The following is a 491,725-nucleotide window of genomic DNA, read 5'->3' on the forward strand; positions in this document are numbered from 1 at the left end:
GAGGGCCGAATCGCCCGAGGACGAGGACCTTGGCAGGAATGAATGCCAATGGTTTTTTTTTTTTTCCCCCCTCTTTATCTCTCTGTTATCTATTCCTTGGACTGGATGCTTGTGACTGTGACCGTGGTCATTATGATCCTGATTGTAGTACAGCATTGCTGATACTGACTCTCCGCTCCGTTCACCGGGGAAAAGGAATGTACGGAGGAGAGGAGAGACGAGGTGGGGATTATCCCGTGGTGGAGTCTAGATCTTTCCCCCTTCCCTCTTCTAGAAAGAAGCTTAGATCAGATTCGAATGACCGGTGAGAACAAGGCTACAGGGTACAGGCTGCTGCTGCATGCCGCATCCCACTTTTCAGATCAGATCAAGATCCGGTAGGCTTACTTGCTCATTATTAGTATTTTTCTTTACTCGCTACGTATCAGTCTTACAACTCTGTTTGTCAGAGAATAGGTGGACATTCTAGACCACTACAGAAGGGGGGACTACTATCTACGGAGTACTCCGTACTGGCAACAAGGGATGAGTGTTTCTTGGCAGTTATCCAGACAGTTTGCCATTGCTTGGCTGTGAGACATGGATGATCGATTCTTCCCAATTGGGCCATTATCAGATTGCACACAAGGCTTGGCGGTCGGTCATCGACTTCCCCCTTTCCTTCAAGAGAGCGATAATGAAGAGCAGATACACAATGATGATGCGATGGAATGTGTCATAACTTGCCTCTGCAAAGCATGATGCAAACTGGAAAGAAGTGGAAAAAGCAAAAATGCGTCCGGAAAGAACCTGGAACAAGACCCCCGTGGACCCTTCTCTGGGTCGTATTTGTCCATCACAAAGCGCTAAAATTAAGACCAAGAACGCCATTGAGTGTCTCAGAGTTGATCAGCTGACCATGCTGATGAATTGGTATCGTGTCCAGCGCGATTGAACCATAGTGTTGTCAGAGTGGTAGGGTTGTTTAAGTGAATTCATCAAACGTTCACTGGCTTAGGTCTGGTACCGTGGCCTAGGTAGAGAAAGCCACCAGCGAATGGAGAAAATGTAGCTTCAATCTGCGACTCATCGGTGCTGACGCTGTCTGAACGGTCCCGAATATCAGGAGAGGCAGGAGATGATGCGCCAAGCTCATACTCAGGACCAGATTCGGTGGGTGTGAGGACAAGGAATTTGCTGGTCTGCTCAGGACGAGACTGGACAGGAGAGAGGACGAGGAACTTGCTGGTGGAAGTGTAGGTATACATTGTGTTTAGGACAGATGACAGCAGCGTGCTCACAACAAGTGGCTAAGATGGAGATGGGGATGGAGATATATATGTTCGACCGGTCAAGCAGACTTGCAAGAAACCCAGAGAAGAGATGGGACGATGTCTAAGGAATGATCAAGAAGACAAACCGGAACGAGATTCGGCGACCCTTTATATACATGTGAAGATACCACCCAAGACTGAATACACGAAGGAGGGGCTACTGTCGGGGGATCATATTCAGTCCACCGAAAGACGCCGATCCAGTGAGTTATCGCGTCTCGCTTGCAGGACAACTAAGCAGAGGAGCCGGGATCAAACCGTCAAACATCTCATTTGCAATTTTCCCGTCGGAAAGTGGATCAGGCATGCTGCACAAGGTCCTTCACATGATTAGAGCGATATGGATAGTGCCAGATATGGAGGGGCCAAGACGTCATTATTGGAAGATGGAATATCATCCCTTGCCCTTTGCGTCTCTTGGCCTAGATACCAACTATCCGAGGGAGCTGGACTTATCCCTATTGCCGGACCCAGTATGATCATTGCGTGTACCGTCCTACTCTGCCAAGCCTTTGCTGGATATTTCTTTGCGCAGTGCACCGCTATTAAGGTCAAATAATGTCGTTGTGCGGGTATCCATAGTTTTGGTGTTGTCCCTCACACAAGCATCAGACTGGGGCCGACAACAACCGCTCAGCCTCGGGTGATCAGCGACCAGGAAGTTAAAGCCAAGACACGAGCTCCAACTATCGATTAGACTATCCATGACGAATTGGCGGTTAGCCCTCAGCGGCAGCAACCACAGTAGATTCTCGAAAAATGAAGAAGAAAAGGGGAGGGAATCATGTATGGGGTTTAGCGTTTCCAATTCCTCGAAGCCTTTCTAAGACGATTCACGCAAATGACAGGGACAACCATTCTGGTGTCCTCTTGGCAGTTATGTGAAAGATTGCTGCTGACCACGAAGAACATTCTCAAGAGGCCACCAGGATCTGCCGAAGAACTGCGGGACAGGGTTTAGCAGGCGTAAGTATATCCCCACAAAGAAGATGTAAGGATTGAAGCCCAGGTCGCCCATGTGTATGTGTCCAGGTGAGTCCAGGATGCACCGCTGTTGAGCCATACGACCGAGGCCTGTCATAGACCTGTGCCATTGAATGAGACAAGACTTCTGATAGAGTGTCCACTGTCAATGAGCACAGCATTCAGATGGTCTAGTGACGATGTAGGATGCGAACATATAAGTTGGAGTCGAGATGCAAAAGGCGCAGGAAGGACCAGGTCACGTGCTCAGCACCCTGGGAGCATCCCGCAGGAAACAAACATCAAGAAATGATAATCTGCAACCAGGAATAGCAACCTCAGCCAGGCTCTGGTTGATTCTTCCCCTGGTGATTCCGCCTGGTCGCAGAAACCAAGAAGGAAAAATGCCTTGGCTATATTATCTACCTGCCCATTCAAACCAAAACAGCCAACGGCGGCTAATCTACGGCCATTTGCCCCTGGTTCGACCTGTGGATAGTCGCTGACTTGGCGCCCCCAAGCCTCTTTCCGCCGCTGTTACGAAAGTGCAATACTCTCTTTATGTTTGTGGCGCGGGTGCTCAGCGGCTCAACGAGGGCTTCAGGCCGGCTTTTCCCCATAGACTATCCTTCATCAACTTTTGTTGAGAGCGCCCCCAATGCTGTGCCATCTTCAGGTCCAAACTCGTCACCTTTCGGTGAGTCCGTATGTGCTCGCGATTCGAGTCGAAAAGGGCGAGTTATAGGCTGGTGTTGTTTTGCGCCGCCGAATATCTCTTCTCGAAGGATACGTTTTCTCGATGTCTAGCCGGTGGCTCACAAACTCTGTTCCAGTCATGTCACAAACAGCCGACACTGAAGGACAAATGGCATCACAATTCCGAACGGGGACAATCCTGGATAACCTACTTCAATTGATGCGGATCTAAACCAACGGTTTTTGACAGAGTCTTGCAGACATCACCAACTGCGCCTCTGGAGGTGATACTGAGATTGGTCAGATGAACGACAAGAAGCCTCGATTCTTGTGATGACAATGCTTTTCTTGCAGATTCGTTACTCTAGCCCCACCTTGTGCTTGATTTGGCCGACTTTGTTTCCATTCACCACAGAGAACCTTCATCTGTTGATGTTGATGTGGGACGGCGAGTGTGCCTACGGAGATGCGGCACCTCTGACTGGGGCAGGTGGCTCATCCTTCTGGGTATCAACTCAGCCTTGATGTGAGATGTTTCACACCAGTGGTAAAAGTCACGATCCAACAAGTCTGGCACTGATCTCATCAACCCTGATTGCGATATGCCCTCCTCCGTCGGACCTGTCTGATGATGACCTTTCCGCCCACCCTCCCTCCCTCATCAGCGGGATGGAGCACACATGACAGGAAATGAATTCCACTCAGAGTGTCCATCGATAGACGAAGAGTCACAGTCTGTCGGTTGCGTGACAATTGTCAGATGCTCAGTCGAAGCAGTATGCCTGACTGCGGCATGACAGACAAAGACAACCTGTTGGCTAGCTACCGCAACTGATTTGATAGAACGGCTACTGTTGGTTCCTCTGTCTCGCAGATGTGACCGGCCACCCCCTGGCGGGAAATGCCACAGTGTCTTTAGTATGATGTCAACCCTTTTCTCCCAATGCAGATGCGGAACTCTAAATCCACAGAGTTCGAGACCAGGGTATGTGATCGACTCCTGTCGGAGGACTTTCGATAGCCACAATCTCTCTATTTGCTCTGACTGGCAAGCGAAACTCTCAACTAGGCTGCCATCGTCGGCCGCCACCCTCTTTGATGATCCGCATAACCGCCAGTCTTGCTTGGTGTTGGGGAAACCTAGTGCAGTAGTTCTCGGAAACAAGTAAGCGTCTGATTTGCTATGTGTTCTGGAAAATGTTGGGTTAAATTTATGCAAACATGATGTAGATCGAATCACCAACTTTCACACTTAATATGTCAAGGGGCCGAAAAGAGCAAGGCGAGAGCTGCATGCGTAGTTTACTGTTCCTTGACCAGCTTTATCCCTACATGTTGTTATTTATTTTTTTAATTTTTTTCTCACCTTAGTATCCTTGTCGTTCTCTCTCACTTTTAGTCTTTCTCTTCGGGCATGCATTCCTTTACCAATTTGAGTAGATAGTGTTGTTGCGGCACAGTTTGGCCGCAGTCATTCAAACTGTCCTCTCTATCATCTTCGACTGAGTCCAAAAGCTGCCGCAATCCCAATCTTATTTAAAGGGTCATAAAGACCCGTCGAATACCTCAATCCATCATCTCAACAATCACAAATTCACTGCTCTCAGAATCTCAGTGAACAAAGCAAAACAGCTCTTCTGGAACTTGAACTACTTCTCCGAGTGCGGAATTACCCTTTGCTCAAGTGAAACGACCGATCTTCCGCGAACAACAACTCAATATCAACACTCTCTGTAACCGGTCTAACTCGAAGGCTATTTCTTCAAGATGTGCTCGCAATACTTCTACAAGTACGACTGCGGCTGCACCCTCCCGGAAGGCGACGTCGTCTACTGCGCCAAGCGAGGCACCTCCTGCACCGGCGTCAGACAGCAGATCCGACGACGAGAGGGATACAACTGCCCTGCTCATGGAGGATAGCGCTTAAAGAAGTCAGTTGGACACTCTTCTTTCAAGATACAGGGATGAGGATGAGCTGGACTGACAGTGTGGCAGACTTGAGCTCCTGCGCAATGATTGAGAGCTCGAGGGACATAATCTACGATTTCTCCATTGCGCATTGCTGCTTGTTTCAATGCATGCAGGGAAGGGGGCAGCGTCTGGGCGAGGAGCATGAAGGCATCTTAGTTTGAAGGAAGAGGAGGAAAACTATGGGAAGGATTTATGTGGTACTTTCTTTCATGCCCCATGCGTACATACACGTTTCAACTACACTCTTGTATCTCTGTTTGCTTTCCAGCTGCTCTTGTTTTGGTTGCATCTGTTACACACCTCGCAATGATCAAGGTCCTTCTGCTCCTCGTTCCAGGTCCCTTTGCCTGTTGACCAATTACCCATCTGCATCTATCTGCATCGCTTGCCTTTTTGTTTCTACTTGGATAGTCGAATACCACGCTCCTTCTGTTGCTTCTTCAAACTTGTTCCTCGTAACAGAGAGAGTACTAGCTCTCTGCAGTGCAATGCAGATCACAGAGGAAGCCATGTGGTATGCTGATCTTCAGCCATTGAAAGGCACCACAATGAAAAGAAGGCTACAGCCTGATGCAAACTAGTAAATTTTCCAGAGTGCATAGTGCTAGGAGGTCTGTGGCTTGAGAGAAGGGCATTGAGAACACTCAGGAGCCGCTCGATACATGTCTGGAGTTTCGGAATTTCGGAGTTCAAGAGATAAACAAACATAGACTATGACAAGCAGCAAGCTAGCAATTTCAGAGAGACTGCCTACCGCAATCGAGGTCAGTTTCTGATCTCAGTCACCTAGACGACCCCACTGGTGCAATATCAATTCCAGAAGACCCTGGTCTTCATGACTGGTAGATAATGCGCATCACAGGTTACATGGTTGCATTAGCAACGCAGACGACTTCAATCATCTGATGTCAAGCAACCAATCAGCGGCTGAAATCGGGTACACACGACTGAAGTTATCAGTGTCGATCTAAGCCAAAGTGGAACCAACACTGACGCAAGCACTTCACTGGGGGAACCAAAACAAGATGTTTCAGGAAGCGAAATAGTAGCGCCTACCTTGGACGCAAATCTTGGTAGGCTAAGGGAAGAGGGGAAATGGTGAGAAGAAGGGTTGCCGGCAGGATCATAGCATCATAGCATCGTGGCAGGATGTTCGTAATCATGAAACAAACATGCAAGCCTTTCAGATCAGCAGTCTTTGAGTAGTAGAGGAACGAATCTCAGAATCGTACATCAACTTGACGAGGCGTGGGGGGAGGGGCGATTTGTGTCTCTCCGTCAAAGAAAACGATCGATTTGTGGCGCATTTTCTTTGCGCCAAGCTCGCTGTTGAGTGCCTTGAAAGAAAACAAGATGCGGAGTTTCCGGTTCGACCTGCCACCAGCTTGCCGCAGTCGAGGGGCCTAGATTATCAAGCAGGCTATGACTGTAGCGCTTTCCATCAGAAACATAACAGGCATCGAGGCAATCGATCCCGATGGCGAAATTTCTCATCCTCTTCCTGGAAGACGAACAATTAGTAGACCAATGGGTGTCTCCAATGCCCCTGCACTGTTGGTGCCTGACGGTGGGTTGAAGTCAAAAGGATAAACATCTCATGGCCCGGTTGCACAGCAGGTCTCATGGCAGCCCTGAACCTTGATAGTCCTTCCAACTTTTCCAGACCACGAGTCGATAAGCAATCTTTACCGCCAGGAGTCTTCTTTCTTTCATCAAGCATGATTCTGTCAGCTTTCTGCCAGTTTCTTCTCGTATCCACGAGAACAAGTCGGGAAGAAAGTGGGTGAACCAGACTGCTGGGACAGCAACGTTTAGCGGTGTGACGGCCGTCTGCAGTAGATGTGCCCTTCCAGAGTGATCAACCAGCTCAAAACGAGGCCTACAAAGAGAGTTAACTTGGTTTTAACCGTTGTGTAACTGATATACAGCCAGGAACAGCAGTTGCCTGAAGATCGTGAGTCTGCTGGTTGTTTGACGATGTTGGGTGTTGTTGTCATCACGTGACTCAACCAGCAGACAGCCCGAGGAATCGCCGTTATGGCGTCAGACATTATTCTTGAGCGCGACTGACTCTCGTCTGCGTCATAGTCAAAATTGGAAATTGCTTCTTCACATCAAGACCAACAGATAGCTGCGCAGGTCGTCTTTGTCCGCACATGTAATGTCCATAGACGTCAACTGGAGGTCCGCCACCTCCGGTCCAGACGGGGAAGCTCTTGCTGAGCGTATCCGATCCTTCATCCACGATAGATTCCAACAGGTCGCTCTGCCCCGGTTCATCCGTTCTGTCCATGTCCACGCTTTCGATTTTGGGACCATTCCGCCGGAGCTCGAAATTAAAGATTTCTGTGAGCCCTTTGCCGACTTCTACGAGGAAGATGATGACGACCATACGTCCGATGCGTCCGAAGAGCTTGGCTCGGAGCACTCGAGTCAGTGGAATAGAACCCATCCGGAGCTCAAGGAACCCTCCTATCGCGAAGATACAGCCGTGAACCATTCCTTACGACATCCTTTCCCCGACGGGTTTCCTGCGTCCCCCTTGCGATCGCCCTTAGGCGAGCACCTCAATCCCCATTTCCTCCCGCGTGCCGGTACTCCTGGTATTCCGGGTGGAACTTCGACATTAGGTTATCACCTGATGTCGCTCGGCGGGCTCTCCGGTACTCAAACACCCCTTGCTGCAGTAGCGGGGGAAACCCATTTGCGAGCGGTTGGTCGGATTCCGGCATGGGGCTGGGGAACAGGGGTCGTTCGGAGAGACACGCCGGGATGCAGCACCAACGCGCCGAACCCGAGATCGACACCAGCAATTCGACATCCCGTCCGTCAACAGCAAATACCCTGCCTTCCCATCCCTCGGGCTCAACCAAGAACAGCGGGGAAGGCGCGACCGGGAGAAACGACCATCCATCACTTCATGCCGGGGAACACCTAGAGGACCCGGTTGCGCCGGGGCATCTACCGTTACCCCCTCGGATGCGCGAGCGCCGCCCGGAAGATTTCCAAGTTCTCTGCCATGTCAAGTACGCCGGCGACGTACGTTTATCTTTGACGGCAGAGATCCTCCTAGACTACCCGATGCCCAGCTTCGTCGGTCTGCCACTAAATCTCAATGTCACAGGCATCACGTTTGACGGCGTAGCTGTCATCGCATATATCCGTAAACGAGTACATTTTTGCTTCTTATCCGCAGAAGACGCGGACGCCCTGATTGGCTCCGAACAGCAACAGCAGCAGGAATCGGCCGGGGATGACCACCGTCCGCAGGCCCGACCTGACTCTTCCGCCTCGGCGTCCCAAAAGCGCCACGGAGGCTTGCTGCAGGAAATCCGGGTAGAAAGTGAGATCGGCCGCAAGGAAGATGGGAAGCAAGTATTGAAGAACGTGGGCAAAGTCGAACGCTTTGTCCTCGCGCAAGTGCGCAGGATCTTCGAGGAGGAACTTGTTTATCCTAGCTTCTGGACTTTTCTTATCTAATGCCCACATAATGAATTATGATTAAAGCTCAAACGAAGACATTTTTCTGAACAAGTTTAGCAAGCTTCGAAAATAGTAAATTTACTCAGAGATTGTGATACTTATTTCCTCCATTACAGTGGCTGGCCCGGGATCTATCCGGCTCTCGCGACAGTAGACTGTATCGTCGCACTGCGGGTTGCATAGCAACATCCGTTCAAATATACACGCTTAGAACCGTTCAGCGGCCACCTTTACATAACCTATGGCTCATGGAACGCTCGTTATATCATGCTGCCGAGTCAAGTCATCCGAGAAGTGAAAAGCTTCGCCATAACCGTCACACAAGGTACAGTATACGCCATCCGACCTCGATTTCTCCAAGAAACACTTCATCAATCAATATAGCTCACATTCAGCATGCTGAGCTGTCCTCTAGCGGATGAGCACTTCCTCAAACCAACATTGCCTACAACTTCACCCACCAACCCTTCCATCACAAACCAGACTCCTGAGGCCCGACCAAAGGAGCTTTCGCATCGCGAGGTACTTCTCCCAATCACAGATCCTTCTTGGAGCCGTCGTTGGTGGTGCCAGTGACCTTGTCGCCCAAGCTGTGGTATTCGCGGGTAAGTCCCTCACACTGCTTCTTCAGGGTCTCAATGTCAAGGTCCTTGGCCTCAATCTCCTTCCTAAGGCGTGCAATCTCTCCGATATCACCAGCCTGAGCGAGGCGGACAGAGTCCTTGCCGCCCGCCTTCTTGTCGCCCTCAAGGTGCTTGACGCGGTCCTCAAGGCGAAGGACCTCCAGGATCATGGTATAGGTACGGTTGAGGATGAGAGACAGGAAGAGAGTGAAGCCACAAAGGTACATGTTCCGCTGAGAATAGAACTTGCGAGCCTGGACTTCCATGCGATCTGTGCCAAGTGCGGCCGCTCTACTAATAACAAACGCATTTGCGCATACGGTCAGAACAGTCACAATGTCAAAAGCAGGGGACATTTATAACGGTGTGCTTACCCCATGGCATTGCCTTCCTTGGTGAAGGAGGCGAGCTCCAATTGCACGCGATAGACGCGGTTGACGCTGTCAATGAACAGAATCAATATGAATATGAATGTGATCTAGAAATTTATTAGTAAAGGATACATCCAAGGTTCTCAAGTTCGAGAGGTTACCTTCAATCCATACTGAAATTTCGCTACTAAGGGACTTTCCGAAATGAATGTAAACAGCTTCCGCTTGACAGTGAAAGGAAGCGGGATGATCAGGCCCATGAAGACGGCCATCTCAAATACCAGGAGGCAGAAGACCTTGAGAGAGACCAATCAGCACGGAATTCACTTCCTGTAAGGTCAATGTATTGGACACTGTAGCTGAGTGATGTCGCCGCAACCATCCAACCGGTTTAGGCTGCAATACACCCCCATAGCTCAGGTTGCGACAAAGATCATAGCTTCAAAGATAAAAGTCTACATACCAAGCTGTAGTAAAGAGTCATTTTGGCTCGAGTATTGTAAGAACGATCTAGAAGATTTTGATAGTTGTTGCACTTCCAAGGTTGCAACGGAGTCGTTCGCGAGAAAGGTTCAGGAGGATAAACAAAGCGTTAGAGAAGCTAGAAAGGGTCCCAGGGCTGTATCAGCAACGAGTTAAAGGCAAGATTGATATCCAGCAAAACTTGAAGGCCAAATCTTGAAGATTTTGAAAGCAGGGAATAGGAATGATGTTACGTATGCTAGTGCAAGAGGAGGCTGAGGTGGTCTTTTGGCAGCTTTTTTGAGGCGTGACCGTGTGAGGAAGACGTCATCACCGCTCAGATCTGCTACTTCTCACGTGATCGTCGTCCTTAGGCGGATATGTCGCTTAGTGAATCCTTGATGTCCTAGCTTGATGCATGATAAATATGTACTTTTTTTTCACATCATCCAAGTATGTACATTTATATGATGACTTCCATGAATTATATCTTAGTCTTCTATACTTTTGTGGCACCGCCCCGTCAACCCTGCGGCTCGTAGGCGTTGGACTTGTGCTTCGGCTCGAATTTGAAATCTTTATGTGCTGGACCGAGGAACATTTCCCTAGAAATAGTTGATCAGTATCGTATTCATAAGAGGTTCCTGAGCGCAGAGACAACTTACGTGATTTTGATCCAGTCTTTGTAATTAGGACTGCCCAGGAGGGTTTCCAATTCATTTCTGCCCCTCCAAGCAGGGGGTCTGTCTTGAATGTGAGGGGGAAGATACTCGAGCAGTCCGATGGGTACATAGCGATAAGTAAAGCTCAGCCATTCCAGCATGAAACGTCTTGTCGTGCCAACGCCATGCTCATCCGAACCCCAGGTATCTAGGCCGTACTTGGCGTATTTCTCGACCATGGCCAATCTTTCGGTGGCTGATTTATCGAGGTACTGACCTGCCTGAATTTCCTCGAAGACCCATGGCTTGATAATTGCTCCTCGACCGACCATGACGGCATCCACGCCGGCATTGTTGATATGGTCGTCGTAGTCATGGTGGGAATAACAATCTCCATTTCCGAGGAAAAAGACCTTGCCACCGTTTGGCAGCATACGTTCATCTGGTTCTCGAACAGTATCCGTGACATCATCTTTCTTCTCGTTCAGTCGTTTGATAAGTGCGGCGCATTCGGCGATGTAGCTCCAATCCGCCGATTTCGTATATCGCTGCTGTCTGCTACGTCCATGGAGGGTAATGGCCGCGACGCCAGGAGGGCCGATATTCAACATACCGGATTCATGACCTCCAAGAACCAAACGTTCAATAAGTTTCGTGGCATTCGGAGAGTTGTCTCTTGTTCCTGTGCGAATCTTGACTGTGATCGGGATCGTCTCCGAGACGGCATTCATACCACGGAGCATCTTCTCCAGTTTCGAATGATGGTCAAGGAGGGCGGAACCTGCTCCTTCGCGAAAAACTTGGTCGATAGGACAACCGCAGTTCAAGTCAATGACACGCAGGTTAGGGGTCAGGCGCCCCAACAGCTCTGTAGCTTTGATGGCTTGCCAAGGCTTGTTGCCTGCAATTTGAGCACCGAATCTGAGATCCTTGGAGTTGTCATAGCCCTGCACAACATCGGCTGTCGATGAGATTGTGGGCGGAAGCGCTTCGGACTCATGCGCTTTCATCAGCGCCCATTCTGATTTTTGACCCTGAATCAAAGACATGCCCATGGCCATTTCAGAATACGTAAATTGGCAGCCATAATCTATACATAGCCTCCGGAAGGGGAGATTTCCCTGCGTCGTTAAAGGCGCTAGGGCAGGAGTCTCCGGGCCAAAGTAGATGCGTCGCTTCTCTGAGGGCAAGAATGGTGGCTCGACGTAGGCTGCTCGGTTCTCTTCAACCTGGTTCTTGGTTTGAGCACCCGCTTCTTCGTCCGCTCCACCCTCTTCCAAATGCCGACCATGAAGGTTTTTCTCCAGTGCCTTCGACGTCTTGTCGAGCCACGTTAAGTATGCGTCAGATCTGGGAGTCTTTGTCTTTCTCCGGGCTACCGCAATCTTATCCTCGTTTGAAACAATGTTCACAAGGCCGTCTTCTGACGCATACGGAACAACCGGTCGAGCTTTTCCCTTGCGCTCCTCATCCTCGAGTAGGATCAGCTCTTTTCTCCCATCAGAAGTATCTCGCTCAGCCATGTGGGAGCCCACAAGGCGACATTTGAACCCATACGGGCATCTGCCTTTGGCGTCCCATATCGGACAGATGCCACCAAAAGTTGTAAGATCTTCCCGCTTATGCTCCTTCAGGTACGTTCGCAGATCGTGTTCAAAGCGACACTTCTCGTCGAACTTACAATCCTTCGGCGAGAACTCTGGACTGAAAGCTCTTGACGGACAAAGACCTTTCGCATCTTCGGATCTTCCGAAATCGCGCCCCTTGTTCTGACCGGAGGCCTTTTTCTTTCCTTTTTGTTCGCCCTCTCGTTCCTGGTAGTGAGCGGCTTCGGCCGCATCGTCGGCACTGAGACTGACCGCGCTCTCTTCAACGGGCTGGGATCGCGCGGATTTTTGGACTAGGAACCTATTATAGTCACGATTAACGGTGTATCAACAGAAGGAAGACACGGTCATGCATACTCAGCCTTGATTGGGGCTACTCCCTTCATACGCTTGGGAGCGCCGTCGCTCACCTCCTGCTCGGTGATAGAGGCGCTTTCCAATCTCTGTTTCTTGGACGGATGCTCTTCATTGTTGGCAGCAACCGCAGCGCCGTTCTCGAGCTCGTGCTTGGGCATGACCACCGTAGGTTCTGTCCGGGTAGTAGGCTCCATGTTGGCACTCGAAATCCCAAGACCGCAGCCTTTACTTCTCGCTGCTGAATATTAATCGGACCGGAGGAAGCTGTGAATCCCAAATTGAGCTTATCGGGTCCAGTTCAAGCCTCTACTGGAACGGCTTATCGAATTGGCTGGATACAAAAAATTCCAGTTAGAGACGGCGGAGATAGTGAATTTTGCATTGTTTGCATGATGGGAGGTGGCGTTCCAAAGGCGGTCAGTCTGAGCTCGGAAGGCGGTGCAGCTTGGGTGGCTGGCAATTTGTAAGCTCCAATTATGGTGAGGTAAGGTATGGACTAAGGTACGGAGTAATGTCGGGCTGTTTCTTTGGGCGGTCAGCGAGCAGAAATACACTAACATGACTGCCATTGCCTTACAGGTTCAATACCTACCTTACCCTGGTTGTTTCTTCGGAACCAGTTAGTAAAGCGATCTACGGTACAGAGTACTTGCGTACCGGTCGAACGGGTCAGTGATTATTAAGGGATCCACAAAAGTGGCCTTTCTTTTGGTTCGAATGTTTCCAGAACAATTTACTGCCTAGGCTAGTACTAACCTCTCCAGTTAGCCGACGATAGTGTGCTTATCGTTTCCGTGAAATAGAGGTCAAGCGATGTCTCTGTGGAAGTCATATGATCTGATCATCTTATGGAAAGGGATAGTAGTCAGGAAATGGTTTGATAATTCCATCAAGCCCCATCGGGGACTGTGAATGAGTACTAGGTCTCGAAGCTGACGCATCATGGAGGAAACAATTACTTACCTTTCTACTTCGGAATAAGTGGCTGGTTTAGGCAAAGCATAGCCATAAGATGGCCGAAAGATCCATAATACCTTGGATCAATACTCTAATAATAAGTATTGCTGTGAAACTGTCAGCCTTTCCAATCGCAAGCCAAAATTCAGCTAGACCGCTAGAGTATGCGGTTGATCCGAGGGAATTGTTGGTACTTTATTACTACGCAGGTACACCGATCCCATTACGTATTTAGCCATTTCTGAAAAGCATAATGCGCAGTGCTGATCATAGGTAGAATATTAGTCCATGTTCAGAGATTACCCATTCAGAGTATTGCTCAGATACACGGATTGGATCAAGGAACAATCATTTTACAATTTGATTGATATAATGCTATGCAGCAACAAAGTGATGGATGTTCAAGTACAGTTGAGAGATCCTCACTCCGAAGATCTACCTGTCCGATATTTACTCCGCGCCTCTTGCATCAAGCATGTCCAAGTGTGCGCCATTACAGGCGCAGCGAAATACATTATTGGCGTATACTCCAGTATGAAGCAGTATTGAGTTGCGAAGTCTCTAAAGATGCAGCTGATGTATCAGCTTTGTTGGCGAGACAGTATATGAAGCATAGCCTCGATGAATACAGACTACTGTGTCAATTGAAATAGTTTGAGGAATCAAAATGTCGGAGAATCAGGTCTAAATAGGATAACACGTGGCTGGACAAGACAAAATCCACATGTCTCAGTGCAGGTATCCCTTGGGACCCTTGCATACTGTTTGCCGTCCACAGTCGGTTAATCTTATCTATTATCTTGTATTCACTTGAAGTTCGGGTAATAACTAGTAAGGCATGTGGGCATGGAGATCATCGCCGAGGCAGACTCCAATTATGAGACTCTTTCTGAGACTTGGCTCAAACGACTGGACTTCGAGTAATCTACATAGATTACTTTGATCCCCAAGCCGGCCCTAATCCGTCTGCCCTCAGGGACTTTTGAACCTATGGATAAATACGTATCACCAGGTCTCGGTCCAACCTTCATTGTTCTGTCATGAGATGGTAGGCTGCCTACCTTAGAACGGACTTGTTTAGAGGGAAGGTCTGTCGAGGCCAAGGCGGACAGTAAGAAGCCACTAATTTCTTCTGTTGTGTTTCTAGCGGCGGCCAAGACAGACCTACCTTAGCACCCAAATCCGCTTACGGAGTACTGTACGAACTACCTTAGTGTATGGCTTATGCAGGAGACTTCCCCGGAGAAGATTAAGGACTCACCGTTCATGATTCATGTAGACCACTCGTCCATTGAATGAATGCGACTAGTCTATCGATAGTGCTGAGATAGAACGGCTGATGTGCTTGTCAGCCACACAAGTACTGATCAACTATCTATTAGCTGGTTATCGAGATCAGTCCTTGTGATGTACTGAAGACCAGCTTCAAGGGGAACGCTAATTCCGCTCTACAGCTTCCCCGAAATTTGTCCTCGCCATGCGAGAGGTATCGAGGTCATCATCCGTCTCGGAGTAATTCATTTTCAGACAATGATGCTGTTGATGATCCGTTGATGATCTGTTGATGTCATTAAAACCTTGCTAGAGCGGGGGACAAAGTTTCGACGAAGTCATCACTTTAAGTTACTGAGCACCTCTAGCGTTCTATCAAGGTTTCGAACCCGTTCGCCTGAACTCAAGATGGCCAGAAGCACCTGGGCCCGTGTACTCAATAGGAGAAGACGATGCACGGAAGTAGGATAACATGAGCCTTGGTCGAGCTCGAGTCTTCCAGAACTGGCAACAACACTTCCAATACTTATCGTTCATTATGAGCACGACTTGGCAACATCCATCAGCATGCACCTCACACTTAGAGTAACATTTTCCAAGGACAACGTCGATGGGAGCCCAGTGCTCGGTCTAGACAGGTAGATGGCACCTATATAAGTCAGATTGTGTACTTCTACGTGGGACCACGGAAAGCTCCAGCTGCCTCATTGCCTCCTATTTGGATGATTCAATATCTAATATGTAGTGAATAATCCAATTCTCCTCGACTCGTCTGAGCCTGAGCAGTGAAATTGAGATGCTTGCTACCTTTGCATATTGCTCTTGATGATCACTGCCTGTTAAATGGTGCTAGAGTGATGTACAAGTGTCGCAAGCACAACGTAGCTAGGGCAGTATTACGTTGGAGAGCCTGGAAAATCAAGTAACTTTAGGTTATGGCTGTAAGTTTGGCAGCTATACCAGTACATTACAGTACAGCGTCTAGGGCACCTCGGGGTTTGGGCATTCCTCAACTTCCATCGCCCGTTGATACTGCTACGTCTTAACGGTCCACTTGCTGGTAGGGCGACGATCCATCAATCAGATGTACAAATCTGTAGTTCTGTGGATCTTTCGGTTACGTAGAAGAATACCTAGACTAGCTAGTACGATTTAAATGATTCGATGTTCATGTGCTTCCCCCGTGTCCCTGAAGCCTTGGCTGCCCAGTGATGGCCTCATTTAACCTGAGATCCTACCACTCAGATCATGCGCTGCCCACCGTAGTTTCAGATTGGCTCGAGTATGAATCATGGACCCGCGTAATTTACAGGTCCTGCGCTTACGTTACGTACCAAACATGACCAAATACTACGACGTTGCCTCCCGTCCATACCGTACCGGAGGACTAAATCACTATTACTCCTCGAGACCCTTCCAGTCTGCCAGTTGTTACTCCCTGGCAAGCCATAGCTGTTGGAAGGAAGGCCATCTTCGAGTTCATTAGACCTCCTCGATCATCCTTACCATCATATTATCCCTCGTCCTTTTTCACTCAGTCTAAATTCTTCTTCATAGCATTATTTGTCTACTTCTCTGACTTTGTTTCCTCGGGGACATTCCACCTCCCGCCACTTTTCCCGAATCCGTCGCGGTTCCGCAGGCCCAGTAAGCCAGAGCGGGACGACATCCGAGGGTGGACTACCTGTGTGATCCCGCCCAAAATCGCCATCAGGAATCACTCCTTCATGCTCGGCTCATCAGAGGAAACTCTCAGTTCTCCTCCTCCTCTCCATTACTCCCCTTCTATCGCAGAATACGATCGCGCCTCTACTCGGGATACGACACCTGTCACTACCCCCTCGGGTTTGGCGTATCGTCTCGCAAACCGGACAGGGAAAAGGACTCAGGTAGCCCGTGGGCTGGAAATTCACTGAACACCGACGACACTCGTTCACCTCACCACGATCATCAATATTTTCGAACACAGCTTAAAGAGGACTTTGATTTCCCGCTCTTTTCATCCTCTCCCCTCACCTTCGGCAAGATGACAGGAACAGCTGCTCCCATCGATATCGCCACTCGCCAGACGTCAGTTTCTCCTCCGGGACAGCAGGCGTCAAATCTGACGTCTGCCCTACAGAGAGCTGGAACTGGTGAGCGAACAGGTAGTATTTCTCATCCCAGTGGCATCGGCATCAATGTCTTCAAAGCCCCGCCTCCCCGCAAGGACTCTCTCAGCACAGCCTCCGCACAATGGGGCAACGGAACGAAACCAATTTCCATGGCGGGGTCTAATCGCGATAAGCCTCGTCGGGAGTCGCTCGCTGGAAGCTTGGTTGGTGGTATGAGCTGGGGTGGTGTCTCTGTTGGAAGCTGGATACGTGACGAGTGAGTGACAGGCCTTTCGTAGAGTTCTGACGGGTTCTTGCGATTTTGCGGCACAACTCGATTTCAGTGAGCAGCATACTGACATTCCCGGTTCTTAGTATCATTATGACTGGAACCTCCCCGTTCGCTTTCGGACAATCCCCCTCTTTCCATTCCTCTTCCTATTTGCCCAAACTGGAAGCCAACTTCATGCGTGATTTCTCCTGCTGTGGCATCACTCTTCCCACTCTTCATGATCTGTTGCAGCACTATGAAGAGGCGCATGCTACGAAGTCACCTCAACAGAGTCATCGTCCAAGCCAGACTGATGGACGAGCTGCGCTTGCCGCTGCCGCGATGGCGCAGCAACAAAACCAACAAATGAACAACCAAAGTCGCGGTCTACAAGCGGACAGAGGTGGGGATATGCAGCGAAAATTGAGTCCGAACCCACCGCTTCAGCCACACTCTGACCTGGACACTATCGACGATATGGAGCTGGATGATGCTATGGGGGACAGCGATCCGACAACCTCACAATTATTCTCGACCCAGGCGCAGAATAACGCGCAAAGTGGATTCGGAAATTCTAATCAGAGAGGTCCCCAGCTCAATTTGTCCATGCTTCCAAGTCATCAGGGCTTCAAAGGCTCCCAGCCGGGAACGCCAGTTCCGTCTGGCCACCCACTCTCATTGCAGAATAATCCTACAGTTTCCTCGGTTAACACACCGACACTCATGGCGAATCCCCTCCAGAATTCACAGTTCAGAAACACGCCAGATTCTTCGGCACCTGGAACTCCTGCAGAACTCGACGAAAGCGTGATCGGTGGTTTCGGCGACTTGGGTATGCAGAACAATGCTATGCTACAGGGTCAATCGCAGTTCAGATTTGCTGGTAACAATGACATGGTGGACCTCTGCATTGACGAACCGGCGAAGCGTCTCTTCAGCCCTACTGGAGGGATCAATACTTCCAATGCGCACTTCAAGCTCAGTGGAGCGCAATATGGTCCTAACAGCGAAATCGCTCGACGAATACGGGAACAACAGCTGCTGGCAGGTGTCCCCGACACCACTGCTTTGCTTCCCAATGAAGAGCCTAAGCCCTTCAGATGCCCCGTCATTGGATGTGAGAAGGCGTATAAGAACCAGAACGGTCTCAAGTATCACAAAGCTGTAAGTGGTTCTGTCTGGAAAGTTGCGGTTTGGTATGGAGCTTTTGGTCGCTAATACTTTCGCTTATAGCATGGTCACAACAATCAACAATTGCATGATAACGCAGATGGTACTTTCTCGATCGTGAACCCAGAGACGTCAACACCATATCCTGGTACTCTCGGTATGGAAAAGGAGAAGCCGTACCGCTGCGAAGTTTGTGGGAAGCGTTACAAGAACTTGAACGGTCTCAAGTACCACAAATCTCATTCCCCGCCATGCAACCCCGATTTCCAGCTTGCTGCTGGTCGCAATCTGGCATTCGGTGGAGGTGTTATGCAGGGGCAGAACATCAATGTGGCTGGGGCTGGCCTCCCCGGTATCGGCGAAGAAGGTCTTCTATGAAGTGCTTTCTCACTGCGATATTAGCGATCTTCTATCTCTCTACGCTAATTTGACTCGATGAACATCACGGCGCTCGTTGCACTACATACGATTTAATGACCGATTCGGTGGCTTGGAGTTAATATTGGTATGAACGTCATGTCCTGCTCAAATGACTAGCGGTTCCTTAGACGGCCGTGTCATGGATTGTTAATAGACCTCTTCGGAGACTTCTCGTGGCCTGTTTTGACCGGGGTCCTGGCTCAGTCCCTGGTGAGTAAATTTCGGAATTTGTGTTGTGGCCTCCCTGAACGCCGATCAGTGCGTCTCTCGCTCAAACTCGCCTCTTGGTCTTGCTTCTACCATTTTGAGAAGGATAAGAATGCACTGGTCCTAGGCGGCATATTGGAAATACAGCTGTTTTAGGTTTTGTCCTCACACGGGTGGAGCACATCGTTCTGGGTTCGGATTGTTCCAAGCATTTCTTTGACTGGCTTTCAAAATGCAGGTGTCGAGTTCCTGGAAACAAAAGAAGAAAAAAGTCTCGGTACATGGCGTCGATTCTGTAGATAGGGGTTTCAGATTGGTTATTGCCGTTTGCTACTTTTTGTCTTTCTTGCGCCGTTATCTCTTGGTGTTGCTGGAGTCTCGTTATCCGTCCTGCGAGTTTTCTGCTGGTCTGCTTTTTTTGATAGAGTTTCTTCTTTTCTCTGCTCCTTGATTCCCATTGTGAGATTTTGGTTGTAGCACTAGGTTAACCAGGAAAAGTTTCTGAAAATAGCAAGCTGCTTTCTGTTCCGATCTCTACGTACTCTGCTGAAGTAATTGTAAATGGTTCCTCGCTAAGGTATTATGGCTAGCTGACCAGTTGGTCCCGATACTGCTGTCTACATGGTGAAACTAGACTCGATCCGCGATAAGATGTGATCTCTACACGAAACCAGTTTGATGGACATAACAGAAGAACGAGACCACCAGAATCCCTGGATGCATTGACTATTCTAGTACAGACAAAGTCAAGAAACAGCCATCTTCAAGGAGAAGCGCCGTGCACAGCGGGTGGAAATAGCACAGTGTCGATTAATCAACGGAGAAATTGTGAGATAGATGAGTCCTGCTGTAATTCCATAAAATGAGATCACCGGAAAAATAAAAGCAGCAAATATCCGCTTGCACCGTGCAGGGGTGTATCATTTCAACATGACCAACTCTCGGGGTTCCTTCTTCCGTGCGATATCATGTGAGGCACTCTGGCAAAGGAGTTTTACAAGATCAAGTGAAAGGAAAATAGAGCTCCAGGCGAAGAAGAGGATATGCGCATTCTGAGGCTGAAATCTTATTCGAAAGCTAGCAGACGATCACCATTCAAACTCGCCCTGGCCTTTGTGGAAAACGTATCTATTTGAGTCAGCGTCTGCGCGTCGGTCAAACGTAAGGCTTTTGGAACTTACTCCTTGCCGCCTGTGGTTAGGATACCATCCTTCAGAGTACACTTCCACTTGTTCTTCACGCGTTGCACTTTATCGTATGTACAGAGCATGACCTGTCCAACAGAATCTTCAGCATCATGATCCTCGGCGACCAGGTCGTCAGGATCGTCGAGGTCGGAATTGATAGCATCTTCATCGTCTTCCTCCCTGTCATCGTCGTCGCCACCCGGGCCATCAAACTGCGCCTGAGGCTGGGCAGAGTTCGCGGTCGACTTGATTCCGACAGCAGGGTGGGCATCAGTAAGGTGAGGCTCCCGTCTCGACGTCGACAACGAGGATTGACGCTCATCTAGAGGCATAAGTAGTCCACCTCCCTCGAATTGAAGCATGCGATGTCTCAAATGTTCGCGTAGGAACCGATCACCCTCGCTGTTCTGGCTTTCTGCGGCCTCGCGTCTCCGTGCAACCTCCGCTTTCCAATCTGATAAAGCATCGTCCCCTGCACCATCTGTCTGAGAATTGGTCATATTGGGTTGGGGGCCGGATGGATAGCCCGGCTCTTGTTTAATCGCTGGCGTCTGTCCATTGGGCGTCTGTGCTGGGTACTGAGGACGGTGCTGCTGTCCTGGCATCCCCATAGATGCGGGAGATTGCGCTTGCAACTGACTGACCGAGCTAGCTGCTGCGGCACCGTATCTTTGATGAAGCATATTAGCAGCACGTTCGCGTGCCGACTGAGGATTCGAGGAAGGAGCCGACATCATGTTGCTCATGTGAGGCATTCCTGGTTGCCCATTGAGGCCCGGTTCGGTCTTGATGTGAGATTGCTGTCCCATGTGCGCGGGCGCAGGCGCTTGCATCGGAGGTACAGTTCCCGGTAGGGATTGGGGAAGATGTTGTTGGGGCGGAACATGTTGTTGCTGTGTCTGTTGCGGAGGAGCGGGTCGAGGAGCGTTGGAAGGCACAGGAGCAGTAGGAGGGAGTATTTGGTTTTGAGTCTGAGGAGGGGCGGGCTGTGGTGGTGCAGGATCCCAAGGGAAGTGGGCGACACCAAGCGACGAGAGCTTTTTCTGCCAGCTCTATATTGGGATATAGTTTCAGTAAGATGTCATAGAGAGGATAATGATGGAAACAGCATCAGAAAGAAATAGACAATGAAATGAAATAAAATAAACCAAAATCAGAATAAACAAGTAAAACAGTAAGATTAGATGACGAAGATAGCGCCGTTACTGTGAACCGTTAAGTGGGCGCGGGCCTTGGCGGACTAACCGTGCCCCTCTCCAAAACGGGCCATAGGAGCGGATAAAAGCGGCGCGGTATAAAGAGACTCAAAAGCTGGTGTTTCCCCCGGAAGCAGCGCCGCCTCCCGCAATCCTCGGACCCCCGCCTTGGGCCGGGATTGATCATGACAGAACACCGCACCCTGGGAATCAAGGGCATCATGATGGTTTTCCATCAAAAAATCATCACAGAATGAAGAGATATCATGAACCCACCTTTCGCAGATCTATTAATGTTTGCTGATCGACACCACTTTCTTCGAAATCGACCTGAGAAGCATCGCAGACCTCCTGGATGACACGGTCAAACACCGTGCCCTGCACATCATCTGGTATAAGCCAACATCCTCACAAAATATGGGCTGAAGATTATCACGGAGAGAAGGAGAAGAACAAAAGACAGGGCAAGCCCAAAAATCTCCAGAGTTTCCCCGGTCAGGTAAGGTAGGGCTGTTTGGAGATAGCACTCACCACCTGCTGGTTAGACATGGTTGTGGCAATAAGAGAGACTCAAGTATGAGAAGACGTAGATCAGAGCTTCTTGTTTCGTTTCTTCCTGTTCTCTATACTAAACTCCAGCAGTGAAGGCGTTGTGTTCCACTGGTCTATCAGAACTGAACCTCCGTCGCAGCAACAGTCAGTTGCCAGGGCTAAGATGCGACCGGTCAACCCCGACGTCTAATGACACTTGAGCAACTCCAAGTTATGAAATTGTGCTTGTGGATATTATGTGTCCCTGCAATGAGACTGGATCTGAAGATCGGAAAATATCGAGGAATCGACACTCTGGTGGGGAATCGGCAGGTAGAGAAAGACGGCAAGGCAGCGTACTGTAGGGTTCTGGTTGAGGTCAAAGTCGCTCTCCCCAGGCGAAATCCGTCCTCCTCTCGGCGTGCTTAGTAATCTCCACCCACTCACAAACTAGTGAACCATGGCGACAACAGGGAGGGATGAGTGCTTAACTTCATCCTCATCTTCTGTAGAATAATAATAATAATAATTCACTAACTCGTCTTTCAAAGAAATGCAGTGAGAAATCAAGCTATTACTAGTCTCCTGAACTGAGTGACATCGTCATCATCTCCCCATCATCAACCTGAGCGATATCTGAAACCATACTTCAAACAGGTTGCCTGATGGATATGGAAGGCTCACTCCCTCCCAAGGATCAGTCACATCTACAAAGTGAAGTAGACCTTACAAATTGGTGAGTTATGTCTTATGTTAGTAGCATTAGTGCCCAGGCTCTATACAGAAAACCAAAAGATAAGAAGTCAACCCATCAGAACGCCTCGCATGCGAAATCCTCCAACAAAAAGATGTAACATAAAGTCAGGATATAAGAAACAAGTCAAATTTTGCAGAAGAGCAGACGTCCATCTACCGAATGGTCATAGACTTGGTCATCTGAGCTTTGCTTCCAACGCCACCTTCCCGGGACGCCGAGGCACTGGTACCAGGCTTGCGCTCGAAGATCTTCCAGAATTTCAAACTCTCGTCAGCAGCGGCAGTGGCCAGCAATTGACCATCGGGGCTCAGGCAGCTGTGAAGCACTCGTGTCTCATGAGCTGGAATCTCTATGTTACGGACCAGAGTGGGATAGCTCCAGATACTCAAAGAATTGTCAGGAAATCCGCTTGAGCTGACAATCTCTCGGTAGTGGTTGCTCCATCTCAAGCTGGTGACCTGTGAGCCAGTATCGATGCTGTTAGTCCGGGCACCGGTGGTGGTGTTCCAGAAGTGGATGTGACGGTCATACGAGCCGCCACCAGTCGCGAGCAGGTTCAACTGCCAAGGGCACCAACTCAGAGCTTTCACGGCCGCACGGTGGTTTGTCTTGGTAAACTTGGGAGCGCTCAGAGACCGCGCATCCCAGATGTTGACCAGGTTGTCATTACCGCCGGTGGCGAGTTGAGCCCCATCGGGTCGCCATTCGAGACCACACACTTCTGAGGTGTGGGAGACGAGTTCTGCAACCTTGTGTTGAGCGATGCGAACATCGTGGTTGAAGACGAGACCGCTGCGCGCACCGGTCGACAATGTGTGCTTCGACCAGCCCATCACACCAACACGGGAGTCATGGCCAAACATGCTTCGAAGCTTGGTGCCTTCTTCCACGTCCCAGATCTGCACCTCTCCCGTGCCGAGACCCACTCCGACATATGCGCCATCGCCGCTCCATTTGACACTGCTTACATATGTGTCTGGGGAAGTTTCTAGCAAGCAACTGACAGATCCAGAATCCGCCGACCACACATAGACATTGCGCTCAAGACCAATAGCGACCTGGTTGCCAGAGCTCCAGTCCAGCAAATTGAGATAGTAATCATCAAGAAGACCAGGAGCGTCCAATACCCGCTCAGGAGCGGTCTGGACTCTGCGGCGGAATTGAGAACCTTTGGCTTTGCTTGATTTCAATGGACGATTGTACTGTGCTCTCAAGTCAATTGGCTTTGACGATTCTGGAGGTGGTGGCTTGAAGGCGAGGATACGAGTGTTCAAATTGACGCCACAGGCGTCAGCGAGCGACGATTCGTAGGCGACGGCATCAGGTGCGGGCTTGGTGTACGACGTTGTTGAATTGTCATTGTCCTCAAGACCAAGATTTTCAAGAGCAGCAGTCAGATCATCGTCGTCTCCTCGACCTCCGATGTCGAAGGCGCTCGCAGCACTTGCAAGGACGGAGGATCCTTCACTACTGCCCGTCTTAGGCCGCTGGTTCTCCTCCGGTTTGGCGGTCCCAGTTGTTGTCAGCCCTTCGCTTGCGGACCGGTTGGGAATGAATCTGTCACCAGCATTGTGAGCGATGCGAACGGTGGTCTTGCCCGACCTTGTGCGAGCAGAAACTTCTTTCCGCACCCGCTCTTTCGATGACGGAGACTGGCCCGACGAGGGGCCTGTGCCGGTTAAAGACCAATCCGAAACACCAAGCTCAAGATGCCTCGGGGACTTGCGCGTCCTCGCAATGTTGGATTTCGGGGATTCTCGGTAAGTTTTTGATGTCTTCGCGACCGATTTAGCGAAGTATGAGGACAGATTGCCACCGTAGACCGAACGACTGCTGTCTTTCGTAGCATCTGCCGATTGACGAGGGGGTGTGAAGGGAGATGAATGATTTGATGCCACACTCGCTCTTCTCGCGTGAGGAGATGGTGTGAGAGGCATGCGACCGCCAGCGGTCTTGGATGAAAACAGTCCGTGATGGGACTTCACCGGAGTAGATATCAATGGAGTAGCCATGTTTGTAATGTACAATCCCCAACGAATGGTATATTAGAGGGTCCTCAAGAGAAAAAATTGCTCCTCGATTTCAATTGCCAGATCCGGTCATTCAATGAGGATGTAGGTCTAAAACGCAACGAAATGGTAGTGTATGCAAGTATAAACCGGCAAAACGAATCATATACTATGCAAGCAAATATCAGATACGAGCGTAACTGAGAAAAATGCAAAAGGAAGATGGATTCTGAGAGCAGCAGAGCAGAGATCCAGGGGAATAAATACAGCGTATAGTTCTTTCTCCCCATGGCAACGGTTACCTGAGGTACGGCTGTTCTAACACTGATTGGGTTAGCGTCCACATGACGTGCGGCTCTTTCCTTTTTCGTTGGGCGCCGATCGTCTTGGCGCTCTTTTACACTTTTCTTCCCTGTCATCATTGCAAGATCCAGTCCGGGACTTGATCTGAGCTACTTTAGAAATACAATTCTGCGTCTCTAATCCCGTCGACTTTTCAATTTCCTTTTCATAGCACGGTTGTGTGGGTCAGCAATACAACTCGGCCCTTTTGGAGAGCCTGATGGCGTGGCAGCCGTCCTCCACTATTACCAGTAATACTACATCCTCCCCGGTCTTCACCCAATTCCGCGAGGACCCACCGTCTTGGATCAGATCATCAAGAGGTTCAAATTCAAATCCGATGACTCCCACTCCCTCAGTTCATCAGAGACCACAGAGCGCATACCTCATGCCGACCAGTCCAGCTCGAGGTCGTCGTGGTAGCACGGATTATCGCCCCGTCATCCGCAAAGCCCAAGGCAATGTCCCTGCGTGTTTGGTCAATGCATCCGTGACGTATTGCAACAATGACCAAATCTATGCGTTTGGAGGATTTGATCAGTTCACAGACGAAGGTTGATACTGATTTTATTCTACGGTTTAATCGAATATCTACATCATCTCTCATGCTAACGTTTCGGACTGAAATAGTTTACAACCATGTCCTGAGATTAGACTTGAAAGCACTTCGTTGGGAACTTGTGGATAACTATGGCGATATTCCCGGTGTTCGCATGGGTTGGTCGATTCATAGCAGATGGCTTTCTTGAGTTCCGCTAATATGTTTTAATACTTTTTATAGGACACACTGCTACTCTGTATCAAGGCGACAAACTCATTGTCTTCGGGGGAGAAAATGAACATCGCGAATACCTCTCTGATATCGTCATCCTCGATATCCCCACTTCGACCTGGACTCAACCGGAAATTCGTGGACAAATCCCGCGGGGAAGGGCTCGTCATGCTGCTGTCATTCATGACGAGAAGCTTTTCATCATAGGCGGTGTTACTGGAGAGAACAATGTGATTCTCGATGATCTATGCTACCTTGACCTGAAAACATGGACCTGGTCCCGGAGTTGGAGATTCACAGCTCGTTTCGACCACACCGCCTGGGTTTGGGGGGACCGTCTTTGGATATTTGGAGGCCTCGACCCGGATATGGAACGCACAACCGATATTTGGTGGCTTGATCTCAAGGGCTCGCCGTTTCTTGGAACCCCGTCTTCGCAAGGTACCGTGGAATTCCCCGGAATACTCAACAGGATGACTCATAGTTCAGACACGGTATATAGTAGTCCAAACCAGCAGTTGCCCGGCCGGTGCGGTAGCTACGCGGCGAATTCTGGGAGTGTACAAGTTCGCAACTCCGGTCGAAAAAAGCCAATTGCCCCAGGAGCTATCTCTTGTCATAAGTTCCGATCTGGTCCTTATGTTCCTGCCTTGTCTGCTGGAACCCACTTTCAGGCTCATGCGTCTGGTGTCCTCCTCGACCTGATCACCCCTTCTGAAACAGTCCGGACATATGAGTGCAAGTTATCGGCTTTGGAGCTTGACACTCTTCGTTGGCAGAAACTCGCAGATGGGCAAGAGATCTTCAAGCCCGGGTACCGCTGGCATTATTGTACAGTCAACGCTAGTGGCACCAAAGCCTGGCTGCTGGGATGCAGCCTTGACGTTGGCGCCGCTCCTGGCAACAGTGATGAGAATCATATGAGTGAAGTGCTTTGCATTGACCTGGAGAAATACGGTTTGCTTGGCAATGAACTGGCGACCCTGTCTCCTGATCAAAGCCGGGCTTTGGTATCGGAAAGGTCAGGACTGCCGCCCATTTCTGGGCTTGGGGCGGATCTCTCCGCTGTCTTCGACCAACCTCCAGAATCTGGCAGTGATGCTGACTTTATCATCACCGCAAATCCGGATGACTTCGAATATCCGGACGATGTGGCAGAGGATGCTCCTCCGACAGAGTCTCAGCCGGCGTTCTTGCCCGCGAATGCTCCCACTTCGCCTCCTATTCATGTACATCGCATCATCCTGCAGCTTCGGTGGCCGCATTTCAAGCGACTGTATTCCGCGCAAATGGCAGAATATCACTCTAAGAGAATGCACATTCCTGAACCATACTCTGTCGTCCGTGCTTTCCTCTACTATCTATACACAGACAGCATATCAGGGCATCCTGAATATTGCTCCAGCATCATCGATGTTGCAGGTATGCTCGTCATGGCGAACCTGTATGACATGCCAAAGCTACGCCTGCTCTGCGTAAATCGCTTGAGCCGCGAGTTGGATGTGGAGAACGCGGCCATCATCTGGGAACGGGCCGGGCGGACCAACGAAGATTGGTTGATGCGGCGCGCCGCACAATTTTGCCTCAGCCACTGGGGTCGCGTTGTCCGGACGGACGGCTTCAAGTCCCTCAGTCGTCAGAGCTTGATTGAGCTGTGCGAGGTGGTCGACATGGAAGGTCGGATTGTTGCCGGACCCGAACTGGAACTAGTGGGTGCTCTAGGAGCGGAGGGGGTTGATCTCAACAGAGATACCAAGCGATCCCGGCCTTCTGTTGGAGGCGCTATGACTGACGACGTGGATGATCTCGAAGGGGAAGATGTGGATGGAATGGAGATTGTTTGACCTTACGGGCTCCCAATTCATTCAGACACTGCACCACGGGAAACAACAGTACAGGAGCGGACACGCCGACCATATGACTTCAATGACTATGTATGACTTTCCTATTTCTACTACTGGATGGGCGTCAATTTGGCAAACGCACGGATGTTTCTAGCAATAAGCATCTTGGGGGAGTTATGGGACCATTACGGGTATAGCTATGTATAATATTCGACATAACCGACAGATAGCCGCTACGTCCTTACTACTCTGTTGAAAGCAATACGTCTCAACTATGTATAGCAAGACCTCCAACAAGTCCAATATAGGTACTGTCAATCGGTTGACGGCCCGTCGAGCCGCTGTTGTTGCAGTGCGGCCAGTGCCTCAGGTGCCCCGCCAGGCATCAACTTCCCGAGTGTCAGCACGGCCTCATTATGCTAAATGATAGCCATTAATCTTCCGCGCCCCACACCAGTATTCCTCTGGGCGCGGCCTTCGCTTCCTGGACTATTTACAGCTTCTTCCACTCTTGGGACCTATACTGTAGAATGGTTGGACCAAGGAACTGGTGACTGGGTGAACCGTGATGCAGTCCGTCGATTCTCCAAGACGGTTCCCCGCTCACCCCTCCATGGCTTGATGGAGAGCTCTTGAAATGCCAGGAGGACGGACTTAAATATCCGTCCATTCTCCTCGGTCATCCTGGAGAAAAATCCTCGAGACATACCACTGCTTCTTTCAGTAGTTGTCCCATCCATTGAAAGGAAAAGAAAGCTGTCTGAATCCATCCCCTCGAGATCTATTCCGTCATGGGCTCCACAACTACCTCGACTCTTCCTCCGGACTTTCTTTGGGGATTCGCAACTGCGAGGTATATCCTGATCTTATGTCTTCTCTTTCACGGGTTTTTAACTAATTGTCGCCGCTATTTCGTTATCTAGCTACCAGATTGAGGGAGCTGTGGATGAAGATGGACGAGGCCCATCTATTTGGGATACCTTTTGCAAAACCCCCGGCAAAATAGCCGGTGGAGCCTCTGGCGAGGTGGCTTGCGATTCTTACCACCGCACCCATGAGGACATTGCCCTGCTCAAGGAGTGTGGCGCAAAGGCCTACCGTTTCTCTATCTCATGGTACATCATTGCACAGCCTCTGGGACACTAATTGAGAGAACGAATTTTGGCTAACCCCATCTCGGTCATAAAATACAGGTCTCGTGTCATCCCTCTCGGTGGCCGGAATGACCCTGTCAATGAAAAGGGTCTCCAGCACTATATCAAGTTTGTCGACGACTTGCTCGCGGCGGGTATTACTCCTCTCGTTACCCTCTTCCACTGGGATCTTCCCGATGCGCTTGACAAGCGCTACGGTGGTCTTCTGAACAAGGAAGAATTTGTTGCAGATTTTGCCAACTATGCTCGCGTAATGTACAATGCTTTCGGCTCAAAAGTCAAGTACTGGATTACTTTCAATGAGCCATGGTGCAGCAGTGTGCTCGGATACAATGTAGGCCAGTTCGCCCCTGGCAGGACCAGCGACCGTACCAAGAGTTCTGTGGGTGACGGCTCGCGCGAGCCTTGGATCGTCGGCCACAACATCCTTGTGGCTCACGGAGCGGCGGTGAAAATTTACAGAGAAGAATTCAAACCCAGAGACGGTGGTGAGATTGGCATCACATTGAATGGTACGAGCACTAGCCTCCATGTGCATAGCTTCATGGAGTAGTTGCTGATCAAATCCAAGGTGACTGGGCCGAGCCTTGGGATCCCGAGAACCCCGCGGACGTCGAGGCCTGTGATCGCAAGATCGAGTTCGCTATCTCCTGGTTCGCTGACCCCATCTATCACGGCAAGTACCCAGACAGCATGGTCAAACAATTGGGTGACCGCCTGCCCGCCTGGACCCCGAAGATATCGCCCTCGTCCACGGCAGCAACGACTTCTACGGCATGAACCACTACTGCGCCAACTACATCAAAGCCAAGACAGGCGAGCCGGACCCCAATGACGTCGCCGGCAACCTGGAGATCCTCCTGCAGAACAAGAACGGCGAATGGATCGGTCCCGAGACACAGTCGCCCTGGCTGCGACCCCAGCCCATTGGGTTCCGGAAGCTGCTGAAATGGCTCAGCGACCGCTACAACCAGCCCAAGATCTACGTTACCGAGAATGGCACCAGTCTCAAGGGCGAGAATGACCTGCCCGTGGACCAGATCCTGAACGACGAGTTCCGTGTGCAATATTTCCGCGACTACATCGCCGCCATGGCGGACGCCTACACGCTGGACGGTGTTAACGTCCGCGCTTACATGGCATGGAGCTTGATGGAGTAAGTTTTCTTTCGTTCCGACGTACAGGACCAGCTAGCTGACAGATCCCCTTCCCCCGTGCAGCAACTTCGAATGGGCCGAAGGCTACGAGACCAGATTTGGCGTCACCTTCGTCGACTACGCAAACAACCAAAAGAGAATCCCCAAGAAGAGCGCCAAGGTCCTCCGCGAGATCTTCGATCAGTACATCGAGAAGGCTTAGGTTGACGGACTGTATGACATGGAGCTTAGGATGATGTTGCATGTACATAAAATTAAAATCTCATGATTTCACAGAGTCTACCTAGGGTAACTTCATCACATCTAACTTGCCCCGGAAGAGCAGTTACCAGCCCTTTGATACCGGTACTTTCCAATTATTTGTTACCGTATCAGACATGGAGTTTTCTCCGTGCCGCATGCGTTGCTCCGCACTCTATTGTCATGTGGCAAGCTCCTGGCTCCACCACCCCACTCTGCATTTAGCCTGCAGTCCACAGTCTCCACTGTCCCATTCTTTGTTTTCTGACTGGAACACTTTAGCAATGCAACTGAGCCAGGCCAGAATCAGAGTTAACGGATACAATCATCATGAAAGATTATATACAAGATAGACTGAATGATCCTTTGCACATCTTCAGTCAAAGCTTTATAACGCATACCGGAAGTTCTCTGACTCCATGTCGGTCAAGTCCTTGAACCCATCCAGAATAGCAGCTTCCTCGCGCCGCATGAGACTATCTTCCGGTGATGCCTTGCGATCTCTCCGCAGATTCTCCCATTTCATGTACACATACGAAGCAAGCGCCAGGGCAATCATGCCAGCATAGCAGATTAGCAGACCTGTCAAGGCGGAGTTGTACCGGGGCGCTTCACGGGCGAAGAAGATTTTGGCGCCAGCGACGTGACCTGCTGCGAACATGGTGAACCACATGCCATTGGCCATCGAGCGCTTGGTATGTCCGGCGACATTTGTCGCTAAAAGGTTCCACGACACGATGATTGGGGCCCCGATGATGTACTGCAGCCAGGTGCAGCCGACCAGAGCCCATCTGTGGTCGAGGCTGGTGAATCGGATGCCGAGGAGCCCGCCGAACGGGATGAGGCATGCCGCGGCGAGGACGAGGCAGCGCGAGTCGCGGACGTAGGTCGCGACGAGGCCGCAGATGGGCACCACGACGGCTTGGATGGCCCCGGTAGGGAGCTGGAGGAGAGTTGTGTAGATGCCGTTGAAGCCGAAACCCTTGATGAGCGCCGAGGCGAAGTTGGACACGCCGCCGTTGATGACGCCGCAGCCGATTCCAATTCCTAAGGAGAAGAGGACTTTGGGGTCGTATAACGCTTCGAGGGCCTGGCGCGGCTTGATCTGCTTGGTTTTGACCCCGATCATGTTCTCTGATACTCGCTGAACAGCGACAACGCGTTGCCGGTGGGTGAGGAACTTTGCGGAGCTCGGTGAGTCGGGCATCAGCCAGAGGAAGAGACAACCAGTGGCGAAGTTCATCAGACCGATCGTGAGGAAGATGAGCTGCCAGCTGTGAAGATTGGTATTATGAGAATGGCCCAGTCCGAAACCGAGAAGCGCTCCGATCATCGTGGCCATGCCATTGCCAGACATCCAGAGACTCATACGCAGAGGCTGTTCAGATCTCGTGTAGAACATGGAAGTGAAGTTCATCACTGCATCAGTCAGTTATCCGAGTCTGAAGTGATGGATGACACAATTTATTGGAACTTACGGCACGGACTCACGCATGCCTCTGCCATACCCAACAGGAACCTCAAGACTAGGATGCCCGCATAATTCTTAGCTCCGATATGCGCAATAACGAGGCCGGCCCAAATCAGGATGACTCCACCCATATACTTCGCTAGGGGCAATCGTTGAATCAGGAGATTCGCCGGGATTGCCCAGAACACATACCTTGTCGGGTTAGCGAAGCCGGCTCCATTGTATGAGGAAAGGGTCTGGGGTACCCAAAGTAGAATATGGCAGCAACCCAAGAATATCTCTGGCCTTCGAGACCGAGATCTGGGATCAGGGTATAGGCCGAGGCATAGTTGAGCGAAAGCTTGTCTATGAATCACAAATGAGCGGGTCTCTTCAAGAATCGTCCGAGTGAATGAGCATGTCTAACCCAGAAACTGCATTACAAAGGTTAAGTATAGCTATGCAGGCGAACTGTCAGTGACTGATACACAGCACGATGCAATTAGCAAGACAGCGGATCCTACAGGGGGCGTACAATTGGCAATATCCTGCCATCTAACATCTTGCGCACTCGGATCCCTTCTTTTTCCAGTTCCTCTGGCGATAATTGCTCCACCTCCGCATAGAGGTCTGCTCCAATGTCCCTAATATCCTCAGGTGCAATATCATCCTTTTCCTCCAGACTGTCGGAGCGTCGCACATCCAGCTCGGATTCCGTAGTGTCGGTCATGGTTGCAAGATCAACTGGCTTGGAGTGCAAGTAAGTGTCGTACTGTTGAAAGTTGACGGGTTCAATCTACCCCTTCCCATAGGAATCCTCCCCGCCGTAATTTCAGATAGCATAAACATTGTAGAGAAGATTCTGCAGAGCATAATGTTTATCAGCATCTGGTAGATAGCACACAAGGTACTCTATCTCTTGGCAGATCATGCAAGGTACTCTATATCTTGGCACTCAGACCATGCTTTCTTATCGTAAACTGTGCAGCAAGTCAATTGCCAAACTTCATTTCTCCACACGAAGATGGCTAATCAGACAATCATTGGACAAAAATCCAATTGTCCCCTTAGTTGGTGGGATTAAGATTCTGGAAGACGCAGGCCGAAGATGGTCGACTGGATTGATGTCGTAGGGCGTCGGCACTTGTAGCCTTGTAGGACACCGAGATGCTAGAGTTGGATCGAGAGAGCGCACAATGTCTGCGATGGGATTGTAAGTCTTCGAGATAGGATTGGTCGTCAGGTATGTTGCTGGCGAAGAAGATATAGCAAAGAACTAAGACATTCATCCTCATCGATGCTCGCATCTTGAGTCTTCAACATGCCCTAAGTTCGGGACGGACTAGACTTAGTAGTCCGAAATCTCCAACGTATCAGTGTATACGACGCTTCCGGCATGCAACAAGAGAGGGAATCCATTAACTCTGTATGTAGCCACTGCAATGATACGAGCCCGGTATGAGCCCAGTCCCTGTCTAGCATTGGACAAATTGCAGGCGATAAATGAGTGAGTCTGAAAGCTCATACAAACACAGGCCGAGTATACGGATCTCCGAACGCTGCCGCCATATAAAAGTCATTTAATCCAGCGTTGAGTCGACTTATCATATCCGATCATCTTCAGGTCAATATTCAGCGTCTTCAGCATAATGTCCATTGTAAATTCCTGTACAAACTCTGTTAACATCCTCTATCCAGCCGAAGCGACAATCCATCAAATATACCTCATCTTCAGGTGCCTCACTCCCAGTACCCGCCTCCTGTTCCTTCCGGGGCATCTCAACTTCATCAAGAAGCTCAGCTTTCCGCTGCTCCAGTTCCTCTTCGTCAATCTCAACCCCCTCCGCTTCGGCATTGCGATACCACGAATTCATTTCCTCCTGTTCCCACCTGGCGCTGTCACTCTGCATTCGCTCCCCCAAGCTTTCAGACCCCCCATCCGAGAGACCCGCTCTCGAGCTCCTTCGAAAACCTCTTCAGCAGCTTCCTGGCTTACAGTCTTCCATTTTAGAATCAGAGCTTCGAGCTCGGCATCTTTCGACGATGATTCAATTCGTAGAGCTTGCTGCACGGTATCGAGTTCAGAGCGGAGAGCAGACAGTCTGGATTGTAAAGCTCGTTCTTCCTTTTGAAGCTCTGAGGTGAGAGGATCTGCTAATATGCTCTTCTTTGATGGAATTATCTGATTTGTACCCGGTTTTCGTTTTCGATTCTGCAAACTTGGAAATGGCGAGGCGGGGGATGAGCTTGTAAGAGAGGTTGGTTTAGAAGAGATGGAAGTCCGCGGCGTAAGATGCTCCTGTGCACCTTTGCCATCTACATCTTGCCGTTCTTGTTCTGCAGCCTCGGTCTTGATGGAAGAATTGTTGAACGCCTTTTCCTTGTCCGCAGTGCCCTGCACTGGCTTGCGGAGAGGTGACTTGAACGGCTTCGAGAGCGTAGAAGCGGCACCTTCGATGCGACGTCGTTTTCCGTTCAGATTGACAGAAGACATTTTCAAGCATTGACATTCAATTCTGCATTGTATCACATCCTTACATACGGCTTGCCGATTTAAAAAGTGATTCACTTGACTTGGGAATGATGGCAGAATGCACTCTTGCGCGTCGTCTGGAGGAGTTGATCAAAAAGACGCTTATCGATAAGAGCTGCTATCCGATAAGATAACGGATACTGATATTTTGAGATTTACGAGGTCTTTATGAGCTTGAATGGTGCCTAGAAGAATGTACAATTGGAAGAACTCATGCAGATGCTTTCTCTATTAATGTCCAACACCACCGGCAACCCACTGAGCAAACTCCGGATCTCCAGGCTGCGGGAAAAGCCCCGGTCGTTTTGATTGTTCCCTGCCGCTGGGTTGGCACCCGGATTCTCGTTCGGCCTCTGCCTGTTTCGCTGCTGCCTCAAGTATACAAGTACGAGTAATGTGGCGGCCAAGGTGACAATAATGAGGCCTTCCAGAACGCTCTCATCAATGTCGAGTTCGAGGTCATCATAGTAGCCATCGTCATGGCGGTGTTCATCAAGACGGCGTGCGTCTGGATTTGAAGATAGCATGTCATCTTCATCTTCCGCATGCTTGTACAACTGTGAGTGGTAAGCCTCCTCCTCTTCGTCGTTCTCAATGAACGCTGCAATCCACTCTTTGAATGTCCGACGAGGCTTTTGTTCTGCGGTGTCCGGTCAGCATGTAAACAGGCGTAAGCGATCAAATCATCTTGGGTATCCTACCCTCATCCTCTCGAATGGAGTTGACCTTTCCATTCGTAATCTTGTTCCAGTAACTGCGTATCCGCAGCTTTATTAGGCTTAATTTCACAGGCAGATAAGCTTCTGCATTTGCTTCGAGCGCCAAGTCGTAGTATCTTTTGGCCATATGGAAGTCTTGCTCCACAGCGACTCCATTCTCGTGCATCCAGCCAAGGTTCCAGTAGGCCTGCGCACTGTAATGGGCTTCAGCAGCGGTATGATAGCAGATAGAAGCTTTTTCAGGGTCGGCTCCGATGCCAGTTCCGCCGAGATAGTAGTCACCCATCTTGATCAGCGAGTCGATATTCGCCTGCTTGGCCGAACGTGTCCAGTAGATCAGTGCTAGAGCAGCGTTTCGAAGGAGAGACGGAGGAGGCTTCTTAAACCCAGGTACAATAGAGTCGAGCGACAACAATGAGCGCTGCTCATCGAGCAGGAATGCTACATTTGCCTGAGCGCTTTCGTAGCCCTGCTCTGCAGCCATCATGGCTGGGATCAAAGCCGCTTCTTTATCGCCATTCACATACGCGGCGTTTGATTCGGCAAACGACGAATGAATCGCCTCGGCACGCTCCGCGACCATCTTATAATACGATGCAGCCATTCCGCAGTGTCGTTGCCGGCCGATGCCATTGTTCGACAACTCCGCCAGGTAATAGAAGGCCTCCATGGAACCCCAGCGAGCAGCCAGCTCGAAATACCGTATCGCCGTGGCGACATCTCCCTGATCCAGGAATAGAACTCCAAGTCTGGTCTCCGAGGCTGGATAGTCCTGATCGGCAGCCGATTTGAAGTACGAAGCGGCCCTGAAGGCATCCTGGGGCACGCCGTACCCGTGAAGATACATGAGTCCTATCTGGTGCTGACAGAGCGAGTCGCCGTTGACGAGTCCCCGCTTAAACCAGGTAAGAGCGTTGTTGAAATTCTGCTCGACGCCTTCGCCGCGAAGGTACATCATTCCAACGTGGCCGGCTGCCTTCGAAGCAAGTTTATCGATCCCCATGGGGTGATTGGGATTGACCGACCCGTCCTTGTTCCAGTAACGTCTCGTTACCTGCTTGAAATACTTCATTGCCTTTCGGAAATTCCGAGGCAAGCCTCGTGCCCCATCGTAGTGTAGCTTCCCCAAGCTAAACGTGGCCTTGAGCTCCCCCTTACGCGACATGAGGTCCAGGTATTCTAGAACATCCTCCAAGCTGGCCTCGGTACTCGACTGGACCCCATCACGCTGTGCGTTAGGCCCTGAGCTTGAGACACTGGCACCCTCGCCGTAAACGCCACCCTCCTCGTCCGCCCACCGATATGCTTCACTAGCCATGCTATAGCCACCGGGCGGCCCCGATCGATACCACTGAATCGCCTTGTCCGCCACTTTCTTGTAGTAATACGTCGCTTGATCGCAGTCTCTGGGAGTCCCGATACCAGCGTGGTGGCGATACGCCAGCGTCATTTCAGACCTCGTGTTCCCTCCTTCCGCAGCAAACGTATGATACAACAATGCCTTGCCCTGGTCGCGCTCCACCCCGTCCCCAATGCCGGTGGCGTACATGAAACCGAGCATATATTGCGCTGTACTGTTTCCAGTCAGGGACGCAAGACTCTGGTACCAATGAAAAGCGCGCTTGAAATCGCGCGGATGTGTAAAGTTGCCATAGAAGTTCATTTCCGCTAATAGGAACATCGCATCGGGGTTCTCATCCTCCTCCGCAGCCAGCTTGAGTTCTTTCACGGCTTTGACGACATTCGGATCGACTCTGCGTTTCTCAGTTGTCTCCAATTGAGGTGCATTCATGAATAGGATGCGGAACGCCTGTTGAGCGTAATGTAAGGCATATCCGACGAGGCCCGGTGGCTTCTCAGATCGGGTGGTTGAAATCTTTATTCCATGGAGGATTCTGAGGGCATTTTCGACACGTTCTATAAGAAGACAATATCAGTCGCCGTTCAAACATGCTCACCCATTGGCAGCAATAGCCTCTTACCTTGTCCGGGCCAAATGTGAGACCCCTCAGCTTCACCCGCATATTTGCTTCCATGCTGATATGCTTCGGAACTCACATCTATTGATGTATGACCATTCTCTGACTGAACTTTCGATTCAACCACGAGCGCCTGCAGCAGCACTAGAAATTGATCGCTGATCATCAGTATGAGAACCTCAGTGCGACCACCGTTGACGTAGTGGATACTTACGGAGCGCCAGAGGCAGGAAACGCCATAGCCATAGGTTCTTCATGTTGCCTGGCAAAACTTGGTAGTATTTGGGAGCAATAAGAAGCACATTGCGATTCCTCTTCTCACAATTGACTGGACATCGATCCACCTCGTCAACAGTCAGAAATGTGGTCTCGATGACTCCGGGGAAGCTGGTTCGGCGTATTATGAGCTCACGCGGGAACCGGCCACCTGGCGTTGCGGAGCTTCATTTTGCCGATGAACAGATCGTACCTATGTGCATCATCTTATCACAGAATAATCATGTCCTGCGATAAATTTCCTACAATGCTAAATAATGTTTTCCCTTCTAAGAATAATATTCCCTTTATTTATCCATTCCTTCTTCAATCCGTTTTAGCTAGGCTGTGTACATGAAAAGAACAAGCAGTGGCAGTAATACAATCATTAACAGCGTTCTTGAGGGACCAAAGCACTCGCCCATCCACTAACCATTCAGTTCGAAAGCCATCGTGGTATTTCGAAGGTCCGAAGGGAAGTGGGAGTGCAATGAATGAGAACAACATGCATCGCCAGCCCAGAAGAATGTATCACAATTTCAGCAGGGTGGCTCAAATTATTGAAAAGGAAAAACAATCAGGCTGAAACGTCAAAAAAAGGCATACATTTGTGAAAGGCTGCTGGCGCCCATATTGAGGATGAAATAACCAACCAAGTCCGCGGCATCAGATGCAAAATGTGTTCATTTTATGGATTGTTCGATAGAATGGATGATGGTACAGGAATAGAACGGAAACCATAAAGAAGTAGCCGAAGCACTTGCTAATCTCACTGGCGAGGAGACCTAAACAAGAATGTTAGTCAAATGCGCACACATCAATCAAGCAGAAGACGAGGGTACATACGAAGGGCTGAAGGCCGGGGACGTAGGACTGTATCCAGGGGAGGTGGGGCCTCCCGGAGACGTCGGCGATCCAGCAAAGTTAGGCGACGTAGGTGAGTACGTCTGCGGGCTCGTAGGAGACCAGCCAGGAGATGTAGGCGTGTACTTGGGAGATGTAGGTGAAGTAGGAGATAGGTGTCGACCGGCGCCACCAATAGCAGGACTGGTCGGGCTGTAGCTAGGCGACGTAGGGCTGAACGCAGGAGAAGCCGGGCTGAAGCTGGGGGACGTAGGGCTGTAGTTGGGCGATGTTGGTGAAAACCCTGGCGATGTGGGAGAGTAGGACGGAGACGTCGGGGATGCCTGTCCATACGCCGGCGACGTCGGTGAATATGCGGGCGAGGTTGGAGCGAACGATGGACTGGCAGGAGAGAAGCCAGGGGACGTCATGAAACGAGGACTGGTGATGCCCATGCCAGGAGACGTAGGTGAATAGCTTGAAGTTGGGGAGTACCCAGGAGACGTGGGATTGGCGCTGAACGGGCTGCTGGGTGAATAGCCTGCCGGGCTTGTAGCAGCGGGGCTGAAACCACCTCCAAAGCCACCCGTAGGTTGGTACTCGGTGAAGCCGCCAGGAGACTCGGCGCCCGCCTGGCCAATAGGCGAGAATGAAGAATCCGGATCGGGGTACCGATGTATGCACTTTCCTGCATGGGCGAACCAGTATCGTACTGTGTGGCAGCACCGTCGGAAATAATTGCATCCTTGGCCCCAATGGTTCCCATAACACCGAACCGTGCATTGTTCGACACAACAGTATTGAGGAGGTTTTGGTCAAGGAAGAGGTCAAACTCTCCTGTACCAGCGGGCGCCATCTGTCCCAGGATCAGATTCTCTGACACACCGCGGCAGTCGTCGAGTTCTCCGAAGGCTGCAGCTTCCAGCAGGATCTCCACCGTTTCTTCGAACGAACACCGCATCAGGGCACCATTGTCAGCACGATTGATACCGTGGCGAGTGACCGGTGTCAGATAACCTCGCACCGTCATGACGTCGACCAGAAGCGCCAGATGACGGTGGTTGACATAGGAACCGTCGAAGGCAAGCACTTGGGTCAATTCCCGAAGCACAGCCGTACGGGCAGCTTCAATACCGAAGACTTCAAAGACCTCGATAAACTGGTTCGAGTACGTACGCGTAGCGTCAACTCCAGGGACAGCCAGGACCTCACCAAGGGAAGAACCACTAGTTTCAAGAACCCACTCCTTGCAGAGAGGATCAGTCTTGCTCGCAAACAGGCTGCCATCCTCAAGAACACGGACTTTGCTCTTCTCGTTAATAAAAGCCCGTTCCACTCCTTGAACACCACGGAGAGTGAGAGTATCCAGAAGATGCTGCTCCAATTTCTTGAGAGTGACATCGTATTCAATGTCCTCATCATCCTCGTCTTCCTTGTAATCCTGGATTTGACGGATACGGATGACCTGCTCATCGGCGTTGTTATCACTGAAAATAACCGCGATATCCTTGGGATAAGCCTGCTTAATCTTGGCAGCAACATCCTGCACTGTAAGGCCCTTATCCAGGAGCTTTGGCCGACTGAGAATGATACGAAGCAACCACTTGGACTGTCGAGAAGAGGCGTCTGTGACATCCTCCGGAATGATGAAGTAGGACTCGACCATATCCCTATCATTTTCAATGACCGTGGTCTGGATGTCCGGGTCGTAGTATATCTCAGTGGCTTCTGTAACGGATCTCAGGCTGGTATGCTCAACAACGCTTCGCAACTGTTTAGCAGATTCCTTATCGTGGCATTTGTGGGGCAACTGGTAAACAGTCATAGATGGCGTCTTGATGTTTGTAGCAACGTTGAGAATTTCCTTGAGACGAGGAACACCGAGGGTGACGTTCTTCGACGAGACACCAGCAAAGTGGAACGTGTTCAAGGTCATCTGTGTGGCGGGCTCGCCAATAGACTGAGCGGCAAGCACACCAACCATTTCACCTGGGTTAGCGCCAGCCTTAGCAAATCTGCTCTCAATAGCACCGATGACATGCTGGAAGGCAAGCTTGTTCATCGAGTACTCGGTGACAAGTCTGCGGAAAGCAAGGCGACTGCGAAGCTGTGCCTTGAACAACAGTGTGGCATTCTCCTGCGCCTCGCGCGAGATCGGATCGTCGCCGCGCACAACTAACAGACGATCGAGTAGAGAGCGGACTTGAGGGATGACTTCAGCAGGATGTAAATCGCTGATGGCCCCTTCGCGTATCCGGAATGTGCTCCTGGCGGTCTCAAGAATTCTCTGCACGTTGATGGGAAGCTGCATCATCTCATCATCTTCTTTCGCGACAGAGCGAAGGAATGCCCGATCTTTGAGCAATTGCTCCCATTCCTCATCGAGATATCTCTGGACTTCAACATCGCCAGCAATTTCATTGGCCTGTTCCAAGACTTCAGGTCCCAGGCTCCTCTCGGGATCCATGAGATCCACACGGAATCGCTCTCTGAACTTCTCATCAGAGCATCTGATAATGTCGACCCGCTGGTTTTCGATGTGGGCACCATCAAGTCCGTCTTCTCCGTAGATGAATTGTATCACATCGCCCAGAGAGTTTCTGACAGTACCATCATACTTAACCATGACCTCTTCCAAGGCCTTAACCAGCTTTCGCTGAATATAACCAGTTTCGGCAGTCTTGACAGCAGTATCGATCAGACCTTCTCGACCGGCCATAGCATGGAAGAAGAATTCAGTTGGGGTTAGACCACGCAGATAAGAGTTTTCCACAAATCCGCGAGATTCCGGAGAGTAGTCATCCTTGGTAAAATGGGGGAGAGTACGATATTTGAATCCGAAAGGAATACGCTTGCCTTCGACGGACTGCTGACCCACAACAGCAGTCATCTGAGAGATATTGATCGTCGAACCCTTAGATCCAGACCGGGCCATCTGGATGGCATTGTTGAGATCCTTCAAACTCTTCTCAGTCTCACTACCAGCTTCGTCACGGGCATTGTTGAGCGCACGCGAAACCTTGCTCTCAAAGGTCTCTCGAACGTTCATACCAGGCAGGGGCTCCAGGGTATTCTCCGTCGCGCTTGCTGTGATAGCCTCGACTTCCTTCTTCCTCTCTCGCACACAATTCTCGATTCGCTGAATCGTGATCGCATCGGGAATGGTGTCACCAATACCTATACTGAAACCATTGTGCAGCAGCCAGTAGTTGACAATGGTTTGTGCACCGTTGAAGAAAGCCACTGCGGTATCCGGCCCATACTCATTGAAGATTGTGTGAATGACCCCACCACCGCTAGCACCAACAGTCTTCTTGGAGAACATTCCATACATCAACTGTCCGCCGTGGATAAGCAGACCACCGTCCGTCAAAGGCGAGAACTTCTCCGCCAGACTAGAGTTATCTTTCTCCACACGCAACAAATTGAGCCCAGATGGAAGAGCCATGCTTATCATCTGCTTTCCAGTCCACCTAGGTCTCGGCTTCAAGATGGCTGGTGGGGGATAACTCCATCCCAGTCTGGAATCCACAACATAATGTTCATGACCTGTTCTTTGGTCAAGAAGACATCACGTCGGCAAATCTTGTAAATACCGCAGAGAGTATCTTGCACGATACCCATAAGCGGACCGTTACGCTGGGGAGACACGATATTCAAAGGGACCAAGGCGAGCTGCTTCAACTCTGCGCGAGACTCCTCGCTCTGAGGAACGTGCAAGTTCATCTCGTCACCGTCGAAATCAGCGTTGTAAGGGGTGGTGACAGACAGGTTCAGTCGGAAAGTCGAATACGGCATAACACGGACACGATGACCCATCATAGACTCCTTGTGAAGGGAAGGTTGACGATTGAACAGAATGATATCGCCGTCCATAAGATGCCGCTCGACTTTCCAGCCATACAGCAGTTGTTGACCTCCAGCTCTTCGGGCATGGCGTAAGTCAATACGCTCCCCATTGTCCCGCACGATATACCTCGCTCCAGGATGTTCGTTCGGGCCATTAGCAACAAGCTGCTGCAGCTTCTCGATGTTGTACGGAGTGACAACTTCGGGGTAGGTCAGAGTCCGAGCAATACTTCTCGGAACACCGACCTCGTCAAGAGACAGGTTCGGATCACCAGTAATGACAGTACGAGCGGAGAAATCGACACGCTTGCCCATCAAGTTCTGTCTAAGACGACCCTCCTTACCCTTCAGACGGCTTCGGATAGCCTTGACCGGTCGGTTCGACTTCTGCATGGCCTTCGGCTGACCAGCGATATCGTTGTCCATGTAGGTGGCAACGTGGTACTGCAAAAGCGACTCAAACTCGCGTACGACGTGTTCAGGAGCGCCTTCCTGTTCGCATCGCTGGACATTCTGGTTCGCTCGGATAATCTCAGCCAACTTGTAAGTCAGATCATCCTCACCGCGCTGGCCGCTGGTGCTGCCACCGACGAGAACACTGGGACGGACAGGAGGAGGGGGAACAGGCAGAACAGTGATGATCATCCATTCAGGACGAGCATAGTCATTACTCAAGCCCATGATGCGAACATCTTCGTGAGAAATGTTGCGAAAGACATTCAGGGCCATCTGAGGAGTGATGACTTTCTTTTCCGGCTGCTGCATCTCATCCTCATCCATCATGCTCTTGTTGGGCTTCCATGTTCCAACCAAAGTGATACCCTCTTTACGAATCGTGGGCTGGGCGTTACCGCAACCACCATGCCTCCGGAGAGGCTTGGAGCTCTCTTTCGAAAACGGCTCGTCCTCGTCCGGCGGAGGGTCTGCTTCACAGATCAACACATCCTTGGACAGTCTCCATATATGGTCGAAACGTCGCTTGGGGTCTCTCATGCGTAGGGCTTCTAAGAATTTGGAGTCGGACTGGTTCTATGTCAGCATATCATGCCATCTAGGATTTGCCATCCCAATTAGGGATGACTAACCGTATCGGCTTTGATCTTGCCACAGTTGTGGCAGACAGTCTCGAGGAGTTTCTTGACTTTGGTCAAGAAGCCTAGAGTATAGTGTTAGCTTCTCGCATCTGCAGCTGATTCCTAGACATCTAACATACCGATGTGGAAGACTGGCGTCGCCAGTTCGATGTGTCCGAAGTGCCCAGGACACTCCTTTTGACCCTCCTCGCAGGTCTCGCAGTTCCATTGCCGGTCAATGGTACCCAAGCGAGGATCGTTCAAACCCTTTGTCCGAGGCCGCATCCGTTGTTCGTCCTGTTTATCATTTCGACCTGTCAGTCATCCCACACCACAAGCCCCAGTCAACAGAAGCCAAGTTGTACGAACCATCGTCTCAGGATACTCAACGTGCACCACGCTCATCCTTTTGATCTCCTCTGGAGAGAAGAGACCAAACTGGATCTCCTTGATGGTGCGCAAAGGCGCCTTGGAGTAGGGAAAGTAAACGTTCGACATGGTGGCGATCGGTCGTCGGATGTAGATGTGATACTCGAGGAAACGAAGGCGGTTTAGCGATCAACGAAACGAAGGATCCGAGTCGCACAAAGCAAAATCAAGCGATACTAGAGCGTTAACAATCAAGCGTGCTCGAGCGACGATGAAAGCGCTTGCAAGCAGCTGGCCGGCTGAGGCCTTTGGCAGCCCTTGCCACGAGGGCGCCTGCGACCTGGTGTCCCCGAATCCGCGAAACTCGGGGTGAAAGGGCGGAAAACGGTATATCTCGATCGAGTACGTCGAGTTCAATAGCCCAAGGAGAGACAGGTAGATATCGCGATACGAGACGCGATAATCTGGAGGGTTGAGGGATGGGCAAGCAGCGTGTCGAGATGAGGAAAGGGAGATGGTTGGATGTCACTTCAGTTTGGATGGGGCACGAGTTTTCTTGAGCCGCAGCCAGCAGCACTAGCGCGGTGCCCGCTAAAAGTCCGCAGCGCTAACCCATAGAAACTTGGCAGGTGGCAGAAAAATCAGATTTGTAATACATAGTCATCCAATCATGTTGTTCATATGATAGTGCCCATGAGTTCTGCTGATGAATTTTAATTTGCAACTGACCGCCCAGTGACTGCCCTCTCACATAACAATCCAGCCAAAAGATTGATTCACCTCTTATCGCCGACTGTGCTCACAGATTACCTAGCCACCAAGGGTGCTGGATGAATCCTTCACAATTATCTCTCCTGGCCTCTCTTCAGGCTGGGAAATCCTCTTCCCTTAACTGCAGTGGCTCTGTTCGCACTTGAAACGCGCTAGTAAACCGCAATGAATTTGTCGCTCATTGATCCTTTCGTCCTCGCCCAGGACTATCCCGACAGCTTGACAGAGAAATTGAGTCCGTCGGCGCTCCCTTCACTTTCTCAATACGACGTGGCTAACGAGCGACAGGAAGCGGGCACGCGACATGTTTGCGTTTCAATCGCAGAGGAGATTACCTTGCTTCCGGACGAGTGCGTACAACCCTCTTCCTTTCGGACCCACCAACCTCGAATCCTCATTGACACCTCATTCTATAGGTGGACGGTACTGTGGTTATTTTTGATATAGAGACAAATGGAGTTGCGCGGAAACTCCGCGGTCATACCAGACAGATCCAATCTCTCAGGTGGGAATTACTCCCCTGCGGAGTCGACTGAGAGAATGTCGTGCTGATGAGAAGGAATAGCTGGTCTAGAGATGGACGATACCTCCTCAGCTCTTCCCAGGACTGGAAGTGCATTTTGTGGGACATGAAAGATGGTTCCCGCGTGCGCACTGTCCGATTTGAGGCGCCTGTGTATATTGCAGAACTACATCCTTTTAACCAGTGAGTGTCCCTTGCTCCTGCAGGGGTTAGAGTCCTGTCTAAAGCATGTCGGATGGTCGCAGTTTACTCTTCGTCGCTTCACTTTTCGAAGACCAACCAGTCCTCGTGGATATTTCGTCCCCCAAACCGATCAAACGAATACTCCCCTCCGCTCCATTTCGTCCTCCGCCATCCGCCTCAGAAGAAGTCGACCCAGCCGTGGTCGCCAAACAAGCCGCGCAAGATGCAAAGCACTCGACATGCGTCACGATCTTCTCGGCATTTGGGAACCACATCATAGCAGGCACATCCAAGGGGTGGATCAACATCATCGAGACGCAGACCTGCACTACCATCCATTCCACCCGACTCTGTAACGGCGTGGTCATTCTCCTCCGTTTGGCAAGTAACGGCCGGGACTTGCTCATCAACAGTTCCGATCGCGTAATCCGAACCATCATCATGCCAGACCTGTCGCAACTAGGGATCGACCTCGAGCCCGCGAACATCAAACTACAAGTGGAACATAAGTTTCAGGACGTGGTAAACCGACTGAGCTGGAACCACGTCACCTTCTCCTCCACAGGCGAATTCGTCACTGCCTCCACCTTTATGAATCCGGACATCTACGTCTGGGAGCGAAGCCACGGCTCCCTTGTCAAGATCCTCGAGGGTCCCCGCGAAGAGCTCGGCGTTGTCGAATGGCACCCGTCGCGCCCCATGGTAGTCGCCTGTGGCTTAGAATCAGGCTGCATATACACGTGGTCCATCGTCACGCCACAGAAATGGTCCGCCCTGGCGCCGGATTTCGGCGAAGTCGAAGAAAATGTCGAGTACATGGAACGGGAGGATGAATTCGACATACATCCGGCGGAGGAAATCCACCAACGGCGTCTCGACCAGGAAGATGAAGTCCCCGATGTCCTCACCATCGAACCGCTAAAGAGTGGCGCGGACGGCGAGATGGAAGCTTTCCGCATGCCGGTCCTCCTGGACATTTCTGACAGCGAAAGTGAGGAGGACATAGTGGCGGTAGGGCCGGGGACGATGCGTCGCCGGAGTCCCGGTGCGGGTCGGGAGTGGATGAACTCCAATGGAGACGGAGACAAAGAAAGTGGGAAGCCCGGTGCTGGTAGAGGTCAAAGGGGCCGGCGGAAATAAGCCGATCTCTCCTGTTTTTTCATGAAACGCCCATGGTCATTACAGCAATTTTGGGGGGATCTGCAACATTTGATGAAAGCATTTACGGCGTTTGACGGCACACATATTATGACGATAACTAAAGATTTGGGGGTTTTTCCAAGGATTCCCAAAAATGGGTGGATCTTCAAGGAGTTTATGACCACAAGTTTAGGGTATGAGTTGAGATCATATCCAATGTATTGGCCGGGTGTCTTTTTTTCATACCAAGGCAGTCGCTCGTGCCATGTCATCAATATCATTACAACCGGGATTTCTTCTAAGAATTCAACTTCAAAAAGGACCAAAGGGGTGGAAAAAACAATAGCAAGAGGGATGTACTGCCATCCAGACAAGAAGGCAGGGTGATCTGGGTATAAAGCCACTGTAAACGGCAACATCCTTCCCTACAGAACGCCAGGGCATGCTATAAAGTGCAGTGCAATTATCGCGACCCGTGCGGCCAAAACAGAAAAGGAATTTGCGTCCCTCCATCTCAGCGAGAGCTGGTTCGCTCCTATCTTCCTTCTGGCTCCTATCTTCCTTCTGTCCAACCAGTGCAAGTGTCGTTATCAGAGCAATCCCATGTCTCTGGTGCCACGATATCAGTCGACCACGACTCCCGCGGCATGGGTCGTAAATGTGGCGGCACCGAAATTGGGTTACCTCTGATGTATATATTCCTTGACCGTTTAGAAAGTCCTCAAAAGCCAACGATCAGGCTTTCTGACGGGCAGGAAACGGGATTAGCCTTCGTTCCAGTATTTTCATGCGAGCTTTCAGAGGTTTCCCGCGTGCACATGAATGTGATACGGAACGAGGAGGGATGACCGGTCATGGGAGTTGGCGACCGAGATTTGAGGAAGTTCGTGGGATTGTAGGGTGTGTGCCGCGTGGGTCGGACTGGTCTCTGAGATGTTCAGTACAGATTTGTAACAAGAATAAAGCAAGATGGAGGAAGAAGATCGCTTGGATCGTGTTCTAAGCACGATTGGTGGTTCAATCTGAGGGTGGAGATTCATGGCGCGCATTTAGTAACCACGATATCAGAGATTTGAAGGATGCAAAGTCGATCTCGGTCAATTGGCGAGGGGCTTTCGAGCCTGGTATATATGCAGTATGTTGTAAGTATGGATCTCTTTATTGAAAGCCTCCGACTTAACATCGGCTGCTATTTGCTTGATTCGTTCGATAGGCCAACCGAATACACGGCTGAAAGGGGCCAGGCTCATCGTCTCAATACTCTCCGAGATGGCTAGGTTATACCAACGAGCCACTCTTCTCTCATGCTCGTCCTGATGCCAAGGGTTGAGAGGGAGTCCAACCATTTGATGGTCAATTTCAGTGAATCCGGCCTCCTGCAGATTTCGAATCGTTTCACGCGAATTGTGAGCAACCGGCCGCATGGTTTCCTCTGTGGCTTGTTTCAATAACTGGTACCATTGTCGAATAGCCAAGCCTTCCAAAGAGCGATCATCGCAACGGGGTTCGAAATCGATTTCGACCTGCTCGAACCACGCACCAGGACGGAGATGGGAATAAATCCTCCGATAGAGGTTGGGCCAGCTTGCAACGCTGCCAGAGCCCATCTGCATGTGAATCAGGTCCCACGAATCCTCCCCAAGAGCCCAAAGGCTTTCAAAGTCGAATGGTGCATAAAAGTCGCAATTTCTCGGATGATTTAGAGGCTGTATAGGGGCCAAATCTACCCCAACAACGAAGGCCTCGGGATACTTGTTGGCCACATCGATCGCCCAAATCCCTGTCCCACATCCCAAATCGAGAAACCGGCCGTTGGTTGGATGCGGAGCATAGATCAGTCCGTCCGAGACTCTCGCCACAGTGAAAAGCTTGTGGAAGATATCTAGACGATCCTGCTCCTGCTCGTCGCACGGCAACATGTAGATTCCTTTGCGGTATCCATGGTACGTTCGTCCGTTCTCCTGATAGCAAGGGTATCTGTCAGGATTCCTAAAGGGAGAAGAGAGGAAAAGGAAGGTTGTATATTAGTCACCCAATGGTAACAAAGTTGCAATATTAACCGCTTTGACGGCAGTTCAAAGGAGGGAGAGCAATAACATGAAAAAGAGAAGGGAGAAGGGAAAGAGAGATATACTTGCTACTGGTAGAATTAATGCTTGGGGAACCATTGGCGTGCCAACGACCAGCGGCCGGGTCTCTCTCTGCAGCCGGACCCCTGTCTGTGATTGTATAGATGTCCATAGCATCGGAGTTGTTTCTTGAGCGGCCCAGGGCATTGAAATCTGACGAAATAGATCCGCGAACGTTAAGTGGCGGGGAGGCCACCGTCGGAGGTCGCTGTCCACCCTGCCCGTTGAGAAACATCAGGTCGAGGAGGTCCAATCGGGTAATGGGGAAGAAGAAGAAGAAGAATAGTATGTTGACGAGGTTAAAGAAGGAAAACACAATGTTGACTGGTCAGGAATCGGTCGTGGAGAGGTATATGAGTAGAAGAAGATATGGTGGCTATCATCACAGATCAAAGCGAACATATAGGAAGGAGGAAAAAGCTGAGCACTGCGGCTGCAGGAATACTGCATAGAAGTATGGACAAGGTGATCGAAGGGCGCGAGAGGTCTTTTTGGCGAGGAAGAAACACATAGAATCATTCACACACACAACAAACGCACACAGTAAGAATCGGTAAGATTCCGTGATACACAGCACTCTCAAACTCAGCTGAACTGCACACCCAACGACAGAATCAGAAGGTGGTCAGCTTAGCATTTGGGAGGCGAAAGGTAACAACAGACCTGAAGCGCCGCGGCTGCCTCCCCGCGGAAGACCCAAGCCTCTGGAGCAACCACACAAGAGCAGTCACGACGCGACCATGCAGGATTCTGGCTCGATAGACTCTATCCTCTGGGTGTAGGCAGGCAGAGACAATGTATCTAACGGATTAGTGAATCAAGATCAACCATGGATCGATGGTGGACGATCAAGGAAGAACCTATTGAGATGGAGCGAGGGGCGGTTAATTAATGCAAGAGTAAATGACGGAGAAAGAAAAATAAAAATAAAAATAAATAAAAAATGAACTATTATTTAGTACAGGGGAAAACAAAGAAATGCGCCATAATATGATAATTATAACGATAGAAAAAGAAGAATATAAATAAATAAATCAAAAGAAGGGAACAGTGCGAAGTTGAAGAAGAGATGAAAGGAGAAAGGAGCAAAAGCAAAGCACAGCAATCAAGGCTTTAAGGTTGTGCAACCGCTGTCTCCCTACCCGTCAGGCCCACGGGCGCGAAGGCGGGGCGGTTGGGAAGGGCCCAGCGTTGGACTGATCGGTCAGCCTGAGGCGCCAATTAGTTCAGCGAGGGTGGAAGCAGAGACTAAGGTACGAAGAAGAGAGAGGGACTGCTGGGTATGGGTTGATGAGGTACTCTGTTTCATCTATGAGTAAAAGATGTGGTCTCATATACACTCAAGTTGGTCTGATGGTTGGTTACAAAGACTTCTTTAGTGCTCGATTGATTAGATAGATACGTAGAGTATGAAAAGGGGCAAGTTGATGGCAATGTAAAGTCAGACAAAATGATTAAGAATATAATAATATGGCAGTTATAATGAGAGGCATTATGATCATGATGCCAAAGGAAGAGACTAGCTATGGAGCAAGGTACCAACCTACCAACCGACCTATTGTAACTTTGTAAGTCTATCAACGACGCATCCAAGGCACTGGCAATGCAGAAGACGGAACCATTTCAGCGCTACTTAGAATTTTCACTTCTTAATTGAGTTTTCAGGAGACTCGGTTATGCTCCATGATCTGACCACATTGGTCTTCTCTGGTGCTCGAGGACCAAAGCATACTCGACTACTTGCAGGGATTAGACAAGGTCTCCGATGGCTGATTGTCTAACTCTAATCAAGCGAATAGCGAACAATATGAATGCCTCAGAGACAGTGTTACCATCGCTATTGATTAGTAGATACTTGGCCCTCAACAGTGCTCTATTTAGTCAGGGATCAGGGTGCAGTGTCCCACAGACTTCAGTGCATCAACAAGGGACTGCTTCCTGGGAGACTTTTGATCCATGTATGTACCTCCCTTTTTGCAGTATGAGATAGTACGCTCATCTCACGCCCTAACCTTATACAGGACACATCCAGACGGTTCATGATCTGGTATGTATACTTTAAGCCTTATAAAACATACTTTTTTTTACGTTTTCTTACCTGAGACTAGGGCCCATTAGTACCCGGATTTTCGGGTCCGCACAGAAAAAATTAAATTTGAAAGCAATCTTGAGCTTGCGAGTGCCAACAAACTAGCCACGACCAACGAAGGAAAATGGCGGTATACCCACTTTTAGCGGGTGTCAACCCTGGTACCGTAGGTTTGGGGAATAACTTCCCAGACAATATGGCTCTTTTATTCTCTATTCTTCGAACACTTGAGTGCGTAGAATCGTGTCATCATGACTTGTGCCTGCTGACTATTGAAGCTGATTTCCACTAGTAAGTCGTACCACTTAGGTTGTAGTCTGTGTGTCCCCTCTCGGTCCAGGTACAGTCGGTAGTGACTACTCGACAATAGAAAACTGTGGGTTACCAACATCCTGGATATCGAAGGAAACTAAGGGCTGTACTAATCCTCGGAGGAAAAGATAGCGTAACTGTTCCCGTCAATAGTACTAAGGTACATAGTAAGGAGGGGGTTCTGATTTGATTTCGATTCCTATTGTTCTTATTCGAAATGGGGTATCTGTTGGGTCCCCACCAAAAATGTACCAGAATTCCCGCTCAAAGTAAAAAAAAGGACAAAGAACCAAAAAGTGACTTTCGGGGCGGGACGCGGACCGTCGTCCACATTTGGTCAAAGTCAACTTGTCCAATTGCAGTGGATTATTTTTCCGCAGCTAAACCATTTCGGTTCGGGCCAAGTAGTAAGGTATTACCAACCCATCCAGAGTCCAGAGTCAAAGCAAAGTACCTTTCTTGGTAGATACTGCGAGCAGTAAGCAATAATGATGAGTACACTCTGGTATGGTCAGGCTAGTGACTGGTTGAGACCTAGGTCCATATTTATTAGCTAAGCAGATACGGATGGAACAGGGATGCCGTCTCTCAGACTTTGACTCTTACTGTACTCCGTACCATACCAATATATCCTCGTGTCATCACTCGTCAAGGCATCATCCTCCTGCTAAACTTCTTTTAGTTTTGCCACTCAGAACTCAACTAATCAGCTTATCTGGCCGTGTTCCCAACACTCTGGTTGAAGGATCCGAAGCTTTTCGGATGTCATTCCTCTTCAAGCACTTCTGCTACGGTGCTACCCCTAGTGCCCGTGGGAACCCCCGACGCTGAATCTCAATAATACTTGGTAATTCGCAGGCTCCATATCATTATTACTAGTTTACCTAAGTATTATCTTTACTAATATGTACATAGTAGGTACCTAAATGACTATTTATTCTCTGGCTCATCCATGGTCCATCAACCGCTTGGAGCCCACCGCATTGCATGCATCCGCTCCGAAGTGGACCACGGTTGTTGCATACTGTGGCCTGTATCCACGGAGTATCTGTCATTCTGTCAACTGTCTCGACTCTGGAATAGGTCCATGAAAAAGGGTCCAGACCAAAATACCAATCACAATCATAGGTACCATGCCTTACCTTAGCGAAGAGCATGTCTTGAGCCTGGAAAGTACAATAACTCAGCCACAGAACCATGTGAGCCATGAACAATAGAGTTCAGCAATTGGTAATCAATGAGCACACTGCAGCAGCGGGGTGCAGGTACAGGATTAGATGAATCACTCTCTGCTAAATAAGTGCTAATCTTGTTAGATAAATATACGCAGATTCTGTGCTCAAGGAGATTTTTGATCTGCACTCCTAGGCAGAGCGCACCGTGCGCGTAGGACAACCTTCCCTGATTGTTGTCATGGACTGACAGGATTTAGGCTTTTTGACTTGATTGTATTCGAGTTTCCCGCCTTGACGGCCTTGATCTCGAACTCTACCAGTCCGTAGGTACCAATTACCTAGTCCAGTAACAAGTACAACTACGTACGCCCCTAGCAGCAAAATAAAGTTCGTGTACCTTATCCATGTGACGAGTGGCAACTTACTCTGAGTACATCTCTCACTAATGTCCGAGGAAATTTAGGAAAATAAATGGATTTGCACACCGCTTCCCAGACTGCCGGGTCCAAGGCTGTAGGCTGCAACGTATTCCGTCACTCTCCTCATAAGCGAGCTTTCGGTGACTTAATAACTTACCTAGGTGGGTAAGGTACCTACCCTGATAGGGGGTACATGGCTGCAGATTCTGTTCATGAAGCTGCCCAGTCTCTTATCGCTAATGCGAGCCTACCTAGGGGTGCTTTGTGGACAGTCAAGTACAGTATCATTACCATGCCTTCAAACACGAGATCAGCACAGTTAAGTAGTTAGAGGCTCATGCTACTGAGGAATTATCTCGGTAGGAGAAGGTACCCACAATACTACATAACAGTAAACCTCCCTACCCACACTTAATTTAATCTGCCTGTTATCATTCACCAGTCTCGACTGGACCACCACTGAACTTAGTAGATATTTAGTGTCCGTCGCACTCGAGATCTCCATTCAGGACTAGGCGGATATATCTACCGCATGTTTCTTCATTCGTCCCCTGTCCACTCGGCTCGCCAACCCACAAAACCTAACCCCGTCTCAACGCCCAATCAATCTGTCTCATCTAGTCCGGTTACTATTTACGCGGATCAAGTTTCAAACCGCACGGCGTATACAGCGAGAATCATCATCCATCTTCTTGAGGTAGATAGCCATCAATGAGGTTTGTCATCGCATCATCGATCGAGAATAAGCGCCTTTCCCCTCGAGCAATGTGCGGAGCCCAAGATGAGTCATGAAGGTCCTAAAGACCTCTGCTGCAGTGCAAGCGTTAATCAAAGCTGTTGTGGGGTCGTCAACTTGTACTTTCTCCCGCGCTTGCACCCACATCTTCCAGTCTCAGAATCAGATTACTGGACAGATCCTCAGAAGCGCCACAAACTGGCGGATATTGAGGACAATCGATTACTTGAAAGTCTCGACCCTTTTGCAAATATGGATCCTCTATCAGCTAGTTACATGGTACACAAGGCGTGTCGCCGTTCCAAGTTATCACTCCGTGGAATAACTGGAGGTGACCGCTGCATTGAACAGGCGCCAGTTGGTCCAAAGGAGGATTCGGAATTAGGGACAGTGATAAGATCGACAGTCAGCATGGAACGCATCCTCTCACAAAGTTTAAGTTCTTCTGGCCAGCTACAGACAAGGTAGCCACCTTCACCTCACAGAAGGAGGATGCTTGCTTGAGCCACAAACGCCACGACCAATCATCTGGTGCATCTCGAACTCGGCAACGGGTTGCCTTGCACCGGGAAGGTTACATGGAAGGATGTCACCGCTCCATTCAGGAACTAACTGTTCCTGGTCAACTCCTCGACGGCAAAAATAACAGGTCGACGCGGCGGTGCTGACCGCCCCGGTCGTCTGTACGTACTGGGAAACTTGAAACGCTCCATTTGCGGCTGTGCATATGTAGCTAGATGGATTCGGCGATTGAACGTGGACAGACCAGGTGAAGAACCGACTCGATTCGCCTGTGCTTCCCACTATGTCTCCACCCAGGTATGACACTCCGATTAAGCTCTCTCAGCGATCGACCAATCCAAACGGCAAATCTCTCAGCATTCAGCAAGAGGACTTGCGTGAGCTTAACCAGCAGAGATCATTGATGAAAATTGTGGATAGGAGACAGCCATTGTGTAACTCATGCGCGTCACTTGGAGCACGCGAATGGGACCGGGCCCAGCGTGTCACACAGCTCGTCATCGAAGGCACAAAGGGACGGTGACGTAGAGTCGCGCTCCTATTCCGTTGCCTGGGTCGATCGTTTCCCAACTATCCTTGAAAGAATAGCCAATCAGTCAGTCTCCTTCTGATTTCTCAATTTTTCCCTCTTTTGTGCGCGATGGCAACCGATAAGCCTTCCCAGAAGTCACCTGAAGACCATATGGTACACAACGATGTCGATCTTATTTGCAGCAGCAATGATGGCAACTGTGGCGGCAGGAGTGCTAGTTAGAAGAGACCACTACTCTGTACACATCGCCGAGGTCCAACGACTTCACATTGCGCACATGTCTAATGTCACTCGTGAGCGAAAAGGAAAAGAAGAGGAGATGGAGCATGTCTCATCGGTCAACAGCTGGCACCGCTTCTTCAAGGAACTGGGGCCCGCTTGAAAAGTCAAAGATCCACGTCTGCAGGGCAGCGCCGTGAGGTTTCCTAAAACTGATATTCTAGGGTTAACTATGCTGAAATATGGACTATCTATATCACAACTACCGGCTATTATTACTACGCAACAAGGAATCTACTGCGTCCCCAGTCTACATTGGGGACTTTTCAAATTGGTTTTGGGTCCAAAGTCGAGGCAAGGTAGGTGAAAGAGAGAAGTCAGTTATTCTCAGCCTTTATGAGACTAGAGGTTGCCTAGCACTTCGTAGACTTCCAGCCGCTTAACAACTTGACGATACCCGGTAGAATTCTCCCGTTTATGGTTACATGAGAGCACTTTCAGGATGGAGACAAACATTTCTAGCAATTCTTGGCTTCCCGTCCTGGCATCCAGCCCAGCTAAGCGAGATCAAAAAACAAAGCTAGGTGAGAGAGAAGAAAGTAGATAGAATGATGAAATCCACTCTGAATATGCTATTATTATTCTCACTTGCTTTGTTGTTGCTGAGAATTTGATGCGCTCAGCGAAAAGCGAAGATGTATGGAGTGGTAAAAATGCACGGGGGAATGTAGAAAAGTTCAGAACTATGGAGAAAATCAAATTTTCTACCCGCAGCATCACCACCTACTTGGTATACAAAACTCTATCAGCAACCACCTGTCAACAGAATCAGCATAACAAACATCCGACGGGCTATCCCCAGACAAAACCCTAGACTGGCTTGTCTCACTGCTTGAAAATCAAACCATAGATACGAAGGACCTGTCAGTCCACCGAGAAGGTAGCTGATCGGCTGATTGAGCTCGACCCAAAAGTCAACACGGGAATATCGGTATCTGGCGGTTGTTGGCCAGAGCAAATCAGTATATCTGTCACAGATCTAGTATTATCATTGTTCCCTTGTATAACCGCGACAAGTAGAAAGCGGCCCAGTCTTTGTTGTACGGCGCCATGCACACCCTCAAGGCCACGGCATCATCCTCGCTCAATCTGGGCCCGGGGAATTACATCTACTCGATCATTCCTGCGTCGCCTGGCTCATTGGCGGCTATTTCATCGGATGACTCGTTGCGTGTTTTTGATGCCGCTGGGCTTGGCCGTGTAGCTGTGGTTGCGGCGAAGACGCACGGGAATGGGGGTGTGACGTCGCTGAAGAGGTATGGGACTGGTCAGGATCAGCAGCTCCTAGTTACTGGCGGTAGGGATGGGAAGGTAAAGTTGTGGGATTTGAGAGGGGGGAAGGGCTCGGCTGTTGTTGAGATGGAAACTGGTGAGTTGGTTTCTCGGTGTAGATGGACTTGTGCTAACTGCCTTGCTTCTCGTGGATAGCCAGGAATGCGCCTGTGCTGTCGGTAGCTTGCTGTCCGGACACCAATACTGTCGTTGCTGGTACGGAGCTGGTCTCCTCGCAGGCTGTTGTTGCATTCTGGTCAGTCATGGCTGAATTGATGACATCCGGCGTCTACGCAAGCTGCTAACTGCCTTGTAGGGATATTAGATCGCCGGGTGCAACCCGGCTCCAGTACGTCGAGAGCCACAACGACGACGTGACAGAGGTGCGTATGCGTCCTACCCTGACTTCGCTTCGCGCTCCGTACTGATGGGAACCAGCTTCAATACCACCCCGTCCGTAACAACATCTTACTGTCGGGAAGCACAGACGGACTGGTTAACATCTACGACACTACCATCACGGACGAGGACGATGCCCTGGTGCAAGTCATCAACCACGGCTCCATCCATCACGCCGGGTTTCTGGGCGAGCGTACCATCTACGCCCTCAGCCATGACGAAGACTTCTCCGTCCACCCGGCCACAGATCCCGACGAGCAGACTGAGGAGCCCAAGCCCATCCCGTTTGGCGATCTACGGCAACCTCTCAACTGCGAGTATATCGCCCAGCTCTGCACCGGCAGCCAGTCGGCGTTCATCGCTGCCGGGCATAAACTGTACGTCTATATCTCCTGTTTATCAGGATTTTCGGTCATATCTGACAGCTTCACCCGCAGTGATAAACGCCTAGACCTCGTCCCTCTCATCCCCGATCCGTGGCGGTTCGACCAGGCCAACCTCTGGCGTCTTCCCGGCGCGCACGGTGAGGAGGTCGTCCGTTCAATCTACGTTGACGAGCAGGTATGTTTCTTCTACTCGTGCTTCTAAATCAACCCAGACTCACTGTCCTTGCAGAGTCATTCCGTATTCACCGGAGGAGAGGACGGGTTCGTCCGCGCCTGGAAGCCAATGGATGGGGATGAAACTCAGGGCGAATCTTCTCTGGTCAAGCCTTCACGACCGAAGGAGAAGAAACGCGAGAAGGAGCGGTTTAAGCCATATTGATCGTGAGTGGTTCCAATTAGTGGAGTGTAAATTATATCCATGAATACTTTGAATCATTGTATATATCGTAGGTACTGTCGTAGGTTGCGACACCTGTCTTCGTTGCCTCGCGAATATATATTTGAGTAGACAAGCCCAACCAACGACCACATCACGAACGCAACCGATTTACTATATCATAGATACCCTCAGCGAAAAGACCAGTTATAACAAGTCCGTAGAAATATAAGAAAAGCAGAACAAAAAGAGAATCAGTGACGAATGTGAAAGTCCACCAGCAAAAACAAAAAGTAGTCGCGCCCGGGATCGAACCGGGAACCTTCTCGGAATCCTTGCGAAGCTCACATGACTGTGAACGAGAAATCATAACCATTAGACCACGCGACTGCTTGTTGGAATACTATGCAAAGGAATATTTTATGTAGTAATACGACTAAATTACTAGATAGGAAACTTCAGTCTTGCCCCATCTCCGCATCCGAACATTTTTTTTTTAACTCTGTGATCTCAATCAGTCTCTCTGACGGCGTTAGTCGGTAGTCTGTCCCGACCCTTTCATCGCCTAGTTTATTTATAGCCTTCTGCCTCACTCCTCATCTTCAAAGGCGGCTATATCCCTCCCAGCCGTCGCTCCAGGTTATCCCTGCCAGGTTTTGCAAGCGCCGTTCCACAGAAGTCAAACCTCGATGCCCGCCAGCGCCGTCCATCTAAACTAACCGCCCTCCAACCGCCTCAACAACTCCATCACACCTCTCCCCCGACCTATATCACTAAAAAAGCGTCCAACAAAATGGACGCCCAAGCCTACCTCATCCGTCACGGCTGGTCCGGACCAGGCAACCCACTAAATCCCGACCGTCCACAGGGCGGCGGCCTTGGTCTCACAAGGCCCATCCTCGTCGCGCGGCGCTCCGGCAACCAGGGTGTGGGCAAGAAGACGACCAAGGATCCCACGAATCAGTGGTGGCTGCGTGGGTTCGAGGATGCGCTGAAGGGTATGGGGCAGGAGAGTGTCAACGGTGCTGGGGCAGTGCCGAAGCCGAATGCGTTGACGAGTGAATTGTATCGGTTTTTTGTGAGGGGGGAGGTCGTTCCTGGTACGATTGACGGGAAAAAGAAGGTGGTGGCTGTGGAAGAAAGCAAGAAAAAGAGGAAAAGGAAGGAAGAGAGCGAGGCTGAGGATGCTGAAGAGGCAAAGGCGCGGCGGAAGGAGGAGAAGCGCAGGAAGAGGAAGATGAAGGAGGGTTCGTCCAGTGTGGATGAGACGACACCTGAGGGCCGACCCGAGAGTAAAGAGGAGCGCAGACGGAGAAAGGAGGAGAAGAAGAGGAGGAAACAAGAGAAGGAGGTGAAAAAGCAGGAGGAGAGCAGTGCCGGCGAGGACGAGAAGGCCGCTCGCAAGGAGAAGAAGAGAAAGGAAAAGAAGAAGACGGAAAAACCAGAAGACGAATATCCTACTCCTCCATCTACAGAGCCAGAGCAGGCGGAGTCCAGCAGTGGGCGGGACGAATCCTCAGACACAACGGCAAAGCCGAAGACGAGAAAGGAGAAAGAGGATTCGAAACAGGACAAAAACGCCCGGAAGAAAGGCGCCTCGTCCGAGGGCAGCACTAAAAAGAAGTCGAAAAAGTCGAAAAAGTCGACAAACGAGTGATGTTGGCCCGTTCTTCATGTACAGATAGATTTTCGTTCATCAGATCAGATACCCATTTGGCACTGCTACGCCGACTTGATAAAAGTTCATATACCATGTCAATTTCTTTTTTCCCAGGCTCGTCTTTACCTCATAAAATCAAGCCTCGGGCAATTTACCTGGCTTGCCCGAGAGAATCCAAGGCCGCCTCTCCCAGAACTCATCCTTGATAATGTCGACATGATCAACGACAACCTGCGCTTTCCGTCGCAATTTTCGCAGTCTGTCTTGCTGCGACTTTGAAGTTTTGCTTTCGTCCACCGGCGCCTCATCATCATCCCCGTGCCTCGATTTGGTCTCAGGCTTGGGATCTTCTAATTGATACTGCAAAATCCACGTTAGACGGTACTCATAAAAGGCATTCCTGCTCGCCTACCTGGCGATAAACCACACTGCCCTTCTTAAACATCTCATCCTCATTGTTATAATTGATCCCGAACCTCTTGAAGAGGATCTCATTCTTGTCGGACGACACAGTCCCCTGACGCTGCTCGTCAGCTCATGCAAAGTAAACCATAGTTCAAAATAATTCAGAAGTGCACACACCTGTAACTCCCTTTCAGCGTCCGTGTTACTCATCCCTCCCTGCTGAACCATCGTCCAAAACGTCGTATTGTAGAGATTATTGATGTGGCCTGGCTCAATCAGTACACGACAACGGAGCACAAATCAACGAGATCAAACGCACAATCGACCTGTCTCCAACTCATATAATCGCGCAAAATCCTAGTGGTCGGGTACAAAACCGCCCGTCCGTCGAACGAGGGCAGGTACGGCGGCTGCAGAGGCGTAGACGGGAAATACGTCCCCCATTGGTAGATATAATGTGCTGTAAACGTAGACACAATCGTCGTGACGAGTTTACTATCCCCCCGAATTAGTGTTTGCAGACTCAGAAGGTCAAGGCGAGGACAAAAATGCTCGCCCTGGCTGTGGCTGTGGCTGACTCACGCGCTGCGTCGCTCGAATAGCTGACAGCTGGGGTGAAAAGCGAAGCTGCGCATAGTCAGAGCCATAAATAATGTAGCCCTAGCTGGCGAGGGACAGACCTATATTCATCGCTTACGCCATAGGCGATGCATAGGTCAGGGAGTTCTTTCATGACCTCCACGGCGGCGGCGTTCATCAAGTCCAGCGCGCGGCGGTCGTTGGGTTTGATGAAGCCATAGCGATCGGAAAGTCTATGTTATTTGTTATTCAGGCGCATTTGGGGCATAAAGTAGCTTGGGGGGAGGGGGACAAATACTTGTGAAATCCTCTGCCGTCGATGCGAACAACGATCCAGGTATTCGGCAGCAAGACGTCGGGCTGCTCAAATGATTTGACGTACTCGTATCTGATTACGCATGTCAGCTATTGCTCCATGCTCCATGAAAAAGGAAACTAAATACTTTGAGTTCGCCATATCGATAAAATGTCTTGCGTATCCTTCGTTGCGAGGATACCGTAGTCTTGTTCAGTTTCGCTGGCTGGTCAAATGAAATCTCTCTGTTGTGCGGGAAGCGGAGCGGACTACGAGCATTGAGCCATGATTGCTGCCAGATCGATATAAGGCATTCAAAAACTCATACTACAATGACTGAGAACATTCTAAGCATTACTTTGACTACTTTGATGATTATGATCAGATCTGCGGTGAGATGGTATGGTTCACCCACCAACTATACGATTCTCGTATATGAAAGTGCTATATACCAATGAATGACTTTGGACATAATGATAGTACGAAAGTGTAAAAGAAGTAGACAGACTCGCGGGTCCTCGCCAAGAACATGGAAAAGAAACAATGAAAGAATGCATTTCTATGCATAGGTGCAGCACCAACATGCAGTTTGTGCAATCCGTTATCGAGAGGAGTGAAACATCAAAAACAGAGGATCACAAAAGGCTAAGCCCAGCTCAAGGTTCCTCTTCCTCGGCGATCTCATCATCGCCAGTCTCGCTGGCCAATTCGCTAGGCCTTTCACTTGTCTCACTGGCAGCTTTGTCCGATTTCTTGGACTTCCGGCTGAAAAACCCCAGACTGCTTCTAGTCGATCTGTCTGCAGACGGAGCGCTGGAGACAGTGCTGTCAATACTTTTGGCAAGTTGCGCCTCGCTACTTGCATCCTCGTCGATGTCACCCTGGGACGAATCGCCCTTCTTCGAGAACAAGCCGGAGCGTTCCTTCCAAGAACCGAATTTGCTCGAGCTGCCCTTTCGAGTGATCTTTCGAATAAACGACTCCTTCGAGTTGCTGTTGTCCGCAGAAGTGGCCGACGGCATGCGCTCCAGCGACTCGTACGAATCACCAGTGAAGATGGACAAGGACCGGGAACGCGAATCCCTCGAGATGCGCGGCTCCGACGGAGAGCCCTCCTCCATGTGAAAATCAAAAGGCACATCGGATTCTTTCTCCTTTCCTTTCTCTTTATCCTTATCCTTGTCGGACTTTCTGCTGAAGATGGTCTTGAACGTGGGTGCTGCCGGATTCAATTTTGGAGTTACTGGGCGATGGGAGGACGAAGGTCGTGTACCAATCGGGGCTTGCAATGGCCGACCTTGGCGTTCAAAAGACTCCTGAGGAAAATCAGGCTCACCAGTCAGCCCAAGGGGCAAGTGACCAGAGGACCCGTACGTAATAGATGGCCGACGAGATTGAGCTCTGGACCAGCTGGACGGGGAGGCCCAATCGAATCCAAGAAGACTGCGATGGTTAGGCTTTTCAGCAGACGGCCACCCGAAAGGACGATTATCCGTCGAGGGATGAGGAAGCTGATTATCGAAGGAAAAGGTTGACGAAGGTCTCGGGGACAGGGAACCTCGTCGGACAGTACCTAGAATCGATGCTGGATCGATTGGATCGTGACGAGGACTGAACTGATTGTAACCAGTGCTGAGATCAGAGGGCTCGCTCGACTTCAGCAGACTGCTACTGCCACCGCCGAAACCGAATCGGCTGGGGGAGAAGATACTGGTGAATCCTGCTCGTCGCGACGGCAGGTGGTCAGAAGAGCTGTCTGCGGTGACAGCGGCAGTATTACTCCTGGGAAGCAACGATATCGGGTTGGCCCAGTTGCCTGTATGACTCAATCTCCGACGCCTTGAACCGATGGGGTCCATTTCGTCCAGATTCCTGGGGAAAGATTGGCTCTGTCCGGGTTTCAGGGTGCCCAGCAAAGGCGGCTCATCCGCCAGTGTTTTACCACGAGGACGATGGAAGCCAAATAATCCCGACAGCCTTCTCGTCGCGCTTTTAGGAGCATCCCTAGATTCATCAACATGTGTAGATTGAGGCTCGGTCTCTTTGCGATCCTCATTGGGGCTGGCGAAAATGCTAGCTGGTTTGCTTCCCACTGCAGACTCAGGAGACGACGGGCCGCGCGAATAGCTTTCCCGCTGCGATTCGGACAATTCCAGGTTTGAGAAACGAGGTCGAACTATTGGACGTGGGGGTTCTGGAGATTCTTCATCCCCTAAAAGATCAGACGGGAGCAGGGCATCAGCCCGTGGGCTCATTTGAGGATTACCGAAGGAAAGATCGAGATCCCCCGCATCGGATCTTGCTGGTCAGAGAGACCCGGAAGGGTCATGCCATTGTTGATATTGAAGAAGGCAGGAGCGGGAGCAAATGTAGGCGAGTTGGTGGAAGGTGGATTGAAGTTGACACCGCCAGGGAACGATGGTTCCAAGCCGGGAAAATTCATCGGGGAGGAGACGTTGCTGTTGAGAGAGCTGCGATGGCGGCGCGGACGGATAGTCGCAGTATTTGACATGTCCAGGTCGAGAGCTGGCAGAGTGAACGGTCCACTGCTGCCTGAACGCTGGGTAGTCAACCACTTGAGGCGCTCCTGGGCCTCTTGGTACTGTTGCTGAGCCTTCTTCTAAGTTAGTAACCCTCAATCTGAAAACGCCAGTGCGTTGTCTGGGTACCCACCTGTGCGTGAAGATTCACTAAAGCAGCATATCGCGCATTGAGATTGCTCAACTTGACCTCCCACTGCCTTGCTCGCTCGTTGTCGATGCGGTCCAACTCCTTCCCATCCTCGCTGTCTCCCCCTGCTGACGCTTTCGCTCCTCCTCAAGCTTCTTGACACGCCCACCTTTGTCCTGAATCTCTTCATCGAGAACTTTCATCTCGGCCTGCTCCTTGGCAATCTTCTCTCGAACCTCGTCTGCACTTCTTTTCCCTTCCTCTTCCATGCGAGCCTTCTCCTCGTTGATCTGCGCAACCTCAGTAGTCATCCGCTCCATCTCCTCGCGCCAACGGATAATCTCCTTCTTGCGCTTCTTTCGTTCAGTCTCTTTCTGCTGCAGAAGCCTCTCGCGCTTGGCCTTTTCATTTTGGACGGTTCGATTGACGCTCTCGAGCTTGTTGACGTGCTTCTTCAAATCGCCACTGGCCTCGTCCTTCTCCTTCACACGCTTTCTCAGCTGGTCACGCTGTCTCTCAAGCTCTTTCAAAAGCGCGATATGCTCCTCCTCTTCCTCCGCTGCCTGCTTCTCCACATTTTCATTCTCATGCTGCAAAGTTTTCAGCCTGTCGGCCAACCGTTCCAAGGTCTCACTGCTATCACTATGCGCTGCGTGTTTCTGAGTATCCTCTGGATGACCATGCGGGAGGTCGACACCGCTAGCCGCGGGAGATTGTTTCCGTCCGGCGGAGGAACGTTTTCCTTGCAGTTGTCCTCCACTAAGCTCGCGAGCCATCAAAGGGGCGGAAGGAGCGACCAACCCAGCAGTGGGTCGTGGGATTGAGGCCCGAATTGTCGGGCTACCAACCGGGGCATTTTGCTGAGATTGCGACAAAGGAAGAGGCTTCGTCCGAACATGAATAACCGCGCTGGGTGTCTGAAAATTTGCCGCACTGACGGAAAAGACGCAAATGTGATATATACTTCCTGGCACCAAGTTTGAGATTTCCACCGCAGTCTCCGCTCGTTTCGATTCACCAACTATTGAGGTGGTTAGTGTCGATGTAACTTGCAAAATTAGTACGCAAAAATAAGCTACCTTTGGAGCCGTTGACTTGAATAATGTGCTTGTGGATAGAATTGTGAAAGTCGGGCAGTTTCCAGGCGATGCGAACTTCACGGGCGGTAATCTCCTCTAGAGTAACCTCTGGTGGCGGAGGGATGTCCAACCCGAGCTTTTCGACCAGTACTTCGTTCGGAGTCTGACAAACTTGCCATGCACGATATAGTAACCTTCATGAATATTAGATAGAAGATCGCCAAAGGCAAAACAAATATTCGAACTCACCATATAAGTGCCCATAGAATCGCGACAGCTAGGAAGAGAGCCATGACGCCTCGTACCCTCACTGGAGGAACCACGCTGGGGTAGGCGTAAAAGGAAAGATATAACGGCTCATACATCACAGCATTGGGCACCCATGGAGGTGGCCGTAATGAAAGGGGAAAAAGAGGGGTAAAGAAGGAATTGACAGGCGAGAAAATCCTCAGCCTCTTCTTTCGCCCTCTTGTGAACCTTTCTAACTATCCACCACCGTTGTTAAATGCGAGTCTTTCGGTAGATCAGTTGAGAGGAACATGGCACTAACCAGATAAGGGAGGTCATGTGATGTCAGCTGACTGATCTTCAGCTTAGTCAACAAGGCTTTTTGTTTTTGCGAATGAGAAGTCTTGGCACGAAGATCGCAGAGTTGCATCCAAATCAGGCTTAGTGCTGCCCAGCCGGCCCTTCTCCGGAAGACCTAAACCGAGGAAGTTTCCATCTGAGCGAACTGCTGCAGCCTTAGGAATCCATTTCCATTCGGTCCGTGACATGTGACTTGGCCCTCGTTGGGCGGTTGAGAGCGCCCTGCAGTAATCATCATTGAAAGGTGCTCCCCAACAGCCAACACTCTATCATCAGAATCCTTTATCCGGGTACTACTATCTGCATTTTGCAATCTCTTGCTCTTTTCCTCTTTGTCTCTCTTGTCGCTTTGTTTAGAGGTCTATTTGTTGTCCAAATATAGATCTCTTTGGTTCCTTGTATTTTAGCCCAATCTTGTTTCAGACGGCATTCCGCTCGTTTTCCCCAACTGGGTATGTCGCAGCTGGAGCGCTCTCTCGGGCATTGTCACATGGGTCATATGTAGGCGGCAATTCCTGCCAACTTCCCGACTGCTGACATAGTCTCAAACCTTTACTACACATACCTTTCCTGCCTTTACCTATCTCAATCGTCGGTCTTCACTGTCTCTACTCGCTTCCCTGGTTCATCCGAATTAAATTGAAGGCGCATCCGACGGCGCCATCTCGTGATGCAGTACGTCCGAAGTATCAGCGGTTCGGTGTCGAAGACATGGAATTCCATCAATCCAGCCACCTTGAGCGGGGCCATTGATGTCATTGTCATTGAGCAGGAAGATGGTAGCTCTTCATACATATTGGTGTCTATGACCCTTTTTTGCTAATGCTTGTTGATAGGAACACTCGCCTGTTCACCGTTTCATGTTCGATTTGGCAAGTTCTCTTTGCTTCGTCCATATGAGAAGAAGGTACCGATATGCTGTCCCGGAGAATTTTTTTTTGGACCTGACTGAGCTTGGGTTTTTTTTTTTTTTTTTTCCAGGTGGAATTTCAAGTCAATGGAGTCAAGCAGGACTATGCGATGAAGCTCGGGGAGGGCGGAGAGGCCTTTTTCGTCTTTGAAACATCAGACGAGATCCCCGCTTCATTGCAGACGTCACCGCTAGTATCGCCGGCGGCTAGTCCGAGAACGCGGAGCGAGGAAGATCTTCCATCTTCTCTTCAGGAACCGGAGTTTCTGGACCTCGAAAAATCCTCCGCCGCTACTCATTTGCAGGATGCGAAAGCAGGCTCGGACATACCTCTGCTTTCGCGAGGGGCGAGGGCATCTAGTGATTTGGGTACGGTGGCGCTTTCCTTGGTCAGGATCTGAGGCTCTAGCTCATATGGATATAGGTGCCATGACTCCTCTGTCGCAATCCCCGGAAGAGACCAGTGTTGGCCGACTCCGCCGCGGCTCCTTGGGTAACGCACCAGGTTTTGACCGGGCATCGTCTGAGCCTGTAATAATAGCGAAGAAAAATACCGGCACTTCCAACGAGGGTGGTTTTGCAGTTGGATCGCAGCCTCCCAGTCCCACAACCAGCGACGGCCACAATCTCACCGATCGCCCTCGGAGTCCTCCTTTACTCACGCCGCAGGAAGCCGTTTCGCGCGCACTTTCTCTGTCAAAGAAACTGTCGTCATCCAACATTCCAACTCGCGTCAATGAGACGGGCGATCTCATGCTCGACATGACCGGTTACAAAAGCAACGAGGAGGACGCTCTGCGTGCCGAACTCATTGCCCGTAAGATATTGGCCGAGGAACTGGAGGGAAGCTATGACATTGGAGGCCTTATCGGAGCGGACGAGCATGGAAACTTGTGGATCTACAGTAGCGAGGAGGCAAAGGAGGCAGCCAACCGCCGAGCGACTTTTAATTCGATGCGACCACACTCGGCCATGAGTGAAAATGCTATTTCTGACCCTGGGTACCACAGCGACACCGATCACCCTGTGTCCGAGTCGCCGTATCCGACTCGGCATCACCGTGCCAAATCCGATGTGCAGCCAGGCCCTCCTACCCCTCCACAGTCACCTACTCAAGACTCGACTCCAGGAGAACAAACCCGGAATTATGCCAAGACTCTTCGCTTGACGAGTGACCAGCTCAAGGCACTGAATCTAAAGCCTGGTGCCAATCCAATGTCGTTCAGTGTGAACAGAGCTACCTGTACTGCGACCATGTACCTCTGGAATAGTACCACGCCCATTGTCATTTCCGATATCGATGGGACGATCACCAAGTTAGTTTTCATGCCGTGGATTATATGTCAAGGTACTGACGATGTGCAGGTCCGATGCTTTGGGCCATGTGTTGAATATGATCGGTCGGGATTGGACTCATGCTGGTGTGGCGAAGCTCTACACCGACATAGTCAATAACGGCTACAATATCATGTATCTCACAAGTCGATCTGTAGGTCAGGCGGATACCACCCGTACGTACCTTTACGGAGTCTGCCAAGATGGCTACAGATTACCCAAGGGTCCTGTCATTATGAGCCCTGACCGGACGATTGCGGCGCTCAGGCGGGAAATCTACCTGAGGAAACCGGAGGTGTTCAAGATGGCTTGCTTGCGGGACATTTTGGGTCTTTTCAACGGAAAGGAGAATCCGTTCTACGCTGGCTTCGGCAACCGTCTGACAGACGCGCTGAGTTACCGGTCGGTCAACATTCCGTCCACCAGGATCTTTACCATCAACTCGAACGCAGAGGTATCCTTGGATCTTCTGAGCCTGAATAAGTACAAGAGCAGTTACGTGACCATGCAGGAACTGCTGGATCATTTCTTCCCACCTGTCAGCCTGCTGGTCCAGCCTGGGGGTGAAAATTGTACCGATTTCACCTACTGGAGAGATGCTCCTCAGGATGTGGAGATATTCTCGGATACGGATAGTGATGAAGAAGACGAAGAGGACGAAGATGAGCTAGACGAGGAGATAGAAGATGAGGAAGAGGAGGAGTATGACGGCGAGTTGACCGAAGAAGAAGGCAGTGAAATTGATGAGGAGGCTGACGAACTTGGAGAGAGTTACATCTCACAAGAGTCGATGGACGGACTTCGGTTGTCTGACTCCAACGCCTCTTTGGCCGCAGACGGTTCAACCCGGGTCGAGGAAGACGAAGACGAAGACGAAGACGAAGATGCGGATGATATGGCCGCAGAGGCCAAGCTGCTAAATTCGAGGCTTCCCCCAACTTCGGAAACCCTTCGATCTGCTTGAGCAAACCGAGACAGAGCGTGAAAAGTATTAGATCACGACGTCTTTTTTGGATATAACTGAAGCTATTTCGCATGGCTTTGCAACGTTCAATGATACCCAACCCTCGCATCAATTGTTGTGACAGCGTCGGCCCACATTATCAGAGCCTCTCTGACATCTTGATTCCTTTGCATAAGCGGCGTTGAGTAATTGCATACTGATTGTTGCCTTGTTCTTGTTTCTGTTGTGAGCATTGTTGGACCACCTGGCGCTATAGAGATTCTCAGCGAGTTGCATGGTTTGATTCAGAGTTGTCTCTTGAAGTATTCGCACCTGGATAGAGTGTTAGAATACAAGTACATATTGTTATATAATCGAGTTGTTTCTGTCTTGTCGAATGGCTCGTCGCTGGTGGGCTGTTCTAAGCATCGAATTAGAGCCGATGAGATGACTGCCGAATATGGCATAGCGCCGCATGGAATCGAAGAAATCCAGCTCCTCGATCAACTGCGACAGACTGTAAAACCTCAGTTCAATAATAGCACAACCACGCTCTGTCGTTAAATCGCCGTCTTTTTGTTCTCAAATTCATGCTATGCTTGCTATGATCTAGCTGTGGATGCTTCTCTGAGACCGTGGGACCGATATCTGAACTCTCCGATACTTTCTATCATACCTCTCTCCGACCGCACCTCACCTCACCTCACTTCTTACCATCCACCTATCCAACCATCAAGCACATACAATGGCATCGCCAGCTCAAGCGCAGGCTCCGGCCTCGACATCGAATCAACCTCTCACACCGCCAGCCGAACCCTCATCAACAAATAACACAGCCAACACCACCGCCTCCTCGCAACCACCTCACCCTACAGGAACCTCCACCACCACCGCACCCAACACAGCGATGCCCTCCGCAACTCCCCAGCCCACTCAGATCCCATCAACGTCACTCACAGACAGCGGCAAATCACGGCGCCCACGCGATGTCCGCCTAATCCACATGCTTCTCGCCTCGCTCGGCGTAACCGCATACCAGGAACGGGTCCCGCTGCAACTCCTCGATTTCGCGTACCGCTACACCTCAGGCGTTCTCCAAGACGCGGTCCACCTCGTGACGGAGGGCTACGCAGGCGCCACAGACGCAGGGCCCAGCAGCAGTCGCGGCCCGGTAGAAGTCAACAGCGTGACGCTCCCTGCGCTGCGGCTGAGCATCGCGTCGCGCCTCCATTACCAGTTCCAGACGGGGCTGCCGAAGGAGTTTCTGATGGATGTTGCGTCGGAGCGGAATCGCGTGGCTTTGCCCGGTGCCTCGAGGGGGTTTGACACTGCGGCCCAGGCGAAGAGTACGTCCGCGGCCAATCAGAGTGTTATCATGGGGGGGATGCGGTTGCCGCCGGAGCGGTTCTGTCTGACTGGCACGGGGTGGAATATGAAGGATGAGTGGGACAGTGAAGGGGAGGAGGAGGTTGATGATGCGGCGGCGCAGGCGGGCGTCGGTCAGGATCAGGATAGGAACGCTGGTGGTGGGATGGCAGGTGTCAAGGAGGAAGGGGATGAGGATATGGGCGAGGATGATGAGGATGGCAAGATGGAGGATATATTTGGGGAAGATACGGCCATGGGGGACGGTGAGGGAGATGAGGACAAGGCTATGACGGATGTTTAGTTCCCTTTAGACGGAGTTGGGCGCATAGGTTAGTGTGGAGATTCCATGATCTTGCATTGGTCAAGGTTTGATGCCGGCGCTGGTCAAACAAGCAAAGCAAAGCAAAGCGTATTGTACATGTACATAATGAAATGACTGTCTTCCCCAATCAATCATGCAAAACAATCAACGCCACCCTATGTACGCCAGACGACTGTCGAGAGTCGAGAGTCGAGAACTCTCAAGATGATTTCTTCCTCCGCGCCTCATCCTCCCTCATCATCCGAATCACCTCCTCCCTCCTTTTCTCCACTCTCGCCAACTCCTCCTCCCTCGCCCGCCGTCTCTCCTCATGCGTCGCGAACCACTCCTCCCGCGCCCGGTCCTCCTCCTCCGGCTTCGCATGCGCAACCATACACGAGTTCATCGCCAGCCGCTGAGCCCGACATACCCAGGTAGCCGTTACCGTTCGATTGACGGCACATTCCGCGAATGCTGTAGTCGTTAGCGCCTTCTTCTCTTCCTCTTTCTCGACCGCTTGGGGAACGGGCGCAGAGCAGACACACCTTTGATCTCCGGGGCGCAATGCGCTCGTACGCGTTTGTAGTAGAGCTGCTTGACTTCGGCTTCCTGGGCGGCGGATAGAGGGAGGGGATTGTGGAGGTTGTATTTTCGGGTGCTTTGGGGTTGTGGTGTGGGTGACGATGTTGAGCTTTGTGCTGCTGCTGTTGTTGATGCTGATGTTGAGGCCATGATGCTGATGCTGGCTGATGCCGATGCCTCGGAGGCAGGCCTTGACCGGTTGGTTTGTTGATGGACAGTGGTGTCAATGACTGGTTTGAGAAATTCCCGACGGCGTAGAACAAGCCCAATTGAGCAAGCCCTGGTGTGAATTGATGAGTGAAACGCAGGTGCCGAGTCGTAGTCGTAGTTGTGGTCGTAGTCGTAGCCTGCATAAGACGTTCTGTCCGATGAGGTTTACGGTTTACCGCCAAGCCGAATTTTTCCAAACTCCGCAGTTCATCTCCAAGACACCAACGCTTCTTCAACTTCAACCATTTCTATCCCTCACCTTTTGATCTGTTTAATATCATATAACCAGAAGAAAGGAAATCCCTACAAAATGTCGTCCATGCGCAACGCCGTCCAAAGACGGCAACACCGCGAAAGAGGCCAACTTGACGGCCGCGAAAAATGGGGTATCCTCGAGAAGCACAAAGTACACTCACCTTCTTCCCCATCCCCTTCGCCCTCAAATAACTGTACTGGAAAGAAACAGAGGTACTAACAATAGATGACAGGACTACTCCCTCCGCGCCAAAGACTACAACGCCAAACAAGCCAAACTCAAGCGCCTCCAGGAACTCGCCGCCAGCCGCAACCCAGATGAATTCGCCTTCGGGATGATGTCCGCGCACTCGCAGAAAAAAGGCAAGCACGGTGCCGCGGCGCGCGACTCAGCCGCGAAGCGGGGACTGAGCCATGAGGCAATCAAGTTGCTGAAGACGCAGGATGCGGCGTACCTGCGGACGACTGGGGAGCGGCTACGGCGGGAGATCGAGAAGGTGGAGCAGGAGGTGAGGTTACAGGAGGGGATTCAGGAGGCTCTTGGGGAGAAGAAAGATGAGAGCGAATCCGAGACAGAGGATGACGATGATGACTTTGATTTCGATTTCGGGCCGAAGGAGAAGCACGGGCAAAAGAAGGCGAGGAAGTTGGTCTTTGCGGATGATCGGCGGGAGCAGCGGGCGTTGAAGAAACGGAAACTTCAAGAAGATCCTGAGGAAGAGGATGAGGAGGAAGAGCAACAGTCGTTTGGTGATTTGCAGAAGAAGCAGCAGAAAAAGTCGCAGAAACAGCTCGAGGCGGAGAGGCAGGCTCTCGTCGAGGCTCGTCGAGTCCGCAAGATGAAGAAGAGAGCTGCCGAGGCTCGTGAGAACAAGCTCAAGGCGCTTCGGAAGCAGTACGCCGATATCACTGCCGCCGAGCGTGAGCTGGACTGGCAGCGAGGGCGGATGGATAATTCGGTTGGGGGAACGAACAAGGATGGCATCAAATGGAAGATCCGCGAGCGCAAGAAGTGATCTGGGACTGGTCTTTCTCACTGCAGCTCATGTCTATGATACCTTTTTCCCTTTTTTTCTTTCTTGCATTGGGCTGGAGGTCAAGCAAAAGTTCTTTTAGCTGGTTTATAACAGAGGCTTGAGGAGTTCAGGCGCATATAATGTGAATACCATTCATCTTATGTATTGGAACTCATTAACGAGGAAAACTAGAAATTTCATTCCGTCAAGCTCATGTCTAATTGAATACAATAACTGCATCTCGTCGTAAAGTCCGAAAAACTAAAGGGTCATCACGCCTGATTCTTCTTCATCGCCGCGACTCTGATGCTCACGGCCCGCTTGTGCGCGTCCAATCCCTCAACGGCAGCCAACTGCTCCACCGTGCGAGACAATCCCAGCAATCCCTCTGCCGTCAAGTTCGAGCTGGTGATGTGCTTGAGGAACGAGCCCAGGTTGACTCCAGAGTACTGCTTGGCGTAGCCGTAGGTTGCTGGTGATGTTAGCTTGATTCCTGCAACGGGAAGTGATGAAACTTACGCAAAGAGTGGTTGACACCCGCAGAATAATCACCAACGCTCTCAGGGGTCCACTGTCCGATGAAAACACTGCCGGCGTTGACGACCTTCTCCACCACCGACTCTGCGTTCTGGACCTGCAGAATCAGATGCTCCGGCGCGTATTCGTTGCTGAGCGCCATGGCCTCATCAATGTCACGCACCACGAAGGTCACCGAGTGGGCCAGAGATCCTCGCACAATGTCCATCCGGGGCAGGGCCCGGGCTTGAGCATCGACCTCGTCCTCGATGGCCTGGAGTTGGCTCTCGTTCAGGTCGACAGCGATCAGAATCACCTGCGAATCAACGCCGTGCTCAGCTTGGCTCAGCAGATCTGAAGCGACAAAGGCCGGGTTGGCGTCCTTGTCTGCGATGACCAACACCTCGCTAGGTCCGGCGGGCATATCGATGCTGACACCGGCCGAGGTGTCGTTGGAAACCAGCATCTTGGCTGCCGTCACGAACTGGTTACCGGGACCCAAGATCTTGTCCACTTTGCTGATACTCTCCGTTCCGTAAGCCATGGCGGCCACGGCCTGCGCACCACCGGCGAGGACAATGCTCTCGGCTCCCACTTTGTGGGCGACGTAGACAATCTCGGGAGAGATGCTGCCGTCGGCCCGGGGAGGAGAAGCCAAGACAATCTTCTGGCAACCGGCAACCATGGCGGGAACACCAAGCATCATGGCGGTGGACGGCAGTACGGCGGTGCCACCGGGGACGTACAGACCAACACGCTCGATGGGACGAGAAAAGCGGGAGCAGACGACACCGGGCATCGTCTCCACCTGGAGGACGTCATTGGTATCCTTCTGGGCGGAGTGGAATTTTTTGATATTGGCGATGCTGACATCGATAGCTTCCTGGGTCTCAGGCGACAGCTTCATCAGTTCCGGGGGGAAAGGGGCGCGGATTACGGGAGACGTCAGGGAAGTCGCCTTTTCAAACTTGTGGGTATACTTGAGCACAGCTGCATCGCCGCCCTCCCGCACATCCTGGATGATGGGTCGAACGAGACCCACGATGGCCTCGTTGGACTTTTGAGAAGGACGCTTGAGGTACTCCTTGACCTTGTCCATAGGGGTGGATGCGGTGACCACACGCGTCATCTCCATGCGAGAGTCATCCTTCTCGGCTTCTTCCTTAGCTGGAGCTGCTGGAGCGGCGGGCTTCGTTTCGGCTGCGGCAGGAGTCAGACCAGCCTTCTCTGCCCACGGACCCTTGGCATCGCCCTTTCTTCTCTTGACCTTGAGACTCTTCAGATCCAGGTTACGTTCGATATCTTCCAAGCTGACACCCGCAGCCACGCAGCGAGTCAGGGCAAAGTAGAGTAGATCGGCAGCCTCAAAAGCGATCTCTTCCTTGGTGGTGGCGCGGCACAGCTCGTCAGCCTCCTCCATGATCTTTGCCTGGGTCAGCTTGGGTTCATTGAACAGTCTGGCGGTGTAGGAACCGGCCGGCGCATCGGCTTTGCGGGCTTGAAGCGTCTTTTGCAGACGCGCAAGGCCATTGTAAGGGCCGAAGCAGCTGGCGGTACCCAGGTGACAGAAGCCGCGGCCAATCTGCTTGACAACAAAGACCAGGCAGTCGCTGTCGCAGTCAAAGCCCAGGCGGATCAGCTCCTGCACGTCACCGCTGGACTGACCCTTGTACCACAGACCCCGCTTCCGGCTCTGGTAGACACCGGTGCCAGTGCGGAGAGCCTCGGCGATACTTTCATCGCTGCTCCAGACAAGGCCCAGACATACTCCCCGCTCATCAGTCACCGAAGTCGCGTACAGACCGTTGCTCTGGTCAGCAACAGCACGAGCGGCAACCAGTGCGCCGGCGGCGATCTTGCCGTTGGGATTCTTGTGATCGAGGGTGAGGGCGTCGGCAGAGACAATGCTGACGGCACCCTGCTTCAATGTTTCCTTCACGGCGTCCTCGGTGACTGTGCTGGCGGTGTAGGTGCGGTAGAGGTTCTGAGCCTCAAGATTCAAGCCCAATTTGTCGGCCAGAGTCTTGACGTCGGCAGACTCGGTGCAGATTCCGGCTTCATTTCTTTCAGCGTCCTCACCAACCCACGACTGAAAGGCATGCACCTGATTGTCGGAGGAGGTATACACGACGAGTCGCGACGAAGGAACGGATTGCTCTTGGGACAGCGAGGTCAATTGATCGAGGGAAATGAATACTTTGGCGGCACCACCGTTCAGGATATCGACAATGTCACCGGAGGAAGCGATGTCGGTAGCATCGACGTAGACATCGAGGAGACGGAAATTCTGACGCAGGAACTCCTCAGCTTGAGCCAGAGAGGAGACCTTGATGAGGACGCGGCCGAAGTAGGCGATCTGGGAGAGGGAGAGACCGGAGGAGGACGAGGTGGGGTTGTAGGAGATGAGGATTGGGGTAGCCATTTTGACTGAGGAACAATTGATGGGCAATTATAAGATGAAAGATCAATCAGATCTGATGAAAAAGATGATGATGATGATGAAGTCGTCAAACCCCAAGTCCCTAGCCTGGGGAAGAGAAGGTGAGAGGGAGAGGAGGATGACGAGGGGAGAAATGATTCATCGCGAGAATTTCTTTTTGGGACGGGGAGAGAATTTTGGCCCGCATCGGAGTCAGCGAGTGAGAAGAGGAGTGCAAGTTACACAGACAAGGGTAGACACTGTGAACCTTGTAATTGATATCAAAATTAACCGTCTACTGAAGATGGGATTGACCGAATATATTACAGCAGGTCTTTGAGTGTTAGTTGTTGTGGTCTCTATGGACTGATCTGAAATGGCGCCGATGAGCGGAGTCTACAACCAGATGTTCTTGTCCAGGGCTGTCTCGCATCAGCTCTGGCATGATTGGCATCGTATTCGGAAGAGGGGAAGAATCAAGGTTAATATCAAGGTTATAGAAGGATTCTTTTCTCCGTAGTCGGCCCGTTTCCCATGGCGTTTCCTTCTTCACATGTTCCTGGTGGCTGCCCAGTGTATGCAGTAGGGTCATCTGCTTCCATGAGGGCCATGACGACGAGAAGTCAGCTGTGATTTGACTTGAATCTGACCTTGGCAGCTGACCATTCAGGAGAAGAAGTGATATTAGGTAGCATTGCTACGGACCAAGATGTTACATTCTGTTCAAGCTAGAGAACTATTATCACCAGGGTATTATAGCCAGTATAGAAGAGTATCTCCTCTGTACCTCGCTCTGGTTGGTCATAACTAGTTAATGCAGAGGAATAGCTGACTCATAGTCCCAGTCCTATTTGAGTGAGTGATGCATAATGACAGTACTGTCTTGACTGTGTACAGACTGTACCAATAATACCATGGATTTACCCCTGCATAATCCACGTTCATCACATCCCAAAACGGAAAGCACAACAAGTAAACAGCATCCTCAGGCAGCTTATACCAGAATATATCTGTATGCCATCATAAAAGGGCGTAGATTCAGAATAGACTGATAGAACTGACAGAATCATAGCAAATAAGTCAGAAACTAACTAAGGCACAGAATAACCCTCTGGAGTTCAAATGATCCCTGTAATTAACTAGTTTAGCGTTGTCGAGTCCAAGCTCAAGTGACGGGGATAGGGTTGGGTTGGATACCTAATTCAGCCACTCTCTAGGCCCCTATCTAGACTCCAGGAGACACTAGACTAATGTATCTTTCCAATAGTCCATCTGATCTAGTCCATGATCCTACATAAATGGAGATGATGATCGTCGCATCGGCCAGTGATGGCTGTAATGCAGGTTCAACTTGCAGAATGCCATCCATTCATGCGATGATCCCTCATCCTGTCCGTCATTCCAGCTCAACACGCGACTCCTCTTTTCAAGTCGCCTCTTCTTCCTGGCGCCCCCTTCTCCCCTCTTTTCATCCTTCGACCTGGATGACTCCAATCAAGTCTGTCTTCGTCCGCTGCTCTTAGTCTTAGACTAAAAAGTGTCATATAACTATCCGCCTGTTCCCTCAGGCTGTCACTCGTTTGCTGTTGAATGTCTTAGGAGGACCACTACTTCTCCGTGTCTATCTTTCTCTCGTCTCGGGATTCTGTATTTTTCGTTGGTTGGTTTGTATCATGCATTTGCCCTCTCTGTCCGTGGCTCTGGCCCTGGTGAGCTCGTCTCTGGCGTTGCCTCAGACGGTTCTGCCCGAGAACGATGTCTCATCACGCGCGGCGGCCGTCAAAGAGGCCTTTTCCCATGCCTGGGATGGGTATATGAAATACGCTTTTCCTCATGATGAGCTGCTCCCTATTTCCAATAGCTATGGCGATTCAAGGTAGGCAATCAGCAAACTTTTCCTCACTCCAAGGTGCATCCTGACCCGGTGATCTATGTAGAAATGGTTGGGGCGCATCTGCGGTCGATGCTCTGTCCACCGCAATTGTGATGCGCAACGCGACGATCGTCAATCAGATTCTGGACCATATCGCCAAAATCGACTACTCCAAGACTTCCGACACGGTCAGTCTGTTTGAGACCACCATTCGGTACCTGGGCGGCATGCTGTCTGGATACGACCTGCTCAAAGGACCCGCCGCCAACCTTGTCAAGGACAGCACTAAGGTGGACATGCTCCTTCAGCAATCCAAAAACCTTGGAGACGTGCTCAAGTTCGCCTTTGACACGCCGTCGGGTGTTCCGTACAATAATATCAACATCACTTCGCATGGCAATGACGGCGCCACGACCAATGGGCTAGCGGTTACGGGGACATTGGTCCTGGAATGGACTCGCCTGTCCGATCTGACGGGAGACCAGGAGTATGCGAAACTCAGCCAAAGGGCCGAGTCCTATCTACTCGCGCCCCAGCCTAGCTCCGGTGAGCCGTTCCCTGGCCTCGTCGGCAGTGAAATCAGCATCCAAACAGGTCAATTCACCAACGGCTTCGTTAGCTGGAACGGCGGTTCCGATTCTTTTTACGAGTATCTCATGAAGATGTACGTGTATGATCCCAAGCGCTTTGCAACGTACAAGGACCGCTGGGTGGCCGCCGCGGAGTCGAGCATCGGCCGTTTGGCGTCCAATCCCGCATCCCGGCCGGATCTCACGTTCCTGGCCACGTACAACAAAGGCTCGCTCGGACTGAGCTCGCAGCACCTGGCCTGCTTTGATGGAGGGAGCTACCTGCTTGGCGGCACCGTGCTGGACCGGACCGACTTGATCGATTTCGGACTGAAGCTGGTCGATGGATGCGCCGACACGTACCACCAGACGCTGACCGGGATCGGACCGGAGAGTTTCGGTTGGGATGAAAAGTCGGTGCCTGCCGACCAGAAGGAGTTCTACGAGCGCGCCGGCTTTTACGTCCAAAGTGGCGCATACATTCTGCGACCCGAAGTGATTGAGAGCTTCTACTATGCGTACCGCGTCACCGGCAAGAAGCAGGTATGTTCTGACTTTTGCAGGAGGGTTTGTGACTGTGGACTGACGTGGTTAGTACCGTGACTGGGTGTGGAAGGCCTTTGAAAATATCAACAAGTACTGCCGCACGGGGTCCGGATTCGCCGGGTTGACCGACGTCAACGCTGTAAATGGCGGAAATCGATATGACAACCAGGAGAGTTTCCTGTTTGCCGAGGTGATGAAGTACGCGTACTTGACGCATGCACCAGGTATGAGTCCGATATCGATTGTTGATGAAGATAAAGCTAACGAAGAGCAGAGGATGAATGGCAGGTTCAACGGGGAGTGGCAATAAGTTTGTGTTCAACACTGAGGCTCACCCTGTCCGAGTTCAGCATACGTGATGTACATATCCTGGCTGGTATAATTAGTAATTTATATATGAAGAAGATCATTCTTATAATATACAGACTTTATTCGTTGATTACCAGGATATGTCATGTATGTCTTCGGCTGCGGAGGAGTCGAGTAGAGGACAAAGTAGGTACCTTGGGGTATGGCAACTGTAGTACTCATCTATATAAGTAACTAGCTAGTAAGTTAGTAATTATTTATCTAGTCAACTGACCAAGAATTAGATGAAACTAGGAAATCCGGAGTACTACATTCTCCCGACCCACATGTGAGCAGATTTGAGCACCCTTGGGGTCCATCCGGGCAGATATTCCCTCAATCCTGCTCAACTCCCATACCTTGGTGGAAGCCTATAAATACAGCACAACAGGTAGACAAGTAGACATGTAGCACTCTGTTAATTCTCTCTGTCCATACACATACATATCCTTTTTGTACAAATAGCAAATTACAATGTGCGGAGGAAACAACCCCCGTCCTACTTCCAACGGCCGCATCGCAGTCATGTTCCCCTCCGCATCGACCAAGAGTATGAATACGTACTCGCTGTTTTTCCATGAGGGTCAGACAGCGTCTCACACGCGAGCGGTATTTCGGCTTGAAGATCCCAGTACGAGAGATGCATTCGGGAAGTGCAAGAGTATCGATTTGAGGATCGAGTATGACCCCTCCCTCTTTCTAACTGTATCTGGTGGTTAGGAGGGTTATACAATGCTAACAGGGGCTTGCAGACGGTATGGGGATCTCACATCGGCGTTGACTGCGCCACCGCTGCATCGGTTCCGGCTACGGCCTAACCCTAAATCGGTGCGAAAAGGGATGGAGATGGAGTTTGTGTTGCCGGAAAGGTTGGATCTGGGGGTTTCGGAGAGGGGGATTGTAGGGAGGCAGGTTACTGTTGTTGCCGAGGGGGCAGCAGCGAGGTGTTGGGGATGGGGATGGGGATTGTTGGGTATGATTGATTGCATGTATTGCATGTATTGCATGTATTGCATCCATTGTATTGATATTAGCATGGAGTTATGGATTGGATTAGGATTGGCATTAAGATTCATTTGGTCTTGCTGTGTCTTGCATCGATGAAAGACTACAAGTCTACAGTCTACTGAGCTATAGCTTCATGAACGGGTGTCCACCCTTGTCACCGGCTATGTAACGATTCTCCGCTTCAGCCCAGTTGATCACGTTCCAGATGCCCTTGGCATACGAGGCCTTGTCGTTCAAGTACTAGTGATTTTTCATTAGCAACAAAGCATGGAAGACGGAAGAAGACGGAGAGGATGGAGAAGTAAGTACCTGAAGGTAGTAAGCATGCTCCCACATATCCACCCCAAAGACGGGCGCCGCCCCCGTCACCGGATCCTGATCGTGGGTCGTGGTAATGTCCAGCTTTCCCTTGGGTCCGTCGGTCACCAACCAACCCCATCCGCTGCCCTGAATGCCCAGCAGGGTCGTGTTGAACGCATCCTTGAACTTATCGAAGGATCCCCAGCGCTGCTCGATGGCCGCCTTGAGGACCGGTGCCTGATCGATCTTGCCCCCTCCGGATTTCTCCGGGGCCAGATTCTTCCAGAAGAGGGAGTGGTTGATGTGGCCACCGCCGTTGAATTTGATCGCCTGCTGCACGGAGACGAGCTTGGGGACGTCGTTGGTTTCCGCGGCTTTCTTCTGCGCCTCGAGCGCGGCGTTCAGGCCATTGACGTAGGTTTGATGGTGCTTTTTGTGGTGCAGCTCCATGATCTGTTGGGAGATGTAGGGTTCGAGGGCCTGGCATTGTTAGTCTGTTGTCACTTTTTGGAGGTGTAGAGACTTACCTCGTAGGCGTAGGGGAGGGGTGGGAGCGTGTATTGGTGTGCCATGGTGTTGGTGATGCGAGTCTGGATCTGAAACTGGGGTGTGTGTGAATCTGTGAGTGCTGTGAATGCTGAGCGCAGAGAGGTGGGAGAAGAGACGAGAAGACGAGGATGGAGGGGTAAAGTATTTGATATCAAGGTACCTCGCTGTCATGAACAGAGCTGTCGGGGGGACCTTGGGATCCAGAGCAAAAATGAGCACATTACGAGCACATTATGACCAATCCAGCTCTGTGACTGGTCCTGCACTCTGCTTTCATCATCATCAATCCATCATCTTGCAGGAGTAACCAGGCATTGTGGTATATATCCAGAGGTAGAGAGATAGACTGATTGTCTATGTTGTTGTGGCTGGTGGTGATATCATCTAAGGCTGATGGTTGATGCCTGAGGATGACCTCTCGCTGCCTCAACCCAGACAGTCTGTCAGTAATCTGCTAATATCCATCAACAGCCTCAATGTCCTCAATTCATTTTCATTCATCTTCAATTCATTGAATTCATTCAATTCATTTTGTTTACTCTTGAAGTTACTTCACACAGTCTCTACCAATCATGTCCCTCCCCCTGATCAAATAATCCTTCCTCTGCCGAACGGTCCGAACCTCGGCCAGTCGGTCCAAAGACTCCAAACGTGGGGAAGTTGGGGTCACTGCTATAAACATGGAGAGCTCTTGTCTCAATACATTTACTACTGATCCAAGCATCACTATCTATCTATTACCCGTCTAAATCAAGATGTCCGCCGAAGAACAAGTCCGTCTCGATAACTTTGACTCTATCTTCTCCCTCGATGGCAAAGTCGCTGTTGTCACCGGCGGTTCAAGAGGCCTCGGTCTCCATGCGGCCAGTGGGTATGTCTACCTGATTCAAAACCATTGAGATGCATCTGACAGCGTCAAGCCTCCTCCAAGCGGGCTGCTCAAAGGTCTACATCACCTCCCGTAAAGCCAAAGCCTGCGACGAGGCCGTTGCCGCACTGAATGCCCTCCCCAATAAACGCCCCGGCGCGGTAGCCATTGCTGTCCCCGCCGACAACGCGCGCATGGACGACCTGGACCGACTTGTCGCCGAGGTCAAGAAGACAACCGATCATGTTGATATTCTCTTTGCAAACGCGGGCGCTACCTGGGGCGAGCGGTTCGAAAAGTATCCCGAGCCTGCCTTTTCCAAGGTGATGGATCTGAACGTGAAGAGTGTGTTTTATTTGGTGCAGAAGTAGGTTCCCCCTTTTTGGGTATATAATTGTCAACTTAAACTGAGCCATGGATAGGTTTGCCCCCTACTCACGGTCAAAGCAACTCGCGACTCGCCCTCGCGCGTCATCGTCACCGGCTCCGTCGCCGGCATCGGGGTCGGTTCCCTCGGCGAGAATGCCACCTTTGCCTACTCTGCCTCCAAAGCGGCTGTGATTCATCTGGCCAAGAACCTGGCGGTTGAGCTGGGTCCCCGGGGCATCCTGTGCAATGCGATAGCCCCTGGCTTCTACCCGTCCAAGATGGCCAATGGGTTGATTGAGATGCAGGGAGGCATCAAGCAGATGGAGGAGCACTCGCCCAACCGGCGACTAGGCAGACCGGAGGATATTGCTGGACTGGTGGTGTTCTTGTCCAGCCGTGCAGCCAGTCATTTGAATGGGGCTGTCATTGTGACTGATGGAGGAGCCGTACTGAAGGGACGACTATAAAACTTGTCTGTAGATTATGATTATATACAAACTACATCGCTACAGCTTGGCAACTGTCTTGTGCTCCTCTGCCCGCACCGCTCGGTCAATAATCTCCATGGCCCGGTAGAGTTCGTAGTCGTGCTGCTTGGGCGTTACGACCTGAATGCTCAGGGGAGAGTCGAGGTATACTCGTCGATCCACCGTTTTCTCGTTCCCTAGATATAAGATCAGTGAAAAATTCTCGGGGCAAGAAGAAGGTGGACTTACACAGCAGCCGATTCGCCTTGTCCCAGCTCCCCAGCACCGGCGCCGTCATCTCCTTGCCCAGCTCCAGGTCCGCCTCGCGGAACTTCCGCACGGGGATGACACCCGCCGGGTAATCCAGCAGCACAAACGACGACATATATCCCACGGCATTATACCGATCAATCTCCGGGACGGGATGCGGCGCAACCGGGAGGATGATGGCGTCGACCTGCCGGCCCGCCAGCCTGTCGCCGTCGCCATCGCCACCGCCATCGCGCATCCACATCCCCAACAGCTCCTTTTCAACCGCAGACCGCTGCGCCTGCAGCTGCGCCAGCTGCACCACACTCAGCGCCTTGCCGCGCTTCACCCGGCCCTGCAGCCACGGAATCAACGGCTCCCCCGTGCTCTCCAGCAAATCCAGCATCGTCGACCCATCGTCCACACCCATCAGCCGGCCCGCGAGACCCTGGCACTTGGACAGCGCCGGCAGAACGGGGATCTCAACCACCTCGACGCCCTGCGTCCGGCGCAGCATCTGCGCCACCTCATCCAGCACCCTGGCCACAGGCGGAAGCGGCTGCACGACCCCATCAGACCTCAACACCCCGATTGTCACCTTCCTCCTCAGCCCAGAACGGGGGAACTCCCCACCCCACAGACCCGGAATACAATCCTCCCCGAACAACTCCGCCCTCGGCACAATCTCCGCCATCACAGCCCCCAGATCACTGACCGACCGCGCAATCGGGCCCGCAACAGCCTGCAGCGCGATCCGCCCCTTACCAGGAACCTGCCCGCCCTCCTGCCCGCCAAAGGGCACCCGCCCCACACTCGGCTTGAAGCCGTACACACCCGTACACATCGCCGGGACACGGATACTCCCGCCGATATCCGTGCCGAAACCAACCATGCACCCGCGCATCGCGACCAGCACGCCCTCGCCGCCGGAGGAGCCGCCAGCCGAGAGCGCGCGGTTCAGCGGGTTCAGCGTGCGGCCGAAGACGAAGTTGGCGCTGTCGAGGGCGCCCATTGTTTGCGGGACGTTGGTTTTGGTCAGGACGATGGCGCCCAGGGCGGTGAGGAGTTGGATCAGGGGTGCGTCTTCCGCTGCGGGGCGGGCGACGAGTGCTGCGATGCCGATGCTCGAGTCGATGTCTTTGATGTGGAAGCTGTCCTTGACGGAGACGGGGAGGCCGTGTAAGGGCCCGATGGGGCGGCCGGTGCGGTGGAGGTAGGCGTCGAGCTCGCGCGCGCGCTGGACGGCGCGGTCGAAGAGAGGCTCGGTGATGCAGCGGGTGAGTTGGTGCGCAATGGCTGCTCTCTAAGACTAACGTTAAGTCTCGTGTCTAAAAAGAGAGAGAGAGAGAGAGAGAGGGACGTGCATACCTTGCAGAAAGCGGTGGTGACCTGCTCGGCTGAGAGGCGTTTGTCGGCCATGGCGCGCAGCAATTTGCGGACGTCATAGTTTTCCGTGATTTCGAGCTCGCGAGCAGAGAGTAGCCCGCAGGTTCGAGGGATGTCCATCACGTTGACCCGGCCGTATTGCTTGACGTTGGTGATGGATTCCGCGGGCGAGAGCATCCCGGGGGGGATCTGCGAGTCGGATAGTCTCCATTCGGAGGGGATTTTGGCGTCTAATTCGGCCAGTTTACGCTGGGAGATGGTTGCGTAGGCCATTTTTGGTCATACAATTTTATATAGTTAAGTGTAGTTGTCAAGCATCTGAAGTTGTTGTGTGGATCTTTTCTTTTGTATTTAGTGTTAGTGCGGTGCGGAGAATGCGGGGAGAGATTTTGCCTCGGCTGGACGGCTTTAAGTCTTTGATAGAGAGAGACCGGAAAAGTAGTATGACAAGGGTGACAAGTCTAAATACTAGCTAGATCAATATCTAGATACATCCCGTCCAAACAAATTGTTCAACAACCACCGAAACGCCACCCGCAGCCGATTCCGCCAGCTAATACTCATCGTCAGATACGCCGAGTTCCACACCAGCCACGCCATGCGCCCTGTCAATCCATGCGGGAGATACTTGTATCGCTTGCCGTCCTCGTGCGGCAGCTGCATCAGCGCCCTCGCATCGCCAATATACGCCAGAGTGCCCATGTTACGGAACGAGAACGGCGGTGCCTGCTCGATATCGTCCGCGTTCAACCGCGCCGCCAGCCACTTGGCTTCCTGAAAGGTCGCCTGCGCCGTCGCCGGGGGCGCCCCGGTCTCAGGCATGGCGTTGTCGCCGAGTGCGAAGACGTCGCGGAGGATGGCTGTCTGTCCGTTGTTGTCACTGGCCAGCTGCACGCGTAGCCGGCCGTCGACGAGCAGGGCGCCGTTGGGGCCTTTCTTGACCTTCCAGGAGGAATTCTCTTCCTGGATCTTCCCGCCCTTGGCCACCGCCGAGGCAGAGGGAAAGACATCCACCTCCTCCAACGAGTTGCGAATGAACTCGTTCATCTTATTCCCCGTCGCCCACACGCACATGCCCACGCCCACCTCCCCCTCCTCCTTGGTAGTCAGCGTCAGACACCGCTTGGGGTCCATCTCGTACGGCGGTTTTGCGCCTGGCTCCCCCACCGCAACCCCGCCACATGATGTGACGTCTTGATCGTGATCCCCTCCTTCTTCATCGTCTCCATCGCATACGCCGCCAGCCGCTCATCAAACATCGACAACACCGTCGGCGCAACATCGTACAGCGTGATGCGCGGGATCCCCGCCAGGTTGGGATACAGCCGCATAAGATCGCGATAGATGAAATCCCGCAGCGACGCCGCCAGCTCCGTCCCCGTCGGCCCGGCCCCAACAATCGCAAAATGCAGCAGCCATTTCCTCATCTCCGGCGCCGTCGTCGGCAGCACCGCCAGCTCGAAGCACTCGCGCACCCGCCGCCTTACCCGCCGCGCGTCCCCGATATCCTTGAAGAAGAGCGCGTTCTCGCGCACCCCCGGGGTATTAAACGTCTTGGTGACCGTCCCCACCGCGATGACCAGCTTGTCGTAGGGGAGTGTGAACGTCTCGCCCGCCTCCCACCGTCGTTTGGCCATCGTGCTGACGACACCTCCCGCCTCGTCCGTCCGCGGCGACTCCGTCACCCCGCTCTTGACGACCGTCGCCTCGCAGAGGATTGTCTTCCGGTCGAAGTCCACCGCGCGCGCCGCCGCCTGGATGAAATCCACCCGCGCCCTGCAATCCCGGACCGGCTCGACGATATTCGAGAAATCGAGCGAGCCCCCGGCTGCATCGGTAAGCAGCGGCGTGAAGACAAAGTACGACCGCGGGGAGATGATCAGCGGTGCGAATTTGCTCGGCGAGAGCCGCCGCGAGAGACTGTAGCCCCCCCAGCCGGAGCCCAGGATGACGACCCGCTCTTTGCCTTGGTGTCTTTGTTTGTCGTCAGGGAAGGCCGTCGAGTGTTCGACTTGTGTTGCTAGCCTCCTAGCTCCTATTGATTTCCTTCGCTGTAGCACTAGCATCCATGGTGTATGTCGTCTGCTCCCCTGCAGAACGGAAGATGGCGCGGGCTTCATACTGCTGGACAAACAATTGCAATTCTAGCTAGCATTATTATGACTGCCTGGATTCTTTGTCATTTTATTTATGCAAGTAGCTTTTATTTACGCAGTCGACTCCCACGGTGAAAATCCGGGTCTGAACAAATGATGACCTCACATGCCCACGCCAAATTCATTGGAACGTGGAAGAACGCGGATCCTTGAGTCAAGCCAAATTCCAGTATATCCCCGTGAAAATCGATGAGATAGACCTCTTTTCTCTCACCGAGCAACACTCACTGTAACTGTATTGATGCGCTGCAGCGGAGGTCTCAGTCACAGTGCGCAGTCCGCACCTCCACAGAGCGGCAGTAGGTGCCGGTTCCACCCGTGCCGACACTGCGCATCGGAGGATCCAGGCTAGTATTTCTGGTGAGGATCACAAGAACGATATTTCATCTATTAATATATCGGATAAAGAGAATCTTTTTGAGAGTAGGGGTTCCTCTGTGGATAGTCCGAGGTGCTGCGGAAGAGGACGGAGATCTGATTCTCTTCAGTCGTCGTAAGCACATGGAATTCGTCGGACTCAGATTCATCTCTGCGGTGTCTGACTGAGTGCTAGACTATTAGATTGACCAAGGACGAAGGGAAAGGACAGATTCTCATGTGAATTCGTCGCGCGTATTCTCTAGCGGCATATCCCAATGATCGTAGGGAAAATGCAGTAATTATTAATCTATCAGATAGATAGTAAGTATAGTCATATCTCATAATCATTAGTCGTGCCAATAGTTAATTGGAATCAAGCTGGACGACTCCCCCGAGTCGAAACAGGCAAAAGACTCCCTGCATAGCGCGTGTCCATGCTCCGGCGCGACTTGCTCATGCTGATAATCTTCTCCATCTCGATGGTGGCCTCGTCCAGCTCATTGTCTCGGTTCTGCCGATGCGACATCCACCGTCGCATGTGTCGCATCGCTTCCTGGAAGACATCGCCGATATCGTCGACCGACAGCGCCAGCAGAATCAACGGGATGGAGATACCAAAGCCTATGCCAAACGTATACTTGGCCACATAAGACAGATGCAGCTCCTCGACGCCGTCCGGGCCCTTGGGGAACTCCTTGATGTTGATGGTGAAAATGGACGTGATGAACGACAGCGGGAGGAAGATGATGGTGACAATCGTAAACACCATGATCGTCTTCCCCTGGCGGGCGGTGCCCGCCGCCTGGTCGCGCGCGAACCGGGCCTCAAACGCGTTGGCGTGTTTCTGCTTCAGGTCGAGCAGGTCGGTAATGGACGAGTAGATGCGCTCGGCCTGCTTGTCCATCCGCTCGATGTCCTTGAGGTGCATGTCGATCGTGCGCTGCTGCTCCTTGAACCGCTTCTTGACCTCGTACTGCGACCGGTGCTGGCCGTGGTAGATCTCGCAGATCACCTCCTGGAAGTCATCCAGAATGTGCTGCTGGTGCTGCAGCACCGTGCGGATCATGTTGAGCTCGTCGCGGATGTCCTTGGCTTCCGCCAGGAGATCCGTCTCCTGCCCGATGTCGAGAAGGTTGTCCACGAACAGCGGCTGCTCGTCTTCCTCCTCCGCGAACTGTTTCCCTTTTGCATCGTCTGCGTTGCGCGCAAATCGGCTCAGCTTGCGGTGGTTCTTGAGCCAGTCCGATGCTTGCGCGGAGGCGCGGTTAAACATGTTGAACAGCAGCGTCTCACGGTCCGTCGCGACCCCGATCGACGCCTCGAACATGTCCAGGAACTGGTATTCCTCGTCTCCCATGCGGTGCCGGTCGAATACCCCCGAGCAGCGGTTGGTGATGATCATCGCCAGGTCGTAGACGGACCGCACCGGTTCCCGTGTCTTGGAGTTGATATCCTCAATAATGCCGTCCAAGACGTTGAGCGGGTCGTTCTTCGGCTGGTCCCACCGCTGCGCAAAGCTCGTGACAATGAGGTTCGTCCCCAGGATCCACATCCACAGCTGGTCTACCATGAAAATCTTGGGATCCGACCGGAACCGGTCGCGGCCCTGCCCTTTGGTCTGGTAGCGGTAGATCACCTGGTCCTGATCGCGACCCTGCGTATCGATGTTCGGATAGAAGAATTGGTCCAGAGTTCTTCGCACATGGAGCGACGTCGTCGACGAGGCCAGATGCGCGCTGATGAGCATTTCGTCCCTCGTAGACGATCGCGAGATCCCCGGGCTTTGGAAGCTGAGTGTTTCGGCTCGTTGGATAGCCTCTTGCATCTTCTGCTGGCGCTCGGCTGTCTCAAAATGCAAATAAGGCATGAACACGCACACATTGCAGGCCGGGACAAGGGAGTGGTCTTTGCAGAGTGACAGGGGCGCTCGACGCTTTTCATCCTGGGCCGATGAATGCTTACTACCCTTCGTGTCGCTCTTATTAGGCGAGGACCCAGACTTGCCCCGTTTAGCTGTCCCTTTGCCCTTTTTGCCCTGCGAGCTGCTGAACCCATCATCAAGCGAATCCGTCCGCTCAAGCTTCATCCCCTGGACCTTTGACTTCCTGGTCTTTGAATGGTCGTCGTTTCCATTGACAACGATTGTGGGCAATTCCGACTCTACACTTTCCTTGGGCCGCTCATCCTCGCGGAAAGGTCGTGCTCGTTGACTCTGCAAGCATAGGGGGCGCATAAAATTGGAGTGCGTCGTCCGCTGGCCACGGTGCTGGTAATTGAACGACCGCTCCAGCCCCTTGAAGCTCTCCACGTCGTGAGCCCCTTCTTCAATAAACGACTTGGTGAGCAACGCCTCCACCCAGGCCATGTTGTTCGCGGGCAGATGGATCCAGCGAAAATCCGTCGCTTTGCTGTCCGCTGGGATAGTTCGGAACGCTTGCTTGCGTGGATTTTCTGCGTCCCGCCCATACAACAGGTTAAACACGGACGTCTTCTGGACCCTATTCTCGTTGTGAAAGTTACCAAAGTCAACCACCGTCGCGTCAAAGGCCTCGCATGCACCCCGCGCGTCCGCCGATAGCGCATCAATATTGTTGAATGGCGCCAGGAGCAGCACGATGTCCTTCCGCTTGAACTGCGCCGCCCGGAGGAACGGGGTGCTCCCGAAGTTGTCCCTAACACGGCGTTTCAGGTCCGGTCGCTCGAGCAGGCACTCAACGACCTCGCGGTGACCGGCCTGCGCGGCCAGATGCAGCGGCGTGACCCCGTTCAACAACTGCGCGTTGATCTTGGCCCCAGCCTGCAGTAGCAATCGCACGATCACCACCGTGCCCTTGTCGCAGGCATTGTGCAGCGGCGTCCAACCACCATCGCTCCGCGCTTCAATGTCCGCTCCGTGCTTGAGCAGCAGCTGCACGATATCCTCCCTGTCATGCGCCGCCGCAATATGCAGCGACGTCTTGTTCCTCAGCTCGACGGCATTCACATCCGCGATCGGGCCCCGCCGTCGTGTCAGCAGCAGCTCCGCGATGCGCAGTTTACCCGTCGCACACGCCCAGTGCAGCGGCGTCCGGCCCAGCTCATCCCTCCCATCCGCCCCGTCAAGCGCACACCCCGTCCCCAGCAGAAGCTCAATCACATCTTCGCCCCAATCGCACTGCTTATCCGCCGCCAGATTATGCAAGACATTCCTCTTCCGCAGATCCCTCGCATTGACGTCCGCCCCGCGCGATATCAACACCTGCAAGACATGCCAGTGGTTCCTCCACGCAGCCGTCATCAGCGCCGTCCGCCCTTTCTTATCCGCCGTCTCCGTCGACGCCCCGTAATCCAGTAACAGCTGCACGATCCGGACATGGTTGTGCTCGACGGCGCGCAGCAGCGGCGCGACACGGTTGCTCGGGACCTCGGTCTTCGCGCCGAGACTGAGTAGGTACTGCGTCGCGGCGATGGATCCGCGCTCGCAGCTGCGCATGAGGCCCACGCGCAGGAAATTCTCGCTGAACTGCCCATTTTCGCGGGCCAGGTGCACGATCTGCCGGAGCCTTTCTAGGTCGTCGTGCTCGACGGCGCGGAGCAGGCGGGGTTCGAGCCGGTCGTGGCTGTCGCTAGCGATGCTGGAGCGCGACCGTGACATGGTGCTGTCTCAATTCCTTTCCTAGCTCATCATAAATCGATCAATCTGCGTATCGTAACCAGTCACTTGATGACAAGCTTTGTATGGAGTATTTAGTAGCTGTACGGAGTAATCCAGCCCGGTCGAACGGGAAGAAAAAAAGAGCTCGCGGAGGAAACAGGTGAAAAATTTTGGAATCAGAGCACACCAGGGGCTGAAACGAGATTAAAATCCGAACTCAGCCCCAAGTCCGCGCGGTACGAGGTCGATAAATTAAAGAATCGCCGGACACATTTTAGCTGCAGCTGGTCGGGTCATGATCAGCCGCGGGCTGCGACCAGTGCAGCCACACGGGTCTGGACTCTTGATACCTGTTATCGTGATTATCTGATCGACAAGAGTAGGTCAGTAGATTAAGGAGATGCAAGATAGACCAGACGTTGCAGGAGAAATAGGAATAGTAAGGACGATAGGATAAAATGGGATGGCTTGTCGGTGATTTCGACTGCTGATTTGAGTTACTGATCTGAGTTACTGATCATTTGTGCTCTGAGCATATCTCGGGGTTCAAGCTGTGTTTCAGTAATTGTACGATGGAGAAGAGATCTGAACACCGGTATTTAAGACCTGATTCAATAAAATAGAAAGCGAGCAAGTTCCGATTGTTGATGGTCTGAAATATAGGAGATGTCGGGGCAACGATAGCAGGTAGATCAAATCTCCGCACAAGACCAAAGGTTGCTCAATTACATTATTGCCCATCAGGGCATATTATCTCTATCCGTCTCTTCTTAAATAACATCAAACCAGGTGGTCGGCCCCGGTCGCTCTAGAAAGTGATTTCCACAAGTTGACAAGTTGGAAAAGAAAAAATAGAGGACCCGAAAGAGGACGCAAAAACCGAGGACAAGTATAGGACCAGTATAAGAGACCGGGCCAAACCTATCAACCCCCATTCAATTGTTTATGATATTAGGCATTCTTCTTCTTGAGCGAAGTTCGCGTCGAAATTTGGTTGAATTCCCAGTCTTATATTGCGCCGGCCCATCCCTTTGGTCCTTGTAAAATGTGTGCACTCCATGAATGATTAATGAACAATAATAAAGAGACAAAACAGAAATGGAATAAAGCAGTAAATGAAGGGGGAATGCGGACTGGACAAGGTGATATGGGAATCGGACAAGTAGTAATGCAGATCAGATGAAGTGAATAATTCAATGCTCCAGAAACAGAAACAATGGCATAGGAGGCGTTCTCTCCTGGACTCTGTACACGGATTATTAGGGTTCTCATTTCTTCGCTCTTTGGTTGGGAACCTGCTTCAGAATATCGTCGAAGCTCATGTTGGGGTTGAACCGGCTGATGGGCCTCGCTGGTGGATCAACGGGCGCAACTCCAGCGGGCAATGGGAGGGCCTCGAGACCCGGATAAATGGAATGGCGGTGCTCGGTTCGAGCTCGCGCAGCGGGTGAGCTGGCGCGAGGAATCACCGGAGGCGGTGGTGGAGTGAGACCGTTGGGAGTCAGGAGTTGTGCCGGTTGCTGGGGTTGCTCAGTGGACGAACCGCCCGACGATGGCTGTCCCGGGTAGGGGGAAGACAGCGAGGATTCGTTGTCATAGGGGTCATCGATGGTCGGAGGTCCCAAAATGGCGTCCTTCTCTGCCCATTGCTCCGCCACCTGCCAGCAATGACTGCGGCGGTAGATACCCTCGACGCCGTTGACCACGACGTCCGAAGGCAGGCTGACAACCCCAGCTCCGCCAGCAACACCAAACCAGCTACGTGCTGTCTTGCCATCGTTGTGGATCCAGGGTGCACCACCGCGGGGTGCGATGCACAGAAGATACTCCACGCCTTCGGTGTACTTGACATCCTGTACATCCACGACGAGCAACGGTAGAGCTTGGATCACACAGTAGAGGAAGATCCACTGACCGCAGCGGAGATCGATGAGATCTTCAACATTCTTGCCGTGCGCACAGCGCCGTTCGAATTGCATAAACGCTTCGATGAAGGGGGTTGGCCGCATACTCTCCCGCGTGTACGAGCCCATGAGCACGGCATTGATGTCCGAGTCTTTCAATTTCTTGGCCCTTCGCTTGGCCTCCTTCTTGGGGTCCACAGCCTTCAGCTGCAGCGAGTCCAATGACGGGAACTGGGGAACGTCGAATGGGATGGGTGGCTGAACCGGCGGCGTGGCGCGGTCGTACTCACTCAACACCTGGCGGAGGGCACGGATCATGACTTCCTGCGCGTCTTCGGACCCGGCCGTCTCCAGGGCCGCCATATCCACGGTTCGGGTGGTCAGGGCTGTCCGATCGACCAGCATGTCGTACAGATTGGCAAAGTCGTCGTACAGGTCCTTCAAGACCTGGCGGTTGAGGCCGCTCTCTTCGAATTGATTCTTCTTCGACCGGGCCTTTGGTGGCCATGAGCCGTACTTTTGTCGGTAGTAGTGCATGGTAAACCGTCTGAACTCCATAAATGCCGCCTTCCACAGCTTGAATCGAACGACCTTGCTTTCCGCGGACGTGGTCGAGTTGGCCACACCGGAGAACACCGAAGGGAAATCAAACTCGTTCAACTTGCTATGCAAGACTCGAAGGCGCGTATCCAGGTCGATAAAGCCACGTTCCATCCGTTTTTGTGTGACGGGGCTGATGAGGCTGAACTTGGGGCTCCGCAGCTGCTTCAGCTCGTCCAGCTTACCGACACCGTGGACGAAGCCCTCGAGATACAGGGGAAAGAAGCGCAGACGTTCTCCCAGAACGATGGCCTCAATGGTCTTTTCTCGGCTTTTCCGGACATCGTCAAGTTGCAGTTCGTCGCAGTAGTTGCTGAAGCTGCTGGTGGCCGTTTCGCCGAAATTCGTTCCGTCAAAGTTGCTGAACTCGAAGCGAGACAGTAGACTGGCCACATCCATGAAGATCGAGAAGAGCGTGGGTGACCGGGGAGTAGCGATCAGGGATTGGCCAAGGAGGAAGGCGAAGAGATTGCGGAATAAAACGAGTGTCTCAGTGTCCTCTGGCGAGATTCGACTGTCGGGACTGGACACATCGCAGTTTAGCGGTATTGGAAGGTATAGATGAAGCTCTTGGAACTCGTCCAATCCCTCATCATCCACAAAGGCCATCCGCCTACTGCCGGTACTGTCATTATCATTGTCGGCGTATCCGTCCTGAGGAGTCAGGGGAGGTGAGGCGGGACTGGTCATAGGACTACTCAATGACATGGAGCGCGCTTGTTGCTCCAAGGCGTTCACTCTGTTCAGGTCTGTGCCCCGGGCAAGGAATGTGAGGGACGGTGATTCAGCGAAAATGGTTGAATGGACTTTGAACGAGGGTGACCGTCCAGTGTTTTGCGGGAACAGGTAGACGTAAGTGTCACCGTTTTCATTCCACAATTCCGGAACCTATGGTAGCACGTAGAAATTAGTGGACTTGAGCCCAAAATCTCGGTGGACGAAGAGTAGGAACAGACAAGCGGCATACCTGTTCGCCCCGGATCAAAGGGCCCATATCATATAGGATCTTCTGATCCAACCCGGCGATCCAAGCACTCGGCATATGAGTATTTGTATTCTGAGGTCTCGCATCTACAGAGCTCGCTCGCGCTCGTCCCGGGATCCAGCTCCGTCGTTTTGAAGGGGTCCCCGGGCGCGAATCTGGTCCAGTTCCGGGAACGAATAATCCCCCAGCGCTGGAGGGTCTGCCTCTGCTCTGCGGTCTGCCATCGGGGGAATTGTTGGCACTATTGGCAAGATCCTGGTTCACGGCCAGGAGTGACGGAGGCGGAGGCAGAGGCTCATCCAAGTCGAATTGATCGATGGGAGCTGTCGTTCTGATGCTCCGGGTATCTGAATAGTCGGACTGAGGATTGGATACTAATCGCGCGGGGCGGGAGCTGCTCCGTGGTCGTTGCTGTACATCCTGCGGGTATTGGTCGGGAGAGTGCTTCGGGAAGCTCGGAGAGTTTGGTGATGAGGAGAGAGAACCATCTTTGTTTGACCCCAATGAAAAGAGCGACGATATGCGCTTGGCCGATCTTACAGGAGCTGACAACATCTTAGGGGTTCGCTGTACAAAATAAAGCAATTGGTAAGTTGGAGAGTCGACAGCAGCGGGCGAGTGGATGTACTTCGAAAGATAATCACAAAAAAAGAGAAGGCAAGACACAACAGAAAGATGAGGTAAGACTCGATCGCGAACTATGCGAAGAGAATGGACTAAACCATACAAAAAGACGGTTTAGGAAAGTGGAAGAAACGAGGGACGAGTCAGGTAGAGGAGGAGAGCGACAGAGAGAGTGGTTGTCTCTGGCGCGTGTGTCTTGGGGAATGTGATCGGCAGGAGGGGATCAGAGGAGGAATGATCAGTACTTAGACTTACCTGTTACTACTTGCCAACTCTGCCTGGCCAAGGCTCTGATTGATCCAAGTAGTACCTTGGTTCTGCTCAAGGTTTTCGGAAGTCCAAGGAGTGATATGACGAATGTATGGCACTAAGCTGGTATAGAGTGGAGTATGGAGAGCATTGATAATTGACTTGACTCTCGCGAAGTTGTACAGCAGCAGCGAGTGAGTAAGTTGAGAGGAGCGATGAGAGGAGGGGAGAGGAAACAATTTTGATTTCTCATTCTTTTTTGAGACCCTTGAGCTTCGGATTTAAAGATTTCATCATTGTTTTATGCTGTCAAAAAATACTATTTTCTTTTTCTTTTATCTACTTCATTTTTTTCTACTTAATAATCTTCTCTTTGATGGATCATGGCTGTACTGGACTACTGCAGGTCTCTAGCTCTAGTTAGCTAGTGACTGCGGGTGGGGAATCTCTTGGTTTCTCGGCTCTACGGGGATTATGATTGACTAACATGTCTAGTATTGGATAGTTTTGATGGAGATCAGGAGAGGCTGTGTCTGAAAACAGTGAGTTATCGACAACGACCATTATTTAAGCAGTCAATGTGATTTATGTTGGTGCCCCCGCCTCCTGATGAGCTGTTCCGGGTACACTGTACAGCCCTCAGTATCACCAGACGACTCCGATCTCGTCTCATCTGATCCCGTTTGTCTTCTGAAATACTCGAGCATGGCTGAGAATATCTCCAGCATTGATTTCCACATGGTCAGTAAAGCTGTTCATTTTCTTTCTATTTGTTTGACAGGAGCATGCTCTGTGCTATTGGTCTATACGAGCACTGTGGAAAATGGAAAATGCACAATGTGCCGTTTCTAACGCAAATATGAACCATACAGCCACCTACGCGGTCGACGATGATGCCATCCGCCAGGGGTAAACTGTTTGCAATTTATTTAGCATTTTGACGCGGATAGATGCTGATTATCAGATTTCTCCTGGAGAAAAAAAAAATGTCAGTACTAGAAACAAACCCACATAATCAAGTAAATCGACATTTTTGGCTGGAATGCCAATGTGTGGTTAGGACTCCGCCTCGTATGATTCTACCCAAGCCTACAGAGTACACTCGTCACTGAGGCGTTTACACCTTGCCTCCACGAGTTATTGATAATGACCAATGGTATTCGCATAGTTTCCCACATTTACGTATTCTCTGCTCACCTTCTCAGTGATGCTGGGATACAATATGGTAGCCTTGGTGACTCGGTGAGGCTCAGGGGCAGTCGACGCTAGATATCTGCCTAGAAGCAGCAAGGAAGCCGGGAATCCTCATGGAGTATTAAGGTACCTGTTCTACTAAGAATAGAAACATCACCTGCCGGCCTGTTTTTGATTGGTTTGTTGGCGCTTGGCTTTGGAAGGATCCGTAGGGTACCTCACTTGCGGGAATTTGCTGGCGCCAGTGGCCATTGCCAGTGAACTGTACGGACCACATACAGTTGTGTTTGTAGGATTGTAGGTACCTTAGTTGATCTTGTTTGTTTGGTTTGATTTGATATGTTCCATCATCCATCATAATTAGTTAACGGAGCATTCTTACACTGATGCTCAGCCATGGCTGGTATCCGCAGTGCCAGAAAAATGTTTACCTTAGGATCCCCGACCGGAATCGGAAACAGTTTGTCGGCCGTGGTTACAGTACGGTAATCCCCACGCCCAAACTCTGCAAGTTTTTCGGATGTTATTTTTCTGTGGTGTTTCAACTGTCAATCCACCACAATAACAGGAGTAGACTAAATGTAGATAAATCCTCACTAGTCTCATGGTTGCTCAGATTGAACGTACTTGTTCGTAAGCTATCCAAGTTAGGAGAGACACCTGAGGAAAGAAGAAAAGAAGGATTGCGTATTCCTCTGTCTCAGACACTCGGTCATTTCAAATGGCGGCGGCCAACGTCACCGGACTGACGTGTCCTTGTCCTTCCACACTGAAATTTTCAACGACGGTCATCGACTGAAACCGAGTCATCACCACCACATAGTTACATGGTTAAAGTTATCTACTCCGTACACATACTGGCAAGTGGCAAGTGAGCAACTGTCGACATGGGCTTTGTTCCCCCCGAAGAGCCGATCGATCTCTTCAGAGGCTGGCCTAACCCTGCCCTGCTGCCCACCACCGCCTTGGCTCAAGCATCCGCCACCGTCCTGTCCACGCCGTCCATCTGGACCCCAGCCCTGCTGTACGGTCCTGATGATGGCTATCTGCCCCTGCGAAAGAGCGTTGCTGAATGGCTGACCCACTTTTACAAACCACGCGATCCGGTTTGTTTCGATCGGATCTGCATTACTGGCGGTGCCAGCCAGAATCTGGCATGTATCTTCCAGGTCTTCACTGACCCTAGTTACACCAGACATGTCTGGATGGTAGCGCCTGCGTATCACCTGGCGTCTCGGATGGTGGACGATGCCGGCTTCGCGGGTCGTATCAGAGCCGTCCCGCAGGATGACGCGGGGCTCGATCTTGAATATCTCCGTCGGGAGATGGTGGCCGCCGAGCGGAAAGCTAATGAAGAGCAGAGATTCGAACCGGTACGGTAGACACTGACTGTATATCAGATCTCTCTCTCTCTCTCTTCCACCCACCAACTGATCTGTAAAGAAACATAAACCTCCAAGACCATGGGGAAAAATCTACAAACACGTCATCTATGCCACGCCGACATTCTCTAATCCCACCACGCGGACCATGTCCCTGTCCGATCGGGAGAAACTGGTCCAGCTTGCGCGCGACTTCGACGCCTTGATTGTGACAGATGACGTCTACGATTTCCTTCAGTGGTCTGCGGATCCAGACCGCCCCCTTGCTGCGCCCGACAAGACACGCGTGCCTCGGCTGGTAGACGTTGATCGCTACCTGAACGGAGGGCCTCAGGACGAATGGGGGAACGTCGTCAGTAACGGGAGCTTCAGCAAGCTGATCGGCCCTGGCATGCGGACCGGATGGGCCGAAGGCACGGCCAAGTTTGCCTACGGACTTTCTCAAGCGTATTTCCTCGTAAACTAGACTTTGACCGGAACTGTATGAGCTGATGACTGGCAGAGGTTCATCGCGGTCTGGAGGGTCCCCGTCCCAAATGGCCTCCACGATAATTGCTCAGTTGCTCGCCGATGGGGCCTTCCAGTCTCATCTAACTGGGGTCTTACAGCCCGCTTATGCGCGCAGGTACCATGTCATGATGTCGGCTATCCGCAAACACCTGCTCCCTCTGGGCGTAGTACTGCCCTACTCCTCCGAGGTCGTCGGCGGATACTTTATCTGGGTGCGTCTTCCGAGTCCGTTACGCGCAAGTGATATCGTGCAACTGGCTCTGGAGAAGCAGAAACTCAGGGTGGCTGCTGGTGAGATTTTCCAGGTCCCCGGGGACTCGGTGGACCGAGGCAACGACTTTCATGATTTCCTGCGACTTTGTTTCGCCTGGTCTGAGGAGGATCAACTCGCTGAAGGAGTGCGACGACTAGGATGCGTCATTCATGATGCTTTAGTTGGACCCGCAGCCATTTCTACGTAGTTTTGAGTGGTTGCAGTGCCACTGTACCTTACTTCTCTGGTAGTGACCATGGTTCAAAGCGGATCGGCCCGCCTGCATACCTATCCTTCTCTGGTCCTAGACAATCCTTGTTAACTGTTCACCTTCCACCTTCCACCTTCCTTCCACTCTTAGAACCTCTAGCCATTAACACAATCATCTATGCTGCAGAGATTCATGGTCAACACCTTGTCTCATCATCGCCCTTTCTATCTTCACCTTACCGCCCTGTCTACTAGCATTGCCAAGCAATCATCGACAATATGATTTAATTGCAGTACGGGGAAGTGAAAGTTACCAATCTACTGAATTGTTGAAGGCATTATCTCATATATGTAATAATGTAAATGAACTGTCGTAGCTCGTCTGTCGGCCGCCGCTCCCCAAACATGGTTGCATCAGCCGCGGCATTGCCTCGGTGGACAACTGACCGTCTAGTCTTTCACCATGAAGGACAAGTACAAGTCGAAATCTCATAATACATTGGTTCCCCCATATTTTGGCAACTGTACCAAAGCCACTAAGTTAAAAAGGCGATCATTCTAGCTAGCCGCGGTCTTGCAGCCTTCTGCGGCATATATCCCTGGTCCAAACTCATTCTCGTGAGCGTTGGGATTGATGACTGGTATAAAGGAGCTCATGGATAATATAAGCCCAACCATGCTCAGGCCCCGAAACCAAATTGTGTCTCCGTCAATGTTGAAGGTTCCGCCGAGTTTCCTCCTGACTTGACCTATTGCCTTGTGAAGGTTTGGGGGCGGGTAAACGGGTACATGTTCGCAATGCGATATTGGGATGGTTCTGAGGTAACTGCGTCGGGGATCTGAAAAGCTGGTTCAACAATAGAACGACTGAGGAAGACGTACCCCATCGTATAATTTTTGAATAAGCAACGGCATCCTGTCCTGCTTGGAATAGTAATTCATCAAAACTCCCATGGGATTGATGTTGCGAGGGACAGGGACTATCTCATCTTCCAGAAGATAGGCTGGATCATCGATGACTTTGACCAATTCTTTGTGGCTGAACAGCCAGAAGATGCTCCTGATGGAGCCAACCATCGAGTAAAGGTCTTTTTATCACCGCCAGAACTACCACTATAGGGTAAAACACCAGATACGGCAAGGCAAGGTAGTACTTACAAGCACAGTCGGACGCTAAATACTCGTCGATTTCGGGAGGTAGCGTTCCAGGGTACCCAACTCCTTCAACTAGATAGGGTCAAGCCAATTTTCTTCCAGAAGGTTGGGGTCCTTTATTTCACGGCTGTAGATCACCGACACCTCGTCTCAATCCAGACCTTCGTCTTCAGATGAATGACCCTCATGCTCGGCATCGGTAAGTGAAAGGCTCCCCAGCTTGTCTGTAAGAGTACTTTCAGAAGTTGTTGCAGATCGAAAAATAACGGTGTCTGATTTGCGGGTTTCTGGGGAACGGGGGACGCTGTGGCTGCTAAAGACCCATTCGGATTGGCGTTACTTGCGGGTTTAACCCCCACAGCCTGTAGATCGAGATGGTCAGTACTAAGGGTATTAGTTCCACCACGAACAAGTCCCGGAATACTTACATTGTTCAAAACACTGTCGTGGCAGTATGTTTGGACCTGAACTGAGCTTCTAGCGGAGAGAAGACCTTGAGAAGAGCTGTAATCTTTGCGTGTGTATGTTCGTCACATGACGACCTTACTGGAGACATTCACTGCGCTACGGCGTAATGTCGACAGGGATTACCCTCCCAACGCCGAACGCCGAAACTACTGCTGGACTGCACAACCAGGAAGAGGGCTTAAGTTGAAATGATGCATCATTCAGGGATCCCCGAGGGAAGACGAGTCCTCTGTCGAGCCAAAGCACTCGGACAAGGAAGTAGACACCTGCTGTTATGTGAGTTGCACATTTTCGATACAAGGAATACCATCATTGACCATAGCAGGTCCTCACGCCGCCGGAATGGAAAGCCCGCCTCCTGCGAGCCATGTCGCAAAGACAAAGTCCGGTGTGATCATGCGCATCCTGTCTGTTCCCGGTGCCTGCAGCGCGGCAGCACCAGTCGGTGCTTTTATCATCCTGCGCCTTTGACACGAGCTACGAGGCGGAGTCGGGGGTTCATTGAGGATCAGCATGCTTCTACAACGTCCCAATCCGAATTCCATGGGTCACCTGAGGCTTTGTCGTCTTCAGGCTCGAGGTCAGACCACTTGCTGTCAGCCGGATACTTGGGACCGACCAGTTTTGTTTCTGTCCTGGGCGAAGGAGACGGTGCGAATGAGCTAGTCACTGCTGCTGATGAAAGTTCTGCGGCGTCGTCTGTTCCAGCGTGGTGGGTGAAAAGAGCTACCGAGATCGTCGGCCATCTCGTGGAATTCCCTACTCTCAAGCAACTAATACTGGAATTCTACGGTGTCAGTCAGGCTGCCGTGATTGCAGCACCTTTCGTCCTGAATGCACTGTCCCAGATGCAGGATACCTACCATGCCTACCAGCTGGATCAAGGGGAGACAGAAATTCCGGCCTTGGTTGCAACCGTCCTTGACAACACGAGGCGGAAATTTAGTGTCCCGCCTACGGTGGACGGAGTACACTTCCACAGGCTCTACACAGGGTCTTGCCTGCGTTTGGAGATACTTGGCGTTGTTTATGCTCTGGCTGGTCGAGCGAGTCAATTCGGACTGGGGCGACCGAAGAACAAGCTCCTGTCCTCACGCTTTGCGCGCAGGATGCTCGCGGCGAGTGACACCGCACTTGAAACGTGCAAATATCTATCGCCTGTGAATGACCTTACGCTCTGGCTACTTCACGAAAATCTTCTCTTGTCCACGTTAGTCCTCGGTCACTCGAGTGAGTTGTACATGTCATGCGTGAAGAAGGCAGAAGACTGACGAGGTGAAAGGCTCAGCGACCTGGCATCGGTTAGGCGAACTCGCGACATGCATTTTCGAGCTTGGTTTGCACCGGGATTCGGATGAACGCACTGATCTTCCAGACTTCCTGCTGGAGTCCAGACGCAGGCTATTCGCCGCTGTCTATCAATTGGACAAGAGTATTGCGACCTTCTTGGGCCGACCGCCCCGGATCTCGTGGAGGCATTCTGATTGCCGTCTGCCTCTTGATATCAGCGATGAGGCTCTCACTGGGAGTAGAGCGCTTGCGCAAAGATCAGTGACGGCGGAAGGGTGGAGTTGTCATGCTGTCTACCAGCGTTCAGCCTGGATCCGACTGCGCTTCCTCATCAGCACGTTCCGGGAGGAAATCCTAGAGCTGTCCTTGACAAATTCCAGCGAGAATCGAGATGGGCAATTGAGGTGAGCTTGATTCCTCCTGACATGTTGACCCTGAAGGTTAACGGCGGAACAAAGAGACGTCTCCCGCCGTAGCCGCCAGGCCTGGGATTCAGTACCTAGTCATCTTCACTATACAGAGGACTGCTGGAACACTCATCAACCGATCAGTGTCAAGGTCATGCTCATTGTCTCATACCTGGCATTTCTCTACAATGAGTTTCTAGTGCAGCGGCTGTTGGCTCTCAACAACACAGAATATAGCGCTGCATTGGTCGATGTGAGTTCGACCATCCTCTCGACGGTCTTGACCTTTGGCAGACAGCAGGAATGTGCTGTTGATATCCATCGCGACTTTATCTGGACAGTAGGCGATCCATTCACCTAGGAAGTATCTTGCACGAAGACGCGACTGACCAGTCGCAGCTTCTCCTCTACGGCTTTCCCAGCGCGAGTGTTTTACTTAGAGCCCTTCAATTGCACGCCAGCACAAACCAGTTACCGAACCTCTATCCTCGCGGCATTCTCATTCGGCACCTCAGTGTCTTCATCTCACATCTAGAATCAATGGCCGGGCCAGGCACCGCCAACAATGCATTTTTCAGCCGAGCGACTCGAGTATTCTCTCGCATCATGGACGAAATCCTCGCGCCCGAAGCGGTGACTACAACTGAAACCTCTGCTGTAAATTCTGTTGATGATCTAGACGTCTCCATGTTTTCTGATTTTGAGGGAGTCGGCCTCTTGGATACGATGGATTTCGCATCCGTCCTTGATCAAGTTTTGTATTAGTGACTACTATTTAGGGTGTATGCCGGCCTCGCTGCTCGCATTTAGCAGCTATCTCACTATTCCCATATCGTTCGTTGCAGAGTTGCCAAGGGAGCACGGCAGACATACTTTGCCCCTGGCCTGGATAATACGGCGGACCCACGTGCGCCGTAAATGCCGTTGGTTCTAGGTAGCCTGTAGTCCCGTGTTTTATCCGCATATGCAGTGCCGATATTTTTCTTACAAGATGGCAGCCGGACTGTGAAGAAACCGACTCAACCATGATAGCGTGATGAAACTTTTCCTGTTGCTGACCGTATTATGAATCCCCGTCTCAAGGAACGACGTAACTACATAGGTGCCAGTCCCGCGGCAAGAATGTCAAGTCAAGTACCTAGTTGATCCTCCTGACGACCAAGTGGATCTCTGGGCCGTTGGATCTGCGCGTCGAGACCGCACCGCACGCGCCATTGGTCTCGACTGCTATGTGAGGATTCCTGTCATTCTCCGTGCAGATGCCAGGTACGCGAATCATCGAGCTGATCGTTGAGTCCTCAGCGACAAAACAGGAAATATGTCGAGCATGGAATGTCCACGCGCTTCTATCTCAGGCGCTGTCGGCCTAACAATTCCAGGCCAAGACCGTTGCGAGGTTGCCGCATGGACAGGTGAGACTGTAGTCCAGAACCGGGGATGAAAGGAATTTGAGTCTTCAGTTTATGCGTAGACAGTACGTATGTGGGTTGTGTCGTCCTGGACGATTTCGAGGTATGTTGTCTAGGCCCTAGGATTTGCGTACGGTATATAGGCTACTGGACGGATCTATTGCTTTTGCTCTAGGAGCTTTCTTCTTCTTCTTCTTCTTCCTCTTCTGCCTCTTTCTCATCTTGTGCTTGCAAGTACCTATCTCCCTGCTCCCTTTCTCGCGAGTCGAGACCTCTCCTTTCCAAGACTACCTTCACTCCCTTGCAAGTTGCAACTCCTTCGAATCGCCAAGTTTACCTAATTCGAGGTTAGTACCTCCAATTTCCCGATCATGGAAAGAGGCCATCAAGGCTTGTTCTTCCTTTAATTTCATCAAATGGAGCGCTAATATTTATAGACCAGGAGAACTATCCTCAAAGAGTTTATCATTCAGTCCATCACCGATTTCTGCTGCTTGAAGCGTTTCATCGGCCCGTCTGAGTGTTTCACGCTCAACCAGGACGGCCACCGTTTCTTAATCTGATTGGCTGCCGGCAGTGGATTTCTGCCCAAGGGCTACCGCTGATTGGCTGTTATTCACTCCTCAACTATAAGAGGTAATTTCGAAACAATACGAGATTTGCTCCCTCATTTAATGACTCTTATTGGTTTTAATGCTGTATTGTGACGGTATTTGTTTGAGAAGTGACAATCGCTATACAATTCACTCGGGCTTCATCGTTGTTTGGCCTGAGGAACTATTCTGATCTAGTCCCTTTTTCTACCTAATTATTAACACTTCTTCGTCTCTCTCTCACCTGTTTCTATCTCTTCTGTCTGCTGTCTTCTCTCCTTTCCTTCACTTCTGGTGGTGTGGTGCTGTGTTTGTCCCTCCTTCCTTTTTCATCTGTACTTTATTCCCTACATTCTTTGTTATTCCCTTGATACGCCCTCCATTCGTTTCTCTTCTACGCGCCAAAGAACAAGGCGTGGGAAGACTCTCAGTACTGGTTACTGACCCAAATATTGTTTGCTACTTGCATCGATCATTGCTGGCTCAGTGATCATATCAGCAGTCAATTGAAAATGGCCTTTCTTCGCACTCCAATCGTGCTCTTGCTGGCGCAGATACTGCTTTTCCTGGGCCTTGTCAGTGCAGTTCCTACCCCGGATTCTCTCGATTTGCATGCAAATCTAGCTAGAGATACCGCGTCGAGCTTCTGGGTAGCCAATATCAAGCGTCAAGGCGCCGTGGCTTTTGGCCAGAGCTCGGGTTATCAGGTTTACCGCAATGTAAAGGACTTTGGCGCCAAAGGTAGTCTCCTTTTCACTGAGACCACGCTACTTTGCTAACCAACAATGTAGGCGACGGAGTAACCGATGATACTGCGGCGATCAACCAGGCCATGTCTTCCGGTAACCGGTGCGGAAAAGGCTGCGATTCCTCTACCACCACTCCTGCTCTGGTTTACTTTCCTCCCGGTACATACGTTGTCTCGAAGCCCATCATCCAGTACTACTACACTCAGATCGTCGGTGATGCCGTTAATCTTCCTGTGATCAAAGCATCCGCCGACTTTACAGGCATGGCGGTGATTGACGCCGACCCGTACGAGAATGACGGCTCCAACTGGTATACCAACCAGAACAACTTCTTCCGCGCCATTCGCAACCTTGTCATCGACCTTAGGGCCATGCCTATGAGCTCCGGTGCTGGTATCCACTGGCAAGTGGGTCAGGCAACCAGCTTGCAGAACATCCGCTTCGAGATGATCAGGGGAGGAGGCGACGCCAACAAGCAGCAAGGTATCTTCATGGACAACGGCTCCGGTGGTTTCATGTCCGACCTGACCTTCAACGGTGGCAACTACGGCATGTTCGTTGGCAACCAGCAGTTCACAACCCGCAACCTGAGCTTCAACGACTGCAACACGGCTGTTTTCATGAACTGGAACTGGGCCTGGACGTTCAAGTCCATCTCCATCAACAACTGCCAGGTCGGTCTCAACATGTCCAACGCCCCTCAGAACCAGACAGTTGGCTCCGTTCTCCTGCTCGACAGCTCCGTTACCAACACTCCCACTGGCGTTGTCACCGCGTTCACTCAGGACAGTATTCCCGTCGGCGGCGGGGTGTTGATCCTTGAGAATGTCGATTTTACCGGCTCCAATGTGGCCGTTGCCGGTATCAGTGGGAACACGATCCTCAAAGGCGGATCTGTTGTGGCTAGCTGGATCCAGGGTAACACCTACAGTCCAACAAACTCTCTCAACAAGCGCGCCACTCAGGCCAAGGTTCGCGTGGTGACAGAGACGATTGTCGAGACCGTCATTGCTTGCCCTGCGCAGTACAGTGAGACCCTAGAATCTGCCCCGGCAAGAACAGCGCCTGCGACAACATCGACAGAGACGCGCCAATCCAACGCAGATACCTACGAGTCGACTCAGGTAGCAGGCCAGCTCAGTGCAGCCAGAACTAGCCCTGTGGTGTATCCCACTCTATCTGGCGGCCTTTCCAAGCCTGGTTTTGGTTCTGGTTCGACCATCGGCTCTCAAGTGTCATGGAGTCAAAACCCGCCTGCCCCGCCTGCGGAAACTGTCGCTGCCGGAAAGCCTTCAGCAGCTCCATCTGGTGGCGGCTCCGCCGGAGAGACGCCTGTCGTCGTTCCAAATGCTCCCCACACCACGAGCACCAGGCCAGATATTCCCACGGGGCAGGTCTCCGCCTCCTCGGCCACAGTCGCTTCGATAGCCGTGGCCCACAGTGCCGCTGCATGCGCGAGCAAGGCAATCACCAAGACCCGTGTTCAGACCGTCATGCCTCAAGCGACCAAGCCAAGCTCTTTATTGAATGGCCCGAAGGTGTTTGAGCGATCCAAGCCACTGTACACTGAATACGCCGCTTCGTCCTTTGTGAGCGTCAAGTCGGCTGGTGCCAAGGGTGATGGCCAAACCGATGACACCGCCGCCATCCAGAAAGTGCTGAACAGCGTGACCGAAGACCAGATTGTCTACTTCGACCACGGTGCCTACATCATCACCGACACTATCAAAGTGCCCAAGAACATCAAGATCACCGGTGAAGTCTGGCCCCTTCTCATGGCTCACGGCGACAAATTTGCCGACGAAAAGAACCCAATTCCCCTACTTCAGATTGGTCAGCCCGGCGAAAAGGGCTCTGTGGAGATCAGCGACCTCGCCATCCAGACCAAGGGCCCGCGCCCGGCGCAATTCTGATGGAATGGAATGTTGCCGAAGCCAGCCAGGGATCTGTGGGTATGTGGGATGTGCACTTCCGCATTGGCGGCTCCGCGGGCACGGAACTGCAAAGCGACAAGTGCTCCAAGACGCCCAAGATGACCACAACCCCCAACCCGGAGTGCATCGGCGCATTCCTGTTGCTGCACATCACCGAGCAGGCAAGTGCCTACATCGAGAACTCTTGGTTCTGGACGGCGGACCATGAGCTCGATCTGGCCGACCACAACCAGATCAACATCTACAACGGCCGTGGTGTCCTGGTTGAGAGCAATGGACCCGTCTGGTTGTATGGTACGGCCTCGGAGCACCACCAGCTGTACAACTACCAGGTTGCAAACGCGCAGAACGTGTTCATGGCCTTGATCCAGACCGAGACGCCATACTACCAGTCCAACCCGACGCACTGACACCCTTCACGCCCCAGACTACATGGAAAGATCCCACCTTCTCCCACTGCACGACCGCCTCGTGCCGCAAGGCCTGGGGTCTGCGCGTGATAAACACCTCGGATCTGTTCGTGTACGGGGCGGGTCTGTACAGCTTCTTCGAGAACTATGGCCAGACATGCTTGGACACCGAGTCGTGCCAGGAAAACATGGTGGAGGTTGACTGCTCGAATGTCCATCTGTACGGGCTGAGCACCAAGGCCAGCGTCAACATGATCACGTCGTCGAGCGGCGCGGGTATTGTCCCGCAGGACGAGAACGAGAGCAACTTTTGCTCTACTATTGCTCTCTTTGAACAATCGTGATCATTTTCGTTGACTGTTGCGTGCGCTGATGATGGTCATGGCTCTCTTTCTTGTTCTTTGTTTTTCTTGGGTTTATTTCACAGGACACCCGGATGTTTTTCTTGCTCTGGCGAGCCAGGGTTGCAGGTATCTAGAGGCCAGTGGGTGGTTGCAGATAAGATATGACATGTGGATACACCTTAGACAAATACAATGATTCCCAATATTAGCAATTTGACTGACTCCAACCCGTACAAATATCCCATAATAGCATTATAGCAAATGTAGATTCAGGTGTAGCGACTATAGCTCCTTCTTCAAGAAATGCTCCGGCTTGTGAGTCGTCTCATAGTCGACATGGACATAAGCCCGCTCCACATCAGGCAACGACTCGAGCTTCATCTGCAGCTCCTCGGCGACGTCGTGGGTCGCACGCAGGGACTCCTCGGGGTCCATGACGATGTCGACTTCGACGAGCAGCCGGGGGCCGGAGGTATACGCGCGGACGGTATCGATGGCGGTGATGTAGGGGGAATGAGTCATAGCTGAGATCAATTAGCTTCTCCTTTTCTTTTTATCTGGAGATGGTACATACAGATATAAGTGATGAGCTGCTGCATCTTCGTATCGGCGGTGACACCGATAAGCAGCTGGAACTCATGGTAGGCGGTATGCAGCCAGAGGACGCTGATAAGGACGGAAAGGATAACGGCGCCCATGGGATCGATCCACCAGCGGAGTTTACTGCCGCCGACGGAGGTGAGGATACCGAAGCCGTTGATGAGGAGATCGTTGCGGTGGTCTTCCCAGAGGATTCTGATCTGGGAGACCTGGTTGCGGAGGGCCCAGCAATACAGGAAGAGGGCGAGTTTGGTGCAGAAGGCGACGACGACGGCGATGACGGAGGGGAGGAAGAAGGAGCCCGTTGCGGCGTCGGAGCCCTCCACCAGCTCGCGGATGGAGAAGGCGATGAGGATGAAGGAGACGGCCGTCATGAGGAAGCAGAAGCAGATGTTGCCAGCTGTTTCGATGCGGGCTTTGCCTGCTGGGAACTTGCGGGGGTCGACGCGGTTGACGGCCTTGTTGCAGAGGAGGAGGGTGAGGTTGGAGCAGGGGTCGAAGATGGCGTCGGCCATGGTGGTGAAGAGGGAGAGGGAGCCGGACGAGATGGCGCCGTAGAGCTGGAGGACGGAGAGGACGACGTTGGCGGCGAAGGAGCCGTAGACGGCGATGCGGTAGCGGAGGGCGTTGTTGCTGTTGAGTTCGCGCGCGGCGCGGACGTGCTCCTCGACGGGTTTGAGCATGCGCTCGATGTTCTCGTTTTGCGTCTTGTAGAAGCCTTGCAGTTGGCGCGAGGCGAGCGTGTCGGAGATGGCATTGCGGCTCCGGAGTTTGATTCCTACGGCTGCGGTGGTGGTGGACGCAGAGGAGGCATCGCGCTTGCGCGAGGTGTTGGCTACTGGTTGGATCTGGCGGATCTCCTCGGCGGTTTTCAGCTTCGAGGCGAGCTGGAAGGGATCGTTTTCCGGCGTGTACCGGGGCGGCGGCTGGCCTTCTTCATCGCTACTTGGGTTCGTGCGGTGCTGGGAGATATGCGGTGATGTTTGGTCAGAGGGATCGAGTGCTGTGCTGGTGGCTGCGTTCAAGGACAAGGCTGATGAGGCTCGGTCTCGGGGATGTGCGAGTGTAGGGTGTGTGGATTGAAGGGTGAAGGGTGGTGAGATGCGCTGTGTCGAAAGTGGCTGTCCTCCATGGTAAAGCAGTTGATTATACGGAGTAAATCAATTTATGATGGATGGCGAGAAGACGGGGGGAAAATGCATGGGTTTTGATCATTGAGGGCAGGAAAAGTGAGAGGTTATCCGGGTTTCCCCAATACGGAAAGATCCCGCCTTGGCAGTGGCTGAGCCTATCTTATCTGATCAACGGATGTGTAAGGAATGACCAACACTACTTATGCATTATGCCTATTTCCCTAGTGCCGCAGACTTATGCAGACAGGCAATTCTATTTCTATCACTAGTTACACACATTGCACCCTCCAGATGGTACCTCGGTTTCTTCACTCCTAAGCAATATACTGCAGCAGACTCTTCAGAACAGAAGCAACGTAGCTAAGCTGCTCCTCAGTAGTGCCGCTGGTGGGGAAAGACGCGGACGAACTAGCGTCACTACCGGTGCCAGCGGCCGCGGTGGCAGTCGGTCTCACGCTGGTGACCATGGTGGTAGGCGTGGAGACAACGTTGTTTCCGGTGCTGGGAGTGGTGACAGCAACGCTGGGAGTAGTGGTTGCAGCCGAAGAGCCAGAGCTGGAGCCAGAGCCAGAGCTGGAAGAGCCGGAGCCGCCAACAGTGAAGTCAATGCAGGACTCGTAGGTCTGGTCGATCGACTCGGCAAACCAGTACCACTGGATGACACAAGCACCTGCCTCGGAGCACTTGCTGCCAAGGTTGTCGGGGATGGTGATGCTGAAGTTGGTCTCGTCCTGGGAGACACCGGTGGCGGTCGAGGCATAGTCGGTCCAGGACTTGAGAGTATTGCCAATCACAGTGTTGGTGGCGGTATCGACGACGGAGACGTTGGCCACACCGGTGTGAGGGGCACGGATGTCGACCACGAAGTCGACGGTCTGGCCGGCGGTGTACGAGTAGACGTTGTCCTTGTTGTCGTCGAACTTGTAACCCTTGCAGAGCCAGATGTCACACTCCCCGGCGCTGTAGTCGCTCTGGCTCTTGGCGACCTGAAGCTCACCCTGGATGTTGCCGTAGTTGTCGGACTGCTGGTTGACCTCCACCTGGTTACCGCAGGCAGCCTTCATGGCCGGACCGGGCATACGAGGCTTGGGGGAGGTAACAAAACCGTGACCGTGGACCATGGAGACCAGGCCGGCAAGGGCAACAAGAGTTCCGGTTTGCTTCATTGTGTCGGTTGTGAGGTGGTTGAGAATCGAAATGTGGAAAGTATGAGGTTCAGAAAATGGAACAGGTATACCAGTATACCGAACGTGGATCGATCAAGGAGAGACTTGGACTGAAGCGAAAGGAAGAGAAAGAATGAAATGGTCACAGACCTAACAATCTCAGAAGAAAGAATGTGGATTGAAGCAAGCCTGCGTGCTGAGAGAAGGAGAAGAGAGGAGCAGAGAGCAAGGCAGCCCCGTCCAACTCTATATACAACGACCGACACGACCAGTCCAGGAGTGACGTCCACTCTGAGACACGGCTCTAGACTCAAACAGGGATTCAGGGACAGACTTCATCCCGAAATTTCACCAGTTGCGCCAGCTTACTCCACCGGAAAAGAGCTTTTTGTGATCTGTCTCGGTTTAGGAACCGGACATAGCTCAGGGTTGGCACTAGCTTAGCCGTTAGCTGTCTCCTGAGCTGCTACAAACGAGTCAGAGGGCATCGGAACGCAACCGACCGACTCACTGGGCATGGAAAACGTCTAAACAGGCCGGAGCGCCGAAGTGGTTTTGGATAAATTGGCATGAAACAAATGGAGACGGCGGTGGATTTGCTTAGGAGCAGCTCCGGCATGCTTGGCGCTCTGCGAGTTTCATCTTCATTAACCACCACAGCCCATGACAGACAAACCTCATATCGTGCGACGCCTAGCCTTCAATGGCGAATCGGCCTGCTTCCCTGGGTAAGATATCGAGCCAGAGTTTGTCCTGCTGTAATATCCGCGGGAGGTTCACGAGTCGTAGCGTCGTAAACATCAATCTATATGTTTGACGCCTTTCACATGCGCTCATAACCGACGACCCACTGGATAACTATGTAAACGTCAAAAACAGGCATCAGGTCCGTACAGTAGTCTCCACAACTCATAATGATTTTATGTTCAAATTCCTCAATCCTTGATCAATCAATCCACGAATTATATCACACGCAAAAGGGGGTGTAATGCCACAAGTAATCGAAACGCAGGGGGGAATATCCAATGCTCATGATCCGCAAAAGTGGTATCGCATCAATTACATCCATCATAATGAAAGCGGCTAGATTGAACCGAAAAGCAAAGCGGTTCAAGAACGCCCAATCGTCTGAAATTGTCCATATTTGAAACAAGTCAACCGGAAATGGCCGACCTCCAGTAAATCACCACGATCTCAAAGCGGGTGCTGCGTAGGACGTTGGTATGATCCTGCCTGTTGTTGGTTCTCTGTGGCACCTAGACTGTTGTTGTTGGTTGTGCTGTAGTCGTCCGCAAATGGATTCTGTACCTGAAAGTCCTCCGATCGGTACTCGTACCGAGCCGCATTATTACTCGCCGGAGCTGCTGTCGGAGGCGCCGCTGACAAATGAGCCACGGTTGCAGTGCTCTGCTGCTGCTGCTGCTGCTGCGGTGGTGGTGAGAAGACCGAGGGCGAGGCGCTTTGCTCTTCTCGCTGCGGCACTGGGAGAGCAGGGAGTGGACGATTGGCCCCAGTCTCAGGGGCTCCATTCGACGGAACGGGTGACTGGCTCGCCGAGTTGCCAGTTGCTTTGCGGGCGCTGAGGAACGCATGCTGGTACTTGGACAACGCGACCGACAGCTCGTCATTTGTCTCGATTAAGGTCTGAAGCGTGTTTTCGTCGGGTGCGGGATTCGTCGAATGTATATAGTTCTGAATGGCGCGGGATGCCGTCTGGCAACGGGTACAGAATTCCTTGATGAGCTCGTTTCCGTTGAACTCTGCAGGGGGCGTCGATTGAACGAACTGCAGGAGTAACTTGGCCGACGTTTTGGCTTCCGTCACGCGAGCAGCGAGTTCATCTGGCGGCGGTAATGTCGAGGCAGGCCGGGCAGAGTTCTGCATGTATGCGTATGCCTGCTGCTGCTGTTGCTGGTGCTGCGACCGTGAGGATCTCCAGGTGCTCTGCCCAAACCGCGAACCGTTAGCAATGCATTCCATTACTTCACCATGACTTGACAAGCGTACCCCACTGTTCTGTCTGCTCAGCTTACTCTTCTCCTTCCTCCACATTTGCATCAGCGGCGCTAGATCCTCGTCCCACTGTCGCTGCGATTCGATGGCACCCAGCGTTTCCCGCAGGAAGTGTTGCACATTGAGGTCCCACCCATCACGCAGGAGATCCTTTATCGTAGCGACGAACTTGGCATCGATGTTGCGCGTAAACGTGTGGCCCGGATTGTCGATGAGTATGCGCATTAGCATAATCGCATTGTATTGGATCTGGGCTGGAGTCGAGGCCGGATCGGACAGGTATTTGCGAAGCCGCTGCGCAGCCTCTCTGGCAGCATTGGGGCTGGACTCTGCGTTTTCAACTATGGCGGGCAGGTGAACGAATTCATTTCCTTGCTATGCGACCAGGATATTAGCATTGTTATGCAACGACGGCGCAGTTGGTGAGCCAAATGAGTCAACGTACTCGGTTGTCTTGCTGTCCCCCGCTCTCGCAGAAGTCTTTCTGTAAACCTCAGTGGTCGCATTAGTGACTATCCGATATTTTGACGTCCCTTGAACGGTATTTCCGAAGGTCGCACATACCACTGCTTTCAGAATCGTTCCCTCGGGCGAGTCATCCGGGTACTCGGAAGGGCTGTTGAGCGATGGGCCTATTTCTAATGAGCGTCCCGGGGGTAAACAAGGGTCCATAGAAGGGGGCGGATGGAGACTCACTCGAGCGCCTGCTGAGAGAACCAAATATGCGCTTCATTATATAGAACACGTGGAACCGAGATATACAACAAGAACTCCTCGCAGAATATAGTGGTAAGACAAGAGGAGAGGGAAAATAGACAGACCGGCTAGATAAACACCAGCGCACCTGACAACCGCAACTAGGTACAAGTAGCTTAAGTACGGAGAAGTTTAGGCAGTACCTCTGCACGGAAGGCTGACACACAAAATCCCCGCTGTGCCTGGAGCATAATCTGAACCATAACCATAATTATAACCACGAGCCACAAACCATAGTCTGAATTATATGGTCGTATAGGCCCGTGGCAGTGGCAATATGCGTCGAGGACACGCAAGCCAGCTTTCTGTTATCTGGACGATGAGTATTCAATATCAGTCATCGGTCCATCGGTCGCAAGGGAGTTATTCTTCCACACTGTCGTCTGAGCAGGTGATGCAAGCGAGTACACTAGATACGTATGCATATCGAAATTAAGAGTCTTACTCCATCAGCACGCGACAATTTATTTGTTGAACCACTTTAAGCTGCGCATCGAATGCTGTGGTCTGGTTGGAAAAGACAAGCAGAGCAGCACCGCCACGCTTGGCTTCTCAAGGCATCAACGATATGTTGCAGAAGCTGACGAATGTCGCCTTCCTTTGGTCAAGCACTATGGCTGGTGATCCGTTTTGAGTTCACTTTTATGTTTAACCTTTGGACTACAAGAGATAAGCGAAAGTTTCGTGTTGTTACAGTGTAGAGTCTAATGGTCTGGATCCGAGTAGTCTCGAAACATCAAGGAAAGATTTGGTAGGTATCAAGGAAAAGATGAATCCGTATCCCGGTCATGAAATAACGCTCGACATTATCTCGAAATATATGAGAAGAGTCCGGGCTGGTTGTACCAAGACAAGAAACCGATCATCAACCGATTGCCAGATGAGAACCTCAGTCACTCAATCCCAGCCTCGAAACGGTCGGACGAAGAAAGAACCCAAAAGGAATCAGACCTGTCAAAGGTCAATGCTGATGGACCCTCCACGAGATGCCCCTAGCCTATATCTTTTGTCTCATGCTCATCGCCCGTTTGGTTTCGAATTTTTTCGTTTTATTCAGAAGATAGAATAATGGAAATTCTTTTGCATTCCTTTCCGTGACCAGGTATTTGTTCCGTACAACAGCAAACTCCGGCTTCCCATTCATTTTCGACTACCCTAACCCCCGACATCTACAGCCCGCTTATGCCTCAATGAGGGCACGGCGGATCTGAGTACCACGCTGGCGGGAGCTGAGGTGGACACCCTCCTTCTTGACGACCTGGGAAGCCTTCTGGACGGTCTCCTCACCCTCGGTAAGGATGAGCTCGATGTGGCAGGGGTTGGTCATGTAGGGGTTGATCTAGATGCCGAATTAGTCTTTAGTTGATTCCCAGCGGTGAAACGTAGGTCAACGTACACGACCGTGAGCACGGTAGGTGCGTCTCCGGCCCTTGGGAGCCTGGTTGACCTGGATGTGCTTAACAATGAGGTTGCCGGTGTCGAGACCCTTGGTGTCGGCGTTGGCCTCAGCGTTCTTCAGAAGGTCGAGGAGGAACTGAGCGGACTTGACGGGCCAGCGAGCCTTGCTGACACCCCACTGCTTGCCTGTAATATAGTCAGCATTTGAATTCAATATGTTCCCCCAATGGTCATCAATCCGTGTTCCATGTACAAAGCATTCTCGCCACCTCTTTGCAAAAACCACAAGACTGTCCCATAAACCACCACCGATATCTCGAATTCAAGGGATAAGAAAAATTGTCGACACTCACCCTGAGCGGTGCGACCAATGCTGCCAGCGTACCGCCGGAAGGGAACGACCTCGGTCTTGGTCTTGACGTTCTCGAGGAAGGTAAGGGCGCGCTGCAGCTTCATGCCGTTGATGGCCTGGGCGGTCTCACGGGTGTTCTTGAAGCTGACACGCAGGTAAGAGCCCCGGGCGCGGGCGCTCTTTGCGGCCGGAATGTCCTGAGCAGCGTAACGGACCTGATGCAAACAAAGACCCAACATCAGCAAAAACCATGTCCTATTCCCAATTTCTTCACGATGCATAAGACGGAGCGGAAACGATGGCGTCGGTATGATTCAAATTGTCGAAATTTCTTCTTTCGTGAACAGGCCACAGCCAGAAACGACACAGATAGAAGTCGAACATCGCCGGTGCGGGAAACGTCCTCAGAGCGTATTTCCTCAAACTCTTGCCGTCGGCTTTTTCTTTCCTTTTTCGATCCGTTCCTTCGCCATCGTTTCCGTCGTCTTGAATAATGTCAAAAACACTCACCATCTTGATGCGGTTGCCGAGCGGGGTGGTCCTCGATGTCGGATGAGAAGTTTTGTCGCTTTGCTTTGGTCGGCCGCTGGAATCTTGAGATCGCGAAGCTCGCTCGTTGTGGTGCGCTTTTCGCTCTTGGCGCCCGCACGCCCTAAGCGAGCCCTAACACTAGACCGTGTCGGGTAGCCAGCCTGCTCACCGCCCGGCAGATCAGAACATCAAAGTTACTCCTAAGCTCTCTTATCTCACTCATTGCTCATTATTACTATGGTTGTTGGTAGGGAAATGGTCGTCTATGAAATGTGCATTGCTCTATTTAGAAGAAAATAAGGTCTATTGAATCATCAGTTACTTTCCGTCCTGCCCATTGAAGATATCCTTCTGCTCCGGCACCAATGTGATCATCTCGCCCTTCTCCACCGCCGAGCGCAAGTTGTTCAAGACCAACAGCTCCATTTCCTTCTGAGTCTCATAGGTCGCGGTTCCAATATGCGGTAACAGCATCACGCGGGTGTTATTTACAAGTCCAGGTTCGATCTCGGGCTCGTTCTCATATACGTCCAAACCAGCCGACATGACCTATCGCATTACGTTACTACCATAGCTGAGGAAAGTAGGATAGGATGGAGCTTACCTTGCCCGAATCCAAAGCGGCGACCAGAGCCTTTTCGTCAATCAAAGCACCACGAGCCGTGTTCACAATGACCACACCGTCTTTCATTTTCTGGAACTCCTTCTCACCAATGATATGGCGAGTTTTGGCATTGAGGGCGAGGTTCAAGCTGAGGACATCCGCGTTCGCCAACAACTCATCAAACGAGACATACTGCGCATCCCCCTCAAGCTCTGGCGAGAGTCTCGATCTGTTGTGGTATTGTATCTTCATTCCGAAAGCTCGTGCGCGATTGGCCATTTCCTATTGCGACGAAATCAGCTGCCGGATCCTGTGATTGGAAAGTACAGGGCTTACCCTTCCGATTCCTCCCATCCCGAGAATACCAAGCACCTTGCCCCGAGGGTCATGCCCGAGCGTAGTCTTTCCCTGCCATTGGCCTATGGACATTGTCAATTGTTTTTTCGGGTTTTGTAGAATTGAACGGCGAATTACTAACCAGCGCGGAGAGCAGATAAGGGCACATAAGCCTGGCGCAAAGCGCCAATCATCAGGAAGATGCCTACGTCGGCAGTTGCGTGGTTCACGGCGACTGGGGTACTGGAGACAGCAATTCCTGTAGTTTATCAGCTTTTCTGATTCTGCATCAAAGAGTCATAGATGATCGCACCCTTCTCTGAACAGGCCGGGATGTCAATGTTGTCGTAGCCAGCTCCATTGTGGCAGATATACTTTAATGACTTGGGAAGGACGGAGAGCAACTCGGCGTCGAATGGACCGGTGAACTGAACCCAATCAGTAACTAGACCTTTATCGCCGTTCCACTGCCACGCTTACCTTGGTAGACGCATTGGATCGGTAAATCACTACCACATCATCGTACTGGCCGTCTTTGCAGTTCCGGATGAACTCGTCTCTGGTGCCTTCGGGGAATTCCTTCAAACGCTACATTAGAGTCGACACTCCACCAGACCACAATCGCGAACTCACCTTTAGCATCAGAATGGACGAGAGATCCTCCCATTCCTTTCTGGCGTGGGTGATGGCGCCGATGAGTAGAGCTGAAGGCATGATGTCAGAGTTGGAGAGCGGGGTGAAAGCTCTTATCGCGGTGTAAGAAGAATCCGATGTTCAAGAACAACGCAGAGGGGGACGGAGCAGTTGGGATGAGAAGGGAAGAAGAATAGGAGATATCAAGGAGCTAATTGAAAGGATTCACCTGACCAGTATCTGGACCTCTGATTATGTTTGTTTGATATTGTTTCTCAACTGCATCTTGGTTATCATTTCCCGGAAATTCCTCCATATTGCGTGGGGTTACCAGGAATTACAGTGCGGTATTACAGGAAGATACTCCAATACATCAATACAAACTTACGATACACCAAGACTCCGATGTTATTTGTGCCAGATGCAGAAGAAGTGAGGAATAATTATGCTAACATTCAGGTAGACCGATATAGACTGAGGTAGCTATCCATAAGTCACTGAATGCAGAAGAACTGTCTTTAAATTCAGGATACTTCCGACTGTGTTGTTCTTAAGTACAACATATTATGTTGGTAATCTTCACAGTCGGCTATTGAAAAGCGGTTCAATTCCCGCTGCGGAGCAAATCCGGTATGACCCCACGTTCTTCAATGGCCGACGAGGGGAAGAGAAGATGAAGGAATGACGGATGATGCTTCGGAATCACCCATAATAATTCTTCGGCCATGAGAGCAATGAGAATAAAAGCTTTTCTCTTCCAAGGTACCCCTTGATCTTCTCGACAAGGACATTTCAACAAGCATCATGGCCACCACAACAGCACTCGTCCTCCACGGAGCCAAAGATCTCCGCCTGGTACGTAACAACTTTTTCGCCCTCATACAAACAGCTCGAACTTAACAAAGCATCAGGAATCACGACCAATCTCCCCTCCCACCGGCTCCGAAGTCCAGGTCGCCATCCGCGCAACCGGTCTCTGCGGCTCAGACCTTCACTACTACAACCACGGCCGCAATGGTGATTTCGTCGTACGCGAGCCCATGTGCCTGGGCCACGAATCCTCCGGCACCGTCACAGCCGTCGGACCAGACGTGACAACCCTGCAGGTCGGCGACCGCGTCGCCCTCGAAGTCGGCCTCCCCTGCCGCACCTGCACCCTCTGCCGCACCGGCCGCTACAACATCTGCCCGGACATGAAGTTCCGCAGCAGCGCCAAGCTCTTCCCCCATCTCGACGGCACCCTCATGGAACTCACCAACCACCCGGCCGACCTCTGCCACAAGCTTCCTGAGAGCGTCTCCTACGCCGGCGGCGCCCTCGTTGAGCCCCTCGCCGTCTGCCTGCACGCCATCCGCCGCTCGCACCCGCCCAGTCCCGCCGAAGTGGAACTGGCCACCGCACAAGGCGACCCGACCGCCGCGCTGATCTTCGGCGCAGGAGCCATCGGCCTCCTCCTCGCCGCGGCACTAGCCACCTCCCAGCCCTTCACCTCCATCGTCGTGGCGGACATCGACCCCGCGCGTCTCGAGATCGCAAACTCCCTCAACCTAGGCCTGAAGACCCATCTCCTCCCCAAGGGTGGCGATGCCGCCAACCCGCCTCCTGCGCCGGACGCCCCGGCCGCAGAGCACACCGCGTACGCCATGCAGAATGCCCAGCGGACAGCGGCGGCGCTGAAAGAAGCGAATGGGGTTGCGTCTGGGTTTGTGCGCGTGTACGAGTGTACGGGCGTGCCGGCGTGTGTGCAGGCGGGGATCTACGCTGCGGGCCCCGGCGCCGTTCTCGTGCAGATCGGGATGGGGAATCCGATCCAAACGCTGCCGGTGAGCGCGGCGGCGCTCCGGGAGGTGGATATCGTTGGCACGTTCCGGTACGATGGCCATGCGTACCCGGCTGCGATTGAGTTGATGGCTAGTGGGAAGCTTGACCATGTCGAGAAGCAGGTTGTTACCCATCGGGTTAAACTTGAGGATGGGAGTCGGGCGTTTGCTCTGGCGGGGAAGGGAGTGGATGAGACGGGCAGGCCGGTGGTCAAGGTTGTCATTGAAAGCTAGATTTCATTTCTTATTTTTTTTTTTGTGTTCGTCTGGCAACGTATACCCTGTTTGTGTAAATGATGGCTCGATATTGGTGGCACGAGAGAGCAAGCGTACCCTTACGCGCTACACATGTGGTTAACACCACCTTTGCATAAGTTTTAAAACGACATGTACTAGCCTGATATATTTAAAAGTATTCACAAGTGCATCTACTTTAAACCACCCGCCAGCAGCAAACTCTGGCCAGTCATGTAGCCCGTCGTTACAAGCATGCTCACAACATTAGCCACTTCGTCAGGGGTACCCAGTCGACCAAGTGGTATTCCCGCTGCAACGTCAGGGATGGCCTGCGCGCTGGGAATCATGCCAGTGTCGCCGATCATGGCCGGCGCCACATCATTGACGCTGATATTATATTCAGCCAGACGAGTCGCGAGATTCTTCATCATGCCGGTCATACCGCCTTTCGAAGCAGCATAATCTATTGATAAGGGGTTAGATATCGAGGTTCTTGTCAAGGACGGATGGTTTGGACACTGGCACTTACGACATCCGTTGATCCCACCGCCGTACCCAGCAATCGACGACATAAAGACGATCCGACCCCATCGCTGCTCCCTCATATGGTCGACAACCCCTTTCACGAGGATAAAGGAGGCCCGCAGATTCACGTTGATGGTATAGTCAAACTCTTCCAGGGAGATATCCCAGACCTGTGGGATGCGTTTGCCGTAGCCTGCGTTGGAGACAAGAATGTCCGGTCGCTGTCCGTGCTCCTTGTCAATCTGCTCGAACATGGACTGGATCTGCTCTGCAGATGCAACGTCAACCTGATGGATCGAGATGCGAAGTGCATTGGCGCCATCTGCTGTCGGTTGACTGGATCTAAGCTCTTTTGCAAGCGCATTCGTTGCGTCGAGGTTGGTAGAGTACGTCAAGGCGAGATGGACTCCCTTCTGGGCCAGTTGACGAGCACATGCTGCTCCAATTCTAGCGAAAGCGTCAGCACCAGAACAGCTACAAGTGTAAATAGGAAGATGCTCACCCTCCAGATGCCCCTGTGATGAGAGCCAATCGGCCACGTACCTCATTCAACTGCGCCATTGGTAAATAGTATTACAGTGACAGTATGATCTGCACCGTTGAGAACGAGAGCCAGACTATAAAACAACCTTCTGATACTCGGGGAGAAGATGATGATCAATGCATCACCCATCGGGTATCGGCTTGACAGCTGTTTGCTCCCTCGGAGCAAACGCCGAGGGAGCGCGTATCGTTTGCCCCGCAGCCCCGCATCAACAGTGTGGGGGTAGCAATGTCTCGGAGGTTGAGCTGAAAATCACACGGAAAAGGATTTGAAGTAGGCAACCCACGCCAGAAAACCTTAAGACTAGCGTCTGCTGACTCTTAAAGTCTGGACCGGTACGAAGTATGTGAAGCAATGAGTAACACTCCCGAAGCATGCTTTTAAAACAAAAGGTTGCCCGCCATGTCACCGACCCAGGCTGACATCTGCCACGGCTGAGAACGGTCCGGTCCTGATTGATACAAATCAGGCTCCTGTTGAAATGCATCAAACGCTAGAGTACCCGTTCCTGGCATTTGGTCTCCAGACACAAAGTCTCCGACTGCTTCAAGATCCAGCCATGAAAAGTCATTGGCAGGACTGAAATGCACATGATGACTGTGCTCCGGCAGGCGATTGAGGGTATTCTGCATCAAGAGATCGCTGCTTCGGTGGGTTGTCGTAGGGGAGAGAGCAGGCGCAGGTTTAGACTGCCACAAGAGCTCCAGAAGCCGTGCATATCGAGCGCCAATATCATCTGGCCCGGCACTTGCTCGCTTCAGGACTTCGGTGGTGCGAGTGACCAGTTCTCGCACCTTCATCTCCTCCGAGTTCAGCATGACACCGAACGAACGTGCCTGCTAAGGGTCAGTTCATACTCGAATCATTTTAAACACGACCGTCCCACCTTATATAAGAAGACCGCTGCATAGATTCCATACAGGTAAAACCTCAGAGGCATAAAATGCAAGTGCTTTTCCGGATGCACTTCGTCAACAAGGATAGTCAGGTACGCCTTCGCAGCATCGACAGACTCGTAGATGAAGCGCGCATCCTGCATTGATGCCACATTGTTGAAAGTCGTGCGCAAATGCTCCCTTTGCGACTGATTGTTGTTTGTATGCTTAGAGACGAGTGACTGGGAGATGGCAGCTTGAAATGCAAATGCATTCGTATAGAGCCTCAGATACTCGTACGACAACTGCAACGTGGCTCGCATCGGTGTGGAACCTGCAAATGCGTAAGTGACTGACAACGCAAGCATATAGGGTCAAAAAGGCCATACAAGGAAGCGAGCCCCAGCGGGACTTCCAACGGAGAATAGCAAGGCGGAAATCGTCCACGTATTTCACGTAGTCGCCCATGAGCATCATTTGATTGCTGGTCCGCATTCCGGAGTAGAGGACATCGTGAACGTTGTTATAGAGTTGTGTAAGATCCAGTGTCGCTTGGAAGATCTTTGCATAATCTTCTTCATCGCTCTTGACAGGTTGTAGAGACGGGAAATCCTGGCTGACAAGTCCCGTCATTGGTCCTGGACCTCGTGACCAGAAAGCACGCCCGATACGGACGGAAATCAGCCGGTCGGAGATGTAGCAGCAGGTCCACGCCAGTCGTCTGCGGGCTTCTGTTTCCGTATCTCCCGATGTATCACCCCGAAAAGACGTGCGGTCCAACCCGAGGAAATAGCCCGATCGCAAAGCAAGCCCGACATGCATCCAGGCGGCTCGGTCCTCCTCGCCACGCCCAACTCGCTCGATCCGCGGCCGAAGACCCTGAGGTTCCCACTCGGCAAGAAGCAGTAGTGCCTCAACAGCCTCCACGTCGCAATCGGCACCAGCTGCAATGCCGGAGATGAGCTCGTGCATGTACTTGGAGCAACATTCGTGGATCTCCGGCCGTTCAACCAGGTCTTTGGAGGCGATGGTCAGCACCGCGGTCAACAAGTGTTTCTCGTTAGTGGCAAAAGCGTCGAGTGCGTTGCGATCAAAGTATTTTCGCGGCACCAGCGGAAGATAGGGATGAAAATTCTCGGCGTAACGAGCCACAAGCTGCCATACTGTTCCTGGGTCCAGAGACCTCGTCTGTACCAGCCTGTAGGCTCTGATGCCACTGGTCGGATGAAACTCCGTAGCTGCGCCGTTCTGAAATGTCGAGAATGATGAGAAACCGTTCGGACCGTGGCGCGCAGATTCGGTGTGGGTTTCCGAACTCAAGTCATCGGCGCTTCTTTTTGCTATGCCTGTCAGGCATTGCCAGGCATCCGACGGATTTCGCGGTACAGAACCGATGGAAGCCGAATCTTCGTCATCCTCTGAAATGGCAACTGCCGCAGGAGGGTTCGGCTCCACAAAGACAACCGGGTTGGAGTATGAAGTAGATGCATTCGGACGGCTGTCTGTGGTGGACGGGCTGGTTGTGTCCATCAGTGGTTCTATTCTGGTGGACAAGTCAGTGCCGGGTGTGAAATTTTTCATCTTGTTTTTTCGAATACGGCGGCCCCCTCGGTTTGAACCTCCAAGGACACATTCGCGGTTGTCTCGAATACACCGCTGACATGGTGGTACCCCGGGACTGCCACTGCTGTCCCTGTTCACTTGTTAGCGCAGTGCACCAGAATACGTGAAACAGACGAAAGACCCCTGTTCGATGTGGCATGCGGATGCTGGAAACATACAGATCACACTTGGATTTACGTTGTCGGCAGTGCAAACAGGCTCTTGATACGCGCTTCGCTGAAGAGTCGGAGCGAGATTTACGCCTCAACCCTGAGGTGTCTGCCAGCTGAGGAGACTGTTCGTCCTGTTCCATTGCTGCAAAGTCCACAGATTCAGCTCAGAATGTGAAAATTTGGTAGCAGTAAGCACATGAGCCTCATTTTTCTGATCATTGACGTGGTGCTGGCGAGGCTTGGCATTCGAACGCGTCCATTAGTGAGATAGATGTGGTTCAATGGACTGGTTCCAGATGAGGAAAGGGACGTCGCCTTTGGGCCCTGAATTTGATGTACCTTCAAACCGTCGACAGAAACCAATACAGGTTGGATGAAAATGCAGCACAGGTTGATGTTTCCAGGACGCAGGTCAACGGCCCATATTATCCTGGAAGGTCTGGCCGTCAAGGCACGAGCGCCTTGACCCACAATATGGGATTTAGACTTCAATAACTTTGATGGGAGCAACAGGAGCAGATTCCCTGCGTCCTTTGAGCCTTGTTCACGAATGATCTGGATGTATTTGAAGGGCGAAATGAAATCTGGGGAAGATGATTCGTGGTCCCTATACGGTCCAGGTTGGAGCGGCAACTTCAATACCAAGGTTGTGAACCTAAGTTTGGGGGTCCTTGTATGAAAGGGTAATACGAGATCCGGGTACCTACCTTTAAGGACCGTCTCCGACTCCATGACCTTCTGGCAAAGACATCCATGATATAGCATTCTGGGGATTGTCATACATCACCGAACAGACTCGTGAAGGCATCAGAGTCTTATGTCTATAGTGGCCCTGGTAGATATCTACCTAGGAGTCGTTCACTGAGAATTTGTTGCGGAGATTACGTGCGTCGTCCCTTCTCCACGGTTGAGGCTCAGTATTCGCCAAAGGATATCGTGGTATCCAATGTTCTTTTCTACTGATCCCTCCCAGACGCTCACATAAGTTAGATAAGTTAGACACGTAGAGACCTCCTCAATCTTGAGTCCCATCGAAGGCGTGGAAAGTGACTTGGTTACATTGTTCAATGGCGATTATACCCCGGATTCAGGTATTGTCAGCGTACAGTAACAATACAAGCCACGTGCTCCGTATCTAGCTGTTCAGGGCAGGTTCAATAGCCGACGGAGGACCGGCAGCGACTGACGGCAACGGCTGTATCCCTTTCGGGCAACAGGTGGGATGGCCCCCGCATGTGGGGGACAGGAATGAGCAACGCAGTTACACAGCAGGCTGATATTTATGGTCATGGAGCGTCATTAGGTTGCGATGGTGAAGTCTCATAAAGAATCTTTCCGAAATAAGCGGCTGCTGTCGTTTGACCATATTCCTCACGACCTTCGTCCAACCAGTCCTCATAGGTGCATTGACAACAAAGAATATATCGTCGCATCGATTCTACAGCATCTCCTCATCAACATAGATTTGCAAAAAAAACTGGAAACTTCAATCTACCCAATTCTCTTACATTAAACCAATACAATCGTCAGGATGTCAGCAACTGTTCCTTCATTATTTTCTTTGAGCGGAAAGACCGCCATTGTGACGGGCGGCACGAGGGGTATCGGTCAGGCTATGGCTATTGCCCTTGCTGAAGCTGGTGCGGATATTGTACTGATCCAGGTACGAGGACTAGACTTAACTTTGCTTTTAGCTCGGCCAAGGCTGCACTACATGTGGCAGGGAGTACTGATCGGTATCATGTAGAGAGACGAATCAAGCACACAAACCCGCGATGAAATTGTCAACCGAGTCGGTCGAAAAGCTTGGATTCATGTGGCAGAGTTGTCGAAACGAGAAGACGTCAAAAAAATCATTCCCACAGTCACAAGTCAAGGACTGAAGCCCCAGATTCTCCTCAACTGCGCTGGCATTCAAAGGAGACACCCTAGTGAGAAGTTCCCTGACGAGGATTGGGACGAGGTGTGTCAAGACCTTCCCCTGGTTTTTGATCCCTCAGAAGCTGATTGCGTCTACGAAATGCCTTAGGTTATTGAAGTAAACTTGACCTCTGTGTTTACACTATGCCGTGAATTTGGAGCCTACCTATTGGCTCGGGATGCGTCTGAATTTCCTTCCGGCCGCCGTGGTTCCATCATCAACGTCGCATCGCTTCTTTCCTTCCAGGGTGGCATCACCGTTCCGGCATATGCAGCCTCGAAGGGCGGCATTGCACAACTAACCAAGGCCCTGTCCAACGAGTGGGCCAGCAAGGGTATCAACGTGAACGCCATCGCCCCTGGGTACATTGACACGGACATGAACGTCGCCTTGATCAATGATGCCAATCGGAATGCTGGCATCATGGCCAGAATCCCAGCTGGCCGGTGGGGGAAGCCGGAAGATTTCAAGGGTGTTATTGTGTTCTTGGCGAGTCAAGCAAGCAACTATGTTTCAGGTGAAGTGGTCTGTGTTGACGGAGGTTGGATGGGCCGGTAAAGGGTGTCGCTAGCACATAGTACGTACTCTTCCTGAATGTCACTGTGTTAATAATAGATAACACATGGAAATACTCGGACTATCCTATCACTCCATAGTTAGCTCACTAAGAGCTCTGACTCGGGGAAGCTGGTCAGGTCACCTTTGCTCTAGCGTGTTATACCACACCCGGCCGGCTTTTGGCGATGGTCTTGAATAGATTTAGTGTCCCATAGCCGGTGTCTGGGCGCTTCGGAGAAGTTCCAAATGAAGATGCCTGGACTGGAGACTGTATCCATTGCAATTTAGCCGGGTCTGCGCCGTTGACTTGTCATATTGAAGCGGACCCCTTGTCTTGGAATCGAGACCGTCGACAAGAGACTGTCGAACTTGGCAACACTGCCCGTAGCTGGATTATCTGCATAGACACATGATCTCTAGTCTAATAGAAGGGGAAAGGGAATGACTCGAATGAGACATGCCATGAGGAATAGATTAAACTATTGCCTCTAGTGCGATACCCATGTCTCACGTGACTCCATCGGGAAAGACTCGGCTCTTTTGAGAGGTGCTTTCTTCTGGTAAGCAAGAGAAGTAGATATCTACTGCAGCCACTCGTGTTAAGTTGTTTCATCTCGAGGAGAAAAGAAGCTGAAGAGAATAGGCGAAGGGTTATCTTCCTGGTCCGAGCTCCTGTCAGCTTAGCTGTCCGAGAATATTACTGGTGGTGTCCCTACTCAGCCATTAGCCAACAGTCCAATATGAGCGGAGATTTCAATGTGGGCTCCGAGATATGAAACAGCTCTATGGCCACCCTATGACCAATCTGGTAATTATTATATGCTCTTGACTTGGCACATATCCACTCCATGTGGCCAATTCCAATTCAGCGAGTCTACTGGTGAATGACCAGTGCACAAGCTGTGAATTGCTGCTGAAGAGGGGCTGGGCGCGTCCAGCTCAGCGCCTCGCCTCCTACAGATTGATTGACTGATTGATCAATTGTATGGCCAGCGATGCGCTGTCGGTCGGCCATCCTCTGCAAGGGCGCTTCTTGTCCTCATCGTTATCGCCCATCAGCGACGTAAATCCCGGGTTTTCCGGATCAAAGGGAGCCCAAGTAACTCGGGAATCAGGGCAGACACGACGATTCGCCTGTTTCTCTCGAAAAATTGGCTTGGGTTGGATAGGAACTGCTTTCCCAAGACCACGCCATATTTGCCTTGATATGGGGCTCACCTATCCCTTTTAGTACTTGCGTTTCAGAATGACAGCTCTGGCTGCTTTCTTGCTTTGGTTTTCCTGACTTTTTTCTTCTTTTGCAGACTGCCTTGTGGATCTTCTTCTTGAGATCAGGGTAGCTTTTCCCCTCGAGTTCTTTTTTTTTTTTTTATCTTTCCCTCTTGTGTTTCCTGTTGAGTCAGGTCGTCTTCGTTTATTAGCATTCGATATTCACTGTTCCCGCTTCAGCTGGCTCTGATCGTCGCATCAGGAGGAGATCTGCAGTTCACTTCAACTCAATACCATTTCTATTCATTATCGAACCTCTTGGCAGGTTCTTTCTTCCCTCAGAGACACCCTTTTGGTTGAGACTTCTGTTGTCTCTTTTCGTTCCTTATTTGTCGATCACTACCTGTCTCAGACTCATCGCTTTGCATCTGCAAAACTGCAAAACAAGGGTCTGCAATCTGTTGTAGAATCGACGTCACCGATCGTTGAATATTTGATGACGCTGAGCGTCTTCTAAGCTCTGCTGAATACTACTGCGGACGATCATGCACTTGGGAGGTGAGTGTCACTGGAATCTCGAAGGCTGGCATGTCATCGATGTCTTTGACGGCATAGTCAGAGACCGTCATGTCTCTGATTCTGTGATGCTTGCCGCCTGTGAGACGTCGAGTTTAGATGTCATTGCTGGGGTGTTGACATTCTTTGGCTTTGTTAGGCACAATTGTCCTTGAGGATCTTCTTTGTCCGCTCTCCAGTTGAAACAATTGCTATTGTTCGAGCTGTGCCATTTTATCGCCAGAGCACAGTGCTTTACCCTGAGAAGAGCCAACCCAGGACGTCGTTCTTTTTAACCCCCCCAAGTATTCTTGTTCTTGTCGGTGCACTCGCTCGCTGGGTCTTTGTCGTTCGTCAGCTTCGATCGTCTAGATCATCATCATAGTCGGCCTGGTCTCCGCATTCCTATCGTTTCCCAGCCATCAGAAGCATTTACATCATTGGACCGCATTTTCACTGCGTAAAAGCTGCATTGCCTGCTCTCGGCTCTTCCTGGCTGAAGAGTCTTTTCACATCAACACTCTTTTTCTGTTTGACTTTATTTCAGCTCCTTGTCGCCGGACTACACGACCACCCTCGACTCCGGCTTATCCAGTCCTTCCCATGGATGACCTTCATCAACACATCACTCCCCGCGGTCATGGGATAAACACTACCTACGTTTACGAGTTCTCAAGAGGCCTTGGTGGGGTCAATGTTCCCAGAGATGTCATATTCACGCGCATCATCTACTGGTCTGTTATTATTGGAGCCCTGGTAGTCTTCTGCGGCCGGATTGCTCAGATCAGCCATGCCTATCTACGACATATTACCTCCTTGACGGCCAGTCAAAGACAGCAAACGTTCTGGAGTGTCGAAGACTCACGCTTGTGGGCAAATATCAAGAAGCACATTCTCTACGCACCTCTGGGTCACAAAAGGCACAACCGGGAAATCCAGCTGTCCTCGGCCCTCAATGTGGGTACCCTGCCTTCGAGGTTTCACTCGATCCTGATTCTGCTGTACGTGGCAAGTCAGGTGGCTTATTGCTGCTTTCTGGATTATGCTGTGAACGAGAAAGCGGCTCTCGTAGCCGAGCTTCGTGGCCGGTCGGGCACTCTGGCCGTCCTGAATATGGTGCCTCTGTTCCTCCTCGCGGGTCGCAACAATCCCCTGATCCCACTCTTGCACATCAGTTTCGATACGTACAACCTTTTGCATCGATGGCTGGGCCGTATCGTGGTTCTGGAGAGCGTGGCCCACACAGCGGCTTGGGCGGTCAATGCGTGCGATGAAGAAGACTTCTCTCGCATGCTGGTACGACTCACCGGTGACCCCTTCTTCACCTGGGGCCTGGTTGGAACCGTCGCGATGATCTTCCTGTGCCTCCATTCTCCCTCGCCGATCCGGCATGCTTTCTACGAGACTTTCCTGCATCTGCATCAGCTTGCCGCCTTCCTGGCCTTCCTCGGCGTCTATGTGCATCTGGACCTGGATAAGCTTCCCCAGATCCCCTGGGCCCAGGCCATTGGCGCTATCTGGCTGTTTGAACGATCAGCGCGGCTGTTCCGCTTGCTGTACCTCAACTTCTCACTCAAAAAGGGCACGACGAAACTGGTCGTCGAAGCGCTGCCCGGGGAGGCCTGCAAGGTGACCTTCCACCTGCCGAAGCATGTCCGCATCAACCCCGGCGGTCACGTCTTCGCCTACATCCCGAGCGTCTCCCTGTGGATGTCGCACCCCTTCTCAATCGCTTGGGTCGAACCGAACAGTTGCGTGACTCCTTCAGCCGCGCCCGACAACGTCATGAGCCCCATGACCCCGTCGCTCCTGGAAAAGCAGAACCCCCTGGACCTCGACGACTACATGAGGGGCACTCAACCCACCTCCGTCTCCCTCATCGTCGGCGCCCGCCAAGGCATGACCCGCAAGCTCTACAACAAAGCCCTCGCCGCCCCGCGGCAAACCCTCTACACCACAGGCTACATCGAAGGCCCTTACTCCTCCCACGCCTCCAACATGGGCAGCTACGGCACCGCCGTCCTCTTCTCCGCCGGCGCCGGCATCACACACCACATGCTCTTCGTGCGCGACCTCATCATCCGCGCCTCCGAGGGCCGCGTCGCAACCCAGCAGATCTACCTCATCTGGTCCGTCCGCAACACCGAACACCTCACCTGGGTCCGCGACTGGATGGACCAGATCCTCCGCCTCCCCGGCCGCCGCGAGATCCTCACCGTCAAACTCTTCGTCTCCAAACCCAAGAGCAGCCGGGAGATCGTCTCCCCCAGCGCCACGGTCCAGATGTTCCCGGGCCGCTGCCGCCCCGACGTCGTCTTGAACGAAGTCATCCCCAAACGCGTCGGCGCGACCATCGTCTCCGTGTGTGGGCCGGGCGCCTTTGCAGATGAAGTCCGCGCCGCGGCGCGGAATAACATCGGGAAGGGCGCGGTGGTCGATTTTGTCGAGGAGGCGTTCACATGGTAGATGTCCAGCTCCAGCTTCCAGCTTCCAGCTGCATGTTTTTTGAAGGCGTTGACGCGTAGATGTTCGATGCTCTCCTTGTATGGACTGTCAATTCGTTTCTTTTCTTCCATTTCTTTTCTCACTGTCCAAAGATCTCCTTTACCTTTTTTTACCTATCTATGTACATTAATTTCAGCTTCCTTGTGATTATTCTCTCATTTACTTTGTCCCGGGTTTGATACAAGCTTGTCTGGCGGTATCTTTGCGACCTGGAGCCATCTGATACGCAGTCAGCTTGTTTGTTTGCCTTGAAACAGAGACTCTTGAGGACATACCTACCTATCGATCTACATACGCCAATTTCAGAGCATACTTCAAAAATTTTTCTTATAAATTAGATGATTTGACTTTCTATCTATATACTGTGAGACAGTTATAAGTGTCTGCAGCAAACTAAAATTAAGAATCTGACAAGAAGAAGAGAGCATAGTCAAAGATCCGCAAAGGTATATCCAAAGAAGCAAAGGAGAGTAAAAGTGTATGTGCATGTGTCTAACCGAGTACACGCGAGCAAACCGTGACACGGCGTCTAAAGTCTAGAGAACAACATTTGTGCAAGAATTAGGAGGCACATATGCCATATGTCCGCAGAAATAGGGGGAAAAGAGCCAAATTAATATCCAAGAAGTTAGAAGGGAAGGAGGGCAGGGCTTTTTTTTTTTTTTTTATTTTCACGTCGAACCCTTGGATCTCTTGCCCTTGGGCACGCGAGCAAGCCAGTAAATGAAAACGGCGGCGAAGATGTTGAAGATGATGTAAGCCCACATGATACCAAAGTTACGCCAGGCGTCCTTGTACTGGCTGCTGACGCCGGCGAGGAAGGTATCTGTGCTGGAGATGGTGCAGAAGGCGCAGTCGCTGGTTGCGGATGGGTTCTCCAGATAGCCGCCCCTTGTGGACATGTAGTCGGCCATGTAATCCTTACAGGTCAAGTTGCTTGGCGGGTCGAAGTGCAGGAACTCGACAGCCTCGCAGACGGCGGTTGTGCCTGAGACGCCGGTCGACAGCATGGCCGATACAAGGTATGTGAACGGTGAGACGCGGTACATGAAGATCCAGAAGCCGGGCAGGGATTGAGGCGGGGCGAGGACACCGCAGAAAATCAGGCAGAGGGAGAAAAGGAGGTTGGCAAGGTTACCTCCGGTCTCGGCGAGTTCGATACCGGCGATCATCATGTGTGCAAAGGTGGAGGTGAAGAGAAGGAATGACCAGATAAGGAGGAACATGAGTGCTCCGCGCTCGTGGACGGCGTCTGTCGGTTCGGCGTTCCGGTACAGCCCAATCGGGTAGTACCAGCAGACGAAGATCAGGAAGGCCATGAGTGTATTCCATGGAAGCTCAACAATGATGTTGGCGGCCATGAATGCCTTCCAGGAGTAGGTCTTTGAAGGTCTTTCACGGACTTCATACAAAGACCGTTGAGTGCAGAAGTTGGGCATGATCTGTTGGACCAGGTTACCGAAGATAGTCATCAGCATGAAAATACTGAACATCTGGTTCTGGAGACCCTGGGCACTGTTCTGGGCGTTGAAGAAGGAGAATCCGATATATAGAGCGGTGAGGACGCAGAGTGCGGCCTTGGAGTAGATGTACACTGGCGTCCGCCAGTATTGCGAGAAGACACGAAGCAGACATTCCCACAACTGAACGGTGAAGGGGCAGCGAACTCATCGTAACTGCCAGGATCGGCCTTGGACGCGTCAATGGGCTTCTGCGAGAGGGTCGCTTTCAATTCATCAAGGTGCTCATGCACCGCTTTGCGCTCGGGGCTGTCCCGCCAGACAGCAGGCCAGTCGATGTCGCTATGCGAACCAGGAGCGGCACCAATCACTTCAAGCATCCATTCGGCAGGGTTTGCGTCGGCAGGAAGCTTAGGAGCGCCATTTCTCTCAAAGTAGCTGGCAAGAGTAGATGACTTCTCCCCGATGTCACCAAAGTAGACAGTCTTGCCTCCTTTGGCAAGAAATAGCAGGCGGTCGAATCGTTGGAACAGCATTGCCGATGGCTGGTGAATAGTACACAGAATAGCTTGGCCGTGCTTGGTAAGAGTGTCAATCAGATCGAGAATGGACCAAGAAGTTTGACTGTCGAGGCCAGACGTAGGTTCATCCAGGAAAAGGAGGAGTTGAGGCTTCGCTGCGAGTTCCACTCCGATTGTAAGACGTTTCCGTTGTTCGACATTGAGACCTGGTCCGTGTCAGCGGGTTTACAAAATCAGTAGACAGGATGGGAAAGGCACACACCTTCTCCAGGAACACCAACGACTGCATCCGCGTAGGATTCCATGCCAAGCAGCTTGATAACCTCCTCAACATAGTCAATTTTCTCCTGGCGGGGAACATGGGCGGGCTGGCGAAGCAAAGCACTGAAGCGTAGCGCTTCTCTGACAGTCGTGGTATGGAGATGAAGATCCTGTTGCTGGACATAGCCCGTCTTACGCTGGAAAGACTGATCGCGTGGGCGTCCATCAACCAACATTTCACCAGTAACGACACCCATGGTCACACGGGTCGCGAGCACATCCAAAAGTGTCGTCTTACCAGCACCGGAGACACCCTGGTTGACAAGATTAGCTATGAGCACTTTTTGGGGCCGCGCTTGTAGTGATGGTCAGAGCTACATACCATGAGAGCAGTACAAGTACCAGGCTTGACCCAGCCGTCGACGTGATCAAGAATACGCCGTGGTTCGCCCTTGATCTTGATATCGTAGCACACATCCTTCCATTGAAAGATTGCCTCCTGTCTCTGAATCGCCCCGGTAGCCTCTTTGCCACTGGCCTCGTCCGTCTTCGCAGCGGAAGACACCTCAGGGCTCTTCTCGACGTCATGGGAACCGGTGGGCTTTGCGTGGCCTCGCCGGAACAGTAGCACTTCACCCTTCGACTTCGATTCCGAAATGTACTCGGTGGCAGTCAAGTAGGTGAACATGAAGAAAAACATGAATGCAATCATGATACCCAGGTTCCTCCACTCGTGGCTCTTATAGTACTGGAAGCTCTGGTGGAGGTAGTCGTCGCCTTGGACGTAACGAGAGCCGGACACTGAGCCGACTGTCGAGCAGACCCGATAAGCCAAGGGCTGGCTGTCGTATGCGCCGCTTGACGGGACAAATGCAGAGTCTGGACACAGGAACTGCCGGTTGTGGAATTCGTTAACCATCAAACTCTCAAATCCGTACGCGATGGGATCGATATAGTTCATCCACCGCGACCAGCCGAGCATATTCCGGGTCGGAATCGTGAAGCCGGTATAAATGACAAGACCCAAAATGAGGATAGCGGCGGGCACCAGAGCCTGGGACAGGGTGCGGGACGTAGCAGCCATCGTACGGAAAAGCATGGACATGGTTAATGTGGTGACGAAAGAGAAGAGCAAGAAGACAAAAAAGGCGCCAGGTTCGCGGCGAAGATTTGTCATGAAGTAGAGTGTAAGGTTGAAGATGATGGCGTTGGTGATCTTATAAGGCATGTCACAGAGCATCGAGGCTATAGCTTCGGCGAAGGGGTGATACATTGCGTAGCGAGATTGTTTCTCAACAATGGGACGTTGCGCATATAATGTCAAAATCTGGAGACAATCAGCTTGTTGTGGTAACATCATATTAGCCAACTAGAACTCACCTCGAGGGCACTGGAGAAGGCGTTGAGCAGCACGGCGAAGAAGAGCAAAGCACCACGAGCGTAGAAACTGCTTGTGTCGTCCGGCAGGTTGTAGAAAACACTTCCAATGACCAAGGCCATAATGAAGTTACCAATCAACTGGGACATGGTCAAACTGGAATCACCCTTAAGACGTTGGAAGCCACGGATCATGCACAGCTCGATCTGCTGCCATACGGAAATGGTGTAGGGGGATTTGACTCGCCTGCGGAGAGTTTAGCACATGATACCTGAGTTGAGAACGCTTCTGAACTTACTGGTTCTTCGCCTGCATGGCTCTGCGAGACTCGATGAACTTGTTGAGCGACTCACCACCAATTGGGAACTCCCGGTCGTATTCTTCGATTTCTCTCATCAACTTGGCGTAAGCTTCACTGCTCTTCCAGGCTCTCGCGAATTCGTCAGGGGTCTGGGGACTTTGCCCTCAAACCCGGGCTTCACCACGCGCTCAGCAGGGCTGGTGAGAGAAGTCAAGAAATCAGCGGTTGTCTGACGTTCCGGACATTCAAATCCCATGTTGGTGAAGAATTCCTTGGCTTCGTCGGTGCGTCCAAAGTAAATCTGTCTTCCTTCGTACAACACAGTCACTTTGTCAAATACCTAGTAATCGAATTAGCGCTACAGCAGCGGACATGGGGGGTAGAGGTATGCTACTTACATCGTAAGCACTCTGGGAGGCTTGGTAAATAGCCACGGCAACGGTAGCGCCGGCGTACTTGGTCATCAGGTTCAAAGTCTTGCAGAATTCGAGCGCATTCGCACTGTCCAGACCACGGGTACTGTTATCCCAGCACTGCAGAGGGCTGCCACTGAGTGTTGCCTCAGCGATACTGACACGCTTACGCTCACCACCACTGACACCGCGGACGAAATCGTTGCCGACTCTGGTGTTCATGGTGTGTGTGAGGCCAAGCATGGCCATCACGACATCGCGCATGTGCACGGCATACTGCTCTCTGGAGACACCAGGCAGACGGTTTCGAGGAGCACGGGCAAGCGCGGCGAATTTCAAAGTGTCACCCACGGTCAGTTGCGGGAAATGCACATCCGTTTCGGCAGTGTAGATAGCCTCGCCGCGGAACTGCTTGCGCATCTGCTTGGACGAGATACCCTGATAGTTCAAGTGCGACTTCTCATCCATGTAGATACCGTTCATTTCGCCGGAGATGGTCTTGAGGAAAGTCGAGCATCCGCTTCCAGGACGGCCCAGAACGACCAGCATTTCGCCGCTCTTGACAACGCCATCGAAATCTCGCAGGATTTGGATCTTCTGCTTGTCGGTACCCATGACCCTGCGGACAAGGGTACCAACTTCCAAGACCGAGTTGAACACATCCTTCTGATAATCAGTCGGGCTACCATAACCATGGACACTGAGGTTTTTGAAAGCAACACCAGCCACACGCTTGGGATACCGTTCAGGATCCCGGGACGAAAGAGCGAGCAGATTCTTCATCCAGTTCCTGGCTTTGAAATTGGGACTGAGAGGATTCAGCGTCGAATCCTCTTTGGTTTCGAGAAATGGATTCTCGACATTGCCACTGGTTGAAAATCTGGTCGACTGACGGGTCAATCGGCGTGCCAGGCGGGTGACTTCTTCCACTGCGACATCCTCATCGCCGACTTCCTTTGACCGTTCCAGGACGGTTTCGTCGGTGCTGACACTGGCGGCATTGTTGTGGTGATTGGATTCGACCCTGGCAATTTCTCCTTCCTCCTCCTGAGCTCCGCGACCTGCTACGGTACGCTCTGGGTTCATGTTAGGATTTATCGTCCCTAGAAGAGACATGATGGCTGATTGGGCGAGACACTCAGTCTCGATTCGGGAGTGATTGCGTCACAATGGGCATAAAAATTTGAACACCACCACAGACGGGAACAGGGTATTAGAAGATGATAAAGGATGGAGGGGAGTAATATATAAAGATAGATAAGATGGAGAGATTGACAGAAAGATAGATGAGGGGCAAGATGGAGACACAGAGGTTAATAAACTAAAATAAGATGGACCTGTGGCTGTAAGTACCGAGTACCTAATGTAAGATCTGGAACGACGCCGTCACCATCATTAGATCGTATTTGAATACGCTTTTTCCTCCCCTGTAGGAGTCCGGGCTTCCAGAATAATGATGAACTAGTATTACTATAGCAAGTTTAAGGGACAGGTTTGCCCCCATTTTCTGGACTACCAGATCATCCAATCAGTGGCATGAGATCTTTTCTCTTCTCTTGGATGCGACGAATCGGGTCGTCTAGACAGGACGACTCCGGGCCCAGTACAAGGACGGGAACAACTGGGCGATTGTCTCCGTAAAATTCGAAAACATGTCCATATGAATGCGGCCGGGACCACGGATCTTGCAATAAGCGAACGGTAGCCTAATCGACCCTACGGAGTATCCGTCTAGCATTTGTGATTCGTTTCTGGGTCCCTGACTGCCTAACTCGATGTCTACCATTCTATCAATCAAACTGCGGCTGAGCCGTGGTGAGACGGGTTGTACTGGAGTTAACTTCGGAATTACCGTGAACTGATGCTCTAGATAGCAAGGTACTCTATACGTGGCAGTTATTCGGCTTGTTCTTCTGCCGATAAGGTATGTACACAAGTCTCCTAGGGGATGATTCATGATGAGTGAAATGATAGTGATGAATGCCAAGACATGACTTGGAAGCGCGCAATTTCCTGCGGAGAGACGCAAACAACATGTATTACAGCCACTAAGAATGTACGGAGTATGTTTTCAGATTGAATATTTATATCACAAAATCAAATACTTCACTGCACACTAAGATAGACCAGACCATAGAAGGTATATAGAACAGTTACACCGTACACAACATGACAGCAACTTCCTACTTGAGTATGACACCTGGGAATTGCTAACCCTCCGAATGTGACAACAACGTGGCCAAAATCTCCGCTATCAAAAAAGGAAATGCTGCCCAGAAAGGGGCATTGTACATTGTAGACAACCAAGTGGGGCGGGATCCTACTGATCCGAAGCCCGGCCTGGCCGTTACGATTCTTTTCGTTTCGGATCTGGTCACCTCCGAGCTGATTTTGCATTACTGCATAATTTCAATTAAGTCAGCTATGAATGAATAAAAGTCGTGCTGATCATCGGAGATAAAGTTCGATATCTCCTGCGACACTGAATTATTATCGTCTCGGGAGTTGAGTTCTGATCGACTATGATTGATCATTAGTCGGATCCTCATGCGCAGTCACCTGGAGACTCCCTATTCCGCGACGTGTCTGTGATCACCGCGAAGGAAATCCTGTATATCTCGGAGTCGGAGTGGTCCGTCCTACGAGATCATGTCCAATGAAATCATCTATACGGAGTCTTCAAAGCATAGACTGCCAGGATGACCCTGCCATGTCTGCATACCCAAGGTTGGTAGGTCTAAATAATACCTCAGACTTACGTGGTTGGTCTTCTCCGGGCGGTGCCGCAGTCTGTAAAGGCTACATAAATAGAGTTACCTACGAATCATAAACCTAAATCCATGTCGCACAGCTCGTCGATATTCTTGAGATGATCATAGTCGGGATCGCTCAGTGTGGCGTTGTGGCGACATTAGGTAGCAGTAGCCCTTACAGCCTACAGGGTTACTTCGATGCAATTGGAACAGACGATCTTAGATACATCTGTCATGTGTCATCTATGACGCCCGCGTCGATCGGTATCACGCTGGCGCTCGGGATGGCGTTCGTGCAGGGTTCCGTGCGCCTTGGATACGAGATGCAACTATGCGGAGGAGCAACGAGCATACCGTCGTCCAACTACGAAGGCTTTGGCTTACTCGGTTTATGTCGTAATGGTGTCAATTCAATTTATGCTCAGGTGCAACGTGCCGTGACTCGCATGGTAGAGTTTGACCTTTGGCACTGGATAGAAAATGTATGACGCAAGGCTTAAGATATCAGAATGTCATGCCCAAGGACAATGTAGATAGATATGAATATCGGTGTATCATCATAGAACCATTACGACACCCGCTAGGGGTAATGCGCCTGTCTACCATAATGTCATTATCAACCCCATGTACATCAACAGTAGACCTCCAATGTGCCTAGGATACTTCCTGCTCTTCCTCGTCGCTGTCATCAATTGGTTCCACAAGGAGATTCCCACCGCGACCGATCTTGTCCCGAATCGATCCACCAGCTTCGACTTCATACACCGTCCGCGGCATAGGCGAGACGAGTCGGAAATCGTATTGATGTTCGAACCCGGCGGGCTTTTCCACCCCGGAAGGCTTCCCCTGTGCATCTTGCAGAACTTCGTAGCACTCGACAAAAGCGTAGAGCTCTTCAATGTCGGCCTCGGGAGCGAATTTTCGAATGACACGTTCGCCTGAAGGCAGCCGGATACTGATGCGGATGGCGTCCTTGACCTCGGGCCCAGGCTCGTCCTGAATAGACGCCGCGCGCCATCTCTTCCATTGCGCAATGTCGTGGAGACGTTTCTCCTCAGCCGCTTGCCGCTCGGCCGCCTCTTGCTCCGCCCGCTGCCGAGCTGCTTCAGCTTCCCGTCTCTGTCTAGCGCGCTCGCGGTCGATAGCCAGCGATCGCTCGTAGGCCGAATCCTGCTGCTCCCGAATTGTGCGTGAAGCCTGTTGCTCCGCTCGTGAGGCCCGGATCCTTTCAAGAGCTTCTTTATTCTGTGAAATTGCTGCTCGGAGCTTCTCCACAAACTCTGATGGCGATGTTGTTCCAGAAATCCTACACACGACAGACATGGCAGTTGAAGACACATTGGGCGTGTGAACAATAACAGCCGCAAAAGGAAACTTCGTGCACCGGAGAGAGTTCGAGACTTGATATGCCTCAGAGTCTTGGACATTGCCTCCCCAGACAATCACTTCATTCTGAGGGTCTTTGATGAACTCAACGACTTCCCGCGAGAGTAGTGTGTCTCGGACCCAGGCGTTTGTATCATCATGTTCGGAAGAAAGGAGAACCACTAGGAGGAACTTCAAGTCCCGATGGGCTTTTTCCAGCGCCATATTGTAACCATTTTCCAGGAATCCCACAGCATTAGACCCGTATTCCTCCTCAAACTCCCGGATGAACCTGGCGGCTGTATCCTGAGGTCCAAGAGGCCGACGTCCATAGTTATGGCCTCGGGCACCCTGCAGAGCTGGGTTGGCAGTGGTATTAAGTATGCGAGGCAGGAACGGAAATAAGCTGCTGAAGAGGCGGAACGAGGTGCATAGTAATCGATATATGATGTTGAACGGAGTAAATAATAGCGCCAGTAAGAAAGGCGGTCGGTAAACTGAGTGGTCCTCGGACTGAGTCACAATCCGAGGAGCAGGTTCTGAAGCTCGAGCGGCCGGGGAGAATTGCGCGTTCAGGTCATCGCTCATGAGATTTCGGGTTTCACGGGTAGGCCGGGGCGGAGGCGGATTGTTCAAAGCAGCGCGAGCTTCCTCGACGGGATCGGGTCCTTCCCCATCAAAGAACTTGGAGATTGCAATCTTTGCAGGGGTTGATCAGCACCGTTCTTCATTTTCCAATGCCTCGACGCTTAGGACGTACCTGGACGTTCCATTGTGATCGGCGTAATAAAGGAATAGCTTCAGATGGTTCTTGGCTTGTCACGGCGATATAGGTCTCGAGAGCAGACTTTTCGCTGTCAGATAGCTGCGAGATATCCAGCCCTGAGGAGGACATAGTTAATGAGAGTCGTGATCCATACAATGACGAAGTAATATGAATGTTCTCCAGGGAAGTAGTGGCAGTTGTATGCTATGACGGGGTTTCAAATGGCGGGCGACGGCTATGTTGCATAAACTCTCAAAGTTATCGAGCAATCGGCCTCTGGCAAAATAAGTAGATTGAAACCCAAGATTCGATATCGGTAACTAAGAAACAGCACAGTTGAAAGGAAACTCTTTTTACGCAAGTGGTGGCTAGCTGTCCTCTTTGAAGCTCCATCATCGCCGGGTCCGGGAACTTGGCGCCGGAGACGCGCGCTTCAGGCGGTTGTTGGCCCATGCACCGCCATTACGAGAGGCCGACTTGTCGAGTACTAATCAAGTCTCCCCTCTCCCCGCGGGCGCTCTCTCCCTCCAAGTTACCTTAAACGGCCTGTGCCTTTTACGCGGCCATCCAGGGTGCGACATTGTCTCGATGCCTATCGTCTTTGCATAGTGGGCCATTGCCTAGTATTGCTCGGTTGTATAGTCTCCGATCTGTTGGGGTGGAGAATTCCGCACCGGCAGCGTGCCCTCTGCTTCTCACGAACGTGCTTTGGCGTAATCTCCCTCGACGTTCAAGGAGATTCATCGCGATCGAATATTTCTACCGGAGCATAGAGGAATGCGGTCTCCTCTCGATATATTCTATTGTCCAATTTTTTCATGTTATGATTCAATGGAGATCCCTTTGCGCTGATCCCCGCCAATTTGGATAAAGACATACCATGGCTTCTGCAGGGAAGCCTGCTTTGGACGATTCCCGACGCGGGACGGGGTCGCCTAAGATAAAGGCGAGAGGTCAGTTTTGGCTCGAGAAGGACCTCTGAACAGAGGGTCTCGTACATGGGAGGCCTCGTGGACGTGACAATGGCCAGGTGTTAACTATGCGACGCGAAATTGCTGACATCATATCTCCTCTCATTCTAGAAAATGCAAAAGACACTCTTTGTCGCAATATCACCATATACGGTCGTTGTCGGTATGAAGATAAAGGTGCTGCGCTTGCCCCTCGTCCATTTGCGCGTTCATAGAAACCATGAGCTTCATCTAACCTGGGCGTATCTTCGTGAAGGTTGCGCTTTCAACCATGATCCCCATAAGCTCAATTCGTCATATCAGTCGGACAGGTTGGGATCCCTTACATCAAACCCTCGCTGGCCCTCCTCTTCTGATAAGAGGATCAAATCCACATTTGTAGACTGAGCGATAGCTTACATGGACGTGTTGGTAACAGCAGTAAAAAGCGCTTCAATGTCGACTCCCCCAGCTTCACACCCTCCCTCTTGTCGTCGAATGGATCATCTCCGACGAGCACACCAGCCACAACAAAGAAAATGACTACAATATCTCCAAAAGCTGCAAATGCAGCTCCGTTTCAACCTAGAAGTGTCGTTTCGCGTAAGGCTCAATCAGTTTTCTAGTCACTAGGTGTTCTGCTAATGGGAGAAGGATCCAATGCCAGTACTCCTGGCTTGCGACAAGATACAGTAACTCCTGACTGGACTGTAGCCGAAGTACAGGAGTTTGTTCCCCAGGGTTTTGACAATTCGCACTTGGTAAGTCGTGCCTTCCTTGGTTTAAGTCACAGGAACCAAATCATATTCACCACTTGTCTGTCCGCGCCCACCTATCTTTCTTTGCCTCTCCTGTTCAGTCTCCTTTCCACCTCAATTCTCGCACATAGGGTCGTATTCAAAGAGCAAAAAGCCTTTGTCAATCATCCCCAATATTTTGCGCATTGAGAAGATTGACACAGGGCCTACCACAATTTCCTCAGGATGGGACATCCGTCCGCTGGCATCAGCTTGAATGCTCTTGCCGATGATTTTGACCCTAATCCCCTTCATATTCCTCCTGCTTTTCCCTCGCCTTTCGGACAACGCGCTGGACATTACACCCCCACTGAAGGCAGACCCATCCCATCTGTGGAATCCTCTTGGCCTGGTGCTAGAAGGCGAAAGCGCAGACCTGGTGTACGTTTTCCAATCGCTAATCGCCCGTTTCAGGCTGCTCTTCAAGGAAATGGCAACGGCCCTATCACATCTACGAGCCCGTTTGATCCTTTCGTAACGACATCGACTCCTCTATCCGCAGGTGGAGCTGTTGGCCCCGTTCAGCCAAATCCATATTCTCATGACACTGCAGCAGCACTCGGTGGTGCTGCTTTCTTCCCTGGCGCAGCTGGCTTTCAACAACCTGTGAGTTCCTTTGCCGTATCGAACGATGTCTCGTATCCAATTAACGTCTTGTCGACAGGTCCAATACCATCTGTACGCTCCTATCGGTCCTCATAGCCAGAGCACTCTGGGGTATCAGCGCAATGTCCACGATTTGTTCCTCCCTAATGACTTCCGCGAGGAGCTGCAGAAGAAAGCGGCAGCCACGCTGCAAACACTGCCCAGTATGTTGGCTTGAGTTCTCAAGTAAATCATCATGCTAAACGAGAGCAGACACTCAATTACCAGCTCAGATTGACTACTTCCATTCTCTTGTCCCTCTGGACCTGAACCACCAGAAGAATGCGACTATTTTTGGCTTTCCGAGTTGGGTGTACAAAGCGCAATCCAGCAAAGATGGAAATTTTTACGCGCTCCGGAGATTAGAAGGTATGCATTCCTTCGTCATCCCTCATTTCTCTACCAGAAAGTCAAGGCTAAGTGGCTCTCCAGGCTTTCGGTTGACGAACGAGAAAGCGATTCGATCCGTCCAGGCTTGGAAGCGGGTGTGCAACGGTAGTGTGGTGACAGTCCACGATGCGTTCACCAGTAGAAGTTTTCAGGATAGCTCGCTGATCTTCGTTACCGACTACCATCCTCTTTCAAAGACGCTCGCTGAACAGCACCTTGGCGCCGGCCAACAAAGGTTTCAAGGTCGTCACAATGTGCACATTCCTGAGCAGATTCTGTGGGGCTACATGACCCAGATTGCCAACGCATTGAAGGCCATCCATAGCAATGGTCTTGCAGCCAGAGTCATTGACGCAAGCAAGATTCTACTGACCGGCAAGAATCGCATTCGACTCAACGCCTGTGCTATCATGGATGTGGTCCAGTTCGACAGCCAGCGTACAGTTGCCGATCTTCAGCGTCAGGATCTGGTCAATTTCGGACAACTCATCGTCACGTTGGGTGCCAATTCGCCGACGGTCATGCACAACCCTACGAAAGCTATGGAGCACTTTACACGTGCTTACAGTCCGCAGTTGAAGAACTCGGTATTTTGGTTGCTGAACGGCATGCAGAAAGATCAGGATCGAAATATTGACATTTTCATCACTGGTATATCTTCGCAGCTCATGTCGACTTTTGACTCGGCACTTCACTTGGATGATCAACTTACATCGGACCTGAGCCGAGAACTGGAAAATGGCCGTCTTGTGCGACTGATGACGAAGCTGAACTTCGTAAACGAACGGCCGGAATATGAGCATGACAGACAATGGTCCGAGAATGGAGAGCGTTATTTCTTGAAAATTTTCCGCGATTATGTCTTCCATCAGGTGGATGCGCAGGGCGACCCCGTCGTCGATCTGGGTCACGTGATCTCATGTTTGAACAAGCTGGATGCAGGAACAGAAGAAAAGATAACGCTGATCAGCCGGGACGAGCAGAGCTGCTTCATTGTCAGCTACAAGGAGCTGCAAAAGGCGCTCGAATCTTCCTTCCAGGCGTTGATGAAGCCCGCAAGAAGAATGCATTGAGCAACGCTGCGTTACCATGGACTGCCTTGCGGGAGACTGTTCATTTTGTGTTGACGTCCACGAATATGTTCTCTTTTCAGGCGGCAGATTTTCGTCCTCTGCATGACGCTGTCTCTTGCATTCATTACTTCTCGTCAGAATGCGGCTGTCTGTATGAGTGATTGGATGAGAGGTGGGATGCCACCTTGCTATTCTGAGACTTACTCTCAGCCAATATGTATTGGCAGGATGCGACGATTTCGGATTTACAACCGTCGCTCGCTGCGCTAACAGGAATTCGCTGAGGTCACTGTTGAGGAACTGTCCCCAACCTATTGGCAGCATATGACCATGACGTATTTGGAAGCTATTGGTGTCATTGATATACGAACGAGAATTCAAGTGAAACAGTTAGAAATATATTTGAAGTTACTGGCTATAGAGAATATCCTGCATACTACATCCGCCTCTCTGTGCCTTCGTATAGCAGTCTGGCTTTTAATATCAAGGAAAATAGTTAAAGAACGAGAGGGAGATGCAGCCTGATGCTGCTAAAGGAAGGTATGATCATCAGATCATCGACGACCATTGCTGACAAGAATCGACCGTTAGGCAGTCACTTTGATTTACAGCTCAGCACCATGAGCCAACATGTCATGTATCACTTCGACCTCATCCACGTCCTCGTCTTCTGCCAACCAGTTTCCGAGACGGCTTTTAAGCTCCTCAACAGTCAACTCATCATCATTGCCAGTCCAATCAGGCGCGGAATCATCGACTTTTCGAGGCGGGATCAAAACATGGTCGACAACATGTACAGTGCCGTCCTTGGCCAACGCATCCGCAAAAGCCACCCGCTGGAAGCCATTGATCTTCAGCGATGCATACGGACCAAAGCGGGCGACATCGACCGCCAGCTTCCGCCCGTGCAGGAGGGTCGGCAGATCGAGATGCGTGAAGCCCTTTACACCAAACGGCTTGATCTCCCCTTCAGCCGTGTAGAAGACGTCCGAATATAGAGTCCTGTTCTGGACGATGTGGTACTGTAGCAGGGCGCGCAGGTACTTTTCGCCAATGGGCGAGAACAGGAACGCATTGATCTTGAGGCCGAGGTGCTTGAAGGCTGAGTTGGAGGGGGCGAAGATGGTGCCGCCGTGGTGGTGGGGTGTGCTGGATTCGTTGAGAGCGGTTGCCAGGCCGGTTTTGTAGAGGCCTAGGGTGAAGGTGCTGAATTCGGAGGGGACGATAGTTAGAAGCGTAAGGGTTTCCGGGGGTGGGATGAGGATGGCGTTAATGCCGTGGATGATGCCGTTTGTGGCGCCCTGTATATGTAGGTCAGTTGCGTTCTCTGTTGGTATCCCTGGGGAAGTGAGCTTACAATGTCTGCGGCTACGATGTGGCTGTAGTAGTTCAGCGTCAGGCCCTTCCATCCTACACGGACGGCCAGGCGCTGGGGCAGATCAGGGCCTAGAGTGGACTCGTTCAAGGTGGTTGGCACGGTGTGGCTGTGGAAGATATCTGAGGCCGAATAGCGGCCTAGTGCAACGTGGTAGCGGAATATGGCCCGGATAACCTCCTTCGGGATCTTGTGGTGCTCATGGTCGTCGTCGTGGTCGCGATCACGGCCAGGACAGTGATGCGGGATCTTTGAGAAGGCCTCGTCGGTAGGAGCAAAGAAGGTATGGTTTGCCTCGGTGCTGTTCAAGAACTGGACCAGCTCGTCATCCTCGTCGATGATCTTGGCGAGTATGGTGGTATACTTGCTGGATTTCATCAGTTCGTAGATGGTCTTGTTGAAGGAGGGATGGCGAGGCGGGAAAGGTCGACGCGGGTGCAGGTACTGCGGCAATTGCTCGAAATCTTTGGGAAGATTCTCCGCGTCGGTGGGATGATCGAAGAAATTCGTAATCCAGGAGGCTGCTTCAGAGGCGCCGGACTGCAGCCGTTGGGTGGTAAACGCATCGGAGGCGAGCTCAAGGGCCTCGTCTAGGGCATTTCTGAAGTCGGTCGCGGCGTCCTGGATGGAGGATTCGACCGAGGAGAGGAAGGATGTCGAGTCCTTGTTCACACCGTTTTTGTTTGCATCGAGCTTAGCAATGTTACTTAGGACCTGTTCATCTGGGATAACGATGGCGGCACTGAGCGAGAGCACTGGCCAGAGACGGTAGAGCTTCATGTCGTCAGTCGATAACTTGTCTTTACAAAAAACATATACAAAAAGAAGATAAAATATGATATGAACTCGAAACTATCCTTACCAGCGCCACAGACCATATTTAAGGCAACCCTCAATCACATCATGACATATAGTATGATGACGAAGCCGATGTGGAATCTTCGGAAGCGCTTACAGTGCATAGATCAACTAACCCAATCAAACAATCAAGGGGCGATCGAAAAGATCAGCCGGGCTTTCATTGAACAAGGATAATTCCATGAATTCCCATCAATTCTCATGCCAGTGACAGTCTCGCCCAATCTCACTTCTGACCCCGATGCCATCGTATTCGTACTTGAGCCTGGCCCAGTGGACCTAGATTAGCTTCGGGCTGTGGAGATTCCATGACGACAGCAATATCGGGTCTAGGGGCAAGTAAGGTGATGGTTCTCTGAGCCAATAGGCTCTGGGTTAGTTTCATAATAATAGCAATTTAGCTCTAGATGAATGATCGGGAGTGGTCAATTTAGTCTTATTTCAGTGAGGTGTTGTACTGAGAAGAGTTGTGGTTGACAGTCTGAATCATGCATGCTAAGTGGGTACTCACTATCCTTGAGGCCTGGGTATACTATTGGATGCCTGAGGCTTTTAGTAGTACATGTGGTGAGGATTTCCGATGTCTCCCTCTAACAAGACCACTTCCAGCAATATGCATCCGTTGAAAGATACTTCCAGAAGAATATCTGTATGTTTCTTTCAGTGGCATACTATATGTACTTCGCCGATGCTTGCAGCAATGAAAGCAAAACTATCAGCAGTAGATACTAGAAAGTCATGCCTTTTTTCAAGAATAATACAAGTCGGTAGAGTATAATGAGTCTTAGTAAAGCCTTTCGAAGCGTTCGGTGGCAGAGGTCCATCCAGGGCCTTACCAGACCAGCTTGGGGAACACAAATCAGGTCGGCCGAGATACTACGATTGGTCCATGTCTCTGCCCAGTAGGATAGATATGTTGACGCGTTAATTCATGAGTTCAAAGTATTGTATATCTATTACATGACAATGTATGCTGGATCAAAGGTAGACGCAAGATGCAGCCATCCATAAATCGCATATTTGCATGATGTGGGAATCCCATCCCATCCACCTGACACAAGCACATCTTCATGCTGCAGAAGCCTTCGATGTATATGCGAAAGGGTGAGGACTGGCTGTTCGATTTCTTTCTCTGCCTTGTCAAAGACGAACGACCTTCCAGGACGAGCTCTGGAGGACGACAGACAAAGGAAAGCAGAATCGGAGCCGATAGCGCGGGCGTCGTGTATCACAAGAGGTCCGCACGTTCTTCACGGATAGCCTGACGAGACGACACAAGAAGGATCTTTCACTTTCTTAAGAAACTGATACGTTCGCAGAATCTATTCCTCTTGCTGGACGAAAGGATTGGCGATCTCCTCGCTGCCGTCGGCTGGAGAAATCAACACAATCAGAGTGCCGCGGGCGACGATGAGACCAAGGGAGCGGGTAGTCTCATTCCCCTCGTCATCTAGATAGAAGATGTTAAGACACATCATCCAGCTTTGAGACGCAGTTCTATCACTTACCACGCATGCTTTCCTTGACATCATCCAACACCAGGTTCATGAGCTGATCATAACCCTTGAGCATACCGCTAACTAGAATCGATTTTAGTAGGCAAGAAGCACAATCAGTTGGTGACAAACTCACCCTCTCGTCCTCCATTAAACTTCACCTTCACCTCCTTGTCCATGTACTTGGACAAATCAAGAATGTTCTCCTTCTTGGGCTTCTCCTGCTGTTGTTGCGCACCGCCACCTGCACCGCCACCCCTGTGCTGGGAGGAGTGACCACCGCCACGGCCGCCATACCTGTCGTGACCTCCGCCGCGGCCACGACCACCCCGGAAAGAGCCTCGTTCAGACATGGCTTGGCTAGCCTGGATTGCCTGGTAATCTGATCTAAAGATTTGCTTATTTAATTGGGTGTCGTTTTCTAATGGTTTGATTTTGGTCTGATCTGGCTTAATAATAAAATGTTAAAAAAGGTTAATAGAAGAGAGGGGATGGGGGGGGAGGTGGGACGGAGAGAAGACGTGCGCGGAATAACAAGAATGAGGGGATCTGGGTTTGGTGGATGGATCGAATTGGACGGGATGTGTTGGCAAGATTAGAAAGAGGGGCGTGATCTGACCTTTCTGGGTAGTTCCAAGCTGGCTCCCCTGACTCTGTAAAGTGCAGGATGACCCGAGGGGGTAGAGTAGCACCAGTGAGGGGAGTCACCTGCAACTTACAGGCAAGATAACTGTGATAGGCGGAGGTTGAGTATGAGTAAGGTAGCTGTGAGTATGAGGGATTTTCGAAGAGGGGACGAGGGGTCAACAAAAATGAGTGGTAATAATAATAGGTTCTCTAATGCCGTCCCTACCCTAAGGCTGTGTCCAGATTGTGTAGCCCACATATGGAGTACATAACTAATCACTGGTGGAAGCAAGAAAATTTGGCCTAGTCACTTGACATTTTGCATTCTGGCTGGTACGTATTAGGCTTCTCCCCTCTTGAGTAAGGTACCTAAGATACCCGAAGGAAACCTCCTGTAAGGCGCTGGTAATTTTACCTGATATCCTGCGTCATACAAACCCTTACCATAGGAATACTATTCCGATGCTTTCGCTACCCGTTTCGCTGCAACACAGTGGAGGAGCAGGCAGATGTCCGATGTTTCGTGGGCAACCTTAGAGAACAATCTTACGGGATGAATTTGTATTACTTATACTGTATTGTTACAAGAGACGGGCGGAGCGCAACTTCATTTCCCTTGTTGTCAGTAAGAATCTCCTGCCGTTGAATGATGAAGCCTTAAAGATATGATCAATATATACTGCGCTTCGTGGTCTCTGTTGGCATACAAAGTATTTGATCCGACTTTGCGTGGGATCATTTGAAAGGATGAACCTACCTGTTTAAATGGACGCTGTAGCGATAAATCCCACTTGTCGCGTCATCCCGACAACGTGTCTGGGACTCCCAGGTCCGTTGACCCAGTCCGTCCGCAAGGGGTTCTAGCCAACTCAGGCCACCCGTCGGCTTCAAGAACTGCTAACAGCTTATCTGTACCTATTGACTTCCATGTTACTCCTTCAAGTAAAGATCCAACCGTCTCCTACTTTATACGAATGCTCCATGATCCTGTGTAATCTGGAGGAGTGGAGGAAATTCTGATGCCTACCTTACACATGGAGTTCTGGGCTGTACGGTAATTACCCGTCTTTTCCGATTTTCCGAGCCACAGCGAATGGCCAGCGGAACAGGCCGGCGGGACTCCGCTCCCTGACATTTGCAAAGAATCCAGCTCCCCCATCACAGTCGAATGGAAAGCATCAAGATGAGCCTGGACGACGCGGGAACGTATAGGCTGTTGTCAGACTTCCTTCCCCTTGTGCGTTCTTGCCAGTAGATTGATTCATCAATTAGTGATCATCTTTGCTCTATAAGTCTGCCTACAATACTGTTCCGATCGCACCCATGTTTAGATTGGTGGCCTAAGGCAACAATCGTCTAGAGTGCAGAAGGACTCCTTGGAGGTGTCGAGTTCCGCCATCCGCGCCATCACCACCCCATCTTCGTTTCCCGTCGTCATCAGGTATTTGTGGCCATCGGGATGGTCCAATAATAGCGCCCTTTCATCCTTGTTCGCTCTTTCTGGCTGTCCATCCCATCCGTCCGTCCTTCTTTGTCCAAACCGTGCTTGAGAAATATACTCCGAAGGTCTCCTAAGGTCTCCTATCTATCCATCTACAGATGACAGTACTCAAGGCCGTACTCCGTACCTACCTACCTACTAGTACCTACCTTAGCTGTCTATCTCCCTGTCAGCTTAGATACCCGACAACGAACTAATTGGCCTGTCTCTCTGCCATCCCGTCCGCCTCTCCACCTCCTCTTCGTCTTCCTCTTCTTCCTCTTCCTCCTCCTGTCGTCCTCTCCTCCCTCTCTCTCTCTCTCTGGCCTCTTTTATGTCCTAATCTTTTTTCCCCAAACGCTCATCTTAGCTGCTATCGTTTCATAGTTATTTTCTCCAGTTGTATCTGCTCCATCTCTTTCTGCGTCTTGCATACTCTCCGCCTTCTTTTCGCCCACCCTTACTCCATAATTCATTGTTTGTTGGGGTTCCTTATTACCTAACTCAAAAGGTTTTCTCGCAGCCCAGTGGCTACTTGGGAATCCGCAGCTGGAGCCTTATGCTCCGCCGTCACTCACCATCGATCGCCATTTGACCTTTTTTTCCCTCATCGCCTAATTCCCTCCATCCCCGCAAGCGCTCGATTTTCCGGTGTCGATTTTTCCGCGATAGCCTCAACTCAACTCCTCTCTAACCCCTTTCACCATCTTTCTCATAATTTCACCTATCCTCCTTCCCTGGCTGAATCACTGGACCACACACGTTGCACAGCTTCATGGAGTCCAGACCCCAGCGGCGGCAGAGCCGTCGAACAAACGGCCCAGGTCGCCGTCCGGCGACTACCATCCGATTGCTTCCAAAGTACCTAAGAGCCATTCGAACCATCTCCAGATTAACTACCTCGCTCGTCAGTACCCGGACAATCTGCCTCTAGTCTCTCTTGAAGATACTATGCCAGCTATTTTACACCTAGTCGGCGAATATGACGGCGTGCTCCATCGCCACGAAAGTATCGCGGGTAACCTCGGCGCATGTCCTCTGGGACCCATCTTGATCAAGCGTTTCGAGCGCCTGTTTGACGGCCCTCCTCGTGTACTCAAGTCGCACGGTAAAGAACCGCCTAACATCACCTGGTTGGATGTCGTCGAATTTGCCAAGAGCAAACCGGAACAGTTCAATCTGGAGAAGTCGCGCAATGGAGTGCGCGTCTGCCAGTTCTATACCAAGCAGTGTCGAGTTGAGATCAGCGAGGAAGACTATGTGCTTATTGCATCCGGGATGCCACAGAAGATGATCCCGCCGCAGCCAATCATCGAGGACGAGGAGAAAGAGTTGGGTGCGCTGGAGATCTTGGAGAAGAATTTGCAGCAGATTATTCAAGTTGCCGATCAAGGTTGGTTCATGACTCCCTTCAAATGCGCTCATGCGGTCTCCTTCAGTGGCGCCGGAAGCTTACTAGTGTGTCCTTACTGCAGTATCGGCTCGAGCTAGACAGCTCAATCATCGTTTGAAAAATCGCAGAACGGCTATTGTCACGCGCCGGGAAAATGACGTCTCTCTCAAGGCCCATCACCCGCCCCAACCCCATCAACTACCACAATCTCAGCAGCAGCCTCGTTCGCTCAGTCCGATTTGGCGCGATGCGACTGGCGCGGTTCCAAACCCGCTCAATGGCAATCCTCCGTCCAACGCTCACTCTCCCTCCACTGGATTTGTCGCAGTGAATACCGCCCGTATGAATCCCGGAGAACCTCCCATGGAGGAAAACGCGCTGTCGCAGCAGTTTATGTTCTCCCACTCAAACACAGACAATGTTACCATCATCAATGGAACCTCCATCAAAGGCGCATCTCCTACGACGCGTGCCGAGCTGATGAAAAAGTTTTTCACTACGCAAGATCGGCAAGCGCGCAGCTACGAAGAGTCAACTGGATCAGCTAACCGGCAGTCGTCACGGCCGCGGCCGAGAGCGTCGGACGCTGGGGATTACAACATGTACAACCCCGCACCTACTACCGTCGCCATCCCTAGTACGCCGTCGTCATTACTGCCTCCGCCCAAGGCCAACAATATGGAGAAGGATGATGGCGGTCCATTCAAGCTTGAAATGGTTGCCCGCATGGAGGAGTTGCAACGGGGAGAGCGTATTCTCCCACCCTGTGATCGCTGCCGTCGGCTCCACATGGATTGTTTGAAGAATTTGACCGCATGCATGGGCTGCACGAAAAAGCATGCCAAGTGTTCCTGGAAGGATGTCAAGGAGGAGGAGTTGCGCGAGGCGCGGTCGGACGGCACAAGCCGTGAAATCGGAGACAACGCTCAGTCGAAAGACTCTCCGGCTGCCCACACTCCCGCCTCGGCTCCAACCCCTGGTGCCATGTCAGTGAACACCACGTCTGCTGCCCCGACCCCCGCGTCTGTGGCTCACGCTCCGGAGCACGACCGGTCACGAGAGGAAGGCGGCGTGGCCTACAACAGTAGAAGAGATTCCGCACCCACGGGGGGACCCGCGCCGGGGACCCCATCGCTCAAGGACACCGCTCCCCGACGTGCAATGAGTGAGATCCATGGTAGCGCGGTGGGGAATCATGACCGACGCGTCAGCATCAATCGCAACAACGATCCAGTGCCGGACGACGACGACCCAGACGCCAACTCGCGGCTCATGCAAGCGATCATGGACACCGTGGACCATCATGCGCGAGTGGCCGCTGCGGTCAAAGAAAATGGTCATGAGCAGATGAACAGTGATCGAGAACGAGATCGCAAGTTAGTGAGAGCTTAAGCTTATTTCTTGTTGGTGTTGCGACTTGGTTTCGTTTCTTTATAACTTCTGGGGATCTGAGCAGGCATCGAGATCCATGTTTGATTAGGGTGAACAATTTCTGTACTTATCCATTGAGTCTGTACTGTTTGAGCGAGTTCAGCGGATATCCCTCGGTGTTTGTATTTGGACTATATTCTCTATAAATTGACTGTCTGGCACCATGCGACTCAAACGTAACAGTCATTGTAGAGAGTTATATCGGCTAGGACTTAACCGGCAGGAAAAGACATTACCCGTTTAACGAAGAGAAGCACAGATGGGATAGCATTGACGCAGTTGTAAGCCTGTATCTCGACGAAGGACTGACAGTGCACAGATGACAATGACTATTGCACCTAGGTAGATTTACTTCCTTATGACCACAATCATCGGATCTCCTCATCTAAGTCGGAAGTGGGACACCCCGCAAGCAACCTGGATCCATCGGATTTGCCGATCGGCATGTAAAGCTGAGGGGAGCCTGAGGCGGATAGTGTCACGCCTGAGGCTGCACTGATTGGTCATCTAATGCTGACCGCTTCCAAGTACACGCCGGCAGAACGCCCAAAAAGGGAACTAGGCCCGGGGTAATTCCGACGCCCAGTCTAGATGGGGATGATGATAATGATGATGAAGATGGTGATCTTGTCCTAGGTGGTGCATGAGAGTACCACTCAGGTAATTATCTCAAGAAGCTTCGGAAATAAATAGTCTTTGCGGGGTATTGCGGATTCGTCGACCAGACCAATGACGGGCCAGGTCGATCAAGCAAGCCCTTGCTTATACATTTATTACCCATCAATCCATCGGCTCCTCAGCTCTCTCCCGGAACCGGTGGTCATTGCGGGGTGGTATTTTCTTCGTGCCTCGTTGGACAATGGGCTGATGGGTCTGGTCTATTAAACCTGGTGGTCCCCCATTGAAGAGCTTGAGCATTTATCTTGTCTTCAGACTTGTTGATTGACTGCTTGTTTTGTTGTTTCATACAAAACTCCCATCATGGACCCCTCACAAGTCAAGATCCCCCTATGAAAGACCTCACGGTCGACAACATCACCGAGAACGTCATCCGGATCAATTCTCTCTGCGAAGATGAACGCATGAAATACGTCCTCGAGCGTCTGGTCACACATCTCCACGACTTCGCCCGGGAGACCCGACTGAGCTCCCAGGAATGGATGACCGGACTGACCTTCTTGAAGGAGGTGGGCCAAATCTCCTCCGATGTACGACAGGTACGTATCTACCCTATACTCTTGTAATAAACACACACGGGGAACTAACGCCAAGAGAAAAAAGGAATTCATCCTCCTCTCCGACGTCCTCGGCCTCTCCATCCTCGTCGACTCAATCGACCACCCCAAACCCCCGGCTCAACAGAAGGCACCGTCCTCGGTCCCTTCCACACCCACGAGGCCGAAGAGATCACCCAGGGCGGCCTGATGTCGCACGATCCCAAAGGCGAGCCGCTCCTCGTCGTCTGCACCATCAAAGACACAAACGGCAAGCCGCTTGAGGGCGTCAAGATCGATATCTGGGAGACCGACTCGACGGGCCACTACGACGTGCAGTATCCCGGCCGCGACGGGCCCGACGGGCGCTGCATCATGCGCAGCGACAAGGACGGCGTGTTCTGGTTCAGTGCTATCACGCCCGTGCCGTATCCGATCCCGCACGATGGGCCGGTGGGGAAGCTGTTGAAGAAGCTGCATAGGCATCCGTATCGCCCCTCGCATATGCATTTCATGTTCGAGAAGGAGGGGTATGATCATTTGATTACGTATGTTCTTTCCCTCCTCTTCTCTATTCGCAGAGTGAAATGGAGCTAATGATGAGGCAGGGCTCTTTACCTCCGAAACGACCCCTACGAGACCTCCGACGCGGTCTTCGGCGTCAAGAACTCCCTCGTCGTCGATCTCGGCAAGGCGGGCCCCGAATACGCACAGAAGTATAACGTGCCCGAGGACCACGCCCTGCTCACCTACGACTTTGTCCTCGTCACCGATCAGGAAACCGCTGATCTGCGCGCAAAGAACTCCAAGGAGGCGCTCGATAAGTTGGGCCGCAAGGTTCGCATCGTCAATGGGTTACCGGTGCCGGACCTGGATTGAAGAGATTAGCTATATTTGCACCTTTGTTTGTATCTGTACATATTGAAACTGTCTTGCAAGATGTGATCATGTGTATAACACGCATCATTCATTACAGGAGTCGTCGTAGGGATGGTAGTTACAATGAGGTCAATACGCACGTATCACAGCCCGGATGGTGAAGCTTCCACCATGTCCCCGAAGTCACTTCCGCCGTCGGCCACTTGCACCGCTGCTGTATTGCTGTTGGCATCACCAGCTGCAGCATCCTTCAACCTTCTCACCCCCGAGTCGTCCTCAACCCACCCACCAACTTTCTCCATTCCTTCAATATACTCCGCGCCAATGCGCAAGTTCAAACTCGCGCTGAGCGCCCGCTCGATCCGCGCTTCTCGCGTCTGGGAAACCAGGACCCGGAAGACATGCGCCAGAAATCCGCTGAGGATATCCACGCTCCAATCGTCGGGGATCAGCTGCAGGACGTCTTTGATGTCGAACCAAGCAGCGAACCGTGCCAGGAGATCACTGGTCCGCTCGATCCGTTCGGACACGTCCTGGATCTGAAGGAATTCGTCCAGAAGATACCTAAAGAGTTCCGACTGGTGTAACTTGTCAGGGAGTTCGACCGTCCCTGCTGAGCTGGTGCTGCGAGGTCCGCCAAAAAGGCAGTACCGAACGGCAGAGTCATAGTCGCCAAGCCCGTGAGTGAGAAGGCGGAGTGCCTCCCGGTGGCGGCCCTGCAAGCCATCCAGGATCACCGACTCGGAGACGAGTTCATTCTGGAAAGGTTCGATCCGGGCGAGAACCGCAGGAATTGAATACGTCAGTTTGGAGGGCGATGGCATCGAAGAGAATTGGCTTCTGCTCCCTCCGCCGAGCAACTGCAGCAGCCGAAGCCGCGACTGCCACCAGGGTTCGGCTGGGGTGTTTTCCATTATGAAGTTCATGTACGTCGGCTTAGGGGGCCGCAGGGCGCGGTAGGTCGAGTAGGATTCTGCAAGAGACTCCCGAGCGGAGGAGGAGGACTCGAGGACTGATAGGACAGTATCCAGGTAGTAACTGAGAAGGTCGTCCGCATATTGCGTGTACTACATAAGTTAGGCCCTCGAACAACTAATAAAGCATGTTAGTACTCACATTCTTGGCAAAAACGAGATGCTCCAGATACACCTGGACTGCGTTGGGGGCACGCTCTTTCAACATTTTCACGACATCAGCCGGCTCGAGTTGAACCCTACTCGTCTTGTCTGCGAAGACCTGGATTCCAAGTTGAGGGTTACGCCCAGCAAGCCATGACCCATACTCCTCGACCAGTTGTGCGTCTTTGATCTTGACGAGGTATTTGCGCATCTGCGCTTCAACGCCCGGCCCAGTTACCTCCCCGCCCACATTTTCTTCTCCTTCGATGATTCTCCGCCATGTCTTGAGAACATTTCTGGACATTTTCTGACTCTGATACAGCCGGCTGAGAACGTATAGTCTGTGATAACTCTCTAACAGTATCACAGCCCTGTCGAAGCTGCCTTTCCAGTTATCAACAAGCTTATTCAGCTCCGCACGGATTGGAGAGACCGAACGCTGCTCCATTGTCAATTGAGAATCCTGTTCCAGGAGCAAATGCAACAGAGCTGCATCAACGCTATCAAAGACGTAGGTCTCATCAGCGATGCTGCCATAACCTCTCTTCTGCTGCCATGAAAGAAGAAAGCGCTTGATCATGTTCACGACTTCATCATCGAGAGCACTGAGGTCTTTGTATTGTTCGTCTGCTTTGTCCAGGCGCTGTAGATAAACCTCCGCGATCTGCGCTAGCCCTCCATGAATCCAGATTCCTTGCGGGCCCTGCAAGACTTCTTGACGCAGCTGTGGGATCAACAAGAGAACAATCCGCGGATCCAACCCTCCAGTAATCAGCACCCTTTCCGTTTCCTGAATGGCCGCCCCCTTTCGAGCAGCTGCATCCATGAAGAGCAGGTCACCAAAAAGAAGGAGGCTTGACTTTTGTTTCAAGAAATTGAGTCCCAAAAACTCGGCTTCGGAGCGCGGCTCGGCGGCCTGAACTTCTTCAAAAACATCCAGAATAGGACCCCTTTTCAAATCCCCGTACATGAGTTCCTTTGAACCCTGGGCATCTTGCAAAACACCATCAAGCTGTGTTGTCAATGGATTTCTAACCACTCGCCAAATCCGACGTCCAGACCACATTACCAAGCTGCTTTGAGCCTGACCCAGAGCCCGGGCGAATTTGGCTTCTTCGTTATTGCGTTCCGCCTCCCAACCCCGCTCTGGCGACCCATCGCCCTTCCTTGCTCCATCGGAATCAGTCAAGTCTTGGGACTCGAACAATTCCTTCTCCTTCTGGAGCTGCTCAATGGAAGCCTGGGTCCTTGGATCTGTCACTGGTAGGTAAGGAGACAAGGAGGGCGTCTTCAAGCGGACCATCTGTAACAAGCTCCCCAGTTCACCGAATTCGAGTCGGCTGGAGCTCATTGTGTGACAGATTCCCACGGGACATGACGGTATGTCCTCGGCCGAAGGTACCTCTAGCCAGCTCTTACAATTCTCCTCCTCCCTCGGATCAACGTCCCACGGTTGAATTTCCAACCACTTGCACCGTTTTCCGTCTTGGTCTGTCTCTATGACCGCAAGGATGTATTGATCGTGCATATTCTCGTTCGACTCGACAAGGTTGTTCCCTTCACCGCTATCGATTACAATGTACTCAGGGTAGCGGTGGAAATTGAGTGTCCCACGCGGTACAACGTCCCCATCTAGATTGACAAACATGCCAACTCCAGGTTCTTTTTCTTCTGTCCCGGTAACTAACAGAAATTCCGACGGTGTTGGAGACGCAATGTGGGGTTTTAGCTGCTTCGGCAAGGGAGGAAGCGGCTTTGTGTCACTGACGGAGCCAGGCTGTGGCTCGCCTGCTCGGTTTTCAATAGATGTTCGCGGCGATGCACTGCGACGTCGGTCTTGCGAAACTGATCGTCTCGGTGTCCCGGAATCTGGGGAGAGTTCAGGTGTCGCAGAGCGCGACCGATCATGCTGAAGGTGCGGCGGATTTGGTTGAAGCATACCAAGAAGTGTATTCGAGCTAGGGCTCCTGGTATGAGTGCGGGTTCCTTGAGGTGTTGGAGACGGAGCTGAGGGCATATCCTCCACATGGCCCGATTCGAACGCTTCGTTAGACGAGGATATAGGAAACAGAGGGATCTTTTGCTGATGCTCCACATCAAGCAATGAGTATGCGTGTGAGTCAGCAGCACAGGCAATTGTTCCTCTTCGCAATGCCATGAGACAGCCGGGAAACTCGATGTTTCTGATGCGTCGAGCATCGTCCCCAATCCTAACCAGCATCATTCTACTTTGCGCGCCAATCAGAACAACGGGCGGTTCAGTACCATTTGTATCTGCGTTCAGGTCAAGACCGCCGATCCAGCGACAGTTGTTGACCTTCGTATTATTGAATGCCGGGCTGAGCTCAGGTAGCAGATAGAAAGTAACCGTGCCGTTGCAGAGCACGCATGCTTTGTTGACTGTTGGAAGCAGAACAATTTGCTGAATCCCGGGGTGCCTTGCTGCCAATGGTGCATTCTGAGAGAACGGAATGGGTAGTCTTGAGGCCAGGATGAAGGACGGTTCGTTCGAAGTCTCAGAGGGGTCCGGTGGAAGGCAGACGAAGTGAAGGATTTCCGCAGAGGAAGTACCGATGTAGAGATTATCATCTGGGGAGCGGAGCCTGTCAGTTGCCTTTCTCTTCCAGGAACACACAACAGGGAGTTCAGAGCTTACTCCAGTACTCAACACAGGTAATGTAGACATCGTCAGCCGTGGGGTCTTCGGCGGACAAGGGCACCTGGTCTAACAGGGACCGGAGCACATAAGGGGCTCTTTTTGGAGAGATAATTTTCCTCCTTTTGCGAGGGCTAATGCCGTCATCTTCCGACACCATAGTGAGACCAGCTCTGGCGCTTTCAAGGCGGATCAGTTATAAAATGTGAAGGTGAACAACAATAGTATGTCCTGGAGCTCGGCGGAGTTGATGCCTCATAGAGTGGGTCCAAACTGGGGGTTCTGCTATGTCAGCAGCCGAGCTGAACTAAGTTTAGTTAACTAACTACCTAGTAGTCATTGGAGACGTCTTGGCCATCCCACTGCATCCTAAAGACCTAAACATCGTTGCACAATTGCTTGGTATGACTGAGCTTAAAATTCGATGGAGCATGTTTAATTCGTAGTCGATGTATTCATAGTCCTGTACACATCTGATCAGTTCTGGCCATGTTGCCGCACAACATAGAATAGCGAATATCAACAAGAGTTCACGATGCCGTCCCGTACCAGAATCACGGGACGAAAGCCATACGCGCTGCAGATCATGTGGCACGTCCCTCTTTTCAAGCCACCGCTACTATTCTCGTGAATAGATGCATCCACCAATCCATATCCTACACTCTTATTCGCACAGGATCGCAGACGACTTTCTAAGGATCCTGCTTGCGACGTCATCGCAGAATTCATTTCAATAGTTCCTCGTCAAGTCAGCGCTGCAGACTTAAAAAGCCGGCCCGCTTGAACGATTAGTATATCACAAGCAGCGACGCCTGGCTTTTTGGAACTTCAAAATTTGGGATCTTCCGCTCTCATAAGGGAGTAGCATGCTTGTTCAGTCTCATTCTGCCTACCTTCGGGTAAGCAAACGCAAGAATGGCGCCGCAAATAAACCGCAAATCCGGTGATTCGGCTCATTCACAGGTGCAACAACCCTCTGACCATCCGAGGCGGCAGTCCTTTCGGGGATGGCTTCAAGGTCAATTTCACTTGAGGCCTCCCGATGATGATGAGCCTCAAGACTGGTGGCTTGCATCTACCGCGGTACCTTTGGTCGCCGCTGCCACTGGCCCCCTTGCAAATGTCATGTCAATCGTTGCTTTGGTCATGCCATGGAGAAGTCACATATTTTTCGACCAGAAAGACTCGCTTGGAAGCCCCTTGCAAGTTGGTTACTCAGACCCTCGATGGTAAGGATATCGTTCACTGCCATGACGACCCAGACGAATGGATGCTGACTTTTCTGCAGGTGCATTGCTCTCAACGCTACCTCACTTGCGTTGGGTCTTTTGGGGAACGCGTTCCTGCTGTGTAATTTCACACGTATCATACGCTATATCATAGCTTTACCCGCATCTATAATCTGCTGGACTGCATCCATGGCTCTTGTGAGTGGTCTGGATCAACTCGAGTCCGCAAATCTTCTGACTCTGCATTGAATAGTTGGTTGCGGCAACCGTTGCGCTGCATGTATTTGCAAGCCCGATTGCACCAAATGAACTTTACTCGCAGGCTTACTGGAGTGCCGTTATCGCGGCAGTCCTTTATTTTATTCTCAGCGTCATATTGATCATCAATATGTTGGGATATCTTCTTGGACATTATCCCCAGTACTTCGCTCTCACTGATGGTCAGCGAACTCTGATCCTACAGACTCTGTCGTTTGTCATCTGGCTATTGATCGGTGCTGTGATCTTTTCCAGGGTCATAGATATATCATTCGCAGATGCGCTATACTTCTCAGATGTAACCATTCTGACCGTGGGATTCGGTGACATTGCGCCTACAAATGCCGTTGGAAGAGGCATTCTATTCCCTTACGCGGTGATGGGCATCATCATGCTAGGTCTAGTGGTCGGTAGCATTCATCAATTTGCCAAAGATCTTCAGTATGACAATGTCATTCGCAAACATATTGAGCGGAAGCGGCTGGCAACTATCAGACGAGCTACTACGCTGGAAAATAATCGTAGTGGCCCAGCAGAGAACGGGGCTCATACGAGTGACTCTGACGAAGCAGCACAGATCGGCTATCGGCCTCGCTATTCGCGTGAACATCCCATCAGAAGCAGTATCAGCTCCTGGACTCAGGGCCTGGCGGGTCGGTCGAAGCTTATGTTCATGAAGGAAGAAAAAGACCGGTTTGATGCCATGCGTGCCATTCAAAATGAAACAATCATATTCCGTCGGACATACAATCTAATCTTGAGCATTATTATTTTTGGGATAGTGTGGACATGTGGTGCAGTGGTTTTCTGGCAGTTGGAAGAGAATCTTTCATACTTTGATGCTCTATATTTTGGATTTTGCTCACTTATTACCGTGGGATATGGGGATTTTAGTCCCACAACGAACGCGGCAAAGCCGTTCTTTGTGGTATGGTCTCTCATCGCTGTTCCAACGATGACCACCCTCATCTCGGAGATGAGTGACACAATCGTTGCCTGGTTCAAGAATGCCACCGATAAAGTTGCAGACTGGACCGTTCTTCCACAATCATCCAAGTATAAAAATTTTCTCCAAAGGCTGCCTATTATTTACTCCGCCCTCGAGCGGCGAGCAGAAAAGAAACGAGTTGCTCAAGGCTTTCCTGTTGGTGACTTAGAACCAGGGCAGCGGCAGGATGATGGCGCCGACTCCAGCCGTCGTCCGAGACCCCTTGAAGATCTAGCTCGCGACTCAAGTCCTTCTCGTCAAGATTTGGCCCAGCAACTCGCATTTGCAATTCGACGGACAGCAAAACATGCCCTCGCAAGCCGTCCGATGCACTACAGCTATGAAGAGTGGGTTGAATTCACGCGTCTAATCCGATTTACTGACAACAGTCCTGAGGGGGTGGTGCTTGATGAAGATGAATTCGGTGTGCTAAACTGGGATTGGATTGGAGAGACAAGTCCGATGCTCGCGTCGCAGACAGAGCCGGAATGGATCCTCGATCGGCTCTGTGAAAGCCTGATTCGATATGTGGATGGTCAAAGTCGAAGACAGCCTTCTGACCAGGATGAGAAACCTCTGGGTATAACCAACGGTGACCGGGATGCCGAAGAGCCTACATTGAAGAAGGAAAGAGACATCCGTTTTGAGGATGATTAGGGTCATTCAATTTGCTTTATATGCGCTTTTCGATTGAAATATAACTAAACTCTTTATACGGAATGACGCTCCAATAGCTCGTACCTCAGAACTAGACAATTCCACCCTTCTTCGGATCGTTGACTTCTTTCGTCAAACATGCTACTTTATCTGTAGTCAGCAAGTAGTTGGGAATCCGAGGCAGATACATTATTCAGAACAGATATAAGCCCATTTCCAGCCTTCAGGCTTTCTTCTGATGTTCTTATGGGATACAGAATCAAGCCAACAGGCGGTTCCCAAGTCACCTCAGGTAGGACAGTCCCAAATAGGAAATACTCGGCAACCCTCAGAATCCCTGGGGCCTGAGGAGAACAGCTTACCCGTTCGGAACAACCATCGGTCCGCTCCGCGTGTCAACTGTCAACGGTCTCCGCATCTCAAACCGATCTGTCTCTGTCCAATCGCTGCCTTGGTCGATAATTGTAGAGGTATCTGATTGAATTAGACGTCCGATGGGCTCACTGAGACAGAAATTTGTGTCAAAATAGGAGAAAGAAGATGGATACATTTGCGATCACGGAAGGCATCGTTCCCGAGAACAACAATCAAGATGGCCACGACGCCGAACGGGCCAGCTCAGAGCAACAGCTCCCAGAAGAAGCGAACAAGTTTCAACGTGCCATTGCGGCATGGAGAAGTACGTCACCATTTGATGGCCTTGTCTATCTTCAACCTCAAGGTGCTGATATCTCTACTCTATTAGGCATCGACTTGACTACGACTGTCGCAAAACTAGACGCTACGGCTTCGGATATTGTCGCTCAACAGCGAGATGCACTTATACAGAGAAAGGATCTAGCCCAGAAGACAAAGGATTTTCGAAAATTAGACGATGCTTCCAAGCTTGCGGAATACAAGGGTCTCCTGAGATGTCCGTCCTATCTCGGCCGCGATCAAATTGATCTTTCTAGCTAACATATGGTAGCATATCAGAGCTTCATTGATCTCCTGACCAATCACGGGAAATCCTCCTCATCTGCGTTTCTACAGCTCTACTCCTCTCTGTCGGAAGCTCCTGATCCTTACCCACTCCTTGAAGCCTCAGTCGACTCCCTTGTGCTCTCCGAGCAGACCGTCCCGAAATTGACGTCCGAGAGAGACCAATTGCAGAAATCTGTGAGTCGTCTTACAACCCAGTTGGAGGATACGGAAAAGCGACTACAGGAGGAACGAGCCGCGCGAAAGAATTTGGAGGACAGCCAGGAAACGAAGATCAAACAGATCGAGTCGTCTTGGTCCGCCGTGTTGGCGGAAAAGTCGAACAACTGGGCCGCCAAAGAGAAGAGCTTGGAGGAGAAGGTTGAAAATCAAGAGCGCTTGCTGAAGGAAGTCAAGGCAAGTTACGAGGTATCTCAAAGGCTGGGCCAGGAGAACGATGGCGGTGACGGCTCCCAACACGGGGCGACTGCTGCAGAGCTAGAATTGGTGTCTGCCGACTTGGAAAAGACGACCTTGCGACTAGCCGAGGTGGAGGCCCGAAACGAGCAACTCCGGCTTGAGCTGGCTCAAGCCGTTTCACATTCGCAGTCTACGCAGGCTACCTCGGTTGAGGACGATCCCGCTTATCTTCGCCTTCAGTCAGAAAACTCGTCCTTGTTGCGCAAACTGGATGCTGCGCGATTCGATCGGGAGTCTGAACGTCACGCATGGGAGTCGAGGCTCTCACAACTGGAGAGACAGAGCTCGAAGGCAGCTGCGGAGAGGGACGAGCTGCGGTCGCGGTTGGAAAAGACTGCTGACTATGAAGACATCCGCCGCGAGCTGGAGATGATCAAGGTAGGATCTATCCTATGGCAAGACAGCCGTACTTGCTTGCTGATTCTTCGTAGTCTATTGAGTTCTCTGCGGGCGATGGGGACGATGATGAGGCTGGAGATTCCACAGGCAATGCTAACGGTACCAACGGTGCCCTTTTGAAACCCAAGGACGGATCCAGCGGTAATAGTCTAGAGGGGCTGCTCTTGGCTCGCAACAAGAAGTTGACAGATGAACTTACCGTTCTTCGTGTGTCGCATCGTGACATCCAAGGTCAGCTTGAACTTCTGCGTGAGGATCTCTCAAATACCAAACAGGAACTGGAGAAGTCCAAGCAGTTATCCACAACTCTTGAGAATGATCTGCTCCGTGTACAGCAAGAGGCGGCGAACGCTTTCCCATCATCCGCAATGTCTGTTGCCGGTACCTACAGCTCGAGGTACCCCCACTCAACCAGGAGGGGAGCAGCGTCGCCAACATCGTCCATAATTTCAGGTTTTGATCAGGCGGCAGCGTCCTCCAATGCAATGGATGCTATACGCGCCGGGGAGCCTGTGGGTGGCGGTTCCGGTCTGCTGCCTATGATACAGGCTCAGCGTGACCGCTTCAAGAAGAAGAATGCGGAGCTAGAAGAGGAGCTGTCGAAGATGTACAGCACGGTCAAGTCCTTGAGGCAGGAGGTTGCTTCCCTCCAGAAGGACAACCTTAGCCTTTACGAGAAAACGCGATACGTCTCAACGTACAGCCGTGGCGGAGCCTCCTCGTCAGCCTCTGCCTATGCGAATAAACCCAGCAATTCCTCCGTCCATGTCTCCGCGGACACGCCTTCTGGTCTCTCACTAGACCGGTATCAGTCTGCCTACGAAGCTCAGCTATCACCATTTGCTGCTTTCCGAGGCCGTGAGTCGGTGCGGGCGTACAAGCGCATGAGCTTGCCCGAGAGGATCGTGTTTTCTATCACACGAATCATCTTGGCTAATCGAACCAGCCGAAACCTCTTTGCGGGGTATTGCTTTGCCCTGCATGTCTTACTGTTTCTAGTATTGTATATGATGAGTACCATGGAAATAGAAAAGCACAGTAGCGCCAGTCTGGGAGCTGCTGCCGCTGCTGCAATGGCTGGTGGAGGCGGGTCTGGGAGTAGCAGTGGCCAGCTACATCGTGATGATTGGCAGCAGGAGGGTTTCAACCATGCAGCTTAGTGGCCATCTGACTCCTTCTCTTCTTCTGTATTTTTGGCAGTCGGCGTCTACAGGGTCAGAGATGTCTAGTACTTCAGCTGAGTACTACCTTCTAATCTATTTGGTCTTTGTTCCCAATTTGAAGCAGTCGACAGCGTCGAAGGCTTTCAGGATCTGGATTCCATGCTACGGTCTCGTAACGACCTGGGGTGTCCGACACCCCTTGCTGCCATCCATGAGTACCTACTTCTTTAGCGATGTCTTAGCATGTGGTGGTGTGGGTCCACACGCATCGTAGCAGGCTTGGTTTCTCCTTACCCAGCATCGGACTGTGGCCCTCGATGAAAGGGTGCTAGGGTAGATAGAAATGATGAAAGTACCTGGCACTCTCGGCGGTCGCACAAAAAATATATCCAAAAAGAAAGGTGTTGTTGGCCCGAGCCGCGGATCGAACGCGGGACCTCTCGCAGATATGCTTGGGTTTATCCCTAAGCGAGAATCATACCACTAGACCACCCGGGCCACTATGAAAATAGCGGGCATTCTTAGTCCTCATGTTGCAAGACATAAAACTTACGCATCCCGAGTCTCTACTCTGTGTTGCTAGTGTGCTTAATGTGAGAAAAGGAGGTGTACTTATCGCAGCATTAGGAACTGAGTAGCTTGAGGACAATCACGCAGTAGCAATCAACTGCAGTCAATGTCACATTCGTTGGAGGCATTGATCACCTGGAATGTCTGCTTGATGTTTGCCCCGCGCCTGATATATTTCCCAAGAATAGCAAGTCTAAGCTAGCGGGTTAACATCGCCGTCAGCACACGACCGCTGGCCGATGAGACCAATTGCCCAATTACATTACTAGCAAAGGCGGAGGAAATACCCAGGTATCATCAAGAGCCCGGACCAATTGACACGAGTCAAGACCAGTCTCGTGGGTAATTGCAATCTGCCATTCTGCACACTAACCCAGGTTGGCATGACGCCTAAGCGCCGGCAATGTAAACCAGAAGATATTATTAGACACCGAAGGAGGCCGGGAATTTCAATGCCAATCAGCACGAGCATAACCCTGCTAGATCTCGTCAAGCGCATGCAAGCTCCGGCCGGTTAGAAATCGAGAAAACTGCCGAGTCAGATGCACCAATCTGCGCCCGAGGAGGACGGCTCTTCAGCAGGGCAAACCGCTCAGGGAGCATTCCATGTCTCAACTAGAATACCGTCCACGCTGAAGGATTCCACCAGCGCATACTGCTGCCAATAAGCGAGCTTCATGGCGCATGGCTATAGCAGGCGGCTTCAGCGATAATCTGACTCGAGGCTGTTAATAGATCTGACAAAAGTCGGGTTTCAAGCCTAAATTGCATGTTACTATAATTTCTTCAATGACATGCAGACAGAGGATCCGTGCAACTTCTAACAGACTTGCAGCCATACGAGCCTGCTGATTATATAGGATATTCATCCTGGCTCTTGAGTAGGGATGTTCTTACTCTCAGTCGGGTTCTTTGCTGTTCAATCTTGCTAGTGCGCGTTCTTCTCCCCGGCACGTCCTCTTTGTTTATTATGTTGTCCTGAGTGTCAGCGTAGATACCAAGGTCATTTTCTTTGTTGCATTCGCACTCAATACACTCCTACAACCCAATAATCTCCACTCTTCTTCTCATATACGCGGTACTCAACTGCATCTTGTCACCTCGACATAGCACCTAGCTGGACTAGGTTTTCTAGCGATCAATACCCCATTATAAATCACCAATATGCGGCCCTTCACCGTGCTCTTCGCCTTGCTGACAGCAACGGCCTACGCTGCTCCAGCTTTTTTCGACAACATCTATGACTACTCCGACGAGCTGGCAGAGTTCTACGGCAAAGTGAGCCATTATATCGACGATGCAAAGGATGTCTTCACTGCAACAACAACGTGCGATGCATCCAAGATAGCCTTACCGGCCTTTGCATCCGGGTTGCCCTCTCCCGGCAACCAGAAGCCGCTGTATGTCGCCGTTGGCCGCGGAACACAGGTTAGTAACAACTACACCTTCAGATCACACATTCGTTGCATGGCCAAGGTAGCTGACCCCACGCAGAATTACAGTTGCGCAACTTCAACCGCAGACTCGAAACCGGTGGCCATAGGTGCCGTCGCAAGTCTGTACAACGCAACATGCATTGCAGCAAGCTACTCCGGCATGATAGACCTGCTCCCTAACATCGCCTATAAGCTGCAGCTACCCACCAACTCACCGGCGACTCTACCTTATGCCAACCTCAATCTTCTTGGTCATCATTTCTTCGAAGATTCGGTCCCCGTTTTCAATCTCGATACAACTCCTCAACGACAGTACGGTATAGCCTATACAAAGAAGAAAGCCGACCTGGCTGCACCGTCTTCTGCAGTCCAAGGTGCCAATGGTGCGGTTGCATGGCTGTACCTGACGACCACAGAGGGCACAGTTGGGGATTACGAGAGTGTCTATCGGGTAGACACTGCCGGGGGATCACCGCCGAAGACTTGCGAGAACCAGCAGTCAGTAATTACAGTGCAGTATGCAGCGAATTACTATTTCTTTGGGAAGTGAGGTGGCGCGAGGATTTCTATTGTTTTGGCTGTTGAATCATGTACATACTCGTATGTTTCCTGGCTAGGATTCTTCTCACTTATGAGAATGAACTTGCGAGATAATCACGCTTGTGAGTATTCCATAATGCGAGATCTTGTAGCTCTCCCACCTGTTACCTACTACTGATGCTCAAGCACCGATCCAATTGGACGAGGGTTTATAGGAGTCAGGTGATCTCGCTATCAGTTAATATCACGTGACTAACATGTTCCCACATCAGCCAGAGCCCCGCTAAGCCGCTTTGGAATTAGCGGATTCTGATTTTCGAAAGATCCAAAGGCTCAGTCTGAAAAATCTCGACCGCAACAAACGACGAGCAGTACGGCCTCGACGGAACTCTGAAAGCAGACACGGTGCGGAATTTTCGCATATCTGCTACCTAGAGGCAATTTATCAACCTCGACTCACGGTTCTTTCCAATCGCAACGGGCTTAGCTGTCCTTTTTACACATCGAAACTTCTTTTTTTCTTCCATCTTCGCTTTAACAGCAGCTCCGCGATTTGATTCTCAGCCCTTTATCTCGGCTGTGAAAACGATTTGGATCTCTATATCTTTCCGATAATTATCATATCATAAACTACAATGCCATTCGGTGGTCCTAGAGGAGGTGGCCGCGGCGCTCCCCGTGGCGGTCGTGGTGCTCCCCGTGGAGGAGGTGGTGGTCGCGGTGGCAGAGGTTTGTTCATCCTCATATCCTCCATCTGGGGCAATAGGCAGGCATAGACCCATGGATCAGCTGTTTGGCTGTTCTGGTGGGATTGCTTCTACTGGAGCCAGAACTCTGAAGCTTCAATGCGGTCGCCTGTCTTACAGCGTTCCCTGTGGTGAACGGCAAGCTAATACGATATCTTCTTCATTTTCAGGCGGACTTGGAAGCGGTGGTCGTGGCCGTGGCGGTCCTCGTGGCGGCGGCCGTGGTGCCCTGCTCGTGGCCGTGGTGGTCCTCGTGGCGGCGGTCGCGGTGGTGCTAAGGGCGCCAGGGGTGGTGCCAGGGTCATCATTGTATGTGTCTTCTTTGACTGGGAGTGATTGATGGGTCTGGATACTAATAGGGGAATGTGTAGGAGCCTCACCGCCACGCCGGTGTCTTCGTTGCCCGTGGTGGTAAGGAAGATTTGCTTGTCACCAAGAACTTGACTCCTGGAGAGTCCGTCTATGGCGAGAAGCGCATTGCTGTCGAGTCCCCTGCCGATGAGGATGGCGCCGTCACCAAGACCGAGTACCGTGTGTGGAACCCCTTCCGTTCCAAGCTTGCCGCCGGTATCCTGGGTGGTCTCGATGATATCTACATGAAGCCTGGCTCCAAGGTTCTGTACCTTGGATCTGCCAGCGGTACCTCCGTCAGTCACGTCGCTGATATTGTCGGACCTACCGGAAACGTCTACGCTGTCGAGTTCTCCCACCGTTCTGGCCGTGACCTGATTGGCATGGCCACCCACCGCACCAACGTTATTCCCATCGTCGAGGACGCCAGACACCCTCTCCGCTACCGGATGCTCGTCCCCATGGTTGACGTTATCTTCGCCGATGTTGCCCAGCCCGATCAGGCCCGTATTGTCGGCCTGAATGCCCACATGTTCTTGAAGAACGAGGGTGGTGTCATTGTCTCCGTCAAGGCCAACTGTATCGACAGTACGGCCAAGCCCGAGGTTGTTTTCGCTCGTGAGGTGCAGAAGATGAGAGAGGAGAAGATCAAGCCCAAGGAGCAGCTGACTCTGGAGCCTTTCGAACGTGACCACTGTATAGTGTCTGGTATCTACAAGCGTTCTGCGTAAAAATTTGGGGTCTCATCTCTTTATCATGTTTCTAATCATCCCATGTTTGCTATTTTTCGGCGTCAAGTGTTCTGTGATATGTTGAAATGGCCCTTTTCTTTTTCTGGTTTATGTCCATGTCCAGGTGTCCGTTTTACAAATGTATTCTGTTCGAGTCGAAAAATCTTCCAGGTTTGCGGTATTCTGTCTAGAAAGAACACGCTTGGATGTTATTTCTTGTTTTTTTTTTTTAGTGTGAGACGAATGTGATGGTTCATTACACTCTCTTATCTCTTTCGAAGTATTATTTTTCTTCCATGCTGACTCAAAAGCTCATAATCCGCTTTGTTTCACAGAGTAATCTCCTATCGGACTTGCGCCGGGTTGACTCTTCCATGGAACGGGAGCAGTTCGGTCGGACAGGTCTCCGACACCTGGAGAGTCGGAACATCTGCGTGGATACCAATGGCTCAACAGAAACTGTCAGGTAATTCCCGCGATGTCCACAGCTAATGATGTTAAACGTTGATGGCGTCGGGACAGAGAAATAATGGTGGACGTGGGGGTATTCACACGTTCTCTCCACCGACCCCGCATACATAGACAGCATGGGGACTATATAAACCAGCAGCAACGGGATGAATTGCGGGTGGGAGATATAGTTATGAATGCATTATAGTGACCGGTTTTCTTTCTATTTTCTGGTCAACAGTACTTCCGATTCGGGATTAAGAACTCAACGCCTTCACCAATGTCTATCATCATCACTGGAGCAGGAGGATACGTCGGCCAGGAACTGGCTGCCGCATTGCTCTCAAGCGAACCCAATACTACAGTGCTCCTCACAGACGTCGTTGCACCCACAGTGCCCCCTCCGCCGCCGAACATGCATCGCGAGTCAAGAGCGTACAGGCAGACCTCACCATCCCAAGCGTGGTCGACTCGCTATTCAACGAGTCCCATCGCTACGATACCGTCTACCTCCTCCACGGAATCATGTCCAGCGGCGCAGAAGCCAACTTCGAGCTCGGGATGCGGGTCAATCTCGACGCAACGCGGTATATCCTCGACAGACTACGCACCACCATGCCGGGTGTGAAGGTAGTATTCACCTCGACTTTGGCCGTCTACGGCCTCGCGCCCCCGGGTTCGTCATCGACGAGACCAATTTCCCGCCTGTGCCCTCGTCCTCGTACGGGTCGGCGAAGCTCGTCATAGAGACGCTGCTGAATGATTACTCGAGGCGGGGGTTCATCGACGGTCGTGCCGTGCGATTGCCCACGGTGACGGTGCGAGCGGGCCAGCCCACCCAGGCTGCGAGCAGCTTCGCCAGCGATATCATCCGGGAGCCGTTCAATGGGAAGAAGGCGACCCTGCCGGTGAGTAAGAGTACTGAGCTGTGGATTTGTTCGCCGTACACTGTTGTGAAGAATCTGGTGCATGCGAGGACTATCCCCAAGGAGGCGTTTGGGGTTTCGAGGTCGGTGAATTTACCAGGTCTGAAGGTTAGCGTTCAGGAGATGTTAGATGCGTTGGAGGAGATTGGAGGCAAGGAGCGTCGGGAATTGGTGGAGGAGAAGTATGACGCGGATGTTGATCGGATTGTCCAGACGTGGACTCCTAACTTCAACACCGCGCGTGCTATCGAGTTGGGGTTCTCGGAGGATGTTTCGATGGTGGAGAATATCAGGCAGTATGCCAGTCGGTTTCATTGATTTCTCTACGGGATGATATCACAGTATGAGGACAATCGAGGCAATTCTCTTCAATTCTTTGCATTTCGTAAACGATTAATGTCACCCTAGCAAGACATAAACATAAAAATTGAATCCACTCGCAGGGGGGCAGATCTACGATATGCTCAGAATGGCATGTGGTTGTTTAGCTGGAGCTTTGTATGTGCTACATACATTCAACTTTAAACGAGGCTGATACACACAGAGCACTCGTCCTCAATTGGCCCCATATAAGTACGGCCGTGAGTGTTCGCCACACAATGCCAATGGAGGAGTACTTTGTGCCTTCCCCACAGGGTACCTAAACCTCCAAGGTGCCAGCACGAGCCGCCGTCCACCCCCCATTCTTTGGCCAGGCAGTCTGTCGACAGATCCGCTCAGGGTGTCAATGATCAGCGATTTCCGGAGGTAGTTAGAAGTGTGCAGGAACTGCCCTGGAAGAGGAGAATGCTAAACATATTACTAAGATGGGCCCAGAGCTCCGCTAACTACATATCAACGAGCACGCTTAGACACAGAGTCAATGTCGGGCAATGCGTGTGCACGAATCTCTCTCTGCAGTGAGTAAGGCATACCAGAGCATTGTGATTAGAGTTGTCATCTAGCCCATACCACATGCGCCAGCTAGGATATCCCCGGCCACGGGGCTCTGCTCCTGCTGGAGCATCCAGCTTGCTCCAGTCACCTGCCATGGCTTAAGCTGGGTGCCTGGCTGGTTCGTGTTGCTTAGTACGAACTGCGACATGGGTATGGCCGTCCTCGAGCATCCAGAATCATAGCACATGTCCAAGGTAAATACCTGCCCGTTGCCCCCGTAAGTGGGAGATACTCTCGCGACTATTTTGATCTTCTTAGCATGAAGCAGCATCAGACGAGGTGAATACATGCATTGGGCAATGGGACTAGAACAAGGAATAGTCAAACCTGAAACATGTGGCTGCCGGACTTTCGACCTGTCATATCAAGTCCAGTTGATCGTATCCGGCCATCAGGTCGTAATTAGGAGGCCCCTAAATGGATATAATTAGTTACTATATCACAAGGAGTAAGAGTTATAACTTACTTCGTACCAGCAAGGACCATCTTCCGACTTCATCTCCAACTCGTCGACAACAGCCCCACGCTGCAAGGACCATCTTCCGACTTCATCTCCAACTCGTCGACAACAGCCCCACGCTGAAAGTAACGGGGACTCATTACCAACCAATGCGTCTTGAGGGAATTCTGAGTGCCAATTAATCGCGGCCTGGAGGTTCTGTTCTTGGTCTCTCTTGCTATAGAATGTGGCCAGGAACTTCAACTCAGCGATTCGTTGGCCGTGCGTGATCGGCCACGTTGGGACCAGGTTCCAACGGTTTCTGCTCGTAGGAGGCTCGAATGTGAAGTTTCGATCCTCAGAGAGAGCAAAATTTGCAGTGCAGCATCCTTGGGAAGTATGAGGTTGACAGATTTTCCAGATATGGACTCAGAATTCAGCACAGCGCGTGCTATCGACTTCTATCGGGCTGAGATCAACGGTGTATGTGAACTAGAATCTAATCGCGGAAGAACGGATCTATGTAAGCAGTTGGAGAGAAGAGCAGTTTGATGAAGGTGCGAAGAGACTTCAATTGTAGCTTTTCTCTGCAAATTACAAGATTACGGAATGAATACCGAGGACAACAATCATGCCCGTCGAGCATGTCCTTCACAAACGTGCTGGAGCACGGTGGTTCTGCAGTGAAGGAAACAGTCGGGATGGAAGGCAGGCCGGTTTGGAAAAGCGGGTCATGTGATTGGCTGGTGAGAGCTGGCGAACAATTTGACTCCCGAACTTCAACCTCGCATCTCCAGGACTGCCCCATCTCTAGCAACCCGTCCTTCTCAATTCCTCCCTCTCCCTTCAGTCTCCCTCCAGTCTTTCACAATGGCCTCTCGGCGCCTAGCGTTCAACTTCAACCAGGCTCTGCGGAGCCGTGCTGCCTTGAAGGCCGTTCAGCCCGTGAAGCGTGGCTTTGCTTCTCCGGTCGCCTTGCCGTCCACCACCCAGTCGACGACTCTTTCCAACGGATTCACGGTACGAAAGAAAATTGAATTGCATCTCAATGGCTTCGCAATTTCGCTAATCAACCATAGATTGCGACTGAATACTCCCCATGGGCTCAGACATCCACTGTTGGCGTTTGGATCGACGCCGGCAGCAGAGCAGAGACTGACAAGACCAACGGAACCGCACACTTCCTTGAGCACCTTGCCTTCAAGGTATATACCCCGCGAACATTCAGGTAGTTGATCGGTTGCTGACGGAATTGCAGGGTACCAACAAGAGAACCCAGCACCAGCTGGAACTCGAGATCGAGAACATGGGTGCTCACCTGAACGCTTACACTTCGGTACGGCCCGGAACGATGATCGGATTGATATTTCATCAGGAGACGAATTGAACTAATTGGAGCTTTTTCTTAGAGGGAAAACACTGTCTACTACGCCAAGTCTTTCAACAATGATGTCCCCAAGGCCGTCGACATCCTCGCCGATATCCTGCAGAACTCGAAGCTGGAGCCCGCTGCTATCGAGCGTGAGAGAGATGTGATTCTGCGTGAGCAGGAGGAGGTTGACAAGCAGCTCGAGGAGGTTGTCTTTGACCACCTGCACGCCACTGCTTTCCAGAACCAGCCCCTTGGTCGCACCATCCTCGGTCCCAAGGAGAACATCCAGACTATCTCCCGGGATAACTTGACCGACTACATCAAGACCAACTACACCGCTGACCGCATGGTTCTGGTCGGTGCTGGTGGCATCCCCCACGAGCAGCTCGTTAAGCTGGCTGAGCAGCACTTTGGTTCCCTCCCCAGCAAGCCCCCCACCTCCGCTGCTCTCGCTCTCACCGCTGAGCAGAAGCGTACCCCCGAGTTTATCGGATCCGAGGTCAGAATTCGTGACGACACTCTTCCCTCTGCCCACATTGCCGTTGCTGTTGAGGGTGTCAGCTGGAAGGATGATGACTACTTCACTGCTCTCGTCGCCCAGGCCATCGTCGGCAACTGGGATCGTGCCATGGGCAACTCCCCCTACCTCGGCAGCCGCCTCAGCTCCTTCGTCAACCACCACAACCTCGCCAACAGCTTCATGAGCTTCTCCACCAGCTACAGTGACACTGGGTAAGTTTGTCATTTTTCAAAAGTATGGCAATGCTAGGTAAAATGAACTGATCGAAATATAGTCTGTGGGGTATCTACATGGTCTCGGAGAACCTGACCCGGCTCAACGACCTGGTCCACTTCGCCCTCCGCGAGTGGTCTCGCCTGTGCTACAACGTCTCCGCTGCCGAGGTTGAGCGTGCCAAGGCTCAGCTCAAGGCCTCCATCCTCCTGTCCCTCGACGGCACCACTGCCGTTGCCGAGGACATTGGTCGCCAGATCATCACCACTGGCCGTCGCCTCAGCCCTGAGGACGTTGAGCGCATCATTGGCCGCATCACCGAGAAGGACGTTATGGACTTCGCCAACCGCAAAATCTGGGATCAGGACATCGCCATCAGCGCTGTCGGTTCCATTGAGGGCATCCTGGACTACCAGCGCATCCGCAATGACATGAGCCGTAACTCCCTGTAAACGAAATTACCGGTTTTTCTTGATGTCTCAGAATTCATGGCCATTGCCTCCTGTCCAGTTATGTTTCCTTTGTTCCGTTGGTAGTTAATAGATCGAAGAGGTGGAAGTTGCGGAGGTAGCGTGTCCTGTACAGTACACAACTGTTGACTGATATACTCAAAATGTGTATTCTCTTTTACTTCAACTTACCGTTCCAATGTCCATTCGTAAGGCAGCTTCGCTCACAAACTGAGCATGATTAATCCTTTTATGACGACTGACACCAGTAGTCCAAGCCTTGGGGAGATGCAATAATGGTTATCACTTCACTTGTCTGATACACCACTGAAGACCATTATCGAACTCAATCAGGATTACCATTACTCTTATTACAATTAGCACTATTATGACTGAACCGACAAACCCTGACCGCAACAAACATTACTGGGGATAAGCCATTTCCGAAGGAGGCTGATACCCAACCTGAATATTATTCGACCGAACCTCAACCTCCTTCTCGTTCTGCACCAGCGTGCAGCAAGGGCAGAGGCAGGACTGCCAGCAATCTTGGAACGCGGAGCCCTGGATTCCAAACCGCTCACGGAGTTGGCCTCGTTTGATCATAAGCAGGACCCAGTAGAGGCCGCAGTAGCTGGAGAGCGCGTAGAGGCAGCACTATGGGTACAGATGGTGGTTAGTATCGTTGCTTGTTGTATGAGAAGACACTAGGTAGACAATGCATACATCGCCGTTGACGTATTTGTGCTCCTTCAGAGCGGGATCCTGGAGGCGAGATTGGGTCTTGCCGAACAGGCAGCATGGTGCACACCAGCCGACGAGACCTGAGGGATAAATGTCAGCAAATAGATGGTAGATGAGATATGAGGAGACGGAGGAGGTGGTCATTGAGAGGTCAAGGATCTCGTACAGGTTTCAGTGGGAGAGAAACAGTCCCAGAATGAGCTGGACCACTCATGATGATGCGGAGCAGCAGGGGCAGGCTGTTCGGGATTTTTGGTATCCATGATTGGGTCTTCTTCAAGTGCACCGACGGTTAAGAGTCCGGAAGATATGACCTTAGGACACCAAGTCCGAGGGGAAGCCAACAATTTAAACTGCAGCGATGGACAGTGCCTCAAGGGAAAGGGCTGTCGGGCAGGCTCAAAGCATCCTTTTTCTTTTTCTCTGCCGAGACACGGACGCTGTCGCGACTCGTGAAGATCCTTCAGCAGACTCTCAAGCCTTACCTGAACTACGGCCTGCTAGATGCAGGTCCCTGACCCCTCTGAATAAACTTCACGTTCTGCTTGGTCCAATGGTGGATGAAGTCAATACGCTAGATTCCATTGTGGACATGGCCGGGCCAGAAAACCCCCGTTTAACATCAGAGCTAGACAGTTAGCCTGCAATACTCTTTTTTTGGATCAGGCGATGTGAAAATCTCTCCTTGGCGACAAGTATGAGTTGAGGAGACCCACGAAACGGTGCTGCGTGCTGGGAAGAGCTGAACCCAAAACACGAGAACTAGCAGCGACTCCACAGCGTTAATCAGAGTTAACTATTTCTTTTGGGACAAACTTTGAGAGCAGTCAACTGGGACTGGATTCGAAGGAACTGATCAGCAAAAGTCTGTTCAAGTCTCGCTCAGAATGGATTAGATGAACGCCCAATCTCGTATCTCGTGCGGCTCAACCGCACAGGGGCTGTAGGGTTGACACATCAAACAGTTTAACGGGAAGTAGATAGGTTGGCATTTCCCTATACGGGCCTTAGAAAGACGATCCCGCTGATCTCGGCTAGTTTAAGTGGCCAGGTCAATTTCATCTTCATGGTTGAGCATTTAGGAGAACTGAAGGATCAGAAGGTTGTGTTAGGCACATTGTTTAGGGGGAGTGATAGGTATCTCTTGGAGTTCTGTGTCTTATATTGGGCTAGGGACGGATGAGAACAGTGACAAACATCGTCGGAAGTGTTCATTACAAGTCCCAGAGGTACGCAGTAACATCGAATACTCCCAGCAAGATTCTCATTACTGTCATCTTGAGGGCAAGTAGCGATGGAGTTCATGGGCGATGGATGTCGGAAAAAGCTCGGGATTTAGTCGAACATCAAGTTATCAACAAAGGCACCCCGATGCTGGTACCCGGCCATCGTCTCCCATTATTGCGGTAGCCTCTCCGATAAGACTTCACACCTCTAAAATAGGTCTTCAAACCAAGAAAAGAGTCGATGAAGTCCTTGGAAGTTGTTGATAACTTAATTGCTTATAGAGAGCATGACATAATCGATGCTCGGGCCGAGCGTTAATCCGAAGCGGGATGTTTTACTTTTGGAGCTCCGCCATGAAGAAATAATTATTGCTGCGCAAGAGCAGGCCGAGAATATCTTCGAGCCTCGGCTTCTCATCCTAATCATATCATTTGATCACCATGGCTAAGCGTGGTGGCAGAAAGGTGAGCATCCCCGATATCAATTGGTCTTATCTCGATCAGCGTGATTCGTCACAGCTAACATACCTTGTTGCAGGGTGGCCGTGGCGGCGGTGCGCGCGGGCAGCGCCAGAACTACGCGGATATTCCCAAAACGAATGAGAAGCTCGAGCGCTTTTATACTGAACAAGGCTTCATTCCGGAGGAGGAGAGAGAAGCATTCTGGGAAGCTCTGCGCAGGGACCTTCCCAACAGCTTCCGATTCACTGGTTCAAAAGGGTATGTCATGGCAGGTCGAAGTCTCCCATCTCCCAGCTGCATTAAACTCTGACATTTTGAAGACACGCCCTTGCTGTCCAGGAAAAGCTCAAGAATCACTATATTCCCGAAATCACCTCGATCCAGTATGAGGGTAACTTTGTCGAGCCGCCACGCCCAGTTCCTTGGTACCCGGACCAGCTCGCATGGTGGATGACCACCCCAAGAACGTTGTCCGGCGATTCAAGCCTTTCGCCTCGTTTCAGAAGTTCCTTGTCGCCGAGACGGACGTTGGTAATATCACTCGACAGGAGGTTGTGAGCATGATTCCTCCACTGCTCATTGACGTCAGACCTGGCATGACTGTTTTGGACATGTGCGCCGCACCGGGAAGTAAGTCAGCGCAATTGATGGAACTGCTTCATGCGGGAGAGGAAGATGCGATGCGCCAGGTCGCGCAGCAAGTGAAGGAAGGGACGGCAGCGCCGGAACCTATGGGGCCCGAGGGTCTCAACGACGATGGCAGAACCACTGGTCTTCTCATCGCCAACGATTCCGACTTCAAACGTGCACACATGCTTGTCCATCAGATGAAGCGACTGAGCTCCCCGAATCTGATTGTCACCAATCACGACGCTACTATGTATCCCTCCATCAGACTGCCTCCTCTCCCAGAGCAAGACGGCAAGCCCCAGAAGAACAGATACCTGAAATTCGACCGCATCCTTGCCGATGTCCCTTGCACCGGTGATGGTACTGCCAGGAAGAACATTAGCGTGTGGAGAGAATGGGGCCCTGCCAACGCCCTGGGTCTGCACGCTACACAGGTTCGAATCCTTGTTCGTGCTTTGCAGATGCTGAAGGTTGGTGGACGGGTAGTCTACTCCACTTGCAGCATGAACCCTGTTGAGAACGAGGCTGTCGTTGCTAGTGCTATTAATCGCTGCGGAGGCTCGGCCAACGTTGAAATCCTCGATTGCAGCAATGAATTGCCCGGACTGAAGAGAGCTGCTGGCGTGCGCACATGGAAGGTTATGGATCGTGAGGGCCGTATGTACAACAGCTGGAAAGAGGTCGAAGAGCAAAGGGAGCGTGAAGGCATCAACGGCCTGGGCCGGATCGGCGAAGGCATGTTCCCGCCTACCGGAGAGAATGCGGACTTGCCTCTTGAGAGGTGCATCCGCGTCTACCCTCATCTCCAAGATACCGGCGGTTTCTTCATCACTGTTCTCGAGAAGAAATCTGAGATTCGCGCCAAGCCGGAAGACTCCTCTAAGGTCATCCCCAAGGCCTCCATTGCAGCTCTGACTGAGGAGCTGGATTTCAAGCAGAAGCATGGAAACACGCGCCCTCTTGAAAAGCTCGACGCCTTAGACGACCTGGTTGCCCCCGATAAAGATGCCCAGTTGGAGATGGATAAGAGCGCTTCTGTTGCTGAAGCGACACACCAAGTGCCCTACTTCGCAACGAACCAGATTTCTCCTGCAAAGAGAGATGCAGAGGACATGGCAGAGGACATGGAAGATGAAGTCCCATCCAAGAAGACTAAGGTGGAGGATGGTAGTGAAGTAGTACTGGGCGATCGTCCAATCCACCGTCCTCCGCCCGAGGCAGAAGACCCTGACGTCTCCGAGAGCACCCCTGCTCCACTCCCTACGGAGACCCCTCAGCCTGAGTCAACCGAGACAAAGCCCCAGCCTCCGCAGAAGCGGAAGCCGGGCCAGCCGATTGAAGAGCCATTCAAATATCTGGATCCCAACAATGAGGAAATCGACCCGATTTTCAAGTTCTACGAGATCTCCGATCGGTTCCCACGTGACCGTTTCATGGTCCGCAACGCGCAGGCGACCCCCACGAGGACTATCTACTACACCAGTGCATTGGCGCGTGACATCCTGATAGCTAACGAGGGACATGGCATGAAATTCGTGCATTGCGGTGTGAAGATGTTTGTCAAACAAGATGCACAGCGTCCCAACGTCTGCCGCTGGCGCATCCAGACCGATGGGTTGCGCATCCTTGAACCCTGCGTGGGCCCTGGAAGGGCTGTCGTCCTGACCAAGAAGGAGACCTTGCGCAAACTCCTCGTAGAAATGTTCCCCAAAGTTGCCGATGATGGCTGGAAGGATCTTGGCGAGATTGGCGAACGTGTGCGGGATATCGAAATGGGCTGTAGCATTTTGTATGTTCAGCCGGAGGAGAACTTTAGGTATGTCAAATCACTTTCATATAGCGGCAGGATCTCCCTACAATCACCATCACCATCACCATCACCACCACCACCACCGCTACACCTCCAACTCCGTCACCACCAACAAACAACAGATGACGCTACCACCGAACCCCCATCATCCCCAACTCTCTCCACCCCACATTTTACCTCTCCTTTCCCCCTGCTGTCCCCCCTGCTGTCCCCTGGCGTCTAGTTGTCCATCCATCACTATCAAACTAGATGACTGATTTGTGTCCAACAGTGAACACATGGTGCTCCCTCTTTGGCGGTCGGTGCATTCGGTCAACCTCATGCTTCCCAAGGAAGAGCGCCGCGCTATGCTCCTACGTATATTCAATGACGAGCCTCAGCTTTTGAACATTACTCAGCAAGGCACGCCTCAGTCGTCCACTCCAGTAGTCGAGACGAATGAGGAAGACGTGTCTGGCATGGCTCCTACGGAAGCGGAAGAGAATGCCCTGAAGCAGGAAAACCTTGCAATAGGCGAGGATCAGCAGGAGCAGGTTGATACTCGGGAGACGTGGACCAAGGCCGGCGACGAAGAGGACCGGTTTAACACAACTGTATAAATATCGCCATGACGAGTGGTGCTTCACATTTAGTCTTCAACCCGGTGTTTGGGAAAAGAATCAAGTTTAAGCTTTTATTCTCTTGTCCGAGCCAGGACCTCAAGTCGACACTAGAAGTCTCACTGACGACGAATAAGCCCATGTGTAATATCCTTCAGTATTCATCGAGAGAATATTTGCTTGCATATGTCGAACGGAGCGAGCAGTCTGCCTAGTAGGACCTTCGAAGTTTAGACCAAGTTCTAGGTACATATGCCTTGGAGACCAGAACAGGGTACGGTCCATTCAACCACAACTCTTGACATCTCAACGCAAGGTTCCGTGGCTGTCGTCGTTGCATTTGCCATGAGCAGGGCCAGATGTTCATGGTACTTTCTTTGACACCAATGATTTGTCTTATGCAGAACTTGATTTTCGAATGTACAGCGATGACCGGCACCCTGGCATTATGCCGCTGGAAACTTGTTCGAGTCCCGCATCTATGCTTGGCACTAGTCTACTCACGAAGCCAGGTTAGATTGCAAATTTAACCGACGGGATAAAATGCGTATGCATCGCAATAGTCGCACTGGTTGCGTATTTTGCCGAAAAATCGCCGGATCTGAGAAGTTTGGAAGCGAAGGGAAGGGGGATTGGGGATTGCTTCTGGCCGGCCGCTTCACTCTCGAACGATGGGCATGAGATAGATATGTAGCGTAAGGTATACTGTCAATTCACTCTGCCTCTGCACTACGTTCAACACCAGGATTCAGTGGACGATTGCTGCTCTCTTGTTCTCTGCCAGTCTTGTCAGAGGGGAAACAGACCCTCAATCCAAGCGACTGAGCTTTTGGGATTGATTAGACTTAAGGGACTCTTGCCGGAGATAGGTACCAAGCTCCCAATTTAGCAAACAAATCAGCCACTTGCATCAATCATGCAATCAGAGAACGGTCAGACTACGGAGGAGAATAGAAGAGAAAGAACTTAGCAGATTCTGGACTCCACATTGTACACTCCACTGAGTCCACCGAGTCCACCGTGACCCGCAAGTCCGCTTCCTCTACAGCCGTCCGAAAGCTTGGATTACACTGACCTGGAGTCAAGAGGACCCTGATGGAAATCATTGCAAGAGAATATCAGCAGCAATGGAAAAAACCTCGTCATTGAATGTTGAATCGTTACTCGTTCTGACCGAGCATGTCCAGAGGATTCAACTGTCCCTTGCATGAGTCTTGGAGTCTGGACAAGCGAGATGACAGAGAATCGATACGGTGATTATGCAAGTGAATGCGGCCCTGCCACTGCATCATCGTCATAATGCGAGTCAATTGCAAGACTCGGGGCATTGACTATCGCATCATTCTCCGGCATGTCTCCGATATGAGGAAAAATTGCAGGCCGTTGGCCCCGCGTTATCGCAAACTGCACTAGTTTGTTGACTTTAATGTGGAGGATCGTCGGCCCAATTTCCGCTCCGAATCAAGTGCAAAGACATCCCCTGCGACTTCTCTCCTCCACAATAAGGGCAGCTCACTTAGTGCCTCTCGCGATCCCTGCATCGCCACCTTCCGGATTCGACTCGTCTCCGCCTCGGTCTCTGCTAGCACGAATGATGCATGCATACAGCGAGGCCGTGGCAGATCTGTTCTGGTCTCTTTCCAAGGGCCCACATCGCCTCTCCACCGGTTTGTTGTTGTGCTTGATGAGCAATGACGATAGGCACGGTGCAATGGGGAGACTTGTGGATGGCTAGGATCGACATTTCTCTCATTTTACTTCTCGGAGGATCATGCGGGGTGTCAATTCCGTCATATATTAAGCCGAAGCTCCTGCCCCCCTGCAGTCAAGCTGCCAGCTCTTAGAAGACCTTGCATTCCCTCCCTTGTAAGCTTCATTCTTCTGGTTTACTCTTGAAGAAACACTATGAAGCTTCTCTCTGTCTGCGCAGTTGCCTTGCTGGCAGCCCAGGCAGCGGGTGCTTCCATCAAGCACAAGCTCAATGGCTTTACTGTTATGGAGCATTCGGATCCTGCAAAGCGGGAATTGTTACAGAAATACGTATGTGAGATCGGAAACTCGATACTTGATCAATGCGTACTCAGACGTAGCTCTAGGTCACCTGGGATGACAAGTCACTGTTTGTCAATGGCGAGAGAATCATGATTTTCAGCGGCGAAGTTCACCCTTTCAGGTACGTACCAAATTTGGTGATCTACTCTAGATTGCTACGGAACGGAGGTTCTTACATTGTGTAGACTGCCAGTTCCTTCGCTGTGGCTCGATGTCTTCCAGAAAATCAAGGCCCTGGGGTTCAATTGCGTTTCATTCTACGTCGACTGGGCCCTCCTCGAAGGAAAACCCGGCGAGTACAGGGCTGAAGGCAACTTTGCCCTCGAGCCTTTCTTTGACGCGGCTAAGCAGGCAGGAATCTATCTCCTCGCTCGCCCTGGTCCTTACATCAATGCCGAGGCTTCGGGCGGTGGTTTCCCTGGATGGTTGCAGAGAGTGAAGGGAACCCTGCGAACGTCCGATCCCGCGTACCTAAAAGCTACTGATAAGTATGTGACTTACGATTGCTTTATAGTCTCAAAAGCTGCTAACTCTGGATTAGCTACATTGCCAATGTTGCTGCTACTGTTGCCAAAGGTCAAATCACAAATGGGGCCCGGTCATCCTCTATCAGCCGGAGAATGAGTACAGCGGTGCGTGCTGTAATGCCACTTTCCCCGACGGGGACTACATGCAGTATGTCATCGACCAGGCTCGTAACGCTGGTATTGTCGTACCCTTGATCAATAACGATGCCTGGGCTGGAGGACACAATGCCCCTGGGACGGGCAAGGGAGAGGTTGACATCTATGGTCACGATAACTATCCGTGAGTCCAAGTTCCACCTTCTGCAAAGACAATTCTAACTTGCTTGGATCAGGCTAGGATTTGACTGTGTAAGATTGAGTTTTCTTGAAGCTTTAAGCCATTCTAATGGAACCAGGGACACCCAAGCGTTTGGCCCAAGGGTAACCTGCCAACTACTTTCCGGACGGATCACTTGAGGGAGAGCCCGACAACCCCGTACTCTCTTGTTGAGGTGTGTGATCTCATGTCTTTCGATCCGGACATTACTAAAAGTCGTGAAGTTCCAAGCAGGCTCCTTCGATCCATGGGGTGGACCCGGCTTTGAAGCATGCGCCGCCCTCGTCAATCATGAGTTCGAAAGAGTCTTCTACAAAAATGACCTGAGTTTTGGAGCTGCTATCCTGAACTTGTACATGGTATGGAAAGATCCTGCTTACGATTGACCAGCGCTGACACGCTTAGACCTTTGGCGGCACGAACTGGGGTAACCTTGGCCATCCCGGTGGATACACGTCCTATGATTACGGATCGCCGCTGACCGAATCTCGCGATGTCGCTCGAGAGAAGTACAGCGAACTCAAGTTGATTGGTAACTTCGTGAGAGCCTCGCCGTCTTACCTTCTGGCTACACCTGGCAATTTGACTACCTCCGGTTATGCCGACACTGCTGATCTGACCGTCACTCCTTTGCTTGGCAATGGCACTGGATCGTACTTTGTCGTCAGACATACGGATTACACCAGCCAGGCATCCACCCCGTACAAACTCAGCCTCCCAACCAGCGCTGGAAAGCTCACAGTTCCCCAGCTCGGCGGTACCCTGACGCTCAATGGGCGTGATTCCAAGGTTCATGTTGTGGACTACAACGTCGGGGGAACCAATATTCTCTACTCGACGGCCGAAGTCTTCACCTGGAAGAAGTTTGGGGACAGCAAAGTTCTCGTCTTGTATGGTGGACCTGGGGAGCACCACGAGCTGGCCGTTTCACTCAAGTCCGATGTCCATGTCGTCGAAGGATCTAATTCAGAATTCACTTCGAAGAAGGTTGGGGATGTTGTTGTGGTCGCCTGGGATGTGTCGTCTTCCCGGCGTATTGTTCAGATTGGCGACCTCAAAATCTTCCTGCTGGGTAAGTATTCTGCCTGTGATTTTACTCCTCAAAGCTGATTCCGAGTAGATAGGAACTCTGCTTACAATTACTGGGTGCCGCAACTTGACAAGGACGAGTCGTCAACGGGCTACAGCTCCGAGAAGACTACTGCTTCATCCATTATTGTCAAGGCTGGTTACCTTGTGCGGACTGCTTATACTAAGGGCTCCGGCCTCTACCTTACCGCCGATTTCAACGCAACTACCCCAGTTGAAGTGATTGGAGCCCCATCAAATGTCAGGAACTTGTACATCAATGGCGAGAAGACCCAGTTCAAGACCGATAAGAATGGTATCTGGTCTACCGAGGTCAAGTACAGTGCTCCTAAGATCAAGATTCCCAGCATGAAGGGTCTGGATTGGAAGTATCTCGATACTCTGCCGGAGGTTCAGTCAAACTATGACGACTCTGCGTGGCCGGCTGCCGACCTGGATACCACACCTAACACCCTGCGACCCTTGACCACGCCAAAGTCTCTGTACTCGTCAGACTATGGCTTCCATACCGGTTACCTGATCTACCGCGGTCACTTTGTTGCCGACGGCAGCGAGACTACCTTTGACGTGCGCACGCAAGGAGGCTCGGCCTTTGGCAGTTCCGTCTGGTTGAACGGAACATTCCTCGGCTCATGGACTGGTCTCAATGCGAATGCGGACTACAACTCGACCTACAAATTGCCCCAGGTCGAGAAAGGCAAGAACTATGTCCTCACTGTTGTCGTTGACACAATGGGCCTCAACGAGAACTGGGTCGTCGGCACGGACGAGATGAAGAACCCCCGGGGTATTCTCTCCTACAAGCTCTCCGGCCGCGACGCCTCCGCCATCACCTGGAAATTGACCGGAAACCTCGGCGGAGAGGATTACCAGGACAAGATCCGCGGTCCTCTGAACGAGGGTGGATTGTATGCCGAACGGCAGGGCTTCCACCAGCCCGAGCCGCCCAGCAAGAAGTGGAAGTCAGCTAGTCCTCTCGAAGGGTTGTCCAAGCCTGGCATTGGCTTCTACACCGCTCAGTTCGATCTGGATATCCCAAGCGGGTGGGACGTGCCGCTCTACTTCAACTTTGGCAACAGCACAAAGTCAGCTTACCGGGTTCAGCTGTATGTCAACGGGTACCAGTACGGCAAGTTCGTCAGCAACATCGGCCCCAGACAAGCTTCCCCGTCCCGCAGGGTATTCTGAACTATCAAGGAACCAATTGGGTGGCGTTGACTCTGTGGGCCCTCGAATCGGATGGTGCCAAGTTGGATGACTTTGAGTTGGTGAACACCACCCCGGTGATGACTGCCCTATCAAAGATCCAGTCATCAAAGCAGCCAAACTATCGTCAACGGAAGGGAGCTTATTGATAGATGTCATCAGTGTCAAGTGCAGAGTGCGTCAGGACGATAGTCGAGTACTACAATAAAACTGCTGTACATTCACCTTTTTTATCCAGTAATTTCTTCCGTCTGTACGGAGTACACAGGTATTCGAAAGTAATAATTTGTTGCTAGCTCGCCAAAAGAAAATGTAGTGTAAAAAGGTACGGATCCTCCCGAGGTGCCCATGGCCCACCCTCCCCAGCCACCGCATAATCGGGACCCGTCCGCTGTCCGCTGTACCCTGTACATCATGCATCTCACCCACGCCGGAGCATTTTCCTCTCCTCCTTTCTCAATGTCACTGTTATTTCAGCCGTACTCCGTCCTAAGGGAGCAACTCGATCGCAGTCGCGGTTAATGCCCCCCCCCCATGTCGCTTGCACAAACATCATACGCATACAAATACCCAACCCACCCAAACAATCACTACCATTACCAATTACCGCGGAGCACACAACTACAACAACAAACCTAACCCTCCAACACTCTCACGCAACCATAACCCACCCTTCAAAATACCCAAAGAAGGGGAAAGCGATGACCCCCCTCCGCCGCTACACAACAGTCTCCATCCCCGCCTCCTACGGGCGTCTCGACGACAGCCCTTCCCCCGGCACCGTAGCAGGAATCGTCCTAGGCAGCGTCGCAGGCTTCATCTTCCTCCTCTACCTCGCCTACCTCGGCCTCGGACTGAACAACAAACCACCCCCCGACGACGTAGAAGTCAGCACCGTGTCGATGTCGACGACGACGGAGTCCGCGCTGGGGAGGCGGGTGCGGCGGGCGCGCCGCGGCGGGGAGGAAGAATCGAGGTGGTGGAGGAGGAGGAGCGGCGCAGACGGCATCCGGATGACGACCATATTGTGGTGGAGGAGTCGATGACGAGTGCGTCGAGGACGGATGAGGGGGATGTGGTGGAGGTTTTGGAGGAGCCTTCGTCGGTTGATGGGCCGGTGGCGCCTGCGCGGTCGAGGTCGAGGAGGAGTCGGGTGTCGGGGTCTTATCGGACGGTTGATCCGTATGAGTATGGGGGTGAGAGTTCGTATGATGGGCGATGATAAGGAGATTAAAGGTGGATTGCATTTGTGATGTTGTTTTGGATACCCTTGATTTGATGCATTATTATACGATAATAACTTTATGCTGTGCGCTGGATAATGAGTTACGAAGCCATGTCATGTTATGATTTATTTACAAGGCGCTCCTATTGAACACGGTCAGGCTGGTTCGTGAGATGTGGGTTTCAATCCTTACGAATAGTAAAGGAAAAAATAATATTGACAAGAATAATAAAGACTCCTCGCCTTAGGCAACCAACAAATGGGGAACAATGAGGGAATGAACGACAGAGGATCCACACAAAGGAGATATGACGAGTCCCGACCTGATAATGCTCCGTATCCGTTCCAGCGCCGTAGCAGAATAGTCAGAAAATGATGGACAGAAAGGTATTCGAGCAGAAACAGAATGTTCAGGGCACTTTGCCCTCAATTATAAACGGCCCAAGTCGCTTTTCTTCATACTGCTTAGAACAGAATATCCAAGCAGCAACAGCATGCAAGAGCGGCCATGATACCGGCACAAATGCCACCGCCTGAGGACCTTCCCCGGTCTTCCGGATAGTAACCTTGCTGCTGTTGCGGGTATCCTTGCGGAGGATAGTGCATAGGTTGACCCGGGGGAGGCGGCGAGCCGTAACCGCCGTATCCTTGCTGGGGAGGGGGGCCGTAGTTCTGGGGAGGGTAGTAGCCGCCTTGGTTGTAGTAGTCTTGGTTTGCGCCAGCAGGAGGAGGTGAGCCGGGGTGGCCGTATGGGCCAGCGTCATGAACGGGCGCAGGATATGAAGGAGGAGGGCCGTCCTAGAGAGTACACGTTAGATGTCAACCAACGCCGAGTCGCGAAGAAATGGAAGGAGTGAGTGTGAGAGATATAGGGAACTAACCGGCTTGTTGTATGACATTTTGATGCTTGTTTAAAAGTGACGAGTTTCTCAGTATAGTCGAATTATCAAAATGTACAGCTAATAGAGGCCGAAACTGTGAATCACTATTTCCAATAGACTTCTCAGGTGTCGAGTCCAGAGAGAGTATTCCGCGAGCGGTTGGAGATTGCCGACAGCTGTCAGCTAGTTGCAAGAGACCGGATAAGGAGATATTTCGCTGCGTTGATATGGAGCGTCGCGCTGCCGATACGAGATATGGTAAAGGAAGAAAATTGAAAAGGAGGGGCAAAGGTGAGGATTGTTAAGAATATCAGTCAGTCAGATGAAGTTAACAAGTCCTCCAAGAAGGAGGCGCCCCAAGCACTTGGCGCGGATGGCACGGGATCTCCGGATTCGGCAGGTCTGTGGCTGTACCTATAGTATTTATCACGCTTTTTAGACGATGACGATGACAGCTTATAAACTACTGACAGACAGGAGCCGTGCTTGTTTTATAGACATTTCCAGAACGACTATGACCACCCCAAAACTGTATCTCAATCTCTGGTTCGACAGAACGGAGCCATTCCAAGGTCGTAGGCATCCATGTAAAGTCAACTCCGGCACCGCCACCTTTAATTCGTAATGCATTCATCCACCCCTCCTTGCGCTCTGGACATTGGCTTTCGGCTTTCGGCAAGTCAGTCTATCTCTTCGATGATTAGTAGTTACTAGTACTAAGAATATGGACTTCTCAATCCATTATCATGAACGAGGCTGCATGTCATATATTTGTGTGCCTCAGGCATAGTGGCTTACTAACTGATTCCATAGTCGCTAGTTAACTAAGTGCTGGCGCTTATCCCCTTGACACACAGAGCTCTAAATAGCTTGCAAGACCTCGAGAAAGAAATGTGAAATATAGGTATATCCTCGTATCTTATTTGAACTAAACAGTCTTGGATGTGGTCAAGCAGCGTATGTTGAATGGTCTCCAAACATATAGTCTAAATGATTTGAATATCAACGGGCTCTGACGCCGGTACCACAATCAAAGGTCGCCCATTATTATCACTGGGGTTTAGAATTTTGGGCCCGATCCAACAGGGCACTGTTAGTTTGGTGGACAAGTGAAAGCAGTCTGGCAATACATCCATCCATCGCTGGGGCCGCCCGGAATATGTTCAATGAAGCATGATTCTTCAGTAACCCATGGCGAAAGAGGAGGCCGTGTGCTTTTGGGAAGCTCAATCTGCTTCAAGTCTTCAGGGGTATGATGAAGAAAATGAAGGCGAAAGGCATGGGCTGTCTCTATCATCAACGCGGCTTAAGGTGACTTCGAACAGATATGGGCTTCTCCGCAACAGCTTCTCAGGGCCTTATAGCTCGAGGAAAATTGCCGGCGTACCTGGGCTACAGGAAGTCAACCCGCTGCTGCTCTGGCCAGGCTTGGGGCTGAGAGCTCACAGGCGGTCTTTCTGTGTCCATCGCAAATACGGAGCCAAGGACTCGTCCATTATCGGTTGTTTCCTCTGCTTCCTTGGGCAGCAGCAGCAGTTCGGGTGGAGGGTGGTATTAGGAATCTACCCAGGCACCCCTCCTGGGAAATGGGACTAGTATAGAGGAGAATGTTGAACCAGGCTCCATCTTGTAGCCGTATTATCCAGCCAAGGCTAGTGGACAACCTGATGGAGACGAGACCCTTTTTGGTCGCTTAGAAGAAGTACTTAGACGGTCGGTGGAGACCAGAAATTTCCCGCCGATCCTCAATTAAGTTTAGGGGTAAGCCTCCAGTCCGGGCGGCGCGATCTCCAATCTCCAGGCTTCCCCACGACGAGCTTAGCCTGGATCATTAGCCGGTGCGCTCAACTCCCACTTGAACACATTGAGATGGTGGAGATATACTATCAAGAAATCGTGACAGACACCCCCTGCCATACTAGTTAGAATCAATCATACCTGTTAGGATTCATTTACTTTTATATCCATGTAAAGGTGTCGGATCCTGAAGTGCTCTGGAAGATACCAGGCGTTTCATCCCCGGAGTGCGGGCATGGCTTTGTATCGGACGCGATTTGGGCCGCAAGATTGGAGGTTGACAAGGACCTTCTTTGATAACATCTTGCGAAGGTCTACGCAAAAGGTCTCTTTTGGCTCTGTTATATGTGTATATAAATTTACTCAACGAGAATTTAGACCCTAGAACCCTATAGCAGGCAAAGTAAACCTGGTAAGTGACTACGAGAGTGCAGCTTGCAAGAGTGCGTATAGTTACAAAAGCAGTTATTATCGCGTCTTGGCTCAATGGAGCTAGGGAACAACTAGCTTGGTCTGCTAATTTGACGCTAAAAGCAGATGTCCACGGCTCGTCTCCTAAAAGACGTAAGGTAGAGCCTGAGTGTGCTCGGTGGTCTGCTCTTCCCAACGGTGACTGTTCGATATGCTGCTTACCATTCTCAGCCTGTGTGTTATCCTCCGTAGCTAAACCAGAATGTAGCTCCCCGCTGTATGACTTACATCTAAGGCAGGATTGTGCTTCTTCTGACCTTCGCGTCTTTTAGACCTCAGATTCAACATGTCTGGCGGCGCAGGGATGCTAAAGGAATCTCATCTTCCTACCTTTTGTTCAATCTGATTTGCGCCACAGAACATGTCTTTTTGGCTTCTTTTAGATGGTCAATATGCGCGAGTGGCCAGGATACTGGACCCATCTCCCAATAACCGTCCTTGACTGGGTCAACTGCGTCCAGTTAACAGGTGTCTGGGTACTATTCAATGCCTTATGAGCTATCTATGACCATCAATGTGATTAGAACTAAACAGGATACATAGATTCCTTCTCTCTCTCTATTTCAAACCTATCAGCCACCTCTGAAAGGCCCAGCTCATAGCTATCTACATCTTCTTCCTCATCATCTCTCTTGTCCCACTGATCATAGACGCCATAACGGACGTCTTCTGTCCCCCCGACAAGCCAAACTGTCCCGAGTACGATCGTGACCCAATCGCATTATTCGAGGGTTACCACCTCTTCGCCCTCGTCCCAGTTATTGTCACGCTCTTGATTTTAGGCTTGTACAAACAAGCTCGAGCATCCTCGCTTAACCTCAGTTCACCCGGGCTCAAACTCCAAGCAATGGTCTTCATGCTCTCGGCTGCGTCCTGGGTCCCGAGGCTTGCTTTCCCGTGGAAGGCGTACCTGGACCAGCCGCAGGAACGTGTACCTATCTACTTGGTGATTCCCGCTTGGTGGCAGATGATCGGGTTTTTGGCTGTTGATGAGGCTATGTTTGCTCTTGGGCAGGGGATCTTGCTGTGGGTGGCTTTGAGGCGGGAGAAGCGTCTTGCGGCTTCTGATGCGGAGAGGAGGCCGGCCGTTGTTGGGGAGTATGCCAACGGCTGCAAGCTAGGGGCTGGTCGGTTATGACTTGTTGAGGATTACATGGCTGAGGCGTATTTTCAGCCAGGACTTTATAAACATAGATGAAGAGCTGGACTTGATGCAAAAATACAAGAGACAATAACTATGCAAATTGCGTTCAATTTCCTTACAAAGATGTGGTTGGGTTGTAGGTGACGGCCAGCATGCTGTAGAAGAGGGTATCGCATTGCGGTGGGCAACGTTCAGATTACATGACAACACCTCGGTCGCGCCCATCCTCCACGCGTCTTCTCTGCACGCTGGATGTTGGCACAATATGTCGTGGTCATTCCCAATTTCCCTTGATCGCCCATATAAATCATTACTGACTGTCTTTGCATTCTGGAAAACTCTTCTTCTTTTCCTGGCTGTCTTCAGCCCTGGCCCTGGATACGACACTTCAACCACGCTTCGGTTGGACCGTAATGCAACCAATGCAGTCGGCGATGGCCCATTTACAGCGAGCTTGCGCCTGGTTTCCACCAAGCTGACCAGATGGGACGCTATATATTTCACCGAGGTCGCAAGCCGGGGCTATATTTTCGAGCAAGAATGGGCTTTCGGTTATGGCTTCACCAAGCTCATCAATTTCTTTGCCAGTGGTGAGCGCCTTTTAACCTGTTGCACACTGGCCGACTAATCAATTACCCAGCTCTCCAAAAGACAGGCGCTGTAGACTACGCATTTAGGGAACACATCGCTGGTATTATCATAGCTCATGCAGCTCATGGCCTGTCGGTGCTAGTCCTCTACTATCTGGGGTGTGCCATATTTTCCGGAAGGCAGGGTCGCATGCTGGCATTCGTCGCGGCCTGTTTACATATCTTCTCACCTGCTGGGCTCTTCCTTTCGGCTCCGTACGGGGAGAGTACTTATGCTCTCTTGTGCTTCGCGGGCTCCTTTCTCTTCGTTCAGAGCCTCAGCCCGTCGGGGCTTCCACGGGTCTCAAAGATGCTCTCATTCCGCTAGCGGGTATCCTGTGCGGATTAGCCACGACTGTTCGCAGCAATGGGATCCTCAACGGCCTGCTGTTCCTCGAAGAAGCAATCAGAGTGCTCTATTCCATGACCGGGGGTATCACCTTTGCAAAATCTCGCCGGCTACTCGCCGTGGGCATAGCTGGTGTCTGCACGGGTCTTGGTTTTGTGATACCGCAGTACATTGCTTACCGGGATTTCTGCGTCAATTACCCCTATACGCACTATGAAGAGCCAAGGATATGGTGTCGTAGGACTCTTCCATCTATCTACAGCTTCGTCCAGGACCATTATTGGTATGTTTCCCACTTGGAATCGTTACGCCGCTAACTAAACCCCATAGGAACAATGGTTTTCTCCGGTACTGGACTGTGTCCAATATCCCCCTGTTTGCCTTGGCCAGTCCAATGCTGGCTATCATGACCTATTCTGCCCTTTGGACTCTCAACGTCGAGGCGGGCAGACTGACGGGAGGAGGCTGCCTATTGCGCAGCCTGGCGGCTCCTCAGCTCATCCTGGCGATCCTGACACTCGCAAAACATCATGTCCAGATCATTACGCGCATGTCTTCGGGTTACCCGTGTGGTATTTCTGGATCGCGGATCTCGTCATGAAGGGGTACTCGTCGGTCCGCCTGGACAAGAAGGAGGTTGGGAGTCAGAAGCAGCGTTCGTATGCAAGCCTGGCAGTCACTTTTATGATTTGCTACGCGGCTGTTCAGGGTGTCCTTTTTGCTTCTTTCTTACCGCCGGCCTGACTGCTCATGAGGGGAACAATAAAGCTGAACTACCTCCCCGTCACCTGTTTATAATATACTATATTATTTCTATAGTATATGCAAGGGGAGAAGTCACTCCAAAACATTGGAATTACAATAAGGACAAAAACCGGTTTTCCAATTGCTCTCTCCATACTATTTTTTACCTAGGCACAATTGGCATTGGTCCAAGCGACACTACGCTACGCACCTCGGAGCAGGTACCGACATTGGCGATCCCCCAGTCTAGACATAATCACACTGTTCACACAGGTATATAACAGCTACACCACGCACTTACTCTCAATCCAATTTTCATGATGTCTCCAAAATGGTCGCCCAACTCTTCCCACCCCGCCATGTCTACTTCCCCTCCACCCCTCACACACCTCCACCGTCATCCTCCTGCACGACACAAACAGCACAGGCGCCGAGCTAGCCGCCGCGCTGGCCGCCTCAACAACAGCAACTGGCAATTCTATCTTTGAATACTTCCCCTCTTGCCGCTGGGTGTTTCCCTCCGCTCAGCCCCGACAGATAGATACCTGCCATGCAAGCCGGGGAATTGGATCGACGTCGACGCTGATGCGAACGAAGACGCAGACGCAGATTCTCCCCAACAACCCCAAGCACAGTTCAGCCCCTCCACAAAAGAGGACAAAGACCACGAAAACGAAATCAAAGACGAAAAAGAAGACCTAGAAACTTGCGCAGAGTACATCCTACAAATAGTAGAAGAGGAAGTCATCCGGCTGGATGGGGACAGTCGCCGCGTGGTGCTGGGTGGGTTCGGGCAGGGGATGGCCGTTGCGATTGCTGCATTACTCGCTGCGCGGAGACGACTGGGTGGGTTTGTGGGTGTGAGCGGGTGGGTTCCTTTCGCGGAGAGGGTCGAGGGATTAGATGGTCGGGGCCAGGGGCGGCTTGCTAAAGAGGAAGTGAGGATGGGAGGGTCAGAAGCGTTTCCAGCGGATTCGGTGGATGGGGAGGCGTCGCTGGAGACTCCGGTTCTTCTGAGCGACCTTGAGGATGATCCATGCGTGGATATTCAAACAGGGCTGACGGCCTACAAGGCATTAAACCGCTTGGGGTTTGTCAAGGTGGTGTGGGATGCTCATCCTGGTTCGCAGCAAAGCGAAGATTGGCTCTTAGATGCGACCCAGTTGGATACAATTGTGGGTTTCCTGACAGAGGTGTTTGGTCATGAGGGCAGCATCTCTGCTCATGATGTTATGTTATGATACTCTACTTGAAGTATCAGGCAGGCAATGATCTCCTAAATAGTATTTCCAGTCGCTCATGTCGTTACTTACAGGCTGAAATGAACTCGCTAAACCAATGTTTTTGCCTTCTCTGCAAACACTTTTGAAGACCACATGAATCGGAGAGGAGACAGGGGTTGCATGCGATGGCACACGGCACAGGGAGCAGAACGGAAATGAATCCTGAAATTACACAAGAGAATATAAGTCACGAGGGGAAATGCCGAGTCACCTCCAGAAGAAGGCTGTATCACATGATATATAAAGACAGAACAAGAAAAGGAAATTGGGAGTCCGCCATGGCAAAAATCCACTGGCATCTCATGTAGGTGGTGCGGGAAGGGAGGAGAGGGCTCCGGAAAGAGCTTCGGTTGGCAATGCTTGGGAAATCGCAGAAAATGAGGATGCAAACTTCGGAGAAGCTCTTGCAGATCTAGAATGTCAAAAAGCACCCGCTGATGCAATGGAATGTGCATGCGATGGGCATAGATCGAGTCTATATCGTTCGTGTTTCTCTTCATGCCGTGTCCTCAATCGTAGCCTTCTGGAGCTCCTCGGAGACATCGGCGGTGGCATCGTTCTCCTGCTTCAGCTCAGCTTCGGCGGAGACTTTGCCATTGGCACTGTTGTTCTCAATAGCGACCTTCTTGGCATGGTCGGTGGCACGCTGGCTGTCAGAGTTCGCCTCTTCCTCCTCCAGACGCTTGATCTCCTCCTGAGCCTTCTTGATGTTCTACACAAATCAGTCAGCACATCGAAATCGCCTGCAAATATCTCTGATAACTATTGTCAACTCACCTCCTCAGTCTTAGCGGCCTGGTTCTTCTTCCACTCGGTGACCTTGTCGGCAAGCTTCTCGACAACAGCAGGAACATCGGACTGGTTCATAGGAGGGTCGATCTTAACCTTGGCAAAGTCCTCAATGACACCGACGTTGAGGTTGAACTTGGTGGGCTCGGCAGGAGTTCCGGGGGCAGGGCTGCCATTGGCGGTACCCTTCTTACCCTTCTTGCCCTTCTTGCCGCCGGTGCCGACGAAGTAGTCTTCCTCGCGGTCCTCCTTCTTCAGGACCTTCATGCCCTTGATGTTGGAGTCGTCAACGGTACGACCGACCTGAGCACGGAAAGCGGAAGACTGATCCTTCTTGTCATCGAGACCAAGGGTGGAGAAGTCGTAGGACGGGTTGAAGTGGCGGATAAGACCTTGCGCGATGAGAATCTCGTCGGTGTAAGCGGGACGGGACGCCTCCTCGAGCTTCTTGTCGGCGATCTTCTTCCTCTTTTCGCGCTCAAAGGCCTCACGCTGGGCCTTTTGCTTCTCCCGGCGGATCCTCCAGGCCTCGTCCTCATACTCCTTGTACGCCTTGCGGGCCTTGTAGTAGTTGTCCTTGATCTCACGGATGGCAGTCCACTTCTTCTGCTGCTCAGCGTGCAGCTTAGTGCGCTCGTCTCTCAGAGCGTTCAGATTCTTGAAGGCACCGTCCTGTTCGGCCTTGATGGCATCGAGCTCCTTCTGGATCTCAGTGTACTTGTCGCTCAGAGCCTTGGCTTCGGGGTTGTCGAGAGTCTTCTTGAGTGCAGCAATCTGCGCCTTCAGGTCGTTGATGACCTTCTGCTGCTCATCCAAGCCGGCAAAGTTCTTGCGCTGCTTACGAAGAGTCGAGATGTCGGAGAGAGCCTTGCGCTCATCCACCAAGCGGAGAGTACCAGAATCGACTTGCTTCTCAAGACGGGCGATTTCACGATCAATGTCCTCGACATTCTTGAATGGCATGCGAGTGCGGGAGTTGTTCTGTTCGGTAATACGGGCCTTGAGGGTCGACTCCAGAGCATTGATCTTCTCCTGCGTGCTCGTTCTTGAGGCCTTGAATCCCTGCTGCTTTTGACGAATGGAGGAGAGCTCAGCACGAAGTTCCTGTTGTCTCTTGGCTGCGGGCGAGTCCTGGTTGTTAGGCTTGGCGCTCTCGATCTTGGCCTTGATTTGGTTCTGCGCATAGTCAGTATCTTTATATATGTCATGCTATCTGCAACTGATTGTATACACATATCATTAAAGCAGAAGAAGAAATGGTAGAATGTGTGAGGGTCGTTTTCCACAGAAGGAGGGGTAGAGGTATGGGAAGAAATAAAAAAAAGAGGCGCATTGTGCGGAGCATGAAACAAACAATAAAGCAACAAAACAATGGACGTTATCAATTGACGGAGACCTCACATACCAATTTCTCCTGGACAGCAGCATGCTCCTTTTCAGCCTGGGCGAGATCAGCCTTGAAAGCCTCCTCGTTGGGCTTGTTCGGCCTGGCTTTCTGCTCCGTGGCAGGAGCGGCATTGGCGGCGGCAGCCATGACTTTTGAGAATCAAAGAGGGGGGAACAAAGAAGGAAGAGTTGAGTGAGGAGAAACTCAAAAGTGAGCCGAGATTGATCGTGTGGATCAATCGCAGAAAGATGCAGCTCAGGGGAGTGGGAAGAAAGGAGGGTAGTAACACGAGAGTAGTACACAAAAATAATTGATAATTGCCAGGTAGGCGGAAAGTTGGGGAAGGGGACCGAGGACTTGTGCCTCTCTTCTTTCCCTGGGTCACACTCTCTTTTTTTGCCTAGCTCTTCTATGGTAAGTCTGGCCTTTACTGGCGTTGGCCGCGCTTACCATTGGCGCTCTTAGCGCAGGTCCGCCCGATTTTTCGAGAACTTCGATCACTGATGGTCTCCAAATTCCTACTTATCCACCAGTTTCTTCCATACAACCTCCGTCTGCGCCTGACATATTGCTCGGCGCTCTCACCGAGATAGCATTTCTTTTGCTTGTCACATTATTTTTCTTGAGGCAGCGGACAGGCGCGGTTACTTCAATTTTCAGCCATGGATGAAGAATACACCAGCTCCGCGGAGGCCGACCGCGAGATGACCAGACTTTGGCGAACCTGGAGGACTGTATTCGAGATGCTGGCGGATCGGGTGGGTTTCTCTGGAACATTTATTTGTTTGCGCTATGTTGTCGTGCGGTTATGCTTACATGATTGTTCTGCCATAGGGGTACGAAGTCACAGAAGAAGAGATTCAAATTCCCCTAGATGAATTTAGACAGAAATATGCGGATCCTGTGGGATTCCCTGAGTATGCGACTACCCTGGACCTCTTTGGAACAGTTGTTCAATTCGTCTAACGCACTTTCTTCAACCATATAGCCGCACCAAGATGAAAATCAGCGCTCGTCCCACAGCAGCCATGCAAGCCAAATACACACCTTTGCCCACCCCCGCCAACCCGGACCCTCAACCTGACTGTGGTACTATCTATGTTGAGTTCTGTGCCGATTCCACCGGTGTCGGTACCAAGCAAGTTCGAGCCTTCAATCACTTTGTCGACGAGAACAACTTTCACACCGGAGTCTTCATCACTCAGACGCCAATCTCCCCATCTGCTGTGCGCCTCCTGAGTGGTATCCCCGGTCGTATCTGTGAGCATTTCCAGGAGCAGGATCTACTGGTCAACATCACCCGTCACGAATTGGTTCCCAGACACGTCCTGCTGAGCCCAGAGGAGAAGAAGAATCTGCTCCAGCGGTATCGATTGAAGGAGTCGCAACTGCCTCGTATCCAGGTCTCTGATCCTGTTGCGAGGTACTTGGGTTTGCGGCGGGGACAGGTCGTTAAGATCATCCGAAGGAGTGAAACCGCCGGCCGCTATGCCAGTTATCGCTGGGTAATCTAATCGCTCCGGACTACATCAGTACACATGTCTTTTTTGAGCGACACAATCGTTCGCAGAAGACCCTTTGTGCGCCTTTCACATCTTCATGAGTCAGTTGCGTAAGAGTCGGACTGAGGTCCTCTGGGGTTATGTCTCTGTCTCTCTGCTCTGCTAGAGGACCAGGGTCTACGTTTTTTTCAGTGCAATTCATTGCGCTCAATGAGATGCGCCCGGAAGTGATCTTGAATTGAGACTACTATTATACCCTCGGATAACGAAACCAAAGTTGGAGAGTCTTGCTACGTGGTAACGACGGCAACAAGTGGTTGCAGGAAGGGGATCAAGAAAGCACAGAATAAAACATCGAAAAGTTCGTCCACTTGTACGTATTATGGGCAGCATGGCGCATGGGCGAAAAAGAGACTTCAATTCTGGTCGGGAACTGTTTCGTCACCAAGCTTTCTTCATTTCTTTGTGATCTTATGTATGTATGCAAGTCCGATGTTACCTATTAGATAACCACTTTAAGGTATAGAATCGGTCGGAATTCATACAAGGGCTTGGATAAATGGCTTATATTCAAATCCATGACTTTGTCCCTACCCTCGGTTTCGAGAGGCTTGATGCTCAATTGGTCCTTTTAATGCCTCAGGCCGCAAGAGCCCCACGGATAGCATAGCCGCCAGCGCTGGACAGGCCGAGAACGCTGCCGAGAGTACGTCAGATCGAAGAGTGTGCCGCCCCCGTGATTTAGGTTGAGTCTGCTTGTTACTTACTTGATGTTTCTCAAATAAAATTGCTTGTGATCCTCGGCCATATGTACTGTCGTTTTGTTATTGCGCAAATTCTTCAATAGACTCTCAATTCTAATCTGATCTTTATTCTCGAAGATGTTGGTTTGAGATTTTGATTTCAATTGCTGTTTGTTTTTTGACACCGTCGTTGCCACTGCTATACACGTTCCCCTTCATTCTCCTTCATCGGAATCGTGATGATGCAAGAAGTGACCGTAAGACCTTCCCACCTTTATCACTTAATCTGGTCTCAGCTTAGCAAGATGCTAACCCAGTTTCCCATCAGGCTCTTTTTGAAAAGACTCAGCCGGGTTCTTACATGCGTTTATGCTCTCTTTATCCGTCAATCCCGCGATGCTCCCGAACGCGGACTTCTCTACGCTCTTTTTCCAACGACTCTCGTTCGAGTTCATCAATCGATACCTTCTTGCCCTCGGGTAACCATGATTCCTTAAGAAGAAGCTCCAACCCTTCCAGCCATGGTCTCTGGACGCCGTCGCAATCTACAGCTTCGTTCTCTACCTCCTCTTCGCTCTCGGAGCCAGCGGATTGGGACGAGAATCCAAATCTTTCAATCTCTGCCTTTTCAGAATTACCGTCCAAAGACTTTGGCGTCAATCAGCATATGATCATTAACCAAGAATTCAAAGAGGCCCTGCGTCAGATTCTGTGGCAGTTCCGCGCTCCGATCCGATATGCTTTCGCCTATGGTTCCGGCGTCTTCCCTCAGTCCGGCAGTGCAGCCGGGTCCAGTCAATGTCACCCATCGGCCCCGGCAGCAATTCAGAATATGCAGCAGGGCAAGGGAAAGATGATTGATTTTATATTTGGAGTATCATATAGTCAGCATTGGCACGCACTAAACCTGAGTCAACACCGTGACCATTACTCCGCATTGGGGTCTACGGGGTCTTACATGGTTTCCCAGGTACAAGACAGATTCGGGGCAGGCGTATACTTCAATCCTTACGTGACGGTTAATGGCACGCTGATCAAATACGGAGTCGTGAACCTCGATACCCTGTGTAGGGATCTCAGTCAATGGGACACATTGTATCTCGCCGGACGGTTACAGAAACCAGTGAAGATCCTGCGCGACCACCCCAGGGTGCGCTTAGCCAACCAGATTAACCTCCTGTCTGCGGTCCGGGTAGCACTGCTGCTATTGCCCGCAGAGTTCAGCGAATTCGAGCTGTACACCACCATCGCGGGAATCAGCTATATGGGAGACCTCCGTATGTCACTACCAGCGGAGGACCCCCGGAAAGTGCGGAATATCGTCTCCGGCCAAATGGCGCACTTCCGGCGGCTATATGCACCTCTCATTGAGAATCTTCCCAACGTCACGTTCAACGACAGACGCTGCACGGAAGAAGATTGGATCGACGACCCCAATGCGAACGTGCGTCTTACACAGGATATGGACCCGGTGAAGCGGGGCAATATGGTACGGCGGTTACCCGAATCATTCAAGCAGAAGTTGTACTTTCAGTATCAGTCTCGATTCGAAATTCCCCGAGTCGAGTTCAACAAAATGATGAAGGAGAGCAGCGACAGCGACTCGGAAATAGTGCGACGGAGGCAGGGCGGTCCATTCGAGCAACGAATCGCGGCTGACGAGAACCTCAAAAAGGAAGTACAGGCGTCAATAATGGAGACGATTCGTTGGCCAAGTACCGTTCAGACCATCAAGGGTTTGTTTACTTCAGGGATCAGCAGAACCTGGCGCTACTTGAGCGAAAAGCAAAGCAAGTACAGAACCTCTGGCCGGAAAGCTAAAGCTTCATCCGAGGAGTCTCCCTCTTCGAAGCAAGAATAGATCCTTCTGGGCAATTCATCTTGGGTGTCATCAATACACGGGTGGTACGGATTGGCGATTCTTGGAATCCTAAGGCATATCGAGGCGTTCTTCGATTTTTCTTCATGAAGTACATATGTAACTACTATACTCGGTCACCAGCTACATTCACATCATTCGACATACAATAAACAAAAATGTTATAGAATAATCTACAGCAGTGGGCCGGATTGAGTCATCATTCAGTGCAAGTAGTTGAGTCAGATTGCCGAAACCGGATTCCGGAGTTATCATCTTCTGTCTCCCCGCTATCCCCCACCACTTTTTGAACTCCAAGAAATTCCTTGTTAGGTCATCATCCAAACCAACACAATGGCTCCAAAATCGTCGCCATTCGATCTTGCAAAGTGCGTGCGGCCTAACATCTTAAGGCTGCAACCTTACCGATGCGCAAGAGAGTGTGTTTCCCCAGTCATCCCTTGCAAAAGTCCGTCGCAAGAGCTAATGAGTCAGTGACTACAAAGATGACGGGACGAACATCTTGCTCGATGCGAACGAGAACGCCTACGGCCCAGGACTAGCGCTCAATTCTGAAGGTACACCTGAGAAATCCACAGTTAATGGAGGCTCGTCGGTGTCTTCGAAGCCGGAGATTGATTTCCTGGGCTTGAACAGATACCCAGACCCGTAAGCTGAGCGATTTCCGCGATCGCATGCAAACGCAACCCCATTCGTACTGACATGATGTATGATCGCAGACACCAGATCGAACTGAAGAAGTTGTTTTGCAAGTTTCGCAACACCCACGTTCACACACAGAAGGACCTGGGGCCGGAGAACATGTTCGTGGGTGTTGGGTCCGACGAGGCCATTGACGCCCTTTTGAGATGTTTCTGTGTTCCTGGAAAGGACAAGATTCTTACCTGCCCTCCTACGTATGGCATGTATGCCGTCAGCGCGGAAGTCAACGATGTCGAGATTGTGAAGGTGCCCCTGGACGTCAACAATGGCTTCCAACTGCAGGCGGACAAGATCAACGAGACGTTGTCTGCGGACCCGACGATCAAAATGGCGTACATCTGCTCGCCTGGTAACCCTACCGCGAACCTGATCAAGAAGGAAGACATTCAAAAGGTGCTGGAGCACCCCACGTGGAACGGGGTGGTCATCGTGGACGAGGCATACATTGACTTTGCGCCCGAAGGCTCTAGTCTTGCCGAGTGGGTGACCGAATGGCCCAACCTGGTCGTGATGCAAACTTTGAGCAAGGCCTTTGGATTAGCAGGCATCCGACTTGGCGTTGCATTCACAAGCCCGGAAATTGCCCGGCTCCTAAACAGCCTCAAAGCCCCCTACAACATCTCCAGCCCGACAAGTGCGATCGCGACCGCTGCCCTGTCACCTGAGAACATGGCCGTTATGCGCAAGTACCGCGAACAAATCATCGCTCAGCGCGAACGAATGTTACAAGAGCTCCCCAAGATCCCAGGTGTGGGCCGTTTCCTCGGTGGTCAGGAATCCAACTTCCTTCTCGTAGAAATGCTCGACAAGCCTGCCAGTGAAGGCGGAAAGCCCAGTAACGCTGTGGCCTTGGCGGCATACGAGGCTATGGCTGAGAAGCGGGGTGTCGTTGTCCGGTTCCGGGGCAAGGAACTCGGATGTGAGGGCTGTTTGCGGATTACTATAGGAACAGAGCAAGAAGTCACTCGGTTCCTACGGGAGTTGAGGGCCGTGCTAGATGGTCTCCTGAAAGGGGTGGAAATCAAATCGGTCAGGGACGAGGTGAATAAGGAGAACCAGGCCAATCAGGTTGTGGCCTGATTGTTCTGGATAAAGCAATTTTAATGGGATTTTTCGGGTTACTAGACATAGATTATGAGATTCATATGAAAACTACCTAGGATGAATCCGCACTGGACTCCCCCGAATCAGAGGAAAAGGTTGTATAATATAGTCGGGTACCACATTGCATCTTTTATCTCCAAGACATGGACAGTCTGACCAGAGAGATAAACTAAGTTGTAAGGAGGTAAAGCACGGCGCAATCCTGCCTGCCTACCTGTCTGTGCATTTGGCGTAGCACAAGCATGGATCAGGAACATTAATCTGGGGTGTGAAACGGTCGATTCTCTCCCCTGTCCCATCCTGGTCAAAGTTTCTCGTGCGTCTACCGTATCTCCCTCCCTCTTGTCCGACTCGTGTACGGTTTAGACTTCAGAGTAACATCCGCCCTGTCAGCTGCGTTCCACGTGGGGAGGGGCAGGACGGTGGCACAAAGTTAGGGACTGCAAAGGAAAGCTTTGAAGCGATATCAGTCGAGTTTATAATGGATGGGTATAGTTACATTCAATGATGGAAGCGGTGAATCTCCATTTCCAGGCGACATTGCACCTTAAAACGCTTGTTAAGAGAACTAAGGGAGTAGTCTAGTGGTATTGTAAGAGACCAGATCATAGTTGAGTGTGCTATGGCGTCGGGTAACATCTCCTCGAAAGCAGCTTAGTCTACTGGGTAATCAGTCTAGGCCAATCTGGCTTGATTAACATGCAATCAACTCGAGAAATAATAATAATAGTCTCGTTATCATCAACCTAGGCTTTTGCGGTGTTCATTATCATGTGTTTACTCGTAGTTCCCTCAGCCTCTTATCACGGCGACCCAGCCATCCCATTGCGGACGGTTAATGAATTAAGTGTGTTTTCAACACCATTAGAAGAGAAGAAACAGGACTATCTACAGGAAGCATCCCCAGAGAGCCAGTCACATCATGATCCAATGTCCAGTTTCCATCTCATCCTCGGTCGATGGTTGGGTGGTTCGGTGTCAGCGCCATCACCTGCGTGCCATCGTCTATTCGTCTTGGCTGCGCCCATCTTGGCCCGTACTGTTAGCCTTGAACTTATCTCCGATTTTCTCTCTCCCCACAAGTCTATCTAAGCGAGTTCCCTGTCTTTTGCCTCCCGTATCTCCCTCCGTCCCTCTCGACGCCCAGCATGCAATCCCAGTCACCGTCTCTCAAATACCCGTTCTCATATCAGGAGGCTATCACACGAGCTTCTTAGCTAATGGTCAGTGACCACTCAGCAGGGGCCAAGTCTTCCCCTCCAATTCCCGGCGTTATCTTCGGGGCTTGGTTATCTCTGGCCCTTAGACGTAGATAGTATTTGCTAACTGGATTGAGTCTGGGTTCTCTCAGTTTTCGTTGAGTGGTTTCTGGTACCAAAGCGATGAGGCAATGACAGACTCACCGGCCACTGTAATCTCCACCTGTGCTCATCGCGCTACTTTTACCTTGAGATCCTTCCAGCTACCAAGGGCGAGGGAGTCGTGGCGTGGCTTATTTATTTAATATTCACTCTCGACTCATCGTTGGATTGGTAGCTTGTCCAAGCTCTCTTCCTTGCTACCTAGGTAGGTACCTGTTATATATCAACCGGATCGACGCTTTGAAAACGGCGGTGAATCCGAAGCTCCCTCTTGAGCTCTCTCGTCATCGTTGTTCCCTTTTTGATCTACTTGTATCAACAATACCTGGGGATCTTTGTACTCTACAACTACTTTTATCATCATTTATTGCTCTAAGGACCCTTGATTCTGGGGTATTTTTCCGCCGTCGTTCCATCTCCGTCTATTAATACCCACCCTTACTCGACCTTTAAGTATCATCGCGTGAAATTCTCCGTCTTCTCCATCTCTTAGTTTGCCTCCCCCACACTGTTTCCCCGGAGTTAGAGCACGTGCGCTTTATTGACTGTGGTCCCTCGATGGTCTCCAAGCTGAACGATGTAAATCAATCTGAAGCTATCCGATTCACACTGCAATTCGCCAGGACCTCCTATCATCGATTGACCCTCATAAGAAACGCCTTTGCCGTCTGTTGATCCCTGGCCCCTCTTCGGAGGTGGCTCAGTGGCCATGGATTTATACCAATCGATGCTGAACACACGAGGGATCTATTCACAGACGCCCCCGGATATTCGGACACGGTTTGATGATCATCCCACACTCCTGGTGAGCTGGTGGGCGACCGGATTTTCCCTGGCGTTCATTATAACCCGTGTCTGTGGTCGCTATATCCGGACTGAGCGGTTCTTCCCAGAGGACAAGATGATGATGGTTAGCGTGATTCCGTTGTTGATACGGATGGCGCTGGTGCATGTGGTACTGCTCTATGGCACGAACAATACCAAGACGGCTGGCCTGACCGAGGAGGAAATACGACAGAGAGAAATTGGCAGCAGGCTGGTCCTTGCCGCCCGAATTTTCTATGCGATTTTGTAATACACCTTGCCCCCGGATTTCCGTTCTTGTCCTTGCTAGTATACTGATGATTTACTTCTGCGAACAGCATTTGGATCGCCAAATTCACCGTGTGCGAGTTTCTGAAACGAGTCGCAGGGATGATCTGGCAGCGGTCACTCCGAATATTCATCCAGATCATTTACTACTTCCTGGCATCAACGTTAATCGCAGTGCTGATTGCGACTCTCGTTGAATGTCAGCCTTTCGACCACTACTGGCAGGTTGTTCCGGATCCAGGGCCGCAGTGTCGCTTGGGTTATGCCAACCTGATCACGATGGGGGCATGCGACATTATCACCGACCTGCTTCTGGTTGCCTATCCCATTCCGATCGTCTTAATGACGCATATGCCCATGAAGCGCAAGGTGATCCTCGCAGTGCTCTTCGCATTGTCCCTGATACTGGTTGGGATCACCTGCTATCGCGTTCCGTCGGTAATTTGGCATCACGGGTCACAGCAATACCGGTCGCTTCTCGCGTCGCTAGAGATTCTAGCTGCGACCGCTGTCTCCAACGCGGTCGTCATCGGCTCTTTCGTCAGAGATAAGGGCGTTAAGAAGGCGAAGTTCAAGAAGGATGTCGGTTCGGCCTCGGTGAGCGAAAGTATGGATCACAGCTCGACGCGACGTGCCACCATTACCTACCATCAATGGGGCAGCGACTCGGATCTCGCGGGAGACCTGGGGATCCGACTGGCTCCTGACCTTCAAGCCTCGGACAACAAGATTCCCCGTCCAGCTCCAATCGCCGTGCCCTACCATCCCCTCACAGCCCAAACGGGGAGGCTGACCCCGAATTGGTCCTTTGACAACAAGCGTCACTCGATGGGAACAGATGACGACATAACGTCGACAACCGGCAGCTTGGAGCTGAAAATCAGCCCTCATGAGTACCTCGAGACCAACAAATCCCCTCACAAAAGGTCCAACGATGCCGCCCTCTCCTCCCCTAGCAAAGTCTCCATCTTCGATGTAGGTGGGCTACTGGACGACACCCCAACGCCAGCGTCTCACAGCTCTTCTGCGGAATCGATACGTCATCGCGAGCTGAGCTTTGGCTCGCAACAATATCGCAATGGTAGCAGAGCTTTTTTGCAGGATGTCGGGGCCTACTCCCCCATCGAACACAAGAAATGGCCGCCGACGGGGCTCGAGTGTCCACTTTACCGACTCGGCAGATCACCCCGTGCCTCCGTATCACCCCCAGCGGGATGCGCACGCGCCCATTCTGGAGAGGTCCGATGATGTGGAGCTCCAGGATGTCGGCGGTCTTCTCTCGAAAGATACATGAGTCTTTGACACCTGAATATGACGCAATCTATTGTATGATAGTATCATGATTCATGACCTACTTTCTTTTTTTGTTTAAGTCTCTTGGGCTTTCAGCTGGGTCTGTGGTTATGGATTTTGTAATTTTGCCTTATTTGTGCGCTTAAGCGATGGCGTTGGTGTGCTGCAGCGCTCCGGCACTGGTTACATATCCCATTTGCATTGGTTGGGACTTGGATGGGTTTTGGATCTCTGGGTTATCCCTAGTCAGGGGAGTATTTATTGAACATACTAACAATGCTGCAATCTGTCGCCACCAGGATATTCGGGATATCCAACAATCTCCCGGAGACTGGGTCAGCCATATCAGATTTATATATATTGTCACCAATTAGAGAGGTAGTCCACCGAGAAATAGGAGCTAAACATGACACTTATCACGTAACCTCTGTTATCCGTAATAACATTCGAGAATCTGTAATCCATGAGACTTGGCAGGGTTTCGAGAGCAGAGAAGTCGGGAATTACTTCTGCATTTCTTCCATATCAATACAGATTGGGTTATCAATCAAACAAGAGCATAAGCGAGCAACCTAACAACCCCCGATGGTCTAGTTGGATATGGCGGTCGGCTGTAATGGAATAATTGTAACCGACAGGTCGCCGGCTCGATTCCGGCTCGGGGGAGTAAAAGGTTATCTTTTTTACTTTTTATTTTTTATTCCCTTTCCCCTCTCATCACTTCCATTTCTCTCTTTTGCCTTTTCTGTCTCTCATCTCTTTACACAAGCGGTGTTTGTTCCATCCAGCTGGCCATGAATTAAGACCATCCATGATAAGGGCAGGCCCAGCAACAGCATGCCCTGAACAAGAGGACTGCAGAATTTTAGATTTGTGCGAAATGCCACCCTGGAATCGAAAACTGTCCTGACGGTGCAGGGCTCAGGTCTGCAGAAATTGGCAATTACCTGAGGAACTGCTTGCTCACCAGACTGTTACCGTTCTGCCCCTCCTCCCCCGTCCTTACATTTGAAGAGCTCAACCAAGCAACTCCGAGGTGACTCTCCTGCTACCTCAACGGCGCAGCCCTGAACTCGGCTACAGGGTCCATAGAACAGATCCAACTCACGTCAGACTGAGAATGCTATCTACTAATGGAGATACTCATGTATCATCCTTCAACCCCCGATGGTCTAGTTGGATATGGCGGTCGGCTGTAATGGAAAATTGTAACCGACAGGTCGCCGGCTCGATTCCGGCTCGGGGGATCAGGATATCTTTTTGTCCGTTTACTTTTTAGATCATTCTGCTTTTTTGTAAGTGGCCGAGCTACGGGGCTAACGGCTAACTAAGGTAGTTGCTCGTTAAGCACGTAGTGTAGCCAATGTGGTTGGGTTGCGGCTGAGCTGACTACGGTACTTTCTGGTTCAGAGAGACGAGGCTCTTTGGCTGGTGGAAGGTAGAACATGGGCATAGTTGCTATCTCTCCTCAGCGCATTTAAGCTACTGCCACCGATATGATGCCAGGGCCCGGTTGCTCTAACTCTACACTCTACTCCGCATATTGGAAGCTGGAGCTTTCGTTTAGCGATATGTTGGTGGTCGAAAGAGAGCTGGAGGGTGGTCAAGCCTAGCCTGGCTCATAGAGTCAAAAGAAGTCAATATTAGTATCTCGGAAACCCCCGATGGTCTAGTTGGATATGGCGGTCGGCTGTAATGGAATAATTGTAACCGACAGGTCGCCGGCTCGATTCCGGCTCGGGGATATGAGATATTCTTTTTGCTTTTTGCAAATATCGCACCCAGTTCGACATCGAGGAAAGTATCATCCACGCAAATAGATGCTCCCTCTATCCATCCAGCGGTCGTGCTTGCTTTACATCTGGGGCCAGGTGTATGGCCGACAGCAGTAATTTTTGCGGTCCATGGACGTGACCATAATGATCGTTCTCAGTACAGCATCCTAGCCTTGCGCTCACCAGCGTGAAATCCATGAAGCCTGGATCAAGCCATTTACAAGGATAAAGTAGCTATAGATGGTGCCAGTTCTGCTGGACAAGTCTGATGCCTCCGACACGTGGGAACGACGCAAGGGGCCATTACGATCCGCCCTGCACATCATTCACATTTCAGCGGAACGAAGTTCTTTTCAGAGTACAAAAATATACTCGTTTGGAGAATGGATTCAAGCAGTCAAAAACAACCAAAGTCCAAAATAAAAAATCAATAAAAAAGAATGTCTCTGACTCCCCCGAGCCGGAATCGAGCCGGCGACCTGTCGGTTACAATTATCCCATTACAGCCGACCGCCATATCCAACTAGACCATCGGGGGTTTAGGAGACATCCGCCTCGGAAAATATTCGATCCACAAGCTAGTAGTTGAGCAAAAACAACACTCAGTTCAGCAACATGTGCCTGTGGGGGATTGAGCTCTTGTAGATAGCTTTGTTCGAATCATGCGAGATATCATTGCATCTAATAGCCGGCTCAGATAGCCAATTATTATTCTCTATGGTCGCGCATCTTCAAAGTGAGCAGCATTAGAGCAATAGGATCCACCTCAAGGATGTGCCGTTGGCGGTCTGGGACTGATCCGGGGTAACTCGTCTCGACATCTTTGCCCGTCACATAGCGATGAGCACCTGCAATAACAAATGCACTCCTTATATCCAATAGAGTATGAAAAAAAGCAGACAATAATCGATAATGGGATATAGCTTGCTCAAGCAAGGGAAAGGGACAAAAGACAAAAAGATAACGTCCCCCGAGCCGGAATCGAGCCGGCGACCTGTCGGTTACAATTTTCCATTACAGCCGACCGCCATATCCAACTAGACCATCGGGGGTTTCGTTGGTTATTTCAGAAAATATATGCTATATGATGTGAGCCCGCTAGGCAAGCAACTTCCCCTTGCCCTCCCTTGCTCCCCACTGTCCTTCAACATCAATGATCCACCTATGCAGTGTACCTTTTTCTGCAAAAAATTCATTGTCGTGCAGGATATGCTCATCTTCACTTATGCAATAATATAAGAAGCAGGACACATTATTGTGCAGAGTGACAGTCTGATCACGTGGGCTCGTGTCATTACGGGGTAGCGCGTCCTTTAACCCAAACAAGCCTGTAAACAGAGCCCACTCCCTTGACAACCACCACTTGCGACCGGCAATAACAAATTGACCCGATTTGAATAACTCATGTGCCGTACATTTTGAAATTGACGGGGCCTTCTTTATTTTTTAGTGCGATCTCCTTTTTCGTATAATGATCAAGGAAATGGAGACTTTCGCGGCCCGTCTCGCCAGCTTTGATCTGGTTCTCCATCCCGAACGACGACGGACATCGAGCGCAAAGTCCGTCAAGCCGATATCTTGGCCTCATAGCAGACCGTCGCCTGCAGAGGTATATCACCCTTTAAATTTTGTATCTTTGTTGATGCAATGGCTGACTCCTAGCTAAAGCTAGCGCATGCAGGGTTCTACTACAATCCCTACGAGACCAACCCCGATAACACAACATGCTACTTATGCCAGCGCGCGCTCGACGGGTGGGAATCGGAGGATAACCCGATTACTGAGCACCTTAAACACTCAAAAGACTGCGGATGGGCGATTATGATGGACATCGAGCAGCACAGCTCAAATCCCGCTGAAATTGAAGATCCAACAAGCGACAGGATAACGCAGGCGAGACAAGCCACTTTTGGCGACCAATGGCCACACGATGGCAAGCGGGGCTGGGTTTGCCAATCTGAAAAGGTAGTGTTTGACATGCTCTCGATTCCAAAGCGCAGTTTATCAGCCTCTTGAACTTGCAACCTAATATTTTGTCCATGGCAGATGGTAGAAGGTGGATGGTACTTTTGCCCGACTGAAGAGAGCAATGATCTAGCCAGTTGTGCTTACTGTAAATTGTCTCTCGACGGATGGGAACCCAAAGATGACCCTTTGTCAGTGCCTCATGGCTCCTTCCCTCTTGATATTCACTGACTTGCCTAGTGAGGAGCACTACCGACGGTCAGCCGACTGTTCGTTCTTTGTCTTTGCACAGCCTCCTGGCAAGAAGTCAAAATCTTCTCGATCGAAAAAGTCGCGCGTCTCAAAAACATCATCTCGTCTCTCCACCCAATCTACAGTATCGGAAGCGCCCATCACCGAGCTTGACAGCCAAATGGATGAGGATGATGCTCCCCAGCCGCCAACCAAAACGAAAGCCTCAAAGAAATCATCGAAATCCAAATCGAAGACCTCGAAATCTAAGAAGGATAATACCTTGGAGCCTGATAACCAGATGGATTTAGACACCACGGAATATGCCCAACCTGAACCTGCCAAGCCCAAGCGGACCAGAGGCAAGAAGAGGTCTAGCGAGGAAATGGACCTAGACGAGCCTAACATGGCTACTGTCGAGGGCATTCATCAATCCGAACCTCCGACCAAGAAGAGAGCGACAAAGTCGCGCAACAGTGCTACTCAGCAAGAAGACAGCACTCGCGGTGACGTTGCTATCGCAGATGTGCATGAGCCGGACGAAGAGGCCTTGCTCGAAGCCGAATCTAAGAAGGGGCGTGCGGCCACCAAGAAGAAGACATTATCCAAAGGTCGGAAGGTTTCAGAGGATTCATTGGTCGCAAAGGCAGCTCCGGAAGCTCGCTTACCGCGAGATTCCGAGATTGATGCAGCAATTGAGGCCGAACTTGAAGTCGGCGAGCCTATGGTCGAGCCTCCGGCGGAAACACACAAGCCTTCGAAGAAATCGAAGTCCAAAAAGAAATCAAAGAAGGCGGCAGAGGAGCCACCCAATGTGCAGCATGATACTGTCGAGCGAAACGAACAGCAAGAGTTGCGTCGAGTAGACGACGATGAATTCATTTATAGGCGGACAAGTGACATTCAGTTGCCAGCCGAGCAGCCGAAACCAGCTAGATTCACTGCCAAGCAGAGAAGCTCCAAAGAAGCAAGGCTTTCAGAAAAGAAGACATCCGAGTCGCCCAAGAGTCGCCCAGCAACTAAAGCCGACTCGCCAGAAGTTGACGCCGAAGCTGATCGCAGGCACCAAGGGTCTTTTGTGTCAGTGGAGGTAACAGCAAGGAAACCAGAGCAAGACTTGGAACCCGAAAGGAGAGATAATGGCTCTCAAACGAAGAAGGCGACCAAAAAGTCCTCGACCAGCAAAACGAAGAAAACTAGTCACACAAGGGACATATCTCCGAAGCCTCTGGAGCCTTCAGAGGCTGAAACTCCTGCCTCCGAATGGTCTGAAACAAGGCATAACTTGGAGCCGGAGGCATCTTTGCAACCCGAACAAAAGACAATTTCTCGTCAGAGTCAAGACCAAGTACAAGAGCAAGAGCTGGAGCCAGAATCGGAGCCAGAGCTAGAGCAGGATGCCGAGGATGACATAGAGCAAGACAGGGAGGTAGATCCGGAGCCTGGGCCGCAGCTGGAAGTCAACGAAACGCCTGTCCGTCGCCGGTCATCCAAAGTTCCCCGAAGACGGCCGAGAGATTCAGCAACATCCCCCAAGAGAAGCAATTTGCCAAGTCGATTGCGGAAACTCGAACGCCGAATTCCCGTAAAGCGCCACAAGCTAGAATAAACTCTGACCGACAGGAAAGCGATGCGGTGTCGCCTCTCCCTTCCACTTCGAAGAGTTCGCCATCTTCATCACCCCAGTCTTCGGATGCTGAGAACCAACCTCCAACCATACAACCATCGGCTCTAAGGACGCAACTAGCATCACCGTCCAAGGAGAAAGCGGTTCGCATTCCCTTGGTAACCAGTACGCCCTCGCCTTCCAAACGAAATGTGAACTCTGGCGCACTCAGGAGTTTACACCCCTGGACACCTATTGACATAGACGAAATTCTCTACGCCTCAATGAGTGATAAGGAGAACGTGGATGTAGGGGCTGCTCTGAACATTATCAAAGGAGATCTTACAAGTCCCGAGAAGAAGATGACTGTAGAAGAGTGGATTTACTGGCATGCTCGGAACGGAGAAGAAAAGCTCAAGCGCGAATGTGAGAGGTTGGTCAGTCAGTTCGAGAAGGAAGGGGCAAGAGCAATGCGCGCACTGGAAGGGATCGAGTGCATTGATTGAAACACGGCGTTTGATTTGAACATGGTCGGCGTTATGGGATGGGAACAATGGTTCTCTATTTAAGCACTTATTCTGTTGAAGGTATTCCTGGACGCGATATCTCTGAAGCGAATCTGCAATATCACAGCGCGGTAAATGCAATTCCTGTCCATTTTGACAGTAAGAACCCAGCCCCAAAGAAAATCCTAAGTAAAACCAAACGCCTGGGTATCTGCAAAACTTTTGTCCCTTCCAATGAAATCAAGTCTCTCGTATGTGCAATCCCTCTCGACCCCTTGTACTATGCGATAATGCCGAGTCGACCTTCCCAGGAATCTTCCTCCTGCTTGATCCCATTCTCTCCATTTTTCCGACGCTTTTCGTTCCTCTTTCTTCTCTTTTCCTCTCTCTCTTTGGCCTCTTGTTCCTCCCTCTCCTTCAATCTTTCGCCAAGATCCAACTGCCAGGCCCGCCGTTCTTCCTCTTCCCTGACTCGCTTCTGATGAGCCAGAAATCGTAACCGCTGCCGCACGTCCTCCAAACTGGCGCGAACCACCTCGCCACTCTGACCCGTCGCAATCAAGTGTTGCTTGCTGTTCAAATGCTCCACCAGCTGCAGATTATCCTTGAAGGTAAGATCACAGTCGGAGCAGTAGAATCCAGCACCGCGACCCCTTTTACCCACTGCCGATCCCGCTGGAACGATCGTCGTCTTGCCCACCATCGAGGCGACATCGAGGCGCTGTTTGCGCGAGGTCGTGGCCTCGAGGGTGCTGTAGTCCACAGGCGCGTGCCATTTCTTGCCTAGCAGTTTTGCCTCATAGCGCGCCTTGCCCTCTTCTTTGCGCTTCGCTTCTTCATCTGCGGCCTTTTTGGCGTATTCTTCTCGGTCCCATGTTTTGCGGAAGGCGGTATCTGATGAGGGAGCTCCGTATGCGGTGTTGCCTTTGCCGGACATTGTTAGGAGGGTTTGGTGGGAAGTCGTCTGGTGGGTTTGCTCAGGCGGTATTCTGTATTTCCTCGGTACGGAGATGGGGTGATAATTCTCAAAGTAGGAGAATCGATAAGGATTGCTCTGATGATGGGAGATGAAAGCTTTCCGCAGTGATGATGGCAATAGATGCCCGGAAGTGGCGGGCGGTGAGGCAGTGGCTGATGGGGATCAACGAGGGGGAAACCCGTCGCGTCCATTCTTCCTTCCAGTCTGTTATTGATATTCTGCTCGAGCTGTGTATTTACTTTTCTTAGTTTTACTTTATAGTTTTCGTACAGAGGGTGTGGGATGAATGGCGCATTGAGACATTGGTCGACCACGATCACTCCTACCTATCATCTCGAATCCTCGACGCCGACAGGAAACCCAGTGAAACAGGTCAGCGGATTCCTTTTATAGGGTAATGTCGGTGCCTCAAGTTGCTTTAAATAGTCGGAACACTTCGTATTGTCTGTCCATTCCTTTCTGTTTTTGTCTGAACAGCCACCTTTCTTTTGTATTGAGTTTCAGGCAACACCTTTGCTCCAGTAACATATAAGTGTTTGTGTTGGACTTGTATCGTTGAAGTTGGCTCTGGCTTTCTCTCTAGTTTGACTCAAGAACCCATCCAAGCAATATGCAACCAGTTAAGCATTCAGTCATGGACGCTCCTTTGGAAGGAGAATATGTTTCCTTTGAACACTCTCTTATGGCTCTACCAACAGAGCTGCATTTACAAATCTCCTCGTATCTGTCCTATCCCGACGCTTTGGCGCTCAAACACACCTGTCGTCATTTCTACTATCTTGTATATACCGGCGTTCATCTCAAAGTCGACTGGCTGGTCGAGCGTTTTGAGCGCAAGCTCGAGTGTCCTATGGAGAAATGCTCCTTTCGGACAGACGAGTCGTTTTGCAATTCAAGAATCAGGGGAATCATGGAACGCCGACGACGACATTTGGAGTGTCCTCGAAGAAGAGGAGGATGTCTCGTCATCGAAGGGAGGACGTGTCAGAAGGACCTCGTTCCGATCTGGCTGAAGAGACAGGGCCGGGTGAAATTTTTGAAACATGCGGGCAAGGAAGGTCTGTTGGCAGTCCCGTGCCCTTTGTGAGGCCATGAGTTCGGTCAAGCTCCTGTGAGCGCTGACGTGTGAGCCCCTTCTAGTGCTGATCCATGGTTTGATCTTCCTCTGCGTCAGCTTGTTATGGAATCTTGTGAGGTAAACTCGCCGTCCGGGTGCTTCCACACGGAACTTCTGCTCACTGCCACAGGTGGTTTTGTCGTTGATCAAACGAGACGCGCAGCATCACTTTATAGTAAAGACTGTACACCTCATCGTCAAAGTTGTACGACTGGACAACCGGCAACGATATCCATTCAACTACCATACCGCTTCGTCAAACTTCAAATCCACGTGAACAGTGGGAACTGGCTATTATGGGGGAGCACTTCTTCATGAGCGGTCGATCACTCAACCCGGGTTGGCTGTCGAGGGATGAGCGGCAGTCGACAGTGTCCAGAAGAAGTCGTGAAGGCCTTTATCTTGCGAGCATTAACCGAAGAACTCCAGGCGCTCGCATGCTATAGTTCAACAGAAAAGGCCTCAAGCGATTGACGGGAGCACGAATCAAGGCCCGAGTTACATGCTACTGAAAACATGCGCAAATTGCCTCCTTTCCTGTATATCGGTGTCACGCCTGGGAACGGTGGAGGCGAGGCCAATCTTCCAGGGCGGCCTTGTCATCAGCATCGCAACGGAGCGTAAGCTCTCATCGAGCCCATATCATTTCCTTCTTCGACGCGAGCTCTCGAGATATGTAACATACTTGTGCATCCTAATAGCTCAGAATCGTCTCGGTATAACATTCTAGCCGTTGGGTTGTTAGCGGTGATGATCTATCGCTTGAAGCATTCTGCAATTCTCACATGACATTCACGCCTCTGGGTGTCGTCTAGCCATCTGAAGGAATGAGATGTATAAATAGTTCATTCAGGTAATATGTAATTTAATATACAAATATCATATAGTGAAAGTCAATTGTCCTGAGTCCAAGCATCTTGAATACTTGGCTTTGCTGCCATTTCCACTTCTTCACCCCGACCAACGAGAACAATGCCACTGAACAACCATTTGTTTTACTACATAGACAAAGAGAGATTACAAAAATTCCTCCAGGGGAATTGCCCGTGGAAATATCGATGAACTCAAGAATCTGGGTTGATGCTGCTTTGACGTCACTGCTACGCCAGATGTCGGTGATCGACCTGGCATACAACAACATCATCGTCACACCTACTGTACTCCAGACACAGGCACCTTGGGGCCTAAGATATGCTGTCCCTCATCAGACACTGTGTTTGATTGGCTGGACATGACGAGACGTCAGTCGATCTGGAATCGGAACAACCGATAATCGTACCTCTTGCTGGCATATATATATACTGCCCACCTTCGTTACCTCTCTCCCATATATCTCTCTAGAAGCAGCTCATATTGATTTCCTACACTGTCTATCTGTACTATACACAATGTCTTCCACGATCAACACAAGCACCGGCAACAAGCCCGTCGACCCCTACAAGGCCAAGAGCCTCGAGGACCCCCCTCTCCAGCAAAAAGTCGAGGACATGGTCAACTTCATCAGTGAGACCAAATTCGGCATGTTGACGACGAAGCTGTCCAACTCGGACCTCTTGACTTCGCGGTGCATGGCCCTAGCAGGAAAGGTACCGTATTGATTCTACCCACCAAAACGTCGAAGAAAGAAGGAAAGAGCTGACGCCATGGCGGATCCAGGAACACGGCGGTATCGACCTCATCTTCCACACGAACCTCTTCTCAAGCAAGACGATGGATCTCACCGTCCACCCGTCAGAAGTCAATATGTCCTTCCTGGATCCCGTGAGCGGCTCCTGGGCTTCGATCTCCGGCACTGCGGCACTGGTCGCCGACCAGGAAACCGTGAAGAAGTACTACTCGCCTGTATTGAAGGCCTGGCTGGGTGATCTGGGCGACGGTGTGCATGATGGTGGCCCGGGAGACCCGCGGATCGGTGTGATCAAGCTCGAGGCCAAGCTGGCGACGTATGCCATCACGCGCAAGGGGATGATTGGCAGAGCTGTGGAAACGGTCAAGAGCGTCTCCAAGGGTGATGTTCCTGCCATCAGCAGTCTCAGGGAACTGACTGAGGAGGAACTGGCTGAGTGTAAGTCCATCTGAGGGAGTCACCGGAATGACCCCCTCAAGCACTTTGCGACGTATGCTGACTCCTTCAAGGGCGCCGGACGCACCAATAATTGTACCCTCTGCTGGATCTGGTTTCATGTTCACGATTTTACGAACCTTGAGCTTTGGGATGCGAGCATTCTGGTAATGTTTCTCAGAATAATTGATTATGTAGTATGAAAACAACATTGTGAAATCTCAGTGACACATGCATAACTGCAAAAGATATGGCAGAAGATTTCACCAAAACAACTTCAATATCGTACAATCGTAGTTCATGGGTATCTATCGTAGTATAGCTCCGCGGAAGGAAAGAGTAAACGCCGGGAAATAAATCGTATGAGTCGTAGGACGGTGACAGGATGTGGAACTCGGTCAAATCTGGGAGTATATCAGCATGGAGGTCAAGATACAGCCAAGGATGGATCCCACCAATCTCAAAGGCATACGGGCCGGGATGCGCCCATTGTGCAGGAGCATAGCAATGTTCTTGTTCGGAGTGGCTTGAAGCTTACGGTAAGCCTCACGGATGTGTCTTGGTTCAACTGGCGTACGTCCCTCTTCGGGAGGATCGAAAAGACCAGTTTCTCGCTTACGCTTCTTCGTGTTTTCACCTGCTCCGCTTTCGGCCCCTCCACGACGGATCTTCTCACGGTCTTCGCGTTCCTTGACCTTGAGAGCTTCTTCGGTCAGGGTCTGAACTATCTCAAACGTCAAGAACCCAAGGATATCGACAATATCGTCATTGGGTTTCGACTCCGTCACGATGCCAAAGCCAGCCCACTCTCGAAAACGCTTGCTCTTGCGATACGTAAACGATGCTTGACGGCATTCTGACCAGAACACGTACTCTTCTCTGGTCATGTTCTTTGTGCGTTCATCAGCTGCTGCAAGACGTTGAAGAGTGGCATAGTTCTGCTCCTCTTCCTCCTCATCTTCTTCGTCCTCCCTCTCCGGTACCTGGACGGAGTAGAAGCTGTTCACATCCCACACAAGGCCAACACGCGCTCTCTTGTTTTTTGGTTTGGAAGCAACATCTTGGGGCCCAGCGACGACGCCTCCCGCAATCGGGTCGTCAGCCCCTGCGAAGTCTGCAGCGTCGGCGCCACCTTTGTCGTCGGAGTCTTTGACATTTTTACGGACATCTTTCCAGGAAAGGAAGGTCTTAAGACGTGAGACTTTGGCCTTGTCATGTCGAATTAAGAATATCAAATCATCTGTGGAAATAGACCGCACACCGCGACGTGTAGCCAACGTTGTGCTTCGTGCGAGCTGCAATGCCAGTGTTAATCAAGCATCGCACTTCATGGAAGGAAGAGCATACGATTTCAATCACTTGCTGGCGGACGATATCCTCAATAAGTGTTGTCGTTTCAACAGATGGTTCGGCAGTCTCTCCAGAGACGAACATCATCTGCAAAAGAGGTCAGCAGGCTGAAGTAGAAATCTGGAATTGCGTCCGTTTCCGAATGATTGAAGCCTTCTCGGACGGCATCCTGAGCATCTCCGTCCGAATCAGACCGAACCGAAGAGTTGAGGCACTCCGGTCAGAAGATGCAGCACTTGAAGTGCAGTGATCTGCCTCTCAGATGGCTCGCTCTTTCTGACGAAAGGATGACAGGAAGACGACACGGGACTGAGGAGGGCAGCAAGCAACGCTGTAGTTGAGAGGACAGGAGAACGGGTGATAACAGGATTGGTTTAACACAGAGTATATGAAGGAAATAGCTCATAGAACAGCCATGGCAATACTTCACTAGTAAGGATAACATATCGAGGGAACTCGGGTGTCAACTACACGATATGTTCCAATCCAGATACAATCCATGGCAAGGAGACCAATGATAACGGGGCTTTGATGCAGTCAAACAAGCAAATACGTGACGATAAGCAACGAAAATATTGCAAGGCATCGTCCAAGATGGAAGAGCCGAAAGAGTACTACAGAAAAAAGCCGCTGACTTACCTGCTGGATTTCCTGCCGATACTTAGGTGTTCGATCGGTCGCCATATTGAATTCGCTCAACGCAATGATCAACGTCAATTGGACATAGAAGCCGAAATGCAAAAGAGAAAGTCTGATGAAGAATGACACTTCCCGATTACCAGACTGCACGACACCCACTCTTAAACTATAGAATGATCTGATCTGATAGGAAACAGACCAAGCGCGGCCAGGGACCATTCCGATAGTCGGGGTTTCTGCTTTTCCGCCTTCCGCGTATCCCGCCGCATCTGGTGGGGTGGAAGATAGAAATTCTGGATGGGAATGACATTCTCCCTTCTACAGGCGTCAAAACCATTGACCGAATATTGCTATTGAATTTCCATCCAAGATGTTGTATCTTGTTGGTCTTGGTCTCGCTGACGAAACTGACATCACTGTCAAAGGCCTGGAGGTTGTCAAGAGAGCTGAGCGGGTCTACCTTGAGGCGTACACAAGCATTCTGCTAGTGAGCAAAGAGAAGCTAGTGAGTCCATTGCGAGACGCTACTGTACAATACTTGGCTAAAGAATGAACTGGTGCATTAGTAGGAAGCGTTCTATGGACGTCCCGTTATCGAAGCAGACAGGGAACTTGTCGAGACCGGCAGTGATGAGATCCTGGCTGGGGCCGACAAGGCGGATGTCGCATTCCTTGTGGTTGGCGATCCTTTTGGGTAGGTTCCCTCACACTTCAAGGCCGTCCGACGTTGCCTAATTGCCTACCAGCGCCACGACACATACGGACTTGGTTCTCCGAGCTCGAGAGATGGGCATTGAATCCAAGGTCATCCCGAACGCCTCGATCATGTCCGGCATCGGCTGCACTGGTCTGCAACTTTACAATTTCGGACAAACCGTGAGCATGGTGTTCTTCACGGAGAACTGGAAGCCGTCCTCTTACTACGACCGGGTCAAGGAAAACGTTCAGTTAGGTCTCCACACATTAGTGCTATTGGATATCAAGGTCAAGGAGCAATCGTATGAGAACATGGCCAGAGGACGGAGGATATTCGAACCTCCGAGGTACATGACCGTTGCTCAATGCGCGAGCCAGATGCTGGAAACCGAGGAAGAACGAAAGGAAGGTGTCTTTGGGCCCGACAGCCTTGCGGTCGGAGCTGCTAGAGTGGGAGGCCCTGATCAGAAACTGGTTGTGGGCACCCTCAAAGAACTGTCAGAGGTGGACATGGGCCCGCCTTTGCACAGCTTAGTGTTGCTTGGAAGAAAAGCGCATGATCTGGAGAGGGATTATATCAGAGAATTTGCTGTGGATAAGGCTACCTTTGATGCCAGCTGGAAGAAAGGGTATGGGGCAACTTCATGATGATTCAAGTGATACATTTGCCTTATTCCTTTAGAGAATACAACACGGACGCAATAGCACACCGTACACCAGAGTCTTTCTACTAGAGTGGAGATGATCGGAGAATTACCTGCCTAGTTTTGAAGTGCAGTAGTACCATAATTCCGCATGGGGATACCCTGGCGCTAAAATTAGTGCCTAAAAAACGGTCTTTAAAATATTTGATCGTTTGCATATCAATTGTCAAAAGAGGCAGAGCGATGCAGACAGGTCCAAAAGGCGCATGGTGGCACCGTGGCACCATTCTTCAAACATTCGTCGACGGGGTTTTGAGTTTAGCGCCAAGTTCCCAGTCCACCTGGAAAATGATCGATTAAATGCGACAGGTAGCAAACACCTCTTTCCACCCTGCTGCCATACCTTTTATGCAACGACATGCCCTTCGCACGACTTCAAGGCTAATATGAAGCTGTGCACACAGTCATTTGGGCCATTGCACCCTCGCTTCTCCAGCCAGAGACGCCAGATCTAGCAACCGATCCCATCCCTCCCCGCCATGCCCGTATACATGGTCCACGGCTTCCGGTGGCCACGCGCCGGCTTCACCGGTATCCGAGTCTACATCGTTCTCCACAATCTGGAAGACGCTACAGCGGAATACGTCCAGCAACCGGCGACAAGTCGACTGCTTACCGAATGCTTCAAGAAGACGGATCCTGATATCGTAGCTCGTCTGCCGGACCTACGATTCATCGAGCAATATGACCCCGAAGACACTGATAGCGCAACCGCTGTCAGCCAGCCCTATGCCTACGTCGCAGCGAAGGTGATCACACTCTCGGAACCTGGTGCTAAGGCGCCGGGGCTCAGCTGGAATCCCGAAGACTTGGCTAAGGACTCCCCTTTGGAACCAAGTGCCATGGAAGCCCTGACGCAACTCCGAGATAAGTACGCCGCAGGCGAGAGAATAGGCTGGTGGATTGTTTACAATGGGGACCCAGACAGGGCTTTCCCTCACTCCGAGGAAGACGACAGTTATGATGAATACGATTATGATGATGATGACGATGATGGGTACACGGAATCAAATGGCGATAGTGTTAGGAACTCAACAGCACCAGAAACACCTCCTAGCCCGGCGGTAAGTCTTGCCCTTCGTACTTCTTTGATACTTGTGACAGATTATACTGATGGTTTGGCGCATTCAAGGCTCGATTCCCCGTGAAGTTCGCCAGGTTTTTTGGCAGGTAAACGGCAATATACTACTAATTACGGCGAACGAATCTCACAATCTCCCATACCTTGCCATTTCTTGCGGAAGGAGTCTTTCATAACATCTTGTCATAGCATTTGTAACCTAGGAGTATCGGTTCTACATCAGTTCAGTGTCAACATTCGCATCACAAATGGTCATTAAGTCTATCGCTCTGCGGATGTAGAAAGGAATGTAACCAGTCATCAGCTTCGTAGTATCGGATTCGCATCTATGGTCAAGCGACATATCTTGATCGTTAACAGTGAAGATCAGCGCCATCTCATAGCAAAGGCGGTGAATGGTGGCAATATAGGATCGAGGCCCGATACCCATTGCGGAGAACCTCCCGGAAGTGACTGATATGTGCTCAACCACGCCGCCTCATCTACTCCGCAAACCGGGTAAATAAACGCGGGATGGTTCTTTCATTTATACTGGTGCAGAATCGCCAGTGAGTTACAGGCTTCCCCCTGATTGAGCCCGCCTTGCATTCTGACGGATGAACAGGGGTAAAACACGCCTGGCGAAGTGGTATGCGCCTTATAGCGTAAGTTGTCTTATCTTCTTGGTACTGGTACGATTTGCTAACTCGTTGCTTGCGTAGGATGAGGAGAAAGTAAAACTCAAGGGCGAGGTACGTCCGACAACCCCCCTTCGATATGCGATGCCGAATCCGCACGACTAACCCATTGATATCAGGTCCATCGCCTTGTCGCTCCCAGGGATCAGAAGTATCAATCGAACTTTGTCGAGTTCAAACGGAGTACAAAGATCGTGTACCGGAGATATGCAGGGCTGTTCTTCTGTGTGTGTGTTGACGCGACGGACAATGAGCTAGCCTATCTGGAGGCAATACATTTCTTCGTCGAGGTCCTGGACCAGTTCTTTGGCAATGTCTGTGAGCTGGATCTGGTGTTCAACTTTTACAAGGTGCGTGCGATCAATGCAGGTGGTTTATGTTCAGGGACATTGAGCGCTGCAGGAGATGTGATGCGATTTGGGACAACCGTGGTGCTAACTGGGCGATGTGCGCAGGTATATGCGATTCTCGATGAGGTGTTTCTCGCGGGCGAAATCGAGGAAACAAGCAAACAGGTTGTGCTTACGAGGCTGGAACACTTGGATAAGCTCGAGTGAGCCCTTTGGGGGCCAAATTTCATTGCAGAGGGAATCACTCGCTTTGACATTACGTTGATAAAGCGGACGTTAATTTGCATCAAGGTGACCTTGGGATATGGTCATCTCACGGAGTTATGAGGCTTGATTCAATCATTGTCACATATTTGGGCGCATTTCTCGTGACGTCCATATCTGCGTCACGTTCACCGTTCTCTGTTGTATCTAATTTTCGAATACATCGATACCATATTCGTGGGAATTGAGGGTTCAGGAGTTAGGCAGTACACTTGAGAGATGTACTGTGCAGGACCACCGAACAACAGCCGAAAAAACTGCCGTGATACTTGAACAAGGCTAGCGGGGTACATGATGGTCAGACATGCCGACCAAAACCATCCAACAGCAACAGGGAGCAATAATACCGATCAGTTTTATGATATATCGGGATACAGCCACTTCATTTAAGCTCAATTAACGTTTGTGAGCTAAATTTGACTGTCTGAGATCTGAGTTAATAGGACTTTATCCAAAATTGGAATGGCTGAAGAGGTGAGGTGATCACAGTCTGCGATTGCGATAGTAGTAGTTATTGTGACAACATGTCTTGGCATCAGGTATAAGAAGGCATAATGCCAAGTTCCTTCAAAACTTTTGTTTGATGCTGTGTTCTCATGGCGGAGAAGAATACGATCTGTCTCTCAATGCCTCATTGAATTAATTGAATTATTTGACTTGAACATTCACTTCTCTCCCGGACATGAGCGGATTACATGCTCACACTACTTGCCCAGGTGGAACAAGGGTATACATAAGAGCTGGCTTGTAGCAAACTCACAGGCGTCTCAGTTATCAGCAGCCTTCTCAAATGCCTCCTCGGTCATACTCTCTACGGAGCTACATGGGATGATGATCACGAGCTCCAACTGAGTCCGACGGCGAGTCGGCGACCCATTGACAAGCGTCCATACCTTTCTTCAGTTCAGATTACACAATCAGAACCACCTATCGCTTTGCACAGCTGTCGATGAACCGATACATACCATCTGCCAAGCTGGACTGGATCCAGTCGAAGATCATCATAAGGCATCCGACGATTGTTACCATGTCAACAAAAAACCGCATCACAATCAGCGGTCTCCGTTTCTTGGCTTCCAGGCCATCGAGCCAGGGCCCAGGAGTCTGAAATCGCGACTACTACTGGCACCATGCACGAGTCGATCCAGGTCGATCAAACGGCAGACTGGGTGGTCTTCTTGAATCATGAAACTTTGATTTGTGGCGACGATAATCAAAGGGGGAAATGAAGATGACCATGATAGTTATCAGTCACTCATGGGCGACAATACAACTGGCGGAGACTAATCAGCAGAGAACCACATTGCCACTTGCCTTCAGACTTGAATCCACTTTCCAAAAGACCTTTTGATTGTTTTGACGGCGGAAGATCCAGAAAAGCAACCTTTGAAGCCATACAAGTGGACCTCCGTACGAACATGTCAATACCACCACGAAAGCAGAGGTAAACAGGGGAAGTAACAGACGACCGTATCACAGACTTACATGCTTACTTACGCATTATCATGCCCAGTCCCCCCACCCGGAATATCGGCCCTGTTCTAGAAGGATAAATGATACGCTCATCCTTCCCTGTCTAGTCTTTCGTACCGAGTTTCTTGCGGAGTTTAGTCCAAGCTTGACAATAGACGTCCAACGAAGGCTTGGCAATGTTACAAATTTACAGGTCCGTGTTACAAAGGCCTTGGGATTGACCCAAAGCCCGGAGGGCCGAATGCTGTGCAAGAATGACCGTTATCTGGCGTCTCTGCGATCTCTAGGGCTGTCGCATGCTGCGTCATTAAGCGTTCCCTCTGCTATGGAAAAAAGCATTTGAGTCGATCCATAGCAAAACTGACACAGGTGGTATCTTAGGGAAATTCCAAGTTCTAGACTATGGAACTTATGTGGAGGTCATGGTAACCCATTATCATTAGTGAAAAGTGGGGCGGTACCTGCGTTTCAGACCTTGCGTACGGATATTTTTCAGGTTCGATACGCGTCAGCACGGCCACCCGCGCCCAATCAGGGATCGGAGGCGCATCGCCTTCATTATTGATCCTTTCCACATTATCACTTTCATCAGCGTGTCTACGCGGCAAGATCTTTGGGTTTGCGGTCCGGCGGTCTTGGCAGGTGTCCTGTCCGGTTCTGAGAGGCCCATACGGTGGAATATGTCCCGTCTCAAGTGGCCCCGTTGTCAAGCAAGAGCTTTGCCATGGGCGTACGCAGTTACGCACTCAGAGCGCCTATCTACAAACTACGTACGTTGAGACGTCTTCCTGGTGGAAAATGTCGGAGTGTCACCTCCTGACGATCCTTTGCTTTTCCCTTGGGTGCGTCAGCCAGTGACGTTATTTCAGTCGTCGGCGGTGCTCCAAAGCGCCCAAAACGTGGGCGGAGACCCGCCGGACAGGGGAGAACCAGAGTCCAGACCAGATACGGATAAGGAGATCGAGAGTTCAACCCCAAAGGTTTAGAGGGGTAAGGAGAAAAGGAATTAGGTTGATAGAGGAAGGAGACAGCGTGATCGAGAACAAGAATAGGGAATCAAGGAAAACTTACCAACGCCACATTACGCACTAGGTTGATAACGGCTCCATTGCATACGGAGTACAGAGTGCAAATAGATCAGAGGATAGCGGATTGCTCCAAGCTTTCATCCGCTTGTAACAGGAGTACTGCGCATCGTCAATCCTGATTGGATTACCAAACTAATTGTTATTCTATATTCACTCTTTCAAGATGTTACAAGTTACAGTGTCCTTGGCACCGGCTACTACTTTCTCTGGGAATGGTACTTAGCTAGAAGTCCTCCGTAACTATCATTGATCTGCATCTCAAGAGGGTCGGTCTCCTTTTAACCACTTCCTTCGTCCTTTCTTTGCTTTGACACTACTCTCTTTTTTAACTTGCTTTTGTGCTCTCTTTGGGTCTTTTGTTGTCTCTGCGTTTGTCCAAGTTCCAAGGCCATCCTTCTAAACCTTCGTTATCGGCGGATACCTTTTCTATATTTCAAAACAAGACACCTAGAACTATAACTTTCGTTCCACGAACATACAATGTCGTTGATGCACGCCGACAACCTGGCTCCCCAGCCTATCACAGATATCTTCACTAGCGACACATGCATTGACCGGAGAAAATGCCACCGGACAGTGCCTATGAAGGTGCTTGCGCTTGGCGTGGGAAGAACTGGTACTGCGTGTATGTTCTGTCTCCTGTGAATTCAAGCCGTATGCCAGCCGTCTGACGGTTTACTAGCCCTCCGCAAGGCCCTTGAGAGATTGGGATATGTCAAATGCTACCACATGATGTCCGCCAGCGTGGAGAACCCTCCTGACTGTCTGATGTGGCACGATGCTCTCTGCGCCAAATACGACGGTGTGGGTGAGTTTGGCAGAAAGGAATGGGATCAGTTGCTGGGAGACTGCCAGGTATGCTTGAATCACTGAAGAGATAGAAGGGACGACAGCCGCTAATGCCTCTCCAGGCTGTCTGCGACTGGCCTGCTTGTGCCTTCGCCAAAGAGTTGATCGAAGCCTATCCCAACGCCAAAGTCATTCTGTCGACCCGTGATGTGGACTCGTGGCATGCGTATGTGCTGCTCTACATGTCTATTGAGAAGAGAAGTCAAGTCTAACTCCATTTGCAGTTCCGTCATGAAGACCGTTTTCTGGCGTGTCACCGACCCTGAACACCGCCTCGTTTCCCACTTCAGCTGGGCCGCCAGCATGTACTACCCCATGCTGAACAAGTTCTTCGAGACGTTCTTCCGTGGCGACTTCCCCAACAAGGGCAAGCAGGTCTACCTTGATCACGTGGAGGAGGTCCGCAGCCTGGTTCCTCCGGAGAGACTGCTCGAGTACCAGATCAAGGATGGCTGGGGACCGCTGTGCGAGTTCCTGGGCGAGGAGGTCCCCGACACTCCCTTTCCCCGTGGAAACGACATGGCGGACTTCTTCAACCGCTGCCGCACTCGCAACAGACGTCAAATGATGAACGCCGCTCTGCAGGCTGTCACCATGGGTGGGGCCTTACTGGCGACTGGGGTTGCTGCTGCCATGGTTTTCAAGCGCTTCTCCCGGTAATGATTTTCATTTTTCCTATTTCGTCCGACATGTGCGCTGGCGCCATGGATCTTTGACCTGTCACCCGTTTCAGGCTTTGAACATTACTTTAATCTCTTCAAAATATGTTTTATGTTGATTCCCTAATGTTACCTCTGGTTTGTCCACCTTCGTTTTGATCGGGGTTTGATCCTCAATGCACATTGACAAATGATATCTTCCCATCTGGTCGTGGTGCCTTGTCTAAGACCGTGCGGTGGAGAAATTGCTTGGCTCAAGGGCCGGAATATATAGAGCGAGGTTCCTCTGAAAAGAAATAGATATCCAAAATGCTGCTGCCTACTCATATCAATAAAATCGAAGTATATTGCTCCTTCCAAGCCTATGATAGTTCGACTTCTTCAGCCCTGCCATTCCTTGGCCTCCTTGGTACATGTATAGGAAGCTCGGCATTCCCCATCATGCAGGCATTCAGCCCTGGAAGTTAGGAGGTTGCTTGTCTTGGCTGAGACATCGCAGGCGAGATGGGCAGCCCTACGGGGTATGTTGGGGGTTTGTTAATTGCCCGCGTGCTTGGCTACAGGAGTAGTTTCTTGGTGTCCCAGGCAAACAGATATTGATGTCTGTATTGACAATAATTGAGGATTACTAGTCTAATTGTCAGGCGTGTAACCTGCTTTTGAGGATGCCGGATACCCGAGATCGTCAAGCTGTACATTGCACAGTAGAACATGCCTTCGGGGTGAATCCTGAATAGGCGAATTGAGGCTTGTGATTCAATCAAGAACGATACTTGCAGGTTACTATTCATAGATTGCTGCAGCTATCAACTCCCTATCAAATGTCAATGATTGATCTGAAAGGACAACACTCAAGTAGGTGGAATCGTGCTCCGTCCGCTGGAACTCACCTCAGCGATATATGTTCGTAAAGTCCTACGTAGCCCAGTACGTAACCCTATGCAGACGGCTTATACAGAACACACTCCTTAACTCCGTACTCCAACATCCCCCTGTCGCCAAAACCAGGAGCAAGGTCAAACTAGTCTAGTCTAAGGAAAGTACTTCGTACGAATACGGCCAATGCAGTGGGGTGGCTTCAGCCACAGTCACGACTACTGGGCCATACTGACGCCGTGGCCTCTGCTAACCTTTTGGTGTAGTCTATGTAGCGTGACGTGGCGTACGGAGTAGATAGGTATGAGACGGATTACCGGATTACCTTTCTCAAGGGGGTTTTCTGCTCGGCTTTAAGAGGCTTGATGTTTTGGGACGGGAATATGGTACGGGTATGATACGGTAGTGTTTTATACGGGGTGTAATATCGGGTATGGTCATCTCAGGTAGAGAAGTATACAATAATCATCAAGCTAAATACTCCATCTGTGATCTCCAAATGGGTCGCAAGTCCACGAGTTCATGAAAGTTTGAATATATGGCTGATCTGCTCTGGCGGGAGCTTGTGCTGGAGTCGACGTGTGCCATCGGCGATGATAATTTCCTTTTTTTTGTACCTCGACCTCTCAATGTCAAGTCTACTGTTAGTCATCTTAAAGGCTAATCATCGGGAGAACTACAGACCATTCCTTGTGAGGTAGGTATCATTTCTGGGCATCTATAAAAAGCCCCGCACAGCTCTATCAGACCAATGATAGAAAATGATGGCGTATGCAATTCTCAAGGCCCACCAGACCCGGGGATTGGGCGAATTCCTTTAGTTGAGCGAGTCTCTGAGTCGGTGGTGATAGGTAGTCCTATCATCCTATGTAGCTAGATAACTAGATCCATGCCTTTTGAATGAAACCTCATTGTCTTGACTTTCCAAGTGAAACGCTTTAAGTGTGGCGTCAAACTTCTGCGCGTCTCCCGGCTTTCTGCAGATCAGTCCCGATCTCGTCTTCTTCCACAGGGGGAGGTATCGTATATATCATTGATTCCTGTACATCATTTGATTGATACAGTTCGTCATTTCCCTTGCAGCGTCATCTGCGACCTCTCGACACTCCCGCCGTCTTTGGCTCCCTTCTCTCCGCCGGAGTCCGAATGCGAGGATATGAAGTATCCATGACATGATCGTCCTTACTCGCATATCTGGAGGATTGGCTCCGTCATTGGCCTTTCGCTTCGTTTCATTTTTGTTGATCCTTCTGCTATGTTGTTTCGAGCATGTCGTCGCAGAAATCGATTCCGAGTTCAAATCCGTAAGTCTGCTATTTCATGATGTTTCCCCCTCAACGATAGTGGCGGCGTCTCAACGTGAGACATGACAAGGCAGCTAATCGATGATCTCCGACGCTATTCTAGAGGCCCGATCTATACCCGCCGGTCTTCACCGTTGAACAAAGCGAACCGAACAAGCTCAGTCCGGGGTACATCTTTCTTGGCCCGTATGAGGCAGATAATTCGGGGCCATATATCTATGATACTGAAGGGGTAGGCATTATCGTTATTTCAGCCGAGTTGTACAGTCGGAAAATCAGCTGATATCCGACAGAATTTAGTATGGAGCGGCTGGGGTAATTCGGGGCCGGGTAATGCCCATGGCATGCACGTATGCAAGTACAACGGAGCGAACCACCTGTGCTTCTTCCAAGGAATCCAGCAGAATGGGTATTGCAGGGGCCATGGCGTCATTATGGACAACCGCTATCGCATTGTCAAGACCGTCACCCCAGGAGGGGGGATTGCAGCGAGCGATATGCACGAGTTCCGGCTGGTCAATGACGGCAAGACGGCGCTGATGACCGTCTATCAACAGCGGCAGTTCGACATGAGCCTCTGGAACCTCAGAACGGGCATGGGTTGGTTGATGGAGAGCATCTTCCAGGAGATCGATGTGGAAACGAATCAGGTCCTGTTTGAATGGCGTTCTCTGGACCACGTCGATCCGTCCATGAGTTACACCTACCCGTCGTCCACGGACACATCCGGCACCGGGTTCGAGCCACGGTCTCCGTGGGATTATTTCCATATAAACTCGGTCGATAAGAACAAAGAGGGCGACTACCTGATTTCTTCGCGCCATACGAGTTGCATCTACAAGATCTCCGGCAAGGATGGCTCGGTCCTATGGCGCTTGCACGGCGCCAATCCGTCCTTCAAGAACATCAACTTTAGCTTCTCGCAGCAACACGATGCGCGCTGGCTCAGCGAGAACGCCACACATACGCTCCTGTCCCTGTACAACAACGGCTACAACGGCTACAACCAGACGCATCCCTATTCGTCCGGTATGATTATCCTCATTGACCACGTAGCCAACACAGCGACACAGATCCACGAATACAAGCCGCTGAATGACGACATGATCAGCTCCAGTCAGGGGAATATGCAGGTGCTGCCGAACCGGAATGTGTTTATAGGATGGGGGAACAATGCGTATATCTCCGAGCACAACGAGCAAGGCAAGCTGGTCTTCTGGGGTTACATCGCCAAGGAGAAGATCATGAACTACCGGGCCCTCAAGTTCGAGTGGGAGGGCAACCCGACCGATGTGCCCGCTCTGTGGACCTATGCCAAAACAAACGATGGCTTCTCTCCGACTACCTTCTATGTGAGCTGGAACGGCGCCACGCGCGTGAAGCACTGGCGATTCTACGGCGCCGCAAACTCGACCGGTCCCTACGAGTTGCTAAGCCAAGTCGCCAAGCAGGGATTCGAGACCATGTACACCAACTCGACCTTCTACCCCTGGTCATACGTGGAAGCAGTCGACGGCCAGGGTAGAGTCCTGGGCAAGTCCCGGAACCAGTTCACCTTCACCCCGTCGCCGGACCTGCAAGGCTATTGCGCGGATGACTTTTGCAGCAAAGCAGAAGCATACGGCCTGCCTGGCGAGGACAACCCGAAGCCCTTCATTCCTCCTGTGGGAATCAACTCCGTTCCTTGGATCGACCCGGACCACCCAGAATCGCACTACAACCTGGGACAACCCGGTGCAGCAGCCCCTTCATCCGCTCCGCAAGGTGGCAAGGGTATATATGGTGAGTTCCTTGCTTACGACTGTGTCATTGGGGTATCTTACTAACTTGACTATTCTAGCGCACACCGGATGGATCGTTCCTATGGTCGCGGTGGCCCTGGCGGCGATCGGGGTGTTTTTAATCCTTCGAGTCAGCCGCCGAAAGCGCCATCTGCAGCGAGCAAAAGAGCGCGGTTCATCCGAGTTTTTGAACGAGCATGAAACGAAAGCTTCAACCAGTGCAGCTGGATTGCGCTGGTGGGACTGGCGACGATGGGTCGACTCGCAAGACGAACCACATCATTACTTTCCCTTATCGGAACAGGGGCCGCATAGGCATGCGAATTCATGATCATCATCTAGATAGATACCCAGTATATACCTAATGGAATTAATGGTATAATATTATATTTGGATCCGTCAGATCATCGCATATCAAAGCCAACAGTGTACGATACAATACACCTTGCCGAAAAGACACCCTGTCACAAAATAACAATACACAAACCGAACGAAGAGAAGCCCGGGGATTACGTGGGATACGCAAACTGACTGACTCGCGCACTAAAAGCCGACGAACGGAGACGCTAGTCTACCTGTGGGCAGATAGAAGTTGCAGGGCATACGTAAGTCGATACGTAGTCGATACGTAGTCTATCTGTTTACTTTCTTACGGCGAACCCTACGGATCTAGATAGACCTGATGAGGAGTTACTTTGAATTGACGATTGAAAGGTGAAAGCTTGACTGCAGCCAGATTAGCAATCAAGGGTATAACACTGTTGAAGGTGAAACACTGATGGAAATAGTATTGTGCTGGATGTTGATCATAGTCTGTAACAGATAGACAAGCAGAATAGGGCATGATCCCACCTGACCTGCCAAGCCTCTGCTCCGTTAGTTGACCCATGGAACGAGTTATTCAGGAACCAGAGATGGGACGAAAGAGGGAGATTATGAACTTGCCTAAAGCAGCAACTCCACCCAAGTGCCAAACAACTTCGTACAATATGGGCCATGGGGCCTTATGTCGATCTTTTTACAAAATACTGGACCCATCTGGCCTTCCGTCTTCTTGGCACTCGGCTCTTTTTTTTCTTTCCTTTTTTCCTTTTTGCTTTTTTACTTTGTTTCTGGCTAAATTGAATATAATTAGTGCAATAATGCGAGTAATGTGCTGTTACAGATCCAATACAGTTGCTGTATAAGGAGGCCGGGTTTCATCATGGATTCAGATTCATTACCTTTAGCCACAGATGTAGTATTCCCTTGGTAGTCAGTAAGTATGTAAATGTCAACACCAGCGTCATATCTACTGCGTATGGAAGCATTACTCATAAGTTATTAACATTATGTAGTTAGTGTACTGTGGAAACTCTATCTAGATTTCTGGGTTACTCCGACTTCCATTCCCTGTACAGTAAGGATTGTTATGGTGGTGATGATTAACACCCGTTTCATTGTGGGCTTCTTGGAGTACATTGTGGTCAAGGTGGCTAGTCCTCCTTAAACAGTCGTTCTTTGCTATTCCTTTTCTTGTAATACTATCTGTTTGCTTTTCAATTGTCACTCGTCCGGTCTAGTCTATCTCTCTTTGATTCAGACTATCTATCGTTCATGTTCTGTCTGAATCGTCGTCATCACAAGCACTGCGCCCCTGGGCCCCTCTCCTACTGGCGTAACCTTTTTGCTTCGGCTTATCCTATTCTTTCTATCAAGTTTCTGCTACCTATAATCCTCAGCCTGTTGACGTAGTCTCAGGACGCCTGCATTGGCGCCCTATCGGATGAACCACGCCCTCGATGCCTGTGACGGTCCAGAAAAGAAGAGCTTCCCAAGGTAGCCGGCGGCCTTCCGTGACCAGCGTTTCGTCCTCCACCCCATCACTCCAAGTTTTACCACCTCTTTTACTACCACTACTAATAATCACCATCCTCACCAACACCAACATCGGGATGCCCGTCATACCCGGACAACTTCTTGGACTTCCGGTCACGATCAAGGCGGCGAACCTTCCTTTGCCGATTACCCTTCCTCTGCGTCTCACTCACGGCGCCGGCGCGAATCCAACCTCTCTCTCGCAGATCTCACGGAGGGCTCTTCCCCTCTTCCTCGCTCTCCTTCGACCACCCCAATATGGCTATGAAGACCACTTCGTCAGAATGGAATCCAGGTCATGCCCGCAGTCGCTCCCAAAGTATGGCGCAGGCGAATGCCTTCCAGGCTCATTCCACCGGTTCCCCGCTCCCCGCCCCGGGCCTGTCACCTGGATGTCCCTGCCTAGAAAGAAACAACTGGCGCTCCTGGGTCTCTGTCGCGTCTTCGACTTCTTACAGATCGCCTCCTTACAAGCGTACATGTTCTACCAGCTCAAATCCTTCGACGAAACGCTCTCCGACTCCGATGTCTCGACGCAGGCTGGTATCCTCCAGGGCGCCTTTACGGCTGCGCAGTTCGCGACAGCAATACCATGGGGTCGAGTGGCCGATGCGGAATGGGGCGGTCGCAAATTCGTACTGTTGGTCGGGCTGGTAGGCACGGCGGCGTCCTGCCTGGGAGTCGCCTTTTCGACGTCGTTCGCGCAGGCCGTGTTCTGGCGTTCGTTTGGCGGTGCCATTAATGGGACTGTGGGCATTATCCGCACAATGATTGCAGAAAATGTCAAGGAGAAGAAGTACCATTCGCGCGCTTTCTTGATTCTACCCATTGGGTTTAATATCGCTGCTTTATTTGGTCCAGGTGAGTCCTTTTCCGCCATTAGTCTTGCTTGCGATTGACACTGACGGTTACAGTCATGGGAGGTATGCTTGCCGATCCGGTCAAGAGTTACCCCAGGCTGTTCGGGCCCAATTCCTCTTTTGGAGGTGCTTCGGGTGTGCAGTGGCTCATGAAATACCCCTACGCGTTGCCCATGCTGGCCAATGCCGTTTTCCTGTCATTCTGCGCTACGTGCGTCGCAATGGGTCTTGAGGAGGTATGGATTTGTACCCTGAAGAGTGAGAATCCTACTAACCCATCCAGACTTCACAAGCCTGCAAGGGAAAGCCTGGTCTGGGCGCTATTGCCATGAAGCTTTTCGCCCGTGGTTTGAAGGCTGTCGTTCCGTCTTCGTCGCCCATATATTCTAGACTTCCATTCTCCGACTATGATGAGGAAGGTCCCCTGCTGAGCCGACCAAGCGATCCTACCGAAAGCTACGAGCTTGAAGAGAAGGCGGCCAAACCTACGAGGCACGCTCGCGTGTTACCGTTCCGACGAATCTGGACAAAGAATGTCCTGTGCACTCTTCTTGCCCAGGCGTTTTTCGATTTCCAGATGGGGTATGTATTAATATCTCCCGATATAGCTCGCACCATTACTGACGATTGCCAGTGCCTTCAACAATCTATGGTTGCTTTTCCTATCCACCCCTCGCTATGACTCCAGCGACCCTGCCAGTCCTGTTCAGAGACTGCCCTTCATTTTCACAGGGGGCTTGGGTATGTTGCCTCAGAGTGTTGGCTTCGCCACAGCTATCCTCGGGGTCATCGGCATGCTCCTCCAATTCACCATCTACCCTTCAATTAACGGCCGCCTGGGCACAGCCAAGAGCTACCAATACTTCCTGTCGCTCTTTCCTCTGGCCTATGCTTTCGCCCTTACATTGCTCTTGCGCCGTCGTCCACGCCCCCTCCAGGGCAGGCCAACGGGCCCTGGGTGTGGTTCTCCATCATTGTCGTCCTGTTCCTGCAAGTTAGCGCTCGAACATTCACACTCCCGACATCCATTATCCTTCTGAACAATTGCTCACCGCACCCTTCGGTGCTCGGTACGATTCACGGTATCGGACAGTCAGTATCTTCGGCGTTCCGGACCATCGGGCCTATCTTTTCCGGAGCCTGGTACGGTTATGGTTTGGAGATAGGCATGGTCGGCTTTGCTTGGTGGCTGATCGCTCTTGTATCCGTCTTTGGATGCATCGCAGCGATCTTTGTCTATGAAGGCTCCGGCCATGAGATTCTGCTCCCGGGAGAAGAAGACGACCTCCGGTAATCTCTTTTTGTCGTGTTTATGAATCTTTCGTTTTGATTTCCTTTGTCCTGTACATATGGTTTCGGCACATGCATAGTCCGGTGTCCTCTGGGTGGTCTTTTTCTTGCTCATACATTTTGCTGCGTCTCGCTGGGTTGACCGCCTAACTGGCTGCATCATGTGCCCGGTGTTGGCTTTGTTGCTTCGTTGTCTGATCCTGTCTTTGTTGCCTCATGCCGTGGACATTCTTCGCTTCTCTGTCTCATATGGTTGGGACTTTTTGGTTGGCTTTGGGCCTCTCATGCATGATACGGCAAAAGCACATATTCACTGGGAGTGGAAGGGCTAGATCTTATAGATGACTGTATCTAGATAGATACAATAATAAATCCGTCAGATAACACTCGCAGTAGTACAGCGCTGGAGCGTATGGCTACAAATGTAGAAAGCCTCAAAAGCCGACGGCTCGTCAACAATCATCAATCATTATTAAACGTGAATTCTCGCTGAACAAATTGGCCAAGGTCATAGTCACCGCCGCAGGGCCGCGAATCGTCGAGTCAACTCATCCAACTCCGGTATCCCCCCAGAACCACCCGCATTCCCGTTCCGCGCCCTGGGAGGCCCCTCAACCTGCGTCTCGGACTGGGTCTCACTGCCTGGAACCTTGACACGCGGATTGGGGTTATCCGACCGCGGCCCCGGCGGCGCAACACTAACAGGGCTCTTGACAGACTGGAACCCCCGTGGCGGCGTCGCCTTATTCAACTCCGAGGTCTCGGAAGCGCGCCGCGCCTCAGCCATGTTGACCGGCCGGGTCGGCGTGGAGGGGACGGCAGCGTCGCCATCGCCATCGCCATCGCCAGACTGGTCAGTATCGCCAGGCTGATCACCGACAAACTCCGGAGGCGCCTCGCCGAGCTCGGTCTCGCTCTGGCTCTGGGCCCGCGCTGCCCACGAACTCCCGTACGCCTTTGCAATTTCCCGGAGATAGCTCTCGACGAGCTCCTGCGCCGGCGGCTTCACGCGCAGCGCCTTGACCAGCCGCTCCGGTACCCTCACGTCCACCAGCTTGTTGTCCTGCGCCAGCGTCATGAACTCCTTGCCCCAGCGCTCGGCGAGCATGCCGCGCAGCATGGTCAGCTCGCGCACGTCGCGCGGGAAGCGCGGCCACGCGTAGAAGATCACGGCGGCGGCTTCGTCGAGCGCCGCGTCGATGTAGCTCGGGGTCTGTCCCTCGTCGTGCTCGTCGACGGTCTCCTCCGCCTCGGTCTTGCGGCCCCGCGCCGGCGTACTTTCTGAAATATTTGGTGTCTGCTTCTTTGTCCCGCCCCCCGCCCAAAGCGAAAACCCCAGGAATGACTTTGACGCTGCGTCGGACGAGCCCTGAGCTTGAGCGTGAGAGTGGCCCTGAGGGTGGCCGTGGCCCTGCGGCCCCATCTCCGCCTTCAGGGCCTCCTTGGCACGGCTCCGCGCGCGGGCGCCCTTCTCCCCGAACGCGAGCTGGTCGAGGACATTGGCGCGCGCAAGGAGCAGCTCGCAGTATAGCTCGACCATCTCCATGACCTCGACGGCGATGTCGGTTGCGATGACATTCTCGACGCGGATGCGGGCGGAGGACTCGCGGCCTTCGTCGAGGAGGGTGGCGAGTTCGCGGCGCTGGATGACGGATGAGGCGTTGTCTTTTTTCTGGAGGAGGCGGAGACGCGGGATGAGGAGGCGGAGGGTGGAGGTTAGTTTGGTCTTTGATGCTGTGTTAGTGTTTGTATCTTCTCATTCCTGGAGGTGTGGTTGTGGTTGAAGGAGTGGGATGTGCGGGGTAGGTCTGAGCTGCAGTGTCTTTGTTTATAGCGGGGATTTTGGGGTGGAAGGGAATGAGTGTGATCGTCTCTGATAAGACTTACTGTTTGTACTGAAGGAGGCATTGTGAGAGTGGATGTCGCTGATCTAGTTGTGTTGGGCCTGGAAGGGCTGAGGGTGTCGAGGCTGGAGGAGTCAAAGAGTCACTGCCGATAAGTTGATAAGAGACGGCTGCCTCCACTCCTATTTAGCTACTCCAAGGCATCCACAAAAAGACGTCCGTTACTGCAGTTGATTAAGCACCTAACAAATGACCTTGCCGTAATGGTTCACAACTCAGAAAGGTATGTTCAAGTCCTGCATCCTGCATACTTGAATATAGTAAGGCCACTAACTTGATAGGCTTGACCGGTGATACCGCTCGAATCGGGAGTCCAGTTGGCTCACTGGCTCTTGCACATTCGGGCGTTTCTGGAGCACGAGGAGAGAGACCATGCTGTTTGCAATGCAGCGCCTAATCTCGGGCCATTTGGTTCCTGTCTCGTTGCGAGTGCAGGACACAACCGCAGCGGCGCATCCTCTGGGACTGTGCGAAGCCACTTCACGCCTGTGACAGCACCTCAGAAAGCCCAATCGGGGATTATTTCCAATGTTCAATTGTAGACGCAGGAACTAATCGGTTTTCATTGCCTTTGGGCCAATTGGGCTTCACACAGCGCCAGCCAGATAAGACATCCAGGAGAATCAGACGAGGATGTGGAAATAGAACTCGGCGACGAGTAGAAAGAGACTAGAGTCCACGCCTTCGCCATCTGTCAGAACCCAATACCGCCAGGTCAAAAGTGTCCAGACAGTGTACTCTTTGGTCAGTTGATTACGCTGGTATCCCATATTGAGCATCCCTGTCGACGACGGAGTTACGGCTTCATCCGCTATCTCCGAGGGTTTGGCTACAATTGTAGATGTTTAAATCCAAGTTCAGCTCCTGTACTGCCTAGATACCATTGATCTGATTGACTGCAAAATCTTCATCATGGCGTCTAGAAAACTCACCTGGCTCATCACCGGCTGCTCCTCCGGTTTTGGTCTCTCCCTCACACGCGCCGCCCAGGCCAGCGGCCACAAGGTCATTGCTACCTCCCGCAACCCTTCTCGCACCCCGGAGCTGGTCGCTGACATTGAAAGCAAAGGGGGCAAATGGGTCCAGCTGGATGTCGACAGCCCTCAGAGCGGCGAGGTGATTACGGAGCTCGAGAAGGGCGGCGAGCAGATCGATGTCCTGGTCAACAACGCCGGCTACTCCATCTACGCGCCTATCGAGACCATGACCGAGGAGGAGATGCGCTCACAGATGGAGACCATGTACTTTGGCCCTTTGCGTCTGATGCGCGCGGTTCTGCCTCATATGCGCCAGCGCCGGTCCGGCGTGATTGTCAACATGAGCAGCGGGGCCTCGCTCGATGGCATTCCCACGATGGGCGTCTATGCGGGTGCTAAGGCCGGCCTGGATGGTATACAATTTTCCCTCGAAATTTTTCGGAGGGCAATTAGCTAACTGCATAGCTCTCACCAAAATCCTCGCCAAAGAGGTTGCCCCCTTCAACATCCGTACCCTGACCGTCGTGCTGGGGACGTTCAACACCAATATGCCCAACTCAGTCGTCCTAGGCAAGACTCCTCTTCCGGACGACTACAAGGGCACATTCACCGAGCAGGTCCAGGGCCTTCTTGTGAGCGGGAAGATCAAACCCAACGGTGACAAGGACAAGGCCATGCAGGCTGTGTACGAAGTGGTTGTTGGCGAGGGCGTGGGAGAGGGCCACGAGACGGAGAAATTGCTGCCTTTGGGAAGTGACATGACTCCTCGTCTCAAGGGAGTGCAGGACTATCTCGGCCACGCCCTGGAGGTGTTTGGTTCGGTGACCAACAGCGTTGATGTGGATAAATGAGCGTCTATTTGATAGGATAATCTATTACTGTCCAGCCCTTGGTGTATAGTGATTTTTGTTCTCGGTATTCTGCCCCAGACTCTAGGTAGTATGCGGCGGCTAAGAGACATTAAGTATGCGGGGTGCAGATCCGAAGAATGAGCTATGACATAAAGAATGACAGCGACGAAAGATGTCCTCAAATTCCGACATCGTCCTTAAAACAATTGACTTGTGTTACCTTGTGGTCTCTACTATATTCTCCCATCGTGAGTCTCCTGGACTACAAGCTACCTTGGAGAAGTAATAACATGGATATATGCAAATGTCACATTGCTCCAGCCTATCACGAACTAGCGAGTAATAGACATTATCAAAATCAGCTATCAGCTCACTATCCATTCTTAGAATGGTATGTTCAAGCCCCATCGTCAATTCAATCGGCAACAGCATAGCAGATCATGCGTTCCAAATCCCCAAGTCAAAAAGAAAACTGCTGATGAGCAGAACAGACGAAGCGAAGAATATATAATATAGGCAGGTCAAAGGGTCGTCAATATACAGATAACGTCAGTCGTCAAGAATGGTATAGTATGGTATGGTATGGTTCAATAGGACCAGGGTATCCCGAAGAAACGAAAAAAGAATTATAAAGTTTCGAGGCACCGAAGAGAAGTTGCGAAAAATGCTAGTTCACGGCTGAGGCTGGAGCTGGTGACAGCAATAGGTAGCACCTGCAGCTTACTACAGGTTGATCATCATCGCCGCGACAGCGCCCATGCCCAGAGTCAGCACGGAGACGGCAACATCGGCGGCGCTGCCCTCCTTCTCCTTTTCCTTGGAAGCAGGGGTGGGAGTGGCCGTGGCTTGTGCCGGACCAGCCGTTTCGGCTGCCATGGCCTCCACTGAGACTGACTGCTCGACGAACACGTGAGGCTTGTACGTGTACGAGAATGCACCGGATTCCGAAGCCTGGCTGGCGCTGGACGCCTTGGCGGATGAGCTGGGGTCGCTGCTGGTGGAGGGCGTGACGGTGGCGCTCGAGCTCGAGTCTGTGTCAGTGGGCTCTGATGAGGACGACGAGGCAGGAGTCGACGTGCTGGAGGACGCTGTGCTGGACGAGGTGGTTGTGGTGGTCGAGCTGGGCTCAGAGGTCGTGGAGGGTGCCGCGGTTGTGGAGTGGGAATCGCCATTGCCGCTGCCGCTGCCGCCGCCGGACTTTTCAAAGACCACAACGTTGGCCTTTTCACCCTTGGGGACCGTCACCACGCAGAAGGTGGCGCCTCCGGCTCCAACGGCGGTGCTACCGATCATCTCGTTGACCGCGTTCACCGCGGGGTCGATCTTGCAGGGAAGGCCGTTGCAACCGCCACCCTCGCACTCGATCTCGACACCAAAGTCTGGGACGACGTCGCGGAAGGGCGTGGTGGTCTCCAGATAGATGGGGTTCCATCCGATCTTCACGAACGTGTTGCCGTTTCCGTCGGTGTTTGCGCCAGCAACATAAGGCGACCAGTTACCGAGGGGGCTGTCAGAAGTACCCCAGACACAAGCGGTCTCGGTGTCATAGCCAGGCGGGTTGATATAGAAGCTGGACAACGGTCAATACGAGATAAGAGTATCATCGCCGAATGCACTTACTGAGCGGCGGTTTCACACCAGTAGCTGAGGTCAGGCACCGCAAGAGTAGCCGCGTCCTCGACCAGCGTGGGAATCAACATTGCCTCGTTTCCAGGCAGCACAGTCTGGCAGATCGCAACGTGCTTGCTGCACTTATTCTTTGCGCCCACGGCACCCGTGCCGTCCTGGCAGTACGGCTTGTCGGGGAACGGCTTCTTGATCTGACCGTCCTTGTCGCAATAGAGACCGCCATTCTAGCACACGCAACACTGTCAGGACCTTCGGATCGGTATGGAGCTACCAATTGAAAACTCACCATGGACAAAGGGTACGAATACGAGGTCGCTTCGGGGTCCCACTGCATCGACACCTGGCCCGGGGGACAGGCGTAGGGGCAGTAATTGCCAGGCTCACAGGCCTGATCGGGGCTCATCGCCCATCCGGCGTTCTTCATATTCGGAGTCACAGCGACCAAGCCGGCATCGGTGGGGAACTGGCACTTCCCTCCTCTCTTCTCCAATGGCGCACCCACTTCAGCAACGGAGTGGACGGTGCCGTGTTCATGTCTCAAATGGTGCCGATGCGCATGCTTGGATGCCTCGACGCTGGCGACGAACCACAGCAGCGCAGATGCGCCGGAAACCATGTCGAATCTCATCCTGACGACTGTTGTTCCTGTATCTCTCCCTTATCAAGGTGATGTTGCGGATTTCGAAGTCGAAGTGAAGTCCAACTCCACACTCCGGAAACGAAAGACTAGGGTCAGTAAAAGAGCAAATATAACGAGCGACTACTCCGAAGAGTGAAAAGGAAGGGAAGCACCACCGGATAAGGAGAGAGGGGATGGATGGATAGCGAAAGGAGGGAAAACGGGGAAATGAACGCGAGTGAGGAAAACGGACCAGCCCCAAGTCTAACACGAGCACTACTGTGGACTAGGCTATTAGCCCATTGTCGCGCCGACTCCAGACCCCATGAGTCGGAATTGACTCTGCTGGCGCTACGCTAGCACTCGTCAGCAGCGAATGAATCGTGGTACGCCCCATATATGAAGCAACGGACCTCCCGATTGGGATAATCTCAAGGCTATTTGAAGCCTATGCCTATTCGAGCTCAGTAGCCGAATCTACGTGCCAATCACAAGCTGTTGTGCCCCGGTGGTTCATGCCCAACTAGCCCCGGTGGGGTTAGATGAGGGAGCTTAGTTCATTGCTAGTGGCCAATCAGAATCTGTGCGTCCCTGAAGCTACAGGGTCTGTCCCTGGGCGTGATTTTTGATCCACGAACGCTGCTGCTCTCATTCACCATCGCTGTATGGAGTACATACTTCCGTAGATACCCCGGTTATTACAGAGTACAGCTATTTATTTAACCGTACCTTAGTCGCTTCCACATCTACCATGCAGCTTGAATACATTCAAAAGCCCAGACTGTTTACTCTTCTCTCCAATGTCACCTTTGACACAGAGAAGTCTACCAGAAATAAAGATTTCCCTTTCTGCAGGGCCTAGACTTGTCAAGCCAGTGATCAGCAGGTACACTGACAGTTCTACTAACAGGCACCATTAAACTTAGTGGTCATTATTCAAGTTTTCCTTCGTAACCGGACTTTACTTCTGGTGCGATTTGCGAAAAGGGGCCAATCAGATGGTAGGATTCTGGGACCTGAACTACCTACTCCCCGAGTTTTCAATTGATCTGACATGTCTCCGTTGTCAAGGCGGCTTGGCTTTTCGAGCTAGCTAAATACTATGGAAAGAAGAAGAACTCGGACGAGCATTTTCGAGCTCTTTAGAGAGTAGTGGTTACTGATTTGAGCATGTTTGGTGGTATATTCCAGGTAGGCTGCATCCTGGACACCGTGCTACAGCACGCCAAGGAGGCCATGGAGCGATGGAACAGCTCCCAGAGCCTAAGCACGGATACATAATGTAGAACGTGAATCACTCCCCAGTCTGTCCCTCAATCTCCTTCCATCCATCAAACACCCCCGTATCCTCCCCCGCCCCGCTTCTCCATCCCCACGCAACACAATAGTGCCGCGCAAGCAACTGCCACTCCTCGACCTCATCCAGCATTTCCAACCCGGCAACCCGCTCCTTCTCCGCCTCACTCACCCACCGCTCCCAGATGAAATCAATGTCCGCCGCTTCTTGTCCGCTATCAAGCCCGTGCTCCCGTAACCGTCGCCGCTGCGCCTCGAGCGACGCATACTCGTGCAGTGTCTGCAGCTGAATCCCGCGCGTCGCGAGATTGGCGACCATGGTTCGTCCAAAGGCGTCGTCGGGTCGGATGGGCTCGTAGATAATTAAACCCAACGGTACACTCGCCGGGAAAAGGGACTTGGTGAAGTATTCGACGACATCGGTCGCTTCGCGGGGAGAGAGGTACACAAGGCAGCATTCTGAGATGAGTAACGTGGGGAGTGTTGGGTCGACACCCTGTAGCGGACAGGGTGGTTGATCCTTCTCCGTCGGATTGGGCGATGATGGGCTTTGCGAAGTGGTTGCTGACGCCGACGCTGCAAGTGTTCGGAGATCAACAGGGTGGAGGTGGTATGTCGGCGAGTGCAATGCGTCGCCGGAGTTGGAGATGGATACATTTTGGGCATTTCCAATTCCCAGTGTCCGTTGTAAGAGAGGTGCTGCGCGGATGAACTTGATCTTCGCGGCAGTGTTGGCAGAGAAGTCGATCTCGTGATAGATCAGATCCGGACTTGAGGCGGACGAGCGAGAGGAAAGCAACCGGAAGATGCGCGTGTCAGATCCTGCGCCTAGCGAGATGATCTGCTTTTTCGTCTGTGAAGGGCTTTCCAAGAATCGCGCAACGAGTCGGTCGATGGCGGTGGTGCGGACGTAGGTGCCTGTTGTGTGGCTTCATGTTAAATCTGCAGAAACGTACAATGACTGCATTGTAGAAGGGTTTACCTCTGTTAATTATGGGAAGCCTTCTTGTTTCTGACCCTGGAGGCGTCAATGCCCTCGCAAAAGGATCATCAAGATACCCAATTTCCACCGCGCTCAACCGGGAGACGCTGGCGTCATTGTCTGTCCCTTGTACGACACGGTCCTGGGCTGCTATTCCCCGTGATCCATGTCTTTCTTCGCCTGGTGTGCCTGTGTCAAAGCCTCCACGGCCTCTAAGACGCCCTCGACCTCCACCGCGACGAAGTGTGTTCAGATTGGGTATCTGAGAAGCCGACATGTCGGAGAGATCTTTACGACGCGAAGGGGGAAGCTCTGGGCGGTGATGATGATATTGGCGGGGTTGTTCGGTCCCCGCCACACTGGGCTGGATCCACCACCCACTGGACCCTCAACGAACGTTATCTAGTTGACTGTTTCGAGGATTGATTTGAGACCGGCAGAATTAATGGAGGAGTCAAGGGCAGAATAGCTATCCATGCAATGTTTTATTTATACCAATCATCCCTTCGATCGTCATCTGTCTAGACCCCCGCGCAACGCCGTCTATGCTATGTAAGAACCCACGATCCTATCTATACATATACAAAGTTGTTGCGGCACAGAGGGCAGGTACTTTGGTTGCTGCTCTTGAACCAGCGGAAGAGACACACCGAGTGGAAGGTGTTCTTGCAAGTGGCGCATCTCTTATTCGGCGTCTGCATGTCCGTCGAGATCACCGAGTAACAGATGGCACATTCGCTCTGGCCCTTCAAGGCGCCCTGCACGTTCTTGCGGAAGGCCATCAGTCCGTCCACAAGATTGCCGTTGGAGAACATGATCACACCCTGAATGGTGAGCAGCCAGCTCTTCCACTTCCTCTCGTCGACCAGCACTCGGCTCCGCCCCACAACGAGGGCAGGCTGCAATGGATATGCTGGAGGGAGGGAGATCGACAGCGCAACCGGAGGCGACTCTTCATCAACAGGGATGCTCGCGATGATCTCCGCAGTCTTGGAAGATATCTTCACTGAAAGCGCGCGCTCTTCGTTTGGATCCTGCGTGGCCATCCAGTCGTCCACCCCTTTGAGAGAGTCTTCGATGATCAAAGGCGAGATCTCAAATAGTCGTCAGTACCGTCTTTTCAAGGCAAAGTAGATCGCAAAAAGGACTTACAAATCTCTCGGTCCACGCCTCAACAGGCCCTTTTATGCGCTTCTTTGTGTCCAGCCACCAGTTCTTCGTCATATTGCCAAGGTGCTTCAAACACAAAAAGTATAAGTGAACCAAAAGCCACTGGATCTCTTTCTCTTGAGTCTCGGATTGATCAGGTTCAAAGGAGCGAATGTCAAACCTCGAAGCATCCACCAGTTTACTGTGGGACTGCTGAAGGAAATCAAACATGAACTCTAACAAGGGACCAAGGCTATCGTTGTCCTTGATGCTTGCAACATATTGCTCCTGAAGCGGGAGAGACTATTGTATGAAAATTAGCAACAGCTTGATTGTGTACTCGAAAGCGTGTCGACACATACCGCGTTGACAAAGTGGTCAAATACGACTTTCCAGCTCAGCAAATAAGATCTTATACTGGTCCAGATCTTGTCATCGCCATCCGCAAGAGTGATCGATTCCATCGTGGGGGCTTCAAGTAGCAAAGACATGAGCTCATCAGGAAGCCTGACCACAGACTTGGATAATGCCACATCAAATGAGACTTGCTCTTGCACTGATGGGATATAACGGTGCAGGAGAGTAAAAGCTGCACGTTGGATAACTCGGCTGTCAGCTGTCAAGAGATGGAACATCCTACTCGGGTCTTCGAGGCTCTCGACAGGCATCACCTTGATCAAGCGGCATAGCACTTCAACGGTAACATCCCGGGGCTGATGGAAAGCAATGGTGCAGTCTTCTTAAAGTCAGTCCGTTGCACATCTCAATGTGAGGGATGCATTCTAGCTCACCAAATTTTGTAAGGGTTGAGGCTAAGCCGTTGAAAAGGACCGTCTTGCGTTCTGACCAGGCGTCTTTGACATCATCATTGCTGTCTTCTTCAGCAACGATTGACCTCAGGCTTGCGAAAAGCCTGAACGAAGCAAGGAGTAGGGGGAGAGCTTCATCGGCCCCGCTAGTCTCGCGCCAAACCGTGCTGAGAGCTTCCATGCAGTCTTCCCAATGCGATCCATATATCTCATTCAGGCAAGGAAGGACAAAGGTCAGGGTATGCATGATCTCGGCTTTGATATTGAGCGGCAAGTCCTCGGACTGGAGACATTGTATGAGATGCTTGACAAGGAAGACTAGACGCTGAGTCGGAATGGTCGACGCCACGTTTATTTCCCCCGCAAGAAGAAGGTTAAGCAAAGACAGTTTTCGGAGACCTTGAAACACATCAGTAGAGTCACCAAGGGATGATCCTAGTAGCAACCTACCTTCCTTCTTCTCATCTTGAGGCTTCAAGCCCGTAGAGTCTGCGATCAGTTCATTGCACAGCCGGTTGCCCGTCGGACTTCCTAAGATGGATTCCCGTAAGATTGCCACCCAGGATGCCGATCGAATGGCGTTCGAACTTCGCACTTCCCTGCAAAATTTGGTGATCTCCTCTGTGGATTTACTCTTGTTGGCGGAGTCGATGCTGTTCATCAGCCTGACAAAGGCTTCTCCAATACGATAGTCCGTCGGAGAGGTATTGTTTAGGGCTTCGAGTTTGTTCTGCCAGAAGGACAGGATTGTTGAGGCGGTTGCCGCATCTCTTTTAGATGGACGGTCATCTGAGCGCGTCCACTGCTTGATCACTTTGCGGCCATCGTAAACAATCTCTAAGTATTCTTCTCGTTGGTCTGAGTGCGTTAATCCAGTAATACCGTTGCAATTTTCAATGCTCAAATCGTCATCAATCAGCTGTAAAGCCAAGGGTATGAAGTGAAACAGTGTCTCTCGCTCCTCTGCTGACAAATTGCCCGTTATATCGAACGATGAAAGAACACGAACGGTGAAATATGCGAGTCGGAACCCAGACGAACAACCACTGGAATCACGGGGAATAGTGTGGTACTGTTCCTTAAGTGTATCTGATACCTCGGGTTTTACTAGATAAACAGTCCCGCCAAGCGGACTTGTGATAGCTGTTGATGGGCGAGGAGGAAGCTCCAGGAACGGCCGCAAGGCTGTCTCCCACGTTTGACGAGAGGGCAAGATGTCTTTAGCGATGGAGGCCCGGGCCTCCGGGTCAGCGGCACGAAGCAACTCTTCTGCTATGCTTAGCAGAGATCCAATCCTTGAAAGATGTTAGTTTAACCGGATATCCTTCTATTCTCAGCTCAGAACTTACGAAAGAGATTCCTCATTGACGTGATCGAAATTGTACTGCAAGATCTCAAAACTCGACTTGGCGCTCGTCTCACCGACCCCAATCTCTTTGAATTTTGTCAGCACTGACTCTGCAAGACTGGTCACTTCCTCGTCAGAAGTTTCTGCCAGAAACAGAAGCTTTCCGGCCAATTTTGATCCGTGGGCTCCGGCCTGAAATTTGCTAAGCGCATCCGGGACAGATTTTGCAATCTGAGACAGCCCATACAGCGCTTCAAAAACCTTTGTTGGCTCAGACAATGAATCAACGATAAACAAGAAAATCGAGTTTGTTAGTTCGCCGTGTGATGTCTGGTTCTGAAGTGCTGCGATCACGATTGGCCAGTGGAATCGGCTACCTCTGCACGCTTGGTCCAAAGCCCGTTTGATCAATGAGTCAAGACCTGTTTTGTCATGCACTTCTTTGAGATCGAGAGTTGAAAGTAGCTTCTGGACAGCATGTGTATTTGATTGCTCCGGTTCGGATTCCGCCACTCGTTCCACCACTTTCTCAAAGCTAGAGCCGAATCCGTCCCAAGAACGACAGGACAAGATGACTGATATGAGGCGGTCAGCCGATGGTGAGGACAACAATTCGGGAGCATCATTCTGAACGAAATCCGCCAATTCTCGAGATTGTTTTGCAATATCTGCAGCGTTGCGGATCATCTCTTCAACGACCGCTGCAGCAGCATATGGCTTGCCATTCCGAGAGCGCAATACTTGCAGGCAATTGTCCAGAAGTGGCAAGTTTGTCTTGCCAAGAACGCTGGACACGGAAGCTTTCGACTCAGTATCGGCTACACTTGCAAGTACTAAAGCCTCCAGAGCAAAGAGTCGTCCAGCTTGCGCACATACAGCATCTTGTGACGATCTGAACTCCTTTGACTGCTCTGGAGCGGATAGTTTGACGGATTCGAGCAGACCATCGGCTAAATCGGTCCACAGCCGCTGGAGTTCGTTATAATAATGGCTTTTAGCTAACGCGACAGAATACTCTGTGCAGAGAGCTACAGCATTCTGATTCGGGAGCGTCCATTGCGGCGCATTTTGCTCTGCTCTCACGTGTTGAATGACTAGAGGAGATACCCTGGCGCGCAAAAACGTGTCCCTATCGCTCTCCGGTAGTGAACTCGCTAGCCAAATGCCGGTCTCAATGTAAGACTTCCAACCCACAGCTTGATTCTGCCGCGGCTCTTCTCTTGAGTTCAATCCAAGTTGAAACGCCTCCGTCAGCAAAGTTGCACTCGATAGCCCAATCATGCCGTCAGTAGATGCCTGCGGATCAGTTTTCGCAAGCACTTCCGCAGGTATAATCTGCAGTAGTTGGCGAAGATTTGACCAGAAGGAGCCCACGCCTCCCTGAGAGCCTTTCTGGATGTATTGAAGGAGCCTCTTGGAAGACGTAGTCTTTCCGGAGTAATCTTCCGTCCACAATTGTGGTCGGGCTGAAGTTACTTCCAGCAAAGATTCAGAGAGGTCGGAGGCTGAACCCAATTGATTGATGGACAAGGATTTGCCAATCAGAGCTGAACTGATGATCCTCCAATCCAGCTCCTCGGGTTCTTTTGCTACAGCAGACCTAAGCAAGACATAGACGGACTTGCGAACAAATGGATCGTCATGAAAGCAGAGGGACCACATCGATTTGCTATTCAGTAGATTCTCCACTGTGGTCAGATCCTTTTGGAGATCTTCGTGAGTCGAATTTGCTGAATAAAGTCAGCACGGCTGAACGATTTCGGGAAATGATACACACACACCTATGACTCGATTCAATAGCAGGAGAGCTGTTCCTACTACACGAGCATACTTTGCCTCCGCATCATCAGGCTTCACTGTCCTTTCATCACTCAGTGTTTGAGGAGTCTGTTGCAGAATAACATCATCTACAAAGTCGAGAATTGAGCTCTGGTAGACTTTCCATACTCCGTTTCTTTTCTCTTCGTTTGTGAACACCTCCATGAACGACTCTAAGGCAGCTCGATGCACGGGTCGGTCATTATCGTAGAATCCTGCAAGCCATGCCCCAATCACCTTAGGCAAATATGGGGCTATCCTTTTGCCAACAACACAGGCAATGGATCCTTGAGCTGAATGAGCCGTCTGCCTCACTCTACGGGAAATGTCAATCGAGGCCCGTGGATAAATTTTGATCTGCGAAATACAATCAACATCAAGTTTCTGTCTGCAAGATAAGCTTGTAGCCATACCCAAGCATCCAAGAACCCGTCGTCAAGAGTGGCACCACGACTTTCGACTGTCGATACATAATCTTTAATCTCATCTAATGCTTTTATTCTCGTAACTTCATCCTTCTTCAGGAAGTTCTTAAAAGAAATGGCCAGCTTCGCATCCGCAATCCGCGACAGATCTGGTGGCGCGGTCACATATGTGAGCGAGGAAGGGGCTCTTCCTGCACTCGCGAAGGAACTGGAAAATCCGCCAAAAGATCCATATGCACTGGCAGCAGCACGGCTGCTGGAGGCCTGCGATTTGAACTTTTTGCTCATAGTAATGTGGGGTAGTGGAGTAAAAAAACAGCGCAAAGAATGAAAAAGGAGAGTAAAATAAGGGATAAATGAGTGAATGGACGAGGATATTCGTGGCTAGATAGTCGATGAGCCGCAATTGAGAGAATCATCCAAGTCCAGAACAAATTCTTCGCTTCATCTCCAAATCGCCCTGGCAAAACGTCACTGATCTCTGTGACTGCCATATCAAAAAGCGGCGTGGTGATCGGGCTCCCGATAAGGAGATCACGTGGGCTGGTGTCATCGATTGCCTAAAGAGGAAAGGTCAGATTTCGGTCCGACTATGCTTCTGTCTTTCATGAGAGAAAGAGAGCTCGTTTTCTGTCAGGCAGCAGCACCACGGTGGCGCTCTACTCTCACAATGAAATTCATGATTGAGTAAGTCTTCAGATGTTAAATCAGTCACTAGAAGCAATAAGCTCCTCTAACAGACCTTGTTATCCATTAGTGACCTCCCCGTCCTGTTCCCTTATCCTCGTATATACCCCGAACAGTATGCCTACATGTGTGATCTTAAAAAGACCCTCGACGCCGGGGGTCACTGCGTGCTGGAGATGCCGTCAGGCACAGGAAAGACCGTTTCGCTACTGTCGTTGATCATAGCATATCAGCAGCATTATCCGGAGCACAGGAAGCTCATCTACTGCTCTCGAACAATGTCCGAGATTGAAAAGGCGCTGGCTGAGTTGAAGGAGCTGATGAAGTTTCGCACCCAGCAGCTGGGGTATACGGAAGATTTTCGAGCTTTAGGTCTCACCAGTCGAAAAAATCTGTGCCTGCATCCGTCGGTGAAACGAGAGAAAAGTGGCACTGTCGTGGACGCGAGATGCAGAAGTTTGACGGCCGGTTTCGTTAAAGAAAAGAAGGAGAGAGGCGAAGATGTCGAGCTATGCATCTATCATGAGGTATGCGCCGACGTCCTAACTGTGGTAGAAACTCCTGACATTTTAGAACCTCGACCTCCTTGAACCGCATAACCTCGTTCCTCCCGGCGTCTTCACTTTAGATGGACTTTTGAAATACGGAGAAGAACACAAGCAATGTCCCTATTTTTCCGCACGGCGCATGGTAATATGCTGTTCGAAGTCCTTGTCGGTGCGTGCTAACACAGGTTCAGATGCCTTATTGCAACGTCATTATCTATTCCTATCATTACCTCCTTGACCCTAAAATCGCGGAGAGAGTGTCGCGAGAGCTTTCTAAGGACTGCATAGTAGTATTCGATGAAGCACACAACATCGACAACGTATGTATTGAAGCGCTGAGCATCGATATCACCGAGGACTCGTTACGGAAGGCTACGCGGGGCGCAAACAACTTGGAGCGGAAAATCTCCGAGATGAAGAGTTCGGACGCAGAGAAACTACAAAACGAATATTCAAAGCTCGTCGAAGGTTTGAGAGAAGCGGAGCAAGCGAGAGACGAAGACCAGTTCATCGCGAATCCGGTTTTACCAGATGACTTGCTGAAGGAAGCGGTGCCAGGCAATATACGACGGGCGGAGCACTTTGTTGCCTTCCTCAAGCGCTTCATAGAATATCTCAAGACTCGAATGAAAGTCACCCATACTATATCCGAAACGCCACCGTCATTCTTGACACACGTCAAAGACCTGACATTCATCGAGCGAAAGCCTCTACGTTTCTGCGCCGAGCGGCTTACTTCGCTAGTACGAACACTAGAGCTTATTAACATAGAGGATTATCAACCGTTACAAGAAGTTGCAACGTTCGCGACTTTAGTCTCGACATACGATAAGGGGTTCCTGTTGATTCTCGAACCATTCGAGTCGGAAACAGCCACGGTACCCAATCCAGTACTGCACTTCACTTGTTTGGACGCCGCTATTGCGATCAAGCCCGTCTTTGATCGGTTCAGCTCCGTCATCATCACTTCTGGAACACTCTCACCGCTTGAGATGTATCCGAAGATGCTCGGCTTCCCCACTGTGCTGCAAGAGTCGTACACTATGACGCTTGCACGCCGGTCTTTCCTGCCTATGATCGTGACACGAGGCTCAGACCAGGCCCAGATTTCGTCTTCATTCCAGATCCGAAATGACCCTGGCGTCGTGCGCAACTACGGAAATATTGTCCTGGAATTCTCACGCATCACACCTGACGGTATTGTTGTCTTCTTTCCATCTTATCTATACATGGAGTCGATCATCAGCATGTGGCAAGGGATGGGAATCCTAGACTCAATATGGAACTATAAATTGATTCTCGTTGAGACCCCTGATTCACAAGAATCGTCTCTCGCCTTGGAGACCTACCGAACAGCATGCTGCAATGGACGTGGTGCCATCTTGTTCTGTGTCGCTCGAGGAAAGGTTTCCGAAGGTATCGATTTTGACCACCATTACGGTCGTGCGGTATTATGTATTGGAGTTCCCTTCCAGTACACGGAATCTAGGATCTTGAAAGCCCGCCTTGAGTTTCTGCGCGAGAATTATCGAATCCGGGAGAATGATTTCCTATCGTTCGACGCTATGAGACACGCAGCGCAGTGCCTGGGTCGTGTCTTGCGTGGCAAGGACGACTACGGAGTCATGGTGCTAGCTGACCGTCGATTCCAGAAAAAAAGGAACCAATTACCCAAGTGGATCAGTCAGGCCATGCTGGAAAGTGAAACAAACCTGAGTACGGATATGGCTGTGGCTACTGCGAAGAACTTCTTGCGTACAATGGCCCAGCCATTCAAGGCCAAGGATCAAGAAGGAATATCTACATGGAGCTTGGCTGACATAGAACGGCATCGCGAAAAGCAGATGCTGGAGGAAGAAAGAGTGCGCAGAGAAGCGGCCGCCAATGGACAGGCCACGAACGGCACTCATAATGGTGCTGCTGCCGCTGCGGACGAATTTGATGACGATATAGACGAAGACCTCATGATGTTGGATGCACAGTAAATTGGGTTGGGCGCATACATCATTTTCTTCTGCCAAAAACAACTCTGAGACCTTTGAAGCGGATTTTTGTATATATGGGATACTGGATTATGATACCACGGGGTTTTCGGTGTATACTACCTGTAGTACATTAGGTCCTTCTGCTAGAACTGGAACTGCACATTATTGATTTAGATCGTTTCAAGAGCTTGATATAGTAAATTGATTGATCTATTCATCTGCTCACGGTGTAAATGCTATCGGAAAAGGAACAAGACTTTTCTTGGATTCCGCTGAGACAAACTCCGAATCGTAGGACACATCAAACATACAAAAGATTTGGATAATACACAAGGAAATACGCAAGCATATACAATAATCGAAAATCATATAGTATGACATGCACCAAAAGCGCCCAATCATGCGACAGGAGCAAGCACGTCGAAGGCGCCCGTGCCAACCATGCCAGACCGACCTGCCACGATCCTGCTGCTAGGGCTCTTGAGGTTATCGAAGTCCCTCTCGATCACAGCATCCTTCAGGAAACCGACGGTAGTCTCGAAACTCATCTTGGCCAGAGGCGACGAGCTATCCTTGACGAGACCATTACGGTTAAAGGCACGGAAACCACCAGACTGGGTCATCACGTCACCGATCAGATTCAGATGGCGGTTGTCGACTGAGATACTGTGACCCTGGAAAACGTCGGACATTTCTCGCACGATAGATGCGCGCGCGGCCTCAACACCGTAGAGCATGAGCATGTGATGGATTGAGTTGGTGTAGATGGAGTGAGGTTTGATGATATCCTGGTAATCGCGCATCGCGAGCAGGTTGACACCCTCGGTGATGACATGTGCGGGCTCGCCCTTGACTGGGTTCGCCTCGACATACGTGCAGTTGCCGAGGCCAGGGATAGACTGGATGACGGCGCTGCGAGCGGCCTCTTCGACCAGAGGCAGGAGGAGGAGCTTGGGAGTGGAGATGTCATACTGCAGCTGGACAACGCATGATGTGCCCTTGCTGGGATTGAACTTGAACTGTGTGACTTCGCCATATTTGCCCTTAATATCCTCCTCGCGCAATTTGGTGTCTTTCGTCTCATCGTCTGTTTCTTCGTCGGAGTCGTCCTCCATATCGACATCAGAATCCTGGCGACGGCCCTCCCCACTTTCGTCCTCATCTTCGTCATCTTCTGCAGCATCCTGCTGTCGGACCATGTCGATTTCTTCCTGCTCGGGACCTTCGTACGAGACCTGGTTCGACCGGTTCTGACCGCTCCTCGCCCGCTTGGCGTCGTCTTCATCATCCTCATCATCGTCTTGTGCGGGTTCCACCTCACGGTCGGGTCCCCGCGGCCCTTCCTCGATGACGCCCACGGAAACACCAATCTCAGGCTGAGCCGTCGAGAAGCTCTTCAATGACTTTTCGTCATTACGTCTCTTGAGCTCGGCTCTGGTGAGCTTAACAAGCTTGGGAATGAACTTGTTCTGCAGAGTGTTTTGGACGTCCTTGGTTGTGATCGCATACTCTTTCGTGTACTCCTCTGCTGGGAAGAAGGCAATCTCGACGTCGTAGACCTTGGAGCGTGAACCGGCTGCGGCAATTCTCTCCTTGACTTGAACCTTGTCGATCACCTCCGCAATACTGAGCTTGCTGATGGCCTTTGCAAACCTCTCCGAATGTTCCTTCGACAATTCTTCGTTCAAGATCAGCGTCATCGTAGGCGTCATGATGTGAGCGCTTGCAGTCATGACAATTTCACGCAGACGGGGAATACCCAGCGTCACGTTCTTTGCCGAGTGGCCAGCCAAGTGGAAGGTGTTCAGGGTCATCTGGGTTGACGGCTCTCCAATAGACTGACTCGCAACGATACCGACTGCTTCGCCAGGATCGACAACAGACTTGAGATACTTCATGTTCATCAAAGTATTGAATGCCTTCTTACTGATGAGACCGTCGATATTCTTCTTCTTGTCTCGAAGAAGTTTGTCAGGGTTGGCGTCCTCGTACTGCAGCTTTCGTTAGTCTCCAATATGTGGAATGAGAATGGTAGCAGATGTCCCATACCTTCTTGAGTGCCTGCGAGAATGCTTCGGATGTACTACCCAGGTTACCTCCAGGGTGGTAGACAGACAGCACCGGGTCCATAGCGTCGACCTTTCCTGTCTTGCGGACCTTCTTCATGGCATCCTTGTGCCAGGCTGTCACCTCATCCTTCTCCAGGTTATGGAAGTCGCTTGTAAGGTTGACAGACTGCATGATAGAGACATAATTCGAAGTCAGGAAATCGAAGTCCTTGAGGTGCACTTGCTTTGTGATATCAAGTCCATCCTCTCCGTACAAGAATTGAACGATGGAACCGTCTGAAGACTCGCGGACAGATGTATCGTACTCGGCTCTCAGACCTTCCATACCCTTGATCAGACAACGCTGCAGATATCCAGATCTAGAAGTTTTGACGGCAGTATCAATAAGACCTTCTCGACCGGCCATAGCATGGAAGTAGTACTCCTGAGGCTTGATGCCAGTCAAGAAACGGCCGCAGACATAACCACCGGCCATAGGGTGAGTATCAAAGGCCCTGAAGGACGGCAACGTCTTGCCACTGATCATAACAGGTACACGTCGACCTTCCAAAACCTGTTGTCCCAGGTTGCAAGAAATCAGGTTCGCGTTGACACCTGAACCCTTAGCTCCAGAAATAGTCATAGACTGCATCTGATTCCACGGGAAAGGCTTGGCCAAGCCATTTGGAAGGCAGGCCTGAGTGATCTCGGTAGAGAGCTTAGCCGTCCGAGCGTTCGAGACACTATCCAAACCACTTTGCTTATCATCGTCCCGAAGAACGTCTTCCAATCTTCGGCGCAGTTCGGCATCTTGATCAGGGACTGTGGTTTGGTCCAGGGTCACGTACTTAAGAGCGACCTCCCGACCGATGCTGGCAGCTTGACTAAGCTTCTCTTTACGGAGACGATCACCTTCCTTGGTCAATCGAAGATCATCGATACCGCAAGTGAATGCACGCATGTTCAGATATCTTGTCAAGAGCCGTCCGAGAATACTGATCAGCCGTCCGGCAATGGTGTGGCCGTAGACCTCATGGATGGCATCGATAAGACCGCCAGCCGTAGGGCCGATTTGCTTCTTGTCGAGAATACCACACAGCATCTCGCCGTCTTTGAAGATTACAGTGCCTTCCTCATTGCCCTCGCCCCATCGGTCTCCAGGAGTGGAAGACTTGCTCTTCAGGTTGAGACCCGCTCTTCCCGGAGGCATGATGTTTTTGAGAATTGTCGTAATCACTTGCTTTCCAGTCCAGAGACGCTTCGGTTTCAACAGAGTAGGCTCCACAAGCTGAATCCGTTCTGTGATTGTATGAGAGTTCTCAGGTCTGAGACAGCTGTAGAGCAACTCATGATAATCCTCCTCGTCGAAAAACGCGTCTCGACATGTGAACCACGTTCCCATCGAGATGTGATCTTGAATCAAACCTCTCAAAGGCTTGCCAGATGTCGCCACAAGATACTGGTGGTCGGCATCTGCAAGCATCATAGCTTCAGCTCGAGCAAGTTCGTTTTGAGGGAAATGCATATTCATTTCGTCACCATCGAAGTCGGCATTGTAGGTGTTACAATTAGCGTAGTGCATCCGAATGACTCTCTCATTTGCCAGCACACGAGCCTTATGACCCATGATGGACGGTTTGTGAAGCGTAGGCTGGCGGTTCATGAGGACGACATCACCAGTGGTAAGGTGACGGTAGACCTTCTTGTTACGTGCTCCCTTCATACGCCAATTCGACGGTGCCAGTAACTGATTGGCCAAAGCTGTTCGCTCATCAAGACTCTTGAATTTCAGGTTGGTCACTTGGCCCAATTCGTTTTCAATCGCAGTGGCACCCGGATATTTGTCTGGACCATTGATGACTGCCTGCTTCATTTCCCAGAAGTTGTGATTCGTCACAGGCTCTGGATAAGTGAGCTTTTTCGCGAAGACCAGTGGAACACCAATCTCGTTCGTTTCAATATTGGGATCGGGAGAAATGACACTCCGAGCAGCAAAATTGACACGTTTGCCCATCATGTTCTTTCTGAACAGACCCTCCTTCTTTTCCAAGATCTGCTTGATACCGTTGGCGGCCTGGCCTGCTGCCGGGCCCGATGCCCCTCTCTCCTTGTCAATCAACCCGTTGACAGTATCTTGGAGCTGTACGATAGCATGAAGGAGGTCGCGGTAATCACGCATTCGAGTGACTGAATCGGCACCAGCATTCTGTCTTTCCTTGCTGATCTGATTGATGATGTCACAGTTCTTCAGAATTTGGGTGAACGGGGTGTTTTGTTGTGCTTCCATAATCTCACCGGGTCCTTGAGGGGCAGCTGGTCGATATTTATTCGGTGGCACCAAGATGTTCTTGATAAAGAACATGTCCGGGCTGACTTTAGCTTCCTTTTTGGGAAGCGGCCGAGAGTTGTATATAAGGCTCAGAATCTCTTTCTCCTTCTCGAAGAGCAGTACCATGGCAGCATGCACTTCTGGCGAAGGCATATATTGTCCAGCATCGCCAGCTGCTGACTTCTTGCTTTCGGCTTGTGCAACGACGGCATTGCCGCGAGCGACTTCTTCCTCAGCGCCATGTGATTCAGAAGCTGCACTAGCCGTATCAGAAATGCCATTGGCCATGGACTCTTTTGCCTTCATATCAAACTTCTTGGCCTGCTGGAGAAGAATGAGGGAGTTCGGCGCTTGGAATCCGGCCTGTACCATAGCTAATCTGGACTTCTCGGGCAGAGGCTTTCGGAAAATCTTCGAAAAACGATCTCTCCGGTAACTGGGTGAAATTCTTTTGCCCATCATCAGCAAAATAGCATGGGAAGAGTGATAACGACATAACATACCCGCTGCAGCTGCAGCATTTTTTGATGCCGACGAGATCCTTGAAGAACTGCTTGACCAAAGTGCGTCTCTGCTCCGCAGCCATGGGATTCTTCGCACCAGACATAATACCCTTCAGTCTGCCGGTCGCATGTGCCTCCCGAATCACCTTCTTGACGTATGCATTCCTGCGAGCGACGAGGTCATCATCGTCTTCTTCCTCGCTGCCTGAATCCTCGGCGTCCTTTGCAGACTTCTTCTTGTTTCCTTGACCAGTCCCCATCGCCTCTATGGCCTCAACTTCGTCGACTAGTCCGTATTGTAGGAGTCGTAGCTTGCACACATAGGCGTTGATCTGAACTCGGGCCATTTGGAAACGATGGCAGTAGACACATTGCGCTCTAAGTAGTCGGTATAACTGATCGAAGAAAGTGACATTGTAAACGCGAACAGGAAGCTCAATATGTCCAGGATGGCCAGTACAAGACCACGAATTCTGACGGCAGGTCGTGCAGCTAAATGCGGTCAGCGAAAAAGAAGTCCGAAGTAGCGATAACCAGCGAAAGGTCTCGTAGAAGGAGCATAAGTGTTGGACTTACACATGATCTCCCCAAGCACCCAGAGCCGGATCGTATAAACCACCAGGGACAGGATTATTAAAAGAATCCAAAGTCGGGGTATTGTGAATTCGCTTTACGGAAATGGACTTGATATCTTCATCCGAATAGACTCCGAATTCAATACCCGAAATTGACGAGGCCACAGGCCGTGCGAACGTCGCCATGATTACCTGCAGCTCCTTGAGCGACAGAAATCGCTGGCAGTGCGATTTTCTTTGGCTGCTGGCCTTGAGAAATAAATGGCGGATTCGTTCGGCGGTGATGCTGCAAAAAAGTTGACTCCAAGAACTTTTTTCTGCCGTGCCCTACCGCCAAGCGGTCCACTCATGCTCACCCCGTGATCTACGATTGATTTGTTCCGCATCATAATTATCCACTACCGTCCATCCATTCTACCTGTACCACCTCCCTGTCCAAGTAGCTACATTCCGGGAGTTGTGACGTTCGTCTTGTCAGCTCTCATATATCATTCCTCTGTCATTCGTGGGTGAGTGGACCGTGGTTAGTCTGGTTGAGTCATGGCGGACGTGTCTGGCAACATGCTGAAGCGGCCTCGTCCCGAGGATGAAGACAATAACGCACAGAAAAGAACTCGTTCCAACGATGGCTCGCCGTTGCCAGCTCAAGGAGGCAACGCTGCCGCCGGCAAGGTGGACATCGAGAAGATGGTGGCGGAAGCGAGAGCGAAGGCAGAGGCCGTGCGCGCCAGACTTCAGGCCGCCAGAGGCGGAGCTCCAGCGCTCACACCAGCAGCTCAAAACCCAAGTCCTACTCCTCCTCCCGCTACCTCAGCAATGTCGAAGCTAGAACAAATGAAAGCGAGAGTTGCAGCAGCTACCGGACGTGCCAACGCGGCTGCTCAGCAACGGACTCCTGTTCCACCTCCACCACCTCCTCCCTTCGACGACGACGATGGTCCGTCACGGGCCCGCGGCGGCCTGGATGTTGGCCTTCATCCTGCGCTTCTCTCAGACACTACAGAGTTTCGAAGTGGTAAAGGACGGCAGTCAGCTCAGTCCAAGTTCGGGACAGGCCATCGGACTGACTCTCCACTGCCTGGCACGAAGGATCGGGCTGGACTCGATTTGTCAGGGCCTTCGCTCGAAGAGATCAAGAGTAATCCCTACTTTGATCCAAGCCTCGGTCCTAAAGCTACTATCGCGAAGCCGAGACAATCCCGGCAACTGATATTCAATCAGAAGGGCAAATACATCCAGCAGGCGGCAGCTCTACGTCGGCAAGCCCTACTGGAGGATATGAAAAGGCGCATCGCAGAAAGAGCACGACAGGCTGGTATTGATGAGGATCTGGATGTCGAGAAAGCATTTCTTGTGCCTGCGCCTCCGGCCATCGAATGGTGGGACGAGGGTTTGGTGAATGGCAACGATTACTCTGCTATCGATGACGAACGCAATCTCAAGATCGACACACCTGATTCTATCGTCACTCCCTACGTGCAGCATCCGGTTCTTCTCGAGCCTCCTCAAGAGAAGCATATGCCAGGACAAAAGCCGATGTATCTTACACCGAAGGAACAGGCAAAGATTCGGCGTCAGCGACGAATGGCCGATCTCAAAGAGCAACAAGCGAAGATCCGATTGGGTCTCGAACCGGCTCCTCCGCCAAAGGTCAAGAAATCTAATCTCATGCGGGTTCTGGGCGAAGAGGCTGTCAAAGACCCTACTGCAGTCGAGGCACGTGTGACCCGAGAGATTGCAGAGCGTCGCGAAAAGCACGAGACTACAAATGAGGCTCGGAAATTGACAAAGGAGCAAAGGCGAGAGAAAATTGCCCAGCAACAGGAGAAAGATGCTGAAATGGGTATCTATGTCTCCGTATACCGAATTGACAGTCTTGCAAATGGGCGCCATCGTTTTAAAGTCAGCAAGAATGCCGAACAGAACGCGCTCACTGGCGTCTGCATCATGCACCCTCGGTTCAATCTGGTCATTGTAGAGGGAGGTGCCCACTCTATCACCAATTACAGGAAATTAATGTTGAATCGGATTGACTGGACAGAGAACGCGGGGCCAAACGGGGTGCGAGAAGGCAATCGCGAAGCCTCTGCCTCGTGGCTGTCAGCAGAAGACGAGAAAACCGGCGCATTGAAGGATCTCAGCTCCAACACATGCAGCCTCCTATGGGAAGGCCAAGCTAAAGCTCGTTCATTCAGGAAATGGTTGGGTGCTCGTGTTTGTGAGACAGACTCGCAAGCGAAGGACGTTTTGGCTCGAGCAAAGATGGAGAATTTTTGGGTTTTGGCAAAAAGTGCGAAGCCCAAGGAAGTGTAAACGGCTGAAGCTATCGATTCTAGTCTTCTTTCGAAGGCACCCATGACAGAGATGTGATCTATTGAAAGCATTGTAATTTAGAAGTAAAGCAACATCATGATGAGCTATAACCATCCAGAGCAACCGTCCTGTACATTCGACAAACACCCAAGGAACAAACAATTTTATAAGGTAACTTTTGAATCCCAACCCAATGCAAAATTCATTATGCAAACCCTGATACCGTCCATAGCCCAAGAAGAATAAGAAGCGGTAGAGGATCAAATTATTATGAGCGCGGCGGCCCCTGATTCGCGTTGCTCAGCTGTCGCAAAAGATCCAATTGAGCCTTGACCTGATCGAAATTCATAGTAGGATTCGGCACCTGAGGTTGTCCGGACGTATGTTGTTGTGGCTGCTGTTGTTGTTGTTGTTGCTGCTGCTGCTGCTGCTGCTGTTGCATTGCAGCTAAAAATAGAGGGTTGATGGCAGGGAAATTTTGGTAGGGATTCGGCTGCTGATAAGCTTGTTGGAAAGGCATTTGGAAGTTGAATTGGGTCGGTGAAGCGCCTTGAGGAAATGCTTGCTGAGGCTGCTGAGCAAAAGGTTGGAATGGAGAAAATTGCTGAGGCATGCCATAGACATTCTGCTGAGCCGGAGGATAGCTCGGCTGCTGGTTATAGTTGGAGGGTTGAACCTGGGCATCGAACGGTCTCTGCTGCTGAGAGTAAGACGGACGGTCGTGGTATGAGCTATGCTCACGAGTTTCTCTTGAGCCTCCTGGACCACGGCCACGGTTGCCTCGTCCACGATCGGAGCCTCTACCCCGACCCCTACCACCACGGAAAGCAGGACTCCTCGAAGATCCCTCGCCCTCGACAGGCGTCTCCTGTTGACTCATCATTTCATGCAGGTTCTTCGGGCGAGCAAGCGGAGTGTAGCCGTCTTCGGCTGCCGGGGAATCGTCGTAGTTGAGCTCAGTCTGGCTAAGTTTCGAAGGACCAGGAGGTCCTTTCCTGCCCTAGATGGCCCGCCGTTTTCATTCCTGGCTTCCTTGCGCTCCTGTCGCTTGTGCTTCAATCTCCGCTTGTACTCGGCCTCTGCTTCGTCATCGGAGAATTCTATCTCATCCTCGCCAACTTCTTCGTCATGGAAGTTCGATGCGTCGCTTCCCTTCAATCCTTTCAGAGGCTGAGTGAAGACGAATGTCGAATGAGCCTCAACGTAGTACACATTCTTCCCCTTGGAGAGACCATGCTCCTCGATAGCGGCAGCACTGGGGAATCGAACTGCATACAATGGATTCTCAACCCGTCCCAAAGTCTCGGATACAACGCCAACAACTGTTCGATCTTCAAGGCAGAGCAGAGATCCTGACTCGAGCACTTGGTATTCTCCGGAAACGTTGGCTGCGATAAGAAGGGTGTTTTCAACGATGGATTCCACATGTCCCAGATGCACAATCTTCATGTCAGGCGTGACAGTAATTTCTGGGATTGGAGGGGCTTCCTCCGGTATTTCGTTTGCGGTCCTCAGGTTGCCGCCTGATCTACCCTTTCCTTCTCCCTCATCATCAGAGCCATTTTCTGCCATCATCAGAATCCGTGCCGTTTCCTCGGCCGAGAGAATCGGATAGTCTTCGTCGTCGTCATCGCTATCATCAGAAGAATCGGTGGTAGAATCGTCAGACGATGATTCATATGGCGAAGAATCAATCTCCCATTCGGGATGCTCCTCTTCCTCCTCTTCAGCTTCACGATCTTGCAAAGCACCCGGAGCTGCATCATTTGTACTATTCTCATCAACACGAGGTTCCTCTGCGGGCTGATTTTTCGCTTCATCCTGCTCAGGCTGTTGCTTGCGTGGTTCTACATCCATCGGCTGTGCGTCTTCAGAAGCTGGCGCCGTCTGTACCTGGTCTGTTGTCTGCGTCGCATTCTGTGTATCCTTCTCCGTTACTTCCTTCCAACTAGTCATTTCGTGGGCCATTTCGTTATGCATGTCCTGTGATGGAGCAGACTCCTCTTTCGCGGGTTGCGGGTCTTGAAGACTGTCATTGATGAGACTCAATCCTGGTATTAAAGGAGCGGGTTTGGATGATGTTGCCGGCTCGCTAGTCATATCCGTGTCCGTAGTAACTTTGTTCTCACTGCTATTATCCACTGGTGTTCGTGCCGTCCAGGGAGTATTGTAGAAATCGCTGCCATCGTCCACGGGCGTCGATGCGATGGGTGGCGTATCCTTCACGCAGGGCCGTTTCGCCGAAGGGCCTTCATCGATGATATCTGAAGCACCTGCAACATGTTCGGAGAGCTTCTGTTCAGCCATTGTAAGCCTCAGAATGCTGTAAAAAAATAAATCCTAAGCGATGATTGAACAAGGTAGTTTTGTGAAGAAACTGATTGTACTTCACGGGAGCACTTTTTTTTGGATCTGCCAAAAGTGCCGCTGCGGCCGCCGAACAAGCTCCGTTATCGTTTATCGTGTCCGTTCTCATGATTTGTCCATTGCCAACCACAATATTAGTACTGGAGTTACGGAGTAGCGAAGTCCATCAACAAGCATCCAGGTTTGATAGTTCTTCTTCGAATAAGAGAACAATCAACATGGCTCCGGCCAGAAAGGAGACCCAGTCAACAAGTGGCTCTCAAAGGACGAAGCGACGGTATCTCAACCTACATGGCATCTCCCGCGTTTCAGCTAACAATCCGTGCTCCTCGCAGCTCCCGGCCAGTTCCTTTCTATCTCCCTTTGAACGTCACACTATATGTGTTCCTTATTTCCAATTTCGTCGCTGCGGCACTCGCTCCGATACAAGACTGCGATGAAGTCTTCAATTTCTGGGAACCCGCGCACTACCTGGACCACGGGTACGGGCTGCAAACGTGGGAGTATTCTCCCGCCTATTCAATTCGAAGCTGGCTCTACGTTTCTGCCCATGCTGTGGTTGGCAAAATAGTGTCGATCTTCTCGAGTAATAAGACATCCGAATTCTATGCTATACGGTTCGTTCTGGCAGCAGTCTGCGCCGCCTGCGAGACGAAACTATACTCAGCAATCTGTCGGACATTGAACCCCAGAATCGGCCTCCTCTTCCTGATCACTGTCGCTTTCAGTCCGGGCATGTTTCATGCCTCTGCAGCTTTCTTACCATCTAGTTTTACCATGTATACTTCTATGCTAGGTCTTGCATCTTTTCTGGATTGGAGGGGTGGCCAGAAGACGGCGCAGGGCATTATGTGGTTTGGTCTCGGAGCAATCATGGGCTGGCCATTTGCTGGAGCTCTGATCATTCCTCTTCTCCTTGAGGAGGCCGCCATCAGCTTCATCGCCGGCTCTCTTGGAAGTTTGTTTGTGGGTATATTCAAGGGCATTATGAGATGTCTCGCTATTCTGGTGCGTTTCTTGCGGTTACTCCTTCTGTGATTCTCGCTAACTGATACAGGGTCTCGAAATCGCGGTCGACTACTTATTTTTCCAAAAATTCGCCGTTGTGCCGTGGAATATTGTCGCTTATAACGTCTTCGGAGGCGAAGGCCGGGGCCTGATATTTTCGGTACAGAGCCGTGGACGTTCTACATCAAAAATCTGCTTTTGAACTTCAATATATGGTTTGTATTGGCCGTGGCTGCTACGCCGATACTTGTTCTTCAGGCTATATTCCGTTCTCAAGCCACCAATGTCCAAACTCTCTTACGGACCGTCACTCTGGTGACGCCATTTTATATGTGGTTGGCCATCTTCACTGTCCAGCCTCACAAAGAGGAGAGGTTCATGTATCCCGCCTACCCTTTCCTTGCACTCAATGCAGCCATCTCCTTTCACATGATCCTCTCTTACGTCGGGTCAAGTAACCCCAAAGAGATCATTGGACGATTGTCACCGAAGGTCAAACTGACCATGGTGATGGCTGTAATTCTTATGGCTATTAATGCCGGCCTACTGCGAACTCTTGGTATGATCACGGCGTACAATGCACCCCTAAAGGTGATGGAGCCGCTGCAACAGTTGGAAACGGCACAATCCGGTGGCTTTGTGTGCTTCGGCAAAGAGTGGTATCGATTCCCATCATCATACTTTCTTCCAAACGGAATGCGTGCGAAATTTGTCAAGAGTGAATTTCGAGGATTGCTTCCTGGCGAATTTCCGGATGCCCCAAGCTATTCGGGTCTCATACAAGGCACCTCGCAAATCCCTGCCGGTATGAACGATCGGAATGAAGAAGATCTTAGTAAATACGTGAGTGACGATTGTCGCATCTTAACTTTATTCCGAAGCTGACACGAACCAGGTCGATATCTCTCGGTGCTCATATTTGGTGGACTCATCCTTCCCAGGACGAGCTGCCACGGAACTTGAGCCTGACTATGTGCATGATGAATCAGAATGGGAGACAATAACCTGCAAGGACTTCCTTGACACGTCCCAGTCAAGCGCGCTAGGTCGGTTGATTTGGGTTCCTGATTTCCCTATGTTGCCGGCTCGTTTCCGCAGAAGCTGGGGGCAATACTGTCTTCTCCGTCGGCGGAACGCCAAATCAGAGTTAAAGTAGACGGCCTGATATCACCACTATCTCTTTTTAGTGTACATAATTCTCGAGCCATTACCCAAGTTCGTGCACCAAATGCGATCTCGCAGGCGAGACACCGCGTGGTCAAGAGAACCACAGGCGGCACTATGACCTTACCTGATTTGGATAAGAAATCCCTTGCGTGACCCCAACCCTGAAGGCAAATAGAGATAAGATATCTCTCCGCACGGATGACACCCGTGCAGACTTACAGTTTACGGACAAGCTCTGTGTTTGGCCAGTTGATGGTCGCATCGGATTAACGCAAATGGAAATCATCCTTGTACTGTCAAGCGAGTCGCCTTTATTGAGCTGGACAATGTGCATACGAATATGGAGTGGCGGGGGACTCTTTATCTGTTCAGTTGTCTCGTCTTCATATAATAACAATTGTCTCTGTGATACACGGTCACATAGGAATTCAAGTTTCCCCTCCTCTTGAACTTTTAGAAGAGAAATGAAATCATGCTTCCTGAACTTGTGCAACTCGGCCAGCTTCACGTCAAACATGCAGCATCTCTATGTTTGGTAGCAACCTTGATCTGGCTTGCTACTTCTGTGCTTCGCTTCCCGAAGAAAGGAAGCGACAGAAGATCAGCATCAGCTCAAGATCTCGGGAGGAAATCGTCTTCGACATCACTGATTCAAAAGCCAAACAGAAAACCCGGAGGTAAGACACGTCTGTAGACATTCGAAGCTCTTGACTCACACTCACTGTCTCTCTGCAGAATGGATACCCTCAGACTTCAAGAGGCCGACCGCCTCTCCATATCCAGACTGGGATGTCCATGCGACCAAGCCGATCCCATATCGACCATTCAGATATGGCCCGTGAGTCGCCTCGGATGTAGTCCTAGATTCCCACGGCTGATGAACACAGGAAGTATTTCATCACTATGGGGTTGAGAAGCATGAAGTGGGATGAATGGATCGGTAAGACATCTCCCCATATCAAACCCATGGCCTCATAGACGCTGACAGAAGCTCTAGAGCTGGACAATCACTACCTACGGTATCATGCCGACAAAGCACGTCGCATCAAGGAGAGGGGAGCGAAATGCTGCAGGACCGCACCGGAGGCGATGGACGGTGCGATTGAGCTGCTGGAAGAGCTGTGCGTGCCAACACCCTTTACCCAGACAGCATAACGCAACCTTACAATTTAATACAATATAGTACCTCCTACCTCCCCGAAAGATACCCCTCCATGTTCCGCAGAACCGCAACAGGCATGGCCAACACCATCACCGGCGAATCATTCAACATCACCCAGCGCCCCCTCCCCGAAGACCCCATGACGACCTGCGCGCGGCTCATCCAAGACGACCTGGCGCTCATGTTCGAAAAGCCAGACGGCGAGTACTACCTGCTCGCGGGCGCGATCCTGCTCGCCGGGTTCTGGCGCCTCGAAGACAAATTCGGGATGCACCTCTCCGAAATCCACACCTCGGGCGACGTCCCGGGCTTCCGAACGAAGCTCGAAAAGGGCATGATGAACTTCTTCCGCCGCATTCGGCCTGAAGACCCCGTACTCCGCAACAACTACTTCATCCAGGTTGACGACGGGCTCGCCTGGTCGCATAGTATCGGCTCCGAGGACGCGCCCGTCGTCTCGTGGAACACCGCGCAGAAGAACAAGGCCATCGAGCATCATTACTTCCGGTCGGAGAGGCAGAGTCTGCGCCGGCTGCCGCGGTCCGGGGCGGTGGTGTTTACGATCCGGACGTACTTTGAGCCGATCACGGAGATTGCCAAGGAGCCGTATGTGCCTGGTCGGCTTGCGTCTGCAATTCGGAGTTGGGATGCGGATGTGTCGCGGTACAAGGGGCGGGAGAAGTACGAGGAGGTGCTGCTGGAGTATCTGGATCAGAAGCATGCGGAGCAGGTCGCTGCGGGCCTGGATTTGGACAAGGAGGATGAGGTTCGAAGTTATCCTTTTTGATTCTTTTAATAGATGTTACCTTACGGCCCATCTGCATTTCTTGAATACTGCCGTATTTGATACGCTCCATGAAATATTTTATTAGTGATGCTATATACACTTATTCTAGTAATCTATCGCTAAACAGGCCCAGCAGAGAACGTACTCCAAATGCAAGTCTATGCCAGATGTCACCAAAATCCAAGTAGAGCTGCACACTGTATGATTCACACAGCACCCAGACTCTTCTGGCCCCTTTTCCGTCTCGCCATGCTCCATTCCCGCTCCTGTCGCCAGGAGCATTCCTCGCGGAACTCGCATATGCGGCACTTCCATGCTTCCATGATCTCGACGCCGCGCGGGCCACGATTACCGCGCCACCAGTCCATCTGATCGGAGAGATAGGATGACATGGAGGTTGGATCGAAAAGAAAGCTACGGCTGCCCAGGACACGGGTGTGGAGGTCTGCCGTGGGTGCGGAAGAGAGATAGCGAGCTGTCAGGAGAGGAGATATGATCGTGGGATATGGTTCCAGCATGCTCGGCTGGAATTCCGAGGGGATAGAGGGCGCAACGGAGACGGAAGGTTGCGGCGAGGGAAGGAAAGTAAGGCGAAGTTGGTCTTTCATAAATTTCCAGAGACTGGACAGGTTATTGTGTTCGAGGAGGATACTGGTTGAGTCCTGGCTTGCGGAGGGGAGGGATCCCGGTGACCGGATGGACGGTCTGCGTGCCGCATCTTCCGGAGAGGGGATGAAGTCTGGATCGAATTCGGAGCCTGAAAGAGCGTCGAAGAATTGATCATTCAGGCCGCCAACTTCGGCGATAAAAGCGTCGGTGAAAGTACGATTGGGATCTAAGTCGTAGCGAGAGGCGAGCGTCTCGATGGACACCTCATCGGTGGTGGTGAGACGGTTCAGCATGTGGTAGTAAATTTGGAGCTGGAGCAGCGTGGGTCGAAACGACGTGCTCTTGACGGTGGGTACGGAGCCGCTGGCTCGCGTTTTGATGTCCGTGAGATAGACTCGAGGGATGTTGACGGCTTCGGACAATTGGGTGCTGGGAGCATCCTCGACAGGCTCATCAGGCTCATCCTTCCACGTCATTTCTGACAGCCTCTTCCCGCCCTGTGAGGGAGCTAGCAGGTAATCTGTCAGAGACATCTGATACTCGGGCATTACCGCCCTCGAGGCCTCCACATCGGCGTAGTATTTGGGGGCTGTCGCCTCAAGCTCGGGGTCCGGACACTCATACGAGAGCTGGTCAATGACTCCATTAACCAGCTCACCATCCACAAGACCCCAGACCTCTAGCTCCCGAGTGAGACCATATTCTCGCAGTGTCCGTAAGCCTTGTACGACATTCCACAGCCTCAAGGCCAACGCATCTTCCTTGGTTGTGATTTCCACAGGAACAGTCGTGTGTACCTCATCCTCGAGAGTTTTGTGAATAGTACTCCCCTGCTTCATAGCAGGCGTTCTCCTTTTTCTCCCATGCTTGGTCAAGGTATACCAGTACTGTAGCTCGCACCATGCAGGAGAGATCAGATCCGTAACGGAAAAGGCCTTGTTGGGTGGCTTTCTGAATCGCTCAATAGGTGATCGAAGGTCAGGCGCTGGACTCGTTCTCGAGTCACCGATCGATTCCCGTTCACGGGCTACGTCTCTCTCGCGTTGTCTTTCGCGGCCTTCGATGGAATCCGGATGCTCCACTAAACGCTTGAAATCAACCGTCAGCCGCCTACTCAGCCTCATTACACGAAAAGACACAAAGAAAATTGCAAGGAATCAAGAAATAATCCTCACCAGACGCGGCGCAAACGTGGCCCGAGATCTGATCTGCCCTTGCCCCAGCAGACGTCGAGACCTGCCAGGTGTTGCGCTTCCGCCATAGAAAACCGGGCTTTTCACGGCCCAGCACGTTAGGCACTCGTTGACTTGCTGGACTTTCAGCATAATCTTCAACATCAGCGACGGCAGTGACGGTTGCCTGTACGGTTTTCGAGGCTGTCGTTGTCGTTGCCGCCGCTGTCGCCGTCGCGGTAGCAGAAGCCTGGGCGGTCGCGTGTTCTGTGGCGACTTTGGCGAGCAGATCGTTCAGCAGTTCTTCTTCATCCGGGGTAAAGTCGGATCCGTAGTCGCTGCTATTGTCGAAATCGCCTGGCATTACAATGTAGGATGTCGGAGGGCAGGACATGCCCGTGATGATGGTAATAAATTCATGTCATGTGTGGTGGGAAGAAGAGGATCTGATCTCTGATCGAGTTCTTATCGTAAAGTCACTCCGCCAACGTCATTTACGGTATCAGAAATTGCTTGCAGTTCTTAGCGCAATTTTTGATATCGAAATAGCAAAGTCTGCAATTCACATTCTTATGTCCGCTTAAGTGAATCTTTGTAATGATCACTGAGAGGTTTGTTCTTGTATTGGGGTATAATGTATGAGAATAGTTCTGGTCTATGTACTCGTCGAAAATGCACCGCTCAAGAAGGCAGGACAATCCACCGCCTATTCAAATCAATCGCGCCTGCGAGTCTAGAATATGCAAAGGAAAGGGTATAAAAAACGCAGTCATGGAAAGGTGCCTCATGCTTTTATCGTTGTCGAAGGGCTGATACTGCCAGAAACCAGCACATGAGACGAATGGTCCGGCTCGGCCATTTCCGCCTCGACCTCTCTGGCAGCCTTCTGATTTAACCAACTGAGATAGGTCTGCCAGCCGACGGCGATGACACCGGCGAAGATGCTCCGGAAAGGCGGAGACACGTACATGAAGCTGAAGGCCGTGACGGCAGGCCAAAGTTTAACGCTATTCGATATACTGACGGGCAGAGCGACCTTCAAGCGCTCGAATGTCTCTTCCAGGGATGCGCCAGCGAGAAGGGAATGTACGCTGAAGAAGTACGTATTGAAAACGGGTGTGAAGACCGCTTGTTGTACGGAGACCTTGGTGAGGATGGAAAGGAATTTGGACTGAAAGTTGAAGTTGTTGTGGAGGAACATGAACCTAGTGAAGGTGATCGCATCAGCAAGATGTACTAAGGGCCATCGGTAGGACAATACTTACCAGTTATAGGACGGAATGGCAGATCCCACACCAACCGTCAAATGTCGCATAGTTCTCAGAGGATCGTATCCTCCACTCGAAGCAGCCTTATCCTCGCCATCTTCAGCCGAGTCCGCAGGCTTCCCTTCAGAAGCAGCCCGTGATGTTTGCGCCGGGCTGTCAGAGGGGAACAACAACTGCGCACTCAGGTCGCCGCATAGATATATCACAATAGAGCTGACAACCTGCGTCGCGTAAGGTCTCCTTTGTTGTACTCTGGCGTATGATTCAGCCAATCTACCAATTGGTCCTGCCTGGATGGCCTGGAAGAACGTTCGCGAACTCGAGCGGGCGGGGGTGGAGGCAGCTGAAGGTGTGCTTCCGGGCGAACTGTTATTCGGGGAGCATGACGATGTGGATGACGGTGGAGCACTCGATCGCGAAGCGTTTGCTGATGTGCTGTTCTTCTCAGGGGCAGGATTAGGTGACGCCTCGGAGGAGTGGTGCCTTAGTTGCGATCGTTGTGGCCGTGTTCTGCTCAACTGCCGCACAGTCGCCCTTCCATGTTGCAAAAGATGACCCATGAGAGGCGGTGGGATAGGTGATATCTCAGTCTATAATCCGTATATGTGCGATAAGCAAAAGCAATCGTGGATCGATTGGCGATTTGAATCGACAAGGGCGATAAGAAAGTTGCGCAAAAGACCGACGATAAGGCGCAACACGATTTTGTTTCAGGTCAGCAATAGAGGTCACCAAGGATCAAATTATGGCATGGAAAACTCTATGAGGTTCTAAAGAAATGATGAAATAAGGGAAGGAAAAGAAATTAACGTGCTATATGTGAGAAAGGATTAAGATTCATTTGTCATGCATAGAGTTTTGAGTCAGAGATGGTTGGCACCTCAGGCTAACTGCTGCCGAAAGACCGCAACTTTCCGATTCGGAGTTGTTTATCCATCTTATCGCCGAGGGTCAAACCATCCAATCAACTTCACCGAAGTATTCAATCTTCTCCAACACCTTTGTTGAGGAGTCCATCGTGAGAAAGAATCCCAGCAATTCAGTATGACAGGCCTATGACTCGAGCCTGTGCTGCCTGATTGTTTAAATGAACAATTGTCTTGCCATCCTTGCAAACCGCATATCTTCCACCTCAACCTCCAGATGACCGTGCTTTTTGGCAGACTCGGCCACTATCATCATCAGATCAGATTATGACATTGATTACTGCATATCAGGTCGAGACTATCTCACATTTGAACTCTCTGTTGAGAAAACATTCCCCAGCCTCCTGCATCGCTTGAAAGGCGCGCTTATCGATCCTCAATTAAGGACAGCCAAGATCATAGCACACCTGTCTCACACTCGCCGGAACAGATGCTCGCTGGTTAGAAATCTTGAGCCGGCGCGGTTCCTCTCAACACCACCAATGACTCGAACTGCTATCAATCAGCTCATGTTGTGCGAATCAGTGAATCCACGGGTACTTACAGCCCTGTGGCGTCGGCAGGAGGACCTGGCGGCAACGCTGACGGATTGCCAATCTGTGCCTGCCCTTGAGGCGCCGCATCCTGCGCCTGTGCCAGCTTGATGCGCTCTTCATATGTAGTCCTGGTCTGACTCGGACACTGGCCATGGTCTATGGGGTTCAGGGTGCGCTGGTCGAGAGTGTACGTGAAGAATGCCAAAATGTCTAATATACACGGGTAGGAATGGTAGAGGGATGGGGATGACTTAGGGAGGGCGGGTGACGAGATATGGATTTGTCAAGAGACAGGACAGAGGTAAAGATATTAGGGGATGGTAAAATGCAGGCTTGGAGTGGGGAGCAAGATCTGAGAGGTGGTCTACTCTAATGCTGAAGACAGAGAACAGTGAGGTGAGTTTGATATCAATACGAGACTAAAGCAGAGATGAGCTGAGCTTCACACTATTTGAGGGTCCAGAAATGAGTCGAACCGGTATAGACTCCAGATTCATTATCAACAAAGACGGATCCGCAGTACTTGTACCCTATGTTATGAAGCCCCAATGGATGAGTGCTTAGATTCTGAAGAGCATTGTAATCTCATATAGTACAAGAGTGAGGTTGCTGAAACTTTTGGGATAGCTGACAGTCAAAGTTACATGGGGCAGGCACCTTATAGATCTCTATGGCCTCAATAGAAGTGCAACATCCCTTTCAACACGATGTTGAATAATATCTGGACATCACCTACTATTATATAAATCTACGATCTGGGTCATACCACTGGCTTCCTAGCAGTTGACGACACAAACATATTCGTCGTTCTATCATTTCGCAATTGCCAAACTTGAGGCAATATGACTTGGCGCTTTGGTTTGACAGGAAGGCCTGCACCCACAGTACGAAATGTCTAAGCTGCTGCTTATGCAGGTTATAAAAGTATCCGTTCGTGGGAGATATTATCATAGGCCTCGATATGTCCAATGTGAGTAGAGAAACCACCGGAATCCCCTTGCACAAGGCAGTTCTAATACAGTCAATCGTTAACTAGATGGCATGATTAATGGAGATGCGCTTGCCGCCATCAATCATGCCATCTAGTTAACGATTAACAGGATATAGCAAGGAGAAACTTTACTAGCAAGTATTAACACCCAAAGCAACTACTGTCCATCTACAACCCCCTGTATCTGGCTACGCCAATGTTTATTGTCTCAAGTCTTGATGCTTGATGCGTTAGGGTTAACGCATCACGTGCTGGTCCATGTTTCTGGCCCACAAAACTCTCATAGGGGACTAGACTGCACTTCCTCTACAATGTGCCGTCTTCATCACTTCCGTCAAGGCCATCAAAATGTCAAAAAATATTAACAAAAAGACAAAAACATACAACAGCCGGGATTCGCTGGTGGTCACCCACCCAACTACTAACCGGCCGGCGTGTGGCTTAAGTACGGCTGAGCGGACGGGAAGCCCTGTTTTCCACACCCTATGGTCGTATGTGCTGGGAATGCATAGAACTGAAATCATGTAGGATGATTGGTGTGAAGTGTGAATGGACTAAGTCAGTCAGAATCTGCAGTTGTATTATGTGAATCAAATCTTGAAAAACATGTTGAGAAAATGGCTTGAGTGAATGAACAGGGGATGAAGAAAAGTATCCTAAGCATTAGATATAGGAAGCATGGGTGCCAGCATGCTAACTCAGAGGTTGCTGAAATATATTGATATCTGGAAGTGAACTAATTTATAAAGGTGGCTCATGGTTAGGTCATACGCTAACTGTTAATTTCGTTATTCTGTGACCCGTTTGCAAGACAACTTAACATCTAACCACACGGTCACTACATAAGAAAGCGTCAGCATGTCCATACCTATTCGACTGTTCGACGGAGACGTCATACTCAACATTGACAGGACCCCTATCACCTTCGATGAAGCCACTCGTACTCTTTATAATCGAGCTATTACCGACCCCTCCTCCCTTACAGACAAACAGCGAAGAATAATCACCCGCCGCCCTCCGCCAGAAGAGGAGGATGCTCTCTGTCGTGGGCGCTGTGGACAAAGCCTGTCTGAACTTGTCAAAAAGGCCATCGAAAACGGAGACTCTTTAACATACGAAGAATCTGTAATAGTAGCCGCTGGGGTTGACTCTGCCCAGAATGAGAGACTCTTACATGAAGTGGCGCGGCTTAGTACCGCTGATCGCGAACTCTTGCAGAGAGCCATGGCCGCAGCTACCACAGAGGCGATGAAGCGAGCGCAGGAGAGCGCCCGTAACGTCATGAAAAGATGGGGAAACATCCAGAGCGAGGCGTCGAAAACCCTGAGCGACGACGATGCCCGGAATATTCGGTTTGCTTTACGTGTCCCATGGCAGGAGCATGTTCTATCTCAAACCCAGGTGGCAATCTGTGGGCTTCTGATTTTCTTCCCGAGAAATATGCCCGAGTGGCCGTCGTTCAAGGAGCAGTTCAACACAGCTGTTTATCATGGATTACATTCTACGCCTCAGGTTATCAATGAGGAGATTATGGCGAAATTTACTCTTCATTATGTGGAGAGTAGTAATGTATCTGATGATGGTGATAATAATGTTGCTGCTCTTCAATCTCAGTTTCTCTCCATGCGTGATGGAGGCGAGCTCCCCCAGGGCCTGCGATTAGATGCCTTTCTGTATGTGGATGAGGAGGCCATACAATCTCGAGATAAAGCAAGACCATTTGTTTGGCTTTTGGAGCCAGGTGAGACGGCGAGACCACTCAAGGTGCATATTAAACATATTGCGCCGACGTTGTTTGCTCGCCTTACGCAGCGAGATCTTTCTCCGCCAGAAGCGAGACGTTGGCCGTATCGCCATACGTCTGAGCTAGAGATGCTTCACAGAGCGGCGGCTCGGTCGAAGGATGCAAATGGGGTGGTAGATGGGATTTGGCCGCCTCCTGCTCGCTATATGTGACTTTCTTCTGGCTTCTTGCGATGCAGGAGAACATTTCCTTTGGTGTGTGGGTTTCTATTAGGTAACAGAGGGCAGATATGGAAATGTAGTTTTCAGTAATATTATTACAACCCTTCCTTTTGCCCCCAAATCTTTAATTTGTTCGCCCTAAGTAGCCTTGAAACAGTCCATCCTCGCACACACGCCCACGCAAACATAGTAATCCGGACACAGCCCGCTACAATCATTCCCAACAGCCGGGTTATACTGATAAAACTGGTCCAGAGTGATACCGTGTTTCGTCCCAATGCCATAACATCCATCACCGGACTGGACCGGATAAAACGTCTTACACCCAGAAATCACACCCGTCTGTGTTGGTACAGGAGTTGCATTCACCGCAGTAGTAGTTGCTGCTGTTGTAGTTTTCATTGCCGTGGTGGTAGTACTGGAGCCGGTAGCATCACCACGTCCCACACATATATAATAATCAGGCCACAGTCCAGAACAGTCCCCCGTTTAGAGCGGGGTTCCAGGAAAACGGGTTCGAGAGTGTGATCCCCTCTGCAGCAGCGATGTCGTAGCACCCATCGCTGCTTTCGACGAGATAGAATTTCGTGCAGCCGCTCACCATTCCCGCTTGGGTTGGGGTAGGCGTCACGACTGCGCCTCCGGTTCCTGTCGTTGAAGTAGTTGTGGCCCTTGTCGTGGAAGTTAGGGCAACAGTGCTGCCGGAGACTAAACCCACACAGACATAGTAGTCCAGATACAGGCCGGAGCAGTCTCCGTTCAGGGAGGGACTCCAGGAATAGAAATCTGTAGCGCGATGCCATTGGCGGTGGTGATGTTGTAGTAGCTGTCATTTGTTTGCACAAGGTAAAAAATTGTTGCAGTTTGTTGCCATTCCAGTCTGGATGTAGTATTGCAGTTAGTCAAGGGCAACTGGGAGCTTGTGGTTTGGGTTAGTTCGTGGACAGTACGCACCTGGATAGGTAATGGTGTGGGTACATCGTTTGGCCCTGTAATAGTGGCGGGCTGGGTAGATGTCGTTGGAGTGGATGTTATGGGGTTGTAATAGTAGCAGTGGACTTAGTTAATTGGGCACAGTATCGGTAGCCTGGTTGGAATTGGCAGTCGGTTGGGATAATGATGGGTTCCACAAAACAAAGGTATTGACATCCGCTGCCATTGTAGGTCAGATGTATCATTTTCAAAATATTTTCAGTCCCTTAACTCAGATGATCTCATTTCATACCGTCATAGAAGGTTGCCACAACGTAGCATGTGTTAATTGTTGAGGTGTTCCTCCAAGGATAAATGTACTCAGCGTAGGCTGAGCAGTTTATGGAAGTTCCTAGAGCCAGCAGCAGGGATGTTGGCAGACTGGTAGCATTGGTAGTATACATTGGCCTCATCCAGGAAGTGTCGGTGGTGACTGGGCCCGTTGCCAGACAGCTGGAAGGAATAGGAATGGTGATACAAGGGTTTTTATTGCCACTGTACCAAATAAGCATTGATCCCCAACAGAACGACAGGCGGTGGAAAGGAACAGACCCATAACCTGTATTTGTAGTGTTGTCGCCGACAGCCTGGACGCAATAGGAGTATCCTGCTTACAGTTCTGGTTATCAACCTCAGGGTTCTCGGTTAGATACAGAACGGTGAGGCATATATCTAGTATATACAAGGGTAAATAGGGACTACAGAGCTAATATCTTATGTAGTAGCCGATGTATCGAGATAAGACACCACGAACTATATCCTTGTTCCAATTGACATTGTTCGAGCCGCAGCCCCCCACGCCCGTGCTAGATGCAGGAGGGTCCACTGCTTTTGTTCGGAAATTGCAAAACCACACGCTGGGCGCCTTGTTTTGACTACGTGAGTCTCGAAGTCTTGGCCCCTGGATCCTTGCTCAGTAGATAGATCTTGGCGTCAGCAGGAAAGTAGTGTGAAGACGACTTTTTCTCCTGTGCCTTTGCTTCTCCCCCTGGGGCCGCGTCGGCGAGGGAGAAAACCTCAATGTCTTCAGCGACGAGTTTGACAGGTCGGGCTTCAAGGGCGACTTTATCAATAAGAATATCTTCAAGGACTGGAATAATTAAGAAGGACACTTTTGAAAACGTCATGAGCGAGGCGGAGGATATTGGTGTGAAGGCCATTGCCAAGCTCAAAGCTGACGGCAGGCAGCCGGCCGATGACCGGGTCAACAAGATGATCGCTGCGCTGAAGACGCACGGCGATGCTCGGCGCTACGATCAGGCGCAGAAGATCATCAAGGCGTTTGAAGGGGACATGGAGAAGAAGGGGTTCACCGTCGCGTACACTGATCCCATAGAGAGGCCGCCGGTGCCGGGGTACCGGAAGATTGACGCGGACCAGACCATCAGCAATAACCAGGGCAGAGCGGGTTTTAACGACAAGGTGGAGAAGGAGGTGAGGGAATATGTCTCCAAGTACAATAGCGCGGGACTATCGAAGAGCCATGTTGAGGCTATTACGAAGACGCAGGAGATCCATAAGCATCTTGCCGAGGCCTGTAAAGCATGACCATCTGCTGCGAAGGGTGGTGGGCTGTTGCTTATATAGCTATCAGTATACACCATTTAATAAGTCCCAAAGTTCTTTGGAAGTCGCTCTTTTATGTAACACTCATTCGTACAATATCGCACCATGATCCGCGGCCGCAGCTTGGGGCGCTCTGCCTAGCTTGCTTGACCCATGGATGCTCCTCAGCGGGCAAATACTCAGACATCCTGAGGAACTCTTGCTCCGAGAGGTAAGGAACCCAAGCGGAGCCCGGGTCCGTCCGAAGAATGTCGACGTTGTCCATTCGTGCTCGCTGCCACATGTACGCGAAGAGGATCCATTCCGCTTGTCTTTTCCATGCTTCCACGGCCGTCTTGAATTGAGAACTAGTAAATGCTTCGAAGAGCGTCTGCACGGCCGGTTCCTTTTCCGATGCGTGTTCCCTAAATAACACTTGGAATTCCCACAACCGAGCCTCGTCGCCCACATCCACCATCTGAACAGGGGCATCGCCCAACAACCCGAACAGGCCAGACCTCAGAGCCGCTTCCCTGGGGACATGCAGAGAAACCGCCGCCATGGTGATGTCTAGCCTGCTTTGACTTTCCGCGCAATACGCAATGTCCGCCACGTCATTATTTCTTCCGTTGTGATAGAGAAGCCACGGGCTGTTGGACGCATCCGCGCCATCCGCGCCATCCAACAGCGCCTTCAAGCTAAACGGGTGAATGATCTCCGCCACGACAGACGGCTGCATCCCCAGATCCTCCGCCTGCCACAGGAACATGGCGATTGGACTTGAAGGGTCGTCAGCGTTTCCCCAGACATTGTAGCGCAGTCGCGTCCAGTTGAGATGCAGCACATCCCGACGCGGCTGCACCCAGATCGACTCTAGACTCGTCGTCTCTTGCAGGTCCAACCAGCGTCCCTCTTCTAGCGCAACTTGCCGCGACTCACTGTTGACGAATGCGATGGCCGGCGGCTGAGCGTTTTGGTGCGTTATGCGGTCGGCCCAGCAGGGTTGACGCGATTCGTTGCCGTCGAGAAGGAAGTCGGCGGTGTCTTCTTCTGCTATACGATGCGGTAGGCAGTGCGTCCAGATGAGACGGCGTAGTTCTAGAGGCAGCTGCGAAAAGTAGTGGAATGAGTCGTTGTTCATCTTTACGCTGTAGCGGTATCAAGAAGTAGATAGAAGACGAAGGTGGGCATGCATGCGATCACGGTTGTCGTAGATCTGGGGGCCCCTTGTACCTTGGCCCTAATGGTGGGGCCGATCCTAGCCCGACCACCGAGAGTGGTTTTCTGCCCTTGGAGGTGACAAAAATCATGTATCAATACTCGACTATAGTACTGCATGGCTCTGGTGCATTTAGGTATACCATTTTTCAAAGCGATACAGACAGGATGGTTCCACGCCCTTGGAACTCTTATGGTCGACTGCCGTTTTATCTCCAGGAGCGGAATTAGGGCTCACCTCCGACATTACCTGCAGTCTCACCAGCATTGATCAAGGGGGAAATGCGGTAGAATCCCTGTCCTCTTGTAACAGCATGGCCCTTCCTGTCGTGATACTTGGTCAGAAGCAAGACCACGGGGTCCGGATGCATCTCCCTCGATCGATGCTTCGCCTGGGTGAAGACCTTGGAGGGTCATCGACGTGTCTCATACCTCGCTGGCTGGGGCTACGCGCGTAATATCGATGGTAGAACTGTGCTCGCTAATGATGATGACACCGAGGCGGAACCCAATTTCTATCGGCATCCACTCCGCCAAGGGGCAACCAAGAGGTTCATTCAAGCCGGAGCACGATATCTATTCACTCGGCGTAGTTCTGCTGGAAATCGCGCTATGGCGGACGATCAGCAGTATCTTCAAGAAAGAGGTCGACAAAGTGGCAAGTAGCGGAAAATTGCCGGAACCAGAGAGGATAAGGAAAGCCTTGCTCTATAGAGCCAGGGAAGATATCCCCAGGGAGATGGGAGAGAGCTATGCACGGTAAGTGGAAATATGTCTGCTGGGCGATTTTGGGGTCCAGGGAGATGATCAGAAGCAGACAAAACTCAGTGTTGCCTTTCGTGAACTGGTGATTGACGCGGTTGCAGCTGGAAGTAAACTCTAGATTTCTCCTTTTTGGGCAATCCATATCGCCCTCCCGGACGGATCAAACACAGGAAGGCACCAGAAACGCTGGATCGGAACTGTGGGGATACTTTAAGAGGCGTCGAGAATTTCTGACCTAAGGACCAGCGCATTCATTTTTTCGGGTGACCCGGTCGCCTAGCTCAGACGGCGCAGCGGTGTTCGTTTTTGTTGAGTTCTCTGGGCCTTTTGCTGTATTTGAACACTTGAGTGATTCGAAGGATGGGTATAAGTATGGTATAAGTATGGGAGTACATACTGGCAGCACAGGCGGGGATTGCATTTGCTCCCTTTGCGCTGGCGTGCCAAAGTGTATTGACTAGTCCAAGCAGCTATAAAGAGTATGTGCTTGCAGTTTGCTCCACACGATCTTGCCGTGCAGGAGCTTCTGGCCTCATGCTGACGAAGGTTGTCTGTTTCCGAAGACGGAGGCTCAGACTCTTCGCCCACAGCGAGGCTCCATTGCTAAGATTCTTGAGCTCTGGATATATTCAGATAAATGCTACACAATGTTACCTGGAGATGACCAAAGATGTCCATAGCTTACAAATAGATGATCCCCTGATACCCCTGGAGCAAGAAGTTATAGCACTGAAAGAAATAATGTTCTCCTTCTATTCCTACTGAAGCTGATAGTGAAGAGTAAACCTATATAACTTAGCAATTCTGAAAACATAGTCATGTGATGTTATATATAGGTGCGAGCTCAGGTACTAGTAGATAATTTAGTAAAGATTAAATAAGATAGGAACTGAAAAACTTCATTTTAAATAACAGGGCTCTTAGCCTATTTAACAGTAGCTGGACTAGTAGCTAGTGTGTATTTTGCTTGGTAAAGGTGTCCTTCCTCACCCCTTATAAACCCTTGTCACCACCTCTTATCACTACTTGCGACTCTTGCGAGCCATCTTCCAGAGTGGTGATGAGGAGTAATAAAGTCCTCACCTACATCACCAGCACCTACACTAAAATCATAAGGTTGCTTTTTTAGAGGAGGAAGGCTTTTTAAGAATTTCCCGCTGTTTAATATGTGGCTTAAGTACGGCTGAGCGGATGGGAAGCCCTGTTTTCCACACCCTATGGTCGTATGTGCCTGGTTTGAATTGTATTCAACTTATGACTAGCAAGGGTGCAAAGAGCTTGCCGCACAATGAAAACAGGCTTTCATATCTAGAGAACATAGGGTGCAGATCATATGCTCTGCAAATGGACTATCTTTATAAGAATCAGGCTACTGAGACAGTGCAGCACATTTATTTCAATAGTCCTATCAAATCCTTGTAGGCTATTCTGTTTAGATGCCTCTACCTAAGGATCTAGTAAGGTTGTTTTGTCAAGGACCATGGGCCAACCCACATCCTGCAGATATGGGTCAGCCATAGCTTAATGGGACTTCGTTCTTAGAGAAAATTGAATAATTAAGGAAGGAGAAAATGGTAGGCGAGAAGATTGGTAGGTATTTGTCACTACTTCTGTTCGGATGTAACAAGTTACTAATATAGCATAATCCAATACTATCTAGAGTATCCTAAAGTTAACTATTCTAGCATCTACATTCTGGGTGACGATGAAAAAGGACACAGTTATGCATGGGCCATGAGGGGCCAATAGAAAGATTCTGTTATGGATCACGTGGCTTACCGTGGACTGGAAACCTCGGCTCGGCCCGTCCCACGTCCGATACGGCTCTGTTGTCCGAGGGACGCTCGCGATGGTGCTCGTTGCGGCGATTCTGCGGATGTAATCGTAATGCAGTTGAAGCTTGAACGACGCCGATAAGAGATACTTGATTACTCACCTCGCAGAGTGAGCGACTGTTGCTATTGTGAAGAAAGCGTTGTGCATAGGCATGAGCCCTCTGCTTTTTGAGAATCCCGGGATTCCTGTTTCTTAAGAATATTCTAGATCGTGCTCCAGAAGACGGCGAACTTCAACCATCCATGCAGGACTTGTTCCGGTGTAAATTATATTAGACGGCCAAATTAGCCTAGCTTATCTATTATACGACGGCGGATTCGTATCTGCTAGAAGAAAGGAGCAGGTTGATGGATCAAGAAGGTGTATCAATACTGCTCGATCCCATGTGAGAAACTCGGGAAAGATTGCAGGTTGATAAAGTAAACCCTTGCACAGCTGTTGACCGAATGAACCCCAAACATATGATTACACAATTTGCACGAACTGATAGCTTCTTAAAAAAGGCGGGAAGAGAAAGAAAGGAAGGAAGGAAGTGTAATATATCCACCTAAATCACGCAAATCCGCAGAGGAAGCTCAACCCTGAAGCTCAGGCAAATACTTTCGGGAGCTAGATTCTGCGTTATCTAATTCCGATGGAGGCCCTTGCCGCGAATTCGAAGCCGCCGGCGGGACGAGGCCCCCCAGCGCTTCGGTGTTGTGGTAGTAATGCCCCTTGCTCGCCGCTCGCATGCTTCTTGCCTTGTGTAGATGCCGAAACACAAGGAATAGTAAGGCAAAGATAGCGACGCCGCCGACGCCGGCGCCTACTCCAATTCCAGCTTTTGCTCCCGCCGATAAGCCAGTTGAAGAAAGGGAATGATTTGATTCCGTGGGTTGGGTAGCAGAAGGGATCTGAGACGTATTGGCTGTCGCTAGAGCAGTTGAGGTTGTTGTGGTTTGTACAGGAACAGAGTCAGGCTTCGACGTTGTGGATATAGTAGTTGGGGTGACAAACAATGACAGATCGGAAGACTGAAATTGGACCGTCACTGGTTGAGCCCACATAATAATAGGCCCATGAACCTGTGTTGCTTGGTTTTGTTCTGCAGCACGAGGTGAGACTATCGTGGAGCTGGATGACGGGAATGGGCTCGTACATCCCGCGTATATTGCTGGAGGAAGATCGGCGGCACGCGAGAAAGATTGCGTGACAGATCAGGGGTTGGCGCCATCAATGCCATGTCCTGACTACCCCTGAGAAATGAGTCCATCCAACTATCAACGCATTCTTGAGTTGGGAGCCTTGATCAATTTCTTGAACTTGATCTTTGGCTGCTGCAAACAGGGTCCCCATGCACGCTTACCTGTCTAGTTGGCCAGTTAGGTTCATGTAAACCAAGCACAGTCCAACCAGAGCCGAGAGCGAATACCCACCAACGGCCCTGGCAGTTTAGCCCAGCAAGCTAGAGTAAAATACAAGGATAGATAGACTAGTGGATCCCCGGATACGCCGTGAAACACGAAAGGGTGGCATCCATAAAATTGCGGCGCAGTCGCCCTCGTAGACAACAGCCAGGGAAGGCTCAATGAAGGATCCCATGGATGCGGAACTGAGGGGAAGCCCTTTTCCCTTCCTTATCGAATGGAGAAAGGGGCAACAATCAATCAGCGGAGTCATTAACACTGCACATTCTTTCGCGTCATTCTCCCAGCTTACTGTCTTGTAAGCATAAATAGTTTATTTAAACTAAGATAAAAGCGATCGCGTAAGAATCTCTGTGCCTAAACGCAAAAAGAACCCATGCCGATTGAGATGCTTTTCCCTGCAGTAAGGTTCTACAATTATGCCCTGGTTACTCAGCGAAACTTGGCTCGTCCGAGGGAGCAATAGCGATTCAGGCCTGTCTGTCTCCAAGTATGGCTCTCCAATTTTTGGGTTTACCATACGTGCGAGTGCTATGTAGGAGCCTCTGGGTCTGCTAACCGCAAGAGGGTCTACCTACTCCTCGACGAGCGATGCATGCTTTCCCAGAACCTCTTCGTCTCCTCTATGTACCCTGTCCTCTCGAGGGGTACCTCCCACTCCGGCCGATGGCTTTCTGCTATGGCAAGATATGGTTCCAATGTCTGGGTCAACTTGTCACGCGGTGTTCCGGGGAAGTGAACAAGAAGGTCCCCTGGGTGAACCTGAAGATACGCTGGCGAATCGGGATTCAGCTCTTCCCCATTTGGCTGCCTCATATATGCATTGAACCAACGCAACGGGCAGTATACGACTGATCGGGAGAAGTACTCATTTTCTTGCAAGAGATTGGCTAGCGCTGACTGGTCAGGCCAGAAAAGCTCGACGTCCGGCCTCACAACGGGGTAAGCAATGGCAGCAGAGAGCAATTCCACGGCCCAGGGATGGACACGAATGGGGAACACCCCGTTGTTCATCCCGTTCCAGTCCTTTGTCAAGACCATGTGGATATCTGAGAACTCTGGCGGAGGCAAGAAAGTCTCCAATGGCATGTCGGGATTCATTAACACGGTGTCGCCATCGGACCAGCTGTACATAGTAGATGCCATCAGCCTCCAACTCGATTTGTTTCGTACGGTACTCCTCGTCAGGGGCGCCGGTTTAGGAACTCACAAAAGCCACCGCAATCGACGATCGAGCGGTTTCTCCAGCTCCTGTAGCAAGATTGACAGAAGAATGGCGTACTTATTCCAGACGCCGTCAAGTATCGGTGTGCGAAGAACAAATAAAGGATAACCCAGTCGCCGACTGTGTTCTCTGTGCGTATCCAACGCCCGTTCATATATCGAATTGTTCCCGTAAATCATGGTCACCTTGCCTATCGTAGGGTTACCCTGACATACCTCGGGCGTCCTGACCCAGCCTGGGACTTCATCAGTATATTACAAAAATAGATCATTAATGAGGGCATGGCAACAAAACATACGGTAGTCGGAAAATTGGCTGGTGAACAACGAAGCAATACAAAAAGCCAAAGCCACGCACAAAACAAGCTTAAGCCTTGGGCGCCGGCTTCGAACATGGTAGAATTTTGTCATGATAGGAACAAGTGCCCTGCCTACACTCCCTTTTCACAGCAGATCCAGGTGCATATTCAAACGAGAAATCCCAATTATCCAAGTAAGCGGTGGTGAAAATATAACTGCGAGTGGGCAGCCTCCTTGCGAGGTGAGCTGGAACCCTTCGGCTGCTAAGGATTATTTAGGCAGATAGTGGCGTGTCGACTAGTTTGCTGCGTAGCGCCTGTTTCACGCCTAGTGATAGTAAAGGCCAATTGCATTATGGCAGTAGGCCTGTCAATCTCCAAATAATTTCTTATTGGTGGCAGTGAGCTGCATCGTGCTATAAAAGCCCTTGGCCTCAGGCGTTAGGTTAGTCCGTCCCATCCTGTAGGCAATCATCTAGCCTGGAAAAGGAAGCCGCGGAAGGTCCCATCATAGCAACCACCCAATGCCAGGAACCATTTCACCCAATCATGTCAATGTAATTCTTTGGGTCTTTCTGTATGTGCCAAAGGTATCAGTCGCGCTCATGAGGCATGAGCTCTGAATAGTGAATGTAAGACTCACCATCAACTGATTCACACTGTGCGTTTTGTACACCCGCGGGGTACTTTAGAAAGTGAGGTTTGATGAATGTTTATGTCATGTGTGATCTGCTAGGTAAGAAATCGTTTAATCCTGCTAATCCCAGCAAACAGCCATATTTCTGAATCCAAAATCACGCCCAACGAATTTGGGTGAGCCCAGATGAACCCTCTTAGTGATACTGTCACATACATAATTAGGCTGGTTAGGAAGGGATGGTAGCCTTCTCTACCAGGAACAATTTATCTGCTGGTCATAAGTTTCTGGCGGATGCCCTAATCACGATGGATCCACTCTCTATTAGCATGGGTATTATTACTATTACTACACTTGCTGGATAAACATGTTCCGCCCTCTCAGACCTACATAGCTCTGTCAAAGCTTGCCCTGGTTGTCTCTACATAGTTAACAATAAGGTTGCTAACTCTAACCTTATTTAGAGTTGGTCACGACTCACGAGCCCAACCCCAGTTAGAAGTGAACCGCTGTGAGTCCAAATTCTGATTCGGTGCAAGTTTAACCGCAAAAACCCGCCACTAGGCTAGATAGGCCTAGCTAGGACCCTACAGTCCCTACTAACTAACCATAGATTCAGTTTGGTTATGACTGATTGCGGATAATGACATTATGAGCTTGAAAGAGATGTAGCATCCTTGCAATGTTATCATCATTTTTCCCTTGCAAGACAGCAAATTGATCCCTTATTAAATAACAGTTTCCCCTCTGTTACCTACTTGCCCTCTTGATGAGATGGATTCTAGGCCGTGGTGTGGCCTCTGATCAAGAGTCTACATGCTGCGAATAGAGAAACCATTATCATGGACGTAAGTTTCAGTTCCGGCACAGCTAGACAGATTAATATTCAAACAATGCCCTTACGATATCGCACGAGGCTCTTCCCGATTACCTTGAGCCTTCTCAAAAACGCACTTGCCGCCATCACCATCCTGCGACACCCGATTTGGTTTTGAGTACGCTAGCAGCGCCGACATTCTCGGTGCGATGAAGCAGGGAATAAAATACTTCCTCTCCAATGCGAGGCGTCCCGCGCCCTGATCAACCGAATTGGCAGACTGCAATAAAGGGCGCATATCCCCACATTTATAGTAATAGTGACAACATTGCCTTCTCTGATGAATGCATGAATGCCAGGGATGACTATTCTAGGTTTATTAAGTTTCCTATCATGCCAGATGGGAGCATCTTAGAGGCCGGACGAAACTCTTATATTAATGTTGGTGTACAGCGTGTTATGTTCAAGGCTAAGGTGAGCAGAGACACCAGCACCAGTTATCTCTATTATGGTGTGATGAGCCATTTCATAAATGTCCTAGAGACACATATCATCAATGGTGAGCCAAGGAATATCTTGCCTTTCAAACTTTGCGAGGCTGCTTGCGCATCTGACCTGGCTGGGCAATACAGCTGGATGTGGGCTTGAGGAAGCAACTGTCAACTAAGGTATGATTCGCAAAGATGGTTGGGATGAGAAAGGGCGCTCTCATCACAGACTGACTCAATTATGTGGTGGCTGTTTTTCTCATATGTATCTGATTTATTTTAACTCATCATAGTTATTGTTCAAGTTGTATTCAGATAAGTGGGCCGATGAGCAGAACAGAATAATAGACAACAAAAGAAGTCTTTATTTCTGGTATCTTTATGCTAATCTTGACTTCCCAAGCGTATCTCTCAATCCTGTTGGTCAATTTCTTACATGAGTTGCGCAATCTTTTGGGCGTCTGCTCACATTCTTTCCATTAGCTCATATTGCTCACTTATCCATCGCAACTGCGTTTTCCAAAATTCCCATCTTTCCAATGAGAACAATGAGTCTCCGTGCCATAGATTGGAATCCCTCTTTTTTGATTTTTCGAGGAGAGAAAGGTCTTTTTTTCCCACAAACCCGAAGATAATGTGCCCGGCAATCTCAAAAAATGGAACCATAGCGTGCACATCAGCCTAAAATGCGCAAGTCAATCAGGGCAAATGCCATCATGGCCTTTCATTGTCACTCACATTCAGCATTTGCATATAATCAGTAGGGCGACCAGTGTCCTGATAGCGGTTGCCTTGCCACTGCGGTGGAGGTTGTTGGGCATGGGTCCATGGATCCTGCTCGAGAGCAAATACAATCAATTGAAATGCCACGGTTAACTCCCTAAGATCGGGAGATTCGGGAGGATAAGTAGCAAGAAAGTGCGCATAAAAAGCGTTCGCACTGTGGAAGTCAGTCCACCCGTAATAGGGATATGGGCCGTATCTCATCTCCCAACAACCTATGATGAAACGATTAGTATAAGCCCACACTTCGTGTATGAAATCAGCTGCCTAGGGGAACTCTATGAAGGGCAAGAGGATGTGCAGGTGGATATCTCCGAAATTTCAAGCTGTTATGCCAAGGGAGCAAAGAAACCAACTGCACAGTGTTGGTCTGTTAGGGGCGGGAGAAGGAAAAAAAGGGCCACTCACGGGAATATGTCTCCGACCAAATGTAATCAAATGCCTCTAAGGACCGCCAGGTTTCTAGTTGGTTCTTAAAATAGCTGGTGTGGATCTGCTCCTCAGTTCATTCCAGCTGAGGCAGCGCGCGGATTGCCTTAATTAACTTAAGAATAGCAGGCTGGTAGCGCGGCATGTTGATAGCAGCATCCCATAATAACCAGGAGACGCGTTCGCCTTTGTCCATAATGTTATTCTGGCGCTTCTCAACCACGCGACCCTCATCGACAAGTGACATTAGTTGGTGAGCAGCATCCTGTGCTGCAATGGCATTAGCTATGCCAAAGGACTCAGCAAATTCTTGCAGGGTTTGAATTTCGTCCAGAGTCGGAGGGTCTTCCTCGTCCGGGTCTGGATGGGAGAAGTGTTCCCACTCAGTGTAGTCGTCTCTCATGGATGCAGTTTTGAACAGGTGTCGCAGATGAAGGAGTCAGGGACTGTATCCTTCGGCCATTTAAATGGCTCACGCTAGTGACCAATTCTGGAAGTGGATCCAAGTTTCCCATGCAAGTCCAACTTTTAACCAGATACATGGTTAATCTGGGCACCTACCATGAGTTCACAAAGTAATACACATTGCCTCTCCCGGTATCTCCTCTCAACCATCATCACGATGTCATTGATACTTGCAAATGATCTTTGGTATGACACCATATATTCCGTTCCTCTCCCACTTCTAGTACATACGACCATAGGGTGTGGAAAACAGGGCTTCCCGTCCGCTCAGCCGTACTTAAGCCACACGCCGGCCGGTTAGTAGTTGGGTGGGTGACCACCAGCGAATCCCGGCTGTTGTATGTTTTTGCCCTGTCTTTTTGTTATATTTTTTGACGTTTTGATGGCCTTGACGGAAGTGATGAAGACGGCACATTGTAGAGGATGGTTGCAGCTTTGAATTTTTGCTCTCCTTCATGATTTTTACCCACCACTCCGTAAGTGGAAAAGCGAGGAGCATTTTTTTGGACCGGAGAGTAAATTGAAACGCTGATTCTCATCTACTCGCCGTTTAAGAGCACGCAGTCGAATATCTCCTAGTCCAGCCCAGTGTGCAACTAGCTAGCTTTACTGCTCTCCACTCTGCTGCCCGTTTTGACTGGTGGCTTGCCGTGCCTAAACTCGACTTCGGGATAGCTCGACGTTTACCTTGTCGGTAGTTGACCGCAGAGTTATCTATACTCCGCTGAACGGAACATTGCTTTGCAATGGTGTTTCTGTCAGCAACATGGTAGTTTTCAAGATTCACTTATCCATTAGTTCATGTCACCGTATTTCCCAGTAGAAGGTTACCAGTTAGAAGTATAAGTGTCCTAACTGGAGTTGTAAATTCTCTGCATCTCTCAAGGGTCTATCACAATTCCAATCAATCAGGGGATCAAGTGACGCTAAGATCCTTGTTCTTATCACGGGTGCCAATACTGCCTAGGTGAGGTAATAGCAACCCCAACTGGTTACAGGAGCTCATGAATCATTATAGGATTCGAAGTAGCAAAAGTTCTCTTTGCCCGCCCAGGCCCCTACCACATCCTCATTGGATGCCGAGGCGCTATCAATCGCGCAAACGATGCCATATCCAAGTTGAAGCAACTTTCGCCCAACAGTTCGTCCACCGCGGAGCCACTATCCATTGATATCACCTCGGAAGAGTCAATCTCTGCAGCTTTCAAGCAAGTCCAGGAAAAATTCGGCCATGTCGACATCCTGGTGAACAATGCTGGTAGTATTCCCCCCTTCCATCCTGACCAAGGGATTTTCACCAGTGCTCACCGCGATTGATATTCTCAACCCACAGGCCTGGCCCTAGACACGGCAGTCACCTCGGGCCAGCTCGTCCCGCGCGAGGGCTGGAATCAGACATACGACGTCAACGTTACCGGCACCCATCTCTTCACCTCCACCTTCGCGCCCCTCCTGCTCACCTCACTGGCCCCCACCCCGCGCTTGAACTTCATCACCAGCGGCCTGTCGTCCATCACCGAGGCATGCAGGCGGAATGAGCCCGCGCTACACCCTTGCGCCGGCGGGCTGGCCCAAGCCGGACACCCTGTGGTTTCCGTACCACGTGAGCAAGGCCGCGATGAACATGCTGGTGACCGAGTGGGCGCACCTGCTACGCAACGACGGGGTGGCGGTGTTTAACGTGTCGCCGGGGTTTCTGAACACTGGACTGCGAGATAAGAGGGCCATGGGGGCGATTGATCCGGCCTGTTGGGGCCGCTTTCTGTGCGGATGTTATTGAGGGGAGCAGAGATGAGCAGGCCTGGCCTCCGAAGGTGATCCGCAAGGATGAGGTGCAGCCGTGGTAGTCAGTGCCATTGGCCTTGGGGGGCTTTTTCCAGAATTATCCGAGCGTTGTATCGCGTGATTTTTTCGGAATATATTATGGTCAATACATATAACATATTATGGCGTATCGCTCTCGCTCAACACAAGTTAATGCCCCGCGGAAATGAACTGTAATGCCGCCTTTTTGGCAGCCATATATCTACATATCATGGCGTATCAGTAGCGAATTGGTCACTCCAATTAAATCTCGCCAGGTGAAAAGCAGAACTTAAGCCGCGCGTTATCAAAGCCCAGGAGCAAGCCATTGCACTCATTTACTCAATCACCAATCATGGGCAGCCTCAGGGGTTCTCCGGCCATCCCAATGGTGGACGTCAGCGCATTTTTTGACCCCAATGCTTCGGAGGAGGCACGCCGGGCCGTTGTCGATGGCGTATGCAGGCCCAGGACCATCGCCAGTTCGGAGGTGAGTTTTACGAAGGCCGGATTGGTGGAGCGAATGAGAAATGTGCATGTTGCTTACCCTCGCCTCCCCAGTCGCCGACCACACCGACTTTGGGTGCGTGTCAATTAATCTTCAGGAGCCTGACACCACAGGCCTAGAGGTGTACTACCCCCCCCCGCCCAGACATGGGTCGCCGTCCCTGTGGTTGAAGACGCATTCGTGATCAACATGGGCAACATGATGCAAAAATACACGGGCGGCTACTACCGCAGCGCCCGGCACCGCGTCCTGACCAACAGAGACAAGCACCGCCACAGCGTCGCTTTCTTCCTCAACGGGAATCTCAAACTCATCGCGAAGGCCCTGGACGGGTCGGGGGTCGAGACAGTGGTGGGGGAGCACATCTGTAGCCGGCTGATTGACGCCATGGGTGCTACCGGCAAGTTGCTTCAGCGACGGGTTGCGACTGCATAGGTCTTTACTGCGGGATGATGTCGACTGCTCAAGTGTTTTAGGGTTATGAAGCTATCCGGGAGACGAGTGAAGGCACATGACTAGCTATACAGACTCAACATTTATGTTATTCCCTATCATCCATGACAGTCCAGCACTGGCTTTCCTTGCTGAGAGCTTCTGTCCATATCCTGCAAATATGATATCTGTTCAATAGTGATGAACAGCCTCTAGCTGCTAAAGATTAGCTGTGAGACAATGAATTCAGTCAATTGGCCGAGGATAATATCCTCGGACAATATCATCGGACAGCAGTAATACTCCTATACCTACTTTTTCTCCTAGGATTTAATCTCCTTTTCGATGAAAAGAATAGTTAGCTATTGATGTTGATGGATAATCGCCCAATTTCCAGGAAAGACACCGAGAGACAAGACTGTCCCGGCAAAAGATCAGGAGTAACGCCAGTCGACTTCCCGCTGGACGCAGAAAAAAGACCTGCCTTTTCATCATCAAAAGGCAGTCTGTTCGAAGTGTGGAATCTAAGCGCGGTAACTGTCATGTCCACCAGTTGCTCCATAAGCAGAACAGACTTGTATAACTGGTTCAGCCCCAGCGAGGAATATGGAGACCTTCGCTGCAGCACTGTCGTCGTCATGGCAAGTGACATTGAGCTGCACAGCGCTGCTAGGCATCGTCTGCCACCAGATCTTCAGGCAGCCTGTTGAGGTCGACAGCTGGGGTTGGAAAATGGTGATCACATACTTCAGCGTGCTCGGCAGTGTCCTCGTCGGCTATATACTGTCAACCGAGCTCAGTCTCGCATCTGCAATCCTTCGCACCTACTCGGCCGGAGCGGCCTTTCTTGTGGGACTGTAGGGCAGCATGCTGCTATACCGGGCCTTTTCTTCCACCGGCTCGGCCGCTTTCCAGGTCCGTCTGCGGCTCGTTTGTCGAATCTATATCAGTAGGTAGTTACCTGTTCAGCGTTTACGACACGGTCCCCGGATTATCAATCCCTCTGGGATGGGTCAATTATGGCTGACTCGCCGAGGCCTATTGTCCATGACAGGCACGAACATTGCAGTACCACCTGCATGTCCAGAAGCTCCATTCGAAATATGGCGACTTTGTGCGGACCGGGCCGCGCGAGGTCACGGTGCTGCGCGCTTCGGCTGTCGAGCTCATCTATGGCTCTTCGTCAAAGTGCACGAAAGGCACATGGTACGATCAGAACTCGGGGAATCCCGATAAGGTTGGCATCGAGAATGTCCGTGATAAGGAAAAGCACCGAGTCCGCCGGAAGGCTTGGGATAAGGGGCTTGGTTTCCGAGGTAAGCACCTAAACATATATATAAGTAGAGCAATACCTGTTATAAAATCCCTTTTTCTTTTTTCCCTGACGTTGTAAAGCTCTCAAAACGTACGAGACACGAGTGTCCGGCAAAGTGAACCAACTGATGACTCGCATTGGCACGGGCAAGCCGGTTAATATAACGCAAGACAACATCTTCTACGCCTTTGACGTCATGGGAGATATCGCCTTCTCCAAGGACTTTCATATGCTCCGGTAAGAGATGATCAACCATTCCTTCCCCGAAACGGGCCCGGCTGACGGAAAGCCGTCAATCACAGCACTGGTGTAGAACATCCAGCCGTGGAAGGTCTTCACTGGGCCATGGCAACCGCGGGAGTCGTCACAATGTTGCGTTTGCACCGGGGGAAGACGGGGTGGCGTTTTGGGAGGAGGTGAAGGAGACGCTGACTTTGTGGCTTCCGGCGTTGAATCTAGTCTTTAGCCCCAGATGAAGGGCGTTATGTTGCGAAGCAGCATTCCGCCAATTGGACGGCGTTCTGAATTTTAACCAGAGGGAAATTCAGGCGTCGACGAGAATGAGACTATGAGATGCACTTGGTAGAGAAAGACCCCTGAGACGAGAGACCGGGTTAGCGAAGCTGCGTGGCCGCAACTAGTTTTGTTGCGGATTCTTTGGTTCTTCGGGATGAATGCCAACGATTTCCGCATGATGAAAGTATTTCATACACTCTTCTGGCAGAATTGAGATGTCCAATTTGAAACACTAGATACTCTAATGTACAAATTGAATCAACGGCTTTCCGGGCCGTAAAAAATCGCATTATGTTTACCCCATGTACCCACATATCCAAACGAACAGATGTCCGCAGCCTACCCTGACACGTTCTTCTTACCCTTGGGTATCCTCGCCACCCAGTACAAGACCAACGCCGCCGCAACGTTGAAAGCGACATATGCCCACATGATGCCAAAGTTGCGCCACCTGGTCTCGTACTCCGCATGAATAGCCGCTAGATACACGTTCGTCTCCTTGACCTTGCAGTACTGGCAGTTGGCCGTAGCACCCGATTCCAGCAGATACCCACCCGCCGCGGAGATATGCTCAGTCATGTACTCACCGCACGTCTGACCGGCGGGCGGATCGAACGTGGTGAACTCGTTGCTCGCGCAGGTCACGTTTACATTAGCGAGGCCCGTCGAGAGGACAGCTGAGACGTAGTACGAGAGCGGCGAGGCGCGGTAGAGGAAGATCCAGAAGCGGGGCATCTGGTCCGGCGAAGCGAGGACGCCGCAGAAGAAGAAGGCAAGCACGAATATAAAGTTGGCGATATTGCCGCCGTCGTCGGCTGAGCCGGCGAATGAGATGCAGAAGTGCGCGAACGTGGACACCCACATCAGGAACACCCAGAAGAGGAGCAACATCAACACGCCACGCTCGGGGCCTTGTTCCGCAGCGTCAGCGTTCCTGTAGAAGCCCACGGGGAAGTAGAACAGCGCCCACATGAGCACGGAGGCGACTGTGTACCAGGGTATCTCGGTCAGGATCTGGCTGAGCATGAAGACCTTCCAGCTGTATGTTTTGGCGGGCCTCTCCCGGGCCTCGTAGAGCGAGCGCTGCGTGAGGAAGTGGGGGAACTGCTGGTCTACCAGCTGCCCGACGATACTCATCAGCTCGAAGATTGCGAACATCTGGTTCTGCAGGCCCTGGATGCTTAGTGGGGAGTTAAGGAAGACCAAGCCGATGAACAGGCTGGTGGCGGTGCAGAGGAGGAGCTTGGAGTAGATGTACGATGGTGTGCGCCATGTCTGTTGGAATGCGCGCTCCGTCACCACAAGGAACTGGCGCCAGAGGGGTGTCGCAAATTCGCCGTACAAAGTGGACTCGTCGTTGCTGCCATCGGTGGACACGTCTGGTGGGTTCTTGGAGCGCAGCTGGGCGAGTTCGCTCTGGATAGTGCGGTATTCGGGGCTGGAGCGCCACGTTTCGTGCCAATCAACTTCTGAATAGCTGCCGGGTGCGGCGCCGATAGCCTCAAGCATCCACTCTCCAGGGTTGGCGCCGGGTGGGCAGGGCTTGGCACCATTGCGCTCGAAGTAATCGATGAGGGTCGTTGAACTCTCTCCGATTTCGCCTGGACGGGTAAGTGTGTTAGCCGCACTCGATTTGGAGATGACAGTCATCATGCGTTGCTGACTCCCGAGAGAGGGAACAGGACATACCGAAATAAACAGTCTTGCCCCCTTAGCAAGCAAGAGCAGGCGATCAAAACGTTGGAATAACATCGCAGAGGGCTGGTGGATGGTGCAAAGGATCGACTGGCCCGCTTTGGAGAGTTTGGTCAGTAAGTCTAAGATAGCCCAGCTGGTCTGGGAGTCGAGGCCCGACGTGGGCTCGTCAATGAAGAGTAAGAGCGGTGGTTTAGCAGCTAGCTCGATGCCAATCGTCAGGCGCTTGCGTTGCTCAACGTTCAGCCCTTCCCCTGGCACGCCAATAACAGCATCGGCATACTCCTGCATGCGGAGCAGCTGAATGACCTCGTCGACGTAGGACAGTTTGTCTGCCTTTGGGACGTTCTCTGGCTGACGAAGGAGAGCGGAGAAACTCAGAGCCTAAAACAGAACGGTAGTGGTTAGTCGACTTACAATGCAGAAAGAAATGCGGCTGCTGGACTTCGGAGAGACTCAACAGCCCTTGCACTCACCTCACGAACCGTACTCGTCTCGAGATGCAGATCTTGCTGTTGTGCGTAGCCGGTCTTGCGCTGGAAGCTCTCGTCGCGGAGTTTTCCATCAACCAACATCTCGCCAGTGAGGACGCCCACACCGGCGCGGCGATCAGCAAGGCAATCCAACAGCGTGGTCTTGCCAGCCCCGGAAACACCCATTAGGGCCGTCAAGGTTCCAGGCTTCACCCAGCCATCGACATTATCCAGAATGCGGCGAGGCTTGCCCTTGATCTTGATGTCGTAGCACACATTGCTCCAGTGGAACACGCTCGTGGAGCCCTGAAAGCCTCCCTTCTTGCTCGAAGCATAGCTATTGCCCGGCTTCTCCAGCAAAGCTGTTACCGGGCCTGAGGGCAACCCCTCAATGTCCTGATGGCGCTTGCTGGCAAGTTTGGGGACGCATCCCCGACGGAAAACAAGGATCTCACCCTTTGACTTCTTTGCTGTGACGTACTCGCTGGCCATGAAATACACGATATGGTTAAAGATCACCATGGCGATGATGATGCCAACGTTGCGCCACTTATGACTGTGGTAGTAGCTGTACGCTGAGTTGATATACGCGTCGCCGTTGACGTAGGATTGACCCGGTACGGCGCCGATAGCATCACAGGCCACGGTTGTCGCACCGGGAGTTCCATAACTGGGGATGTATGATGAACAGGTGAAGTTACGGGAGTGGTACTCGTTCACCATCAGGGCTTCGTAGCCGTACGCCACGGGGTTTAGGTAGTTGATCCACCGGCACCACGACAGCATGTAGCGAATCGGGACCACGAAGCCGGTGAAGACGAGCAGAGCAAGCATCAGAATCGATGCGGGCACCATCGCTTGTTGTTCTGTTCGAGACAGCGCGCCGCTGGAAACATGTTTAGACACCCAAATCCCTTTGTTCGATTGCGCAACTTACATGAATCTGAAGACCCCAGACATGGCCAGAACAATGAGAAAGACCACCAGCAGGTAGAAGAAGAAGTTCCCAGGATGCCGGTTCAGGTTCGTCATGAAATAGAACACCAAGTTGAAGGAAACGGTGCCGGTGATCTTCATGGGCAAGTCAACCAGGACAGAAGCATATGACTCAGCCGAAGGGTGGTAAAAGGCGTAGCGGGCCTGTTTTTCCACAATGGGCCGTTGCGCGTACAGGGTCATGACCTCGAGGATAGAGGCGAAGGCATTGAACAGGATAGCCATGAAGAGAACAACAGCCCGTCCGTAGAATGACGCCGTTGTCTGGCCCATATTGTAGAACAGGGACGACATGATGAGCGCCATAATGACGTTCCCGATCATGACCCAGATAGACGGGCCCGGATCGGCCCAAAACCGTCTCCGTCCTCGCCACATACAGAGCTGAACCTGCTGAGAGTACGTCAGGGTATATGGCGAGTTTAAACGCTGACCCTTGGCCTGGTGCGCCTTCTTGAGCTGTCGATAAGCCAGGGCGTCCGGCCCGTCAATCGGATGCTGAGCCTTGTAATCCTCAATCTCACGCCGTAGAGCCTCGTACTCCGGACTCCTTTTCCAAGCGGCTGCGAATTCAGCGGCCGTCCGCGGTGGGTTACAGCCAGGACGAGGGATGCGTTCTGCTGGGAAAGCCATGGATGTGAGGAAGTCGGGCGTTGTCTGCCGAGCCGGACACTCGAACCCCAGATTGATGAAGTAGTCCCTGGCCCGGGACGCAGGTCCGAAGTAGATCTGTTGTCCTTCGTAAATGACCAGTGCCTTGTCGAATAGGTTGTAGGCGTTCTGAGGTGCCTGATACATCGATACAGCGCATGTCTGGCCGAATAATTCTGACTGCAGTCGGAGGGTCTTGCAGAACTCAACCGCGTTGGCCGCGTCCAGGCCGCGCGTTGAGCTGGAGTTTGGCAGCCAACAGTCAGCATTTGCTTGTGCACAGCAGAGAAGTCACTTACTTGTCCCAGCACTGGAATGGGGCGTTGGACAGCGTCGCCTCCGCAATCGTGACACGTTTGCGTTCGCCCCCGGACACTCCGCGTACGAACTCGTCCCCAACGTTGGTATGAATGGTGTGAGTGATCCCGTACATAGCCATAACGACGTCGCGAAGATGTTCGCAGTATCTATGAAGAAGATGGGCTTAGCGTATCTCAGCACTAGGAACACTTGGGATGGAAGCAACTTACTGTTTGCGAGTGGTGCCTGCTGGCTGCTCCCTTTGGCAGCGAGCGTACGAGGCAAAGGTCAAGGTCTCGCCAACGGTCAACATGGGAAAGTGGACATCGATCTCAGCAGTATAGATAGCATCGCCTCGATGCGAAGTGTGCATCTCCTTGTCCGAGATGCCTTGATAGTTGAAGTACGAATTCCGGTTGACGTAGATACCATTCCGATCGCCCGAGATTGTTCTCAGGAAAGTCGAGCAACCGGACCCAGGAGGACCCAGGACCACGCACATCTCTCCTGGACGGATGATGCCGTCAAACTGCTGCAGGATCTCCACTCGGGTTTGGCCTGATGTGCTGGTGCTGGGCAAGAGACGACGAGCAACCATTCCCGGCAGGGCCAGCCAGATATTTGCGACAGTCTTCTGAAAGTCCATCGCGCTGCTGTAGCCAAAGACGCTCAAGTCCTGGAAACACAAGCCGACTCGACGGAAGCCCTGACCGCGCTCCTCAGTAATCCTGGCAACATTCCTGGCCCACACTCGTGCATTGAAGTTGTTGCCGGATGGGTTCAGCGGGGAATCCGGGTCACCGCTGCCGAAGATAGGCTTGCCGTCAGAGTCGTGGGAGCTGTTGCGGGTAAATTCACGAGCGAGCTCCTGCACGGTGGAATGCCGCGACTCCATCGATTTCGGCGGGTCCTTTGCTCCAACGTAGCCGTCGTCAGTAAACCCTTCAGTCGTGTGCTCCAGTCGGCTCTGCTGGTTTTGCGTCCCATTGGGCCCGAGATGGGCCAATGCCGTTGCGGTCGACATAATGCTCTGGCAACGGTCTGAGAACTGAAGCCGGATTTGAGGGCAATCGTGTTGGATGGAAGACACCCAGCTGCCGTGAGAGGAATCACCTTAATAGGCATCCGGACAAGGCCGAGCTGGTGAAGATGAGCCGGAAATAGGGGGGAACCATGGCGTTCTTGCACGCCCTCAGGCCATGTATCTCCCTTTGTTATTCACGTCTGTTGCTTGTTCCGTATACTTCGGCCGCAGGACTTCGGTCGAGGCGGAGAAAGTTGGGATCCCATTGTCCGAGGCCAGCGGTGTCGGCCGAAGCGGACATGAAAAGCAATCACGACGGACATAAAGCTCTATTATTAAACTCTGCGCTTGCCGTCACTGTCTTGATGGGCTTTCGGATAAGGTTCAGGGGCCGCTTACGTCCGTTGGAATGACCAGGAGCTCGGAATATTACCCTTTGATCATTCCCCCTCGTATCAGGCTCCGTTGGCCGACGGCTCACTGTCCAACACTCGTCTACTCGTTTGGCTTGGCAGCAGGTATGGAATCTCACGCAAAGCCCGAACTTGTCCAGGCTCAAGAATCAAGTGTCAAGACAAGCCTTCCATGAAAGAGATGTTGTATGGGTCCAACTAGGTTCATTCAAACATTGTTCAGGAGAACGGTGAGATGCCATACTGACAAGGTCTAGTAAATATCATTGACGACGAGCAAAGCTTCAAGGCCAAAAAATACCTCACTTCGCGCTGTCCGAAGGGTCTCATGATGCAGTCGACCAATTGAGATACCCAGGCCTCATTCAACTCTGCTCAAAAAAGTATGCCCAACCAAGATGTTGTCATGGTCAAACCTATTCAACCCACTTAGGTTGAGCTGCTGGGCAAGCCACAAAACCCTCCTTTACTGGCCCTCCTGTGTTAAGATGCGGCCCAAACATCAGAGAGCCAATTAGAAATCAATGCGAAGCCCGACAGAGCGGAAGCCAATTACAATCTATGGGAGACCTGTGCGCCCATCGGCCGAAGGGACATGCGGAGACACTAAAAAGGCAAATACTAAACAGGTCATTTATCCCACACTAGGGAGACACGCTTAATTACGCTAGTCCATTCTTAATTAGAAGATGCTATAGCAGTCTGTTGCCTAAATATGAAGTAAGAACCATTCCGAGGCGTTTCTGGGCTATGAGAACATGGTTCATGTCTTGCGAGATTTTGGTTCGGCCATCGGGCCGTTTCTAGTCTCCATTATATACACAGCCACAACCACAACCACAACCACAAAGGCAATGAGAGATTAATTATTTTCCTAATGGACCTCAAGTGATAGCATTGACCTTTTGACTTGCTCCTAAGCGTTGTCCAGGGGCTATAGCCGCGGTTGTCGATGACCAATGGCAAATCTTCTCGCCTGCTTCTTGTTAAACAGGATCCTCTCAAAACCGATTCCAGTTACACTTATTCCAAAATGCCTTCTTATAGCGCTGTCAGGTTGAGAATGGTGCGCCTGCGGGGTAGGCCAAAGGGCAAGCTTTCCTGGAACTGAAGGCAGGGGTTGCATGAGAGGCTTGCAGACCATCCATACAGGCGTATTTCGGGCTGGCAAGACTGTCTTAGTGCAGAGACTGTGAACACAGGAGGAAATATTCGGCCCATTAGTAGCGTGTTTTGAAATTCTCCATTTATGCCCAGTTGTGGGGTTTTATCGCCATGAATGCGCATGGCCGAGGGTCGCATTCATTCGTACTAGTTATACGGAATACCCAGGTTTTATTTCGCGTAGAAACACCTCGACTAACCTAAACCACATCTTAATAACGAAGCTTGGCTGAGAACAGACTGCCGTTGCGGTCATCGAGTTTTCTCGAAGACCTGCTGCCGAGTTACATGTGCTCTATTTACGTTGATATGCTCTCAACGTTGACGCGGGTCTAGCCTTCAGAATCGCGGAAGTCGGGAGACAGGTACGGAGTATGGCGACAGGATCACCACACCGCACTAGGGGACCGGGATGCTGATCCTGGCCGTGTCGTGCAATCATGTCCGGATTAAACAAGCATGCAGCGATTCGTTAATTTCCGTGCGAACAGAACACTGTGGTGAGAATTTAGTAAGTACTAACTGGCATGGCCTGACACGGGATACCGCTCTCATTCGACAGTCATGTACTTCCGCCTATAGGTGCCATTTTTAAGCGTGTAAAGGCCCTTACATTTCGCTATCTTGCGATGATACTAGCAACAAACAAGTTGAGGCGCATGCAAATGGGATATGTTGTCCTCGAACCCTGCTAGAGTCGCGTAATCCTGCGGCCTGTTATCTCCCTGCAGGCGTCCCAGAGTGGTACTTTGTCTGGAACAGCCTCCTTCTGCTGACGGCGAGACCATGGATGACAACCTGGCCAGGGTCCTTGATAAAAGAAGGCCGAAACCTCCTTCCAATGCTGGACCAACCCTCCAAGCCCAGATCGTCCAGATCGTTGCACAAGATCTCTCGTTAGGCATGCGGTGGAACTTCATGCTATATGGCTACTATGTCCACTGAGCGTCCGAGTCAATCACCATCCAAAAATTAACAGCAAGCCCAGTCCGTCGGACCCGGACCCGGACCCGGACCGGCGGGACGAAACAAGAACTCCAAGATGTCCGGCCGGACCCTTTCTGCCTGCGACGTATGCCGTCAGTCCAAGGTCCGGTGTACAGGAGGGAATCCCTGCTTGACCTGCCAATGGTCTCAAAGAAGCGGCAACTATAGCCCCGGTGGCAGGCTCGGCCGGCCCAAAGGCAGCAAGAACAAGCGGACTTTGATGCAGCAAATCCTGAACCTGAATAAAGAGCAGCCATCCCTGACACAGACGGACACGAACAAAAGCACTGCGGATGTCATGCAGTGGATTGGATCCGGAGAGCAACAACGACAACAACGGCAGCAACGGCAGCAGCCACAGCTTGAACCCGACTTGATCTCCTTTCGAGTTCGACTTGGAACATGCATTCGACGCCACAATTGATTTTGGGGAAGGCGAAAGTCCTGTAGGGGATGGCAGCCATGACCTTATGGGGGGGTGGATTCTAGACGTCAGAGCTACCTCGCTTTACGGAACGCGCACGGAGTGTAGATTAATCTACCTTTAGCCCACCTGTCCCTCGTTGATCCTCAGCACGTCCTCTATTTTTGGGAACAATCCATAGCACTACACTGGTCTTGCTCCCAATGCTGGTCACGATCTCCGTGGACGTACTTATGCCCGAGAGCTGAGATTGGTTCAATGCGGGGCTCTGGGATGCGGGTCATTCTTTTCTTTTTCCTATGGGATGGTGTCTTAGGTATTATTTGTATGCGATGGCTTCGACAGTTATATGGGATGGTGCCTTCCATTCTATTTTGAGTCTACTTGAAACCGAGATGATCAGATGATCAGATATCGGGTATGCGGGTGATCACGGATCAGATAATAGCGGATCAGATAATCAGACAATCGGATGATAGCAATCAGATCATCAGATAAGTATCAAAAAAGACCGGTCAATTGATTTGATCTAGTGAAGACACCGTACACACTATATTGGTTTCGACAAACTTGCACCTTGGGACTTGGAGAAGACGACAATTAGCCCGCGGAATACGAAGGCCCTTATTCTCTGACGCATATACTTCCAGTTGCTAATGCACAAGTAATCTATTCTCTATAGGCCGTGGAAACTGGATATGCCAGGAATAGCTCGGTACCAATGAGGCAAGGTCTATTTGAGTACAAGATAAATACACTAGGCACAATTGGTGCCCATATTACTGTCCTCAACCCCTCCCCATGAAGCGACAGGCTTCTCTAGAGATGGAATCCGGTAGTATCAATAGCCCGCACCCAGCTCCCAATCTTGACATCTAAGAGGTTATCAGGGACGCTGTACAGATTGCCAGTGACGTACAGCACGTTCGAATTATACTTGCTCCTTCCAAACTGGCAAGCGGTCGGCCCGGGAAACTCAAGTTGTTGCTCGTGCCGACGCCGTCGACAACAACAGCGGTCCCTTTCTTCGTTGACACGGCATAGACGGCATTGAGACCCGTCGCCCACAGGAGATCCTCGTCGCCGGCCCCAAAGGCGAAATCGTCCCACACTGCGACTCAACAATCAAGACGACCTCGGGGACGGCGGTAGGGACGGGGGTACCCGTTCTTCTGGAGCGCGACACGGTAGATGCCACCGGTATTCTGGTTCACCCAATACAGCTCGTCGTCCAGGATCCTGATGCCGTCGATGCCGACGTCCTTGCCGTGGGCGTAGGTGGTGTTCATCTCGGTGTAGTTGGTCATGACGAGCTCATAATCGCCGGTCTGCGTGTCGAGGAGCCAGATCTGGCCCGGGCTGGGTGTCCAGTCGACCTGCTCGTTCCGCGGGCGGAGGACGTACTGGTCGGAGATCAGGACGGTGGACCGGTTCCACGGCAGGGCGGCGACGCCCTGCAGCAGCGTGGCCTCGGGCATCCAGGCGACCATGCGAGCGGAGGGCGTTTCCTCGGTGAAGTCGAGCTCCATGGCGGCGAAGGTCCGGTCGACCTGGCTGGAGTACGCTGCGGGCGAGTATAAGCGCGAGCCGACGACGATGTACTTGTCCGGGGTGGTCTCGCCGATGCCAATGAGACGGTCGACCCACTCGTCGAAGTTGTAGGCGAGCTCTACCTCGGGCGTATCGGTCCATGGCTGCTTCACATGCCACACGGTGCCGTTGGGGGTGGACGTCGTGAGCAGGAGGTTGCCATTGGGCCGCACGGCGATGTTTTCCACCCACGTCCCGTTGGGCCAATGGTGCAACAGACGCCCAGGAAGGGGAACAGACCCCGTTGCGTTAGAGCTGCGCGGGAGAACCGCTGAAAGGGAGGGTGAGACGGCCAGGAAGCCGAGAAGGAGGGGGACACGGTGAAATGCATGGTGGCTTGCAGTGTTGACTTGGTAGCTCTGGGTAGGAGAACTAGACCAGGACCTTTATCGCCTGCTATTCAAATAATGAATCATCTGGAATAAGAAACATCCGATACGACATATCTTTTCCCTTTGGTAACTTCCTCTTACTGATTTCCTGTATCTACTCATTTGCCTCCGCGCAAACACGAGGCACGTACTTGTCCTTGGACTGGCAGATTTATTCCGTAGAGATGAGTTTGCACCCGCGATCACAGAATGTGAGTTTCTGCCCATGGACATAGATCCATAGGATGAGCGGCCCCTCCCCCCAAGGCAAAGAATGTTCAGGTGCCTGCGTTGTCAATTACCAACCCGGAAAGTCCTCTCTTCTTCCTCTTCTGTTGCGTCAAGTATCGCGATCACAATGGCCAGAATGACGACCAAGGAGATGTGGGAAACCATTAAGCAGTACTTCGGGGACGGCCACGTCCTGGGGTCTGCTCCACTGCGCTACAACATGCACATTTGCGAAATGAAGCGTCCATCCACAAGCGCCAATGCCGCTGAACCTGACAAGAATGGTAGCGCCAGATATGGAGTAGAGATCAGCGAGCACGCGATGCCTTTATACTCTGTCTGTAAGCAAGCTTTGGAGACCTACCTGGGACAAATGATAGATTAATTTGACTGAGACAGTGGGAGATACATGCCCTCCACCCTGCACATGTTTCGACATGGCGGCTGTAGTCAAGCGCATTGATGAGTACCTCGAAACCGCGCCGGACAGTCACCCAGACGACTTCACTATCACCAGCGGGAAGAACGACACAGACGCGGAGGAGGTGAACCTGTACATCATGCGCGACGTCCTCAGTTGGTGGGTCCATTGGGGCGGAGCACTGCGGCCAGGGGACTACTGGAAGCAGATCTACGTCGCCTTTGCTGCCATCCCGAACGATGTCCAGATCCCTCCCAATGCCTTCATGGATGGCTCGTATCGATATCTAGGCCACACGTGGGATGACTGCAGGCAAGGGTTGCTGGAGGAGGGCATGCCGCCGACGGAGGTCGAGTTCGTCGAGATGTGTCTCTGGCGGCAGATGCTCACCCAGTACTTTGAGAAGGTGGACCCGGAGGTATACCGGCTGCTCAAAGCCAAGATCACTCTTATGACGCAGTGCAAACGGGCAACACGCTTGGGTGTGCGGCGCTGATCCTGGAGACCGAGGGCCGTGTCCGGAGGAGTGGAGGACAACGCCCTCGAGGCGGCGTCAATAGCGCAGTGTCTGAGCATGGACATGGCCAAGGAGGCACTGGGGATCCTGCAGGGCGAAAAGACCGAGACGGTGGCAGGAAACAGGGTGCAGCTCAAGAGGGAGCTGCGCTGGGTTTATGTGCGGTGCATGGAGTATCTGGAGATGCAGCCCAACGCGCACTTGCTGAGGCGCTTTGCTTCCTCGGGGCTCCATTATGTTCCCATGATGGACCGCTATCTCGAGCGTGTGCGTGGCAACATCCGGTTCCCCATCACCCATCACGGGGGCCAAGGCGCGCATCCTCGAGCCGTTTATCAACCGAGCATACGTCCGTGAGGGATTGAATCCAGATGGACTGCTTCTCAACAAGATGGATGGGATTGTGGCGAGCAAGGTGCCCGGGGTAAATGGGTTTAGCAGGGTGAATGGGGTGAATGAGAGCATCCGTCAAGTTGTTTGATTCCTTGCTGTCATTGATACATGATTTAACTCGAATGCTTTTTGTTTTACAGTTTTCGTACCTACAGTAGTAACAATCCTGCCCTCAACAGAAACCATGGCGACCTGCAATGTATTTCCGTGTGAGCGAGTTCAACTTACACCGGCCCAGGCTCTCTGCACGATTTTCAAGCCCAATCCAATGCCCAGGGGAGGGGTTTGCAGGATTAACACTTGGGGCCTCCGGACATATATCCATACTAACTAATCCAGACCCCTGCTTCGGCCGAGCGGCTTTAAGAGACGGACATATGCCGCTTCGGCTTCTCCCTTAACGTCCGAGACCTGTCTCCGGCCATGACTCCGCCTGCGTCAGCCCATAGTGCGCGAACACTTTTCCAAGATTTCCCCTCTGCCATTGTTATGGTGATATGATTCGGCCGAATATGAAACACAGAGAAGATCGTCTTGTTTGAACCATTTACGACTCCCATGGAATGTCAGCAGCACCCACAGCCGCAGCCACAGCGACCTCAGCGCCGACGTCGAAGACCAGCTCTCTCTTGTCGGGAATGCCGTCGCCGCAAGATCAAGTGCGATCACAATAACCCTTGCGTGCACTGTTTGCGTCACAAGACCCGATGTATATACAAGCCCTATACCGATGGCCTTGATGACAGGCCCATCACCGGGACTAACCAGCAGCATGAGCATGATTTCCCCGCCAGTTCACCGCTTCGCCAAACTGCAAGCCCACCGCCGTCAGACAGCTCGGCTCCCCGACAGCTCGCTCAGGCTGGGGACAGGGACTCGGATAACATCAACGGATCCATCCCCGTGCCTCTCCAGGGCAGCAACTCATCCACGCCCTGCGTCACAGCACCGGCAGCGGCAACCGCGGCCCAGAAGGTCGCCATACCGGCTCGTGACCTGCGACAACCTCATCCGGACCAGGGCCCGGATGAGGAAGCCACTTTCCGTGATCTTCTGTTTCGGATACAGCGGCTGGAAGAATCTTCAGCAGGCGGATCTCGAATCAGTGACAGTCCTCTCCACAGGGCCAATGGACGATCTGAGGCGAGCGCGGTCTCTCTGGCATCTCGGTCGCCGGCCGGGTCGCAAGAGTGGCAAGCTGTCCTGAACAAGTCCAGGGATTGGGGCCGGAGTCGTTGGATGGGCGGGGCTAATGAATTCACCGCCATCATTGCCTGCTACAGTCAGATCATGGGCAAGAGTAGCAAGGACGGCTTGTTTCAAGGCCCTGAGACCTCTGCGCTGATCTCCCAGGCCACTGACTTCCTCCAGAAATGCAAGAATAGAGCGAGGATCATCAAGACCGGCCGGCCCACCAGAGGTCTCCTGTCGCCGGGCTTCGGAATTGCCCCCCTTCCCGCGAGATGGCCGATGCCATGGCCAACCTCTACTTGGCATCATTTGAATCGACGTATGTATCTATCACTGAGGAGGCTTTCTGAGGGGTACTAACGCTGAGACACATTGCAGGTATCGGATACTTCACGTCCCTACCTTCTGGGTCGAGTACCAAAGATATTGGGACAACCCTGACGGTGTTGCACCTAGTCTACGCCTCAAGGTTCTCCTCGCCATCGGCATAGGATCAAGTCTGTACGATCATGGACACAGAGCTGCAGCTCTTCGCAATATAGATTTGGTTCAGCAATGGATCTATGCTGCTCAGACATGGCTGTCTGGGCCGTTGGAAAAGGACCGCCTGGAAATCTCTGGGCTGCAGATATACTGCTTGAGTATCCTGGCCCGGCAGATCTTCTCAATCGGCGGCGATACAATATGGATCTCAATTGGATCGCTTATCCACAGCGCCATGCAACTTGGGTTGCACCGGGACCCTAAGCATCTCCCAGCTATATCAGTGCTGCAGGCCGAACTGCGCCGGAGGCTTTGGTATACTATTCTTGAATTCAATGTCCAGTCATCCCTGGATTCATGGATGCCGCCAAGGATCTCCTTTGATGAATTTGATACTGAGCCGCCCTCCAATATTAACGACGATGTGCTCGACGAGCTAACAACCAAATTCCAGTCATGCCCAAAGGGGACCTTGACCGCAACATCTGTCCAGCTTGCCTTGATCGATACGCTGTCCGTCCGCCTGCAGATCGTTCAGCTCCTCAACGGCCTCCATTCCGAACTCTCCTATGACCGTGTCCTCTCACTAAGCTCTGATCTGATTGACGCGCTTCAGGCCTGCAGTCGCTGGGTGAAGGATGGCGACGGGTCAACCCCGTTCCAGCGGAACCTGCTAGACTACTTGATCCGCCGGTTCATGATCCCCCTGCACTACTCCTTCAGCAACCAGGCGTGCACTAACCCGCTCTTCCACTACTCGCTCAAGCTCAGCCTCGACGCCGCCCTCGCTATGGTGTCTCCAGAGCCGGACCACAGCTTTGCCCGGCTGATGGCCACCGGCGGCGGGCCTTCCGGGAGGGGTTGCGATGCGCCACCTCAGCCATCAGTCTTGAGCTGCTCGCGCATGTCGAGACCCAGCGCCTGAACGGCACACTGCACCGGACGCGTCAGTACCGGGACTTCCTCAAACAGGCCGTCCACGACCTCATCTCACTGTCGGAGGAACGCATCCGGCAGGGCGAGACGAACGTGAAGAACCACACGTTTCTGAGCATGATTCTCGCGCAGGCCGAAGCGGTGGAGGCGGGGACCCGGTTGAGTTGCGGGTTGTGCGCGCCGCGAGAGATAGTTTGGAGCTGTGCAATACTCTACTGAAGACGAGGGAGGATACCGGGTCGATGCCGTCGCCTGACGATGCGGGACTGGCGGCGGGGATGGAAGGGGTCCAGGAGGTGGCCTTCGAAGGGTTTGGACCAGTCTTTGGGTGGGAGTCTTTCTTTCCGGACGCGGGCCTTGGTCATAGCTGGGGGTTTGGGAACTTAGATAGTTAGCTGTATCGTCAGTCTAGTCCTTTGCTTTAGTTTCAGGGGTGTTTTGGTTATCCTGTCTTTTCCTTACCCAGTCACATGTAAACCCAGATTTGAACTATACAGAAGGGAGTTTCATAGTGTATCTATTGCTCGCAAATCTGAGAAATACTTTCTCTACTCATTCAAGAAAGCCCATCTCCTTCCAAGTCTGAACAAACCGTCGAATCAATCTCTCACTCACTGGTCCCAACTTCGCCAACGTAGGCGAATGCTCCCTCGCCCTGGCCGTTCCCATCAACAGCCCCCCACAACTCATTCGGATGAAATTGCTATCCAAGAAATCCACCAGCAGGTACCCCGGATTGGCACCCTGCGATCCATTATCCTCTCGCCGCGGCCAGTCCCTCACCCGCTGCACCCACTCCCGGAAAGGAATGACAGCTGCGCCAGTCTCCTCACGCAGCGGGATGCCCATCTCGTCCACCAGCACTGCAAGCGTCCCCGCCCACGACTGCCGAACCGGATTCTCAACGTGTTAGATTAGATACAGCGCAACCCCCTCCGGCTGCATCAGGATCTCGAGCAACCCCGCGCCACATCGTCCGCCGGCGTCCACCCTACCGTCCCCGGCAGGTCCGGCAGGGCGCCCAGGGTCTGCGACGACCTGAACAGGAACGGCACGTGTTCCATCGGATTCCAGTGCCCGTTGATAACGCTGCCGGCGATCTGGCCCAGGCGCACGGCGGTGGCCCGGAAGCGGCCCGGGTGCCGGTGCAGCGTGGCGTCGAGCATCCGCTCGCAGGTGTACTTGGCGTCGCCGTAGCCGGTGGGGAGGACGCTGTCGATTCGCACTCGGGTCTCGGGGACGACAGGCTTGCCAGTTACAGAGGGGTGGTGGCCGACGGTGGCGATGGAGGAGATGAACTGGAAGGTTACCGGGGAGTTCCGGGGGCGCTGGGCGGAGATGGCGGCGGCGAGGCGGAGCATGTGAGCCATGATGCGCAGCTGGGGCTCAAAGCGCTTGACGGGCCATTTAGAGTGCATAAGCCAGGCGTTGTGGACGATGTGTGTGTGACGTGTTGGAGCAGGAAGCGGTACTCGTCGGCGGAGAGGCCCATGGTCGGTGATTGGGCCATGTCGCTTTTTGCTTTGAGGATGTGGATTTTGGCCGCGGCGTCTGGCGGGAGGTCGATGCCTTTCTTGTGCAGAGCTTTCATCTGCCTTTCATGCGGTGGTAGATGCTTTCCGAGCCGGTTAAGGCATACAACTCGTGTCACGTCAGTCCGGCGCGCGGCCTCGGCTACTAAATGCGCGCCCAGGCCTCCTGTGCCGCCAGTGATCAAGACGCATTTGGTCTCGGGTTTGGATTGCGAAATGCCCAAAGTTGAGTGGGACAATGCCTCGTCAAAGCCCTACGTCGATTCGTGGACATACCGGCTAACTACCTCCTCCCGGGCAATGCAGTCGGCAGAAGCCTCTAACTGGAGCTGGTAATAGCCAGGTAGGGTAGAGAAGGTGCTTGGCAATCGTTTGCATCTGACCAGATAAAGCTTTTAGAATGGCTAATATCCACAGGAAGGGAGGTAACTACATGTCCGTAGACCCGAGGGTCAGGAGAGAGAGACAGACAGGAAGAAAGAAGAAAGAGGAGAAGGGAAAAAAGGCAATTTACCGGCTCGTCCGATCCGCAGCAGCAAGAATCACCCTCTGGATCTCGCTCTCCGGCCTGTCCCCGTCCGTCCAGTCGACATAACCATAGCCAGCAGTCCGGAGATCCCTCTCCCACCTCGACTCATGCGTCAACGCGTGCCGGCGCCCATCATCAAACAGCCACCTACAGCGGACTGCTAGAGCAGATTGCAGCTCTTCACCACTATTAATCCTTCTGTTAAAAAGTGACACATTAATCTACCTGCCCTTGTTTTGTTCTGATTTTGCACCTCTCTAAGCAGTGCTTTTTACTTAATCAGGGAAAGACATCTCTTCTTGGATCGCCACTATAAACAAGGGCTCTGTGCGAGAGAGCATCCTCTTGCTCTCTTGCCGCAATCAAGTATATCCGCGACATTAACAAATCCTCATGATGTAGCGACCAAATAACTCTACTCTCTTCAGCCTTCATCATCCACCGATGCTTTGACAAAACTTCCAGATGTATTCGCTTATATGTACCATGATCTCAAATACGTCATAGGTCGACACCGTCAGCGGACTGACCAGCTGTACATGTTTCAGTCTCAGATACGCGAATGAACTCGGATTAAGACAGCTTGTTCCTCGCGCTCGAGGTAGCGCATCGGACTGTCAAAGGCCATTTCACCTAGGCGTTTGTGGCCGCTGATCCGGCTCCTGAAGGAACGTTTCCAGGAGCGGGAAGACGATCATATGGATGGAACCAGTTCGGCTTTGAGAGCCTGAATCTAGAATTCAAGGGCTTCTTCAGTCCGTGACTGGGAGTCTTCGTCTCACACCACCGGCATATGGACCAGTATTTGATCAATGATGTAGAGTAGCGCCGGTGATTATGTTAGCACATCGAGTCTCCATTCTCCATACCCAGCTAGGCTGAAGTTCACTGTTCTGAAACCTTCGTCTTTAGCAGTGGATTCGCATGTTTGTAGGGGAGATATGGGATAGTGCGCTGGACGACTATATAGCAGCGCAAGGTTAATTGCCCCAAGCACTTTCTACAAAGGACTTATTCTGGGCCTAGAAAGAATGTAGAAGTATTAGCCTTCTATGTACTTTTGTTTCCTACCCCAAGTCGCTTCTCGAATATCACAGTTAGATCAAGCCACCTAAAATGAGATAGGCATGGTTTGGGGATCCTAACAAACAATCTGAGTTCTGTGCCTTGATTAACTACTACGCATATATTGGAAAAATGATGAACCGAGAAGCCATCACTTTGGTCTGTAAAGGCATATTATACCAAATCTTCTCGGGGTTCGGCTAACTAACTCTCAGACCGGTAATAAGTAACAGTAGGATAATGAGCAGCTATATGGAAGAGTCTCCTATATTGCAACCCAGAACGATCACTGGCATGACAACGAACTGTACAGTAGATACAAAAGTTACTCAAGGAAACATGAGATCGGTTCATCAGGAGAGCAGCACAGATCCACAATCAACTTTACAAGTCTATGATGCAAAGACCGAGCCCGAGGCAAATCCATCATATTGGGATTCACACATAGTTGAACGCCCAACAGATCACCGGAAGGCTCAGTGAAAATGAAGAGCTCACGACCAGGGCGGAAATATCCATTTGGTGAAAAGGTGGTTTGAAGATCCCCCAGTAGCATCGTATGGTTCAGGGGGATATTTTGATGCTGGACGATGGTGTTGAAGTCGGTCCCGTTCGGCCAGTCCGTGCAATGATCAATGATCTCTTGCAGCTCAATGTCATCATGTTTAACGATCTTTTGGTATTGTGCCTGCGCGTGCTGGAGGAGGTCACGGCCTGTCCAGGACTGTTGGAGCTGGATGCGTGCAGGGATAAAATTCAAACAGCAGCCCAGAATCCGGTCAATATCAGGCAACGGGGAGCTACGGCTGTTCACCGTTTGGCCGAAGACGATGTCCTTCGCCCCGGTTTCCAGGCCCAAAACCAAGCTCCAGGCAGACCTGACCACACTGGCCATCGTAATACCCAGTGGTGGCTCGGGGGCCGGTTGCAGGTTAGTGTTCTCCCAGATGGTGTCTCCTTGGGTGAGATCGGCGAATGCACTAGGAGGCTCGGTGATCCGAGTGATTTTCGAGCCCTGGAGGTAGTCTTTCCAGAACTGTAGGGAAGGCGTCTTATCACGCAGCGCCCGGTAATAGATATAGGTCGACAAGGGTGTACTGGGGGTCAACAGCCTTGCATGATATGCCTCCTGTACGCTGCTAAACAATTCCGCTATAGACAGCCCGTCCCATTGCGCATGTGAGACACGGAAGCTCAGCGAATGCCGTGACCCATCGGAATGGGATATAAGCACAAAGGCGAAGACCAGCCGTCCCTTAAGTGGGATATCCTCACGGTCAGCAGCCAGAAGGCGCCTCCTGACATCCGGGATAGGCTCATCTACCACCAAGTGGTGGAATGGGGTATTGACTTTGTCAAGAATCACTTGCAATATCTGTTTGGCGTATGGGACAAAAACGGTACGCAAGGTAGCGAACATGTTGAAAACTTTGTCACAGGCATCGCGCAGTCGGCGAATGTCCAGAGATCCGTCAATATCAAACGTGAAGTGGTGTAGAGTGGGCGTGGTCATAAAGAAGGATTGAGTGGCCGACGTAGGTAGGATGTCCACAATATGGCAGTCCGATGGGATTGTGCCCTGCACGCGAAGCAGCATGGAGAAAAGTTCGCGGTCAGTCACAGGGCAGAGCGAGAACGGTTTTGGAACAAACTGTTCGATATTGCTGTTAGTTCCGGCTTTAGCTAGTGCCGCAAGCCGGGGGTGAGCAAAGATATCTGCAACTACTATGTTCAGTCCCTGTTTTCGTGCAGATGCGGCAACTCTCATCGCATTGACCGAATCACCCCCAACCTGGAAGAAATGGTCTTCAGTGCCGATTGTTTCCGGCTTGACGCGCAGAACATCGACCCAGATAGCATGGAGGAGCTTTTCTTCTGGAGACGACGGCTTACACTGGCCTCCTGCCGTGGGGCGGTAATCCTTTAGTTGGTCAGAAGACAAAGCCGAGGCCCAAGACTGCAGTCGCTTGCGATCCACCTTGCCAGATGAATTCAAAGGCAGTGTAACCGAGGGGACAAAATAGGTTGGGACCATGTAGGAGGGCAGGCTCTCAAACAGCTTTGTACTGGCAGCCGCAGCACGATCACGGAACTCCTTCCCAACGGCGCTAAACCCGTCAAACTGGCTGGACACTTCTTTTGTTGAGCCTATGAATGCAAAAAGTATCGGGCTGCCATCGGAACCGTTCCGAACCAGCTCTACAACCACATTCCCAGCAGATCCAAAGCATCTGTGAACGTGGTACTCCAGCTCCTGAAGTTCCAGACGCTGTCCTCTAATCTTGATTTGAGTGTCCTTGCGCCCATGGATGTACAGCCTGCCATCGGAGCCATATCGCACAAGATCACCCGTTTTGTACAGCCGGGTATTTCGTCCAAGCGAGGATCGCATGTTGCGCAACCATCGCGGAGGCTCAATGAATGCGGTTTGAGTCGCAGTCGGATTGTTTAGATACCCGCGGCCGACAATTGGCCCTTCAATAACCAGTTCGCCGACAACTCCAATCGGAACCAAGCGCTCGTGATCATCTGGGTCGACGACCCAAGTTGCACAACCGATGCCCCAGCCGATCTCACCGACGCGCGAAGTTGTATTGATATTCGGTTGGACAACCGAGCTCACGGAACACTCGGCGGGTCCGTAATGGTTGATAAGAATGACATGATCAAGCCAGCGCTCCATGTCGTGTTGAGTCATCGCTTCTCCACCACAGACGAGGACCCGAAGGTCTGGCAGCGCAGCGGGCGATACAAGACGGGAGAATGACGGAGTGAGGAGCGCATGCGAAATTCGGAGAGTTCCCATTGTCTCCACGAAATGGTCCCTTCTCTCCACCTCGGACAGGACACATACACAGCCACCTGTCATTAACGGCATGAGCATCTCAAAGATACTAACGTCAAATGCGTAAGATGAAAACTGTAAAACGCGGGCTGAAGCATTCATGTTCAATATGGGAGCCTGCGCATGGATCATTGAACAGAAGGACCCATGCTCGATTACAATCCCCTTTGGCTTGCCGGTAGAACCAGACGTATAGACAGCGTAGGCGGCATTGGTCGGCCCTGTTTGCATGGCGGCGGAAAACAACTGGCTTGACGGCGCTGGGAGTAGACCACGCCAAAGATCTTGTGTTCCTCCCACTACTACAACAGTACTGGAAAATAGTGCGCTTCGCTCTGCCTGGGCTGGTGATGAAAGCACAAGCGGGCCACCGACATCTTGACAGATGGTCTCTAGTCGTTGGTCAGGGTGGCCGGAATCAAGAAGGACAAAAGCTGCCCCAGTCTTGAGCACAGCCAATATGGCCACGGCTGTCCACATGCCTTTCTCAAAGCAGAGTGGAACAAACTTTTCCGTCCCAACGCCATGTTGTGATAGATAATGGGCGAGTGCGGTCGAATGGACATCTAGTTCCCTATATGTGAGCGTACCCCCGGAGCTACACACAGCAGGGGCGTCGGGGCATTCGGTTGCGCGCTGCTGGACGACATCATGCACACGACAGTCGTGGTAATTGGATAACTTCTTATTCCAGTGCCAGATCAAGTTCTGGTGAGCTTGGCAGAAGAGGTTCAGGCTCGACGCCAGAGCCTGGTCATCATTGATAATCATTGTGACCGCCTGATCAAAGCAAGCAGCAATCAACGGCGCTTGGCTATCGGACAAACATGATGACCAATATCTGAGATGGACTATAGTCCGAGACTTCTCGATCTCCACGTTGAGGACAATATCATATTCCGTGGGATCCACCCGATGCACAAGGCGTAAGTCAGTAGAGGATTTAGCATGTTGTGGGCTGTCAACTCGTTCGACAGATATTCCAGTGTTGAACAAGGATCGTCCCCTGAGCCCCTTTCTGTGAAAAATATCGGCAACGGGGTACGTTTGATGGGCTAACCCAGCGGCGTAGTCAGCGTGGACCTGCTGAACGAGCTGTTCAATAGTGGTGCTTTTGAAATTCACACGCATGGTGAGCATGTTGATAAGTGGGCCCACGACCTCAGGTGCCCCATCAAACGGCATTTCTCTTCCTGAGTTGAGGCTGCCAAAACAAACATCATACGAGCCAGTGTAAGATCCCAGGACCAAGGCCCAAGCAAGGCCAAAGACGTTTGGTGCGGTGACATTGCGATTCCGACAATAAAGCTCGATTCCATCAACTCCAGCAACATCAAAGACGTAGTCATTTGCAACACCACTTTCGGTGTTGGCCTCTTTCGTGAGGGCTGGAAATTGACAAGGTTGAACCCCATCCAGGTATGTATCCCAAAACTCTGCGTCGGCGATGGGATCTCGTGTCTGAATAAAGCTGATGTAGTTGGAAAAGAGCGGTCCCACTGGACTACTCAGCTGGTTGTCATATGCAAGGCAAATGTCCCGTTTCAAAAGGTCAATTGACTTGGCATCAGTCAGAGCATGACTTATGTCCAGGCGGATGTAGACCTTCTGGTCACAGGACACGTAAATTAAGAAGCGTAGTGGGGATTGGGGGCTGGCCTGGAATTGGCCACTCTGTAGCAGTGTCTTTGCATCTTTTTCTCGACTGTTGTAGATGACAATCTCATGGTAGGGTTTGCATAGGACGACTTGATCGAAAGCTGCAACCTCAGAGGTTGTCTTAATGAAACATGTACGTAGAGATGCATGACGAGCCATGACTTGCTCTATAGCAGCCTTTGCCCTCTCAGCAGAAGCAGGTCTCTTCTCGCCAGGGACGATCTCCCATGTCATGACCACTTGATAGCAAGATGGATCCTTCGCCTGAGACAAGAGTATACCCCGTTGCATAGGGGAGCATGGGTAGATTTCCTCAACATCCTCCGGTCTTATATTGGCATGCTGCAATGTCTCCAGAAGGTGGTCCAATTGGGAGTAATCCAGATCCAACAAAGGGAAGTCAGCGAGCGTGTAGCTCCTCGGATGCGTCTTGAACTCTGATGCTATCAAATTCAGAGACTTGCGCAAGCTAGCTGTCCACGGCTGCAGGACGTGAGACGGATTGCATCCCCGCGGGTATGTAAAGGTGAAAGCTAACTGTCCATCTTGCACAAAAGCATTGATGTCGACCATAGACCATCGCCTCGCGTCATCTGCAGCGTCGAAAATGCTCATATTTTGGAGAGACTCCACTTCGAACAAGGAGCCAGCCTGACCCAGCTGTTGATGGTATCGTCCTGCGTAATTGAAAACGATCTCCATCTTGCCAGCCGGGCTAGCCTTCCGGCGTCTTGTATTAAAATATTTCGCTGTGAATGCCTCCAATCCATTTCTGCACAGCCTGCGGCGGGTATCCTTCACTTGGCGCACAACCGTGGCAATATCATGAGCCGCATCCACCTCGACGTGGACCGGAGCAATGGTAGTAAACCATCCCACCGTCCGAGTCAAGTCGATGGCAGAATCCCATGGTTCCCGACCATGCCCTTCGGAGAAAATGACTGGGGCAGGACGATCTGAAAATGTCGTGGTGAAGGCGAACAGAAGAGCAGCGTGGAGCAACTCCACAGGCTGCGTTCCAAAGGCCTTGTTGGCTTCTCCAAGTAGTGCTTCCGTGGTCGGAGTATCAATCTGTATGACCATCTCGTGGGTCCCTCCTATCGTATTCAGACATTCGGATGTCCCCCAGAAATCTTCGGGTATACTATAATGCAGTGGCCCTTGGGGAACGGAGAGCGACTCGTGTCCGTACGCAGCCAATAATGTACACCAGGTCTGGAACGAAGTCGACTGTCGTTTTGGAATTGATCGTCCATGTAGCAGGGTCTCAAGGTCAGCAAGCAGCACGGTCCATGAAACCATATCGATCACAAGGTGGTGCGCAAGGAGAAATATGCTATGGTTCCCATCAATATCGATCAAATCTGCAGAGAATACGGGACCGGCCGATATGTCGAGTGCTCGCCGACTCTCCATAAGTACTTTTTTCATCATGTCCGCAGAGGTCAGCTGATGGTGCCTGCAACCATATGAACCCTCAATCTCACTGGGAATGAGCTGTTGCCACTGGCCATCAGCGTTCAGTAAGAACCGGGCACGTAGTAGCGGATGCTCCTCCGCAATTCCTTGCATGGCCAATCTTAGCTGGTCAAACGATACAGGCTTCTTGAGGTGGAGGAGGAGGTTATGATTGAATCGGTTCTGCTGTTGCGGCCAGTTGGTATCAAAGAAGAGTTGCTGAATCGGGGACAGATCGAAAGGCGTGTCTAATGTATCGTGGTTGGCTAACATTAGGCGGTCGGATGAATTTGTAGCGTGTGTCACGATTTGGGAGATAGTTCGCAAGCGAAAGATGTCCCCCACTGTTAGTTGTAGTCTGGATCGGCCAGCGCGAGCCTGGGCAACCACCAGCATGGCCGTGATCGAGTCTCCACCAAGTTGGAAGAAGCTTTTGTTGGTACCGATCGCACTGACAGGGAGGTTCAGTACTCGAGACCAGATTGTTTGCAACTCCTTCTCCGTGTCGGAAGCGGAAACATGAGAGGGCATTGCCAATGCCTCAAACTCCATGAGCTGGTCCCAGGTCCGGCTTGTGATCTCTCGTGTCAACCGTTGCCGATCAAGTTTCCCTGACGGTGTCCGTGGCATTGACGAGACTGATATTATTAGAGAGGGAACCATGAACTCTGGGAGAGATTGTTGCAATTTAGAACGCGCAGTGGCAGTGAGTAGGCAAAATTCCTCACTAGGCGGCAAGCATATATCCCCTCCTGGCCTTGCCTTAGCATTCTCGGAAAGCACAAATCCAACGAGAGTTGCCCTCCCGTCTGCGTCTTTTGGCGTGGCAACAATGGCAGCCACTTCCGCTGCACCATCGAACGATTGTAAGAGATGGTGTTCCACATGAGATGGTTCAAGCCTCTGCCCCCTTAGTTTGACCTGTTGCCCTATTCTGCCGACATAGCGCAGACGGCCATCTTCAGTGTAATGCACGAGGTCTTTCGTCTTATAGACCCGCTTACTTGTGTACCCGCGAAAGTCTTGAAGCCATCGGGGAGCCTCCACAAATGCTTCCATCGTATCCGAAGCGTTCTGGAAATAGCCCGGACCGACATTCGGACCCTCTATGAGCAGCTCTCCGATAGCACCGATGGGAAGGAGAGTGTCATGATTTCGGGGATCACAGATCCACGCCACACAACCCCGAGGATAACCTATGTCCTGGGACTGTACATTGACACTTCCATCAAGGCATTGAGTAGCTGAAATGGGAGCACATTCCGATGGCCCATAGCCGTTCACGAGATGTACATGAGGAGCCCAATGCTCCACATCCGAGGCTTTTACGGGCTCACCAACCAACATGACTACCCTCAGGGACGGGACCTGCTCCGGTTGGACCAAGCGAGCATATGAAGGCGTGAAGAATGCATGGGACACACGGAGCGTCCTCATTGGGTGGTGTATATCATTCATGCGGTCGGCGTCAGATGGGATGCAAAGACAAGCCCCGGCCATCAACGTGCCGAAGATCTCCGCAAAGCAGGCGTCGAAGGCAAACGAGGAGAACTGCAACAAGCGGGAGTATGAGTCAAGGTTAATCTCCGCTCGGTATGCCAAAGTTGACGACGCGAAACAGTCATGATTGACAATCACCCCCTTCGGTATCCCCGTGGACCCGGAAGTGAAGACGAGATACATCGTGGAATCCGCACCGACGACCGGGAGGTTCGGGCCCTCAACAGGTCGACGCCAAGCGCCAGAGGACTCCGATGCAATGATCGGCTTGGGTCCAATCTGCTGCAGAGTCGCAGCATATCTCTCTGAACAGATACCCAAGGGTGATTCCACCTGGCCACAAATTTCGCGCATTCTGTCGACGGGATATGATGGATCTAATGCAACAATACCGCCCCCTACTTTCAAGACTGCCATCATTGCCACAATTGCCCAGCGGCTCTTCTCAAATAACACAGGTATTAGCATGCCCGGTCTCGCTCCAAGTAGCAGTAGCTCGCCTGCTAGTTGCGTGGAGTATCTGTCGAGCTCTTGGTAAGTGAGTTCACCATCTAACGAAGATATTGCTGGAGCATGGGGCCTCTTTTTCGCTTGACTCTGAACAATGCTGTGAACGGTCTGTTGTGGCTGAAAGGGAATCGTCTCATTCCACCTTCCTAGCTGAATCAGGTCAGACGGACTGATATGTTGGATCTCGCGTATCGTTTTGTTAGGACCCTTCATTATCTCGTGCAGTACAAACTCAAAGTGGTCTATCAAGCGCCTCATGCGGGTAGGGGGCAACACATTTGCGTCATATGCGACTTGGATCTCCACTTGGGTCTCCTCCGTGTTCGGGTAACACTCAATACACAGGGCATAAGAGGCAAAGCCCCCGGCTGTCGCTGCTCCTTCCTGACAATCCTTGAACAGTGTTAGGGAATCAGGCCAGGCAGGCTGGACGGTCAACGTGCTCTGGAACATACAGGCCGACTCGGCTTCTGGACTACATCTCCGGATCTTCTGTAGTCCAGCTTGCTCGAACGGCATCATCGAAATAGATTGTTCCTGTACAGCAGCTAACGCTCTGGCGATGGTTCCGGTGGGATTTAATGATGTCCCAACAGGCACCGTTGCAATAGTCGGACCAGATAAGGCCTCGATCCCATTCACATTCGAGCCTCGTCCAGTGACAGTAGACCCGAAAACAACGTCGTCCGAGCAAGTATTGTGTGAAATGACGAGGGACCATGCCAGCCGAAGGTGGCTCGCTAGAGTCTTTTCGCGAAGGACACGCCTTGGCAGGCAGAGATTGAACCTGGAAATTTGGTGCCCAGTAGGTGTATAATCCGGAGACGGGAGTGCGGGAAACGGCGCAGCCTCTAGGCCTTGAAATTGGTCAACCCAAAATTTCTCGAGCTGTAGTGCAACATTGACCAGGTGTTCGATAAATGGTGAGAATGGGTAGTTCGTTGATGGGGGAACCGGGGACAAGTGCTTCTCAATCTGCTCGAGTAGCAATCTTAGGGACCACCTGTCACACAAGGCGTGATGGATTGTGAGAACGAATGTGGCTTGATTATCGTTGGCCAACAGACAGGCTCGGACCAGCCTACTTCCAACGCCCATATGCTCCCGGTCAACCCTATCAAGGTAGGACTGGAGTTCCTCAGCGGCGTCCCACTCGAATGATTCTCGTAGGGCCGCCTGGAACACTCCAGAGGGAGAGGGGAAAAGACGTGTCCGAAGAATATCATTACGTTCGAACACCCGTTCCCATGCCGTTCTGAATCTATCGAGGTCCACATCCGGCCGAAGATGGCAGATCACCCGTGCTTTATAAAGAGTAGGGTTTCGCATAGAAAGTGCCCAGATACCCTCCTGGAGGGGCGTGCACGGATAGATATCCACGATTTGAGCGGCATCCATATGGTTGGCCGCTTCGTGAATGACGTTTTGTCTAACGGCAGCGTCCAGAAGACCAAAGGGCGCCCTTTGCGATGTCGTTGAGCCATCGAGCTGGCGAATGGCTGATGCTAGGTCTTTCAACACGGGGCGATTAAAAACATCTGCCACCGTCAGTTGGATTTTACGCCGGCGGGCTAATCCGGCCATTTTCATCGCGGCTACTGAGTCGCCTGCAAGATCAAAGAAGTTGTCGTTCATGCTCACAGACTTGACTCCCAATATGTTACATGTCAAGTCGTATACTTGTCGCTCGCTCTCCGTGGTTGGTGCTTGATGTTCAGCTTGTCGACCTGCTAAACGTTGAAGATCGTCAGTCGCCATTCCATTCGTCAAGCGTATCAATTTCTGACGGTCAACTTTTCCAGTGACAGTGGCCGGGAACGCAGCCAAAGCCAACAAGTACTGCGGAATCATATACTCTGGCAGACGAGAGTGGAGCCCCTCTAGAGCATTGTCTATTGTGCGCCGCCTTTCTGTAGTGGGCTGAAGAAATAGCAATTCACCATCGGTGCTGTTCAAAACTACGGGCTTCGAGTCGGACGGTGGCATGTGGATCAGGGCCAACAGAACCTGTTGTCCATCACGTTCCCGCGGCTCCCACAACATGGCAACAACTCCTTTGACTTCCGGCATTAGCTGCATTAGATTGTATTCCACCTCATTCAGTTCCACCCTCATGCCGCGGATTTTGACTTGGTTGTCCCCCCGTCGAACATATGACAGAGATCCATCTGCGTTGTAACGCATTATATCCCCGGTCCTGTATACCATGCTTTCGCCGTGGTACGTCCACCGAGTTAGCCACTTAGGGGAGAAAAACGAAGCCTTGGTCCTCTCAGTAGCCCGATAATAACCTGCGGCCAAACCAGGCCCGCGGATCACCAGTTCGCCAGCTGCCCCAACAGGCACAAGCTTATGGTGATCACTTGGATCAATAAGCCATGCCTGACCATTCGCAGGAACGCCAATTATCCGCCGTTGCTGTATGCCCGTGATTCTGTGGGAGACTGCGAAGATTCCGGTCCATTCTGTAAGGCCATATGCCTGGAAAACGTCGAGGACAGGGCTCCATATCTGAATTCGGGCCTCGTTTAGCCCCTCTCCAGCAACTAAAAGGCACTTTAAATAGGGAAGGTCATGCGGCTGTAGCGAGCCAAGGACTGTCGGGGTCGTAAGAGCCCAGTTAATTTTCATCTCTGTCATGGTTGCCGCTAATGAGTTCAGCCGTTGCTCATCAGACAACATACACACTGTGCCGCCAGCCGCCAGGGTGCAGAAGATCTCGATGATTGCCATCCCAAAAGAGAAAGACGCGAACTGCAGTACACGGCTGGCGGGACCCAGATGGAGCGCCTTGACATGGTTCGAAATACTGGCAAACGCCTTGTGTGAAATTTCGCATCCTTTTGGTTCTCCTGTACTGCCGGATGTGAATAACACATACGCAGGTGCTTCTCCGTCCGTAGGCCGTCGATAGGACGCTCTCTCTAGATTCAAAAAAGTAGTGGGTGAGATGATCATGACGGAAGGATTTTTCAGGCCTGCGAAGAGACCCGCACATTCTGCCGACGTGATAATAAGTGGCGAGCCAGCCTGTTGAAGGATTTTCTCTCTCCTCTCTGCTGGATACGTAGGGTCACAGGGAACAAAGCCTCCCCCGGTTTTATTGACTGCCAGAAAAGCCACCACCGCCCAAGAGGTCTTCTCGAAACACGCGATGACTAGCGTCCCACTCTGTACTCCACATGTTTGGAGGTGGGATGCGAGGGTTGTGGAGATTTCGTCAAGTTTTTGGTAGGTCCATTGACCGTCCCAGGCATCGATGGCCACAGCACCTGGCTGTTCGACTGCTTGTCGAGACAGGAAATCGAACAGAAAACAAGACAGTGTTTGGGGTGATTCGCTATCTTGCCATGATTTTACAAGTTCCTCTTGCATCTGGGAGAACAAGTTGATTTCTCCTATTGATGTTGTCTGGTGTCTCATGATCTGTTGTAGTCCTTGTGGGATGGCACTTGCAATTGCCCATGCAAACGTCTGGGGTAGAGCTTTCGAGCTGAATATTAACTTCATTTCGAGAGATACTGGGCTACAAACTATGCATATGTCGAGGCCCTGGAGATGTACATTCGATTAGAACTGATCTTGATATAGTGTGATAATTGCTTCTTAGGTTCTGATCACGCTAACCTTAAGAATTGTTGAGAACTCCTCCTCAGTCTCGCCACCCATATACAGCCCAGTATTAAGCAGCTGATCACCGCCGACGTGCGGGAGAATCTCCCAATTTTCCTGTTTCATCAACTCCCTCGCTGGTGTTTCGCGGTCGATGAGCGTGGCATATGTCTCTGCTCGAACATATTCCCTTCCTCCCCGGGCACAACGTACGCCGTGTACAGGTACTTTATGCAACAGTGCGAATTTAACGCGCTCTCCCTCCGTAAAACTATGGAGCGTAACAGTCCAGATCGTAGCGAGCACCATCGTAGGCGTTGCCCCATATAGCCTGCAACAGCTTCGCACCAACTGACCGGCCGTGGCATCAAGTTCAATGGACTGGTACGTTTCCTTGACTTTCGTGTCGTCGCTCAATCGTGGGAACAAGCAGGCGAATTCTGCATTATGTGAGCGCGTGCGTGGGGAGGTTTGCTCGTTGATGACCATCATTGCGTGAGCAGATGCGAAATATGCTTTCAGGTAGTAGTCGATTTTCAAGCACAGCAGCGAAGTTTCGGGTACAGTACAGCTGGGCAATCTTATTTATAGGATGGGGCTCTCGTTTCCCTCTCACTGGTGGTCGACCTGTAGGTCTCGTTTTACCATCAATACTAAAATGGAGGCCTCGAAACTGGTTAAGGGTCGTTCGCATGGTTGGCAAAGGCTAGAATCAAGGGACGCCATGCATAATGTCCTATCAGATAGGGAGCTTTGAGTGATTTTATTTACACGTGCTGGTTCTGCCATGTTCCAACTCTGGAAGGCGATCTTCTGGCAAGGGGCATGTTTATTCTTCCTTGACGAATTGGCACATTCTCGCCCCTGTGTGGATCGAATAGAAGGCAATAAACGAAGCAATTTTTCAAAAACCATTGTAGGAATGTCCCCGGGATACCCCTTACTGACTACTTTCATTATGATCAATAGGCCCAATTTTGGCTATTTCTTGGCTTAGAAGGCTGTTCCTTAGATGATTTCCTCTTTCCGTGGTTTATTTGGGGTTCTCGCTGATCATAATCTTTCCGACACATTCCCCATATCAACCCACGAGGGAAATTATCCTTGACATGAAAAGGTAGGGTTAGACCAAAATTGAGTCAATAAATGTCCTCTACATTCTTCCCAAATCTGTCTCGGCTGCAACTCGAACAACAGCGATAACCGTGCCCAACTTTTGATCTTTGTCAACTGTGCGCCTCATTGAATCTTGCATGTCCCGCACATCTTTATTTGTGAACTCGAAAGTCCCACATTCCGTACGATACTCCGGAGTACCGAAACCTGCTCCTGGAGCTCGTAGGCTTGGGAAGGTTGGTATAACAAGACAAAACAACACCGGAATCGCAACAACCTTTTCGATGGCATATGCTTTCATAAACCTTTTTAATCCTCTATCCTCGAGTTGAAAGCATTTTCTTTTGTATTATATGTATGTCTATAATCTTATTAGTGTATTCGATTCAATTTTTTTCTTCCTTGTCTTCTGTATCGGAGCGTGAATGTTGCAAATTGCTTTGTTAATTAAAGGATCTACTTTACGTCCTCTTGGCAAAGCTCTTCAAGTAGGACCTATTCATCCCACTCTCCCTTGCAGGCATTATGCAGCCACGTTTGGATTCCTTGTCCCCAGCCAAACGATTGTAATGTAAATGTACGGAGGTGTGGTGCAGAACTCATTAGCCGCTAGTAAGCTTGGCAAGGTAACAAGACCAAGCAACATTACATAGTAATTTATATGGTAGCTTACTTTGATTGATTTCAACTCCTAAGAATCGAATATTGAAGCTATCCAAATGGCTGCAAAATATCTTCCCAGTCTAATTCACTGATATCTTGCCTATAAGAGATAGTACCCTTTGCTCAATGGCCCTTCCAATCACAATTATCCTTGCCTGTTCGGCCCTCCTGATATTCATTACCTCCGTCTAGATCAATGATGACATGGATATGGTGTATAAGATGCTCAATCCACTGCTAAATATGCTCCTATGGAAGATTATTCCATGCCTTCATCTATACCTCCTTCCCTGTCTTCTTATCCCGGGGTGCCCCTTGAGAAGTTGTACGCTGTTTGAGCCATGGCCAGGCTGGTTTAATAGCATTAAGATCAGGGGAGTTCCCTGGCCAATCCATGATCTTCTAGACCCTCTTAATATTATATATAGTCTGCTGGAATCGATGACGGTGAGCTGGAGCGCTATCTTCAAGGATAATTGTATTTAGTTATTTAATTACACATTCTTGAGCAAAGGGAATCAGCTTAGGGATAAGGACTTCCTATAAAGATAGTAAAAGAAGGTATTAGTTCTTAAATTCTAAGCAGAAACCATAGAGAAGGAGAATACTACCTTATAGTATCTATACTAGTTAACACCTCCTTTAGAATCCTGAGAGAGTAGGCTATTCTTCTTATTCCACTTCCAGATAGGTGTACGGCCAGGTACTCTTCCATTCTAAAGTTTTAAACGCGCTATACTAGTATTAAGCTCCCATTCTGCCTTCTGGATAGGCTCAAGCTGTTAATTTAAGAGAATAATCTCTTGCTCAGCACATCTCTTATCTTGAGCTGTTTCTGGAGCCCAGATATGAAGAGGACCCTTCTTATTATAAGAAAATGCCCTCTAAACCATAAAATCAGAAGTCCCCTTCCAACACCGCTGTATAACTATGGGATTATTTCTCTTATCTTTTGTGTGCCAAACATAGATTGCTCCACGCCATTATCTAAGAGAAATAGAGGTTTCATCAGTCTATATCACATTTTTCCAGTCTTTGAGGGTCCAGTCCTTGTGGGTAAGGTAAAACTATAATCTTTTCTACTTCATCTTATTAGTAAGGCCTGGTTTTGTAGTTTGCTTAACTGCCTTATAGCCATGCTGCTTAAGAATATGTAAAACAGAAGAATAAGAGATACTAGCTTCAAATGCCAGAATTTCAGAAGATTTCTCACGCCTGTTTTGATCTTTGCTAATAGATTCAAGAATAGCTTGTTTAGTTGCTTTTATAATCTCTTTTGGACGTCCTGTATGCTTGCCATCTTTAACATATTCTGGTAAGATGCATGGATCTATCTCTGGATTATAGCCGCGTTCCCTAGCTTTCTTAACCTAGTATTGAATTGTCTGACGAGGCATGCCAGTTATAGCCTCAATATGCTTTATATCAACACCACAGTAGGCCAAAGTCAGGGCCTGCACGCGCACGGTAACTAGATGATAAGATCCACGCATCTTTGATGGCTTTAATGGCTTCGAGGGCTTCAAGGGCTTTGAGGAGGGCTTAGAGGAGGTAGGCAGGCTGAAAATATGGATAGTAGGGGAATACTGTGTTGAATTCATCTTAGGGAGTGAAAAAGGGGTTCTGTATAGCTTCAAATTGCTTTTTTTAGCCAAGAAATGATAGATAGAGAAGTTGAAAACTATTATTTTAGAAGGAGTATAGGTCTCTATAGTAATTCTAGTGTATGGCTATTACATTGGAAATGCCAAGTTTACTAGCGGCTAATGAGTTTTGCACCACACCTCCGTAGCTTGACCGACTTTTTACGAGTCGAATTGAGAACATCATGTGAGGTGAAAAAAAAAAAAAAGAAAAAAGAAAAGAAAAAAAGAAAAAAAGAAAAAAAAGAAAAAAGAAAAAAAAGAAAAAAAGAAAAAAAGAAAAAAAAGAAAAAAAGAAAAAAAAGAAAAAAAGAAAAAAAGAAAAAAAGAAAAAAAGAAAAAAAAGAAAAAAAGAAAAAAAGACCACCTGCTCTTCAACTGCGCCTGCTGCCGTTGGTAAGAGACAGCATTGCATTAAGCAGACTGTGACCAATGTTGCTCCAAGGGTGCAGCCATCGACAGCGCGCACGCCATCTGGAACTCATTTGCCACGGCACAGCGGTGATGGAAGGGCCGTATATGGGGAGAAACATGTATGTCATGGACCCAACAGATTGGTATGGCAGAGGTTAGAAAAGTCCTGGACTCATACATGTAGACATGACAATGAGGACCGTGGAGGTGGAGTGGTGGTGCTTTTCATCTATTGCCTATCCCGAAAGGTCTCCAGTGTAGAAAGTGTATTAATACATTCTAAAACCTAGGTAGTGGTCAATAGTGTCAACATCAAGCAAAGGAATGGAAGCAGGCCCGCTTATAATATGGTCAGGAAGGAAATTTGTATTCCCTTCCAGGACGCATTGAAATGGAATGATGAAGAAATGATTTACGTATACGCAAGGACTAAGACATTCCTAGACATGTCCAGGAACTGGTAACCTCGTTTCTCTACTTGACTCAAAATCGCATTTCGTATTTCTTTCCCCAATAAGAGTACACCACTCTGACTGGATTGCCGATTCATTTGGTGGAATGGTGAGGGTGAGAGATTATTAAAGTACATATACCCCCAACTCGACGTATCAGTCTCATGTTGACAACCATATACATTGCCTTGCATTCCTAACACGTCCTCTCTCGAAGTACGCACAACAAGCCTTAACAGAAGAAGTGCCAACATCATGGCATTCACTTCTTCCACCCGCAGAGATATTACCAACCCTGAGGTCAGGAGTAGTACTGCCTCGAGGACCGTTGAGTCGTGGGACGCACCATACCAGGCCCTTAGCAAGGCAATACTTTTCCAGAATACAGACCAGCATCGCTATTGGCATCGTGTCGCCCCTATGTTTTGTCGTATGTTGAGTGACGGAAAGTACAACATCGACCTACAATATCGATACCTATGTCTCTACTCTCAGCTGGTGGTTCCCTCTCTTGGACCTTTTACAACCAGTGGGAATGATAGTGACTTTTATAAGTGCACCCTTGGCGGTTATGGACCAGTTGAGCTAAGCCAGAACTTTCAGGCATCGGGGTCAACTGTACGGATTGCGTTCGAGCCGACCAGCCATGCTGCCAGCACGGGAGCAGATGTCTGTAACCGACAAGCTGTGCATGTGTTCTTGTCCAACCTCAAGCTGCTTGACGCATCGGCCGTTAACCTCTATCTCCATCATTCCCTCAACAATCAGTTGACGTTGACTGACGCAGAGGAGGAGCAGCTCACAGCGGAAGACCTTGCCAAATTTGAGGTCAGAACACAAAACATAATTGCGTTGGATTTCACAAAGTCAGGCATCATTGCAAAGGAATACTTCTTCCCGATCGTGAAATCGTTCGTGACGGGCCAATCCGTCGCCAAAATTTGCTTGGACGCTGTTCGCAATTCCACATCCGACCCATCATTGAGCAATTTGTGTCAACTGATTGAAGACCACATTGAGCAAAGTGAGACACCGGCAGCTTTCCTTGCTTGTGACTTGGTGGACCCATCAGCTACGCGGTACAAGGTCTATATACATGACTCGGACGTCGTGTTGTCAAGGGCGGAGAACCACTGGACCCTGGGTGGAAAGCTTCAAGGAGACGACATTGCCCGCGGACTCGAAGTTTTTCGCGAGCTATGGATGGGACTTGGCATTATCGAAGGAAGACGGAGTCCCCCAGGCACCTCGGCAAAACATGGCGACCCCTCGAGCTTGTTGCCTCTGATGTATAATTATGAGATGAAGCCTGGCGACCATAGTCTGAAACCTCAGCTATACATGCCATTGACTGGGATTCCAGAAATGCAAGTTGCAAGCGCATTGACGGCCTTCTTCAATAAGCATGGCATGCAGGATCAAGCACGCACCTTCACCGAGAATTTGAAATCCTACTAGTAAGTACTTACGTGCTGAGTCCTTCGATCTTGCTAAAGCTCGATTCTAGCCCCGACTGTGATCTCAGCAATGCCACTCGGAAACAGGCCTGGCTGTCGTTCTCTTACACGGCCCAGAAGGGTCCCTACTTGTCAATATATTACCACTGGTAGGTCCAGTACACACGATACTTGACTGGAAGAAAAGAGGTTCTGGGCGTCTATCTACCCTGACAATAGATTGGAATGAGACAAGATAGGTGCCTCGGCTTGGACTGGAAGGTAGGATTTTTAGATAATTTTCCACGTCAAATACATACCGGTTAAATGCTTGGAACCTTATTGTTTGCAGTGATACAGTATTTGCGAATTATGGACTTTCAGTGAACTATGGATCGTCATGTCAGTCCCTGTACCTACCTAGGTACTTACGGATGATGGCGCTGCTTCTGCCGGAGGATCTTGATGAAGTCTTGCGTTATCCGGTATATTTCATTGATCTGACCCAAAGCCAGATCCCAGCGTAAGAGGTGGCGTTGATAATGGCACTACAAAAAGTCGACAGAGGGCGTACCAATATGCATGACGTAGATTGAATACAGTGCTCGCCCTCGGGAGAGCAACCAAAGGAGAAGTAGCGGTGTAAATCGGCAAGGGATAATAGAGAACAAGACCCACAAATTGCCTACAAACTTATGTTACTATTGAAGCAGTGTGAGGCAGCGTGCCTGAAATCCCCCAAATGCTGTACTGTACTCCGTACTGGTCCGCGGCTGGGCACCACCCTTGGTGGCTCACTGCATCTGACGGAATCAAGATAGCCCGACAGCGCGCCGTATTTAGAAACATAGAACTACTCTGCTAAGCGACTCGCTTCATGAGCCGCTAAACATGGAACTGATCTGAACACCATTTACGGATAGAAGAGGGATTGCCATCTATAGGATGAAGTCCAAGACCGCCACATTGACACTCACCGCAGAGATTGGTAGCCGAGGGCTGTCCATCGACATTTCCATCTCAAAACTGGATAGTGCATTTACAAAATATCTAGACATCACACTTCTTTTTAAAGAAACTTGAGCCCGTAGGAATTTATTCCGTATATAAAACCCTGATGCCTACTTTTGAGCTTCGATTTACAGCAGTAGCTACGTAAAACCGTGTTCATTGCCAAAATGAAAATGTTAGAGAAAAAAAAAAAAAAGCAAACTTGAACGTGATGGATCTACCTATAGTTATATTCCTGTTGATTTTCCCGAAGCCAACGAAAGCTTGCTGAATCACGCTGGGTCATCCGGCTAAACTATGGTGGATAAGCCCTGTAACGTATACCATAGAGAGTGATCATGAACAGTATGAGTCCTGAAGCATGTACTTCGTCCACATGCTATCGCGCTCTAGCCGCTGTAGTACCTCATCATTAAAAGATACCTGAACTTCCCACGGGGATTCTGAATGGGGGCGTTTAGGCATAATGAAGACAACTCCATCAGTGGCGGAGTCAGGATTCCTGACGTGCTGAGGCCTCCCCATCTTCGATCCAAAGTCGGCGTTGTAGAAGTTCATGTTCCGCCAGTTACTCACATAGAAATTGGCTACGTCGAATGAGAAAATGACAGGAGACTTTCCGTTTTGAACATAATGAAGAAGGCTCCGGATGTAATCATTGTCCATACGACTAAGCCCACAGCGAATACCATACGCCACACGGCAGAGTGTTCTCATCCATTCGTGGGAAGCAAAGGTTTGGAGAGGTTGGTTGACCAACATAAGGATGGCTGCGTTGCCCAGATATGACGTAGGAAGTGGAGGTGTGACGCGATGACGAATATCGACAGGCACTCCAACGCCAACATAGGCGGGTTCTCCTGCTTGACGCTTCGAATGAGAGTTGCAATTATCCGCCGCCAGCCCAGGATATCGTGCACGGGTCAGTGACAGCCAGATCAGAGCGATCACCACATCGCTGCTGGAAACCCACGGCTTGTCATGAGATTCCTCCTCTCCAACGCTGTGGCCCTCATCAACAAGTAAATGCGGGAGGAGCTCATTGCAGCAGCCTTTTAGTGCATTAACATCCTTTGCCGCGATCTTGAAGTTCTTCGTGCGGATGGAGAAAGAATCATTCTGTACATTCTGTGTCATCTTCCCCCATTTGGCATAAAGGTCCTTGTGTACCCGGTATTCGGGAAATTCTCTTTCGCCGATATAAGCTGGCAAGCGATGCAGGAGCATTTCTTTGCCAATGTCTTGCTCAGCAGCATAAACGGACATATCGATGTCCTTGCCCAGTTCCACTTGACGACAGCAATCGGCGAACATTACTATCGCAGTTCCCATTCCAGTTGCGTCCATGACCATGTGGTTTGCAGCGACAGATAGCAGCACCCCGTCCGGATGCAGATTCGCTTGGACAACTAGTATAGGACAAGGCTCCGTTACGTCAGGTACCAGTCCTATCGGCATGAATTTCTCTTCAAATCTAGCCCTATCTTTGCCTGCTTCCGCCAAAGCTTCTCGCATAGACTCGCCATGTTCTTTTATCTTCAGGAGCCGATCAAGATTGGTTGAACTAGCTGATTGGAACTTGACGTTGTCCAGATTATCACAGCCCACTGGTATAACGATTTCCTGAGATAAGAAGGGTATCTTGGCCAACAGGCATTTGAAACCCCCTCGTAGAACCGTTAGGCATCCACTTGCTTCGGTAGTATGGAAAGCAAGCTGGCAGCGGGTGTATGCACATCCAAAAAGTCGGTCAACAGGAGTAAGAGCGTTCACAGGCTTGCGCTCTTGACATAACGCACTCGACATTGTTTCTTACTGATGCAGGTGCCTGAGCTTCATGAACAAGAGGATTGCAACAAGCCTACTATGCTTGAGAATCGAGGTAAAAGCAGAGTTAAGTTAATGGTGCAAGCTAGAAATAGGAATGGCAGAAGGGGGAAACAGGTATTAATAGCTGGATCATCGGTGTGGTTATATGAGATATCCAGAACTGAATTAAGCAAGGATAATGGCACAAATTTGTCTCCTTACATAGTGCATGGAGTCAATGCATCATCAGACAACGATAACCCATACAACTATTAGCTAATAAATTTATTAAAGGGTCAAAATCTCTCTGCACATTTGTAATAAATGAAGCTCCTCTTGTCAATGTGCTGATGTCTGTAATACTGCGTGTGATACTGCTAAATCTGGACAGTAGCAAGAACTTGAATTCTTTTAACACTAGCGATCAAAATGACTCTATTCATGCCCTATCTTGACCGCCATTTCGGACCTCTTTGTTCCGGCTTGGAGCCCTAGAGCGAGGAGCAGGGGCTGTTGGCCCTACCAGATTTGTATGGGCGTGAAGCTCTGGCATGGATTACTGGAAGCGCCAGCTTGACACTTAGCTACTTAGCAGGTCTTTGAATATCTGGATCTAATGTCTCGTATCCAGGAACAATGTAAATTATACAGACACCACTTAGGGTAACGTGGTCTGAACAGAAATGCCTTTGGGGCAAAATGCTGCCTAGAGGTTTTGCCTTGATGGGTACTACCTAGTCTTCGGCAACAGTACGACTATTTGCGATAATCAATTTGGGTATTTCACGCTGATCTCACATAAAAAGAACATCATTTGCCGAACACAAAGAGCGATTTTAAGAATGGAATATCTTAGGACTGTGCAGAACCTCGTATACTTAAGCTTTGGCTAGATTTGTGTTGATCGTTTAGAGATACTTTTCATCATAAGAATCTGGTCTCGATGTCTCTCGCCGCTTACAGTGGGAGGTAAAAAGTACTTAGGACCCCCATCTATAACTCATGCTAAAACCAAGTAGTATGGTTGAGCTTTGCTAACAAAGTTGTTGCGTCATTACCAGTAGCTGTTTGCCGCAAGTCTAAGAATTGAAGTAAATTATTGTTCGTGGGCGTTCCCCTAAGCCGGATCCGCAGATCTTAGAACTCCCTGCATTTAATCTCGTTATTACAGCTCTTTTCCCCCATGGCTGTGCGGTGTTTGTCTGGTGCGTTCTTGCCGTCCTAGCGTGTATAAGGCGCTGGGTCTGGGTTGGGCAATTCTCTCCTAGGCTTCCTTGCTTTGGACATGACACCAGTGCCGGCTAGTATTTATAGCTATAGGTGTGCCTTGAGGGAGAAGTTTCCTACAAACCTTGCTAGTGTTTTAGTATTCACCCAGTAGTCTCCCCACCCTTAGGCGCCAGGTGTCTCAACAAACTCCAGAGAAACTGATGGGGAAGCGTATTATATCCACAAAATGGCTAATGACAGACATGTCCCGCTTGCTGAATGCATTAAGCAAACACAACAGAGACACGACCCGTTCAAAACTTCAACTTGTCAATATCATTTCTCACCACTAACATAATGTACACTGCCACTTTGGCCACACTCATGTGGATATAGTGCAACCTCCTTTTTCATGGCTTTCACGGCAAGGGCTGTTACAAGCCTGCTATTTCCTATCAGAATCTGTGCCTTACCAGTACAATATAGCCAGCCTCAGGGCCAACTCCCGTCCTCAAGTTCATATACAAGACATTTTCTATGCTGATTTCCTCGCGAATACCCAGAAACTGACATGCAAGGATATGCATGGATAATTCTAAGCTCTTGCCGTCCTTTCCAATGCGCTCTTTCAAATGCTGCTGCAATTTCAAAGACATAGCTTGGCATCATCTGATAGTTATATGCTTAGGCCTTGGCTGGGTCGATCCAGTTTCATGGACTAAATAAAGGCAGAGACTGCGGCTCGGGCTAAGATGTCAATGACAATGCAGTGGTTCTATTTAATAATATATGTTGGTGAATATCAACTTCACCTCTATAATTCTTTCCAAAATTATCTCTGTCCATGGATTGGTAATTAGGAGTATAGGTCTTCATGACGAGTATCCGGATCCTGAATTTCTCGCAAGTTCGTGTCGACGAAACGGGCCAGATGCGATAACCACAGTCAGTACCGGTGTTGCTGTCAACAATTCATGATATTGATGAACTTATTTATTTCCAGCGTTGAACCAATGAGGCTCTGAGGGGCATACACATTGTCAACCGGCTGGAGAAGTCGCTGGATCAAAGGGTTGGAAACGAGGTTAGCAGGCTCGAAATATGTGAAGCCAGTAACTGCAAGAAGATTGCAAAATTTGCTCCTGTGCAGAGCATAAAGCGAAGACTGGCAAGTTGATGCTTTGATCCATTCCCAACCTGGGGTGACTTTGTTGAATACTTAGATAGCATGTGTTAGACTTTGTCAGTCATGCAATGGGATGGAGACAACGACGGTGGCGTTGAGGATGGGTGATGCAACGAAGTGCAACATCTGTGGCTTGCACTATGTGAAGGTGAGAAAGATGATGCGGCCCAGACATACCGCGGTAGATTCCGTCAAATTGATATATCATAGGCGTCCACATTTCACTGAAACGCTACGATTGATATTTGAGACAGATATGATTATAGCTTGTCACTGGAACGCTGCACATGGCTTACTATTTCAATACCCAAGGACCTGGGCTTGCGTTAACCGATGTCCAATATCAAACTGGCAGGAAACAGGGTATCCGATATTAGGATGCTAAATCATCAAGTTCTAGCGTTCTGCGATCCATCCATCATAACTGATGAGAGGGATGCGGAGCGGTGACGCGTGAAAAGGTCTCGATTGATCTCGTCGGACTGGACAGAGATCCCGTCTGGTCAGGGCACAGGTGGTGCGATAGGGCAAGTGATATGTGCAGTGGTGAGCTAATAGTCCTGAGAAAATGGAAGTCAAGCCTTAGATCCGAGGTTACCAGAATTATGGAATCTGGCTTGTTCCAAGTGCCGTAGACATCGATAGTACATGCTTTGAGTCAGTTCGCGATATATTGACCCCAAGCCGCTCAAGTAGCAGCGCATTCTCTGCCCGCAATGTTTGCAATTATTCAGCGAGACTTTGGCCTGGGCCTGCAAACTGGCTGTGGTCCGTCCAGGATGTAGTTGATGAGCTCAAAGATAATATATTTCATACCTTTTGGGCTTTTTTGGGTGGAATAGCACGGAAAGATAGCCCAAACTTCTTGGGATAACCTTATATATATGCTAACTAAGTGTTTAGATAGGTTCTTCCTAAAGATAATTTCTAAAGAAGTATTATTGATTTACTAGGCATAATTAAGATCTTTATTATTACTTATTAGTTGCACTTCAGATGGTTTAACTCAAATTCCAGGGTTTTATCTTTGTGCTTTAGTAGTTATATCTGAAAAGTGGGCCATGCTTCCCTAAAGTATAATAAGTACTCTAGGCTAGTAATATATTCTCCAAACTAGTGAATCTATTTTCTAGACTGGTAATGTATTTTCTAGACATCACCACCCCTCTAAACTATACTATATCTAATCCATGCCCACCAATCATCTGGCTGATCCAGAACAATTAGGACCCTCTAAGTGGGCACAGAATTAGTAGTGATCAAATAGTCAGGCATATTAGCTTACTAGGGCGCTGAGATATCTATTTACAAATGGCCTCGCCCCCTTCCCAAAGCAGTATCTATTAGGGCCTTAGAACAGGGTAGGCATTCCCTCACAGGTATAGTATCTAATAGCCATTAATTAAACTGGGCTCATAACTATCAAGTATCAACCAATCCCTAAGAATAGCAAATCTATGGGAATTGCTAGTAAGCGGGATGTTTCAGGATGAAAGAAGGTCTGATTTCTGGCAATCTAGATGTCTAACTAACTACTTATAATTAACAAAATAAAAACTCTGTAAAATCTCTGTAATCTGGCAAGTTAAATCCATAGTAGAATCTAGCAATCTGATTAGCCCAGCCAGAATTTGGTTACATATCGATATCCGATAATCGCCGGATTTGATAGTGGTAAGATATGGCTGACACCATCTCTGACTGTGAAAGCCCTTTATATAACATTAAATTTAAATTATATATCTATATACCTTAACCACCCCTTAATATCTATAGATTCATGCTTATTGTTACAACACCTACGTTGCTAGGCGGAGGCGACAGGCAGAATCAAGAAGCAATGACAACCAGTCATTCCGGCAAGGACTGACCATGATGAATGCCTAGAAGGAAGATGCAGCAGAACTACTAGGTCATGTGACTATCAGCATAGTAGGTGATCTGTTCCGCCAGACTAGACTGGTCGTGGATTGGGTTTGGATGGATCCGCAAGGGGTTCAATCCAACCCATGTGGGTTATGGGTTGATCCACCACCTATCTAACCCACCCTCATATCCATGCGGGTTGGATTGCGGATAATGGATATATCCATAATACCTAGTCAGGTGACCCCTAGTATTCTAATTACCACCCATTTTTCTAGTATTCTAGCCACACCACTAGGATATCTATATATTTTATTTATTAATATAATAACTTATTATATAAATATTATATATTACCTATCCTACAAGCTGAAATATGCTTAATTAGGGGGGTATAGGGGCTTCCTAAAGGTGGGATGAAAAATGGTGTGGAGATATATATTTCTTATTACTACTATCCTAAGTATTATTATCTAAAATATAAAATCCACCATAACTCTAATTTCTCTTAGTAAATCTAATATTTTTATTTTATATATAGATAGATATGACTATTCTCTATCTATATATATAAAAATATATCCCTACCTAGGCCTAGATTAGGTTGGATAAGCTTATCAGTCCCTTAAGGCCCTAGATCACGTGCACCTAATGGGTTATCCATATCCATGTGGGTTAGATGTCATCCATCCATATCCATGCGGATTGGATCAGGGTCAACCCCTATCCAACCCAAAGTGTGGATTGGGCGGGTTGGATATGGATTTGCGGATTGGGTCAGCCAGTCTAAACCTAACTTCCATTATCTCCATTTACTCCCCTAGTTGCAGCCACTAAGGCATCCTCCACTAGGCATACTAGACTGTCACGGGCTAGAATATCTCAGTCCGAGGCTTTACTCTAGCCATCCCAATAGGCCACGAAGGAATGAAGTGGAATTGCTAAAGAAGGAAGGAAACTAGGTACAGGCAGCTATTGTACTAATCAATATAATAACCAGTTCTAATCATATGACTGATCAGGTGATCACATAGCCGTGTACACAAGGCAGTAGACTGGTTAAACCCAACCCGGGAACCCTAACCCAACCCAGCCCTAACCCGCCATGGGCCGGGTTTGGGTTCAGGTTCTAGGGCCCGTTGTCATGGGCTGCCCCCATGACACGCGCCGCCTTGTGTACGCGGCTGTGTGATCACCTGACTAGCAACTGGCGTCCAGCCTGGACACCACCAACTGATCAATCACGTGATTAGGACTGGTTATTACATTGATTAGTATGATAGCTGCCTGTACCTAGTTTCCTTCCTTCTCTAGCAATTCCACTTCATACCTTCGTGGCCTATTGGGACGGCTAGAGTAAAGCCTCAGACTGAGATATTCTAGCCTGTGATAGTTAGAATTACTCACCTGCCTGCTAGTAGTAACAATAGCTAATAAAGCTATTGTGAATCCTTAGAGAGAATTTTCACTACCCCTGATCAGACCTGACCCCCTGAAAATTTTACAAGATGTCTGACTAATCTACCCTCCTCCTGCTTATACAGCAACTCTAGTAAGAACTCTAGAACCAGTACACTGAGATCCAGACCCTACATGCAGATCTAAATGCCTCCTGAGCTGACATCTAGCTACTCTAGACCTGGCTCTTATCTATATTAAGATCCCGCCTACCAGACCCTCCCTATTTTAATAACAAACTATATACTCTGCGCACCTGGCTCCCATCCATCCAAGCAAAACTCTGATTAGATAAGCTCACTGGAGCTGATGCTTTTGATTATGTATGGGATTAACTAGAATAGCTATAATAGGCTTCAGTCCTTCACCTATGCCAATCTGCAGAAGAAACCTAGTTATAGGATGTAGAAGTCATCTTCTCATTCTTCTAGCATCTTTGCTATAATCCTAGAGAACACCAGGAAGCCATGCAGTGCTTTACTACTGTATAGTAATAGGAAGATAAGTCCCTTATTACCTTTCTTACCTGCTTTGAGCGCCTTATGTATGAGGCTAGAGCAACTATATAGCTAGATAGTTTATGCTTGTCTACCTTATATAGAGGGCTTTACCCCTCCCTTCGCCAGACCCTTGAAGATATAAATAACACCCTCTTTAGCCTCTTATATAATGAATATATAGAGCTTATCTAGCTTATTAATTAATGTACCCATTGTGCCCAGCCTATTAAGAACCCTACTATAAAACCAGCACCTAGCTAGACTTACCATACTAACCTAATGGATATAGACCCCATTAGGATTTCCTGCATATATGCTATTAGACCTGCCTCTAGATGCCACTCTTAATCACCTGCTTCTAAATGCTGTTCTTACTAACTAGAACATGACCTCTGCCTATACTGTGGTTCTAATGACCATTGGATTAAGGAATGTGATTAGCACTTATATTACTCTAGCTCACCTACTATATCCCAGCCTAGTTCACCTGCACCTGCCCCTACTAAGCCCCGTACTAAGACAACAGCCTGAAGTTCTGCTATGGATGCCCTCTTTAGTTAACAGCCCCCAGAGGTGGCCTTAAAGGAGGGGGGTATTGTCATGGGCTGCCCCTATAACACACACCACCTTGTGTACACGGCTGTGTGATCACCTAACTAGCAACTGGCGTCCAGCCTGGACACCACCAACTGATCAATCACGTGATTAGGACTGGTTATTACATTAATTAGTATGATAGCCGCCTGTACCTAGTTTCCTTCCTTCTCTAGCAATTCCACTTCATACCTTCGTGGCCTATTGGGACGGCTAGAGTAAAGCCTCAGACTGAGATATTCTAGCCCGTGACACCCGTGGGTCGGTTGGGTTCTAATTCTTAGAACCTGCTAAGGGTTGGGTTCTAAAAACGGGTTTTAATTACAATACCTAGTAATTAGAATACACTAACCTAGGTTAGATTTCTATGTAGAATGCATTATTTATATATATATATTTTGAATGCTAGTATAGTGTTACGGCACTGACACAGCCGCACTAGTACAGGGCAGGTGTGACAGGCAGAAACCTGAGGATCCATGATCACCAGTTAATCCTGGAGTGATCAGGACATGATCTAGAGAAATGCTTAATCTAGATAGGTTTCCACAGAAAAACAGTTCAGTAGGGTATGACTGAACATGTTTCCTAACAAACCATTATCACATGACGTGGTAGATGGGTATACAGAACTAATAATAGAAAGGTATTATAATCATCTACTATTCTACCACCATACCACATATCACCACTATCACCTGGAGGAACTATAGATATATAAGGATATTTATTATTACTATATCTAGTACTCTTAGTTTAGTTCCTTATATTTAATATAAGTTATTCACTTAAGTATAAGTTCACTAGTCTGATTCATTAGTTACTCTTTTACTATTAAGTATACGTACTTAATAGGCCTTGCTTCTATCTCTACTATTATTATTCTTGTGTTACCTTTAGTCATCCTTAATCCTATTTAGATCATTATATCATTGTATCATTAGGCTACCTAGTTAGTAGGCCTTAGGTAAGTATCAGATATAGTCCAGGGACTATATCATCCTATTCCTAAAGTAGTTAACTAGTAGAAGATAGTAGAGACAGATCCTAGGGTGTGACAAATTAAACACTGTATAGTATGAATTACTTTGGGAAGCTTAATCAACTCTTAACATTAAATATTATAGCAGGAAATGCACCAACCCTTACTAGCTTAAATATTAGTTAGGCAGGAACTCTATAGCAGCAAGTAGCTGCATAGCCCTAGATTATAGTAGAAGGTCTGGTAGGCATGATTAAATAGCTCTAAGAACACATCCAATAACTAGAGTAACAGAATGAAACTCTAAGTAGATGACTAGCAGTTAAATCTATCAAGATCTGACCACTAGAACTATTTAATAGAAATTAATCCAAGTTGCAAGCATTTCTTATATAACTAGATATGTACATCCAGATGAACAGAGAGAAACTTGCTAATAAGGTAGATAAAGTTTTATTTATAACTATTTACTTAACAGGACCAGCCTTTAACTGGTTTAAACCCTTTATTAGGGATTATTGTCATGGGCTGCCCCCATGACACGCGCCGCCTTGTGTACGCGGCTGTGTGATCACCTGACTAGCAACTGGCGTCCAGCCTGGACACCACCAACTAATCAATCACGTGATTAGGACTGGTTATTACATTGATTAGTATGATAGCTGCCTATACCTAGTTTCCTTCCTTCTCTAGCAATTCCACTTCATACCTTCATGGCCTATTAGGACAGCTAGAGTAAAGCCTCAGACTAAGATATTCTAGCCTGTAATAGTTGGAATTGCTCACCTGCCTGCTAGTAGTGATAATAGCCAATAAAGCTATTACAAATCCTCAGAGAGAATTTTCACTACCCCTGATCAGACCTGACCCCTGAAAATTTTACAAGATGTCTGACCAATCCACCCTCCTCCTGCTTATACAGTAACTCCAGCAAGAACTCTAGAACTAGCACACTAAGATCCAGACCCTATGTGCAGATCTAAATACCTCCTAAGCTAATGTCTAGCTACTCCAGACCCGGCTCTTATCTATATCAAGATCCTGCCTACCAGACCCTCCCTGTTTTAATAGCAAACTATATACTCTGCGCACCTGGCTCCCATCCATCTAAGCAAAACTCTGATTAGACAAGCTCACTGGAGCTGATGCTTTTAATTATATATGGGATTGACTAGAACAGCTATAACAGGCTTTAGTCCTTCACCTACGCCAATCTACAGAAGAAACCCAGTCATAGGATGTAGAAGTTATCTTCTCATTCTTCTAGTGTCTTTGCCATAATCCTAGAGAACACCAGGAAGCCATACAGCACTTTACTACTATGCAGTAATAGGAAGATAAGTCCCTTATTACCTTTCTTGCCCACTTTGAGCGCCTTATATATGAGGCTGGAGTAACTATATAGCTAGATAGTTTATACTTATCTACCTTATATAGAGGGCTTCACCCCTCCCTTTACCAGACCCTTAAAGATATGAACAACACCCTCTTTAGCCTCTTATATAATGAATATGTAGAGCTTGTCCAGCTTATTAATTAATATACCTGTTGTGCCCAGCCTATTAAGAACCCTGCTATGAAACCAGCACCTAGCCAGACTCACTATACTAACCTAATAGATATAGACCCTATTAGGATTTCCCATATATATACTATTAGACCTGCCTCTAGACGCCACTCTTAATTGCCTGCTTCTAAACACTATTCTTACTGACTAGAACATGACCTCTGCCTGTACTGTGGTTCTGATGACCATTGGATTGAGGAATGTAATTAGTACTCATATTACTCTAGCTCACCTACTACATCCCAGCCTAGTTCACCTGCACCTGCCCCTGCTAAGCCCCGTACTAAGACAACAGCCTAAAGTTCTACTATAGATGCCCTCTTCAGTTAATAGCCCCCAGAGGTGGCCTTAAAGGAGGGGGTATTGTCATGGGCTGCCCCCATAACACGCGCTGCCTTATGTACACGGCTGTGTGATCACCTAACTAGCAACTGGCGTCCAGCCTGGACACTACCAACTGATTAATCACGTGATTAGGACTGGTTATTACATTAATTAGTATGATAGCCGCCTGTACCTAGTTTCCTTCCTTCTCTAGCAATTCCACTTCATACCTTCGTGGCCTATTAGGACGGCTAGAGTAAAGCCTCAGACTGAGATATTCTAGCCCGTGACAATTATTAAGAATACTCTATGGACTTGTAAGATAATAAGACGCAAGCTGTATTCATTAGCTACACTAAATTCAAGAAATGACTTAAAAGAACTTTTAGCAATATTAATAAAGAGAGAAACACTAAATGACAGTTATAGTAACTTAAGTAGATAGGGTCTATTAGGGAATACACATTATAGTTCCAATAGATTATATCCTATCTAAACTAGGATGAGGATATGAACATTACATAATTTAAAGAAGGGTTGAAGCCAGAAGTTTAGGAAAAATTAATCTAGATAGAATAACCTAATACACTCAGCAAGATGATTAAGTAAGTAGTTAAGATTAATAATAAACTACAAGACTTCAACATGCGCAAAAGGGAGTAAAGTAACTAGAATAGCTTCAGTAATAGGTGCACCACAAGCTATTAAGCAAATGATAGGAGGCCAGCTCAGCTACAAAGCTAAGGATATTCAGATCCTTATGGACTGCAACTAATAGAATTAGATATAATATATATAGCACTCTTAAATAAAGAGAGAATAGTAACAAAAAGAGAAACTATATTTTTAGTACGGGAAGCTGGGATATATATCTAAAGACTGCAAGCAATAACCCAAGAGGGGTAAGCAGTATGAAAAGAAATAGTTATAAGCTATGAAGGAGCTTAGTGCTATAATTAGCAGAGATAGTTATAATACTACTAGTATCATTAAACTAAAGAAGGTTAATGAACGACTTAAGAGGTTATATAAAGAATATATAAGCTTAAGTGATAAAGAAATTAAAATAGAGCTTAAGAAGGAAGACTCTACTAATTATAAAAGTATAAATAATAATTAGCCTATAAAGAACTTAAATGTACTTGCAGCTACTAATTAGGAATCACTATTTAGCAATAAGTATAGCTCTAATAAATAAGAAGATATTACACCTAAAGGAGTTATTCATTAATTAATAACACTCTTATAAAAGATTAATTAGGTTATTAGCCCTGATTTGGAAAATACTGACCAGGATGAGCTAGATTAAGAGGATTTTCCTGTAATAGATTAGGCCATGATTAACTAACCTATTAATCTACTTAATAAAGAGTATAGAACTTAGTAGGTGGGCCTTAATCCTAACAAGGAGCAGCCCTATAAGATTCCTAAGATACCCAGAGATAATTCCCTATAAAATAATAATAAAGTGGATTGATATACTGCATAGCTATAATAGCTAGATAGAAAGCAGTTAGTGGAATTAGAAGCACACTAACTAAATGCATAAATCCTTAAGAAAGTTAAATAAGGGGTGAAAGGATGCACACATCAAAATTTAGAGTATTAGACCTGAGTTAAATCTTAGGAATAATATATAGCGCACTATGGAAATTATATAGTCTATTATTAAAAATATAGATAGTGGATGAATAAGTATTACCATGAACTTAGAAGGGTATTAGAGAAAAGACTACTAAGACTATTTCATAGGAAATGTGACTATACCTAGTGTTTATATAAATACTTCTAAGGACACCCATAATATAAATAGGTATTATAGATCACCTATTATAGTAATAACTGCAGCATCCACTATAATAATAAGTACATGGCAAAATATTAGCCATTAGTACTAGTAATCATGAAGGAGAATAATACTTGTCTATGCTAGAAGCTTAAATGCTCTTATAAAGGATATAGATGACACCTAGAACATAATATAATGCATTAGATAGCATGCTTTAAGGACTAATGCATGACGCACTACTAAGGCAAGTTAGTGGGAGGATATTTCCCTGTGCCACCTCTAATAATAAGGGCACTAAAATAGGAAATAGAATACCTTATAGTAATAATATAACACAGGAAGCACTTAAAGATAGTTATAAGTATTCTTAATTAATTAGCTGAAGTAATGATTAACTTAGGAGTAATAGGCAACTTTATAAATCTAGCATTTATAGGAAAGCTAGGGATTCTTAGAAGAATAAAGGTAGTACCTGAACTAATTACAAGTCTGAATGGAGAGAACTTAGGAACTCTTATAATTATAACTAAGTTAGGACCAGTTCTAATGGTTATGTTAGAACACTTTAAAAGAATTAATTTTAATGTTGTACCAATGGGATGGTATAATGTGGTGTTAGGGATTCTATAGCTTAGGAATCATAACCTAGTAATTAACTAGAATATAAATTAAATCTAGTTTAACTGCAGATGCCTATGATAGGACTGGACTTAAGAGGAAACTAGGGCCTTATAGCATGTTAGGTTAAAGGATAATGATAATGACACTAAGCAGTTAAAGGGTGGACTGAAGAAAGAAGTAATAACTAGCTAAAGGATGATAGTGGTGTTAGTAGTAATAAAGCTATTATAATAAACTATAATGATAGAACTACCAGGATGGGCACTAGAGTAAGACAGTAATTATGCTGATATTATAATACTAGAAAGTAATAATAAAGATACTTAGGAAATAGGAATTAGGGAAATAGATAATCCTAGGATAAGTATTCCCAGGAATACTTTTGTCCTAGGACCTTACTTATTCTTAGTAATAACTAATCAGGAATATAAGAATTCCAGGAAAGTTATTCCCAGGAATAGTTAATCCAGGAATATTAAAACCAGGAATGAATTAGAATTAGGAATGATTCTACCCTAAGAATATAATGAATTCAGGACATTATTTGAGCAACCTAAATACTATGAATTACTAGGATATGGTAAGCATAACTATAAGATTCTATTATAAGAAGGGAAATCACCAGCATGCAAAAAGATATACTAAATATTAGAAAAAGAATCAGTAATACTGAAGGAATATATTAATAAATAACTATGACTTAGAAAGATATAACTATCAGCCTTACTAGCGGGGCATGGCGTACTCTTTATACTAAAAAAAGATGGAAGTCTACAACTTTGTGTGGACTATTAACCACTGAATGTAATAATAATTAAAGACTATTACCTACTTCTATTAATCCATAAAATCTAAGATTAAATTTAAGGAGCTAAGTAGTTTATAAAGTTAGATATTATGGATGCATATAACCACATTCAAATTATAGAAGGTAAGGAATGGAAGATAGCATTTAGAATAAAGTTTAGCCACTATGAATACTTAGTTATGCTATTTAGACTTACTAACACACTAGTGTTATTCTAAAGATTCATTAATAAGGTATTATAGGAGTATCTGAATCTCTTTATAATAGCCTATTTAGATGACATCTTGATCTTCTTAAAGGAAGAAAAGGAACATGTAGAATATGTTAGCTAAGTACTAAAGAAACTTTAGGGGGCAAACATTAAGCTAAAATTAAAAAAATATAAATTCCATATCTAAGAGACTGAGTTCTTAGGATACTAGATCTCTACAGAAGGAATCTACATGGATTAGAATAAAATCAAGGCAATTATTAAATAGCCTTAACTAAAGAATATTAAAGAAGTCTAATAATTTATTAGACTTATTAACTATTATTAATAATTTATTACTAGTTATATAAATATCATGCATTCACTCTTTATACTACTTAGGAAAGTAAAGGAATTTAAATGGGATGAAGGATGTGAAGAAGCCTTTACTAATATAAAAAAATAAATTATAGAAGCACTAATCCTAGTGTAACATAACCTAGAAAAGCTAACTACTATTAAGATCAATGCATCGGACTATGCAATTAGGATAAGGATGACTTAACCAGGAAATAATAGGAAACTATGACTAGTCACATTCCACTTAAGAAAGTTAATTTAAGCAGAACTTAACTACAACATCTATAATAAAGAACTGCTAGCTATAGTAGTAGCATTTAAAGTCTGGAGAGTCTACCTGGAAGGAGCTAGGCATACTATTACTATGAAAATAGACTATAAGAACCTTATATTCTTCATAATAATAAAAGAACTAATGAGAAGATAAGCTAGATGGGCTGAAATACTCTTGTAATATAACTTCAAGATTATTTATTATAAAGGAACAGAAAATGGATAAGCTAACACACTTAATTAATAACTAGATTATAAACTCTAAGGGAAAATAGCTAAACTAGTAATATTAAAATAATAAAAGGATAGGTTACTAACATATAATTACTAAACTCTTATAGTAATAATTAAACTATAAGAGGACCCACTCATTTAGAAAATCATTAATATAACTAAGAAGGACAAAATAATTCAAGAAACACTTAAAAATTCAGCAGATAATGAACACCTCACTATAGATGATAGAGGGATAATATATTTCTAAGGACTTATCTACATACCTAAGTATATAAGAACTAAGATTATTATAAAATACTATAATGACCTAATGCATGGTTATATAGGCATAGAAAAAATAGCTGAAGTAATTTTAAGGAATTACTACTTTCTAAATATAAGAAGGAAAGTACAGGGCTACATCCATCAGTGTGAAACTTATATTAGAGATAAACCTGCTAGGCACCAGCCTTACAGCAAAATACAATCACCAGAAGTACTAAAATAACTATAGGAATAGATTACTATTAACTTTATTAGACCACTACCAAAGTTAAAAGGGTATAATTACCTAATAACAGTTACTAATAGACTTATAAAGTTTATCTTGTCACGGGCTAGAAGCCGGTTCAACCTATGACCTAGGTTTGGACGGTAAGAAATTGCTAAGGGAGAAATCTAGCTAGGGCCGCGGCGGCCAAACATAAAAAGGAGTATGTGAATGGTTCTCACAGTCACATGACTGGGCAGATTGCTACATTAATTAGTATGAGGTCACATGACCTGCAGCTGGTGTCTAGTTTAGACATGACTTCGCGAGGGCTGTATAATTTAATTAAACAGCTCAAGCACCCAGCGGGCCCTACCCACTACACTACCCCCCTCTTTCCCCTCTAAGGTGGCGGCTCTCCCAGGCATCAAGTACTGCTGTGTTAGCAAGGTTAACAGCAGGCTCCTATGTAGGGCGTTCATAGCCTATCCATTTGACTAAGTACTCTGTGTGGCGGCCTCACCTAATATGCCTCTCACATTCCTCTAAGATCTCTTCAACTGCGTATTCAGCCTTGCTATCAACTAGCTTAGGGGGCGGCTGATAATCATCATTTAACTAGCTCAGGAATAGGTTATTCGCAGCAGGACGCAGGAGGCTAACATGAAACACATTATATATGCCTAGTAGTGTATTTAGTTAGTAAGCATGCAACCTAATAGCCTCTACTACTATGAACTTTGCATACTGTATGTCAAGCTTCCAGCTTAGGCAATCTATCTAAACATTCCATAGGTCTAACCATACTTTAGAATTGACAGCATAGCACAGGGCTGCTAAGTAAGAGTAGTTTAAATATTCTTCTTAATACTATTAGGCGGCAGCAAGCTCTGACTAGGCCATATTAGTAGCTTCCCTTATCTTTATTATAATTACTTCAGCCCTCTCCTTTAGTGAGCAGGCTGCATTTATAGTAGCAGCTTCCTAATCTAGTAGTTTAACTTCTAACAGTTTAATGTTATATCCATGATCTAGGAAGAATAGACTAACTCCTATGCTCATAGCATCTCAGCTATTAATAGCAAGCTGGGCCATCAGTAATAATAACTTCTAGTTAGTCTAGGCATAGTTATAGAAGTTCTATAGGTAGGCTTCTAGCATAGCATTCATTTATTTAATCTGCCCATCTATCTATGGATAAAAGGCTATTAAGAGCCATCATTTAATGCCCAGCTACTTGTAGAAGTGTTCCCAGAATTAGCTAACAAACTGTAGACTGTGGTCTAATATGATCGCGCTAGGGACACTATAGTATCTAATAAACTAATTAATTAATAGCTGTGCTACTATCTCAGAGTCTATTCACTCACAGGGCACTAAGATCACACCCTTTCTAAGCCTATCACTAATCACCATAATATCCTCGCAGCCATCAGAAGTAGGCAACTTCATGATAAAATTAATAGTAATCTCACACTACTTACAGTCTGGAATTAGTAATGGCTTTAACAGTCCCTAGTATTATTTACACTATACATAGTTAGCACTGCACTTATCACAGTTCTGCATAAACTATCAGACATCTGCAGAGAGCTCCAGCTAGTAGAAGTTCCAGGCAATCATTATATACAGCATATTCCTTCCAGGGTGGCCAGTTAGCACTAAGTTATAGGTCTCTTATAAGATTCTTATCTATAGTGGTTCCAAGTTAGGGACCCATTTATAGCTTCAGTATAGTAGGTGACCATCCAGTGATATCAAGCATTTAGCAATTAACACCTATATGCATAATTCACTAGGGAACCGCATTGCCCCTTCCTCCACAGCCTATTATATTTTGTTCAAACTGGCATCATCTAGCTGGGCCTCTCTCCAGTATTCTTCTAGTAGCAGGGGCATCTTATTAGTGCATATAGCTAATATAGTTATATAATAGGCCTAATTATTACATTAATTGCTATATTTATTCAAAGACCTCATATCCAGGCCAGACACCACTTTATGGGTACAAAACACCTGTATACGCATTCAGCTAGTGACAACCTTCAGAGGTACTAGGCAGCAGTTGTAGGCCTTAAGCCTGTCATTATCTATATCTTATAGCATGTCCTGTTCCCTTCATAACAGAGCATTAGGGTGAGCAGCTAGTTTCCTAGGTTAGTAGTGTATCTCATAGTTAAATCTACTTAGTATCTATAACTAGCGCATTTATTGTTTATTAAGCCTTTAGATAGTCTTAAAGTACTTAAGGTTGCAGTAGTCTATAATGAGCTCAAATTATAGCAAACTAATTAGTTCTAATTCCTATTCCCTAAGAGCATTAATAATAGCTAGTAGCTCCTTATCATGGATCTTATAGTTGCACTCTGCTAGTGTATTCTTCCTAGAGATGTAGGCGACCAGCCTTAGTATACTATTATTATTATATTATAACATGGTGGCCCCTATTACCTAGTTAGATATATCTATCTTAATAACTATCTTCCTATCTGGGTCAAACTGCATGAGAATTAGGACTGTAGTGAATATTTTCTTTAATAATTTAAAGGCCCTTGCCTACTCATCTCCCTACATAAAGGGGGCTCCCTTATAGGTTAGAGCTATTAATAGTCATACTATCTCTAAGAAGTTCTATATAAACTATTAATAGAAGTTTGTAAAGCTAAGGAACAATCACACACTGCAAGCTAATATAGGGGCTTGCCATTCTAATATAGCTTTTACCTTATCTAGATCTATCTGTACTCCCTTACTAGCTTTAATAATAAAACTAAGGTATTTCATGCTCTTCACTTTAAACTCACACTTATTAATATTAAGTTGCAGCCCTGCGTTCTTTAAACACTCTAGTACTTAGTGGACGTGCTGCCAGTGCTTAGTTAATAATCTATTAGTAAAAATCAATATATCATCAATGTATGTAGATATGAACTTATCTAGGAAGTCCTGAAGGGTCTAATTTATATACTATTAGAAGATGCTCAGTGCATTTGCTATGCTAAAGGGGGTAACAAGCTATTCAAATAGGCTAAATCATGTGTGGAAAGCCATCAACCACTCATCTCCTAGGGCTATATAGATCTTATAAAAGGCAGTAATCACATCTAGCTTAGTAAACTACCTTACCTTTAAGATACATTCTAGGGTCTTATTAATTAGGGGAAGCAGGTACCAGTCCTTCTTTATAACTATATTTAGAGTATGGTAGTTAATATAAAATCATAGTCCCCCTCTAGGCTTATAGGTAAATAGCACTAGTGCTGCAGCAGCAGAGCTACTAATATAAATAAAGCCCTTCTCTAGTAGTTCCATTAACATCTTCTATAGTACTAGGAGTTCCCTACATAATATACTATAGAGTGGTCCCTATAATGGTTCTATTAGTTTCCCTTTCTCATCCTTAACTAGTTTAATTTAATAGTTAACTCTAGGATAGTGTGGTGGTAGCTTATTAGCCTTCCCCCTATCAAATACTTCTAGGAACTTATAGTAATGCGCTGGCAGCTTTATAGCTGGGTTAGTATGCTTCTTAACCCACAAGGCCTTCTTAATATCCTTAATACTAGTAGTAAAAATCTATATAGTCCTATCCTTTCTCTGCTGTTAGTTATAAATAGCAAATCCCTGAGCACTAATCTGCCTTACTGCTAGTTTTAGCTCATTCTTTATACTCTCTACTATAAACCCATCTATAAGCCTTAGTTAGGGTCCCTCAGCCTCTACTACTACTCTCTAATCCCTTATCCATGGAATCCCCAAGATTAAATTAGTGCCTTTGCCTAGCTTGGGTACTACATAGGCGTAGATCAGGTGTTAGTAGTTGCCGCCAACATCTAGGGAGAATTAGGTAATTATTAAAATAACACTTCCTATAGTACTAGTATAGTTCTCTAGGTGAATTAGTTTAATCTTAATCTACTCTAGTTATAGCTTCTAGGCAAAGCATTCAGCTATAACTATATAAGATATGCATCTAGTATTAGGAAGAATTCTATAATTATATTCCTTATTAATAATACCTAACATAATAAATTCAGGAGCATTAAATCTAATAGCTTATTAGAACTATCTATAACTAGTAAGTACATCTTCTTCCTTAGGGTATAGGTAATGCCAGCTCTTTAGCTGCATTAACTATTTAACTAGCCCCTATGAGAGTCTTTTCATAGGAGTAACTAGTTTTCTAACTCACTTACTTCATCATCCTTAAGTAGGGGTCTAATAGCTTAAGAAGTGCATGGTAGCTTTAGCTCTTTACTCTATAGGGGAATGGCTCCTAGGTACTAGCAGCCCTTAATTATATAGTCTGATGCCCTATAGTATAAGCATCTTCCTTCACTGCAATAATAGGATAACTCATTTTCATTAACCCATTTAGCATGATACTACTAGTAAGCTAAGATTATAGAGGAAGGCTCCCAGTCTATAGCATTATTGGGGTTTATTATAGCTAGGGTAGGGTTCACCCAGGGCATAGGAACATAGGTAATACAACTATAATTAGTAGTCTATATATTCTTCCCATACTAATTAGAGCAGCCAGTTCCCCTTGCATGTAGGGCTTCTACTTAGTTAGCTACTTATTATACTTAGTGGTAGTAGTCTGTAAAGGTCTCTTCCTTCTTAATACTAGTAAGTGCTCCCTCCACCTCATAGCTTAGGGTGCTATCTAGATAGTTCTTCTTTACTTTATTAGACTAAGAATAGCCTCCAGCTTCTATTAGTAGTTAGTTTAGGTCTGCTAACAGCTTATTAAATAGGCAGCTGCCTTAGCATAGGGTTTATAGTTCTTATAGGGCCTTCTTGCTTCTGCCCCAGTTAAGGAATATAAGATTAAGTTAGTTATATAAGCTATTTAATATTACTTAAGTTATATTTAGATCATTTCCATACTAATCCATCTAGGGGGCTAAGGCTACAGCAGTATTTCCTTTAAGTCTGCTAAATACATACTATAAGCACCCATGGAAGGAACTAATTGCGGCTTAGTTAAGTAATAGCTTTGCCTGTAGCTTGGCATAAAAGGTCTGGTATATAGCCTTATTAGAGCTATTATACATCTCCATATTAGGTAGTGCAGGCTTAGGTCTTTTTATTAGGTCTTCCACTACAGTAGCCAGTGGGGTCATCTAGGGAGTAGGTGCTATTATGATAGCAGTTATTTATTATTCTTTAAGTTAAGCTATTTAATTAGCAATATTCTGTAACTGTTAGGCTATTTAGGCCATAAGATTTATCTGCATATTATTCTACTATGACGGTCGTTCTTCACTAGGTCCTTTAGGGGATGTTAACATCTGTAATAACACATTGTTATAGTTCATACTGTCTATATTGCCCGTCTGGTTCATCTAATTCATCTAGTTTGTCTGGTTCGTCTGGTTCGTCTGGTTTGTCTAGTTCGTCTGGTTCGTCTAGTTCGTCTGGTTCATCTAGTTCATCTGGTTCGTCTGGTTTGTCTGGTCTATCTAGTTCGTCTAGAGGTGCTGAGCAATTTCTAATATCACAGGCTAGAAGCCGGTTCAACCTATGACCTAGGTTTGGACAGTAAGAAATCACTAAGGGAGAAATCTAGCTAGGGCCGCGGCGGCCAAACATAAAAAGGAGTGTGCAAATGGTTCTCACAGTCATATGACTAGGCAGATTGCTACATTAATTAGTATAAGGTCATGTGACCTGCAGCTGGTGTCCAGTTTGGACATGACTTCGCGAGGGCTGTACGATTTGATCAAACAGCTTGAGCACCCAGCGGGCCCTGCCCGCTACATATCTATCTAATTCTAATAATAATAAACATAATAGCATCACAGTTAGCAAGCCTACTCATGGGATATATGATTATTAATCATAGAATGCCATAATATATTATATTAGATAGAGATAAATTATTCATGTTGAAGTTTTAGTAATTATTAATAGATTTAATAGGAATTAAGTAAAGACTTACAACCACATATCATCTACAAGCTAATAGATAAACTGAATAGATAAATTAGATAGTTAAGCAATACCTGCGACACTACATGAATTACTAATAAGATGATTAGGTAGTTTACCTACTAATAGCATAATATGCCTACAACAATGCTATTTATTTAATAACAGGGGAAACACCTTTCTTTATAAACTATGGATATAACCCTATATTAATTAGAGAACCATAGAACAAAGTACCCACTATAGAAGAAGCTATAGAAATAGTGGATATCATTAATTATTTAAGGACTTAACTTTTAAGGGATATTAAATTTATAAACCTCTATATAGTAATTTACTATGATAAGAAGCATAGGAGTGCTCTAGACCTAAAAAGGGGGGAGAAAGTTTACCTACTATGTAGAAATATTAAAACTAAAAGACTAAGCCAGAAATTAGACTATTAGAAAATTGGACTATTTATTATTAAAGAAAAACTAGGACTAGTTAACTATTAACTATAACTACTAAAAAGTATATTAAAAATTCATCTAGTATTTTATGTCTTATTATTAGAACCAGCACCAGAAAACACAAAAATTGCTGAAAATATGGAAATTAATAATAATATAGAATAAGAGTATGAAGTTAAATAAATTCTAAACTATAAATAAGTTAGTGGAAAGCTATACTACCTTATAAGATGGAAAGGCTATAATACCTTAGAAAATATATAGGAGCCTATTAAGAACCTAATAGACTGCCACTAACTCATTTAATAGTACTATTTAAAGGGAAATCAAAGTTCTCCTAGAAGGAGGGGGGTATCTGATTAATCTCTATCATCATCTGACTAAAATTAGGATTGTTAGAAGTTGCAGCCAGCTGTTAGACCTTAGTAGTGGGATTAGGCTAATTAGATAACTTCTTCTCATCTAAGATCTGCAGTAGTTTAGCATCATGTTCTGACATTTTGAAACCATATTCTTTAAGAAACTTTTGTTATTTTTGAAGTTGCGAATAATAAGCTAAGGACTTAATAACCTTCTATTATTTTTCTATTAACTTCTTTTAGATCTTTTCTAAATGCTCTTATAACTGCTGAAGCTCAGGGTAGAGAAGCTCTAACTTATTATTAGTTATAGACAGCTTAGAAGCAATCTTCTTTTTAGCTCTTTTCAAAATATCCTACTCCTTTTTAGTATGAAAATCTTTCTTGTATAACTGACCCTGATGGGTACACAATGCATATTTTAAATAGTAATGAGTTTAATCCATTATGCAAACCTCACCTAATAACACATAGTAATCACAAGGAAAAGAAGTCATGAAACTGTTTTTAATAATATATTCTTTCTGATGAATGCAACCAGCAACTTAGTTATGGTTGTAAGGAAGTTTAGGAACACCTTTAAGGATAGTGTCAACATGATGCTTTAGCATGATGAGTAAACATGGTTTAAAAATAAAAAATACACCTACCTAGGGAAGCACTGCCTTTTAAATCAAGTTTTGAGGATAAAATACTAAGAGAGGGGGAGGTGATGTTATAGCACTAACACAGCTACACTAGTACAGGGTAGGTGTGATAGGCAGAAACCTAAGGATCCATGATCACTAGTTAATCCTAGAGTAATCAGGACATGATCTGGAGAAACACTTAATCTAGACAGGTTTCTATAGAAAAATAGTTTAGTAGGGCATGACTGAACATGTTTCCTAATAAACTATTATTATGTGATGTGGTAGATGGGTATATAGAACTAATAATAGAAAGGTATTATAATCATCTACCATTCTACCACTATACCACATATCACCACTATCACCTAGAGGAACTATAGATATATAAGGATATTTATTATTACTATATCTAGCACTCTTAGTTTAGTTCCTTGCATTCAATATAAGTTATTTACTTAAGTACAAGTTCACTAGTCTGATTCATCAGTTACTCTTTTACTATTAAGTATATATACTCAATAGGCCTTACTTCTATCTCTACTGTTATTATTCTTATGTTACCTTTGGTTGTCCTTGATCCTGTTCAGATCATTGTATTGTTGCATTGTTAGGCTACCCGGTCGGTAGGCCTTAGGCAAGTATTGGATATAGTCCAGGGACTATATCATCCCGTTCCCAAAGTAGTTGACTAGCAGAAGACAGCAGAGACGGATCCCAGGGTGTGACATATAGATGCTAGTATGGTATAGAAAATTAAATACATACTAACTAGATTAGGTAGGCGGAGTGTAGAATTTTCGGCAGAATAGAACCCACCAGGTTGACTATCTAGAACCCGCCGGGTTATGGGCCGGGTTTAGGCCCTAGAAATCTAGAACCCGAACCCGGCGGGTTGGGTTCAAAAGATCGGAGAACCCGGCCCAACCCACAAAAATAACAACCCTACAAGGCAGCATGTGTTATGGGGGCAGCCCATGATAATACCCCCTATGATGGCACTGCTCATATTCCAATGGTATGGTAGTATTTCGATAGAAAACTAAGCATAGAGAAGAGGGGAAAGAAGTATGTACATAGTAGGGAGATATATAAATAGAGGGTGGAATAGTATAAATAATCTAAACAGCCCTAGAGAGGTAAGCAGTTAAGATAGGTAGAAAGCTCTGTATAAGGAGGTCTATAGGGAATATGGTAATAGATTATTATATTACCCCCCCTTTAGGTTCCAGATGCCCTCATCTAGGGTTTATTATTACTAGGGTAATTATTAAGGAATATATTATCTTCAGCTACTTATAGCTATTCTAGTAGGCATATTAGTGGGCCTGGCATAGCTAGATATTAGGTATAGAAGTTATAGAGTAATATTAGGGAGTTCCTAAAATTTCAGGCTAGATACCAGGCAAGATTAATATTATAACTAAGCTATCTTACCCAGTACTAGAGCTTATAATAGTAAAGTTAAGATGCTAGTATCTTATTAACCTCCCATTTATCTTTACTATTAAATTTAAGTAGGGGAGCCAGGTCCTAGAGCTAGCCAGGCAGAGGAGGTATGGATAAGGCTTTATAAAGCTTCTTAGGCATAAAGATAGGGTAGACTTTTATAGAATCTAGGAGATCTAGTTAGAAGGTATTCCCCTCTTACTTTATAATTTAGTATAGTCCAGTAAGCTAGTTAGTAAGCTTCTAACTAGGATAGTCAAGCTTCTAATCTAATATAGTAATAAAGATATAATTATTAATATTAAAGTTAATAGTATAGTAATACTTATTAGCCTATTACTTCTATTAATATTAAGTAGCTTCTATACCTCTATAAGTATATAACTAGATCTCCTCTATGCATCTAGCCATCTACTGCGCTTGCTTGTAATTAACATTAAGGTCTAATAGTCTAGTAGCTACTAACTAGTTAAAGGATATATATAGTTTAAAGCCTCTCTTAATAAAGAAGGGTAATACCCTAGTAGATTTACTTAGAAGTGCTACAGTAGTGAAATTTAGTATAGATAGCCACTAGTCCTAGTTATCCTAGTAATGATTAATAAATAATTATAATTACTATATAATCCACTAGTTCATGACTTCTATTTAACTATTAGTCTATAGATAATATTATAATAATAGCTTAAGGCAGATCTGCAAGACCTTATATAGTTTATCCTAGAAATCTAAGATAAACTAACCTCCCCTATCTAAGATGATTATTTCTGGTAAGCCAGTCCATAGGTAAATATAAGTAATAAAGAGATATTGTTGGTGAGAACCATGGTATGGTTAAACCTTAATAAGAGGCAAATAGTGATCTCACTATGACAGCATAGTGATATCACCTAGCTACCCACTGCCTATAAATATGTCCTCAAGGTCACTCCTCACCTAGTTTTACAATTAATTAAGCAATTAAGAGAAATCAAGGAATTAAGACATTCAGCTAAGATATCCTTAGCTACTTCCTTCTACTATTCTTCCTTCTTACCTTGGCAAGCTATCTATTCCCCTTTGCTTTAGTGAACACTACATACTACTTATCCATTCACAATTAGCTACTTCCTTCTACTATTCTTCCTTCTTATTTAAAGAATTTAGATAATTCTTTAATGTAGTGTCACTAATAGTGAATAGGGCCCTATCTTCTCCTACTACAGAGAAGTTTATATTTTTATGTTCTTTTCTCTGGGGAATTTGAACTTCAATCCTATGATTAGGAATAGTTGATACATCCCTTATTTTAGACCTAGTCATTGGTCTAGAATGATTAGGGCTAGCTACTCTGGACTCCCTAATAGAAATATTATTCTTATTAGGGGTAGCTGAGCTAGACTCCTTTATAAGGCTATCATTAGCCTTTATATCAATATAGTCATATTGATTTGAATCCTTAGATATTAAGGATTTCTGGATTGGCTGAGGCTCTAGGAATTGATTTTCTAGGATAGTAACATCCCTAGACCATATAGCCTTATTCTTTTTCAGATCCCATAGTTTATAGTGATTATATTGGCTATAACCAATAATAATAGCTTTCTCCTTTCTGGGAGATAGCTTATCCTTAGGCATATTACTATGGTAGTATGCAATAGATCCCCAAGATCTAATATTCTGGATGTATGGCTTTTCCTTATGAAATATTTCATAAGGTGTTTTGAATCCTAAGGCATTATGGGGTGTTCTATTATATAGATAGGCACTAGCAACTAGTGCCTCACCCCATAGATATTTAGGAGCATTTGCCATTATTAGAAGGGATCTGACTTTACTAAGTAGAGTCAGGTTTATCCTTTCTATTAAGCCATTAGGCTCTTTAGTATAGATTGGGGTAGTATTATGAATAATACCATAGTTATTTAATGCCTTTTGGAAGCATTTATTAGTATATTCAGGCCCATTATCTGAAAAGAATTCTCTTATTCTTTTCTTATTATTATTATTCTCTGCCCTTTTTGCATAGTTTATAAAGGTCTGAAAGGCCTCATTTTTATGCCTTAGCAGGAATACCCATAGATACCTAGACTTCTTATCTAGGAAGGTTATATAGTACCTATATTTATCATAGGTGGGTGATAAGGGGCCTCCTATATCACTATGGATCCTTTCAAGGATATCATAATCCTTTTTATTCAGGGATTCTTTATTAATATATCTTTTATCCTTAGCAAGGATGCATGTAGGGCATTTATTACTTTTAAATTCTTCTAAGTCTTGCTTAGATATAGCTATCCCCATATTGCCAAGTAGCAATCCTAGGGGTACAGCATTTATATGCCCTAATCTCATATGCCATTTCCTAAATTCAGATAATTCTGAATTAGTTAGGCAGGCATTGACATGTTCCTTAGGATATAAGATGGTGAATAGGATATGGTAGAGGCTGTTTTTCTTATTTCCAGCTATAATAGTCTGGTTTTTAAGATATAGGGATACTTTATCTTTAGTAAAGATAGTAGTTATCCCTAGTACCTCAGATATTCTATCCACACTTATAAGGTTAATCCCTAATTCAGGGATGTAATAGACATCCTTTAGTATATTTATATATCCTGAGGGATATTTAATAAGAATATCACCCTGATACTTAGCCCTTAGGCTTTTTGCTTTGCCCCATGAAATTATTTTATTTATTTCTTTATATTTAAAGAAATATTCCATTCTGTAAACAGTATTTATAGTAGCAGCACTATCAATGATAAAATCCACTTTTGATCCTTTCTGAGGAAATAAGTGTTCTGGTATGACTAGATGATCTAGTTTATAAGAGTTATTAGTGACTGCCCTAGTAATAGGGGTTTTCAGAGGTGGACGTACCTCATCTTCAGCTATATCAAATAGCTGATCATCAGGGATGTCCTTCATATTTAGCCATGGATCAGAATCCATAGTATGAAGGGTATATATTTCAGGATTCTTAGTCATATCTTGATCTGAATGATCAGATTCATGACTATTAGATGCATCATGATTTAGATGATTCATATTAGGAGAATCATTTAAGATATCAGAGTCTAGACTAGATAGGATTGCTTGAAAGGCATCCTTTTCTTTTAGTCCTTTCTGATTCTTTTGATTCTTCTGAACCTTTGAATACTTTTGATTCATCTTATTATTCTTATTCCCCTTTTTCCACCCTTTGGGTGCCTTATTAGGGAATAGGAAATAGCAGTTACTAGTATCATGACTAGTAAGCTTGCAATGTTGGCAGTATTTGCCTAAGGAATGCCTTTTATAGGATTTACCCATAGCCTTAGTATATAATAGCCTATGGCTATCATTATGACCATTTTCCCTTCCTCTTGCCTCATCTGCAAGGCTAGAAAATAGGGATTCAATGGTGTAGGCTTTTGGGTCATTCCTTAAGGACTGGGTTATATTAGATATAAACCCTTTATATTCATGACCAAGGCTATTCAGTACCCAGGCTATAATAACCTGGTTAGGCAGAATGATATCTTTTTCCTTTAGGTTATCCACTAATCCCTTAACCTTATTAAGATATTCTTCCATCGTTTGGAAATCATCCAACGTGGTATTAAAGAAATCTTTTAGGGTGAGGTATTCAGTAGTGAATCCCTTAGGATTATAGAGATCTTGAAGCCTTATCCAGGCCTCCTTAGCCTTAGCTATATTATTTATGTGAAGAAGAGGTCCATCTTCACATAATAGTTTTATAATAGCTAGTGCTTTATCATTCTTTTTGCCCAGGACATCTTCCTCAATAGCAGAGGATAGATCTTCCTTTATAAGGGTGGCCTTAGTCCTAATAGACCAGGTTATATAGTTATCTGAGCCATGTAGCTTTGGCAAGCTAATCTTATCAATAGATGCCATATTAAATATAGCTTCTTTAGACTCAGAGTATCGATTGATAATCAATCAAGTACTAGGTTAGACCTAGTATATGGAAGGGTATTGATTAATGAATAATCAATAGTATAGATCCCTGGAAGAGATCTTGGTATAGGAGATTGCCTTAGAGCAAGGCCGGGCTCATAACCTGTGAATGGATAAGTAGTATGTAGTGTTCACTAAAGCAAAGGGGAATAGATAGCTTGCCAAGGTAAGAAGGAAGAATAGTAGAAGGAAGTAGCTAATTGTGAATGGATAAGTAGTATGTAGTGTTCACTAAAGCAAAGGGGAATAGATAGCTTGCCAAGGTAAGAAGGAAGAATAGTAGAAGGAAGTAGCTAAGGATATCTTTTTTTTTTTTTTTTTTTTTTTTTAGAAGGAAGTAGCTAAGAAATAGCAGACTTTCTTCTAACTACTACTACTATAAATGAGCCTAATACCTTCCCAGAAGCTATGAATAGCCCTAATTCTAAGGAATGGCTAAGGGCATGCTTAGAGGAGGTTCATGAGCTGGAAAGCCAACATACCTATGATATAGTTGATCTTCCTAAGGGGAAAACTGCCCTAAAGGGTAGATGGGTTTTTAAAGAAAAGCCTATAACTAATACTGCTATTATAAATAATAACTATATAACTAATAGTGAAAAAACTATTAGATATAAAGCCAGATGGGTGATTCAGGGTTTCTATCAAAGGCTAGGAATTGATTTCTTAGAAACTTTTTCTACTACCTGCAGAACTGAAACCTGGCACCTAATCCTTATAATAGCTATTAATAAAGGATGGCATATTATGCAATATGATGTCAAAAATGCCTTTGTGCATGCTGATATTGATGCTGATATTTATACTATACTACCTATAGGGGTCTATAATGATCCTAAATATAGGGGCAAGGTCTGCCATCTAAATAAGGCTATATATGGTCTTAAACAATCCCCAAGGCTTTGGTATAAATATTTAACTAAAGTTCTAAAAGAACTAGATTTTCATGTCCTTCCTTATGATGAAGGAATATTTATAAATACTGCCACTATATGCATTATTATATGCCATGTGGATGATATACTTATAATACATGAAAATCTAGCCTATATAAGAGAGATATCCAATAAGGCTCAAAAATATATGAAACTAAAAGAAATTGGTTCAGTGGCAACCTTTCTGGGGAATGATATCTCTATAAACTATAAAGATAAATTACTATTCATCCACCAAGGCACATATACTAAAAAACTTCTAAAGAAATTTAGTATATATGACCTTTATAAGCCTGTTCTAATCCCTGGTGAACCTGGGATTAAGCTTAGAAAGAATACTAGCCAAGCTAGTAAGAATGATATCAAAGAATATCAAAAGCAAATAGGTTCTATCCTATATCTTGCCCTTAAAACTAGGCCTGATATTACCTTCAGCACTACCTACTGTGCTAGGTATATGAGCAATCCTAATAAAGAGCATTTTAATGCCCTTAATAGGATCTGGAAATATCTATTAAGATACCCAGAACTGGGCCTAGTATATAACTGCAAAGGAAATGACCTTTTTATAAAAGGATATTCTGATTCAGACTGGGGTAATGATTTAGATCAAAGAAAATCTACTTCAGGATATATATTTAGCCTAAGTGGTGATATAGGGATTAATAACCCTATAAGTTGGAACTCCCAGCTACAGAAAACTATAGCCTTAAGCAGCTGTGAAGCTGAATACATGGCCCTAAAAGAGGCTATAAAGGAGGCTATATATCTGAATAGCATATTCCAATACCTAAATAATCACCTAGAACTAGGCTATAATGCTAGGACCCCTAGGATCCTAGTAGATAGTGACTCAGCTAAGAAACTTGCTGAAAATCCTGAATTTCATAAAAGATCTAAACATATTGAAATAATATATCATTTCAATAGACAGGCTATTCAAGAAGGAAAAGTGGAACTTATCTACATTCCTAGAAAATACCAGCTGGCTGATTTCCTCACTAAAAATGAGAATAATCTGCTACATAAAACATTTATGAAAATGGCCAGCCTAGGACCTAGTGAGGATATATAATAAGGTTTTATCCCCCAAGAGGGTTTTATCCTTATAGATCAGCCATATTAAAAGAAATTGCCATTCATTCTAGGCTGATATAACTAGCATATTTTCTCCTTATTAAAGGTTTTAATGCTAGATACTAGCATACTGCTAAGATATAAAACTAGTGCCTTTTTTCCTTAAACTAAAAGGGTTTTTGCACTGGGATAACTAAATGCATAATCTAAACATTCCCATGCTTAGCTTAAGGGGGCGTGTTGGTGAGAACCATGGTATGGTTAAACCTTAATAAGAGGCAAATAGTGATCTCACTATGACAGCATAGTGATATCACCTAGCTACCCACTGCCTATAAATATGTCCTCAAGGTCACTCCTCACCTAGTTTTACAATTAATTAAGCAATTAAGAGAAATCAAGGAATTAAGACATTCAGCTAAGATATCCTTAGCTACTTCCTTCTACTATTCTTCCTTCTTACCTTGGCAAGCTATCTATTCCCCTTTGCTTTAGTGAACACTACATACTACTTATCCATTCACAGATATACTATATTATAAGTAGTAGTTATCTTATAATAGGGGATAGTAAAGGCTCTCTTCCCTAGTTAGTCCACTATGATAAATATAGTATTAAAATCTATCTTAGAGTATGGGAATAAACAGAAATCTATAGTAATGTATTACTAAGATTAGTTAGGGATTAGAAGGGGCTGTAGTAGACCTAGCAGAGGGTCTCTATATATCTTTATTTAATAGTAGATAAGATAATTATCTATATAGTAGTCTATATCCTATCTCTAGGAAGTCTAATAGTAGTAAGTATAGATAAGTCTCTTTATCTTAGCCTTGCCTGGGTGTGTGGAAGATAGTAGGTAATGGATTTCATCTAGTAGGTAAGCATATAGGTCACCTTTATTAGGCACCACTAGGTGTCCTTAGAAGAGTAGAAGTCTATCTTAGAGTTCCTATTAGTTACTACTTACCTATGCAAGCTCTTACTCAGGCTAGAGGCTATTATATAGTTAATTTACTTTAGATACCTAATCTACTATTAACATCAGGCTGGGGGTAACAGCTGCTAAGTGTCACACCCTGGGATCCGTCTCTGCTGTTCTCTGCTAGTCAACTTACTTTGGGAACGGGGTGATATAGTCCCTGGACTATATCCGATACTTGCCTGAGGCCTACCGACCGGGTAGCCTAACGATGCAATAATGATCCGGACCGGATCAAGGACAACCAAAGGTAACACAAGAACAATAACAGTAGAGATAGAAGCAAGGCCTATTGAGTACGTATACTCAATAGTAAAGAGTAACTGACGAATCGGACTAGTGAACTTGTACTCAAGTGAATAACTTATATTGAATGCAAGGAACTAAACTAAGAGTGCTAGATATAATAATAATGAATGTCCTTATATACCCATAGTTCCTCTCGATGGTATACTGAATGGTATGTTCTGAGTATAAAGATGGTAGATCATATACTCTTGTTCTGAGGTCTTGGCATACCCTTTATATACCACCTCGTCACGTGTCCGTGGTCATAGAATAACTGTTCAGTTATATCCTACTGTGTGGTTTTTCCGCAAGAATCTGCCTAGATTAAGTGTTTCTCTGGATCACTCCGTGATCCTTCCCAGATCAATTGGTGACTGATGATCCCCTTCGATTCTGCCCGTCACATCCGCCTTGCGCTAATGCGGCTGTGTTGGTGTCGTAACAGAGATCTAGTTATATGCTTATAGAGGTATAGAAGCTACTTAATATTAATAGAAGTAATAGGCTAATAAGTATCACTATGCTATTAACTTTAATATTAATAATTATATCTTTATTACTATATTAGATTAGAAGCTTAACTATCCTAGTAACTAATAGATCTAGGGGTTATCTATTGCTAGTAGAGTTGCATAACCGAACCGCAAAAATCGAACCCGAACCTCACCGAACTCGCAGCGGTTTGGGTTCGGTTCCTAGCCTAGGGAATCGCACCGGTTTCGGTTTCCATAGGGTGGAACCGCTTCAAGTTCGGTTAAAACCGCCGGTTACGGTTTTTGCGGTTTTGCGAGTTAGGTTAACCAACCCGCAACCGTTTTACCTAGAAATTACTGAATTCTAGATATTTTTAATTGATATTAATATCACTAGATAGCCTGGATCAAAGGCTATCTAGTGATATAAATATTATTCAAAAATACCTAGTGGTTGCTGAGATATAAGGGAATTTCATCTCTGTCATAGGTTGGTATGAAAGTAGTGGTAGTTTATATATATATGCGACCAACTGTTGACAATAACCATATTTAAAAATGATTTTTTAACCACCACCCATTCAAACCTATAGATATTGAATTCATATTTTAGATCTAGATTAATATGATGATAATTACCATATATTTCATATAAAAATCATAATTTTATATAAGCATGCTCGATAGGGGCGTCAGAGGGGTCCCCGAAGGGGGGAATGGTAAGGGTTAAAACGGTTAAAATTAGCGGTTTAACCAACCCGAAACCAAACCGAATCTAACCATGGTTAGTTAGTATAGGCCTAGCTAGGCCTAGCTAGGCCTAGCAGCGGGTTTTGCGGTGAAAACCGCAACTGAATCGCATCGGGTCCGGGTTTGGTGCGAGTTCTAAATTTTGAACCCGAAACCGCAGCGGTTTGGTGCCAACTAGGCTTGAACCCGCCCAAACCCGCACCAAATGCAACTCTAATTGCTAGTAAGGTACCTCTATATAAAATATTAAAATCTAGAGGCCTTAAGTTCAAATCCAGCTGGTCTTATTCAGAAAAATCTTTTTCTATTCTGAACCTGGATCTGCCATGCTAAGACCCCCCCCCCAGGGGCATGGCTTACCATATAACAATATATAGATATCTATGCCCCTTTAAGAGGTGTTATATTAGAATATTAGGTTATTATAGGCATGTATTGCCTAGGCATGCTAGTAATTATTATTTAATCATCTACTAGGTACCTAGATATCTTGCGCAGGCTTTACTAACTAGACCACCTTGTAATTAGTTAAAATTAAAGCTTCTTAGTTAAATATCTGCCTCCTACTTTGCTTGCTACCTTAGGTAATTCCTGCCAGCTACTCCATGTAATTACTAACTAGGTGGTGCCGCGCAGGAAGCGGCATGGCTGGAGGTATTAATGGTAAAAATTTATTTTGGCTGGTTTATACATTCAGTCCGCCGTACGTTGTCGAGCTATCAAGGGTGATAAGACATTGGCGCGAGATGCAGCGTTCCAACTTCTGTTTCTGATACTTAGAGGGGACATATTCCTCTTCTACCCAAATGAATACTTGGACATATTGTTACTTTCAAGCAACATAAAAGATTCATACTGAAGTCCCCTGCTGACCGGCGGCTGTTTAATGTCGCGGGTTACATTTGCTGAGACTTCAGCCTATCCCTCTCATAAAGCTCTCTAATAGCATGTCTTAGCAGCTGGGGTTAGGTATTGCTCTTAGAAGGTTTTGACACTATTATTAGCTATGTGTTCTACCTTGTCTGGGTTCTCCAAGAGTTCGTCCATTTATTTTAGGAGGTCAGAGAAGTCTCTCTTAACTTCTATGTAGTTCTGTTCCGGACTGGAGGCTACAAGGAGATAGTAGTGATGTTGGATATACTGTAGCTTATGTGCCATGACTATGGACTGATAGGCTTGGTGGTACTTAAGGGATGCAGAATATGCGTGACCTGTAGCGGGCAGGGCCCGCTGGGTGCTCGAGCTGTTCGATCAAATCATACAGCCCTCGCGAAGTCACATCCAAACTAGACACCAGCTGCAGGTCACATGACCTCATACTAATCAATGTAGCAATCTGCCCAGTCATGTGATCACAAGAACCATTTGCATACTCCTTTTTATATTTAGCCGCCGCGGCCCTAGCTAGATTTCTCCCTTAGTAATTTCTTACTGTCCAAACCTAGGTCATAGGTTAAACCAGCTTCTAGCCTGTGATATTAGAAATTGCTCAGCACCTCTAGACGAACTAGATGGACCAGACGAACCAGACAAACCAGATGAACTAGATGAACCAGACGAACCAGACGAACTAGATGAACCAGATGAACTAGATGAACCAGACAAACCAGACAAACCAGATAAACTAGATGAACCAGACAGGCAATACAGATGGTATGAACTATAATAATGCATTATCACAGATGTTAACATCCCCTAAAGGACCTAGCAAAGAATAACCATTATAGTAGAATAATATGTAGATAAATCTCATGGCCTAAATAGCCTAATAGTTATAGAATATTACTAATCAAATAGCTTAACTTAAAGAATGATAAATAACTGCTACTATAACAGCACCTACTCCCCAGACAACCCCACTGGCTACTATGGTGGAAGACCTAATGAAAAGACCTAAGCCTGTACTACCTAATGTGGAGATATATAATAACTCTAATAAGGCTGCATACTAGACCTTTTATACTAAGCTACAGGCAAAGCTATTACTTAACTAAGCTATAATTAGTTCCTTCCATGGGTGCTTATAATATGTATTTAGCAGACTTAAAGGAAATGCTGCTGCAGCCTTAGCCCCCTAGATGGATTAGTATGGAAATAATCTAAACACAACTTAAGTAATATTAAATAGCTTGTATAACTAACTTAATCTTATGTTCCTTGACTGGGGCAGAAGCAAGAAGGCCCTATAAGAACTATAAACCCTATGCTAAGGCAGCCACCCATTTAATAAGCTATTAGTAGACCTGAACTAACTACTAATGGAAGCTGGAGGCTATTCTTAGTCTAATAAAGTAAAGAAAAACTATCTAGATAGCGCCCTAAGCTATAAGGTGGAGGGAGCACTTACTAGTATTAAGAAGGAAGAGACCTTTATAGACTACTGCCACTAAGTATAACAAGTAGCTAACTAAGTAGAAGCCCTATATACAAGGGGAACTGGCTGCTCTAATTAGCATAGGAAGAATATACAGACTACTAATTATAGTTATGTCACCTATATTCCTACACCCTAGGCAAACCCTACCCCAGCTATAATAAACCCTAATAATGCCATGGACTGGGAGCCTTCCTCTATAACCTTAGCTTACTAGTAGCATCATGCTAAATAGGTTGATGAAAATAAGTTATCCTATTATTATAGTGAAGAAAGATGCTTATACTATAGGGTATTAGACTATATAATTAAGAGCTGCTAGTACCTAGGAGCTATTCCCCTATAGAGCAAAGAGCTAAAGCCACTATGCACTTCTTAAGCTATTAGACCCCTACTTAAGGATAATAAAGTAAGTAAGTTAGAAAACTAGTTACTCCTATGAAAAGACTCTTATAGGGGCTAGTTAAATAGTTAATGTAGCTAAAGAGCTGGCATCACCTATACCCTAAGAAAGAAGATGTACTTACTGGTTATAGATAGTTCTGATAAGCTGTTAGATTTAATACTCCTAAATTCATTATATTAGGTATTATTAATAAGGAATATAATTATAGAATCCTTCCTAATACTAGATGCACATCTTACATAGTTATAGCTGAATACTTTGCCCAGAAGCTATAACTAGAGTAGATTAAGATTAAACTAATTCACCTGGAGAACTACACTAGCACTATAGGAAGTGTTATTTTAACAATCACCTAATTCTCCCTAGATGTTAGTGGCAACTACTAACACCTAGTCTACACCTATGTGGTACCCAAGCTAGGTAAAGGCACTAATTTAATCTTGGGGATTCCATGGATGAGGGATTAGAGAGTAGTAGTAGAGGCTAAGGGACCTTAACTAAGGCTTGTAGATAGGTTTATAGTAGAGAGCATAAAGAATAAGCTAAAACTAGCAGTGAGGTAGATTAGCACTTAGGGATTTGCCATTCATAACTAATAGTAGAGAAAGGATAGGACTATACAGATCTTCACTGCTAGTATTAAGGATATTAAGAAGGCCTTATAGGTTAAGAAGCATACTAATCTAGCCATAAAGCTACTAGCGCATTACCATGAGTTCCTAGAAGTATTTAACAGGGGGAAGGCTAATAAGCTACTACCACACTATCCTAGAGTTAACCATTAAATTAAACTAGTTAAGGATAAGAAAGGGAAACTAATAGAACCACCATGGGGACTACTCTATAGTATATTACATAGGGAACTCCTAGTACTATAGAAGATATTAATAGAACTACTAGAGAAGGGCTTTATTTATATTAGTAGCTCTGCTGCTATAGCACTAGTGCTATTTACCTATAAGCCTAGAGGGGGACTACAATTTTATATTAACTACTATGCTCTAAATATAGTTATAAAGAAGGACTAGTACCCACTTCCCCTAATTAATGAGACCCTGGAACATATCTTAAAGGTAAGGTAGTTCACTAAGCTAGATATGATTACTGCCTTTTATAAGATCTATATAGCCCTGGGAGATGAGTGGTTGATAGCTTTCTGCATATAATTTAGCCTGTTTAAATAGCTTATTACCCCCTTTGGCATGGTAAACGCACTAAGCACCTTCTAATAGTATATAAATTAGACCCTTTAGAACTTCCTAGATAAGTTCGCATCCGCGTACATTAATGATATGTTGATTTTTACTGATAGATTATTAACTAAGTACTAGCAGCACATCCACTAAGTACTAGAGCATTTAAAGAATGCAGGGCTGCAACTTAATATTAATAAGTGTAAGTTTAAAGTGAAGAGCATGAAATACCTTAGTTTTATTATTAAAGCTAGTAAGGGAGTACAGATGGATCCAGATAAGGTAAAAGCTATATTAGAATAGTAAGCCCCTATATTAGCTCACAGTGTATGATTATTCCTTGGCTTTGCAAACTTCTATCAACAGTTTATACAGAACTTCTCAGAGATAGTATGACTATTAATAGCTCTAACCTATAAGGGAGCCCCCTTTATATAGGGAGATAAGTAGGCAAGGGCCTTTAAATTATTAAAGAAAATATTTACTACAGCCCTAATTCTCATGCAGTTTAACCTGGATAGGAAGATAGTTATTAAGACAGATGCATCTAATTAGGTGACAGGGGCCACCATATCATAATATAATAATAATAGCATACTAAGGCCAGTTGCCTACATCTCTAGGAAGAATACACCAGCAGAGTGCAACTATAAGATCTATAATAAGGAGCTACTAGCTATCATTAACACTCTTAGGGAATGGGAATTAGAACTAATTAGTTTACTATAATTCAAGCTTATTATAGACTACCATAACCTTAAGTACTTTAAGACTGTCTGAAGGCTTAATGAATGACAAATACACTGGTTATAGACACTAAGTAGATTTAACTATAAGATACACTACTAACCTAGGAAACTAGCCACTCGCCCTGATGCTCTGTTATGAAGGGAATAGGACATACTATAAGATACAGATAATAACAGGCTTAAGGCCTATAACCACTGCCTAGTACCTCTAAAGGTTGTCGCCGGCTAAATGTGTATATAGGTGTTTCGCACCCACAAAGTGGTATCCGGCCTGGACATAAGGTCTTTAAATAAATATAGTAATTAATATAACAATCAGGCCCATTATATGACTATATCAGCTACATGCACTAACAAGACACCCCTGCTACTAGAAGAACACTGGAGAGAGGCCCAGCTAGATGATGCTAGTTTAAACAAAATATAATAGGCTATAGAGGAAGGGGCAACACAGTTCCCTAGTAAATTATATATATGGGTGTTGATTACTAAATGCTCAATATTACTAGATGGTCACCTACTATACTAAAGCTGTAAATGGGTCCCTAACTCAGAACCACTATAGACAAGAATCTTACAAGAGACCCATGACTTAGTGCTAACCAGCCACCCTAGAAGGAACACACTATATATAATAATCACCTAGAACTTCTACTAGCCAGAGCTCTCTGCAGATATCTAATAGTTTATATAGAACTATGATAAGTATAGTGCTAACTGCATATAGCATAAACAACACTAGGGACTGTTAAAGCTATTACTAATTCTAGACCATAAGTAGCATGAGATTGCTATTAATTTTATTATAAAGTTGCCTACCTCTAACAGCTGTAAGGACATCATAGTGATTAGCAATAGGCTTGGAAAGGGTGTGATCTTAGTGCCCTATAAGTAAACAGACTCTAAGACAGTAGCATAGCTATTAATTAATTAGTTTATTAAATACCATGGCATCCCTAGCATGATCACATCAGACTACAGTCCATAGTTTATTAGCTAATTCTAGGAACACTTCTGCAAGCAGCTAGGCATTAAATAATAGCTCTTAACAGCCTTTCATCTGCAGACAGACAGGCAGATTAAATAAATGAATGCTATGCTAGAAGCCTACCTATAGAACTTCTGCAACTACACCCAGACTAACTAGAAGTTATTATTACTAATGGCCCAGCTCACTATTAATAGCTAAGATGCTATAAGCACAGGAGTTAGTTCATTCTTCCTAGATCATGGATACAACATCAAACCATTAGAAGTCAAACTACTAGATTAGGAAGCTGCTACTGTAAACACAGCCCACTTACTAAAGGAGAGGGCTGAAGCAATCATGATAAAGATAAGGGAAGCTACTAATATGGCCTAGTTAGAGCTCACTGCCGCCTAATAGTATTAAGAAGAATATTTAAACTGCTCTCACTTAGCAGCCCTGCGCTACACTATTAATTCTAAAGTATAGTTAGACCTGCAGAATGTTCAGACAGATCACCCAAGCTAGAAGCTTGACGCGCAGCATGCAAAGTTCATAGTAGTAGAGGCTATTGGGTCGCATGCTTACCAACTAAACACACCACCAGGCATATATAATATGTTTTACATCAGCCTCCTGCATCCCGCCGCGAACAACCCATTCCTAAGCTAGTTAAATGATAATTACCAGCCGCCCCCAAGCTAGTTGATGGCGAGGCTGAATACGCAGTTAAAGAGATCTTAGAGGAATATGAGAGGCGTATTAGGCAAGGCCACTGCACAGAGTACTTAGTCAAATGGATAGGCTATGAACGCCCTACATAGGAGCCTGCTGTCAACCTCACCAACACAGCAGCACTTAACGCCTGGGAGAGCCGCCACCTCAGAGGGGAAAGGGGGGGGTAGTGTAGTAGGCAGGGCCTGCTGGGTGCTCAAGCTATTCAATCAAATTGTACAGCCCTCGCGAAGTCACGTCCAAACTGGACACCAGCTGCAGGTCACGTGACCTCATACTAATCAATGTAGCAATCTGCCCGGTCACATGACCGCAAGAACCATTCACACACTCCTTTTTATGTTTGGCCGCCGCGGCCCTAGCTAGATTTCTCCCTTAGCGATTTCTTACCATCCAAACCTAGGTCATAGGTTGAACCGGCTTCTAGCCCGTGACATGACCTGGATAATAAGGATATCTGTTAGCTCTGAACAGCAAAGTTGAAGTGAAAGAAATATACCTTTGACATGCCTAATAAACATGTACTAGCAGTGATCCTCCATTAATAAGAAGTTTGCCTTCTTGCTCTAATCTAACTCCTTTATATTACACTAAGGCTTACCCTGTGCAATATCTAAGAGTGCCTAATATAGCTTTGGTGCAAAGCTCAGCTTCCCCTGCTAGATAAGCTTCTGCTCCTTATCTGTGAACTTTAGCTTAGATTCAGCAGTCATGATGTACTCTATGACCTGTCTATATAGGCTGATGTTATTCTTAGCCCAGGACTAGTACCTGAAATTAGGTATTAGAATGACTAACTCCTTAGATGCTTTCCTTGATAACACCCAGACTGGGTAGCTAACTGCATTAATGTCATCCATGCGATCTTTAATTAAGAAGATAAACTTAATTATGGGGTGCGAGGTATGACTTAAGGATGCAGAGAGCGCCTGATGGATAGATCCTAGAGTACTAAGGATCTTGCACTGGTGGTTGTTCCTATTTGCTCTTATCACCACAACATACAGGTCTCTATTAGAGATGATGGCGCGGGCCATACCATCTTTGAATGGGACTGTGTTCAGATTATCTCTTGATATGCCTCCTCGCGACTTCTAATACTTGACCCCTTGGTGGATATCCTGGAAGAGACTGGGGAATGCTGCATGGCACTGACTCTAGCTCAGGCCTAGGTTATGGTTGTCTTATCTGTACTGGAAGCTCCAAGTTGCAAGGTGTTCTGCTTCTGATGGCGGTGGTGAGGTGAAATAGGTGAGGCAGTCGGCACATTGAAATGAAGTGGATGATTGGCATGTACAGTGGCCTGCTGGGATGAGTTATGTGAGGAGCGGGGGCATATTATCATGGTCTGAGTTCATTCTAAACCATATTAAATAGATGAAAACACCGCAAGCGCCAATGGCAACTCTGAATATAGTCTGCTAAAGGGAACACTAGCTGTTCCATGACCGGTGCATGACGAGAATGGTGAAAAATGGCGAGAATGATTCAGTGGGATACCTGGGGAAGGTAAGGAGAACACTGAAACTCCAGGGGAAGGCTGAGCCAACTGCTCAGAGATTGCCTCAGCCCACATGGGGAAGGACTACTGTGATAGGGACTACGGGCCTTTTGCCCAGAGAGGTAAGGATAGGATCCCTGAACTGGTCTTCAAGTCAGCCTAGTGGCCTAGTCAACAAAGGATTTGTGGTGGAGGTTAGTAGGGTTTGCGGACATGTACTCTCGTATCAGACCCAACTAAATGACCCACAGGATCATCGTCTCTAAACGGTCTCATCCAACCGGCTCAGAGATTCAAGACTACCTCAATGGGTCTTGCCCCCAAGCCCTCCCTATTGGTTGAGATGTCCGCCGTAGTGCTCCGCCAGAATGCTTGGCATGGTACATGATAAGCTTCGCTCTTCTGCCAAGATTACGTGGCCTACCTGAAAGGAGCCCTTCCGTATATAGTATAGTACAGTCATCCTAGCTCAGTAGGCAACACTATTAAGATAAACCGTCTGAGATCGTTATGAAGAGTTCCTTGGCTAGTTTTGATGGTAAATGCGATGACGAGGGAAGGCTTTGTAAGATCACAATCAGGTCGACTAACTGATTTTTGAATTCTATTTAAAGGGCGAAGGCAACTGGAATAAGTAGCGTTGTATTACCTTCATTATTTTCCAATTTGGCCGCATCAAAAAGCCGAGCGATGTCTAACTGTGCACACAGTTCTCTCAGGACATCACGAAAGGCGTTAAGCCCATCCCCAATGGGCTTAGCTTTCGCAATTTCTGTTCGTCACAGACGGGGCATGTCTGGCAGCACGGATAACTCTAACTATAGTTCGAAATAGAAATTCCATCAGGAATTTTGATAGGCTTTAAAAAGAAACCGACCCCGGAACCATGGGACTGTAGTAAGGAGTAACCACATTGTCTAACGGCTCCTCCTGGCGTGTTATCGCAATATTCTATGTGGGCTGTGGATGAGGATGTGGGGGTTCCCCCTTTGCTTGTGCTATCTCTCATTGGACCATATACAAAATCGTCACTCTGACCCAGCCACAACCACTCACCTCGCCGCCAGTATTCATCCTCTTCGCCTTGGAAATACCAGCAGAACTCGTGGTTACTTTTCATGAAGGATGCAGTCCAAGAATGCAATTTAACTGAATGCTGAAATGATGTAGACATTCCTTTATCTTCTTACAGCCCAGTCAGCCAGCTCGCATGAGGGCCTTTCATGTCCTGGTATATTGGAAAGGCAGCTCGTTCAGCCAAGTGAGCCGAGCTATGATTCGGCCATGGTCGGCTGGGGTGCGGCTGTCCGAAACTCAAACTCCTTCAACGAAGCATCTATTAGTTGGTGCCCCAGCCCTTCAAATGATTGGAACATTGCACCAGCAGGATGACCTGTCCTGGCTTCTAACAAGAATTGAGGGAAGTGGTCCACCTTCGCTTAACATTGAACCATCACCAATGTCAAAGTGGCCTTATTATGGAACTCGCCTACACCTTGCTGCGGCCAATTAGAGGATTTTTGGGTCGTTTCAGTCATCTCTAGGCTCATTTGTAATTAATAAAAAAAATTTTCCCTCCATATAACGCTCTGGGATATTCTCGCCGCATTACCTGTAGTGCTGGCTATCATGGGCACAAATATAGCCACCCGGGCTAGCAAACAAGATTATAATACCAGGCGAGAGCAACGCTAAAGGAGAAAAGATAGAGGGTAGACAGCGCCTTCAGTAGGGCAGATACGACAAGACACAAGGGTCACAAAGAGAATGTAGGACAAGGGCCGGTTCACAGTATACGGGAGAGGAGAAATAAGGAGGACCCAAAGCTCAATTGAACCTGCCACTACGTCGGGGTTGGAATATCCCGCAGGAACAATATCATAGCCGAGAAATTGTTACGGTATAGAAACTTTCACGCCCGCGTATTACGGGCGGGGAGAGCTCTTGCATTTTAGATATCTAGTTGGTAGAGCTGCAAGCTTTGGAGTTTCTTGCTAATGCATCTGTATTGATCCTAAAGTCCTCTTAGAGAAGCATTGACCGGACTGTCTCTTGATCTGATTCCACATGAGGCTCCTAGCCACCTAGTCCTGTGGGCGCCGTCTTCATCTGGTGAATAAGGCTAAGCACTGTGGGAGGTAGGCAAAGAACCTGGTGCTTCAGATGCTTCAGCTTTAGCCTTTACCCTTATTCAAGAACTGCTTTCATCCATCTCTAAAGCAGCCCTTGCTGGTCTCTTTTAGCTGGTAGACTTTGACCGGGCGCTGTTAATCTTGATGTACAAGCTATTCAAAGTAACACATCAAGTCACTTAGCACTCGAGATGCTGAGGGGATGTTTCAGCCGCCTGCCCAGATATGGGCTGGGTCTAAGTTGCCCACGCAGATCTGGAAATCGCTTAGGGCTTCTAGTTTATTCAAGACTGGATGTCCCCTCTAGCTTGCTATTTCCGTCCCATGAAGTCGCGGATCCCTGGTATCCAGGTCCCATTATGTGCAATGCCAGTAGATACACATCCTCCAAGAAAGATCTGATTACACTGCTCACCGAAGAGTACCTGTCCTTCTCAATAATCCAGTCACTGCCCGTGACATTTTCCTTCCCCTTCGTGGTCATCTCTGCTAAGACTAGTACAAGTGGCCTTGGGGACAATAGTGTACCCCAGAAACAAGCAACAAAGTTGCACTCAGTACTATAGAATATAAAAATTACAGTGCTTCTTTACACAGGCGGTCGCCGACCGACGCATGAGACTGGGAGAGCCCTTTTCCACGTGTACATTGACAACCTCATCTCACCATCTTGCACTGTTCAGTATCCTAGCCCCGCCGTCCACCAAAAAAAGGGTACTCCAAAGAAGCTTGCGTTCACTCTCCCCCAAAAACCAAAAGTTTCAACGATATAGTTAGAAACAGTGTTCTATTTAACTCCTACATGTGGGGTCGCAGAGCGTATCTTTTCTGAATTTGTGTTAGGTCGGTGTAGTTATTGAAAAAAGCGTTTGGTGACGCGTATGCCAATATACCTTGGATAACCTTGTGTTGGTACTAGCCTAATATTACGCTCTACGTACACGATAGAGAATTGTAGCGCGGGCATTCGTTATTAGTATATGAACCTTGTGCCCAAGACGGAAATGATACTATATCAATCTGCGAAACTCAGAGGAGCCAAACTGTTCTAATTAACGTTTCGAACAGATGCAACGACCTCCATCTCAAGCTAACTACCCTCTCTGGGATGTATCAACCTTCATGCATGCCAAAAAAGTGTTTTTCAAAAGATGTAAAGGGGTTCATAAGCTCCTCTCCTCTCAGACCATCAAAGGCTAATCACAAAGAGGTAAAGACTAAGTATCTCCAGGTAGCTTGATGAAACACCTAAGGTTACACCCGTCCCCTAGCCCATCATTGCCGAGCTAGTACTATGAAGCTCTCGTTCGTCGGTCAACGGCCGAAATTAGCGGAAAATCAACTGGGCCTGACTGACTCATCTAGACCATGTCCAAAAACCCAGGGGCAGAGTATTTAAAAGCTTCGTCTCCTCCCCACTATTGTGAGGATGCTCGTTCAAAGTGCTCGTCCATTGATTCATTCTTTATTCTATTCTTAGCGCTTATTTCCTCTATTCTTTGATCCTTAGTCATTCCTTCTCTCAACATGAAATATATCCCTCTCTTTGCTGTGGTCACGTCTGCTTTGGCCAGCAATGCCGCAGCCATTGGCGTCTCTGGCGCCGCTGAGGGATTTGCTAAGGGCGTTACCGGTGGTGGAAGTGCCACCCCGGTCTACCCTAGCACGACTGATGAGCTGGTCTCATACCTCGGCGACAGCGAGGCTCGTGTCATTGTCCTCACCAAGACGTACATCCCCCGTCTCCCCAACCAGACGACAGGATAGCTGATAATAAATCACCAGTTTCGACTTCCGGGGCACTGAAGGCACCACCACCGCTACCGGCTGCGCCCCCTGGGGTACCGGTTCTAAGTGCCAGCTCGCCATCAACCAGAACTCCTGGTGCGATAAATACCAGTCCGGCGTGGCTAAGGCCAGCGTTAGCTATGATAACGCTGGTATTCTTGGTATCACTGTGAACTCTAACAAGTCCCTGATTGGTAAGGGCAGCGCCGGTGTCATTAAGGGTAAGGGTCTACGAATTGTCAGCGGTGCCAAGAATGTCATCATCCAGAACATCGCGATTACTGATATCAACCCTAAATATGTTTGGGGTGGAGATGCCATTACCCTCAATAATGCTGATCTCGTTTGGATTGACCACGTCACTGTAAGTTCTCCCCATCCTTGACTACGGCACCTCTCACAGGAGAGGATGGTGCTGATCAGTAGGTGCTAGACCGCCCGTATCGGCCGCCAGCACATCGTTCTCGGCACACAGGCTGACAACCGCGTCACCATATCCAACTGCTATATCAATGGTGTCTCGGACTACTCTGCCACCTGCGATGGACATCACTATTGGAGCATCCTCCTTGACGGCTCCAACGACATGGTCACCATGAAGGGTAACTACATCTACCACACCAGTGGCCGTTCCCCTAAGGTCACAGGTAACACTCTATTGCACGCTGTACGTCCCTCTTCCTCACCATTCCCCGTGTATGTCTTCGATCTAACTGATGCAGGTTAACAACTACTGGTATGACAACTCCGGCCACGCCTTTGAGATCAGCTCCGGTGCGTATGTCCTCGCTGAAGGAAACGTTTTCCGAAATGTCGAGGTAGTTGCCGAGTCACCCATCACCGGCAAGCTCTTCACTTCCCCTGATAGCACTACCAACAAGGTCTGCTCCTCCTACCTTGGCCATACTTGCCAGGTCAACGGCTTCACAAGTTCCGGCGGCTTCAAACAGGCTGATGAAGCCTTCCTCTCCAAATTCAAGGGCAAGAACATCGCCTCTAGTTCCGCCTACACCACTGTTATCTCCAGTGTTACCTCCAACGCTGGCCAGGGCAAGCTGTGAGCAGCTTGCGGTACTCAGTTAAAATATGATTGAGAAAGGATGGAGCGAGGAGACAACTGGGAGAGTTCAATACCAGGTACCATTCAGTTTTATGTCCCTAAGTACCTATATAGTGATTACTGATGATACACTCAAACCTAAGTAAACTTTTCACACAAATGGGGCAATATCTTATTTAGAGTTGATTTTTGTGGCTGGTGCTTCCGAATTGCTCAAGAACAATTTTTTCCAAGTCCTGACCATTGTGCAGTACATAACTCCCTAAACACTTTCTCTCTCTCACTGCCACACCAGGCAAAGCCTACGCCGTACACTATATACTTTACTGGTCTGCAATAGGATCCTTAGTTTGGTTGTGATTGAGATCCTATTTGGGGAAAGTTGTGCGTGCTACACAAAGCACTGCCTAAGGGCTCCAATTTTGAAGGTGGCAAGAGATACAAATGTTCCAAGGAGACATGTAAAAGCCCAAGGAGAGAATCAGAGGGCACGCAGTCAATTCAACTGGCGACAATATTGCTAGCAACTTGCACATACTGGTACTTAGGCCAATCTCTGCTTTCGAACATCCTTTATGTCCTTCCCTGGGCTATTTCCTGTCAGATAACTCGATTCAACAAACGTGTGGACTTACCATAGCTTGGTTTTTGGGCGGTAGCTTGGTGTTGGTGGATAAGCCATGCTCTGATGGCCAAGCAGGAAACCCAACCAAGAAACAATGTCTCGAACGCCAACCCGCCCACCAGGCTGAGTTGATCATCTCAAGGCTACCTAGCCGCCGTAGAGGACAGGCCCGCATATTAAGAATAAGCTAACATTCCCATCAGGGGTGGGGTTTCGCTGTAATTATTTATCTACCCATCTAGCCGGACACTCGACAGCAGCTAGCCCACTTGTGATTCTCGATATATAGAATGATAACCGCAAAACTGAGCTTCTCCGAGTTAGTCGAGGATGCCCCAAACTGTCCGAAAGTTCGCACATGGTGATTACACTGTCGGGTGGATATGTGCTTTGCCAGAAACCGAGTTCGTGGCCGCAGGGGCCATGCTGGATGAAGAACATCCAGTGCTTCCTGCCGTCCAGTCGCAAGATACAAATTCGTACCTCCTTGGTAGGATTGGCGATCACAATATAGTAATTGCTTGCTTGCCTGCAGAAACGACAGGCAAAGTGTCCGCTGCTACTGTTGCCAAAGATATGCTCCGCAGCTTCCCAGCTGTCCGATTTGGTCTGATGGTTGGCATCGGCGGTGGGGCTCCATATTACGGTACGCAGGGATACGACAACAATGAATTTAGTGAGCAGGAGGAGGAGGAGGAGGATTCTGAAGATGATTTGGAAGATATACGAGATATAAGACTTGGTGATGTTGTGGTAAGCCTGCATTCGAAGTCAGCAGAAGCGGTTGTGCAGTATGATTTTGGCAAGTCACTGCAGGAGAAGGAGTTTGTTCATACCGGCGGCAAACTCAACAAGCCCCCGGTAATAGTCTTGAGCGCGGTTTCTGTGCTCCAGCAACAGCATAGACGGAAAGGCCATACGACTTCTGAGCTTTTAGCAGACGCCCTGTCAAAGAATCCTGGCATGGCTGAAGAATTTCGGTACCCAGGTTCGGCGAAAGATCGGTTGTTCAAACCAGACATCGTTCACTTGGAGGGAAGGAAGTCATGCAAGGCTTGCTGTGGGCCCAACAACGTGAACCTTGTGAGGAGAACGGACCGACATGGAACGGCTCCCAAGATACATTATGGAACCATTGGATCAGCGGATCAAGTGATGAGGGACGCCGTATTAAGAGATAAGTGGGCACAGAAGGAGAAAATCATTTGTTTTGAAATGGAGGCTGCCGGTAAGTCTTTTCCCATCTTGGTAAACTTCCATATATAACTCTTCAATCAGGGTTAATGGACTCGTTTCCCTGCCTCGTCATTCGGGGTATCTGCGACTATGCTGATTCCCATAAGAATAAGATCTGGCAGCCATATGCAGCGGCAACGGCAGCATCATATGCTAAAGAACTTCTACTCGTTATTCCTGGGCAAGGCGTCATGGATCTATGTCCGATTAAGCAATGTGCGTCGCCTTGAGGTATTGAGCTTGCTCGGCATATTTTTTTCTCGCAGAAATGTGCCGTTTTGTATGCTTGCTTATGATAAACTTAGCTCTTGGCAAAATCGAAGCGAACGTCGACACGATGAGGTCTAAGTTAGCCAGAAAAGAAGATCATGACTTACTCAACTGGATCACGCCAGACGACTACGGCCCTCTGCAAAGCGACTATTTTCGGAGACGACAAGCTGGAACTGGCGAATGGCTACTCAACTCAATGGAGTTTCAGATGTGGCTCAAGACAAGCCGGGGAACTTTGTTCTGCCCCGGAATTCCAGGCGCTGGGAAGACAATCTTGACGTCTGTTGTAATCAACTACCTCACTAGACGCACCTTCGAAGATGGAAGCCTCGGCGTTGCGTATGTTTACTGCAACTTCCAGCGGAAAGACGAACAGACGGCCGACAGATTACTCTCAAGTTTGCTGAAACAGTTATCTGGGCGACTACCGACCATTCCAGGAGAGGTGAGCAACTTGTATAATCAGCATAAAACTGACCGAACACGGCCATCACTGGAAGAGATCTCACGTACCCTCTATTCTGTGGCTGTTAAGTACTCAAGAGTATTTATCCTCGTCGACGCGCTTGATGAATGCCGAGAATCTGAGAATGGCCGAAGAAATTCTTGTCCGAGATTTTCAATATCCAAGCTAGATGTGGGATCAATATTTTTGCAACTTCTCGGATGAATGGCGAGATTGAGAAGTTATTTACCAACGCTATCTCCCTTGAAATCCGTGCGACAGACCACGACGTAGAGATATATCTCGATGAACGAATGCGACTCCAACATTTGGATATTCTGGATGATGACACAAAAAATGAAATCAAGCGAACCGTGGTTGATGCAACTGGTGGAATGTACGGCGTATAACTGGCCCCCAAAGCTGGTAAGGATTCTGCTGAAACCGAACATCAGGTTCTTGCTCGCAAAGCTGCACATAAAATCGCTCATATCCTTGCCAACGAAGGGTCACATTAAGGATGCGTTACGGAACCTTGCTAAAGGAGAAGAGGCACTAGACAAAATTTACAACCAGACGATGGAGAGGATTGAGGATCAAATAAGAGAAAGACGAGATCTTTCGAAACAAATCCTGTTTTGGATTTTTTATGCCAGAAGGCAACTCTCGACTGAAGAGATTCGGCATGCCCTTGCTGTTAAGATCCAGTCCGCGAAACTGGACAAAGACTACCTTCCCAGTACCAACCTCGTACGGTCCCTATGCCTTGGGCTGGTTACAATCGATGGAGAAAGCGGTATGATTCGGTTGGTCCACTACACGACGCAAGAATACTTTCGGCGTACCCAGAGTCGCTGGTTCCCTGATGCGGAGCTTGAAATCGTGAAAACCTGCATCACTTATCTATCTTTCGATACATTTCAGACCGGATTCTGCTCAGACGATGCAGAATTTGAGACACGGTTACAGTCAAACGTTCTGTATGATTACGCTGCGCGTAATTGGGGACACCATGCTCGAGAAGCTTCAATTAGGGCGCGACAGTCTAATTCAAGCCTTCTTAACGGTGCTGCCAAGGTGTCCAGCTTAAGTCAGGATATGCCAACGCAAATGGCAAGTGTGGATCTTGAAGCGTACTCAGTCGTCACGGAGATGGTGTTAGAGTTCCTTAATAGTGAGTCTTACACATCCGGCTCAAGTCAGGCAATGTTAGTAGATGAAGATTATATCGGCTTCTACTACAGTTACGGTGTGCCACGGCAAATGACAAGCATGCACCTTGCGGCGTATTTTGGCCTGAGCGACATTGTACAAATGTTAATCCGGAACCAGCATGATCCAGACACTGAGGATTCTTATAAGCGCACACCACTGTCATGGGCGGCAGCGAGCGGACATGAGGCAGTTGTGAAGATACTACTTGACAGAGGTGTTGCAGGGGACTTAAGGGATTACTTTGACCAGACACCACTATCATGGACTGCACGGAATGGGCTTGAGGTAGTTGTGATACCAGGCAACAGAGATGTATGGAGTCTGATTAGTGGTGGTGGTCTTCTAGAACCTATACCCGCTTCTTGCGCCAATATCCACAGGCATGATGGACCCCTTTCAGACAGCGAATCCCCGCTGTTGTATGTTCTTTTGTTGAAATTGCCATCTGACCTCCAATTCAGTCCTGTCTTGTCCCTGAATGTCCGCTGTAAAAGCATTGGGGACCCGGCTTCTCCAAATGTCATCCAGAACCCATTATTGTCACTCTATTTGTGTAGCGCGTAGTTGAGAGAAGCGCTTTACTTTCGATTTATCTTCGAGCTCCGAGTCTCTGACCGTGAAGGCCTAGCCGCCCTCTTTTCGCCCCTTTTATTTGTGGCTGGCCGGGAAGGCTAAAGTGACAGGGTTAATGATGCCTAGCAACATGGACCCTTGTAGCGCGGAGTTTTGCTGTACTATTATTACGGACTGTTGGCCCTCTCTTCGCGCCACTTCGAATCCTCCCATGACTTCCATGATCTCTTGTTGCACCTCATCAACGTGGACGGGATGTTGGCTCTCCGCAGAACCATTCTTCCGTACTTCTGCGCTATTTTCTTCCTCCTCAACATAATTTATTTTTATTTTTACTTGCATCGGGAAAGATACAGCTCTCCGCCTCCAGACCAGCACTCGCACTCCCGGCTGTGGCAGCAGCTTCATCCCCTGCTGGAGGAATACAAGCCCAACTGTTCTCAACCGGTCCTGCATGGTAGCGCGGGCACCCAACGATTTGATGCGTTAAAAGAAACCGCTCGCCCTAACTACGTCTCCAATGTTGATGAGATTTTATTGCCCATGCAAGCGGCGCATGATGGCTTTCTGCATGCTATCCACAGTCTGAAGCTTGACCGTGCCTACACACCCGGAACAACCGGTATTGTGTCCTCCGCAGGCGGAACATATCTACCTACTTTCCTAGTATCTCTGTTGTTACTACGGCGAACTGGATCGACGCTGCCAGTGGAGCTTTTCATGAAGGATCGGACGGAGTATGAAGCCTCGATTTGCGAGACTGTTTTACCCCCGCTGGGCGCAAAATGCTTGGTTCTCTCAGATATTCTTGCTGGTCAGGACAGCCTGCAGAGTACGGAGAAGATAGAAGGCTTTCAGATCAAGTCGTTCGCGATGCTATTCTCCTCATTTGAGAAATTCCTGTGGTTGGACGCGGACTGTGTCCCTCTCTACGATCCCGCTGTAATCCTCGACTCTGAACCTTTCGAATCCACCGGCCTTGTTACCTGGCCGGATTTCTGGGCTAGTTCGGCTGCGCCGGTATACTTTAACATTTCTCGACAGCCCGAACCTCTCTCCACTGCACGGCAGGCTACCGAGGCTGGAATCCTTGCTGTTTCGAAAAAGACTCATTTTTCCACGTTGCTGCTCGCTGCTTATTACAACTATTATGGACCGGATTATTATTACATTCTCCTTGATCAGGATGCGCCCGGTGCGGGCGATAAAGACACCTTCCTTCATGCTGCAGCTGCCCTTAACGAGACCTTTTACTCTGTTAGTGAGAAGGCGGTGGACGTTGGAAATGTCACGCCCTGGAATGCAAAGGTCGCAATCAATGCTGGATATATCCAAGCCGATCCCATTCAGGATTATAACCTGACAAGCCAACAGAAATGGAGAGTCAAGGACCCTTCAGTTGCCAAGCCACCCCGGGCCTTCTTCGTTCATGCTGGGGACCCGGAATTCAATCCAGGCAATGACCTGCTGGGCCAGAAGTTGATCGGTTTTGACGGCAAACCCACTCGACTCTGGACTCATCCACCCGAGGCAATGGAACGTCTCGGATATGACGCTGAGAGGGCGTTCTGGGAGGCGACGGTATCCGTGGCGTGCGAGATGCAGCCAGCCTTTGAATCCTGGAAGTCCAAGAGTGGACTTTGTGAGCAGGTGAAGGAGCACTGGGAAGCTGTTTTTGAGAACCCAGATGTAAAGGTTCCGGTATTTGCAGGTAGCTAATCGGTCAACCTGGCCTCTTCTTCGGGATGTGAAACTTACTTCCGTCTGAGTGGACCAAGCTTGATGGCATACGACCCTGGCTATGGGCTTGAGATTGACATGAACGTAATATGTGCTCAATATCATACGGCAGTCAGCATTGGCCCTATAGGATGCCCGAGGCCTTTTCCAGAGTGGTCACTTCTCTCAAAGATGGCATCAGCATGCTCGCAAAGTGTTGCCCTTCGTAGGTTGCTTCCGAAGCCAGAAGGAAACTTCCAGCAGCCTGCTTGGCCTCCAGAGCTCTCTGGGCCAACAAAACCCACGCCTGCCTCTCCTGCGGAATTAGGGGGGTCACCTCTGTCTTACCAAATCGTTTTTAGCTCTTGCCAGTGGCGTGTGTTTTCTCTATCTCTCTCTTTTCTTTTTTTTAGTGTACATAATCTCGCATTGGGCGGTTCAAGTCCTGTAGTTTTACATATTTGGTAACAATTGGCGTATTGGACTATATAGTAGCAGCTTCCGAGGCAAACTAATCGTCGAGGAGCATGCGGTAGTACTAGACTGGCCTTCTGGTAGCCTTCTGGAATCAGCAACGCCTAGGAGGCGACCAAGTTACTCTGAAGTGATGTTATCGACTACCTCCAGCGACCATTATACGCGAAGCCTATCAGCAGCGCTCACCACCTCACAGCCCCGATTAGTTTCGATTCCTTGGTTCAGCTCCAAGGAGCACCAACAAGAACATCTCCGGTCGTCTCGCTCTAGCCCATGCCTACAAAATCCAGCCTGCAGCAACAAAATCCGTGTCGTTTTCATCCTGAAGACCCAAATTATGTCGATCTGGAAACACAGCCAAACCCCACAAGCCCACCTCCGGCGGGCGCCAGGTAACCGTTCCATCTGTTGGCACGAATACACCGTCAATGTAGCTAGATTCATAGCGCAGAATTAGATTGTCATCCGCTGTGAAAAAAAGTCAAGATGAAAACTGACAGTTTCTGTGTGTTCTGATCCCAAAACAGATTGTCAAGATAAGGATTCTCGACTTTGACACTTGCTGCGAGAAGTTTCCTTCCATGAGAAGAAAGGTCAGTATAAGCCAGACGACAATTACTGGGTGCTGACCTGTAAAGCACGCTGAATTTGGCCCGAATCAGGTCTCTCTCACTTTTGCGCATGGTCCAGAACTGCCCCTCGGGAATGCTATACTGCGTGATACGCTTTCCTGGCGGTCTGGTACTGGGCGCATCTGAGGCCACATCGACATCGGGGATGTCAGAACCATCTCCAAAGCGGTATAACCTCTGGCCCAGAGCGACGCCGGGAACCTTGGTGTGGGCTATGTAAGACACAAACCCGTCCGGGACCAGACCGTTAACATCTTGATTTTCGTGCTTAAAGCCGACGAGTTGAGGAGTAAAATCAATTTGGTGATCAGCCAGGCGTTTGTAGGCTTCACACTCCTCTTTAAAGATGTCAGGGACCTCGCCAGAAGCTTGTCTGCGGCGCATGTCAGGGGGCAGAGCCTGAGTTCCCCTATTTGGGATCTGCATGTAGATTATCACTCGGGCCTGTTGAGTCGGATCGCTAGAGCGGTGGCATTCAAACATAGCGATAACAAGGAAGTGTCTTGGTATTCCTCGGATTCTTTCTGGCTCAAAAGCCCAATGCTTTCCTTGAGTTTCACGGTCAGTTTCCAAGCAGAGGGTGAAGGGGAGGTGAATTCGATTTCCCTATTGAGCCAAAGCTCATCAGGGAAGTAGGTATCGTCCATGACTAGGCGAGGTAGCTGGATGACAGGCTAGGGGATGGTGGTAGATGTAAGAGAATGTTGTCGGAAGTCGATGGTAACACATTCACGGAAGGGGGTACCTCCCATGGAGTCTCCTGGAGAAATGTCCATCTTGCTTAGAAATTCAGTGTTCCATGGAAGCCTCTGTCTATCCCAAGGGTGCGAGACTCCAGCACGTCATACCTACTATTTGACGAGTCAATTTTAATAGAATATCCCAGCACATATGTTACTGCATATATTTTCAGACTTGCAAGGGAGAGAAAAGCCTACCCAGGCGTGAAGTCTTCTGGTTCCTCTATAGGAGTTAGCTGGCAATAGAGATGGAGAGATTTGGTGGAATATCAATACTAAGGACATAATATAGGACTCATCTCACGTGCCGGTCTATGACCTAACTTGAGCCGGCATATAATAATCAGGTCCTTCTCAGTGCGGTTAGGTTAGTCTACAAAACATGTAGACATATATAAAATAAAGGAAAGAGGAGAGTAAGGACCTCATTAGATTAAGAGAGGTGCTGTGATGTGAGACTAGCATAAGAGAAGAAGAACAATAACAGAAAGACATCTAGCTAACTATAGTAATAGAACAGCAGACAGTAAACAAAGGCTATTTGCCAGTCTCAACTTTAGTAACAGTAATAATGAAGACCCCTTCATAGACTAATGTAGCTTAATTTGCTCTACTTTGATTACTATATACATATCTTTCTAAACAGACACACCAAATTGCAAGATGATACATACGCTAGACCTATTCAACCAGCAAAATATTATGAGCTCATCTAGACTATATAGTCATCACAGAGAACCCTCATAATAATGACATAGACAAATCTTAACATTCTGGGACTGCCTTGTCATCAGGTAGCCCACCATCATCCATGGATCCTACATCCTGGTCATCGTCCCCAACGTTATCCCCCTTTATCCCTCGTTTAAAGTAACATAACAGTGCTACCGCTATGTCGACTACTCTAAGCGAAATCTACAACCCTGCCATCCTAGGCTTGCCTCCCAAGGATGTGGTGGTGCGCCTCTGCAAGAAAAAGGGCTTTGACTCCAATACCCTCACCTATTCTGCGGAGGCAATACCTTTTCTATCAAATATAACAATGTCACAATCTAGGAAGCCCACGCGCAGGTATTCTTCCGTCAGAAGAGTAGAGAAAGAAACAACTCCACTATCCGGATACCTGAGGTCTACCACGCGTTTGAAGTGGGCGGGGCCAAGCGCAGGGGATATACCTACATAGTCATGGAGTATATTGACATCGACCTTGAGCGATCTGCTTCGGATGAACAGAGAGCACGAGCCCTTTCCGAGTCGATCAGTATCCCACCGCCACCTGGGGTCTTTGGGAGCTTTACTGGTGGCACCTACAGGCATCATTTCTTTCGAGACAGCGAGCCTCCTGTTCCGTTTTCTTCTGCCGCAGGGCTTGAAGATTATCTCAATAGAGTAGGTCTTTTTCTCTGTTTGATTAGGGAGCAAATCTCCAGGTTAAACTAACATATGGTAGTGCCTTGAATTATACAACGGTATCACCGGGAACAAGATAAGCTGGATTTCAGTACTGAACCGCTCCTATGCTACTATGCAGATATGCACCCAAGCAATTTTCCCATCGATAAGCACGGCCAGCTCTGGGTGATCGACTTTGACCAAGCCGGAGTTCTCCCTTCGAGCTTCATGAATTATGCGATCGCTGCGCATCCTAAAAAGCGCCTGCCAGTCTCTACTAGGAAAACAATCCCTTTGCCAAAGACATCGAACCTGGGGTCCCTAGGTCGTGCCACCTACGTGGTCAAGACCATCCATAATGACTTTCGTATGCCTGAGTTAGCGTCATTTGGTTGATTCTATTGCTCAGTTTGTTTAGATATACCCCGGGATATCGCATGGAGACTGATGCTGAATCCCGGTCCGAGAGCGGATACGTTTCGTACTTCGAGTCGAGCATTGCGGTCATTGCACAGGTGAGCTCGCATTTCGAAACAAAACATCCATGCAGGACTGAGTTCTTCGTGACCCTAAATGCTAAGGTTTCGCTGATGCTGGGTCCTTGGTCATTCTCTAATCCCTATCTCGTCCGTCCTCTAGTAAGAAGGTGATAGAGGTTGTGTGGCTGCTGCATGAGTGGGCGAGCGCATTAAGGTCTGTCGATCCAGCCATTATCTCAAGAATCATACTTCTAGGATAAAACAGTGCGGTAACGGTCGATCTTGGGTTGAGCTGTATTTGACATGGTGTCTTCGAATAGTCAGACTCCACACGAGAGACAATGGGAAGAGGAAGAGAGCAAGCCGCCGAGCAAAGGACTTGATGAGGAGACAGCAAGATCTCGAGTCCTGAGTTTGTGAGATTAATTACCTCAGACAACAATTCTGTATACAAGCAAAAATATCAGATGAATACATTAGGAACTACGTAATTGATTAGTGAATCGGTCATCCATTCTATGCTTTATTACTGATCACAACGATAGGGGAAATTTTAGAGGGGGTACGTGCTATCAGTCTTTGATAAGAAAGGGAGATGTGCCTCGGTTAGAGGCCACCCTGCTTTGGTTTGATTTATCATCAACATTGTTAATTTGAGACAACTTACTGAGGCACTGGAGTATAGGTCATCTTTTTGAGCTGAATGAAAGTGATATGTGTTTTTTGGTCTGAAGTGCCATCTATGATTCCTAGAAGTCAAATTGGTACTTCTGAGACCGTGCTTCTTGCATAACGTTGAGCCCGGGATGTATTCGTAGTGATCTTGGGGAATACGGATCCATGCTACGTGCCAACGGCTATGGTGGGGTTAGAGATCAAAATAATGCTAGATCTAGATTCGCCTGGCTCGTACACACACTCAGAGTCTGGCTGTGCCTGAAAGCCTGAACTGGCGATCAGTGCAAAAGCCTAATAGTGTACAGAATAGGTATGGCATGTTGCAGACGCTACTGTACCGTGTATGCACTTCAGTAATCATGCAGAACAGACAGAGCCTCAAGCGTTGAGTGTCGGATTCAGCTAGATAAGATCAATACGACGACATATTTCTAGCGCAGAATAAACAACACTGAGGTTCTGGAGCGCAATACGCCAGGAAGAAGATGACTGAACAATAATTTGAACTATATATATATATGCTTCCACAACGGGGTCCACCCGAAAGTGTCATTCGACAGTTATGCAGCCTAAATAATTTATGAATGTAAGATGTCAATTCCCTGGGATAAAATGAGAGTGGGTCATAAGGGGTAGACCTGATAAATCCCCTAACACGACTTAGACTAAAACGTCTGATGGATAAAATCTGGCTGCCTGACTGATAGTAGCCTTCTATCGAGAACCCGGCCATCCGAGGGTCTTGACTTATGAAGGATTGAAAAGATTGAGATCGATTGATAGACGATCAACTACTCGGTGCTCCGTACAATGACGGCATGATCGTCTCCTGGGTCGAAACACTGTGATAAGATTTCCTATTGTACATTGCCAAGAGATAATTCACATCTGGAACAGTATCTCGGCTAAGACTAGATAATATCAGGCAAGAAAAATTCAGTATTAGACGACATGCCAAGACCGTGTCTGAGGGCTTAGCGTCGGTGGCAACACCAAAACCAGAAGCATCCAGGAGGTTCATGAACTGAGCCTCGGCCAAAAACACCAGAATACTTCCATTGCGAAATTTCTATTACGTGGCGTGGCTCCGGCAGATGTGATTAAATTGTACGTGATTGATAATCAAGTGAGTATACAATTTACAACTTTACACAGCATGATCTGAACGGAGATAAGCGGCATCTCAATGCATGTACTCCGTATGTATTGACCTGTCAGGACTCTTGCGGAGATTAGAAATGATCAGGACTTGCAGTTGCAGCAGTGCTACGGAGTTTATTATTATTATTACAAAGGTAAGTCCTGTAGGACGAGATGCCGAGAGCCGAGTACTGGGAGACGCTAGTCCCGAAACAGACATTTTATGCAAAGCCCCCGGCACATTCATGCCTAGTGTGCATTGGGATCGAGGTTGATGATCGATGACGCTACAATTGAACTCAGTTGACTCTGTACCAGCCCATGCTTTGCAGTGGGATTCATACCCCGCAGAGAGGTACACAAACCTCGAATCCAACTCAGGTATGATCGCGAATTGCTTCGTATTGACACATCGAAGAAGAATCATCTCAACGACTGTGCCTGTACCACCTACCTTATGCTAATGATCCAGACCACGAGGTATCCAGCGCCCATGGATCTCGAGCTTCAATAGATGGCGGCTGCTTGCTCCACATCGGCCAAGGCCGACGTTGGCTGACGGACTAATGCTGAGCATAACCCGATTAATGCCACAAATTTCGGCGTTGCGACCCGCTGATTGGCCTAGAACGGATTTCTATTCTCTTTCTTCTTCTCTCTGTGGGCTATCTATGGATACGGGAGGGCGTTTTCTACGGCAGGGGTCCGAGGCTAATGACTCCCCGGTGACGGTGCCATGAAATCAAGAAGCAAGACATAAAAAACCAAGGGAAAAAAAGGGAAAAATTAGAAAAATCCATTCTTGAAGCAAGTTATATATGTTCCTCATTTTCCATCATTCTTGTTCTGGTCTTCTTGAGTGACCTTATCTTGTTATTATTATTGATACCCCATACATTTTTTCTTTCCTTACCTACCTTACGTTTTTTCTGTACATACAGTACAACTCGCCTATTTCCTAATCCAGAACACTATACTTCCCAATCCTCCGCATTCGGCGGTCGCTGTCCATACTACTAAATTTCTAATCTCTCTTATTCTACCACGATCGCTCTTTCAGAAACAAACAGTCTCGAATCCCTCTTATCTAGATCTATAATACTCCCGATTATTCCACGATCAAACCGCATATATCCGTACCTCCGCTCGAGTTCCGCACCGATTAATCGCCCATCATGGCGACTGAAAAAGGGGACCAGAACCCCGAGAAGATCGAACAGTCCATGCCACAGAAGATCCCATACTGGCGACTGGTGGTAGATCAAGGCGTCCTCACCCAGCAAATCATCGACTATCCCTACAAAGGCTCAGGAACCGAGGAGGATCCATACGAGGTGGTTTGGATTGAGAATGATCCTCGCAATCCTATGACATGGACTCAACTGCGCAAATGGTCGTTGACCATGACTGTTGCCGTTTCGACGCTGGCAGTCGCACTGGTTTCTTCAGCTTATACCGGTGGTGTTCGAGAGATTGAAGCCGAGTTCCATATTGGAAGCGAGGTTGCTACGCTCGGTGTTTCGCTCTTCGTCTTGGGTTTCGCTATTGGTGAGTTATTTCCAGTTCTTTTATTCGAAGCCAGCCTACCTGTCAGAGACTAATACACTTAATAGGACCTCTGCTTTGGGCACCTCTGAGTGAGATGTTCGGCCGTCAAATCATCTTCACCGTCACCTACTGCGCACTCACGGCCTTTAATGCTGGAAGTGCTGGCTCTCAGAATAGCTGGACGCTGATCATCCTTCGTTTCTTCGCCGGCGCTTTCGGAGCCTCGCCTTTGACCAATGCGGGTGGTGTCATCGCTGACATGTTCCAAGCCAAGCAGAGAGGTATCGCGATGAGTCTTTTTGCTGCCGCTCCATTCTTGGGTATGTCTCCTTTGTTCCTTATGCTGCATTGATTGTATGTTAATGCGTCTCAGGTCCTGTTTTGGGTCCAATCATTGGTGGCTTCCTCGGAATGAACGGAGGATGGCGATGGGTCATGGGCTTCTTGGGTGCCTTCTCAGGTGCAGTTTGGATTGTCTGCACTATTTTCGTTCCTGAGACCTATGCGCCTGTTCTCCTACGTCGCCGCGCCGAGAAGTTGTCAAAGCACACCGGTAAAGTGTACGTCAGCAAGATCGACATCGACCAGGGCAGAGTTACTCTCAAGGAAGCTTTCAAGACTGCACTGTCTCGTCCCTGGATTCTGCTTTTCAAGGAACCGATCGTCTTCCTCCTGAGTTTGTACATGGCCATCATTTATGGAACCCTCTACATGCTCTTCTCTGCCTACCCGATCGTCTTCCAGGGAGTCCGTCATTGGAACCAAGGCGTTGGCAGTCTCCCATTCCTGGGAATCATGGTTGGCATGATGTTTGCTGTCGCCTACAGTGTTTGGGACAACAAGCGTTATGTCCAAGTTCAGGAGAAGCACGGTGGGTTCGCTCCCCCTGAGGCACGCCTGCCGCCCACCTTGATTGCTTCGATTGCCATTCCTATTGGACTGTTCTGGTTTGCTTGGACCAATTATCCATCCATCCATTGGATTGTTTGTATCCTAGCCGGTGCTCCGTTCGGTTTCGGTATGGTTCTGGTTTTCCTGGGCATCATGAACTACCTCATCGATGCCTACACCATTTTCGCCGCTTCAGTCCTCGCAGCCAATTCCGTCCTCCGTTCTGTCTTCGGTGCCGTTTTCCCGTTGTTCACTACCTATATGTATCAGGATCTAGGTGAGATTTTTCTTTCGAATTTATTCTTGCTGACAAAAGAGGCTAATTGTGAAAAACAGGAATCCATTGGGCGTCCTCAATCCCGGCGTTTTTGGCGCTTGCGTGTGTTCCGTTCCCCTTCCTCTTCTACAAGTACGGTGCTACCATTCGTAAGCGCTGCGAGTATGCCGCCAAATCAGATGCGTTCATGCGGAAGCTTGCCGAGCAGATGCAGCAAGCCCCAGAGCCAGAGTCTGAGGAGACAGAGGAGCCAGTCTTTGACCGCACAGAGGCACCTGCCCCTGAGATGTCCGATGTTAGCGAGACTGAGTCCAACGTTGAAGAACTTCCGGATGTCCGCCAGATGCGCAGCAGAGCCTCCACACGGACGGCTACTTCGTTGCGCCGCGTCGTCAGCTACGAAGGAAATCCTTATGATATCGACCGTGTCCACACTCGCGAGTCGTTCAGCAACAAACAATGAACGTCCAGGGAACCTATCCCATCCTTCCCGCTCAGCGGTCTTCGACCTTAGTCGCTCATTGCTCGATTCATACTCGAGGACGCCCCAAACCTGCTTGACTTCGCAGTGTGCAGGTCGGGCGCATACACATATTTGTCGATACCGAATAATCCGTGTTAACACGTGTCTATAATACGCTGATGCCCTTGTCATTTGTTACGGCCAGAGCATATGCACCTTGATTATGGCAGGAAAAGTTTGTCCTTGTTCAGAAGTCATATACCCGACTGATGTTGACCCAGCTCATGTCTTGTTATGTTTGCATTATAGATGGCGTCTTTGCATTGGAAGAGAATTGTTGTATTTATCGTGTACAGTTTACCATATACACATATCTAATTAGAGATCATTGTTCATCCAATGGCTGTATCCCAGTTCTAGTATCTCAGCTCTTTCCCAAATGCCGTCGACTTGCATCCTAGATAATCAAACACTCTCTCCTGCAAATCGATAGAAAGATTCCTGACATCAGCGCAACTAGAGATGGGAATTATCGGCCAAAGCGCAGATGACATTTAGCTCAGTAAATTGAACAAATACTAAGGAAAATCCATCTGCATATCTGCAGCAAAACCATGTCAGAGTATCATGTCGCGCTCTCTAGCATCCTCCCCGAAGGTCGTCCAGTAGCTCCATATCCAATCCATTTTAATCTGCTACTGTGATTTTAGCTTGCTTTATTGTCTGGGATGTTCCTCTTCAGGCTCATCGAAATGGCGTCAGAATTTTAGTCTTGATATGACCTCGTTGCAAGCGCTGCCCCAATAGCTTGGGTCGGTGTCCTGGACATCTGGAGAGTCCTCTCTGTAGCCTAGGCTCTGCAACACACTCTGCCACTCCAACATTGCTGCTTCCTATAGCTCAATCATCCGTAATTGCAACCTCGCAGTTTCTTCGTATGTATATCATAAGTAGTAGCTCTTCGTCCCGGCCCCGCTGTCGCTTTGGCTTTCAACCAGCTGTTTGCCGGGTTTTGGTCATCGTAATTTCGTACTCTCCGCATTGCGTAGATTATTCACGGACGGCAGTGAGTGAGCAAACATTTACCTCAGAGCGCGGAGGTGTCTTCGAAGCGATATTGAAACACCGGCCGCCCTTGGGCTTACGGGAGATGGGTGCTTTGGGCTTCTAGTAACGTTCTACGTCTAGCAGTCTCATTACCTGTCCAAATGAGTATCCTGATCTACGTATTATTTTCATTTCAGGCTACCTACTTTTCCGATGATGATGATGACAAGCTGATGGAATAGGAGAGCGACCGGCTCACAAGTCAGTCGTAACTGAGAACGACCTGATCGTGATCCCGACCGAAGCAAGAAACGCGCCGACGACGAGCAAGTGGCGAAACTCGAGAGTCGAGTTTTTTCGAGATCGCAAAGATTATTATCAGGGCTTTAGGGGTACCCGGAACATCCTATATATGAACAAATGCTTCGATTGAAAACAACTTCCAAACAATACACTGGGCAAGCACCAGCCTGGACCAGCCTTTGATTGAAGGCTCAAAAAAATAAAAGCAAAAACATACAACAGCCGGGATTCGCTGGTGGTCACCCACCCAACTACTAACCGGCCGGCGTGTGGCTTAAGTACGGCTGAGCGGACGGGAAGCCCTGTTTTCCACACCCTATGGTCGTATGTATCAGGTTATTAGAAACTGCAGTATCTATAAGAAAGGTTCTACACTCAATATTGAGCAGTTAGGACTGATGCTGACGCAGGGCTATGCCGACGTATTGGAGATTTTTGACATGCGCTGAGCTGCCAGGCTCGCTCGTAGATTTCTTCCAATGTTTCGAATCATGTTCCTCGTGAGTGTGCAAGTACCTATTGACTACTAAATTCTATGTATCGTTTCGTCTAGGTACCATCGCTGAGGGACGCTAGAAGACGTGGGATCGCTAGCAGAGCGTCGTCGTCATTGCTACTCCATGACTTGTAAGGATGTCTTCCCAGCATCGTATAGCATTATATAGCATCAACGTCATCATCATTCCAATTCGTAGTTATCACTACAGTTTCCATACATTTTCAAAGGATCGTAGGTGCTCAGGATTTGATCCACTCTCGTAATAATATGAGTATCCTGTGCCAAACGGTTCGCCACTGTGCCGTCACCAAGTGCAGATCCTCTGTGGACATGGAGCGATTTCTTAACCGCTACATTGCTTCAGAGTTGAGTTGACTAGATAGAAGGACTATGTCGACAACTTTTCGCGTTGTAATGATGAAATCATTTGTCAAGCATGGTTCTACGATGACCTTGACGGTAGCTAATACGCGGGCGGCTTGCGACCGTGGCGCGTCCCGCTACAGGAACAGTGGCACGAGAATAGTTTGAGAATAATTGCAAGACACGGACTGGGTTGAATTGATGTAAACATAGATATTCGCATTTCGCGTCTATGCCGCGACGTGGTGCATCCCGAAGGACAGCAACTCGAGAGATCCGTAATGTACATGAGCAAATCCCAGCCGCTGAATCGGCAGCCTACTATTCATCGTGAAGAAAAACTAGAAACCCAGTGCCGAACCCATTGATATTCGAAAGCAAGCAAACCCATCATGTATCGCCAGTGATCATAAAAAAAGAAAACAGAACCCCGTTATCGCCTTCCCAGAAGAGCCAACCGGAAAAAGACACAACTCATTAGATAGAAACCATCTAAGAGCGCTCACCGCGGAGACGACGGGCGAGCTGGATGTCCTTGGACTGGATGGTGACACGCTTGGCGTGGATGGCGCACAGGTTGGTGTCCTCAAAGAGAGAGACGAGGTAGGCCTCAACGGACTCCTGAAGAGCGCCGATGGCAGAGGACTGGAAGCGGAGGTCGGACTTGAAATCCTGAGCGATTTCACGAACCAGACGCTGGAAGGGCAGCTTGCGGATCAGGAGCTCAGTGGACTTCTGGTAGCGACGGATTTCACGCAGAGCGACGGTACCTTCGACAAATATTAGAACATTTGTTTGATAACCAGCACACAGTGGAAGGGACTTACCAGGCTTGTAGCGGTGAGGCTTCTTGACACCACCGGTAGAGGGAGCAGCCTTACGAGCGGCCTTGGAAGCGAGCTGCTTACGGGGAGCCTTGCCACCAGTGGACTTACCTATTGACAGACAGTTAGCAGGATGTTTCTTAGTGACGCGTGGTTGTGTCGGCCAGCTGACGCGACTGTGAGACGATCTTGGCAGAGACCGACGACAACAAGAGAAACGACAGTAAGGTTAATACATACGGGCAGTCTGCTTGGTTCTAGCCATTTTTTATGATTAGGTTTGATGGAATTTGATGATTTATTGATGAAAAAGTGATGGTGTTGATGAAAGATCGATGATCGAGATGACGAAAGTGTCGTGGTGGTGAGTAGATGGAAGAAGGATGGAGGAGGTGGGTGGGGGCAAGGTATTTGTAGTAAGCGAGAAGGGTGGTGATCTGGGAGGGTGGTGTTGGGTTGCCAGCAAAAATGGATGGTCTTAGCGCGGTTTCTTTTGATCACAAAAAGTGGTCGGAAAGCAGCACACCATAAGTCCTGATTTCGGGTACTGAATTTTGGCAGGAACCATGAAAGTACGCAGAATGCAGGCGGCCCTTGCTCGGAACGCTAAGCGAGACAGCTTCCCGCATCAGCCAATAGAAACACAGGATCACTGATGTAGAATGTCACCCAGGACACCTTGATCCCAACCACAAGCGTAGAATGTCACGTATTTCGATTATCCGGAATTCTTCTAATAGTACTTAAAAATTTTTCTAATTATTTTACAACTCTGATCAGCGAGGCTGGACGGCATTCCGTGGGGATCAAGGCATTCCAAACGGGATCACTGACTGTTCCGTCACGCTGCCGAGAGATCAAACCCGCTGCGAGGATCCTCTCTTCTGATTGGTCGATCCCCTTCTTAGCGTGTGATTCCAGTAGCCTCCCCGCGCTCCTCCTCCCTCTATACAAATATCTCCCGTCCCAAACTTCTTCAAGCTCTTCTCTCCTCCATCAGTCCTATCTGTCATCCAGTTAAAGTCGTTTTCTGGACATCCACACTTATTTAAACACACACAAAGTCCTTTTTAAATTCCCATCTATCAACATGACTGGACGTAAGTAGCTTCTCTTTTGATCACAAGTATGACGCGACTTGACCGCAGTCACTGACGCGTTTCTTCTCTACAGGCGGCAAAGGTGGTAAGGGTCTTGGAAAGGGTGGTGCCAAGCGTCACCGCAAGATTTTGCGTGACAACATCCAGGGTATCACCAAGCCCGCTATTCGTCGTCTCGCTCGTCGTGGTGGTGTCAAGCGTATCTCTGCCATGATCTACGAGGAGACCCGTGGTGTCCTCAAGACCTTCCTTGAGGGTGTCATCCGTGACGCTGTCACCTACACTGAGCACGCCAAGAGAAAGACTGTCACCTCCCTCGACGTCGTCTATGCTCTGAAGAGACAAGGCCGTGAGTATCTCTGGTTATTGCGGGTTTTGACGCGTCTCTGACAATCTTCTCAGGCACCCTCTACGGTTTCGGTGGTTAGACGTTCTCTTGTTTTCTTTTTTTCAGCCATCCTGCGCGGTCGGCGCGTCGATTGTCCTTCCGCAGCAGTGACGCGACGGTTTGCTTTTTCGGGTTGGTTTACGGTATGACTGGGACGTTGTGGTGTTTTCTTTGCTCTTTTAAAGTGTCATGGGTCTCTGGGTTTGCTTTTATCATGCTTTATTTTACTACCCTTGCGCGTCCACTACTGGTCTGCTAGTGTTCGTGTTTGAATTTCTGTATCATAGCGGCCTTTATGCTTCTGGCTGTGCCCCAGGCTTGAAGAGATTGCAGCATCAAACGCAATCTAATATGAATACGAACGGTCGAAACATTCAACCTTTTGGTCTTGTAGGTGTGGTACTTGCACCTTTCTTTTCGTAGCGCCTTCCTTGACGCGTCTGGTCATGCTCCAGTCTCGTCCAATTCCTGCGGGCACCTTGACTTCGTTATGGGTGTGACATGTTGCGTGTTTATGTTATGTATTTTCAAGTGATTTCGCGTGTCCGTTGTGACATTTCTTCTACCCTTCTTCCGTAGCTGCCGGTTCATATCCGTTTATTGTGGGTATGTCTTCGCTTGTGGGTGCAAATGTTGCGCCTCGTGCATGAGTTGGAGCGTCGGACGGTGTTCGATAATATGTCTGATCTCGACTTCAGTCGACATTAAACTAGTAATTTTACTTGTTCTATTCGTATGCTGTCATCTAGTAGCTCGATACTGCTAATAGCTATTGAAACTTTGTCTTGTCATGTTGAGGTACATTGGGTGTTGGATGGATGTGGTGCACTAGTCTATATGAAAATATATATATGACACTGATGCACCTATGGAGTAGACGAAAACGACACAACATACCTGGATATAGGCACTATTCACATATAAAATGACTCAAAATACGACCAAGACACACAAGGACCATATCAAAACGCTACAACCCAATGTTCTATTCATATACGGCTTTGATAGAGCTGTAGGAGGGATATCTACAGGTTCGACCGCAAAAGAATACTGGACGAACCTTTCACCAGAGAAATCGCAGTAACGGCCATAAAAACCAAATAAGTTTATAGCATAACAATAGAATATATCAGCCCAAATATTATATCTATCCCTGAAAGGTCCGCAGGGCGAGGATCAAGAGAAATCAAAGACGGTAGCTGGTTACTCTACAAACACCGCGCCCATGGCGGAGTTGAACCCGGGTTCAACTCGGGGTTCAACTGACCGGCAAGGACACCACATCGTCTCATCGCAACGCAACGCAATGCATTGCGATGACCTCTCGAGTCAACCCACCGCAGAGACAACCATATAGGAGAATAAGGACAACTAAATGTTCCACGCTACGTGTCATATCTGATGAAATCTACTCCTTTTCCCGCATCCAGGTAGTATCAGCATACTTGAACAGCGGATTATGATGTTCACCGCCAGCTTCCATCCAACTGATCTAAAGCGAAATTGAAGCTCTGGAGGCCCAATGCACGCGACACAACTTGAGCTGAACTATCTATACTGAACTGGCTCCAAGATCAAAGACGCAGCCCTCCCGACTACACATAATGCGCGCAATACTCCGTCCCCGGCCCCGGCCCCGGCCCCGTTATCCTCCCCCGGCTTCCACATGACATGGGTTGTTGCTCAGCCCCTGCGATTGAGCATGGGATCAACTTACGACTCGAACGGAACGGACCTTCAGCTACAGAATATTGGCAGACTATCGATATTGAACCCCTAGCGACTGTACCGAAACACAGGAAATCAAGATAAGGGGTTTCGAAATCCAACAAGAGGAGCAGGCTCGCAGCAGCGTTATAACAGGGAAATAATACAACCTAGGACGCCGCGTTATCGCCGGATATACGGACTGACGACATTTTCTGGAGTCGTTAGACCTGTAGCTCCGATTATAGGACATTACGCGTGGACTGATAGCCTTCGCCAGGGTACTCGGACGCGACGAAACCGACAAGTCCAAAGACAAATAGTACAACAAATCCTAGGTGACGACAGCTAGAAACACACACATCCTACGAAACCCAGCTTCCGCCTCACTGGCCCACTCGTTGACTCCAACGTATGCGTCACAAATACACAGGATAGGCGAACCAGCAGGGATCATGGTCTAGCGGGGTGGTCGTCCTAACAAGACAGGCAACGTAAGTCTTCGAAAGGAGCACTGTAGTGACAGGACCAGGATGCATTGCTCGGTCGAAGTCACCAAGAGTTCCATAAATGACGCGTTATTGCGAGCAACTACACAGCCCGTACCAGCAGAGCATAAGGCTCAGATGCAGAACATTCATCTGCTGTAGCATCCCTTCTGCCTTAGGCCACAAGACTGAGACCACGAGAATTTCCGCCCACGAAGCTCTCACCAAGTTCGACGCCGCAGTCGATCACGAGTTCATCAGTCCATACTCCATCCTGCAAACGTAACTGGGCCATCCGCCAAGTATGCGACCAGGGAAAGCTTATCTCTTTGATTCATGACTCCTCTGCGCGCATCAATCTCGCATGGGATACCCCAGTCTTTCAGAACACAGAGCACGCACGATAATACACTTGTTTAGCTGCCAGTAAGCACTCCTTGTGTTATCTCAATCACCGGAAATTTGCTGGCATCCTCCCTCTCACGCTGTTAGGATACCCCACCTCTTGTAAAATGACTCCTTGTTTGATCAACAATCGCAAGGGATTACGAGTCATATTTATTAGATTAGTCTTTTCTTTAGCATTGGTACGCATAAATTCACCATGCAAAATAACATACACAAAGCAAAAGTAGGATAGCAGAAACTCACATTAGAAGAGGATTAAGTTCTCAGCAATCCACTATTAGAGGATATTGACAGTTCGTCTAAGGCTCACCTACTGTAAGTTAATTAATTGGTCAAGCTAGTAGCGAAGTAGTAGGAGGATGCCACATTGCCTATGGCCTAGTAGCTACTTTGACTGAGATAGTTCTAACGGAAATGAGCCATTAGACTAGGGTGACCCAAAATGACCGCCTTGGGCCATCTGACTTGTCACTGGAAGCCAGAACTGGCAGCAAGACACGTGATACTCACGCATGGGCCATCATTGGCTAGGCTTATCACTCATCAACAGTCAGTAAGCCCAGCCAAAGTACCAGACGATAAGTGTAAACAGGATGGAACCGGAGCGTCTACGAAGCCGCAAGTCCTAGCGAGGACGGCCCGCCGTCATCAGGAACCTTCATTCTCTGTTAAGGAAGTGCCCCAAATGCTCTGAATGTCATCTTTCTAGGGAACATCCAATCTCCTCTGTTGGTATGTACAGAGCTTCGACAAGACCCCACCAGCATCACGAACGAACTAGGTAAAAACGTGCATACACTTCCGCCCTTACTCCTTCATATTTTTCTTCAGGTCTTCAAACAACTGCTCAACTGCCTCCTTCGCCGCGGACGCATCAGAAGTAACCGGAATATCCGCTTCTGCCCATACTTTGTGGGAATCTTTGTTTGCCAATTCCTTCAGCGTTGCATTCTCTGCATTCTTGTTGATCTGCCACTTATATCGCTTGTATTCCTTGCCGTCTTTCATAACCTTCTCGCCGTTATCCAAGCGCGAGCCAATCGTCGTATCGTTCGAACCGGATTGGGAGGGTGCAGCTCTGGTCCCAGCGATGCCTTGACCTGAGGCTAATTTTGTCACTTGAGATGACCTCCCCAGGACCCAGTTCTTCAGAGCCTCTAGAGACTCTCTTCTTGCTCGGCTCATTTTGTGACTGAAGGAGAGTTAGCATAAAATCTTCGTGTACTCTAAAGAGCTTAGCTAGCAACAGGCCGCCAAGCAGAGAGCTAGATAGAAAGAGGAACAGGTATCAAGAAGGAAAGCGATATTTCAAGAGCTTTAGGAAGCCATATCAATAACGAAGGGTGCAGGCTTCAAGGGCAGCTAAATAGTCCGATCGACTCGCCAGCTTAAGAGTACTGGACCAAGGGGCGCTGGCGTGTCTGCTACTGCATCATTGGACGTATCCAAAGAGCCATCGGTCTGATGCATCAGGTATCACACCTGCAGCTTCAAAACTCAGCTTAAAGGAGGGTGACGGATGGGCGCTTAAGAACGACAGCAGGGTTAGATTTTTATTGGTTGTTCCCGCCAGCCCTTGACAGCGGAGGCGTTAGCACACGCCATATCAGCAGTTCCGCGACATAAATCGCAGTCTCGTATTGGCCGACTCTTTGAGCAGTCGACGACCTCTTCGCCATGGTCTCAGCAGCTTCCAGTCATTGGTCTTGTGCTAGAACCTAGGCTAACCGTAAAAAGGATCCAAAGAGGTATACTCTGGGTACTAGATTCAGCTGAAATGCGTGCTGAATCCTATCAAATTTCAGTTGACGTGAGGTTACGATTGGATCAATCGAAAGGCTGGGCGACCATCCATGCTCTCCAACCGGGCGTCGGCCTTACAATGCTCCGAAACCAGGATCCGTATAGCGTCACAGCCTAAATAGTTCCCAGCTCCACGGGTAATGACTGATATCTCACATGACTTTGTTTCTTCTTTCATGTTTCGCAACTTTAACAGGGACATGGACCTTGCACTTTGCACTTCACTCCTTATTATCCTACTTGGTGTTAGTTATTACCATGCGCAGTGCCTTTTCTCTGTTTAAGAAGCAAAGACGGATGCCGTCCTATACTTCCAGTCAATCGGCAGCCGAGCCCAACCGGGCATTTCAGATGGCTCGCAATGCAAACGAAGAGTGGTTTCGCTATACAAGAGGCCGGTTTTTATCCAACGAAACTCACGAGATGGCAATACGTTATGTTGAATTCAATATGGACGAATTGGTAAAGCGTGCTGCTGAATCAGTCGGCTTTACTTCTGCACAATGCGTGCGGATTGAGAAGTTTCCTGACGGGATGTTTAACAAAACCTTCCTCTTCACAATGGAAGATGGAACACAAGTCGTAGGTAAAGTGCCAAACCCAAACGCAGGGCGGGCCCATTACACGACCGCCAGCGAAGTGGCAACAATGGATTTTGTAAGTACAAAACATACTTGTTTACCACTGACTGCTCTGCCTTTATTCTGATACTCCACGCCTACCTAGGTTAGAAATGAGCTACGCACCCCGGTACCAAAAGTGTTAGCTTGGAGTTCGAAACCAGAAGACAACTTGGTTGGCGCGGAATATATTATAATGGAAAGGGTTGCCGGCGTCCAACTCAGTAAAGTCTGGTCAGAGATGGGTATCAAGGAAAGATTTGAACTCGTGAAGACAATTTCAGGATATCAAAAAGCTTGGATGTCGATGTCTTTCACTCAATACGGCAGTCTATACTACTCATCTGATGCTGATGATACTGACGGGTGTGACCTCGTGAAGGGGGATGGGTCTATAACAAAATACCAACGGTTTGCTGTTGGCCCGTCAACCGGCCGAGAGTTTCTGGACGATGGTAGGATGGAGTTGGACTTTGATAGAGGCCCTTGTATGACTTCATATTCTGCCCCTTTTTGAGAATATCTGCTTACATGATTATTTTAGGGAGTAGTGCAGAGCAATACAAGTCGGCGGTCGGCCTTCGGGAGATTGTTTGTGTGCAGAATATGACCAGATTACCTCCGTCTTTCTTGTCGCTATATGGCCCCGGCACGTACTGTCGCTCTCGTTCCAAGAAGATAGCGGCTCTCCAAAACTATCTTCGTCTTGTGAAATACCTTCTTCCGACAGATAAATCAATCACGTCCGCCTTTCTATGGCACCCTGACCTTCATGCTGAGAATATCTTCGTTCACCCTGAAAGGCCAGCGGAGGTACTAGGTATTATAGATTGGCAGTCAAGTGAAATATTACCACTTTTTGACCATGCTCGCCAGCCATATTTCCTTGACTATGATGGCCCTCCATCGACAGATCTCGAGCCACCAGCATTCCCAGAGAATCTTGACAAACTCGATCGTGCCGCGCAAGCTGAAGCCCAGGATTTATATCTAAAAATGTCACTCGCAGCATTGTATCGAAGGTTCACCTACAACAATAACGAAACATTATTCAAGGCAATGGAATTTCGGCAGACTACCAGCTTTGAGATGTTGCTTTTCGCTCAAAATCTTCTTATAGATGGGGAGGCACTATATCAAGCCAGATGCGTCGATCTTGAAAAGGAGTGGACAACCCTCCCAGGCGTGCAAGCCTCTGGCTATCCGCCATTTCCTTTGCAGTTCTCAGCAGATGAGGTTGCTTTGATTGATGAAGAAGTTTCTGGCGCAATAAGGGGTATGGAGTTAATGCAAAACCTAAGGCAATCGCTAGGCCAGCTGTGGCCGGACAAAGGGGTTGTACGGCCAGAGCAATATGATGAAGTGAGAAGGCGTTTGAAGCAAGCGAAGGCGGAGCTGATTGATCGGCTGGCACATTCTGAAACAGAAAGAGTTGCGTGGGAAGAATCATGGCCATTCGATGACTGACACTTTTTCCAGATGATCTAACATGTCTTGGTTACACGCTGCAATAGACTATCGCGGGTCTTGTATCTCTATAATACATATATAGCACCCCGTTGCTATAGGTTGATCTCAGATGTGCCTTTTCTTCTATTCACCATGTTGGGATCCTCTTGGGCCTTGCCACAACTGCCTTCGACGCGGAACCTGATTCAGCTCGGCCAGGCAATGCGGATGACGTGACGTCTGACAAACCTGGCGCAGACCTGTTGGCGGAGGCCGGAGGTGGCCCGGGCAGGCAACCCAGAAATCATTCAGTGCTTATTCGAACTCGGCTTGTGCAGCGGTGCATTTGCGTCAGAAAATTCAACATGCGACTTTCACTACCGGGAAGACCTTTTGCGTTTCGAGCTTCTTGTCAACGGAACTGTAAGATTCAGGTTTCTTGACCAACGCATTTGCAGTGACCGCGAAGTCCTTTTAGCAAAGAGCAGACCGAACTCCTTCTCAATTTCATCCCAGGTAAGCCCTCTAGCCACCAATTTCTGTAGGACCTCATCTTCAGCAAAGATGGTTTCACTGGAAGTAAAAAAGGGAGAGAGGTAATCAGCTTAACCAGCTGAACAACCAGTTAAGGCTGATGGCTGGTAAGGAAACTAGGAAGTAGAGATAAGAAGAGAGGGGGAGGCGCAGCTGCAATTTCTAATAGGGAAAATAAAGGAGGGGCGGTGGTGGTGGTAGCTATATGGGCAGATGAAATGATAGCAGCGACTGGAAGGGTGGAGAATATTTAGGGGAATTTAGGGGAATGAAGAAGTTAGGAGAGAGGATGGTTAGAATAGTGAGGGGATGGTTCTTATATACTTGAGGTTATGTTGTGGGCAGTGTTTATAAGATGGTGTATCAGGGAGACCATACCCAAAACAGCAAAACTAACCACAAGAGGGAATTCACAGGTCCTCGCTTTACAAGCACAACAAGCCTTCAGCCCTCCCTGAGGAATGTGAAGGGCGAACACTAAACATTCCTTGATGAAGCACGGCCTTCCACATGAGCTTCTCCCAGCCTTCAACAGTTCAACTTGATGATTTCACGGAGTTATTTCTGCCCTAATTGCAACAGAGAAGAGTCAGTCAATGTCGAAGCGGTCCTTGGCACGGCCTTGGCACATTCCTGTTGCGCCAATCATTGTCAGTCAAATCTTCCTCACACGAGCCGATGTCACTCAGACTAGAGATCGCGCCACGGGCCAGTATGAGACGGGGCGTAAATGCATATGCGGGTTGGGTTGTGCACCTCCCTAGAGAGACGATGTGAGGGCTAAAATGTCCTGGCGTCGCTCAAGGGGCGATTGACCGATCCTGACTCTCCGAAAGACGAGAGGGGCCGAACCGGCAATTGCAGCATTTGCGTACGCCACAAGGTTGACAGGAAGAATCATTTCAACTTGGACACAATCTGATATTGTGTAAGCGATAAGCGGTCTCAACATCTATTTCAGGAGACTTCCACCCTGTAGTGCGACCACACATTTCAGTTCAGGCCGTCAGATTCGCCAGGCTTGGGGGAAGAACTGGCCTGTACCCACCGACGGGATTTTCATACCCTGCAGGTCAGTTTGGTGGAGGGAGAATCGGACTGATGGGTTGCACAAGACGGTGAGACTAATAATTGGCGGAAGATGGGTGCGAGTTCGTGCGACGCTTAATATCGGCTTCCAATTATCCATCGAGGGCACATAGAGCCCTTGCTGCCCGGTGCGCCCTGATGCCGCAACATCGCTCATCAGCACGACCATAGTTTAAAGAAGACACACCAGGATGCCTGCGTTGCTTATAGCAATACTCCTGCTCGCTGTATCGCTTGCAAAAGGAGCATCCAACGTGACGGGAATTGATCCTGTAGACAATTACTGTTCAAGGCTGTATCACCAGTCAACAGTGAAGAATAAGACTCTGTACATCGACGGGGGATTGGAAGTCTTCGTGGCCAAAAACAACAACGGAACGCTAGAAGGCGCCCGAGTGCTTGGATACAGTATGTTCTTCTGGTGCAAGTTCGAGAGACTCACGTCGGAAGTGCTGACCCTGCCTAGACACCGACTTGATCGAGGTTGACCTGACATCTTCTTGGGACTGGAAACAGAATATCTCGATCCGGGCTGACTCGAAGAAACCGAATCCCAGAACTGGCGCAGATCCGCCCGTGGTTGTTCGCGGGGCACTGTATGCGGGAGGGCCATCGGACTCGAGCATTTACCAATATGGCGGAACCGTCTCGTATGCGAACACGAGTTTTCCTGGTTTCGAAAAACCAACCTCGTCGCAGTATGCGCTTTGGTCATACAACACCAGCAATGGCTCTTGGGATCAATTCGACGTCACACTGGGCGCCGAGTACCGACCTGCAGGAGGAGCATATGCTGAGGCTCCAGACCAGGAATTGGCATTCTATCTCAACGGGTACATCAACAACGGGACATCGAACGACCTTGAGAACTCGGACGACCTTCTCCGCTACCTGGATGGACTGATTGTCATTGATACCCACACACAGATGGCGACAAACATATCCACCAGCTCACTGGCAAATTTTCCACGAGTCAAGGGTGGCATGGTTTACATCCCTGGCATAGGACCCAAAGGCATATTGATCGCAGTGGGCGGTGTCACCAAGCCAGCGAATGACGGTAGCGCATCTAATGAGGGAACCTACGTAGGTTCAGACGCATTGTCCGGTCTGTAATTTGTCGCTAATCAGTTTCTGCCAATAGGTGCCATTCGACGAGATCGATATCTTTGACATCTCTTCCGTTTTCGAGGGCGACGATAACGGCATCTGGTATGCCCAGAAGGCGTCAGGGGACATACCGGACGGACGGACTGACTTTTGCTTGGCCGCTGTCTCTGCAAAGGATAATTCCAGCCACAATATATACATGTACGGAGGCAAGGGCGCAAACGAGTTATACGACCAGATCTACGTGCTTTCCATTCCATCTTTCACATGGACGAAAATCTCCGAGGGAAAATCGCCACGCTATGGGCACACCTGTCACCTGGTAGCCGACCGACAGATGTTGACAGTGGGAGGAGCGTTGTCTGACGACCTCTCTACCTGTGACTCGGAATACAGAGGCGTTGCCCTCTACGACATGTCGACATTGACATGGGGCAGTGTGTATAATGCGTCTGCTACAGATTACGCGGTCCCTGCAAATATTTACCAAGTGATTGGTGGAGGGTGAGTCTCCCACAACGACGAAGCTTCATAAGAAACTGACCCATTCTCCATAGGCCTAACGGAAACGCAACCAAAAAGACACCCTTGGATGGGTTCAGTACACCCGAACTCGCCAGCTTCTTCTACCCGCCCGCGACCAACGGCAGCGCAAGTGCTCCCCAGCCAGCACCGACCAAGCTCAGTAAAGGTGCCATCGCTGGCATTGCAGTCGGATCTGTGGCAGGTGCAGCCATCCTCTCCGCAGCGCTACTCTACGTCCGTCAGCGGCAACAAGCAGCAGCCGAAGCCCGACGAGCAGCCGAAGCCGAAGAGGCAGAGAAGGATATATTCATGGAAACAGCCTGGAGGAACAACGACCGACACGGTGACCGAGTGGAGCTTCCTAGCTCGATGAACAGACAGACCAGGGTGTCGGCACATGAGATAGATGGACTCGAGTCATGTACGCGAGATACCGGGTAGTTGATGGCTTTACTGCCTTACATCTGCAAGCTTTCATGACAATCGTACAAGCATAAAATTAACCGTATCGCATAAACACTAAACGTCAATACAACCAAGTGCATACCGAACAATACGTCAATCCAAACATTCCAACTCACCAGCCACACAAAGTGGAGAACCAATAGAGCTACCAGAGGTACCCCAAAGTTTGAGAGTGTGGATCTACAGCGGATAGACTATGTACCATGGCGTCATGATCTACCCTGCAGCGATTACATCGGACCTCTTAGGTACTTACTGAAAGTACTTTCAGTACTTTAGAGGGATTATCTTAATTTCAATTATTACTTTAATATCAGTTCACATAAATTGAGTAGGTAATTGCTTCTCAGCAAATTCAAACGTGATCGTCTACGATGAGCATTGGTACTTTGGGCATCTGTCAAATTCGATCTGCCGCTCTCGTAGAATAGCAAACAATACAATATCTCATACACCATAGGGTAATCTACTTTAGACTTCATAGTCTGCCTAACACGTAAGGTAAGTACTAGATAGAAGGATCAATGCCATCCCCGCGAGCCCAATCCACAGTTCAGTTCAGTTCAGTTCGCAATCAGCAACCCCCACTGCCAATAGTCCCACCAGTGGATGCACCACCCACCTATAACAAGCAGGAGATAATCTGCATGTAAGTCTGAATAACTCTGTTACACCCTTGAAACTACCGGACGTGACGATCAAGACTGATTAGGCGTAGCCGGGACCTCCGCGGAAGTTCGTATTGATGTTGAAAGAGGGGTTGGATGGCTAGGTAATGCTGAGTATGAAGTAAACAAACTATCTCGGACCTTCTGACAAGGGTAAAGGAGTCAAGTATGAGTACATAGAGCTATTGACATTGCGATCGTCGCTGCCACTGACGCTTTGGAGTTTCAGACTGCAATATCATGATACCTTAACTGCATCAACAGTCTCAATCATAGGATCAACGCATAAGAATATCGACAGTCTATCATTTGTCTCTTTAGTGCTAGTGTACAGGTTCCCATAGTATACAATCCCATCTTCATCCTTTGTACACCAAGGCAATGTCCATATCAAACGCAAAACAGAAAACATGCAGACATCATAAGCATGTCACTCATACATGAATGCCTATATAGTACACATGAAACGCGCAGAAACCATCACGCATGCTGGAAGAAACACAAGCCTGAGCCATATCAATGCTGATCAATTCAAGCGACAATCTCAATTTGCGAGAAATAACCCAACCAACCAGAATGTCCATTCATGCAAACCATTTTCACACTCAAAAGTAAAAAAAAGACCACGCAATGCATTAAACAGTTGAATCCATGCTTGCTGAATCAAAACATTCAGATAAAAAAAGAAATTAAAACGAAGGGGAAAAATAAAAAAAACCATAATCGTAAAGCATGGGAAGACGTAACCATCGAATCATCATTGTGTATGTTGCGTACTGTACGTCAATTCAGACGAGGGTGCCATGATGTCATTCTAGCACTTTCGAAGCGCCTTAGGCACCACTATCCCGAAACGGAATTTGTCACCGTCGATCGGAAATCATCGGTGGGTCCATACCAATGAGGATAAGCCTCTGACATCATAGGCTTGAACCCCGTCATCCTGAGTCACGGAGACGTCGATGAAGGAGCGCAAACGGGGGATCATCCTATTCGTCGCTCCGATGAAGCTCTGACATGATTTGTGATAGAAACTTCCAGACATGAAGCCATTTGGTGTGTGCATCAGCGCACATACGCCCGAAACGCTTCGCTAGCTTTTCATTCACGGCCCCTGCGCCGCTGCTTACCGGGCCAATCGACTTCAGGATGGACCACCCGCATGTGCCGGGTCAGCGCATCATTACGCGAGAAGGTCTTCTCCTCCGTGCACAGATGACATCGGACCTTCTGCTTACGGGCGTTGTGGATCGTGTCCTCGTGCCGCGTAAGATCATACGGCCGCGAGAAAACCGAATTGCAGGGTTTCCCAGTAGAAGGGTTGATCCGCTCACATTTGTGGGGGCCAGCCTGAGAGTTCCGTGCCGAGTGATCGCGGCTAACGAGATGACCGCCAGGGGTAGTCTGGCGGTGAGCCTCTCGCTTGTGCTTCTGGAGCTTAGCCGGCGTCTCAAACCGTAGAGTGCAGCCGTGATAGGTGCAGGTGTAGGTGCCACCATCCGTAGATGTATTGTCTGGCCGAGTAATCTCGTGTTTAAGCGGTAGGATATTCATGTTGGATTGAGGTGAAGTCATATCATTTTGAATGACCTCGCTCCCAGTAGACTCGAGGTGCGGAAGAGAGGCGGGAAACTCGGGTGTATGTTGAAGCAGATTGTTTTGCTGCTGCTGGTGCTGCGGCTGGCGGTGGTTCTGCTGTTGCTGCACGAAGGGATACTGTTGTGAGAGAGAGCTGGTCTGCGTATTGAACTGACTGGGGAACGAATCCATCGATGGAAAGTTCTGTGCCTGTCGTAGTGAAGAGCTGCTCTCACGTCGCAAGCCCAAAGCATCACTGAGATTGAAATCTGGTTGACTCGAAGGGAACAATGGCGGCATGCTAGCATCTTCAGTCTCATTGAAATCAAGAACCGCATCCTTGGGAGACATGGTCTTGGGCTCTGTCTGCGACTGTCCCAAATTCATGGCGCCTTGAGGCATAGGCACGCTGGTGGCCAGCTGAGCAACATTGCTGAACTCAGCCGCCATAGGTGAATTATGTCGGAAGGGCGACCGGTCACGGTTCAGATTGACCGCGGGAGACTGAGACCGTGCAGAGAGGTGACCCTGATTGGCAGCTTGCAGACGATCTGCAAAGACGCTGCGGTAATGCTGGTTGGTGGACGAGGGTTGCTTTGGGACCTGTGGTGCTGGCATGATGGCAGGGTTGTATAGCTCGTCTTGGTAAATGTCGGAGATTGTGCGATTGAGCTTGGGAATGCCGATGGTCATATTGTTACCATTGTGGTTACCGTAGTCTGAAAGCGCATCGGCACGTAAGTATTCATCCATCCACCGGTCTACATCGGGATATCGGTTCTCACCATTAGCCATCGCCTGCGATGCCTCGTCGATCTCGTCAAAGCTTGTCTGCGGGGTCACCGGCGAGTTGTGACTCACGGTCGAAACGGAGGGAGCCAGTGAGTAGTCACTTGATTGGTTTTGTGATTGTTGCTGCTGGTTGTTTTGTTGCTGCTGCTGCTCCATCACAGCCCGTCTCATAGCCGCTTCTGCCTCGGCCTGCCTAGCATCATGTGCAGTTGGATCGTAGTTCTGGAAAGGTGTGGCGAGGAAGGAGTTCTGCACAGGAGTCTGGACAGGAGTAGGCAGAGGCTTTGACAGGCTACCGTTGTTGGACCGTTGCACGCTTCCTGCTGGGGCAGTTTTGCTGGAGGCAGGAGAGGTCGGTAGCTGCGAGTCTTGATATGAAGTCCGGGGAAGACCGTTTGAAATGCGAGCTGGACTCAAGAGCTGCAGGTTGCCTTCCCAACCGTGGTTATTTGCGACAGTATGTTGCGCCAACATGGGGTTGCTGTTATGGTGGTTGCTGTAGAGATATTGCGGTTGATATTGTGGCAGGTATGGGTTGGAAGTTGGAGGCGAGGTCGAATGCTGAATATGAATCGAAGGGTTGTACGATGAAGCAGGTGTCATCGAAGGAGCCTCGAAGGAACTGCCGTCGTAGACGGCAGGCGAGTATTGCGCGACTGCCGTCGCGGGAAGGTGGGAAAAGGTAGAGGCGGGAGAGGAGGAAGGTGACGAGGGAGCGGAAGAGGGCGGAGAGACAAAGTCGAAAGTAGGTTGATACTGAAAGGGAGACTGCAGTCGAGGCTGTTCTTGATAGAAACACTGCAGTGAAGGATCTTGCTGAGAGAAGTCTGGGATGAACTGATCGTCTTGTATGCAAACGGGGTCCTGCTGGTGGACAAAAGGTGCAGAAGTTGGTTCAGTGATGAGACCCTTACGTACAGAAGGGTACATAAGCATAATGGTCTCTTGGAAAGTTTGGGACGATAGACTTGGATGATGGACACCGAGTGGAGGGAATTTGCGAAGAGGATTTGCCACCGGGGGCACGAGAGTTTAAATAATAGGTTGGCACCAACGGCCCCAAGAAGTCCCGACGGGCTCAGATCCGATTAACTCGTTCGTGGGTGCGACCGAGAGAACGGTTCGAGCGGAAGTTTAGTTGACGACAAGACGTGGTACGGGAGTCGTCGAGGCAGATATGATATCGAAGAGTCTGGAAGCGGCGCGCAGACCAGAGTCTCAACTGGAGGGTTCAAGATGTGAGGACTGGAACTTTGTGCGAGGTACTTGATGATTAGTTATTTGAATAAAGTTTGAACCGAAGGTTATTATGATGTGATGACAATTGCTTGTGTGCTGTATGGTGAAAAGAGACAAGGTATGAAAGTGTAGTATAGTAGAGTAGAGTATAGGAATCACTTACTAGGAGAGGAGGAGGTAGGAGATGGGAACCCCAGACAGGAGTTAATAAACGATTGATAACAAGGGATATGATGTGAGAATGACTCGAGAGGTCAAAGACCAGATTCCTAATGTACAAAATATCTGGTTGTCGAAGCAGGATCAACGTACGGACAGGAGGGGACAAGGGACATTTATTCTTAATGATGCAATAATCAGCTAGTGTCGTCGTACAATGCACAGCGAACTAACTAACTTAGCGTCAGAGTCAGTTTCTGTCATGGTGTACGGGCTCGCCCGAAAGCGTTATGACAACGGACAATCCTTGACTCAGGATTACAAATAATACCCAGGGAAAATTACCATAATTACGAATACGTACAGCCTGAAGGTTTGATTGATCGATCTGTTTTTGTCTGGGGGTTTTAGCGCCATCCACCTAGCCCCACGCCCCGCCGAGCCATTAGCCGGACACTCGAAAAAAAATGAACCCACCATTATGGAGTCGGGTATCTTCCAAGCCACAATTCCTGCAGCTAAAGATGGATGCGTTGTCGTCGACCAGGTACCACCGAGTACGGACTACAGCGCAGACAAGTCATTTAGCACTGGCATTTTACCCTCTATCCCCTTGCAGTGACTGAGCCACACTCCCTGCATTTATGCCTGAAGGGCCCAATTAGTCAAACAAACCCGAGATATGTGCCACTCAACAGGTATCTAGTTCTTGACGCTTCTTTGTTCTTCTTCTTCCTCGGGATACAAATTATTCAATAACGAAAATAAATCTTATGAATTTGTCATTATTTTATGACTCTTATACCGGGGACTCACCGAGGCCCAAATTATTATGAGCATCAATGACTCAGATAGTCGCCGGGCTATGCCAGCACTCTTATGACTCCCATGTAGACAATTTTGGTAGTAGATACTAGCACTCTGTAATGTTATTAAATAATGTCTAAGCTATAGTAAAACCGTACATCTAAACAACCAGACTAGTACCTACAGTTGGATGAGACCGACGATCCTCCCATTTCTGATCCTAAGGCTACCAATGACAAGCTGCCGTGGCTAAGCCATGCATTTCTGTCCACGCAGTTGTTGAAGATCCCGATCTCGTGTGGCTTCAACGCAGGACCCTGACAATATGCACAAACGGTAGGGCCGTGTAAATCGACTAATCAGGACCGTTTGTTCTAGGAAAGGGGAGAAGGGGAAGTTCTCAAGTAGGCATGTTTATTTGTTTGTAGCTCCGCGGCCTGATGAGCCAACCAAGCATACGCCACATCTTTGCGCCACAGACATGTGGCTAGTGTATAAAGCTATGAATAAACATTATTGATGATTATTAATGTGGTGCATACGGACTTCGCCGAGATACAGACATTCGACCGAGTGAATCGTCTGGCAGTACTCTGTACTATCTACTGCATTCCACGTCGATTACAGCAATTGTCAGCACATGATTAGAAACAATAAAATAATATTCTTGCTGGACTGTGCAAGTGTGCAGAAACAGGCGATGAAGAAGCGGAAAAGACTCGGAGATAGGTGCTCAGCAGCTCCACCATGCCGGCTCTCGGCATCCCCTACTGGACGGTAGACTTTCCGGGGACTCTATCTACGAGGTACACAGAACCACTCGGCCGGCCAAGTTCGCAGCACATGAGCATTTCAAGTGCATTCATCGTTTGCAGAAAGATTACTTTTCAAGCTAATGCTCTGTAGCTTGCGAGGCTCAGCACTTGAATAAGTCAGCTGATTGTTTTCTCTCCCATGGTACTGCGGACTATTGAGTACTAGTTGCGTTGAATGGAAGGTCATCTGACCAGAATCATGATCTTGTTCAATATCACCACTAGGCGTCGAACGATGTAAGAGTCATACCATGAAGACGGAAGAGAGTCTAACCATAGCTTTCTGTTAATTCGTTACTATTAATTAATTTTGCAAAGCCAGATAATTTCATGGATTATCACATGCAAACCCTCAGTCGATTTTGTTGAGATATCAGAAAGCTGTTGGCGAATATCGGCAGATCAGGATGCGAGTGAGTACCTCGCTATGGAAGAGGATAGCGGCCTATAGAAACACAGTGCCTAGTCTAGCCAATTTGCTACGCAAAGACCAAGTGCCCAGTAGGCAGTTGTAGCCAACGCTATTCCTCCAGTGACAGACACAGGAACACATGGCTCCCCACCCATAGCTCGAATGACAGCTGAAGCCAGTGGCAACTTCAACTGAAGTACATAAAATCAGAATCTGGCTGCCTGTGTCTCACTCTACTCGACGCGCATGTCCATGAAACAACTGAATTTGCGTACGCGGCTTATCTTCCCTTCAACCGGCGACTGGCTGCGCATGACTGGCTCGAGCGCTGTTGTTGACTCGTCAGATAACCCAGACTGGACAGTGGACGCTCTCGTCCTCATACCCTGCAGCCATTCGGAATCAACACCTAAAGGTCAAGATCGAGTCTAGAGTCTCGGATCTTGTTACCTGCAGTCTTGCACCTGCACCTGGATCGTCGACTCGTTCGGCCTTCGGCCAGACTGGATCCCGGCGGGTCTTGTTCTGTCGCAGTGGGTATCTGCTTTTCATTCCATATGTCCAGGCTTCCCTGATTATGAACCTACGATTGGTGATTGGCAAGTCGAGACTCTCAGCTGGATATCTCTGCTTATCTGCAATGATTATCTCTCTAGCTGGAGGATGAATCTGGGGTACGCATGTGACTGTCTGACTCATTTCAACATCTCCATGACAGTTCAGAGGGATCAAGCCTACATTCAACCTGCAGTACTTTCCACTCAGTTGATGACACCGTGATATTACCGAGAATACACCTATTATTCATCCATCTACCCAAGCTGAAGTGAAAAGTTACACTGGTGGTGACCAACTAACAAGGATTAGATCGATTTAGCCGACAGTCAGCACCTTAAACCACATGGAATTTTCCCTCGAACCTCAGACAGCTCAGCAATGTGCATATGCAGCGAAGGAAAAACTTTTCCCACCCCTCTGTTGCTGCAGGTTTCTTTGCAGATGGGAGGACCTGCGGACATGATTCGCTGACATGCAGCTGTCCGAGCACAGCCACATCCGTCAGATCTTCGGTTTTTGGTGGGGCTGTTGGGACCCATCCAGCAAGGGAGCTGGGTGTTGCTGTTGGTAAGAAACAGAGGTAATACAAATAAGGTAATAAAACCGAAGGGGACCTGTGTATTGCGCATGACAATACAGCCTCCCACACTGCACACAGGGCTACATTACTCCGTGCATCCCTCCATTCCATTCTTTCTTGGGCCGGAAAATCCTAGCCGGAGGATTCGAATCGGTCCCCCGTAGCGCCAAAGAATTTTTCCATCGGCCTTCTAGAAGCCCCGACTAAATTTGGGCATGCATGGGTAGCGTCAATGCGTCCATTCCTGTTGGACTACTTCCTTCTTGAAAAACTTTTTCTTGCAGTTTAACTTGCGACTCGCACGAGTTAGATTTGGACTAGAGATGCCAAGGTGAAAAATTTTCTGGCATGGCTGCTCGTCTAGATGGACGTTAGCGATAAGGTGGTTGCACTTGCGCATGCTCTGTATACGGGAATGCATTTGGCTTGGATGACTGAGGACGTAGTATACCCTCGGTGATATCGGCCGGAGAAAATTCTTCATGCTATCATTAGGAATAGGATAAAGCATATTAATAATGGTGTCTTACAGCCCTCGTATTATTTTGACAAATGTCGAGATAGAATAGCCGAATGTTCCTTGAATCAACATCAAGGTCACCGTACTCCATAGTGGTAGTTGGTAGAGAGACTATTAATACTTACTATCGCTATCTATCGAGATAAGGGATAAGTAACCGACCAACTACCTTAACCAGTGGAAACTACAAGTACACAGGCTCAGTTGGGGCCTTCGGCCCGGTAGATCCTTCAGCACTGTCGGTAACACGGCACCGTGGTTCGCGCCCCGAAGAACAACCCAGCATCTTCGTTCTCATCTCACCTTGCATGCTTGCTAATCTGAGTCTGAATCTGACTTCCGTCCGAATACGAAATATCGCGAATTTCCGGATCGAGCCTAAGCCTACTACACTTTTTTTCATGGAGAAACTCGGACTTGATTCTTTTCGTCTGGACCACGGAGATCCGAGCGCTGTGTAATAGATAGCAATAGCAATAGTATTTAGCAATTTCTACTCCGTACTAACCTACTAGGATTTCGAATCATGATATCCAGACCATGATATCGCCCTAAAGGAAATATCAACATCTGTGAAAGCAAGACCGCGTGACATGTACCATGGGCGGTCACATGCTCTCTCAGCTCTCCACCTCATCAGTCATTATAGTAACTGCATCACACCATTTCTATAACCAAAATCAAATGACTTATCACCCAGTCTATTGAGTAAAAGAATCAAAATTTACTCATGCGGATAGGCATACTCATACTCCGGAGTACTGCCTAAACGAAGGGTGAATGGTCTGGACTGTCTAACATCCACCCGTCCTGGGCCGATCGGGTCTCGACCCGCATTAGGACAGTTCGGTTAGAGTCGAGATCTGATTCTGATCAGCTCGACTTGACTACTTAACACTAAGCATGCATGTGCATTATCAAGGGCTTTTTATAGAAGTTTTTCTTCCACCGTTAGGAGCCTAGATAGAATTCTTGTGTTGATTTGCTGGACATTTTGAGACTCTTGAGACATGAGATTGAGATACGCGAGTATGTGCGTGTGCAGTGGATGGTTTGCGGAGGTCGATGGATGGCGGGTGGGACTGGTTCTAATATTAGAGTACGCTATTCTTCGAAATACGTAGTGTCTGAGCCTCCATGACAAGACAGGCCACTATCTAGAAAATATGGCTATCGATAAGTTAGTCTCGACTTCAGTCTTGGTCTTGACTTGACAATTAGATAGCGCGTTTGTGTAACTATACAGTATTTGCATCTGCACTACGGTGTTGATTCCAGGTGTGTATGCAAGTATAATGCTTAAAATAAATAGAACATATCAACTGATTTAAATCCCGAAAGGAACGCTTCGGTTCGACTTATGCACAGTAAATGTGCTTTTCCAGACAATATCGAAGAACATGAAGTGTTTTGGCTTTGTTTTCCTCACAGATTTTCGATCAACCCAGGACAATAGCCTACGAACACGTTAGCATAATTGAGCCATAGTAATAAAAGTCACAACATACCCGTGCACGTTCGTAGAGAGGGCGAATACCCGTCCAATGTTGGAACTGTACTCCATCAGTAATGTCCATCTGTACAAGTCAATCTCAACATACCTGGTGTACTCCTTGCCCGATCAAGGCCTCCAACCCAGGAATAGTAGTCCACCCTGCATCGACAGCAAGCTGCATCAGCGCCGTCACCCGCGGCTTGTAAGCCATCTCCAGCAGTACGCGAGGGGATCCCTCAATCGTCCGGGCGGCGTCGGCGTCTGCCTCCTGGGCACGTTCGAACATGTGGCAGAGGATCTCCCGCATACCGGGATCGATGGGCCGGTCGGCGGGGATGGTGCCGATCGCAACATGGGGAACATGCTCCAGCTTCTCGTTGCCCTCGACGATTCGGATGTTGTAGCCGGTGGGGAAGGTGGAGACCATACTCTCCAGCTTGGCAGGGTTCCGTCCTACAATGTAGATGGGAGAGAAACCCATATGGTGGAGAGCGTAGATGGCAGCGCGGGATGTGCCTCCGCCACCCACCACAAGAGCACTGGCGTTGCCGTCGGCTCCGTAGGCGCCCGCGTTACGAAGGCATTGGACCATGCCCTGCCAGTCGGTGTTGTGACCGACCAGCCGCTGCGGCTTGTCCTCACCATCGGAAACTGGCACGACGGTGTTCACGGCACCGATAATCTCGGCCTCCGCAGTAATCTCATCAAGTAGGGGCATGATATCCAGCTTCAGAGGAATCGTCACAGAGGCTCCACCAAAGTCGGGTGCGCGAATGAAATCCTTGACATCTTCGACATTGGTAGTCTCCAACCGGATGTACTCATGGGGAAGTCCCATCTCGGCGAAAAGAGTGTTGTGCAGTGCCGGCGAGCGGGACTCGGAAATGGGGCTTCCAAAGAGGGCAAAGCGCTTCTTCTTGATCTCCCCCATTAGTGACAGCCCCTTGCGAATATCTGTCGCAGACAGCTGGCCCGGGCAGCCCTGAACGGGAGAGCAGGATGCGATACTGGTGTCATGAATCCATTCAAGATGCGACTCAGCTGCCCGTTACCCCCCATATTGATCGCGATCAGTGGCACGTCGTGAGCCTCTTCGGCCCAGTTCTTGAACTTCCTCAGAGCCGTGTTGTCATCGAGGTTTCTGGCCACACCCACAAGCTTGATCACATCGCCGTACTCGAGCGCCCTGTTGTAGTACTTCATCCAGGACATGTTTGCCCACGAAAGTTCGCCCTTAGGGTCGTGGTGCGAAGCGATGATCTTCGAGTATCCCTTCATCTCAGTAACCGCGCGCAGCATCTCATCTGGGAAAGCAATCTCGAGATCCACAAACTCGCATCCTGACCGGACTGCGAGCCGGTAGAGCTGCATCGCCTCCTCATGAGCATTGTCGGGGAACCGACCCCCCTGTCCCTTCGTGCGAATGGTGAAGATCACGGGCAGTGTGATACGGCTGCGCAGGTAGGAGATCTGATCAGCAACAAAATCGACGGTCGGAATGCCGTTCGACGAGCCTGGGTCCTCCAGCAGGTCGACACGCAATTCAACAGCATCAGAGCCAACACATGCTTGCTCCAAGATCTGATCCGCACCACGCACGTCAGGAAGAGTCAGCGACACGAAGAACGAATGCTGCTTCTTCTTGATGGTACTGAGGCTGTCCTCTAGTCCTGTGACAAACTTGATGAAACGCGCAAAGTCCTCAGACGCCCGGGGGAGTCCTGCGCTAGCGTGCTGACTGTAGTACTGAATATTGCTGCATTCCTGGAACCATGGCTTGCGGCGCAGCCACACTCCCAGCATATCCTCAACGTAAGCCGGGCGGGTCTTATCGATGTTCAAGAATGCCATCACTTGCTTGATATCGCGCATGACAAGCAGAACATTTCCTTTGGCTTTGTGCCAATCGATAAGCAGCTTTCTAGCTTCAGGAATCTCTACTACTCCTCCGCCGCATGCGAAAACATGACCGGTCGGGCGCTCCTTCATCGTTCGCTGCAGAAGACTAAGCTCGGCATCTCGGAAACCTTGCCAGCCACGCTGCTTGATGATGTCCGGAATGGTCATGCCTTCTATACGTTCGAGTTCGTCGTCAAGATCAATGAAGGGTCGCTTGAGCGTAGAGGCAACCCAGTGTCCACTCGTGGTCTTTCCAGCACCACGCATACCGATAATGAACACCGACGCACTGGCCTTTTCGGCACGGGTGAGAACGGGAGATTCGGCTTCCTTCAGCTCCTTGCCCTCGAGCTTGACGGCAAATTTCTGGCGCAGAGTATCCCACCAGCCGGGCCATGTCTTACCCACACACTCCTTTTCCAGAATCAGTGTCGGCTTAGGGGCAACGAGCGATAGAACGCTGAAGCTGAATGCAACTCGGTGGTCATCGTAGCAGAAAACACCGCCGGCCGGCTGCCGAAGGGTGGAACGGTCAATGCCGTCGATCTCAAGCCCATCATCGTGTTCCCGACAGATGACACCAAACTTGGCAAGCTCGTCGTGCATGGCCTTAATGCGGTTACATTCTTTGACACGCTGGTTCGCGATACCATAGATGCGAGCTGTGTGGTTCGAGTCCTTGCCTCGGGCAATGGCCGCAAGAACGGACGCTCCAAGGAATGCATCTGTCATTGGCTCCATATCGACGTTGGGCAAAGGCCGCAAGACACCGTCGGCGGGACCGGTAACGGTGGTCGAGGTGTCGGTCTGTTCCACAGTGCAACCCATAGGTCTCAGAACATCAACGGCGAAACGAGCGTCGCCTTGAAGAGACTTGGATCCAATGTTCGGAATAGTGCACGTGGTGCCGGTGACTGCTGCAATCGCCAGGGGGTAGGTGGCGGAACTGGCGTCGCTCTCCACGACGTACTCTGCAGGGTTGATGTAACGTCCCTGAGGAATGTGATAGGTATGCTCCTCAGTAGTAGACTTCTTCACATCAATGCCGAAAGATCTCATCATAGCCGTCGTCATGTCAATGTAAGGCTGCGAGATGGGCTTACCGCCCACCAGTTTCAAGGTCACAGGCTCCTTAGCGTATGGGGCGCACATGAGCAGGGAGGACACATATTGAGACGACACTTTGGCGGCGAGGTTGATTTGGCCACCTGTGAACCCTCCTGAGGCGGCTATCTTGAGCGGCAGACTGCCCTTGTTCTCGACGTACTCAATCTGCGCACCATTTGCGGTCAGGGCATCCACCAAGTCGCCAATAGGTCTCTGCTTCATGCGGTTGTTGCCCGTAAGAACACTTGAATCGACGCTGCTGGCAGTGGCAAGGGTTGCGACAGTGGTCAAGAAACGCGAGGCTGTACCCGCGTTGCCCAGGTAGAGCGGAGAAGGATGAGCTTGAAGAGCACCTCCTTTGCCATTGACAACAAGGACTTCGCCTTCCTCTTCCCAGGAGAAGGTGGCGGCGCCAAGGCGCTCCAAGGCGTTCAGCATGACCTCGGTGTCATCGGAATGCAGCAGGTTCTTGATACGGACAGTGCCCGAACCGAGAGCGGCAAGTACCAGAGCTCGGTTGGAGATACTCTTCGAGCCCGGAGGCGCACAAACCACTTCCGAGGCCGGTGATACGCCAGGGTACACTTCAATACTGGGGGCAAGAACGACGCCGATATCCTCATTCGGCACAACGCTAGCCCGTGGTTCATAAGTGCGACCGATGGCCGACAGGAGAACAATTTTCTTCTTGGGACCGTCGTTCTTCTTGTCCAGGGCCATGTTAAAAAGAATCTGGTCAACGGAGCAGTGCTTACCGGCGGTCAGCTTGCGAATTCGCGAGTCCTTCAAAGATGTAGGCAAGCCGTAGGCGGCAATACACTTGACAATTCGGGCCACGGCAACACCCTTCAAGATGCCAAGATGTCTGGCCAGCTCCGCTTCCTTGACCATACCAATGGCAACGCACTCTCCGTGGAGGATTTGAGGAGTCAGAATAGCCTCAATAGCATGGCCGATTGAGTGACCCCAGTTCAAAAGGTTACGCAGACCCCCTTCACGCTCATCCGCCGAAACGACAAACGCCTTGTGACGCGCCGACGCAAGGATTCTAGCCTTCAGAATCTCCTCGATCCCCTCGAATCGTCGCTGACCCGGCTTAACCTCACGGCGAACAGCGCTCAAAATAATTTCGGCATTGTCTTCGAGAGCGGTGAATTCTTCTTCGCTGGAGATGGCGGCTGTCTTGATAACCTCAGCCATACCGTTGATGAACTCCCTGACGGGGAGAGTTTCCAAAAATTCCAGGTCAATGTAGATTCTGGACGGTTGCCAGATCGCGCCAATCAAGTTCTTTCCCAAGGGGGTATCAATAGCCGTCTTTCCACCGATCGAGGAGTCCACCATAGCCAGAAGCGTAGTAGGAACCTGTACAAAGCGAACACCGCGCATATAGGTCGCAGCGACGAAACCTGTCAAGTCTCCAATGACCCCTCCACCTAGCGCAATAACCACAGTATCTCGGCCGCATGGCGGGCTCTGACTCAACATCCAATCTTCAATATCTGCTTTTGTCTGTCTCGACTTGGAAACTTCTCCTGGAGGAGCATTGTAGATCAACAGGCGGGGAGAGGGAGAGACCGAGGCGGCGGCCTCTTGGAAGGACTTCTGGAAGCCAGGGGTGTAGATCGATCCGATATTCGTGTCGGTGATCAGGACGTAGGTTGTAGAGGGACAGCCGCTAATCAGGTCTTTGGAGACATAGTTGCGCCAGAGACCGAAGTCAGCGACTATACTCTCCTGGCCCAGGATGCTGATTTTCGTGGGTCCGGTCATGATAGAGAGGACGGAGGGGATAGCAACAGGGATCGAATTCAACACTTTCGGGGGCAATTCGGCCTTCGCCTTTCTATTGCATTCTGTGTACAGTCGCAAGCCGCCCTTACTTTTGTTTGAATGGGACCAGTAGTAACTACTGGAGTGAGATGAAGAAGACAAGAGTCAGCCGGAGAAACGAAGTCGGCGAAATTTTGAGTGGGGCAATGGGATAGATACCTGGAGCTTCGCCGGGGACTCAAGCGAAGAGCAAAGCAGCAAGGGAGTGACCGAAGAGAACGGACCCAGTGTCAGACCAATTGATCAAAGTATTGATGTTCGGGAAGAACCAGGATTTCAACGGAGTGCTGACTTTTGGAAGTCAAAGTCAGAAATCCCCAGATTGACTCACCGTTCCCGCTCCGATGTCGCGGCGGTAAGGGCTCCTTCGGTGTACTCTACGGAAAGGTACTCAAGAATTTGAACCACAGTGACTTGACTGCGAGATTACGCCGTTATTTATACTCATACTTATATTTAGTTTACAAGGACGCAATGAGATAGGAGACGCGCAGAAAAATGTCAGATTTCCAATTGCTGCCAAAAGTATGATTTCTCATGTATTGATACGATATTAATTTCTTCCCCATTCCGCCAGCTGAACTCCGTGTCCCAGTTGTATCAGTCAAATCCGCGGTCACCGAAAGGTACCTCATCGGATAGTGGTGAGACTCATAGATGTAGAGAAGCCACCAAATCAGATCTCAGTAACGACCGTATCCACCCGAGTTTCTGGAGGAGTGCTGGTCTTGGTTATATTGGCGCTGATCGCGATAACCGCCTCCGCGATAGTTACCTCCGCGATGGTAACCTCCGCCGCCTCTGTATCCTCCGCTGCCACCATGATCGGAGGACCTGCCATTATATTGATTGGACTGGTTGTAATATGAGGACTGATTATAGTATCCTTGCTGGCCCTGACCATAGTGGTCGCCCTGGCCATGGTTGCCTTGGTACTGACCGGGTCCTTGCCCGTATGGAGGCCGATGATGCGAACCCGACATTCCTCCATGTGGAGGAGGGGGAGGACCTCTGGAGAAGCCAGCGGACCCAGGAACGGGTGGGACCCAGCCCGAAGGCATCATAGGACCGCCACCAGGATTACCAGGGACGGGCGGTACGAAACCAGGGTCGAGATGCGCAGCGAAAGGATTGGGCCTGTCGCTTGCATAGTTGATACGGCCGCCTCTATGTCCGCCGCGCAAAGGGGCACCGCCGTACGATCTTCCAGAGTTTTGAGCCTTGTGCTTGACTGCTTGGATATCTGCGTTATCCAACGCTGGAGGGTTGAATTTGACTCCTCGAAGAAGCATGGACTTGTGAACGTGCTTTGACTTCGGGATTTCAAAGTTCACACTAGGGCAAAAACTCGTTAGCCAGGTACAAAAAGGGACAAGTAAGAAGAGAGACTCACGTCAAGGACCGATCATCCTCCAAACTCGGCATGCCATATTCCTCGAGTGACGATGGCAGAGAGCTATGAGGAATGTAGGCCTCATTACGCTCGACCTTGCCCGCCAAACCGTCACTTATACGCATGTTCAACTTGTACTCCTGGACGCCCTGCTTCTTCGAATAGAAATTGGCCACTAGGTCTTGATACAATGGGTGAGCTTCCGAAAGCAGCAACACCTCTCGTCCCACGCTGTTGCGGAGCTTTTCGTCTTCAGTGAGAAGCGGGTATTTCTTTTCCATGGCGGCAAGTAGCCGCTTCTCATCAATGAAGGGCAGTAGAATAACACCCTGCCAAGCGAACTTCTTGCCATTCAAATCCACAGCAAAATCCTCCGGATAGAAATCAATGATCTCACTCTCTGGGTTGCTCATAAGGTCGTGGAAAACTTCGGGAATAGCGTGATTGGAGGAGGCCGGGAGAACTCCCATCAACTGTTCAAATGGTCTGAATGGCACTCCCTTGTCGAAGTTTATCTCCATATCGCCAATGTCCACAAAATCTGCGGCGAAGGGAGCGTAGTGATACGGATAGTACCAGGTCCAGGACGGGCATCCTTGGAAATAATACAGCAGAACCCATGCGAGACCCTCGGCGTATGCCCGCGCAACCTTGTGGCGGAACTCCTTGTCCTGGGGGTCGACGCCAAACTTCTGCTCGTAATACCGGTCGGCGTATCCTTCCTCCCACAGACGAACTGTGTCGGGAGGCAGCTCATCCTCCTTGGCAGCAACAGGGACAGCAGGCGAGTCTCTGCCTGGAGTTCCTGCTTCTGTGTCCTCCTCTTCCACGAGATCGGCCTTTCTCTTGCCAAGGACCGATGGCGAAGTTTGCTCCGTCTGATCCGTTTGATCCTGTGAAGGCTCGTCATTGTTTGCTGTAGTATCCTCAGAACTCTCCTCCACATTCTGACCACTTTGAGAGCCCTGCATCAACTTGCTCTTCAAGACGGCAGCCGCGCTCTTATTCGCCATGTTGGCCCGATAAACAGCGCCGCGATTGACTACCATGGTGTGAGTGAGTTCCCTTGTCTGTCGAGACAATTCTCCTCGACCAGGGGTGATCAGTTCCAGTTGACTCGGCGCTGCTGCATCACCACCTCGGGGACCACGATGACCGACGGGCGAATCCATGGGCTCGTAAGTGGGGGAGCTTCTTCGTCGCTTCCTGGCTCGTTCTTCCTCCCGAGCCTTTGCTTCCTGTTTCCGTCTTTTCTCGTTGGCGAGCTTTCTTTCCTCTGCTTGTCTACGGCGCCGGAAGATGGCATCTTCCTGCTTTGCGAGTCCTTGCAGGATGAGCTGAGCCCGCTTCAGATCGACATGTCCATCCTCGGTCAGGTACCCGCCCATGACGGGGATGTTATCGCGCCAGATTGCAATCAGAGTATCTATACCATTCTCGCGGATGTCTAATGACGGTAGGTGAGGCAGGAAGTCATTTCCTACAAAGAAGCACATGAAGACCCAATCATCCAAAGCCCGTTCGAGGTCAAAGGGGAATGGTTGTTGCGGCACATACAGCTCGGCAGCGAGATACTCTCTGAGGATGGAAACATGGAGCCAGATGAATGGTTTGAGAGAGGAACCTTTTTGCTTTTCATCAAATTCCCCATTCTTCTCCTTCGCCTGACCCCTGCACTCCTCTGCCTTGTGACCTTGTTGACCACAGAGATGGCAGGTTCGTGCCCGAGACTCCTGGAAGAAGACATCTTCACGCAATACTCTGAAATGGGGTTCATGGGTAGCAAGACCCAGCATGATCAAATCGGCGTCCTACAAGACATATCGTCAGCGGTATGCATCAGGTAATGCGTAGTGTATATAACCCACCAATCCGTAGATAACGTGACGAGTGTTCGGGTCGTGCTCGGGTGCCGCCCTTTGTGATCGAATAAATTCCATGATCTTGTGCTCGCCCTCTCCGGGTACAGTCGCATCAGAAATAATGATTTTAAGCTATATTAGTTAGTATGAGTTCGCATTAGACCCGTTGAAATATCGTACCTTCTCCCAAGCTGGGTCGGTATTCAACTTGTAAGAAATCCAGTAGCGAAGAGATGCAGCGAGAATGTCCATGAACGGCGTTCCTGGAGTGATGACATTGCTATCCCATGTTCTCTTGACAACCTCTTCCTGCAACTCTTCGTCCACTTTGTTGCCGTTCTGTTTAGCGAGCATCTTGCGAAACTCCTCCTTCTTTTCATCCGCCTCTTTTGCCTCTTGCGCTGATCGGAATCGACGTGCTCGTTGCTGGTTCATCTTGGCTCGCGGCGCGACACCATCTACAGAAGAGACACGGACGTCAGTCGAAAATCGAAGAGAATTAGAATAGCCTGGTCACATACCAACAGCGATCATCAGAAGCTTCCTGGGACGGACCATGTTCACCACACGGTCGGTGTACTTGAAGATTTCCACCATCATCTCCTGCTCATTCGCCGGTGGCGGCTTGCCCTCAGGATGGGTACATGGATGGACAATACCATTCATGTCCAAGTAGAGATTATCCATCTCCTCTCCATTGGGGTTTGGTTTAGTAGCGTCAACGGGAACCTCTTCGCCGTTGACTTCGTAGGGCAACTCTTCAATGACCGGGGAGATGATCTTGGGGTATTTGTTGGAGAGCCATCGAAACAATGCCGGAACACCCATGATGGCGACAGTAGATTATGGCTATGATGAGAAAAATGTAAACTTATAAAGGAGAAAGGTTGAGATTCATCAGTTGCTGATGCGTTCCATCAGCTTCCTCGAACACTAGCCTCTCCTTGTTGCGGATCAGTAACGACCGGGACGAGATGTAGTTTTTATCCTCGTTTAATGATGTCGCATCAAGATCAGGCGTCCAACATCCGATACTAGTAATACGCGAAGACAAAACCTAACCGATTGTGCTCCAGTGAAAGGACGGTTGTCTGAAAGTCTCTGCGATAAGGTGAAGGCGGGATTTCGGCGCTATTCTTGTCGCGGTTCCGGCGTTTAGCGGCCCCTTGGCATTGATTGTTCGAGCCACTAGACAGCTGTTATCCCGGAAATACCATCAGTACTGTGGTGATGACAACGCAATTGGAATTGTGAATCTTATTTTGTCAGACTATTCAATGCCTAAATATTGCTACGCCCTCGGCCGGCGGTGACCATGATACTACGATCAATCCGTTGCGATGTTCCGAATTCTCGAATCACAGGCGCCGGCCAAACAAACGGCAACGGACACAATCAACACTCTGAGCAGTAGACTCCAAAGTGCGACTTTACTGGAGGATCGACGCGCGGCAATACAGGGACTAAGGAGCTTCTCAAAGCTCTATCCGGCCTCTGTCGCATCTGGAGCGCTACGACCGTTGATCAACAGCCTGAGAAATGACCGAGAAGATGTGGACACGATCAAAGTGGTCTTGGAGACCTTGTTGATGTTATTCTCCCCGGATGAGAGCAGTGTGCGTTGATTGTCCCGATCTGTTGATAGGACTTGCTGATACGTAGCTCACAGCCCGAAGCGTCTGATGAGATAGCCCTGTGGCTTGCAGATGAGTTCACTCAGGTGTGTACAGGCTACGTGGTACGAAGGTTATATGTAGCTAATGAGGCGAAAGCGACAAGACAATATCACCGCCCTTCTCGATCTCCTCGATACGCGGGACTTCTATTCTCGTCTGTATTCGCTGCAGTTGATGTTTCAGATCTCAAGTGCCCGGCCAGAAAGGACACAGGAATGTATACTAACGGCCCCGCTGGGTATCCCCAGGCTTGTCGGTGCTCTGGGGGATAGCAGGGAACCAATTCGTAATGGTAAGCTGCACCGGACTTGGGTTTTCTATAATGCTCGAGTGACTCACCGTGCGTGCGCGTTTTACAGAAGCACTACTTTTACTCATTGCTTTGACACCTGCCTCGGAGGAATTTCAGAAACTCGTTGCCTTCGAAAATGCTTTTGACGTGATATTGTCCCTGATCGAGAATGAGGGTGGTTTGGCGCATGGATTAGAGGACGTGGAAGATTGTCTGTCTTTGCTGGCCAATCTTCTACGCCTCAATATATCGAACCAGTCATACTTCCGAGAGACCGGCTGCGTGAAGAGATTGGCAAAACTCCTAGCTGATGTCAACAAAGACGAGGATCCAACTGAGGACGTTCCGCAGTGGACGTATGGTCAGCGCGATAAGAATATCTGGGGCTTACTAGTTATCATCCAGCTGTTTCTCGTTAAGGGCGGGATCAACACTCCCGCCAATCAGATGGCTTTCTGGAACAATGGTGTTATGGAGCAAATATTGAGCGCGGCCTTCGGCCAAAGGTTCAATGTGAACGTGACATCCAAGGTTTGTACTTTTGAGTTTTCCAGGTACGACTCATCGGTTGACCTATCTAGGCGTTGGCTACATGCGCCGATTTGATCCGCGGAAACTCGTCCCTGCAGGAGAGATTCGGGGATATTGAGGTCTTCTGGGGTCGACAGCCCAGTCAAGATGGCGTTGTCAATGGGGATAAAGTCGCGAACGGCGTTCAGCGCGTCAACGTCATCGAAGCATTGCTGAAATTGAGTCTTGAACCCGCCCCAATACAGGTACTTGATGCCCGGCTGGCCGCAAGCGAGTGTATCAAGGCATTCTTTGCAAACCATCCGGGAATTCGCGTCCACGTGTTGCGGAGAGCGATTGATGGACATCTCAGCGGGCAGGATCAAATTCCGAATATCATGACTGTTCTGCTCGTGCCGCCGGATGCTCGAGGAAATTCCGATCCTTATCAAGTGTGGATTGCATCTGTCTTAATGTTCCACTTGCTGTTTGATGATGCCGAGGCAAAGGCGATAGCCATGCAAGTGACTGAGGGCGACGCTGAAAGCGGCGAAGAAGTAATCACCTGCATCCAAACAATTCTGGGAAACCTAATCACAGGAATGAAAAGGGGCGATGACGAGAGAATCACGGTAGGCTATTTGATGTTGCTGTGCGGGTGGCTCTTCGAAGAGCCAGATGCTGTCAATGATTTTCTTGGAGAGGGAAGCAGCGTTCAAAGCTTATTGCAAGAAACCAAGCACCGCGGTGTCTCCAATGTAATTGTGCCCGGCCTGACCACGATTTTACTGGGAATCATCTACGAATTTTCCACGAAGGACTCGCCTATTCCTCGGGCTACGTTGCACAAGTTACTCCTCGAGCAGCTAGGCAGAGAGCAGTATATTGACAAGATCACTCGCTTCAGAGAATCGCCCATGGTCCGGGACTACGAGGTCTTGCCACAGACGGTGGGAGGACAGTTTGACGCGGGACTACCTGATATTTTCTTTGATAGGACATTCATTGAATTCCTTAAAGATAACTTCAGCCGGTTGATTCGGGCAATCGATCGCGAACCCGGGCTTGAGATATCAGTCGTCACAAATGGCATTCAGCGAGGAGTTTCGCGAGAACTGGTTGATTCGCTCAGGGCTGAGCTCGAAGAACGAAGCCAAGCTGTGCAGAAGCTCGAATCTGACTTACTCAATTTACGAAACCAACTTGAGCAAGAGCAGGTCGAACATAGAAAATTCAAGGACCTGAGCAGCTCAGAGGCTTCCAAAATACGGCAGATTAATGAATCGTTGCAACGAAATCATGAACAGGAGTTGGCGAGATTGGAAGAACGACACAAACATGCCAAGAACGAATTGCTGAAACAGCATGGTGATCAACTTCGAGCTATCGACAACCAGCTCAAGGAAACCTCCGCTGAATACGAGAGGAGAAGCCAGAAAGTCAAGAAGTTGCACGATGCGGAAGTCGCTGATCTTCAAAAGAAGCTCCAATCGCTAGAATTGGAGCTTACCCGCGTCAGGGAACAAAGTGCAGACGAAATTGGCAGCTTACAATCGACGATTCAAACGATGAGATCAGAAGCAGACCAAAGCAAAGGACAGCATTGGGCCCAGGTAGCGGAGCTTGAAAGCACAATCCAAAGTCTGCGCTCAGAACTAGACGAAAACAAGTCGAAGCATGCCGACCAGGTCTCTAACCTCAGCGACACGATTCAGAGGCTACAGTCTGAACTTGACAAAGCCAAAGAAGGACACGAGGCTGAGCTTGCTGACCTTAGAGCGAAGGCTCAGACCTTGCAGTCCGAACTTGACACAGCCAAACAAGAACATGAAACTGAACTCAGTGGTCTTAGAGTCAAGGCTCAGTCGTTACAGTCAGAACTCGACTCTGGTACGGAAAAGTCCAAGGAAGATCTCCAAGCTGTTCACGACGACTACTCATCTAAGCTTTCAGAGCTGGAAAAGCGGGTCAAGCTGGCTGAGAGCAAGGCAGAAAAAGCCGAAGCAGATGCGCTCAAATCTGCTGAGACACTCAAGGAGGTCCAGGCACAACTTGGAAAGACCAAGGCTGAAGTTGCCGAGAAGGAGGAAGCTCGCAAAGCCGCGCAGACCGAACTCGAAGATCTCCTGATAGTGTTTGGGGATTTAGAAGCGAAGAGAAATCAAGATAAGGTGAGTCATTAGCTACTTGAATTCGGACCAATCACTAAATAATCATCTTTCCAGAAACGCCTTAGAGACCTTGGACAAGAGGTGTCCGAGGCTGAAGACGATGAAGACGAGGACGAGGCCGAGGAGGAAGAATGAGGTTCAGCGTGTTCATACAGGGTGGACTGCGATCCATGCGAGCTAGCTTTCAACTCATCCTATAAGAACAACTAGATACCATCAACCAGCACATATTGCCATTAGATCCTAGATTGTCGTGTCTGTAATAATGCTTAAGGGCGGTAGGGCAAGAAGCCTTGGCAGAAAATCGGCCCGTGGGGCCGTGAGTCATTGCCGCCCTGCATTTATCATCTTTTTTTATCTACCCCGCGACCCATCCCTCGCTCCTGGCCACAGATCGCACCGACAGCCATTATTTGACGACTGTCCCCTCGCCCGTCATGTCCATTGATTTTCCGGCTGAGGAAGAGATCACCCTCAAGAGGTGGAGGGAGATCAACGCCTTCGGGAGGCAAGTCGAGCTATCCCGTGGCCGCAAGCCCTACACTTTCTACGATGGCCCTCCGTTCGCAACGGGCCTTCCTCACTATGGTCATTTGCTTGCCTCGACTATCAAGGATATCATCCCTCGATACTGGTCGATGAAGGGTCACTATGTCGAGAGACGGTTCGGTTGGGATACACACGGTGTCCCCATTGAGTACGAAATCGACAAGAAACTCGGCATGTCGGGCTTGGAAGCCGTCGAAAAACTCGGCATTGAAAAGTACAACGAGGAGTGCAGAGCTATTGTCATGAGATTCGCGTCTGAATGGCGCGAGACCATTGAGAGACTCGGCCGCTGGATTGACTTCGACAATGACTACAAGGTACGTTACCCCGATGATGCTGGTGCGAATGCCTATCGCCTCAATTTGTACTGACGGGTTTAGACCATGAACGCCAGTTTCATGGAATCAGTATGGTGGGTTTTCAAGCAACTGTTCGACAAAGATCTTGTCTACCGTGGTTACCGTGTCATGCCGTACTCGACCGCTCTCAATACCCCCTTGAGTAACTTCGAAGCGCAACAAAACTACAAAGATGTGCAGGACCCTGCAGTAGTTGTATCATTTCCTCTGGTAGATGACCCCGAGACCTGCCTTCTCGCATGGACGACCACGCCCTGGACCCTGCCTTCCAACGTCGCCCTCGCCGTCAACCCTGGTTTCGAGTACATTAAAATTTTCGACGAAGCCTCCAAGAAGCATTACATCCTTCTCGAATCCCTCCTTCGCACACTCTACAAAGACCCTAAGAAGGCCAAGTTTAAGATTGTGGATCGTTTCAAGGGTGTGGACATGAAGGGCTGGAAATACCAGCCACTCTTCGATTACTTCTACGAGGAGTTCAAGGACTACGGTTTCCGTGTGATAACTGGGGACTATGTCTCCGCTGAAGATGGTACCGGTATCGTCCATCAGTCGCCGGCCTTCGGTGAGGAGGATTACAACGTTGCTATGGCAAACGGTGTTATCAGCGAAACACGTCTGCCACCCAACCCTGTCGATGAGAAGGGCTGCTTCACCGCGGAAGTTCGTGATTTTGTTGGTCAGCATGTTAAGGCTGCCGATAAGGCCATTATCAAGCATCTCAAGGGCATCGGTCGTCTGATCGTCGACAGCCAGATTACTCACAGCTATCCATTCTGCTGGCGTTCCGATACTCCTCTTATCTACCGTGCGGTGCCCTCCTGGTTTGTCAAGATCGGACCCATCATTCCCCAGATGCTTCAGGGTATTGAAGAGTCGCACTGGGTGCCTTCTTTCGTCAAAGACAGGCGTTTCGCCAGCTGGATTCAGAATGCTCGGGATTGGAACATTTCAAGAAACCGCTTCTGGGGAACGCCGCTTCCATTGTGGGTCAGCGACGACTTCAAGGAAGTTGTGGCTGTAGGTAGTGTCGAGGAGCTCAAGCAGCTGAGTGGCTACGAGGGAGAAATCACCGACCTGCATCGTGACAAGGTGGACAAGATCACTATCCCAAGTAAGCAGGGCAAGGGTGTCCTCCGACGTGTCAGCGAGGTGTTTGACTGCTGGTTCGAATCGGGTAGCATGCCATACGCATCCCAGCATTATCCCTTTGAGAACAAGGAGCAATTCGAGAAGAGCTTCCCCGGTGATTTCATCGCCGAGGGTCTCGATCAGACGCGTGGTTGGTTCTACACTTTGACTGTTCTGGGAACACATCTCTTCGGCACCCTACCCTTCAAGAACTGCGTTGTGAACGGAATTGTTCTTGCTGAGGACGGAAAGAAGATGTCGAAGAGATTGAAGAACTACCCTGATCCCACGCTGATCATGCAGCGCTACGGTTCCGATGCCCTTCGACTTTATTTGATCAACTCTCCCGTCGTGCGTGCCGAGCCACTCAGATTCAAGGAGTCTGGCGTGAAGGAGATCGTTGCCAAGGTTCTCCTCCCTTTGTGGAACAGCTACAAGTTCTTCGAGGGTCAGGCAGCTCTGTTCAAGAAGAACAATAGTATTGACTTTGTCTTCGACCCCAAGGCTGAAGCCACCAATACCAACGTGATGGACCGGTGGATCCTGGCCAGCTGCCAAAGTTTACTGAAGTTCGTGAACGAGGAGATGGCTGGATACCGTTTGTACACAGTAGTTCCTCGGTTGCTCGAGTTGATTGACAACACAACCAACTGGTACATCAGATTCAACCGCAAGCGTCTTAAGGGCGAGAACGGCATTGATGATACTCTGCATGCGCTGAACACCCTCTTCGAGGTTCTCTATACCCTAGTCAGAGGTCTCGCTCCCTTCACACCATTCATCACCGACACCATTTATCAGAAGCTGCTTCCCCACATCCCCCAGGCGCTCCGTGGCGAAGACAGCCGGAGTGTGCACTTCCTTCCCTTCCCCGAGGTGCGCGAGGAACTGTTCGATGAGGTTGTCGAGCGACGGGTGGCACGGATGCAGAAGGTCATCGAGATGGCCCGCGTCTCCCGTGAGCGCCGCTCCATCGGCTTGAAATCGCCTCTGAAGACTTTGGTTGTGATTCACCAGGATCAGCAATACTTGGACGATGTGAAGTCCTTGGAAGGCTACATCCTGGAGGAGTTGAACGTCCTTGAGCTTGTCTTGTCGTCCGATGAGGCCAAGTACAATGTTCAGTACAGCGTTAGTGCCGATTGGCCTACCCTGGGCAAGAAGCTGAAGAAGGACGCCCAGAAGGTCAAGAAGGCATTGCCATCCCTCACGAGTGATGACGTGAAGAAGTTTGTTGCTGAAAAGAAGATTCTTGTTGACGGCATCGAGCTCGTCGAGGGTGACCTTGTCGTGAAGCGTGGTCTCAAGGAGGATGTTGCATCTGAGGGAATGGAACCTAACGCTGATGCTGATGTGCTGACCATCCTTGATGCCAACCTATACCCCGAATTGGCTCAACAAGGATTAGGTCGAGAGATCATCAACCGTCTTCAGCGTCTGCGTAAGAAGGCCGGTTTGGTCCCTACTGATGATGTAAGAATGGAATATGCCGTTCTCTCTGATCCCGACAGTGTTGGTATCAACCAGGCTTTCGAGACGCAGGCCAAGGCCATTGAAAAGGCTGTCCGCAGGCCCCTGGAACAGGTTGCCGTGGTCGATGGCAAGGTCCCCAGCGGAGACAAGGAAGCTCTTATCATGGAGGAGGAGCAGGAAGTTCAAAAGGCAACTTTCCTGTTGCGGTTGCTCAAGCTGTAGCTTCGGGCCAATCTGTATTGAGATATGCTGCATGAAAATAGTTAAGATCTTAGATTTGTCTAAAGATGAATTATGTTTACGAATCTCTTGGTTCTATCTGGAATCGTAGCAATCACTTCTTCAGTCTCCAGGAAGCCCCTCTGTACGCCTGGCCCTGTGCGGTTTACCCGGCCAATACTTGGACCTCGACGACCTCATACCTTCTTGGATGCCGACTATAACTTCATCAGTAAGCTGCATCAACCATAGCTTCTGAACAGCATACCAAAAAGCAATCTTTTAGCTTCATAAACTCCTTAGCACACATGTCCTTGTGCACTGCATTGTAGTCAGCAACAATGCATTTGCCATATGTGGCTGCCTGAGGACTGATTAGCTTGCATACCAACAGTACGAGCAACGCGGGGAACATGAACATACCTCTGCAGAGCATTTAGAAGCAGCTTTTGCAAACTTCTCAATAGGTCTGACCCTCGTTGATGGCATTTTCGGTGTGATACTGCAACTGATCCTCTGCAGCTTTTCTCTCTGCTGGTGATGCAATTCAGACCCATGGACCGGCCCCAGGGCAACGCATTACATAAGCACTATTAATCACATGATGTACGCATTCCCATCTGCGCGACGCGAACAAAACAATTTGAGTTCTGGGGACAAAGCTGGGGTGCGCTGTGTCCTTTGTCTCAACGCTCTGCATAGTCGGACATACTATTTTGCTGGATTTCTTGGGTTTTGTCTTTTCTAGCATTGGACACTGCGGATCTTTGTTCTACCGTCACCTTTGCGTCCCGCAATGCATGATTTCGTTTTCCGCCTCCATGACCGATCTGCGAAAAACGCGCCTTAGGTCGCGGACTTTTCGATGCCTCCGAATCCCCCTCAGCGTAAAGCTTTATCCTTTGAAAACCCGTCGCTTTCAGACGAAGGTAGGCAACTTCGATCGCTGACGTGTCAAGATTTTGCGATTCGGGTTCTTTGTCTAATCTCCGTCTTTCTTGTGTATAGATGTCGGCCTCTTGTATCAGATCGTTATCCGCGCGGAGCTGGATCCGGACGCCAACCGACTTCCCTTCAGGGCGTTGTTCAAAGCGTACGATGAGGTCATTGCCGAGCATGAAGTGGACGCGGATCCAGGCCATGCCTGTCTGCGCTTCCTCTTCAAGATGGGAAGCAAAGAAGTCGTAGGCGATTCTCTCTTCGAAAAGTTCGAGAATCTGCTTCGCCAAATGGGTATTGTCATTGAATTCGGTGGCGATGATACCTTTACCGAAACGAATGATACATATGAGGACAAAGAACCCTCAATTGAAGGGTTGCGCAATAGGAGGGTTGATCGCGATACGACGTCAAGAGAGGATACCACACAGACAAGGCGCCGTAGGCGAGCATCCTTCAACTCTATGTACGATGTTGGTGAAGACATTACGCAAAGAAGCTTCGCCAACCGCCCGAGCTCGCGTTCCTCCATGTCGCGTCTGCAGACAGGGAAGACTGAATTCCCTGAGCCGACACCGGCGCGGGGCGAGAAACAACGGATCTCTCCTGACAGGACTCAATTAATGGCTCAGTTTGTGGACGTTGGGCGAAAGTTGATGCGCCGAATGGAGGAGCTGGCTTCTAAGGAGGAGAGGCGGGATAGAACACCAGCTTTTGTTGGCAAAGATGCCAGATCTGCGGTTGACCGAGACCGTTCTGAGAGAATGGCAGAAGCCTCGCGATCAAAGTCACGGTCCCGGCCTGCCCGCGCCGCCAGCTCCATAGCCTCGGATGAAGACAGTGAAGGGTCTACTACATCCTCGCAGGAGGACGCGCACAACTCTTTCGAGAAGAGGGAAGTACCTCCAGAAATGCTGTATAGACCATCACTCTCCGATTTGCTGCGCGATGCTTCGACATTCAATATGTATCGTCAGCGCGCAATCGCTCGGCGCATTCTGACGCAGTGGTTGAAGAAGGCGGTTCAGACGCAACAGACACACCGAAATATGGAAGTGGTCGCGGTCAATCGCGACAGGGTAACCCTCCTACGGCAAGCTTTTGAGACGTGGCGTACAATTATCCAAGATAAACGCCGGGTGGCTCAGACAGAGAAATTTTTCAAACATCTCGAAGAGCGTGCTGGACGCGCCAGAGACCTATATCTTATGACCAAAGCTTTCACGCATTGGGCGCAAATCGCCTCTGACGAAGTTGCAAAAACGTCAGCTGCGCGACGACATATCCTGCGTGTCAAGTATTTCAACGCTTGGCGTGAAATCACAGCTGTCAATGAGCTGAAAGCTCAGCGATTCGCGCTGCGAAGACCCTTTAATGCCTGGCGAAGCAAGGCTCGAGAAGCAAAGGAAATGGAGCAAAAAGCGGTGGCAGTCCATAACAAAAAACTGACACATGCGGTCTACTGGCAATGGTTCTGGAGTTTCTGTGATCGGCGGGCACCCCAGTGGTACGATCATCGCCTCAAGCGACGTTCCTTGCTTTACTGGCTGCGAAAGTTCCGCATGAATAGGGAGCGTATTCAAGAAATAGACGCGAAGAATAAGCATACTGCTACTGCGACAGCTTGGCAGCTATGGCATCAGAGATCTGAAGCTATTGCTGCTGCAGAAAAGGACGCTATATCCATGGATCGAAAGCAAGTCCTGCAGGAAAAGCTCGAGGAATGGAGAGTCGAGGCTCGATTACGCCCAATTGCTTCTCGCGTCTCCGCCACGATAGATAGAAATATTACCCAAACGGCATTCTCGCAGTGGGCCAAACGGCTCCGAATGCTCAGAGAAGCAAAAGAAGTGGATCGACTGAGGGTTATGCGCAATGCATGGACCGCTTGGAATGATCTACTTCGATGTCAGGCTCTGACTGCGCGGATAGAAGAGCGCATGAAGATGGAAATCATGTACAAATGGATCCTCGCAGAGCGATTTCGGTTGATGCAAAGGATCCGTGATCAACGAATCACGCGCGATGTGTTCTCTCGGTTTGTGACAAACGTGCGTGACACTTATACACGTCTCTTGCAGCATGCCGATGTACATGAGGAGTACCGTAACGAAGAACTTCTCCGATCAAAATTCATCTGTTGGCGGGAACAGCTTGCGCTTCAGCGCCAACGCGAAGTGGCTGCGGCTGAATTCTATGCGCCACGCCTTCAGCAGGAATCGCTCGTGGCCTGGCGCTCGAAACACCAACACATGACGAAATTGGAGGGGTGGGCTCGCGACGCAAGGTATTACTTCCTAGCGACCCGAACGATCAAAAAGTGGCACAAGGCTACATTGGACTCTGCCAAGCGTCGTCGTCAGGAAGCCTATGCCAAGATCCGGCGAAAGATCAAGATCAATCTTGCCCTCAATGCGCTAACGCACTGGCAATCGAGAGCTCAGCATGTAGCAGAATTGGAGCAGCAAGCCATAGCCCTTTGTCGGAGCAAGACTTTGGTTATCGCAGCAGAATATGTGGAGACATGGCGCGACTCGACAGATAAAAGAGTACAGGACTGCGAAGAAGCAGACATCTTGTACGCCCGCCAGATTGCTCGAGGTCATCTGGCACGCTGGAGGGAATCATCCGCCAAGTATCGCGACCTGAAGCAACAAGCGAACGACGTTTACCGCCTGCACGGCTTGGGTCGCGCAAACGGTCAGCTCCGCAAACTCAGCCTTCGCGTCTTCCAGATCAAGAGCTCTTTCGAAACTGCGAATTCTATGCATGAACGCAATTTGAGAAAACATGCAAGAAGCATGTTCCGCCATTGGTTAGAGAAGGCCAGGATGAGACTTGAAGCCCGAGACATTCCGGGTCCATTGAAAACTCCTGCAAGAGCCTTTGACGGTGCACTCACGAACGGGACAGACGAGGTCATTTTTGATCCTTGGTATCGAAATGAGACTCCATTCAAGCTCAGCGATTTCCGTACCGAGTCTCAAGTACCCTCAGCAACTCCGCTTACCACCCCTAACTACATGATGTCTCCGTCCAAGCGAGCCGCGCGAGCCAAAGCGCTCACGCAAATTTCTACAACCCCTGCGACGCCTCTGTATACGCCGTTTGCCAGTCGATTGTTGCGTGCCGAGGGTATGGGCACGCGGACTGGTTCAAGCTTCCGGAATCGCAATAGCCGGGGCAACGGCTTAGGCACAAGTGTGCGATTTGTCGATCAACCCCCTGAGTCGCCGACTGACGGTCGAGGCTCGGGGAATCGACGTCCTTGAGATATTATCTGCTTATCTGCTTCTGAAGAAGTTGGCGCTTTTGTTCGTGTATATGCTTTCCTTTTTGATTCGTTTCGCAATTGGTGCATTATTGGATGAGCATATCGATACCTTGTTGCATGTTCGCGTGGCGTGTGGTCAAGTGCATCATGGGTTTTTGGGTATTTATATCGACGTAAACCACTGTTGATTTTGGATATATGTACTATGAGTGATACACGACCAAGCGATTCTGTGATGAGTAACGCAATTAAGTGCAGACGGTGTTTATCTGCTTCTTGGACATTTTGGATGCCATGGCTTTCAGAGTTTCAAGCACTGGATCATTAGTTGCCAAAGATAGTGGTGCCAGATTCATTCACTGTCTTCCATCTATGGGCTTGATTCTGCGGCCATCACAGGCTCCTTCCTCTATATAAACAACAAGCACATGAGACTCAACTCTTACTCTTGCTTTCCCTTAATCCAGATCCTCAATCTATCCTCCCTCCAGTTTTCTGTATATTTCGTTGCTACCCCCATCTCACACTTGGAAGAACTACTTTTTTTTGCAGTAATACCAAGATTATTACTTTCTTTTACCTACCTAGTCGCCAGGATCTAGAGCTATATCACACATTATAGTACACGCCCAATACATCATGTAAGCATGTATAAACTATTTATATAGCCACGCGATGTGCGTGCAGTATATGACTTTGCGTGATGATACCTCTCCTAACCTAGGTAGACAGAAGAAGATTAGATTAGCGTGGCAGGAACAATAAGCTAGTACGGCTGCAGCGGCTCCCAAAAAAATACAGGGTGTTTTTCTGAAATGGTAAGAGTGGGGTTCGAACCCACGCGACTTTCGTCAAGCGAGATTTGCAACTTAAATCGCTCGCCTTAACCACTCGGCCATCTTACCTCTTTAATTTTGAGAGGATATTAGTTCATTTCATCCGATCTTCAGCTATTAACTAACTATATCGGCAGTTCGCAAGCCAGCAGGAATATCGCTATTGAAGAGCTGCCATATCAGAGCAACCCCGAATCAGGAAGGCATGCCGGAGCCTACTCCTCTGATCACGGTCCGACCAGCAAGGACACGTCCTCGTCCGCGGCGCCGTGCCTCTTCAACCCCTCGTCCTCAACAGAGTCAGACTCAATCCGAGTGTCAGACATGGAGTTTGTAACAATGACGCTGCTGCCTCGCAACATTCGCTGCCAAGAGAACCGCAACCGTTCGCAGCAAGTTCCATAGTAACGTGACATCAATACTGCAGTAGAGCATAATACTGCCATACCACAATTCGCCTAGAGATAGTCCTAGTGCTCTATGTAAAGATTAGGTCGACGTTGATCGCATGCTCTGGTCACACGGCGGGAGTGCCTATAGTGGAGCAAGTACGGAGTACAGATAGCGGAAACAGCGTGATTGACATCAACATCTCACACCTCCGGACGGAGTATATTGTCTGTCTTTCCCCACAAGTTCAGAAATCAACATATCTAATTTCCTCATCGACATCCTCGCACATTCTTTTCAACTGGAGCTTGTCATCATCACGTGTCTATTACTGGCAATGGTGTAGCACCACCGAGCGCAACAAGCGTCCAACTCGATCAACGACCGCCTCTATGCGAGCGGTGCTACCAGGGAGACCCCCAGCGAAGCTCCAGTCTTTCAGCACAGCGCTGTGGGACGGTCTCCGTGTGGTTGTAAGCAAACATCCTTGTGATTCTTGAGACGACCTTATGCTTCATTTGCTTAACTACGAGCTCCGCTGACACTTGTCGCTTTCGCGTTTTCCCGTAGGTGTACATTTCCGGGCATGCGCTTGTTATCCTCGGCGGTCCGCAGACCCTCCTTCAGACCATCTACGTGGATGAGACCAAGACGCTCGAGGCTGTGACGATTGATGAAGCTTCCGGGAAAATTGCTGTGTGTGGTGGACCGGACGTTTTCATTTACCAGCCGTACGGCATCCAGCATGAAACGTTGAAGGTGCGTGTTTGTTGTCCTGCGAATGGTGGCGATCGCACGTTGCTGACTTTGCTGGTGATTTTGGAATTCAGTGGTCCCTTTTACATACCATTCGCAGCGAAGACGATGGCGAGACGATCAGAACCCTGTCCTGGGGCTCCCCCGATGAGCTACTCCTGGGCAATTCGCATCTTACACTATGGTTCTTAAATGACGTCCCGCGCCTTATCTGGAAGCAGAAGCTCGCCAACCCGGTCAAGTTCGCGCAGTTCTCTCCCGATTCGACACTGGTGGTCACTACGGGACACTACGACCGCATGGTCAAGGTTTGGCGGCGGCTCTCCTTCGGTGCAGATGATGTGCGATTCGAGGTTTCATATCTTCCGCACCCGGCGGTTGTTACAGGGATACACTGGCGTAAGCCAATTCACCGAGAACAATCCTTGGAAAATGTGTTCTACACTCTGAGTGCGGACAATAAGATCAGGGTCTGGGCTGCGATCGACCATCATGCGCCGTCACCCCTCCAGTTATGGACGGAGATTGACATGGGCGCATCTGTTCAACCGAGGGAGACTGCGGATGAGAAGAATAGGCATCGTCGATATGGGTTCGTTGTCGATAGTCGAGATTTTTGTCTTGCGACTGAACGAGCGGTGCAGCGAAGCGCAGGAAACAAGGAGAACCATGCTTTAGAACACATTATTGAAGTTGCGAACAAGAATCCGGAAATTTGCGTTGTGCTAGACGGACAAGGTCATATGTCTGCATGGGCTTTGGAGGATGTTGGGTCCAAGACCAAGTCGAACATGAACGCTTTCAACATTCTTCATGTCGAAAGCATTGATTTCTCTTTCATGTCTGGACTGTCCGCGGAGGAGGATTATGCTCAGTTATGTGCTTTTCAGACCACACCTCTGGGAGACTCATTTTCTATTATTGTCCATCATTTCGATGGCAGAATTGAGTGGTTTGATTCGCAAGTTGATGTGCTGTTTGACCCTACGCCGCGCAAAAACCGGATCGCCCTGAAAGCTTCTTGGACCGGACATACTGATCCTATCAACAAGATCGTTCGAAATGCAGCCGGAGACACGCTTGTTTCTCGAACTAACGAGAACAAGGCCACAATCTGGAAGCAAAGGTGGAGACATGGTCGGTCGGTTTTGGTCCGGAAGAGCTGGCTGTACTCGGACGAGCACATTCATCGTAGCTGCGTGATAGAAAGTGGTGACTTTCTGGTCAATCTTCATCACTACGGCATCTCTGTCTGGGATGTCCGCTCTTTTCATGCCCGAAATATCGCCTCTCAATCGTTCGAACTCTCAAGCAAACCGCTCTGCGTCCTTCCGTTACCGACAGCGGATAAGGGCGGCAACGTCGTCTACATCGCAACAATAGGGGCTGATATGAATGGGATAGCTTGGGAGATACGTTTACCCGCTGGCAAATCTCAGACCAACGGTGTCTCGTCAGCTGCACAGTGCTCACTGCGGAAGTTTTGCACCTTCAATCTAGGTCTCGACGAAGACATGTCGTACATCTTGCCTGTCGACCCTGCAGGCCCTCAAAAAACAGTATCGGGATTCTTCGACCTGTTTTCTCCGGATATAGCGCTGTCGTATACCACACGGGGTGTGATTCACACCTGGACTGCCAAGGTCGATCAGCAGAATAGCCAGGTGGAGTTCTTGCTGACCTCGACGGTCGACACGGGCATTGAGAATCCCTCACTTGCCAGTGGGAGCTCTACCAAGAAGGCAGCTCTGGTAGACGCGGATCGCACTCATCTGACAATCTGGGATACAAATGGTGCGCAACTGGAGTTCGAGGAACACTTCGCGCAGCACGATGTCATTCGCGATCTCGATTGGACATCTACGCCAGACAAGCAGTCGGTCTTGGCAATCGGTTTTCCGCATAAAGTCATACTACTGTGTCAGTTGCGGTATGACTATCTCGATGCCCGTCCATCCTGGACGCAGGTCAGAGAAATCTGGATCCGGGATCTGACACCTCACCCCATCGGTGATTCTTGCTGGCTTAGCAACGGCCACCTTGGGATTGGCGCTGGAAACCAACTCTTTGTCTACGACAACGAGATTGACGCCAGCGACCGCTTAGTTTCGCAACTCCGCATACCCTCTCGCGGTCTGTCTTCCGTTGACTTGTTCGAAGTTGTTAGTCGACTAAACGGTCCGCTACCTGTCTTTCACCCACAGTTCCTTGCGCAATGCATCCTCAGTGGCAAGACAAACGTGGTGCATTCCGTCTTGACGACCCTGCATCGGAAATTGAAATTTTACACAGAAGGTGACGACATCGATGGCTTTTTGGAAAGGCCGCTGGAAGACTTTTACGTGGAGCACGATATTCCGCAGCAAGCATCTTCCAAACAATTACAGGCCTCATACGCCGACCTGGATCTGAGTGAAACCTCCAATGTGATGGACGAAAACGCTGCCGCCGCACTGAATGAGAATCTCTCTCGCTTCGCATTGCCGCAACTTTCCAGCCATGAGCAGTTCCGCCTAGCTGATACAATTGAATGTGTTGCCACGGTCGAGAAGCACCGACGGTCCATGGATGACAATGCTGCTCGCTATCTTTTGTTCTTTCGACAACACATGCTGAGAAGAAGTCAAGGCGTCGCAAATAAGGATACGGTTTCTTGGCGAGAGATCGTCTGGGCGTTCCATAGCGGCAGCCAAGATATCCTGTCCGACCTCGTGTCAAGACAGTACGGCGGCAAGATGCAATGGGCGGCAGCCAGGGAGAGCGGTATCTTTATGTGGCTGACAGACTTTAATGCTATTGTAAGCAATTCCGACTTCATTCGTTACCGAGGATGAAGAGCTAACACAGGACAGCGAGCACAATTGGAGCTCGTCGCGCGCAACGAATATACCAAGACGGAGGAAAAGAACCCTATTGACTGTTCCTTGTTCTATATCGCGCTGAAGAAGAAGAATATTCTACAGGGTCTGTGGCGGATGGCAAGTTGGCACCGCGAGCAAGGTGCCACTCAACGGTTACTGGCAAATGACTTTCAAGAACCTCGGTGGAAGACTGCAGCTCTGAAAAATGCTTATGCTCTGCTTGGGAAACGGAGGTTTGGTACGGTCTTCCTGCACAAGCCCCTCGAATTAAAGTAAGCTTTCCTGACATTTTTCCAGAGTACGCGGCGGCTTTCTTTCTTCTTGCAGACCAGCTTCGTGATGCGGCCAACATCTGTTTGAACCAGGTTGGGGATCTACAGCTTGCGATCGCTATTACGCGTGCATACGAAGGAGACAATGGTCCCGTTTTGAGAGAAATCCTGGAAGAGAGGGTTTTGCCCGAAGCCGCATCTGACGGGAACCGATGGATGGCATCGTGGGCCTTTTGGATGCTAGGCCGTCGCGACATGGCCGTCCGTTCGTTGATTGTAAGATGGTATTACCTGTTCCTTCTTGGGCTCGTTGACTGACAACTGGTCGTACAGTCGCCCGTCGAGACGTTGATCCCTTCTACCCCTTCATCTCCTGGAAGCCCTGGCTCAATCCCGCTGCAAGCGAAGTCATTCTTATCCAACGATCCCGCCTTGGTCGTTTTGTACAAACAACTCCGGGAGAAGACCCTGCAAACACTGAAAGGGGCTTCTCAGGTATCAGCCCGAGCGGAATGGGAGTTCATCATTCGCAATGCCCGCCTGTATGACCGCATGGGATGCGACCTCCTTGCCCTGGATCTTGTGCGCCATTGGGAGTTCCTGAGCGTGCCTCCTCCACCCAAGACGTTGAAAGATGTCGCGCAGAAGCTACAGGAGAACGGCGTCGATTACCGAAAGATGCTTCGACGGCGAAGCAGTCTTGTGGTGGCAGACCTGCCGATCAAAGCTGGTCTTTCGCAGGAACCAAAGACTCCAGCTGTATCACACAAAACAAAACCACCCCCTACGATATTCCACGAACCCGACGCCAACTCACTGCTCGACAGCTTCGGATTCTGATTTGCACTTATTGTTATTGGCTTTTCAGCATGGAGGCGTCTGGTGTACGTATATACATTTCTATTGACCGCAAATTATCTGCTTCGCGAGCCAAGAATCTCTTGTATAGCACGAACTGGCTTTTACGTTGATTTGCTAGACTATTGCGGACGTGAATTCATAACTGGGACGTTGATCAACACATACGTAACCATCATCATTCTGGCCTAATCACAGACAAGGTAGATCAGGCTCAGGTCTATACAGTCCAACTTCATTAATAAGGAGAATGGGACCCTACAACCGTATCCGCAGCGCCCTCCGCAGCGAGACCGGCCTGGCAGCAGCACTGGAACCCGTCCCATTCAAATAAGGCGCAGTCTGATTCGCCAACTCGACCAAGTTGTTACCATAGAGATAAGGACGGTCATGAAGCAGGGATTTATGGCTATGCGCTGGTTGTTCACTCGACTGCACGTCTTCATCCTCCTCTTCTTCGCAGTCCAACCTGACCCAAACCTGATTATACGAGACAAAGTTCCTGGGGACGCAATCGCTGGACGCGAAGCCGTGCTTCACCTCCTCTTCGAGGAGAGGCGGGTCGACGCACCCGGGGACCTCGTGTATGGCAATTCTGCATTCTTCGGGTCTAGTGCCTTCGACTTCGACTTCCGCGTCGAAAGACATGTGCGTTACCTCGCGGCCGTACGAGAGCGGCACGAAGATGTTCGTGCAGGCCCCCGGGGAGATATTGAGTGCTGAGATGAACTCCTCGTAGGGAAGGTGGTCTGGCGCTGAGGCTGGGTGGATGCGGTCGACTGGACAGGAGGGGAAGAATTCGGCCCAGATGCGGGCTGTAGTTGAGGAGGCGAGCGCGGGTGTCAGGATAAGGAGGAGGGCGAGGAGGTGCTGCGATGCTGTTAGACTTGTATCGTGGATAACAGAGGTTTTTGGGATTCGTCTTACGTTCGTGAAATGCATGGTGAGGATATAGTCCAGCACAGCAGGACGAGAGTTAACTTGCACTAAGGCGCGATTCCTAACTCGCTAGACCCTGAAGAACACAAGCCCTATATATGCATTCCCTTGCCCCCTTCGCAATCCGAGCCAAAGCCAAATGATGATGGTACATTAGTCCCGATGGCAGGAATCAGCCACGATCAAAGCTTGACCTCGACACGACGCGAGACGAGACGAGACGCATGAAACGGCTGCACATACCTCGTTTCATTTCAGCTCTCTCTAAGGAATCGACACGCACACGCACACGCTAGTGTGATTGACTGATGGTCAGGCCTACAGTCTGCAGTGCATATCGTGCATTCCGGGCCAAGCTCATGAAGCTCATGGTGGCGGCGCGCCAGTAGTGTTCGTGGCTTGATGGCTTGCATTCCATTCCGTTGGCTTTGTTTGACCGTGATGGTGACGGTGACGCGCCTGTCAAGTCGGCAATGCATGAGAGTGCTAGAAGCTTCGGCTACATCATTGTCACGCTATGTCCTCGGAGAGATGTTAAGACTGCGTTGGTTCAGTCAAGTGGTTAGATGACTCAGTCATCAGGTGTTCCTTATGCAGAAGAAATCGTGTGGTTTTCATGGAATAGGGTCAGTCCTGGAAGTGCGAATTTGGCTTCGCAATCAAGAAATGATTTATTATGGATGGATGGTTCCGATACCCCTCCATGGTCAGTACAACTGATGGAGCAATAGGACTCATACTAGCGACGATACTATAATCTACGGATCTTCATGTGTAGCGACCCTCCAAAGAAATGAATAGTATGTTGATTGACATTGTTATGGCAAGAAAAGGTGCTTATTAAAATTAAAATACAAGACTGTGTGCATGCCAAGTTCCCTTTCACATCAACCTATCACTCCTGCCTGTGATGAAAGTTGCAACCCAATCTCACAGCTTGAAGCGAGCGCGCCGCTCACCGGAAACCGAGCATTTTTGTGAGTTCACCGAGGCCAAGACTGTCAGCAGGGTTTGCGGCCTTTCTCTCGGGCGCCTCCTCAGGATCTTCCTCGTCCTGCTCGGAACCTTGCTCGCGCTCCTGCTCCTGCTTAGGTGCAGCCTCTGCCTCCTTGGAATCTTGGTGAGCCTCCTGCTTAGGAGCAGCCTCTGCCTTCTTGGGATCTTGGTGAGCCTCCTGCTTAGGAGCAGCCTCTGCCTCCTTGAGATCTTGGTGAGCCTCCTGCTTAGGACCATGCTCTGTCTGCGGTGCCTGCTGGGCAAGTTGTTCGGCCACCTGCTTAGGGCCGGGTAACTCCTTCTTGGCAGGGGGGTCCTCGCAATCGAGCTGCAACGAGATGGCTTTCACTTCGTCGCTGAAGTAGCGTTCAGGGATGCACCGGTCCTCGAGTGGGCTCTCGAGAGGAATCCATAGAGTAGGGAAGCCCAGGCAACCTTCGTTGTCGTAGACCTTGAGAGCCCTGCAGGAAGTAACGGTGTCCTTGGTGAGGGGCTCAATGTCGAAGTTGTAGTAGGACACGTCCAGGCCATGACCGACCTTGACCTTTTCGCAAGTGTAGGGCGTGGTAACTACCTTCGGTCCCGGCGTGATGATTTCCTGGGCCACACCTTTAGGGCAAGTGTCGATCGAGTTGACTGTGACAAAGGCAGCGGCGGCTTGGCGAGCAACAACGGCGGTAGGCGCCAGCGCAAGCGCAGATGCCACGGTGACGAACTGGAGAATCATCAGCAATTGACCAGCTGCCAGTGCAGAGCATAAGAGAACTCACCTGAGAGTAATGCATTTTGCCAAAGATTAAGTGAGCGAATGGTCTTACGCTTTTGCGTGAGGTAGAGGGTCCGTCCTAAATGAGCGACTGCGGGTAGGTACTTGGAAGGATGCGAGATTCGAAAGAGGCCAGCGCGCCAGGGACACAGACCGTCTATTTATGTCCATTGTATGAGGACAACAATCCAACGCGTAGCAGGGCCCCGATCGCTTCTCTCATCCTTGAGGCAAACTCCTTTCTTGAACTGGGGCACATGCCTGCTCCCCCGGAATGCAGACACGCAGGAACAGGAAAGGGCATGTGTGCCGTAGAGCTTGCAAACAGGGCATCCATTCTTGAGCGGAGTTTTTGCACTCGAGGTTCACTCGAGGCTTAGAGATGGAATGTGAGCCCCCTGCATTGTGAAAGTTAACCTAGGATTTGAATGTCCTCGTTCGAAGCTCCGCAAGGGGCTCATGTATGTTTACTCTCGCGCTCAACCAATCACTGGCTCTGCCTGTTCCTTGGTAAATTAGCCCCTTCAAGGACAGGGAACACGAGATACAGCCCAAAAATGTAGTCCCGAGTTGGAAAGTCTTTTCAGAGACTGGGAGCTTTGCTGAGGGCCGGCACCGTTACCGCGCACCCACTCCCTGGAATCAGGACAGCGTCACTACTTCACCTTGCGCTTTTCTTTTCCCTATTTTGCTCCCCTATCTGAAAGTGACTATTTGCCCCGTTATCAACTTTGGGCCATTTTTCTTTTGCTTGATACGTCCGCATGGCAACATCACGATGCGGCGACATCCGCGAACTTGGTCAGGGACGGATGTTGTTTGTAAATGCCACTTGAATAAGGATTTCCCCCAAGGAGCACCTGGACGAGTATCCACAACTTCCTTTCGAGTGAACATCCGCATTCCTCGAGCGAGGCTTCGGCGGTTTCCTGGCATGATGCACCAATCGACCTTCAGCAGATGGAGTGGGCGGCTTTGGCACACATTAACTCCGAATCGAACCGGTTTTACTATGCTGCCTTCCATGCCGAGGACCTCACCGTTGAATTAGCTGGGCGAGAATGATCTCCGTGGACCAGATTTCAATCCTGACGTCAGCTGAGTCTACATGCATATGCCAGCCAGAGAAACCAGTGAGCTCAGGTATCATCATTCTCTTGATCGGGGTGATTGACTGCTGCGTCATCTCTTGCCTTGAACAACCCTGAAGCTCTTTTGGCGTTATTGCTGTCTCTCTACCTCTTCATTCGAACAGAGGTCTGCTTGCAATCGAGAGCAAACACGGACTCCCCGCGGACTTGGCCGTCGACTTGTTTATGTTTCTTGATTCAGCTCAAGGACTGACTACCAAGGCATATACGAGTACAGTCAGTGCACTCTATGCGCCGTAAGCCTGTATAGATGGTCCGCGTGGTGATTCGGCGGGCTTACTCGATGACAAGGATGCGTTTAGACTGGACGATGGCCAAGTCGCCCTCATGCCTGGGTACTTGTGACGAAATGCGCGATTAGGTCCAGCAGGGCCAATGTTCCACGGCCTGACTATGGGTTGACATGTAGGAAGTCGTCATCGGACGATATCTGAAGATGCCATGCCTCGTACTCCCTTAGAGGGCATCTCTCGTCACCATTGGCTTCTTTTATCAACGAAGTTCGTGGTCGACTCCGCGACGCTAGCGGACAGCTCAGGGTCCCTTGTAGAAAACGAGTATTCCATGGCTATAATTGAGTCATTGTCATATATCATCAAGCGCTCTCCTCCGTCGTTCTGAGTTGGATCAAGTAGCGTGACGTTGCGCTACCGAAAAGTCGAGCGAAGTTCATGCAACATGACGGAATCATCTATATCCTACACTGATGTGTAAGCCAATTCCTGCCCTGCTGCAAGTCATGATGCTGATCTGATTCAGGCTCATCATCGGCGCCGGCCCTTCTGGTCTGATGGCCGCCTACTGGATGGCACGCTGTGGTGTGAATGCTCGAATCATTGACAAGCGTGGCACCAAGGTATTTACCGGGCAGGCGGACGGACTGCGGCCTAGGACGCTTGAGCTGCTTGACAGCATAGGAGTTGTGCATCGAGTCCTCCACGAAGCCTGTGAGGCGGCGGAATTCACGTTCTGGGTCAGTAGGTCTCTTTTGTATGAGCTATGGGTGTTGTCCACGATCGTTGGCTGACGCAAGGTTTCAGGGCCCGGGTGAGGATGGTCGATTGAAGAGACAAGAACAGCATGCGATTCACGATCTGAATAATTCTCCCTTTGGCAACTGCATCCTGAACCAAGGGAGAATTGAACGTTTTCATCTTGGATGCCATCAGAGACTGTTCTGACCTTGAAGTCGAGAGAGGAGTCATTGCAGAATCACTGGAGTACGATGAGACCCTCGAGAATAGCGGCGATGCGTACCCTATCACGGTTACATTGAGAACCCTCGGCGAGGAAGAAGCGAATCCCTCCTCCACTCACGGTGGTTCTGGAGGCGTTCGAAATGGACTATTCCGGAGCAACATCACGCCTGATGATTGGGATGATTTAATCAAGAAGAGCAAAGAGAGACCGGGAAATGTCGAGACAGTGAAGGCCAAGTACCTCATTGGCTGTGATGGGGCACACAGCTGGACCAGGAAAGAGTTGAACATACCTTTCGAAGGATCCACAACTGAGCACATATGGTACTTTACCCTGTTCCGCCTGGTGTTTGACTGACTCATTGTGTCAGGGGTGTTGTCGATATGGTTCCCATCACAAACTTCCGTGAGAGGGAATGTGCCCATAGCTATATGCCGGCTGCTGACTCCTGGTAGCTGATATCCGCCGCGTGTGCACCGTGGCAACGGAACACGGCACTCTCTTGGTCATCCCGAGGGAAAGGCAGCTTGTCCGGCTCTATCTGCCTCTGCAAGCTGTTGACGGCACTTCGGTATTCTTAGATCGATCCTCAATTACTCTTGACATGGTTCGGCAGAAGGCCAAGGAAGTGCTGAGACCCTTCGACTTTGACTTCAAGATCTGCGACTGGTGGACAGTTTATCAGGTATGGTTTAACTCGAACATTGCATTTTGAGACAGAAAGAGTGACTCGAGGGCTCTTACAGGTCGGTCGGCGACTCGCGTCAAGTTTCACGAAAGGGCGAATTCATCTCGCCGGAGACGCCATTCACACCCATTCTCCCAAGGCAGGTCTGGGCATGAACGTGAGTATGCAAGATGGATTCAACATCGGGTGGAAAGTGGCGCTCGTCGCGAAAGGGGTTGCTCGCCCTTCTATACTCGCAACTTACGAGCTAGAGCGTAAAAGAACTGCGCAGATGCTGATCGATCTGGACCGCCGCCTGCAGCCGTTGTTTGTGAAGGAGCAACAGGGTGATGCTGCAGAAAGCACAGCCCCTAGCAATGGCAAGGAAACACTGATGGACCTGATCCAATTATCCATCGCATTTGCCAACGGATATGTCTGTTACTACGGGCCCAGCTCGTTAGTCTACAAGGGAGGCGAGGATATCGCTGCGCATCTGATCCCTGGAGAAAGATTCCCACCAGCCAAGATCCGTAATCAGGCAGACAGCCAGGCCTGGTGGACAACACGCCTTTTCAAAAGCGACGGGAGCTTCCGGATTATGCTCCTCGCAGGAGATTTGCGTCACAAAGATCAGAGACAGCGCGTCGAGGCTTTCAGCACCCATCTAGCTTCAGCTGAATTGGTTCTCCAGCGGTATACACCCGAAGGCGAGAAACTCGACAGTCTCATTGAAGTGATCACTATTCACAGTGCTCCAGTGCGAGAGATGGACTTTTCCGACTTTCCGGAAATGCTCAGACTGTTCGACCCGGAGAGAGGATGGGCCTACGACAAAATTTGGAGCGATGACGACTGCTTCTGGGACCGACAATGTACGGGAAAAGGGTACGAATCTTGGGGTGTTGACAGAGTACGAGGTGCTCTCGTCATCCTCAGACCCGATCAGCATATTGGATGGGTTGGAAACATCGAGAATGTCGATGAAATGACCGGCTATTTTGAGCAAGTCTTTCAGCCTCCTCAGAAGACCTTGAAGGTGGAGAGCAATGCGTAAGGATGAGACTGTTATGAATCTGTTTTAGGGATGTTGGTTAGCCTTGTTAGCCGCTTATCGTCCATCAGAAGAAATGAGTCTCACATTTTGTGTTTCAAGATATAATCAAGCCTGATGTCCCTGTATTTTCATGCTTGTAGTATCACATGGAGCTTCTGGCAGAGCAACGATTGAGAGCTAAAATGCAAATAGCTGAGATCCATCGCTTTGGTCGGTTGAAGGATTAGACGAACGGTGGAGAGAACATTTATTAAGGTGTATACAGATAGAAGAACACAAAAAAAACTACGAAAGAAAAATGGGAAACATTAATAGATACTTAAGCTATGCGCTGATCTAGGAGGGCCAGGGTATTATATATTTTTACGAGGCAGCAAATGGCAATGAAGCAAAAATAGGTAATAAATTGAGCAAAAAACATACAACAGCCGGGATTCGCTGGTGGTCACCCACCCAACTACTAACCGGCCGGCGTGTGGCTTAAGTACGGCTGAGCGGACGGGAAGCCCTGTTTTCCACACCCTATGGTCGTATGTGCCAGGATTGTTCTGGAAGAGGTCCATATAGGCACTTGTTGAACACATTGTGCGTCGAGATACAGAGCAACGAGCAAGAACCAATAAGCATTCCCCTCATATTAACAAATATCTGCGATATCGACGAGGGTCCTGTTGCCTAACCCGGTATCGATGAAGCTATATGTCTCGGGGGGCTGTTGGCGGTAGAGTTGTGGTGAGGTACTCCGTACAAGGGACGACGTGGAGCTTACCAGACCCACATGGAATTGTTGCTCGTAGGGCGTGGGGATGCCTCTCTAGTATATATATCTGGTGCGGGATGGTGAAATGCCAGTGTCATCAATGTCAGATTCCACGTAACCAAGGTTCAAACCAGCCCAGAGACTCCTCAGGATATATAATTGAATCAGATATTTGAAGATGAGCGCAAATCTATCTCCGGCGCATCACCACATTGTTTTCCTCCAGGCGGATTATTGTCCAATTCCCGACTTTCGCTTCCCGCCCGGTCATACTTTTACTACGACCGTCTATCAGCAAACTTCGCTCTCAGAACTCCATTCGCGTATTCGTGATGCCTCGGTTGTCGTATTCTCATATATCCCCTTTGACGCGCACACACTCTCCCCTGAGGTGACACCGCATCTCAAACTCATTGCCGTCGCAGCAGTGGGCACAGACTGTATTGATCTCGAAGCATGCAGAAAGAGGGGGATCATTGTGAGCCGATCCGTTGGCTCAAACGTGAATTCAGTTTCAGAGCATGCAATCGGATTGTACTTCGCTTCGCGGCGGCGAATACTGGATATGCACATGTTGACGCGAGCGGGCGAATGGGCGCACAAAAAAGGAACCATCATGTATCAACTTCTCGACAAACATGGCCAGCCTCCTTTGAGTTGCGAAGATGAAGTAGTTGGGATTATTGGAAACGGGGTTGTTGGTAAGTCGGTCGAGTCTGATGTGGCTCCGTCAATTGTTGCTCTCGAGACTGACAATACAAACGCAGGACAAAGGATTGCTCAGCTCGCACGTAACCTGGGCATGAAAGTTCTCATATCAGCGCGGAAAGATTCTGCAGCATCGGCGCCACCGAGCACGGTCGATAGCACCGAGAGGACTCCATTCGATGTTGTCATCCGACAAAGCACGGTCATTTTCGTGGCAGTGCCGCTGAGTCCTTCAACGCGAAACCTCATATCCACCCCAGAATTGGAGAGTATGTCACCGCATACTGTTATCGTCAACGTCTCCCGCGGAGGAATTGTAGACGAAGACGCACTACTCGAGGCTTTGAGAAAGGGTACGATTTCTGGTGCGGCCACGGATGTCTTCCGTGTAGAGCCTGCTGGATTGGATAACTCTCCATTACTGTCCGACGGGACAAAGGATCTTAATCTAATTGTCACTCCTCATCTAGCGTGGTTGTCGAAGAAAACCTTGGCCAACTATTCGCAGATGGTCCAGCAGGCCATTGAAGGGTGGAGTGCAGGACAGCCATGCAATGTCGTGACATAATCATCCGACTAATATCCCGTATACTCCAGGACAACTACCATTTTAGCCAGTGAATTATATTAATTAGCGATGCACCTGCTGTTGTTGTTGTTGAACACAGAATGAGGATGCCACAAATTGTACTGCTATAACTTACCTCTCGTAGACGCTGACATCACCGTACCGTGGCTTATCTTATCGCTTATCATATTGCTTAGTTAACTATCTCACCGTGTTGAGTCACGCGTCGCCTCAAACTCCGATATTCTGTGCTCCCCTCACGAGGAATGACAGATCAGCCCTTCGACTGCCATCCTGTGGTTGATCTTTCTTCAAGTCTATCGAATGGAACGAGAATTGCAGCTCTGAGAGATGTATCTTGACTTGCGGTCTGGATGAATTATCAATCCATCACCATGGCGGCTGATGCCACCGACAATGGCCACCGCTCCGACAGCCCCGAGCAAGCTGGTTCAGCTATCCCCGGGAGTTCTGAAGGCCACGAGGAACGGAGCCCTGGGTACCGTGACGATGTATTTGACCCGGAACTGGAAATGGAGAGATCATCTCGGACATCCCCTCAGAGCTTCACTCCCCGTTCCCTCTTCGTTGGACTCGTCATTGGCGCCTTGATCACTTTTTCCAATACCTACTTCGGCTTGCAGACCGGCTGGATCAGCACAATGGCCATGCCTTCAGCACTTATCGGCTTCTCTGTTTTCAAAGTTTTCTCCAAGTACCTCTCTTATCCGTTCACGCCAATAGAAAACGTCCTTATACAAACGGTGGCTGGGGCGGTGGGAACGATGCCATTAGGATGCGGGTTTGTTGGTGTCATCCCCGCGTTGGAATTCCTGGTCCGAGACGGGGAAGATGGACCTTCTGGCGACGGTGGTACTGGGGAGGGTGGTCCTTTGAAGCTCAATTTCTGGAAACTGGTACTCTGGAGTCTGGGAGTTTGCCTCTTCGGGGTTGTCTTTGCCGTCCCGCTGAGAAAGGAGGTAATCGTGAGAGAGAAATTGAGGTTTCCGAGTGGGACGGCGTCGGCTCTCATGCTCAGAGTACTACACGGAAGTGGGTCTAGCGACGAGAAGGCGAAGAAAAAAAGCAATTCGACTGCAGTCTTACGAGGAGAGCGTGAAACGCTTGCCTTGAGGCACGAAACCGGAGAGGAAGAGGGAAATGCGCTACTGCAAAAGGATGATAGCGAACGTCAGTTAGCGGACAGACGAGATTGGAGGTCCAAGATGCGTCTCCTGGTGGGCGCTTTTGCGGTGTCTGGGGTTTATGTGAGGTCTCCTGCTACTGGCTGTAACTAAACCAAGCCCGCGACACTAACCGTGACAGACGCTGTTCTCCTATTTTGTCCCTCAAGTCCGTGATGTGCCCCTCCTCGGTCTTTCTCTAGCACAAAACTGGCTATGGACTCTCAACCCGTCCCCCGCATACATTGGCCAAGGAATTATCATGGGCCCATCTACCTGCATGCATATGCTTTTTGGGGCCATACTCGGCTGGGGCATCCTATCTCCGCTCGCGAAGGCTCGTGGCTGGGCCCCTGGGCGTGTGGATGACTGGGAGGCTGGAAGTAAGGGCTGGATTGTATGGGTTTCTCTAGCCATCATGCTGGCCGACTCGCTTGTCAGTCTTGGTTGGCTGGTTTTGAAGCCCGTCATCGCCAACGCCCCGAAGCTCAGCGCCAGATTCTTTTCCAGTCGCGCCGGAAAATGGATTCTGGCTCAAGGGACGAACAACGGTTCTCGCCATTCATACGTCAGATATTCCGCACTGAGTCCCATTTCTGAGGAGTCATCGACAGCAGCCTATTCCGCCCACCTCCCGGCAAGGCACGGCGAACCCGAGGAAGAAGATGATGCGCCGCCTTCCCAGCTAATCTCTACCCGGACTGTGGCAATTCTGCTTCCCTTGACCCTGATATTGAACGTGGTCTGCATGCACATTGTCTTCGGCGACGTCATGTCGCCCTTGCTCTCCAGCCTTGCCACTCTCCTCGCCGTGCTACTCTCAATAATGGGCGTCCGGGCACTAGGCGAGACAGACCTAAACCCCGTCTCCGGCATCAGTAAACTAACCCAGCTCCTCTTCTCTCTCGCAACACCCGCCTCACACTTCTCCCGCCGCACCGCCCTAATCACCAACCTCCTCGCCGGCGCCGTCTCCGAATCCGGCGCCCTGCAAGCCGGCGACATGATGCAGGACCTCAAAACAGGGCACTTGCTTGGTGCAAGCCCCAAAGCCCAGTTCTACGGCCAAATGATCGGCAGCCTCGTCGGCGCCGTCCTCTCCACCGCCGTCTACAGGATGTACGTCAGCGTCTACCAGGTCCCCGGCCCCATGTTCCAGACCCCCACCGCCTACGTCTGGATCTTCACCGCCCGCCTCGTCACAGGCCAGGGCCTGCCCCCATGGCCTGGCAGGCCTCGCTGCTCGCAGGCACCGTCTTCGTCGGCATCACCATCCTGCGCATCTACGCCGCCTCGCCCCTGGCGAACGGCGGCCGCCGCAACGTCTCCGCTCCTTGGAGGGCATGGGTCCCCGGCGGCATCGCCGTCGCCGTGGGTATCTTCAACGTCCCCTCGTTCACACTGGCTAGAGCAATCGGCGGGATAATCGCCTGGTGGTGGTCGCGGAAGCACACGAGCAGTGCCACCTCGGATACCCCGGGCGAGACCGTAGCAGATCAGACACCCGGAGAATCGAGAGTGCCCGCGGCCGTGGCCGGGAAAACAGCCGAACAGGCCGCCCGAGAAGCGGACGCGGCGTCTTCGTCGGTGGTGGTGCTAGCCTCAGGGTTGATTTTGGGGGAGGGAATCATCAGTATTGTCAATTTGCTTCTGGCTAGTGGGAATGTTCCACATCTCTAATAGACGGACATATATATGCATATTATCATCTGCAGAAGAGCAAGAATAATTTCAAGGATTACAGCCTATATTGAAAATATTCTGATTTTGCTGTATTCACTACTATCTACATAGACGACCACCAACTATACATGAACAATCAGAGAAACGTACAGGATTATTGCTGGAAGCCAGACCCCTTCCTTTGATTCTCACTCTCCGATGTAAATGCGCAAGGAAGACAGAGTAACTGGAACTGTGCTGATACACAATAAACGCACTGTATAGGGGTTGAGATAGAGCACAATGTATGAACCTCACAATCAACATCCTTTCTCAAGTGAGGGGGAATAATAAAAAAAAAGAGTTAAAGCTGAAAGAAGTGGGTATACCCGTTGAACATGACCTTGGCAGAGCTTTCTCTTGCTTCGAGAGGAAACAGTTGCCGGCATCGTAGAAGAAAACGTATAAGAGGGGGATAGAAAGATACTAAGAATGAAAGAGAGTCGAAAGAGAGTCCTCCGACGAGGAGAATAGAAGAGAAATCGAAAAAAAAGCAGGTTGACAGGGCTCATTCGTCCCAGACGCAGGTGATACTCATACCAGGCTCGTTCCGTCCAGCGGCAATAACAATCAACTGCCCCCCTCATGCCAATCAATTGCATTTGCAGGTCGCTTTCGTTCACATTTTGGACATTCATTAGCCTAATTGACTTCACGCGTGGTCATCTCGAACTAGTGCTTGCGGCGGTGGCGGAGTGGGAATTGCTGGGAGTGCACCGGACGGCGGTGGCATCATTGGGCCGGCCAGAGGGCTTGGTCCCGGTGATCCTGTTGAACGAGGAATAGCTCCCACTGACCCACCTGCGCTGTTGCTCCGTTTCCGCTGGCTCGCTGGCATCTCCGGTCTCTGCAATCCTGGGGGTCCGTAAGGTCCAGGACTCATGGATCTTGGCGGCATCGGCCGGCCACCTGGACCTGGCGAGAACGATCGCGGAGTGGGAGGAAACTGTGCAGGAGACATTGGGTGCTGGGGATACGGGCGCGGGGGCGGGGTCCGCCATGAGGGTGTTGAGCTGGAGACATGGGGCGAGGGCCGAGGGTGACCGTGGGCGGGGATCATGAGGATAGAAGCCATGAGGTGGTGGTCCCATGGGCCCTGGACCTCCAGGAGGAGGAGGCCCCCAAGGGCCGTTGGGTCCCATCATTGGCGGTCGGGGCGGCCCGCGGGGCCAGGGCCAGGGCCGGCTCCTGGAGGCGGACGGGCTCGAGGCTTCACAGGGCGGGCAGAAAGACAAGACCGGGGAACGACTCCTTGCTGCGAGCGATCAAGTTTGACGCACAGCGCCCAGCCGTCGTCATACTCGTGCAGAAGTCGAACGAGCTGACCGGCGTGCAGCTCCAACTCATCCTCCATTGAAGGCTTGAAATCCATTTGCACGCGATGAACATTGCTTGGCCCGGGAGGAGGAGGGCTTGCAGCACCGCCGGGTCCGAATGCTGGAACAGCAACCGCGGCAGCAGTGGCGATCGATGCAGGATCAGCGCTAACGGCGCTTACAGGACTTTGAGCCGATCCTTCGGGAACCGACGATGCTTGGGACGATAAGCTTTCTGGGCGGCCAGGTAGGTCTTTGTCGGAGGGTTTGGCCGCGGCAGCGGCAGCAACACCACCAGCCACTGCGGCTCCGGTAGCAGCAGCTCCAAGAGCAGATTCTACGCCCGAATCGCTCGGTGCCGGGACAGTGGGTGACAGGGGAGATTGAGGAAGAGGGATCGCCGAGGGACTCGGCGGGCCTGTCACTGCAACAGGTGAAGGAGCTTCTGCTTGATTGCCAAAGGGATTCACTGGATCGCCGAACGGATCTGTCCTACTGACGCTCGACTGTGGCGTATGGGGCGGCGAGGCATTGCCGGTCAAGTTACGCGATCCAGCTGCAGCGACTCCCAGTGTAGCACCAGCACCAGCACCAGCACCAGCAGCACCAGCCCCGCCAGCAGCGAGAGCGCCCATAGGGGTCAGATCTGGTGCAAACTGAGTGACAGGGCGGACATTGAGCTGTGGAGGTTCAGATGGGGTCATCGGTTGGGGTTTTGGCGGAGGTCCAGGGGGAAGCATATTATCGGCTTCATAGGATTTCTCGTTGACTGCTTCGGCCTCTGCCATTTGTTGCCCTTGCTTCCTCTTGCGCATGAAGAAGAAGATGAAACCCGCGATCAAACCAAGTCCAAGAATCACACCAATTGCAATACCCGCTTTAGCACCCCCGGTAAGTCCCGAGCTCGAACCGGCAGCAACTGGAGAGGCCGATGGGGAGGCCGATTTTTCCAGAGACGATGATCCATGGGTGGTCGTGGTAGTATCCAAACCCGGGATAGTCAGCGACGAAGTCGAGCTAGAGGTGGCCGTGGAGAAGGTGGTCGGAGTGGTGATGTCCTCAGTGTTGTCGGTGGTGATCGCCTTGGTCGCCTTGGTGGTACGTTCAGTGGTCGTGGGTTCCGCTTCGGTGAACGTAGGCTTCGTCACTTTGGTCGTTTTCGGCTTCGGTTCGGCCGTCGTTGTTTCTTCCTCGGTTGTGGTAGGCCGTGTATGTCCAACGGGAACGCCGACACCCTGATTCGGCCGTGTCGCCGTTTCTGCCGGGTCTACGCCCGTTACATAGCCGCCGATAGGACCGTCAAAGGTGGGAGCTGCCGTCACGTAGACGATGGTCACGGCTTCATTCTTGGGATCTCTTTCCTCGAGACTTCGCTCCTGAAGGGCAGCGTGATGATCGCGATGCGCATGAGCGTGCACCATGATTGCGATTGATGTTGTCCTCGCTCTTGCTTCGCTGCTGGAAGAGCAATTGGTTCAGACGACAACGACGGCAAGAAGCATAGACTTCTGATGATGACGATGGTGTGATGGAATGGTAGGTCTTGCAGAGACCTGATATAATGCTAACGAGAGGATGGGATTCTTGCCCATCAAAACAAAAAGACCCGACAAGACGTGTCTAGATCAAAGATGGGCACTTAGTTCGTACTGGCTGGGTCTGATCAAGCAGGCCGCGTTTGAAAGCAAAGGGAGCGCAAGCGCGTCAAGGAATGTGGGAAGTAAAAGAATGAATCTGGGTTATGGAGGGGCTGGCGGACTAGCCACTCAATGAATGAAAGAACCACGAGCTGCCAGGCCGCGAAAGTGTCAAATGAAGGGAGGGATACCAAAACGTGGAATGCCCACGAATTGGGAGATGGAAAAAGGAAGAAAGTCGCAAAAGGGAAAAGAAGGACGAGGGAAGGAAGGAAGAGAGGCGAAAGAAGGCAGCTTTGGTGGTGATGGCCCCGAGCGGGAGAGACAGACGCCCTAACACTCAGCAGAGAGCATCAACAGAATAATTGCTCTGTGCTCTGTCTGTCTGTGCTCTGTCTGTACTTAGTCTCTGCCTGTGTACCAGTGTAAGAGAGGGAAAATGAGCCACCGTCAATCATTTACCACAAACGGCCGGAAGTAAACGAAATGAGATCAGAGCTAAAAATGAGGGGAGTGACCAATCACAAGCAAGAGAGACACGGGCTGGGTCTGACCACACTAACCAGATGGGGCCATCCTCCCTGGCTCAGACCCGCTGTTCGCAGGGTCCTGCCATTGCTCATTGGCTGAGTGTGTGACGGTGCCTGGTTTCATGACCGTAACGACCAAACATGAGGACTCAGCGAGCCGCCATAATCCAGCTCATTGTTGGACTCGATCATTTCACGTTTATCATAATTGATTTAAATACAGTTATGTACCAGTCACTTTGAGTATGTATGTAGGCACAGAGTAGGTAGTTATTGATTGTCTGGGATATGACAAAGTGTCAGAATCACAAAATCTGCCTCGTTGACATGACACATCGAGGAAGGTTTAGCCTTGAGCACGACATTACCGAGTTACTCGTGTATCTCTAAAACGAGTCCGAGGGACCAAGCCTAATCATTCGTTCTCTAATAATGCTCCGTACAGACGTCTCAGATTCCACTGCCGGATACCCAGCATCCATGGGATAAGCAAACTATGGACCTCACTTCCGCCTTACCCCCTATTCTCAGTCCCCAGATTCTTGCTGTCTAACTTGGGAGTCAACTTCTTTTCTGCGCACAGCTCATTTTCAAGTAATAGTCTTTAATTCTCGCACACTCGGTTGCCTGCATCAATCTGCGCCTCTCTACCTAGTCATCACTGTACATCGTAGTTGATTAGTACGTATCAGCATTGTGCTGCGATTTGATGGTCTCATTATTAGCCAAGCCCCTCTTAATTCTCCCGCCATCTCCGTGGTCGTTCCTAGCGCCATTTACTTTGATGAATTTAATCATCCCATTGGGGGACTGAAGGCTGCTTTTCATTCTTCTTCTCTGACTCCAATTCATAACTAGTTATTTCAAGACCGTGGATCTTGATTTGTGTGCGCCACGCAGATATCTATTTAAGGATGATTCTGACTGCAAGGTGTGATTGTTACACTGCTGCAGCCACATTTCAAATCGTACTCGTATTTAAGACCGCCGATCCCGTCGGAAATTGCCTTCGCTTAAATGATCGCTTATTAGCCATGTGTTCATCCTGTGACGAGAGTTGTCGGTGCCTCGGTTGCGGTCGGACTAAGAGATCCTGAGTAAGTGTACCGAGCGGATTTGAAGGAATCAGTTGCTGGAGCTCAGCCCCCAGTCACAATTATGGCTCAACCACTCAAGGGTGTGGCGAGTTGGCAATCATTGTGGTAGTAATGCCGCTTCGAGCCGATTCAAATTTAAAGGCTGAAACACCCGCTGCAGACTGGTGGACCGCTAGAAGCTTGGCCATGATGATCGCAACATCATTGCGAGATGATGCTGTATCATGTGAGATCAGAGCAATTAAACCCCTGGAACAGACCGGCTTCAGGTTGCTGAAAAATATGGATGTTTCAAGGCCTGCCACACTGTTAGCATCGGGCCGGTCCACTTAGAATGCGTAGCCTACCTCTGCAGCAGACAGCCGTTCGCTGCTCTCGTAGCGTACCAGTCTGCTCACGAGATCCCGTCCTTTGGAAGAAGCTCCTCTGAGAATTTCATCCCACGTTTTGGCAGGAAATCGGTAAAACTCGATCTTACCCCAGTCAGGGAGTTTCTCAGTCTCCTGTCTTCTATGTTAACCTAGCCCGAAGACCCAGAAAGGAAGAGCCACTGAATATAATCGGATGACTTACGGGCCAGGTACTCTCATCTGGGGTTCCCAGGGTCTTGAAAATCGACTGAACAAGCGACAGATCACTCCCCACGGGCCCGGAATCAAACAGCTGCTTGTGCCCGACAGCGACAGCTTCGGCCACAACACAACCAGCGGCCCACAGATCCAAAGCTGTTCCGTATCCCTTGAACCCAAACAGGATCTCAGGCGCCCGATAAGATGTGGTTCCTACATCGGTAATTTTCTTGTCAGCCGGCTCGGAACCCCCGTCTCCTTCTTTCCATGCGATGCCAAAGTCCGCCAGGTACGCCGGCCCATCAGGCGAGTCCAACAGAATGTTAGAGGGTTTGACATCCCGATGAATGATTCCCAGCTCATGAAGGTGTGCCAACGCGCTGAGCATATCGTGCAAATGGGCCTTTGTTTGCGTTGCAGTGAGCATATCACGGCGGAGCAAATATTCCAAGTCATATTTTAGATAGGGGAAGACCAGGATGAGTCTGCCTCCGTCAACCTTGAGCGAGTCCGACAGACTTATAATATGAGGACTCGCGGCTTCTCTCAGAAGTCGAACCTCGCGCTCAGCGTCATGTGGTGGCGTCAAGAGATGGGGTATGGTAACTTTCACTGCAACCACAGATCCATCCTCACGCTTGGACTTGTAAATAGTGGAATGGAGCCCATCAAACACATGGAGGCATCCTTTGAACGGACCAATTGCTTCTCCTGCTGTCCAAGCACCCTCATCGGGCTCATGTTGCAACTGGTTTGGACTGCTGATCATCGGGGCTACAGAACCACTGGCCTCTGCGGCATCGATGGCATCCTGGCACATCCGGTCATATTCTTCCTGCAAGATCCTTCATGAGCAGACGGTTTGATGACTGTGTGTCGAGAACCAACCTTGGAGTTAGCTTGTTCATAAGCCTCACTTTCGAACCTCTTTGCTTGCGACTGAGCTTCAGCAAATGCAGCCGAAGACGAAGCTCGCTGATAGGCAGTAGTCCTAGGCTGTAGTATTAGAATTTGCCAAGACCGACGTTCTGGGAGACTGGTCTCGATGATCATAGGCTTACAGAGATTGAATTGCCGTTAATCGATCGGTGAACCCCAGAGCTTTCTTCCAGTCTGATGCAGCCATGTCGTTGGATGTTTCGGCTCAGACGCGTGGGGCAGAGATGACGGAATAAACCTGGAGAAGATTCGAGCTAGTCAAAGGAAGATCGATAACCGGCTCATCAACTACCTGTACTGACAATAAGGGACCAGCCTTGTGATGAAGCAGCAATGTTTCCTTCTCACTGCTTCTGTCAGTTGTAGCAGCCGTATGGAAATCGATGGAACATGTGACTGTTTCCTTTGCTCTTAGCAGCATAATAATTGTGCCTTGCGATGCCTGAGGTATACTCGCTAAGCTAGCCGAATCCAGCTAGCTTTGGAGTCCCCCCGGCCTGATTGACCAATTGCCTCATCCCCTCTGCTCGGCTCCTCCGTGATTCTTCCGTGTTGCAACCCCATCGTCATCACATCCCATCCATCCCATCCCATCCCATCAAACCGTTCCCCTTCTCTTGTCTGCTCCTTGCTCCACTCTGAGTTCCATTGACCGAAGGATTCGGTCTCTTCTGGTAATATCCGGAGGATTTCAATTGCGCCTTCACCCGTAATTCGGTCTCTGTATTCTTAATTTATCCCTATTATGCACCTTACGATCGCTCCCTTCTGGTACCGTTGATCTATGATTGGGAGCGATGGAGCTCTCACGGCAGGAGTATCCAGCCCTGCTGGTAGGCATTACCCGATCTCGCACACCTTGATCTTGCCCCTGCTATGGCAATGAAATTGCAGCAGCTAATATTTTTCAATCTATTCTTGCCTTTAGGCCTCTTTGCAACCCAACCAAGCGATTAATGTCCTCAATGATCGCATACGTATCATTAACAAGATTAACGCGGATATCGCGGATTGGCTCCAGGTATGGCTTCAACCTTAACACAAGTGACAGCAGAAGCTTTGGATCTAACTCCTTGTCTTCCGCGCGACAGGAACGCCGCCGTGTTGAAGAAGCTTACGCGCAAGGGTTAAGGAAACTGGCGCATCGACCACAACTTGAGAATGGGGCAGCGCTTGGGTAAGCTCGGTCATTCGGAAACTGAAGCACGAAAAGACAAGGCTAATTTTAATATGTTCTACGACACGACAGCATTTTCCAACTACCATGGCAGCGCATTATCAATGCCACCGAAGCCGTGGCCGCATCACACGAAACGTTCGCGCAGAAGATTGACGAGGACGTGGAGCGCCCCTTGAGAGAATACAGCAGCAAGAACCGAGAATTGGCATCGATGCCTGGCATCCAAAGTGATCTCGCCGCGTTGGCCAAGAGCTTCGAAGCGAACCAGAAGAAGGTGGAAAAGGCCAGGGAGAAAGGGCCAAAGGGGCGGAGAAACTGGCCGCTGCCATTTCCGCCGCAGAGGAGATCAGAGAACAATGGGATTCAAGGGCACCTTTTGTGTTTGAGCAACTTCAGGCAGCGGACGAAGGCCGAGTAAATCATCTCCGCGACGCGCTGACTCAATTGCAAACGCATGAATCAGACCAGGTGGAACGGTGTCGCCAGGCTGCCGAGAGCTGCCTAAATGTACTTCTCAATGTTGAGACTGCGGATGAGATCAAGACATTTGCCGCCAAGGTTAATGGGGGCAGGCCTGTTGCTCCCAGAAGGCAAGAATCGATACCCTCTGGCGGGGCAGGAGCACCTCTTGCTCCTCCGCCGCGCATTCAGGACGATGCTGCTAGTCAACGCTCGGAGAATTCGGGCCCTGTCCGGACACCTCCTGGTAAGTCTGACACTCCACTAGTCTCACAAAATGTTTGCTAATCATCTTTGGGTCATAGCTCCGGAGCCCCGCACCACAGCGCTTGGTGGACTCAAGCGACTAGGAACTGTCATGGGCAGAAGGAAGAGTGTAGTGCACACCTCTGGAGGAGGGCCACTCTTCGGAGATAAGAAGCATCGTAGTCCGTTTGCTTCATTCAAGCGGGGAGATTCACGCGACATGCAGATACCCGAATCCCCTACGGGTACGGATCGTCCCGGTACTGCTCTAACTACTCAGGATAGCCATGGCGAAGCCGCACCGATCCCAAGTGAGATCCACGAGCGAGAGCTTCCTGGTTCACTGCCGACGAGTCCAGAACCTCAGCAAACACCAGCGACTACAAATGGGGGATCGACTCAAGAGGTTCACAATGAGCCGACACCGGCTGCTGCTATGACTGCGAACGAGGTATGTGTAGACGATAATGAACACCTGGATTAAGCTGATGACGATGCATAGCCGCGAGTCGACTCGGAAGGGTTCACAGAACGACCACAGACCATTGACGAGATAACACGGCTTCAGCGAGAGGCGGCTGGGTAATGATATCCCGTCTTGCCGTTCATAGTAGACTAATCATGCTAACTGCTATAGACTGGATGAGCATGGCATGAATCTGACAATCAGAGATCAGCCGATCTTTGAAGATGAGAACCAGGCTAGACAAGCAATGGACGAGATGGCTAATCAGTTACGTCTGGTAAGTGCGGCTAGCGAAGCTTATTCCCTGCGCTCTCGGCTGACACTCTCTGCAGCAAGCCCAACACAGCGGAGTCAGACGAAATGCAGGCACCATACGTGGTCGTCGCGATGTTCGTAACACAGTTTTCATTCCGAATCCTCCTGGCTCGAGCAATGGGCTCCCTGTTCCGCCATCGGGATCGGATGTTTCTACTCCTACATCACCAGGTCTGCCTACCAGGCATGTCACTTCTCCCAGCACCGCTACAGACGATCATGCCCTCTCAGATACAACGTCTATTCGCTCATCACAGACCTTACACAACATCTCAGGACCGGTTTCCCATCCTGATCTACACCAACCTGGTCTGAATGCGTCGATCGTAGAGACGGTCAGTGCGTGGTTCTCTGAGGGCGCCGTGACCAAGTCCTTCGTTGTAGGAGAACTTGCTCTGGCCTACAATGCATCGAGTGGCACAACGCCGGATAGCGCGCGCGTCCGTCTTGATAATTTCCAAGTATTGGAGAAGGTCGCTGCCAACCCACATTTTGTACAGGAGGAGAAGGGCTCAGGGGACGAGAAGAGAGGCGAGTATAACGTCCTTCTCTCTAACATCGCACGGTCTTCACCAACCGTGGCTTTCAAGTATCAAGTCCACATCGACCAGTCGGAAGCTTCGGCTTTCTGTCCCGTGATCTTCAAACCTGCGTGGAACCTCGAAGAGTTCCAGGCAAGCGTGATCATCTTCTACTCGATGAATTCCTCATTCGCCTCGTCGGTACCAAGGGAATCAATCACCATCAAGAACCTCACATTGACTGTGAACTTGGACACCTCTCCTGAAGAAGGCCGCGAGGCAGCTCATGCCACGAGTGCCGTTATGTATCCCAACTCAGGGGCCACCTTCCGTCGCAAGCAGTCAGCGGTCACCTGGAAAATCCCTGAGCTCGAAGTACGCGCCGGAGCTGATGGAAAGCTACTTGTTCGGTTTGCGACTTCAACCAGCTGGCCACGGAAAGGCAAAGTTGACGCGAAATTCGAGCTTCAGACAGCAGACGCTGGTTCTCGCTTGGGAATTAGTACAATGTCTCAGTCAGAGGACACGCCGCAGAAGGGAACCGATCCCTTCGCAGACGAAGATGGCAGTCTACAAGCATCCGATGCCGCGCCCGCGTCCTGGAAAGAAGCACCCACAGTCCGCAAGCTGGTGGCTGGCAAATACGTGTCACATTAAACGGGCAGGGGCAGCCCATTCGAGTCCCTTAGATACGATACCGCCGTGGATTTATTCCTTTGGATGTTGCGTTTTCTGGAGTCACCTCGCCTGATCAGACAACTTGTTCACCCTCGACATACTCGTTCTTAGCACCCTTGCGCTATTACTTGGTTCAGAGCTTTTTGATTCTAACAACCCCCCTCCCTTTTTCCCCTATGTCGACATCTTCGTTTCAAAGTCCTGGCCTATTGATACCTTCTGGATAAAGTAGGCTTTTGTGGTTATTGTAAATAAGTTTTCTTGTTTAAGTACTACTCCCCCAGGGAAATGGACAAGTTCATACCGGAGGCTCAGCTTAGAGAAAGCAGGACGGTTGGTAGATATCATTCATTATATATTGAAATGTGAGATTTCAGGATGAAAAAAGGGGTACCATTTCCACAGATTAGTCCTCTCATCAAACGTGGCACCAGAAATGCTAGTTAGGAAATCAAATCAACTATTTACAGTACGGATGGATACCCAAGACACAAAAAGGCATTATCAGCTACTACATCCTCGCAGCCCGCGTGGTCTTATCATAAAAGTCCAACGTCATGGCCGCCAGGAAACAGGGTATATCCTTGCGTTCTTCGACCCAGAACTTGATCAGATGTTTGATCTCCATCGCGAAGAGACTGTTCGGGCCACCCGAGATCTTCATCGTGCCGTTCTCGCCGTCGAAGATGATAGAGTTTTCTTCGTCGTTACCCATGCTCCCTGGCCCACGGGAGTCAGAGGAGGCGCCGGGGTCGCCGTGCCGGTAGGCGGGGGAGAGATGGAACATGGAGGTGACGCGGACGCGTCCGTTAGGGAGGAAGTCCAGCTTGTAGCCTAATAGGGAGGCGACTGCTTCGCGGAACTCGGATGACTTTGCGGTCCAGATTTCCTTTAAGCGGCGCATGCGCTTTTCCTTGTCGGCGACTACTTTCTCCATGTCGTTGAGCTCCAGTTTCATGCTTTCGAGTGTGCTGACGGGCACAACTTTGACGTCCGCATGGTTGGCCTGCAGTTGGGCCAGGAGATCTCGGTTTTCTGCCCGGAGAGTTGCGATAGTGGAGAATTTGAGCTTCTCCGCTTCGGCGGTGGGATTGTCACGCAGCTCCAAAATGCGTGTGCGAGACTTGGCCTTGAGGGATTTGAGCTGGGATTTGGTGGCTTCCAGTTCCTTGCGGAGGAGCGCTGCGGCCTGTTCAGACTTGGAAAGAGAGTCTTGCAGCGTTCGGTTCTTCCGCGTCAATACAGAGATTCGCTCGCTCTCGGCGTCACTCTCAGCTGGTGACAACGGTCGTTTGAGGCCTCGGGGTTGTGTATCGTCCTGCTGTGGAGCTTCTCGCTTCGCGAGTTCTTCATGAGCCTTTTGCACTTCCGCGCGGTATTCATCAACGAGCTTTTCCAGGTTGGCGATCTGCTCGGATTTGCGTTGGTCGAACTGGCTCTGTTCCGCGTTCATGGTGACCTCTTCCGTGTCGAAAGTCTCCAACTGGGCGCGAAGATACTCAACCTCCTTAACTGCAAGTGCCCGCTGACGTTCCAGTCTAGCTCTGATGCGACTCTCAGCTGTGGCTCCGCCAGCGCCCGCGCCTGCAGCGCGCAATTTCTCTAGCTCCTGACGGAGGTTGGCTCTCACAGTCTCCAAGCTCTTGATTATTTCATCTTTCTCCAGAAATTGCGCCTCGATGCTGCCCAATTTGTCAACCAATGTCGCCTTTTCAATCCGTTCTTGCAACAGGGCTTTGACGACCGCCTCGGGCGAGTCAAATTCCGCAGGTTCATCATTCTCCTGTAGCAGACTGGTCCAGGAACATCGCTCATCCTCTAGAATCTGTTTTTGAATCTGAAGAGTGTTCAGTTCTGACTCCACTTCTTTCATGAGCTGAAGCTGATTTTCCAGCGACTTCTTTTGTTCCTCTACTACCTCGACATTCTTCTGAACTTTCCGCAGGTGGCGCAGTTCCGCGGTCTGTTCTCGATTTGCAGTCTCCAGGTTCCTGATGTGAGCGACTTGATCAGAGAGCTCCCTCTTCAATACGGACAATGTTTCTCCGTCAGCCCCCTCCGCTTTCAGGCGGATATTTTCCGTTTCAAGGTTGGCAACATCCATATCCCGCTGCGATAATTTCTCTTGAGCTGACTGTAAATTGTTTCTTGCATTTTGAAGATCATTTTGCAGTTCCTCGAGCGTCTTTTGAAGCGATGAGCGAATTGTTTCTAGTTCATTGATCTGATGTTTGTTTTGTCTTTCCTGGTCGAGAAGCTGAGCTTGAGTCTCTTCCAGTTCCTCCTGTATGTTCTGCTTTTCATCCTGTAGGCTCCTAAGTTTCCGCTCTAGTCCGACCTTGTCGTTAAGGGCTTGGTCTTGAACTTCCTTCAACTCTTTGGCAAGCGTTTCACTCTTATGGTTGGCGCGATGACTAGCGGATTCTGCAGCCTGCGATTAATCTGCTGTCAACATCCGGCCAACGCCATTAACAACTTATGACGATGGCAACAAACCTGCGCCTTCCTGAAGTCCGCATCGGCCTTCAATTGTAGATCACGGAGTTCCTTCTCATGGCGGAGCGTCATCAAATCCCGCTCCTGTTTGATATTCTCCAGCTCGTATCGCAGAGTGCTGACTTGTACGCGTAGCTCCTCCTTCTCCGTATCTATGGCAAGTCAGTCCTATGATTTATATCCACGGCAACGTGCGATCTAACCGGGCTTCGGAGGCTGCGAAGGGCGGACGGATTGGCGAAAAATACTTTGAGTTCCCATGATGGACAAGGGTGAGGCGCTCCCAGGAGGAGACCCCAAAGGCGGTCGCGAGTTTCTATTCGGATCCATCTGAAGGTTGCGGTTAGCAACAAAGTTGGGTTTGATGCCAGAGTGCGATATACCTTCAAGTATCCATAAATGACGAAGTTCCAAAGACCCCAATCGGTCCAAAGATTATAGGGCGTATAAAGTGCGCCGCATGACACGCTCTCCGAGCTTCAAGAACGCTCCCAACGTTCCACAATTGGAGAAATGCCGGAGGTTGCGCGATGCGTTTGAGAGGCCCCCAGCTACCCATCGGGATTGTTTTCGATGGGATGGTCGATCATACCCGATTGAGCCAGTGATGAGTAAGCAGCCAGTGCCATGAGCTCGAATTCCTAAATCGGACTAGCGTCAGAATTTTCAGATGGATTTTGATTTTTTTGCGGATTTCGAAGACACCGAAAAGACCATATTATTATTTGTTCCTCCCCACGTTCACGCCAACTCCCGCCAATCCTCGGTCGTCCCTTTTATTTCTGTCCTTTTTGGTATATTAAGCAAGCGCAACTTCGTCACAATGGCCAAGGACAAGTCCGAGAAGAAGGACAAGCGTGAGAAGAAGGAAAAGCGCTCGGAGAAGGACGGCGTCCACAAGAGCAAGAAGGACAAGAAGGAAAAGAAGGACAAGACTGTTCTCGCTGAGGCAGTAGAGCAGGAGCTTACTAGCAAGGTTCTGGATGGAATCGACAAGGCTGTTGCTGCCGAGACTGCCGTCAATGGAACTGCTGAGGCTGAGATGGATGTCGACAGCCGCCCCGTCGGTGCACTGGTGCCATTTGCCAACCCTCTGGTTGAGGACAAGCAGGCTAAGAAGGTTCTCAAGAGTGTGAAGAAGGGTGAGTGATTCTGAAAATCATTTGGACGATTTGTCTATCAGGAGCTCTATTTTTCAGAGCGAAAAGACATCGACTGGGTCAATAGTGTACTGTATGCTAACTACCTCCTAGCTGCCGTAAACAAGTGCCTGAAACGCGGTGTCAAGGAAGTCGTCAAAGCTCTTCGCAAATCGCCCATCCCCGCCGCCAATGCTACCATCTCCATTCCCACCGGAGTTGTCATCCTTGCCGCGGACATTTCGCCCATGGACGTCATCTCACATATCCCCGTTCTCTGCGAAGACCACGGTATCCCATATGTTTTTGTCACATCGCGAGCCGAGCTGGGTAACTCGGCTGCTACTAAGCGCCCGACCAGTGTCGTCTTGGTTGTGCCCAAATCAGCCTCCAAGGGCAAGAAGAGCGGCGAGTCGGAAGCCGACGGAGAGGATTTCAGCGAAGTCTATGAAGAGTTGGCCAAGCTCGCCCAGAAAGAGTCCAAGAAGGTGAACCTGTAAAGGTCTCTTCTTTCTTTCCGTTGCTCTCTTCTGTTTCTGTGGGTTTTATTTTAATGTCGGGGCTGTTGCCCTCTTTCGCTGCTGTCTCCTCAATTGCTCTGGCTGTACAGTTCCACGTTTTTGTCTGACAAGGCAGTGCATGTCTTTGGGGTCTGGCCTTTGGGACGTGTTCATTTGGGTTGATCTTTCATGATATGTCCGTTGCAAATCTGGCGTTCGTAACTTGGTGTATGAAAAGGCAGGAAGTCTTTCTAAAAATGAAGCTCAACACGAAGTTGATATTGTTCGATCTACATATTTATATACAAATAAATTATTGTAGATTCTGATACAGTGTTCGGACAGACAGCAGAATCATGACTGGTTCTCCTGCTTGGGATCCACACGACGCTTCGTCTCTTCTTGTATATGTATCCAGGCAAATCGCTCATATCTCTTCCCAATGAGAGGTATGGCATAGTTATCAACCCAAGAGCCGTGGATAGTTCCTTCCTGATTCCTGCCTTGCAGAGGACCCCGCCCGAATCACTGCTGGCAGACATGGCAGCCATGAGGACATGAGTCGCATTACGAATGACCGATCCATGCTATCCATAGCAGAAGTTCAGAAGAAGATTCGGACGATTCAGTCTGAATTACGATTCCTGACCTTACATTGGTGCTCAGTACCTGATGGACCATAGAAGTCAGCGACTGGTCAACTAGAGTCGTGAATACCCCTTGGTGAGAAAGCTTGTCCGATATGATTTGGTGACAGTGGCTGATGATCATTGATGCCCTGATTTAAGATGGCGCATCTTGCCTGACTGTGCCACGTCTGATATGTTGATGATCGGGATGTCCAAACTCCAAACGAGAAGCCTGCATAGCTGGAAATACAATGAGATGATCCATCATAGGAGAGAATTATAAGTAAAGGGGCGGTGCGTCTAGCAACTCAGCATCTCCTCTTTTTCCTCCTTCTTTCCTTCCATCCCTTGTTAACGCTGGGGAACGTGCGGGACCAAGGACAATCATCAAGGGACATGCTCTATCGCCCATATGTTTCTCTAAATCCTCCGGTAGTTTCAAAACCATCCTTGAGTCAGATCGAGAGCATCGCGTAAAATAGACTGTGGGGGAACTCAAGGCGAGTTTAACGCAAGGCTCAACGGTCAATAAATATCAATGGTATTCATAACACCATCTCGGCCGTAACTACAGATATATGGGAGTCGAGATCCCATCAACAGGACCATAACTCAGTTGAAATCACTACCAGTTAAGCAGCTAGAGTCAAACAACGATGCTATCCAAACGTTCCATACTCATCATCTCCTTCTGCTTATTAAATCTCATCTCCGCGTTCCCTTTGTATCTCTCCCAACCCATCGGAGAGACAACCCGTTTCCACGAAGCAAAGGCATGTCCATGAAAATCCATTCTTCAGTCAATGCCGGATCCTAATTTGTTGCCAACTATAAAGAACCAGGAAAAACCCGCTATTACAACAGATACCCCGTCGAAAGTGGTATCTCCTGTAGACACGGTCTGCAAATCACGGAAATCAGCCTGCTGGCTCACGAGCTATCATGGCTCATTTATCTCGAGAAGACCGGTCGACAAAGGTAGTGGGAGCGAGGACTGGATATCTGTTGTCGAGTATACTACTTTGTATTCTGAGCGGCGGGGCGAGCAGTTGATGGCGCCTGTTATGATTATGTTGGTTATGATGTGGTTAGCTGTCTTGGCGGTTGGGATCGTGGAAGGGATTGAGTTCGTGTTGGAGAGATGTGGGTGGATGGGCGACAGCGAGGATGATTGTCTGTGTGAGGGGTGTGATGAGGAGAAACTGGTTTTGAATGGGAGGGTTGAACTGCGTTGCTGTGATTGCGCTTTGGCCGACGATAGAGACGAGGGATGCGTTTCTATAAAGGTATAACGCGCATGTCCATGATCAAATGTTTCATTTCAAGTTCTATGGTACATAATCGTGCAACTACAGACGCAGTCCGTGCACAATGTAGGATTAACTAGAAGTCAACTTTTCGCTCATACGCCTTCCGCCGTCATTGATATCATAAGTATTCGAGTTCGTCGCGATTAAGCTCTCTGATCACTTTCCAAAGGCTGATACCAGGTCTTATCGTCGACTCCCTTCTTCTCGACTGGGCCTCGGACAGCATCAGCGGCTCCAGTATCTGCAGCCTTGCGCTGAGAGTAGTTTTCGGCGAAGCGGCCAGGGTCTTGGTCGCTGCCAATTTCGGAAGTGAAGCTGGCGTTATTGTTGGGGTCGCTATCAAAGCCACCCTCCTTCAAGTTGTTGCCCTTGGGTTTGGTGTGAGTATGCTGCCCGGTCACACTCTGGACGTACGAAGGGGCTTGGCCGGCATTGTACTGGCTGCGGTAACCACTTCCACTTGCCTCAGCGGGCTGGGACTGAGGCTGGGATTGGGATTGGGATTGAGATTGAGACTGAGTCTGAGATCGGGTCTGAGGCCGAGAACTCTGCTGGGAGGTGGAATATTCACCCTTGTTGATACCCAGATCCCGCTTGGCAGCTGTCGAGCCGCCAGTGTAGCCAGTCTCTGGAACATGGGCACCAGGGAACTTCCCTTGGCCACCCATATTTTCAGGGTACTTCTCCTTTTTGTCTAGCTCCTCACGGGTGGCAGCGTCGGGAGCAGAGGACAGCTTAGTAGCGCCAGAGGTGTCCGTGTTATTGAATGTAGACTGACTGCCAGAAACCCCAAGAGGTTCGGCACCGCGGTTCTGGTTGTAGTCACCACCGGACCTGGCTGATTCCGCAGCAAGGGAGTCGTTGGCGACAGGTCCAGAAGTCTCCTTGTTGGGATATCTTCTAGCTTCGGGATCTGTTGTGACCTGCTCGAACACTTAGCCATACGTTTGGTCTAGAGCTGGATTGCATTGCTTCACGCACCTTGGTGCTTCTCTTGCCGGGAGGGACGGGGTTGCCTTGGAGATCCATTATGATGTTCTTTGATCCTGATCAAGAATTGACTCTTGGGAAGGGATTTGATTCTGCTTCACTAGTCGATGTGTCTGTAATCGAGCACAGTATGATGCGTCGATGGAAAGCTATATAGCAATGACCGCTAGATGTTGTAGTCCTGAATGCTAGCTCATCCAGCCAGGTGATGTCACTCTGACGGTCGAAACCCCCGCCCCAAGACACCCAGATTCCCAGCAAGCGACATCAGAGAGACAGGTACGTCAATGAACCAACACCACTGCCCTTGAGTGGCGCGGGCAACAGAAGACCGAGTGGAGAAGAATGATAGTCACGGAGCCCCAGCGCTAGAAGACATTTGCTGCAATATGTTGCAATCACCCTTAAGGTTTCCAGACCGAAACCTCCGCCCTCGATCAAATCAGATCGATGACACGGCTCTATCCTTGCAGGGCCTGAAATCGACTGTCGAGCTCTCCACATGCTCAACTGCCCGGTTCGGAGGCCAACCCTGATTGCGCAATGAAGTGTCGTTCGACGGTCGATGCTGGGGAATCTAGAGCTGATCAACTTGTTTGACGTCATGGCCTCAGGCCATCAAGGTATATTGGGACATTGGATATTCTCGGCCAACACTGCCCGCAGAGATCGGGAAAGGCATGGTAGGATGGTCATAGAAATCGAATGATTATTTCTCATTTAGCGTGTCGCAGTTTATCTTGGTACGTGCAAGTGCACTGCACTACTACTGTACAATAGATGGGTGACGTTCATTTAAGCTTCTACATTATAAGTCACGTGACACGACAACTTGTACAAATCGGGACGCTGGTACATCTCTACTCAATACGAAAATTCAACGTTGGTGATTGCCTCTTACACTAAGAGCAGATCTTATTGTCAGTATCATCAAGCTTTTATATTTCTCTTCGGCTGTTCTGTGCTCTTCGTGAGACTTCCGCAGGCTCTACCCGGGAAAACACAAATCTGTCGTCTATGTACTTGACCGCAAGCTGGGACACTAGAAAGACACTAGAAGATTCTTTTATTTGTTTGGTATGGATTATCATTAAATGCTTTGGGTCGCTCATCATAAAGTTGTATCAATACATTTCAAGCCAAAAAGAAATTACTTCCGAGCCTTAGCATCCCCCGGGATATCCGAAAGTCCTTCCGTGGCTTGGCGACCAACCTTGCCTGTGGGCTGAGTTTCCTTGTGCAATTCCTCTCCTGACTTCCGTGCGCTGCTTTCTGCAGTAGCGGGCCCTCTTAGAGCGGTGTTACTCTCGCCGGAGACGGATCCTTGTACGCCGCCGGAGCCGACGTTGACAGCTCTCTGGTCTGCAGACTGCCAGTCGCTGGCGACGGGAGGCTGGTCTGGCAAAGGCAGGTTGGCCTTGCGTTCTTCGATGGCCTTGGCCTTGTCTGTGTGCTCATCGACGACGGACTGATTCGTAGAGTTAGCAGCTGAGTCACCAAGTTAAGTTGAATTGCCTCTGGGTCAGGAGGTTTGGGTGTTACCTTCATAGCAGAGACATTGGAATTGGCAGGTGTGTTTCCGCCGGCAGCATGAGAAGCATGGGATTCGGGCTTGCGAAGGTCCTGTTGGGTCTTGTAGAAGGTTTCGCTAGACATCTTGTGGAGAAGTGTTGGGTGTATGAGATAGGAAAAAAGGACAGGTAGTAGATTGACTTTGATGTGAAGCGAAGAGAGCTCTCTCAAGTAAGTCTTTGAAGTCTGAAGTTGATGAAATTTCTGAACGTATGCAAAAAGGGGATTTCAACGTTGTTATATGTTGGAGCTGTCGTGACTGGAGACCGTCATCGTCCTGACAAGGCTGGTGACTTTGCCATTATGACGACATACTATCCGCGCAGGCCTTGGTTTGCATGTTCACCGCACCAGACTTCCAACAACCCACCATAGGAGAGATCTCTGCTGCCAAGGACAAGATGAGTGGCTAATGTGGGCTTCAGTGAATCATAGGCAGCCTTCATAGGGACTGCTCAACGTTGATTTCGAGTGTTGCGCCGGGGTACGTTCTCGCTACTCCACTCATGTTTGCATGCCTGCAGCACCATTGAAGACCGAAGATGTCATAGTACAGAGGTCAGTGGTCCCTGAACTGAATTCGTTCTGTTTCTTTATCCTTCTTGCAACTTTTCTGGGCTCGTCAGTCATGAATTAGTCGTCATAAAGATCTGCAAGAACCATGGGCTGGGGATATCGTCCATGCTGGCCTGCGATACACCTGGATAAATGGAATATCCAATGAAAATTGCAGAAGTTTATTTCGGGGTGATTCCTTAAGAGTACCAGCTTCAATGTCAGGGGGTGCTTCAACCTGGCATTTCTGGAGCAGGAGCAATTCTCGTGTGCCAGCTTGAATGTACTGCGACACAAATGAGTGTCTTTGAAAGGCAGAACACAACATGGTAACTAAGATAGTTCAACGTTGGGCCATACAACGTAAAATGGCAGTGTAGGCCTCTCTTCCTCATCCTACAATGGCTCTATGATACCGAGCCTCTTACTGAGCACGCGATTGCAAGATATCACAATTTCGGGGGTCTTACACCGCCTGCCGGAGAGACGGCAGAATCCGAAATGTCCCCGCTGGGTCAGATGCGAACTTTTTTGGTCTGTTGAGTTGGACGACTATAGACAGCGATTTTTGCTTTTGTCTTTTGCATATACCTAGAGCCACAGGTGGTCTGTCATTATGCCAAGAGATCCCTTGATCGGCCTGGTTGGAAAGGTTGGTTCCTGCTGCCATCTCAGAAGATACTGCCGCTGATTGAGTTGAGGGGCATATTAGCCTTCCAGCGGGAAATCCACAACGCTGAACAGTCTGACAGATGCCAGTTCGAAAGTTGGTGAGTTGTTGATAACCTGAATCTCACTTGTATAGCATTGACCGGTTCTTTCTTTTTGCAGGAAACTTCCCGTGAGTAGCCTAAAACAACGTCCTCTGCCTTCTCTGTCTCCGTCGCCCGAAAGTTTCCATACGATAACCGCATACAATGCGCTTTCAGGACAATTCTGATTCTCGACGTACAGGTTCACAACTATTGACCCTCAGCGCGCCATTGGATACCTTCAAATAGAGTGTGCCTGCAAGCGCTTCAACGTTTCAGACAAATGCAAGCCGAATTACGGTAGCTGCGTTGACGGTCGCCGTTCCGTCCCTATCGAGCTTTTAGATGTCGCGGGTCTCGTCCCTGGAGCTCATCAAGGTCGCGGTTTAGGGAATAAGTTCTTGGACGACCTACGTCATGCGGATGCTTTGATTCATGTGGTGGATGTCAGTGGAACAACTGACGCAGAAGGTCAGCAATTATATTCTGCGTCTACCTCTTATCTCTCAATATCAGCTAAAATGGATTGCGTCCTTAGGAAAGGCAACGCGCGGATATGATCCATCGGTAGACATCGAGTGGCTACGATCTGAGATTGTGCGATGGGTTTTGGGTAATCTGATGCAAAAATGGTACGATACGATCAAGGGTGACTCTGGCCCTTTTCTTATTTTCTCCCACGATGCTTATGGTCATACGCAGGGGCTCTATTAAGAGAAGACATGTTGCGACGAGTCAGTCAATGCCGCGTTTCCGGAAACCTATCGAAGTGTATTGACTGTGGGTGCAGAATCAACGGCCGTGGATACATTACAAGGCCAATTTTCCGGATACGGAAGCACATCGGCGACAGTTGCGCGCTGTCTGGATAGAATCGGTCTGAAAGAACCTCTAGAGGAATGGTCGGACGAAACGATTGAGCGGGTAGTCCAGGCTTTCATTGATGAAAAGTTTCCTACCGTTTTTGCACTGAACAAGATTGACCATCCTGACGCGGACAAGGTTGGTTCCTTCTTCTACTCCAGGAATCATGCTGGAATTCGTGCTGAAAGAAATAACCTAGAATATCAGCAAGATCGCCAAGATGCAAGATCCAAAGTCAATAGTGCTATGCTCCGCGATATCAGAGGTGTTTCTTCGAAGATTGGCAAAACAGGGTTACATCAAGTATACAGAAGGCAGTGAGTTCTTGGATACACGAGAAGATCTCATAGAGATGGGCGATCCCGATGGTGGCGGTCTAAAAGAGATGGACGAGAAGTTGAAGAAGTAAGTATGCCCAGCTGGGACAAGAAAACCTGATTAACCTCGTCTAGCCGTGTTGAGAACCTGAAAGACATGGTTCTCTATCGCTTTGGCTCCACTGGAGTGGTGCAGTGTCTTTCGCGAGCAGCGGAACTCTTGGGACTTGTGCCGGTTTTCCCAGTCAAGAACGTGCACACATTTTCATCTGGAGCCGGAAATGCGGTGTTCAGAGACTGTGTTTTGGTTAAAAGGTGGGTTTTCTTGCGATCGGGCACCAACGAAATATATGACTGACGTCCAACAGAGGAAGCACGGTAGCCGACGTTGCCCACAAGGTTATGGGTGACGTTCCCATCTCTTACATTGAGGGTGTTGGCGGCACCCGAGTGTCTGAGGATGAAATAGTTGGAGTAGGGAAGCATGATGTGAGTTGCTCCTTGTACTTGAGCTTTTTCTTTGCTTGCTAAGAATATTTTTTGCAGGTCCTTTCGTTCAAACCTGGCCGATAGACCAGAAATATATTCCATCTATGTACAGTCGATATAAGGCAATTTCTGTAACGAGACAACCACATGCCATGAATAATACAACGACAATCGAAGGTCACGAACGCATGCAAAACTAGTTGCCTCAAGTGGTCAATCGGTGCGATCAAGTACCCTTCTATAAACCATGAACAGGTTAGCCAGGTGAAACATTACCGACGACAACAGTCTCCGTTGAGAAGGGGCAGGTAGCACTAACCTCAGCTCTTTCATCATTCATACCGATTATCGGTTCAGGCGCCTTAGGGTGTTCCTTTTTAGCTTGACGCTCCTGCTTGAGACCTTCCCTCTCCGTCACCGCTCCCTGCTTGGATTCGTCTGCGACACCCGCGCTTTCTTTTTTCTCCTTCAGCCCAGAAGCGGAAGATTCTGTCTGAGGATCTGTTATATCCCGTTTGTCCTTCGATCTCTTCACGGCATGGTCGTCGGTTGAAGAGCCCTTCCATTCTTGGCCTAGAGAGCTGTTGAAGCGGGCTCTCACATTGCCAGGTGTGGGAAGCCTGGCAGGTTGCCAGACAGATTGAAGCGGAAGAAGAGTCACGCGTGGAGGGCGCGGAATAAGCATGCTTTGGAGCTTTGAAGTTGTAGTCGGGAGGCGAGGGCTGCTAGGCATGTTGGACTGCGGTTGTGAGTGTTAGTTGTTCAGTGGTAAATTAGTGCTTCTTAAGCCGTAGACATTCGGTACAAGTGCAATGCTTCGTTTTTAAGTAAGTTCTCCCGGGACGTCAACTTCGAGCCGCGCAAGGCCGCAGCCAAAGCAAGGCCTATATCGAGTGACGAGATGTCCTATGACGTCTAAATGCTGCAATGGTATGGACCAATCAAGATTGTAGGGCTTAGGGTTAAGCTACCCCGTCTTATCGATAAGGACATGGCAGGCAGAGTGGGGAAGCTCCCAGCTCGCGGAGGATGACAATTTGGTTTCCTTGCACCTCTCTAATTGCGTCAGCTCTGTCTGACAGTCAGAATTGTCCCGGCAACGGAACGATATGAGACGCGACTATCTACCTGTTGAAGCTCTGTCTCACTGGGCAAAGCTCAATGGCATATCCCTCGAGGGAGTCGCTTTCCTGAAGCTCCATGGCGAAGACGTCACAGACAAGGGCTCCGCGATCGTAGCGACAGCGGAGAAAAACGACGAAGAAGCTGAAGCAGACACCCTTCTCACGGTTCCGTCTGACCTGGCGCTGACTCTCGAGTACGTTCACAACCATGCAAAAATAGATCGCCATCTTCGGGAGGTCCTAGATGCCGTCGGCGACTTTGGCAGGGTATGTTATATGTCACGATCACTATAGATCGGGTTTTCGTCACCTGTCGCGTAAGCCCTCGAGCTAATATATACAGACAGCTAGAGGCGCGATTTTAATCTTTTTAATTGTCCAAATCACGCATGCAAGCCCTGACTTCGCCAACCAACGCCAGAAGATCGGTGTCTCGAACCCCTGGACAGAGTACATTAGGTTTATGCCGGCCTCTATACCTCTACCGACATTTTACTCAGCAGAAGAGCGCGAGCTCTTGGGCGGGACATCGTTGCAGACTGCAGTGGACGCGAAACTTGGTTCTCTTGAAAAAGAATTCGAGCACCTCCGCCAAGCTACGGAGGACATACCCTGGTGCCAGGAGCATTGGTGGGATGAGGACACAGGGAAATTCACATTCGACGACTGGAAGTATGTCGACGCTGTGTATCGGTCGCGAGTGGTCGATCTTCCCAGGAGTGGGCATGCGATTGTGCCATGTGTAGATATGGCAAACCATGCCTGTGAGGACTTGGTAAAAGCCAGATTCGATGAGGATGGAGCTGGAAACGCTGTACTCCAGCTTCGAACAGGCAAGAAATTACGTGTCGGCGAGGAAGTTACTATATCGTAAGTTCTGAAGATGATCGTGATAAGGAGATGTATGTTGATTGCGGTGGCATGTAGGTATGGTGATGAGAAACCAGCCTCGGAGATGGTATTCTCCTACGGTTTCGTTGAAAACGAACGGACGGACGCGAAGCAGATCTTTCTCGACCTGGATATTCCCGATGATGATCCTTTGAAAATGGCTAAGCAAGTATTCTGCAAGGAGGTCCCCGGGGTACGGATCACCAGAGCTACTACAGCATGTCCAGAGCCGGGCAAAACCACTTGGGACAGCCCCTTTGTATGGTGGGCTTGTGTAAACGAGGAAGACGGCCTCAATTTTGACGTGGTGCAAACCACCGATGGGGGCAAAGAACTAAGAGCTACCTGGAAAGGAGAGGACATGGGAACGCCCAGCCGCCTCAAGGATTTGCTAGCAGCGGACCCTTTATGGGCTATTTTCCAGCTTCGTGCAGTTGTGCTCATACTCGATCGGCTTGAGACTCAACTGGTGATCCTGCGGGAGACCGAAAAGCTAGTTGCCGAAATAAGCAATGACGAGGACATGCGAACGCTCTTTCGACCTGATGTTTTGAATACGATATCTAGCTTGCGGAGGCTAGAGGCTGGATTGTTGCAATCGAGTATCGAGGACCTAATGAGTAGGGTGAGTGTTGATCCTATGCCCGCTCACGTTTACGAATGCACTAACCACTATTTCATCGTGCAGCGACAGGAACTGATAACATCTGAGACGGTCACTGCGTACCTCAACCAGCAGTCGGATGACGTAGAAGAGGATTTTTCATAATGATACTCCGATTGGGTTTGTAACGTTGGCGCAGTCCAACTACGTGATATATGAGGTTAATGGTTCAGGTGTGCATCCATTCATCACCATATGGTTCATTAGCTGTACCGGAAGTCCAACCGGAAGTCCAGTCCCCTAGTAATAGTAATAAATTCGAGGATATCTCCACTACTCTTCCCATCCCCAAGTCAAACTACCCCCAATACCCCCAATGGGAGACTCGTAAATACCCAGTCAATTACGGAAGAACAACGAACTAGCCATACTCGGTTCTTCCCTAACATTTATTGAGCCATTCATTGGTGGGGTACGAGTCACGACTCTGGGGTAGAAGGACGGGGAAAGATCGGGACACTGGGGGAGGAAACTTGGGGATCTGCACCACAATTTCGGGCTCCTGGGGAATGTCTGGTTCTGTTAGGTTCTGGTCCGATGTCGACATTCGGAATAGGTAGGAGTCTTGGGGCCATGGGACACGAGTCACGAAACTCTGTTTGGCCGTTTCGTCCAAATAAGGTATGAGTTGGCCATTGGAGACACCAGTGGATGACGTCGTTGCATTATCCACTAGGGGGAACCTGGGCTCTTGCCATGCGCACGCTAAGAGAGGGCGGAAAGGACGCCGAGCCTATGAAGTATGGTTATGGCCAGATGTAATCCTGTACTCCGTGTGCTTCCAGAAAGTTGACTAGAAGGACTGGGGTCATCGGGGTAGAAATGAGCTTTCGCCAGCCAGAGGGAATCGTGCCATCCTGCGGTAGTCCATCCGATAACGGCAGATTCAGCAAGGGGTACGGAGTAGGCTACATGCCTAGCCGCCTAGCGTCATGATATTTCTATTGTTGCTCGGCTAGTGTCTATGATGAGCTGCTGTGATACTCGCAGTGTGCACTTGCACTAGGTACTAGACTGGATAATGGGCATGCCTGCGGAGTTTAGCAACTTCAGAACACTGGAGATCTTCAAACGTGGGCCGCCTACTTCTGGTAATCATCTCCACAGAGCTCATATCTTGATCAAATTAGTTTTTGTCCTTTTCATGGTTGGTGGAGCCGGATCAAGGCGGATCCAAATATTGAACGTCTCGCCTCCACCGTCGCGGTTTCTTCGGTCAACGCTCGGCATGCAAAAATTAGACTCTCCCAAGGGGAGAAATGGTTACTCCATGTTCATGGTCATATAAAATTCACAAATTTTTGAAAAGACCCGTGGCCACTGCTTATCGCATGACTGAACTTTTGAGTGTTGCCACGATGTCTTCTGATACTATTGGATTTTAGGAGAGCAATGGGGCAATCTCGTATTGGCATTCGATGGTATCCACGGGGATCCCCCGCGATTTTCTCCAGGTGCGAACAGACGGGGCACGAAAGTGGCAAGCTAACTTTAACAGTAAGATGGTTCCGAATCTTCCCTCCCAGCAAAATACGGTAGTCAAATGCCGGCCAGGACACTCGGGGCGATCCATTTTAATGTTCTTGTATCCGTACCTGCTGCTCGTATTATTAGAGGAAGACTTTGTGCGCAAAATCAATGATTATCTGGCGAGAAATTCTCGTGAATACTTCGGGCTGTAAGAGTTCTAGGGAATAATTCGGCGGGATCAGCCGTAGATAATCTCCCCGTGGCCGCAAAGACACAGTTGTGGGTGGTGAAAGGCTTACTCGCTCATGACATCCCTCGTGTCAGGCCTCCAGCTTTTGAGTCCGAAACTCGCTAGTCAATGAAAGCATCGCAAGGCCAGGGTTGCGGAGAGCTCTTCCCATGGGATGGACTGAATCTTTGTAGTTGTTTCTTGTATTCTATGTGACATGTCCGGGCGGCTGATATTCTACTTAATAGAGCTAGAAAAAGAGTTATTGGAGGGATAATAGACGATCATCCGTATTTGTGTTTGCTCATCGGTCCATTCTTGCCTAGAGGGAGAGAGACTACTGCTGGAACTATGAGTTTTAGCGGCTTTGCAATACTCATAGTCTCACTGATTCAAGGCATACCTTGAAAGATGAGGCTTCGCATCATAAGCATAACCTCTGATGGAGAAATGCAAAGGGGACTGCATGGCAGACGCCCAGATACGGAGTACTTCTAGAGTGTTTCCCCCAGATTTGCCTCCACAAAACTGCCGTTCTCTGTTTCCATGATGGAAAAATGATCGCAGCATGACGGTGAACCAGATCTGTATCCGAGCAGAGACATGAAATGCCGACAACCAAGATACTCTTTAAAGTCAGCAATTAATCTCCAGTCAACGATCGTTCTGGATAGAACCACATGGAGCAGCCGTAAGCGTAATACAGTATTGACTAACCCACGGTTGCATCTTCGGTGTCCGCTGAGCAAGTGAAATGCAGTAAAACATCCATTACTATTGGCTATGTGGCTTAAGAGCCACCCCACATGGCTGCCTCCCCTCAGGTCCCCTGACACGTTCCGGGAAATGCGTGATGCTACTTTCACGTACTGCTGTAATTCTTCCTCACAATAATACGGTACTCGGTCCATTCGGTAGTCAAAAGTTGTTACTCTTCCCACTTTATCCCCAAACAGGCTCGATCCCCCGTTTGTCTTGCGTCTCCTCTCCTCGCCTCTTGTCTTCGTCTTACTACCGCCACTACTCCTCTTTCTCTTTGGCAATATATCGTTACTTCAGACATCTACGCAGACAGTCTGTTCTCCACCCTTCTAACATCTCGAATGCGAGACAACTATCACGCCTTCGGTACCTGGATCGTCGCTTAACATTAGGGAGTACTATATACAGATATCATCCCGACCCTGCACTTGTTTGGCGTTAACCACAACTTCGAGGCAAGCATCAATTATCGGCGGCAGATGCGTTAAGAGCATCCAGCCAAAATGCCTGGAATTCTCCCTATGAAAGTGATCAAGGTCGGCAACGGCTCGCAAAGTCGTATAGCCCAGGCCTGCGATCGGTGCAGAAGCAAAAAGATTCGCTGCGATGGAATTCGGCCGTGTTGTACACAGTGCGCAAATGTCGGTTTCGAGTGCAAGACAAGCGACAAGCTTAGCCGTCGAGCGTTTCCTCGAGGATACACGGAATCATTGGAGGAACGAGTGCGGACCTTGGAGGCGGAAGTGAGGGATTTGAAGAATCTGTTGGACGAGAAGGACGAGAAGATCGATGTGCTGTCACGTATACACTCTTTTTCGCCAGCTTCGCAGCAAAGGGTTCAGGCTGCGTCTCAATCACCGTCCTCTACTGAATCTGCTCGCCCCAAGCTGTCCGAGGCTGCCGAAGAAGCCATTCAGATCCCGGAAGTACAATCTTCGACTGAGCCACTTGATAGTCTGTGTCTCGGTCTTTCGAGTGCTCGCGGATTTTTAGGTATGATATTTACAGCGCGGTATGGTCCCGGAACGCCCTGCTAATTTTGTGTAGATGTTTTCGCAAAAGAGCTCAAAGAGCAGGGACGGCCTCTTTCTGGCATTTCAACTGAGGCTTTGACGGCCTCGCCTCCGGCTATCTCTCATGCTCGCATTGACCAAGCCATTAAAACCGCCCCACGACTTGTCTCTGACCAGCTCATCAACATCTTCTTCCAAGAATGGGCGCCTCTATACCCCGTCGTCCATCGCCCGACCATACTCAAAGCTTATGAAAAGTATCTATCGAACACAGAGTCTCTGCAGGGCAGTACTCATGACATGGTGCAACTAAACCTGATTTTCGGGATTGCTGCTCTTGCTTCTACTGTAAGAACTTGTGTTTGGGCTTGCATTTGGAGACAGACTTGGGGAACTAACAGGAGGTTTAGTCACGAACCAACCAGGATCCCACCTTCTTCGAAGACAACTGGTCGTCAACCCTCGAATCTCTGTCGAACAGCATTTCTATCTCGACATTGCAGTGCTACGTCCTTGCTCAGATGTATTGCATGACCAAGGGGGACTACACAGGTCTTCTCCGCTATCGCGGCCTCGCCGTTGGCCTTTGCCATCAACTAAGGCTCCACCAGAGCCAGAAGCGATTCTCTTCCAACCCGCTCGTTGCTGAGACTCGTAAGAAGGTGTTTTGGTGTCAATACGTCCTTGACCGGTTAGTTCCCCATCTCTCTTCGATCGTTCAAGAACTTGAGGGATTTTTTACTCACGTGGCCACAGTCTTACCGCTGCTTTGACTGGACTGCCAGTCCTCCTACGCGAAGAGGATGTCCGTACTGAATACCCCGAGGACGTTGACGATGAGAATGTCACGGAGACCGACTTCTTGCCGACTTTGCCGGGGGAGACGACTCGCATTTCGAGCGCTCTTGCACTATTCGGAGCATCTCGAGTTCTGAACAAGGCTCTGGAGTATATTTTCCCTTCGGACGGTGGTTATGAGGTATTGGTGTCGAAGATGCGCTCGGTTGCCGAGCAATTGGACGCATGGGTAAAGACACTGCCTGCTCACCTGCGCCTCGAATTCTCTCAGGACAAACCAAGTACAAACATCACAAGCAGCCGATCACCCCTTCTGGTAAGTTTTTTGGCCCGTCGCTCCCAACTACTGTGCAGTAGGCTAACATCCGTTTTACTTAGTCTCTGGTTTATTACTATATCCGTTCTCTCATTCATCGCCCTGCTGTCTGCTTTGGCGAAGAGCATATTCGGTCTCCATCAATTCTGGCTACTTTTGACTCGTGCAAGCATATTATTCAGATTCTCCAGCTGCTTGACGAAAGACGTCTTTGTCTCTCGATCAGTATCAACCGGAAAGAGCTGGTGTTCACGTCTGGTTTGGGGCTTCTGTGGCAAAACACGGGGCTCAAACGCGAAAGCAAGCTCCTCAAGGAGTGCCAGAAGTTGCTTACCGCGGTTATTGACCAACTCGAGCCCGAGTCGGCTCGAGCAGCAGCAGAGTTCAGCTCGGTAGCCAGCCTGTTGGTTTCCTTCGACAATGACAAGCGCGGGACCTCCGTCAAGAACCAGTCCATGTCCCCACCTGCACAGAAGCCGCTTAAGTCACCCAAGAAGCAGCTGCAGTCTGTGAAATCACGGTCGGCTAGCGATGAGGTGCCAAATCAGCCGACCGAATCGCTGTCGCGCAGAGCGACCATTTCGGGCACCAGTATTGGTGCCCCTCACCGTCATCTTCGATCTCCCAGTCGGGCTAGCTTGCCATCTGAGAACTATGCCGCTCCGCAACAGTCCATGAACAGGGCTTACTACGCTTCGCCATCTATGACACATGAGCACGCACAGACCATGTCGAGCTCGGCTCCCTCGAATGCCGCCGCGGGTCCGATGAGTATGGCTGACTGGGAATTTGTTCTGAGCGACATGGATCACGGCTATTCGAACATATTTACCGGCATCTACGGGGGCAAAGAATGTGGTGAGGACAGTGGTCCATTTGCTTCTTTGACTGCGGGCTACGTTCCAGCGGATCAAAGTCCCATGCCGCCGTCTGCGTCAACCAAGGATGTCCCGGGTCTGTCACCTGAAGCATGGTCGGCGAGCAGCAACAGCGACATGTTGCCGAACCATGAGATCAACCCCGCGCCGCAGAGCGTCCTCAGTTTCTCCGACGAGAGCATGAGTGCCGAGGATAGGTTGCCGTACCATGATTTGCAGCTGCCTCTGGACGATTTGGACCCATTCCGGGGCATCATGATCCCGGCAGTGGACGACGAGATTGATGAATTTGGAATGACTCACGGTTGGGACCGACGGCTGGCCGTCTGAGACTTGTTATGCTTTTGACATGAAGGATTTTATATAAACTGGGCGCGCTCAGGGAGGCGATATTTTTTCTTAGTCTTTCTTTTCGCCATGATACCTATTGTCTCTGGAGTCTTGTGGTTTGTGAGTCTCTTGAGCAGACACCTTTCTCGTCATCTAAGTCTATCTTGAACTGTTTTTGGTGTAAGGGTCATATTTTACCATATATATATATATATATGTTATTTATATTAGTCCTTCCTCAAATCAATGATGCTGTATATGCATCCTGCGCCTTTCCATCATCATATGCATCACACTCTTCATCTCACAAGTCATGCATACTTGGAGGAATGCTCGCAAGCATGGCAGCGCCAGAGGCACCGGATTGGTCGAATCTGGCAAGCCCGTCTACTACCTGGGTACTTGCAGACAAATAGGTACCTTAGGCTCCTGAAGGTTTTGGGTACTGTGATAGGTTGGCCTTGTAGATCAACTGCGTCTATCTATTGTTTATTTCTAGGTGCTGAATTGTCATCTTATAGCATGTGTAGAAGGACGTGGTGGCTAATTCTTGACAACTGGCAAAGTTATGACACTCGCATTTGAAACTGAAAAGTAGTTGATATCTAGAAGATGGATAATTATCTGATAATGGCGTGCAAAATGCTTACAAAAAATTCAAATTTTTCTAATCAGCAGACCAGCAGTATAGTTATCTACCTATTTACCCGCGGCATCTCTCTGGTCTTGAATCATGGAAAAATTATGGAGTACTGCGTAGAATAGATCGGAGTAGCGTCCTCCGGACCCAGCATTGTTCTGGAGCTCTCAACGGTGTCGGTTATTAATAAGGAACTACGGAATATTGTCAAGAACATAGGCTCGCTCCCGGAGGACTGTGTAGCGTTGCTGTGTCGTTATTGCTTTTTGCTGCGTGAGTTTGAGGATATCACTTTGCATGGAGGGGCAAGTATTGGCAGATATCCCCTGGTCATGGAGAACTGGAAGAATTGGCCGATGATCGGCGTCGGCTAATGTCATCAGTACTCCCTATGCGTCGGAGGCCTTGACTCTTGACGCTCTGTGAGACCGAGTAGTCGACGGCAATTGACGACCTGAAGATTCCTTCGTGGAGACGTAAAGGTTCTAGATTGATAAGGATTATCTCACATATGGTAAATTTTTTGCTATTATGCTAAATGCTTACTCTACATGGCAAAACTGGCAAAACTCCGCGGAAGAGGATGCCTGGGGTGTAGACGGCGATAGCGGGAGTGGGGGACTGCTACACAGCTACGCAGTCAGCACAAGGGTTCTGATACAGAAGAGATTGAAGCTGTGTTCTATCCATTTCGTAGCAATTGGCAGAAAAGCGAGTCCAATGCACCAATTGACTTATGATGCATCAGAGGCGACTCTTATAGCAAATCATGGATGTCGGAAAACCCAAATGCTACGGAATCCTGACCATCCCAACAACGTCAATTGAGCATTCGGTGAGTTGCTGCCCCACCGCCGACATCATTTCCCTTACCATCTCCCCCACCTTGTCTTGTCTCTTCCCCCTCCAACCTGGCTGTCCGTACCTCGTAGTAAGCATTTGCCATAGCTCTCTACTCTACTCCCCTCTTGCAACCTTTTTCTTGCTCCTTCTCTTACTCTCTCACTTTCTCCTGAACCCCTTCTCGAAAAAGATTTCCAGAAGAAAGTTTGTTTAATAAGTACCATCTCCTGCCCTTCCTCCCCGTCTCCCCTCCATCACTTACATCATCTAACCTTCCAGCAAAAAAAAAAGTTAGCAATCATGGGTTACACCGATTTGGATCAATTGGCCGTCAACACGATCCGTATTCTTGCGGTATGCTCTATCTGGTCCCCTTTTCATAACGCATACCTCTATAATACCCCAGTCGATGGTGGTTGTGATGGTTGAGATGCTGCTGTCTCCAACTTGTAACGACAGCTGGCCGCGGAACGCCCCGCTCAGTGTCCAGGGCAAGCTCGGATGATGGCTGTTTTCCCTCCATCGACAAGACACATCTCAGCTTCATCTTCATGGCATAAAAAGCAATCAGTTGGAGAAACGTGCTAATCAATCATTCAGGTCGATGCCACCTTCAAGGCCAACTCCGGTCACCCCGGTGCCCCTATGGGCATGGCCCCTGTGGCCCACGTCCTCTTCAACAAGTTCATGAACTTCAACCCCAAGAACCCCAACTGGCTGAACCGGGATCGTTTCGTTCTCTCGTAAGCTTCCTCGGCCTAGAATGATGGAAGAATTCAATTGCTAATGCTCTTCACCAGCAACGGCCACGGTTGCATGCTCCAATACGCTCTCCTCCACCTCTTCGGTTACAATGTCACCATGGACGACCTGAAGAGCTTCAGAGTATGATCTTTCCGTGAGTATCGAGCAAGAAATGAGCATTTGCTAATCCTGCGTAGCAACTTGATAGCATCACTCCCGGTCACCCCGAGGCTCACGACACCCCTGGTATTGAGGTCACCACTGGTCCTCTGGGTCAGGGTTTCGCCAACGCTGTTGGTCTGGCCATTGCCCAGGCTCACACCGCAGCCGTCTTCAACAAGCCTGGCTATGACCTGGTCAACAACTACACATACTGCTTCTTCGGTGATGGCTGTGCCATGGAGGGTATTGCCAGCGAGGCTGCCTCCATGGCTGGTCACTTGAAGCTCGGCAACTTGATTGCCATTTATGATGACAACCACATTTCCATCGGTAAGTTCTTACGAAAAAGTAACATTATTGACTCGATTACTAATTGAGATATTTTTATCTAGACGGTGACACCAAGTGTGCTTTCACCGAAGATGTTATGAAGCGTTTCGAGGCCTACGGCTGGCACACCGTGTGGGTCAAGGATGGTGACAACGACCTCGAGGGCATCGAGGCCGCCATCCACGAGGCTAAGAAGGTCACCGACAAGCCCACTGTCATCCGTCTGACGACTACCATTGGTTTCGGCTCCAAGCTCCAGGGTACCGGCGGTGTCCACGGTAACCCTCTGAAGGCCGATGACTGCGAGAGCGTCAAGCAGAAGTTCGGCTTCGACCCCAAGCAGAGCTTCGTCGTTCCCCAGCAGGTCTACGACCTCTACCACAAGCACGCTGCCGAGGGTGCTGCCAAGGAACAGGCCTGGAACCAGCTCCTTGAGAAGTACGCCACCGAGTACAAGGCCGAGCACGCCGACCTTGTCCGCCGTCTCTCCGGCAAGCTTCCCGAGGGCTGGGAGAAGAGCCTCCCCACCTACAAGCCCAGCGACGCTGCCGTCGCCTCTCGTAAACTGTCTGAGGCTGTCCTCGAGAAGATCCACGATGTTATCCCTGAGCTCTTGTCCGGTTCCGCTGATTTGACCGGCTCCAACAACACCCGCTGGAAGAACGCCGTCGACTTCCAGCCCCCCGTCTACGGCATTGGTGAGTGGTCCGGTCGCTACATCCGCTATGGTGTGCGTGAGCACGCCATGGCTGCCGTTATGAACGGTCTTGCTGCCTACGGCACCATCATCCCCGCCGGTGGTACCTTCCTCAACTTCGTCTCCTATGCCGCCGGTGCTCTCCGTCTCTCCGCCCTCTCCCGCGTCCGCGTCATCCACGTCGCTACCCACGACTCCATCGGTCTGGGTGAGGACGGTCCTACCCACCAGCCTATCGAAACTCTGGCTCACTTCCGTGCCCTCCCTAACTGCATGGTTTGGCGTCCCGCCGACGGCAACGAGACCAGCGCTGCCTACTACTCCGCCATCACCGCCAAGCACACTCCTAGCGTCCTCGCCCTCACTCGTCAGAACCTGCCTCAGCTCGAGAACTCGACCATTGAGGCTGCTCTGAAGGGTGCCTACCCCGTCGTCGAGGCCCCCAACGCCTCCATCACCCTCATCTCCACCGGTTCCGAGGTCAGCATCTGTATCGAGGCCGCCACCTACCTCAAGGAGAAGCACAACATCGTCGCCCGTGTCGTCTCTGTCCCTTGCTTCGAGGTCTTCGATGCTCAGTCCAAGGACTACAGACTCAAGGTCCTTCCCGACGGCATCCCGGTCTTGTCCGTTGAGGCTCTGTCCACCATGGGTTGGGAGCGCTACTCTCACGAGCAGTTCGGTCTCAACCGCTTCGGTGCCTCCGGCCCCTACAAGGAGGTTTACAAGGTAAGACTCCATTTTAACTCGCCGCCTGATATAAGAAAAACGCCGGTACTGACTTGTTTCCTTTTCTTTAGAAATTCGAGTTCACTCCTGAGGGCATTAGCAAGCGTGCCCTTGCTACCATCGACTTCTACAAGGGCCAGCCCGTGCGCTCGCCCATCAACCGTGCTTTTGAGCAGATTCTGTAGAAGGCTTGCGTTAGCGTCATGATGGATTTCCTTTCTTAGTGTCATGTTTACGGCTCGACGAATCTCTGTTACTTTTAAATGCTCTTATCGGTCCTATCTCCCATGGTTGTTGGTGAAGCTCTTCTAGATTTAGAGGATCAAAAATAAAATTATGTCATAATATTGTCGGTCATCGCGTTCATGAGTTACTGTAGTCCGTATGAATGCCCGTCAAAAAAATTACACAACAGGTCCAAAATCTCTGATATCATAAAGAACATCATTTTCATTGGGTAATTACATTTACATGCTAACCGTAATTTTGATTCACGCATCCAGAGCCTTGCGGGCAAAGTTGGGCAGAACGAAGCTGGCCCGGTGAATGTCCTGGTTGTAGTAGCGGCAAAGACGCTCCTCCTCCTCGCGGGACCAGGTGCGGACGGGCTCGCGGACGTTGCGGTTGGCGTCCTTGCAGCAGACCATGAAGCCGATCTGGCCGGAGGGGTAGGTGGGGATTGTGGTGTAGGCGTATTCGGCGACGGGGAAGACCTCTTTGCAGGCCTTCTTGAGGTCGGTGATGAGAGACAGATGCAGCCATTGGTTCTCGGCTGTGAAGTGTAAAACACGAACCCAAACCGATCCCGGGTGGGGAGTCGGGTGGTTTGGGACGTAGATCAGTCAGCTTCGATTTCTTGTTTTTGGATGGAGACAGATACAGATATAGATAGAAATACAGACAACGAAGATAACGAAAATAGCGAAGATAAAGTGGGGGGTTGGATAGCGCAGGAAAAAAAAAGAGAGGAAAGAAGAAGAGATGACAGGAGAGGGAAATAAGATAAAGGGCAGATGACAGAAAGGAAAGGCGACGAACAACCTTGTGTTGTGATGACACCTCCGTCACGAAGAGCATCGCGCAGGAGCTCAAAGTAGGGCTTCTGGAAGAGGCTCTCGGCGGGGCCCTCAGGGTCAGAGCTGTCGGTGATGATGACGTCGAACTCGTTCTTGCGCTCCTTGAGGAACTGGAAGCCGTCGCCAATGTGAACCTTGACGTTGGGGTGCTGGAAGCCGATGCTCATGCCGGGGAGGTACTTCTTGGAGACACGGATGACAGCCTTGACAAGTCAGCGATCAACATCATCTGGAACTATTGTAGATGGAATAATACCTCGTCAATGTCGCAAAGGATGGCCTCCTCGACGGACTCGTGCTTGACAACCTCACGGAGTACACCACCATCTCCACCACCGATGACCAGAACCTTCTTGGGGTTGGGGTGGGAGTTCATGGCCAGGTGAGTAATCATCTCCTGGTACCTGCAGTGACACAAAGAGAACTCGATTAGAAGCTGCCGGAAAAAACGTGTGCGGTGGGGAAAACATACGAGAACTCATCCCGCTCGGTGCACTGGATGACGTTGTCCAGAACGAGAACGGTGCCGTAGTCGGTGCTCTCGAAGACAAGGACATCCTGGTACTTGGACTTCTCGTGGTGCAGGATCTGGTTAACCTTGAGGTTCATGGCCTGGCCGGGCCACATATCCGACTGCTCGGAGAACCAGCCATCTGAGGTGTGGTCAGCGGAATTGATTCAGGACAACACACGAAACAAGCGATTCAGTAAAGCAATTGACGCCGAATCAGAGTAGATTGAGGTATATTGAGGTTGGAGAGAACCCATTGGTCGATAGGATTGGAATTATTGGCGATGTGCTGGAAGTGGGGTAGTTGGAAAAAGTGATGGAGGGGTTGATGCGATGCACCGATAAAGATCGATAGACGATAAGTGAAGGAAAAGTAACATACCCTTGATAGTGGGGTGAGTGATCTCGGACATGGTGATGGAGTGGAAGCGACGTCGACAAGGAGGACGAAGACGAAGTACAGAGGATGGAGAGGGAGAAGCAAGACGCAGGCGTAGAGAAGAGGAAAGAAATGAAGTCTTTGGAGCGGAAGAAAAGCAAAAGAAGCGCATGCGGGAGTGGGGGCGGAAGGATGGCCTGGGTGCCTGACTGCCTGATGGGCCTTAAGATGTGGGCAGTTTTTTCCTCCTTCTTCTACGCTTTGCTATTTTTCTGCCTTACCCTCTTTATCGTTGAGAATTCTGTTTGATGGCCCGAGAGAGATTTCTTAGGCACAGTGGGGCCCCTCTACTTACGTATTAGTACTCCAATTGCGGATACTCCAAAGCACCAACACAGTCCACACGGTTGTATGTTACCTTCTCAGATCAGGTTCTCTTCTCTATAGCTCATTCCCTCCCCTTCTTTGCTGACATTGACGGTTATGACACGGCCATCTTCTGCTTGCATATACAATGGCATTCCCATAGTGCGATAAGCGGCACCCGTCCTGTCGAAAATAAGACCTCAATGACCTGGAGATAACCGTTTCATCGACCAAGGATAGAGCAATTCGTCCATGATTATGTTTTGGCCCTAGAACCACGCGCCTTCAATTGCAAACAGGCGCTCCCTGAATTTGATATGTCTGTTGACTGCAGCTACTGAAGGTATAGTATCCAATCAGTATCTAGTTGGACCTGCATTCATCCACGAGCAGCATGAAACCTTACCCGATCTCTACATCCCCATTCATCGGGGCATGCACAAGTGCAATTCAGTCCAAAAGATCTTTCGGATGTGATTTCCATCCGTCAAGTCTGAGAAGACCGCTCAACCAATATGTAGACGACCGTACTTGCCGCTGTTTGGCGGCATCTGTATGGGACCAACGGTCTCTGAGCAGAGATGCAGGTGCTTGTCCGGACTATCCGGTCCTACGGCTGCAGTTGTTATGGGATTATGCCCCAGCAAGAAGGTTCCTTTGAGCGCATCGTGGAGATATAAATTGGGCATCAGCCAGAACCGATCGGGCTTGCTCCAACCCAGCCGCTGGACAAAACATGACTGAAACTGTACTGCTGCGCAAATTATATGCCTACCGAGCGGCCTAAATGGAGCTCGCAGTCTCTTCGAAGTTGCAGTTAAGTGCACTCGTTACATAGCGCAGTGTCGAAGGGAGCCTGAGAAATCAGGCGACAGGGGACAATTGAATTGAACCAATAAGAGTTGTTCTAAAGTCATACTACCTTAGCTATTGGCTACGGAGGTCAACAAGTCTACCTAGGCATTATATCTCAATCCCTTACATCTCCGTCCTGTACATCGAGCATTGAACAATATACTAGCATTCCGTCAAAATGTTTTTAGTGCTAATTGCGATGCTTCCATGGCGGCGATAGGCGGATACGCTGATTTTTGAAAGTCAACAACCAGACGCAACAATTACCAAAAGCAGTCTAGACAGACAAGAACAATTGATTGCTTTCTAGTTACTGTACATTGCAATCACACAGTACCCTCCTCCTGACTTCACAGCCTGAGTCAGATCCCACTTTTCATTTTGAAGGTAAAGGAAAGGCATCCATTTATTCCTCAACACCCTCAGCCTGGCGGCCGGGCTTGGAGTTAAGGTACTCGTTTCTATACAAAAGCGACAATCAGCAACTGGTTTGAAGCCAAAAGCGCAAAGTGAGATGCAAGGCAAGAGGGCGCATACCTCTCAATAGCCCAGTTCATGGCGGCGTAGGCGGCCACGAAAGGAGGAACGACGTAGAGAACCTGGCCTCTGAATCTGCGGAAGGTGTTGAAGATGGCAGCGTGGAAAGCACCAGCGAGAGGGCGCTGACGGTTGGAAGACAGAGAGTAGGTAGCAATGCGCTGGGGAGTCGGGCAGCCTAGGGAGCAAGAAACGGAGTATTAGCACAGGTTGGGATACCGCATGTCGCATTCTGCAGTAATCGAGTTTGCTTGGAGCGGTTTTAGGCTTCGAAGCGTCTTTGGATCCGAAAGCCGGTCGTGATGCAGTAAAGTGTTCACGGGTTGAGGTCGGGGTCCATAAACCTACCCATATCACCCCAGTCGCCCATAAACCTGCATTAGACATATTGTCAGCACATCCAATCAATCAAGCTCCTATCAATGGCTATTTAGAACGAAAAGAAGAGTCGACAGCCGCCTTCCTCTTCTGATGAAGGAATACAACCGCCCACGGATCGTAGGGATATGGAGGCCGCCTGAGACCGCAATTCGAGGCAACTCACACTCCGCTCTTAGGATCAAGATGACCACCCATTGTTAATATTGCCGGAAGCGCCGAAAATTGCAGAGAAAACAAACGTGGATGTGCAGCACAGGTCGAGAGCAGCGGCAGAAAGAGAGACGAGGTCGACTCGGGCCAAAACGGCGGAGTTGGGAGGTTTGGCCCTGCGTCCGGCGCTAGTCCTGATTTGGTCAGCATGCGAAAAGCCCGACATCATCAAATGGGAGACCGCAGTACACGACCACCTTCTATTAGTGTTGACGACTCCGTTCCCATCACATTCCATCTCATCCATCATGGCGGCTAACGGTCTGTACAATCTTTACCGGCTCGCCATCCCCGTGGCGACGGGTGCGATGATCTTCAACGCTTCCATCTACGACGTCCGCGGTGGAACACGGGCGGTCATCTTCGACCGATTGAGCGGTGTCCAGGAGAAGGTTGTCAACGAGGGCACACATTTCCTGATCCCTTGGCTGCAGAAGGCGATTGTCTATGATGTTCGAACCAAGCCCCGCAATATCTCCACTACAACGGGAAGTAAGGACTTGCAGATGGTGAGCTTGACGCTGCGAGTCTTGCATCGCCCTGATGTCCCGAAGCTCCCGGTCATCTACCAGGTGAGTCCACTTTGCTCGCAGCCTTGAGTCGAGGCACTCTCTTACATGTAGGACAGACCTACGGTACCGACTACGACGAGCGTGTCCTCCCCTCCATCGGAAACGAAGTCCTCAAAGCCATCGTGGCCCAGTTCGACGCCGCAGAGCTCATCACGCAACGAGAGGCCGTCTCGAACCGTATCCGCACCGACTTGTTGAAGCGTGCCGCACAGTTCAACATCGCCCTGGAAGATGTCTCCATTACGCACATGACCTTCGGAAAGGAGTTCACACGGGCCGTCGAGCAGAAGCAGATCGCACAGCAGGACGCCGAGCGTGCCCGGTTCATCGTCGAGAGAGCCGAGCAGGAGCGTCAGGCGAACGTTATCCGTGCGGAGGGTGAAGCCGAGAGTGCCGAGATCATCAGCAAGGCCGTCGCGAAGGCCGGTAGTGGTCTTATTGAGATTCGTCGGATCGATGCCACAAAGGATATTGCTCAGACGCTGGCCAATAATCCCAACGTCACCTACCTGCCTGGCAATGAAGGCAAGGACGGTGGAAAGAGCACAAGTCTGCTGCTGGGTCTGAGGAATTAAATGAGGGGGGGATGAAGAAATCCGGTTGCTTGAAGAAAACAAGGCACGAGGCCGGTCACCCAATGTGACATTTTATTGTATTGATCTCATTTATTCCAACAGGATGAGGATTTGGGCTTGCATGATCTCCTGGCGAATTGATGCTGTATGGTTGTTCCTCCGTCTCTCTTAACTCATAGTCTTTATCTGTAGCAATAGTATATCCATTCCTCTCTACAAGTCCCACATATGGTATCATGGTCATAATACTATCTCATAGCCCTCACATAGAGTGATCTGGCTGTCCTGTCCCTAATCAGCCAACCTGCGATACGCATGAATCTGGAACCGCATATCCTCCAAACCCGCTCCTTCACCAACGTAATACCGCAGCCTGGCCGCATCCCTCCTCCACCAGCGTGAATCCTGCTCATAGACCTTCTCCCACTTCCCCGCGGCAACCGACAATAACGTATGATCTAGTAGAAACTTCATCGGATACCGTCTCTCCCGCGGCGTCGCCGAGGCGCCATCCGGCTCCGCGTCCTTTTTCGCCGACTTGCCCAATTTCAAAGTCGAATAGCTACCCGGGCTATCAACAACCAGAAAGACAGTCCCCGCTGTCAACAGATCCGTCGCGCGGAGCAAGAACTCCGTCGTCTTGGCCATGGACGTCGAAAAGAGCTCGTTAAGCGTGAACATGAGCGTAACCAGGACCGTGCGGGCCGGTGCCGCCGCGTCGTCTAAACGCACTATCTTCCTTAATCCCTCCTCAGCCAGCGAGAGGACATCCGCGCGTTCAAATCTAACGGCGAATCTGTCTGCACTTCCCGACTCTAGTGGCGCAGGATGCGACTTTGTGCCCGGAACAGCGGGAGACCGGATCGTCCGCGCCAACCGGTCCACGACACTCGACCAGTCGGCGATATCCACAGCTGTAATAGCCAGCCCTGGCCGTGGCGACGAAGTCGCAGCTGCCGCTGTGTCTTGATTTTGATCCTGACCCCTGCTCTCGTCCTCCAACGTGACCGTACCAACACTATTCGAGAGCGCGGTCTCGTCCATCATATCCCGCCAGGCAGTCGCAACTGCCATGATCTCTGCGCCGGCTCCGCCCCCAATGCAGACGATATGGTTCGTCTCCTTCGCCAGGGACTGACCCTGAGCCTGGACCTGAGCTCCATCACTTCCACTCAACAACGTCCGCAATACAGACTTGAAAATCCCCGCATACCCCAGCGCACGGGACGCACTCCAGCGCAGCGCATAAGCGCGCAAGAGGTCTTCATCGGCATCAGCAAACGCCGAGTCAAAGTCCCGATTATACAAATGGGACTTGATAGTCTGGACCAAAGACTTGATATCTAGTTCTTCTTTTCCCGCGGGGCGGTCGTCTGAGCCTCGGGTTCGCTGTCTGTCTCAGCCCTCGGCGTTTGTGCTCTATGTTCATCTTGACGCTCATGGTCATGCGGCCCATCACTTGTAAGCAAGGCTGTCTTGAATACGTTCAGCAGCAGTTGCTGGAGAGTCAGCGGGATGGTGGCGGAGAGATCGATCTGGTTCCCATCCTGACCGGTTTGGTCATGTCGCGACGTTGCTGTTTCCTGTTTGCTCTGCTGCGGCCTTTTCTTTTCTTTTCGGTTATCGCGACCTGGTGCGTTCTTTGATGATGTGGATTTCTTTGAAGCACCTGATCTTGGTGGTCCCATGTCCTTGAATATTGTTGCAGATTGCGGCTTTTGATTGGGTTGCTTGAGTTTTGCTGGCTGGCTTTGGTTATGTATTTTTCTTACCTGGTATTCGGCCCGTCATCCACCGATTAAAATCAGATTTATGTCGCGTTTGACAGGTTTACTATCTACAACGTTAATAATATTCATCATGTTTCTTCAAGTTAACATTGTGAAACAAGTATCACGTTCGAACTAGTGTGCAGGAAACAGACATGACCTGATTCGTAATGCAGATCTATGCTCAACAACTACATGGCCTACAATCGGCGTCAAAAGCCCTCAACGTGTAAATGTCTCGTATTCGACAATGACGATTGGAGTGTAGATTCACCGACATGTAGCCTCACAAATGTGCAGTTTGTAACGCCAAAGACAATTGAAAAGCCTCGATGAGTGCGACAGGCATATCCATCATGGGACAGGAAACAACAGAAGCGCCCATATAACGTGGCCACTACCGTCAATGCAATGATGTTGACGAATGCGCAAATGACCGCCATAGATTAGAAGGGGGAAAAAAAAGAGGCTAAAAATGAATGAAGAGAATAAATGCAACGGCATTGCTTGCCCATAATAACAATCGGACATCAACGAGGGACAAGAAATTGAAACAGAGCATCATACTCTTACGCTTGAAAGGCATGCCGAGAAAAGAGATTCGTCAGTAATCTCAACCGAAATGGGAAAGTAGCACAAAAGCTGGATTGGTCCCGCAAGGAATGAACCTGCAAAGACCATGCGGAATGAATCGTTCATAATGTGGATCAATATGTACAGAATTAAAAGTGAAATCGTTGAAGTGGCGGAAACTGTTCATGACGGCTGATCTTCTCGAACAGCCTTCTCATTCAGCTTCTCCTTGTCTTTCGTCCTCCAAAAATGCACGAGACGGCTGATACGACGGCTCTTCTTCTTTGACTTCTCAGAAACATCACTCGGAGGCTTTTCCTCGTAGCTCAGTTTGCTTCTCTCGCCCTGAGGACCACCAACGAGTTTGGATAAACTAGCCAAGCTTGACCTCTTCTGGCTGTGAGCTTGACTGCTGCGGCGAGTGCCGGCGGCAGAAAAAGAAGCCGAGCGGTCAGTGGAAAGTCGAGAACGATGGAAGAAGGTGCCTGAGAACCGATTCAACGTATTTGTTGTGGTCGACACACTGCTGGTCAAAGACGGCACATCGTCCACTGAAGCCTGATGATAATCCATAGATGGATTGTACGATGGGTTGGAGAAGTTGTGATCTGTTGTCGAAGCTGTTGTGATAGAGCGAGGAGCATCGGAAGAAGACAAAGTGAAGTCCGGAGACGGGAAAGAAGATTGAGATAGCGAACAGCTACTCTGTAGGGAAAATTGGGGGATGGTGCCAGTGAGTTCCAGAGGAGACGTCGCCGGTCGGTTGTCAGCAGGCAAAAATCTTGGTGAAATTTCAGGACTGGGGGGCACTGGCGGTTTGTTCGGCCAATTCTCGTGTTTGATGATTCCCACCGGGCTCTTTGGATGGCTTGTGAAAGGATTCTTAGCACTGTGGAGCTGGTCAACAGCCCTCTCATGTGCAGATAGTCCGGGATCCCCAGAGGTCTCCTGGCTCGCAGGAGCAGGGATGGGAGCTTCTGGCCCTGTTCCCTCGTTGTTCTGGATGCCGAGGCCAGCTCTTTCTGTGCTGGATCCGGCATCCGCCGACCTTCGAGTCAACGTGTCGGAAGTGGCCTTGCTATGCACCGTTATCTGGTCCGAATTATCGGGTTGTGGGACGACATTAGATTTGGAGGCTGCCTGATCTTCCTTCGGTGATTCACTAGTAGCCGCCAAAAAGGCGTCCTCCTCTTCCTCATAAAAAACATCAGGATTTTCCAGGCTGGAGGAATTGATAAGGCGATTGTTGAGAAAGCTGCGATCAAAAGGAGGCATCTCCGGAGCACTTTCTGCACGTCGATGATAGCGCATTTCAGGCCCGACGAATTCACCCCGTCGTCCACCACTGTACATACGTCGGGATACAACAGAGAATCCACTCCCGACAACTCTATCGGCACGCATATCAGGTGTGTTGAAGGGTCCTAGAGCTGCATCCAAATCGATGACTGGACTGAGAGCATCATCCTGTACGCCCTGCTCGTAGAAGCTCCTTGGCTTCCAGGACTCTTCGAATGACGGCTGCGTATTAGTCTCCATAGCTGACCGGCTCGATTCGGGCGCGTTGGGATTCGTGGGAGTGCGGATGACAACGATGTTATCATCGTCAAAATCGACATCCAACCCCGAACCGAGATCCGAGTTAGTTCTGGTGATGACTGGTGTAGGAATTGCAGAGTTTGTTCCTCCATTTTCCTTCTTCGAGTGATGCCGCTTGCCCTTGCTACGGATTAATATCGAGCCCGCCCAAGATCGTACCTTCTTTTGTCTCTTCTTGGTCTTTGATAGCCCTTTCTTCGAGGCACGAGGTTCCGCTGATTCATCATGGTCGTCGCCAGATGTATCGGAGCCTGACCCAGTGGATGATGAACGCCGAGAAGAGTTCATTGAGTGACCGTCGTCACCAAATCGATTTTTCTTCCCAATAGCTGCGTCAAGAAGTCCAGAAGACAGACTTTTGTGGACTCGAGAGTGTCCAGTAGCAGACGACGGTCGCTTCATCTGCGATACATCGCCAGAAACCCCATTTTCACCAAGATCAAACATCAAGAGCGCATCGGCAGTCCGGGGTCTAGGGGAGACCTTTTCAGGAGCAGAGGACGCCGCCTCACTAGCAGCGAGAAAACCATCTTTACCAGACTTTCCGCTATTTCTAGCAACCGGTTGTGACTGGTGGGAGCCCATGGGTCCAGGACTATTCGACTTGAGTGGCAAAACTGGTCGTCCACTAGCAGGTGATCGATCTGGGGACTCAGTCTTAGCCCGATGAGGCGAGCTTCCAGCGAATGGAATCCGGGGAGAGGCTGGAGGTGTTGGTCGACCCAGAGGTATCGCTGAGTAGGAGACGGGCCTGTGTTGTTCCTCGAGTGCGCCGTTTTCACGCCTTGGGTCTGCTGGTGTCGATGGTGTACTTCCTGCGGGTTTCGGCGCAAGCGCTTTAGTTATTTCCGCAAGATCTACACCAGAGACGGCTGCAGATCGTCGATGGGCATGGTGACGTCGTCCGGGCCCACCTGCACTGAATCCAGGACCAGGAGTAGGGAGTTTAGCAGGAGCTGGTAATGGGTTTTCATCGTTGCTCTGGCCGGTCTCTGTCCCTCCCGAGGTGACTAACTGATCTCCTCCGATGAATTCACTAGGTCGCCGACGGTGTCCACCCGCTCGAGTCGGAGGAACTGCTGATACGGAGGATTGCGTGGCATGGGACGATCCAGGGTTGAAGGAGAAAGCTGGCAGAGGGGGAGGAATTCTGCTTCTTTGCTCAGGCGCCGTGGATGGCTGGATATTCGAGGTTTCTGGATCGCGAGCCGGGAAGACGAATGGTGGAGTGGGAAGAGGTGCGGCCATGCTTAAATTACGACGGCTGTGTCGGCCGGGAGACTGGCCAGGCGAATCGAAATGCTGAGACAAGGCTGCAGGTGACTGAGCTGGAAGAGGCAGAGAGATCGAAGCCATGATTAGCAGTGGACAGCAACTACTTGCTGGTCAAAACAATAATCCGCCCAACTCCTTGAAAAGAAGATATCCACAGTCGATTGATCCGGACGCACAGGGACCTCCAGACCAAGTGACTTTCCTTCGGTTTATTGGAAAGCCTGGCGATGTCTGGAGGTCTTCACCTTCGCAAAGACACCATTGAATATGTCGAAAGACTCCACGAGCTCGAAGGCGACGATCCCAATCAAAGCCAAGTTTCGGTCTGCGAGATACAGAAAAAAGGGAGATAACGAAGGAAAACAGAAGTCGAAGAACAACTCCTAGGGCTGCAGTTTCAATATCCAACAGTCGAGTCGATTTGAGTAAGGCGATGGGCGCAGCAAGTTCAAATCCGACCGGAGTCGTTGATGACAGCGCAGGTCTGAATTGTTGCTTGGGTTAATGAGCGGACGGCCACAAGAAGGGCCAGAGGGAGAAAATTTGAGGAGCGGACGGAAAGAGGAAAACAGCAAAAGGAACTAAAAGAAGCAAAATGAGGGAAGTCAAGAGGAGATGAGGATGAGGATGAGGATGGGGGAGGAGTAAAGAGGCGGGAGTAACGGACTTCGTAGAACTAGCAGACTAACAGGAAAAAGAAAAGACGAAGATTGGAGCAACCGACGGAAACGAAGGAGGACAGGCTGATTTGCGGGCGAGGAGTGAATGACGGGTAGATAGAGCGAGAGGCAGCGAGAGAGCCACAGCAAGAGGGAGGAGAAGGGTGAATGTGTGGAGGGCAACACACACTGATTGGCTGTTCTGCACGGTAGAGTGGAGGTCTGGGGGTCCAAGGACAGTTAGTAACTTTCCTTAGCGTAATTTGTACCTGACCTGACCGGTTCAATACGCGGTATTACCCGCTCCAGTCGATCAGAAACCCACCGCCTAGTTAATGTGTGGCAGGAAAATTAACGAACTGCTGCAATACAAGTATCTGACGGGCCTACGGAGTACGAGAATCAGGTGCCTATTATTATTATCACTAGGTTCTAATTTCCCATGATTCATAGATATTCAAACTAGACTAGCCGTATATTATAAGATATTCATGAATAATGATCCATCATCATTCAATTTAAGAATCTAGCAGACAGGAAACCAAGGTATTGAATGATGAAGCGGACCCAGTTGGCTGCGGTCACTCGGTCCGACCGTTTCTGAGTCCTTGTTGGAGTTCGGTTCGTGCATCTCCGGGGCAGGATGTACCTGGGAGAAATTCGAGTCTCTTGAGGACTGGAATGGAACAAGTCAGCATGTGAGTGTCATACAAATTTCTCTCTTGATTGTGACTGGAACATCTCCAAAGTAAAAGCGTCATGGACCCTGCGTTGCCACTGGGTGTACGAGGTCAACCCTGGTTAGGGGATAAGACACAAACGCCCTTGAAAGTCTGCCAAATCTTATTAAATCACCCGTGGTTTAATATTGTTATTCAGCAGAGATCATAATAATAAATCAATCAATATTAGGTTCAGATTGT

The 491,725-nt window shown here is 49.8% G+C and overlaps 164 protein-coding genes and 8 non-coding genes across 172 annotated transcripts, besides 1 other annotated feature; 91 read left to right on the plus strand and 81 right to left on the minus strand.

Annotated features, from left to right (window-relative positions):
* Nucleotides 1-835: 835 nt before the first annotated feature.
* P174DRAFT_459988 (uncharacterized protein) lies at nucleotides 836-1,247 on the minus strand (the record flags this gene model as incomplete). The annotated part of the gene is made up of 2 exons (XM_024829828.1): nucleotides 836-877; nucleotides 990-1,247. 2 exons carry the CDS (start codon nucleotides 1,245-1,247, stop codon nucleotides 836-838), a joined length of 300 nt encoding a protein of 99 aa, XP_024682444.1.
* Nucleotides 1,248-7,104: 5,857 nt separating this feature from the next.
* Nucleotides 7,105-8,423, plus strand: mdm12 (ERMES complex subunit MDM12; the record flags this gene model as incomplete). The annotated part of the gene is made up of 2 exons (XM_024829829.1): nucleotides 7,105-7,586; nucleotides 7,631-8,423. 2 exons carry the CDS (start codon nucleotides 7,105-7,107, stop codon nucleotides 8,421-8,423), a joined length of 1,275 nt encoding a protein of 424 aa, XP_024682445.1.
* A 59-nt stretch (nucleotides 8,424-8,482) lies between these two features.
* P174DRAFT_450800 (putative BAP31 domain protein) lies at nucleotides 8,483-9,904 on the minus strand (the record flags this gene model as incomplete). Its single annotated transcript, XM_024828968.1, has 4 exons — nucleotides 8,483-9,343; nucleotides 9,424-9,527; nucleotides 9,582-9,716; nucleotides 9,884-9,904. 4 exons carry the CDS (start codon nucleotides 9,902-9,904, stop codon nucleotides 8,962-8,964), a joined length of 642 nt encoding a protein of 213 aa, XP_024682446.1. The 3' UTR covers nucleotides 8,483-8,961.
* Nucleotides 9,905-10,287: 383 nt separating this feature from the next.
* dus3 (tRNA dihydrouridine synthase DUS3) lies at nucleotides 10,288-12,956 on the minus strand. Its single transcript, XM_024823421.1, has 3 exons — nucleotides 12,509-12,956; nucleotides 10,548-12,452; nucleotides 10,288-10,487 (listed from the first exon to the last, which is right to left on the minus strand). The coding sequence occupies exons 1-3, from the start codon at nucleotides 12,700-12,702 to the stop codon at nucleotides 10,406-10,408; spliced, it is 2,181 nt and encodes a 726-aa protein (XP_024682447.1). The 5' UTR covers nucleotides 12,703-12,956; the 3' UTR covers nucleotides 10,288-10,405.
* A 3,508-nt stretch (nucleotides 12,957-16,464) lies between these two features.
* Nucleotides 16,465-18,649, plus strand: P174DRAFT_459992 (zinc-coordinating transcription factor SFP1; the record flags this gene model as incomplete). Its single annotated transcript, XM_024829830.1, has 4 exons — nucleotides 16,465-16,589; nucleotides 16,613-17,107; nucleotides 17,206-18,265; nucleotides 18,335-18,649. 4 exons carry the CDS (start codon nucleotides 16,465-16,467, stop codon nucleotides 18,647-18,649), a joined length of 1,995 nt encoding a protein of 664 aa, XP_024682448.1.
* A 1,337-nt stretch (nucleotides 18,650-19,986) lies between these two features.
* Nucleotides 19,987-21,830, minus strand: P174DRAFT_370326 (transcription initiation factor IIA large subunit; the record flags this gene model as incomplete). The annotated part of the gene is made up of 4 exons (XM_024822327.1): nucleotides 19,987-20,026; nucleotides 20,080-21,137; nucleotides 21,558-21,670; nucleotides 21,809-21,830. The coding sequence occupies 4 exons, from the start codon at nucleotides 21,828-21,830 to the stop codon at nucleotides 19,987-19,989; spliced, it is 1,233 nt and encodes a 410-aa protein (XP_024682449.1).
* Nucleotides 21,831-22,520: 690 nt separating this feature from the next.
* P174DRAFT_441121 (WD40 repeat domain-containing protein) lies at nucleotides 22,521-24,788 on the minus strand. The gene has a single exon (XM_024827232.1). It carries the CDS (start codon nucleotides 24,579-24,581, stop codon nucleotides 22,722-22,724), a length of 1,860 nt encoding a protein of 619 aa, XP_024682450.1. The 5' UTR covers nucleotides 24,582-24,788; the 3' UTR covers nucleotides 22,521-22,721.
* A 207-nt stretch (nucleotides 24,789-24,995) lies between these two features.
* Nucleotides 24,996-27,799, plus strand: P174DRAFT_450805 (Kelch motif domain protein). Its single transcript, XM_024828969.1, has 3 exons — nucleotides 24,996-25,474; nucleotides 25,551-25,637; nucleotides 25,702-27,799. Exons 1-3 carry the CDS (start codon nucleotides 25,141-25,143, stop codon nucleotides 27,534-27,536), a joined length of 2,256 nt encoding a protein of 751 aa, XP_024682451.1. The 5' UTR covers nucleotides 24,996-25,140; the 3' UTR covers nucleotides 27,537-27,799.
* Nucleotides 27,800-27,989: 190 nt separating this feature from the next.
* Nucleotides 27,990-30,125, plus strand: P174DRAFT_441124 (glycoside hydrolase family 1 protein). Its single transcript, XM_024827233.1, has 6 exons — nucleotides 27,990-28,389; nucleotides 28,460-28,651; nucleotides 28,730-29,202; nucleotides 29,262-29,399; nucleotides 29,429-29,846; nucleotides 29,911-30,125. The coding sequence occupies exons 1-6, from the start codon at nucleotides 28,328-28,330 to the stop codon at nucleotides 30,047-30,049; spliced, it is 1,422 nt and encodes a 473-aa protein (XP_024682452.1). The 5' UTR covers nucleotides 27,990-28,327; the 3' UTR covers nucleotides 30,050-30,125.
* Nucleotides 30,126-30,393: 268 nt separating this feature from the next.
* On the minus strand, nucleotides 30,394-32,267 carry P174DRAFT_450807 (putative MFS allantoate transporter; the record flags this gene model as incomplete). Its single annotated transcript, XM_024828970.1, has 5 exons — nucleotides 30,394-31,506; nucleotides 31,566-31,750; nucleotides 31,804-31,903; nucleotides 31,965-31,995; nucleotides 32,073-32,267. The coding sequence occupies 5 exons, from the start codon at nucleotides 32,265-32,267 to the stop codon at nucleotides 30,476-30,478; spliced, it is 1,542 nt and encodes a 513-aa protein (XP_024682453.1). The 3' UTR covers nucleotides 30,394-30,475.
* Nucleotides 32,268-32,921: 654 nt separating this feature from the next.
* P174DRAFT_450808 (putative DNA repair protein Dds20/Mei5) lies at nucleotides 32,922-34,106 on the minus strand. Its single transcript, XM_024828971.1, has 3 exons — nucleotides 33,510-34,106; nucleotides 33,262-33,450; nucleotides 32,922-33,203 (listed from the first exon to the last, which is right to left on the minus strand). Exons 1-3 carry the CDS (start codon nucleotides 34,029-34,031, stop codon nucleotides 33,114-33,116), a joined length of 801 nt encoding a protein of 266 aa, XP_024682454.1. The 5' UTR covers nucleotides 34,032-34,106; the 3' UTR covers nucleotides 32,922-33,113.
* Nucleotides 34,107-34,255: 149 nt separating this feature from the next.
* On the minus strand, nucleotides 34,256-37,155 carry P174DRAFT_450809 (ubiquitin ligase complex subunit HRD3; the record flags this gene model as incomplete). Its single annotated transcript, XM_024828972.1, has 4 exons — nucleotides 36,983-37,155; nucleotides 36,772-36,912; nucleotides 34,772-36,706; nucleotides 34,256-34,710 (listed from the first exon to the last, which is right to left on the minus strand). Exons 1-4 carry the CDS (start codon nucleotides 37,023-37,025, stop codon nucleotides 34,256-34,258), a joined length of 2,574 nt encoding a protein of 857 aa, XP_024682455.1. The 5' UTR covers nucleotides 37,026-37,155.
* Nucleotides 37,156-37,306: 151 nt separating this feature from the next.
* Nucleotides 37,307-43,668, minus strand: P174DRAFT_503693 (DNA-directed RNA polymerase II core subunit RPO21). The gene is made up of 7 exons (XM_024831175.1): nucleotides 43,158-43,668; nucleotides 42,929-43,085; nucleotides 42,801-42,871; nucleotides 41,463-42,738; nucleotides 38,593-41,415; nucleotides 37,870-38,554; nucleotides 37,307-37,808 (listed from the first exon to the last, which is right to left on the minus strand). Exons 1-7 carry the CDS (start codon nucleotides 43,284-43,286, stop codon nucleotides 37,793-37,795), a joined length of 5,157 nt encoding a protein of 1,718 aa, XP_024682456.1. The 5' UTR covers nucleotides 43,287-43,668; the 3' UTR covers nucleotides 37,307-37,792.
* Nucleotides 43,669-44,093: 425 nt separating this feature from the next.
* On the plus strand, nucleotides 44,094-45,774 carry P174DRAFT_370170 (Set1-mediated histone H3-K4 methylation subunit Swd1; the record flags this gene model as incomplete). The annotated part of the gene is made up of 5 exons (XM_024822320.1): nucleotides 44,094-44,163; nucleotides 44,217-44,278; nucleotides 44,345-44,433; nucleotides 44,494-44,634; nucleotides 44,697-45,774. 5 exons carry the CDS (start codon nucleotides 44,094-44,096, stop codon nucleotides 45,772-45,774), a joined length of 1,440 nt encoding a protein of 479 aa, XP_024682457.1.
* A 1,097-nt stretch (nucleotides 45,775-46,871) lies between these two features.
* Nucleotides 46,872-48,138, minus strand: P174DRAFT_370504 (class I SAM-dependent methyltransferase; the record flags this gene model as incomplete). Its single annotated transcript, XM_024822335.1, has 2 exons — nucleotides 46,872-47,763; nucleotides 47,909-48,138. 2 exons carry the CDS (start codon nucleotides 48,136-48,138, stop codon nucleotides 46,872-46,874), a joined length of 1,122 nt encoding a protein of 373 aa, XP_024682458.1.
* Nucleotides 48,139-54,682: 6,544 nt separating this feature from the next.
* Nucleotides 54,683-56,440, plus strand: P174DRAFT_441136 (WD repeat protein). Its single transcript, XM_024827234.1, has 6 exons — nucleotides 54,683-55,336; nucleotides 55,396-55,495; nucleotides 55,556-55,622; nucleotides 55,678-56,015; nucleotides 56,076-56,199; nucleotides 56,254-56,440. The coding sequence occupies exons 1-6, from the start codon at nucleotides 55,018-55,020 to the stop codon at nucleotides 56,401-56,403; spliced, it is 1,098 nt and encodes a 365-aa protein (XP_024682459.1). The 5' UTR covers nucleotides 54,683-55,017; the 3' UTR covers nucleotides 56,404-56,440.
* Nucleotides 56,441-56,694: 254 nt separating this feature from the next.
* On the minus strand, nucleotides 56,695-56,790 carry P174DRAFT_t108. Its single transcript has one exon. It is a non-coding gene; the product is annotated as a tRNA-Val (tRNA).
* Nucleotides 56,791-56,888: 98 nt separating this feature from the next.
* P174DRAFT_441137 (uncharacterized protein) lies at nucleotides 56,889-58,176 on the plus strand. The gene has a single exon (XM_024827235.1). It carries the CDS (start codon nucleotides 57,194-57,196, stop codon nucleotides 58,055-58,057), a length of 864 nt encoding a protein of 287 aa, XP_024682460.1. The 5' UTR covers nucleotides 56,889-57,193; the 3' UTR covers nucleotides 58,058-58,176.
* Nucleotides 58,171-59,539, minus strand: P174DRAFT_441138 (tRNA guanylyltransferase). The gene is made up of 8 exons (XM_024827236.1): nucleotides 59,488-59,539; nucleotides 59,343-59,432; nucleotides 59,146-59,277; nucleotides 59,048-59,092; nucleotides 58,785-58,960; nucleotides 58,643-58,731; nucleotides 58,473-58,577; nucleotides 58,171-58,420 (listed from the first exon to the last, which is right to left on the minus strand). Exons 1-8 carry the CDS (start codon nucleotides 59,499-59,501, stop codon nucleotides 58,196-58,198), a joined length of 876 nt encoding a protein of 291 aa, XP_024682461.1. The 5' UTR covers nucleotides 59,502-59,539; the 3' UTR covers nucleotides 58,171-58,195.
* A 456-nt stretch (nucleotides 59,540-59,995) lies between these two features.
* Nucleotides 59,996-63,582, minus strand: P174DRAFT_512122 (Fibronectin type III domain protein; the record flags this gene model as incomplete). The annotated part of the gene is made up of 6 exons (XM_024831851.1): nucleotides 63,338-63,582; nucleotides 63,089-63,282; nucleotides 62,173-63,030; nucleotides 62,013-62,134; nucleotides 61,746-61,953; nucleotides 59,996-61,641 (listed from the first exon to the last, which is right to left on the minus strand). Exons 1-6 carry the CDS (start codon nucleotides 63,451-63,453, stop codon nucleotides 59,996-59,998), a joined length of 3,144 nt encoding a protein of 1,047 aa, XP_024682462.1. The 5' UTR covers nucleotides 63,454-63,582.
* A 358-nt stretch (nucleotides 63,583-63,940) lies between these two features.
* Nucleotides 63,941-67,276, plus strand: P174DRAFT_441141 (putative lipin Smp2). The gene is made up of 5 exons (XM_024827237.1): nucleotides 63,941-64,455; nucleotides 64,513-64,583; nucleotides 64,658-64,955; nucleotides 65,011-65,902; nucleotides 65,952-67,276. Exons 1-5 carry the CDS (start codon nucleotides 64,347-64,349, stop codon nucleotides 66,883-66,885), a joined length of 2,304 nt encoding a protein of 767 aa, XP_024682463.1. The 5' UTR covers nucleotides 63,941-64,346; the 3' UTR covers nucleotides 66,886-67,276.
* Nucleotides 67,277-67,386: 110 nt separating this feature from the next.
* On the plus strand, nucleotides 67,387-68,686 carry P174DRAFT_441143 (putative transcription initiation factor TFIID, 31kD subunit). Its single transcript, XM_024827238.1, has one exon. It carries the CDS (start codon nucleotides 67,610-67,612, stop codon nucleotides 68,531-68,533), a length of 924 nt encoding a protein of 307 aa, XP_024682464.1. The 5' UTR covers nucleotides 67,387-67,609; the 3' UTR covers nucleotides 68,534-68,686.
* Nucleotides 68,687-68,753: 67 nt separating this feature from the next.
* P174DRAFT_420448 (uncharacterized protein) lies at nucleotides 68,754-69,571 on the minus strand (the record flags this gene model as incomplete). The annotated part of the gene is made up of 3 exons (XM_024824863.1): nucleotides 68,754-69,007; nucleotides 69,079-69,476; nucleotides 69,552-69,571. 3 exons carry the CDS (start codon nucleotides 69,569-69,571, stop codon nucleotides 68,754-68,756), a joined length of 672 nt encoding a protein of 223 aa, XP_024682465.1.
* Nucleotides 69,532-70,780, plus strand: P174DRAFT_450821 (rRNA-processing protein UTP11). Its single transcript, XM_024828973.1, has 2 exons — nucleotides 69,532-69,731; nucleotides 69,814-70,780. The coding sequence occupies exons 1-2, from the start codon at nucleotides 69,636-69,638 to the stop codon at nucleotides 70,594-70,596; spliced, it is 879 nt and encodes a 292-aa protein (XP_024682466.1). The 5' UTR covers nucleotides 69,532-69,635; the 3' UTR covers nucleotides 70,597-70,780.
* An 88-nt stretch (nucleotides 70,781-70,868) lies between these two features.
* P174DRAFT_450822 (histidine biosynthesis protein HIS4) lies at nucleotides 70,869-73,963 on the minus strand (the record flags this gene model as incomplete). Its single annotated transcript, XM_024828974.1, has 2 exons — nucleotides 71,116-73,963; nucleotides 70,869-71,068 (listed from the first exon to the last, which is right to left on the minus strand). Exons 1-2 carry the CDS (start codon nucleotides 73,532-73,534, stop codon nucleotides 70,869-70,871), a joined length of 2,619 nt encoding a protein of 872 aa, XP_024682467.1. The 5' UTR covers nucleotides 73,535-73,963.
* Nucleotides 73,964-75,204: 1,241 nt separating this feature from the next.
* Nucleotides 75,205-76,829, plus strand: P174DRAFT_460012 (glycoside hydrolase family 47 protein; the record flags this gene model as incomplete). The annotated part of the gene is made up of 3 exons (XM_024829831.1): nucleotides 75,205-75,407; nucleotides 75,469-76,516; nucleotides 76,569-76,829. The coding sequence occupies 3 exons, from the start codon at nucleotides 75,205-75,207 to the stop codon at nucleotides 76,827-76,829; spliced, it is 1,512 nt and encodes a 503-aa protein (XP_024682468.1).
* Nucleotides 76,830-77,300: 471 nt separating this feature from the next.
* Nucleotides 77,301-77,797, plus strand: P174DRAFT_441146 (uncharacterized protein). The gene has a single exon (XM_024827239.1). The coding sequence runs from the start codon at nucleotides 77,342-77,344 to the stop codon at nucleotides 77,585-77,587; it is 246 nt and encodes an 81-aa protein (XP_024682469.1). The 5' UTR covers nucleotides 77,301-77,341; the 3' UTR covers nucleotides 77,588-77,797.
* Nucleotides 77,798-77,931: 134 nt separating this feature from the next.
* On the minus strand, nucleotides 77,932-79,043 carry P174DRAFT_512129 (superoxide dismutase). The gene is made up of 3 exons (XM_024831852.1): nucleotides 78,703-79,043; nucleotides 78,185-78,655; nucleotides 77,932-78,115 (listed from the first exon to the last, which is right to left on the minus strand). The coding sequence occupies exons 1-3, from the start codon at nucleotides 78,745-78,747 to the stop codon at nucleotides 77,999-78,001; spliced, it is 633 nt and encodes a 210-aa protein (XP_024682470.1). The 5' UTR covers nucleotides 78,748-79,043; the 3' UTR covers nucleotides 77,932-77,998.
* Nucleotides 79,044-79,226: 183 nt separating this feature from the next.
* On the plus strand, nucleotides 79,227-80,499 carry P174DRAFT_441148 (oxidoreductase, short-chain dehydrogenase/reductase family). The gene is given in 4 exon segments (XM_024827240.1): nucleotides 79,227-79,595; nucleotides 79,645-79,960; nucleotides 79,974-79,978; nucleotides 80,020-80,499. 4 exon segments carry the CDS (start codon nucleotides 79,480-79,482, stop codon nucleotides 80,426-80,428), a joined length of 846 nt encoding a protein of 281 aa, XP_024682471.1. The 5' UTR covers nucleotides 79,227-79,479; the 3' UTR covers nucleotides 80,429-80,499.
* Nucleotides 80,410-82,365, minus strand: P174DRAFT_388812 (putative general amidase). The gene is made up of 3 exons (XM_024823422.1): nucleotides 82,046-82,365; nucleotides 80,678-81,980; nucleotides 80,410-80,625 (listed from the first exon to the last, which is right to left on the minus strand). The coding sequence occupies exons 1-3, from the start codon at nucleotides 82,334-82,336 to the stop codon at nucleotides 80,468-80,470; spliced, it is 1,752 nt and encodes a 583-aa protein (XP_024682472.1). The 5' UTR covers nucleotides 82,337-82,365; the 3' UTR covers nucleotides 80,410-80,467.
* A 175-nt stretch (nucleotides 82,366-82,540) lies between these two features.
* P174DRAFT_430856 (putative pyridine nucleotide-disulfide oxidoreductase) lies at nucleotides 82,541-84,183 on the minus strand (the record flags this gene model as incomplete). Its single annotated transcript, XM_024825661.1, has 2 exons — nucleotides 82,541-83,197; nucleotides 83,245-84,183. The coding sequence occupies 2 exons, from the start codon at nucleotides 84,181-84,183 to the stop codon at nucleotides 82,541-82,543; spliced, it is 1,596 nt and encodes a 531-aa protein (XP_024682473.1).
* A 5,034-nt stretch (nucleotides 84,184-89,217) lies between these two features.
* On the minus strand, nucleotides 89,218-92,751 carry P174DRAFT_163935 (uncharacterized protein). The gene is made up of 3 exons (XM_024821210.1): nucleotides 92,331-92,751; nucleotides 91,685-92,269; nucleotides 89,218-91,605 (listed from the first exon to the last, which is right to left on the minus strand). The coding sequence occupies exons 2-3, from the start codon at nucleotides 92,255-92,257 to the stop codon at nucleotides 89,482-89,484; spliced, it is 2,697 nt and encodes an 898-aa protein (XP_024682474.1). The 5' UTR covers nucleotides 92,258-92,269; nucleotides 92,331-92,751; the 3' UTR covers nucleotides 89,218-89,481.
* Nucleotides 92,752-94,403: 1,652 nt separating this feature from the next.
* P174DRAFT_406119 (aminotransferase-like domain-containing protein) lies at nucleotides 94,404-96,459 on the plus strand. Its single transcript, XM_024824092.1, has 3 exons — nucleotides 94,404-95,142; nucleotides 95,213-95,598; nucleotides 95,654-96,459. Exons 1-3 carry the CDS (start codon nucleotides 94,657-94,659, stop codon nucleotides 96,120-96,122), a joined length of 1,341 nt encoding a protein of 446 aa, XP_024682475.1. The 5' UTR covers nucleotides 94,404-94,656; the 3' UTR covers nucleotides 96,123-96,459.
* A 1,194-nt stretch (nucleotides 96,460-97,653) lies between these two features.
* Nucleotides 97,654-100,209, plus strand: P174DRAFT_430860 (transcription factor domain-containing protein; the record flags this gene model as incomplete). The annotated part of the gene is made up of 7 exons (XM_024825662.1): nucleotides 97,654-97,731; nucleotides 97,952-98,023; nucleotides 98,070-98,135; nucleotides 98,176-98,977; nucleotides 99,123-99,441; nucleotides 99,589-99,697; nucleotides 99,844-100,209. 7 exons carry the CDS (start codon nucleotides 97,654-97,656, stop codon nucleotides 100,207-100,209), a joined length of 1,812 nt encoding a protein of 603 aa, XP_024682476.1.
* A 1,406-nt stretch (nucleotides 100,210-101,615) lies between these two features.
* Nucleotides 101,616-104,975, plus strand: exgO (exo-beta-1,3-glucanase Exg0). The gene is made up of 4 exons (XM_024831853.1): nucleotides 101,616-102,187; nucleotides 102,238-104,028; nucleotides 104,079-104,479; nucleotides 104,557-104,975. The coding sequence occupies exons 1-4, from the start codon at nucleotides 101,959-101,961 to the stop codon at nucleotides 104,881-104,883; spliced, it is 2,748 nt and encodes a 915-aa protein (XP_024682477.1). The 5' UTR covers nucleotides 101,616-101,958; the 3' UTR covers nucleotides 104,884-104,975.
* Nucleotides 104,976-105,165: 190 nt separating this feature from the next.
* P174DRAFT_460022 (cation diffusion facilitator family transporter) lies at nucleotides 105,166-106,615 on the minus strand (the record flags this gene model as incomplete). The annotated part of the gene is made up of 3 exons (XM_024829832.1): nucleotides 105,166-105,407; nucleotides 105,458-106,486; nucleotides 106,513-106,615. 3 exons carry the CDS (start codon nucleotides 106,613-106,615, stop codon nucleotides 105,166-105,168), a joined length of 1,374 nt encoding a protein of 457 aa, XP_024682478.1.
* A 245-nt stretch (nucleotides 106,616-106,860) lies between these two features.
* P174DRAFT_441154 (lytic polysaccharide monooxygenase) lies at nucleotides 106,861-108,222 on the minus strand. The gene has a single exon (XM_024827241.1). It carries the CDS (start codon nucleotides 107,780-107,782, stop codon nucleotides 106,931-106,933), a length of 852 nt encoding a protein of 283 aa, XP_024682479.1. The 5' UTR covers nucleotides 107,783-108,222; the 3' UTR covers nucleotides 106,861-106,930.
* Nucleotides 108,223-108,976: 754 nt separating this feature from the next.
* On the minus strand, nucleotides 108,977-110,467 carry P174DRAFT_430863 (VHS and GAT domain-containing protein; the record flags this gene model as incomplete). Its single annotated transcript, XM_024825663.1, has 3 exons — nucleotides 108,977-110,170; nucleotides 110,241-110,279; nucleotides 110,360-110,467. The coding sequence occupies 3 exons, from the start codon at nucleotides 110,465-110,467 to the stop codon at nucleotides 108,977-108,979; spliced, it is 1,341 nt and encodes a 446-aa protein (XP_024682480.1).
* A 1,264-nt stretch (nucleotides 110,468-111,731) lies between these two features.
* On the minus strand, nucleotides 111,732-112,582 carry rpl17 (60S ribosomal protein uL22; the record flags this gene model as incomplete). The annotated part of the gene is made up of 3 exons (XM_024829833.1): nucleotides 111,732-111,890; nucleotides 111,948-112,135; nucleotides 112,303-112,582. The coding sequence occupies 3 exons, from the start codon at nucleotides 112,580-112,582 to the stop codon at nucleotides 111,732-111,734; spliced, it is 627 nt and encodes a 208-aa protein (XP_024682481.1).
* Nucleotides 112,583-113,082: 500 nt separating this feature from the next.
* Nucleotides 113,083-114,642, minus strand: P174DRAFT_450836 (D-mandelate dehydrogenase-like dehydrogenase). Its single transcript, XM_024828975.1, has 7 exons — nucleotides 114,406-114,642; nucleotides 114,253-114,351; nucleotides 114,086-114,200; nucleotides 113,915-114,031; nucleotides 113,773-113,855; nucleotides 113,437-113,718; nucleotides 113,083-113,381 (listed from the first exon to the last, which is right to left on the minus strand). Exons 1-7 carry the CDS (start codon nucleotides 114,484-114,486, stop codon nucleotides 113,151-113,153), a joined length of 1,008 nt encoding a protein of 335 aa, XP_024682482.1. The 5' UTR covers nucleotides 114,487-114,642; the 3' UTR covers nucleotides 113,083-113,150.
* A 545-nt stretch (nucleotides 114,643-115,187) lies between these two features.
* P174DRAFT_388834 (NAD(P)-dependent alcohol dehydrogenase) lies at nucleotides 115,188-116,490 on the plus strand. The gene is made up of 2 exons (XM_024823423.1): nucleotides 115,188-115,260; nucleotides 115,317-116,490. Exons 1-2 carry the CDS (start codon nucleotides 115,210-115,212, stop codon nucleotides 116,457-116,459), a joined length of 1,194 nt encoding a protein of 397 aa, XP_024682483.1. The 5' UTR covers nucleotides 115,188-115,209; the 3' UTR covers nucleotides 116,460-116,490.
* A 163-nt stretch (nucleotides 116,491-116,653) lies between these two features.
* Nucleotides 116,654-117,548, minus strand: P174DRAFT_371037 (SDR family NAD(P)-dependent oxidoreductase; the record flags this gene model as incomplete). Its single annotated transcript, XM_024822360.1, has 3 exons — nucleotides 116,654-116,925; nucleotides 116,992-117,434; nucleotides 117,490-117,548. The coding sequence occupies 3 exons, from the start codon at nucleotides 117,546-117,548 to the stop codon at nucleotides 116,654-116,656; spliced, it is 774 nt and encodes a 257-aa protein (XP_024682484.1).
* A 175-nt stretch (nucleotides 117,549-117,723) lies between these two features.
* On the minus strand, nucleotides 117,724-120,417 carry P174DRAFT_164214 (Zn(II)2Cys6 transcription factor). Its single transcript, XM_024821211.1, has 4 exons — nucleotides 120,188-120,417; nucleotides 118,796-120,099; nucleotides 118,418-118,740; nucleotides 117,724-118,367 (listed from the first exon to the last, which is right to left on the minus strand). The coding sequence occupies exons 1-4, from the start codon at nucleotides 120,319-120,321 to the stop codon at nucleotides 117,912-117,914; spliced, it is 2,217 nt and encodes a 738-aa protein (XP_024682485.1). The 5' UTR covers nucleotides 120,322-120,417; the 3' UTR covers nucleotides 117,724-117,911.
* P174DRAFT_164218 (uncharacterized protein) lies at nucleotides 120,164-121,118 on the minus strand. The gene has a single exon (XM_024821212.1). It carries the CDS (start codon nucleotides 120,959-120,961, stop codon nucleotides 120,341-120,343), a length of 621 nt encoding a protein of 206 aa, XP_024682486.1. The 5' UTR covers nucleotides 120,962-121,118; the 3' UTR covers nucleotides 120,164-120,340.
* A 402-nt stretch (nucleotides 121,119-121,520) lies between these two features.
* On the plus strand, nucleotides 121,521-122,700 carry P174DRAFT_441162 (putative 2-deoxy-D-gluconate 3-dehydrogenase). Its single transcript, XM_024827242.1, has 3 exons — nucleotides 121,521-121,844; nucleotides 121,929-122,144; nucleotides 122,211-122,700. Exons 1-3 carry the CDS (start codon nucleotides 121,713-121,715, stop codon nucleotides 122,658-122,660), a joined length of 798 nt encoding a protein of 265 aa, XP_024682487.1. The 5' UTR covers nucleotides 121,521-121,712; the 3' UTR covers nucleotides 122,661-122,700.
* A 2,327-nt stretch (nucleotides 122,701-125,027) lies between these two features.
* On the plus strand, nucleotides 125,028-126,890 carry P174DRAFT_388845 (ferric reductase family protein; the record flags this gene model as incomplete). The annotated part of the gene is made up of 1 exon (XM_024823424.1): nucleotides 125,028-126,890. The coding sequence occupies one exon, from the start codon at nucleotides 125,028-125,030 to the stop codon at nucleotides 126,888-126,890; it is 1,863 nt and encodes a 620-aa protein (XP_024682488.1).
* A 710-nt stretch (nucleotides 126,891-127,600) lies between these two features.
* On the minus strand, nucleotides 127,601-132,755 carry P174DRAFT_512147 (pleiotropic drug resistance family ABC transporter; the record flags this gene model as incomplete). The annotated part of the gene is made up of 8 exons (XM_024831855.1): nucleotides 131,249-132,755; nucleotides 131,032-131,190; nucleotides 130,848-130,999; nucleotides 130,552-130,795; nucleotides 129,554-130,498; nucleotides 129,173-129,485; nucleotides 128,571-129,116; nucleotides 127,601-128,523 (listed from the first exon to the last, which is right to left on the minus strand). The coding sequence occupies exons 1-8, from the start codon at nucleotides 132,377-132,379 to the stop codon at nucleotides 127,601-127,603; spliced, it is 4,413 nt and encodes a 1,470-aa protein (XP_024682489.1). The 5' UTR covers nucleotides 132,380-132,755.
* Nucleotides 132,756-134,392: 1,637 nt separating this feature from the next.
* Nucleotides 134,393-136,416, minus strand: P174DRAFT_388847 (clathrin-mediated endocytosis regulator UBX3). The gene is made up of 2 exons (XM_024823425.1): nucleotides 136,142-136,416; nucleotides 134,393-136,080 (listed from the first exon to the last, which is right to left on the minus strand). The coding sequence occupies exons 1-2, from the start codon at nucleotides 136,274-136,276 to the stop codon at nucleotides 134,671-134,673; spliced, it is 1,545 nt and encodes a 514-aa protein (XP_024682490.1). The 5' UTR covers nucleotides 136,277-136,416; the 3' UTR covers nucleotides 134,393-134,670.
* An 816-nt stretch (nucleotides 136,417-137,232) lies between these two features.
* P174DRAFT_441165 (uncharacterized protein) lies at nucleotides 137,233-137,474 on the plus strand (the record flags this gene model as incomplete). The annotated part of the gene is made up of 1 exon (XM_024827243.1): nucleotides 137,233-137,474. A coding segment is annotated over one exon (242 nt), but the record flags the coding sequence as incomplete, so codon positions are not given.
* Nucleotides 137,475-138,080: 606 nt separating this feature from the next.
* Nucleotides 138,081-140,286, plus strand: P174DRAFT_420472 (PAN-complex poly(A)-binding subunit PAN3; the record flags this gene model as incomplete). The annotated part of the gene is made up of 7 exons (XM_024824864.1): nucleotides 138,081-138,275; nucleotides 138,309-138,500; nucleotides 138,559-138,703; nucleotides 138,753-138,908; nucleotides 138,972-139,971; nucleotides 140,083-140,153; nucleotides 140,213-140,286. The coding sequence occupies 7 exons, from the start codon at nucleotides 138,081-138,083 to the stop codon at nucleotides 140,284-140,286; spliced, it is 1,833 nt and encodes a 610-aa protein (XP_024682492.1).
* A 98-nt stretch (nucleotides 140,287-140,384) lies between these two features.
* On the minus strand, nucleotides 140,385-142,240 carry P174DRAFT_441166 (fasciclin domain-containing protein). The gene is made up of 2 exons (XM_024827244.1): nucleotides 141,360-142,240; nucleotides 140,385-141,303 (listed from the first exon to the last, which is right to left on the minus strand). Exons 1-2 carry the CDS (start codon nucleotides 142,155-142,157, stop codon nucleotides 140,608-140,610), a joined length of 1,494 nt encoding a protein of 497 aa, XP_024682493.1. The 5' UTR covers nucleotides 142,158-142,240; the 3' UTR covers nucleotides 140,385-140,607.
* Nucleotides 142,241-143,152: 912 nt separating this feature from the next.
* Nucleotides 143,153-144,474, minus strand: P174DRAFT_441168 (putative small nuclear ribonucleoprotein (LSM7)). The gene is made up of 3 exons (XM_024827245.1): nucleotides 143,868-144,474; nucleotides 143,744-143,815; nucleotides 143,153-143,685 (listed from the first exon to the last, which is right to left on the minus strand). Exons 1-3 carry the CDS (start codon nucleotides 144,082-144,084, stop codon nucleotides 143,558-143,560), a joined length of 417 nt encoding a protein of 138 aa, XP_024682494.1. The 5' UTR covers nucleotides 144,085-144,474; the 3' UTR covers nucleotides 143,153-143,557.
* A 1,483-nt stretch (nucleotides 144,475-145,957) lies between these two features.
* P174DRAFT_460037 (Zn(II)2Cys6 transcription factor domain-containing protein) lies at nucleotides 145,958-148,623 on the plus strand (the record flags this gene model as incomplete). Its single annotated transcript, XM_024829834.1, has 3 exons — nucleotides 145,958-146,027; nucleotides 146,620-147,231; nucleotides 147,314-148,623. The coding sequence occupies 3 exons, from the start codon at nucleotides 145,958-145,960 to the stop codon at nucleotides 148,621-148,623; spliced, it is 1,992 nt and encodes a 663-aa protein (XP_024682495.1).
* A 698-nt stretch (nucleotides 148,624-149,321) lies between these two features.
* P174DRAFT_512154 (putative catechol dioxygenase) lies at nucleotides 149,322-150,836 on the plus strand. The gene is made up of 4 exons (XM_024831856.1): nucleotides 149,322-149,879; nucleotides 149,944-150,039; nucleotides 150,060-150,424; nucleotides 150,485-150,836. The coding sequence occupies exons 1-4, from the start codon at nucleotides 149,673-149,675 to the stop codon at nucleotides 150,753-150,755; spliced, it is 939 nt and encodes a 312-aa protein (XP_024682496.1). The 5' UTR covers nucleotides 149,322-149,672; the 3' UTR covers nucleotides 150,756-150,836.
* A 62-nt stretch (nucleotides 150,837-150,898) lies between these two features.
* P174DRAFT_430876 (putative TGF beta receptor associated protein 1) lies at nucleotides 150,899-154,689 on the minus strand (the record flags this gene model as incomplete). The annotated part of the gene is made up of 3 exons (XM_024825664.1): nucleotides 150,899-151,822; nucleotides 151,872-154,462; nucleotides 154,530-154,689. 3 exons carry the CDS (start codon nucleotides 154,687-154,689, stop codon nucleotides 150,899-150,901), a joined length of 3,675 nt encoding a protein of 1,224 aa, XP_024682497.1.
* Nucleotides 154,690-155,156: 467 nt separating this feature from the next.
* Nucleotides 155,157-157,661, plus strand: P174DRAFT_388861 (potassium channel family protein; the record flags this gene model as incomplete). The annotated part of the gene is made up of 3 exons (XM_024823426.1): nucleotides 155,157-155,758; nucleotides 155,818-155,956; nucleotides 156,012-157,661. Exons 1-3 carry the CDS (start codon nucleotides 155,445-155,447, stop codon nucleotides 157,659-157,661), a joined length of 2,103 nt encoding a protein of 700 aa, XP_024682498.1. The 5' UTR covers nucleotides 155,157-155,444.
* Nucleotides 157,662-158,110: 449 nt separating this feature from the next.
* On the plus strand, nucleotides 158,111-160,717 carry P174DRAFT_388866 (CCAAT displacement transcription factor COY1). Its single transcript, XM_024823427.1, has 4 exons — nucleotides 158,111-158,340; nucleotides 158,407-158,574; nucleotides 158,629-159,479; nucleotides 159,533-160,717. The coding sequence occupies exons 1-4, from the start codon at nucleotides 158,202-158,204 to the stop codon at nucleotides 160,658-160,660; spliced, it is 2,286 nt and encodes a 761-aa protein (XP_024682499.1). The 5' UTR covers nucleotides 158,111-158,201; the 3' UTR covers nucleotides 160,661-160,717.
* Nucleotides 160,718-161,072: 355 nt separating this feature from the next.
* P174DRAFT_t107 lies at nucleotides 161,073-161,161 on the minus strand. Its single transcript has one exon. It is a non-coding gene; the product is annotated as a tRNA-Pro (tRNA).
* Nucleotides 161,162-161,899: 738 nt separating this feature from the next.
* On the plus strand, nucleotides 161,900-163,368 carry P174DRAFT_406168 (uncharacterized protein). The gene is made up of 2 exons (XM_024824093.1): nucleotides 161,900-162,661; nucleotides 162,728-163,368. The coding sequence occupies exons 1-2, from the start codon at nucleotides 162,398-162,400 to the stop codon at nucleotides 163,217-163,219; spliced, it is 756 nt and encodes a 251-aa protein (XP_024682500.1). The 5' UTR covers nucleotides 161,900-162,397; the 3' UTR covers nucleotides 163,220-163,368.
* A 476-nt stretch (nucleotides 163,369-163,844) lies between these two features.
* Nucleotides 163,845-165,037, plus strand: P174DRAFT_460043 (rRNA 2'-O-methyltransferase fibrillarin family protein; the record flags this gene model as incomplete). The annotated part of the gene is made up of 3 exons (XM_024829835.1): nucleotides 163,845-163,938; nucleotides 164,126-164,190; nucleotides 164,327-165,037. 3 exons carry the CDS (start codon nucleotides 163,845-163,847, stop codon nucleotides 165,035-165,037), a joined length of 870 nt encoding a protein of 289 aa, XP_024682501.1.
* Nucleotides 165,038-165,767: 730 nt separating this feature from the next.
* P174DRAFT_460044 (mitochondrial processing peptidase) lies at nucleotides 165,768-170,345 on the plus strand (the record flags this gene model as incomplete). The annotated part of the gene is made up of 8 exons (XM_024829836.1): nucleotides 165,768-165,881; nucleotides 165,920-166,141; nucleotides 166,180-166,717; nucleotides 168,639-168,808; nucleotides 168,868-168,993; nucleotides 169,047-169,124; nucleotides 169,198-169,892; nucleotides 169,955-170,345. 8 exons carry the CDS (start codon nucleotides 165,768-165,770, stop codon nucleotides 170,343-170,345), a joined length of 2,334 nt encoding a protein of 777 aa, XP_024682502.1.
* A 339-nt stretch (nucleotides 170,346-170,684) lies between these two features.
* On the minus strand, nucleotides 170,685-171,381 carry P174DRAFT_450856 (PLAC8 family protein). The gene is made up of 3 exons (XM_024828976.1): nucleotides 171,253-171,381; nucleotides 171,069-171,166; nucleotides 170,685-170,999 (listed from the first exon to the last, which is right to left on the minus strand). Exons 1-3 carry the CDS (start codon nucleotides 171,347-171,349, stop codon nucleotides 170,766-170,768), a joined length of 429 nt encoding a protein of 142 aa, XP_024682503.1. The 5' UTR covers nucleotides 171,350-171,381; the 3' UTR covers nucleotides 170,685-170,765.
* Nucleotides 171,382-172,692: 1,311 nt separating this feature from the next.
* On the plus strand, nucleotides 172,693-175,871 carry P174DRAFT_441178 (tRNA (cytosine-C5-)-methyltransferase). The gene is made up of 8 exons (XM_024827246.1): nucleotides 172,693-172,777; nucleotides 172,851-173,032; nucleotides 173,095-173,191; nucleotides 173,239-174,949; nucleotides 174,974-174,990; nucleotides 175,012-175,116; nucleotides 175,138-175,220; nucleotides 175,486-175,871. Exons 1-8 carry the CDS (start codon nucleotides 172,754-172,756, stop codon nucleotides 175,811-175,813), a joined length of 2,547 nt encoding a protein of 848 aa, XP_024682504.1. The 5' UTR covers nucleotides 172,693-172,753; the 3' UTR covers nucleotides 175,814-175,871.
* A 1,847-nt stretch (nucleotides 175,872-177,718) lies between these two features.
* Nucleotides 177,719-180,985, plus strand: P174DRAFT_420486 (glycoside hydrolase family 35 protein; the record flags this gene model as incomplete). The annotated part of the gene is made up of 9 exons (XM_024824865.1): nucleotides 177,719-177,853; nucleotides 177,910-177,986; nucleotides 178,051-178,353; nucleotides 178,442-178,672; nucleotides 178,725-178,740; nucleotides 178,788-178,883; nucleotides 178,933-179,067; nucleotides 179,114-179,780; nucleotides 179,829-180,985. 9 exons carry the CDS (start codon nucleotides 177,719-177,721, stop codon nucleotides 180,983-180,985), a joined length of 2,817 nt encoding a protein of 938 aa, XP_024682505.1.
* Nucleotides 180,986-181,704: 719 nt separating this feature from the next.
* P174DRAFT_460048 (uncharacterized protein) lies at nucleotides 181,705-182,225 on the plus strand (the record flags this gene model as incomplete). Its single annotated transcript, XM_024829837.1, has 2 exons — nucleotides 181,705-181,979; nucleotides 182,006-182,225. The coding sequence occupies 2 exons, from the start codon at nucleotides 181,705-181,707 to the stop codon at nucleotides 182,223-182,225; spliced, it is 495 nt and encodes a 164-aa protein (XP_024682506.1).
* A 468-nt stretch (nucleotides 182,226-182,693) lies between these two features.
* P174DRAFT_420488 (uncharacterized protein) lies at nucleotides 182,694-183,127 on the minus strand (the record flags this gene model as incomplete). The annotated part of the gene is made up of 2 exons (XM_024824866.1): nucleotides 182,694-183,026; nucleotides 183,110-183,127. 2 exons carry the CDS (start codon nucleotides 183,125-183,127, stop codon nucleotides 182,694-182,696), a joined length of 351 nt encoding a protein of 116 aa, XP_024682507.1.
* A 2,642-nt stretch (nucleotides 183,128-185,769) lies between these two features.
* Nucleotides 185,770-186,515, plus strand: P174DRAFT_512163 (uncharacterized protein; the record flags this gene model as incomplete). Its single annotated transcript, XM_024831857.1, has 2 exons — nucleotides 185,770-185,853; nucleotides 185,967-186,515. 2 exons carry the CDS (start codon nucleotides 185,770-185,772, stop codon nucleotides 186,513-186,515), a joined length of 633 nt encoding a protein of 210 aa, XP_024682508.1.
* Nucleotides 186,516-186,786: 271 nt separating this feature from the next.
* P174DRAFT_512164 (DUF409 domain protein) lies at nucleotides 186,787-188,243 on the plus strand (the record flags this gene model as incomplete). The annotated part of the gene is made up of 5 exons (XM_024831858.1): nucleotides 186,787-187,111; nucleotides 187,162-187,377; nucleotides 187,425-187,782; nucleotides 187,830-188,031; nucleotides 188,103-188,243. The coding sequence occupies 5 exons, from the start codon at nucleotides 186,787-186,789 to the stop codon at nucleotides 188,241-188,243; spliced, it is 1,242 nt and encodes a 413-aa protein (XP_024682509.1).
* Nucleotides 188,244-190,022: 1,779 nt separating this feature from the next.
* Nucleotides 190,023-191,849, minus strand: bfr1 (putative nuclear segregation protein (Bfr1); the record flags this gene model as incomplete). The annotated part of the gene is made up of 3 exons (XM_024822370.1): nucleotides 190,023-190,238; nucleotides 190,304-191,491; nucleotides 191,721-191,849. 3 exons carry the CDS (start codon nucleotides 191,847-191,849, stop codon nucleotides 190,023-190,025), a joined length of 1,533 nt encoding a protein of 510 aa, XP_024682510.1.
* Nucleotides 191,850-192,364: 515 nt separating this feature from the next.
* Nucleotides 192,365-193,216, plus strand: P174DRAFT_370626 (DNA-directed RNA polymerase core subunit RPB5; the record flags this gene model as incomplete). The annotated part of the gene is made up of 3 exons (XM_024822342.1): nucleotides 192,365-192,460; nucleotides 192,537-192,619; nucleotides 192,691-193,216. The coding sequence occupies 3 exons, from the start codon at nucleotides 192,365-192,367 to the stop codon at nucleotides 193,214-193,216; spliced, it is 705 nt and encodes a 234-aa protein (XP_024682511.1).
* A 782-nt stretch (nucleotides 193,217-193,998) lies between these two features.
* Nucleotides 193,999-195,993, plus strand: P174DRAFT_503746 (phosphatidate cytidylyltransferase). The gene is made up of 2 exons (XM_024831176.1): nucleotides 193,999-194,204; nucleotides 194,276-195,993. The coding sequence occupies exons 1-2, from the start codon at nucleotides 194,187-194,189 to the stop codon at nucleotides 195,806-195,808; spliced, it is 1,551 nt and encodes a 516-aa protein (XP_024682512.1). The 5' UTR covers nucleotides 193,999-194,186; the 3' UTR covers nucleotides 195,809-195,993.
* Nucleotides 195,994-196,106: 113 nt separating this feature from the next.
* Nucleotides 196,107-197,608, plus strand: P174DRAFT_503747 (histidinol-phosphate transaminase; the record flags this gene model as incomplete). Its single annotated transcript, XM_024831177.1, has 3 exons — nucleotides 196,107-196,245; nucleotides 196,301-196,474; nucleotides 196,546-197,608. Exons 1-3 carry the CDS (start codon nucleotides 196,160-196,162, stop codon nucleotides 197,606-197,608), a joined length of 1,323 nt encoding a protein of 440 aa, XP_024682513.1. The 5' UTR covers nucleotides 196,107-196,159.
* A 1,675-nt stretch (nucleotides 197,609-199,283) lies between these two features.
* Nucleotides 199,284-201,430, plus strand: P174DRAFT_165111 (putative integral membrane protein Pth11-like). The gene is made up of 2 exons (XM_024821214.1): nucleotides 199,284-200,064; nucleotides 200,136-201,430. Exons 1-2 carry the CDS (start codon nucleotides 199,703-199,705, stop codon nucleotides 201,331-201,333), a joined length of 1,560 nt encoding a protein of 519 aa, XP_024682514.1. The 5' UTR covers nucleotides 199,284-199,702; the 3' UTR covers nucleotides 201,334-201,430.
* P174DRAFT_165103 (uncharacterized protein) lies at nucleotides 201,431-201,790 on the plus strand. The gene has a single exon (XM_024821213.1). The coding sequence runs from the start codon at nucleotides 201,528-201,530 to the stop codon at nucleotides 201,750-201,752; it is 225 nt and encodes a 74-aa protein (XP_024682515.1). The 5' UTR covers nucleotides 201,431-201,527; the 3' UTR covers nucleotides 201,753-201,790.
* A 167-nt stretch (nucleotides 201,791-201,957) lies between these two features.
* P174DRAFT_t83 lies at nucleotides 201,958-202,044 on the plus strand. The gene has a single exon. It is a non-coding gene; the product is annotated as a tRNA-Tyr (tRNA).
* A 495-nt stretch (nucleotides 202,045-202,539) lies between these two features.
* P174DRAFT_t84 lies at nucleotides 202,540-202,625 on the plus strand. Its single transcript has one exon. It is a non-coding gene; the product is annotated as a tRNA-Tyr (tRNA).
* A 411-nt stretch (nucleotides 202,626-203,036) lies between these two features.
* P174DRAFT_t85 lies at nucleotides 203,037-203,123 on the plus strand. Its single transcript has one exon. It is a non-coding gene; the product is annotated as a tRNA-Tyr (tRNA).
* Nucleotides 203,124-203,604: 481 nt separating this feature from the next.
* On the minus strand, nucleotides 203,605-203,691 carry P174DRAFT_t106. Its single transcript has one exon. It is a non-coding gene; the product is annotated as a tRNA-Tyr (tRNA).
* A 428-nt stretch (nucleotides 203,692-204,119) lies between these two features.
* On the minus strand, nucleotides 204,120-204,205 carry P174DRAFT_t105. The gene has a single exon. It is a non-coding gene; the product is annotated as a tRNA-Tyr (tRNA).
* A 283-nt stretch (nucleotides 204,206-204,488) lies between these two features.
* Nucleotides 204,489-207,601, plus strand: P174DRAFT_484979 (baculoviral IAP repeat-containing protein). The gene is made up of 5 exons (XM_024830764.1): nucleotides 204,489-204,762; nucleotides 204,822-205,118; nucleotides 205,200-205,309; nucleotides 205,359-206,844; nucleotides 206,865-207,601. Exons 1-5 carry the CDS (start codon nucleotides 204,625-204,627, stop codon nucleotides 207,459-207,461), a joined length of 2,628 nt encoding a protein of 875 aa, XP_024682516.1. The 5' UTR covers nucleotides 204,489-204,624; the 3' UTR covers nucleotides 207,462-207,601.
* On the minus strand, nucleotides 207,500-208,868 carry P174DRAFT_441187 (U4/U6-U5 snRNP complex subunit SNU23). Its single transcript, XM_024827247.1, has one exon. The coding sequence runs from the start codon at nucleotides 208,396-208,398 to the stop codon at nucleotides 207,742-207,744; it is 657 nt and encodes a 218-aa protein (XP_024682517.1). The 5' UTR covers nucleotides 208,399-208,868; the 3' UTR covers nucleotides 207,500-207,741.
* P174DRAFT_460059 (F-box protein) lies at nucleotides 208,561-209,527 on the plus strand (the record flags this gene model as incomplete). Its single annotated transcript, XM_024829838.1, has 3 exons — nucleotides 208,561-208,580; nucleotides 208,715-208,834; nucleotides 209,047-209,527. The coding sequence occupies 3 exons, from the start codon at nucleotides 208,561-208,563 to the stop codon at nucleotides 209,525-209,527; spliced, it is 621 nt and encodes a 206-aa protein (XP_024682518.1).
* A 1,418-nt stretch (nucleotides 209,528-210,945) lies between these two features.
* Nucleotides 210,946-211,636, plus strand: P174DRAFT_369311 (blue light-inducible protein Bli-3; the record flags this gene model as incomplete). The annotated part of the gene is made up of 2 exons (XM_024822270.1): nucleotides 210,946-211,143; nucleotides 211,214-211,636. The coding sequence occupies 2 exons, from the start codon at nucleotides 210,946-210,948 to the stop codon at nucleotides 211,634-211,636; spliced, it is 621 nt and encodes a 206-aa protein (XP_024682519.1).
* Nucleotides 211,637-211,796: 160 nt separating this feature from the next.
* Nucleotides 211,797-213,775, minus strand: P174DRAFT_441192 (transcriptional regulator SPT3). The gene is made up of 4 exons (XM_024827248.1): nucleotides 213,609-213,775; nucleotides 212,967-213,056; nucleotides 212,075-212,914; nucleotides 211,797-212,023 (listed from the first exon to the last, which is right to left on the minus strand). The coding sequence occupies exons 1-4, from the start codon at nucleotides 213,651-213,653 to the stop codon at nucleotides 212,018-212,020; spliced, it is 981 nt and encodes a 326-aa protein (XP_024682520.1). The 5' UTR covers nucleotides 213,654-213,775; the 3' UTR covers nucleotides 211,797-212,017.
* Nucleotides 213,776-213,978: 203 nt separating this feature from the next.
* Nucleotides 213,979-214,952, plus strand: dph5 (diphthine synthase; the record flags this gene model as incomplete). Its single annotated transcript, XM_024822316.1, has 3 exons — nucleotides 213,979-214,113; nucleotides 214,178-214,302; nucleotides 214,355-214,952. 3 exons carry the CDS (start codon nucleotides 213,979-213,981, stop codon nucleotides 214,950-214,952), a joined length of 858 nt encoding a protein of 285 aa, XP_024682521.1.
* Nucleotides 214,953-215,192: 240 nt separating this feature from the next.
* On the plus strand, nucleotides 215,193-216,359 carry P174DRAFT_406202 (uncharacterized protein). Its single transcript, XM_024824094.1, has 2 exons — nucleotides 215,193-216,072; nucleotides 216,141-216,359. Exons 1-2 carry the CDS (start codon nucleotides 215,488-215,490, stop codon nucleotides 216,180-216,182), a joined length of 627 nt encoding a protein of 208 aa, XP_024682522.1. The 5' UTR covers nucleotides 215,193-215,487; the 3' UTR covers nucleotides 216,183-216,359.
* Nucleotides 216,360-216,549: 190 nt separating this feature from the next.
* P174DRAFT_441195 (AP-2 complex subunit sigma) lies at nucleotides 216,550-217,642 on the plus strand. The gene is made up of 5 exons (XM_024827249.1): nucleotides 216,550-216,637; nucleotides 216,694-216,733; nucleotides 216,791-216,820; nucleotides 216,886-217,116; nucleotides 217,222-217,642. The coding sequence occupies exons 1-5, from the start codon at nucleotides 216,603-216,605 to the stop codon at nucleotides 217,321-217,323; spliced, it is 438 nt and encodes a 145-aa protein (XP_024682523.1). The 5' UTR covers nucleotides 216,550-216,602; the 3' UTR covers nucleotides 217,324-217,642.
* A 2,814-nt stretch (nucleotides 217,643-220,456) lies between these two features.
* P174DRAFT_441196 (sulfotransferase family protein) lies at nucleotides 220,457-221,772 on the plus strand. Its single transcript, XM_024827250.1, has 3 exons — nucleotides 220,457-220,796; nucleotides 220,853-220,956; nucleotides 221,015-221,772. The coding sequence occupies exons 1-3, from the start codon at nucleotides 220,674-220,676 to the stop codon at nucleotides 221,448-221,450; spliced, it is 663 nt and encodes a 220-aa protein (XP_024682524.1). The 5' UTR covers nucleotides 220,457-220,673; the 3' UTR covers nucleotides 221,451-221,772.
* Nucleotides 221,773-223,218: 1,446 nt separating this feature from the next.
* Nucleotides 223,219-225,805, plus strand: P174DRAFT_441199 (arylsulfotransferase family protein). The gene is made up of 4 exons (XM_024827251.1): nucleotides 223,219-223,629; nucleotides 223,733-223,861; nucleotides 223,923-225,411; nucleotides 225,470-225,805. Exons 1-4 carry the CDS (start codon nucleotides 223,498-223,500, stop codon nucleotides 225,739-225,741), a joined length of 2,022 nt encoding a protein of 673 aa, XP_024682525.1. The 5' UTR covers nucleotides 223,219-223,497; the 3' UTR covers nucleotides 225,742-225,805.
* A 1,539-nt stretch (nucleotides 225,806-227,344) lies between these two features.
* Nucleotides 227,345-229,421, plus strand: P174DRAFT_420504 (putative MFS transporter; the record flags this gene model as incomplete). Its single annotated transcript, XM_024824867.1, has 5 exons — nucleotides 227,345-228,128; nucleotides 228,182-228,363; nucleotides 228,411-228,709; nucleotides 228,762-229,085; nucleotides 229,127-229,421. The coding sequence occupies 5 exons, from the start codon at nucleotides 227,345-227,347 to the stop codon at nucleotides 229,419-229,421; spliced, it is 1,884 nt and encodes a 627-aa protein (XP_024682526.1).
* Nucleotides 229,422-229,732: 311 nt separating this feature from the next.
* On the minus strand, nucleotides 229,733-231,386 carry P174DRAFT_441202 (DUF292 domain protein). The gene is made up of 2 exons (XM_024827252.1): nucleotides 231,305-231,386; nucleotides 229,733-231,143 (listed from the first exon to the last, which is right to left on the minus strand). The coding sequence occupies exons 1-2, from the start codon at nucleotides 231,323-231,325 to the stop codon at nucleotides 229,932-229,934; spliced, it is 1,233 nt and encodes a 410-aa protein (XP_024682527.1). The 5' UTR covers nucleotides 231,326-231,386; the 3' UTR covers nucleotides 229,733-229,931.
* An 847-nt stretch (nucleotides 231,387-232,233) lies between these two features.
* On the plus strand, nucleotides 232,234-233,149 carry P174DRAFT_370663 (SDR family oxidoreductase; the record flags this gene model as incomplete). Its single annotated transcript, XM_024822345.1, has 2 exons — nucleotides 232,234-232,711; nucleotides 232,764-233,149. 2 exons carry the CDS (start codon nucleotides 232,234-232,236, stop codon nucleotides 233,147-233,149), a joined length of 864 nt encoding a protein of 287 aa, XP_024682528.1.
* A 290-nt stretch (nucleotides 233,150-233,439) lies between these two features.
* On the minus strand, nucleotides 233,440-235,623 carry P174DRAFT_406217 (SUN domain-containing protein). Its single transcript, XM_024824095.1, has 3 exons — nucleotides 235,065-235,623; nucleotides 234,770-235,002; nucleotides 233,440-234,719 (listed from the first exon to the last, which is right to left on the minus strand). The coding sequence occupies exons 1-3, from the start codon at nucleotides 235,404-235,406 to the stop codon at nucleotides 233,873-233,875; spliced, it is 1,422 nt and encodes a 473-aa protein (XP_024682529.1). The 5' UTR covers nucleotides 235,407-235,623; the 3' UTR covers nucleotides 233,440-233,872.
* Nucleotides 235,624-236,551: 928 nt separating this feature from the next.
* ppm1 (protein C-terminal leucine carboxyl O-methyltransferase ppm1) lies at nucleotides 236,552-237,954 on the minus strand (the record flags this gene model as incomplete). The annotated part of the gene is made up of 2 exons (XM_024823428.1): nucleotides 236,552-237,611; nucleotides 237,676-237,954. Coding segments are annotated over 2 exons (1,199 nt in total), but the record flags the coding sequence as incomplete, so codon positions are not given.
* A 194-nt stretch (nucleotides 237,955-238,148) lies between these two features.
* On the minus strand, nucleotides 238,149-243,698 carry P174DRAFT_512188 (ubiquitin-protein ligase RKR1). The gene is made up of 8 exons (XM_024831859.1): nucleotides 243,213-243,698; nucleotides 242,763-243,156; nucleotides 240,983-242,711; nucleotides 240,084-240,928; nucleotides 239,616-240,032; nucleotides 239,187-239,560; nucleotides 238,828-239,127; nucleotides 238,149-238,769 (listed from the first exon to the last, which is right to left on the minus strand). The coding sequence occupies exons 1-8, from the start codon at nucleotides 243,510-243,512 to the stop codon at nucleotides 238,248-238,250; spliced, it is 4,881 nt and encodes a 1,626-aa protein (XP_024682531.1). The 5' UTR covers nucleotides 243,513-243,698; the 3' UTR covers nucleotides 238,149-238,247.
* Nucleotides 243,699-243,864: 166 nt separating this feature from the next.
* Nucleotides 243,865-246,605, plus strand: P174DRAFT_441208 (TFIIH/NER complex ATP-dependent 5'-3' DNA helicase subunit RAD3). Its single transcript, XM_024827253.1, has 4 exons — nucleotides 243,865-243,911; nucleotides 243,982-244,438; nucleotides 244,485-244,601; nucleotides 244,651-246,605. Exons 1-4 carry the CDS (start codon nucleotides 243,895-243,897, stop codon nucleotides 246,442-246,444), a joined length of 2,385 nt encoding a protein of 794 aa, XP_024682532.1. The 5' UTR covers nucleotides 243,865-243,894; the 3' UTR covers nucleotides 246,445-246,605.
* Nucleotides 246,606-246,625: 20 nt separating this feature from the next.
* Nucleotides 246,626-252,155, minus strand: P174DRAFT_406228 (DNA-directed RNA polymerase I core subunit RPA190). Its single transcript, XM_024824096.1, has 4 exons — nucleotides 251,901-252,155; nucleotides 251,325-251,816; nucleotides 248,494-251,269; nucleotides 246,626-248,435 (listed from the first exon to the last, which is right to left on the minus strand). The coding sequence occupies exons 1-4, from the start codon at nucleotides 252,083-252,085 to the stop codon at nucleotides 246,843-246,845; spliced, it is 5,046 nt and encodes a 1,681-aa protein (XP_024682533.1). The 5' UTR covers nucleotides 252,086-252,155; the 3' UTR covers nucleotides 246,626-246,842.
* Nucleotides 252,156-252,301: 146 nt separating this feature from the next.
* Nucleotides 252,302-254,371, plus strand: P174DRAFT_441210 (U4/U6-U5 snRNP complex subunit PRP3). Its single transcript, XM_024827254.1, has one exon. The coding sequence runs from the start codon at nucleotides 252,440-252,442 to the stop codon at nucleotides 254,210-254,212; it is 1,773 nt and encodes a 590-aa protein (XP_024682534.1). The 5' UTR covers nucleotides 252,302-252,439; the 3' UTR covers nucleotides 254,213-254,371.
* Nucleotides 254,232-256,604, minus strand: P174DRAFT_441211 (RNA-binding snoRNP assembly protein NAF1). Its single transcript, XM_024827255.1, has 2 exons — nucleotides 255,194-256,604; nucleotides 254,232-255,173 (listed from the first exon to the last, which is right to left on the minus strand). Exons 1-2 carry the CDS (start codon nucleotides 256,517-256,519, stop codon nucleotides 254,481-254,483), a joined length of 2,019 nt encoding a protein of 672 aa, XP_024682535.1. The 5' UTR covers nucleotides 256,520-256,604; the 3' UTR covers nucleotides 254,232-254,480.
* Nucleotides 256,605-256,686: 82 nt separating this feature from the next.
* On the plus strand, nucleotides 256,687-258,743 carry P174DRAFT_460079 (dolichyl-P-Man:Man(6)GlcNAc(2)-PP-dolichol alpha-1,2-mannosyltransferase; the record flags this gene model as incomplete). The annotated part of the gene is made up of 5 exons (XM_024829839.1): nucleotides 256,687-256,856; nucleotides 256,915-257,587; nucleotides 257,637-257,689; nucleotides 257,722-258,430; nucleotides 258,483-258,743. 5 exons carry the CDS (start codon nucleotides 256,687-256,689, stop codon nucleotides 258,741-258,743), a joined length of 1,866 nt encoding a protein of 621 aa, XP_024682536.1.
* Nucleotides 258,744-259,226: 483 nt separating this feature from the next.
* Nucleotides 259,227-260,703, plus strand: P174DRAFT_369391 (heme-dependent oxidative N-demethylase family protein; the record flags this gene model as incomplete). The annotated part of the gene is made up of 5 exons (XM_024822280.1): nucleotides 259,227-259,431; nucleotides 259,490-259,592; nucleotides 259,642-259,694; nucleotides 259,752-259,875; nucleotides 259,938-260,703. 5 exons carry the CDS (start codon nucleotides 259,227-259,229, stop codon nucleotides 260,701-260,703), a joined length of 1,251 nt encoding a protein of 416 aa, XP_024682537.1.
* Nucleotides 260,704-260,909: 206 nt separating this feature from the next.
* Nucleotides 260,910-262,848, minus strand: P174DRAFT_420516 (exonuclease V; the record flags this gene model as incomplete). Its single annotated transcript, XM_024824868.1, has 2 exons — nucleotides 260,910-262,393; nucleotides 262,488-262,848. The coding sequence occupies 2 exons, from the start codon at nucleotides 262,846-262,848 to the stop codon at nucleotides 260,910-260,912; spliced, it is 1,845 nt and encodes a 614-aa protein (XP_024682538.1).
* Nucleotides 262,849-263,083: 235 nt separating this feature from the next.
* P174DRAFT_441214 (Mpv17/PMP22 family protein) lies at nucleotides 263,084-264,563 on the minus strand. Its single transcript, XM_024827256.1, has 2 exons — nucleotides 263,750-264,563; nucleotides 263,084-263,689 (listed from the first exon to the last, which is right to left on the minus strand). The coding sequence occupies exons 1-2, from the start codon at nucleotides 264,310-264,312 to the stop codon at nucleotides 263,269-263,271; spliced, it is 984 nt and encodes a 327-aa protein (XP_024682539.1). The 5' UTR covers nucleotides 264,313-264,563; the 3' UTR covers nucleotides 263,084-263,268.
* A 200-nt stretch (nucleotides 264,564-264,763) lies between these two features.
* P174DRAFT_450890 (uncharacterized protein) lies at nucleotides 264,764-265,301 on the minus strand (the record flags this gene model as incomplete). The annotated part of the gene is made up of 2 exons (XM_024828977.1): nucleotides 264,764-265,170; nucleotides 265,223-265,301. The coding sequence occupies 2 exons, from the start codon at nucleotides 265,299-265,301 to the stop codon at nucleotides 265,091-265,093; spliced, it is 159 nt and encodes a 52-aa protein (XP_024682540.1). The 3' UTR covers nucleotides 264,764-265,090.
* Nucleotides 265,302-267,063: 1,762 nt separating this feature from the next.
* On the plus strand, nucleotides 267,064-268,161 carry P174DRAFT_388938 (uncharacterized protein; the record flags this gene model as incomplete). Its single annotated transcript, XM_024823429.1, has 1 exon — nucleotides 267,064-268,161. One exon carries the CDS (start codon nucleotides 267,064-267,066, stop codon nucleotides 268,159-268,161), a length of 1,098 nt encoding a protein of 365 aa, XP_024682541.1.
* Nucleotides 268,162-268,630: 469 nt separating this feature from the next.
* P174DRAFT_430919 (uncharacterized protein) lies at nucleotides 268,631-269,555 on the minus strand (the record flags this gene model as incomplete). Its single annotated transcript, XM_024825665.1, has 3 exons — nucleotides 268,631-268,996; nucleotides 269,125-269,228; nucleotides 269,396-269,555. 3 exons carry the CDS (start codon nucleotides 269,553-269,555, stop codon nucleotides 268,631-268,633), a joined length of 630 nt encoding a protein of 209 aa, XP_024682542.1.
* Nucleotides 269,556-270,131: 576 nt separating this feature from the next.
* On the plus strand, nucleotides 270,132-270,690 carry P174DRAFT_369356 (uncharacterized protein; the record flags this gene model as incomplete). The annotated part of the gene is made up of 2 exons (XM_024822276.1): nucleotides 270,132-270,187; nucleotides 270,231-270,690. Coding segments are annotated over 2 exons (516 nt in total), but the record flags the coding sequence as incomplete, so codon positions are not given.
* A 56-nt stretch (nucleotides 270,691-270,746) lies between these two features.
* On the minus strand, nucleotides 270,747-271,828 carry P174DRAFT_460085 (2EXR domain-containing protein; the record flags this gene model as incomplete). The annotated part of the gene is made up of 2 exons (XM_024829840.1): nucleotides 270,747-270,830; nucleotides 270,860-271,828. The coding sequence occupies 2 exons, from the start codon at nucleotides 271,826-271,828 to the stop codon at nucleotides 270,747-270,749; spliced, it is 1,053 nt and encodes a 350-aa protein (XP_024682544.1).
* Nucleotides 271,829-275,081: 3,253 nt separating this feature from the next.
* P174DRAFT_485051 (uncharacterized protein) lies at nucleotides 275,082-275,552 on the minus strand (the record flags this gene model as incomplete). Its single annotated transcript, XM_024830765.1, has 1 exon — nucleotides 275,082-275,552. The coding sequence occupies one exon, from the start codon at nucleotides 275,550-275,552 to the stop codon at nucleotides 275,082-275,084; it is 471 nt and encodes a 156-aa protein (XP_024682545.1).
* Nucleotides 275,553-276,482: 930 nt separating this feature from the next.
* Nucleotides 276,483-277,547, minus strand: P174DRAFT_420522 (glycosyltransferase family 34 protein; the record flags this gene model as incomplete). The annotated part of the gene is made up of 3 exons (XM_024824869.1): nucleotides 276,483-277,038; nucleotides 277,123-277,372; nucleotides 277,436-277,547. The coding sequence occupies 3 exons, from the start codon at nucleotides 277,545-277,547 to the stop codon at nucleotides 276,483-276,485; spliced, it is 918 nt and encodes a 305-aa protein (XP_024682546.1).
* A 2,295-nt stretch (nucleotides 277,548-279,842) lies between these two features.
* P174DRAFT_430924 (uncharacterized protein) lies at nucleotides 279,843-280,364 on the minus strand (the record flags this gene model as incomplete). The annotated part of the gene is made up of 2 exons (XM_024825666.1): nucleotides 279,843-280,058; nucleotides 280,116-280,364. 2 exons carry the CDS (start codon nucleotides 280,362-280,364, stop codon nucleotides 279,843-279,845), a joined length of 465 nt encoding a protein of 154 aa, XP_024682547.1.
* A 301-nt stretch (nucleotides 280,365-280,665) lies between these two features.
* On the minus strand, nucleotides 280,666-281,178 carry P174DRAFT_485065 (uncharacterized protein; the record flags this gene model as incomplete). The annotated part of the gene is made up of 1 exon (XM_024830766.1): nucleotides 280,666-281,178. Exon 1 carries the CDS (start codon nucleotides 280,990-280,992, stop codon nucleotides 280,666-280,668), a length of 327 nt encoding a protein of 108 aa, XP_024682548.1. The 5' UTR covers nucleotides 280,993-281,178.
* Nucleotides 281,179-281,331: 153 nt separating this feature from the next.
* Nucleotides 281,332-281,553: a sequence feature (Protein overlapping with rRNA (P174DRAFT_165602, PKX93954.1) was converted to a misc_feature.).
* A 267-nt stretch (nucleotides 281,554-281,820) lies between these two features.
* Nucleotides 281,821-282,901, plus strand: P174DRAFT_460087 (NAD(P)-binding protein; the record flags this gene model as incomplete). Its single annotated transcript, XM_024829841.1, has 5 exons — nucleotides 281,821-281,863; nucleotides 282,073-282,312; nucleotides 282,388-282,562; nucleotides 282,594-282,746; nucleotides 282,775-282,901. The coding sequence occupies 5 exons, from the start codon at nucleotides 281,821-281,823 to the stop codon at nucleotides 282,899-282,901; spliced, it is 738 nt and encodes a 245-aa protein (XP_024682550.1).
* A 166-nt stretch (nucleotides 282,902-283,067) lies between these two features.
* P174DRAFT_450892 (Clavaminate synthase-like protein) lies at nucleotides 283,068-283,800 on the plus strand (the record flags this gene model as incomplete). The annotated part of the gene is made up of 2 exons (XM_024828978.1): nucleotides 283,068-283,440; nucleotides 283,510-283,800. Exons 1-2 carry the CDS (start codon nucleotides 283,213-283,215, stop codon nucleotides 283,798-283,800), a joined length of 519 nt encoding a protein of 172 aa, XP_024682551.1. The 5' UTR covers nucleotides 283,068-283,212.
* A 603-nt stretch (nucleotides 283,801-284,403) lies between these two features.
* On the plus strand, nucleotides 284,404-285,353 carry P174DRAFT_420526 (uncharacterized protein; the record flags this gene model as incomplete). The annotated part of the gene is made up of 4 exons (XM_024824870.1): nucleotides 284,404-284,654; nucleotides 284,713-284,779; nucleotides 284,852-285,113; nucleotides 285,193-285,353. The coding sequence occupies 4 exons, from the start codon at nucleotides 284,404-284,406 to the stop codon at nucleotides 285,351-285,353; spliced, it is 741 nt and encodes a 246-aa protein (XP_024682552.1).
* A 614-nt stretch (nucleotides 285,354-285,967) lies between these two features.
* On the minus strand, nucleotides 285,968-290,767 carry P174DRAFT_420527 (ABC drug exporter AbcA; the record flags this gene model as incomplete). Its single annotated transcript, XM_024824871.1, has 5 exons — nucleotides 285,968-287,707; nucleotides 287,800-288,682; nucleotides 288,734-289,684; nucleotides 289,743-289,910; nucleotides 289,974-290,767. 5 exons carry the CDS (start codon nucleotides 290,765-290,767, stop codon nucleotides 285,968-285,970), a joined length of 4,536 nt encoding a protein of 1,511 aa, XP_024682553.1.
* A 2,363-nt stretch (nucleotides 290,768-293,130) lies between these two features.
* On the plus strand, nucleotides 293,131-293,755 carry P174DRAFT_420528 (Zn(II)2Cys6 transcription factor domain-containing protein; the record flags this gene model as incomplete). Its single annotated transcript, XM_024824872.1, has 2 exons — nucleotides 293,131-293,280; nucleotides 293,333-293,755. 2 exons carry the CDS (start codon nucleotides 293,131-293,133, stop codon nucleotides 293,753-293,755), a joined length of 573 nt encoding a protein of 190 aa, XP_024682554.1.
* A 562-nt stretch (nucleotides 293,756-294,317) lies between these two features.
* On the minus strand, nucleotides 294,318-295,789 carry P174DRAFT_450896 (uncharacterized protein; the record flags this gene model as incomplete). The annotated part of the gene is made up of 4 exons (XM_024828979.1): nucleotides 294,318-294,706; nucleotides 294,754-294,866; nucleotides 294,891-295,717; nucleotides 295,785-295,789. 4 exons carry the CDS (start codon nucleotides 295,787-295,789, stop codon nucleotides 294,575-294,577), a joined length of 1,077 nt encoding a protein of 358 aa, XP_024682555.1. The 3' UTR covers nucleotides 294,318-294,574.
* A 285-nt stretch (nucleotides 295,790-296,074) lies between these two features.
* On the plus strand, nucleotides 296,075-296,864 carry P174DRAFT_370581 (uncharacterized protein; the record flags this gene model as incomplete). The annotated part of the gene is made up of 2 exons (XM_024822339.1): nucleotides 296,075-296,288; nucleotides 296,353-296,864. 2 exons carry the CDS (start codon nucleotides 296,075-296,077, stop codon nucleotides 296,862-296,864), a joined length of 726 nt encoding a protein of 241 aa, XP_024682556.1.
* A 972-nt stretch (nucleotides 296,865-297,836) lies between these two features.
* Nucleotides 297,837-300,283, plus strand: P174DRAFT_460090 (C6 zinc finger domain protein; the record flags this gene model as incomplete). Its single annotated transcript, XM_024829842.1, has 4 exons — nucleotides 297,837-298,705; nucleotides 298,848-299,812; nucleotides 299,833-300,029; nucleotides 300,053-300,283. 4 exons carry the CDS (start codon nucleotides 297,837-297,839, stop codon nucleotides 300,281-300,283), a joined length of 2,262 nt encoding a protein of 753 aa, XP_024682557.1.
* Nucleotides 300,284-300,495: 212 nt separating this feature from the next.
* Nucleotides 300,496-315,285, minus strand: P174DRAFT_450899 (uncharacterized protein; the record flags this gene model as incomplete). Its single annotated transcript, XM_024828980.1, has 7 exons — nucleotides 314,614-315,285; nucleotides 312,774-314,538; nucleotides 303,403-312,713; nucleotides 301,339-301,674; nucleotides 300,860-301,282; nucleotides 300,609-300,788; nucleotides 300,496-300,543 (listed from the first exon to the last, which is right to left on the minus strand). The coding sequence occupies exons 1-7, from the start codon at nucleotides 315,088-315,090 to the stop codon at nucleotides 300,496-300,498; spliced, it is 12,540 nt and encodes a 4,179-aa protein (XP_024682558.1). The 5' UTR covers nucleotides 315,091-315,285.
* A 2,337-nt stretch (nucleotides 315,286-317,622) lies between these two features.
* P174DRAFT_441226 (uncharacterized protein) lies at nucleotides 317,623-318,012 on the minus strand. Its single transcript, XM_024827257.1, has one exon. It carries the CDS (start codon nucleotides 317,976-317,978, stop codon nucleotides 317,748-317,750), a length of 231 nt encoding a protein of 76 aa, XP_024682559.1. The 5' UTR covers nucleotides 317,979-318,012; the 3' UTR covers nucleotides 317,623-317,747.
* A 1,056-nt stretch (nucleotides 318,013-319,068) lies between these two features.
* P174DRAFT_388948 (putative dimethylallyl tryptophan synthase) lies at nucleotides 319,069-320,638 on the plus strand. The gene is made up of 2 exons (XM_024823430.1): nucleotides 319,069-320,343; nucleotides 320,394-320,638. The coding sequence occupies exons 1-2, from the start codon at nucleotides 319,142-319,144 to the stop codon at nucleotides 320,494-320,496; spliced, it is 1,305 nt and encodes a 434-aa protein (XP_024682560.1). The 5' UTR covers nucleotides 319,069-319,141; the 3' UTR covers nucleotides 320,497-320,638.
* Nucleotides 320,639-321,541: 903 nt separating this feature from the next.
* P174DRAFT_441228 (uncharacterized protein) lies at nucleotides 321,542-323,245 on the minus strand. Its single transcript, XM_024827258.1, has one exon. The coding sequence runs from the start codon at nucleotides 323,137-323,139 to the stop codon at nucleotides 321,670-321,672; it is 1,470 nt and encodes a 489-aa protein (XP_024682561.1). The 5' UTR covers nucleotides 323,140-323,245; the 3' UTR covers nucleotides 321,542-321,669.
* Nucleotides 323,246-327,961: 4,716 nt separating this feature from the next.
* Nucleotides 327,962-328,328, plus strand: P174DRAFT_166943 (uncharacterized protein). Its single transcript, XM_024821216.1, has one exon. The coding sequence runs from the start codon at nucleotides 328,055-328,057 to the stop codon at nucleotides 328,238-328,240; it is 186 nt and encodes a 61-aa protein (XP_024682562.1). The 5' UTR covers nucleotides 327,962-328,054; the 3' UTR covers nucleotides 328,241-328,328.
* Nucleotides 328,329-332,633: 4,305 nt separating this feature from the next.
* Nucleotides 332,634-332,840, plus strand: P174DRAFT_441231 (uncharacterized protein). Its single transcript, XM_024827259.1, has one exon. It carries the CDS (start codon nucleotides 332,659-332,661, stop codon nucleotides 332,815-332,817), a length of 159 nt encoding a protein of 52 aa, XP_024682563.1. The 5' UTR covers nucleotides 332,634-332,658; the 3' UTR covers nucleotides 332,818-332,840.
* Nucleotides 332,841-366,360: 33,520 nt separating this feature from the next.
* P174DRAFT_441232 (polysaccharide lyase family 1 protein) lies at nucleotides 366,361-367,901 on the plus strand. Its single transcript, XM_024827260.1, has 4 exons — nucleotides 366,361-366,635; nucleotides 366,691-367,057; nucleotides 367,127-367,360; nucleotides 367,416-367,901. The coding sequence occupies exons 1-4, from the start codon at nucleotides 366,433-366,435 to the stop codon at nucleotides 367,752-367,754; spliced, it is 1,143 nt and encodes a 380-aa protein (XP_024682564.1). The 5' UTR covers nucleotides 366,361-366,432; the 3' UTR covers nucleotides 367,755-367,901.
* Nucleotides 367,902-368,708: 807 nt separating this feature from the next.
* On the plus strand, nucleotides 368,709-370,464 carry P174DRAFT_337168 (purine and uridine phosphorylase; the record flags this gene model as incomplete). Its single annotated transcript, XM_024821691.1, has 3 exons — nucleotides 368,709-369,606; nucleotides 369,657-369,830; nucleotides 369,920-370,464. Coding segments are annotated over 3 exons (1,617 nt in total), but the record flags the coding sequence as incomplete, so codon positions are not given.
* Nucleotides 370,465-372,375: 1,911 nt separating this feature from the next.
* P174DRAFT_369447 (nucleotide-diphospho-sugar transferase) lies at nucleotides 372,376-373,839 on the plus strand (the record flags this gene model as incomplete). Its single annotated transcript, XM_024822282.1, has 1 exon — nucleotides 372,376-373,839. One exon carries the CDS (start codon nucleotides 372,376-372,378, stop codon nucleotides 373,837-373,839), a length of 1,464 nt encoding a protein of 487 aa, XP_024682566.1.
* A 938-nt stretch (nucleotides 373,840-374,777) lies between these two features.
* P174DRAFT_460097 (uncharacterized protein) lies at nucleotides 374,778-375,595 on the minus strand (the record flags this gene model as incomplete). Its single annotated transcript, XM_024829843.1, has 2 exons — nucleotides 374,778-375,408; nucleotides 375,441-375,595. The coding sequence occupies 2 exons, from the start codon at nucleotides 375,593-375,595 to the stop codon at nucleotides 374,778-374,780; spliced, it is 786 nt and encodes a 261-aa protein (XP_024682567.1).
* Nucleotides 375,596-376,580: 985 nt separating this feature from the next.
* Nucleotides 376,581-377,476, plus strand: P174DRAFT_460098 (uncharacterized protein; the record flags this gene model as incomplete). Its single annotated transcript, XM_024829844.1, has 3 exons — nucleotides 376,581-376,646; nucleotides 376,745-377,077; nucleotides 377,180-377,476. The coding sequence occupies 3 exons, from the start codon at nucleotides 376,581-376,583 to the stop codon at nucleotides 377,474-377,476; spliced, it is 696 nt and encodes a 231-aa protein (XP_024682568.1).
* A 1,887-nt stretch (nucleotides 377,477-379,363) lies between these two features.
* Nucleotides 379,364-380,385, minus strand: P174DRAFT_441236 (uncharacterized protein). The gene is made up of 2 exons (XM_024827261.1): nucleotides 379,850-380,385; nucleotides 379,364-379,758 (listed from the first exon to the last, which is right to left on the minus strand). The coding sequence occupies exons 1-2, from the start codon at nucleotides 379,911-379,913 to the stop codon at nucleotides 379,421-379,423; spliced, it is 402 nt and encodes a 133-aa protein (XP_024682569.1). The 5' UTR covers nucleotides 379,914-380,385; the 3' UTR covers nucleotides 379,364-379,420.
* Nucleotides 380,386-380,552: 167 nt separating this feature from the next.
* On the plus strand, nucleotides 380,553-383,107 carry P174DRAFT_460099 (MFS transporter; the record flags this gene model as incomplete). Its single annotated transcript, XM_024829845.1, has 6 exons — nucleotides 380,553-380,925; nucleotides 380,991-381,245; nucleotides 381,299-382,093; nucleotides 382,153-382,537; nucleotides 382,764-382,895; nucleotides 383,050-383,107. 6 exons carry the CDS (start codon nucleotides 380,553-380,555, stop codon nucleotides 383,105-383,107), a joined length of 1,998 nt encoding a protein of 665 aa, XP_024682570.1.
* Nucleotides 383,108-385,260: 2,153 nt separating this feature from the next.
* Nucleotides 385,261-385,857, minus strand: hhtA (histone H3; the record flags this gene model as incomplete). The annotated part of the gene is made up of 3 exons (XM_024825667.1): nucleotides 385,261-385,538; nucleotides 385,596-385,703; nucleotides 385,833-385,857. The coding sequence occupies 3 exons, from the start codon at nucleotides 385,855-385,857 to the stop codon at nucleotides 385,261-385,263; spliced, it is 411 nt and encodes a 136-aa protein (XP_024682571.1).
* Nucleotides 385,858-386,887: 1,030 nt separating this feature from the next.
* Nucleotides 386,888-387,287, plus strand: P174DRAFT_441239 (histone H4). Its single transcript, XM_024827262.1, has 2 exons — nucleotides 386,888-387,041; nucleotides 387,095-387,287. Exons 1-2 carry the CDS (start codon nucleotides 386,903-386,905, stop codon nucleotides 387,118-387,120), a joined length of 165 nt encoding a protein of 54 aa, XP_024682572.1. The 5' UTR covers nucleotides 386,888-386,902; the 3' UTR covers nucleotides 387,121-387,287.
* Nucleotides 387,095-387,755, plus strand: P174DRAFT_441240 (uncharacterized protein). Its single transcript, XM_024827263.1, has one exon. The coding sequence runs from the start codon at nucleotides 387,270-387,272 to the stop codon at nucleotides 387,501-387,503; it is 234 nt and encodes a 77-aa protein (XP_024682573.1). The 5' UTR covers nucleotides 387,095-387,269; the 3' UTR covers nucleotides 387,504-387,755.
* Nucleotides 387,756-390,265: 2,510 nt separating this feature from the next.
* Nucleotides 390,266-391,115, minus strand: P174DRAFT_441244 (uncharacterized protein). The gene has a single exon (XM_024827264.1). It carries the CDS (start codon nucleotides 390,866-390,868, stop codon nucleotides 390,491-390,493), a length of 378 nt encoding a protein of 125 aa, XP_024682574.1. The 5' UTR covers nucleotides 390,869-391,115; the 3' UTR covers nucleotides 390,266-390,490.
* A 389-nt stretch (nucleotides 391,116-391,504) lies between these two features.
* P174DRAFT_441246 (uncharacterized protein) lies at nucleotides 391,505-393,633 on the plus strand. Its single transcript, XM_024827265.1, has 3 exons — nucleotides 391,505-392,143; nucleotides 392,213-392,594; nucleotides 392,651-393,633. The coding sequence occupies exons 1-3, from the start codon at nucleotides 391,745-391,747 to the stop codon at nucleotides 393,571-393,573; spliced, it is 1,704 nt and encodes a 567-aa protein (XP_024682575.1). The 5' UTR covers nucleotides 391,505-391,744; the 3' UTR covers nucleotides 393,574-393,633.
* Nucleotides 393,634-395,205: 1,572 nt separating this feature from the next.
* On the plus strand, nucleotides 395,206-397,263 carry P174DRAFT_167233 (putative cell wall anchored protein). The gene is made up of 4 exons (XM_024821217.1): nucleotides 395,206-395,586; nucleotides 395,645-396,264; nucleotides 396,323-396,792; nucleotides 396,846-397,263. The coding sequence occupies exons 1-4, from the start codon at nucleotides 395,370-395,372 to the stop codon at nucleotides 397,252-397,254; spliced, it is 1,716 nt and encodes a 571-aa protein (XP_024682576.1). The 5' UTR covers nucleotides 395,206-395,369; the 3' UTR covers nucleotides 397,255-397,263.
* Nucleotides 397,264-399,047: 1,784 nt separating this feature from the next.
* On the minus strand, nucleotides 399,048-401,252 carry P174DRAFT_430947 (stress-regulated transcription factor RPN4; the record flags this gene model as incomplete). Its single annotated transcript, XM_024825668.1, has 1 exon — nucleotides 399,048-401,252. One exon carries the CDS (start codon nucleotides 401,250-401,252, stop codon nucleotides 399,048-399,050), a length of 2,205 nt encoding a protein of 734 aa, XP_024682577.1.
* A 5,359-nt stretch (nucleotides 401,253-406,611) lies between these two features.
* On the minus strand, nucleotides 406,612-412,062 carry P174DRAFT_441249 (pentafunctional protein ARO1). Its single transcript, XM_024827266.1, has 18 exons — nucleotides 411,900-412,062; nucleotides 411,623-411,819; nucleotides 411,312-411,595; nucleotides 411,249-411,272; nucleotides 411,110-411,224; nucleotides 410,939-411,085; nucleotides 410,811-410,899; nucleotides 410,751-410,789; nucleotides 410,578-410,726; nucleotides 410,460-410,541; nucleotides 410,415-410,435; nucleotides 410,151-410,375; nucleotides 410,103-410,123; nucleotides 410,068-410,072; nucleotides 407,910-410,046; nucleotides 407,008-407,883; nucleotides 406,915-406,959; nucleotides 406,612-406,863 (listed from the first exon to the last, which is right to left on the minus strand). Exons 2-18 carry the CDS (start codon nucleotides 411,678-411,680, stop codon nucleotides 406,846-406,848), a joined length of 4,335 nt encoding a protein of 1,444 aa, XP_024682578.1. The 5' UTR covers nucleotides 411,681-411,819; nucleotides 411,900-412,062; the 3' UTR covers nucleotides 406,612-406,845.
* Nucleotides 412,063-414,838: 2,776 nt separating this feature from the next.
* On the minus strand, nucleotides 414,839-416,186 carry rat1 (5'->3' exoribonculease Dhp1). Its single transcript, XM_024821218.1, has 3 exons — nucleotides 415,517-416,186; nucleotides 415,002-415,453; nucleotides 414,839-414,944 (listed from the first exon to the last, which is right to left on the minus strand). The coding sequence occupies exons 1-2, from the start codon at nucleotides 415,821-415,823 to the stop codon at nucleotides 415,137-415,139; spliced, it is 624 nt and encodes a 207-aa protein (XP_024682579.1). The 5' UTR covers nucleotides 415,824-416,186; the 3' UTR covers nucleotides 414,839-414,944; nucleotides 415,002-415,136.
* A 31-nt stretch (nucleotides 416,187-416,217) lies between these two features.
* P174DRAFT_503795 (putative intracellular protein transport protein (UsoA)) lies at nucleotides 416,218-419,869 on the plus strand. Its single transcript, XM_024831178.1, has 6 exons — nucleotides 416,218-416,611; nucleotides 416,665-416,715; nucleotides 416,768-416,963; nucleotides 417,031-417,494; nucleotides 417,545-419,644; nucleotides 419,699-419,869. The coding sequence occupies exons 1-6, from the start codon at nucleotides 416,336-416,338 to the stop codon at nucleotides 419,777-419,779; spliced, it is 3,168 nt and encodes a 1,055-aa protein (XP_024682580.1). The 5' UTR covers nucleotides 416,218-416,335; the 3' UTR covers nucleotides 419,780-419,869.
* Nucleotides 419,870-420,013: 144 nt separating this feature from the next.
* On the plus strand, nucleotides 420,014-423,463 carry P174DRAFT_450915 (isoleucine--tRNA ligase ILS1). Its single transcript, XM_024828981.1, has 2 exons — nucleotides 420,014-420,510; nucleotides 420,574-423,463. Exons 1-2 carry the CDS (start codon nucleotides 420,082-420,084, stop codon nucleotides 423,376-423,378), a joined length of 3,234 nt encoding a protein of 1,077 aa, XP_024682581.1. The 5' UTR covers nucleotides 420,014-420,081; the 3' UTR covers nucleotides 423,379-423,463.
* Nucleotides 423,464-423,490: 27 nt separating this feature from the next.
* Nucleotides 423,491-423,864, minus strand: P174DRAFT_420552 (uncharacterized protein; the record flags this gene model as incomplete). The annotated part of the gene is made up of 4 exons (XM_024824873.1): nucleotides 423,491-423,532; nucleotides 423,579-423,593; nucleotides 423,644-423,739; nucleotides 423,799-423,864. The coding sequence occupies 4 exons, from the start codon at nucleotides 423,862-423,864 to the stop codon at nucleotides 423,491-423,493; spliced, it is 219 nt and encodes a 72-aa protein (XP_024682582.1).
* Nucleotides 423,837-428,051, plus strand: P174DRAFT_388982 (Sfi1 family protein). Its single transcript, XM_024823431.1, has 2 exons — nucleotides 423,837-424,304; nucleotides 424,384-428,051. The coding sequence occupies exons 1-2, from the start codon at nucleotides 424,241-424,243 to the stop codon at nucleotides 427,584-427,586; spliced, it is 3,267 nt and encodes a 1,088-aa protein (XP_024682583.1). The 5' UTR covers nucleotides 423,837-424,240; the 3' UTR covers nucleotides 427,587-428,051.
* Nucleotides 428,052-428,404: 353 nt separating this feature from the next.
* On the minus strand, nucleotides 428,405-428,493 carry P174DRAFT_t104. The gene has a single exon. It is a non-coding gene; the product is annotated as a tRNA-Leu (tRNA).
* Nucleotides 428,494-429,206: 713 nt separating this feature from the next.
* On the plus strand, nucleotides 429,207-433,543 carry P174DRAFT_370912 (WD repeat protein; the record flags this gene model as incomplete). The annotated part of the gene is made up of 6 exons (XM_024822352.1): nucleotides 429,207-429,287; nucleotides 429,385-429,573; nucleotides 429,645-432,368; nucleotides 432,423-432,669; nucleotides 432,729-432,979; nucleotides 433,037-433,543. The coding sequence occupies 6 exons, from the start codon at nucleotides 429,207-429,209 to the stop codon at nucleotides 433,541-433,543; spliced, it is 3,999 nt and encodes a 1,332-aa protein (XP_024682584.1).
* Nucleotides 433,544-433,819: 276 nt separating this feature from the next.
* P174DRAFT_420554 (uncharacterized protein) lies at nucleotides 433,820-434,503 on the minus strand (the record flags this gene model as incomplete). The annotated part of the gene is made up of 2 exons (XM_024824874.1): nucleotides 433,820-434,431; nucleotides 434,489-434,503. 2 exons carry the CDS (start codon nucleotides 434,501-434,503, stop codon nucleotides 433,820-433,822), a joined length of 627 nt encoding a protein of 208 aa, XP_024682585.1.
* Nucleotides 434,504-435,455: 952 nt separating this feature from the next.
* Nucleotides 435,456-436,281, minus strand: ccpA (the record flags this gene model as incomplete). Its single annotated transcript, XM_024829846.1, has 2 exons — nucleotides 435,456-436,211; nucleotides 436,267-436,281. 2 exons carry the CDS (start codon nucleotides 436,279-436,281, stop codon nucleotides 435,456-435,458), a joined length of 771 nt encoding a protein of 256 aa, XP_024682586.1.
* A 1,810-nt stretch (nucleotides 436,282-438,091) lies between these two features.
* On the plus strand, nucleotides 438,092-440,337 carry P174DRAFT_512218 (putative phenol 2-monooxygenase; the record flags this gene model as incomplete). Its single annotated transcript, XM_024831860.1, has 7 exons — nucleotides 438,092-438,123; nucleotides 438,173-438,386; nucleotides 438,454-438,559; nucleotides 438,585-438,936; nucleotides 438,984-439,018; nucleotides 439,069-439,298; nucleotides 439,360-440,337. 7 exons carry the CDS (start codon nucleotides 438,092-438,094, stop codon nucleotides 440,335-440,337), a joined length of 1,947 nt encoding a protein of 648 aa, XP_024682587.1.
* Nucleotides 440,338-441,204: 867 nt separating this feature from the next.
* P174DRAFT_388990 (D-isomer specific 2-hydroxyacid dehydrogenase family protein) lies at nucleotides 441,205-442,500 on the plus strand. Its single transcript, XM_024823432.1, has 2 exons — nucleotides 441,205-441,798; nucleotides 441,865-442,500. The coding sequence occupies exons 1-2, from the start codon at nucleotides 441,276-441,278 to the stop codon at nucleotides 442,371-442,373; spliced, it is 1,032 nt and encodes a 343-aa protein (XP_024682588.1). The 5' UTR covers nucleotides 441,205-441,275; the 3' UTR covers nucleotides 442,374-442,500.
* Nucleotides 442,501-442,623: 123 nt separating this feature from the next.
* P174DRAFT_441260 (OPT family oligopeptide transporter) lies at nucleotides 442,624-445,376 on the plus strand. Its single transcript, XM_024827267.1, has 3 exons — nucleotides 442,624-443,641; nucleotides 443,700-444,755; nucleotides 444,791-445,376. The coding sequence occupies exons 1-3, from the start codon at nucleotides 442,769-442,771 to the stop codon at nucleotides 445,235-445,237; spliced, it is 2,376 nt and encodes a 791-aa protein (XP_024682589.1). The 5' UTR covers nucleotides 442,624-442,768; the 3' UTR covers nucleotides 445,238-445,376.
* Nucleotides 445,377-445,931: 555 nt separating this feature from the next.
* On the minus strand, nucleotides 445,932-448,016 carry P174DRAFT_460114 (SH3 domain protein; the record flags this gene model as incomplete). The annotated part of the gene is made up of 2 exons (XM_024829847.1): nucleotides 445,932-446,381; nucleotides 446,496-448,016. The coding sequence occupies 2 exons, from the start codon at nucleotides 448,014-448,016 to the stop codon at nucleotides 445,932-445,934; spliced, it is 1,971 nt and encodes a 656-aa protein (XP_024682590.1).
* A 1,776-nt stretch (nucleotides 448,017-449,792) lies between these two features.
* P174DRAFT_485192 (putative cell division protein kinase (Ctk1)) lies at nucleotides 449,793-451,554 on the minus strand (the record flags this gene model as incomplete). The annotated part of the gene is made up of 4 exons (XM_024830767.1): nucleotides 449,793-450,362; nucleotides 450,433-451,263; nucleotides 451,317-451,419; nucleotides 451,490-451,554. The coding sequence occupies 4 exons, from the start codon at nucleotides 451,552-451,554 to the stop codon at nucleotides 450,189-450,191; spliced, it is 1,173 nt and encodes a 390-aa protein (XP_024682591.1). The 3' UTR covers nucleotides 449,793-450,188.
* Nucleotides 451,555-451,951: 397 nt separating this feature from the next.
* Nucleotides 451,952-455,660, plus strand: P174DRAFT_441263 (uncharacterized protein). The gene is made up of 9 exons (XM_024827268.1): nucleotides 451,952-452,200; nucleotides 452,296-452,388; nucleotides 452,459-452,544; nucleotides 452,617-452,821; nucleotides 452,860-453,253; nucleotides 453,312-453,703; nucleotides 453,755-453,834; nucleotides 453,890-453,995; nucleotides 454,051-455,660. The coding sequence occupies exons 1-9, from the start codon at nucleotides 452,165-452,167 to the stop codon at nucleotides 455,209-455,211; spliced, it is 2,553 nt and encodes an 850-aa protein (XP_024682592.1). The 5' UTR covers nucleotides 451,952-452,164; the 3' UTR covers nucleotides 455,212-455,660.
* Nucleotide 455,661: 1 nt separating this feature from the next.
* On the minus strand, nucleotides 455,662-458,274 carry P174DRAFT_168111 (coiled-coil domain-containing protein MAD1). The gene is made up of 4 exons (XM_024821219.1): nucleotides 458,112-458,274; nucleotides 457,932-458,058; nucleotides 457,729-457,880; nucleotides 455,662-457,663 (listed from the first exon to the last, which is right to left on the minus strand). The coding sequence occupies exons 2-4, from the start codon at nucleotides 458,056-458,058 to the stop codon at nucleotides 455,744-455,746; spliced, it is 2,199 nt and encodes a 732-aa protein (XP_024682593.1). The 5' UTR covers nucleotides 458,112-458,274; the 3' UTR covers nucleotides 455,662-455,743.
* Nucleotides 458,275-458,472: 198 nt separating this feature from the next.
* On the plus strand, nucleotides 458,473-459,659 carry P174DRAFT_406300 (L30e-like protein). Its single transcript, XM_024824097.1, has 2 exons — nucleotides 458,473-458,870; nucleotides 458,982-459,659. Exons 1-2 carry the CDS (start codon nucleotides 458,552-458,554, stop codon nucleotides 459,365-459,367), a joined length of 705 nt encoding a protein of 234 aa, XP_024682594.1. The 5' UTR covers nucleotides 458,473-458,551; the 3' UTR covers nucleotides 459,368-459,659.
* A 1,790-nt stretch (nucleotides 459,660-461,449) lies between these two features.
* Nucleotides 461,450-462,335, minus strand: P174DRAFT_420565 (uncharacterized protein; the record flags this gene model as incomplete). The annotated part of the gene is made up of 2 exons (XM_024824875.1): nucleotides 461,450-462,229; nucleotides 462,288-462,335. The coding sequence occupies 2 exons, from the start codon at nucleotides 462,333-462,335 to the stop codon at nucleotides 461,450-461,452; spliced, it is 828 nt and encodes a 275-aa protein (XP_024682595.1).
* Nucleotides 462,336-463,446: 1,111 nt separating this feature from the next.
* Nucleotides 463,447-463,952, minus strand: P174DRAFT_369326 (uncharacterized protein; the record flags this gene model as incomplete). The annotated part of the gene is made up of 2 exons (XM_024822274.1): nucleotides 463,447-463,764; nucleotides 463,839-463,952. 2 exons carry the CDS (start codon nucleotides 463,950-463,952, stop codon nucleotides 463,447-463,449), a joined length of 432 nt encoding a protein of 143 aa, XP_024682596.1.
* Nucleotides 463,953-464,968: 1,016 nt separating this feature from the next.
* P174DRAFT_450928 (Ygr210 GTPase family protein) lies at nucleotides 464,969-467,280 on the plus strand. The gene is made up of 11 exons (XM_024828982.1): nucleotides 464,969-465,075; nucleotides 465,136-465,193; nucleotides 465,255-465,264; nucleotides 465,378-465,646; nucleotides 465,714-465,807; nucleotides 465,878-465,909; nucleotides 465,966-466,177; nucleotides 466,239-466,444; nucleotides 466,492-466,671; nucleotides 466,725-466,845; nucleotides 466,903-467,280. The coding sequence occupies exons 1-11, from the start codon at nucleotides 465,040-465,042 to the stop codon at nucleotides 466,927-466,929; spliced, it is 1,245 nt and encodes a 414-aa protein (XP_024682597.1). The 5' UTR covers nucleotides 464,969-465,039; the 3' UTR covers nucleotides 466,930-467,280.
* Nucleotides 466,908-467,732, minus strand: P174DRAFT_441269 (uncharacterized protein). Its single transcript, XM_024827269.1, has 2 exons — nucleotides 467,165-467,732; nucleotides 466,908-467,083 (listed from the first exon to the last, which is right to left on the minus strand). Exons 1-2 carry the CDS (start codon nucleotides 467,576-467,578, stop codon nucleotides 467,072-467,074), a joined length of 426 nt encoding a protein of 141 aa, XP_024682598.1. The 5' UTR covers nucleotides 467,579-467,732; the 3' UTR covers nucleotides 466,908-467,071.
* A 170-nt stretch (nucleotides 467,733-467,902) lies between these two features.
* On the plus strand, nucleotides 467,903-469,792 carry P174DRAFT_441270 (SET domain-containing protein). The gene is made up of 4 exons (XM_024827270.1): nucleotides 467,903-468,236; nucleotides 468,313-468,839; nucleotides 468,897-469,471; nucleotides 469,529-469,792. Exons 1-4 carry the CDS (start codon nucleotides 467,955-467,957, stop codon nucleotides 469,627-469,629), a joined length of 1,485 nt encoding a protein of 494 aa, XP_024682599.1. The 5' UTR covers nucleotides 467,903-467,954; the 3' UTR covers nucleotides 469,630-469,792.
* Nucleotides 469,793-470,492: 700 nt separating this feature from the next.
* Nucleotides 470,493-471,148, plus strand: P174DRAFT_441272 (uncharacterized protein). Its single transcript, XM_024827271.1, has one exon. The coding sequence runs from the start codon at nucleotides 470,546-470,548 to the stop codon at nucleotides 470,810-470,812; it is 267 nt and encodes an 88-aa protein (XP_024682600.1). The 5' UTR covers nucleotides 470,493-470,545; the 3' UTR covers nucleotides 470,813-471,148.
* A 999-nt stretch (nucleotides 471,149-472,147) lies between these two features.
* Nucleotides 472,148-475,656, plus strand: facB (C6 transcription factor FacB/Cat8). The gene is made up of 5 exons (XM_024824098.1): nucleotides 472,148-472,978; nucleotides 473,033-473,346; nucleotides 473,409-473,689; nucleotides 473,755-474,112; nucleotides 474,175-475,656. The coding sequence occupies exons 1-5, from the start codon at nucleotides 472,489-472,491 to the stop codon at nucleotides 475,318-475,320; spliced, it is 2,589 nt and encodes an 862-aa protein (XP_024682601.1). The 5' UTR covers nucleotides 472,148-472,488; the 3' UTR covers nucleotides 475,321-475,656.
* Nucleotides 475,657-476,870: 1,214 nt separating this feature from the next.
* tktA (transketolase tktA) lies at nucleotides 476,871-479,819 on the plus strand. Its single transcript, XM_024824099.1, has 7 exons — nucleotides 476,871-477,020; nucleotides 477,095-477,157; nucleotides 477,404-477,546; nucleotides 477,604-477,688; nucleotides 477,745-478,039; nucleotides 478,102-479,465; nucleotides 479,537-479,819. The coding sequence occupies exons 2-7, from the start codon at nucleotides 477,104-477,106 to the stop codon at nucleotides 479,648-479,650; spliced, it is 2,055 nt and encodes a 684-aa protein (XP_024682602.1). The 5' UTR covers nucleotides 476,871-477,020; nucleotides 477,095-477,103; the 3' UTR covers nucleotides 479,651-479,819.
* Nucleotides 479,820-479,911: 92 nt separating this feature from the next.
* P174DRAFT_441276 (spermidine synthase) lies at nucleotides 479,912-481,561 on the minus strand. The gene is made up of 5 exons (XM_024827272.1): nucleotides 481,435-481,561; nucleotides 481,014-481,194; nucleotides 480,798-480,945; nucleotides 480,507-480,744; nucleotides 479,912-480,237 (listed from the first exon to the last, which is right to left on the minus strand). The coding sequence occupies exons 1-5, from the start codon at nucleotides 481,463-481,465 to the stop codon at nucleotides 479,957-479,959; spliced, it is 879 nt and encodes a 292-aa protein (XP_024682603.1). The 5' UTR covers nucleotides 481,466-481,561; the 3' UTR covers nucleotides 479,912-479,956.
* A 487-nt stretch (nucleotides 481,562-482,048) lies between these two features.
* On the plus strand, nucleotides 482,049-482,688 carry P174DRAFT_441279 (uncharacterized protein). The gene has a single exon (XM_024827273.1). The coding sequence runs from the start codon at nucleotides 482,192-482,194 to the stop codon at nucleotides 482,456-482,458; it is 267 nt and encodes an 88-aa protein (XP_024682604.1). The 5' UTR covers nucleotides 482,049-482,191; the 3' UTR covers nucleotides 482,459-482,688.
* Nucleotides 482,689-482,932: 244 nt separating this feature from the next.
* P174DRAFT_168511 (ubiquinol--cytochrome-c reductase subunit 8) lies at nucleotides 482,933-483,663 on the minus strand. The gene is made up of 3 exons (XM_024821220.1): nucleotides 483,538-483,663; nucleotides 483,190-483,367; nucleotides 482,933-483,113 (listed from the first exon to the last, which is right to left on the minus strand). Exons 1-3 carry the CDS (start codon nucleotides 483,557-483,559, stop codon nucleotides 483,059-483,061), a joined length of 255 nt encoding a protein of 84 aa, XP_024682605.1. The 5' UTR covers nucleotides 483,560-483,663; the 3' UTR covers nucleotides 482,933-483,058.
* A 332-nt stretch (nucleotides 483,664-483,995) lies between these two features.
* Nucleotides 483,996-485,151, plus strand: phb1 (prohibitin subunit PHB1). The gene is made up of 2 exons (XM_024824100.1): nucleotides 483,996-484,352; nucleotides 484,409-485,151. The coding sequence occupies exons 1-2, from the start codon at nucleotides 484,029-484,031 to the stop codon at nucleotides 484,925-484,927; spliced, it is 843 nt and encodes a 280-aa protein (XP_024682606.1). The 5' UTR covers nucleotides 483,996-484,028; the 3' UTR covers nucleotides 484,928-485,151.
* P174DRAFT_441281 (25S rRNA (uracil2843-N3)-methyltransferase) lies at nucleotides 485,132-486,636 on the minus strand. Its single transcript, XM_024827274.1, has 2 exons — nucleotides 486,363-486,636; nucleotides 485,132-486,300 (listed from the first exon to the last, which is right to left on the minus strand). Exons 1-2 carry the CDS (start codon nucleotides 486,613-486,615, stop codon nucleotides 485,219-485,221), a joined length of 1,335 nt encoding a protein of 444 aa, XP_024682607.1. The 5' UTR covers nucleotides 486,616-486,636; the 3' UTR covers nucleotides 485,132-485,218.
* An 816-nt stretch (nucleotides 486,637-487,452) lies between these two features.
* On the minus strand, nucleotides 487,453-490,224 carry P174DRAFT_369636 (putative cell wall proline rich protein; the record flags this gene model as incomplete). The annotated part of the gene is made up of 1 exon (XM_024822291.1): nucleotides 487,453-490,224. One exon carries the CDS (start codon nucleotides 490,222-490,224, stop codon nucleotides 487,453-487,455), a length of 2,772 nt encoding a protein of 923 aa, XP_024682608.1.
* Nucleotides 490,225-491,725: the final 1,501 nt, after the last annotated feature.

This window comes from Aspergillus novofumigatus, assembly GCF_002847465.1.
Source record: "Aspergillus novofumigatus IBT 16806 chromosome Unknown P174scaffold_4, whole genome shotgun sequence".
Classification (NCBI taxonomy): Eukaryota; Fungi; Ascomycota; class Eurotiomycetes; order Eurotiales; family Aspergillaceae; genus Aspergillus; species Aspergillus novofumigatus.

Bases quoted from the DNA above. Each gene is read 5' to 3' on its own strand.
- dus3 (XM_024823421.1), bottom strand. From the start codon at position 12,702: ATGGAGCCTACTACCCGGACAGAACCTACGGTGGTCATGCCCAAGCAC. The intron at 12,453-12,508 runs GTATGCATGACC...TGACTATAATAG, and splicing joins GTAGCCCCAATCAAGGCTGA to GTTCCTAGTCCAAAAATCCG. The intron at 10,488-10,547 runs GTAAGTTGTCTC...AACTATTTCTAG, and splicing joins AAAGACTGGATCAAAATCAC to GGAAATGTTCCTCGGTCCAG.
- P174DRAFT_441121 (XM_024827232.1), bottom strand. From the start codon at position 24,581: ATGGCTACTCCATTGATATCTACTCCGGTGAAGTCCCATCACGGACTG.
- P174DRAFT_450805 (XM_024828969.1), top strand. From the start codon at position 25,141: ATGGCGTGGCAGCCGTCCTCCACTATTACCAGTAATACTACATCCTCC. The intron at 25,475-25,550 runs GTTGATACTGAT...GGACTGAAATAG, and splicing joins TGATCAGTTCACAGACGAAG to TTTACAACCATGTCCTGAGA. The intron at 25,638-25,701 runs GTTGGTCGATTC...TACTTTTTATAG, and splicing joins TATTCCCGGTGTTCGCATGG to GACACACTGCTACTCTGTAT.
- P174DRAFT_441124 (XM_024827233.1), top strand. From the start codon at position 28,328: ATGGGCTCCACAACTACCTCGACTCTTCCTCCGGACTTTCTTTGGGGA. The intron at 29,203-29,261 runs GTACGAGCACTA...ATCAAATCCAAG, and splicing joins GATTGGCATCACATTGAATG to GTGACTGGGCCGAGCCTTGG. The intron at 29,847-29,910 runs GTAAGTTTTCTT...TCCCCCGTGCAG, and splicing joins ATGGCATGGAGCTTGATGGA to CAACTTCGAATGGGCCGAAG.
- P174DRAFT_450808 (XM_024828971.1), bottom strand. From the start codon at position 34,031: ATGTCTTCTGTCAATCTGAACGGAAAACGACGTCGCATCGAAGGTGCC. The intron at 33,451-33,509 runs GTTTTCGAAGGA...AGCTTGGGGGAG, and splicing joins GCCAGGAAGCTGCTGAAGAG to CGAATGCAGAGTGACAGCGC. The intron at 33,204-33,261 runs GTATATTTGATG...GAGTTTGTACAG, and splicing joins GTGAGGCACCTGAAGATGAG to GAATTTACAATGGACATTAT.
- P174DRAFT_503693 (XM_024831175.1), bottom strand. From the start codon at position 43,286: ATGTCGAACGTTTACTTTCCCTACTCCAAGGCGCCTTTGCGCACCATC. The intron at 41,416-41,462 runs GTATTTACAAGA...ACCAAAGAACAG, and splicing joins CGTGCAAGATACTCTCTGCG to GTCATGAACATTATGTTGTG. The intron at 38,555-38,592 runs GTGCTGCCACAC...TCGCCCATGCAG, and splicing joins GGATGCAATTATTTCCGACG to GAAAGTGCATACATCGGTAC.
- P174DRAFT_441136 (XM_024827234.1), top strand. From the start codon at position 55,018: ATGCACACCCTCAAGGCCACGGCATCATCCTCGCTCAATCTGGGCCCG. The intron at 55,337-55,395 runs GTGAGTTGGTTT...TCTCGTGGATAG, and splicing joins TGTTGTTGAGATGGAAACTG to CCAGGAATGCGCCTGTGCTG. The intron at 55,496-55,555 runs GTCAGTCATGGC...ACTGCCTTGTAG, and splicing joins CAGGCTGTTGTTGCATTCTG to GGATATTAGATCGCCGGGTG.
- P174DRAFT_441137 (XM_024827235.1), top strand. From the start codon at position 57,194: ATGGACGCCCAAGCCTACCTCATCCGTCACGGCTGGTCCGGACCAGGC.
- P174DRAFT_441138 (XM_024827236.1), bottom strand. The intron at 58,961-59,047 runs GTGAGTCAGCCA...TCGGGGGGATAG, and splicing joins CTATTCGAGCGACGCAGCGC to TAAACTCGTCACGACGATTG. The intron at 58,421-58,472 runs GTAGGCGAGCAG...TGGATTTTGCAG, and splicing joins GCAGTGTGGTTTATCGCCAG to TATCAATTAGAAGATCCCAA.
- P174DRAFT_441141 (XM_024827237.1), top strand. From the start codon at position 64,347: ATGCAGTACGTCCGAAGTATCAGCGGTTCGGTGTCGAAGACATGGAAT. The intron at 64,456-64,512 runs GTAGCTCTTCAT...GCTTGTTGATAG, and splicing joins TGTCATTGAGCAGGAAGATG to GAACACTCGCCTGTTCACCG. The intron at 64,584-64,657 runs GTACCGATATGC...TTTTTTTTCCAG, and splicing joins TTCGTCCATATGAGAAGAAG to GTGGAATTTCAAGTCAATGG.
- P174DRAFT_441143 (XM_024827238.1), top strand. From the start codon at position 67,610: ATGGCATCGCCAGCTCAAGCGCAGGCTCCGGCCTCGACATCGAATCAA.
- P174DRAFT_450821 (XM_024828973.1), top strand. From the start codon at position 69,636: ATGTCGTCCATGCGCAACGCCGTCCAAAGACGGCAACACCGCGAAAGA. The intron at 69,732-69,813 runs GTACACTCACCT...AATAGATGACAG, and splicing joins GTATCCTCGAGAAGCACAAA to GACTACTCCCTCCGCGCCAA.
- P174DRAFT_441146 (XM_024827239.1), top strand. From the start codon at position 77,342: ATGTGCGGAGGAAACAACCCCCGTCCTACTTCCAACGGCCGCATCGCA.
- P174DRAFT_512129 (XM_024831852.1), bottom strand. From the start codon at position 78,747: ATGGCACACCAATACACGCTCCCACCCCTCCCCTACGCCTACGAG. The intron at 78,656-78,702 runs GTAAGTCTCTAC...TAACAATGCCAG, and splicing joins CCCTCCCCTACGCCTACGAG to GCCCTCGAACCCTACATCTC. The intron at 78,116-78,184 runs GTACTTACTTCT...AAAAATCACTAG, and splicing joins AGCATGCTTACTACCTTCAG to TACTTGAACGACAAGGCCTC.
- P174DRAFT_441148 (XM_024827240.1), top strand. From the start codon at position 79,480: ATGTCCGCCGAAGAACAAGTCCGTCTCGATAACTTTGACTCTATCTTC. The intron at 79,596-79,644 runs GTATGTCTACCT...GACAGCGTCAAG, and splicing joins GGTCTCCATGCGGCCAGTGG to CCTCCTCCAAGCGGGCTGCT.
- P174DRAFT_388812 (XM_024823422.1), bottom strand. From the start codon at position 82,336: ATGGCCTACGCAACCATCTCCCAGCGTAAACTGGCCGAATTAGACGCC. The intron at 81,981-82,045 runs GTATGCACGTCC...CGTTAGTCTTAG, and splicing joins TCACCACCGCTTTCTGCAAG to AGAGCAGCCATTGCGCACCA. The intron at 80,626-80,677 runs GTAAGTCCACCT...TCTTATATCTAG, and splicing joins CAAGGCGAATCGGCTGCTGT to GGAACGAGAAAACGGTGGAT.
- P174DRAFT_163935 (XM_024821210.1), bottom strand. From the start codon at position 92,257: ATGTTGTCAGCTCCTGTAAGATCGGCCAAGCGCATATCGTCGCTCTTT. The intron at 91,606-91,684 runs GTATGCCGCTTG...GTGCTACCATAG, and splicing joins CTTTGATCCGGGGCGAACAG to GTTCCGGAATTGTGGAATGA.
- P174DRAFT_406119 (XM_024824092.1), top strand. From the start codon at position 94,657: ATGGGCTTTGTTCCCCCCGAAGAGCCGATCGATCTCTTCAGAGGCTGG. The intron at 95,143-95,212 runs GTACGGTAGACA...TGATCTGTAAAG, and splicing joins AAGAGCAGAGATTCGAACCG to AAACATAAACCTCCAAGACC. The intron at 95,599-95,653 runs GTATTTCCTCGT...GATGACTGGCAG, and splicing joins GCCTACGGACTTTCTCAAGC to AGGTTCATCGCGGTCTGGAG.
- exgO (XM_024831853.1), top strand. From the start codon at position 101,959: ATGGCCTTTCTTCGCACTCCAATCGTGCTCTTGCTGGCGCAGATACTG. The intron at 102,188-102,237 runs GTAGTCTCCTTT...CCAACAATGTAG, and splicing joins AAAGGACTTTGGCGCCAAAG to GCGACGGAGTAACCGATGAT. The intron at 104,480-104,556 runs GTGTTCATGGCC...TTCACGCCCCAG, and splicing joins AGGTTGCAAACGCGCAGAAC to ACTACATGGAAAGATCCCAC.
- P174DRAFT_441154 (XM_024827241.1), bottom strand. From the start codon at position 107,782: ATGAAGCAAACCGGAACTCTTGTTGCCCTTGCCGGCCTGGTCTCCATG.
- P174DRAFT_450836 (XM_024828975.1), bottom strand. From the start codon at position 114,486: ATGCCTTCAGCTCTACTCATCGGCGCCATCACCCACGCCAGAAAGGAA. The intron at 114,032-114,085 runs GTGCGATCATCT...GATAAACTACAG, and splicing joins CCCGGCCTGTTCAGAGAAGG to GAATTGCTGTCTCCAGTACC. The intron at 113,856-113,914 runs GTTAGTAATTCG...CAATGTCCATAG, and splicing joins CTTATCTGCTCTCCGCGCTG to GCCAATGGCAGGGAAAGACT.
- P174DRAFT_388834 (XM_024823423.1), top strand. From the start codon at position 115,210: ATGGCCACCACAACAGCACTCGTCCTCCACGGAGCCAAAGATCTCCGC. The intron at 115,261-115,316 runs GTACGTAACAAC...ACAAAGCATCAG, and splicing joins GAGCCAAAGATCTCCGCCTG to GAATCACGACCAATCTCCCC.
- P174DRAFT_164214 (XM_024821211.1), bottom strand. From the start codon at position 120,321: ATGGAACAGGACGAACAGTCTCCTCAGCTGGCAGACACCTCAGGGTTG. The intron at 120,100-120,187 runs GTATGTTTCCAG...ACAAGTGAACAG, and splicing joins CGTAAATCCAAGTGTGATCT to GGACAGCAGTGGCAGTCCCG. The intron at 118,741-118,795 runs GTATGGCCTTTT...ACGCATTTGCAG, and splicing joins CCGCTGGGGCTCGCTTCCTT to GTTCCACACCGATGCGAGCC.
- P174DRAFT_164218 (XM_024821212.1), bottom strand. From the start codon at position 120,961: ATGACAATCCCCAGAATGCTATATCATGGATGTCTTTGCCAGAAGGTC.
- P174DRAFT_441162 (XM_024827242.1), top strand. From the start codon at position 121,713: ATGTCAGCAACTGTTCCTTCATTATTTTCTTTGAGCGGAAAGACCGCC. The intron at 121,845-121,928 runs GTACGAGGACTA...GGTATCATGTAG, and splicing joins CGGATATTGTACTGATCCAG to AGAGACGAATCAAGCACACA. The intron at 122,145-122,210 runs GTGTGTCAAGAC...GAAATGCCTTAG, and splicing joins CTGACGAGGATTGGGACGAG to GTTATTGAAGTAAACTTGAC.
- P174DRAFT_388847 (XM_024823425.1), bottom strand. From the start codon at position 136,276: ATGTCCTCCTCAGGGCTGGATATCTCGCAGCTATCTGACAGCGAAAAG. The intron at 136,081-136,141 runs GTACGTCCTAAG...ACCCCTGCAAAG, and splicing joins GATCACAATGGAACGTCCAG to ATTGCAATCTCCAAGTTCTT.
- P174DRAFT_441166 (XM_024827244.1), bottom strand. From the start codon at position 142,157: ATGAAGCTCTACCGTCTCTGGCCAGTGCTCTCGCTCAGTGCCGCCATC. The intron at 141,304-141,359 runs GTAAGCTCACTT...CTACATATACAG, and splicing joins ACATCGTAGCCGCAGACATT to GGCGCCACAAACGGCATCAT.
- P174DRAFT_441168 (XM_024827245.1), bottom strand. From the start codon at position 144,084: ATGTCTGAACGAGGCTCTTTCCGGGGTGGTCGTGGCCGCGGCGGAGGT. The intron at 143,816-143,867 runs GTGAGTTTGTCA...AATCGATTCTAG, and splicing joins GTTTAATGGAGGACGAGAGG to TTAGCGGTATGCTCAAGGGT. The intron at 143,686-143,743 runs GTAAGTGATAGA...TCTTCTATCTAG, and splicing joins TGTCAAGGAAAGCATGCGTG to ATGACGAGGGGAATGAGACT.
- P174DRAFT_512154 (XM_024831856.1), top strand. From the start codon at position 149,673: ATGAAAGACCTCACGGTCGACAACATCACCGAGAACGTCATCCGGATC. The intron at 149,880-149,943 runs GTACGTATCTAC...AAGAGAAAAAAG, and splicing joins TCTCCTCCGATGTACGACAG to GAATTCATCCTCCTCTCCGA. The intron at 150,425-150,484 runs GTATGTTCTTTC...ATGATGAGGCAG, and splicing joins GGGTATGATCATTTGATTAC to GGCTCTTTACCTCCGAAACG.
- P174DRAFT_388866 (XM_024823427.1), top strand. From the start codon at position 158,202: ATGGATACATTTGCGATCACGGAAGGCATCGTTCCCGAGAACAACAAT. The intron at 158,575-158,628 runs GTCCGTCCTATC...AACATATGGTAG, and splicing joins ATACAAGGGTCTCCTGAGAT to CATATCAGAGCTTCATTGAT. The intron at 159,480-159,532 runs GTAGGATCTATC...GATTCTTCGTAG, and splicing joins GCGAGCTGGAGATGATCAAG to TCTATTGAGTTCTCTGCGGG.
- P174DRAFT_406168 (XM_024824093.1), top strand. From the start codon at position 162,398: ATGCGGCCCTTCACCGTGCTCTTCGCCTTGCTGACAGCAACGGCCTAC. The intron at 162,662-162,727 runs GTTAGTAACAAC...GACCCCACGCAG, and splicing joins CCGTTGGCCGCGGAACACAG to AATTACAGTTGCGCAACTTC.
- P174DRAFT_450856 (XM_024828976.1), bottom strand. From the start codon at position 171,349: ATGGATACCAAAAATCCCGAACAGCCTGCCCCTGCTGCTCCGCATCAT. The intron at 171,167-171,252 runs GTACGAGATCCT...TTTATCCCTCAG, and splicing joins TTTCTCTCCCACTGAAACCT to GTCTCGTCGGCTGGTGTGCA. The intron at 171,000-171,068 runs GTATGCATTGTC...CTGTACCCATAG, and splicing joins ACAAATACGTCAACGGCGAT to TGCTGCCTCTACGCGCTCTC.
- P174DRAFT_441178 (XM_024827246.1), top strand. From the start codon at position 172,754: ATGGCTAAGCGTGGTGGCAGAAAG. The intron at 172,778-172,850 runs GTGAGCATCCCC...ACCTTGTTGCAG, and splicing joins CTAAGCGTGGTGGCAGAAAG to GGTGGCCGTGGCGGCGGTGC. The intron at 175,221-175,485 runs GTATGTCAAATC...TGTGTCCAACAG, and splicing joins CAGCCGGAGGAGAACTTTAG to TGAACACATGGTGCTCCCTC.
- P174DRAFT_165111 (XM_024821214.1), top strand. From the start codon at position 199,703: ATGGATTTATACCAATCGATGCTGAACACACGAGGGATCTATTCACAG. The intron at 200,065-200,135 runs GTAATACACCTT...TTCTGCGAACAG, and splicing joins CGAATTTTCTATGCGATTTT to CATTTGGATCGCCAAATTCA.
- P174DRAFT_165103 (XM_024821213.1), top strand. From the start codon at position 201,528: ATGGCGTTGGTGTGCTGCAGCGCTCCGGCACTGGTTACATATCCCATT.
- P174DRAFT_484979 (XM_024830764.1), top strand. From the start codon at position 204,625: ATGATCAAGGAAATGGAGACTTTCGCGGCCCGTCTCGCCAGCTTTGAT. The intron at 204,763-204,821 runs GTATATCACCCT...TCCTAGCTAAAG, and splicing joins GCAGACCGTCGCCTGCAGAG to CTAGCGCATGCAGGGTTCTA. The intron at 205,310-205,358 runs GTCAGTGCCTCA...TGACTTGCCTAG, and splicing joins GAACCCAAAGATGACCCTTT to TGAGGAGCACTACCGACGGT.
- P174DRAFT_441187 (XM_024827247.1), bottom strand. From the start codon at position 208,398: ATGTCCGGCAAAGGCAACACCGCATACGGAGCTCCCTCATCAGATACC.
- P174DRAFT_441192 (XM_024827248.1), bottom strand. From the start codon at position 213,653: ATGGCGACCGATCGAACACCTAAGTATCGGCAGGAAATCCAGCAG. The intron at 213,057-213,608 runs GTAAGTCAGCGG...CCTCTTTTGCAG, and splicing joins ATCGGCAGGAAATCCAGCAG to ATGATGTTCGTCTCTGGAGA. The intron at 212,915-212,966 runs GTATGCTCTTCC...CTGGCATTGCAG, and splicing joins GCCAGCAAGTGATTGAAATC to CTCGCACGAAGCACAACGTT.
- P174DRAFT_406202 (XM_024824094.1), top strand. From the start codon at position 215,488: ATGCCCGTATACATGGTCCACGGCTTCCGGTGGCCACGCGCCGGCTTC. The intron at 216,073-216,140 runs GTAAGTCTTGCC...GGCGCATTCAAG, and splicing joins AAACACCTCCTAGCCCGGCG to GCTCGATTCCCCGTGAAGTT.
- P174DRAFT_441195 (XM_024827249.1), top strand. From the start codon at position 216,603: ATGGTTCTTTCATTTATACTGGTGCAGAATCGCCA. The intron at 216,821-216,885 runs GTACGTCCGACA...CATTGATATCAG, and splicing joins AAGTAAAACTCAAGGGCGAG to GTCCATCGCCTTGTCGCTCC. The intron at 217,117-217,221 runs GTGCGTGCGATC...CGATGTGCGCAG, and splicing joins TGGTGTTCAACTTTTACAAG to GTATATGCGATTCTCGATGA.
- P174DRAFT_441196 (XM_024827250.1), top strand. From the start codon at position 220,674: ATGTCCGCCAGCGTGGAGAACCCTCCTGACTGTCTGATGTGGCACGAT. The intron at 220,797-220,852 runs GTATGCTTGAAT...ATGCCTCTCCAG, and splicing joins AGTTGCTGGGAGACTGCCAG to GCTGTCTGCGACTGGCCTGC. The intron at 220,957-221,014 runs GTATGTGCTGCT...CTCCATTTGCAG, and splicing joins GATGTGGACTCGTGGCATGC to TTCCGTCATGAAGACCGTTT.
- P174DRAFT_441199 (XM_024827251.1), top strand. From the start codon at position 223,498: ATGATCGTCCTTACTCGCATATCTGGAGGATTGGCTCCGTCATTGGCC. The intron at 223,862-223,922 runs GTAGGCATTATC...GATATCCGACAG, and splicing joins ATATCTATGATACTGAAGGG to AATTTAGTATGGAGCGGCTG. The intron at 225,412-225,469 runs GTGAGTTCCTTG...TGACTATTCTAG, and splicing joins AGGTGGCAAGGGTATATATG to CGCACACCGGATGGATCGTT.
- P174DRAFT_441202 (XM_024827252.1), bottom strand. From the start codon at position 231,325: ATGCCTCCTTCAGTACAAACA. The intron at 231,144-231,304 runs GTAAGTCTTATC...ACAGCATCAAAG, and splicing joins TGCCTCCTTCAGTACAAACA to ACCAAACTAACCTCCACCCT.
- P174DRAFT_406217 (XM_024824095.1), bottom strand. From the start codon at position 235,406: ATGAGATTCGACATGGTTTCCGGCGCATCTGCGCTGCTGTGGTTCGTC. The intron at 235,003-235,064 runs GTGAGTTTTCAA...TGCGTGTGCTAG, and splicing joins ATTCGTACCCTTTGTCCATG to AATGGCGGTCTCTATTGCGA. The intron at 234,720-234,769 runs GTAAGTGCATTC...ACCGTTGTCCAG, and splicing joins TGGTGTGAAACCGCCGCTCA to CTTCTATATCAACCCGCCTG.
- P174DRAFT_512188 (XM_024831859.1), bottom strand. From the start codon at position 243,512: ATGAGCAAAAAGTTCAAATCGCAGGCCTCCAGCAGCCGTGCTGCTGCC. The intron at 243,157-243,212 runs GTATGGCTACAA...TGTATTTCGCAG, and splicing joins ACGGGTTCTTGGATGCTTGG to ATCAAAATTTATCCACGGGC. The intron at 239,561-239,615 runs GTGAGCTAGAAT...GACTTTAAGAAG, and splicing joins CTCAACCCTTACAAAATTTG to ACTGCACCATTGCTTTCCAT.
- P174DRAFT_441208 (XM_024827253.1), top strand. The intron at 244,439-244,484 runs GTATGCGCCGAC...CTGACATTTTAG, and splicing joins AGCTATGCATCTATCATGAG to AACCTCGACCTCCTTGAACC. The intron at 244,602-244,650 runs GTAATATGCTGT...ACACAGGTTCAG, and splicing joins ATTTTTCCGCACGGCGCATG to ATGCCTTATTGCAACGTCAT.
- P174DRAFT_406228 (XM_024824096.1), bottom strand. From the start codon at position 252,085: ATGGCGACGTTCGCACGGCCTGTGGCCTCGTCAATTTCGGGTATTGAA. The intron at 251,817-251,900 runs GTAAGTCCAACA...GACCGCATTTAG, and splicing joins GGTGCTTGGGGAGATCATGT to CTGCACGACCTGCCGTCAGA. The intron at 248,436-248,493 runs GTATGGGACATC...CGAAAGCTGCAG, and splicing joins TCTCGCAGGCACTCAAGAAG to TACGAGGACGCCAACCCTGA.
- P174DRAFT_441210 (XM_024827254.1), top strand. From the start codon at position 252,440: ATGGCGGACGTGTCTGGCAACATGCTGAAGCGGCCTCGTCCCGAGGAT.
- P174DRAFT_441211 (XM_024827255.1), bottom strand. From the start codon at position 256,519: ATGGCTGAACAGAAGCTCTCCGAACATGTTGCAGGTGCTTCAGATATC.
- P174DRAFT_441214 (XM_024827256.1), bottom strand. From the start codon at position 264,312: ATGGGTCATCTTTTGCAACATGGAAGGGCGACTGTGCGGCAGTTGAGC. The intron at 263,690-263,749 runs GTAAGTATTGTC...CACCTTCACTAG, and splicing joins GCCATTCCGTCCTATAACTG to GTTCATGTTCCTCCACAACA.
- P174DRAFT_441226 (XM_024827257.1), bottom strand. From the start codon at position 317,978: ATGAATTCAACACAGTATTCCCCTACTATCCATATTTTCAGCCTGCCT.
- P174DRAFT_388948 (XM_024823430.1), top strand. From the start codon at position 319,142: ATGGCATTCACTTCTTCCACCCGCAGAGATATTACCAACCCTGAGGTC. The intron at 320,344-320,393 runs GTAAGTACTTAC...GCTCGATTCTAG, and splicing joins GAGAATTTGAAATCCTACTA to CCCCGACTGTGATCTCAGCA.
- P174DRAFT_441228 (XM_024827258.1), bottom strand. From the start codon at position 323,139: ATGTCGAGTGCGTTATGTCAAGAGCGCAAGCCTGTGAACGCTCTTACT.
- P174DRAFT_166943 (XM_024821216.1), top strand. From the start codon at position 328,055: ATGGGTTATCCATATCCATGTGGGTTAGATGTCATCCATCCATATCCA.
- P174DRAFT_441231 (XM_024827259.1), top strand. From the start codon at position 332,659: ATGACCTCTGCCTGTACTGTGGTTCTGATGACCATTGGATTGAGGAAT.
- P174DRAFT_441232 (XM_024827260.1), top strand. From the start codon at position 366,433: ATGAAATATATCCCTCTCTTTGCTGTGGTCACGTCTGCTTTGGCCAGC. The intron at 366,636-366,690 runs GTACATCCCCCG...ATAAATCACCAG, and splicing joins GTCATTGTCCTCACCAAGAC to TTTCGACTTCCGGGGCACTG. The intron at 367,058-367,126 runs GTAAGTTCTCCC...AGTAGGTGCTAG, and splicing joins TTTGGATTGACCACGTCACT to ACCGCCCGTATCGGCCGCCA.
- P174DRAFT_441236 (XM_024827261.1), bottom strand. From the start codon at position 379,913: ATGTGGAGCAAGCAGCCGCCATCTATTGAAGCTCGAGATCCATGGGCG. The intron at 379,759-379,849 runs CTGGATCATTAG...TCGCGATCATAC, and splicing joins GGCGCTGGATACCTCGTGGT to CTGAGTTGGATTCGAGGTTT.
- P174DRAFT_441239 (XM_024827262.1), top strand. From the start codon at position 386,903: ATGATCTACGAGGAGACCCGTGGTGTCCTCAAGACCTTCCTTGAGGGT. The intron at 387,042-387,094 runs GTGAGTATCTCT...CAATCTTCTCAG, and splicing joins TGCTCTGAAGAGACAAGGCC to GCACCCTCTACGGTTTCGGT.
- P174DRAFT_441240 (XM_024827263.1), top strand. From the start codon at position 387,270: ATGGGTCTCTGGGTTTGCTTTTATCATGCTTTATTTTACTACCCTTGC.
- P174DRAFT_441244 (XM_024827264.1), bottom strand. From the start codon at position 390,868: ATGAGCCGAGCAAGAAGAGAGTCTCTAGAGGCTCTGAAGAACTGGGTC.
- P174DRAFT_441246 (XM_024827265.1), top strand. From the start codon at position 391,745: ATGCGCAGTGCCTTTTCTCTGTTTAAGAAGCAAAGACGGATGCCGTCC. The intron at 392,144-392,212 runs GTAAGTACAAAA...ACGCCTACCTAG, and splicing joins AAGTGGCAACAATGGATTTT to GTTAGAAATGAGCTACGCAC. The intron at 392,595-392,650 runs GTATGACTTCAT...TGATTATTTTAG, and splicing joins GGACTTTGATAGAGGCCCTT to GGAGTAGTGCAGAGCAATAC.
- P174DRAFT_167233 (XM_024821217.1), top strand. From the start codon at position 395,370: ATGCCTGCGTTGCTTATAGCAATACTCCTGCTCGCTGTATCGCTTGCA. The intron at 395,587-395,644 runs GTATGTTCTTCT...GACCCTGCCTAG, and splicing joins CGCCCGAGTGCTTGGATACA to ACACCGACTTGATCGAGGTT. The intron at 396,793-396,845 runs GTGAGTCTCCCA...CATTCTCCATAG, and splicing joins TACCAAGTGATTGGTGGAGG to GCCTAACGGAAACGCAACCA.
- P174DRAFT_441249 (XM_024827266.1), bottom strand. From the start codon at position 411,680: ATGACCGGACCCACGAAAATCAGCATCCTGGGCCAGGAGAGTATAGTC. The intron at 411,225-411,248 runs GTGGACTCCTCG...ATCGGTGGAAAG, and splicing joins CTACTACGCTTCTGGCTATG to ACGGCTATTGATACCCCCTT. The intron at 406,960-407,007 runs GTATGTTGAGAT...GATGGAGTACAG, and splicing joins TCGGGCAAGGAGTACACCAG to TTCCAACATTGGACGGGTAT.
- rat1 (XM_024821218.1), bottom strand. From the start codon at position 415,823: ATGGGTGTTCCGGCATTGTTTCGATGGCTCTCCAACAAATACCCCAAG. The intron at 415,454-415,516 runs GTATGTGACCAG...TCTCTTCTGTAG, and splicing joins GCTTCTGATGATCGCTGTTG to ATGGTGTCGCGCCGCGAGCC.
- P174DRAFT_503795 (XM_024831178.1), top strand. From the start codon at position 416,336: ATGTTCCGAATTCTCGAATCACAGGCGCCGGCCAAACAAACGGCAACG. The intron at 416,716-416,767 runs GTGTGTACAGGC...ATGAGGCGAAAG, and splicing joins TTGCAGATGAGTTCACTCAG to CGACAAGACAATATCACCGC. The intron at 419,645-419,698 runs GTGAGTCATTAG...TCATCTTTCCAG, and splicing joins CGAAGAGAAATCAAGATAAG to AAACGCCTTAGAGACCTTGG.
- P174DRAFT_450915 (XM_024828981.1), top strand. From the start codon at position 420,082: ATGTCCATTGATTTTCCGGCTGAGGAAGAGATCACCCTCAAGAGGTGG. The intron at 420,511-420,573 runs GTACGTTACCCC...TGACGGGTTTAG, and splicing joins ACTTCGACAATGACTACAAG to ACCATGAACGCCAGTTTCAT.
- P174DRAFT_388982 (XM_024823431.1), top strand. From the start codon at position 424,241: ATGCCTCCGAATCCCCCTCAGCGTAAAGCTTTATCCTTTGAAAACCCG. The intron at 424,305-424,383 runs GTAGGCAACTTC...TCTTGTGTATAG, and splicing joins CCCGTCGCTTTCAGACGAAG to ATGTCGGCCTCTTGTATCAG.
- P174DRAFT_388990 (XM_024823432.1), top strand. From the start codon at position 441,276: ATGAGCGCAAATCTATCTCCGGCGCATCACCACATTGTTTTCCTCCAG. The intron at 441,799-441,864 runs GTAAGTCGGTCG...ATACAAACGCAG, and splicing joins TATTGGAAACGGGGTTGTTG to GACAAAGGATTGCTCAGCTC.
- P174DRAFT_441260 (XM_024827267.1), top strand. From the start codon at position 442,769: ATGGCGGCTGATGCCACCGACAATGGCCACCGCTCCGACAGCCCCGAG. The intron at 443,642-443,699 runs GTGAGGTCTCCT...TAACCGTGACAG, and splicing joins TTGCGGTGTCTGGGGTTTAT to ACGCTGTTCTCCTATTTTGT. The intron at 444,756-444,790 runs GTCACAGGCCAG...ATGGCCTGGCAG, and splicing joins GGATCTTCACCGCCCGCCTC to GCCTCGCTGCTCGCAGGCAC.
- P174DRAFT_441263 (XM_024827268.1), top strand. From the start codon at position 452,165: ATGGAGCTCTCACGGCAGGAGTATCCAGCCCTGCTG. The intron at 452,201-452,295 runs GTAGGCATTACC...TCTTGCCTTTAG, and splicing joins AGGAGTATCCAGCCCTGCTG to GCCTCTTTGCAACCCAACCA. The intron at 453,254-453,311 runs GTAAGTCTGACA...TTTGGGTCATAG, and splicing joins CCCTGTCCGGACACCTCCTG to CTCCGGAGCCCCGCACCACA.
- P174DRAFT_168111 (XM_024821219.1), bottom strand. From the start codon at position 458,058: ATGGATCCGAATAGAAACTCGCGACCGCCTTTGGGGTCTCCTCCTGGG. The intron at 457,881-457,931 runs GTTAGATCGCAC...GACTTGCCATAG, and splicing joins TTCGCAGCCTCCGAAGCCCG to ATACGGAGAAGGAGGAGCTA. The intron at 457,664-457,728 runs GTTTGTTGCCAT...GATTAATCGCAG, and splicing joins CGGACTTCAGGAAGGCGCAG to GCTGCAGAATCCGCTAGTCA.
- P174DRAFT_406300 (XM_024824097.1), top strand. From the start codon at position 458,552: ATGGCCAAGGACAAGTCCGAGAAGAAGGACAAGCGTGAGAAGAAGGAA. The intron at 458,871-458,981 runs GTGAGTGATTCT...ACTACCTCCTAG, and splicing joins TCTCAAGAGTGTGAAGAAGG to CTGCCGTAAACAAGTGCCTG.
- P174DRAFT_450928 (XM_024828982.1), top strand. From the start codon at position 465,040: ATGCCAAGAGATCCCTTGATCGGCCTGGTTGGAAAG. The intron at 466,178-466,238 runs GTTGGTTCCTTC...GAAATAACCTAG, and splicing joins ACCATCCTGACGCGGACAAG to AATATCAGCAAGATCGCCAA. The intron at 466,672-466,724 runs GTGGGTTTTCTT...GACGTCCAACAG, and splicing joins GACTGTGTTTTGGTTAAAAG to AGGAAGCACGGTAGCCGACG.
- P174DRAFT_441269 (XM_024827269.1), bottom strand. From the start codon at position 467,578: ATGCCTAGCAGCCCTCGCCTCCCGACTACAACTTCAAAGCTCCAAAGC.
- P174DRAFT_441270 (XM_024827270.1), top strand. From the start codon at position 467,955: ATGAGACGCGACTATCTACCTGTTGAAGCTCTGTCTCACTGGGCAAAG. The intron at 468,237-468,312 runs GTATGTTATATG...TAATATATACAG, and splicing joins CCGTCGGCGACTTTGGCAGG to ACAGCTAGAGGCGCGATTTT. The intron at 468,840-468,896 runs GTAAGTTCTGAA...GGTGGCATGTAG, and splicing joins GGCGAGGAAGTTACTATATC to GTATGGTGATGAGAAACCAG.
- P174DRAFT_441272 (XM_024827271.1), top strand. From the start codon at position 470,546: ATGGGCATGCCTGCGGAGTTTAGCAACTTCAGAACACTGGAGATCTTC.
- facB (XM_024824098.1), top strand. From the start codon at position 472,489: ATGCCTGGAATTCTCCCTATGAAAGTGATCAAGGTCGGCAACGGCTCG. The intron at 473,690-473,754 runs GTTAGTTCCCCA...ACGTGGCCACAG, and splicing joins TGTCAATACGTCCTTGACCG to TCTTACCGCTGCTTTGACTG. The intron at 474,113-474,174 runs GTAAGTTTTTTG...CGTTTTACTTAG, and splicing joins GCAGCCGATCACCCCTTCTG to TCTCTGGTTTATTACTATAT.
- tktA (XM_024824099.1), top strand. From the start codon at position 477,104: ATGGGTTACACCGATTTGGATCAATTGGCCGTCAACACGATCCGTATT. The intron at 477,547-477,603 runs GTAAGCTTCCTC...GCTCTTCACCAG, and splicing joins CGGGATCGTTTCGTTCTCTC to CAACGGCCACGGTTGCATGC. The intron at 477,689-477,744 runs GTATGATCTTTC...AATCCTGCGTAG, and splicing joins ACGACCTGAAGAGCTTCAGA to CAACTTGATAGCATCACTCC.
- P174DRAFT_441276 (XM_024827272.1), bottom strand. From the start codon at position 481,465: ATGTCCGAGATCACTCACCCCACTATCAAGG. The intron at 481,195-481,434 runs GTATGTTACTTT...ACCACACCTCAG, and splicing joins CACTCACCCCACTATCAAGG to ATGGCTGGTTCTCCGAGCAG. The intron at 480,238-480,506 runs GTTGTTCGTCGC...TACACTTCACAG, and splicing joins AGGTGTCATCACAACACAAG to CCGAGAACCAATGGCTGCAT.
- P174DRAFT_441279 (XM_024827273.1), top strand. From the start codon at position 482,192: ATGAAACCTTACCCGATCTCTACATCCCCATTCATCGGGGCATGCACA.
- P174DRAFT_168511 (XM_024821220.1), bottom strand. From the start codon at position 483,559: ATGGGCGACTGGGGTGATATGG. The intron at 483,368-483,537 runs GTAGGTTTATGG...CTTGCTCCCTAG, and splicing joins GGGCGACTGGGGTGATATGG to GCTGCCCGACTCCCCAGCGC. The intron at 483,114-483,189 runs GTATGCGCCCTC...GCTTTTGTATAG, and splicing joins ATGAACTGGGCTATTGAGAG to AAACGAGTACCTTAACTCCA.
- phb1 (XM_024824100.1), top strand. From the start codon at position 484,029: ATGGCGGCTAACGGTCTGTACAATCTTTACCGGCTCGCCATCCCCGTG. The intron at 484,353-484,408 runs GTGAGTCCACTT...CATGTAGGACAG, and splicing joins AGCTCCCGGTCATCTACCAG to ACCTACGGTACCGACTACGA.
- P174DRAFT_441281 (XM_024827274.1), bottom strand. From the start codon at position 486,615: ATGGGACCACCAAGATCAGGTGCTTCAAAGAAATCCACATCATCAAAG. The intron at 486,301-486,362 runs GTCAAGATGAAC...CCCGAGGCTCAG, and splicing joins TGGGCCGCATGACCATGAGC to ACGACCGCCCCGCGGGAAAA.